Source organism: Engystomops pustulosus, chromosome 4 (assembly GCF_040894005.1).
Source record: "Engystomops pustulosus chromosome 4, aEngPut4.maternal, whole genome shotgun sequence".
Taxonomy (NCBI): Eukaryota; Metazoa; Chordata; class Amphibia; order Anura; family Leptodactylidae; genus Engystomops; species Engystomops pustulosus.
Genome location: NC_092414.1, coordinates 105,595,901 through 106,148,084, shown reverse-complemented (window position 1 = coordinate 106,148,084; position 552,184 = coordinate 105,595,901). Strand labels below are relative to the sequence as shown.

Here is a 552,184-nt window from a genome sequence, read left to right as displayed (position 1 = left end):
ATATTGCCCAATTCTTTATAAGCCTGCCTCTTCCTGTTACCCTTGCCGGATCTTTGTGCCTCATAGCCTTAGAGAAAGCTTACTAGCGATTATTCCTGCGTTCCTGTGTATTCCTGCGTTCCCGTGTATTCCTGTGTGTTCCCGCTCCTGTGTCCTGTGTTACCCGAGTTCCTCCGTGTTGCTGTGTTCCGTGTGCCTGTGTTCCCGTTCCCACCTGCCTGGACCTCCTGTTGCTGACCCCGGACTTGGACCTGACGTTGCATCTCTGCCGCCTGCCCTGACCCTGTGCCTGGACCTGTCTACGAGATTGTCATCCGCTAAGGTACCTCGACCTCGGCTGCCACCGTGGGATAGTCATATCTGGGAACTACCTAGTGGTATCCTGCCGCAGCAAGTCCAACCCGCTTTGCGGCGGGCTCTGGTGAATACCAGGTGCCGCTAGGCTCCGGTTCCGGGTGTTGGTTAGTTACATCTCCCGCGGTGGTCCAGAGAATCCACTGATCCTAACAGTAAGATCCGGCCATGGATCCCGCCGAGGCTTCTTCTCCCAGTCAGCCTGATCTCGCCACCATCGTGATCCACCAGTCCCGGCAGATTGCTGCACAACGGAATCAACTGGAGCAAGTCACCGCCATGCTGCAACAGCTGCTAGCAACCCAGCATCAGCAACAGTCTCCTGAGGTGGCCGCTGCGACTCCTGCTACCCCGGCTTATCTTCCTGCTGCTGAACCCAGGCTACGTCCCTCTTTGCCCGGCAAGTATGACGGGGATCCCAAGATGTGCAGGGGCTTCATCACCCAGTGCTCCCTGCACATAGAACTTATGCCGTCGCAATTTTCCACAGAGCGGTCCAAGGTGGCATTTGTCCTCAGCCTCCTTTCCGGGAAGGCCCTGGCCTGGGCTACTCCTCTTTGGGACAGGGATGACCCGGTTGTCGCTACCCTCTCGGAATTTCTGGCAGAGTTCCGGTCAGTCTTCGAGGAGCCGGCCCGAGCTTCCTCTGCGGAGTCTGCATTATTGAACCTGCGCCAGGGTAACTCATCTGTGGGAGAGTACGCAGTTCAGTTCCGCACCCTGGCTTCTGAACTTGCCTGGAACGATGCGGCCCTCATTGCTACCTTCAAGAAAGGACTTTCTGCGCAGGTCAAGGACGCGCTGGCAGCACGGGACCTGCCGTCAACTCTGAGTGGTCTAATCACCCTGGCCACTCGAATTGATGTGCGGTTTAAGGGGCGTGCTGAGGAACTACGCTCCGAGTACCCCCAAGGCCGTGTTAGACGTCTTCCTCGCCTGGCACCGGTATTCCAAAAGCCGCTTCAGCCCCCGGCTGAATCTTCTGCTGATGAACCTATGCAGGTGGACCGAGTCCGGCTTTCTCTACAAGAGCGTTCCAGGCGACGTCAGGAGAACCTGTGCATGTATTGTGCCAGCCCAGGGCACTTCGTCGGGGCTTGTCCTGTCCACCCCCAACGTCCGGGAAACGCCAGCACCTAGGCTTCTCAGGAGAAGCGTCCCTAGGTGAGAATAAAGCTTCTCCACGCTTGACTCTCCCCGTACTCCTCAGCGTTGGCACTGGCACCCAGATCCAAGTTTCCGCCTTCCTGGATTCGGGCTCTACAGCGAACTTTATGGATGCTGCCCTGGTCTCCCAGCATCACTTCCCGGTGGTTCGTCTCAGGAAGCCATTGTCCATTGCCTCGATCAGTGGCCAAATTCTCTCCGTGCCCATCCGGTTTCGCACAGAACCCCTGCTCCTGCAAGTTGGAGCATTACATAGAGAAAGACTGTCCTTTTTTGTGCTGCCCCAGTGCACTTCCACTCTCCTGCTGGGTCTCCCCTGGTTGCAACATCATGCCCCTGTTCTGGACTGGTCTTCTGGGGAGATTCTCCGCTGGGGTCCGGATTGTTCATCACACTGTATGAAGGTTCTACATCCGCTCCCTGTTGGGATTTCTACCTTGTCTCCTAAGCCTTTGGGGGGGCTTCCCGCTCCATACCAGGACTTTGCGGATGTGTTCTCCAAGAAACAAGCTGAGACCCTTCCTCCACATCATCCCTACGATTGCCCCATCGACCTGCTGCCTGGATCTTCTCCTCCTCGGGGTCGGGTGTACCCGCTCTCGGTACCTGAAACAGCCGCCATGTCCGAGTATGTCCAGGAGAATCTGCAAAGAGGCTTCATTCGCAAATCCACCTCTCGGGCAGGCGCCGGCTTCTTTTTTGTCACCAACGGGGTGCGAGAGTCTTTACCAAGTTGGATCTTCGTGGGGCCTACAATCTTATCCGCATCAGGAGGGGCGACGAGTGGAAGACCGCCTTTAACACCCGTGATGGGCATTTTGAATATTTAGTTATGCCTTTCGGACTCTGTAATGCGCCAGCCGTTTTCCAAGAGTTTGTCAACGATATCTTCAGGGACTTATTATACCGCTGTGTTGTGGTTTACCTGGATGACATCCTTGTGTATTCTGCTGACCTCGAGTCCCACCATTCCCATGTACGGCAAGTGCTCAGCCGCCTCAGGGCCAACCATCTTTACGCCAAACTGGAGAAGTGCCTGTTTCATCAAAGAAGCCTTCCATTCCTCGGCTACATTATTTCCGATAAAGGCTTGCAAATGGATCCTGACAAGTTATCTGCGGTTCTTCAGTGGCCACGCCCAGTGGGACTACAGGCTATTCAAAGATTCCTGGGCTTCGCAAATTATTATAGACAATTCATTCCTCACTTCTCGACTCTGGTAGCTCCTATGGTGGCGCTAACGAAGAAAGGTGTCAATTCTCGTTCCTGGACCCCAGCGGCTGACCAGGCCTTCACGAGATTAAAGTCTGCTTTTTCTTCTGCATCTGTCCTTACCAGACCAGATACCGAGAAGCCATTTTTTGTGGAGGTTGATGCCTCCTCCGTAGGAGCTGGAGCGGTCCTTACTCAGAAGGGGCCTAGGGGCCGTACTCTATCTTGCGGCTTCTTCTCCAAAATTTTCTCCCCTGCAGAGAGGAATTATTCTATTGGAGATCGTGAGCTTCTGGCCATCAAGCTTGCCTTGGAGGAGTGGCGTCATCTGTTGGAGGGAGCCAGATTTCCAGTCAGCATCTACACTGACCACAAGAACCTCCAATACTTACAGTCGGCTCAGCGGTTGAACCCGCGTCAAGCCCGGTGGTCTCTCTTCTTTTCCCGTTTCGACTTCCAAATCCATTTTCGCCCTGCCGAGAAAAACATCAAGGCTGACGCCTTGTCCCGTGCTTCGGATCTTATGGGGGAGGACTGTGCCCCGAGATACATCGTTCCTCCTGAGAGACTTGTGCTGGCAGCGCCGGTGGACCTCCGGCAATTACCTCCCGGCAAGACTTATGTGCGACCTGGACTTCGAAAGAGGATTCTGACCTGGGGACATTCCTCTCGTGTGGCTGGGCACCCTGGGGTGCAGCGCTCTGTGGCCCTAATTTCCCGATTGTATTGGTGGCCTGATTTGGTCAAAGACGTTCGGGATTTTGTGCGGTCCTGTACCTCTTGTGCTCGTAATAAGCCCTCACGACAAAAACCAGCTGGTCTTCTGTTGCCGTTACCCGTGCCTACCTGCCCGTGGTCTCACGTGGCTATGGACTTTATTATAGATCTGCCACCATCATCTGGCAATACCGTTATCTGGGTGGTAACCGACCGCTTTTCCAAAATGTCTCATTTTGTTCCTCTGCCAGGCCTGCCGTCTGCTCCACACCTTGCCAGCCAGTTCTTCACCCACATCTTTCGTCAACATGGACTTCCGTTGCACATCGTCTCGGACCGAGGGGTCCAGTTTGTCTCCCGCTTCTGGCGAGCCCTGTGTAATCAACTGCAGATAAAACTGGACTTCTCTTCTGTGTACCATCCTCAGTCTAATGGACAGGTTGAAAGAGTTAACCAGACTCTGGGCTGTTACCTGCGTCACTTTGTCTCTGCCCGTCAGGATAACTGGTCCACTTTGCTACCTTGGGCAGAGTTCTCATATAACTCCCTGGATTCGGAGTCTGCTGGTGCATCACCCTTCTTTGTTCTATATGGAAGACATCCACGTCCACCCCTACCTCTCTCCGTGTCTGCTGATGTTCCTGCTGTGGAAGAGTTGGTAACAGACCTTAAAGCTATTTGGGAACAGACTCGTCAGTCCCTGCTTCAGGCCTCTGCCCGCACCAAGACTCAGGCCGATAAAAAACGCAGGTCTCCTCCCATCTTCTCTCCAGGGGATAAAGTGTGGCTGTCTTCAAAATATGTCCGGTTGAAGATTCCCAGCTACAAGCTTGGCCCTCGCTATCTGGGTCCATTTGAGGTGCTGAAGCGTATTAACCCTGTGGCCTATAAGCTGCGCCTTCCTCCCACCATGCGCATCCCGAACTCCTTTCATGTCTTCCTGCTGAAGCCGGTCATCTTGAATCGCTTCTCCCAGCAAGATCCTCCTCCTACTCCAGTGGCGGACTCTACCAACACCTATGAGGTAAAAGAGATCTTGGACATGAAGACGGTGAGGGGGAAGCGGTTCTTCTTGGTTGACTGGAGGGGGTTCGGGCCTGAAGAAAGGTCGTGGGAGCCAGAGGACAACATATTGGATCGTAGTCTTCTGCAGAGGTTCCTCCAGCCTAGGAGGAGGGGGAGGCCGAAGGGGGGGGTACTGTCACGGGTGGTCCCGCGACCCACATCGCGGGTCGCAGGCTCACCCGTGCCGCCCTGCCCCCGCCAGCGCCGCCAGCGCATCTTACCCGTCCCGGCTCCTGGCTCGCTCCCCTCCGCTGTGCGCGCGCGTCCCCGACTGCTAGGGCGCGCGCGCGGCACCTTCTCCAAATTTAAAGGGCCAGCGCGCCATTAATTGGCGCTGGCCATATTGCCCAATTCTTTATAAGCCTGCCTCTTCCTGTTACCCTTGCCGGATCTTTGTGCCTCATAGCCTTAGAGAAAGCTTACTAGCGATTATTCCTGCGTTCCTGTGTATTCCTGCTTTCCCGTGTATTCCTGTGTGTTCCCACTCCTGTGTCCTGTGTTACCCGAGTTCCTCCGTGTTGCTGTGTTCCGTGTGCCTGTGTTCCCGTTCCCACCTGCCTGGACCTCTTGTTGCTGACCCCGGACTTGGACCTGACGTTGCATCTCTGCCGCCTGCCCTGACCCTGTGCCTGGACCTGTCTACGAGATTGTCATCCGCTAAGGTACCTCGACCTCGGCTGCCACCGTGGGCTAGTCACACCTGGGAACGACCTAGTGGTATCCTGCCGCAGCAAGTCCAACCCGCTTTGCGGCGGGCTCTGGTGAATACCAGGTGCCGCTAGGCTCCGGTTCCGGGTGTTGGTTAGTTACATCTCCCGCGGTGGTCCAGAGGATCCACTGATCCTAACAGGTATATAGTCACTAGTAGTGATAAAAACCCTTTATCCTCCTGCACCTAAAATTAGAGGCACTACCCTCCTAAATCCCAGAGAGCAGGGGATGCAGGTTACCAATAACCACAGTGTATAGCTGACTCATTCACTCCTAAGAGCAGGGGATGCAGGTTACCAATAACCACAGTGTATAGCTGACTCATTCACTCCTAAGAGCAGGGGATGCAGGTTACTAAACCTACCAATGATTCTATGCAAATTAACCCTTAAGAGCAGAGGGTGTAGATTATCACACTTGCTATTGATTTCATGCCCATCAACCCTTAGTGTGCAGTCCACATGTTCAGATTTTCAGATGCAGTTTTTGAACCCAAAAGCAGGTGTGGATCATAATTGGTGAGGACTTATCTGTCTGCACCCCCCTACTCACACTCTGGAATCTTACACTGACCGTTACTGAGTGATAGTGTCATTGGTGTCTTAGCTCCTGAGTAACAGCCTTCCCAGATACAATTTAGAGAAATTATTGAGAAGTTGGAAAAGGAAGACACCGAGTAACATAAAGTGGTTAAACATTATCTTTATTGTGTAACTTCACGAGGGGATTGAGATTTGAAAATTTTATTTTTTTTTATTAAAAAAAACACATTTTCATAGAAACCAAGACAAAATTACAATTCTTATGCAAAATAAGAACAAGGAAACATGTGTAAGGTAGCAAAATAACAAAAAATACTTTATTAAAGAATTGGACATAAGACTAACATCAGCAAGACAAAAAATAAATAAAACCATTTAAAAAGGAATGCACCCTAGTGCACTCATAGATGCAAAATCAAATGGAGCCCGACACCTGATAATGTCGGGTTTATCCAAACCTGAACCACATAAAACCATCTCACAACATGAATGAGTATGAAAGCAGGGCATGTGTCGGTGGGAAAAATGGAGATGGGGACTCAGGACAAGTTTCCCCACGCGTTCCGCCGTGTATCGCAGCTTCCTCAGGGGTGCCCCACAGATGTAGTACCCAAACATATATACCTATGCCATGTGCAATTAATGGGCGGCCGGTGTGTGAGTGCCGGGATTGCGCCAGGATCGGCCTCTCTGGAAACGGGGAGGAGTCCCCCGCGGTATGACGTCACTTCTGTCACTTCATTCTCAGATTCATGACTTGATCCTATAAAAGTTCTCCCTGATTGCTTCCACCCTGAGTCCCCAGCGGCTCTATTGTTGTTCCTCCCAGAAGTTTGTCAGATTTAACGTCTCTGTCTTGCCTAGATCGACGCTTGCCTTCCCAAATCTCCGGCCCTACTCCCTCGTGTATCCTGACCGCATATTGGTCCTACTATTAAGATCTGCATGGTCATAATGACAAATTTAAATACCCTTTATTTTGTACTTCTCTGTATTTATTGTATTGCTATAAACCTTATGATGCAATTATTATGAAATATTTTTGATCTTATGTTGTGATGTGTGTGTTGGGTGAATGTGCATGGGCCCATGCAGATATATGTGTATGTGTCGGTCTGAGTGTGTCTATAATATTTGATGATAAAGATCTATTTGGGACAAATATGGTTGCTTGTTATTTGATAATGTCCACGTTTGTACTTTGCACGCATTATATATGCACTATGCACTTTATTATATTGCGATTTGTACATCATTCTTATCAATTATTTTTTACTCATGCACTTTTTTTAATTATTTACGTTTATCAATTAGGGTTTACTCTGTGGCACCTTGTCTTGTTCATTTTCATTTAGAAATTACGCTTCACTTAGTTCTACATTGGTTCACACTCACCATTCGGTGAGCGTCTCCGACGTTGCCTGGATACGATTTGGAAGTGCGCATGCGCGGTTGGCGGACCGCTACAGCGGAAGTGACGTCATACCGCGGCGGACTCCTCCCCGTTTCCGGAGACGCCGATCCTGGCGCAATCCCGGCACTCACACACCGGCCGCCCATTAATTGCACATGGCATAGGTATATATGTTTGGGTACTACATCTGTGGGGCACCGCTGAGGAAACTGCGATACGCGGCAGAACGCGTGGGGCGACTTGTCCTGAGTCCCCATCTCCACCTCACATCTCCTGGTAATATTAGCTTGGATCTGTGCCTAGTGGGTCCGCTACAGCATATCAGCTATTCCAGCACAGAGGATCACTATGCATTTCAGTGCATTCATTTCTTATACATTCTCGGGCCGGACTTACTGATAGCGACCTTACCATCATTTTTCCCACAGACACATGCCCTGCTTTCATACTCATTCAAGTTGTGAGATGGTTTTATGTGGCTCAGGTTTGGATAAACCCGACATTATCAGGTGTCGGGCTCCATTTGATTTTGTATGTATGGGTGCACTAGGGTGCATTCCTTTTTAAATGGTTTTATTTATTTTTTGTCTTGCTGATGTTAGTCTTATGTCCAATTCTTTAATAAAGTATTTTGTGTTATTTTGCTACCTTACACATGTTTCCTTGTTCTTATTTCGCATAGCAAATTTTTGCATGTGTGTAGCCCATTATTGGGTGTTACCTAAGAGTACAGATCCCAATTCTGTTCATAAAAATTACAATTCTTAACATTCAGTGATTTAGTATAGGTCAGTCTCCACGGTACACAAAGTCTTCATCAATTAACAAAATTCTTCGGTCATCAAGAATCTGCAATGATAAAACAAGCGATCAGCTGTACGCAAGGGTTAGGGTTACACCTTCTAACGAAGACAATTCTCTCGTTGTGGAACTTAGCTGCCATCCCATCAACACCAAAAAAAAATTAAAAATCATACACGTTACATACAATGAAAATGAAATAGCTGCTTCCAGAATCCGCTTTGTGCTACCACTAGATGCAAGGAGCTAACCCTACCCTACACCCAATAGTAGCCCGCCACAGATTCCCTCCACCGCCGTCCCATCAACACCAAAAGGATAAGTTCCACAACGAGGGAATCATGGACCTTCCGTCTTCCAGTGAAAATGAAATGGCTGCTTCCGGAGTCCACTTTGTGCTACCGTTGGATGCAAGGTTAATGAAACAGAAAGATACACTCAAGTTATTTGAGTGCTGCGACTATATGCCTCTTTCACATGATGCTACACTAATAACCCCTCAATTATCAATGCAACGTATTCATGCTACGGAGGACTTACCGTGTAATTGCAGCTCTTCACAGCTGGGGCAGGCGTCCAAAGACTGTCCTGTCAAAATGAAAAAAAGATAAAGAAGTGTAAGATACAAAACAGCACCACACAGGTACACAGGTTGTGAGGGGTATTGGAACTTGGCTACACAGTAGTGACAGACAGACACCGAGTCCCAAGTGGAGCAGCAGAATGGCCCTATAGGGCAATTAGCTGAGAGATAGATCTGATCATGAGGTTATCCCCTCGCCTGAAAATCATGAGCAAGGGCATCCATTTTAAAAGAAACCGGTCACCAGGTGCATTAAACTATACCACCCCCCCTAAGAAGATACAAGTTTAGAGGCTGGAGGTGGAGGGTCTTCTGGCACCCCTATATCCCCATCTTCTTGTATAACTGCTGCAGCTCTAGTTTTGGAGCTCACAGCACCACAGGCCCGATACAGTTTGTAAGATCAGACGAGGTGTCTATGGATCTCAGCCTGAGCCATGGAGGCCCGGAAGAACTAACCCTGATATAAGACCAGATTTATGCTTCTATCTGCTGAAGCCCCCAAAATATCTGTCCCCCTCCTCCCAGCCTCTATCTCTAGTTCCACAGAACCACAATCCTGATAACATCAGAAGTAGGAATGGAAGATCCAAACATATAATCCAATTTGGCTGCTCTCACCTGTCCTCCTCCTCTTCAGACATGAGACCCCTGAGCTGAGGCAAGCATTTAGCAGCTCTTAATTGGCCTCTCCCAAGTTGTGATCAAAAAACACTTTTTCACTTCTAAACTTCGGTTCCACACCTCTTTGGCCAGTGGTGATACACGTGGCGTTTTTGTCACATCTCTGCTGCGATTTTAAACGCATTGAAAACGCATCATTTTTCAAATGTTTCCTTGCGTTTTTAAAAAGGCGCACGTGTGGCTTTGAAATATATACACAGCAGTATATACCCCCTCAGACATTACATACATGGCACAGGGTGTACACAGCAGTATATACCCCTCAGACATACATGACAGAGGGTGTACACAGCAGTATATACCTCCTCAGACATTACATACACGGCACAGGGTGTACACAGCAGTATATACCTCCTCAGACATTACATACATGGCACAGGATGTACACAGCAGTATATACCCCCTCAGACATTATATACATGGCACAGGTTGTACACAGCAGTATATACCCCCTCAGACATTACATACATGGCACAGGTTGTACACAGCAGTATATACCTCCTCAGACATTACATACACTGCACAGGATGTACACAGCAGTATATACCCCTTCAGACATACATGACACAGGGTGTACACAGCAGTATATACCTCCTCAGACATTACATACATGGCACAGGATGTACACAGCAGTATATACCCCCTCAGACATACATACATGGCACAGGATGTACACAGCAGTATATACCCCCTCAGACATTACATACACGGCACAGGGTGTACACAGCAGTATATACCCCCTCAGACATTACATACACGGCACAGGGTGTACACAGCAGTATATACCTCCTCAGACATTACATACATGGCACAGGATGTACACAGCAGTATATACCTCCTCAGACATTACATACATGGCACAGGTTGTACACAGCAGTATATACCCCCTCAGACATACATGACACAGGGTGTACACAGCAGTATATACCTCCTCAAACATTACATACACGGCACAGGGTGTACACAGCAGCATATACCCCCTCAGACATTACATACATGGCACAGGATGTACACAGCAGTATATACCCCCTCAGACATTACATACATGACACAGAATGTACACAGCAGTATATACCCCCTCAGACATTACATACGCAGCACAGGGTGTACACAGCAGTATATATCCCCTCAGACATTACATACATGGCACAGGGTGTACACAGCAGTATATACCCTCTCAGATATTACATACACTGCACAGGATGTACACAGCAGTATATACCCCCTCGGACATTCCATACATGGCACAGGACGTACACAGCAGTATATACCCCCTCAGACATTACATACACGGCACAGGACGTACACAGCAGTATATACCCTGTGGGGATTTGGCCCAGTAGAGACCGTGGTAGCGGGGTGCTGTGATGCAGTTCAAGACAGTGACACCAAGGTTTAGTCCAAAACAGGTCTCGCCTGCGTTTATTGTAGCAGCAAAATAAAACAGCCTTTACATTCAGGCATTAAACAAACAAAAATCCTACCCGTCAGGGTGCTAACTATACAGGTGTTCACTAACTCACCACTATACAAAATCACTTGGCTGCTCCAGGCACAGAGGTCAGGGCTGTGTGCTCTCCAGCCTCCTTCCAGAGAGAGACAACACTTCCAGCTCTGCTGAGCGGTTTTAAAAAAAACTGATTGGGCTGCTCCCATCACCTGTGTCCAACCTCAGCACTAAGGCCTTGCATAATAGCAAAACCTAGGGGAAACATACTGCCCATCCACAGTTAACCCCTTCAGTGTCTCACATACCCTCCCCCTCTGTTTGACCCTGTGGGGGCGAACACTTTTGGCCATCAGACAGTGGGTACGAGACAGGGCATCGGCATTCCCATGCAGCTTTCCTGCTCGATGTTCTACTGTGAATTTGAAATTCTGCAACATTAGGAACCACCTTGTGACCCTGGCGTTCCTCTCTTTGGCCTGACTCATCCAGGTGAGGGGAGAGTGATCGGTCACTAGTGTAAACTGTCGCCCTATCAAGTAATACCTCAGGGATTCCAGAGCCCATTTTATCGCCAAGCACTCCCTCTCAACTATACTATAGTTCTTCTCAGGGGGTGTGAGCTTGCGGCTCAGGAATGTCACGGGATGTTCCTCACCCTCCACTACTTGGGACAGGACAGCCCCTAAGCCCACGTCAGTCTGCACAATAAAGGTCTTGGTGAAGTCAGGGGTGATCAGTACCGGTCCCTCGCACAAAACCGTCTTAAGTCGCTGAAACGCACCCTCAGCCTCTTCACTCCACTTTACCATCACCGCCCTGCTACCCTTGGTCAGGTCAGTCAGGGGTGCCGCTATGGTAGCAAAATCGGGGATAAATCGGCGATAATAGCCCACTATGCCTAGGAAAGCCCTCACTTGCTTCTTGCTCACAGGTCGTGGCCACTGCTGGATCGCCTCCACTTTATTTACTTGGGGTTTGATGACACCTCGCCCAATACGGTACCCCAGGTAACGGGCCTCTTCCAGACCCAGTGCACATTTTTGGGGGTTCGCTGTAAACCCTGCTGCCCTCAGGGAGTCTACCACTGCTTGCACCTTGGCCAGGTGACTCTCCCAATCGTTACTATAAACTATGATGTCATCCAGGTAGGCCGAGGCATATCTCCGGTGAGGTTTTAGGACGAGATCCATTAACCTCTGGAATGTGGCGGGAGCCCCATGTAGCCCAAAGGGGAGTACCACGTACTGAAAAAGCCCATCAGGAGTAACAAAAGCGGTCTTCTCTTTGGCCCTGTCAGTAAGGGGTACCTGCCAATATCCTTTCGTCAGGTCAAGGGTGGAGAAGAATCTAGCCTGTCCAAGTCGTTCTATCAACTCGTCAACCCTGGGCATGGGATAAGAATCAAATTTGGACACCTCGTTCAACTTCCTAAAGTCATTGCAGAACCGTAGGGAACCATCAGGTTTGGGAATCAACACAATAGGACTCGACCAGTCACTTTTAGACTCCTCGATAACCCCCAGGTCTAACATCTGCCTGACTTCTTCGGATATGGCAAGCCGGCGCGCTTCAGGGACCCGGTAGGGTTTTTGTGTACCCTGATGTGGGGTTCGGTTATGATGTCATGCTTGATGACTGAAGTACGTCCCGGTAACTTAGAGAACACATCCACATTTCGGAGCACAAACTCCTTCGCTTCCTGAATCTGGGCCCTGGAGAGGGACTCCGAGATCCGTACTTCAGGCACCTTGGCATCGGGTACACCTACCTCCGGTGTCCCCTTCTTGGGGACAGACGCTTTTTCTACTCCCACGGCCATCAGGGACTCTCTTTCCCTCCATGGCTTTAGGAGGTTCACGTGGTATATCTGTTCGGGTTTCCTCCTCCCCGGCTGAGATACCTTGTAGGTTACCTCCCCTACTTTCTCCATGACCTCATATGGTCCTTGCCATTTTGCCAAGAACTTGCTCTCAACAGTGGGCACCAGAACTAGCACTCTGTCGCCTGGGTTAAAGGTCCTGAGTCTGGCTGACCTATTGTAGACCCTAGACTGGGCCTCTTGTGCCCTTGTCATGTGCTCCTTTACAAGGGGCATTACCGCCGCTATGCGGTCCTGCATAAGGGAGACGTGTTCTATCACACTACGGTGGGGGGTCCTCTCCTGTTCCCAGGTCTCCTTGGCTATATCCAAAAGCCCACGTGGGGAACGGCCATATAACAGCTCAAAGGGTGAGAAACCCGTGGAGGACTGGGGAACTTCACGTATGGCAAACATCAAATAGGGCAACAAACAATCCCAGTCCTTCCCATCCTTGCTGACCACCCTCTTTAGCATCCCCTTCAAGGTCTTGTTAAACCTCTCGACTAAAAAAAAAAAAAAAAAAAAAAAAAAAAAATGAATGGGATAAATGAAGATATGCTGTTCTCAGGATTCTATAAACAATAAGGTATATCATTTTTTATTACGTTTTGTTTATCTCCCTCATCCACTTATTTAGTCACCTTTTTTCACTTTACACTTCCTACACATGCCTTCACTTTCATCACTATATCACATTCCCTGAGTCACGCTCAGCACGACTGCCCTAATAATTTTTCCGCTTTATGTGTTTTTGCTTTCGTGCTGTGACTCCATACTTCACAGGGTTCATTGTATTCTGGGGTCTCTGTTTGCGTTTTTTGCTCACAATATACATGTCTTGTATTCCCTTCCTTCTTCTCTTCTTCTTTTCTTTCTTTTTTTCTCATTTTCTATGTTTGCACTCTTTTCACTCTTCATTTTCACTCTTTCTCCCCTTTTTTCTTTTTCTTTTTCTCACTTTTATCCCTTTCTGTTTCTTTCCTCATCCCTCAGCACTTACACTTCTTTCAGACTTTTCACATCCCACATTTCTTGCCTTCCCTATTTTCTATCTTTTTAATTATATTCCTAAACTTGCATATTAGATATGATATACTATTACCTACTAATCCTTGTTGCACCTCCATCTCTTACTTGTTATTTAGGTTATTTAGATTGCTTCTGCATCTTACCCCATATATACACATCATCGTCTCCATTCTCCTTCGCTCTGGCTCGTCCGAATTTGGTTGCTTTATCTTCCGGCTTTAAAAAACTACTCAATGATCTGGGTTTCCCCTGTAACAGATTTGGGGTGCACCTGCCATGTTCATCCTTCATCGTCTGCAACATAGTTTCCGTGACTAGTATAGACACCTACAGATATCTGTGTATTATATTGTGGCTTTTTAGGTGTTTGTATTCAATGTGTGTGTGTGCGTGTATACATGGGCCCATGTATGTGTCTGTCATTATATGTCTTGTTGATGTAGTAGCTTTTTATGCTATATTTTACTCTTTATGTATACTTATATATATACTGTTTTTGTCACATTTTTTTGTGTTGGATTGAATTCTGTCATTGTAGAAGGATTTTTATCCAGTTTTTATATATTATGACACATTGATTAATCATTTATTTATTTATTTATTCACCTATTGATTAGTTTATATATATTCATATATTCCCATTTTGCACTTTAGAGGTATTTTTACTGTTATTTGTCATCTTATAAACATACCTATTCTAGGCACTTTACATATAAGAACCATCCCTCCTGGGCCAGATCTGTGCGGCGCTGTACGCCGCGATGGAGGTCACATGACACCTCATCATGTGACTCGCGGGTATAATGCATACTTACCTTAGACACCTTTTACATATAAGAAATATCCCCCCTGTGCTTGAGCTGTGCGGCGCCGCACGCCGCGATGTGGGTCACATGACATCTCATCATGTGACTCGCGGACATAGGCGCATGCGCACTACACTGAGGTGGACGCCGAACGCTCATTTTTTTCATCACAGCGCTCCAACACCTGCTGCCACTGATTACATTCACACAGGTATTTATACTTTGTCATTCATCACACCAGTCACCCCTGAGGAAGCCACTGTGAGTGGCGATACGCGTGGGGCCTCTTCCAGCCCCCCCCTTCCTTTTTGCCTGCCAGCCCAGCGTTATCTTGGTAACTATTTTCACACTTTGGTTTACCATGTTTTGTACACTGGCCTTATTTTTTTGCCATATTATTGTAGTACATTTCTGTTACTTCTGACATCTTTTTGTATTGCTATAGCTGGACAGGTTTAAGGCTTGGGGGCTGTACAGGGAGATGTTGGTTTGATGGGTATTTATCATATGCCCTACCCTCCCTGTGTTTTTGTATAGAGGATTTTGATCCTTTTTAAATGTTTTTTCTTTTTTGGTGTGTTCTGTGTATGTACTAATAAAGATTGCATTTTGGTATAGCACATGTTTCTTTTTGTTTTAAACCTCTCGACTAGACCATCTGTCTGAGGATGATACACAGAGGTGCGGAGCTGTTTAACCTGCAGTAACTTACACATCTCCTTCATTACCCTAGACATGAATGGGGTACCCTGGTCAGTCAAAATTTCCTTGGGGAGGCCGGTACGGGAGAATACCTGGAACAGCTCCCTAGCAATGTTTTTGGAGGAGGTGTTCCTTAATGGAATCGCCTCGGGATACCGCGTAGCGTAGTCCAGGATAACCAGGATGTATTGGTGTCCCCTTGAGGATTTGACTATGGGGCCAACCAGATCCATTGCAATCCGTTCAAATGGCACCTCTATGATTGGTAGCGGGACCAAAGGACTCCTGAAGTGGGACACCGGGGCAGTAAGTTGACACTCAGGGCAGGAGCTACAATACCGGTTTACCTCCTCCCACACCCCGGGCCAGAAAAATCTCTGCAGGATCCTCTCCCGGGTCTTCTCAGCACCTAAGTGCCCTCCCAGCACATGTTTGTGTGCCAACTCTAGCACCAGCCTACGGTGAGATTGGGGTACTACAAGTTGCTCAACCTCCTCACCCCGTATCTGGTCGACCCTGTACAACAGCTCCCCAACAATCACCATTCGGGGGTATATTTTGTCAGCCCCTGGTATTTGGAGTACCCCATTTATCACCTTAACATTCTTCCGTGCTTTAAACAAGGTAGGGTCCTGTAGCTGTGCAGCCCCAAAATTCTCACGGGAAAACTCAAGGTCCGGCATGTCGGCCACCTCCTCGTGGCCCTCGACCTCACCAGCTAGGACCTCTAGGGGAGAGAATTCATCACCTGGGGTCACCCCTACTGCTGGTGTGGGTACATCGGCCTCAAAGGGTTCAGGGGCCAAGGCCGGACATACCTGACGTCCATTATCTGCAACAGCACCTGAGGTGGGTCTTCGTCTCCAGAGGTCCCAAAACACCGGTAAGTCTCTGCCGATAATAGCCTCATGAAACAGGGTCCCCACCACCCCCACTTCATGGGTAACAGTACCACAAGGGGTATGTAGGTTGATGACAGCAGTGGGATATTCGCGAGTGTCCCCATGTATACATAACACTCCCACTTTACGCCCACTGTACAGTCCAGGATCAACCAAAGTTCCCCGCACCAGGGTGACCAGACTCCCTGAGTCTAGCAAGGCTTCCACCGTGTGACCACCGATTGTGACCATACACACTTGGGGTTCTGCATCCGTGACTGACTCGGCAGCCAGAACCGGCCGGGCAAACAGTGACATTCGCCGGGTCTGGTTGCAGACCATTGGCTCCACTGACAGGGGACAGTTGGCAGCAATATGGCCCATTTCATGGCATCGCCAGCACTGGATACGGCTATGACCTCTGTCACGAGCCTCACTGGGTTTCTGTGTATCCAAGCCCCCCAGTGTACCCCCTCCCAACCTGACCTGTTTCCCTTTTTCTGCAGTAGCAGTCTTACCAGATGGTTTAATGGCCTTGTCACTGGCACTGCTTCGTGTGGGAGGGATAAGTAGAAGATCCTCCGTAGCCCGATATCTCTCTACTAGGGACACGAGTTCCTCAGCATTTGTGGGACCGGCCTGTCCAACCCACCGCTGGAGCCGAGAGGGCAGAGAACGGGTGAACTTGTCAAGAACCACTCTCTCGACCATCTGTGCTGGGGTGCAGTCCTCGGGTTGTAGACACTTCCGGACAAGATGGATCAGGTCATGCATTTGGGAGCGCGGGGGTAGTTTTTCAGAGTATGCCCACTGGTGGACCCGGCTGGAACGAACCTGAACGGTGACCCCAAGACGAGCCAGAATCTCCGCCTTTAACTGGGGGTACTCACGGGCCTCCGTTTCACTCAGGTCATAGTAGGCCTTCTGCGATTCGCCTGTCAGGAACGGCGCCAGGACATCTGCCCACTGCTCAGCTGGTAACTCCTCTCGCTCAGCTACTCGCTCGAACACAGTGAGATACGCCTCCACGTCGTCGGTCGCCGTCATCTTTTGTAAAGCCTTTTGTACTGCAGCCCGTGCGGAATGCTGGACAACCGGGTACCCTTGCAAACCAGTATGGGACCCCTCAGTAGTCGTCGCTTGCGGTGCTGCCATAACGCCAGAAAACTTTTCCATCATCAGCTGGAACATGGCTCGGGACTCTTCCTGCTGTTGCTGGAGCATGGCTTGCTGCAGCTGTCGATCAGCCCGGGACTCTTCCTGCTGTTGCTGGAGCATGGCTTGCTGCTGGCGGGACCTCTCCTCCTGCTGCTGGAGCATGGCCTGCTGCTGCTGCCGATTAGCTCTGGCCTCCTCTTGCAGGTATTTAATAAAGTCCTCCATCTTGGCTTTATCCTGCAATTTGCCTGCTGCTTTCACCCAGGCCATGCAATGTTGCAGGATGTAGCAAGCCTTTCAGGTGTGTGTCTTTTGAACTGCCCGCATCCTCCACCATATGTGGGGATTTGGCGCAGTAGAGACCGTGGTAGCGGGGTGCTGTGATGCAGTTCAAGACAGTGACACCAAAGTACAGTCCAAAACAGGTCTCGCCTGCGTTTATTGTAGCAGCAAAATAAAACAGCCTTTACATTCAGGCATTAAACAAACAAAAATCCTACCCGTCAGGGTGCTAACTATACAGGTGTTCACTAACTCACCACTATACAAAATCACTTGGCTGCTCCAGGCACAGAGGTCAGGGCTGTGTGCTCTCCAGCCTCCTTCCAGAGAGAGAGACAACACTTCCAGCTCTGCTGAGCGGTTTTAAAAAAAACTGATTGGGCTGCTCCCATCACCTGTGTCCAAGGTGCTGGACACCCAACCTCAGCACTAAGGCCTTGCATAATAGCAAAACCTAGGGGAAACATACTGCCCATCCACAGTTAACCCCTTCAGTGTCTCACAACCCCCTCAGACATTACATACACGGCACAGGGTGTACACAGCAGTATATACCCCTTCAGACATTACATACATTACACAAAATGTACACAGCAGTATATACCCCCTCAGACATTACATACACGGCACAGGATGTACACAGCAGTATATACCCCCTCAGACATTACATACACGGCACAGGGTGTACACAGCAGTATATACCCCCTCAGACATTACATACAAGGCACAGGGTGTACACAGCAGTATATACCCCCTCATACATACATGACACAGGGTGTACACAGCAGTATATATCCCCTCAGACATTACATGACACAGGGTGCACAGCAGTATATACCCCCTCAGACATTACATACATGACACAGGGTGTACACAGCAGTATATACCCCCTCAGACATTACATACATGGCACAGGATGTACACAGCAGTATATACCCCCTCAGACATTACATACATGACACAGGATGTACACAGCAGTATATACCTCCTCAGACATGACATATATGGCACAGGGTGTACACAGCAGTATATACCCCCTCAGATATTACATACACGGCACAGGGTGTACACAGCAGTATATACATCCTCAGACATTACATATATGGCACAGGGTGTACACAGCAGTATATACCCCCTCAGACATACATGAAACAGGGTGTACACAGCAGTATATACCTCCTCAGACATTACATACATGACACAGGGTGTACACAGCAGTATATACCCCCTCAGACATTACATACATGACACAGGGTGTACACAGCGGTATATACCCCCTCAGACATTACATACATGGCACAGGGTGTACACAGCAGTATATACCCCCTCAGACATTACATACACTGCACAACATGTACACTGCAGTATATACCCCCTCAGACATTACATACACTGCACAGGATGTACACAGCAGTATATACCCCCTCAGACATACATGACACAGGGTGTACACAGCAGTATATACCCCCTCAGACATTCCATACATGGCACAGGATGTACATAGCAGTATATACCCCCTCAGAAATTACATACATGACACAGGGTGTACACAGCAGTATATACTCCCTCAGACATTACATACATGACACAGGGTGTACACAGCGGTATATACCCCCTCAGACATTACATACATGGCACAGGGTGTACACAGCAGTATATACCCCCTCAGACATTACACACACTGCACAACATGTACACAGCAGTATATACCCCCTCAGACATTACATACACTGCACAGGATGTACACAGCAGTATATACCCCCTCAGACATACATGACACAGGGTGTACACAGCAGTATATACCCCCTCAGACATTCCATACATGGCACAGGATGTACATAGCAGTATATACCTCCTCAGACATTACATACACGGCACAGGATGTACACAGCAGTATATACCCCCTCAGACATTACATACACGGCACAGGGTGTACACAGCAGTATATACCCCTTCAGACATTACATACATGACACAGGGTGTACACAGCAGTATATACCCCCTCAGACATTACATACATTACACAGAATGTACACAGCAGTATATACCCCCTCAGACATTACATACACGGCACAGAATGTACACAGCAGTATATACCCCCTCAGACATTACATACACGGCACAGGGTGTACACAGCAGTATATACCCCCTCAGACATTACATACAAGGCACAGGGTGTACACAGCAGTATATACCCCCTCAGACATTACATACAAGGCACAGGGTGTACACAGCAGTATATACCCCCTCAAACATACATGACACAGGGTGTACACAGCAGTATATCCCCTCAGACATTACATGACACAGGGTGTACACAGCAGTATATATCCCCTCAGACATTACATGACACAGGGTGCACAGCAGTATATACCTTCTCAGGCATTACATACATGACACAGGGTGTACACAGCAGTATATACCCCCTCAGACATTACATACATGGCACAGGATGTACACAGCAGTATATACCCCCTCAGACATTACATACATGGCACAGGGTGTACACAGCAGTATATACCCCCTCAGACATTACATGCATGGCACAGGATGTACACAGCAGTATATACCACCTCAGACATTACATACACGGCACAGGGTGTACACAGCAGTATATACCCCCTCAGACATTACATACATGGCACAGGGTATACACAGCAGTATATACCCCTTCAGACATTACATACATGGCACAGGGTGTACACAGCAGTATATACCCCCTCAGACATTACATACATGGCACAGGGTGTACACAGCAGTATATATCCCCTGAGACATTACATACACGGCACAGGCTGTACACAGCAGTATATACCCCCTGAGACATTACATACACGGCACAGGATGTACACAGCAGTATATATCCCCTCAGACATTACATACACGGTACAGGGTGTACACAGCAGTATATACCCCCTCAGACATTACATACACGGTACAGGGTGTACACAGCAGTATATACCCCCTCAGACACACATGACACAGGGTGTACACAGCAGTATATACCCCCTGAGACATACATGACACAGGGTGTACACAGCAGTATATACCCCCCACAGACATTACATACATGGCACAGGGTGTACACAGCAGTATATACCCCCTCAGACATACATGACACAGGGTGTACACAGCAGTATATACCCCCTCAGACATTACATACATGGCACAGGGTGTACACAGCAGTATATACCCCCTCAGACATTACCATACCTCCCAACTTTTGGACAAGAGAAAGAGGGACAAAAGCCCCTCCCCCTTTTTCTAAACCACGCCCATTGTTCCACCCAGAAGCATAGTATAATATCAACCTTGATGGTCCCCACATAGTACAGTGCCCCTTACTTTGGCCACCCCCCCCCCCATGGACCCGTATAATATCCCATAAAGCAAATCTGCAACATATAAAACCCATCTTTAATTTTATCCTGCCTTGACATTTCGTTTTCCACTTTTATTTATCTCCCCAAACTTACAAATAATATTATCTGTACACCAACCCTCCTCACATGGTGTGGTCCCTGTTCTCTATCCTCCTCATAATGTAGCCTCCTGTCCTCCAGCCTCCTCCTGTAGCCCCCTGTCCTCCATCCTCCTCCTGTAGCCCCCTGTCCTCCAGCCTCCTCCTTCAGCATCCTCCACCTGTCCTCCAGTCCCACAGTCCCCTCCAGAATCCTCCTGTCCTCCGACCTCCCCCTCAATCATCCTGTCCTTCAGTCTCCTCCTCCTGTCCCCCAGCCTCCTCCTGTAGCCCCCTGTCCTCCAGCCTCCTCCTGTAGCTCCCTGTCCTCCAGCCTCCTCCTGTAGCCCCCTGTCCTCCAGCCTCCTCCTGTTGCCTCCTGTCCTCCAGCCTCCTCATCCTGTCCCCCATCCTCCTCCTCCTGTCCTCCAGCCTTCATCTGTCCCCCAGCAGTCTCCACCTGTCCTCCAGCCTCCTCAAGCATCCACCTGTCCTCCAGCCTCCACCTGTCCTTCAGCCTCCTCCTCCTGTCATCCAGCCTACTCCTCCTGTCCCCCAGCCTCCTCCTCCTGTCCTCCAGCCTCCTCCTCCTGTACTCCAGCCTCCTCTTCCTGTCCCACAGCAGCCTCCACCTGTCCCCCAGCAGCCTCCTCCTGCAGCCTCATCCTCCTGAAGCCTCCTCCTGTCCCCCAGCCTCCTCCTCCTGTCCCCCAGCCGCCTCCACCTGTCCCCCAGCCTCCTCCTCCTGTGCTCCTGTAGCCTCCTCCTCCTGTAGCCTCCTCCTCCTGTCCTCCTGAAGCCTCCTCCTCCTGTCCTCCTGCAGCCTCCTCCCGCCTCCACCTGTCCCCCAGCAGCCTCCACCTGTCCCCCAGCCTCCTCCTCCTGCCCTCCAGCCTTCTTCTGTCCCCCAGCCTACTCAAGCATCCTCCTGTCCTCAGCCTCCACCTGTCCTCCAGCATCCTCCTCCTGTCCCCAGCCCCCTCCTCCTGTCCTCCAGCATCCTCCTCCTGTCCCCCAGCAGCCTCCTCCTGTCCCGCAGCAGCCTCCTCCTGTCCTCCTGTAGCCTCCAGCCCCCCTCTCCTGCTCCTGTATCCTCCAGCCCCCCTGTCCTCCTGTAGCCTCCAGTCCCCCTGTCCTCCTGTAGCTTCCAGCTCCCCCCTGTCCTCCAGTAGCCTCCAGCCCCCCCCCCCTGTAGCCTCCAGCACCCCCCTGTCCTCTTCCTGTGCCCAAGCCCCCCCTTTCCTCCTCCTGTAGCCTCCAGCCCCCCCTGTAGCCTCCAGCACCCCCCCGTACTCTTCCTGTGCCCCAGCTCCCCCTGTAGCCTCCAGCACCCCCCCCCCCTGTCCTCCTCCTGTGCCCCATCCCCCCCTTTTTTTTATGTAGCCTCCATCCTCCTCCTGGCTCCTCTCCCTGTGGCCCCCCTGCCCCCCTGTCTCTTACCTTCTGTCATTCCATCTTCTCCCCTGGACTCGCGGAGGGGGCAGACATCATGTGAGGATGGAGCAGGGGCTGGTCCCGGCTCCTCCCGGCCCCCATGCCTTGGCTGCTCTGCAGCTCTAAACTACGGGGGCTGGAGGAGGCGGGACAAAGCGGAAAAAGTGGGCGGGGCCCGGGACATTCTCTCCCCCTTCTGTGGCAGCGTGAAAGAGCCCATAAAACCGGACTGTCATGCTGAAAGCGGGACGGTTGGGGGGTATGCATTACATACATGACACAGGGTGTACACAGCAGTATATACCCCCTCAGACATTACATACATGGCACAGGATGTACACAGCAGTATATACCCCCTCAGACATTACATACACTGCACAGGATGTACACAGCAGTATATGCCCCCTCAGACATTACATACACTGCACAGGATGTACACAGCAGTATATACCCCCTCAGACATTACATACATGGCACAGGATGTACATAGCAGTATATACCCCTCAGACATTACATACACGGCACAGGGTGTACACAACAGTATATACCTCCTCAGACATTACATACATGGCACAGGATGTACACAGCAGTATATACCCCCTCAGACATTACATACACTGCACAGGATGTACACAGCAGTATATACCCCCTCAGACATTACATACATGACACAGGGTGTACACAGCAGCATATACCCCCTCAGACATTACATACATGGCACAGGATGTACATAGCAGTATATACCCCTCAGACATTACATACACGGCACAGGGTGTACACAACAGTATATACCTCCTCAGACATTACATACATGGCACAGGATGTACACAGCAGTATATACCCCCTCAGACATTACATACACTGCACAGGATGTACATAGCGGTATATACCCCCTCAGACATTACATACACGGCACAGGATGTATACAGAAGTATATACCCCCTCAGACATTATCATTTAGAAGTGCTGATCCTCCTCTATTTTCACTCCACTCCACTCCTGGTTTGGGCATCAAAAACTGCATCTGAAAAACTGAACGTGTGGCTGCAACCTTAAGAGCAGATAAATATGAGTAGTTTACTGTGATCGGTAGTTTACATGTTCAATGGTGTACATTAATTACACCTACCACAACTTCCGGTATATCTCTTCCACCCTTGTGTAGCATAATCACACACAATCACTTCTGGAGAAATCATGAAGAGATAGGAGCGACCAAACCATCATAGAGGGGGTTAACCACAGTTAACAGGGGGTCAGAACTGGATGCGTTGCCCAAACAAACTGAACTTGTTTCCCCCTTACTTTCGGACATGCCAGAGATCTAGGATGGGGACCTACAGCGGATCTGTCAAACAAGTAAGAGGTGCACATACCTTCCAGGCCACTAGCTCCAAGACTTGAGCGATTATGGGCACATCAAACCTGGTGAGTCCCACCCGGAAAGCCGCAGCTTCGGAACGCCATTCAGCACGGTTGCGTGAGACCATGTCGGCTGAGCCACATGCTTCCCTGGATGGCATTGTGGCTCCAACAGGATGCAAAAACCGCACCCGGGTAACAGAGTTTCTTCCCTTTGAGGGAAAACCAATGTGCCCAACCGTTGCCCAGGAGGGACACCACTACACAGTGTAGGAGCACCCAACATGGCTTGGAAGGGAATGAGCACCATTTTCTTTGTTAAAAAAGCAGATTTGGCCGGATAAGTTTTTGGGAAAATACTGGGAACCTCAAGTCATACTTTGGAAATTTCGGAAACTACATCCCTTAGGAAATTTTTCAAGTGTAAAAGTATGAATCTTGTTTCCACAGTTGTTTCACATGGTTTTTTTTAATTGGGCTGTGGAATTGCAATATATTTTGTTCAGGCTCCCTAGATTAAAGTACCATAGGTGACCTGCAAATAATAGGAAAGAAAATTAAAAAGTTTTTAAAAATTGAAAAAAAAAATTCCATAGAACACATATAAATATGTTAGGCATTACTGCATCCCAAAATGTCCAATCTATCAAAATATAAAAACAATTAATGTCTAAACCCCATTATAGAAAAATGGGCAGAATATGTTCTTGTATTAAAACATAATAAAACCTTTATAAATTTGGTAGCTCTGTGATTGTACTGACCCAATAGTGAGGTGTTATTTGAAGCGCACAGGAAAAGCAAAGCCCAAAGGAAAAAAAAGAGCCTTTAGGAATTTTGGCAATTCCACAACATTTGGATTTTTTTTCCAGCTTCTTTGTATAGAGAACAAAATATAAAATAGTGCCACTACAAAGATAACAAGCCCTCTAATGTCTCTGTAAACAGAAGCACAAAATATAATTATATATAGGGAAATCATAGTGGAGATTATTGTGGGGTTTTTAAAAATTATTTTAAAAAACTTTACTTAACTTTTTTACTGTCCCACTAGGACAGTACTTCGCTCATACAATACATTGCAGTACTGTACTTCTGTACCATTATCTGTTAATCGCTTAAAAAAAAGAGTTCAGTCTTGAAACCCTTTTGAGCACTTTTTTCTGAAGACTGGGGAATTACAGCAACACAAGGAGCGCTCCATGAATCTCCAATTTTGCCTACTGTGCACTGCATTTACCAGACGGACCCTACAAAGAATCCGAGGAGGGGAGTAGTACATACAAAGTAGTTATGCAATTAGCATAAATACATCAGGTGAGCAGTTATTTAACTAGATAACCAAAAAATTTTTATCAACGTTATTACCCTATGAGCACTTTTGTCCTTTCTTTTTAGTTTTATACTTTGTACTTCTGGAGGGACTGTGCAGACCACACTCAAGTTCAGCAGAGAGTTAACTTGCTCGAGGATTGCCTAGATAGAATAAATCGGTGAGGAGAAGAGACAAATTATATAAAGTAACCTTCTCGCATAATAGAAATCATCCACCTGTTCATAGTTATGTTCTTCCACTGGGGGAGAAAATTTTTCAAATCTTACTCTCACTCTGGCGTCATGGCTTTTTCTCTTGTTTGTTTGAGGAGCTGAAGAGAAAGGGCTTGTTTTTTCTACCACTGGAACTGCTCCAGAATCCCTGTTTCCATCATTGATCTGAAATTCTGAAAAAATGGCTTCTTTGGAGGTTGTTTAGGGTCCGGAAATCCTTTAATTCATTAATTCCTTTTTTTATGTAGCGCAAACATTACAGGTGGTCCCCTACTTAAGTACACCCGACTTACAGACGACCCCTAGTTAAAGAGGGACCCCTCTGCCCACTGTGGCCTCTGGTGAAGCTCTCTGGATGCTCTACTATAGTCCCAGACTGAAATAATCAGCTGTAAAATGTCTGTAATGAAGCTTTATTGATAATCCTTGGTCCAATTACAGCAAAAAATGTTGTTGTCACTGGGGTAAAAAATTTTTGTCTGGATCTACAATTATAAAATATACAGTTTCGACTTACATACAAATTCAACTCAAGAACAAACCTATGGAACCTATCTTATATGTAACCCGGGGACTGCCTGTACTTTCTTTTTGTCTGGTGCTTTGTCTAGGATCTCATCTGATTCTGATTCAAAGAGAAATTCACCTGAAAAGGGAAGTGAAGGCTACATAGTTTTGAATTAGAACGTGTGTCCCCTGACCATTGTTTTAACCATAGTACTTGCATTTCATAGGGAAACCTCCCTTGACTCAAAAGGGATAGATTCAGCTGAAGCATCGGTTTAAGTAAGGGAAAGGAATCCAGGATTTCCTCTCTAGCATTTCCTTCTCTGAAATGATCCTCCAGCTCCCCTAACCAGAAAAGAAGAGTGTGGGACACAGAAGTTGCTGCAATGTTTGTTTTCACTGTGGTCATTGAGGACTCCCAGGCTTTTTTAAGCAGGCAATCTGACTTTCTGTCCATTGCGTCTTTCAACTAAAATAGAGAACTAGAATTGTCACGGGTGGTCCCGTATCGCGGGCTCACTTGTGCTTCTCTGCCCCCGCCAGCGCGCCGCCAGCGCTGCTTACCTTCCATGGCTCCCTGCTCGCTTCCTTCCGCCGTGCGCCCACGGCCCCGAATGCTAGGGCGCGCGTGGTCACTTCTCAAAATTTAAAGGGTCAGCTCGCCATTAATTGGCGCTGGCCATTTTGCAGAATCTATTTAAGTTTGCCTCTTCCTGCAAGCCCTTGCCAGATCTTCGTGCCTAGCGCCCTAGAGTAAGCTTTTCTGATGCCTTGTGCTCTTCTTGTGAATTCCCGTTTTGATCCTGGTTCAGTTTCTGACATCGCTCCTTTGCCATCTGCCCTGACCTGTTGCTACGTCTCTGACTCCGATCCTGTGCTGCCTGTCCTGACCTCTTGCCTTGCCTACGAGATTGCCTGCCGTTTCTGTACCTCGACCTTGGCTGCCACTGCGGACAAGTCACGCCTGTGGAACGACCTGGTGGTCCCACGCTGCAGCTTGTCTAACCCGCTTTGCGGCGGGCTCTGGTGAAAACCGGGTACCACTTAGACTCCGGTCCCAGGTAGTGGCTTGTGCCATTGTCAGCAGTGGTTTAGAGTATCCACAACCTCACGTAGCCTGACAGTAAGATCCGGCCATGGATCCCACCGAGGTTCCGCTTCCTACCTGTCCGACTCTGGCTTCCATCGTCGTCCAGCAATCCCGAGAGATTGCCGCTCAACGCGAACAGCTGGTACAGGTGACCACCATGCTGCAGCAGCTGCTAGCCACCCAGCAACAGGTTCCTGAGCCTGTCCCTGTGGCTCCCGCAATCCCGGCTTGTCTTCCTGCCGTTGAACCCAGGCTTCGGCTATCTATGCCCGGCAAGTATGATGGCGATCCCAAGATGCGCAGGGGCTTTATAACCCAATGCTCCCTGCACATAGAATTCATGCCGTCTCAGTTCGTCACGGAGCGATCCAAGGTGGCCTTCATCCTCAACCTCCTATCTGGGAAAGCCCTGGCCTGGGCTACTTCACTTTGGGATAGAGACGACCCAGTCACGGCTAATCTCTCAGCTTTTCTGGCAGAGTTCCGGTCAGTCTTTGAAGAACCTGCAAGGGCCTCTTCTGCTGAGACTGCGCTCTTGAGTCTACGCCAGGGGAATTCATCCGTGGGAGAATACGCTGTCCAGTTCCGTACCCTGCCTTCGGAACTCGCCTGGAACGACGCGGCCCTGACCGCAGCTTTCAAGAAGGGACTTTCTACTCAAGTTAAGGACACCCTGGCCACTCGGGATCTGCCGTCTTCCCTGAGTGGTCTTATCACCTTAGCCACTCGGATTGACGTGCGATTCAGGGAGCGTGCCGAAGAATCACGCCTTGAACAACCCCAAGTCCGCCCATGACGTCTCCCTCGCCTGGCTCCTGCTTTCCAAAGACTGCTCCAGTCTCCTGTTGTACCATGGGCAGAGGAGCCTATGGAGGTGGACAGGGCCAGACTCTCTCCTCAGGAACGTATCAGAAGACGTCAGGGAAACCTTTGTCTCTATTGTGCCAGTCCTGAGCATTTCTTGGGGTCTTGTCCTATCCGTCATCAGCATCCGGGAAATGCCAGCACCTAGGGTTCTCAGGAGAAGAGTCCCTAGGTGTAAGCAAAGCTTCTCCACGCTTGATGATACCGGTGCGTCTCAGTTTTGGCACCTGCACCCAGATCCTGGTCTCTGCTTTCTTGGACTCCGGCTCCGCAGGGAACTTCGTGGATGCCACTCTGGTCTCCCGGCACCACATTCCCGTGGTTCGTCTAGAAAAGCCATTGGTCATTTCTTCGGTTAGTGGCCAAATCCTTTCCGACCCGATCCGGTATTGCACCAAGCCTCTGTCAGTGCAAGTCGGAGTTCTACACAAGGAAAGACTGTCCTTTTATGTACTTCCACGGTCCACATCCTCCGTCCTGCTGGGCCTACCATGGTACAGCTCCACGCCCCCGTCCTTGACTGGAGGATGGGGGAGATCCTCCGGTGGGGACCTGACTGCCAGTCTCGCTGTGTGAAAATGCCTCATCCAGTGCCTGTCCTGGCTTCGTCTGTGGCTTCCAAGGTCCTGGAGGGCCTTCCCGCTTGCTATAAGGACTATTATGACGTCTTCTCGAAGAAGCAAGCCGAGACGCTGCCACCTCACCGTCCTTACGACTGTCCTGTGGTCCTGTTGCCGGGTATGTCCCCTCCACGGGGTCGTGTGTACCCGCTCTCTGTACCAGAAACCGCAGCCATGTTGGACTATATCCAAGAGAATCTGCTGGTGCAGGTTTTTTCTTCGTGACCAAGAAGGACGGGTCACTCCGTCCATGCATAGACTACCGCGGTCTTAACAAGGTCACAGTTAAGAACCGCTACCCGTTGCCGCTGATTACGGAATTGTTTGACCGTCTTCATGGAGCCAAGGTCTTCTCCAAATTAGACCTTCGAGGGGCCTATAATCTTATCCGTATCCGTCAGGGAGACGAGTGGAAGACCGCTTTTAATGTAATGCCGTTTGGACTCTGTAACGCCCCAGCCGTTTTCCAGGAATTTGTAAATGACATTTTTAGAGACTTGCTTTATCTGGACGATATCCTGGTAGCTCTCCGGACCTAGAGACACACCAAGTCCACGTACGGCAGGTTCTCAATCGTCTAAGGGCCAATCGTCTCTATGCCAAACTCGAAAAATGTCAATTTCATCAGCGGAGTATTCCATTTCTCGGCTACATCATCTCCGACAGAGGTCTCCAGATGGATCCTGCAAAGCTGTCTGCGGTTCTTTAGTGGCCGCATCCAGTAGGACTGCGTGCTATACAGCGATTCCTGGGATTTGCAAATTACTACTACACTTCTCCTCGCTGGTGTCTCCTATTGTGGCGCTCACCAAGAAGGGTGCCAACCCCCGTCTCTGGCCTTCGTCTGCTGAAGTGGCCTTTACAAAATAAAAGTCTATGTTTGATTCTGCTCCAGTACTGGTGCGTCCCGACACTGAGAAGCCTTTGCATCTGGAAGTAGATGCCTCCTCAGTAGGGGCCTGTGCAGTGCTGACACAGAAAAGTTCCAAGGGCCGAACCGTCACTTGTGTTTTTTTTTCTAAGACGTTCTCCCCTGCTGAAAGGAACTATTCTATAGGGGACCGAGAACTGTTGGCGATTAAGCTCGCCTTAGAAGAATGATGCTATCTTCTGGAGGGAGCTCGGTTTCCGGTCAGCATCTATATGGACCAAAAATTATAAAAACACAGTGCAGCACACTTCCATACCACAGGAGCTAACACCACAGTCCGAGACCGATCCAACAAGTCCCACTTTAAACAATAAAAAAAGGAGTATTAAAAACCTGACCGGAGCTCCCAATGATTCCAATACGTGACCTACATCTTGTTGCCAAACTTTCCTCATCGGTAGAATATAATTGAAGATCTTTGAAGGAATTTTGAACAACAGCCGTATTGGAATCATTGGGAGCTCCGGTCAGGTTTTTATACTCCTTTTTTTATCTATATGGACCATAAGAACCTTCTCTATCCCCAGACTGCTCAGCGACTCAATCCTCATCAAGCTCGCTGGTCACTCTTCTTTGCCCGGTTTGACTTCCTTATTCATTTCCGCCCGGCCGAGAAGAACATCAAGGCAGACGCCCTCTCTCGTGCCTCGGATGTCATTGGGAAGGAACCGGCTCCTCGGCATGTCATTCCTCCTGATCGACTGGTACTGGCCGCACCTGTGGATCTTCGTCAGCTTCCCCCTGGCAAGACATATGTAAAACCTGCTCTACGGAGGAAGATTCTGTCTTGGGGACATTGCTCCCGTGTGGCCGGGCATCCTGGGGTGCAGCGCTCTCTCTCCCTCATTTCCCGATTCTACTGGTGGCCAGAGCTGGCCAAGGATGTTCGGTACTTTGTGGGTTCCTGTGCCCGGAATAAGCCATCACATTTCAAGCCTGCTGGTCTTCTTCTACCGTCGCCGATACCCAGCTGCCCGTGGACTCACGTGACGATGGACTTTGTCACAGACTTACCGCCTTCATCAGGCAACACCGTCATCTAGGTGGTAACCGACCGTTTTTCTAAAATGTCGCATTTTGTCCCTCTGCCAGGCCTGCCGTCTGCTCCACACCTTGCCAGTCAGTTCTTCACCCATATCTTCCACTTGCATGGACTTCCGTTGCACATTGTCTCGTACCGTGGGGTCCAATTTGTCTCCCGCTTCTGGCGATCCCTATGCAATCAGTTACAAGTGAGACTGGACTTCTCTTCTGCGTACCATCTGCAGTCAAATGGACAAGTGGAGAGAGTTAACCAAACTTTGGGCTGTTACCTGCGTCACTATGTCTCTGCCCGTCAGGACGATTGGTCCGCTCTTCTACCATGGGCAGAGTTCTCATATAACTCCCTGGACTCGGACTCTGCCGGTGCTTCACCTTTCTTTATTGTGTATGGAAGACATTCACGTCCACCTCTACCCCTCTCCATGTCTGCTGATGTTCCTGCTGTGGAGGAGTTGGTAGAAGATCTTAAGACTATTTGGGAACAGACTCATCAGTTCCTGCTTCAGGCATCTGCCCGCACTAAGGCTCAGGCCGATAAGAAACGCAGGCCTCCTCCCATCTTCTCTCCAGGGAATAAAGTGTGGCTTTCTTCAAAATATGTTCGCTTGAAGATTCCCAGCTACAAACTTGGTCCTCGCTATCTGGGTCCATTTGAGGTGCTGAAGCGCATTAACCCCGTGGCCTATAAGCTACGCCTTCCACCCGCCATGCGCATCCCAAACTCCTTCCATGTCTCCCTGCTCAAGCTCGTTGTCCTGAACCGCTTCTCCCGGCAAGTTCCTCCCCCCACTCCAGTGGCGGACTCCACCGACACCTATGAGGTAAAGGAGATCCTGGACATGAAAACGGTCTTCTTGGTTAACTTGAAGGGGTTTGGGCCAGAGGACAATATATTGGATCGTGATCTCCTGCAAGGATTTCTCCAGCCCAGGAGGAGGGGGAGGCCGAAGGGGGGGGTACTGTCACGGGTGGTCCCACTGGTCCCACTGTCGCGGGCTCACCCGTGCTTCTCTGCCCCCGCCAGTGCGCCACCAGCGCTGCTTACATTCCCCGGCTCCTGGCTCGCTCCCTTCCGCCGTGCGCGGATCTTCGACAAGAATCTTCAAATAAAAATGAAAAAATCCCGGCACCTCGAGGTGAAAGCAAAATTCCTCCTTTTATTTTCGGAGCATGTAACAAATCAAGTATACACAAGTCACGCAGTAAAACGCGTTTTTTCGGCTCTCCTGATGAAGGCTCAGGAGAGTCAAAAAAACTCGTTTTACTGCGTGACTTGTGTATACTTGATTTGTTACATGCTCCGAAAATAAAAGGAGGAATTTTGCTTCCACCTCGAGGTGCCGGGATTTTGTCATTTTTATACTGTTAAAGTGTATCCACGTGCACGAGGGAAAGGAGCTGAGTGCCGACCATTTACTGCATGTACATAGAATCTTCAAATAGTCACAATTTTGGTGATTGTCCCACACTTTGATCTCTTCTGGATCAAACAGACAGTTTCTAAAATCTTTAGAAATATTTAGACGTCTCTATGGGTCTTTCCATTAGTCCAAGACAAGGTATTTTAGGCTCTCAATGACAAAAAAAAACCTGATCTTTTTCTGACTTCGTCCTCAAATGAGTTCATCCATTACAGATTTTTTTTCTATTGTATCTTCAATTTTCAGGGTATCACCTAGATCTTTGATTAATCTAGTTCACCTAGATCTTTGTTTGTTCATTATCAGGCTTTATATACACAGGGTTTCCTCTGGGTCTTTTCAAGGGAGGTCCCTTAGATGCTTTAATTTCCTCTCTCATGACTACCTGTAGTTCATCTAAAAGGGTGCGTTACTCTTTTAAAATTCTAAACAGTCTTTACATAAACTTTTTTATAAGAAATATCCATTTTAGTATTGCAGATTTGGCAGCGTTTGGAAAGCGCCTTCTTAGGCTTTTCCTTCTCTTTAGATTTATCCTTCTCTTTAGGGAGATTCTTCTCCTGTTTTAGATAAGAGAAAGAGAAGTAACGCTAATTAGAAGCTGACCCCTTTAAGAAAAATGTTTATATGGTGCTATATCACCATGAAACACTATCACATCCCCATCAGCAGAGTTGTACTTACAGAGCCCAGGGGTAAAGTTCGTATCTCAGCCTCGTCCAACATGATCATTAATTCCATGGAAACCTCAACAGACTTGTGACGACGATGCAGTCTTTTTTAAAATACTCACCTCCCAGCTTCTCATGTTATCATTCGCAGCCCGTCTCCAAGGCTTCCCCACTCCCAGCCGCGGAGGCCTCCATGAGGTAACTTCCAGAAGAACAGGAAGTGGGGCATCACGTGTGGATGAGGATAAAGAGGCCTAAACATGCAAAAGTGTTCCATCGCTTACAAGCAGTCTGAAGCGACGGTCGTCTGATACCCACCAACCCAAGAAACAATCCCTATCAAGGGCGGGGGGGAACTGAGGGTTCCTGAAGAGTGCTGCCCAGTGGTAAGTTTGTAGGTCTGGGAGGCCAGCTCCGCCCATTGCCTTAGAACGCGTAAGTGTTTTCCATCCCACTCTAGGTCTAGACGAGCCCCAGACAAACTTTAGCATTGCTGTGCGTAGTTTCTTGAAAAAGGAAGTGGGGGGGGGGGGAGAATTGGAGCCCCTTGAAATAAATACAGGAATCGGGGAAGTATGTCCATTTTGAGGACGTTGATGCGTCTAAACCACGATAGTCGTTTTTTGTCGTAGGAGGAGAGATCTGTCAAGGTTTTCTCTAATAGTGGGACGTGGTTGAGGGAGTGTGGTTCAGGGGGGATCTTTAGGCCCAGATATTTTAAGGCTCCTGTACGCCATCGAAACGGGAACACCCCTGCACTATGGAGAACATTAGCCTGAAGCAGTGATATGTTAAGGATCTTTGATTTGGAGTAGTTTATTTTAAAATTGTTCAGACGACCATAGCGGTCAAACTCAGAGAGCAAAGAGGGGAATGAAATCCTGGGCTGTGAAACATATACCAGAAGATCATCTGCATACAAAGAGATCTTGCAGTTTGATTCCCCAACCCTCATTCAATGTATATTAGGGTTCTTATGGATCACAACTGCTAAGTGCTCCATCACGATGGCGTACAGGAAAGGGGACAATGGGGAACCCGGCCTAGTTCCGTTTCTGATGGGCAGTGGGTTTGACAAGGCACCGTTAACCCTGACTCAGGCCGTTGGGGAAGAGTAAAGAGCTGCGATTTTATTCCGAAAGGCTCTGCCGATGCCAAGTTGTTTTAGCCCAGCCTGCATGAAAACCCAGTGGACCCGGTTGAAAGCTTTTTCCTCGTCAACGGAGAGCAAACATAGGGGAGTATTAGTGGATTTTGCTTTTGATATTAAGTATGTTGTCTTATTAAGATTGTCTCTCGATTCCCGACCGGGAATAAATCCCACCTGGTCGTCGTGTATGATAGATGGGAGGACGGGGCCTAATCTGTTAGCAAGAAATTTAGAGTAAATTTTGACGTCTACATTTAATATAGATATTGTTATATAACTACTGGGGGCCACCGGGTCCTTCCCCTGTTTTGGGATTACACTTATATTCACCTCAAGGGACTGTGGAGGGAATTGACACTCATCTGAGATGGAATTAAAGACTTTGGTGAGGAATGGAGTCAGGAATTATCTAGCGAATTTATAAAAGGCTGGGGTGAAACCGTCGGGGCCAGGGCTCTTACCAGCTGGGGTGTGACAAATCACGTGGTGGAGTTCCCCTTCATCCAGGGGCGATTCTAGGGCTTCAATTGATTCATCTTATAACGACGGTAGGGCTGTGTCTGACATATAGGAGTCGATGCGGCTCACGAGCTGGGTCTCATCTAAATCCGCAAACTGATGGCGGATGTGACACAGGTCGGCATAATAGGTACAGAAAGTATCCAGGATTTAGAGGGGGTTGTGAGTTGTTGCACTGGCAGGATTTCTAATTTTAGGGATATAGGTCGCCAAGCTGCGAGGGTGGAGATGGCAAGCTAGCGATTTACCGCATTTAACTGAATTCTCATACAGATATCGGGAGAATTGTGACCTATGTTGCAAATGTGTTTGATCAAGCAGTGAGCCGAGCGCCTCTCTTTTTAATGTAAGATCAGTTAGGACCACTGGGTCTCAGAAGTCATGCCTTATGAACAACCCCCGAAATTCTCCCTTAAGGGTTTCCCATATCAGAGGTAGTGGTGTGTTATCGTCGGCGTGTTCCCGAAGGAACTACTCCGCAGAGGTCTTCAATTTGGCTTCAATTGTCATTTAGTCTCCACGCCAAACTACAGCGCAGGGAGGCCGGGGGGGGTAATGGAAAAGTAGATTGGGGCATGATCCGATAGGACAATATTGCCTATCGTTGCCGTAGGGTTGCGTAGTGTGTGTAGGTCCCGCCGCAGGGCATGTGTTTGATGAGCTGGAGTGGAGCGTGTCCCGGAAGAAGTATCGATCATAGGATCTAGTGTGAAAATGAAGTCGCCCCCTACTATCAGTTCCCCTTCTTTAAATTCACATAAGGTTCTTAGTATCAGCCAGCAAAGAGGGACCGGGTTCGAGTTAGGCAGGTACCAGTTGGCAATTGTATTGGTGGTAGCATGCAGCCAGAGTTTTATGAGAGGTATCTTCCCTGGGGATCTATTCTTGTATCGAGAATGGTGTGTGGTAGTGACTTATGTATGCCTAGCGAGGCCCCCTTAGATCTGCCGTCCGGATTAGTGCTGTGAAACCATGAGGTCTAATACCTGTCCCCGAACCAGGGTACACGTCCCGTTTTAAAATGGGTTTCTTGGAGTAGTAAAATCTGTACGCGCTGCTTGTGCATCCCATAGATAATTTGTGCCCTTTTTGTGGAGTGTTAAAGCCCCTGACATTAAGCGAGCCAAACTTTAGGGTGGCCATTAACACTGTTTAGGAATGGTTTGTATAATTCTTACAAGAGGTGGTGTTTGACGGGGATAAGGTAGACAGATGGAAGGTAAGACAGGAGAAGTAGGGGGATGGGGATGATGGCAGGGATAGGTAAGGGAGAAGAGAGGTAAAGAACGTAATTAGAAAACAAGATCTAGGGCGACGATAGACGTGATGCCAAATGGCACTAAATAGTTGGGGTACGGTAACTTAAGTCACAGTCAGACTAGCTGACAGTAACACTCCTAGTGGGACAGGGAGTTTCCACGGAAGGTGCTCCCGGGGCCTGGGAATTACCAATGAGTAAGAATATATAAATGCATGACAGCAAGGGGCTATCTATCTCAGGTCTTGGGAAAGGGCCCCAGAGGTTGTCCATAACTGGAGATGGCCAGTCCGGACCGCCGACTGCTGGGATGGCAAGAGCTGCAGTAAAAGCAGGGATGTCTCCTGGGTGACGAACCACTAGCATTCGGCCGTTGTGCTTTACTTGCAGGCGAAATGGAAATCCCCAAGAATATAAGATGTTCTTCTGGCGGAGTGAGTCCAACGTTTGTGCTATGATTTAAACTTTTTTTGCGTTATATGACTCTATATGTTTATGGGGCTTATGGGCATTTTTATTAATTTATTTTTATTTAAGAACTATTTTTTTTTAAAACTTTTTTTATTAGTTCCACCATGGGACATTATCAATCATCTGATTGCTTGTTCATGATAATACTCTGCAATACTGATGTAATGCAGGTTAGAAGCTGTGTCGGCCAATGCACATGCTCAGCTCAGCTTTCATTTCACCAGTGCTCATGAATATTTTAAAGGGGAGCTGTGATTGGTTGCCATGGGCAATTGGAAATATTCTGACTTTCAGACTGCTTGATAAATCTGCCCCTGTGTCTTTAACCGGTTAAGGACCGGGCCCTTTCCCGTTTTTTCATTTCCATTTTTCACTCCCCACCTTCAAAAATCTATAACTTTTTTATTTTTACACGTAAAAAGCTATGTGACGGCTGGTTTTTTGCGTAACAAATTGCACTTCATAGTGATTGAATATTCCATGCCATGTACTGAGAAGCGGGAAAAAAATTCCAAATGCAGTGAAAATGGTGAAAAAACGCATTTGTGTCGTATTCTTGTGGGCTTGGATATTACGGCTTTCACTTCACGCCACAAATGACGCATCTACTTTATTCTTTGGGTCAGTACGATTATGGGGATACCAAATTTGTATAGTTTTTATAATGTTTTCATACATTTACAAAAATTAAAACCTCATGAACAAAAATGTTTTTTTTATTTTGCCGTCTTCTTGTGCTTATAACTTTTCCATACTTCGTTGTATGGAGTTGAGGGTGGTGTCATCTTTTGCGACTTTTGATGATGTTTTCAATGATATTATTTTTAGGACTGTACGACCTTTTGATCACTTTTTATAGAATTTTTAATCTTTTTTTAAATGGCAAAAAAGTGCCAGTTTTGACATTGGACGCGATGTTCCGTTACGGGGTTAAACGCAGTGAAAAACCATTATTATATTTTGATAGATCAGACATTACCTAATGTGTTTATGATTTTTACTGTATATTTATATCAGTTCTAGGGAAAGGGGGTGATTTGAATTTTTAGGTTTTTTTTTATTATAATTTTTTTTTTTTAAACTTTTTTTTTATTTTTATTTTTACTATTTTTCAGACTCCCTAGGGTACTTTAACCCTAGGTTGTCTTATCGATCCTACCATATACTGCCATACTACAGTATGGCAGTATATGGGGATTTTACTCCTCGTGAGACCCGAAGCTACCATGGCGACGGATCGCCGCTCCCCGATGACGTCACGGGGAGCGGCGATCCTCGGAAAGATCCTGTTTGAAGCTGCCAGCAGCGGTCAGCAAGAAAACAGAAAACACCCGCGATCGGTGCCGGCACCGATCGCGGGTGTTACCGGTAAGCCTTTGCTGCAATATGCAGCAGAGACTTACCGGCTATGGAGAGGGCTCGGCCCGCGAGCCCTCCCCATGCATTGGAACGCGACCGCCGCCGTGAATACACGGCAGGCGGTCGCGAACCGGTTATGATCAAGTCACAGAGTGGATCCAACAGGTACTGCGTGATGACAGCCCAGGGGTCCTTATCGGGCCTCAGGGCTGTCATGACAGCGATTAGTGCCCCTTAAAGACGGCGAGGGTGGGCTAGAGACCCCTGTCAACCAAGTTAGATGCTGCAGTCGCGCTTACGCGGCATTTAACGGGTTCAACACACTGGGATGTCAGTGGTTAGTTACAGCTAACACCCAGTGTATTCTGATGAAGCTCAGCTCCGGTCTCGAGCTAAGCCGCTGCCAGTTCTGTATCTGATATATCGGACGCAGAACATTAAGGGGTTAAAGGATCATTGTGGATCTTACCGGTAATTCCATTTCCTTTAGTCCACCATGACAGCCCCACCTGGAGGACCCCTTAACCTCTGTGGGAACAGGAAGCAGAGAAGTTAAATGCCCTGCATCCATACTCCAGTGTCTACCAAATAACTACACCGGCTTGGATGCAATCAGATTTATTGCCTGTTACTGTTCACAAACAATATAAATCAAAGCTTTCAAGTTATCCATATTAAGCAGAAACAATAGGAGGGGGGTGGAGGAATATATGGGCTGTCATGGTGGACTAAAGGAAATGGAATTACCGGTAAAACTAATCCACTTTTTCCCTTGACGGCCTCTCCTACAGATATGCCAGATTAATCTTTTTTTAGGGAGGGACTACGGCCTGCCATATTTTCCTCCCAGAGGAAAGGTTCATATTATTTGAAATGTCCAATCTATAATGGTAAGCAAAGAAGACTAGGTAGCTGTTTTACATATTTGGTCTATCGAGGCTCCTCTTCTCTCAGCCCATGAGGCTGCCATAGCTCTTGTGGAATGGGCTCTTACAGTTTCCGGATTAGTTTCGTGACTCATAAGCTTCTCTGTTGACAGTCTTAATCCATCTAGAAATGGAGGCTTTTCAAGCTTTTTTGCCTTTCTTCCTCCATTGGAATTGGAGAAGAATATTAGTTTTTTAGCCAGACAATAGAGATATCCATGTACCCGAGTACTGATCTCCTTACGTGTAAAGAATGCCAGGGGATCTTTTTGGACGATCTTTGGTTCTGGCAAAATGAAGGAAGGACCACCTCCTTATTGCAGTGAAAGGATGTGCAGACCATGGGAACAAAGTTTGGGTCAAGCGTTAGTGTGATCCTAATATCAGAAATTGTAGTACTAAGGTACGGGTTTAACTGAGGGTCTAATTCTGCTAGTAGCTTTCACAAACCTTTTGATCCATCTATGCTCAGCCAGGGATAAGTCAAAGAAGACACTCAGAGCTGCAAACTGTACTTTGAGGGTACTTATTTTCAGACCCTTGTCAAACCCGGCTTGTAAGAAATTCAAGATCTGTAAGACATTTGGAGATGACTGGTTGAGAACAACTGAACCACAAAATGAGACAAACCTCTTCCATATCTTCAGGTATATGGCTGAGGTAAACGGTTTTCTACTAGCTTGTAAAGTAGAGATTACCTTATTAGATAGGCCATCATCTTTAAGAGCGGAAACCAGCTCTTTTTTGGACAGAAAGGGACGATTAAGATGATCTTGGATCTGTCTCTTTGGATCTTCTGAATAACCTTTGCTATTATAGGCAGGGGAGGAAACGCAAAAGCTAGAGGAGCATCCCACGTGTGGCTCAATGCATCCATCCTTGACACTGTCTCAATGATTCAGAGAGAAGAAAAGTCCCGCTTATGTGTTTTCCCTGGTGACAAATAGATCCACCGCAGGCATGCCCCAGATCTGGGTTACATGATGAAACACCTCGTAGTTCAGACACATTTCGTTCTGGTCTATTTTTTTCCTGCTCAGAAAGTCCACAATCTTGTTGTCTTTGCCTTTCAGGCTCACCGCAGATAGAGATATAATTTTCATGCCCAAGAGAATATTTCGCTCGAGAGGTCCATAAGGTCTGGAGATCTTGTACCTCCCTGACATTGTAGAACGGTTACCGTTATAGAAGGATTTTTACATGCAGACATTTCAACTTAGATGAATGGCTGTCTTCAGAGCTTCTAGGACAGCTCTCAATTTCCGATAGTTTGATGACATCTTTTGGATAGGAGCCATATTCCCTGAAAGTAGGAACCTGCTACGTTCCCACCCTAGTCCTTCTGGCTTGCATCTATCTGTATTATTGACAGAGGCCAGGGATGCCATGGTACACTATTCTCTAAACGTGTGGGACTGGTCCACCAAATTAGAGATTGCTTGATAGCAGGAGTAATGTTTATGTTCCTGTCTAGGTGTAGAGGATTCTTGTCCCAGGATTAAAGTATACAGCCCTGCAGGACTCCAGTATGGACACACTGGAAACAAGCTGTTAATTGTTCCAAAAGCTTCATAGCCTCTCTTATGGAGCATTTCTGACGCCATAGGAATTCATTGACTTGAGATATGAGAACACTTTTCCTCTGGAAGATAGGATTCTTTGATTCATTGAGCCTAGGACAGTTCCGAGGAAAATAATCTGTGTACTTGGATACAGAGAAGACTTTTCCTAATTTATGATCCAACCTACATTGTGCAAGGTCTAGATTGTAAGATTCCTGTCAAGAAGTTCTTCCCGAGTTCTGGCTATTATGAATAAATCGTCTAGATACGGGATAACTAGTACTTCTTGGGTTCTCAAGAAGGCTACTACTTCTATAATTATTTTTTAAAACACTCTTGGGGCTGATGCAATCCCGAAAGGTAGAGCCTTGTATTGGAAGCATAGGTGTTCTCCTTCCGGTGAGACTATTGCGATTCTCAGGAATTTCTGGGACAGAAGGTAAATTCAAAATGTGGTAATACGGATCCTTTAAATCTATTGTGCCCATGTTTGCTCCTGGGTGGATCAAAGTCACTGCTGATTTTACGGACTCCATCTTGAACTTCCTGTACAAGAGATGATTGTTTAATTCTTTGAAATAGCAAAATCATCCTTTGGGTCCCATTTGGCTTCTGGATAAGGAATAGAGGTGAGAAGTGTCCGCTTTCCCATTTCCCTTTGGGAACAGGTGTAATTACATCCATCTGTAGTAGTTTCCTGGAATATTATGCCAGATGACTTCTGAGATGTTAGCTTGGTGAGGGTGACTTGGCAAGGGGGGGAGAGGGGTTAATTCTAGTGTTTAACCTTGCCCTATTATTATGTCCAGAATCCATGGATTGTATTTAATGTTGTTCCACTGGGCATAGAATCTTAATAACCTTCCTCCCACTCTGGCATCATTGCTTCCTAAAAGGGATGGAGTTGCTGGAACCGAGGAGGAAGCCTCTACCTCCTTTCAGATAGATCCAACTCCCTTGTTTGCCTATACATCACTATGTATTGTTCTTGTCTCTATAATTCTGAAATGGCCACTTCTTGGGCATAGTTTTAACCTCAGGGAACCCCTTTTTTATCTGCTGCCTTTTCTAAAATGGAGTCAAGTTCAGCACCAAAGACAAATTCTCCTTCAAACGGAATGCTGCATAATTTAGACTTTAACCTACAGTCACTGCACCGTTGCCTTAGCCATAAACATCGCCTGGTTGCAATAGATAAGGCACCTCCTTTTGCTGAAAATCTGACAGCTTGATGCATTTTAATGTTGGTAAAATCTTTAGGGGTGTCATTCTTAATATGATTTTCCAGCTCCGATAGCCAGAAGTACACAAGTATGGGCTACTGAGGTAGCGGCTACATTAGCTTTTAAGTTTATCATGGTAGATTCCCAGATTTTTTTTTAGTAAACTGTCTGCTTTTCTATCCATGGGGTCTTTTAACTGGATAGAGCACATTGGTGAGCTTAGTTTTGTGACTTGGACATCTACTTTGGGAGATGAATTCCAGAACTTCCTCCTCTTCGTCAAACAATAAGCGATTCCTCAACTCTTTAGACAATGAAATTCTTTTTTCAGGATCTCTCCCCTCTTCCTGAATAAGCAGTTTTAAAGCATCATTGATAGGGAACACTTTTTCTGGGACCCAAAAATGCTAATTCGTCTTGAATAGATTTGGCTTCCTCCACTTCTTCGATCTTTAAGGTATCAAAAATAATTTTAAGTAACTGATCCAAGTCCTCTTAAGAGAAAGGGTATCTGGATTCCATTTTAGAGGCAGATAGAGAAGTAGGAGGATCCATATCTAAAGAGACTTTAAATGAAGAGTTGCCGTCCGAGTCAGGGTCTGATTCTGAGGTACATATCAGACCTCTCTTTTGCGGGGGGGATCGGGAAGGTTAAGAACGGCCATAGAGGCACTCATGGAGGTCTAGACTTCTCCTTTAACAAAGGAACGCATTTCCTCCATAAACCCTGTTCTTTCTTCCCTCAGTAGGTTATCCAAAAAGTCTTTGCAGTGTTTTTTTAATAGTCAGGGTTAAGCTTTGCATTACACATATTGCATTTGCGAGAAGTAGATCTCTCTCTCCCATTCCTTAGAAGGCCCTTTGCTCTTCAATTTCTCTTTAGGCTTCTACCAAAGGGGGAGAGAGAGAACGAGCGAGCGAGCGTAACTATATAGGGGATATATAATACACATTAGAAATAGAGCCCCTACCCCCTTTAATAGCCATTGGACACTCACAGGAGCCGTGTATAGGGGTTCTGATACAAAAGGCTCCATGGAAAGGATCTTGCTAGGAAAGATAGATAAGTCCATAGGAACCTATAATTTATAGGTAAAAGGGGCTTATTCACATGCATCTGTACACAGTAACTTATCGTCGGAGCGGTGCGAGAATCTTAGACCTCAGCAACAGAGTGGCTACCTGCGACAGAGTTTTGGAATTTGCCGCCGCAGCTTCAGAATAGCAAAACGTCACTTCTGGTGCGGGGTAGAGCCTGCTATACAGTCCCCATCTGAGCCAGGGAGGAGGCACGACACATCGAGCCGAGGTCTGGGACTGGCAGGGTAAGGGTACAACCTGCGCCTGTTTCTTAGTGAAGGAGGAAGTGAGACACTGGAGTATGGATGCCAGGGCGGGGCATTTAACTTCTCTGCTCCCTGTCCCCACAAAGGTCAAGGGGTCATTCTACAGGTGGGGCCGTCGTGGGGGACGTAAGGGAGAGTTGAAATTGAAGAGTTATTTTGCAAACGAACGTAATAAAAATGCATTACTTTATTACCAATGTGTCTACTACGTTACAAATAAAAAAAAAAAAAAAACATCTGATAAAAATGACAACAATGATAACTACAGCATATTTTGTGTAGTAAATTTTGCTAATACTTATTCCTCACATGACAAATTAAATATTTATGTACAGACATAATGGATGCCAGCCCAAAAACAACCATTTTATCAGCCAGCTGAAATTTGTTTCGGTCAGAAACAAAAACATGTAAGTGATTAGAAATTACTGCATACCCCTACTCTGTAGTAGAGTCTTGGACACTTTATACATAACTTGGAATTTCGTGCAAGAGATACCTTTTAATATATAAATGTAAACCAAAGTTGAAAAACTGACATATTGAAATCCTTTAAGGACAGAAATGTGATTCAGTACAAATCATGGAGGTGACTGGTCACTGGTATAGTCTTCTCTTCAACACACCGGTTACCATATCACACACTTGGCAAAGTGGCTGGTAACAACAAACCATTACTGTCAGCTCAATAGAAATCCTAAATATTCATGTTGAAGTCCATGTGATTTTGTTATTTATGTCTGCTTCCTCTTCTCTTCATTGCAGCTGTACACTGTGGGCAATACCATTTGCCTTTAGGAGCCTCTGATAATCCAACACATCCATAATGGAACCATTCAATTGGACACTGAAAAACAATGCAAAATAAATTATACTCTGAGCACAGCAACAACATTATGGGGTTGCATTTTCACGGACAAGAACAAAACAGGTAACTCGGATATTAGAAGATAGCAGTTTATACTAGTTTAGTCTTTACTATAGTTCAGTTTTACACTCCCTTCTATTCTGAAACCAAGCATTTAAAAAATATATCAAAATCAAATGTTATATAATATTTTTCAAAGAATAATGTTTTAGGTAGTATTATGAAATGAACAAGTGAAAAATTGTGAAAGATTTTCGTGCTTCAGGGAATGCAAGTGCACAGCAAATATATATTTAAAGCTCAATGCACTTTTACTTACATCTTGGTTATCACAGCCCACCATTTCACCATAGGAAACCTAGAACAGGAGAATCACAATTGTTTAACAAAAAAACAAAAAAAAAACACAAGAACAAAAATGAAATTGAATACAATACATATGCTTCTACAACAAAACTCAGATTAAAAAGCCCAATGGTGGCCTTTGTAAGGTTCCACTAAACCAGTCATAACACTATTATAGATCCCCAAAAGAAACTTTGGGATGTCCCAACACTGCATTTTGTTGCACCCATCTGCCCCACGCTCTGGGAAATCTCAATTCATATGTATTACAAGCATTGGAGTGACAAGTGGGCTGTCCATCTAGTCTTTGTTAGGTTGGTTTACTTTTTTTTATTTTTTCTTAACTTTCATATTAAACAGAGCACACAATTCCTTCTGGCTCATTAACAATTGTGCTTGAAAAATCTGATGAGACGCTTTTACAGTGGCATATACTGTAGCCAATGGTCAACAGTTTAATATAATACAAAATAATAAAACTGTGCTATATCCAAGTTTCATAGGTATCATGACACGTAATAAGTGAAATGAAAATACACAAAAACACAGAAAACCACTGACCTGATTACAAATGCAGTAACGGGGCTCATTTGGATCATATGTCCAATCAACCTGGCTATTAGAATCCGTTTCTGGGACAGCCGCTGTCTGCTGATGAGACAATTCATGGGCTAAAGCAGATGAAGATGAACACGAAGACAGAGAAGATGAAGACGACGAGGATGACGACTGTTGATTTGAAGATTTATTGTTGCTCCTGAAAAAAAAAAAAAAAAAAAAAAAAAAAAAAAAAAAAAGAGAATTGCCATTACAGCCATTTACAGGAGATTTCTGGTTACAAGTACCAGGGTTCGCAGATTAAAATTTCAGATTACTGGACAGAAGGTGCACGTCACGGTGAATAATTTAAAATAATTTGGAAAACTCACTTATTTTTACGTCCACTTCTTGAATCAGTTGTAGCGGATGATGTCAACGTCTGTGTTAGCGTGGAAGCCAGTGCTGAAGAGGAGTAACTTGTTGAATCTCTAGACAAAAACTCTCTGCCAAGCTGGAAGTCATTATTTTTAAATGCTTCATAGCTAGCTTTCATACTTGACGTTCTCCTACCCTCTTTCATCTGTGTAAAAAAAAACAAAAGGATAAGATTAATAAAAGCTCTGTCCAGGGTAATAAAAATGTAGCAGCAATCAACTAAAGAATAGCAGACTAATTGTCCTCGAGTTATGAATGGTACTATAGTTGGGTCTATAATGCAACACCATGCATATCCAATAGACAGATGAGGCATGGCAAGATCTTTAGGGGAAGGGATTTCCTAATCCTGGACAACCATGAAGAAGGAAAAATATATATATAAGAAACAGTCTGAAAAAGCAATTCTGCTCACCTGTGCAGTGACCTGTACTGCCTGTGCAGCTGCCATTGTTATAGCTCCAGCTCCAGCCCCAGCTGCTGCCCCGGCAGAGAGTGAGCCAAGGTTGTATGATGCAAGTGGCTGAGATGAGTTCACATTGTAAACATTAGTGGCAGCGGGGGCAGTCATGTTATTTCTACAACCTGTAGTAAGGGGAGCAGAAATTGAAAACAAAAATGTTAAAATAAAACTTTCCATTAAAAGAAAATTAAGAAAAAGAGCAATTTAAAAGAGCCAAACTATAGATTTGTGGCAAGCAAATAACATTGGTAACCTGGAGTGTTTTCTTTAGAAGCATCAGAGGTGAGCGTAGATAGCAGCGCCTCAGACTTGAATTTCTTCTCTGGAACATGGTCTGTAGTGGAATGATGGGATGATGGATTGTGCTTTCTTTCTATTGAAACAAGCATTCAATTTAAAGCATAACTAAACTTTTCACTGAATGTTATTAATGAATAGTGCAGATGAGAATTTTAATAACATTTTAATATACTTTATAACTGAATAAAAAGGAGTCTAAAATCTGGGACAAAGTCAAACTTCCAACATACTCAGGTAGAGCACAAAATGTATTTTCAGAAATTACCTTTCCTGAAAAATATTGCCTTTGCCTATATAAAAAAAAAAATAGCTTGCAAAATCACATTAACCCCTTCACGCTCCGTGGCGGATACATCCGCCACGGAGATGTGAAGGTTGTATGAAGAGGGCTCACGGGCTGAGCCTTCTTCATACAGAGATGGGCTTTGCTGCATAACGCAGCAAAGACCCATCGCTATCACCCGCGGTCAGTGCTTTGCAGGCAAAGTGGCCGGCGGCACTTTAAACGGCATGGGCGCCGCCATCTTACCTCCGATCGCCACGCAATAAAACCTATATAAATTTAGTATCACCGCGATCGCACCAAACCAAATAATAAAGCTGAGGTGTTATTTGGAGCACAGAGTGAAAGTCTTAAAAACTGAGCCCATAAGAACGTGACGCGCATGCAGTTTTTAAAAAAATTTTCCACATTTGGAATTTTTTTTTTTACGGCTTCCCACTACATGGCAGGGAAAAATAAATAACAAAAATGAAAAAGTTATGGATTTTTGAAGATGGAGAGCGAGAAATGAGCGAAAATACCCTGCATCCTTAAGGGGTTAAAATGAGAAGAGCGTTATTTTACCAAGAGTTTGGCAAGATAAGAATCCCCATCTCCACTTTTCACCACCAACATCTTACTACAGATTTATTATGCGACTTCAGCTGTGGTAAACAGGCTTATGAAGTGCAGACTTTTCGAAAAGTCACAATTCCACAACAAAAGGTGCAAGAAAAAAAAAAAAGAATTAGTTGAGCCGAACTTGCATCTTTTGTGCTACTTAACTACAAAGTCCACATCCACTGTAGAAACCTCAAGTAACACATTTGCGAAGCCAAGACACTTTAGAAGTCTTTTTGGATATCAGATTTATTAAAGAGCTCCCAAGGTGCTAAAAAACTCCAACAGAGCAATATCTAGCCTAATAATAGATCTACCCCAATAAATCCTCTTTAAATATTATTAGAAAAAAAAACATTTGTGGATAAGCTATAAACTTACTTTCCCCTGTTGAATGTGAATGTGTGTGGTGATTATTTACAGGCTGTGATGGGGTATCCAATTCCAGAGATCCTACAAAAACAAAATAAACCCTCAGGGGTTAAAGGTTTTACTGACCAAAACATTTCTAACTTATTTTCATAATTATTGGTTTAAGAGCCATAACTTTTTTTTTGAGCAATACTGCAAACATTTTTAGCATCAGTTTTTCTGTGACACATAGGGATATATAAGAAAAGAAAAGTTAAGGGATTTTTTTTAGGTTTTCGGGGAGTTAAAAAGCTCTAAGAATTGGAGAAAATACATTTTTTTTGCAATGTATAGTGTATATTTATTCTATTTAAATGAGCATCACAAAGTAATTCCCTAGTGTGTGACAGTCGTTTTGATATGTAATATGCATGTGTCTTGGGAAAACTGGGCAACTATTTATTAATATGTGATGTGTTTGCATGTGTTTAACTTTATATGCTCCCCATGCGGTCATAAAAAACTCTGGGGGAGATTTCCATATTTTACCAAGAGCCCCAGTTGGGGCAGATAGTTGATCACTTCTGGACTAGGTCTAATCAGACCCAGCATCTCTAACGAACACCTAGAGACCCAGCGGTCCTGTAAGTATCAGTCTGTAGAGCCGGCTCTCTGCATTATGCTAATTTAGCGCGGTGCTGTAAAAGCGGGAGCAGGAGAAAACTGCAGCGTAGTCAAAAGACACTGCTGCAGACCTGGTCCAGGAAGAGTATTCCAGGAATAGGCATATTCATATACAAATGGGTCATTAAAATATAAGCTAATATGTAATTGGTTATTTAAAATTTTTCTCCCAATAGCAAAAAAATTCTGTTGACATACAATGTAATGAAGAATTAAAATGCCTTTAATGATTTTCCCAGCTCAAAGCAGACACAGGACAGAAGATGGCCGCTGGTCACATGTCCTGCACCTGCCTGGCCAGGTCATCTGATCATCACTATGTTTGGCTGTAGTGTGTTGGTTGCAGTGCATCCAGTATGGCCAGAGTTGTGTTGAGATGTCATCTCAGTGATGTAACGTGCAGTGATGACAGGTACACATCATTACTATGGTAACAAAGCAGGACATGCTGTTACATCATCACTGGAAGCAGAGCACAAGAGGGAGGAGTTACTGAGAACTATAGGATCATGGGACCTGTAGTTTCCAGTGGCGGCCATCTTGGTGATAACTCCACCTACTTTAGAAAGCCCATAAAATTTTGTGAATCATAAAATCATCCATTTTGTGACTAGTGAAATGAGTTTTGTCAATCATTTATTTATAGCATTATGGGTTTTTGTATCAGACATTCATATTGCCGAATTTATTTAAGGATAAAGAGATAGATAGATAGCACACCTACTGCAGCTGGGCCATCTTTGGCACTCTCAATTATCCTGTATGTAGAAACATGGGGGTTATTAAGATTGGTACATCATGCTGTGTGCCAGTCTTAACATCACACCAGCTGGCACAGCACATGCTGGATTTACAAAGTGTTCTTGCTTGTATATAAGCCATGTACTCACTTCTTTCCAATATTTCTGTTATTCCTGCATTATCAGCTTCCAGCTCCATTTTGAATTTTGCAAGCTCCTGGTCTAGTTTTCGCAGATGTCGATCTACCTGTAATAAGTAAAAGGAAGAGATTTCAACAAAATACAAGTGGGCAGTAAAAGTATGGCCATTAAAAAATTCACTAATAAAATAAGTTTTCCATAATAGGGGAACGCAAAACATAAGAAGTAATCTGATAATCATATATACACATACATTTATACAGCTTTATATCTACTCTTAGGACAATAGGAAACAATATAATTTATTCACAGAGTGGAGAATGGTGCAGTCAAGACCAAATGGTAAAAACATGGTACATTTTAACTAAATACATTTCTCCGGTTATAAAAATACAACTGCATCAAGCAGTTTTAGTCACACACAAGCGTGCAAGTTCTGTGGAAACGGACCCATGTGCCAGACAAATCCCACAGACCGAGCATAGTGCAGTGGACAGGAGACCTGGGATCAAAGTGATATATGCTGCAAAGCTTTCCTGCCTGCCAAACAGCAGTGCCTATGCTGTTACACCTAGCACTGTATGGCTGGCAAGCAGGCGCTCCAGTCTGCGGCACTATGCTCTCTGTGGGAGCTGACCACTGATCCAATTCCAAGGACCAAGCACTGATACCAAATGTATCATTACGTTTAATGTAAATGCCATAGCTGTTGGGGCAAATCACATTGCTGTATATGTACCGTATATACTCGAGTATAAGGCGACCCGAGTAAAAGCTATGACCCCTAATTTTACCACCAAAAACTGGGAAAACCTATTGACTTGAGTATAAGCCGAGGGTGTAGTATACAGCCCGCCCCCTACATATAATTAAAAAAAAAAACCTAATACTCACCCACCCCCGATGCACGGCTCCTCTAGCCGGCAGAGTTGCGTCCATGCTATCTGCCGGCGGGCACACAATATGATGCGGTGGTCGCATCATTGTGTGCGGCGTGGCAGGAGATCGCATGAACGCGACTCTGCCGGCTACAGTGGAAAGAAGACGAGCCGCCGGGAAACGCACTGAGGACCGGGACCTGCGCCAAGGATCCAGGCACCAAGGGTTCGTATTACGTTTATTTTTTTTAATTGACTCGTGTACAAGATGAGGTGGTTTTTCAGCACATTTTTGTGCTGAAAAACTTGGCTTATACATGACTATATACGGTACTTTAACATTTTTTCTTAAAAACAAAACAAAAAAACTGTGCATTTTATTCAGTTTGCACTTACCAAATCATAAATCTGATTTGCCAATTGTACTTTTTCATCAGCATCTTCCAAAGCTTTGAAATAATCCTGATACAAAATTGAGAAATATTACTAAGAGCATCTCCTACATAGATCATATAGAGAAGCCATATTTATCCATGCACAGGATAGGAAATAATCTGTTCTTGTGACATCTCATAGACAGCCCTCGGGCTGTCAAATATATTAACGTGTGCTCAGCTATTTTGGAAGACCCATAGAGATAAATAGGAAGTCTGCACACATGCTCCACCTAATACTCTTCATCTAGCAAAACAGAAGAGATGAATGTTTGATCAGCCGATTTCATGGATCGAACACTGTGCTGAGGAGGGAAAATCGGAGCATCATAGTGATATATGATCAAAGGAATCCCTGCTTCCCCACGGAAAAACCATGCCAACTAAAGCATAATTACAATTTGGTGCTGCTGTTCCATGGAAGAAAGGTCTTTGCTTCATATAGAATTGTAATAAAATTTATTTATTCAGCACCTTCATATTCCACAGCGCTTTACAAATCATGATGCTCTGGGTCCCTTCCTCAGCACAGTGTATGGTCCATGAAATCTGGCCAGCAAATGGTAAGCAATTCAGATTGACCACAATGCATTTTCAGCCTTATTTTGAACCTGATCTTAGGTAAACCCTTTAAGTAAGTCTAGTCCAAAACCTGTAGATGCTACAGCTAGCAATTGACATCAAGGAGATAGCTTTATTTTTGTCTATTAATGACAAAAGGGGTCGGCACAGATTTTCCTTACACTTGAAACTAATGTGAGGCACTTGAAGTAAAAATATAGGGAACGTGGGACACAATTTGTAGAGTTATCAGAGTTTAAAATGATATGGGACACTGCTCATATTATGTTATACTTTTAGTGGCGGCTGCTCTAGATATTGCATTGAGGTTCAATCCTAGTCCATAGGACAGCACTTTCATAATACTTTAAGCCCCAGAGGATAGACCCTCCCATGACCCAAATGTGATGGCATGTACATGGCAATTGTCCTTTAAAAATGAATCAGGACAGAAATGCAAGAACTTTATGCGAGGTACCTACTTTTTTGATAGAACTCATCTGTTCTTCCCTCCATTCTGGTTTATTCTTCTTTGCATTTGAAAAAAAATCTCCAACCCTTTGCTCCAACTGGTCCATTGCATCTGCATTACAAAAACATTTTTTTTTTCTGGCAAAGCATAATAATATAGCATATAAAACTATCCCTATCAAGTTTTAATATCTAGAAGAACATTAAACAAGTACTCTTACATTGTACTTGGGTTTTGTCCAACTAAAATAGATCCACATGTTTTTTTAACAGATGATACAGGTAAACCAACCACATGTTGATTCTTTTAAAAAGTAGAGTAAGTTCTAGCCTGAACTGCCCTCCATGTACAATAGGTCAATGAAAATAATGGACAGCACTTAGATGGCATCTGAATAGTCTATGAAAAACTGTGAATGTTGCTAGGATACAACCTTGAAATTCATCCCTTTAAAACTGAGGACAAATGTACATTAATGTATATTTGCACAGGTTAGAATATACAGGTCATGGGCATTTAGCTCAAGACTCTGACCCCACTAGAATTTGTTTCAATAAAAGGTTAAAATCTTTGGTTACTTCTGCAAAGCTGGATCCTTTACACAATGGACACTAGTGGTGGCAGTTAATAACTAAAATGTGTCTTCCGCCTTAAAGCGGTTGGCCACTTTTCCTCATGTTCTATGTTGTGTGCGCAAGTATGGGGGCAGAATACTAAGCATATTTACCTCTATTAAAAGTTCTGCACGGTTTTCTTGTCTTTTACCTCATCAGCTAGACATAAAATGGCCGCAGATGGAGGGTCATGCGATCTTATTTGTTAATGAGCAATCGGGCAGGGTGATTGCTCATGAACAGATAGAGATGAAGCCATTTTATGGTCAGGAATGTCTAGTTGATGAGGTAAAAAACAAGAAAACCGTGCAGAACTTTTAATAGAGGTAAATTGGTAGGTCTGCCTTTTTTGCCTAGTTGGATGTACGCCAATTTTTAATGATTAAATAAAGTTTTTTTCCAGTGTATTACTAATTTTGGAGTGCTGGTGAGATTTCACTTTCTGTTCCACATTGCTGCGACTACTAGGACTGTTACTGGAGCGGCAATCTCCTGCCCATCAACCCCTTCCTCTGACTACAGTGACACGGAGATACAAGATTATTGAAGTTAAAACGGACCTGCATACCCCTTAGCAAAATCCATGCACCATTATTTACTGCACAGGATAAATATGACCTGACACCATTCCTATGCTTCTATGGACAGACTCTAATAAACACCAGCACAGGGCAGGCGGTGCCACAACCATCACCCCACGTGATGCACACTGCCCCCTGCTGCTAGACCCCGATACTACAGCCCGGTGCTGAGAGCCCGGTGGTCGTCACATGGAGCCCATGGCTGGAGGTGCTCACGTACTCTGCACCTGCAAGTCCATCTCCCGCATTTCCGTAAACCTGTCGCGCAGATCCATGGGAAGCTGCTCGATCACTGCGGAGAGATAGAGAGGGCGGTTATTAGGCGGCGGCGCCGCTTACGGTGCACCGTACACAGGGCGCGCAGGCAGGCACACTCACTCTCCAGGTAGTCCTCCAGGTACAGCATCTTTCCACTCTTTAGCCACCACAGACACAAGAGCTGCCGTTTATTACTTCAGCCAATATGGCGCCTACTCAGAAGCAACAAAACACTGGGAGGGAAGACAAGGCAGCCAGCGGCCGCTCCGATTGGCTCTGTGGGGCGTTGACGTCTGGCGGCAGGAGGCGCAGTGCATTGTGGGAAATGTGTTTCCTGACAAAGGCGGGACGGCTGCGCTATACACTCGGGATATGTGGTGGTGGCGCTGTGTGTATAGTGTTGTATAGTAAAAATGCGCTGTGGTGAGGTGAAAGCACCATGGAAACAAATGCTCAGCCTTTTCTCTAAAGGAGACCAGCCCTCAACAAAATAATCGTCACCCTATGTAGGGGATGATAGCTTTCTTCTTTAACCATTTAAGGACGTAGGGTTTTTTCCGCTCGTTTCTCGCTTGTTTCTCCCTCTCCACGTTCAAAAATCCCTAACTTTTTCATTTTTCCATGTACAGAACTGTGAAGGCTTATTTTATGCGTAACAAATTTTACTTCTCTATCACATTATTTATTATTCCATGTTGTGTACTGAAAATCTGGAAAAGAAAAAATCATGTTTGCGTCGTGTTCTTGTGGGCTAATTTTTTATGACTTTCACTGTGTGCTCCAAATAACACCTCTACTTTCTTCTTTGGTTCGGTATGATCACAGTGATACCAAATTTATACAGGTTTTATTGCATTTTAACACATTTTCAAAAGTTAAACGATTGTGTACAAAAAAAGAAAAAAAATTGCCATCTTCTGACGCTGTTAACTTTTTCACACTTTGGTGTACAGAGCGGTGTTAGGTGTCATTTTTTGTGAAAAGAGACAACATTTTCATTGCTACCATTTTGAAGACTGCGGCAGTGTCTTAACTTTTTATTCCATTTTTTATGTGATGTAAAATGGTGTAAAAGTCGCATTTTGGACATTTGGGTGCTATTTTTCATTATGTGGCTCACCGCCAGCAATAAACGTTTTTATATTTTGATAGATCTGGCATTTTGGGACGTGGAAATGCCTTTGTGTCTGGGATTTTTATTGTTTACTTCTTTTTTTTTTTTTACTATGGTTTAGACCCACCAGGGTACATTAACACTAGAAGGTCTGATCGTTCCTACCATATACTGCAGTACTACTGTATTGCAGTATATGGCATTTCTGCACAGCCACTGGCTCACTGTAACGAAACTGTAGAAACCCGACAGCCTTGAGTCTTACAACCAATCCTCCGGCATCAGAGGAGTTATAACCTTGCACTGATCATGGTTATTAGCGATATGCAACAAACCCCACCTACGTATGAAGAGGGCTCAGCCTGTGAGCCCTCTTCATACCACCCCCCGCAAAGCTGCGGCGCAGAGCGTCAAGGGGTTAAGGATGCAGACAGTTTTTGAAATCTGTCCAGTGTCTCTTCATGTCGTAATAACTTTTTAACTTATCTTACGGACAACCCGACGGATTCAGACAAACCGTGGAATTAAAAAAATTGTGTCGCAAGATCAGCACTTACATGCATCGGGAAGAAGAAGGTGAACTCTGGCGGACCTCGGCGCAGTAGCAACACCTGCTGGATATCAGGCGCACGACCTTAGTGAATCCCGGCAGACCCGGATCCTCGTCGGATAGCGACGGCACCGGGTAAGTAAATGTGCCCCATTGTATTGTATATTAGTAGTATTATTTTGCTGATTGGTTAGGTTTTTGGGGATAAAAATTCTATAATTTTGGAAAAATTTGAAAAATTATAATTTTCTAACTTTCAAAAGTTCTATTTTTCTTGACAAAAAGTCATACCACAATTTTTTTTTTTGTAGAAAACTTTTGCAATTTGTCTTTTTTTCTATTTCAAATTGCGTGCAACAGCACCACCACCACCTTCTACTATCTTCTACTTACAAGTGCGGTTGGGGGGGAAAGGGAAAAATACATTTTTGCGACATAGTATTACCGTATATACTCGTGTATAAGCCGAGTTTTTCAGCACAAAAAATGTGCAGAAAAACGTCCCCTCGGCTTATACACGAGTCTATTACTAAAAAAAATTACCCACTTAAATAAAATAAACTTAAATACTCACCCTCCGATGTCAGCGCGGCTCCCCAATGTCAGCGCGTCCTGTCTTCTTTCTTCTCCGCGGCTCCTCTTCTCTCTTCTTTCTTCAGCAGCGGCCACGTCATAGTATGCGCCTGCTAGAAGAACACATGGCCGTGTCCGTGCAGGAAGAAAGAAGAGAGAAGAGGAGCCGCAGAGAAGAAAGAAGACAGGACGCGCTGACATCGGATGGTGAGTATTTAAGTTTATTTTTTTGAGGGCCGTGGGGGCAGGCTGGCTGTATACTACTAGGGGCTGCTGTATACTACTAGAGGCTTGCTGTATACTACTAGGGGCTTGCTGTATACTACTAGGGGCTTGCTGTATACTACTAGGGGCTGCTGTATACTACTAGGGGCTTGCTGTATACTACTAGGGGCTTGCTGTGTACTGCTAGGGGCTTGCTGTATACTACTAGGGGCTGCTGTATACTTCTAGGGGCTTGCTGTATACTACTAGGGGCTTGCTGTGTACTACTAGGGGCTTGCTGTGTACTACTAGGTGCTTGCTGTGTACTACTAGGGGCTTGCTGTGTACTACTAGGGGCTTGCTGTGTACTACTAGGGGCTGCTGTATACTACTAGGGGCTTGCTGTATACTACTAGGGGCTTGCTGTATACTACTAGGGGCTGCTGTATACTTCTAGGGGCTTGCTGTATACTACTAGGGGCTTGCTGTGTACTACTAGGGGCTTGCTGTGTACTACTAGGTGCTTGCTGTGTACTACTAGGGGCTTGCTGTATACTACTAGGGGCTTGCTGTATACTACTAGGGGCTTGCTGTGTACTGCTAGGGGCTTGCTGTATACTACTAGGGGCTGCTGTATACTACTAGGGGCTTGCTGTATACTACTAGGGGCTTGCTGTGTACTACTAGGGGCTTGCTGTGTACTACTAGGGGCTTGCTGTGTACTACTAGGGGCTTGCTGTGTACTACTAGGGGCTTGCTGTGTACTACTAGGGGCTGCTGTATACTACTAGGGGCTTGCTGTGTACTACTTGGGGGCTTGCTGTTTACTACTTGGGGGCTTGCTGTATACTACTAGGGCAGTGATGGCTAACCTATGGCACTGGTGCCAGAGGTGGCACTCAGAGCCCTTTTTGTGGGCACTCAGGCCATCACCAGAGATGACTCCAGGTATCTTCCTGCAGTCCCAGACAGCCCAGGACTTGCTGTGCACAGAGCTATTTTAAAGAGACAGCTGTACCTGGGACTATTTTCTGCCTTATTGGTGCCCTCAGGGTGTCCTCAATGAAAACTATGACAAAGAAGGGAGTATAAATCACAAATTAAATTTCTGTGTTGGCACTTTGCGATAAATAAGCGGGTCTTCGTTATAGTTTGGGCACTCGGCCTCTAAAAGGTTTGCCATCACTGTACTAGGGGCTGCTAAATACTACATGGGGGCTGGCAGGCTGTATACTACTGGGGGCTGGCAGGCTGTATACTACTGGGGGCTGGCAGGCTGTATACTACTGGGGGCTGGCAGGCTGTATACTACTGGGGGCTGGCAGGCTATACACTACTGGGGGCTGGCAGGCAGTATACTACTGGGGGGATTTGACCAATGCATTTCCCACCCTCGGCTTATACTCGAGTCAGTAGTCTTCCCCAGTTTTTGGTGGTAAATTAGGGGTCTCGGCTTATACTCGAGTATATACGGTAACTAGATGCACAGCACAGCTTCTGACCTTCAAGCTAGTACAACATATAAAATGAAAATGATTCTACAGCCATAATGAATATAATGAGACTCTATAGCAGTGATGGCAAACCTTTTGGAGACAGAGTGCCCAAGCTACAACCAAAACCCACATATATGTTGCAAAGTGCCAACATGACAATTTAAGCAGTAACTTGTTGCTTCTTTCTGTGGCACAGGTTTTAATCATATTGGTCTCCTGAATTCACCAATACAAAAGAAATATGATGGAGAACTTTGGATTGTAACTTCCCTCCAGGGTCCCCTGAAGAGAGAGAATCAGGGGACCCAGAGGAGGAGCTCCAATGACAATCCATCTCTAGCCACACCTTCCCACTCCTCCTGTAGTCCTGGCAGCCAAAGATGTTGCTTTAAAAAAGCACCGAGCATGGCACTTTCTGAGCTGTATTGGATCACAGGAGAAAGCTTTGCTGGCAAACTCTGTGTTTGGGTGAAGGCCTGGGTGCCCACAGAAATTGCTCTGAGTGCCACCTCTGGCACCCGTGCCATAGGTTAGCCACCACTGCTCTATAGTAATAAAAATTATTTATTTTTCTAGCACCTACAGATTACGCAGCGTTGCACAGAGCTTGCCAAATTGGTCCCTGTCCCCATGGGGCTCACAATATAAATAACCTACCAGTATTTTTTTTGGGAGTGTGGGAGAAAACTGGAGGACCCCGAGAAAACCCACGTAAACAACATACAAACTCTTTGCAGATGTTGACCTGGGTGGGACTTGAACCCATGACCACAGTGCTGCATGGCAGAAGTGCTACTCACTTAGCCACCGTGCTGCCAATTGTAAAGGAATATAACACAATTCTAGCAGATATATCCGCCGCAGAGCTATGAAGGGTGTATTAAGAGGGCTCACAGGATACTATCAAAGAAAGGAATTGACAAACCACTATCACAAGTGTTAAATTTTGGTTACTTGTGTAACTCACGGGCTGAGCCCCCTTCATACAGAGATGGGCTTTGCTGCATATTGTAGTGAAAACTTATTGCTAACACCCGTGGTCGGTGCTTGCACCAATCTCAGGTGTTAACCTCTACTTTGCTGCCGATCGTCATCGGGGGGGCGGCGATCGGTTGCCATGACAGCCTCTGGCCTTCGTCAGACCCGAGGCTGAATGGTTTCTGCACAATGACATGCAAAAACTCCATATACTGCGATACAGTTGTATTGCAGTATACAGTAGGAACGGTCTAAGAAATAGTGAAAAAAAAAAGTTAAAAAAAATTAATAAAATATAAAAAATTCAAATCACCCCCCTTTCCCTAGAACTGATATAAAATATAATAAACAGTAAAAATCACAAATACATCAGTTATCGTCGCGTCCCAAAATGCCCGATCTATTAAAATATAAAAACGGTTATAACCGGCGGTGACCTCCGAAACGGAAAATGGCACAATGTTGCACAGTTCTCAAAATGGTATCAATGAAAATGTTGGCTCATTTCGCAAAAAATGACACCTCCTCCAGCTCCGTACCCCAAAGTATGAAAAAGTTATTAGCGTCAGAAAATGGCAAAATGTTTTTTTTCCTTTTTCGTACACATTCGTTTAATTTTTGAAAATATATTAAAACGCAAAAAAACCTATATAAATTTAGAATCACCGCGATCGTACCAAACCAAAGAATAAAATGGAGGTGTCATTTGGAGCGCAGAGTGAAAGTCGTAAAAACTGAGCCCACAAGAACGTGAAGCACATGCCCTTTTTTTCAATTTTTCCACATTTGGAATTTTTTTCCTGCTTCCCAATACACGGCATGGAATAATAAATAATATCACAGGAAAGTAAAATTTGTTACGCACAAAATAAGCCCTCACACAGCTCTGTACACAGAAAAATGAAAAAGTTATGGATTTTTGAAGGTGGAGAGCAAGAAATGAGCGAAAATACCCTGCGTCCTTAAGGGGTTAAAAACCAATGAAAATCGGGTATAAAAAACTGACAAACTAAACCAAGTATGATAGATAATCAGTTTTTCGCTGACCATATATTGATGAAATTCTGTAACACTCGTGTGAAAGCAGCCTCAGACTAATTGTACATGTAGCAGAATTTACATGTTGCAGAATTCAGCAATTATCAGAAACCAGATAAATTTGACTAATGTATTTTGTATTTTATGTCGCAACTTTGCCTGAGGCAGGGGGGAAAGCTCTGCAATGGGATCCACAGCAATTAAATGATATGCAGATCATGGATCCGCATCGGAAAGCCTTTCACTAGAGATGAGCGAGCACTCTAGTGCTGAGACTCCCTATGCTCGAGTGCTGGAGAGCCCCATTGAAGTCAATGAGAGACTTGAGCATTTTTCATTGAAAAAACACTAAAGATGAACACATTGCAGATGTTTGCAGATGTTTTCACTGAAAGAATACATTGACAAACACATTGCAGATTTTCTGCTAACTTATCCGAAGACACGCGTGCAGAACAATGTTCTTCACAATAGTATATGAATAACAGTATGTGTGAAGAACACATTGCAGATGTTTCCATACATCTGCAATGTATTCTTCACACATAATGTTCTTCATATACTATTGTGAAGAACACCGTTCGGCGCACGCGTCTTCCGATAAGTTAGCAGATGTACGGGAACATCTGCAATGTGTTCTTCACTGTGTAATTTCTGTGCTGTTGGTCCTGCTCCAGTCCGCTCTGCTCCAGCCTCCACTTCAGCCCCGCTCCAATCCCCCATGCCCACTCTAGCCCCGCTCTGCTCTTCCATGCCCGCTCCGTGATGCCCACTCCGCTCCGTGATGCCCGCTCCAGCCCCCGCTCCGCTCCTCCATGCCCGCTCTGTGATGCCCGCTCTGATCCTCCATGCCCGCTCCAGCCCACGCCCGCTCCTCCATACCCGCTCCATGATGTCCGCTCTGCTCCTCCATGCCCGCACCGTGATGCCCGCGCAGCACCGCTCCTCCATACCCGCTCCAGCCCCCGCTCCGCTCCACTTCAGCCTTTGCTCCTGCATGCCTGATCCAGCGTCGGCGATCTTGTCTTCGGCTAAGTGAGCAGATGTTCGGAACATATGCAATCTGTTCTTCACTGTGTTCTTCACTTAAATGCTCCTGTGTTCACTGTTTTAATTGTGTTCTTCACTGTCTTTTCTTAATTGAATGCTCAATTCTCGAGCAGGGGAAATACTCGTCCGAGCAACGAGCCATTCCGAGTACTCTAATACTCGAACTAGCATCAAGCTCGGACAGGTATACTTGCTCATCTCTACCTTTCACACTACAGATTCTTTCTGCAATGTGTGTATAGGATTTTTATGAATCCTATACATTACACTGCTACAGCATGTGTGCTGTGAAGCCAGGGTGTACTACCCCAGCTTCACTAGCAGCATCACACAGGCACTGAGGTCTGAGGTCATTTTTATTTTTTAATTCATGAACGGTAATCATCCAGGGCGATTTGGAACACTAAACCACCAGTCCATAAGGACCTGTGGGTAGTTTAATGTCCCAAATCCACCTGCCTGGTTTATTTTAAGTTTACGTCAAGATATATTTGGTGAAAGCCGTCACTTTCTTGTTATGGAGCTGTTCTTTTTTACCAATTATACATGCATTTGCGCCATTTTCTTGTGGGCTTGGTTTTTACGGGTTTTACTGAGCTCCCCAAATGACATTTTTCCTTTATTCTTTGGGTCAGTACCAATCATACAACCTAGGCACTGTAACCCTAGGTTGTATGATTGATCTTACTATATACTGCTATACTACAGTATGGCAGTATATGAGGATTTCACATATAATCTATTACAATTTGCCACTGGCTCATTATAATATATACTTTTAAACTACACAGACAATGACAGCTTTTGACCCCTTGTCTGTGCCGAATGTTTGTGGAGAAAATTGCGCACTTCTGCTGACTTTGTTCACTTCAAATTTATGCTCAAATCCTATAATACTGCTCTTTCCCTTATTAAACAGGTCTATTTTACTAGTCTAATATCCTCTTTCTCTAATAATCCTAAAAGGCTCTTCGATACTCTTCATTCCTTACTAACAGCCACCTGTCACATACCTTGGGGCTGAAAATCTGGCCGCCTACTTTAAAGATAAAATTGACTGTATTCACAAGGAACTAATTTCTCAGTCCACTAACTCCCTTAATCCCCTTCCCTCCTGTACCATACCTTGTTCATTCTCTTCCTTTGAACAAGTCACAGAAGAAGAAGTGTCCAGGCTCCTTTCCTCTGCTCGCCCACCACCTGCATCAGGGAACCCCTTCCCCTCACATCACGTACAGTCCCTCTCCCCACCAGTCACTTCTCACCTCACTAACATCTTCAATGTCTATCTCTCTCTTCAGGTCTTTCCCTCATCTTACAAGCATGCTGTTGTTACCCGATTACTAAAGAAACCTTCTCTTGACCCATCCATTGCTGCTATCTACCGACCAGTTTGAAATCTCCCTTTCATCTCTAAACTCCTTCATCTCGACTTTCCCGTTTTCTCTCAGCTAACTCCTTTTGTTGACCCACAACAATCTGGTTTCCACTCTATGCACTCTACTAAAACTGCTCTTACTAAAGTCTCAGATTTTCTCCTCTTTGCTAAATCCAAAGAAAACTATTCTCTCCTGATTCTTCTGAATCTTTTGGCAGCTTTGATAGTGTGGATCACCAGCTCCTCCTCAGGATGCTTCGCTCCATTGCCCTGAAGGACACTGCACTCTCTTGATTTTCTTCCTATCTCTCTGACCGCACTTTCAGTGTCTCCTTCTCCGGATCTATCTCTTCTTCTGTTCCTCTCACTGTTGGGGTTCCTCAGACCTAGGCCCTCTTCTCTTTTCCCTCTATACTTCCCCCATTGGACAAACCATCAGCACATTTGGTTTCCAGTATCATCTTTATGCTGTTGACACCTAACTAGAGATGAGCGAACATACTCGTCCAAGCTTGATGCTCGTTCGAGCATTAGCGTACTCGAAACTGCTCGTTGCTCGGACGAATACTTTGCCCACTCGAGAACATGGTAGCTCCCGCCGTTTTGCTTTTTGGCGGCCAGAAACAGAGCCAATCACAAGCCAGGAGACTCTGCACTCCACCCAGCATGACGTGGTACCCTTACACGTCGATAGCAGTGGTTGGCTGGCCTGATCAGGTGACCCTGGAATAGACTAGCCCCTGCCCGCGCTGCTCGGATCATTCTGTGTCTGGATGCCGCTAGGGAGAGAGCTGCTGCTGGTCAGGGAAAGCGTTAGGGTGTTCTATTAGAATAGTGTTAGGCAGGAGTGATTCTACAAGAACCCAACAGTCCTTCTTAGGGCTACAATAACGTTTTATTTTCCTTTTTTTTGGTTTGCTTGTGGCTGGGCTTGCTGCTATTAGTAGTCCAGCTAGTACCATATTGTGAGTAATTTGCAGGGAGACTTGTGTTTAGCTCTTAGTGACACACATATCCACCTCAATACAATACAATAGCGTTATATTTTCCTTTTTTTTTGGTTTGCTTGTGGCTGGGCTTGCTGGCATTACTAGTGCAGCAAGTACCATATTGTGAGGAATTTGCAGGGGGACTTCCGACCGTTGTGTTTAGCTCTTAGTGACACACATATCCACCTCAAACACCGAAGTGGGACAATTTATTAGGGGTTTGATTTGAATTACGCCGAGTCTGCTGATTTATTTTTTTTTACGTTTATTTCTTTTTAGAACTCACATTAATCTGCCAAAGCAGTGTGCTTTGAGTGTGGGCTAGAAAATAGCCATAGGAGAACCCCAACGGCTTATTTAGGCCTACAATAGCGTTATATTTTCCTTTTTTTTTTGGTTTGCTTGTGGCTGGGCTTGCTGGCATTAGTAGTGCAGCTAGTACCATATTGTGAGGAATTTGCAGGGGGACTTCCGACCGTTGTGTTTAGCTCTTAGTGACACACATATCCACCTCAAACACCGAAGTGGGACAATTTATTAGGGGTTTGATTTGAATTACGCCGAGTCTGCTGATTTTTTTTTTTTTACGTTTATTTCTTTTTAGAACTTAAAGTTATTTGGCAAAGCAGTGTGCTTTGAGTGTAGGCTAGAAAATAGCCATAGGAGAACCCCAACGGCTTACTTAGGCCTACAATAGCGTTATATTTTCCTTTTTTTTGTTTACTTGTGGCTGGGCTTGCTGGCATTACTAGTGCAGCTAGTACCATATTGTGAGGAATTTGCTGGGAGACTTGCGACCGTTGTGTTTAGCTCTTAGTGACACACATATCCACCTCAAACACCGAAGTGGGACAATTTATTAGGGGTTTGATTTGAATTAGGCACAGTCTGCTGATTTATTTATTTTTTACGTTTATTTATCTTATAACTCAAAGTCATCTGGCACAGCACAAAATCCAGTTGTGTGCTGTCAGTGTAGGTTAGAAACTAGCCATAGCAATAGGATAGCATCGTTTTGTTTAAAAAAAAAACACAAAAAAAAAAAAATTTGAAGTTTACACTTTAATTTTGAAAATGTTTAACCCGAGGGCTAGGGGTAGAGGACGAGGGCGTGGACGTGGGCGTCCAACTACTGCAGGGGTCAGAGGCCGTGGTCCTGGGCGGGGTGAGACACCACCTGCTGATGAGGGAGCAGGGGAACGCCGCAGAGCTACACTCCCTAGGTTCATCATGTCTCAAGTTACTGGGACTCGTGGTAGAGCACTGTTGAGGCCAGAACAGTGCGAAGAGGTGATGTCGGGGATTGCGGACAATGCTTCTAGCCATTTGTCCACCAGTCAGTCTTCCACGCAGTCCACCCATGTCACCGAAATCGGCACTCCTCCAGCTCCTCCACCTCAGCCTCCTTCCCCCCAGTCTGCCCCCTCCCACCAAAATTTGGCATTTGAAGCGGCATACTCTGAGGAACTGTTTTCTGGACCCTTCCCACAGTCACAAACCACTTGTCCGGTTGCTGCTGAGCAATTTTCCGATGCCCAGGTTTTCCATCAGTCGCAGTCTGTGGGTGATGATGACATTATTGATGTAGTGGAAGAAGTGTGTAAAGAGGTGTCGGACGATGAGGAGACACGGTTGTCAGACAGTGGTGAAGTTGTTGTCAGGGCAGGAAGTCAGAGGGGGGAGCAGACTGAGGGATCGGAGGATGATGAGGTGACAGACCCAAGCTGGGTTGATAGGCCAGGTGAACACAGTGCTTCTGAGACGGAGGCGAGTCCTATAGCAGAACAGGTTGGAAGAGGCAGTGGTGGGGCCAGACGGAGAGGAAGGGCCAGAGCTGGTGCATCAGCGCCAAATGTAGTAGTCAAGCTCCCGTGGCGAGGGCTAGATTTTCAGAAGTCTGGAGGTTCTTTAAAGAAATACCGGATGACCGACGGACTGTGGTGTGCAACCTTTGCCAAACCAGGATCAGCAGAGGTTCCACCACTACAACCTTAACTACCACCAGTATGCGCAGGCATATGAATGCTAAACACCCCACTCAATGGCACCAAGCCCGTTCACCTCCGGCCGGGCACACCACTGCTCCTTCCCCTGTGTCATCTGCTAGTCAGCCCCCTGCCCAGGACCACAGCCCAAACCTCCCGTGCGAAAACCCCATCTTCGCCTCCACGATCCTCCACAGCATCCACCAGCGTTCAGCTCTCCATACCCCAGACGCTGGAGCGCAAAGCGATTGTAGACTGCCAGATGTCAACTTCCACCAGAACTGGTAGTCAGGTCAGTCAGCTTCCTCAAGTCTACAATGAGGAGTGGACGTGGATGTCTGATATCTGTCAGGTGCTGAGTAACTTTGAGGAGTCAATACAGATGGTCAGTGGCGATGCCGCCATCATCAGCCTCACCATCTCGCTGCTTGGCCTGTTGAAAAACTCTCTGGTCAGCATGACGTCGGAAGCTTTGCGCTCGTCACAAGAGACGGGGGAAGAAGATTCCCTTGTTGATAGCCAAAGCACCCTTAGGTCTGTTTCTCAGCGCATATCGGAGGAGGTGGAGGAGGATGAGGAGGAAGAGGAGGAGAATGTTGGCGAGACAGAAGAGGGGACCATTGTTCAGTCCTTCATTGTTCAGCATGTATGGGCAGAAGAAGAGGAGTTGGAGGAGGAGGAAATGGGCAGTCAGGCCAGTGAGGGGAGTGAATTCTTGCGCGTTGGGACTCCGGCGCATATGGCAGATTTCATGCTAGGCTGCCTATCCCGTGACCCTAGCGTTCAAAGAATTTATTCCAGCACCGATTACTGGGTATTCACTCTCCTGGACCCACGGTACAAGCAAAATCTTTCCACTCTCATCCCTGGAGAGGAAAGGAGTGTGAGAATGCATGAATACCAGCAGGCCCTGGTAACAGTGCACAAGCTGTAACAGTATTTCCCTTCTGACAGCGCTAGCGGCAGAGGGCGTACTTCTGCGGGACAAGTAGCGAGGGAGAGTAGGCGAGCAGGCAGCTTTTCCAGCACTGGCAGGGGTACGCTTTACAAGGCCTTTGCCAGTTTTATGTCACCCCAGCAAGACACTGTCACCTGTCCCCAGTCTCAGCAGAGTAGGGCTGATCTTTACAGAAAGATGGTGAGGGAGTACGTAGCTGACCATACCATCGTCCTAAATGATCACACAGCTCCCTACAACTACTGGGTTTCAAAGCTGGACATGTGGCACGAACTGGCGCTGTACGCCTTGGAGGTTCTTGCCTGCCCTGCCGCTAGCGTGTTGTCCGAGCGGGTTTTCAGTGCAGCTGGTGGCATCATCACCGATAAGCGTACACGCCTGTCGACTGACAGGCTGACGCTTATCAAGATAAATAAAGCCTGGATTTCTCCGGATTTTCATTCTCTACCAGGTGAAAGAAGCTCAACCTGAATAATGTATGCACTCCTCCTCCTCATTGTCCTCCTTCTCCTCCTCTTTGTACACTAAAGCATGGGAAACTGGCTATTTTTTGCCAGGGCCAACTGGCTCTAGCTATAGTACTCTATGTATTTAATTTTTCTGGAGGGCCACCTACCTGCTCCTCTGGTTTGAAAACTTTTCTGGACTGCCACATACAGGCACTATCCAAATTAAATTGTCTCCATAGCAGCCTCCACATGTCGTCTTTTTAGCTGGCTCCACACGTTGTCTCCATTGCTACCTCCACACGTCATCGCCATAGCTCCCTCCAAAAGTCGTCCATATAGCTGCCTCCATACATGGTCTCCTTATCAAACGAACTGTGTCAGGCAGAATTTTGGGTTTTTTTCATGGATTCCACATCAAACTTGTTAACTTTGTCGCCACCCTGCTGTGTAATCCACAAAATATACTGGCAAACTTTTATCATTTACCGATATTATTTCAGCGCTTCTTGCGCATCTGTTTACATTCCCCTCACCCGCCATATCCCAAACTTATAAGAACGCTACTACACTTGATCTTATACAAAAGGTTCTTAGAAGTGCTGTTTGGGGAGTAGCCTAGAGACAGGGGCTTGGATTGGCGAAAGCTCGCCTGGCAGCGGAGCGCCAGCTCCATCTCAAGATCCAACTAACATAGTTTTAACTGCAGCACCTTTAATCTACTACTAGTTCACTGCCTTCATACATCGTCCCCTTATCAAACGAGCTGTGTCAGGCAGAATTTTCAGGTGTTTCACCAGATACATAGTGGAACTCGGCCCATCTGTCAATATGGCAATATGGCAATATGGATGCCCCATACTGTCGCTCTTAATCATGGAACCATTTCCATAAAAACAATTAAAAATAGAATCACTATGCTATTCCATTATTCCTAGGTGAAATATTCAAACGACCCGGACTGCTTTGAAAATTATAATTTTTTCAAAGTAAACGCTTCTGGCCCCCAGGCCCATTTTGGGTGGGGAGGAGCCGAGACAGGGGCTTTGACAGGCGAAATCTCGCTGGCAGTGGACTGCCAGCTCCATCCCAAGATTAGGCAGCCTCAGAGGCATCCATGCAAGCTGCCCCTGCTGTTTCCTGTCCATTTTGCCTCCACGATCCTCCACAGCGTCCATCAATGTCTCATTTCAACTCTCTATACCCCAGACGCTGGAGCACGAGAGGATATGCAGCACATCATCCCCTTATCAAACGAGCTGTGTCAGGCAGAATTTTCAGGTGTTTCACCAGATACATAGTGGAACTCGGCCCATCTGTTGCCGCCATGCTGGAGACCTGAAGTAGCAATCATAGCAGCGCAATATGAATGCCCCATACTGTCGCTCTTAATCATGGCTGCCTCCACATGTCGTCCCCTTATCAAAAGAGCTGTGTCAGGCTCATTTTTCGGGTGTTTCACCAGATACGTTATGGAACTTGGTCACTATGTCACCACCATGCTGTGTTATCGACTAAATATACCGTCAACCTTTTGTTCACATAGGAAATCATTTCACCTCCTTTGGTGAAACCTGAGTCCATTTAGGGTATGTCGGCATGAGACTCTCTAGCCTGCCACTGCTGCCGCTGCCTCTGCATGCCGTCCCCTAGAGTGTCAGGGTCAATTATTGCATGTTTTAGATGCTATCTAGCCTCATTCGGTCACTCTGTCATGGCCATGCTGTTGCCCATAATTTTTGCATAATGATGCGATTAAGCAGCCTCAGAGGCATCCATGCATGCTGCCCCTGCTGTTTCCTGTCCATTTCCGTGGTGTTTCCATCCTTTTCTGAGGTTCCCAGGTGTTTGGCCAAGCTTCCCTGTGCAGACCCTTGGTCCCCTTGAAAAATGCTCGAGTCTCCCATTGACTTCAATGGGGCTCGTTATTCGAGACGAGCACTCGAGCATCGGGAAAAGTTCGTCTCGAATAACGAGTACCCGAGCATTTTAGTGCTCGCTCATCTCTAAACCTAATAATTTACTTTGAAACATAACATCATCCCTGGCATAATTCAGAACACTATTGATTGTCTCTCTACCATCATGCCCTCTGTGTTCTTCAAACTTCATCCTTCTAAGACTAAACTTCTTGTCTTTCCACCATCCGCTAACATGGTCTATCCCATACCTCCCAACTTTTGGTCAAGAGAAAGAGGGACAAAAGCCCCTCCCCCTTTTTCTAAACCATGCCCATTGTCCCACCCACAAGCATTGTATAATATTGACCTGGATGGTCCCCACATGGTACAATGCCCCTTTCTTTGGCCAACCCCACCCCCTATTAACCTGTATATCTACACCTAATGCAACTCTGCAACATATAAAACTTCTCTTTAATTTTATCCTCCCTTTACTCCGTCGCCTACCCCTCCTCACATGGTGTGGTCCCTGTTCTCTATCCTCCTCATTCTGTGACCCCTGTCCTCCATCCTCCTCCTCTCCTCCATCCTCCTTCTGTGGCCTCAGCCTCCTCCTCCTGTCCCCCAGCCTCCTCCAGCATCCTCCTGTCCTCCAGCCTCCTCCTGTCCTCCAGCCTCCTCTTGTCCCCCAGCAGCCTCCTCCTGTCCCTCAGCAGCCTAGTCCTGTTCCCCAGGAGCCTCCTCCTGTCCTCCAGCAACCTGCTCCTGTGTCCTCCAGCAGCCTCCTCCTGTCCTCCAGCAACCTGCTCCTGTGTCCTCCAGCAGCCTCCTCCTGTCCTCCAGCCTCTATACTCCTCCTGTCCCCCTGCCTGCTTCAGCCTCCTCCTGGCCTGCAGCCTCCTTCTCCTCCTGTCCCCCAGCCCCTCCTCCTGTCTCCCAGCCCCTCCTCCTGTCCCAGAGTCTCCTCCAGTCTCCACCCCCTGTCCTCCCCTCCCCCTTTCCTCTATCCTCCTGTGTCCTCCAGCCTCCTCATCCTGTTCTTCATCCTCCTCCTGTGCCCCCCAGCCTCCTCTTCTTGTCCTCCAACCTCCTCTTCCTTTTCTCCAGCTCCCCCATATCCTCTATCCTCCTTCCGTGTCCTCCAGCGGCCTCCTCCCCTGTCCTCCAGCAGCCTCTTCCTGTACCCCAACAGCCTCCTTCTGTGTCCTCCAGCAGCCTCCTCCTGTCCTCCAGAAGCCTCCTCCTGTCCCCCAGTAGCCTCCTCCTGTCCCCCAGCAACCTGCTCCTGTGTCCTCTAGCAGCCTCCTCCTGTCCACCAGCAGCCTTCTCCTGTCCCCCAGCAGCCTAGTCCTGTCCCCCAGCAGCCTTGTCCTGTCTCCAGCAACCTGCTCCTGTGTCCTCCAGCAGCCTCCTCTTGTCCCTCAGCAGCCTCCTCCTGTCCTCCAGCTCCCACTGTTCTCTATCCTCCCCTGAGCTACAGCTTTCTCTCCCTGTGGTCCCCTTTCTACTGGCATTAAAAAAAACCTTGTTTTTTTTACCTTTCCTCATTCCACCACTGCAGTCATTTCTTCTCCCGGGCTCCGAATGACTTGGAGGCCAGCTCCTCCTGTCCTCCAGCAATCTGCTCCTGTGTCCTCCAGCAGCCTCCTCCTGTCCCCCAGCAGCCTCCTCCTGTCCTACAGCAACCTACTCCTGTGTCCTCCAGCAGCCTCCTCCTGTCCCCCAGCAGCCTCCAACTGTCTTCCAGCAACCTGCTCCTGTGTCCACCAGCAGCCTCCTCGCCGGAGGAGGTGGGGCCAGCTGGGGGCGGAGCTGCCTCCTCACATGAGTCATGCAGCAAACATCATGTGAGCAGGTAGCAGGGGCTGATTCCGCCTATTCCTGGTTCCGATGCATCGGCTGCTTAATACCTTAATTAAAACCTCCCACTCACGTCTCCAAGACTTCTTTAGAGATGTAGTCATTCTATGGAATGCTCTGCCCCGAACTTTCAGACTAATACCAACCTCCAAAGTTTCAAATGTGCTCTTAAAACCCATCTCTATATGCAAGCCTATAACACTTGTTAACTGCATGAAGTTTTAACTCTCCTTTACTAACCCATCCTGTGTCCTCCTCCCGTCTGTTAACCAGCAATTAGACACCAATCTTTGGGCTTCTCTGCAGTCCCATTTACCTTGGACGCAGCAGAATATATACCCCAGCAGCCTTTCAAAGTTAATATCTTCAGTTCCATGGCTCCTAGAGACACAATCCTAGTTTCATGTTAAAAAAAACCCTTTCTTTCAGAAGAAAAGTAGATTCTAAGTGGCGAGTCACTAAAGTTCCCCCATCTCCAGCTTTATAGACAGGTGCATGGAGGAGTGAGCTGAGCTCACAGATAAAGTACATTTTTCCTTCATCTGTAGCTCATGTTATTAAGCCTCTCCTACCCAGAGTGCACACTTGCTCTCTGATTGCCATATAGTGAGTGATTGTTTTTTTACATAATGGAGAGAGGTGTTGAATATTCAGTCCTCTTCTCCTAATGTAGCTACATATTAACACTGCAACCCAGAACCTGTTCAAAAAGCTATATGTAACACGCACACATTCCTGAATAAAGTTTTTATTTCACACCATCCCTCCATTATTTATACATATGTTAAGGCATTCTTACCGTCATTTCAAAAAACATTTGATATGTTGTAGGGCAGGTAATTTTAAGCCCTTTTGCAATTGGATTAGTTGCCCGAATCTTGCTCCTTCCTCTTGTATTCTGCAGCCTTCCCTCTGTTGTTAGTGACTCCTTAGATAGATGTTGCTAGGCTTTTCCTGTCTTCACTGAGGAGCTGACTTTGGAGGGAGATTGTACATGTGACCCCTTTCTCCTGTCCCTGCTCTCAGCTATTTACCTCATAGCTCAGTACATCAGCACTCATGTGCTAACAGAAGCCCTAACTAAAGTAATAACCAAACACCTACACTCTTATCTCTCCCCCAGCTTTCCCTACACTTGTATATAAACAATCCACACAGACACAAAATGGACCACAATCCCCCCTCCCCCATCACCTCACACTCCTCAGCAGGAAATGGCAGGAGAGAGTCTTTAAAGGGAACCTGTCACCAGCAGACCCATTTTTAGCACTCCCCCAGTCCCCACAGAGCATCGTACATACACTGCCAAAGTGTTTTTGTATAAAAAATTGATTTTACAGAAAAAAAGATATGTTATATTGTACCTTTCATTAGCATCTGCTGTGTCACTAGGCAGTTGCCAAAAAGGAGGGTCTGGAAAGGAGCAGTTCCCCCCCACACTTGGGAAACATGTGACCATTTCAAATATATGAATAACTCCCCACACTAGGGATTGGCTGTAGAGGAGCAGGGGGCGTCGCTAAGCCCAGTGATGGGTGTTTTCATATATTTGAAAAGGTCACATGTAGTAGCTGTTCCCCAAGGGTGGGGGAGAACTGCTCCTTTCCAGTCCCTCCTTTTTGGCAACTGCCTAGTCACACAGCAGATGCTAATGAAAGGTACAATATAACATATCTTTTTTTCTGTAAAACCTATTTTTAATACAAAAACACTTTGGCAGCGTATGTACTATGCTCTGTGGGGACTGGGGGAGTGCTAAAAATGGTTCTCCTGGTGACAGGTTCCCTTTAAGCTGTCACCTCATGTGCTGTGCTAAAGTTTCACTTAGATAGGTAGAGGCATAGATAGATAGATAGATAGATGGGAGATACGTAGTGAAGAGGCAGCACTCAATGAATTGTAGAAAAGTGGTGAACTTTTATTCCATCACACAGCGACGTTTCGGTGCTAAAACCGCACCTTTCTCAAGCATAACAACAGTGAAACAGATCCAACTATTTAAGGACCAACAGCCCTGCTGATTGGTCAATCATTATGTGAAACAAAAGTTGATACAAAATACAAAATTGATCCAGTAGTGCAATATCAGAATGCATGTAGCATTATTAAAGTGCAATAGTATTGATACATCATAATAAACAGTGTAAACGATACAAAAGTGACATAGTGCTTTATTAAAACCAGTGATCCCGCCCATCGGTATTCAGACCTGCCCCACGTCTCCTGAGTTTCATTCATAAATAGTTTTTTGTTTTCGGAACCGCCAGCGGCCATACGTCATGGATCCACGTGATACCGGAGGTGGGTGTGTGGAAACGCCGAAAGTGATGACATTGTTGTATACATCACCACTCGTGCAGGCGTGTAATACATGTGCAGGTAGCGGTGGCCATCTTGGAATCTGGCAGCCCATTTCCACCAACAATACTTATGATGAGAGGAGGTAAGTATAAAAATACTGTACTAGTGAGGCGCACGCTAACGAGGTGGACAAATTCTGGGGGTCCTAGACTATATAAGACCCACAGTATGTCTAGTACCACCCATTTGTCACTGGTCCATCAGTCGACAGACCTGTGTGTTTATGGGACAAAGTACTATACACCTACAACGTGTTGTTGCCCCTAGGGATAATAATCCCACCTCCAAGTAACATCTGTGTATATATGGGGACAAAATTACCAAAAAATAAGACTCATATAGGAGACGTGAACAAAGTTGGTCCGTCCGATGGGGGTTATTAATGAACAATTGTCTTGACATCTAAAAAGATAGAAATACACGGATTAGTTGGATAAAGAAAAAGGGGGATTCTCCCCGTACAATATACATCACATGAAGGTACAGAAGAAACATTGGGACGAACAAAGTGACCAGCAGTCCCATGCGCTCCACCATGACATGAAGAACGAAATAATCTAAATAATGCTCGTGAGATTATACTCAATGTTGAGGCCATGTGGTTGTAGCGTATTTAGGCAATGTATCCATTGAAGCTCTCGTTTCCTCAATAGTAGTGTCCTGTCGCCCCCTCGTCTCAAGGGAGGGACATGATCAATGAGGACAAACCTTAATTGAGATTCTGTGTGACCCTTTTCAAAAAAATGTCGACTTACAGGTAAATCCTGTCTTTTCTTCCTGATTGTGTACTTATGATGCGTAATTCTCGTTTTAAAGTCATTCGTTGTTTCGCCAATATATTTAAGTCCACATGGGCATGATAACATGTAGATCACGTAGTCACTATTGCATGTGAGGTAGTGACGTATCCTATATGTAGTGCCATTGTGTGAGAACGTTTCTCCCTTGTGCATTAATGCACAGTTAATACAGGCTCTACATGGAAAGCTCCCCGTACGAGTTATGCCCAATATACCCCTTTGTCGGGACATTTTTAAAGGTCCTACATCAGATTTAACCACTCGGTCCCCAATGTTCTTAGCCCGTCTGTAAGAGAAAAGGGGAGGGTTTTTGAATTCTGGGACTCCCGTGGTTTCTTTACTTAACACTTTCCAATGTTTTTTTATGATGTTAGAGATTAAGTTGCTTTTGTCGGAAAAAGTAGATACAAAGGGGATTCTGTCTGTTTTGCGTACTTTGTTCTTAGGTTGGAGTAAGTCACTTCTGTCATGTGTATCATTCAAACTGATGTTCTTATCAATTATTTTTTTAGGGTAACCTCTGTCCAAGAATTTTTTTGTCATTATTGTTTTGTTAGTCTCGTAGGCCTGTTCATTGCTAGAGATCCTCTTTACTCTGAGGAACTGGCTTAGTGGAAGTGACTCAAGCATATGCCGTGGATGTGCGCTGTCATACCTCAATAAGGTGTTTCTGTCTGTGGGTTTTGTAAATAAATCCGTATGTATTGCGTGGTTTTCATAATACACAGTGACATCGAGAAACTGTAAAGAATAAGAAGAATGCACAACAGTGAACTTTATATCATCATCAATGGTGTTGAGATATGCATGGAACTGCTCAAGTTCCTGAACAGTGCCCGACCATAGAAGGAAGACATCATCTATGTATCGCCACCACTCCCTAGCGTGTTGGAAGTGGTGGGACACATAGATGAAGTCCTCCTCAAGCATTGCCATCATGATATTTGCGTAATTAGGGGCCATGTTCGCCCCCATTGCTACCCCCTTTAATTGAGTGTAGAACTCATTGCCAAACAAAAAATAATTGTTATATAACACCACCTTTAACAGATCTATGATAAGTAGAATAGTTTGTGGAGAATACTCCGTAAGTTGTAAACATTTTTCTACAGCTTTTATACCTCGTAAATGATCTATTGAGGTATACAGAGATACCACGTCAAATGACACCAGTAAAAATTGATCCTCTTTTGTAATATTGATGTTTTGTAGTTTGCTCAAAAAGTCTGATGTGTCACGGACATAAGACTTAATTTTCTGTACTGATTCCCCCAAAATCACATCCAAGAAGATGGCTATGTGTGAAAAAATGGAATTGCGTCCAGAGACTATAGGCCTACCGGGTGGATTTTGTAAACTTTTATGAATTTTTGGGAGGATATATATCACCGGTGTAATGGGGTGTAGTACAGTCAGGTATTTGTGCATATTTTCAGTAATAAGACCTGCAGATAGTGCAGTGTCCAAAATATTTTTGATCTTGCGAGCAATGGTGAATTTTGGATCTCCTGATATGTATCTGTAAACTGAAGTGTCACTGAGTTGTCTGCGGATCTCTGTAATATATGCTGAGGTGTCCATGATGACACCAATGTTTTTAAAGCATCTATTTCAGCGGATGTCATATTGGCATGTTTTAACCTGGTGTCTGTGGTTAATGATTCAACATCATGTTGTACTGCTTCGCAAAAAGTGGTAATGGCAGGTGCATCTATGCTCGGGGTAAACTGGCTTTTATTGTACAACCCAAACTGTTTGGGGTCTAATGCCCTATCGGTGCTGTGTTTTGGTATGGGGTTATTATGGAACCAATACTTAAGTCTGATGTTACGAAAAAATCTGCATAAATCTTGTTCAACCTCGAACCAGTCAGTTTGTGCACATGGTGAAAATGATAGACCTTTTTGCAAAACAGACATTTCATGTACATCAAGGGTACGAGAGGAGATATTTACCACTATTGTCTTTGGCTCTTGTTGACAGTCCTTTGTGGGTGATTCCGACTTCTCATGGTTCTTGCTTTTCCTCCTTCGGTGCCAATGTTGTCCGCCCCGCCGGGATCTTTTGTGTTGCTTTGATCCTGTTCTAAAAAAGAATCACCTGTGTTTGTGTCCAGAATATCTGGATTATTGTCCATGTGAGTGGTATTCCGTGTAGGGGTACTTTTTTTCTTTCTTGCCGTTTCCTTCTTGGAGGCGGTGGTTGTGTTCATTTGCCAGGTGTAGATCTTTCCAGACTTGTAATCCTCCTCGTCTCTTGACCATTTGGATCTCTTGATTAGTTCCTGTTCAGACTTAAGGCGTGTCAGCCTTTCAGAAATAGTATCCATGAAGGTTTTTAAATCCGTAGGATTAAGGGCTTCCCGCAATGATGTTTCCAGGGTGGTTGTTGCGATTTGTAATTTTTTGATTTCTTGTTGTAAAAATTCAATGTTTAATAGCATCAAGTCCATAGAGAACTTATTGGCAATATGCATAAATTTAGTACAAAAGTTAGAATCTTGGGAGAAAAGGTTCGGGCGCACATTTGATCTCATTCCTCTTGGAATCCTTTTGTTTTTAACATACTCGCACAGCGTGATCATGTGAAGTTGTAGGGATATAATTCTTTTAGAAATAAATTCATATTTACGTTTCATTTCTTCTGTGGTGGGAACGCTAAGAAATGCTGCATCGCCCTGAGCGTCCTGCAATATCCGCTCCTGATCTTCATTGGTGTAAGTAAAGGTGTGGAATAAGTCACCTGGTGTAGCTTCCATGTTGAGAAAACAAGATGAATCTGGGAAAAGAAAATGGGAGATGGATAGATAGATAGATAGATAGATAGATAGATAGATAGATATGACTAGATAATAGATTGGAGATAGATAGATAGATAGATAGATATGACTAGATAAAAGATAGATAATAGATAGATAGCTATGGTCCCATTGGTCAGCAGTAGGTGCTTGTAATGAGATCACAGGAGGCAGGACCCGCCCCTCCATCTTCCTGATTGTAGTTTTTTTGAAAACTGGAAACCATGGTTGCTATGGGACAAAAAAAGGTACTAAATGAGGACCGAGATTTCTGCATGGAGCCCCCCTTCCCCTTAAAGGTGTTTTCCTACGAAACAGAGGTTGTGCCCTATTAGCACTGACACCCTCATTGATCAGCAAGTTAGGCCCTATCCCGTCGATAGGGAATAACTTTTGTTCATGGGAAAACCCTTAAACAAAAAAAAAATTATATATTTGTACAGACACATTTATACACTCATATATTCACACATTTATGTACTCACATAAATTTCTATACACATACAAATATGTATACACTTATAAGTACACATTTATGTACTCATATAAATTTAAACACTAATACATACAGTAAATACAAACTCATACAGTATATACTCATACAGAATGTACACATCCATATACACATCAAATTTGCACACAAACTGTATAGTACACTCTATGTACATAAATATAGTATTTATCATATATATTTACAGTATACACTCACCATATATACATATACATTCAGTATAAACACACTATATACACACATATTACATATTACAGTATACATACAGCATATACACACATCTCTCTATATATGTGTGTTTATACAGAAAAATATAAATACATAAAGCTACTTGCTTTTTTGGTGTCCGCCCTGAGTGTTCAGGTGGCAGCACCGGCGGCTCCATGAGCGGGCAGGCGAGAGTTTGGTCAGCTGTGTTAGCGGGCTGGAAGGAGGGCTGCCGACACTTCTGTTGGACTGTGGCGGGCGGTTGTGACACCGGGGGGAGGGATGTGTGGTTGTGCCCTCCAGTGTGCGGCTACACTGTTGCTCGGTGGGAGGAGCAGTGAACCGTGCCGTCAGGAGAAGTTGGAGGAGGGTCGAGGGCGGGTGAATGTTCATTCAAGTGAGGGCAAGCTTTCGATTATATTTAGGAGCGGTGAAGCTAATTATTTTTCGTTTGGGGCACATTTTTTCCATCAAAGTAAATTATTTATTATAAAATTTTACACTTTGAAACAAAATTCCATGACGGTGCCGATGTCTATTAACTCCTTAATGCATTTGGGGCAATCGTCTGCCTTCAGAAAATATATGGTTTGTTGCGGTTTAGTAATACTTTATGCTGTAATTTCTGTTTTATTAGTATATGTCATAACTGTAAAAATAGCTCTGGTCAATAAAGCGACAGCATTTCCAGAATTGTCTGGTAGGAAAAAGGGTTAACAGTTTATTTTCGAAGGAAGGAAGCCATGGATAACAAATATAAGAAGATTATCACAGTCACGGTCTATGAGAAAGTGCCTCTGGTTTATCCATGGTTGATTTTGATGGTAGATTTCCTTTAAGTTATTAAAGGCTCTGTAATATTTTCATATCATTGTTGCTTATTTATATTCCAATAAAACTAATTCTAAAACATGTGAAGTGCACTGTTGATTTTTGTGATGGTGCAGTGGGAACTTTAGAGGGCTTCATATGTAGAGAAAACATAACTCCACTTATTTTTTGTCACAGTATAAACTTCTTTCCCACACTATGTTACACATTATTGGGTTCAGTCCCTGTGATGGAGCAGTTGTATTGTTAGTGTTCTTACTGCTACATAACTTAAAAAGTGAAGGAGATTGAAGTCTTGATGAGGAAGACCAATTGAATACAATACACACATGCAGGGCTGGTTTTAGACAGAGTGGGGCCGTGGGGAAAACTAAAAGTAAGGCCTCGAATTAAAACTATTTTATGATTCATCCAGGTATAAAGTAAAATAAGCTGCAACGTTTCATAAAAAAGGCTGCTCAGCCGACACATTAAAGCTCAGAATAAAGTTCACAGCTTATATCACCTGATGCCTGGACTGGAGTGCTGCTATTTTATATGAGCTAGATAGACAGCACCCCACCCCTTAACAACTGCAATATTTGTTTCACTGAATTCAAAGACAGATCTTTAACCCCTTAATGACCGCCCTATCGGGATTCTACAGCGGTCATTAAGATTTTAGGACATTGGGTTAGGTTGGTGCCGGTGTCGGGCTGTGATATCACAGCCCAGACCCCGCACTTACACCCGTGATCGGAAAAACTCGGGTTGATCCAGTTCTTACCGGAGAATCTGATCCCTCCTGCCGCTGCCCCCGGGTTCCGGCGAGTGACACGAGGCTGCCGGCTTCTCTCCCTGCCGGGTCCTGCCTCCTGGCAGAACTCAGCTGTAAGTAACTGAGCATGCTCAGTTACTTACACTATGCACTGCACAACAAGTGTATTGCAGTGTAAAGGCTTGAACAAGCGATCGGATGAACGCTTGTTCAAGCCAAAAAGGTGGAAAATGTAGAGAAGTAAAAAAAAAAAAAAAGATTAAAGGGAACCTAACACCACGAATCTACTTACTATTGTTTCGCTAACTTTTATTATCTCTATATGTAAATTTTTTTAATGCGGCTACTGGGGCGTGGAGTAGCCGCAGCTGAAGCTACATGGCTTGGCTACTCCACACCCCAGTAGCCTCTTACCCACAATCTTCGGCACGCAGCTCCTCGTTGCTGCGCGCCCTCACCCGGCGAACCCGCCGTCTGCGCATGCGCAGAACAGCAGGCCCACGCCTGTGCAGCTCCGGCTTCGGAGCATTGACCGCACAGGCGTGGGCCTGCTGTTCTGTATTACTCTGTACAATAAATCTAAATCAATATTGAACCCACTCTGTGAACGACGTAAAAAAAAAAAAAAGGGCAAAAGTGGAAAGGTATGACTGGGTCCTATTTCAATCCAAGACAATTATATACAAAAAAGGTCAGAGGGGACCTCACTGAGACCCATTTGTCTAAAATATAACTTTTATTTCTCAGGTTAAAATTTAAATATTGGGAGCTGATTATTAGTTATTTATAGTGATATGCTACAGCACTGACTAAAAATCTACAAAGGAGTGGAGTGGATCAATTCATACAAGTACAGTCACCGGTGTCAGACACTATTGGGTGTGAATGTCCTCCTGATGCTCTAAAGGAGACTAGTCTCCTATAAGTGTGACTGGGAAGGCATCTAATGTGACTCTATTCAACTTGATAGCAATATGTGCTTTGCCAAAGCTACAGATTGCCTGTAGAGGGTAGGTAATGATAACCCACCTCCACAGTGGTGCCTAGCTATTAGTTCGAAGCCAGAAGCACCTAGTTGATAAAGATTCCCTATTTAGGGATATGTGGACTGAAAAGAACAAATCCTTACACAAACAATAAGCCCTCAACCAGATCTGATAACAGATAAAAATACAGAAGTTATAGCCCTGAAAACAATTCGATTTTCTCCAATATTGGTTTTGCTCAGAAAAATTGATGATTTAGTTTGTGTCCCCCTTGAAATAGCTAATAAAATCTCGCCAATAAGCTTTAGACCCTCAAAAATAATTACCTATACATTGTATCTCATCCCGCAAATAAGAAGCCTTCATATGTTCACATTTTATAGCTTGTACAATGTGACAATACAAATCTGCTGTGAATAGCGCTGCTTTCATTCTATGCCCGGCCATGTGCCCATACAGTAGTTTATCACCACATATGGGGTATCGGTACACTCGGGAGAAACTGGGCATTAAAAGTTGCAGAGCATTTCTTTATTTAATTTATTATGAAACTGTCAGTTTTGGCCTAAATGAGTTTATTTTCTGAAAAAATTCAAAAGTTTCTAAATACACTTAAAGAGTTAATAGACTTAATAGAAGTTGCTTTACATACGTTGAGGGGCGAAGTTTCTATAAGGGGGTAATTTATTGGGGTTTAACTATTATTTAGGCCTTTCAAAGTCACTTGGAAGCGGAGTAGTCCCTCAACTGGGGATTTTTATGAAAATGAAAAAAATCGCACCTAAAGTTCTGCGCCGCATAACATCCTAGAAAAATGACAGGACGCATAAAATATCATCTCAACATAAAACAGACATTCCATAAATGTTAATTATCAAGCTTTTTGGGTAGTTTTACTTCCAGTCTGGAAAGCAGAACATTTCAAACTTGGAAAATGAAGAAAATGTCATTAAGCTGAAAACTAGTGTTGGTAATAAAGGGTTAAAGGGGTTTTCCCACAAAAAAAAGTTACGCCCTATCCCGTGGATCAGTTGAGGTCTCAGTCGGGATCAGATCCCCTTGCTGATCATCACTGAGACCCCCAAAGATCACGTAAATCCGTTGGACCCCTCGTCGCTCCGTCAAACTAATGGAGCAGACAGCCGCGCATGACCCTTTTGCTCCATTAATCTCAATAGAGCTGACGGAGATCGCTGAGTGCAGCGCGCGGCAATTTCTGTCGGCTCCAACGGACCCCTCATTTATGTGATCTGTGGGGGCCTTAGCACTGAGATCCCTACTGATCAGCAAGTTAGGCCCTATCCCGCAGATAGGGTCTAACTTTTGTTCGTGGGAAGCAAAAAAAAAGCGCCCACACCCTGGTTAGAAAACAATGACAACATTACTAATGACTGACACTACACAGGCTGTGTCATCAATCAGTGACACAGACATTAGTGGCATCTAGTACCTTAAAGATGATGATCTGCTCCATCAGGAAGAGGACTCTGTCCAGCACATCTCTACCTTGCATCGCTAAAAATCCCAGTCACTTACAGGATAATGTCACCTGGATAATACAGTGCTTACATACAGGAAACCCTAATTATTATTATTATTATTATACATTTGCAATGTGTTTTGAAACCAAGTGCGAACACACAAGGCAAAACACTTGACTAAAGGCATATGTGTAAGTTATTTATACAAGTAACAATGTGTTTTCTGTTTTAACGTTATTAATAAGAATTAACAAAGTAAAACAAACATTCTTAAATAATGTATATGCATTTGATAATACGTTTCTCTCACTGTTTCAAAACACAATAGAAATGCATCATGTGACCACAGCCACAATAGTCTTTATATAGCCCACCTAACAGTCTATATATAGCCCCCCTAGACAAACAGGCCTTAAACAGTCGCCCCAAAGTCAATATACAGCAACCTACCCCCACTGTCACACCCACAGTGAATATACAGCTCCCCTCTACCTCCAAAGTCTACATTGAGCCCTCACCATGCACCCTACAGTCAAAATAAACAATCCCCCATCACGCTCCCCCCACAGTCATTACATAGTCTCCACAGTCAATGTACAGGCCCCCCATTACCCCCCACAATCTATACAGCCCCCACATCAACCATCCACCACAGTCAATATTCAGTCCCCACTCACTCCTACAGTCAATGTACAGCCCCCCCCCCATAACTGCTCCCCACGGTCAATATACAGCCCCGCATATACAGCAACCCCCCCCCCCCCAGTCCAATTGTGTGCAGCACCTGCATAATGAATAAATATACCCAGTCAGACATCATATATTTAGCCCCCCCAGTCAGCCAATGGTAGGGGGCCTGGGCAATGGACACACATAGTTTTATAAAAAGGAAAGATTACAGTTGAAAAGGTGTAATTTTTCTGGTTGTAATAAGTAGTTATACAGACATTTAGGAATCATACTTACTCAGCCAATATTGGCTTTCACCTAGACATTGCATTAGGATTCCATACTGCAGAAGGACTAACAATGTCCTGGAAATGCCCTGTGAGAAGGAAGCCGAACAACATGCCTGTATAAAGCCCCATGACGGAGGGTCATTGATGACTGAATGCACAGGTCAATTTTTGCAATTCAGTAAAACTGAATAAACTTTTACCAAAATATGTTATAAATCTGTAAAGCATCATTCCATCATCTTTTCCAAGGTTCAACAGAAGAATCTCTCAATTAATATAATGGATTATGAAACAGATATCCACTGTTAAAGTTACAATCCCAACTCTCGAAAATGAACACTGTATATAAAAATCCAAAATTTTAAAGAGGACCTGTCACCAGATTTTGACGACCTGACGGACAATGCCTGCTGATACAGGGTTACAAGTCCTCCCTATATCACCTAAAATTAGCTGCCAGTGGGGCCCTATACCTTAATTACAGACATTTTTCTGATATGCAAATGAGCTTTTTGACTCATCTCTGGCAGCCTAAAAGAGGAGAAGAGTCAGAGATACCAGTGAACCAGGCCCCATTATTCTGACTGACAGTTCTGTGTCTCTTCAAATCCCTGCTCTGCCTCCTTGTACTTACGGACCGTCTACTAATATTCAGCTATCGACATATAAAGCTCTATGTACAGATGGGAAATATTGTGTCAATTTTTTTACACGGTGCCCTGTGTTACATTCATGTCTAAGAATAGCAAACTGTACACCATGAAATCACAGCAGCCTCCATGGAGGATGGAGAGGAATAGAAGTCCATGGAGGCTGCTGTGACTTTATGTGGTCAGATACATGCATGGGGTACAGTTTTCTATTATTAAGAATCTAAAGGACCTGAGATGATGTCACTCTGGTCACATGACAGAAACAGTAACCAGTAACGAGGCATAAGACATGGAGAGGATTAGATGGGAGGGGCCTGCTGAGCAGGACACGCCCCCCTCTGATGCCAGTGATATAAGATAAAAGGTGATTTATGTGGATGTAAGTGAAACAATGTTTAGCTAAAAGAAGGGGGTCAGTCAGTTATTAGAGCTCTTGTCAGTACCTGTCCAGCACCGTGCAAGCACAACCAGGCTTGGCGCTAGCTGTCAGACTAGGTAAGTGGTGGTGAACCCTGCGACGTCCCTGCAGGCTTCCTAAAGCAGATAAACCGCCCTGGTAAGGGTGAACCCACTATCAGGATCCTAACTGATGGTCCCTGAGCGACCCTACAAGATGACAGGGAAGACCTACTTTGTCTGGCAGCTGCTGGATGGTGGAGCGGATAGGTAACCGGAATACAGATATAGATCAGTGTTCACACTGGTAACAGAAACCGACACAAGACTGAGACAGGAAGGTGGGGTCACACTAGGAGATAAATGATACTGAGGGACAAACAACAGATACAGACAGACAAACCGGTCAAAACCAAGATGGTGGCAAACAGTGCCGTAACTAGGAGAAGCAGGGCCCCATAGCAGGCTTGTGCATGGGGCCCCCCTTCTCACTTAAGAAATATACATATTTGTATACTCACACATGCAAGTTACAATCACACATTTATACACACATATAGAGCATACAGTATATACATCACATATATGTTATATACATGTTATGCTGTACAATGTGCAGCATAATATGTATATAATGGTGCACATCCTTCACTCTTTAGAATGTCAGGTAGGATGACACTGTTGGCCCCATAGCGGCTGCTATGGCTACTACCACTGTAGTTACGCCACCTGGCGGCAAAGGTACAGAATCGGATAGCAAATAGAATGGTCAGTAGACAAGGCAGAAGTCAATACACAGAATAGCATAAACCGCAATGGCAAGAGCACTAAATACACAGATTAGACTGAATAACCAGCACCCAATGAAGGGCTGGGCAGTGTATAGGGCAGTTATGGACACTACCTTCAGCACTAACTGGCTCAGCCGTCCATCACTCAAACCGCAGCTGCAGTCAAAACGAGTACAAAGGATCAGAAATTGAGCTGTCAATCACAAGCAGCACTGGGTGTGGTTTTCCAGCAAGAAGCCTGAAACCTGATCCCATCAGAACAATTTGCGAGTTCTGACAGCTCTATAGGAACCTGTCACTGGCTGTATATATGCAAATGTGGGGACAGGTTCCCTTTAAGAGTGGATAACATATAAAAGGAGATATTCTCCAGTTTAATATGGCACCAGTATTGTGTTTCTAGGTTCCTAGGGTTCAGGAGATATAGGCGTTTGAAGTTGTAAACATCCTTTCTAAACATTTTATACAGCTGTCTAAAATGTCGTGAAGGGGTTAGATGGACTTTCTTACGAGATTTTACCATATAAAGCTACTAGCATCAGGTAGATTATGCAATATAGTTTTTGGAATTCCTTCTTTCATATAAAATATCACCTGTTTATATGTAAAAAATATCTGACAAAATCATGTAAAATGAGCAGAGAAGAGTCCCATTTTGCCTTAGATGCGTCAAGTTTAAAGTATCTAGGAGGAGTGGCTCATTGTAATCCCGCCGCTCCCTGTGACATCAGGGTGCGGCCATCCGTCTTCCGAAGACTCGTTTTAACCCATTCATTACAATGTGCTATCAGCACATTGAAATGAATGAGGAGGAAAATCCCCATAAACTACCATACTGTAGTATGGCAGTATATGATATGATCGATCAGACAATCTAGGGTTAAAGGGAACCTACCACCCCGATTCTACCAGCCACAGACGACACACAATGGGTAGGACACTTGTCTGCTATCTTTTACTGATGCATTTATTGTAGAATTCAGCAAAACTTGTTGTTATATCATCTTAAATGACAGTACAATTTTGTGTTGTCTTGTGTTGAAGAATAAAGATTTATATGTATTGATTTTAACGAACGTTACAACTCCGTTTCTTTTTTGGCAATAATTTAACTTTGGTGGAGTAGTTCGAGAGTCTGAGGATGACAGGCTATGTGCCAAGCTCATAACCACAGCAATATGAAGATAAGGTATTTACCTATAAAGGTAGAAGGGGTGGTAGGTGGATGAGGGCTAATCCTCACGTCCCGGCTATCTTTTAGAAAACTTTATTGCAGGCATATGTAAATTTTTTTATGCGGCTACTGGGGCGTGGAGTAGCCGACTAGTAGCATCATGTCCGGCTACTCCACGCCCCAGTAGCCACGTTACTCCGCCTACCATTTACTCTTCCTAGCCTTCGGTTCCACGGCCACAGCTCCAGGGCCGGAGTTACTGCGCATGCGCAGAAGGCTGCAGATGCCAGGGGACTCCGACAAGGGCACGCAGCTCCTTGTAGATTAAATGGTAGGCAGCGTAACGTGGCTACTGGGGCGTGGAGTAGCCGCGACTAGTAGCCTCATGTCCGGCTACTCCACGCCCCAGTAGCCGCATAAAAAAATGTACATTTGCCTGCAATAAAGTTTTCTAAAAGATAGCCGGGACGTGAGGATTAGCCCAAAAAAGGGCTATCCTCACGTCTCATTCATCCACCTACCACCCCTTCTACCTTTATAGATAGAATCAGGGCGGTAGGTGCCCTTTAAAGTACCCTAGGGCAGTGGTGGCGAACCTATGGCACGGGTGCCAGAGGTGGCACTCGGAGCCATTTCTGTGGGCACTCAGACCATCACCCCAGGGCAAAGTTCTCCAAACAGGACAAAATCCACTAAATCTTCCTGCAGTCCCAGCCAACTTAAGAGATGCTGCTCTTAGCACTATTTTAAGGCGACACTTCATTGGCTGTTTGAAATTGCGGGTAAAGTGAGGTGTTGACAGAAGTGCAATATCTTTGGAGGTCCTCCTACTTGACCCACCATTCTTACTCTACATAGAGAGACCATAGAGAGAAGTTACAACGAGAGTCTGAATTTGCCCTCCTTCTTTCAACTGTATTGGTGACTGATATGATTGAAAGATGTGGATGAACAGATAACAATAAGTTACTGCCTAAAATGCCACGTTGGCACTTCCCGGTAAATATGTGGATTTTGGCAGTAGTTTGGGCACTCAGTCTCCAATAGGTTCGCCATCACTGCCCTAGGGAGTCTGAAAATTAGTAAAAGTAAAAATAAAAAAAAGTTTAAAAGAAATGATAATAAAAAAAATTAAAATTCAAATCACCCCCTTTCCCTAGAACTGATATAAATATTAATAAACAGTAAAAACCATAAACACATTAGACATCGCCACGTCCAAAATTGTCTGATCAAAATATAAAAATGGAGACCTCCATAATGTAAAATGGTGCCCAAATGTCCAAAACGCTTCTTTTACACCATTTTACATGACATAAAAAATGTAATAAAAGTGATCAAAATGTTGCACAGTCCTTAACCCCTTAAGGACCAGGCCCTTTTTCGTTTTTGCGTTTTTATTTTTCACTCCCCACCTTCAAAAATCTATAACTTTTTTATTTTTCCGTGCACAGAGCTACGTGATGGCTTATTTTCTGCGTAACAAATTGCACTTCGTAGTGATGGTATTAAATATTCCATGCCGTGTACTGGGAAGCGGGAAAAAAATTCTAAATGCAGTGAAAATGATGAAAAAATACATTTGCGCCATTTCTTGTGGGCTTGGTTTTTACAGCTTACACTGTGCGCCCCAAATGACAGGTCTATTTCATTCATTAGGTCAATACGATCACGGGGATACCAAATTTGTATAGGTTTTATAATGTTTTCATACATTTACAAAAATTAAAATCTCCTGTACAGAAAAAAAATTCTTCATTTTGCCGTGTTCTTGCGCTAATAACTTTTTCATACTTCGGTGTATGGAGCTGTGAGTGGTGTCATTTTTTGCGACTTCTGATGACGTTTTCAATGCTTCTATTTTTAGGACTGTGCGACCTTTTGATCACTTTTTATAGAATTTTTTCTATTTTTCAAAATGGCAAAAAAATGCCATTTGCGACTTCGGGCGCTATTTTCCGCTACGGGGTTAAACGCAGTGAAAAACGGTTATTATATTTTGATAGATCGGGCATTTTCGGACGCGGCGATACCTAATGTGTTTATGATTTTTACGGTTTATTTATATTTATATCACTTCTAGGGAAAGGGGGGTGATTTGAATTTTTATGTTTTTTTAATATATTTTTTTTTTTTTTACTTTTTCCTATTTATTTTTTTTACTATTTTTAAGACTCCCTAGGGTACTTTAACCCTAGGTTGTCTGATTGATCCTACCATATACTGCCATACTACAGTATGGCAGTATATGGGGATTTTGCATACCATCTATTACAATGTGCAGATCGCACATTGTAATAGACAGCCTCGATCATGACAGCCTCGGATCTTTGTGTGATCCCAGGCTGTCATGGCAACGGATCGCCGCTCCCCAGTGATGTCACGGGGAGTGACGATCGGAGCCAAGATGGCGGCGCCCACGCGCCGCCGGCTCTTTAATGCAGCCGGCAGCTTTGCCGGCGGCGATCAAAGGGTTAACACCCACGATCGGTGCAAGCACCAATCGCGGGTGTTAGTGACGGGCATTTGCTTCATTATGAAGCAAATGCCAGGTGAGTATGAAGAGGGCTCAGCCCGTGAGCCCTCTTCATACTCCCCCATGCGCAGTAAGACGTAAGGGTACGTCTTATTGCGCTATGGGGTTAAAATGGTAGCAATGAAAACGATGGCTCATTTCACAAAAAATGGCACATCACACAGCTCCATGCACCAAAGTATAAAAAAGTTATTAGCGTCAGAAGACGGCAAAATTAGTTTTTTACTTTTTCGTACACATTCATTTAGTTTTTGAAAATGTATTAAAATGTAAGAAAACCTATAAAAATAAAAATGTGACATATGCGTTTTTCTTTTCAATTTTTCCACGTTTGGATTTTTTTTCCAGCTTCCCATTACAAGGCATGGAATAATAAATAACATCACAGAATTTTTTTTACGCATAAAATAAGCACTCACACAGTTCTGTATAAGGATAAATGTAAAAGTTATGGATTTTTGATGGTGGATAGCTAGAAATGAGCGAAAAAGCCCTGTGTCCTTAAAGAGGACCTGTAACCCTGAAAAAGGGCACTAGGAGCTGCTTACAAAAGTAAGCAGCTCCTAGTGCTACAACAGTCCCAGCAGTGTTTCAATGTTAGCATTATCGGAAACCTAGATAGAAGTTTTTCTATCACTTTTATATGTTATCCACTCTTAAAGGGAACCTGTCGCCACATTTGCACATATACAGCTAGTGACAGGTTCCTATAGAGCCCTATTAACTGACTGACACCCTTCTTTCAACTAAAAATTTATTCGTTTACATCCGTCACCTTTTATCTTATATTAACTGGCGTGTCCCACTGAGCCGGCCCCTTCCTTCTAATCCTCCCCATGCCTTATGTCTCCTTATCGGTCACAGTTCATGTCATGTGAGCGGAGTGACATCATCCCGGGTACATTAGCCTCTTAATAATAGCAAACTGTTCCCCATGCATGGATGTGACCACATGAAGACACAGCAGCCTCCATGGACTTCTACTACTCTCCATCCTTTATGGAGGCTGCTGTGATTTCATGTTATCATACACATGGTGTACAGTTTGCTGTATTCTTAGAAGGCTAAAGGACCTGCAATGATGTCACTGGTCACATGTCATGAATGTAACACAAGACACCAGGTAAAACAATTGACACAATATTTCCCATCTGTATATAAAGCTTTATATGTGTGTAGCTGAATATCAGCAGACGGTCCCTAAGTACAAGGAGGCAGGGCAGTGATGGGAAGAGACACAAAGCTGTCAGTCACAATTATGGGGCATGGTTCACTGCCAGCCCCATATCAGACAAACGTCTGTAATTAAGGTACAGAGCCTCACTGGCAGCTAATTTTAGGTGATATTGGGAGGACTTGTAACGCTTTATCAGCAGGCATTGCTAGTCAGACTGGTCAGAATCTGGTGACACGTCCCCTTTAAGCCCTTGAAACACACTTTTTCTATATCCCAATCTTTACAAACGTATTTGTATATTACTTACCCAGAATCCTCAGCAGAGCACACACAGCATTTGAGACTTTGCTTGTAAATTCCTTGGTGACCCAAGCCTAATGTTGATGCTTTACAAGATGTTCTATGTCGACTGTGTTTGCCCAATCTTATTAAAAAAAAACCTGTAAAATTGCTATCAAATATATAACAAAAACATATTGGATAAATGAGGTGATTTATGATGAATTTTGTCAAAACCTACATGTGCTTTTGGGTATATGACAATTCAAAAGGCAAATTAAAAGGGCAAAGTGCATGTACAAAACACAAGGCTGTCTTTTAAAGCAGAGCTGAAAGGTTGCCCAGGCGGACATAACCTGTATTGTTTTTCTACTACACCCATTATATTTTTAACTAAAGATTTGATGACCCTGTCAGAAAGTGACTTGAACTTCCTAAAGTAATTTTTAATAAGCCTGAAGGAAATGAATTTGACTGTTTCCACAGAGATACTAGAAATGTAAAAGCTGTAACAGGATGAGGATCCACAGAAAACGTTTTACACCCTTCTATCAGAATGTTTTTAAATAGATAACTGCAGGATGAAATTTAGATAAGAAGGACACACCGTAAAAGCAAGGTTATAAAAAATACACACCACTGTATACAAAATATACATTCTGCAGTCGTCTTCTCTGATTTATGTTTCTTTTTTTTTAATAAGATATGCTTTGCCTTATGAATTAATCTGTTGGAAGTGTCAATGCAAGCTTTTTGGACTGTAGATTTTTAGACCTCCTTTCACACCTACATATGAAAGCAACCTTATGCTTCCCACACTATACCGTTTTTATACGTTCCAATGGGAAATACAGCCATCCATTTAAATGGTCATATTGTTCACCGACCGTACCGTGAGCGTAAAAAAATGCAAAAAAAAGTACAGGTATGCCCATTAATACATGGTGATGCAAAAACAAGCAAATTTCTCACAAAATGAGGTCTAAATTCTGCAAAACAAGTTAACCATAAAAAAGCTATTTAATCGTAATGACCCATAGAATAAAGATAACACATTATTTTTATGGTAACGTGAATGTCTGGGAAAAAATGCTAAAAACCATAAACAAGAATTAATGATTTTTTAACCACTACCAAGAAAGAGTTAATACAATCTGATTATTAATGAAAATTTACCCAAAGGTAAATTATGTACCTGAAAAGCAAATCTCATCCACCAAAAAAATAATCCCCAACATGTCCAAATTACAAAAAAATAACACATTTGATAACCTGTGAAATGTGACAATGCAGATCTGTTCTGAATGGCACTCCTTCTGTTCTATGCCCAGCCGTGTGCGCATACAGCAGTTTACCACCACATATGGGGCATCCTCATTTTCAACAGAAATTGGATATCAAACTTTGTGGAGTTTTTCATCATTTAATACTTTGTGAAAGTTTAATTTTTGGCCAAAATTAATGTATTACAGCTTGTAAATTACACCTCCATTTTGTTTTAACCCCTATGAAAGGGTTAACACACTTCTTGAAGTAGATTTTTCACACATTAAACCTGAGCAGGTGCCTCTTAATAAGGCCCGTTCCACACGATGAACTTGCATCACACTCGCAACGCATGCTGCCGGGAACGCATGGCCGTGCGTTCCCAGCAGCATGAGTTGCGAGTGTGATGCGAGTTCATCGCATCGCACTCACAAGTGTGGAACGAGCCTAAGTGTTTTGGCAATTTTAATAAAAATGCAAAAAATTACGCCCAAAATTCTGAACCTCCTAACAACCTAGAAAAGAGAGAGGATGGATAAAAACCCAGGCCAATATAAAGCAGACAACCGGGAAATGTTAGTTATAAAGTTACTTAGGTGCTATGACTATCCGCCTAAAAAGCAGAAAGTTTAGAACTTTGAAAATGAATAATTTTTCGAAATTTTTGCCAAATTTCTGTTTTTATCATAACTAAATACAAAACATATCATCAAAATGTTTCTATTACTTTGAAGTACAATGTGTGACGGTAAAACAATCTCAAAATTCCCTGGATATGTTAAAGCATTACAAAGGTATAACCTCCTATAATGACACAGGGCAAATTTTAAAAATTAGTCTAAAGCCCTAAAATGTATATATATGTATATATACGACTGTTTCATATTATGTTTACTATTTATTTCCTTTTCTTTAACATAAATATTGTCAACCAGTTTGATTCCACTATGCAAGAATAAACTTAACAAGTTCGTTTCCAGTACCAATTTAGAAAGCTATGCCTGGAAGTGTAGTGTTAGTATTGTGGAACATGTGCACGCATGGGAATATAGTACTGCGTCCAGTGCGAGGAATGAATTCTGGGGAGAGTTATTCCTAGCAGTTATCAAATGTCTTACAGGACCCAACAATGATGGTGGGAGGCAGGCTGCGCATGCGCTGTGCACTCTAGTTGGGACTTGGCAGAGCTAAGAGCTGTGCAGAACACAGGAGCTGCTCTGCTACATACAGGAAGAGACCCTGCGCTTCACATGCTAGAGATGTGTCTCTCAGCACATGGGGGAGAAGCTCATTGCTCTTGTGCCAGCGTCCTCAGCTCTCCTTTAAGGTAAAGCAAGTGGAGTTGTCACAGTAGTATGGGACTTGGGAGCAGGTTGGACAGCTGTCACCTAATACAACACAGTGCCAAAGTGCTCTGGCAGCTCCTCCATGTCCATCCATATTACTCTGTGAATGAGTGCTCAGTGCAGACTCTACAAGTGTCTTAGCTTGTATTCTGACACACAGCTGCACAGACACAAATGGCTGCAGGTCACAGCCCCTGGCTGAAGGATCCAGCATTCCTCTACTGTGCACAGCCCATCTATTCTCACATTCCCAACACAGGGCTGGACTGTGACAGCAGCAGTAGCGGCCACTCTGCACAGCACACAGGCTCCTGAGACCTGCTACTACTAGTTCAGGTACAGTATGGTGTATTTACTGCTTCAGAAAAGTGTGACAAACAAGTTGCATATTATGTGATGTGGATGACATATTTAGTTACAGTGCACAGTGCAGGTTTCTTGTAGTTTCATGTAAGTCATATCTGAGATGCTGATACAGCTCAAACATATTCTGCACATCCCATGAAGATGTTACACACATCAGTCCTTTTACTAATAGAAAATAGAAAAAATATTCTTTGACAAACTTAAACACACAGACACAGACCTACTGGTGACCACTGTGATGTACAGTAGCATCAAACTGGAAGACATTTATACAAATTCTATTCCCACCCAGGGACAAAAACTTTTCATGCCACAGCATGTCAGATTATGCTGCAGGTTTTCCCCTTGCGGTGCGATTGTGGAAGGAATGCTGCAGCAAAATTTCCACAAGTGCGCTGCTGATTTTCTGCAGTTAAAAATTGGCCGTAGACCTGACCTGCATATCCTCAACATAAAGGTCCAGAATCCGTTCATGTGTTTCTTGATGTGAAGAAAATTTTGCAGCATTTATTTTAATATATTATTATTTATATTTAACGTTAACTATAACTGGCAACAAAGTGCCGGGCAAAATAGCATAGTTTTGTCCTACTAAATATGTTAGATATTACAAGGGTTACTGACCTCAGCTGACGTGTGTATATATCTATCTATATATATATATATATATATATATATATATATATATATATATATATATATATATATATGCCATAACGTTGTGTTACTAGTTGTTTTTTTCATGGAAAAAAATGATTTCATTTTTATCTGTATAATCTGACATTTGGTCTGTTGTTGGGCTACAAAGAGAAGGTTCTAGGAAGCCCCTTCTAGTAACAGTTGTAGCACAGATGTAGTACTGTATAACAAGCCAGATGTCATGCAGTCAGTATTAGCGATGCATCTATTTATCTGATAACACTCAAATACAGGAATATGAAATATTAGGCTTCTGCTTATACATTACAGGCTGTTTTCTATCATGAGTTGTATCATGAGTAACGTGACATTATGTAGTGTAATGGCTCCTGAAGTTATATAACTGGTTATATCATTTTTTAAATAACTATATATTGAAAAAAGTATCCAGATGTATACTATGCCCTAACCATAGGATTCTGAAGTGTGATGGAATGCCAAAACAGTGTCAAAGGCGTGATGCTTGGCAGGTCTGGATTCCTTTTTCTTTGTACAAAATGCATAAGGTGCTCTGCTTTTTTACTAATGTAAATTGTATACATTGGGGTAAGTCATTAGCATATATTTGCTGCTGTGTAGGCATATATGGTAGTTAGCTCTACAATTTGCATGCCGCTTAGCTGTACATTTTTTGTGTTAAATCTATACATGTACCTCATATTTATGGCCTGAACCTGTAGTCACCTTATTCTTATTCCATTATTATTTACTTTTAGATCTTTATAATTGAATCGATAATATTAGGTTTTCTTAAAAATAAAATTGCAAGACACTTTCTTGAAAATATAATCATCTGAATAGCTCAATCAAATGTTTCATTGCAGTTGTAACTATATCTGGGATTATATTATTCTATATATGAGCTTGTGTAAGTTTGAACAGAGCACAAATGTTTACAATCTTTCCTTTTATCTGAATAAAACTTGAAGAAATTGATGTTCCCAATGCCGTAATAACCCATTGTAGATAAATGGCTTGTTTCCTTTGCAGAAATGATGCTTCTTAATATTGAATGCAATACAGTTTCATGTAGTTTACTAATTTCCCATTGGCACATCTTTAGTCATATATATATATATATACTGTTCAGGTTTGCATTGTGTAAAATGAGACAAGTAATCATGTTAACTTCATAGAGCAGAAAATTTCCCCCAGAATCTAATCCTCCGTGAAGTAAACTTTATCTTACATATACTTCCTGTTATATATAAAGGTCTGCTGCAGTGTTTTTTATTTTATTTCTATTATACTTCTTGCTTACAGAATATCACTAACTGGTAATGCTTTGCTGCATTCTTGCACATTGGGGCACATTTACTAATAAGGTCATTAAAAGCGCATTGTCCGTCTGTAATGCTGCGTGTGGAGATTCACTAAGATCGTGCGCCAGAAATCACGAGTCTGTCGCTTCACCATCTTTTTTGTGGTGCACCTTCAACATAGGGCTTGCGACACAACTTGAAAGTTAAATACGGTGCTCGGTCCAAATCAGACAGAGTGACTGACGGCCACCCCCTAATTAGTGTCGCATGGAGACCAGCGCAGCTGCACCACAAAAGGGCCGTGTGTGATACAATCTCAGCGCAGACACTTCTTAAATACCTGTGCAAGCCGTTTTAGCCATGAAGAACATGCACAGTCCGACTAAATCGCAGTACACGACTCTTAGTAAATGTGCCCCAAGGTCTCAAGCACCCAGCAAAGACCTGTGCATGCGGCCTGTAAATCTGTGTTATTCTACCCCGGAAGCAATGCAGCGCTATGTTTGATGCTTATAAAAATGTGCCGTAATGCAGCTACTCTATGTGAATGCACCTTAGCAGGCTTAAAATATTCACATTTTGAATGAGTATAACATCTAAACTACTGCTATTATGTAATGTTAACATTTGTATGTATTCTTAAAAATTACATTTATAGTAATTTTACATTTATATAACCCAGCAACTATATCTGTCAACAACTTTACACTTGCTGGGTCAATTTCAGCTGAATTGTAGTTCTAGCTCAGTTTTCTATGTCTGTCTTGACTTGTCCACAGGTTTGTCAGTAGTAGTCTATGTGAAGCTGGTTTACGTAATGCTAGTTTCACACAAATGTTTAATGTCCAGTAAACACAGATCTTATACTTAGTGCATATTGTGGACTAAACACTGTCCTGGGGACAGGACTCAAAGTATTATATAGTGCAAGGAGTACCAACAGTGCCCTACTGTAACTGTGTTTTCAGTACAGTGTGGAGACCCACAGGATCTTGCTGCAGAATTAAACCCCGCAGCTTAAAGTTAATCTACCATCGATATGGCAAACCAGGGGCACTTACTCATAGATCCAGGCACCATAACTGTTGTAATCTTCTTACATTTGTTATCCAAGGCCTTCTAAAATCAACTTTTGTAATTATGCTAATGAGCCTAAAGGGCTCTGTGGCATTACCAGAACCCCTCAGTACTGTAGATTCACAGGCTGTTACAATTAGCAGAACATGTCTCACCCAACTCTGCCTGTGTAATTTAGCAGGAGTAGGAACTGCGGGGGGAGGAGAGACGTGCGCTGCTCATTGCAACAGCTTATGAAGCTGTAGCATGGAGGGGCTCTGGAAACGTCCACCAGAGTTGAGAAGGAAGGAAGCCATGGATAACAAATATAAAAGATTACCAAGATTGTCACAGTGCCTGGGTTCATGAGTAAGTGTCTCTGGTTTACCATGCTTGATTTTGATGGCAGTTTTTCTTAAAAATTATTTCTGCTGCAGGTTTACAATCTGCAGCATGTGAATTATCGCTGTGTAGTATTTGCTGAAAATGTTATGAAGGAATTCTGCAGTGTGTGTCCAACACAAGATAGGGTTCACACCAATATAGAATGTCTTATGGATGTTCTGTAAATGGGAATAGTAGCAATACTCCTTTAAATGGACCGTCCCACTGGGGCAAAGCCTTTCTGTTTACCCTATAAGGGAATTGGTCATCATAGAAGCCACATATAAGCAATTGATCTTACCCTGCCAGAGTTAAGTCATGTAATGCATGGGCAGCCACTCAGATGAATGGCTGCCATGTAATACTACATTTCATACATAGCTGGCTGAATCTTCCCCCACCTGTTCGCGGCTTGCAGATTGTTTTTTTGTGTTGAGACCACTACCCCTTTTATGCCATGTTAGGTTAGTTAGTGCTAACTTGTTTACCACTGATAAACATATCTTGTTCTACAAGTACGGATGATACATTTCTATATTTTGCACCAAATAATGGAGGGTTGAAAATCTTGCTATGTTTTTTGCCTATTTATGCTTATTATACGGTTAATCAATACCAATAACATTGCTGAGGAATGGACATATATAACTCACCCTAGTATAAACCCAAGAATTTAAAAACTAAATCATGTACCCAAACAAAAAAATCCAAGAAAGCATACAAATACTTTGGCAGTAAAAGTATATGTTTATTAAATAAAAAATCTAAAACGACATAAAAAACACATAAAAAAGCTTGTGTTTTCTGTGTGTTTTTGTATGTGGTTTTAGATTTGTTATGTTATGGATAGCATCATCATTTTCAATTTCTTTTTTTTTAAACACTGAATACTAGGTACCTAAGTAAACTTAGGGAATCTATCAGCAGTTTTGATAAACACAAAATTGCAGAAAGTGTTAGGCCCAGTTCATACCAGTTACTTTCCTTTACTCTGTTTTCGGAGACCTAAACAGCCGAACATAGGTGTGAACTTACTGCATCAGAAGGCAGTTTAATCTTACTTTCTGTATGTTTTTAGTAGCTGCAGGACTGTGAAAATGAAGTTATATTTTGTAATTGTAACGTGATGTGAGATCCTTGAATTGAACTGCTGATTAGCCTTTAAAACAGTTCACTTAAGAGATATCAGACATTATTGCTTCCCAGTGCAATATGTCCAGCTACAATCTCAGAATATAAACCCATTCTTCAAAGCCATACAAACAGCACTAACAAACTAAACTTCTAAATACCTTTTAAATCTTTTATTTTCTAAAATCTTTTAAATCTATTATGTAATATTTTAAATCTATTATGAATTCGATGGAGATTTAGTATTTGTAAGGCAATACTTCACAAGCATTGGATGCTTTAAATTACAAGCACCATAGGAGTCAAAAAGATCCCATTGAGGTGGGTTTAAGGGGGTCCATTTGACTTCTGTTGGGTTGCACTTAATTTTACAAGGAAAAAAATGTTTTTTGTGACTGACCTATTCATTTAAGTGATACTTGCAGAAAGGCATTTGTACAGTCTTAGAACAACCAATTAGAGAGAAATTGAACTGGTTTTCATTGGTAGAAACAAATCTGCTTTATGTGAATATACTCATAGTATAGTTTTCTGTACAGTATTTTAATTAATATTTGTCAGTTGCGCATTAAAACAGAAGATGTACAAATCTTCTCATGTTTTCCCTATGTTAAACTTTGGCTTTGACATAAAATAAAATACTAATTTAAAACAGTGGGCAGAATATTGTTGCATGAACATACTAGGTTTGCACAATGCATCGAAACCTTGGTACTTGTTCGATACTTTCAAACTCAGAACAGTTAAGTACCATTTTCGGTACTGAATGTCTTATCCTGTTGTACAGGCTCCTAGTAGCTGACTGTAGGGCATTCCTTTGTATAGCTGTGTCGTTTCTAAGGGCAATGTAAATGCCCCATGTGACCGCACCCTAAGCATTGAATTCAGATCATACTTTTTTCTCTTCTTGAAAGTATCATATATATCAACCCTAGTATCAACCCTAGTATCAGTATCAACCCTAGAACATACCATAAAATGTCTGCTTCTCTATTAACATAGATACAGTACCGTAGGTTCTCCATATAATGATAAGATTGATACCATTTGATAAAAGAAAAATGCTTAGGTAATGTAAATTATAGTATTATACTGCTCTGGCCATATCCTGGCTTCTATATGTGGCAAGAATCCCACTACAAGGGATAATGACTGTTTTTGAAAGTATTACCTAAAATCATGCAGATATGGACATAGCAGGTGGGTAGTATGAAAGATTCTATGATTATAACATTATTATCAGTTACATTTCAGGTGAATTTATTTGATTATCTTGTTTGTGTCCTCATCAGATAATCTTATTATTTGTCTTTAACCCTTTAAATATCTAAGAATAATTTGACTTCCCGTTCAATTCCGGTGCCGGCTTTTACAGCTCCCACTAGGTGATGTGCTATTCTGAGAACTAACCATACCAGGCCTCAGAGATCTGCTGGGTCCAGTCAATGCTGTGCTGTGAGCCAGTGATTGGTTTCAGCAGGGACTTACCCCAAACAGTATGTCACCTGTCAGCTGCCGAGCAAGCACCAATTCTTGAACAGAAGGCACAGGTAAACCTTTAGTTATTTTAATATAAACTGCCTTAATGGAAATCTACCATTATGTGGTATTAAAACTAAACTAAACATACTTACCTATCGCCATCTTCTCCAGGATCCCAGCTCTAGTCTTCATTAAGCATCACACGGGATCACCATAAAAAAAAAGAGTTAGAAATAAGCAGCCATGGAGCACGATGTCCGACACTCCAGGCTGTTAATTATTCACGCCTCCTCTGCGATAGATAGAGGTAGATGACGTGACACCAGAGGTGTGATAATTAAGAGAACCTGATAGGTAAGTATGTTTAGTTTAACTTTACTACCACATAGTGGTAGATTTTTTTGAACTCAGTTTAGTGTGCCCTATATAGTATCATTTAGATATTCTGTCTGGAATATGCTATTTGCATTACCCACCTTTAAAGATAAAATGATCTTGTCTTTCACAAGTTACAACTGTGAAAGTTATGGCTGTAGTTGGGTTTACTTTTACTAAAACTATTTGCACGTTGATCTCTTTTCTCCTTTTCTTTTTGAAGTGCTCTGAAGCTGCCGTAGTCCCTGGAGAGGATGAAGTGGTGAAAGGATGGAGCTTTCTCCTGCAAGATTGCACAATGGCCAGAGAGGACTCTGTGAAGTGCCTGCGCTGCCTGCTCTACGCCCTCAATTTGCTTTTCTGGGTGAGTCAAGAGGGCCATACAGTTCCAGTTTGTCAAGCAGGTGGCAATGCCTCGACTCAGGTTACAGCTGGCCAAGAGAGAAAGCACCAAAGGCCACAGCTAAGCATGAATTCATTTAGCAGGATTACTATGTATTTTCCAAAGATCTAAGGGTTGTCTTCTATTAGCTCCTTTGATCAACATACTCTGCTGCCGCATGTGCCACTTCTCGTGCCAGCTTTTTTCTCCTTTATCAAAGGGTGAGGGTGATAAATAACTGCCCTGGAATTAAAGAAGCAGCGTGTTTCTTTCATCATGCTCCTAAATGGTCCCAGTCATATGATGTATAGCCATAGCTAGAATTATTCATTAACTTCTTAAGTGTGAAATGAATATTCAGGCCCTGTCCAAGCCCTAGGCTGCATTCACTTGAAAGTAATAGACTAAGACTTTCCATTGGCATGTAACATAGATGTAACATAGTGCTTGCCTGTTGCTGGCACTGACAATGTGTGCTGGGGTTTGTAGTTCCAAAGCAGCTGAGCCATCTATAGCCTGTTATGTTTCATACTGATACAGTGATTACAGAACAACGGTATATGATAATACATGTTCTCACGATAATTATTTATTGGTAGGGAACACATCAATGCTGTTTTAATGAGAAACTCTGGCTGATGTGTGTACATTTTTCCTTATCTGGATTTTGCTTGTTTAACCCTGAACTTGAGACTTTGTGGCCTACAATAATAATGTTTAGAGTTACTATAATGTTCCATGGAAGATACAGTTATTCCAAGAAAAATGTTTTGAATGCATAGTTCACAGGAGCACAATGCAATTATATGTGCCCAAACATTTTCTGCTCCAGTCATTATCTAGAGTATACAGAAACAATTATTTCATGTCAGTCATTTCGTGAGGTCATAAATATGAAAAGAAAACTATTCTTAGAGATAAAAAACAAAACAAAACAGAAAGCCACATTGTAAATATACAATGGCTGATGCATCATTGGTTGATTGATGGTTCATTGGTTGATGAATCCAGTGCATCTTTACATTGTCTATGCAACATTTATACCACTTTATTTGTCTTGCTCCATATACCAATATTCTGCCACATTAAGCCATGGGCTTTTCTGATTGGCTCCTCCTTTTTGGAGTATCTGAAATACAAAATAAATGTAGTGTGATTCATTTTTTTGTGCAAATTAATCCAGAATTTAGGAGCATTTAGTGTAATAACTTTGCACATGGAGTAGAGGCACTTGAAAAAGAAGCCATCTTACTGACCGTGAATTCTTTTTCCATAGGAATCTTTTCTGATGGGCCAAAATAGATCTAAACAAGACATGGTCTGCACTATTTAGACTTCCATTACATGTGAACAAATATAGTACAATGTTAACAACTATTAACCTACATTTGCTGCAACTGTATGGACTATACATTAACCATAGTCTAACACTATAGCATTGATAAGCTCTCAAAATAACTCATTGGAACCAATTGAAGCCTAAAGGGATTGGAAAAAGAGTGAAGAAATCAGCTGATACCTATTTGAGGCTAACTTAGTATATTTGATAGTGAGCTTTCGAGTATACTAGCTCTCTTTGTCAGATGTAATGTTAAAGGGTGAGCTTTGATGTTTCTTATGACTAGCAGAGGTGATTATTGTTGGACCCTTAGAAATCAAGCTCTGGTAGTATATCATGTTGTTTATATTCACATTGATAAAATAGTGAGGGGAGAAAACTGAATTCAACTAACATTTACAGAAAGGAGTAATCAGGAGAGTATTCCTTCAGCCCCCCTTCCCCTGGCATCTGGTAGTGGATGTGCTTGAAGCACAAATGAATTCCTGCTACCAACACTTTAACATAGTGCGAGTGACAGCAGCAGATATCCACAAGAGCGTGAAGCTCTTGAGTTGTCAAATGAGGGTCATGTTCTCTGGTAGTATGCAGAAGCACAAAAGGGATAATGTGAAGCCTACACAGTAACATTTAATGCTGTTCAGTTGAGCAGATGCTTGGCTACATTTTAAGAAGAGTGATGAAATCGGGGATACCTTTTTGTGGCCTACTGAGTATATTTGATGCTGAGCTTTTGAGAATGTTAAAGGGGTATTCTCATTTGGGCATTCACATTCAGTTTCATTAATCTGCCATATGTAAACATTTCTTCAATTAGATGTTATTAAAAAAAAATGTTCCTGTGTGAAGATAATTTCTCATAAATGTAGTCATGTTGTCCCTTAGAAACGAGATAGCTTCCCTCGGTTACGGCCACCTCTGATGGATTGAGTGCACAAAGAAACAAAAGGTTATTGTATATAAAATGTCCGGGAGTTACTACATGGCGCACAGCCGTCCTGTGGTAATGATTGCTGAATCCTGGTGGTCCGGCAGGACTCTATAGCGCAAGTCTGGCCACCACTGCCAGAGTGTGACGTGGTCGTATCCGAGGAAGCCATCTCGTTTCTAAGGGACAACATGGCTACATTTATGAGAAATTATCTTCACACAGGAACATTTTTTTAATTAACATCCAATTGAAGAAATGTTTGCATAAGGCAAATGAATTTAATTAAAGGTAAATGCCTTTATGGAAATACCCCTTTAACATTATGTCTGAGGAAGATAACTAGTATTCTCAAAAGTTCACCTTAAACTATACTAAAAAGTATTGCCTGATACCTTCACTTTTCTTTTGCTTTTTGCGGCTAGCACAGTACAAGTCTGCACTAATGGCTAGACTTTTAACAAGACTCCATTTGGGCTGTGATCAATAACTATAGGTTAGCTACCGTAGCTAGTCTGAAACACCCCTCCTGTCTCAAAGATTAGTGCAACCTGCTGCTCTGCTCCATTAGATTGGTTACTGTCTAGAAACACAGATCTGGCTCAGCAGGAATTCAGTTCATGTAGATTTTGAAGCGTAACTAATCTTCCGACAAAATGTTCCTTCCTTATTTGAGCAGTTTCTGTAAATAAGCTCTCTGTCCATACTCCTTCGAAATCTCAGAGATAAGGGAACCTGATAATGTTCTATAAGACTTAACTCTTTACTGACCATCCCGGGATAGTCTAATCAAAAATCTGAATAATTAAATTAGTTAAATAGAAAACTTTATTGGGGTAAGAATAAAACCCTCATAGGGTCACCCATATTATGCTTATCCTGCTAAAGTTTTCAGTTCACCGCTGGGATCTGCAGGTCACCATATGGCATGTCCTATCTGGACATTAAAAACTTGGAGTATATATATTAGAGTAAAAAAAAACAGCTCTACCACTTGTCTTCTAAAAGACAAGTGTCTTTTTTCAACCATATAAACTATGATGTACTATGATACTATCATGATTTTTAAATGTACTTTTGAATGAAAAGATGATTTTTGCAAACAACTGACAGACCTAATATTGAGAAAAAAGTAGCTGTGGACAGTGGTGTAACAAGACACCAGTGGACCCCGTTTTGAAATTTGGCACAGGGTCTGAATACTTATGACCTTGTGATATTTTAGTTTTTCTTGTCTAATAAATTAGCAAAAAATCTACCGTATTTTTTGGCCTATAAATCCTTTAATTTTCTCAGAACTCAAAGGTGCGCCTTATAGGCCAGTGCGCCTTATATTTGAACTTATACAGAAATGTACTACAGACAAGATGTACTGTACATTTACCAGTGTTTAATAGCTCCAACCCCAGAAATTTCCTGCACCTTCCCACACAGTATAAAGGGTCCCTGGCTCCTGAAGTGCCCTGGCACCACAAGTATCATTGTGCCCATCCTGCCCTCCCCTAGCACGGAGAGACCAGAGCTGCCATAGTGCCGACCACGAGGCAATCATCATCATCATCAGTAAACAATCCCCCATACCTGACAGCCCTGTAACAGGGGAAAGAGAAGGAGCCACAGGGAGCCCCACAGGAATAACATCCTGCCTGAGGAGGTAAGGAGAAGGGGCAGAGGGAGACCGCTTAACCCGTGCTGCATCACCCTACATTAACCCCCAGCAGCCCATACCTCTGAGATCGGAGCTCTCTGACACGCTGAAGACAAGTTTCCCGGGAAGTGTAGCTGGCTTGAACTGTGCACAGGTCTGCTGGTCATTTTTAGGTACTGCATTTGATCCTGCGCCTTATACTCCAGTGCGCCTTATATATGAACCTAGGTGTCTTAGCAGGCATTTATCAGAGGTGCGCCTTATAGTACGGTGCGCCTTATAGGCCGAAAAATACGGTACATTTCTTTTTTTTCTGCCAAGATGGGGTTCAGAGTTTACATTAATGAGCAAACGAAGGAACTTTTTTGATCTCACCAAATGGCTGCAATGAAACAAAGAGTGAAAAATTTAAAAGTATCTGAATACTTTGCGTACCCACTGTATGTTACACACACATATACAGTATATATACTCTCCACCAGTTTCCCTTAACTCTAAAAATGTCTAACAGCCCGTTTCGCTAATGAAATGTCCGGCAGTCTCCCCTCAGTAATGCAGTGCTCAGTAGCAGCCTCTCCTGAGCAATGTAATATGCCCAGCAGCAGCCACCCCTCAGTAATGCATTGCCCAGCAGAAGCCTCCCCTCAGTAACACATTGCCAGCAGCAGCCTCCCTTCAGTAATGCATTGCCTAACAGCAGCCTCCCCTCAGTAATGCATTGCCAGCAGCAGCCTCCCCTCTGTAATGCATTGCCAGCAGCAGCCTCCCCTCAGTAATGCATTGCCTAGCAGCAGCCTCCCCTCAGTAATGCATTACATAGCAGCAGCCTCCCCTCAGTAATGCATTACATAGCAGCAGCCTCCTCTCAGTAGTGCATTGCCCTGCATCATCCTCCACCCAGTAATGCATTACCCAGCAGCAGCCTACACTCAATAATGCAATACCCAGCAGCACTAATCATATGTTTTCATTAAGGTAATTAAAGGGAACCTGTCACCAAGATACCCATTTTTAGAACTCCCCCAGTCCCCACAGAGCATAGTACATGTACTGCCAAAGTTTTTGTATAAAAAATAGTTTTTACAGAAAAAAGATATATTATATAGTACCCTTCAATGTGCTCTGTGACTAGGCCAATCGTTCCCTGGGAGTGGCTATAGAGGAGCAGTTCCCTTTCAACCTTGGGAAACTGCACCTCCCTCCGTATGTCCTTTTCAAATATATGAAAACACCCATCACCCGTCTTAGCGATGCCCCCTGCTCCTCTATAGCCACTCCCAAAGGCCTAGTCACAGAGCACATGGCACTGAAAGGAACTATATAACATATCTTTTTTTCTGTGAAAACTATTTTTATACAAAAACTCTTTGGCAGTGTATGTACTATGTTCTGTGGGGGCTGGGGGATGTAATAATGTAGTTTACTATATTCACACAGATACTCAGCTTAAATTTTTCTATATATAGTATGTAAAATGGTGTTTAAATGTTTGCCTATTAACCTTATAATGTTTTACCATTACAGGAAATATCTTCTTATTGAGAGATTGTGATTTGTTTTACCATACATCAGTGAAAATAAATGCTTACATTTCCCTTCTGTAGACTGGTCCCTGGTTATAATCTGTTTCCTAGCATCTCCTCGCAAGGTTTTATGCTTGTGATTGTGATACTTTTACTTAAGGTCTGGGTTGGCTTACACCAGAAGGAACATGGCTAGTTTTCAGAGCTTAGTTCAGTCTGTGTAGTGTTTTCTGTAAACTACAGACAATGCACTGAATTATACAGTAATCTGATTTCCTTAAAGACTCTTTATATTATAGTCATTTCAGCAGTAGGAAATCTGTACATTGAGGAGACACTTTTATTTATTTACATTGATTTTACTGAAAGGTACTTGGTTCAGCGGAATCCTGCTTTGTATTCAGACCTACTGGAGCGAGAAGGAAAATACTGTATTGGAGAGAGAAATGTAACGATCATTGTGTAATTTGCAGGAGTGGAGAGTGACTGGAGTCTGTTATTTAATAAAACCTCAGTTTAGAGTTGAATTACTGGTGAGAACATAGTGTGACCCTTTGAGATATAAATCACATAGCTGCTACAATGTGTTACTACTGTTTGCGGAAGCATTTTGCAACTATATAAAATAGCTGTTTTTTTAAAGTTGGAGTATTGTCGATAGGGGCCTGCCAATAACCCTACAGATTGGATTTTTAGTAGCTACAGAGAATTGGCTGTTTATGAGACATCTGATTGTTTTTACAATGAATAGACTGCCTGCCATGGAGAATAGGGGTTCTTTACATGGCATCTACATATTTCAGTAAATATTTAATTAAAAATACATCATAACCAAAGTAAAGCAAACCAAGCAAGCAAACCAAAGCAAAGAAAACAGAGGCCATAAGAGCCTTTACTCGATGTCTAGGGTTTCACATTGAAATTGCTCCATTGAAAAGCAATCACTGCTGTAAGCCTAGGATTATTGATACCTGAATGTCTAGGTCAGTTTTTGCAGTTATGTTCTTCCTTAAATCATATCTTCGGAACAGCTTTACATATCATAATAATTTTACTTTGTTTTTATTTCCTGACATGTTAGGCTTTAAAGGGAATCTGTCACCAAGGACCTCATTTTCACTACAGACAGGTTATAGAAGCCTATTACAGCTGAATTGCAAATATGCCTTTGTGCCTTCTCTTAGCATTTGCATTAAAATATAATTATTGATCTTAACTTTCCTTGCACCATATCAAAAGTTCAGTAAGTCCCAGGGGTTGGGCTTTGGGTTTGATTAATTTCATAAACACAACACGTGGCTTATCTGTGCTGCTCACTCTTCAACTCTCAACCCCCACCTTTGTTCTCCTGTAAAGCTCCTCTCTCCTGCTTCCCCACCCACAGGAACAGAGCTCACAGGAGAGCTGATGCCACATCTCCCACCAGGGCCTAGTTTTTTCTTGGTGGCCTGGAGGCAGCCGGGACCCAGAATACCAAAGTGGGTGACTATTGTGGCCTAGGGCATGCTGTTGTCACGGTGCCTGCTAAGGGGGCTGGAGGGTTGACCTACAGCCTGGCAGGTCTCCAGCAGGTGGAGTGTGCAAGAAATAAGGAGGGAGAGGCTTATGCAGTGGTTTCTCCCTGGGGCAACCCCTGATTGTCTGTAGGATGAGTCCCTGGGTGATGGGTGGGGAAGCCTGTGGTGGAAAGCAGCCATATCTAGGTATCAGACAGAGGCAACGTCGTACAAATTAACTTACAGTTCCTTATTGAACTTCAGACAATGTAGCAAAAATGGTTAAACATTTGGTTAAAGATTTTGGTTACTGGAGGGGTCATGGAGAATGGTACGTAGGAATGCTGCACACAGCCTGATAGTAGTTGCAGGCTGGGATAGTTGAGGTGGAGCTGTGTCCAAGTTGTGGAAGCTGCAGCTCTGGGCTAGAGTCTCCAGACTCGCCTTTTGTGCTAGGCAGTAGGCCTGAAGCACTGGAAGCTTCTGGAATGGATCACTAAAGGTGTGCTCCTCTCTCTCCTTGGGATATGACCACATGCTTCCACCCATCAGAGGTTTTTATACTCCCCCTGGTCAGGTGGTAGCACCTCTCCAATCACACTCCAGCTGACATAGCAGACAAATCAATGCATTCATATTGCAATTACATGTACCAGTTAACTGTTGCCTTATCTGGCAGTATCTACAGCTGCAATTACATCATACTCAGATGCCAGGACCTTCCTAGAGAGGTGATCAATCTACCTAACAGCTCCAGAACTGAGGAAGGTGCAAATCGCAACTACCAGCTTGCCTATGCATTGCAGGGGTGCTGCACTGACATCAGTGGGGAAGGGAGGAGCTATACAGGAGCACAAAGGTGGGGGCTGAGAGCTCAGAGTGCACAGCATTGTTTCTTGAAATGCATCCAAACCAGTGCCACCTGTGGGACTAAGCAGAGGATTTTGTCAGGGTGCAAGGTAATTTAAGACACACAATTATATTGTAATGCAAATGCTTAGAGAAGGCACAATTCAATGCAGCTGTAATAGGCTTTTGCAACCTGTCTTTAGTGAAAATGAGGTGCCTGGTGACAGGTTCCCTTTAAAATGATAGGATAGTTTTATAAATTAAACATTTTTATAGACTCAGCAGACATCTAACAATGTGGAAAAATATTCCTTCTTGTCTTTTGTCTCATTAAAGTTCTTTTTAAGCAGTATAATGAATAAACCTTTACAAGAATATGTTAACAATATGTCATTAAGCTATTACCCATTCCCAGGTTCAGCTGCAGATGCAGAGAGTACATGTACGTTTTAAAATGCTCAGCCTTCCTGCACCTCCTTCCTTCTCCTTCTCCATTCTAGCATAAAGCAGACAGGCTGGAGGGGGGAGCAATTCAAACAGCTTTTGAGACGTGGTATATAAAAACACAGTTGTGATGTCATTTCACAGAGGAAAATCTCCTTTTTAAAATGATATGAGAACTGTTTTTCTAGGTTCCACAGTTAAGAAGGTTTCACCATTTGAAGTGTGTCCCTGCCGTGACATGCTGTACATGTGCTGTCTGCTTAGGACATACACTGGAGATCAAAATTAGAGAACAACAACAACACACAATTTCCTAAAAGTCAAGTCATTGTATAGTCATATGTAAATAATTCCTAATGTGTAAAATAGCAATATTTGACACTTCTTTCATAAATTGTATATATACTCAAGCACAGAATAAAATTGCAAATGAGATAATTATAAAATAACACTCATCAAAATTAGAGAACACTTTCAGATACCTGCAAGTTACCTTATATATATTCGAGTATAACCCGAGTTTTTCAGCACAATTTTTGTTTACTCACCTTTCTGGCGCCCCCGCAGGTCCTCTTCTTGAATCCTGTCGCTGCCCACGCACAAGAATTAGAGAAGAGAACCTGCGGGGGGAGTGGGGCCTTGGAAAGGTGGGTACAGGGAGTCCCCGGGTTACATAGAAGATGGGTTCTGTAGGTTTGTTCTTAAGTTGAGTTTGTATGTAAGTCGGAACCGTATACTTTATTATTGTAACCCCAGTCAAAAATTTTTTGGTCTCTGTGACAATTGGATTTTAAAAATGTTGGATTGTCATAAGAACTGGGATAAACGATAAATCTTAATTACAGACACCTGTGGTAACTGGTACAGCTGTTTATTGTAGCCTAGGACAAAAGTACAGTAAATTACCAAAATTCAGTGGTCCATTTGTAACTAGGGGTCATATGTAAGTTGGCTGTTCTTAAGTAGGGGACCGCCTGTACTAAGTTTACTGTTTTTATGTACTGGGCATACTGGCGCTTGGCTATATACTGGAGCCAGGGGCTGGCAATTTACTAATGGCAGAGGGCTGGCTGGCTATACACTGGGGGTTAGCAGGCTATATACTAGGGGCAGGGCGCTGGAAGGCTATATACTGGAGACAGGTAGCTTTCTGGCTATATACTGGGGAGCAAAAGGCTGGCTATCTAGATATTCAAATGAAAGTCAAAGGGTTAACCCTATCAGCCATAGCAAGAGAAGCTGGTCATTCCAAGTCTGTGATTTCTAGAATATCACATCTTTTCAACATCACAAACTCATTCAAGTCCCCCAAGAAGGCTGGTCTCCTTGAAAGAAATATGCAAGAGAGAACAGGATAATGCAGAGAATCGTCATTGTTAATTGTTTCAACACAACTTCTGGAAATGCTCACCAGTTCAGCACTGAACAGGGTACAAATCTGTCACGTCATGCAGAGCCTTGACGTTAAGAGCATTAGGACTGAAAGCCCACTTTGCAGTGACCAAACCTCTCATTAATAGAAATAATCAAAAAGCTTGACTTACCTGTGCTGAGGAACATGTTGTGTGGACAAAGGAGAAGTGGTCCACAGTTAATTTTAGTGATGAAATCAAGTTTCATGTATTTGGATCTCATTTCTTTTGTTGGCAAACTGGGAAAAGACTGAACCAACATTGTGTAAATAAGTCAGTGAAAGGTGGTCGGAGAAATGTCATGGTTTGGGGAATGCTTTCTGCAGCAGGAGTTGGACCTCTCATACGGCCACATGTTGAGAATGAATGCAAGTGTGTATGGGAACTTTTTTCAACGAGATGCGATTCCATCTTTGTGTTCTTTACTCAATTAGCCAGCAATTTTCATGCAGGACTATTCATCTTGTCACACACTAAAACAGGTAAAGCAGTTCCTTGAAATAATTGAAACAATGATATGGCCAGCCCAGAGTGCTGATCTAAACCCAATATAAAATGGAATGGAAAATCCTTGGTAAAAAAGTTATGGCCAAAAACCCACAACAATCACAGAACTGTGGAAGAGACTGGAAGCAGAGTGGATCAGAATCCCAACAGAGCAGTGTGAAAGACTAGTGATGTCCTGTGGCTGTAGATGTCCTACTGATTGGTGACTGTTGTAACCTTCAGAAAATGTAATTATAATCTTTCTACAGTAATTGCTGTAATTATGATCATCATGATTTTTGCAAAATAAAGATTTTATGTTATAACATGGGGTATGCCTTACAAAAAATCCTTCAAATGTTGGAGATGACATTATTTATGGAAAAATCATGTGATCATACATTTTTCTCTTATTTTGATCTCCAGTGTATATAGCCATAAGGCACCCACGAAAGTGCAGATAACAAAAGAAATGAATGAATATAGTTACATTGGTGTGGCGGTAAACCATTTCTTGTGGAGAATATTAGATTTAAAAGGAAATTTACCAATCCTGAAATGTAAAAAAACCTATACGTACTCACGTGTCCTCCTCTTCATCCCCATCTGGTGCTCGTCTTCTTTAATCTACGGGCTGCTAATTATTCACGCCTCTCACACCTCCTTCTCCCATACTAGGAGAGGAAGGTGATGTCATGCAGGGGGCGTGAATAATAGGTATTTGTTCTTGCACTACAGCCTGGTTTTTCTAAGTCTTTTTTTCAGGTGATCCTGGCATGTGAAGATTAGAGAAGACAAGCACTGGGAGGACAGTTGAGTATGTTTAGGTTTTTTTTTACTTTTCGGGAGTGGTAGATTTTCTTTAACAAAGCAATACATGAATAGTGAAAATATATGTACTGACTGAAGATTAGTGCAAAAAAGTTACTTGGTAAAATGTAACATGTATATTTTTTATGTAAAATAAAACTTTATATTTGTACTTGAAGTTTTCCCTCTTGTCCGAAGAGTCACTTTGCTGTAAAATTAAAAATCTACCATCAAAATCAAGCTTAATAAACCAGGGTTACTAGTTATAGATCCAGGCACTGTGACTATGGTAAAATTCTCATATATTTTCTCTGTGGCTTCCTTCGAAATTTTATTTTTTAAATTATACTAAGGAGCCTGAGGGGTGGGTGTTTCCAGAGGCCTTCAGTGGTGTAGATTTGCAGGCTGTTACAATGAGCAGAACATATCTCACCAAACCCCCTGCTCTCTTTTACCTTCCTCTGCCCCCCTAATCTAACAGCAGCAGGAAGTTCTGGGGGAAGGGAGACCTGCTCTTTGAAGTTACAGTACTGATGGGCTTTGGAAGCATCCACCAGATGCTAATCAGGCTCATTAGAATAATTATAAAAGTTGATTTTAGAAGCAGGGAGAAGGGAGCCCTGCTCTGCTTATTGTAACAATGAGTGAAAGGACATCACTAAGGGGCTCTGAAAAACACCCACCACAGCCCCTCGTGCTCATTAGCATAAAGTAAAAAAAACATTTTAGAAAGAAGGAGGCAATGGATAACAAATATTATAAGATTACCATAGTCAGATTGCCTTGATCTATGAGTAAGAGTCCCTGGTTTATAATGCTTGATTTTGATGGTAGATTAAGTAGGTATGTTGTAAACAGATGATCTAAGTGTATGGTACAAATCATAAATTCAAATCATCTATAGTAATCTGTTTAACCCCTTCCCGACATTTGACGTAATAGTACTGCATGGCGGGAGGTGCGTTCCCGCAAAATGCAGTATTATTACGTCAAGCTTCTGGCGCCGGCTCCTGAGCGGAGCCGGCGCCAGAAGCTGCGGGTGTCGGCTATATATTATAGCCGACACCTGCCTCTAACACCCGCGATCGGAGATTTCTCCGATCGCGGGTGTTAACCCCTAACACGCCGCGGTCGCGCTGACCGCGGCGTGTCAGAGGCATTTAAATGTAATCTGAGGGGAATCGGACCCCCCCGCGGCGCTTACCGGGGGGGTCCGCTGCTCCGATCGCAGCCCCGGGACTGCCGGTGCCCGGGGCTGCGAGATCTTCGTCCGGAAGCCGGGTCCTGCCTTCTGGCAGGACCCGGCTGTAAGACACTGGGCATGCGCAGCATGCTCAGTGTCTTACATTACACAGTGCAATACATCTGTATTGCACTGTGTAACCTGTAAAATAGCTTGAACAAGTGATCAGAAGATCACTTGTTCAAGCTTAGATGTCATTAACTGTAAAAAAAAGTTAAAACAATAAATAAAAGTTTTTTAAAATAAAAATAAATAATAATAGAAAGTGAAAGTCCCCCCAAACACCACATTTCCCTTTACACAAGTAATAAAGTATAAAATACACTAAATCACAAAAAAACCCCACTTATTTGGTATCGCCGCGTCCGTAACAATCTGTACAATAAATCCTAATCATAATTGGACCCGCTCGGTGAACGTGGTAAAAAAAAAACCCCAAAAACTTGCCAAAAATTAAAACTTTTTATCAAATTGCTTTACAAAAAATGTTCTAAAAAGTGATCCGAAAAAGTTACAAGCGCCAAAATGATACCACTGAAAAGAACAACTTGTCACGCAAAATATAAGCTCAAAACCAGCTCCGTCAACCAAAAAATACTATAGTTATGCCGCTATAAAGATGGCAATACTAAAACAAATGCAATTTTTTCTATTCTAGTTTTCCTTCAATAAAATTGGACAAATAAAAATAAAACTATATAAATGAGGTATCACCGTAATCGTAGTGATCCGTAGAATAAAGATAATATATTTATTGTTATGCTACAGTGAACACCCCCCAAAAAAATGCTAAAAATCCAAAACAAGAATTGATGATTTTATTTTCCTCCACACGAAAAAAGTTAATAAAATTGCTTCGATAAGCTAAACACCCTCTAAAATAAAGTTTTTTTTACAGTGCATCGCGTCTCGCAAAAAATAAGCCCTTATTTGTCTAAATTGCTTAAAAAATAAAGATTGTATAGCCTATTCCCAACGCGCGTTGTAATAGAACGGTGCGGCGGGTAGTGACTTGCCAACACCGGTCAGACACAGGGATCGGGGTAAGACGGCGGCTGTTCCTGACAGCCATCCATCCTGCCCCATGGACCAGAAGGGTTACGTCCCCCCCACACACCCCCAGTTTATTATCGCTGCTATTGGCTCATCAATTCAGACGAGCCAATAGCAGCGAATTTACTTATGACGTCAGTAATACCGATCACCATGTCTGTAGACACGGTGATCGGGGCAGGGTGGCGGCTGTTCCTGACAGCCACCAATTTTGCCTTGTGGTTCAGAGGGGTTTTGTTGACCCCTCTGTCCATGTTTGCCGCTATTGGCTGGTCGATTTGGTCCAGCTAAAAGCAGCAATATTCGTCACAATTGGCATCGCTAGGGTGAATAAGAGCAACACTTGGCGATAATTTCCCTACGAAAAACGAAGATATGGTACAAAAGCGCTGGCTGTGTACATTGTACAGATTACGCTGTACAACTCTTACGAGCTGTTCCAATGTGCAGGTCCTGCCGTATCATTTCTCCGTTTTCAAGAGGAAGATATTAGGAAACTAATATTGGGACAAGAAGGACGGGGCCCCTGTACCTCTGGTTTAGATGTTCCTGTATTTTGTCAGGGCAGCATTTTCACGGTAAATTCTGCTGCTTCTAAAGGAAGGACTCAGAAAAGAGTTTGTTCCAAAAGAGGAGTTAGGATGGACACTATATACTAAGGATGGACACTATATACTAAGGATGGACACTACATACTACTAAGAGACCTGCGACAACTCCAAGTGTGACAAAAGTTTAGATGGTCCCCTGGTCTATTCTACCTCCTTATACGCAACACATTCACAATTCACGCCCAACCTGTTGTGAATTCAGTAAAATGAATAATTTAACAACTGGTAGGTCACGTTGCTCCCTATACCCCTCCATTATTTCATAAGGGGCGCCACATAATGGGCACTGAACGTTCCAGAAATAATTGCAATTTCCATCTTGGACTCCATCGCACATCGTATTTGGAAACCACCTGTATGTTCAAATGCTCATTTCACGACGTGTATTACACTACACCACATATTACACCTTGCTATATTCCCCAAGGGGTGTACATTCAACAATTAGGGTCACTTTTCGGGTTTTCCTCCGCTTTGGTACCACTACGGCTCTCCAAATGTATCCTGACACATGTGAAGGATTTCTTGCAAATTTGGCCTCTAAAAGACAAACACCCCTCTTTTCCTCTACTGTGCGCCCATAAAGCATTTTATATGCACATGTGGGGTACTTCTACACTCGGGAGAAATAGTTTTACACCTTTTTCGGGGTTATTTAATATATTATCCCTTGTGGCTTACAAAAATTAGGAGTAAAGTGACATTTATAGGACAATTTTCACCTTTTTAATGTTTAGGGCCTAATTGGATCATTCACCTGTAGGGTCAAATACATATATTACACATTGCAAAATTCTCTAAGGGGTGTGTGTTCAAAAATTAGGGTCACTTTTCGGATTCTTATCTGTTTTATACCACTAGGGTTCTCCAAATGCATGTCAAACATTTCTGTCAAATTTGGCTTCTAAAAGGCAAACATCCCCCTTCCCTTTTACTGTGCGCCCATACAACATTTTATATACACATGTGAGGTACTTCTACACTCGAGAGAAATAGGTTTACACATTTTGGGGGGTTATTACATTTTTTTTATCCCTTGTGGCTATAAAAAATTAGGGGTACAATGACCTTTATAAGGAAAATGTTCACCTTTGTCCTATTTAAGCCCTAATTAAATCAAACACCTATATGGACAAATACTCATATTACACCTTACTAAATTCTCTAAGGGGTGTGCTTTCCAAAATGGTGATACTTGTTGGGGTTCCGCTCTGTTTTGGTACCACTACGGCTCTCTAAATGCATCCTGACACATGTAAAGGATGTTTGTCAAATTTGGCTTCTAAAAGGCCAACGCCCCTCTTTCCCTTCTGAGCTTCACTGCGTACCCATACAACATTTTATTTGCATGTGTGGGGCAATTTTATGCTCGGGAGAAATGCTAGTACACATTTTTTGGGATTGTTTCATCTTTAATGCCTTATGGGATACAAAAATTAGCCGTAAAAGTGACTTTTTTGGGAAAATGTTCATCTTTTTCCTTTTAGGGACCTAATTGAAGCAAACACCTGTAGGGGAAAATACACATATTGCACCTTGCTGAATTCTCCAAAGGGTGCACTTTCCAAAATGGTGACACTTGTTGGGGTTCCCCTCTGTTTTGGTACCACCAGGGCTCTCCAAATGCATCCTGACACATGTAATGGATGATTGTCAAATCAGGCTTCTAAAAGGCCAAAGCCCCTCCTTCCCTTCTGAACCCTACTGTGTACCCATACAACACTTTATATGCAAAAGTGGTGCAGTTCTGTGCTTAGGAGAAATAGTTTTACACATTTATGGGAGTTGTTTCATCTTTTATCCCTTGTGGCTTACAAAAATTTGGGGTAAAAGTGACTTTTTTGAGAACATTTTCACCTTTTTTCCCTTTTGGGGCCTAATTGAATCAAACACCTGTTTGGGCAAATACACAAATTACACGTTGCTAAACTCTCCAAGGGGTGTACTTTCCAGAATGGTGTCTCTTGTTGGGGCTTTCCTCTGTTTTGGTACCATTATGGCTCTCCAAATGCATCCTGACACATGAAAACTTTTTCAGCCATATTTGCCCTGCAAAAACGAAACAGCGCTCTTTCCATTCCAAGTGCCCCCCTGTGCCCGTACAGCAGGGTACAGTGACAAAATGGGCATTGGCATGCTCAGGAGGAATTGCCCTAAACATGGTAAAATGCATTTTCCTTTTTAACCCATTGTGAAGGTGCAAATTTTAGTGTTCAATGAATCTATTGTAAGATAAAATTACATTTCTGTAATTTCACTTTCATTTATCTTTCACCCTCATGAAACGCTCAAAGGGTTAACAAAATTCCCAAAGGTTGTTATGAATATTTTGAGGGGTGTAGTTTCTAAAATGGTGTCATTTGTGGGGGTTTTCTATCATGTAGGCCTTATAAAGTCACTTCTAACTAAATTGACCCTCCAAAAGTAGGTTTTGATGATTTTCGTGAAAATCTGAAAAATTGCACCTAAAGTTATAAGCCTCCTAGCATCCTAAAAAAAGGAAAAGATGTTTGAAAAATATTGCCAAGTTAAAGCAGACATATGGAAAATGTTAGTTATCAAGTTATTTTAGTGATATGACTAACTTTCCAAAAAGTAGAAAATTTTGAATTTTGAAAACATTGTTTTTTTCAAAATTTTTGGCAAATTTCCATTTATTTCATAAATAAATACTAAACATATTGATTAAATTTCTCGACCAACATGAAGTACAATGTGTCACGAAAAAACAATCTCAAAATCAACTGGATATGTTAAAGCGTTCCAAAGTTATAACCACTTAAATAGACACATGTCAGATTTTAAAAAATGGGCCGTGTCAGGAAGGTGAAAAGTGGCTTCAGCGTTAAGGGGTTAATGAAAAGAAGCAGCAGCATTGGATGTAACACACGTTTCTAAAGTATCTGGCCTTATAAGTAAAAAAATCTTTAAAATGATTTGCATTATGACTAAAAATAATTAGATGGTAAGATATTTCAATGGGGATCTTTACACTTGATCCTCCTCCCCTACAGAGCACAGACATTTAATAAAGCACAGCATCACTCTCCCACTGACGACAACTTTCGCACAAAAAATCCTTAGCCAACACTCTGCTCATGCTGAGCACAGCTGATCTCGCTCGTTACAATACATTATTTTTGAGCGTAAACCACTTTAAAATAAAACACAAAGAAATGAACCCGATGCATCTAATTATCGAATTTCCTGCAAAGAAATAGAAAAAATAAAGTCCACCCTGATCATTCATTTTCTAAGTTATACTACTTAGAAAAAGGCTACATGCATACAAACTTGATCTAGACCCATGATGGTCATGTGGCTGATGAAAACCAAACCCATAGTCAACTGACCAGAGCACAACAATGTCCATGCCAGATGAGCTTTGCCCCAAATTTTAACACCAAAAACTGGGAAAACCTATTGACTCGAGTATAAGCCAAGGGTGGGAAATATATAGCCAGCAAGCCCCCAGTAGTATATAAACAGCCAGCTCCCAGTAGTATATAGCCAGCCTGCCCCCTGTAGTACATAGCCAGCCTGCCCCCATGTAGTATACAGCCAGCCCCATGTAGTATACAGCCAGCAAGCCCCATGTAGTATACAGTCAGCCCACTCCCTGTAGTATAAAGCCAGCTCCCTATAGTATACAGCCTGCCAGCCCCCAGTAGTATACAGCCAACCTACCCCCTGTAGTATACAGCCAGCCAGATGTAGTATACAGCCAGCTTGCCCCTTGAAGCACACAGCCTGCCAGCCCCTATACAGCCAGCAAGCTCCCAGTAATATATAGCCAGCCAGCCCCATGTAGTATACAGCCAGCCTTCCCCTGTAGTATAGAGCCAGCCCCATGTAGTAAACAGCCAGCCTGCTCCCTGTAGTATACAGCCAGCCTGACCCTGTAGTATACAGCCAGCTTGCCCACGGTAGTATACAGCCAGCCTGCCCCCTGTAGTATACAGCCAGCCTGCCCCCTGTAGTATACTGCCAGCTCCCTATAGTGTACAGCCAGCCAGCCCCATGTAGTATACTGCCAGCTCCCTATAGTGTGCAGCCAGCCAGCCCCATGTAGTATACAGCCAGCCTGCCCCCTGTAGTGTACAGCAAGCCTGCCCCCTGTAGTATACTTCCTGCCAGCCCCCAATCAGTGTACAACCAGCCCACCCAGCACTTAAAAAACATAAACTTATATACTCACCCTCCTGTGGCCCCGAAGCTCAGCGCGGCTCCCCGATGTCAGTTCAGCTCCTTTTCTGTCTTCCCCACAGCTCCTCTTCTCTCTTCGGTCTTTTGTCACAGCCGGCAGAGACGCGGCCATGTTATCTTCAGGCTGGCACATACTATGATGACGTCATAGTCTGCGCCGGCCATCAGATAACATGGCCGTATTGATTTGTGTATAAGCCGAGTTGAGGTTTTTCAGCACATATACACGAGTATATACGGTAATCAAAGGTGATACTAGATGTAGTAAAGGTATATTACAATTTAAAACCATCAATGTGTACATGACATTATTAAAACAGATATGTTAAATGATCTTAGATACAACATCTCCCAAGCAAACATAAACTTCAGAACTAATGAGGTCGGCATGTTTTGTTTCACCGGAAATCTTGAATCCTTTATTCATTCATGGTGACACAGCAAGTTACAGGTATTAACACATAAGTGCAGGAAAAAGCATCATCTTACACGTTTCTGACCGATAAGGTCCTTAGTCATAGATTGGTCAGAAACGCGTAAGATGATGCTTTTTCCTGCACTTATGTGTTAATACCTGCAACTTGCTGTGTCACCATGAATGAATAAAGGATTCAAGATTTCCGGTGAAACAAAAAGTGCCGACCTCATTTGTTCCACATCAATAAAAATGGACTCTACTCCAAATAAAAATCAAGTTATTTTAATAAGTTAAACCAAAAAGTAGTATAAAATATAATTATAGTTGCCTAAAAATATGTATTGTTCCACCCCAAATGCGTTAACAGATAAATGCGTTAACTGCGACAGATAAATAGCAGATCGTTGATGTATCTGCCATACCACACCACCTCCTCCTGAAACAGGTTCCAAAGCTGTAAATTGCACTCTCTTCCCAGAATGACATGGTGAGGTTAGCAAGGTAATGTGAAAACTTGGCCCCCACACTGACCCCCGTGAGTTGAAGAAAAAAGGCGCTGTTAAATGCCTAAAACTGTCATTAAAAAAAAAACACACCTTATATATGAACCTAGACATTTTAGCAGGCATTTATTGATGATGCACCTTATACTCCGGTGCGCCTTATAGTCCGAAGATTACTGTAGTGATACTACATCGCAGATCAAGCATTTATAACTCCTGAACCATATCATTATTGATATAGCAAGTAATACATCTTTTGTTTCCTTTAAAAACACTGGACCCTTTTAACCTAATGTTTAAGTAGATTATCCAACCACTTACATAGCCTCTCATTGAGAGAACCAATGACAGAGACTATTGGGTGCATTGGAGGGGGGTATATCCCCTTATGGGTCTTAGGTACCGCATGTATAATAGGGGTTATCAGATCTTGCAGATATTCCATCCTGTATTCATTTTGACAGAGATGTTTGAAATGCTTGTGTTGGGTTGGTTTTCAGTTTACAACAACTAGTCACATCAGACAAAAATACTAAAATCTGAGTTTTATATAATTGTTGGCCCATTACCACTACTGATCTTCCATTGTTTTTTAATATAATGTCATCCCACTTTTTGATCTCATAAAGTGCTTGTTTTTGAGAATGAGTTGAACTGTTGTGTACCCTTTCACACTTCAATATTTTATGTAATTCCTTTAAGACTCGTTGGACTGGAACACATTCATATTTACTGTACTTGATTGTATAGGATAGAAGCTTTTGTTTGGTTTTCAATTGTGACAAATTATGAATGATTAATAGGTAGGTCTGGATCTGTATCCGTTGACATTAAATCCATTAAAACTGTTTGATTCCCAAATTGCAAATCTGAGAAAATATTAAGGGCTTGTTGTCTACATTTATTTTGGGTACTTTCATTAGACAAGAAGAAATATTTTTTACAGTCAAATCTCTCACAAATTTTACCTTTACTACATCTAGCATCACCCTTGATTATGTATTGGGATTCTTTCTGCGTATACTTACCTCTGGTCATCTTGCCTGGATATTCTTTTGACAGCTGATTCAAAGCTGATCTGGTGTGGGCATTGCTTTGCTCGGGTCAGCTGACCAGGAGTTTGGTTTTGATTGGCCATATGACCCTGCTGGAGGTTTTGTCGATTAAATCACAATTTTTGGGTGTATGTGACAGTGAATAAATATTCAGAATGCATGGGTTTGGAGCCTCCCAATTCCAAATTCATCAACAAATATCAGAAAAAAATAACCATGCAAACAAAAAGGCTTTATGGTCTTATTCTTTAGTGAAAAATTACGATGAAATACAGAAATCTTTACTTTGTCAATTTTTCATATTCATATTACATATTCAGTAAATGGTATTTCAAATATTCAGGAAAATAGTATAATAGCAGTCCACTATTATTTAAGAGTCATGCCTTCTGGAGGAAAAATGCTTTTCAACTGTGTTTGGATAGGTAAATACCTTCCTTTCTTTCATTTCCAAAATGTATCACAGTCATCCAACGTGTGTGGTATTACGACTCATAGTGGATAGCGGGCGGAGACTCTACAACAGACAAGACCTTGAGTCTAAAGTGCAAGCTGTGTCATATGTGGGAACGCCCCCTTCTTCAAATAGTTTGTGGCAGTGAAAATGCCACCCCATGCCCTATGCTTCTTTCTCACCATTGAGCACCTTATATCATCATTGATTAGGGTAATGTCATCTAAACTCCTTGACGAACTGACATTTGCAAAATCTGCCCCATGTATGTATCTAATCACGTGAAATCACAGTATGCCTCCACGGAGGTATGGGGAGGAGTAGAGTATCCTTGCAGGCATGCTGTGATTTCATGTGATCAGATACATACACAGGGTAGATTTTACGAACTCTATTTTCGTAAAAATGTGGCCTTCATACAGATTAGTTGATTGTGCTGATTTTGCATTTGTATAAGGGAGTCAGCTGAATGACGGTTATATGACTAACCTTCTGTAACTGGTGATTCAGAACTTTGTTAGCAGTCTTTCCTTGTAATAGAAAGAAGGCATAGGGGACATCCATGCCCTTCTGAGACTTTGTTAGACTTGTATTTATAGACATTAACCAATCAATTAAGATAAAACTGTAATGGGAGGGAATGAACTACAGCCAAACCAATATGGAGGAAGGGGGTGTGTCTCAGACCATCCCAGATAGTTATAGCAAATATCTTGTGATCACATCACCAAACCAGCACAAAAAATTGAGCACCAAATATGATACCAAAAAAATAAAAATGAACATCACCTTTATTAATCACTGCTTTAAAAAGCCATAACCACCAATGGAATCTGCAGAAAAAAAAGTATTGTACAAAAAAAAGCAGTGTGGGCTTTGCATACAACATACACAGTGACAATGTTTACAATTTCTCAAGTATGTTGGTATAAAATGGAGCCACAGGGAAGCATAAAAATATATTTTAGTCAAATATATTGCAAAAGTGAAACTATCCATACCGCAAAAAAACATGCAATATGTAAGTCAATGACACAAGCTAACCCTTTAAGTCAATGACACAAGCTAACCCTTTACCCCTGCATATTAAAGCGGTTTTCTCATCTGGGCATTCACATTCAGTTTCATTAATCTGCCATATATATACATTTCTATAATTAGATGTTACTAAAAAAAATGTTCCTGTGTGAAGATAATTTGTCATAAATGTAGTGATATGGTCCCTTAGAAATAAGACTGTGTGCTTGGATACGGCCACCTCAGCTGGAGTGATTGCAAAGAGTGATAACAAACAAAAGGTGTTTGTATATGAAATGTCCGGGAGTTACTGCACGTCGCAAAGCCCTCCTGTGGTAATGATTGCTGAATCCAGTAGGTCAGGCAGTACTGAAGAGCGCATGTCCAGCCACTGCTGTCAAAATGTGAGGTGGTCGTATCTCAGGAAGCCATCTCGTTTCTAAGGGACCATATCACTACATTTATGAGAAATTATCTTCACACAGGAACATTTTTTTTAAATAACATCCAATTGAAGAACTGTTTACATATGGCAAATGAATTTAATTGAATGTAAATGCCAAGATGGGAATACCCCTTTAAGCTCACAGGCTACCACTCCAAAGCACATTTTAAGGGGTTCCCTGCATATGGATTGAACATTTAGTTTATATGACTAAGTCTACATTCACACCACCGTTGCCCGCCGTACGGGGAGAGGAGAAGAGGGTGAGCGCTGCTCACCCCTGCCCCTCTCCATAGGGATATATGGCGCGCGGCGCTGTATGCCGAGAAAAGATAGAGCATGTCCTATCTATTTGAGGGGTACGTGGCGCATGTGTATGGCACAGTACCGTTCCCGTAGGGCGCTGTGCGTCCATTGCCGTCTATGGGGGACGTATATAGGCCGTATATACGTCGGCCGTATATACGTCCTGCATACACCAGTGTGAATGCAGCCTAAAAATGTTTTTTATTGTTACCTGTGACTGCAATATATATGCCTGAGAATTTGTGATCATTGTTACAGTATATGTTGTATTTGTAACCCACATTGCTTTTTGTGCTGAGCACAATTTTTTGTATATCGTGATGGCAAGCGATGGCAAACCTTTTTATATACCGAGTGCCCAAACTACAACCAAAACCCACATTTTTAAGCGAAGTGCCAATGCCGCAATTTAAGCAGTAACTTATGACTCCCTGCTCTGTCACATGTTTAAATTGTAATAGCACCTGAGGACCCCAATATAGTAGAAAGTGCTGTAGCTACAAAGCCTGTTACATTCTGAAGGAGCACTTCCCACTTCACACTGTGTGCTCACTGCTGCCTAGATTACAGGATGTGCAGGCTGAGGGAGAGGCCGAGATGTGAAGCTAAAGTGTAACAGCCTGTGAATCCTGAGCACAAAGGACTTCTTTAACATGCCTGTAGCTTTTCTGTCTCATTAGCGTAATTTTAACCCCTTAAGGACACAGGGTATTTTCGTTCATTTCTCGCTCTCCATCTTCAAAAATCCATAACTTTTTCATTTTTCTGTGTACAGACCTGTGTGAGGGCTTATTTTGTGCGTTTCATATTTTACTTTCCTGTGATGTTATTTATTTTTCCCTGCCATGTAGTGGGAAGCCGGAAAAAAAATTCCAAATGTGGAAAAATTGAAAAAAACTGCATGTGCGTCATGTTCTTGTGGGCTCAGTTTTTACGACTTTTACTCTTCTCTCCAATTAACACCTCTACTTTATTCTTTGGTTTAGTACGATCGTGGTGATACCAAATTTATACAGGTTTTATTGCGTTTTAATACATTTTCAAAAATTAAACGAATGTGTACAAAAAAAGAAAAAAAAATTAGCGATCTTCTGACGCTAATAACATTTTCTTTTTCATACTTTAGTGCACGGAGCTGTGTGTTTTTGCAAAATGAGCCGACGTTTTCATTGCTACCATTTTGAGGTCTGTGCGACATTTTGATAATTTTTTATTACATTTGTCATGTAAAAAGGTGTAAAAGTCGCGTTTCGGACATTTGGGTGCCGTTTCCCGTCTCGGGGGTCACCGCTGGCCGTAACGTTTTTATATTTTGATAGATCGGGCATTTTGGGACGTGTTGATACCTAATGTATTGGGATTTTACTGTTTATTATATTTTATATCAGTTCTAGGGAAAGGGGGGTGATTTGAACTTTTAATACTTTATTAATTTTTTACATTTTTAAACTTTTTTTTTTCTTTTTTTTCACTATTTCTTAGACCCTCTAGGGTACATTAACCCTAGATGGTCTGAATGTATATGGCATTTTTGCACATGATTCATTACAATGAGCCACTGGCTCATTGTAACGAATCTGCAGAAACCAGATAGCCTCGGGTCTCATGAAGACCCGAGGCTACCATGGCAACCGATCGCCGCCCCCTGATGACGTTCAGGGGAGCGATGATCAAGGGTAAGATGGCGGCAATGCGCCACCACGTTTTAAGTGCCGCCGGCGACTTTGCCGGCAGCAAACAACAGGTTAACATCCGCAATCGGTGCAAGCACCGACCGTGGGTGTTAGCGATGGGCCTTTGCTGCGATATGCAGCAAAGACCATCTCTGAATGAGGAGGGCTCAGCCCGTGAGCCCTCTTCATACACCCTTCACAGCTCCGTGGCGAAAGGAGGTAATGGATAACAAATATAAGAAGATTACCACAGTCACAGTATCTGCATCCATGAGTAAGTGTCCCTGGTTTATAATGCTGGATTTTGATGGTAGATTTTCTTTAAAAACATTTCAATATCTTGTGGAGCTGCACTCACAACCATATGGCCGTGTTTTCATGTAGTGCTAAGATCATATTAGTTTAACAACGTGTGTGAAAATTGTCTGCATTTTGAAGGTTTGTAGTATATTAGTATTTTCTCGAAAATCAAGGCAGTGTTGGAATTGAATCTCTGCTAGTATAACACTACATATTTATCCAATATACAATCTAAAAACAGTGGCATAAGGGGAATCTAGAATTCTCTCTTTGAAATTTGCATTAATTTATGCTGAGCATTAGATGTGGAATGTTAAATGGATTTCATTCTAATTTAACAGTTTCACTATGCTTAGTTGTCTGCTCTTTTGTTTATTAGGATAAATGTGTTGTTGTTTTCTCCACTTTATTGATTTAGAAGAATATGAAACACAGAAGCAGTGAACAAAATGACAAGTGTTAGCTTCCACCACAGGGACCTATCTCTCCCTGAGGGCAGAGTATGGCTGCACACAGTAGTGTGCCTTTGTACGGCACTGTACATGCTAATAACATCTTCCCTGTTTGTTTTAGCTGATGTCGATATGTGTTTTGGGAGTTTCTGCTTGGATGAGAGACTACATAAATAATGTACTTACGCTGACTGCTGAAACAAGGTAAGCGCTTAAAATCTTCTTTACAAGACACATCAAAAGAGAAGGGAATGGTTATACTAAGGCAATTCAGATACCCCTGAGGAAGTCTTATGCTTTTTGGCACTTCCGTGTTTCCTTTTAAGCATGGCCAGTGGTATTGTAGAGGCAATTTCTGCATGAAATATTTTCTGCTTAGTATAAACTGACTTTTGTATGGTAGTTAGGAAATACACTCTGATGGTCTGCTTCTTTTGATCGTCTCCATTCATCCGTGCAGTCGAAAATTGTTTTCTGTTTACTTTACTGCCGTAACATGTGGACTAATTGACTGTATCTAATTGTAGTTTCTATCACTTACTTTTAGATTCCTCTTATTTATCGTGCTGCAGTAGAAAAAAATACCATCTGCACATTGCATTACTGGATATTTGTGCGGTTAATAGGTTAATATGGTTAATAGAATACCAGATGCCGAAAAATAAGTTGCTGATACTTATCAAAGTATTTTGCCATTGATATTATGTATTACAGTCTATGTTCTAGGGCAGTGGTGGCGAACCTATGGCACGGGTGCCAGAGGCGGCACTCTGAGCCCTTTCTGTGGGCACCCAGGCCATCACCCCACCATGAAGTTCACCAGACAGAACTCAGAAGCTTCCTACAATGATAGATGAATTTGCCCTCCTCCTTTCAACTGCGTTGGTGTCCTTGGGAGGCTGAACGATTGAAAATTGTCAATGAAAAAGGAGAAATAAATTACTGCTTAAATTGCTGCGCTGGCACTTTGCAATAAATAAGTGGCTTTTGGTTGAAGTTTGGGCACTGAGGCTCTAAAAGGTTCGCCATCACTGTTCTAGGGAATGCTAATAAGAAGTAGTGTAAGGTTACAGCGTTGGTTATTCTTACAAGCAGAAAAATGAAAATAAGCAAAAACTACCAAATCCTGTTATGACGCATTTGTAACGCGTTAGGACGTGTCAAAACAAATAGGCCCCATTGATTGCAATTGGGTTCTTTGTGAGTCTGTGACTGAGCTGGGCCTTTTGCGGAGTTTCAAGGAAATTGCAAGTTATTAGAGCATTCAGGACAGGTGTAAAGAGAGCCTCAGGCCCCTATCATACTTGCTTTGGAGATCACGTCAGATGCGTGAAATACTGACGTGTTACCTTGCGTTTTTGGTCAGTTTTTGCTAGGAGTCATTGGCTTTTTTTGTGTTTTACATGCAAGTATTGTTTGCGTTTTTATTGCATTTTTCATGCGCATGTTTCAAATCACATGATTTTTTAATTGGTACCCACTTGCCACTTGCTGCATTTTTTCCACATCACCTAGCAACCACCCATTTAAAATGCATTGCATTTGCAATGCTTGCAAGTGCAATGCGTTTTTGATGTGTCTCCATAGACTTGAATGGGGCGTGAAAAAGGTGCGTGAAATGCAAAAGTAGAGTATGCTGCGATTTTGACGCATGTGAAAAAAAAACGCATGCAAAAAAATGCAAATAGGAACAAGCCCATTGAAAACATTATGACAGAGTACAATGCAAGTTTGGAACGTCAAAAGCATGTGCAGAACTTGCGTGTGAAACCCCAAGGCGTGAAAGGATATGTTCACACTCGCCTGCTTTTCAATTAATAGTATAGTAATAATAACAATAGCTGAACATGAGGTTCTTTGGGCACTATTCTTTAGACCCTAAAATGCAACACTCCTCTGAATGCAAATCTACTACCTTCCAACTAACAAATAAACTCTTGTAGGAGCTTTTCAGACATACCTCTCCTGTTTCCCAGTGATGTCATTCTATCTTTATGCAAATTACCAATATCAGTTTACCAGATTAGAACCATGTGCCTGCACAAAGGTTTTATTATTACTACACCTTCTTTCTACGAAGGATTGCCAGTCATTGTGCAAAGGAGTGCTGTTGCTTAGTGTTTCCGCAGCATCAAAAAAGGAAGGGGGTGTACCACAAGGTGTGTCCACGGTGCACCAAGAAGGTTTTGCATACATGTTTTGCAACAGAATTAAAACAGATCACTGAGAAACATGACATGAATGTCTAAAAAGCAACTAAAGTGCTATACACAATGCTGATTTTTATTGTGATTGAGTATGAAGGTGTCCAGATTTGTACAGTGCAAATGTATCCATCTTTAAAGGGAACCTGTCCCCAGGGACCTCATTTTCACTAAAAACGGGTTACAGAAGCCCATTGCAGCTGCATTTCCGCTTTCTCTAAGCATTTGCATTGCTCTATAATTGTGTGTTATAACTTACCTTGCACCCTGATGGAATCCAATGTTTGGTTCCAGGGGTTGGGCTTTGGTTTGGATGCATTTCAAAAAACAACATGTGATTTGCCGGTGCTGCAAACTGCTCAGGTCTTGGCCCCCACCTTTGTGCTCCTGATAAGCTCCTCCATCCTGCTCCCTCACAGAGCTCACAGTGTGCTGAGCTGACATCAGTGGGAGAGAGAGGAGATGTACAGGAGCACAAAGGTGGCGTCAAGAGCTGAGCAGTCTGCAGTAAAGACAAGTCACATGTTGTTTTTTGAAATGCATCCAAACCAAAGCCCAAACCTTAAGTCTACACAGAGGATTTTGTCAAGGTGCAAGGTAAGTTACACCACACATTTATACTGTGATGCAAATGCTTAGAGAAAGCATAAAGGGATATTTACAATGCATGTGAGATGAGCTACTGCAACCTATTTTAAGTGAAAATGAGATCCCTGGTGACATGTTTCCTTTAAATTTAATCTCATAACCTATGCATGCTTTTACAGAACAAAATCCATGATAAAAAGTGAGTGGTTGGCCCAGGTTGTATAATTTATTGTATTGATAGAGATAGACAAGTGTTGGTCTTAGCTACCGTATATTCCGGCGTATAAGACGACTTTTGAAGACAGAAAAGTCTTCTCTGGGGTCGTCTTATACGCTGGTAATCCCGCCCGTCCGCCGTGAATTCACGGCGGAGGTCGGGTCGCACTGCAAAGTCGGTAAGTCTTTGCTGCATATTGCAGCAAAGGCTTACCGGTAACACCCGCGATCGGTGCTAGCGTTGGCTGCCGGCAAAACTGCTGGCAGCCTCAAAAAGATAGCGGCGCGATCCGTCTCCATGGTAGCCTCGGGTCTTCCGAAGACCCGAGGCAATTTCGTTTTAACCCCTTCATTACAATGTGCTGATAGCACATTGTAATGAATGAGGCGGAAAATCCCCATATACTGCCATACTGTAGTATGGCAGTATATGATAGGATTGATCAGACAACCTAGGGTTAAAGTACCCTAGGGAGTCTGAAAAATAGTATAAATAAAAATAAAAAAAAATTTAAATCACCCCCCTTTCCCTAGAACTGACATAAATATAAATAAACAGTAAAAATCAGGTATCGACGCGTCCGAAAATGCCCGATCTATCAAAATATGATAACGGTTTTTCAATGCGTTTAACCCCGTAATGGAAAATAGCGCCCAAAGTCGAAAATGCCACTTTTTTGCCATTTTGAAAAATATAAAAAAAATCTATAAAAAGTGATCAAAAGGTCGTATAGTCCTAAAAATGATATCATTGAAAATATTATCAAATTTCGCAAAAAATAACACCACCCGCAGCTCCGTACACCAAAGTATAAAAAAGTTATTAGCGCCAGAATTTGGCAAAATCAAAAAAATAATTTTTGTACAGGAGGTTTTCATTTTTGTAAATGTATGAAAACATTATAAAACCTATACAAATTTGGTATCCCCTTAATCGTACTGACCCAAAGAATAAAGTAGACATGTCATTTGGGGCGCTCAGTGAAAGACGTAATATCCAAGCCCACAAGAAAATGGCGCAAATGCGTTTTTTCACCATTTTCACTGCATTTGGAATTTTTTTCCCGCTTCTGAGTACATGGCATGGAATATTTAATAAAATAAAAATTTAAGGCACAGTATGGTAACATTTACAGTAAAATGGACGATGGTAATGTTGTTGTATGCCTTATGTTTATGAGCGACAGTTTTCCTGCTATATACCTGCATGTCATAAGAATTTAAATTAAAAAAAGGACCATGTTAAATTCAAATCTGTTTTTTTTTAAAAAAATTTTACCGGTGTTTTGTATGCGTTGGAAAAGGGGTAGTCTTATACGGCGAATATATCTTAAATTCTATATTTTAAACAGGAAAGTAGGGGGATCGTCTTATACACCAGGTCGTCTTATACGCCGGAATATACGGTATATCAGAACAGCTCCAGGATCACAATGCATTTTATATATCTCTACAAATGAGCTGTGTGGCCAATGCAGAAATTTGAGATATTTTTTAAGAATTCTATCATTTATCATATCAGTGAATTTGTGTTAATTTTTTTTGTATTTTGGATGTACAACTACATACAAGTAATTTATATGCATATTTTGTCTAACATATTATATTTTAAACTGAAATGGCTAACAAGTGGTATTTTAATTATAATTATAATTCTAGGGTGGAAGAAGCAATTCTTCTCATCTATTTCCCTGTGTTCCACCCTGTGATGGTTGCTGTCTGTTGCTTTCTTATCATTGTGGGCATGCTTGGTTACTGTGGAGCTGTGAAGAGCAATCTTATACTTCTTGTATGGGTAAGTCGAGTTTGCGTTCTGTTATGGTCTTTTGTAGTTCAGAATACCGATAATCAGAATACCTATGTATATCATGTCAGGATAACCCATTGGTGAGATTCACAAATAATGATTTAGTAGCATAGAAATTATCTGAACATGATCTATCAAGTTTGTATTGAGGTATTTTGCACTGGGTAGCTGGTCAGTTTTGCCAGCTTTACAGACCAATGGCAATACATTTTTTAACTTTCAAAAGAGTTGTATTGCAAGTCATAAGACATAGAAATAAAATTAAACAGTGCTATCAAAAAGGGAATGATCATGACAAGAATAGAGACAAATCCAGAGTGATGAATCGGATTTGTAACAAACAACCATCAAAGGATAGCCAATAATTGAAAAAAGAAAGTGTAGAAGAGAAGGAAAAAGGAAACAAAGAGAGGACAGATAAGGATGGATGATCGGCACCTTAGAGGAAGCCACGATCACTTATTGGGTCAAGATCTGTTAGCATGTTAGATCCAAGGATCCCATGTGGCATTAAAAAGGGACATCGTAATGTGCGATTTTCACATTGTAATGAATGGTGAGGAAAATCCCCATAGACTGCCATACAGTAGTAACAACCTAGGGTTAAAGTAACCTAAGGGGAAATCCGTAAAATCCAAGTCCAGAAGAAAACAGTGCAAATGCGTTTTTTCACCATTTTTTTTGCATTCAGATTTTTTTTCCGCTTCCCAGTATACGGCATGGAATATTAAATGCCGTCACTATTAAATGCAATTTGTTACTAAAATAACAAGCCTTCATATAGCTCTTTACATAGAAAAATTAAAAAAAAGGTATGGATTTTTGAAGGTGTGGAGTAGAAAATGCAAACGCAAACAGAAAAGGGCCTCGGAATTAAGGGGTTAACTGTTCCCAACACTGATCGGCTCTAATGGAAAAGAAATAAAAAGCAGTCAACTGACAAAGTGAATTAAACAGCAGGGAAACACTGCATAAAAGTAACATGTCACATCCACTTTAAGATTATCAATAGCATTAGATTGGGATGGAATGGAATATAGGACACAGAAAAACAGTCCAATGCCAATATTACGGTCAAAAGAGATAAAAGAGGTATTTTCATGTCATGTAGCAGTCATGCTGAAAGAGAAAACAACATGTAACAGAGCAGGAGAAGGTTATTTTCTGTGCATTACAGTGAGATTAACTGGAGTTTTAGAGTTGGCAAATGTCATCCTGCAGAACAGAGATTAGGCAGCTGTGTTAAGCTTCCTTCACTGGACTTTTGTGACCTCTGCCCAGACGCATCATTAAATTAGTTTATTGTGAGAAGATAAGAACTCATTTATATTTTCGGTTATCTGGCTTCCTTCTCCTGAAGGAAGGCGCGGGGAGCTTTCCTCTTGTATACATTAGCCTGCATGAAGTGTCACTCATGTTCTATATCACATCATGATCGTACATCATTTATACACATTTTGGTGTAGTAACAGACCGATGAAAAATTTTAGTGTGTTGCAATTACACTTACAGTAAAGTAAGTCTGCTTTTTGTTTTTTTAGTGATGTAGTAATACACATGATATACACAACTGGATACAAATAAAAAATATATTGAACCATTTATTCATTTTATTATTTTGGTTTAGTAAGAAAATATATCTTTTTATTTTGATATTATTTCCATTCTTTTATTGTTAACAAGTTCTTATTTTTTTCCGGCGAGACCACAAGAAACATCTTAAAGGAAATCTACCATCAAAATTAACTATGTTAAATCAGGAACACTTACACATAGATCCAGGCAGCAGGACTTTGTTAATCGTCTTATATTTTTTGTCCATGGTCTCCTTCCTTCCAAAATAAACTTTTACCTTGTGTTTATGAGCCTGAGGGCTTCCGTAGTCTCTTTGTGATCTGACTTCACAGACTGTAACACTGTCTCATCCTTCCCATCCTTCCTCAGCACTTGTGTAGTGGGCAAATGCTGTGCAAGCAGGGGGGACGGTGAGACAGTGTAACAGTGTGTAAAACCAGATCACAGGGGAGCTAGGGTAGCCCTCAGGTTCATTTGAATCATTTAAAAAAGTTGATATTTAACCCCTTAACGCTGAAGCCACTTTTCACCTTCCTGACACGGCCCATTTTTTAAAATCTGACATGTGTCTATTTAAGTGGTTATAACTTTGGAACGCTTTAACATATCCAGTTGATTTTGAGATTGTTTTTTCGTGACACATTGTACTTCATGTTGGTCGAGAAATTTAATCAATATGTTTAGTATTTATTTATGAAATAAATGGAAATTTGCCAAAAATTTTGAAAAAAACAATGTTTTCAAAATTCAAAATTTTCTACTTTTTGGAAAGTTAGTCATATCACTAAAATAACTTGATAACTAACATTTTCCATATGTCTGCTTTAACTTGGCATCATTTTTCAAACATCTTTTCCTTTTTTTAGGATGCTAGGAGGCTTATAACTTTAGGTGCAATTTTTCAGATTTTCACGAAAATCATCAAAACCTACTTTTGGAGGGTCAGTTTAGTTAGAAGTGACTTTATAAGGCCTACATGATAGAAAACCCCCACAAATGACACCATTTTAGAAACTACACCCCTCAAAATATTCATAACAACCTTTGGGAATTTTGTTAACCCTTTGAGCGTTTCATGAGGGTGAAAGATAAATGAAAGTGAAATTACAGAAATGTAATTTTATCTTACAATAGATTCATTCAACACTAAAATTTGCACCTTCACAATGGGTTAAAAAGGAAAATGCATTTTACCATGTTTAGGGCAATTCCTCCTGAGCATGCCAATGCCCATTTTGTCACTGTACCCTGCTGTACGGGCACAGGGGGGCACTTGGAATGGAAAGAGCGTTGTTTCGTTTTTGCAGGGCAAATATGGCTGAAAAAGTTTTCATGTGTCAGGATGAATTTGGAGAGCCCTAATGGTACCAAAACAGAGGAAAGCCCCAACAAGAGACACCATTCTGGAAAGTACACCCCTTGGAGAGTTTAGCAACGTGTAATTTGTGTATTTGCCCAAACAGGTGTTTGATTCAATTAGGCCCCAAAAGGGAAAAAAGGTGAAAATATTCTCAAAAAAGTCACTTTTACCCCAAATTTTTGTAAGCCACAAGGGATAAAAGATGAAACAACTCCCATAAATGTGTAAAACTATTTCTCCTGAGCACAGAACTGCACCACTTTTGCATATAAAGTGTTGTATGGGTACACAGTAGGGCTCAGAAGGGAAGGAGGGGCTTTGGCCTTTTAGAAGCCAGATTTGACAATCATCCATTACATGTGTCAGGATGCATTTGGAGAGCCCTAGTGGTACCAAAAATGAGGGGAACCCCAACAAATGTCACCATTTTGGAAAGTGCACCCTTTGGAGAATTTAGCAAGGTGTAATATGTGTATTTTCCCCCACAGGTGTTTGCTTCAATTAGGTCCCTAAAAGGAAAAAGATGAACATTTTCCCAAAAAAGTCACTTTTACGGCTAATTTTTGTATCCCATAAGGCATTAAAGATAAAATAACCCCAAAAAATGTGTACTAGCATTTCTCCCGAGTATAAAATTGCCCCACACATGCAAATAAAATGTTGTATGGGTACGCAGTGAAGCTCAGAAGGGAAAGAGGGGCGTTGGCCTTTTAGAAGCCAAATTTGACAAACATCCTTTACATGTGTCAGGATGCATTTAGAGAGCCGTAGTGGTACCAAAACAGAGGGGAACCCCAACAAGTGTCACCATTTTGGAAAGCACACCCCTTAGAGAATTTAGTAAGGTGTAATATGAGTATTTGTCCATATAGGTGTTTGATTTAATTAGGGCTTAAATAAGACAAAGGTGAACATTTTCTTATAAAGGTCATTGTACCCCTAATTTTTTATAGCCACAAGGGATAAAAAAAATGTAATAACCCCTTAAAATGTGTAAACCTATTTCTCTCGAGTGTAGAAGTACCTCACAGGTGTATATAAAATGTTGTATGGGCGCACAGTAAAAGGGAAGGGGAATGTTTGCCTTTTAGAAGCCAAATTTGACAGAAATGTTTGACATGCATTTGGAGAACCCTAGTGGTATAAAACAGATAAGAATCCAAAAAGTGACCCTAATTTTTGAACACACACCCCTTAGAGAATTTTGCAATGTGTAATATATGTATTTGACCCTACAGGTGAATGATCCAATTAGGCCCTAAACATTAAAAAGGTGAAAATTTTCCTATAAATGTCACTTTACTCCTAATTTTTGTAAGCCACAAGGGATAATATATTAAATAACCCCGAAAAAGGTGTAAAACTATTTCTCCTGAGTGTAGAAGTACCCCACATGTGCATATAAAATGCTTTATGGGCGCACAGTAGAGGAAAAGAGGGGTGTTTGTCTTTTAGAGGCCAAATTTGCAAGAAATCCTTCACATGTGTCAGGATACATTTGGAGAGCCGTAGTGGTACCAAAACAGAGGAAAACCCGAAAAGTGACCCTAATTGTTGAATGTACACCCCTTGGGGAATTTAGCAAGGTGTAATATGTGGTGTAGTGTAATACACGTCGTGAAATGAGCATTTGAACATACAGGTGGTTTCCAAATACGATGTGCGATGGAGTCCAAGATGGAAATTGCAATTATTTCTGGAACGTTCAGTGCCCGTTATGTGGCGCCCCTTATGAAATAATGGAGGGGTATAGGGAGCAACGTGACCTACCAGTTGTTAAATTATTAATTTTACTGAATTCACAACAGGTTGGGCGTGAATTGTGAATGTGTTGCGTATAAGGAGGTAGAATAGACCAGGGGACCATCTAAACTTTTGTCACACTTGGAGTTGTCGCAGGTCTCTTAGTAGTATGTAGTGTCCATCCTTAGTATATAGTGTCCATCCTTAGTATATAGTGTCCATCCTAACTCCTCTTTTGGAACAAACTCTTTTCTGAGTCCTTCCTTTAGAAGCAGCAGAATTTACCGTGAAAATGCTGCCCTGACAAAATACAGGAACATCTAAACCAGAGGTACTGGGGCCCCGTCCTTCTTGTCCCAATATTAGTTTCCTAATACCTTCCTCTTGAAAACGGAGAAATGATACAGCAGGGCGTGCACATTGGAACAGCACATAAGAGTTGTACATGGTAATCTGTACAATGTGCACGGCCAGCGCTTTTGTACCATATCTTCGTTTTTCGTAGGGAAATTATCGCCAAGTGTTGCTCTTATTCACCCTAGCAATGCCCATTGTGACGAATACTGCTGCTTTTAGCTGGACCAAATCGACCAGCCAATAGCGGCAAACATGGACAGAGGGGGGCAACAAAACCCCTCTGAACCACAAGGTAAAATCGGTGGCTGTCAGGAACAGCCACCACCCTGCCCCGATCACCGTGTCTACAGACATGGTGATCGGTATTACTGACGTCATAAGTAAATTCGCTGCTATTGGCTCGTCTGAATTGATGAGCCAATAGCAGCGATAATAAACTGGGGGTGTGTGGGGGGGACGTAACCCTTCTGGTCCATGGGGCAGGATGGATGGCTGTCAGGAACAGCCGCAGTCTTACCCCGATCACTGTGTCTGACCGGTGTTGGCAAGTCACTACCCGCCGCACCGTTCTATTACAACGTGCGTTGGGAATAGGCTATACAATCTTTATTTTTTAAGCAATTTAGACAAATAAGGGCTTATTTTTTGCGAGACGCGATGCACTGTAAAAAAAACCTTATTTTAGAGGGTGTTTAGCTTATCGAAGCAATTTTATTAACTTTTTTCGTGTGGAGGAAAATAAAATCATCAATTCTTATTTTGGATTTTTAGCATTTTTTGGGGGGGTGTTCGCTGTAGCATAACAATAATATATTATCTTTATTCTACGGATCACTACGATTACGGTGATACCTCATTTATATAGTTTTATTTTTATTTGTCCAATTTTATTGAAGGAAAACTAGAATAGAAAAAATTGCATTTGTTTTAGTATTGCCATCTTTATAGTGGCATAACTATAGTATTTTTTGGTTGACGGAGCTGGTTGTGAGCTTATTTTTTGCGTGACAAGTTGTTCTTTTCAGTGGTATCATTTTGGCGCTTGTAACTTTTTCGGATCACTTTTTAGAACATTTTTTGTAAAGCAATTTGATAAAAAGTTTTAATTTTTGGCAAGTTTTTTTTTTTTTTTTTTACCACGTTCACATAGAGGGTCCAATTATGATTAGGATTTATTGTACAGATTGTTACGGACGCGGCGATACCAAATAAGTGGGGTTTTTTGTGATTTAGTGTATTTTATACTTTATTACTTGTGTAAAGGGAAATGTGGTGTTTGGGGGGACTTTCACTTTCTTTTATTATTTATTTTTATCTTAAAAAACCTTTATTTATTGTTTTAACTTTTTTTTACAGTTAATGACATCTAAGCTTGAACAAGTGATCTTCTGATCACTTGTTTAAGCTATTTTACAGGTTACACAGTGCAATACAGATGTGCATGCCCAGTGTCTTACAGCCGGGTCCTGCCAGAAGGCAGGACCCGGCTTCCGGATGAAGATCTCGCAGCCCCGGGCACCGGCAGTCCCGGGGCTGCGATCGGAGCAGCGGACCCCCCCGGTAAGCGCCGCGGGGGGGTCCGATTCCCCTCAGATTACATTTAAATGCCTCTGACACGCCGCGGTCAGCGCGACCGCGGCGTGTTAGGGGTTAACACCCGCGATCGGAGAAATCTCCGATCGCGGGTGTTAGAGGCAGGTGTCAGCTATAATATATAGCCGACACCCGCAGCTTCTGGCGCCGGCTCCGTTCAGGAGCCGGCGCCAGAAGCTTGACGTAATAATACTGCATTTTGCGGGAACGCACCTCCCGCCATGCAGTACTATTACGTCAAATGTCGGGAAGGGGTTAAAGGAAGGAGATAATAAATATTAGAATATTACCACAGTGACAGTGCATGGAGTAAGTGTCCTTGGTTTATCCTGATTGATTTTGATGGTAGATTTCCTTTAACCCCTTAACGCCGCAGCCCTTTTTAGTTTTGGGTTTTCATTTTTCACTCCCCACCTTCAAAAATCTGTAACTTTTTTATTTTTCCATGTACAGAGCTGTGTGACGGCTTATTTTCTGCATAACAAATTACACTTCAAAATGTTGGTACCGATCGCTGGTTTTACCGGTAAGCTTTTGCTGCAATATGGTTTGTGGTTGGCTGTCATCGGGCAGTTGCATAATGTCACATGGGATCTGGTTGGTTTTCATTTTTCTAGTTAGCGTTAAGTCTTTTAGGAGGAAGATGTTATAATGTTTAATCACCAAATGGGTTAGAAGGTAACATTCACAGACAACACATGTAAAATTGTACATAATTGTTATTTACTACAACATTTCTATGTAAACTAGACTTAAACAACTTGCCGTTGTAAAGGGTGTCCATTCATGCCGTACTGTGCCAGAAAATGAATTGGGAGAATTCGTTTCCATCTACCATATGTTTTGGCTGACGCTGAAACATAACTGGGTTATGAAGAACAGCAGGATACCAACACATAAAGTTTATAGATTATAGAAAATTAAATAACACCACTTTGGAAAACATCCTAAATGTGATATATATTATTACAGTATAATTCATAGCCAGATTTATTTTATTCTCAAAACTGAAATTCGATGCAGGCCTAATTTTCACGCTGAGCCTGCGCTGTACATGTTTTTTTTATAAAACAAGACACTGCATAATAATCAAATACAAAAAGGTATCTGTGTATATATTGTATGTGCTGTAAACTCTACTCGTGATCTCTCTGACAACAATTGTATACACTACAGGCAGTCCCCGGGTTACGTACAAGATAGGGTCTGGAGGTTTGTTCTTAAGTTGAATTTGTATGTAAGTCGAAACTGTATATTTAATAATTGTAGATCCAGACAAAAAATTTTTTGGCCCCAGTGACAATTGGAGTTTAAACAATTTTTGCTGTAATGGGACCAAGGATTATCAATAAAGCTTCATTACAGACACTTTACAGCTGATTATGCAGCCTGGGACTATAGCAAAGCATTCAGAAAGCTTCACCAGAGGTCAGAGGGGTCTGTCTGTAACTATTGGTTGTCTGTAAGTCGGGTGTCCTTAAGTAGGGGACCGCCTGTATTTCTAGTGATGGGATTTTATGCCATCTGTGAAGCTAGGTTTATGCTACACTTTTGCATATTGTTTTTGTTGAACTGATTTTAGATTTACTATTAACCACTTGGCTTCACTGTACTTCCCAGTCACGTCCTAATTTCCGTGCTAAAATTCCAGCAGGACGGGAATAGGTTTCACATCACCTTGGTGGTTGGTGGCACGGCTTTTTTTGTCAAATTTTGTAAAACACTAAAGGGTAACTGTCATGTTTCCAACATGGTACAGAATTGTAGGAAGAGTATTAAAATAAAAAGGGGCTGTTCACACAACACATTTGGCTATCCTTTTGAACAATCCGTAGCCTCCTGTTAAGGCTTCTGCGATAGTGAAAGGTTTTTGTTGTAGTCCGGTAAAAGTGCTCTCTGTTTTCTGCATGTATAATATTTGGCATATTTTACAGTACAATGTGTTGCTGTTACATTTCCTTAGACACATATGTCCACTGTTATTATTTTTGTCTTATATCTCCACTTAGTAAACATAAATCTATGACCATCTTTATTTTCTGCTTATACCGGATTTGTGAAGCTTTGAAACCATATTTTCCAAAGGGCAATGAATCTGCTTTGTTGCATGTAATTCTTAGTGTCCACAAGCACAACCTGCAAACTTGCCTAGAGATAAACCGGCTTTGCAGGCTTTCCAGTACGTCCTAATCAGCGTATTATAATAAGCTTCCGATATAATGAAATGAAACCTGTCTCCCTGGGAAATAGAATCTGTATATTGAAGCAAGGACAACACCTGCCTGCATCAAATGCCATTATCCCTGCCTCCCATTCAAATGAAAGAGAAGTGGAATGGACAAACACAATTGCATTTTGAAATAAAAGAAAAAACAAAAGAAAAACACCCAGTGATCACATAGAGCTGGAATTCTGTTTGTAGAACAGTATTACTTTTCAGCAGACATAATTAACCATTTCTGTAGTGTGCAAACTGTATTTTAATTCTATAATCAACACAATAGTAGTTTCCCACCACATTTAGGTACATAGAACAAGTAGTACTTCAAATTCATTGCTTTTTATATTTTAAAAGATTTAAATTTGTACTTGGAGTTTATATAATATATGTAATTAACTTCCTTATGGTTAGTCATGTGCCGTACTTTAAGTTTTCAAGATGTTTTGTAAAACTGTTCTAAAGAGGCAATGCAATATTCCAGTGAAATCTTAAGCTTTTTTTTAGTTAGCCAGTATTTAAAAGATTGCATATGCAATAGGTTATTAAATAGGTGTTAAATGCTATCCTAACTCCCATTAACCTGCTCCCTATCAGCTATCTCGGCATAACCCCATATAAAGATGCCCACTCAGTGCAGATTATAGAGCAGACAAACAAACAACGTAATTAATGAAAATTCAGTTCACTGTTAAAGGATCTAATACAGATTTGATGGCCAGTCAGTGCCACTGAAATCAATGGCTGACATATGTAATGTATTTGGCCAACTCTGCACAACCCTCTGAGCATGTGTCTAAGCCACTGAATGATCTCATTTCTCCTAGATTGATGGTAGATACAGTTGAAACCAGAAGTTTACATCCACTATATAAAAAGACACCTATTCATGTTTTCCTCACTCACTTTTTTTTTCTACAAAGTCAAAAGTTTAAATACATATCCTTATATGTATCAATTTGGGCCCATTCCCGTTGATAGAGCTAGTTTTAGGCCACCTTCATTGAGGATTGAAATCAGGGCTTTGTGACGGCTACTCCAAAATATTTACTTGGTTATCCTTAAAGAAGATCTGTCACCAGAAATTTACCCCTCACACTATTAATACCTGCTGGTAAATGGTTTAAAAGTCCTCCCCATATCACATATAATTATCTGCTACTGAGGCTCACAACCATTTTTCTGATAAGCAAATGAGTAGACAAAGAGTCAAGCTCTGAATAGAAGAGTCATGTTATCTACAGGCTGCACGTCTCTTCATATCTCTGGAAGTCCTCTCCCTAGCCACTTCCCATCCTTACTAGAATGCTGTTCCTCTCAATGCACAGTGTATTTAGCATTGATCACTATGTGGAAAACTGCAGATCTTTTTATTATTTCACTTCTCACTCTGTGTTGGATGGAGCCAAGTGGCAATGGGTAGAGCTAACATCTCCCCCCATATCTCTATATACTCTATATTTAATGATGAGCTTCAAACTTGCTCTTAAAATCGATCTATTTAGGAAAGGCGATCATATTCATTACCTGCATTAAACCATCCATGCAGATTACCATCCAGACAAGATCTCCAAGACAGTGTAGGAGATGTGTACTACTACTCCTGGCTGGCCCGGCCTCTGTGCGCTCTGCAGCTGAAGTCCCCCTAAAACTGTAAATACTCACATAAAAACCAAGGCTCCTAATTTTACCACAAAAAACAATTGGGAAAGTTATTGACCAGAGTATAACCCCTGGGTTAAGATATGCAACTACTACTTTGAATTCTTTTTTGGGTCAGAAGGGACTTTAACCCTCAATCTCCACTCTCTAGTGCAAGCTTAATGCTCTGGTTTATAGAAATGTATCTTCTCAGAGATCTATATATCAATACTTTATTTTATTTTTATTTTTTTCATTTTTGAAAGTATAAAACTAAAATGAATTAATAAAAATGTTTAAGACTTAAAATAAATTATATATTTTATAAAAATGTTACCTGGACAAACTTTACAATACATATAATAAACTGTGATAAACTAAACTAAAACTCTCCTTGCAAAGCATGCAGAACATGTGGTGTTTGTTACCGCTCACATGCGCTTCAATGTAAATGCCCCATGTGCCCACAAAGTAAACATTTTAAATTTAGATAATGCTTTTTCCTTTTCTTGAAAATATTGTATCGGTATTGATTATCATTATACTGCTCCAGATATTGTATAACAGGGCACACTGTCTGGGAGGCTGCTGCAGAGCAGAGTGGAGGGAGGCTGCTGGGCATTTCATTAGTGGGGAAAGCTGCTAAACATTTTATCAGTGGGTTGAGACTGTGACCAATGCATTTTCCACCCTAGACTTATGCTTTTCCAAGTTTTTTGTGGTAAAATTAGGAGCCACGGCTTCTGTTTGGGTCAGCTTATAATGGAATAAATACGGTAATTGTTTGTACAGATGAATAAGGTTTATGAAAATTGCACCCAAGGATTATTCATATCTTCATGATATCTTGGCTATTTTTAATTTACTGTGCCATGATGTTACAGCAGTGTTTGAGGTGTGTCTTCAAACGCATCCACAGGTATGACTCTAATTAACTCAGATTTTCTAAAAAACTCAGACACGACATCATTATATGGGCTGTCCTTAATTGTTTAAATGCATAGTAAACATAGTGCATGTAAACTTTTGACTTTGTAGAAAGTAATAAAAATGCCTTAAAAATTCTCTCTCTTATTATTTTAGCATTTGACAAATATCAATAATTTTGCTAATCCTAATTCACCTAAAACAGCAATGGCATATTCTGATTTCATGTCAGATAGTGATAAAAACATGCATATGTGTCATCAATCCACTTGATGACTTTTGGTGTTAAAAAAGTAAATGGATTTTTACAAGTTGCTAAAAAAAAATGTCTCAAATAAACAAAGAGTACATAAATATAGATGTGTCCATAAGGATATTTGTGCCTATTCCTTTGAAATGGGTGAGAAAATGTAACATTCATTTCATAGCGTCATCCGCAGTTTAATTTTACAAGAACTTGCTTTTGTATGGTAAATGTAATAGATTGAAATGTAGTTCTTATAAATGTCTGCTTCATATTAAAAGAAGTGAGTAAAATTGGCCCAAATGTAGCTGTACTGTTCTGCCATAAAGTCCCTGAGCTAGTTAATGCATTCCCTGCTGTGTGGTCGAACTTACCATGGGGAGCTTGATAAATTGGTGCCAATGGAAAATCTGTGTCTTGCTCGGAATTATCTATGTCTCTCTAAGATAGCAATTACAGCCCTGCACATCTTTGAATTCTGAAATGTCACATTGAGTGGGAAAGAGGAAAAGAGCAGAGAAGTGAATCACTGAGTATAGCCTAAAGATTATAATCAATATTACCCACTGATAACCTTGTCCTATGGAGTCTATTCATATCCAAGTATTGAGCATAAGAAGTGATCTGCTTCCACTTTGTAAATGGCAATAAAGGGGCATCACTATTGCATGCTGTATATGCTGCACATTAATCATTTACCATGTTAGAATATAGTTCACTTTTTAAATAACACTGACTTATTGGAGGAATATGTTGTACAGGACATTATGAAAAGTCATCCCGTCATGGATGTAAATGAGGGAGATGAGATTTAAAATGTCAAAGGGATACCATGTATTATGTATATCTAGTAACTGCATACAAGTAATTTAACATTGACAAGATACATTAAGGAAATAATCTTCATACTTTTCTGCCATCTGCTCTTAAGTGATGTCAAAGTCTCCTTTTATTCCTCTTCTACATAAATTAGCTCCAAGTGCAAATGTGCATGTTAATTGTCTAACAATGTTGAAATTGTCTGCAGAGCATTTCTTTCCATCTCTGCTGACTTCTTGGATCTCTTATTGAATATATGAAACTGTGCTCTTATGCAACTATATTTTGGCTGTTAGGACAAAGCTTTGAATTGGATATTCATATACCCTTCTGGCCTAGGGTAGTTGTATAGTAGCAAAAAGCCAATCCTAAAAAGTAAATAATCGTGTTTTTATTTTATTACTGTAATCTAAGCCTTAAGTTATCTCTATCCACATCTTAGGTGATATAAAGTTACACATAAAAGAATCTCCCAAACACGTATCTCTATCCCTGTCTTCTCATTCAGTAAACCGGACCGAGAAGTAGGTGAAAAACGCAGGACTCGTCCAAGGGTCTTCAGGGTCGGTATATTTACATCAAGAGCTTCATCAAATTATACAGGTTATACCTTGAGATTCCATAGGTAATTATTTATACCCTCACGGCGGATAATGGGGTCACCTTTACCTTATGCCACTGTGTATTTTAAATGAATGTAAATATTATAAATATCAAATATTTTATATCAAGAAAATATCTGAAATATAAAACATTTGTAAAACCACATAAAAATGCATAATATCTCTGAACTTTTGTGTTCCACCCTGGGGCGCAAGGGTGTGTTTCGGGGACCAGTGTGTTTTATTTCCTGGTTGGATTGTCCTGCTGACCTGAAGGAGGGCATCTCATTGGCGTGGAATGCATATGCACTTTCAAACACCCATCGCTAACACCCGTGATCGTTGTTATTGTACTGTGATTATCTCTAATAAGATTAATAATGTTAATGGGGAAGCTATTTCTCCCAAACCTCTGTGAATTTGGGAAAGTAGATAGAAAAAAGGGACTAAACCTTCTCTGGGCTAGATTTTCTGCTGAATATATATATCCAAAAACATAATGTTTGTTTGATGTTGAAGTTCATTTTTTATCTAGTTTATGGAACAGCTATATCATTTTGGATGTCTGTTGGTCAGTAAACCATTGTTACATAGTTACACAGTTTATACGGTTGAAAAAAGACAAGTGTCCATCAAGTTCAACCAAGGTAGGGAAGGTATTGGATGAGGAAGGGGTTTGGGAAATTTTAACATAAGCGCAATGTTATTTAGCTTTAAAAAGGTATCTAAACCCTTCTTGAAGCTCTCTGCTGTCTCTACTGTAACCAGCGCCTGAGGCAGGCTATTCCACAGATTCACAGTTCTCATAGTGAAAAAGCCCTGTCGCCTCTGATGATTAAACGTTGTTTTCTCCAGACGGAGACAGTGCCTCCTGGACTATTACTTTTTAACGCTAACATTAGATTGTTTGTTCCTTTGTGTAAATTGTTGGATGAGATCTCTCTGTGATTGGCGCTTTCTATTGAAATAATCCATGGTGTTCAGAGCTGCTTGGTGACTGCATACAAATTAACATTATAAGTCTAAGGTTTATAGTGCCAGTTAATGAGGGTAATAAAAGAAGAAGGAAAAGACCAAGTGCTTCCTGGTGTAAAAAAATATCCTTGTATCCTTGGTTAGTAATCTGTATCTACTCAGCTTGCAGTACAACAGAAGTAGCATAGTTGTATTCTAGGAAGCCACTGCCGGTGTCCAACTGTGGAAATCCTTAGTCCCCAGGAATTCGTGCAGTGAATCTTCTTGTTCGGTAAAGGTTCAGGAAGTAGGTGAAAAATGCATGACTTGTCTAAAGGCACTGGCGTCCGGGTTAGTATATTTATTGAAAATCTTTAGAACATAAAAAGTATCTTAAAACAAAAGTGTGCGTATTTATACATTAGTTGAGCACAAGAGTTTAGGAAAGATTAGGGGTTGCCAATTCTTTTATTAGTAGGCATTAAGAGTAGAGTTGGGTTGTTGAATCGCTATTGGATATTGCCCCAATGATTTTAAAATGCTAAGGAATATACTGCTACTATATAAATAAAGATTATTATTATTATTATTATTATTATTATTATTGATGATGATGTTGTATGATTCCATAGCTAGCTTGTGGGGGCATAGAAGAGATTACCCATGTCTGAGATAGACTAATAGACCTACATTATAAAATGTTTCATTTACTTTTAGATATGGAGATCTTCAATCCGGTTGTTTGAGTAGGTCACATTGTTACATTTGTGATGCTATGCTCTAGCTTGATATATTGTTTCCCCCTGTGGCGTTTCCTTTGAAGGGGATGCATACTTTATGCAATGTTGCCTTGAGATGTACATATAAAAACCATTTCATGATGACCTTCCTGACTTTTAGCACAAAGTTCTAATATGTATTGAAAGATCATCCTATTGCTGTAAGACATCTTAATATTTTATGTACAGTACATATAGTATTATTTTCCGTAGAATGATATAGTGCGTGGACCGTAAAGTTTCCATGCCTGAACATATTAAAGTTTATTTTAATTTTTAGAAATAACACACCTAATGTAACAGAGAACTTAGTGCTAGAAGTGCATTGTAGTAATTTCATGTTTATTATTTCCATATTTTGAGAATTTATTTGATCATTTTAAGGTGACAGATCAGAATCACCATGAAAAGTTTGTTTAATACATGAGTAACAGAAGCAATAATATGTGTACTTTCATGAAATCAGGTAGAATATAGGGTCATTGGGCTAGCTGGGTTTTTCAGTCTTTATGTGCCTTTAACTTTACCTTAAATTGAACCACACAGTTTTATCTTAACATTTATGTCATTTTTATGAGACTAAATAAATTGTCTGGACTCTTTGCCCTTCTTTGTACAATGAGCTACCTAGTCCATACCTTGTTATAAATTTTATTTATATGGATTTATTCTAGAACTAAATAATGTTAGCAGTTTATCAGACTTCTAGTACAGCATGCAGTAAATATCCATTATTTATCACCAGGGACCACACAATTGTTATTTAGCTTTATTCAGATTTGTTGAATTTACTTTGTATTTTACGTGTTTTAAATGCTACCTAGTTGGTAAAGCAATAAACAACCATTTAGTGTAAGTATGCTTGGGTTAAAACCACTAAATCCATGTGGTTGATTTCCTTTAAAGCGAACCTGTCATCAAAAATAATAATACACTGCCAGTATGTTGCCAAGCATGTTTCTTTCATGACTCAGTGTGGTGGCATCATCCAGAAAATCAACTATGAAGTGGATGTAAATTGGTTGTATAAAGTCAAGGAGACAGAGCTTTTAACACTGAAGCTCTCCCTGCCCCAGAAAGCCCCTTCACTGTAATTGATGGTCTTGCATCCAGAGACATCACTAACCAGATCTCCTCAAGTCTGATGCACAAGGTCAATCAAGTAGGAGGAGGTGTTCAGTTCTTCCCACCTTGACTTCAATGTTAAACTCCCCCCCTTCTTGACTTTATACAACCAATTTAAATCTCACTTCAAAGTTTTTCTGGATGATGCCACTACACTGAGTCATGAAAGAAACTTGATCTAGAAGGTGTTCAGCTTCATTCCTGTAGTCGATTATTAGGTCAATTTTGATGATATATTCCCTTTAAAGGAAGTAGATATGGCTCCCAGATATTTCTCACAATTCGAACATTGACTTATTAAAAGATAAGAGGTTATAGTATTTGGAATACAAGGGAAAGCTGAAATCCAACAGACCTTGTTTATCATCTATTGACAGGGTAGGTCTGTAGAACTGTAGCAAAGCACATGCTCTATAACCAATAGTTTTTAACTCCTAATATGGCTACATACACACAAACATATTTTTTTGGGCCAGTTAAGCCGACTACCTGAGCTGCACATTTCTGAGCAGTGTTTGCAACTTGGGCATTAATTTTCTAATCTCATTGGCACTCAAGGTTTGTTGAAATTTGTAATAAGAAAGCCTTCCTGTGGTCATCTTGTGAGGAGGAATTAGTCAGCCCCATACCCCAGATGACACCAGTTCAGGCGAAACATGTCGGGTCGGCCTACCTGAATTGTGTCAAATTTTAATGAACAGTAGGCAGTGATCTCTAACTCTAATGATCTAGGGACCATCAGAGTAATAATTCTCTAGAGACTGTTAGCACTAAAGACTCTGCTTATCTACAGGGATTGTCAGGGTTAATTCTATCCACAAGTTCTTTCATAATGCATGTTTGTCAAGTGGGGGGAACTGATCCACCCCCCTAAAAACTATATTATCCTCTTTCCTACAGGATAGTATCCCCCAAATCCTTGAATGTGAATGAATATTTATGAGTTTGGACACTGCCTACTTGTGCTTTTAACATACCAATTGCACTGTTCTTAACGAAAAATCTAATAAAGGTTACATTTTATTACTTGTTCCTGCCTTGGTGGATAAAAAGGCTTTTTGGTCGCTAGCCGGGCAACTATTGGGAAAATAATTGTTGTCTATGTCCTCATCCACCTCGTGCTAATACCTAAAGGGTCAAATTGCTTTATCCCCCTTAGGGGGTTGTTTTTGTGTTGAGGAATTGGTCTCAGCATAGCTTGGGGCCCAGGCTGTAGTGTCCTAACTGATGAGTCTTTTATTTGCTACCTTGGTAAATTAGTAATAAATTTGACTTATTGGAATGTTCCTTTAAGAGTTTGGTTGTGGTAGTAAGAAACACAGAGCATTAACAGTGTCTCACTAAACTGCCTACGTATTTATAAAGTGACTCTTATGTTCATCATTTATAAATGGTATTATATAACATTCATCTTGTTTTGCAGTACTTTGGGAGCTTGTTAGTCATTTTCTGCGTTGAATTGGCATGTGGAGTATGGACATATGAACAGGAAATCACAGTAAGTGAGAAGCTGCTAATTTTTGTTTACTGATTGTGTTGTGCACATTGTTATTGTATATACATAGTTTTAGTAAAGTTATATATTGCAGAAGCACTAAATAAAATGACCAAAATAACAGTAACACTTCAAATGTCAAAGTATTTAACCCCTTAAGGACGGAGGGTTTTCCGGCTCATTTCTCGCTCTCCAACTTCAAAAATCCATAACTTTTTCATTTTTACGTTTACAGACCTGTGTGAGGGCTTATTTTGTGCGTAACAAATTTTACTTTCCCGTAATGTTATTTATTTTAACATGCCGTGTACTGCGAAGCTGAAAAAAAATTCCAAATGTGGAAAAATTGAAAAAAAACCGCACGTGCGTCACGTTCTTGTGGGCTCAGTTTTTACGACTTTCACTCTTCGCTCCAAATAACACGCCTACTTTATTCTTTGGTTCGGTGCGATCGCGGTGATACCAAATTTATATAGGTTTTATTGTGTTTTAATACATTTTCAAAAATTAAACGAATGTGTACAAAAAAGAAAAAAAAATTTTTGCCATCTTCTGACGCTAATAACTTTTTCATACTTTGGCGCATGGAAATGTGTGAGGGGTCATTTTTTGCGAAATGAGGCGACGTTTTCATTGCTACCATTTTGAGGTCTGTGCGACATTTTGATCATTTTTTATTTCATTTTTTATGTTATGTAAAAAGGTGTAAAAGTCGCATTTCGGACATTTGGGCGCCATTTCCCGCCTCGAAGGTCACCGCCGGCCGTAACCGTTTTTATATTTTGATAGATCGGGCATTTTGGGATGCGGCGATACCTAATATGTCTGTGATTTTTACTGTTTGTTATGTTTTATATCCGTTCTAGGGAAAGGGGGGTGATTTGAACTTTTAATATTTTATTAATTTTTTTTATTTTTTAAACTTTTTTTTTTCTTTTTTTTTTCACTATTTTTTAGACCATCTAGGGTACAATAACCCTAGATGATCAGATCGCTCCTACCATATACTGCAATACTACAGTATTGCAATATATGGCGTTTTTGCAGGTCTTACATTACAATGAGCCACTGGCTCATTGTAACGAACCTGCATAAACCATGTAGCCTCGTGTCAAGAGAAGACCCGAGGCTACCATGGTAACCGATCGCCGCCCCCCGCGACTTTGCGGGCGGCGTTTAGAGGGTTAATAGCCGCGATCGGTGCAAGCACCGACCGCGGTTATTAGCGGTGGGGGTTTTGTGCAAAATGCAAAAACCCCCACCTCTGTATGAAGAGGACTCAGCCCGTGAGCCCTCTTCATACATCCCTTATACCTCTGCGCCGTAGAGCTACGGCGCAGAGCGTTAAGGGGTTAACATACAAGGAACAGTTACTTGTTTGTTTGGGGAAATTTAGAAGATAGAAAATCAATTTTCTTTTTGGTAAAGAAAAGTCACATTCTCTAACCTCTCTAGCTTCCCTTTAGGTGTCCCTTTAGGTTGCCATGATTAAGGGTGCGTGTAGCACCTGAAACGCGTAGGCCTTGTCCCGCAATATGTAATAACTGGTGTTGCCATTGGGTTGTCGTGCTCTATGTTTTTATTCTTGGAAGAAAAATAAAGATTGAAAAATATTTTAACCAAGCCACGTCGGTGCCGGAGTGATTCTACTTATACCTTTAGGTGTCATACACTAGCCCTATTTTGGAGACTTTTGAATGAATTTTTAAATAGGACCCTTAACAAGAACTATTATCATTTGACATGGAACAACAATCTTTTATATATATTTTATATATGCATATGTTTTTATCAGTAGGCATCAGTAACACTTGCTTATTTTATATAAAGGAGCCAATGGACAATAGAAAATCTGTCTAAAAAATATGCTGTATATGTGATTTATGTGAGTTGCTTCAGTATGATCAATTTTAATTCTGCCATTTTTTTAAATAAGTGAAGACTGTTTTATTAGAGAAAAAAATTAATGCAAATCTGTGAAAAACAATTTTTTGTTAATATATTTATTTTACTTTTAATTCACAATAACAAACAGAAAAGGTTCTTCTATTAGTGATCAAGAAAGTTGCATCCATTGTTTTGGCCCTTTGTAGGCATGTAACATGAACCCCTATGGGGATTTTTTCCTCTAGTGTTTCCTTGTAGACACAGTGGGAAAATCCCTTAGTGTAACATTGGCAACAGGTACTGGTCCTGTTTAGACCCCCCACTTAAAGGTTACATACAGCTACTTTGCTTGGCATGGCCCCAGCAAGCCCCTGCACCCTACTCACATATCCTCCTTTGTTTTTGCAGTCCACGTTTTTGGTCCCTCTTCCTTTGTATTGTCAATTTCTTACAGGGCCAGCAGCTTCTGGGCACACGCTCACCCCGCCCCTCTCCATAGAATGGCGTATGTCCTATCTTTCTCCTGGCTACGGAATGGTACGCGGCCCCGTACGGTGCCGTGCTCCCATTGCCGGCCTATGGGGGACGTATATATATCCAACGTATATACGTTGGCCATATATATGCCCCCCTACGGCCGTTTTAATGGAGCCTAACCATTAATCATTCTCTTGCCTGCTCCCTCAGTGTGACACACTGGTGTCTCTGTGCACACCAGGACCACAAAAAAGACACAACATTGTGATCTCTTTGCAGCGAAGACCAAACCCAAAGATGAAAGGGTGAAAAACTATTTACCAGCAATGTACATTAAAGTTCATTAGTCTTCCTTTCCATCGGTCACTCTAAAATCAAGGTCATAATAAGTCCAGTTTCCATCAAAGAGAGATAAGTATGGGCAGCCATGATTATACCTTTATAGCATCTGTAGTAGGTGCCTAAAATGGAATTTAATGAGCTATATTGAGTATATGTTTGTCATTTTATTATTTTATCAGCACATGGTGGAAAGTAGGAGATATTAGAGAAATACAGATCACAGTGTCTTTGTAAATAAATTCCCCTAACAATGAGTGTTAGAATAAAACCCTTCATTTTGCTGTATTCTTACTCTTAACTCTTTACTGTACTAATAGCGCTCTTATATTAAACTAATAATGCTGAATCTGAACAGGTAGAGACCAGGCATAGTACATATTAAAATAAAAGAAATCTGATACAGAAGGGTGTTTTATATTTTTAGGCTTTGTACACTCTGCATTTATGATATTGTCATATTTGTGTCAATTCCTCCTGCATTTGTAAATCTTTGCCAAAGTCCTTGTCAAAACACTCCCAAGCTCTCCAATGTAATTCAGACCTATTTGTTTACATTACCACGGTATACCAAACAGTTTGTGTAGGATTTTATCTATATTTCACAGACCATAACAAGTCTTGTGAAACATACGTCTGTTTCCAGTCTTTCATTTCTATAAGCCGCAGTGCCAAGTCAAACAATATTTGCTTACTTTGTTAGTCATACAACGCTGATAGGAAAGTGTCTGGAAACTGCAAAAAAATTGCCCATGCCAAGGACATGACATTGTTTCTCTGACATTCTCAGTATTTCACAATTTTCACACGGACCTGCTACACACAATGAAGGGATATTTTTTATATAGATTATCTTTATATCTTTATATTTGCCTACTCTTTGAAATGGTATAACACACGGAAGTCTTTCCAAAGTTGGCCACATGATATTTGGTCTGATCGATCATTTTTTGGATTTTTTTGTAGATGATTCCGCCTGGATAATTCAGTCATACCATACACATGTAGTTACAGATGACCGCATATGTACATTTTCAATGTGCCCACCCACAAAGGGGGATTCTTATCATAAGATTTAAAACAGCATTGTCTCAAAGGAAAACTGTCATCAGGATTTCACATTTTCACCTAATCACAAGTTCCCATAGCCTTTTTATCTGCTTTTACAATTAAAATTAGTGGTACCACGAAAAGTATACCTGACTCCTTGCCATCAAACTGCATTGAGTCCTCATCATTATCATCACACTGCTCTAACAACTCTACTTCCTCCTCCCCCATTCCTTCTGCAGACATGAGCAGACTCCATGAAGTTTGCTGGAAGGGAGCCAAGTATACTTTTATCAACTTTTAAAAGTTAGTGGAAGCAATATATATATATTTTTTTCATAAAAGTAGATTAGAAATTAGTATTAAAAAGACTATGGGAACCTGTCGTTAGGTTAAAAAGGATTTAGAGCTGACCAAAATTATGAGCTGTTTAAGTCTGTGCTGAGTTGTTAATACGCTCTTCACGTTTCTTCATCAGAAACTTATTTATTCCATAAAGAAATTCCATCTTAACAGTGCTCACTTTCATGCACTTTGTATAACTCCTATCATATTTTACAGCTCATGTATTATATATCTTCCTATGAAAGTGCTGTTTGTAAATAATATCTGCATACAGCGCTGGAGCATTGTATTAGGCAGGTGCGAAGCTTTCCTTTTGTCCTCCTTTCTATTTATGGGGCACAATGAATCCTGAATGAACATATTAAGTTTCATTCCTTTACAGCATAGAGGTACTAGAAGATGTAATGATTTATAGTTTATTTCCTGTACATCCCACACCTTACAGAACAATACTACTATGTATATATACTAGCATTTTGCATTGAAAGGGCATTTATATCAGTTGTGGAGGACTTTTAACCAACTCCCAAAATCCTAAACACGCTTCATACAGTTGATTGTTGCTGGGCTCTGGAACAATTTGGTATTGTTACTGTACTTTAAAATCCTTCCACTGCTTAAAAAAGATATATATATATTCTTGTGTGTATATGTGAATTATACATGTGAATACATGTGTATATGTGAATTATCCTATACTAGCCAACTAAATAATTACTGCATCCTTGGCTTGTATGAGCTAAGTCACAAATAAACCCTCCAGACTATATGTTATGAAGAGATGGCCAGATTACAATAGAACACACACAAAACTCAGGAACTGTGGTACAGTCTATTATTCAGCATTTTCTACTAGGTTTGTAATAGGTCTTTTTCAGAAATGCAATGCTACAAAATATGCACAACTTTTGTAACAATTGTATACAGTACTTTACATAGAAATAGTTTTTTTTCTTGAAGTAAAGCAAGTAGTAAGTGTAATGCACACTCTGGGAAAAGACATAGAAAGGAGACAAAGCCAGTGGTCTCTAACACTAAGCCCCTACCCTCTGGCAGGATCTGCTCTTCTTTAACTTTAAGTGCCCTGCTTTTAGGAACAGATTGGGGCACATTTACTAAGGTCCTTGCGCCAGTTTTTCTTCTGACTTTGCACATTCTTCTAGGTGCAAACTGCTTTCACAGGTATTTAAGAAATGCCTTAATTTTGTCGCATGCAACTTTTTTGTGGCGGGGCTGCACTAGGCATCATGAGACACAAATTAGGGGGCGTTATGCTGCTCAGTCAGACCATGCACCAGATTTAACATGCAAAGTCAGACAGAATTTTGTCGCAAGCCCTATGTTAAAAGTGCACCCAAAAAAGTTGCTGCACTCTTTCGGAGCAGTCCAGAGGGCGCCAGAATCTTGATGAATGTGAGCGTCAGAAATCTTGAATCTGGAGCACCCTGCACACTACACAAGCATATTGCACATAGTAATGTCTGCACTGTTCTTAGTAAATATGCCCCAAAGGCTTTAAAAATTATGCAAATGGGACTGAGGGGCTCAAAGCTCCATTAACACCCCTGAAGCCCCTTGGGCTCATTTGCATATTTTTAAAAGCCTTCTTTAAGTAAAAACCAGGGCATAAGAAGCTGAAAGAAGATTAGATCCTGTACACACCATTATGTCAGTGTTCTTGGTTTGCAATCCTTCATCCTAAGGTAGATGTCTTTTAAAGGAAATCTCCATCAAAATCCATTATATCTGTTATTGACGGTCTCCTTCCTTCTAAACCAACTTTTAAAATTATGCTTATGAACATGAGGGGCGTTTCCAGAGCCCCTCGCTAAGTGTCCCTGGTTTATCATGATTGACTTTGATTGCAGATTTTCTTGAATGGGCCACAATTAAGGTGGGAATGTATTATAGACCATCCAGGCCTGGTACGTATGTACAATAACTATAATGCTAAAAATGATCAATTCTGAAAGTTATCATAGTCATATTCAATTGTCAGCATTTATATTGGGTAACTAATTTTGGATCTTTTGGTATTTTAGGCTGTAATTCAGTGGTCAGATATGATTAGTTTGAAATCAAAAATGCCAAACTATGGTTTACCAAGATATCAGTGGTTGACTAATGCTTGGAATTTCTTTCAACGAGAGGTAAGAATTGATTTTTTAAAACTTGTTTTCTCATAGTAAAGACGCACTTTTCTGAAGTTACAGGATACGCAGTATGCTAAAATGTGAGTGAAAGCATCAAGTGGTTATGAAATTCATATTGAGAAAGGTGGAATATAATTTTTTCTAATATGTATTTTACCCCATATCCTTTCTAGATGATTTAAATGTTAATATTTTCAATTCCTGCTATAACGTTAGAGGAATTTCTTAATAGTAGTACAGTAAACCAATACTGCTCATTGCTGTCAACAGGCTACATGTAAACTTCCCATAATGACTGCACACTGCTGACAGGAGGCTACATATAAACCTCCCATAATGTCTGTCTGTGGCAATAACCACCTCCACAACTACATAACTTAAAACGGTCATCTTTTAAGAATCCTTAATATCCCAGGTTTAAGTTAAAACAGTAGATAATCTTATTATGTAAATATATCAGAAATTAATACTACATTGTGCTGAAGCAAAGATCAAAGTCATGCACTAACCATTCAGACCTAAACTGTATGATAGTCATTCTTGGGGGATACCTTCTTATCTTCTTTGTCAGCTGTTGGACAATATCATTTCTCATCTGTATAGATAGATAAAAGTCCTCAGTTGATATATTTCACCTATGTAGAAGAACTATCCCTAATCCAAAACATTCAGTATTACATCACAAAATTAAAAGATTTAAAGCAATTATCTATCAATTGTACTCCAATGATTATACCAAAAATACTGCTAGAAGATGTATGAAGAAAATAACACAAATAAGTCATGCTATTTCCCCTATTAAAATGAAGGACATATTAACTTATACGTGGCGGCTGTTGATTATATTTCCAAGGACAGCTCATATTTGTTATATGCATCTCAACAATTGAGGAAGTGCACAAAGGAAAGATGTCAGGGCTCAAATAAATGTCAGAGCACCGGAAACAAAGAACTTTGCTGTGTCTATCACTCTGCTGGCCTTATCATGGTGTTAAAGAAATCCATTGTTTTACAAATTTCCTGTTAATTTAAGCATTTCCTGCTTCTTCATTGATTTGTCTGGTTTTGGCCAACATCAGCTGAAGTTGATGTCAATTTGCCTAATTTGTAGCCTCATTTTTAAATTACTTTTAACATATAATTTTTGTGTGAGATTTAATAAATTCTGGTGTTATAACTTGGCCATAACTGTATGTGAAAAGCCTATGAATAGAGATGTATCTACATGTTATCTTTGATCTACATGTTATCTTAGAGATAAGATCACTATCAGACTAGACTAGATAGACAATTCTATCATGATATTTTAAGTATGATAAAACACCTTTGAGACCAGGTCAAATTAGGAGGGGTGTTTTATACAATAGAATTTGACATGGGTGGGGTGATCTTCTCAAATATGTGGTGTTTTGGAGACATTTCTTTCTGTATTAATTCCTAAATGTTTGCATATACTAAACTGGATATTATAACATGTAACACATTAAATATGTGTGCCTGCTAAGATTTGGTAAGAATACGTATAGATTTTAAAAAGCAGTCTTACAAAAACTGGTATTAGATACTACCTCTGGTGAAGGTTATTCATAACCTGGAGAGCAGGCAGATCTTATGTTAGTCTTATGGTGTCCATACAGATGTATTATTCATTACTGTTGCACATTACTGGTCTAGATGTATTTGTATTATGATAACTTTTCGAAATAAATAGATTCATGATATTTTGTCATAAGATACGCATTCGCATATGTACTTAGTGCAGACTCCTGATCGACATAACGAAAAAGTAGACCATAATTCCTGGACTGAAGTGATCCGACAGCCTCAGACTCCTAAATAGCTGGGATTATAGGCGCATGACACCGCGCTTAAATTTTATTGTGGGAAAGTGTTATTCCTGCATTAATAAACAGCTTTTACTATTAGTAACTTAAAGGGAACCCGTCACCACTATTTTCACAAATACAGGTAGTGGCAGGTTCCCATAGAGCTCTAATAACTATCTGACACCCTGCTTTTAGCTAAAAATTGTTCCCCTCAGATCCCCATAAAATCAGAGTTATAATCTTGCCTGGTATCTATGCAGCTTTGGAGCTAGTCCACGGGAGCGTGGCCTAATGTCATGTGACCAGGGTGACATCATCAAAGGTCCTTGAGCTACTTAATATGAAAACTATACCCCATGTACATATCTGACCACATAAAACCATCACAGCAGCCTCCATGGACTTCTACTCCTCTCCATGCAGGCTGCTGTGATTTCATGTGATAAAATATGCTGTGATTTCATGACATATATGCTTAGTGTACAGCTCCTAATGCTACAAAAGCTATAGGACCTGCGATGATGTCACCCTGGTCACATGACATTATAGCAGCATACAGAGATAGGGATGGGGAGGAGCTGCTGGATTCAGCCCGAGGAGGCCACGCCTCCATATATTCAACTATAAAGTTGAATATATGGGAATCTCAGGGGCATAATTTTTAGCTACAAGCAGGGTGTCAAATAGTTATTAGAGCTCTATAGGAACCTGTCACTAGCTGTATTTGTGAAAATAGTGGTGACGGGTTCCCTTTAAAATGTTATTGGATACTTTTGCCTTCACCTTCAGGCTTAAAATATATTTAGAAATTTGATGTAGGTCATAAATACCCTGAAACTGCAATAATTTACAGTGAATACCAGTGCAGTTAAAGACTGTGGGCATACAAATAAAGTTAATGTTGGACAACAGAGGCAGGATCTTTTGTATTAATTGAAATGCTGTTTAAATCAAATTCACTATGATACAACTGTAAATCACCACTGTCACACACACATATGTGGCTACTGTATGTTAGCTTTAGGAACAGCAAACAGCATATGGATTGTCATAGATGTCAATTGTGCACGGCACAGTGACTGCATGCTGTATCTTTTGCCATACATACAGCCCCACTACACGACTTTCAGTGGGGAGGGGAGGGCCATGAAGTGCTCACCCCACTCCAGCCAAGCATATGCTATGCCCAGGTCCCAGTGTGGGCGTAGATTATGTGTGAAAGCAGCCTATGGCTACATTCACATGATACGGCAGGCAAACATCAGCGGTGTGGAGGGGATCTCACCCCCACCCCTCTCCGTAGACTAACATAGGGCCCGGCAATGTATTCCATCGAAAAATTGGACATGTTCTATCTTTCTATGGGATACGGACCAGTACGGTGCCACATGTGTGCGGCACTGTACTGCTCCTGTACAGCGCTGTGAAGCCATTGCGGTGTAAGGGGGACGTATATATGCCATATATACGTCCCCCATACGTTCGTGTGAATGTAGCCTGAGGCAAACTACCACTGGAAATATTCTACTTTCATGCTGTCACCAGTTTTTACCCATGTAAAGTACATGGCATACATATCCTTTCCAGCATTCCTTAATTTAGGTTAAATCATACCCCTTTGCCTATAAAAAATTCACCTCCAAAGTCACATAAAAATGAGCGGAGAAGAGTCACTTTTTATCAAGCTTAGTTACTTTCACAGGCTGGTGAGAGGAACATCACTTCAGCCACCCCTATCTTTATTACCTAGAATCAGAATTGTGGTGCCATATTAAAGAAAAGAATCACACCTTTTAGATTCAGACAATTTAAGGCATAGTTCCTGTAACTGCCTGTATCTCCAGTTCTGTAGCTGACAGATCCACAGAACTTATGGGATCTGAATGAATAGAGTCTTATCTTTAATTGGCACCAATAGACTATAGAATCTAACAAGTAGGCATCTAATGTGACTCTTCCTCTTCAGCCTTTAATAATTATCATTGCTTTTTTTCCGCAATTCGCAAAATGAAACCTGCAAGATGCCATCCCCGTCATTTAGCAGGGGACTCTGATCACATCATGGGTGGTGCGCCACTGAAAGTATGGCAGGAATAATGACTTCAATACTAGAAAACTGGCTTGATAAATACTCCTAAATCAATCTTCTCACCTCATTTTCATGTCTTTGGAGGAGATTTTTTTGGTCAATGGATGACATTTTTCATAAAAAGACAATACCCTACTTAAGATTGCTAGTAGTTTAAAATGGTAAAAATGTGGTGGTCTCTTTAAGGACTTCCTTGATATTGTCTTGCATGTTTAATCATTCTGTGTTAAGGATCTCTTAGTATTAGTATATATAGCCTTAGGATCTCAGGAGATAATACCCAACTGTGTAATTCTATCATTTTAGGTGATCTATAGAACACTCGCCAGCCATGATAAAAAAAACAGACTTTCTATGAATTTGGCAAAACGTGGCAGTTCAGACATTAGGACATTTTTGGCTGTTACTATGTTCACTCATTTACCTCTCCCCCCCATGTTTTCCTCACTCACTTACCCCCCCCCCCCATGTTGTCCTCTTCTCATTCAAGTACACCCTCATGTTCTCCCCATTCTCACACAGTTACCCACCATGTGCTTCTATGTTCTTACCCCTTGCCCCATGTTCTTACCCCTCCTCATTCAAATACCCTTCCCCCCTCATGTTTCATGCTATCCCGCCCAACTCAGTTAAGCCCCTCAGTGATCACATCGTCGTTGCAGGTCTTGTAGCCTCCAAGTAGTAATATTGTCCTTTGGGCGGCAGGACCTGAATGACATTTCATGCTCTGCAGGGAGAAGCAGTGTGCTTAATGCACACTTTACATTGCTTTTTTTCCGCAATTCACAAAATGAAACCTGCAAGATGCCATCCCCGTCATTTAGCAGGGGACTCTGATCACATCATGGGTGGTGCGCCACTGACTGTATTGCAGGAATAATGACTTTATTACTAGAAAACTGGCTTGATAAATACTCCTAAATGTCTAGAAAATAATGCCATCTCTGGGCTGACTGTCCTTGTATAAATACAGACTTTATTTTTCAAGCTTAGGAAGTCCTTCAACAGAATGGCATCCTGTTTTTATTAACTGTGAACCTCTGACAGTGAAGGTGAAATGTTCAGAGTTCAGATGAACTCTTAAGACTTCCATGTTCATGAGCACCCATGTTCTTACATGTGAGAAATCATATCATACTGTACCTGACCATGAACAATAATGTTAGGATTAATGAATCAATGTCTACAAACATCTTCTCTATGGTTGGCTAGTATGCTGAGAGTCCGACCCCTGTCATCTGATGACCCTCTATAGCCAGAGAATACACCATCAATTTCTTGTCTTTAATAACGTGACAACAGCAAAGATATTTACTTGAGAGAGAGAAAAATGCAGGGTCAACACCACATTGCATCACATTGAAGAATTGCCAATTTAGTTTATGACAAGCATTTTTTTAGTGTGTTGTGGCCTTTTGTATCGCTAAAATACAAAATGTGAAGACCAAAACCTCCACTAAACTTAAATAAGAAATAAAACTCCTGTAGGATGATCCTAGTGGAGCAGAAAATGGGATTTTTACTTTCTGGACCATTTCTGCTAACACATTGTAAGTAGGCAGGTGCACCTACAGGATTTGGAAAGGCTTCTTTCCTTCTCCGCCAGTTATTACATAGAAGAACTAAAAAAAATTAATGCAAATGCTGAAGAGCATATAACTCTCACTCTGACCATTTGTTAAGTTCTCCTGGCAATCATGGATTGGGTAAAAGACTGGCTGACGGATCAGTAACTCTGTTTGGAAAGTTCTTGTGCCTGTAGTATGTTAAGTCATCATTTTACTGGCTGATTGAGTTTTTATGTATGTTGCATGTTTATGTATCCATCCAGTAACACTTTTCAATTGCAATGCAGCATAAAAAACATTTTTTTTTGCTTTCATATGGTTAAATGAAAGGAAGTTTAAAGCAGTAATCTATTTATATTTGTTATCTATGGCCTCTTTCCTTCTAAAAACAAGTCTTAAAATTATGCTACTGAGCCTGAAGTGCTATGATGGCATTACCAGAGCTCTTCCATTCTGTGGCTTCACAGGCTGTTACACTGTGCAGGATGATGTCCCTGGCTCTCCCCTGCTCCTTCAGCACTTCCCTCTGCCTGATGTAATCTCACTGCAGTAGAGGAAGTTTCAGCACACAGTAGGAGGGGTAAGTAGTAGGCAGAGGTGTCTGGATCTATGAGTAAGTGCCCCTGGTTTATCATGCTTGATTTTGTTCTCAGATTTCCTTAAAGATACAAGCAACAAGCCAGTTCTATGATATTTGAAAGATATAATAGCCAAAATTGATTGAAACTGTATAAACAACCATCAAAGCGAAAGAAGGAATTTACTATACAAAATACTGTAAAACAAAAATATTGTAAACTGAGAGTGTGACAGGAAAATTAGTTAACATAGCAATTCTAAAAGTGATAAAATACTATGTTTTATATACACTCACCGGCCACTTTATTAGGTACACCTGTCCAACTGCTCCTTAACACTTAATTTCTAATCAGCCAATCACATGGCGGCAACTCAGTGCATTTAGGCATGTAGACATGGTCAAGGTGATTTGAGTGCCTTTGAACATGGCATGGTTGTTGGTGCCAGAAGGGCTGGTCTGAGTATTTCAGAAACTGCTGATCTACTGGGATTTTCACGCACAACCATCTCTAGGGTTTACAGAGAATGGTCCGAAAAAGAAAAAACATCCAGTGAGCGGCAGTTCTGTGGGCGGAAATGCCTTGTTGATGCCAGAGGTCAGAGGAGAATGGGCAGACTGGTTCGAGTTGATAGAAAGGCAACAGTGACTCAAATCGCCACCCGTTACAACCAAGGTAGGCAGAAGAGCATCTCTGAACGCACAGTGCGTCGAACTTTGAGGCAGATGGGTTACAGCAGCAGAAGACCACACCGGGTGCCACTCCTTTCAGCTAAGAACGGGAAACTGAGGCTACAATTTGCACAAGCTCATCAAAATTGGACAGTAGAAGATTGGAAAAACGTTGCCTGGTCATGAGTCTCGATTTCTGCTGCGACATTCGGATGATAGGTTCAGAATTTGGCGTCAACAACATGAAAGCATGGATCCATCCTGCCTTGTATCAACGGTTCAGGCTGGTGGTGGTGGTGTCATGGTGTGGGGAATATTTTCTTGGCACTCTTTGGGCCCCTTGGTACCAATTGAGCATCGTTGCAACGCCACAGCCACAGCCCACCTGAGTATTGTTGCTGACCATGTCCATCCCTTTATGACCACAATGTACCCAACATCTGATGGCTACTTTCAGCAGGATAATGTGCCATGTCATAAAGCTAGAATCATCTCAGACTGGTTTCTTGAACATGACAATGAGTCCACTGTACTCAAATGGCCTCCACAATCACCAGATCTCAATCCAATAGAGCATCTTTGGGATGTGGTGGAACGGGAGATTCGCATCATGGATGTGCAGCCAACAAATCTGCGGCAACTGTGTGATGCCATCATGTCAATATGGACCAAAAATCTCAGAGGAATGCTTCCAGCACCTTGTTGAATCTATGCCACGAAGAATTGAGGCAGTTCTGAAGGCAAAAGGGGGTCCAACCCGTTACTAGGATGGTGTACCTAATAAAGTGGCCGGTGAGTGTAGAATCACAGTATTTTGTGTAAATTCAGTTGAGTTAATATTATTGCTAATTATTGTTGAAATTGTTATAGATCTGTGATAGCAACCAATCAGAGTTCTTGCATCGTAGTTTATAAAAGGATTAAGGTCTTAAACCCATGAGTGAGTCTTATCCATCAAATTTGCATCATGTGCTTATTGGAATGTCCAGCCCGAATGCTCAGAGATTCATACTGAGATATTCATACTGGACATTCCGGCAAGCACACAATGCGAGTATGATGCGAGTTAGTTGTATCAGACTTGCTTGTGGGTTTTAGAACTAAGATGCATCATCATGCACCAAAGACTACAAGATTTAGAGGACATTTTTTGTGTGTTGATGTTTTATTTTTTTGTGCCCAAAGAGAAGCCAGATTTATCATACACCGCCACTCGTGCGCCATGCCTGATGAAGAAATAAATGCAGCCGGCGACTCAACACATGTGAAAAGACGCCGGCTGACGTGACACAGAGGCCCTGATAAATATGCCCCCATAAATCTATCACAGTTTAAGACTAACTATTACATATTATTAATAAATCCGCCATAGTGTCTTAGAATTTTTCCAGCAACAACGCCATTGCAGTGGAGCACTGGGCTAATATAGTGCATACTGGCCTACCTATGTTTTTTTACTTTAGTGAATGGATTGTTGCTACAGAATCCTTTGAAACCTGTATTATTGCAACTGATAATAATAACATTCTTTATATAGCGCCAACAAATACTGCAGCGCTTTTCCGTATCACTTTACAGTATATAAGGATGTCACTTTTTATAAGGGGTCAAGATAGAAAAATAAATATACTGATTTGGCAAACACTGTGTAGAGCTTTGTAATCTCTGAGCGCTATATGAATCATTATTATTATTTGTATTTGTGATCATTTGCTTTTTGCCAACCAGTTAGCAGTACATGTATCCACCTGCAGGTGGCACTGTTGCATATACAATATATAACATTCTTTCATGAACTTGGCAACCTCAACATGCTGTCTTTTTTGGTAGATTCATCCAGAATCTACAGTTTCACTCTATCTACAGTATATGATAAGTAGGTGCATAAGATCAATGTAAAGCTACCAGTCAGTACAGCTATGGAAATATAGACATGCGATAACATGAGGTTTATGATACTGGTTATCAATCCACAGAATCAACACTATAAGATCAGTTGGAGTGTGACATACAAATAAATAGGAGCTCAGCAGCTGTTCCCAGGCCCATACGATGCATACGATGGAGCTGGAATTTCCGGCTCCCTTTAGTGTGCTGATTATAGTGCTGGGGGCTGCTATAAGGAACTCACCAGTGACCAACCTGATAAACAGGTCCTCAATATTACAAACCTACAATATGTTTTAAAAAATAGAATAAAAGCATCTGGTCTTAAGAAGGTTTTAAAATGTGGTAAATTCAATCTCAACAACACATAGCATAAAAACAACAACACATAACAGATATGTTATTTTTTCTTAAAAAACGTAATTCAAATGCAAAAAAATATACCACATGAATGAAGAGCTTGTAAAACCACCTTTAACCAACAATAATTAGTTTTTATGTGACTCTAACAGTTATTTTTTTTGAGGAATAGTATAGGGAATAACTTGCTGTTAAGGGGACGCCCAGGTGGTGGGAACCCCTGTGTATCACAAGAACTTGGGTCCTTTGCACCCCCAAATAAACTTAGCAGCTGGTCACACATTCATCTCTTTGCCGCTGACTACTGGCTACTCATTTTAATGTCATAGATGGCAAGGTGCATGTCTGACCTTTTGCTCTATTCACTTTTGGGTACATCAGACCCTTTATTGCAGGTTCCCTGGGGGTCTCACCACTGGGGCCCTTTAATGATCATGTGGATAGGTAATAACTTGTGACTGGTCAACTCCTTTGAGAAGTGTTGCATTTTTTGTGTTCAAATATAAAGATTTCTCCAGAAATTACCAAAAGAGCTGCTTTTATAGAGGTGGTCTCACTTGCAGGCAATCAATTAATGGAGGACATTCGATAAAGGGTATACGTCTACAACTCATCCAATAAATTCAATTATAAAAAGTAAAAGTAGTTTATTTTCACACACTTATTCTGAATTTTGCCTAGTTTTTATCAAATAAGTTATGACACTGAATAATGTGTTGCTTTTTATGATGTATTTTTGATACATTCTAAGGACAAGAGTTTTTTAAAGAATAGCCTGATTTTTTTAAACCACAAGACTTTCTTTTTTGACTGTTGACTGTTTATAGTTACATTCTTCTGTCTGTAATTCCTGGTGACAGGTTCCCTTTAAAAGATAATATTAAATCATAGGAGAAAAATGTAAGGAGTTCCGTCACTGGACTAAACAAATCTTCAATATTTTATTAGGTTACATTAAAAGAGTGACTACATACATGCGTCTATATTCCATTCTCACATGGCTTACTACAAGACCAGCCCTCTCTGATGACAGATAATTGTTGTGTTGTCTAAATGTCACAAAGCTTCAATGATGCAGCATTCCATCATTACTTTCTTTATATCCAGTGGTTCTATTTTTATTTTGTCCAATGATTTATAGTTTAAATATTATACATACAATATCCAAAATATGTGTTGCACTTGACAAAACTCCAGAAGAACACAAATTCTGATAGAAAATCTCTAATATTCCCATTTAGTGTATTTGATTCATCAGTGTATTCCTCAGGATTTTTTATGTTGAGAAGTGGATGGAGAGATGCACCTTAACATCATTTAGACTTCCAAGTCTTGTTCTTCATCAATAGCAGAATGGATGTTCAGTTCTTCAAAAATGTTCTCATGATTTTTATACCCCAGAACAATAGATCATGAATGGATTTATCAGACAGAATGTAATCTGTGGCATTGATCTTTTTTTGCTTTTTCTGGGTCTTAAACTTGTGTCTGTTGTTTTTTTTTTTTGTCCTTTTTAAAAACATGTGCTCAAGACTGGAGTTTATTTGTGCCATTTTACAGCAAATTGCACCAAAATTGCTACTTTTTTTATACGTCCATAACTGGATTTTAAAGATATATAAGGCACAACACTGAAAAATCCTTGGACATCTAACTTGTCAAGGAAAGACGCACATGGAAAGACGGACATGTGCTTAAAAGTTGCAAATATAAGAGGCCTAAGGTAAATTACCCCCATAGAGAATATACATATGTTAGAATGTGAGTTCATTAGTGGATCAGATAATGGGGCCCATTTACTAAGGATCCGCGGACCGCATTTTCCACGGGTCTCCTGACGACTTCCGTGTTGCGCCGCATTTAACTGGGGTTTTGGTGCACGCGAACAGATTTTGGCTCATCGGCGCCGGCTTTCACGCAACACAAATCGGGGGGCGGGCCGTCGGAAGCGCTGACAGATTCGGGCAACGCATGGGATTTAACATTGCAAATTGTGTCGCAAGACATGCAGTCACATACACCAGGAAGAAGAAGGTGAACTCCGGCGGCTCTCAGTGGGGAAGCGACACATGCAGGATCTTGGGCGCACAATGTTGGTGAAGCGTGCCGGACTTCATCTTCATCAGGCCGTCCGGATTGGGGATCGCGACAGGACCGGGTAAGTAAATGTTCTCCAATATCGACAATTGTAAAACAAAAAGGACCAGGAAAAAACTTTTCTCTGGACTTTAAACCCCCTGATTGTTTCAGCATCTAAGATACTTGATCGAGGCAGTAAAATTGAGATTATTTCAATGGCATGTAACTGCTAAGCCCCTCGGTAGCTTCAGCAGTCTTTTACAATTTGCATGAAGGTGATGTCAACAGTTCCTTCAGACTTCTTCTTACATTGGTGCCAATAAAAACATTTTGATAGATGTAAGACAAATATGAAGAAAAAATATCTTCTTTCTTCCCAAAACTCTTTTCTATTAGGTTTTATGTGTTATTGCAGCTCAGTCCTAAGAACCGGGCTTGGCTACAGGTCCACACACTATCCACTAACAAGTCTGTTGCTGTTTTGTGAAGAAAGTGTCTTTGTTTTATTAATCTTATAAGGAGCACTTTAGTTTTGCAGCCATGCAAAGGACTGAGATGCCACATGTGCCCCCTAACTACACTTAACCTAAATGAGCAATTTATGTATGATACTGGAAATAGCAGCATCCTGTTATATATTACATCTGGCCAGAAGGTGTTCCCTGGACATCCAAACCATCAAGCTGCAGGGTCTTACAAGATATTGCTCAGCTCTATGTGATGGAAATTTCCAGACTGGCTGCTATGACAACTACAGAGAGGATAGTTATATCATAAAAGATATAAAATCAAAAAGATTTGAAATCTGATAATCTATGTAGAATAGAACCAAAACCCCCCTTTTCTACTCTGTGGACACCTATGGAGGTACATGATACAAATAAGTTATTACTACTGCATTGTAACCATTGTATACATCCATACACTACAATATGCACGTTATATCACATATCATTAAATAGCTGACGCTTCATCTTTTCTCTCACTAAATTCATCTTAATGTTTTGATATTGCGCTTTTATGTTAATGTAATTTCACTTTGCATTATCAGAATACAAGAAAGAGAAATAATCTTTTGTTTTATGGGAAGCATAATTAAAGAAATGAATATAAATGGTTTGTTTTTTTTATACATAATAGGATTTGCATTTTTCTTAGCTACACATAGCTGGGTAAATGACTGCCTTGTAAATCATAGCTTGGTGCCCATATACAAGTCACCAGGCTGGAGTGAGTGCTTTATATACAAGGCATGCTTAATAAATGCTATGCAGAGATCCAATTGTTCCCCCAGTCTAATGTATATTGGGAGATGAATTTGAGTCATAAAACAATGAGATACAGATTTTCAATTATAGCATGAGCTGAGTGCGAGCAGCAGATTAATCGACTTACTTTCAAAGGTTTTAAAGTTTGGAGGCATTTCCTGTAATTATAGTAAATTAAACATCAGATTCGGGACATTGACAAATGAAGACGTGCTCTATAACTGTGACTTTGAAGAAGATTTATCAGGATTAAATGCAAATAAATAGCAGCTCCACATAGTGATTAAATGTGCCACATTGACACTCGGGCACCATTCATCTGTTGCCCATGGAATCACTTAAAGTTTTTATTTTAGATTTTTTTTATTAAAAAAAAAGCATGAATACTATTTACAGTGATGCTGCCGTCACTGAATGATTTATGTTTTATAAGTCAAGTATTAGGTCAGATTTCCAGTGGGGATAGCTTCTCTGGGATTAATCTATATTCATCACTATATAAAACCATTTCATTCAGATTTATGCACAACCCGCTGTAAATTGTAGGAATCATACCATTAATCTTCCATTAATCTTCATACTTGTACTCACGGGTTCTTATATAATAGATCTTACATATATTATATTATATTATATTGTAATATTCAATAGTAAAATAAGAGGCCAATGATTTTCATCTGGTAACAAGCTCAGGAGGATAATAGGGAGCAAAGCAATAACCAGATGGTATTGATGGACATATTTATATTGTTTTACAGGGTTGATACAAAGAACAAGAGACTGGCTCTTAAACATTGACAGATGACCTCAGTGCTGTGCACTGTATACTGTTAAATATTAGAATGGATAGCTTTACTAGTTTATGATTTTCTATTTTAAATAGGCCATTTTTATTTATTGAATATATTGTCCCCATATGTTGGCCCCAGAATGTTTAAAACTAATACACAGTGCAAAACACAGTGAGATGGGGTGCAGAGATGGAAATATTCACTTCTTTAATGTTCTAAACTGTTTGATTTCTATTTAATGTTGTATTCATTTTATAAATGTAGTTATATAATATTTAGATATCAATACTAATTCAAATATATTGGAAACTGATATGGTTTACATTTTATTGACACTATAATAAGACACACAGAACAAAATATTTTTACAGTTATTTTTAAATTCCATGTGGAGATCTCCATCTAATTTTAATATTTAGAAATCCAGAATAATACAAAAATAAGTGAAAATAAGATGGTTGCTTGGTGTTTCAAACAAGTTAGATAGTAAATCAGATATTTTGAAGTAGCAGCTTATGTGCCTATTTCCTGCACTCTAGACCAGTGTACATTGATGTTTCTAAGTCAGGTATCTCTTTATGGCAGGATTACACACTTTTGCAAACACTATATACAGAGGATAACTGAATTATAGTGCATAATGAGGAGGTGATCAAAGTTATTAAGAGGTGTTATTAACCTTAAGGAGAGTTTAGAGTGGCGTAAAGTAGCAGCATGTAATGGTTGTACATGTGACTGGGCCCATAAATGAGTAGGACCCCAATCCACAGTGCAACCATTTATCTCATGTAATGTAGCAATTTAAGCATTGTAAAGCCTTCAAACTTGCTCTATGCACTGAAATTAATGAAGCAAGCCAACAGAGGTGCCCCTCTTGGGCAGTGGCCTAACAAGGCTCCAGTGGGCCCAGATGCAAACTTTGGAATCAGGTCCTTTAAACTTAAACCCTTACTGCAGCCACCATCCTGCACTTTACACTGGGGAATAAACATATTTGCTACACGCAAATATATCTACACAGCAACTTACTCATATACCATCATACATGTATATATACATCAGCACCATACCTATATATAGGGGCACATAAATACAAATAGACCTTTGCCCAATGATACCAAGAAACCTGTAAAATACTGCAAATTTCCCAGTAATACCAAACACATAACTGTATACCAGTGGATAATATACTGCACATTATATAGTACTGTATACTATACTATATACTATAGCAGTGATGGCGAACCTTTAAGAGACCGAGTGCTCAAACTATAACCAAAATCCACTTAATTACCGCAAAGTGCCAACATTGAATTTTAAGCAGTAACTTATTGCTACCTGTTCTTCAACATCGGCCCCTTGAGGCCACTAATACAGTTGAAAGAAGAAGGGCACATTCAGACTATCATTGTAGCTTCTCACCAGAGTCTCTCTGTACAGTAAGAATGACGTCAGAAAAAACCAAAACCAATTTTAAAATACAATAACAATCATCACCAGAGACCAGAAATAAAAATACCGGAATCAAGAAACCAGAAAATAAAAAACTGAAAAAAATCAAAAAACGACGAAGGAGTGGACGCAAGCACAACACCAAATCATTATCCATTGAGACATGAACATGTCTCCAGTAATAAATCTTTCAAGCTATATCGTTACACCAGAACAGGAAAAAGTACTAAGTCTAAGGGACTCAACTTTTCTCCCAACACGAATTTTGACATTTTTAATACCCTTCTTGACATTAACAAGTTTGCCAGAAACATAACAATAAAAAACATGTCCATGATATTAACACAAACATAGAGAACATACCTGAATTATCCGAGACAACCAACAATGTATCTATGTTATCATTGAATAAAGATATGAATTCGTTTATGGATTAATACCACCTGTTAACTCTTCGTCAACTTAACAGTGAAACCACACAAAGGTTAGAACCTGATCCTAACCGAACATTCATTACTCGCAATTCCTCTTTCTATCCTGTACAATCACGACCTGCGGCACTAGATGTGTTCCAGGACAAAGTGGAAAAAGATTTAATAAAATTACACAATTCATGCAAGTCAAATGAAATGCTTGACAATCTAAGCCGGAAACACAGAAAAGCCATACGTGAAATAAAGGAGAACAAGGACTTGCTAGTCCGACAGGTGGACAAGGGTGGAGTGATCATCCTCATGAATGCGGGACTCTACAAAATATTAAACGAAGAAATTTTGTCAGATACGACAGTCTACAAAAAGTTAACGCTTGATCCTACTGCAAATATCCAATGTTGCTTAAAGAAGTTGTTGGTGTCAAAATGGGGGCTATAACACAAAAAATTGCTGAATATCTATATGTAGAATATCCCATCACAGCAATATTCCATTCTTTTCATAAGATACATAAACAGGTGTTCCCCCCACCCCTCGGACCGATCGTAGCCGGAATTGGCTCGCTCGGGGAGAAACTTGGGGAATGGGTGGACTACCTCCTTCAGCCACTGGTTGTATCCCTGCCGGGTTACATCAGGGATACTAAACATGTAGTTGGTTTGTTTGATGGCTTCAAATGGGAGCCACATTATTTTTGGCTTACTTGTGATGTCGTTGGGTTATACCCATCACTAAATCATGCGATTGCTACAAGTCTCCATTCTTTTTTGAACAGGTTCAGCAACTATTCTGATGTCACAAAGGAATTCATTGTTTTGGCAGTACAATTTTTGTTAGACAACTACTTCTTTTCCTTTAATAGGGTGTTTTATGTACAGAGGTGCGGAACAGTGATGGGGGGCAAATGCTCCCCATCGCTGGCCAATATCTACATGGCCATATGGGAGGAACAGTTCCTCTTTCCCTTGGACAATCACTTCCTCTCCCGCATCAGGTGGTACGGTCGTTATATTGACGATCTCCTCCTGGTGTGGGAGGGGACGGAATCTGAGGTCACTGAATTTACCCAGTATATAAACTCAAACAACATGCATCTCCGGTTTACTCATGAGTTGTCCAAACACAAAGTACACTATCTTGACATCACACTCATAGGTACCACACATGTCATCATTGAACCCTACTCTAAACCAACAGCTCTCAATTCAACAGTTAATGCTCGTTCATGTCTTTCAAAACAGGCTATTAAAAATATCCCGTGGGGGAAATAATACGTATAAAACGCAATTGTACAGACACTACGACTTTAACTCATATTATTCACCAGAAAAAGAAAGATCTGTCACATAGAGTATATCCGAAATGGATGCTGAATAGAGCACAAACTATAGTGGAAAAAATCCCTAGAGATAAATTACTGACAGAAAAAGAAAACACTAAACACAAACAACACAATCGACCAGTTACATTTTCCACCACGTTCAGCCTACAATACCAACAAATCACACAAATTGTCAATAGACATTTTCCCATACTATACACATATAACGATCTGGCCTCCATACTTCCCGAAAAAATTAATTGTGTGGCCAAAAGAGCGCCTACATTAGGCATGCAACTATCACCCAGTTTATATCTATCTAAAAATCATTTGCCCGGCACTTGGATTGACGTACAAGGATTCTATAAATGTGGCCACAAGAGGTGTATCTGTTGCAATTTTGCCACACCAAGTTAACACTTTATCTCTGCTCGCACTCAACAGTCAAACAAAATATGCAATTTCATCAATTGCAATACAACATATGTCATATATTTGATCACATGCACCAGGTGCAATATACAATATGTGGGTTGCACCACTTGCTCTTTGAAGACTAGAATCCGTCGTCACATATCAGATGCAAGCAAACCTGAAATGATAAATGCATCCATGGTTTCGCGACATTTCCAAAGTGTTCATCACGGAGACTGACAGGACTTTCAGTCATAGCTATAGAGAAGGTGAAACACCCCACTAGAGGGGGGGGGGGATTACAGAAGGAAACTTCTCAATAGAGAAACCTTCTGGGTTTTTACGTTACAAACAGGGTCTGAACAAAAGACAGGATGTAATCTATCAATACTAAGATCGTTCTACTTTCCTCTGCTATCCTTTTTGCTACTATGTACCTCCCATTCCTACTTGCTTTCCCATTTTTTATCAATTGATATGTTTTAATGTGTTTAAATACATTTGTGTTAAAAAATAACCTGTCAATCTAATCTGGGTTTCTCATGTGACCTATGACATCACCTATTGATGTATCATGTGATCACAGGTTACACGTATATTAGCTTCCGGTTAGTATTGACGTGTTAGCCATGACTAAGGAGATGTTTTTCTGAAACGCGTAGAATGTGGGTATCCAAAGGAGAGGTCACAGGCAATGCACCGGTGCTTTAGGTGAAAAAAAACCTAACTAGGAACCAGGCTGATTAAGTTCCAAAAATTGTTAGGTTTTATTAAATACATTGATGAGAGTAAAAAACATGTAGAGTTAAAAAAATATATATACAACGCGTTTCGGCTTAGTACTTAAGCCTTCATCAGGTATAAAGAAGTAAAAGTCCACAAGTGTTTATATACATGCATACCAAGTGTTTGATAGGCGCCCCGGGATTAGCCCGGGAAAACCTGACACCTGGTTACATCAGGGAGAGTTCAAGATCTTAAGAATAATAGTAAAATATCATAATAAATATATATAAAAAAAGGTCATTTCATATACAGTGTCAATTATCAATTAAAATAAAAAGAAACAAACAGTCATAAGATATAGTAAACATTTACTTATTTCCGGGTGACCGGAAGGACCGGGCACCTGATGTAAACAATGAGGTGAGATCGCGACTAGATGAAGGGAGTGGGGATCGCGTCTATTGTCATGGCAACGGGAAGCCTACGGAAGCCTGGCTGGGTCAAAACTTGACAGGACCATGGACCGCAAAGACAGGAGATGGACGGGCTGCCGCACGATGCACCGAGGACAAGATTCATGTGAGTGATAGATGTAAAATAATAGCTGATATGAGTAGAGGGTATTTATTTTGTATGTCTATACGCCCGGGGAACGGTTAGATGGATTCCAGTACCGTATTTATTCGAATATTCAACACCATCTGGGGCTAAAGGCTACTAACTGGTAGTGCTAAATCTTACCACACTCCCAAACCAACAGATATGTTTCTTGATTAATAGTTTAAAATTCATACTGGAACACAATTTGTTTACCTTCGAAGATGCCTTCTATATCCAGAAAAAAGGAACAGCAATGGGGACTCGAGCCACCCCCAGTTACGCAAACCTGTTCATGGGGAGGTTCGAGTCCCAGTTCATCTACTCTAAACATGAATGGTCATCCAATATCAAATATTATAAAAGATATATCGATGATCTATTCCTTATATGGGATGGAGATGAGAAAGAAGCCCACGAGTTTGTTAAATACCTTAATGATAATGATTGGGGAATCAAGTTCACAATGAATCTTGATAGAAAAGAAATAGTGTTCCTGGATCTTATACTTTCCCTTGATACAAAAAATCGTGTGAAGACAAAAACGCATTTTAAACAAGTAGATAGTAACAGTTTTTTGAGTTACGATAGTGCACACTACCCAAAGTGGCTCAAAAACATCCCGTTTAGCCAGTTCTATCGGATTAGAAAAAATTGCACCAGAACAGAAGACTACGAGGAACAATCCACTATCCTAAAGAATCGTTTTCGGGATAAAAAATACCCTAAAACTCTTATAGAGGAAGCCTTCAAGAAAAATCAAACTCGACAACAGATTGATTGTCTTCAAAGAAAATTGGGGATAGACAAGGAATTGACATCCAGGAAAACCTTTGCCTCAAATTTTATCACCACTTTTGATAAAGGGAATAAGGAAATAAGGAGAATTCTCAATAACCATTGGGGAATCCTGCTCAATGACCCACATCTGGAAGGAATTATCCCAAAAAAACCTAAAATTACTTTTCGTAAAGCTACAACACTAAAAAATATGTTAGCACCCAGTAAACTAAAAAAAGCTAACCCAGGATTGAAACGGACAACAATAAACAGAGGCATAAGAAAATGTGGCCATAAACAATGCCTCTGTTGCACGATGATATCCCATGGGATATCATCTTTTAAGTCTCTCAACACGGGAGAAACTTTCCAACTAAAACAAGAGCTCTCCTGTGCATCGAATTTTGTTATCTATGTTATAAACTGCGCACGTGGCCTACAATACGTTGGGCGCACTGTGCAGACCTTAAGAGTGAGAATGAATGGCCACAGACATAAGGCAAAAATAGGCTTTCTGAATCAGAGCCTATCTAAACATCTTACGCTGGAAAGTAATTGTACCTTTGATAAACTCTCCCTGACCCCGATCGAACAGATACCTGAGGACTGTAAAAATAGGATAAAAACACTGAATAGAAGAGAATCCTACTGGATTTTTAAATTAAGAACACTACACCCCGATGGGCTAAATGCGGTACTGGAATCCATCTAACCGTTCCCCGGGCGTATAGACATACAAAATAAATACCCTCTACTCATATCAGCTTTTATTTTACATCTATCACTCACATGAATCTTGTCCTCGGTGCATCGCGCGGCAGCCCGTCCATCTCCTGTCTTCGCGGTCCATGGTCCTGTCAAGTTTTGACCCAGCCAGGCTTCCGTAGTTCATTGACGTCACTATATGGCAATCCCCGTTGCCATGACAATAGACGCGATCCCCACTCCCTGCATCTAGTCGCTATCTCACCTCATTGTTTACATCAGGTGCCCGGTCCTTCCGGTCACCCGGAAATAAGTAAATGTTTACTATATCTTATGACTGTTTGTTTCTTTTTATTTTAATTGATAATTGACACTGTATATGAAATGACCTTTTTTTATATATATTTATTATGATATTTTACTATTATTCTTAAGATCTTGAACTCTCCCTGATGTAACCAGGTGTCAGGTTTTCCCGGGCTAATCCCGGGGCGCCTATCAAACACTTGGTATGCATGTATATAAACACTTGTGGACTTTTACTTCTTTATACCTGATGAAGGCTTAAGTACTAAGCCGAAACGTGTTGTATATATATTTTTTTTAACTCTACATTTTTTTTATACTCACATCCATGTATTTAATAAAACCTGACAATTTTTGGAACTTAATCAGCCTGGTTCCTAGTTATGTTTTTTTTTAACCTAAAGCGCCGGTGCATTGCCTGTGACCTCTCCTTTGGATACCCACATTCTTTCACCGCTACCCCGCCGTCTGGATCGGGCAAAACGGACAACAGGAATCGACTGGCAGCTATACGCTTTATCACTCCCTGGACAAGGTGAGCGGCTACACAGCCACACTTTCTCACTTCTATACGCTAATTAGATATACTTCACGAGGTTAGCGCCTCTTGTCTCTCTCCTTACCCTCCTTATATCCTACCGGACCCACCTCCTCCGGAGTGCATGAGGGGGTAATCCTACACCGGACTCCTTTAATCTGAAACGCGTAGGCAATTATATGTCTCCTCACTACCCTTAAGTGTACTGCCGTGTTTACAGGCTGCTTGCCTCTACCATGTTCCTGTTTTAACACTTTCGTAATAAAGGTAACAGTTTTTACATTCACGTGGATGTCGTTTGAAGCTGGATTTTGTTTGCCATTTGGACATTCCTCGTACAGTAAGAATGAAGGGTCCAGTAGGATGACCTCCAAATATCAACACTTTCTCACTTTTACAGTAGTTCCCAACATCCAATGAAGTGTCGTTTTAAAATAGCGCTGATTGTAGCATTTCTTAAATTGCCTGGGTCTGCAGGAAGATTCGGTGGATTTGGTCTTGTTTGGTGAGCTTTGTCTTGGGATCAATGGCCTGAGTGCCCACAGAAAGGGCTCTGAGTGCCACCTCTGGCACCCGTGCCATAGGTTCGCCACCACTGTACTATAGTATACTATATACTCTGTGCTTGTTCTGGTTCTGGAGTCCTCACAGGTGACAATTTTCCTTCATCTGGTACAGAACTTCATGATAACTTCTCCCATAAAGGACTTATCATTGCAGAATTTAACATCGGATATGTTCCGATGCACCCTTAAAAATACCACAGTTACGTACATTATAGTTCACCTGGTTATAAACAATGTCTTTATATACAGAACAAATAGCAACAACATTCCCTAATTAATTTATGTGCAGCACTGTCACCACCTTATTTATTTAAAGCAGCACCAGCACCCCCTTATTAATATTTAGTACAGAATTCCCCCCATTAATTACTATGTAGCACAGAAACCCCCATTTATTAATGTAACAGAGCACCATACCCCCTCATTAATTAATATGTAGGCAGCAGTGCCCCTATTAATAAATAATATATAGCTTAGCAGCCCCTACTCAATTGATGTATGTTACAGTAGCCCCCCTTATTTATTAAAATAAAGTTTGGCTTTAGGAAGGGGGGGATGTTGAACTCTTTATTAATAAGTAGGACTGCTGGAATCAATATTAATTAATATGGGGGCCACTGAGCTCTGTCTAAATTAAAGTTCAGCAGCCCCCTATATTGATTAATATCCTGTGCAGCAGCCCCTATATTAAGATACTGTCTAGCAGCGAGACCTCAGTATTAAATAACTGTCTAGCAGAAGTCCCCCATATTTTGGTACTGTCCATCAGCCAGACCCTTATATTAAGGTACTGTCCAGCAGCAGCACCCTTATTAAATACTACCCCCTTATGAAATTAATATTCAGCAGCAGCCCCTCTTATTAAATTTATGTTAAGCATCAGTCCCTTATCAAATCAAATTCATGTCCAGTACCAGCCATTTCTTATTAATTTAAATATAGCACACGGTCTCTCATAATTAGAAAAAAAGAAAGAAACTCAGGACTCACATCCTGCGCTCTTTGCGATCTCCACCTGAGCTTCCTTCACACTGATGACCAGGTCGTAGAGTGTGCATAGGTAGACCACGCAGATGCACCTCCACCTGTGCAGTTTTCAGAATTAATTGGAGGTGCGTCTCATAAAAGCACATGCAATTGATTCTATTCCCTTCTGAAGTAGCGATCTGCCAATTGGCAGGTGCAGGCCCCCTTTATCTCCAGGCTATTAGACCCTGCTCTTAGGGAATCATTAAGTGATGAGTTCTACCACAAATTCCACAAATTGTTTTGAGAACTTTCTTATGAAATGTGCACACCAACAACATAATGCTGCTATTGTAAATGTTGTGCAGTAGTCACGTATCTTTTGTGGAATTGTTTTATGAATTGCTGCAATTTTTGTGCAGTAGTCTCTTGTGAAATAGTTTCATGAATTGTTTTTACAGCTACTCCATTTCCTTTATTTTTTCCCTTTGCATTAACTTTATAAACTGCCTAAGGGTGAATTTATCAATTGCATCTTTTTATCGTGAAATCTGCGCATCAGATGGTAACACTAACACAGAGATGCTGATCAGAGGGGGACAGACTGATGCAGCGAAAATATGTGCTACTGGAAAATATATGTTAAGGTTGTAATAACAGCTAGACTTTACTTTTTATATCTATACATATCCATCTGTATATTTCTATGTAAACTCCATTGTACGTACAAGCCTGATCTAAAGATCTTTAATTGTATCATGAATCACAGTATAATTCATTACTCTTCCAGCACCGGGGTATAATGCTTCACTTTTCACACTTGGTCAACAATAACTTCAATAGCGATCAGTCCTGTGTAAAGGATGATGTGCTATGTGTCATTAATCATGCCTCCACTTTTATTTAAATAATAAAGCAAATAAGGTGTGTGAAGGCACTGGCAGGAGTTAGAGGGAAGATGTGTCTAATTTATGACCGTATATGTGTTTGGATTACTTAAGAATAAAATGCTACTATTATGCATAATGCGTTTGTCAATACATGGCAAGCTTGTGCCTTCCTGAGGTTCTTGATTACTTGCAGTTCATCTGTTATGGTCCGTGGAAGAATTATGTGAGAGATTAATGATGGCTTCCTTTTGTTTTTAAAAAGTTCAGGTGCTGTGGAGTGGTATATCTAACAGACTGGCTGGAGATGACAGAGATGGATTGGCCTCCTGATTCCTGCTGTGCACGAGAATACCCAGGTTGCTCCAAGCAAGCACATCATGGAGATCTCAGTGACTTGTATCAAGAGGTACAGATTCATTCTATGTTTTTTTATGTTTTTGACATTTTATTTTTTATTGATCATACTATTGTATAGCAGATATACTTGACCACACGCAATGGGACACATGTAGGTACCCGTCCGGAGGAGTTCACAGAAAGTGCATTGTCCAGCGATAATGCACTGTGCGGCGATTCTCTGAGATCGTGCACCCGATATCCTGCATGTGTCGCTTCCCCGTTCAGGTCCGACAGAGTTCACCTTCTTCTTCCTGGTGCATGTAAGTGCTTGATCTTGCGACACAATTAGAAAGTTAAATCCTGCGCTCAGTCCGAATCAGTCAGATTGACCGACGGCCTGTCCCCCGATTTCTGTTGCATGAAAGCAGCGTAGCTGCGTCACAATCTGATTGCGTGTAACACAATCCCCTGTTAAATAGCTGTCACAGCCGCGCAAAACCCGAAAACGTCGGAAAGTCTGACTGAAGTGCGTCCGCGGACTCTTAGTAAATGAGCCCCAATATTCTGGAGTCAAGAGGTCATAGAAAATGTATATTCTAAAAAGTGGCCCTTTAGTTGTGTTACATTCATTCATGTTTTTGTGACCTTTTCAAATGCATTAACTGTATCTAAATAGCAATGAAGCAGCACATAAAAAGTTGGTGAACTCTGTCGGGTCAGTGCAGGAAAGCGCCAGATTCATGATTTTTAAGTCACGTGCGTAATAAATCTGGGGACCCCTGCAAAAGTGGGAACCCACTTTTAGTAAAGTTTGCACTAATATTGGTAAATGTGCCCCATTGTGTGTATAACTGTCTCTTTCCAGGTCCAACCTTAGCGTATCCGTTGATCTGCGGAGATGCCAGGTATCGCCACCCCCACTGATCATCTATTAATGACTTATTCTACAGATATTGTAGCAGTGATACTTTTGTATGATAATATTAGTGGACATGTAGATAAACTACTTAAATGTATCTAGAATGTTGTGCTGCTCCAGTCCATATACTTTGAATTAGTATGTACAGTGTATGGTATCCCCTTACGTGTCTATTATACATTTCATGACAGTATTTTATAATGGGGTTTGTTGGTATTCTTTCTTACTTGAGCTAGAGAATTAAGGGCATAGTGTAATACAGGCAGTCCCCGGGTTACGTACAAGATAGGGTCCATAGGTTTGTTCTAATTTGTATGTAAGTCGAAACTGTATATTTTATAATTGTAGTTCTAGACAAATTTTTTTTTTTTGTTGCCCAGTGACAATTGGAGTTTCAACATTTTTTGCTGTAATGGGACTAAGGATTATCAATAAAACATTATTACAGACACCTTACAGCTGATTATTGCAATCTGGGAATATAGTAAAGCATCCAGAAAGCTTCACCAGAGGTCACAGTGGGCAGAGGGGTCTGTCTTTAACTATGGGTCGTCTGTAAGTCAGGGTGTGCTTAAGTAGGGGACTGCCTGTAATCAGAATTATAACGTCATGTTTATATCAGCGCTGTAGGTCTGCTGCTGCAGCCATAGCAAAATGTTAGTCTTCATTACAACTAGATTTCTAGCTTCCTATTCCAATGCTTTTACTGTCTGTCATTTTTTAAAATGTTGATTTATTGTGTATGTATATTATTACAGATTTACACATCACAATGTTTGCTTACAGCATCTAGTGGTAGATGAGAGATTTTACTTACAAGTTGAGTAAAGTATAATCAGGTTTCCAGAGCCGGGTATTGGGAAGCAGTATAAAAATAGCAATATTCTCCAGAGGCACACGACTACAAGGCAAATAATGGACACCAATACTAAGCAGCCTCATGATAACTCCCTTGGGATTAGTGTTCAATTCCACAACAATTCATCAAATTCCCACTATGTTCCAGAGGTTGAACATGTAGACCAGAAAGAGATTGTATTACTGTGGAGAATACTGTACCATAGAAACTAGTTGGAGGTGAAAATCACCAATGACTAAGCTTCACAGCCAATTGAAGATTTTTGATGTAGTCATCAAAATTTTAATTGTAAAAATTAACAAAAATATTGAATGTTGTTATGTCATTAAATGCTGAGTAATATCTAATTATTGAAAACCTTCACTATCTACTGTGTATACATTTTTTATAGACCATTATACTGTCATTTATCCCCTGCACCCTCAATAAATCCTCCAGTAATGTTATTAATAATTATTTATTTCATATTAGAATTTCTGAATTTTTTATAGGAAATAATTGCCGCAATATATAAGAATGAACCCTGCAACTTTTACTGACACTGGCTTCTTTTACATATATTTTTTAGGTGTTACAGTGGGTGCTGTTATTTACTACTCATCATCTTGATGAATCTTGGGCAGATCTGCCATTGTTCAGTAGTAGAACGATATTCAGTTTACCCTTACTCGCAAAAAAGAATGAAAAAAAAAAAACCGGCGCAAGGAGGATACAGGTTAAAAAGATCCAAAAAAATAACCAGTAAATGTTAGTACAAAATTGATTAATCCTCCGCCTGTTCAGAAGTGATGATTAGATTTGTCCATACAGAGTACATTCTGGTCTTGTGTAGTGCTGGCAGTCCAGTTTTACAGTGATAAAATAAGAGAATTCAGATTTATAAAAAATAAGTGTTCCATTTTAATTCAAGAGGTTCCACAGTATTTAATTGGACGTTTTGAATTAATAAGGCAGAGAAGACAAACGTGTTCTAATAATATTTATATGCTTCATCATCATCTTCCTTGGGGTGCTTGAGTGATATATAGTGGATGGATGCATCAATGTTACAATGTATTATGCATTTCTTCCAAAAACAGCTCCTCTAGTCACGTGTTGCAGTTTTTGGAAGTGGGCAGACATGTTTTTCAACCTTCAGACAACCCATTTAGTCATTGATAGGTTAACACACACACATATACATTTTATAGTCTCAACACAACAAATTGGGTATACATAAGTACCAGCATGACCCAATTGGTAGAAAAAATAGACATTGGCAATTTCCAAAAATCCAGTTTATTAAAAAAACGATTTAAAAAAAATCCAGCTTTTTGTAATACACTGGATTTTTGGTGATACCTAGCTCCCAGTTATGTATACCTAATTTGTTGATTTGTTGTACAACACAGGGTTTTCACTGGAGAAGACATGGCTGCAATACCACATTAGACTGATAAGCGATTAACAGAGTTATACTTAGTTGTGCAAATAAACAAGGTGAGAAATATCCTTACTTGTGTATATAGCCCCCTTTTAACCCCTAAACCCTTTAAGGACCTGGACCTTTTTTTGTCTTTTCATTTCTATTTTTCACTCTCTTCAATCAAAAATCTATAACTTTTTTAAAATTTTTGCACGGAAAGAGCTGTGTGATGGCTTGTTTTCTGCGTAACAAATTGGACTTCATAGTGACAGTATTTATTCTTCCATGCTGTGTACTGGTAAGCGGGGAAAAAAATCAATATGCAGTGAAAATGGTGAAAAACCGCATTTGCGCTGTTTTCTTGTGGGCTTGGACTTTACTTCTTTCACTGAGCGCCCCCAAATGACATGTCTACTTTATTCTTTGGGTCGGTATAATCACGGGGATAACACATTTGTATAGGTTTTATAATGTTTTCATACATTTACAAAAATTAAAACCTCCTGTACAAACTTTATTTTTTAGATTTTGCCATCTTCTGGCGTTAATAACTTTTTCATACTTTAGTGTAGGAGCTGTGGGTGGTGTCATTTTTTGCAAATTTTGATGAAGTTTTCAATGCTACCATTTTTAGGGCTCTATGACCTTCTGATCACTTTTTATTGAATTTTTTATATTTTTCAAAATTGTAAAAAAGTACCATTTTCAAATTCGACGTTATTTTCTGTTACAGGGCTAAACACGGTGAAAAAACGTTATTAAATTTTGATAAATCGGGCATTTTCGGACATGGCGATACCTAATGTGTTTATGATTTTTACTGTTTATTTATATTTATATTAGTTCTAGGGAAAGGGGGGTAATTAGAATTTTTAGGGTTTTTTTTCTATAATTTTTTTGTTAACTTTTTTTTTATTTTAACTTTTACTATTTTTCAGACACCCTGGGGTACTTTAACACTTGGTTGTCTACTGTATTTTAGTGCCATATACATTGTGCCCAACTCATGCCACTTTAGACAAACACCCCAAATATCATTCTGCGGGTTGTCCTGGGTACGGCAATACCACATATGTGGCAATTATCTACAGGCTGGGCACAGAAGGGAAGGCTGAGAAGGGAAGGAGCAAAAGTTTGCTTTTGCAGCTTTCACTAGTGTTGGGGTACCTCTGTGGTACAAGTACAATAAAAAAAACCCTGAGAAGTGACCCCAATTTGGAAAAGGCACCCCTCAAAGACTGTATCTAGGGTTTTATGAGCATTTTAACCCCTGAGATAATGGCCCAAATGTAATACAAAGTGAATGGGCAGCATAAAAATTGCATTGTTTTCTGTAGTGACAAATATATTCAACCCAACTCCCTGGGGACAAACAAAATTTTTCTGTGGGTTTATCCTGAGTACTGCAATAGCCTATATGTGGCAAAAATCTACAGGTTGGGCACATGGCAGGGCTCAAAAGGGAATAACTGGCATTTGGAGTACAAACATTTAATTTTTATTTTTCTTTTTGGCATCATGAAGCATATGTAAATGCCCTTATGGTCCTTATAATGGATAGTGCATAGTAAAATAATATCAATTGGGGCTCATTTACTAAGGGTTGCGGATCCCACTTTCTTCGGACTGTTCACCATATGGACGGCTGGACAGGTATTCAACAAGTGTCTGCGCTGGGTTTGTGTCGAACTCGATCGTTTTTTGGTGCGGCTGCGCTGGCTTCCCTGGGACACAAATTGGGGGGCGTGCCATGATCCGCCTGGTTCTGACTGAGCGCGGGATTTAACTTTCAAATTGTGTTACAAGCTAATGCACTTACATGCACCACTTAACAGATAGTGAACTCTGTCGGACCTGAGTGGGGAAGCGTCACATGCACGATATCGGGCGCACGATCTTAGTGAATCGTGGCACAGTGCATTATCATCGGACAATCCACTTTCGGTGAACTCCAGCATACAGGTTAGTAAATGAGCCTCATTATGTCATCTTGTGCCCAGCTCATGTCACTGGAGACAAACACCCTAAAAATCATGATGCGTTGCGATGCGCTGTTCTTTCAAGTACGGAAATATGTGGCATAATCTACAGGCTGGGCACACGGCAAGGTTTAGAAGCGAAGGTGTGGCATGATGTATAAGCTTTTCATAGTACATCAAGTTAAAATCTAAATGTCCATGTCCAATGTGTATGTATGATAAATACGGAAGCACTCTTTCATACATAGGGCCACATTTATCACTTTTGTGCACCTAAGTGAAGTAGTTGCGCCTAAATACTGGCACACTGTTTTGCCAGAATTATCACCAACTATGATAAGGTAATTTTCTGCCTCTTATTAATCACTTTACTTTAACACAGTTCAGGCGCAATTTTGGCACAGTTTAGGCGCAATGTTAGATTCAGGCACTTACATGTGATCCTGCTACAAGCTCCTCTCTGCTTCTCCCACATCCCAGAATGAAGATAACACTCACAGCAGCACCCAGGTGTGTGACACCCTGCACCCAGTGACCTCCTCAGCAGTGACTTCTCCTGGAGGGGATCCCCCAGTGCTGGTCTCCTGCTGCACCCCTGTAATTCTGCACAGTATCCCCCTCAGACACACTGGTGATGCTATACAGAATTACATGGGGGGCACTTGTCTGTAGTATCTGCAACATTCTGCAAAGTTCTCAGCTCTTGCTTTGAGCTCAGGGTTTTGCAGAATGTTTTGTAAATAGAAGGTGATGAACTATAAATAGAGTCTGCAGCTCCTGTCTGTAGTGTATGTAGTGTGTCTATTATCTGTTCTAGTGTCTGGCTGAGCTCTGCTGCTAGAAATGAGCTGTTCTGCAAAGGGGCTCAGTGCTTTCTTCTCAGTTAACGCCACCTTCGGGCTGGAGTGTTTTTGCGTCCTTTTTTGCGCCTAAATGAAAAAATTGCAAGTGATGAATATCATTAGGCGCAGCAAAACATCTTGATTGGTAAGATTGATGAGGGAAAGCTGGTTATTTTTGCTGCGTGGCTAGTTTGGTTAGTTTGGCTAGTTTCACCTGAATGAAAAGGCGCAAAAACAACAGAAAAAACGAGTGATAAATGTGGCCCATAGTCCTGGATTTTCTGGGCATGTTTCACATTGGTAAATGGTGTCCCACCGAATGCCTTTTTTGTAGCACACCCTGCATCTTTTTTGTGTGTCCTTCCTTCTTTCCTTCCTTTTTTGTAGCACACCCTGCATCTTTTTTGTGTGTCCTTCCTTCCTTCCTTCCTTTTTGTGTCCTTCCCTTTTTGGCAGTTTAGGGAACTTCTCCTGGAAAGTGCTGCGCTGGTACAATACATATTGTGGCCTTGCTTCCAGAAGTACTAGCACTCCCCCCTTCCTGGTCTCCAAAAAGCAAATGCTTAATGACCACCTCTTGAAACTCCAGGAAAGTTCCCCACTGGCCTGCACATTGATCTAACACATATGCATCATACAATGCCATCCACATGATGTGTACGGCCAGCTTCTTGTACCACACACTCCAATTCCGCATGGCGTTATATGGCTGAAGCACCTGGTCCGACAAGTCAACCCCTCCCATGTACTTATTATAGTCAAGTATACAGTCAGGTTTGGGGGGTTTCTGTACTGGTACATTGTACTGGGACAGGGGTGCTGGTGTGCCCATATATTGTTGTTAATTCAGGGACCTCTCTCTTGTCCTTGTATTGAAAACACACAATACAGAGTCGCTGCATAGTGCCCTGCTCTTGTGCATTCTAGGTTTTTGCCCTAGCAGCGACTTAGTGAGACCTCTCTGATTCCTTCTAACAGTGCCACATCCCGCAGTATTTCTGGACGCGAGGCATTTGAAAAGTGTAGTGCTGGTGCAAAAATTGTCCAGGTAGATGTGGTAAGCCTGGCCCAGTAGAGGGTGCACCAAATCCCACACTATCTTCACAGTAATACCCGGGAAGGGGGGGGGGAGCATTCTGGGGGCACTATTGTGGAGTCCTTCCTTTTATATACACTGAACATGTAGGTATACCCTAATGTACTTTCATCTTATACATCTTCACACCATACCTTGACCACTTATTTGGCAGGTACTGACAGAATTGAAGTCTCTCTCTAAATTGTACCAGGTTCTCCTGCCTCCGTCACACAAGTGCCATCGCGGTATCACAATGTCATGTAACATGCGATGTACACATTGGGCTCGCGTCATGCTAGTATGTCGCTGAGCGCCTACTGCGGGGGCGAGGAGCATGAGGCATGAGCCTCTCTTTGTTTTGCTAGGTACAAGTCTATCACATTTTATTGTATGGTTGACATATTTTATCCAAAATTTTACAAGAAATGTATCATTCCAGATTTGTGCATTGGGGCAGTGTCAAATTGAAACAGGAAAGGGCTTTCTTTAAATTTTGGTTGCAAAGGAGAATTTTATGCACCTTGATATTGGAAAGCAGTGTAGTGTGGAAATAGTCCTTTAGCTAATTATCTTCTCAGTTGTAGAAACAATCCTGTACATTTTTGCAGTTTGTAACTTCGGCTTTATTAGCAATTCCAGATTCACTTGAGGATAGAAGAAATGATGCTACATATAGTACACTCTTCTGAGAATTTTAAGATCTAATTATAGATAGGACAACAAAAGTCCTGCAACATATTATGATAGAAGAAACGTGATACTACAAGACAATGCAGATTAAGCGCACTAACGTGTTTATATACTACAAACAAATAGTTGACACGCTTGAATTTATAATACAATAAGGTATCTAGATTCCTTGCAGCACTGACTTTATAGGATAATAGAATAATGGAAGTAATATAGAAAATCCATTCCTGGCAGAAGTCTGGGAGCCGAGGTCTTACTGCTTGTTCAGAAACAAGATTTTGCAGGCTCGGATTTAATATTCGAATTGTTGCGGTGATATCCCTTATGGCTTTTTACGGCTCAGTATTCATAAATGGGGATAATTCAGTGTTTATTGTTTTTCTCCAAATATTGAAATAAAATTGCCCTGTAGTTTCTGTGATGTATGGAGTTATGTGCTTAATCTGTACTTATTACTCTATTTAATTATTGTATTTCATGTATTTTTTCTAATGTGAGAAACCAATATGTGACCTATCTTGTAACCATTTCTACGGATTGTTTATACTTTTATACTGCTGGAAGGTTAGGTCATAGCATCCATTAGAAGCATGCTTATAAACAGTTTTTACTACCGGCCATATAAATGATAGTCGGGGAAATAGTTTACCATATATAACAGGTCTTGGCGAATTTTGCCCGTAGGTTACTTCTAGAATACATGGAATTTTATACCTTACAATCAGAAATTTAGTAATCATAACACCAAATGAATCCACTGGCTGTGTTTGTAATGCATCAATCCAGAGATAGCACTATTAGAGCATTTCTACAAATTCAGTGTGTGTCCAATGTAAAGATCTCTGTTCTTTAGGTGTTTATAATGTGTACCACACACATGGTATAGCGTAATCTGGAGCTACAATTATAAAATATACCAGTTCTGACTTAAATACAAATTCAACTTAAGAACAGACATACAGAAACTATCTTGTTCGTAACCCGGGGACTGCCTGCATATTTGGTGCACTGTGTGCCAGTGGGACTGGAGCACGATGCCCCAGATCTTGATATATTTCCCCCAAAGAATTTAGAATTCACTGCCACCTCACCTGCAGGCAAACCAGAAAGTTCAGTTCTTTCATCCAACCCCAAATATCACTTATGATAGATTCTGTGCAAAAAAGCATTCTTCTTTGCAATATGCAACAGAGATTCTGATAATTCCTTTAAAGATCTTCATTTATATAGCATCATCATATATCATAACATTAGACATTACAGAGTAGATAAATGCTATTCAGACAATAGGAGTGAGGGTCAAGGTCGCAAGAGGTTAAAATCTATTTGCCAAGTTCCGATTTCCTTCTGTATTAATAACTGGTTGTGTTCATTTTATTGCAGGGCTGTAGTAGGAAAATGTACAGCTTCCTGAGAGGAACCAAACAACTTCAAGTGTTGAGATTCCTTGGAATTGCCATTGGGGTTACACAGATTTTAGCTATGATTCTTACCATTACCTTGCTGTGGGCTTTGTACTATGATAAGAAGGATCCCCGATCTGAACCAATTCTACCTCTCAGCCATGAAAGTGCCCAGCAAAACTGCCATCCAGCTGAGATATTGCCTCCAAATCACACAAGGATTACTGATCAAAGAACTACTGCTAATGGATTTAACACGTACCTTGAAATGGATGAATTGTGATTGGCTGCCTTAAAGTGTCTTTTATGTAGCACTACTCTACATAGTAGATGGATGAACTGTGGAAGAATCAGTGTCATGTTATTAATGATCAGAATCGCCATCATGGAATGTCATATTTATATACTTTCACTTATTTAATGAGTTTAGATAAAAATTAATGACAGGAATAAAAAAACAACCCACATCTACCTTGTTCAGGTATTAGTCTTAGTGATAAAAGTTGTAGTTTCCTGACAATTCGGCAGTAAATGATTCCTTCTTACATTGATAGATGGATGAGGATCCATGTCTGATACCATGTGCTAATTGTCTATATAAACTAGTTATGTGACCTACTGAATTAAAAGGCAGAAAAGGGATTTTTAGAAATAATATAATAGACACAAGGTCAGTTTTACAGGGTAAAATAAATCCTAGGCAATGTCAAATTCAGACAGATTTGAAATGAGCTACATAAATCTAGTTTGAAATAAGACCTGATTTCTAGCTGATCTCTAAACTACTGATTCATGGTTAAAAATAGAAATCAAGCTATGGCCTCATACAGTAAGCTAAATGTATCTGTTTTCTGTTGGTATAGGTTTGTGTATAAAGAAATTACCCTGTAATAAATATGATATGGGGTCCATAGTCATGAAAGTTATTTTAGGTGATCCTACAGCTGAGAACCCTACAGAAAAAGAGTGTCATCAAGTGTTACGATCCCCTGCAGTGCCTCTAGAGGGGAAATGAAGCATTACACATTTCACATTAATGGATTGTGGCTGGAGGTTAAGATCAAGAGATTCTCTTCAATATAATTCTCTAATAGTGTATTTAAAGACTGTTTTTCTAAACCACTAAACCCCCTTTGATGTAAAAAGGATGAATGCTGTAAAATAATTGCATTGTATGCTTACCCACCCTCAAGCACAATGACTGGAAGAACTCACACATTATATTTGTTTATATATCAAATTTAATAGAGCATGGATCCTACGCTTTCAGGCCTCAGAATGTCATAGCTATTACATTTTAAGGTCAGGAAATGGGAAATAAAGATAGAATAATACATTTGAGTAGGGAGCCGGTATAATGTATGATGTAATGTGCTGTACCTCATAGCCACTCTTTCTACCTCGGAGTTAATCTCACAATGGTCTCCCATATACCTTTCAACACTAGCAATAGTAAAAATATATCATATTCTGCAGAAAGTATATGAAATCACATAAGATGCTTGAACCTCTCAATTATGTATGACAGGTTGTAGGAAAGTGTGTATAGATAAAGAGAGCTGGTACTGAGACTTAGCAACACAATCTACTCTCAGAAATACAGAAATCTTTAAGGCTTTGTCGCATAGTGCAGATTTTATATGTGAAATACATCTGCAGAGTCTGAAAAGATCTTTCCAACACAAATGTGTCTGTCTTCCAGCCATATATTATGATCTTAAAAACTATTTTATCAGTGCTAGAGGACACATATTCTAATTTCAAAAACGAGATATTTATATCATATCATTTAATGTGACATGGTAAAACTAATGTTACCTACTGTTTATTATAGGTGAAATACTATGGGGCAGGAAGCTACTTAATAAGTAATTATTAATTTAATTTTGTAATTTATTGATATAAAAAGTAGTTAAATATAAGTATGAAACCCATATAGACATGAATGCATTTCAACAACCATGTTGAAATGCATGAAAGTCTAACCCAGCCAAACCAGATTAGTCCTAATTACTATTTTTTGTATCACACACATATTACAACTTGTATATAAACAAGATACAATGGCTGTAGTAGAAAAAGAAAACATTTCTAAGGTTCTGTTTAATATTTGCTACCTAACAGATGACAAATAAGGAGCTTATTTGTCAAACTGAATTTTTTTTTGAGTAGGGAATGATTTTCTGGTCAGTGGGGGCCCTAGGGGTAAGACTCTGAGAGATCACAAGAATGGGGGTCTGTTGAACCCCAAACGAACAGAGCAGGGCCTTTAAAAGGTAAATGGGCAAGTTTTTACAAAATAATGAATACTAGAAAGGGTATTTTACCCTAACTGCAGGTTCTGGTGACAGGTTTCCTGTAAATGTTACATGTGCAACAGTAATGCATTGAATGTAAACCTGCCTTTAGAACTCTAGTTCACTCTGTTGTCTTGCAAGTGTTTTTACCATCCCTGTTTTCTTTAGTAATTTTAACTTGTCAGGGTTTATACAAACAGCATTTGAAGTGTTCATTAAATATCCTCAGCCAAATGTATCCATAGAACCATCTTCACCCAATGAAGGGCAAAAGAGTGACCATTGACTTCCAGAACTATGGTATACATTTCTATTTTAAGTTTTTTCATGGTGGCCTTATGCTAGAAAGCAGCATCCACCAGAAACATCAATCATAGATATGTGATATTTCAAATATCTTCAACAGGGTATGTTTCTTTCTTTATATACAAGATGTGTATTTATGTTTTTTCTTTTTCATTTACATTTAGATAACATTGTCCTTGCTGTAGAAATCTATGATTTTGAATTGCTGGATGGGGAAAGGCTCACTTCTTTTAAGTTTTACTTTGTTTTACACAATGTATCAACCAGATGGTTTGAAAATACATAGTGAAACATTATACACTTACTAGTGTAAAAAAATAATCATATTTACAGGCAGGGATAGACTGTCATGTTATCACTGGACTTTGCAGCCTGATAATAAAAGCTTATGCACTCAAAAATCTTCTATTTATTTAAAAAATATCTATGTATACCACCTCATGCCGTTGTTCTCTACTATATTCATCCTTTTTAGGAGAAAATAACATACAGGACTGTGCTGATACTCCACTGCGCATGGCCACATTGAAGGGGCCTTACTATGTGTGTGTATAGCTATTTGGAGAGAGAGAAAAATAAATATTTTGGGGATGTATAAATTCATTAAGGCACATCAAATGGTTAAGTATTAGTGAAATAAAGTGTGTCAAAACACATTAAATGGGGCATCTGTAAGATAAAGGGGTTGAATATACTTTATCACAGAAATGTACATATAGCTGATTTGCATATGTTTTGGACAGAAGTTCTTCTAGGTATATCTTAGTTCTGCTGGACTACAATAGTTTTATGCTATGAATATTTTGTTGTATACAAGAAAACTGTTTAATCCATAGAATCATTGGAGGAGATTTATCCTAAAGTATGCCCCGCCCTCCGCCGATCGCCTTTGCTACAAGCCATGCCCCCATCACACTCCCTGCACATCCACTTGGCATGGAGATAGGGAAAAGGGAAAATAATCGCAATTACTGGTTGCCCCGCAAGTAATTAATATAATTTCAGGGCTATTACACCAGATATCTGGCATAGAAGCCATGATAAATGTACCCCATTGGATGTATGTGTATATTGAGGGTAGCACAAATATTTTGTTTTAAATGTTTAACACAAATTGTGATATTTTATAATAAAAGATGTTATTTTTTTATTGTGTCAAAAAGCATAAATGCCACTGATGTATGCAGGATGTGTTTGTGGAAGTCCAGTTGCATTTTTAAAAGGCACAAAACAGTATTTCATGAATGAAATAGTGTAAAAATATAATAAACTGGAATTTTGCACAATTTTTTTATTGGTTGATATAGCAAGAAGCATTAAATTGTATTTTCAATAAAGTGGTTTTATTAAGATTCTAATCAGTGTATTTTATTTTGTATCTCTACTTTATTGGTTTTAGACCTGGAACCATAATTGTACCTCAAATAGAATACAGTGGAGAACAGGATTACCTGTAAAAAGCCTGTTGTAGACTCCCAGGCCTGTCATGCAGCATTTCCTAACTCAGCTTGCATGTAATGCAGGGAATAGCTTGGATGGACTAATAGATAACAGTGAAGGGCAGTGAGCCCAAAGGCTGAAACCCCTTCCGAACTGTCCTACTTAATTGGCCAGTCGACCCTAAACATTAGGTGATAACTGGTTGACATTCCCCTCCTGAGCCAAAGATCAAACACGGAGACATAGGCTGGACAATACAAAAATAGAAGAGTAGTCGACAAATTGAGGTCAAAACCAAGAAGACAATGCAGAAAAAATTGATAAGCAAAAAGGATTCAGAAACCAGACGAAGAGTCAAGGATTACAGAAGTCGAGATAAACACCAGTGATCCAAAAATGGAAAATAGCAGACAAATTTTATGAGATATCAGAATTCCAGTGCAGAAGGAGATTATTATTATTATTTATTTATAGAGCTCCATTAATTCCATGGTGCTTCACAATTACAATCAGTAAGGGGTTCACATACATTACATTAAGAAAAGACCAAATGCAAGAGCAAAAACTACATTCATCAGGAAACAGGTGGAAGGAGGACCTTACCATGAGGGCTCACTATCAATGTATGTGATTGGACCAGTTCCCTGACATCCAGGCAAGGCAGAGTATGAGCTGAGAAAGAATCTTTACGGCTCAGCTAACATAACTGTGTGCAACCCAAAGTAATAAAATGAATAAACCTGAACGCAAGAATACAGTCATAAACTATTTCAATAAAGTAACATAAGAATGAGGTTCATCCTACTATTTAAGATACAAAATCCTACAATTAGAACACAATTCCCCCCCCCCCCCCCGTGTAGGGAAGAGCAGTGTGCTTCACTGGCTTCAGAACTCCGTTCCCGTTAGATCAATGTTGTCACCTCAGGATCTACGTAGCTCTAGAGGGAGGGGTTATTGCAGTGCATTAGTATGAACTAGTGATCACATGATCACTAGTTCATATGATAGTATTGTAAAAAAAAAAAATCATAAAAAATAAAATTCATTAAAATGTCCCAAAAGCCCCTTACACATATAAAACAATAATAACAATAAAAAAGTTTTAAAAAACACAACATATTAGATATCACTGCATCCAAAAATTCTCAATCTCAATAAAAATGTAAAAACGGTTATTCCGGGCGGTGAACCCCATAACTGAAAAATGCGCTCAAATGTCCGAATTGCCACTTTTTTGCCCTTTCACAACAAATAAAAAAATGTAATGAAAACTAATCTAAAGGTCGCACAGTCCCGACAATGGTAGCAACGTCAATGTAAAACCATCAGCTCATCCATGAAAAAATGACACCTTAGTCAACTCCATGCGCCTAAGTATGAAAAAGTTATTGAAATCAGAATATGGTAAAAGTAATAATTTTTTGGGGGAACAAGTTTTAATTTTTGGTAAAATCTATTAACACCTAATAAAACTTATATAAATTTGGTATCCCTTTGATCGTACCAAATCAAAGAATATATATATAAGAGATGCCATTTGGAGTGTACAGTTAAAGACCTAAAAACAAAGCCCACAAGAATATGGCGCAAATGCGGATTCATGTCAATTTTACCGCATTTTGAATTATATTTACACTTCCGAGTACATGGCACGGAATATAAAATGATGTCAATAGGAAGTACAATTTGTTACTCAGAAAACAAGATCTCACACAGCTATGTATGCTGAAAAATAAAAAAGTTATTGATTTTCGAAAGTCTGGAGCGATAAGCAGAAAATAAAATAGATAAAGCCCATCGGTGGCAAGAGGTTAAAATTCCTCATATACCACATGATAAAAAGTTTACAAATTCTCTAGGGTAAGGGTTTGTGGTACCTGATTTGGAAACCCAATCCAAAAGCTCCACTCATGATCACATATTTTGGTGACTTTGTGTTTCCAACACGTTTACTGAACGTGAAGGAAAAGCAATCTTATCTCAACATGCGATCGCAGGTAGAGCCTTTGGAAACGCAACCTAAATGCCACATGTGAACGCAGACCCAGGGGCTCTACAAACACGTCATGGCACCAAAAAACTATTCTGTCCTACCAAAGCTCAATGGTGCTCCTCCCCTTCTGTGCTTTGCTGTGTCCTGACAGTGGGTTACATCCACATATGGGGTGTCTTCTTACTCGCAAAAAACTGCCCAATGTATTCCTAGAAATTTTCATCCCACGCTTTCCAAAATACACTTATTAACTACCATATACAGGAGCCATTGTCTGCTGTCTGCTGTGACAGTTATAAGCTGAGCCGTAATTGATTGCTATTTTGCCACAGGTCATTAATATGAGCTCTGAGCTTAGATTGATTACTATACACAATGAGTATAAGACAACAATGTGGATAAGGATACAGAAATTTCTGAGGTAAAACTGTTCCAGTTGCCCATGGAATCCAACCAGAGATCAGCTGTAATTTTATAAATAGCTGTGAGAAAATGGAGCTTGAGCTCTAATTGGTTGCCATGGGCAACTAGAACAGTTCTGTTCTCAGATACTTCTGATAAATCTTCACATAGATAAAGTGACAGTCAGAGACAAAGACTCTCAGAGACAGCCAAAGGCAAATATAGAGCCAGTTACATTCAAAGACAGAGAAAACCGGAGACAGAGACAGTCAGAGACAGATGTTGACAGTTGGAGACAGATGAAGACAGTTGAAGATGGAGACAGAGACAGATGGAAGCAGAGATAGAAAGAGACAGTAAAAGAGCGATAGATACATATATAACAAATTTTGTTAACTCATTCTATTTTGTTATAGCTAAGAGCAGTTATTTACTATCTTGGGCAATGCCAGGATAGCTACAGCTAGTTATTTGTATATTTTTATAACTTTTTTGTTTAATCACTTTGGTTATGTGTTTGATGTCTGCCTTGTTTCTTGTGTAGCTGTCCTTATACTAAATTTTTCAAAGAACCATAGGGGTATTTAATAGTCATCACCATCATCTTTTTGCATGAAATAAAAAAAATACTCAGCCGAGCAAATTATTCAGAAAACAACAAACAAAAAGTGGAAGCATTCCTATAAATGGTAACAGAGGAAAAAGCCACACAATAAAAACTGTTATTCTTCCCTTACTAGCGTTCTTCCTTACAATCTTAATTTTACATAAACTGTACATGACATATACACTCACCGGCCACTTTATTAGGTAACGGGTTGGACCCCCTTTTGCCTTCAGAACTGCCTCAATTCTTCGTGGCATAGATTCAACAAGGTGCTGGAAGCATTCCTCAGAGATTTTGGTCCATATTGACATGATTGCATCACACAGTTGCCGCAGATTTGTCGGCTGCACATCCATGATGCGAATCTCCCGTTCCACCACATCCCAAAGATGCTCTATTGCTTTGAGATCTGGTGACTGTGGAGGCCATTTGAGTACAGTGAACTCATTGTCATGTTCAAGTCTGAGATTGTCAAACCAGTCTGAGATGATTCCAGCTTTATGACATGGCCCACTATCCTGCTGAAAGTAGCCATCAGATGTTGGGTACATTGTGGTCATAAAGGGATGGACATGGTCAGCAACAATACTCAGGTAGGCTGTGGCGTTGCAACGATGCTCAATTGGTCCCAAGGGGCCCAAAGAGTGCCAAGAAAATATTCCCCACACCATGACACCACCACCAGCCTAAACCGTTGATACAAGGCAGGATGGATCCATGCTTTCATGTTGTTGACGCTAAATTCTAACCCTACCATTCAAACGTCGCAGCAGAAATTGAGACTCATCAGACCAGGCAACATTTTTTCCAATCTTCTACTGTCCAATTTCGATGAGCTTGTGCAAATTGTAGCCTCAGTTTCCTGTTCTTAGTAGAGATGAGCGAACATACTCGTCCGAGCTTGATGCTCGTTCGAGCATTAGCGTACTCGAAACTGCTCGTTGCTCGGATGAAAATGGCATCTCCCGCCGTTTTGCTTTTTGGTGGCCAGAAACAGAGCCAATCACAAGCCAAGAGACTCTGCACTCCACCCAGCATGACGTGGTACCCTTACACGTCGATAGCAGTGGTTGGCTGGCCAGATCAGGTGACCCTGGAATAGACTAGCCCCTGCCTGCGCTGCTCGGATCATTCTGTGTCTGGATGCCGCTAGGGAGAGAGCTGCTGCTGGTCTGGGAAAGCGTTAGGGTGTTCTATTAGAATAGTGTTAGGCAGGAGTGATTCTACAAGAACCCAACAGCCCTTCTTAGGGCTACAATAACGTTATACTTTTTTTTTTTTAATTTGCTTGTGGCTGGGCTTGCTGGCACTAGTAGTGCAGCTAGTACCATATTGTGAGGAATTTGCAGGGGGACTTGCTACCGTTGTGTTTAGCTCTTAGTGACACACATATCCACCTCAAACACCAAAGTGGGACAATTTATTAGGGGTTTGAGTAGAATTAGGCAGTCTGCTGATTTTTTTTTTAGCTGTATTTCATTTTATAGCTCAAACTCATCTTGCAAAGCAGTGTGCTTTCAGTGTAGGCTAGAAAATAGCCATAGGAGAACCCCAACGGCTTACTTAGGCCTACAATAGCGTTATATTTTCCTTTTTTTGGTTTTCTTGTGGCTGGGCTTGCTGGCACTAGTAGTGCAGCTAGTACCATACTGTGAGGAATTTGCTGGGAGACCTGCGACCGTTGTGTTTAGCTCTTAGTGACACGCATATCCACCTCAAACACCGAAGTGGGACAATTTATTAGGGGTTTGAGTAGAATTAGGCAGAGTCTGCTGATTTTTTTTAATTTTTTTACCTTTATTTCATTTTATAGCTCAAACTCATCTTGCAAAGCACAAAATCCAGTTGTGTGCTGTCAGTGTAGGTTAGAAACTAGCCATAGCAATAGGATAGCATCGTTTTGTTAAAAAAAATAAAAAAATTTAAAAAAATAAACACAAATTTTTTTTTTTTTTGAAGTTTACACTTTAATTTGGAAAATGTTTAACCCGAGGGCTAGGGGTAGAGGACGAGGGCGTGGACGTGGGCATCCAACTACTGCAGGGGTCAGAGGCCGTGGTCCTGGGCGGGGTGAGACACCACCTGCTGATGGGGGAGCAGGGGAACACCGCAGAGGTACACTCCCTAGGTTCATCATGTCTCAAGTTACTGGGACTCGTGGTAGAGCACTGTTGAGGCCAGAACAGTGCGAAGAGGTGATGTCGTGGATTGCGGACAATGCTTCTAGCCATTTGTCCACCAGTCAGTCTTCCACGCAGTCCACCCATGTCACCGAAATCGGCACTCCTTCAGCTCCTCCACCTCAGCCTCCTTCCCCCCAGTCTGCCCCCTCCCACCAAAATTTGGCATTTGAACCGGCATACTCTGAAGAACTGTTTTCTGGACCCTTCCCACAGTCACAAACCACTTGTCCTGCTGCTGCTGAGCTATTTTCCGATGCCCAGGTTTTCCACCAGTCGCAGTCTGTGGGTGATGATGACATTATTCACGTAGTGGAAGAAGTGTGTAAAGAGGTGTCGGACGATGAGGAGACACGGTTGTCAGACAGTGGTGAAGTTGTTGTCAGGGCAGGAAGTCCGAGGGGGAAGCAGACTGAGGGATCGGAGGATGATGAGGTGACAGACCCAAGCTGGGTTGATAGGCCGGGTGAACACAGTGCTTCTGAGACGGAGGCGAGTCCTATAGCAGAACAGGTTGGAAGAGGCAGTGGTGGGGCCAGACGGAGAGGCAGGGCCAGAGCTGGTGCATCAGCGCCAAATGTTGCCTGTAGTCAAGCTCCCATGGCGAGGGCTAGATTTTCAGGGCTAGATTTTCAGAAGTCTGGAGGTTCTTTAAAGAAACACCGGATGACCGACGGACTGTAGTGTGCAACCTTTGCCAAACCAGGATCAGCAGGGGTTCCACCACTACTAGCTTAACTACCACCAGTATGCGCAGGCATCTGAATGCTAAACACCCCACTCAATGGCACCAAGCCCGTTCACCTCCGGCCGGGCACACCACTGCTTCTTCCCCTGTGTCATCTGCTAGTCAGCCCCCTGCCCAGGACCCCGGCCCAAACACCTCCCGTGCGAAAACCCCATCTTCGCCTCCACGATCCTCCACAGCATCCACCAGCGTTCAGCTCTCCATACCCCAGACGCTGGAGCGCAAAAGGAGGTATAGCGCAACCCACCCACACACTCAAGCCCTCAACGTCCACATCTCCAAGTTGCTTAGCCTGGAGATGCTGCCCTATAGGCTGGTAGAGGCCTTTCGAAACCTCATGGCGGCAGCTGCCCCTCGGTATTCGGTCCCCAGCCGCCACTACTTTTCCCGATGTGCCGTCCCAGCCCTGCACAAGCACGTGTCACAGAACATCCTCCGTGCCCTGACCAACGACGTTTCTGACAAGGTCCACCTGACCACAGACACGTGGACGAGTGCTGCCGGGCAGGGCCACTATATATCGCTGACGGCACATTGGGTTAACTTGGTGGAGGCTGGGACCGAGTCTGACCCTGGGGCTGGTCATATTCTGCCGACGCCGAGGATTGCGGGGCCTACCTCGGTCCAGGTCTCAAAGGCCTACTATGCCTCCTCCTCCTCCCACCCCTCCTCCACCTCCTCCTCTGAATTACCATCCGTGGGCATGGCGCCGTGGATGTCTGATATCTGTCAGGTGCTGAGTAACTTTGAGGAGTCAACACAGATGGTCAGTGGTGATGCCGCCATCATCAGCCTCACCATCCCGCTGCTTGGCCTGTTGAAAAACTCTCTGGTCAGCATGAAGTCGGAAGCTTTGCGCTCGTCACAAGAGACGGGGGAAGAAGATTCCCTTGTTGATAGCCAAAGCACCCTTATGTCTGTTTCTCAGCGCATATCGGAGGAGGTGGAGGTGGAGGAGGATGAGGAGGAAGAGGAGGAGAATGTTGGCGAGACAGAAGGGGGGACCATTGTTCAGTCCTTCACTGTTCAGCGTGAATGGGCAGAAGAAGAGGAGTTGGAGGAGTTGGAGGAGGAGGAAATGGACAGTCAGGTCAGTGAGGGGAATTCTTGCGCGTTGGGACTCTGGCGCATATGGCAGATTTCATGCTAAGCTGCCTATCCCGTGACCCTCGCGTTCAAAGAATTTATTCCAGCACCGATTACCGGGTATTCACTCTCCTGGACCCACGGTACAAGCAAAATCTTTCCACTCTCATCCCTGGAGAGGAAAGGAGTGTGAGAATGCATGAATACCAGCAGGCCCTGGTGCACAAGCTGAAACAGTATTTCCCTTCTGACAGCGCTAGCGGCAGAGGGCGTACTTCTGCGGGACAAGTAGCGAGGGAGAGTAGGCGACCAGGCAGCTTGTCCAGCACTGGCAGGGGTACGCTTTACAAGGCCTTTGCCAGTTTTATGTCACCCCAGCAAGACACTGTCACCTGTCCCCAGTCTCGGCAGAGTAGGGCTGATCTTTACAGAAAGATGGTGAGGGAGTACGTAGCTGACCATACCATCGCCCTAAATGATCACACAGCTCCCTACAACTACTGGGTTTCAAAGCTGGACATGTGGCACGAACTGGCACTGTACGCCTTGGAGGTTCTTGCCTGCCCTGCCGCTAGCGTGTTGTCCGAGCGGGTTTTCAGTGCAGCTGGTGGCATCATCACCGATAAGCGTACGCGCCTGTCGACTGACAGCGCTGACAGGCTGACGCTTATCAAGATGAATAAAGCCTGGATTTCTCCGCATTTCCATTCTCCACCAGGTGAAAGAAGCTGAACCTGAATAATGTATGCACTCCTCCTCCTCATTGTCCTCCTTCTCCTCCTCTTTGTACACTAAAGCAGAGGAAACTGGCTATTTTTTTGCCAGGGCCAACTGGCTCTGGCTATAGTACTCTATGTATTTACTTTTTCTGGAGGGCCAACTACCCTGTCCTCTGTTTTAAACAATTTTTGGGAGTGCCACATACAGGCACTCAATCTATGTAATTTTTCTGGAGGACCAGCTACCTGCTCCTCTGGTTTGAAAACTTTTTTGGACTGCCACATACAGGCACTCAATTTATTTAATCTTTTTGGAGGACCAACTACCTGCTCTTCTGGTTTGAAAACTTTTTTGGACTGCCACATACAGGCACTCAATCTATGTAATTTTTCTGGAGGACCAGCTACCTGCTCCTCTGGTTTGAAAACTTTTTTGGACTGCCACATGCAGGCACTCAATCTATGTAATTTTTCTGGAGGACCAGCTACCTGCTCCTCTGGTTTGAAAACTTTTTTGGACTGCCACATACAGGCACTATCCAAATTAAATTGTCTCCATAGCAGCCTCCACACGTCGTCTTTTTAGCTGCCTTCACACGTTGTCTCCATTGCTACCTCCACACGTCATCGCCATAGCTGCCTCCAAAAGTAGTCCATATAGCTGCCTCCATACATGGTCCCCTTATCAAACGAGCTGTGTCAGGCAGAATTTTGGATTGTTTTCATGGCTTCCATGTTAACTTTGTCGCCACCCTGCTGTGTAATCCACAAAATATACTGGCAAACTTTTATCATTTACCAATATTATTTCAGCGCTTCTTGCGCATCTGTTTACATTCCCCTCACCCGCCAGAACCCAAACTTATAAGAACGCTACTACACTTGATCTTATACATAAGGTTCTTAGAAGTGCTGTTTGGGGAGTAGCCTAGAGACAGGGGCTTGGATTGGCGAAAGCTCGCCTGGCAGCGGAGCGCCAGCTCCATCCCAAGATCCAACTAACATAGTTTTAACTGCAGCACCTTTAATCTACTACTAGTTCACTGCCTCCATACATGGTCCCCTTATCAAACGAGCTGTGTCAGGCAGAATTTTGGGTTGTTTTCATGGCTTCCACATCAAACTTGTTAACTTTGTCGCCACCCTGCTGTGTAATCCACAAAATATACTGGCAAACTTTTATCATTTACCAATATTATTTCAGCGCTTCTTGCGCATCTGTTTACATTCCCCTCACCCGCCATATCCTAAACTTATAAGAACGCTACTACACTTGATCTTATACAAAAGGTTCTTAAAAGTGCTGTTTGGGGAGTAGCCTAGAGACAGGGGCTTGGATTGGCGAAAGCTCGCCTGGCAGCAGAGCGCCAGCTCCATCCCAAGATCCAACTAACATAGTTTTAACTGCAGCACCTTTAATCTACTACTAGTTCACTGCCTCCATACATGGTCCCCTTATCAAACGAGCTGTGTCAGGCAGAATTTTGGGTTGTTTTCATGGCTTCCTCATCAAACTTGTTAACTTTGTCGCCACCCTGCTGTGTAATCCACAAAATATACTGGCAAACTTTTATCATTTACTCAACTTTTATTTGAGTGCTTCTTGCTCACCTCCTTTGGTTCCTCTCTGCCACCCATTGGTTTGAGTCCATTTGGGGTATGTTGCCAAGACACTCTCTAGCCTGCCGCTGCTGCCGCTGCCTCTGCATAGTCCCCTATAGTGTCAGGGTCAATTATTGGATGTTTTAGATGCTATCTAGCCTCATTCGGTCACTCTGTCATTGCCATGCTGTTGCCCATACTTTTGGCATAATGGTGCGATTAAGCAGCCTCAGAGGCATCCATGCATGCTGCCCCTGCTGTTTCCTGTCCATTTCCGTGGTGTTTCCATCCTTTTCTGAGGTTCCCAGGTGCTTGGCCTAGCTTCCCTGTGCAGATCCTTGGTCCCCTTGAAAAATGCTCGAGCCTCCCATTGACTTCAATGGGGCTCGTTATTCGAGACGAGCACTCGAGCATCGGGAAAAGTTCGTCTCGAATAACGAGTACCCGAGCATTTTAGTGCTCGCTCATCTCTAGTTCTTAGTTGAAAGGAGTGCCACCCGGTGTGGTCTTCTGCTGCTGTAGCCCATCTGCCTTAATGTTCGACGTACTGTGCGTTCAGAGATGCTCTTCTGCCTACCTTGGTTGTAACGGGTGGCGATTTGAGTCACTGTTGCCTTTCTATCAGCTTGAACTAGTCTGCCCATTCTCCTCTGACCTCTGGCATCAACAAGGCATTTCCGCCCACAGAACTGCCGCTCACTGGATGTTTTTTCTTTTTCGGACCATTCTCTGTAAACCCTAGAGATGGTTGTGCGTGAAAATCCCAGTAGATCAGCAGTTTCTGAAATACGCAGACCAGCCCTTCTGGCACCAACAACCATGCCACGTTCAAAGGCACTCAAATCACCTTTCTTCCCCATACTGATGTTCGGTTTGAACTGCAGGAGATTGTCTTGACCATGTCTACATGCCTAAATGCACTGAGGTGCCGCCATGTGATTGGCAGATTAGAAATTAAGTGTTAACGAGCAGTTGGACAGGTGTACCTAATAAAGTGGCCGGTGAGTGTATATGACATGAATTAGACAAATAGAATAGAAATGTCACTAGGAAATAGTTCTTCATGTGCCAGTTTTTCATGAAGTCATATCTTTTTTTATATCTGTCTCATTATGCTATATATGTAGTCATGGCAAGCGCCATCATTATATTCGCCCATTGCCTGTTTACACTAAAACCAGAACTCAGTATGAGGAGAATGACTGTGAGATTGTTCTGTTTAAAGCTGAATTCAGAATTGTGATAAGAGATTCCATGTTGTTTAAATCCTTCGTCTAAGGATTTTTTTACAACTCAGTAGAAAGTCTTTCTAGCTGAAACAATTGGTAGTGTTTTTATCGAGACTGAAGAAAAAAATAACAAAAAAGAAAATATATAAGTATTTTTGACAACTCTAGTGATGGAAAGGAAGATTCCTGATGTTACAAGAAGAAAGATATCTTGAAAGTAGCAAGACTTTTGCTAGATCTCCTATAATTGTAAACCCTTCATTTGGGAACAAAATCAACCTATATGTTAGCTTTCCGTGACCTAAATAAAAAAATAATTTGTACTTACCTGTATGTGAGTCCAAAGAGGCTTCATCGAGCATGTGCCATACCTACGTCGCACAGGCACTGGAAACTGTTGACAAAACTAAGTATGAATATTATTTTATATGACTACGTAAAAAATTCATACAGAACCGTTTGCAATACTAAAACACTTTTCCTGCTTATTGCGTGAAAGGGCCAGAAAGTCTCAAATTCCATGGGGTTCACCATCAATTACGCATTGTTTTAAAAAACTGGAGCACAAGGCATGATAGGTTGGCCCCAACAATAATAAATGCAGGTCAGTATCTTTTGCATTGAATTTAGAATTTAGACTGCACAGAACTTATTCCTAAGCTAGGTAGTCATAACAAATATATCTGCATGTGAGGGAACAAAAGAGGTAACATAAGATCAGACTAAAAGGGGTTTGCCCATGAAAGAAAATTCTCAAATTTCAATCCCCTAGTTATGTTTACACAATAAAAATCATTTTGAACCCCTTACTTTACAATTTTACTCAGTTTTATTGCTGTCTTAGCTCCTATCACTCCCTAGGCTGGTCAGTGTAAAATTCCAGAGCGTGGGCGGTGACTCTTTGAGCAGACACTTCATGATCCCTCTAGTGCTGTGAGATGCTGTTTGCTGACAACATGGTTAGACCACATCATCCATTTGACAATTTAAAAATACATATATTGGTAGTTTTCATATACAGATTGTGTTGTGACTGCTCAGGATTTCAAGTGTTCAGGTCTTGAAGAAATATTGAAATAACATTACATTTAGGGAAAAGGGAGGCACAATATGCAAGATATAAAAATAGAATACAGAGAGTAAAGCCATTTACAGAAAGTCACTTCTTTAATGTATATTTTAAGCTTCAAGAAGAGTGAAAAAAAAATCAGAATTTTTTAGTCAAAATGAGTATATATGATGGTGAGCTGTTCAGAATACTAGTTCTCTGTTAGTGGCTTCTAGTTCAAAGGTAGTGTAGTGCCCTAGAGGAGCATTGAACTTAGGACATTTGAATACTTCCCCTATGTGAACTCAAAACTTCTTTCTTTATTTTACATCAAGGATTAACTTGCATAATTCTATAGTGTTCTGTTATATAAATTTTGTTTATTATTACTGTATCTGTATAGACTAGTAGAAAAGGTTAATGAACATTGAGAGACATTTCTGACATCTGATTTCTGTATCTCTATCTGTCAGAGAAGTTGGTAATTTTCCAGCTATAGCAGACGTTGGCTTAAAGAAGAAAAACAGACAACAGACAGCTTGACCTTTAGAATGACAGGTGTTGTCTGGAAACTTGTTTACTGTTTTCATGCCAAAAACATAGATGTATAGAATATTATGGGAACTCAATGTAAGTCTATGAGAAAATGCTTTGTCATTGGGGCAGATTTATCAAGCTGTCTGAAAGTCAGAATATTTCTAGTTGCCCATGGCAACCAATCACAGCTCAGCTTTCATTTTACCAATGCTCATGAATATTTTAAAGGGGAGCTGTGATTGGTTGCCATGTGCAACTAGAAATATTCTGACTTTCAGACAGCTTGATAAATCTGCCCCATTATGTTTGTGCAAAATGTAACCACTTCTCCCCTGGTAGAAAGTATATAAAGAGAATAGTCCCAGCCCTTAGTGTCTGCAGTGAGGAAACAGGTCTGCAGATAGGGAACAGAGCTTGAAGAAGAAGATTTCCAGTCTACCTGAGGAACCAGCAGCAGAAGCTGAGATGGGGAAACTCTGCCATAGACCTTGGGCTCCTAGCCTATGACCAGGGTACCATACCAGCCTTCTGAGAAAGAGAGGGACAGATAGCACAGGCCTTTCCTCAGCATTAAAGGATACCTTTCACCAGGGACCTCATTTTCACTAAAGGCAGGTTGCAGAAGCCCTTCACACCAGCAGTGCAAATATGCCTCTCTGCCTTTTCTAAGCATTTGCATTACAATATAATTGTGTGTTATAACTTACCTTGCACCCTGACAAAATTCTGGGGTAGTCACAGGGGCTGCACTTTGGTTTGGATGCATTTAAAAAAACAACATGTGGCTTGTCTGTGTTACCCACTCCTCAGAGCTTGGCCCCCACCTTTGTGCTCCTGTCTAGCTCCACCTCCTGCTCCTTCTCAGAGGTTACAGCCTGGTCAACCTGAAATCAGTGGGGGAGGGACAAGCTGTACAGGAGCACAAACATGGAGACAGCCTGCAGCTCAAACAGGTTACGTGTTGTTTTTTGAAATGCATGCAAACCAAAGTCCAGCCCCTGTGACTACCCCAGGATTTTGTCAGGATGCAAGAGTAAGTTATAACACACAATTATTTTGTAATGTAAATGCTTAGAAAAGGCAGAAAGGCACGTTTGCACTGAAGGTGTCATGGGCTTTTACAATCTGTCTTTAGTGAAAAATGAGGTCCCTGGTGACAGGATCCCTTTAAACCTTATCCTGCCAGGGAGAAAATTGGAGAATTCAGCCCTTTGATTTGCTTGTATTGCTTTGCACCTGCATTTCTACAGTAAAGAAGGAAAGTGCAGACTCTTTGGACTTATTTCCCATTGGGTCGCACCACGCCTTACCATTCCTTCGGGAGACCAGCAACATGTGGTGAAACTTCAACAATGCCTGCATAGCATTGGGGCCACCTCTAACCCGACACTGCAGTAGGAGGACAGAAAGCTGCCATGTTTATAAAGACCACATTGTAAGGTATGAAATCTCTGCTGCATTATCTCACAATTGTTTTAGACAATGTACTTAATGGTCAAATATTAGAGCATTGAATTACTTTCTGTAAAGTCAAAAGTTTACATACATTCTTATTAGTATTTGATACCATGACAGTATGACTTGGGTCATACCAAGAGTCTTACAATAGTTGGTTAGAATTTGGGCCCATTCTTCCTAACAGAACTGTTGTAACTGAGCCATGTTTGTAGGCTACCTTGCTTGCGCCTGTCTTTTCAGCTTTGCCCATAAGATTGAGTTCAGGGCTTTGTGATGGCCTTTCCGAAACTTTGACCATGTTATTTTAAAGCCAATTTGGCAATATACTTTGGCTCATTGACCCATTGATGTCTTCAAATGTTGCTTTAATATCAACATATAATGTTCTTTGTTCATGATGCCATCTATTTTGTGAAGTGCTCCAATCCCTCCTGTAGAAAAACAACCCCATGATGCTGGCGCCCCAGTTTTCACAGTTGTCATGGTGTTCCCAGGCTTGAAAGCTTCTACCTTTTTCCTCCAAATTTAACTATGGTGATTATGGTAAAACAATTACATTTTAGTTTTGTCAGACCAAGGGACATGTCTCCAAAAATTAAGGTTTTTGGGGCTCATTTACTAAGGGTCCACGGACCGCATTTTTGTCGGGTTTCCCGACAATTTCCGTGTTGCGCGTGTATTTAACAGGGGTTTTTGGCGCACGCAATCAGATTTTGGCGAAACACAAATGGGGGGGCAGGCTGTCAAACGATCCATCGGATTCGGACAACGCGTGGGATTTAACATCGCAAATTGTGATGTTGGTGAATCGGGCCGGAACGTCCGGATCATGGATCGCGTCAGGACCGGGTAAGTAAATACGCCTCAATGATCCTGTTTGCATTTGCAAACAATAATTCGACTTTTTTATGCTTCCTTTTGAGTAATGGCTTCTTTCTTGCAGAGTGGCCATTCAGCCCATGTCGATACAGTACTTGTTTTTCTATGGATAATGACATAAAGTCTTTAGTTTTTGTTCCTGAGTTGATATGCACATTTTGCTCCAAAGCATGTTCATCTTTGTGGCACAGATCCTGACTCCTTCCTGAGTGGCATGATGGCTAGACATTCCCGTCTTGTTTGTACTTGCGTAAAATCGTTTGAACAGATGAACAAGGCACCTTCAGGTATCTGAAAATTGCACACAAGGATGAACCATGTCTTGACTTATTTCTTTAGACTTTATCATGATGCAACACAAAGAAGCAGTGTGTTTCAGGTGTACCTTAAAACACATCCACAGGTGTGTCTCTAATTAACTGGGCTGTCCCAAATTGTTAAACGGAATAGTAAATTAAAGTGTATGGTGCACTTTTCAAAATAGATGGTATCACGAAGAAAGAACATTATGTGGTGATATTAAAGCAACATTTAAAGACATCAGCCAGGAAGCTAAAGCTTGGGTGAAAATTGGTCTTTCAGATGGACAATAACCCAAAGTATATTGCCAAATTGGCTTAAAGATAACATGGTCAACGTTTTGGAGTGGCCATCACAAAGCCCTGAACTCAATTCTATCAAAACTTTATGGGCAAAGATGAGAAGGCAGGTGCAAGCAAGGCCGCCTACAAACATGGCTCAGTTACACCAGTTCTGTCAGGAGGAATGGGCCTAACTATTCTAACCAACTATTGTGAGATACATGTGTATGACACACATCATACATTTTAAGGGCAATGGTAACAAATACTAATGAAATGTATGTAAACTTTTGACTTTTCAGAAAGTAATTCAAATGCCTTAAAAATCTGTCTCAGTATTCTGGCATTTGACATAAAAATAATTTTGGTAATCCTAATTGACCTAAAATGGGAAATGTTCATTCTGTTATCATGTCAGATAGAAAGAAAAACATGTACATGTGTATTTTTATATAGTCTGTGTAAACTTTTGGTTTCAACTGTATATGACAGACCCCCCACCTCGACACATGAATCTCTGCTTTGCTTTGACCACTATGTATTACCATTAGATTATTGACAACTTATCTTTAACTAGAAAATGCCGCATTTTACTTGTCATGTAAAAAAGAATGTTTCTACTTCACAAATAGAAAACAATATTGAGGCTGGTTCTATGTATTAATACTTTACTCTTCTTTCCATTGGATTTCTTCACTGTTCCTTTGCTGTTACAATGTTTTTACACTTAGGACTCTCATTTTGTGCCCTTAGTTCTGCAAAGTGACAATCATGTGCTCATATTTTATTAAAACGAATCTTAACAATGAGTAGCCAGCAGATACAATATATTTCTATTACAGTGTGATGTTGGAGATAAATGGCTTTCAAATTTTTCATTTAATTTCTCCTATGATCATTACTACACATTCTTTTCATTGCTGAGTGTGTAATAACAGGTAGCATTATAATACAAACAAGAAATGTGTTCATAACTTTTTTTATTGCAAAATTATTCTCAGGGTAAAACTTTAATCATAAATTTCTCTTTGACAATTGAAACATTCATTTTCTTTAAAATGATACAAATGTTAAGCAATGAATGTACATTATTCAGCGGCAGAAGCTTTTTATCCCTTTTGTACATGCATGTTCTATTTAAATGTTCTTCAATATCTATTCAGTCAGCATAATGCTTACTCTCCACATTTGGGTATCAAAGGAAAAAGTCACAAAACAATAAGCTTTGTTGCTGCAGATGAAACACGTAAGAAAATACACAGAATTTACATTTTACTAAATGTACAGTCGTCATCTGTCATTCACTACTAAAACATTGAAAGCTGAAACACCCCAAAAATGAGACAACCCCACACAAAGTTTAGTCAAATGTGTTTATGAGGTACTGATCCGTTGTATTGAAACATACATATGATTTAGAGACATCCTCTGCAATTGGATGTAATTATGGCTAATATACAGATTTCTAATCTTCACTTATTTGCTTTCGATATGACGCAATTTGACCTCTGATGAGGTGCTAAAGAAAATAAAACAATGAAAAATGCTAGGAAGATAAGACACATTTATATTATGGTACATGCTGTACATCACAATTATCATATAATTGGTCAAATTAGGAATTATGCAGCCCTTATTTTCTTTTGTTGGGTGGAGGCAAACAAATAAAGTGCTATATCAGTTTTATGTCAGATCTAGTAAAGAAATATCCCTGTACTATAACCAGGTGGACATGGTATACTTGGCTAAAAAACATAAGTAAGCTGGTTAAAGAGACTGTTAATAAAATTATTTTTGTTACAGTTTGAAAGGATTTCTCCTTAGTTGTTAGAAAAACTCTATAATTAATATTGGTCCCCAATCCCACATCCAGCAGCTTGTATCACAGAGTCTTAGGGTACATTCAAAACAAACATGTGCACACCAGGCCTACGGCCCAGCGAGCACTTGTCAGAGCGCTAGAGTGGAGGAGGGAGGAGCGCTGCTCACCCCTCCCCTCTCCACAGAGGAGCATAGAGTGAGTGGCGTAACATGTCACGGTGTGGTGAGACGTGTGCTCATCGCACTGTGATTGGGTGCTAAAGGTGTCAATGGGGACCGATATCTGGCCGCAAATGTTGCTCATGGGAATGAGCGCTTAGGCTACATCCACACTGCCGCATGTGGGACGTATATAAGGCTGATATACGCCCCCCATAGCCAGCAATGGGCGCATGGCGCCCTACGGGTGTGACTCCGTACCCGTGAAAAAATAGGACATGTCCTATCTTTTCATGGCATATGGCGCCGTGTGCCATACATCCCTAAGGAGAGGGGCGGGGGTAAGCAGCGCTCACCTCCTCCTCCTTTCCCCACGCGCTGCCGTGTGCCCGCTGTGCTACGGTACGGCGAACAATGGCAGTGTGCATGTAGCCTTACACTGTATGCTCATTAGCTGCTTACAGTGAGTGGCATAACATTGCACAGTGACATGCTGTTTCATTATCGCTAAAGAATGGAGGGGTACAGCTCTGTTTTAGAAAACCAACTAAAGAGGACAAATTATAACAATTTGATCATCACTAGTCAGGCTGGTAATATATATAAAATATTCAAAAATATTAATTCATGTGATGTCACACAGGTGCGCAGCTCCTTATATCACAGAGGACAATCAGAGCTAAGTGTTATAACGAGCGGTGCACCTGGATGATATCACATGACCATGGACAGATTGATATCTACATGATTTTAATAGTGAAGCTTATAGAATGTCAGCAAGCAGAGATCTAGAAAACAGTGAGGAATTTATAGAGAAAGTATATTAGAAAATTATATAACTTTTGATGATATTAACAATAAAATTTAAACTCAGAAATTGGGCAAATGTTTACTTTACTGAATTGGTTCCTGTCCAATTTAGATTTTTACCTTCCTTTGGATCAATACTGTGGTATCAATGGTTAGGCTTGATGGACCTTTATTTCTTTTTCATGGCTATATAGTTGAAGGTTGAAAAGCATAGTATAATGAAAATATTTAATAGTTTACATGCAATAATCTATTAACAAGGGTATTGGTATGTTTAGATTCATCATTTTTATTACATTTTTTCACATAAGGGATAGACCTATCAAAAACATTTTTATTATGGATAGTAAAATAGTTTATTTCAGAGGTTGGCTTTTCAAAATGATTCTGTTTTGTGGGCACTGAAACAGAATGTATGTAGATTACTTATGTGCAGTGCATGTGGAATTTATTAATGCAGAAACAGATATAAAACATGTAAAATGATTAAAAGGATAACAAAAGTGCATCATGTGATTGTAAATGACATTTTCTTATGCTAAAGGAACCCATTCAAGTACTTTATGGAAATAATGGTGATGCAAAAACACAAGGAAAATAAATAAAAAAAAAAAAACAGTTTTCTGGCTGTAGACGTAAATCGTCTAAGAAAAAACAATTAAAATTCTGAAAAGACTTCTTTTACAATTTGCTATTCTTAGAGACAAGGTTAGGATTCTCAAACAAATGCTGGCAAGTCTACAGTATGTAGGCACATATCCTTAGTGCTACAAACACAATGGGGCACATTTACTTAAATGGTCCACAGAGTTCCCCGACGACAATGCACTCTGCCGCGATTTGCTAAAATCGTGGGCCCGATATCCTGCATGTGTCTCTTCCCCGCTCAGGTGCAATGGAGCTCACCTTCTTTTTCCTGGTGCATTTAAGTGCATTGTTTTGCAGCACAATTTGAAAGTTAAATCCTGCGCTCAGTCCGAATCAGTTGGATTGTCTGATGGCACCCCCCCAATTTGTGTTGCATGAAAGCCGGCACAGCTGCGCCAGAAAAAGATTGTGTGCACCACATTCCCAGCGCAGACACCAAATACCTGTCAAAGCTGCACAAATCCCGAAGCACATACACATCACATACATACACACAGCACATACACACAACACATACACACACACGTCATACACTCACCATATGCGCACGTATACACACCATATACATACACACACAGTGCACGCACACTCACAGTGCACGCACACCAACATATACACTCACAGCGCACACACACCATACACAGCTGACGGAGGGGAGCAACGTGTGTGCGGAGCGGATGGAGGGGACGGGTGGGTGGACGGACGGTGCATGGGCCGGCCGGGTGCAGCGGATGGCGCATCGGGCAGGTGGGTGCAGTGGACGAAGCATCAGGTGGGCGGGTGCTGCAGATGGAGAATCGGGCGGGCGAGCGGACGGAGCATTGGGAGGGCAGGCGTAGTGGAGCGTGGCATCGGGTGGGCGGGTGGATGGAGCACGGGCGGGTGTATGTCAGTTTGCACTGAAATTTAAAGGTTTTCATTTGAGATGACTTTTAATATTTTGTAAACATTTTCATATATACTTTGCTAAGAAATTCTGCTTAGTTTGTAAAAAGTCAGTCTGCAGAGCTCCTTCCTTGGGTATAGCTTTATCTTTCTCTGAGTTCTATTTTCTAACAAAAAACCTTATCAATTCTGTTACATAATACTTCTCATAAAATACTATAGCCAAGCAGAGAGCATAAAGAGTTAAAACTCACTGTTCAGGTGTGCAAATACAGGAATGGGAGAGAGAAGTCCTAAGTCTGCTTGGAATAGTACCTGCCCCATCAACAGAGAAATATAACAGTTATTAAGGGCGACTTTACTGCTACAAACAAAGTAAAATTTCTTAATAAAGTATATTAGAAAAATGGTCACAACACCCCCTCCCCCAAATGCACAAAATATTAAAAATAATCTCAAGTGAAAGTTACTCTTTCACTATCTTAATCTACAGTCCACAGCTTGTTGTATGTTTTGGATGTTGCTCAATTGCTCCCTTTGGTAATTAGCACTATTGTGATACAGTATATCTATCCTATTTCCCCTTTATTGTTTTGTGAAATCCTAAGCTGTTTGTTTAGTTAGCACAGGTGTTATCTTGTTGTATGTCACTTGTATTAAAGATTCCCTGTATTTGGGTGCAGGTCACCAAATCACACCAGCAATAACTTTTGTTTTATCACTCTGTATCTCCTAATTGTGCTAGTGTTCATCTTGTTCTTGAAAGTTATGCTTTAGGGACATCAGGAAAGGGTAGAAATACGGGAGAGGAGTTCAGATAATAGTGTTCAAGGCCCTTCATAGAAAATCATTTGGACCACGTTTATCAATTCTCACCCTCCTCCCCAAAAAATAGAAATAATAAAAAAAAATATTGTTTCCCATTCAACCAAACAGGTCAACTGATCAAAAGACAGGCTGGAAATAGAAGCCACTGGCTGAAAGTAACACAGTTCTTCTGTAAGATAGTTTGCACAAACAAGGCCAAATTTGCACCTATCAAAGAGGACTTAAAGGGCACCTACCACCACGAATCTACCTATAAAGGTAGATCGGGTGGTAGGTGGATGTATGGGACGTGAGGATAGCCCTTTTTAGAGCTAATCCTCACGTCCCCGCTAGCCTAGCATAAACTTTATTGACCGAATATGTTAATTTAATTAAGCGGCTACCGGGGCGTGGAGTAGCCGGACACGAGGCTACACGGCGCGGCTACTCCACGCCCCAGTAGCTGCTTTCCCCCGCCTACCCTGCGATCTTCGGCGCGCAGCTCCTGGCAGCTGCGCGCCCTCGTCCGAGAAGCCGGAGTTCTGCGCATGCGCAGTAACTCCGGCCAAGATGCGCGATCTCGGGAACGAGGCCGGAGTTACTGCGCATGCGCAGAACTCCAGCTTCTCGGACGAGGGCGCGCAGCTGCCAGGAGCTGCGCGCCGAAGATCGCAGGGTAGGCGGGGGAAAGCAGCTACTGGGGCGTGGAGTAGCCGCGCCGTGTAGCCTCGTGTCCGGCTACTCCACGCCCCGGTAGCCGCTTAATTAAATTAACATATTCGGTCAATAAAGTTTATGCTAGGCTAGCGGGGACGTGAGGATTAGCTCTAAAAAGGGCTATCCTCACGTCCCATACATCCACCTACCACCCGATCTACCTTTATAGGTAGATTCGTGGTGGTAGGTTCCCTTTAAGAGACTTGTCAGTTCTAAGTTAAAAACAAGTCACGATTTCAATTTATTATCAATGAGGAAAAAGGTAAAAAGCTCAGAAAACTTCAAAAAGCTCAATTGCAGAGCTTTACCCTAATGCAATATCCATGAAGCCTGTCTAGAAGTGACAATTTTCTTTTTCTACCTAGCGAACTACAAATTAAAGGCAATTTTCGGATTTTAGTATTGAAGTTCTAATAAGAAAAAATAACATGACAATATAAAACAAAAAAGTGACAGATATATGGAAGTGGGTGTCAGTTGGTGATATTCTTATTTTGCACAAAGGAAATCTACCATTTGTTTTTTATGCATTGTGAACCAAACATACCTTGAGAATGCTGTAGCCACACTGATGGAGAAACATATCTTGTTTAATCCCTGATCCGAGTGGTTTTGCTCATAAAACAATTATAAAATTCAGGACCTTGGGGAAGCTGGGTGCAGACTGCTTGCCATACATAAATACATTACACAGAGCATCCTGAACTGTCCAGACAGGACTAATCAACCTGAGCTGGATGACTCATACACACCAGATGGTGGATGGTGTCGTGATTGATTACTTCTGCCTCTCAGGGACAACACAGTGAATACAGCGCTCTCTGAAGCAGTGCATAATTAGGGTCATTAGAGAAGCGCCAGAGCATACACAGGAGCGCCAGAGCCTCATTATCATAATTTTATAATTGTTTTTTAGCAAAACCACTCAGCTCAGGGATTAAACAAGATAGGTTTATGCATTAGTGTAGCTACAGCATTCTCAAGGTATGTTTGCTTCATCATGCATAAAAGTAAATACAGGCGGTCCCCTACTTAATAACGCTCGACTTACATACGACCCCTAGTTACAAACGGACCTCTGGATATTGGTAATTTATTGTACTTTAGTCCTAGGCTACAATGATCAGCTGTAACAGTTATCAAAGGTGCCTGTAATGAAGCTATAGTGTTAATATTGATTCTTATGACAACCCAACATTTTTAAAATCCAATTGTCACAGAGACCAAAAAAGTTCTGGCTGGGATTACAATGATAAAATATACAGTTCCGACTTACATACAAATTCAACTTAAGAACAAACCTACAGTCCCTATCTTGTATGTAACCCGGGGACTGCCTCTAGTAGATTTCCCTTTACTACATAAAGTGAATTTGTTATTACCAGAAATAAAAAAAACAATTTTGCAACAGATCTATGACTTTTTTTTAATATCCTGGGCTTTGCATTAATAGGTCCATGGAATTAGGATATTTCTACGCACAATACTTAAACTTAATGTTGGAATGCAGGAGAACACAACCACCTGAGATCTTTTGGTCTTAGGAGTTTTATACCCCAGACTAGGAATTGTGCAGCAGTAAGTCAACCAAGCCTTAAAACATTTAATTAATTCTTGAAGGTTGGACTTGATGGACTTGCGTCTCCTTCCAGCCTTATATACTATGATACTATATACTATGATACTAAGCCTCTTATACTCATGGGGTACTGTAGGTAGGTATGCTTAATACCTGTCGCAGGTTTTAGTATGACTTCTCTTCATAGGGGCTAATGAATGACTTTGTCCAGCATGTACAATATGAATTACAAGATATTAATGTTAAACATCAAACCCGACACCACCAGCACTACAAAATAATAAGCATAACGTCACAGGCATTCCATACCAATAACAATCAATTTACATGCATGTTCCAAAATTAGAGAGTTCTTTAAAAATCCTTCCTGCCAAATCGCCACTGAGCTAATATAGCTATCATCTGCTCATATTCAGATTTTCTTTTCAACCAGCACAAAGTAACAGAAGTAGAATAATCAACCTGTATGCACGGATATCTATTTTGAGTGTCAAAACAGACATTTCATTGAACAAAGCTGAGAATTAGAAAATCGAGACTTGTGATGTCGCAAACACACAATTATTGCGCTTGTGGCCAAACAAGATAACCCAACAAGAAAACGACAGGGGAAACGCGGTTTATGTACAAGACATCATGTGATATCATAAATACTGCTCTGTTCCCAAAATGCTTTTGTTTGTCTTTGTTTTGATACTGTAAACATTATTCCTTCAGTTGTGAGCGCACTGAAAGGCCTCTTTCTACAATAATGTTTGGTGGAAACAGCTTCAATTATCTGCAATCCCTGCTCTGAAGAATAGCCTCATGCATTACTGATGTCACTTCAATAAGTACAAATATACTTGCTATGCATGTTCTTTCATACTCATTATGCTGTGGGACATTCAATGTTCCCTCCAGGGAAAACACAATCACAAATGTTTTCATTGCTGTAATGGTAAGTTTATTACTCCAAAGGCTTCCTTCCCAGGGGGTTTTCTTTTTTTCTCCCATATAAAAATGTTGCATTAGTGAAGGAAAAAGGAAACAAAAAATATCAGTACAATCAATGGGCGATCTTTCATTGTGCTCATGAATGTAGTCACACTTGTACTGGATTGGAAGATCTGCTGTAAGCTCCCATTGCATTATTCAAATCTGGTTCCTTGTCTATTATTATTAATAATATGCAAATAATCCACTGCTTGAAAATCTCAGAGAGACTGAAGTGTTTTCATGTTCCTGTTCAAGCTGATTGCAGCTTTGTAGTTATTTCTTTAAAAAAAATCTCCTCTCTGAGCAGGATTTATAGTGCTGACACCCTCACAATGTTCCTCTGTGCATAGTCAGGAGAGGCTGATCTACCGTCCTCCTCAGGCGTAGTCACTGGTGGTGTTGGGATACTTATTACAGCTGTTGTCACATATGAAGGTTCACAGTTTAGTTTGATGGTTTCCTCCACTTTGGCATTAAGACTGGACCTGCTGTAGAAGAGAAACAGAAGTTTGTGTATAATGCACTGGCACAGATAACAGACGCTGAAGCTCTATGTGTCTCCTTGATTCTTTGTATTGCAATGCGAATATTGGATGATAAAGGTTGCTTAATTTAAAGGGAATCTCTCAGTAGTTTTGACCAGACAAAGACATTTCAGATATTGTTGCGTAGTAGTCCTGGAGGTCTGTTAACCTTACCTTTATGTTGTCCAGAATTGTATCTGGATTTGGAACACTCAAACAGAGGGTTGCTACAGCAGGACCTCCTAGCAGAGTAGGGGCTGTGTTCACTAAAGAGATCTCACACCCCATTGCACCAGATTGCTGTATGTCCATCTGGAATATATTTATATTCGAGAATTGCAGCAATTGGCAGCAATCAGGCCTGGCACCAGCACCCGGCTTCCCTGGGAAAGTGCCGGGTCCCTGGGGTGCTGAAGGGGCCCACTTGGGTGGCAAAAAAAAAAAATTTCGGCTCCCCAGATCAATTGTACCAGTGTCGCTTTAAGACACTGCCAGCAATGGTATGGTTACACAGCTCTCCAGGGTTTCTACCTAACACTTTCTGCATCTTTGTATCGTCACAGTGCTGGTAGATTACTTTGCTTAGTCAGCCCAGATTTATACATGAAAATTGAGTTGCATTTTTGGCACAAAGCATTACAACTCAGGTCGATGCATATAACGACAAAGTCAAGCCATTTCTTGTGTTCCGACATGTCGCAAAAATATCTAATACTGTTTGAAACACTTGATATATGAAAAGTAAATCATATTCGACATAGACTGTTATTACTGTAAAACTTACCATGTGACACCTGCCATAGTTTCAGATGATTAAAGGCTTGATGGCTTATTACCCTGTTGCCCCCAATAATAAGACAGTACCTTATATTAATTTTTGCTCCTAAAGAAGCGTTAGTTCTTATTTTTAGTGGGGTCTTATTTTGCAATGTACAAGAATTTATTGTTGAGCACGAAATCAACTTTTATTAATATACTGTAGTCATTGCATCACAAACCTCAGCATAACCAAACTCTGAATTCCATTAAGAATTTCCTGTGACTCTACTTCCATGTACTGTGACTCTACTTCCATGTACAACAGTCTATGGTACATTTGAAGATCCCAGTATTTTAAGAATCATTTTCGGGAACCCAACATTTTTAAAATCCAATTGTCACAGAGACAAAAAAGAAATTTGAATGAGGTTACAATTATGAAGTATACAGTTCCGACTTACATACAAACTCAACTTAAGAACAAACCTACAGAGCCTATCCTGTATGTAACCCGGGGACTGCCTGTTCTCCTACATGTTAAACAGGTTTATTTTGCGGATTCCCAATTGTGCTGTGAGATGTCACTCACTGTATATAAGAGGCTATGTTTATGTCAATTCCTCATAGCAATTTATGACACAATAGCAATGACACTTATGTCTGCTAAAATGAATTTTTTTTCTCATAACCTTTATTTGCTTTTGAAAAAAAGAGTTGAGCTATCTTAAAAGAAGGCAAATATTTATACCTGTTTCGCTCCATACACTGGATCTGAATAGCACTAAGCTCCTGAAGACTCCCATGATGACTACATGTTGTAGCGTTGGGAATTCGCAAATTTTTTTTATTACGCCTTGAGCAGCAAAAACTACTGCCTTCATGATGAGATGACAAAGAGGGACTGTGGTTCCTTGGTTTATTTATGGTTGATACTTCCATAAAGCTGTCTTCGTAGGTCTGCTCATCCACAAACTCATGATTCTGTGACATAAAACAAACAGTCAAATATAAAAGGTTAGTACATGTTAAACTAAATATATAAAAACATAACACCATCTATAAAAACTGCCATATTAATAATACCATATTAACGTATGCAAAGGAACAAAAAAAATAAGACATACATATTGATCATGAAATCTAGATCAACCTAACATATATTATTGCAGGATAATATAAAAAATGTAATAAGAAGAAATTAAGATTAAAACGGTCATTGGCAGATACAAAAAAAAAACAAGGCTACAACTATTGTATAGGAAGCATTTAACATAATTATCCACCACTTATAATAGATCAAGATACCTCTACCTGCAAAGATATTTGGAGCTAAAATGTGAGAAAGTTTGAGATTGCATTGTTCAGAAAACTTTTCCTAACAGTACTCTATTAGGGAATCCTTAAATGACCGATGATCTAGTGACAGCTCTGTCCTTTCTGGTCACAAATTTTGGAGATGTTGTTATGTTTATGTGACTTGCTTCTGCCAATGGTTTACTGTATAGTATGCTGTGGTCATTTAACAAAAAAGTATTGTCCAAAAGCTAGACCCACCCAGCTGTCCCTATCTACTTGCCTATCCTACCCTCCACAGTAGGAAACAACTGGTCTACATTCCCTTTCTGTGCAAAAGTGAAAACACAGAGACAAAAACAGGACAAACAAACACAGGAGATTGGTCATAGAAATACTGGTCAAAACTAAGAGGACAGTAGAGGACAGAAGAAAAGCAAAGGGCAGAATTTCAAAGATAGCCCAGAAAATGCTAGCAAGTTCCAAAGATGACTAATAGCAACCAGTGGGAAGTGGGCAGACAATCCTCTTAGGAGATATCAGAGTCCCAATCCAAAAAGTGATTGGGTCGGCTGGAGACAGACGGGTATAGTAAAAATATATTAAGACAGCCAGGAATGAATAAGGCAGTGTTCAGTTTAGTGCATGACAGAATATAAGTACAAAATAACACTCAGCAGTGTATATTTTGCCATACTTACAGAAGTAGAGATGAGGGACGCATTAGGGATTGCTCACCCCAACTTGTAACACCCGGGATTGGTATGCGTACCACCAATTTTCAGGGGATCATCACTCTTGGCGACAATTACAAAGTTAACACCGGTCATCAGTGACAGTACCATCGCAGGTGTTAACAATCGGGGTGAGCCTGAACACTAAAGCTGAAGTTCATCCTGAAGTTTGGGTTTAGGGACCAAAATTTGCAAAGATGTATCTTAATTGGTGGTTAATGGATTAAGAACATAAATTCTTGGATGCATCTTAAAATGATCCTTTAGACTTGCCTTACTCCAAACACACAATGTATATAACATGTGGGCTGATGGCTAGTTGAAGCAGCAGAAGTTTTATTAAATTAAATGATTTTATACTGTTCCCTTATAAAGAATGTCAGGACCATTATATAAGCTCTTATATCTCACCCCCTCATCCTTTATCATAGACTGTAAGCTCTTGCGAGCAGGGCCCTCACTCCTATTGTTGTTTGTACTCTGTAATGTAATATTAAATGTGTACATGTCCCCTATAATTTATAAAGCGCTGCACAATTTGTTGGCGCTATATAAATAAATATTATTATTATTATGTTACCGTATTTTCCGGGCCATTAGGCGCACCGGAATATAAGGCGCATTAGTCCGATGCGCCTTATATATGTAATAATTCCATATATAAGGCGCATCGGACTATAAGGCGCGGGGTCCGGTGGCGTGTCGGAGGTCCGGGGGCGGAGCGGAGACGCGACGGGACGCGGAGAAGAGACGCGACGCGACCCGAAGACGAGACGCGGCGACGCGGGGAAGGTTAGTGGGGAAGGTGAGGGGGAGGTGGAGGAGGGCAGCGGACCATACTTACATAGGTCCCCGCTACCGGAGACAGCAGATCTCCAGCGGGAACTGCAGACCACGCGGCAGAAGTTGTTTGTGCCGCGTGGTCTGCAGTTCCCGCTGGAGATCTGCTGTCTCCGGTCTCCGGTAGCGGGGACCTATGTAAGTATGGTCCGCTGCCCAGCGCCATACATAGGGCGCACCGGACTATAAGGCGCACTTTGGATTTCCAAGGAAATCCAAGGCTTTTAAGTGCGCCTTATAGTCCGGAAAATACGGTAATATTACTATGAAAACTACCAATACCAGCTTTCTCATTCACAGACAGATGTAAACTGATGACAGATTGTGGGAATAAAAAATCTGGCATGTTTAAACCTGACACATAATGAAACTGTACAACACAGTGCTGTTAAGGATGTATGAAGGGGGCATTGTAGTGATACAAATAATTTTGTTTTATTTTACAAAAGTCCTACAGTTTTAAAACATAATAAAATCTAAAAAAAATTGTTATGTCCATGATCATGCAAACCCAAAGAATAAAGGGGAAGCATGCTGTCATTTGGAGCACACAGCGAGGACTGCTAAATTCTGTTTTGATTAATAAAGGGTGGGCTGCTGAAATCACTTTTGACTAAAATACTGGATCATAATGGCTTCCTTGAAAACATGTATCTGAAGGGGAAAAGCTACATGGAGAGGAACTAAGCAACAGCCAGAACCAATAATCAGACTGGTTGTGTTTTAGATTACCTTAGGCTCCCTGTTACTAAGCTGTAGTCTAAAGGTCTTTTTGAAAGAGTTACCTGTGCAAAACATTTTCTTTCTGAAAGTAATTTATATGTTACTGTGCATGCGCAGCTCGGATATACTTCCTGTCATGCGCATTAGACACATGACGACGCGACTAGGCACTTTATCGCCATTACATGTGCACAGAGAAGCCGGATACTGGTAATCAGTCTGCTTTCACATTACAGTTTTTTACACAGTTCAATCATGTGATCAGATTTATACCATCCATGGGCAACTAGAAATATACTGACTTTCAGACAGCTTAATAAATCTGCCCCATAATCTTTTTGATCTCATTTATGATCAAAGACAGGAAAGAAAGACCATATGGCCAAGGCATATTCTTACTGTCAATATTTGACGTGCAGATGATTTCTTACGACAAATTAGAGTTTTATTTAAATAAAGTAAGTAATTTTCAAAAATGAGTTAGATTTACTTCAAAACCATAGTATTATAATAAATAATCCTAACATCAGTTGTGATCTAATAACAACTGCTCGCAAGCAAGAAATTAAACTATTTAGCTTGTTTTTGTGACAATAGCTATTGAGATGATTTACAAGAATTATTTTAGGGAACAAATAAATGGAAACATGTGCCAGTATTGCATGGAGTGACGGTGGATGCATAAGACATGGTACCTGGAGAAAATTACAAACTCTTGCTTTGATATTTAACTTGATATTAGATGTCCTATCTCCCATTTTTAGTCTAGTTAACTTAAGACTACATTCACATGATGCATGCCCGTGCTACCGTAGGACAGTGGGCATACATCGGAGCCGGGAAGACGAGGTGGGGGAGAGCGCCGCTCACCCCCGCCCCTCTCCATAGAGTAACATTCGTGGTATTCCGTGGAAGGATAGGACATGTTCTATCTTTCTACAGTCTACGGAAAACACATGCGGAACCGTTCCGCTCCCATACGGGGCCGTGAGGCCTTTGTGGTGTATGGGGGGTGTATGTACATGCAAAAACAGAAGTGTGAAAAAGCCCACTGAAAAGAATAGTTCAGTGAGGCATCAGAGAAAAATCACCGATGCCAGAAAGAGAAAACCAATCTGTATGTGCCCATAAGTCAAAATGGGATCAGGGAAAAATCACTGATGTGAAAAAACACCTTTAGTTGTAGTGGAATACCTGGAATGCAATTGCTTGGGACCCCAGAGATCAAGGTGTTTCCTCACAAAGGTAGGATGTAGCCAATGCACTCTGACTAACTGTTAAAAGGTAAACTTCCAGTTGGGAAGACTATGGAGGAGTGGAATGCTTAAGACACCCCAATCATGAGCCTAATAAAATTATGAGGTTTCATCATAGCTGCTGGTGAAGATTACAAACTCTGGTTTTAACTTAACATGATATCAGATGTCCTATCTGCCATTGTTAGTCTAGTTAACTTAAGGGTATTTTAGCGTCAAGTCCCCTAGTTGTAGTGGAATAACTGGATTGTATTCACTTGGGACCCCAGAGATCAACAGGTTTCCACACGATTCTAGTATGTACCGTTTGGGGAGACTATGGAGGAGTGGAATGCTGACTCGAATCCTTCCTGTGTGCTGTAATTTGTATCAACATCCCAAGGATGCCAGTACAGTTTAATACTTTAGCAGAGTTTGAAACAATAGGTTCCTTGCTAGTTTGGAGCAGAGCTATACAGTACAGAGACCCATAGACATAACTTTGCCAAAGTACCAACTCTGCTCCTGTTTCTGACATGGGGGGCATCCCTGTTATCAAAAATGTAGTCCTGCAGTAATAATACAATTCTATTGCTTAACACAGTTTATAAAATCAACTGAAAATAGATTGTCTGAAAAAACACTTTTTCTTAATTCTATAATCAGTGCATATCTTCAACATAATCTTGATTTATACTTATCCTTTCTATACTTTTATGGTGTCAATGACAGCCTTTAAAATTTACAATGGTAATAGAATTTACATTCAGGGACAATTACATAAGTTGTCTTCACATTGCTTCATGTTTTTATGATCTGAACATTTATTCATGAGATTGAAAATGTAAGGCCATAAAAGGTGCCCTCTCCACTTCCATAAAACCTTAAAAAACTCAACATTTTAACGCACGTGTTTATTTATACAGCCCCCATCCTGCAAATTTTATTTGACTCATAATTATAAAGATAAATCATTTGAGAACTGCGTAACAAGTAAATATTGCAGAATGCTACAGGATAGTCATACATCCTTCTTGCAGTTAACAGCATTAACTTGCATTAACTATTCTTGGCTTGGTGTCGAATAAACTGATCCACATGAGAAATGTAACTTCTAATTCACAACTGATTTAGAAAAAATGGAAATGTTTTGCATCTATGCCTCAGTTAAATCTACTTAATGTATGAGCACACAGGACTCAGTGATGCTTAAGAAGGATACCTCTGCTCTTCATTAGACTTCAGTGCACTCTTGTCCTGGACCCGCTCGTCTCAGATTTATTGCATTTGTGTACCAAAAAATACCTAACAGCTTTGAGCAGATTCCCATTAACACTTGCAAACACCATTAGGTGTAATTACATAGGAATGGCTAGTAAAGAAGGCAACCTTAGTAGGGAATGGTAAATGGGTTAAAAACATAGAGGTATTGCACAGACATTTTAAGGTTGCTTAAAAAATAACAGAACACTAAGCATTATAAAATATCTAACTATAATTCATATGTTAGGAAAGGTTGTGTACAAGTGTTATATAGTGGAAAAAAGCTTATGCAAAATCAGCCCCCCTTATACAGGACAATCTAAAGTTATAAGTGTGCTCACCCTGTTCTCTGTAATCCTATTGATACTATGAGAAAGCATTTTGTTTATAATCCCTATACTTTGTATGTTGTATCTGGAAAAAACATGGACACGATCTGTTATTGTGATAGCCTTCAGTCTTTGTAAGACCCAAGGCTGTATAGCATCTGATCATTTGTTACAATGTGCCAATGTGTTACAATTAGAGATGAGTGAGCACTAAAATGCTCAGGTGCTCGTCTCGAACATTTCCCGATGTTCGATTGCTCATCTCGAATAACAAACCCCATTGAAGTCAATGGGAGACTCGAACATTTTTCAAGGGGACCAAGGGTCTGCACAGGGAAGCTTGGCCAAACACCTGGAAACCTCAGAAAATGATGTAAACACCACGGAAATGGACAGGAAACAGCAGAGGCAGCATGCATGGATGCCTCTCAGGCTGCTTAATCGCACCATTATGCCAAAATTATGGGCAACAGCATGGAGATGACAGAGTGACCGAATGAGGCTAGATAGCATCTAAAACATCCAATAATTGACCCTGACACTATAGGGGACGGCATGCAGAGGCAGCGGCAGCAGCGGCAGGCTAGAGAGTGTCATGGCGACATACCCTAAATGAACTCAGGCTTCAAACCAATGGGTGGCAGAGAGGAACCAAAGGAGGTGAGCAAGAAAAGCTGAAAGGATTTCCTATGTCAACAAAAGGTTGACGGTATATTTAGTCGATAACACAGCATGGTGGCGACATAGTGACCAAGTTCCATAACGTATCTGGTGAAACACCCGAAAAATGAGCCTGACACAGCTCGTTTGATAAGGGGACGACATGTGGAGGCAGCCGTGGAGACGACTTCCATGATTAAGAGTGACAGTATGGGGCATCCATATTGCTGCTATGATTGCAACTTCAGTTCTCCAGCATGGCGGCGACAGTTGGACCGAGTTCCATTATGTATCTGGTGAAACACCTGAAAATTCTGCCTGACACAGCTCGTTTGATAAGGGGATGATGTGCTCGTGCTCCAGCGTCTGGGGTATAGAGAGTTGAAAGTTGCACATGTAGACATTGGTGGACGCTGTGGAGGATCGTGGAGGCAAAATGGACAGGAAACAGCAGGGGCAGTATGCATGGATGCCTCTGAGGCTGCCTAATATTGGAATGGAGCTGGCGGTCCGCTGCAAGGCGAGCTTTCGCCTGTCCAAGCCCCTGTCTCTCGGCTCCTCCCCACCCAAAATGGGCCTGGGGGCCAGAAGCGTTTACTTTGAAAAAATAATAATTTTCAAAGCAGGCGGGGTCATTTGAATATTTCACCTAGGAATAATGGAATAGCATAGCGGTTCTATTTTTAATTGTTTTTTCGTAAATGGTTCCATGATTAAGAGCAACAGTATGGGGCATCAATATTGCGCTGCTATGATTGCAACTTCAGGTCTCCAGCATGGGGACAGATGGGCCGAGTTCCATTATGTATCTGGTGAAACACCCGAAAATTCTGCCTGACACAGCTCGTTTGATAAGGGGATAATGTATGGAGGCAGTAAGGTAGTAGTAGTAGATTAAAGGTGCTGCAGTTAAAACTATGTTAGTTGGATCTTGGGATGGAGCTGGCGGTCCGCTGCCAGGCGAGCTTTCGCCTGTCCAAGCCCCTGTCTCTCGGCTCCTCCCCAAACAGCACTTCTAAGAACCTTTTGTATAAGATCAAGTGTAGTAGTGTTCTTATAAGTTTGGGTTATGGCGGGTGAGGGGAATGTAAACAGATGCGCAAGTAGCACTGAAATAATATCGGTAAATGATAAAAGTTTGCCAGTATATTTTGTTGATAACACAGCAGGGTGGCGACAAAGTTAACAAGTTTGATGTGGAAGCCATGAAAACCACCCAAAATTCTGCCTGACACAGCTCGTTTGCTAAGGGGACGATGTATGGAGGCAGCTATATGGACGACTTTGGGAGGCAGCTATGGAGATGATGTGTGGGGGTAGAAATGGAGACAACGTGTGGAGGTAGCAATAAAGACGATGTGTGGAGGCTGCTATGGAGACAATTAAATTTGGATAGTGCCTGTATGTGGCAGTCCAAAAAAGTTTTCAAACCAGAGGTGCAGCTAGGTGGTCCTCCAGAAAAATTAAATAGATTGATTGCCTGTATGTGGCACTCTCAAAAATTGTTTAAAACAGAGGACCGGGTAGGTGGCCTCTTCTTCTGCCCATACATCGCTGAACAGTGATGGTCTGAGCAATGCTCCCCTCTTCTGTCTCGCCAACATTCTCCTCCTTTTCCTCCACATCCTCCTCCACCGCCTCCGATATGCGCTGAGAAACAGACCTGAGGGGGCTTTGGCTATCAACATGCTGGCCAGAGAGTTTTTCAACAGGCCAAGCAGCGGGATGGTGAAGCTGATGATGGCGGCATCGCCACTGACCATCTGTGTTGACTCCTCAAAGTTACTCAGCACCTGACAGATATCAGACATCCACGTCCACTCCTCATTGTAGACTTGAGGAAGCTGCCTGACCTGACTACCAGTTCTGGTAAAAGTTGACATCTGGCAGTCTACAATCACTCTGCGCTGCTGGTAAACTCTGGATAACATGGTTAATGTTGAATTCCACCTCGTGGGCACGTCGCACAACAGTCGGTGAGCGGGCAGTTGGAGGTGGCGCTGCGCTGCCCTGAGAGTGGCAGCATCTGTGCTGGACTTCCTGAAATGCGCACAGATGCGGCGCACCTTCGTGAGCAAATCAGACAGATTGGGGTATGTCTTGAGGAACCGCTGAACTATGAGATTTAACACATGGGCCAGGCATGGCACATGTGTCAGTCTGCCGAGTTGCAGAGCCGCCACCAAGTTACCGTGGTCAGGTGGACCTTGTCAGAGACGGCGTTGGTCAGGGCACGGATGATGTTGTCTGACACGTGCTGGTGCAGGGCTGCACATCGGGAAAAGTAGTGGCGGCTGGGGACCGAATACCGAGGGGCGGTGTTTTATTTGTGTTTTTTTGTGTTTTTTTTTTTTTTACAAAACAATGCTATCCTATTGCTATGGCTAGTTTCTAACCTACACTGACAGCACACAACTGGATTTTGTGCTGTGCCTGATGACTTTGAGTTATTAAACAAAATAAAAGTAAAAAAATAATCAGCAGACTGTGCCTAATTTAATCAAACCCCTAATAAATTGTCCCACTTAGGTGTTTGAGATGTGTGTGTCACTAAGAGCTAAATAGAACGTTCCCAAGTCTCTCTGCAAATTCCTCACAATATGGTACTAGCTGCACTAATAGTGCCAGCAAGCCCAGCCACAAGCAAATCAACAAAAAAAAAAAAATAATAATAAAAAATTATATATATATATATATATATATATATATATATATATATATATATAACGCTATTGTAGGCCTAAGAAAGTCGGTTGGGTTCTTGTATGCCTAGTTTCTAACAGCACACAACAACTGGATTTTAAGTCACTTTAAGTTTTGAAAAAAAAAAATCGGCAGACTGTGCCTAATTCAATCAAACCCCTAATAAATTGTCCCACTTAGGTGTTTGAGATATGTGTGTCACTAAGAGCTAAATAGAACGTTACCAAGTCTCTCTGCAAATTCCTCAGAATATGGTACTAGCTGCACTACTAGTGCCAGCAAGGCCAGCCACAAGCAAATCAACAAAAAACAAAAAACAAAACAAAAATAAAAAAAAATATACATATATATATATATATATATATATATATATATATATATATATATATAACGCTATTGTAGGCCTAAGAAAGTCAGTTGGCTTCTTGTATGCCTAGTTTCTAACCTACACTGACAGCACACAACTGGATTTTAAATCACTTTAAGTTTAAAAAAAAAAAAAAATCGTCAGACTGTGCCTAATTCAATCAAACCCCTAATAAATTGTCCCACTTAGGTGTTTGAGATGGATATGTGTGTCACTAAGAGCTAAATAGAACGTTCCCAAGTCTCCCTGCAAATTCCTCACAATATGGTACTAGCTGCACTACTAGTGCCAGCAAGCCCAGCCACAAGCAAACCAAAAAAAAAAAATATATAACGCTATTCTAGCCCTAACAAGGGCTGTTGGGTTCTTGTAGACTCACTCCTGCCTACAGTAAGCTAATATAACAGCCTAACGCTATCCCTGCAGCAGCAGCAGCATCTCTCTCCCTAACGGCATCCAGACAGAGAATGATGCGAGCAGCGCGGGCAGGGGCTAGTCTATTCCAGGGTCACCTGATCAGGCCAGCCAACCACTGCTATCGACGTGTAAGGGTACCACGTCATGCTAGGTGGAGTGCAGAGTCTCCTGTCTTGTGATTAGCTCTTTTTCTGGCCGCCAAAAATCAAAACAGCAGGAGATGCCATTTTCTCGAGCTGGCGAAGCATTCGTCTGAGCAACGAGCAGTTACGAGTACGCTAATGCTCGAACGAGCATCAAGCTCGGACTAGTGTGTTCGCTCATCTCTAGTTACAATGTTACAATGTGTCAGGAAAATAAATCACTGTATACTACATACTATAGTATGATCAATCAGACAACCTTCCTTTTTCTATATTTCTATATTTCCTATATTTATTTATAAATATAAATAAACAGTAAAAATTATAAACCAATATATAATAATGGTTATTCCGTTAATAATCCCATAACGGAAAATAGAGTTGAAAATGCCACTTTTTTGCCATTTTGAAAGACATTAAAATTTTTATAAAAAAATGATCAAAAGGTGGTACAGAAGATGGCAACAGGAAGAATTTTTTGTTGTTGTGAAGGAGGTTTAAATTTTTGTAAATGTTTAAAAAAAATTATAGGGGGAAAGAGATAAACTAAGATACATGAAAAAATGGGAGCTGGACTTGAATGAGGAATGGGATGGTGAGCAGTGGGTAAAAACTTTTAGGTGGACTGCTCAGTGTTCCCCTTGCATAAATCACTTAGAACAAATAAAAAAAATGCATTTGAGATGGTATCTTACACCGGACAGACTTTCCAAAGGAGGAACGGCTTCTCCTTGGTGTTGGCGAGGATGCCGAACTAAAGGAGGTCAAGTTCATATGTGGTGGTCTTGCCCTAAATTAATTCCATTTTGGTCACAGGTTAGGGACTTGATAAACATAGTCACACAAGCACATAACGTCATCCCCCCACAGTTAGCTCTTTTACATATAGGGACTGAAAAATTCCCAATAGAACAGAGATGGATTATTACGTACATCCTGATCGCAGCAAGGCAATGTATAGCAGCAGATTGGAAGACGGCACAAAAATTAAAGTTAACAGAAGTCTACAATAGAATAAATATGTACAGGCACTATGAGATCATGTTGGCGACAAATTACACGCACCTTCGTAGAATTAAAGATAAATGGGTCTTATGGGAGAAGTCCCCCTTCTTTTTGGACTGACTCTGGGCCCTGAAAGATCCCATAAAGTGTCAACCCATTTTGTAAGATTCCCTAAAGTACTCAGCCCATCCTGTAAGGCCCTTTAAAGAGGTCAGCCCATCTGATGCAATAGAAGGGTCATATCTAGCCCGACTTGAAAATAGTTATTTAAAATACGTGATTAAAAAGATTGCCCCTCCCAGACTGCAACCGCAGAAAGTTTTTTAATGGTGAATTGTTATATGTTTGTCTATGTGGTTTATATTTGTAAATGTATTTGTAATTTTGGTATAATAATAAAAAAAAAAAAAAAAAGAAAGTGTTAAACCAAACATGAGGGGAGGTAATCTAAAAAGGAAGCTGCTCAACCCAGAAGGTTTTTGGATTCTCATTAAAGAATCTATTTCTCCTAAAGGCCTGAATGTTAGAAATGACTTGATGTGTCGGATGTGTAAATTGTCCCACTTAGGTGTTTGAGATGGATATGTGTGTCACTAAGAGCTAAATAGAACGTTCCCAAGTCTCCCTGCAAATTCCTCACAATATGGTACTAGCTGCACTGCTAGTGCCAGCAAGCCCAGCCACAAGCAAACAAAAAAAATATATATATAAAACGCTATTCTAGCCCTAACAAGGGCTGTTGGGTTCTTGTAGACTCACTCCTGCCTAACAGTAAGCTAATATAATAGCCTAACGCTTTCCCTGACCAGCAGCAGCTCTCTCCCTAACGGCATCCAGACAGAGAATGATCCGAGCAGCGCAGGCAGGGGCTAGTCTATTCCAGGGTCACCTGATCTGGCCAGCCAACCACTGCTATTGACGTGTAAGGGTACCACGTCATGCTGGGTGGAGTGCAGAGTCTCCTGGCTTGTGATTGGCTCTGTTTCTGGCCGCCAAAAATCAAAACGGCAGGAGATGCCATTTTCTCGAGCTGGCGAAGCATTCGTCCGAGCAACGAGCAGTTACGAGTACGCTAATGCTCGAACATGAGGGGAGGTAATCTAAGAAGGAAGCTGCTCAACCCAGAAGGTTTTTGGATTCTCATTAAAGAATCTATTTCTCCTAAAGGCCTGAATGTTAGAAATGACTTGATGTGTCGGATGTGTATGGCATTCTTATCTTTGTCTCTGCCATTTGCCTGTATTGTACCTACTTTCGGATGAATAAAGCTGCACAATGATTTTAACTGATTTTGTTAGTGTCAATCAACTTCTTTTATCCTTTCCTTTACAGTAACAAGGGCTTTTCTTTGGTGCATTATAGTGCATTATGAAACGCAATACAGAAACAGTTTTTGTGCTGGTCCTGCTTTGACCAAGAATGGTCTAGCTCAGTGATGGGCAACCTTTTGAGCTTGGTGTGTCAAAATTCGCCAAAAAACGAGCATATCTTGGGTGGTGTGTCACCTTGACAAAAAAAAACATAATTTTGTGATATTTATAGTTTAAATAACAAATATGTATAATTATTTAACTTCTAGGGTACTTTAATCCTAGATTGTCTGATTGATCCTACATGTACTATGGGGATTTTCCACATCATCTATTTATTACAATGTGCTGGACAATCTCTCAGCCTCCCGGCTACTGCACCTGGCCATGTAGGAGCCTAGGATGAAACTTAACTCTCTGGCGGCCGCGTGTCACTGAAAATGGCTATGCGTGTCAGCACTGACACGCGTGTCATAGGTTGGCCATCACTGGTCTAGCTACAGTGTTTTTTTTATTTTACAGATAGATGGACAGCACATAAGACACAGAAAAAAAGGGAATTCAAGAGGGTAACAAAAGCTGCAGTTCAATATTAAATACCAAGCTGTTCCGGGATTTTCTGCAGGTACATTGCCTTTAGACTTTGTATATAAGATGGCGGCTGATGGCTGGTTCAATAATTTATTAAATAATTTTATACTGTTCCCTTATAAAGAATGTCTGGACCATTATATGAGCTCTTATACCTCTTGTGTCACCCCCTTTATTCTCATAGACTGTAAGCTCTTGTGTCACCCCTCATCCTCATAGACTGTAAGCTGTTACGAGCAGGGCCCTCACTTCTATTGTTCCATATGACTGTACTCTGTAATGTAGTATTTTATTTTGTATAGGTCTCTTATGATTTGTGAAACACTGCAGAATTTGATGGCGCTATGTAAAGAAAGATTATTATTAGCTTAATTTTAATTGTCATTCGGATTTTATTCGGTTAAAGCTTGATATTAACAGGCACCGATATCAAGTGATCTAAAACATGGGCATGTTACTTTAAAGGACATTTACCATCAAATTCAAACATGATAAAGCAGGAACACTTAGGGTGGATTCACATTGCCATTTTTCACTGAAGCCATTTTGGTTTATGAACACATACAGATTACCGTATATACTCGTGTATAAGCCGAGTTTTTCAGCACAAAAAATGTGCTGAAAAACGTCCCATCGGCTTATACACGATTCACAACGAGTTAAAAAATACTTAAAAAATAATAAACTTATATACTCATCCTCCGGTGGCCCCGATCTGCAGCGCTGCTCCCCCGATGTCCTCTTCTGGCTCCCCCGATGTCCTCTTCTGCAGCGCTGCTCCCCCGATGTCCTCTACTGCAGCGCTGCTCCCCCAATGTCCTCTTCTGGCTTCCCGGCGCCTCTTCTGCCCCCTGTACATTGCGCTGGGCGCCGCTGATGACGTCATACTAGGCGCCGCCCGCGAGACAGCAATGGCGGCGCCCAGCCGATGTACAGAAGACGGGCGCGGAAGCCAGAAGAAGACCCGCGCGGACATCGGGGGAGCAGCGCTGCAGATCGGGGCCACCGGAGGGTGAGTATATAAGTTTTTTTTTTTTTAATGCTGGGCTGGGCTGTATACTACTAGGGGCAGGCTGGGCTGTGCTGTATACTACTGGGGGCAAACTGGGCTGTGCTGTATACAACTGGGGGCAAGCTGGGCAGTGCTGTATACTACTGGGGGCAAGCTGGGCAGTGCTGTATACTACTGGGGGCAAGCTGGGCAGTGCTGTATACTACTGGGGGCAAGCTGGGCAGTGCTGTATACTACTGGGGGCAAGCTGGGCAGTGCTGTATACTACTGGGGGCAAGCTGGGCAGTGCTGTATACTACTGGGGACAGGCTGGGATGGCTGTATACTACTGGGGGCAGGCTGTATACTATAGGGGGCTGGCTGGCTATATACTGGGGGGGGGTCTGTGACCAATCCATTTCCCACCCTCGGCTTATACTCGAGTCAATAGGTTTTCCCAGTTTTTGGTGGTAAAATTGGGGATCTCGGCTTATACTCGGGTCGGCTTATACTCGAGTATATACGATAGTTCTGTAAGGCATCAGTGAAAAATCACTGAAGCCAGGAAGAGAAAACTATTCTTTTTAATTGGCTTTTTAATACTTCAGTTTTTTTCACTGATCTATTGTTGTCGGTGAACACAAAAAGGACACGTTCTAAATTTTTTGTTCACTGATCAGTAGGAAAAAAATGGTGTGAAAAGGCCCATTGAAAAGAATGGGTCAGTACGGCACCAGGGACAAATCACTGAACCAGGAAGAGAAAACCTATCTGTGTCCATAAGCAAAAATATGAGAAATCGTTCATGAAAAAACACTGATATGAATCCTCACTTAGGGCTCTTTCACATTGGTGTTGGTGCTCAGCTTCAGTTGCACATCTGTTGCATTTTATCTCTATTGTGTCTCCATTTCTCTCAAGTTTTTGCCCGTCATGCATCTGTTTTGTTTCCATGTCCGCAAAATAAAACTGAAGGTTTAAAATTGCTTTGAAAACAATACACCTGGCTTTTCAGCCTCATCAATGAAAAAAACAGATTAGTGAAAATACAAGCCAATGTGAAAGAGCCCTTAGTCATAGATCCACACACTGTGACTGTGGTAATCTACCTATATGTGTTATCTATAGCCTCCTTCCTTCCAAAATCAACTTGTAACTTTCTCTCCCCATTGCTTCCCTAGCACTGAAACTACAGCAGGAAGGGCTCAATGCACTAGCACTGTGGAAGCAGGGGGAGGGTGAGACAGTTTAACAGTCTGAAAAGTCAGATCATTAGCATAATTGTAAAAGTTGATTTTAGAAGGAAGGATGCCATGGATATCAATTATATGAAGATTACCACAATCATGGTGCCTGAATATATGAGTAAGTATCATTGGTCCCTTATAATGCTTGAATTTCATGGTAGATTTCTTGAAAGGTAAAAACATCCTTATTAACATTAAGCAAAGTCCCATCAGTAATACAATATTATACTGTGCATAGTGTCTCTATTTATTCATACATTTTGATGTATCACTGCCAATTAGAGATCGAGAAATACTAGTTTACTTTTATTCTCTGCGCTGTGAAGTGACAAGTGATCAATAAAAAAAGCAATATCTGCCATTTTAATGCCTAGATTAGGTATAATTTACAAATATACCTGACTTTGACGAATGATGGATATCAATATACGTCTCAATGGGAGGGAATAATGAGTAAGTGTGAAGAATTGGTTCATGTGTAAGGCATTTTCTTTTGTTTGCTTTTTCTATAGATTATGGCTGGTTGTTGCGGTATCCTTGAAGAAAATCAGCCAGTAGTCAAGGACCGTAAGAGCAGAAGGGGCAAGAAATGTAGAAACTGTGGAGCTTTGTCTATTTACAGTAGGAAATCTTGACCTTGTCCTATGTAATGTATTCCTATTGAGGATGTAAATGTAAGGAAGCTATTGACCTGTTCAGTCTTAACATTAGCTTTTTAAATATTGTACAAATCTGAATAACGATATTCTGTTTGCCTTATTGTTTTCCACATTGTATTTGTAAAGTTGTGTTCCTGGAATTGTTTTGTTTCTTATCCCTTTCCTTATTGGCCGGTACCAAGCTTTATTACAAGGTGGGTGTGCAGTGGCCATCAGAAGCGGTCAGCCTTACTGATTGTAGTGTGTGAAGAATCGGAGAAGAGTAATTCAGTTGTGAACTGGAATAAATAGGAACACATATTATTTTACAATGAATACTGTTCTTAGATTGTTTATTTACTGTCCATTCACAGTAAAATGGTAGTCATTCTGTCACATATAATGAGGGGCTTTATGTTTTCGAATGACTTTTTGATTATTTTTTTTTTAATGGTTGTAATTGCATGTAATCCATTTTTCATTCTCATTGGTAAATGAATACCCTTTGTTCCAGGCAACCTTGCTTGCCCAAGGACAAGTAAAGAGTGAAGGGCAACACATGCTAGATAATAAAGAGAAGTTTATATTCTACTGACTGCTGATTTAGTAGGCATTCAGATATAAAGCACTGTTCCTGACAGCTGTGTAAGTCCATGAAAGACTAAAGTGTTTCACTAGGTTTTTGATAACCTAGAATGCAAAGTCTTAGGAAGCATACCACTAGCATATAGATCAGCACCCGCTTATAATTGTCATTTATCTCATTGATACACTTTACTATTAACAGGAAGTGATATAAAGCCTTCTAAAACATAATGGTATTTATACAGTTATCTCTGCACTAACCTTGCCCCGCAGACTCTACGTAATAGTGGGACAGTGGAGGTGCTAACAGGTAATATACAGGTGCCTAACCTGTACCAATATACAAAAAGGGATGAAATGAAAAAAACCTAGCACCAACTCACACTGTAAACCAGATATACAGTAAAAATGTTTATTGGATCTAAGACTGGAACATATGAGTAGCATACAATTCTATGTTCAAAATGGGAGAATGTATTCGGCAACCTCAAATAATGTGCATAGAGCTCATGTGAGGCCCAGATACATGGATGGTAAGCAGTCATATAGGAGAAATAGTGGCTGTGGTGGAAATGTCACTTCTATGTGGTGATAATAAACAACAAATATATTAAATAAGCTGTTTTCTCCTACTAAAACAAAATGTGGGGACTCACGTTTTGTTGACCACTTTCATGTGCTTTCTTCTTGTAATAGAGTACCGCGATTTTGTGGTATGGAGCCACAGGTTCTTACCTCAGCATTTTACCTTTTCACATGCGCATGTGAGAATCTTCCTAGTCTAATCAGCTGGGTTGTAATTTCCATGCTGTTGCTTCAATCAACTAAGCTGGGTTATGGTCTCCACAGTAGAGGCTCCTCTACTGGGTTTATCCAACAATCTCTCCACTGACAACACTTGCAATTAAAAAGCAGTATGCTGTGTTGGTGTATGGCTTTCTCCACGGAAAAGATTTCTATCTAGACGCGTTTCCGAGCCTCTTCTCGGCTCCCTCTTCAGTAGTAACTGCTTATTCCCTCTAATATAATTCTAAATAATGATCTGTATGAATTATAACTCTATAGTCATTGTGGCACTTGTATAATGTTTTTTGCAACTCACTTTTTTGTGACTTTTATAGGCACAAGGATGCCTATATGGATGAATACACACAAGGATGAATATGTACATTATTTTGCAACTTAGCCACCTCTTCAAATTCGGTCCGTGGTCGAGTTTCCTGCAGTTTTGCCAGAGTTATCACCTGATTCCAGATGTTGTCCACTTTAAGAGACTATCTGACATTAACAGCAATTTTGACAGATTTTTGTTAACAAATGACAGTCTTTTCTTTTGCAAACAACTAATAATTTTGTTGGTATATTTTATATGGCTTGCTAATTATGAATGGCCACGTACAGAACTCAACAGTAACTTGGTCTTACTTTTGCTAACCAACGTCATTATAATTTTCAGTACTCAAAGAAAAACGCTGTGAGAATGTTGCTATTTTTTCTGTTAAAACGAACAGCTGTACTGCCTGGACAAACAAGTATTGTGAGGCAGCATTTTCTTTTTTTTGGAGCAGCTTCTTTATAACAGAACTTCCTTATCATGTTTCTACCCTGTAGACCTTAGAGTCATGACCTCAAAGGTGGATGAAGTTGATCGTTCAGCTGGTGTTGGGAGAGTAGTGATCTTCTGAAAGAGATCTTAAAAGCGGTAAAAAATTGCAATGTCGCCATTTCCAAGGTTACCATGAAATTAGATGTGGCCTGCTCAGACATTTTACTGATTCATGATGGACTAAACAAGATTAGGGAGAAACTAAAAGAGAATGAATCAAAGGTCCGGATGTTGGAAGCGGAATTAGTGCCCATTATGTGTTTATGTGTAACATTGATGAAATTAAAGATAAAATTACAGACTTAGAGGCCAGATCCAGGAGCAGTATTGGCCGGATCTTGGGTCTGATGGATAGTGTGGAAGGTGATGATCCCGTATCTTTTTTGCAGAATTGGTTAAAAGATTTGGTGGGTTTGGAAAATTTGTCTTTGCAATTTGGTATTGAAAGGGCTCATTGAGTCCCGGCATGTAAAGCACCACCAGGCAATTCCCCTAGGCTGTTAATTTTTAAAACTATCAGCTCAACAGATAGGATCATCATGCTTCAGAAAGTGAGGACAAGAAATACTGTGCTTTATAATAATAATAATAATAATAATATTTCCTGACTTTTCAATGGTTTTTCCAGTTAGGTTTAGAATTGTTTTTCAAGATTAGGTCTTTCTTTTTACAACAACAGACTCTGCTTTAAAATGGTTTGATGAAAAAGGATTAGACTAAAGTAATACGGATGTGTGGGAGATGAATAAGAGATAATAGGAGATAAGATATATGTTACATCCAAGGTACTGGTTTTCTTTTCCTTGGTGGGTTTATTTTTTTGCATCTTTCTCTTTGAAGGTCTTTTGTTTATTTTTGCACCAGTTTATATTCCTCCTCCCTTTTCCTCCTTTATTTTAAATTGATTATTAGAATTCACTGCTAAGCGAAATAAGTGCCCTATTCTTATTACTGGAGACTTTAATTATAAATCAATGTCAATAATAGATTTGGCTTTGGGAAATGAATTCATACTTCTTAGAATTATGAAAGTGGAGTATTGAACCCTTTTGGTATCTGATTACGTGCCTTTGGTGGTTTGTTGATTTCTAATTTACCCTTTCATCTTGATCCCCATTGGCTCTGTATTTTAAATTATATTGACTTATTGATTGTAGAATTTGAAGGTTTCTGGTCTAAGAATAATCACTTGGCTGATATTGGAGTAGTATGGAATGCATTCAAATAATTAGTTTTGTTTCTTTAACCCCTTAAGGACGGAGGGTTTTCCGGCTCTTTTCTCGCTCTCCAACTTCAAAAATCCATAACTTTTTCATTTTTCCGTGTACAGACCTGTGTGAGGGCTTATTTTGTGCGTAACAAATTTTACTTTCCCGTAATGTTATTTATTTTAACATGCCGTGTACTGCGAAGCTGAAAAAAAATTCCAAATGTGAAAAAATTGAAAAAAAACCGCACGTGCGTCACGTTCTTGTGGGCTCAGTTTTTACGACTTTCACTCTTCGCTCCAAATAACACGCCTACTTTATTCTTTGGTTCGGTGCGATCGCGGTGATACCAAATTTATATAGGTTTTATTGTGTTTTAATACATTTTCAAAAATTAAACGAATGTGTACAAAAAAGAAAAAAAATTTTTTGCCATCTTCTGACGCTAATAACTTTTTCATACTTTGGCGCACAGAGATGTGTGAGGGGTCATTTTTTGCGAAATGAGGCGACGTTTTCATTGCTACCATTTTGAGGTCTGTGCGACATTTTGATCATTTTTTATTTCATTTTTTATGTTATGTAAAAAGGTGTAAAAGTCGCATTTCGGACATTTGGGCGCCATTTCCCGCCTCGGAGGTCACCGCCGCCTGTAACCGTTTTAATATTTTGATAGATCGGGCATTTTGGGACGCGGCGATACCTAATATGTTTGTGATTTTTACTGTTTATTATGTTTTATATCAGTTCTAGGGAAAGGGGGGTGATTTGAACTTTTAATATTTTATTAATTTTTTTTATTTTTTAAACTTTTTTTTTTATTTTTTTTTTCACTATCTTTTAGACCATCTAGGGTACATTAACCCTAGATGGTCAGATCGCTCCTACCATATACTGCAATACTTCTGTATTGCAATATATGGCATTTTTGCAGCACATTCATTACAATGAGCCACTGGCTCATTGTAACGAATCTGCAGCTGCCAGATAGCCTCGTGTCAAAAGAAGACACGAGGCTACCATGGCAACCGATCGCCGCCCCCCGATGACGTTCGGGGGCGTGGCGATCGGAAAAAAGATGGCGGCGCCCGCGCGCCGCCGTCTTTTAAACGCCGCCGGCGACTTTGCCGGCGGCGTTGAAGGGGTTAATAGCCGCGATCGGTGCAAGCACCGACCGCGGTTATTAGCGGTGGGGGTTTTGTGCAATATGCAAAAACCCCCACCTTTGTATGAAGAGGACTCAGCCCGTGAGCCCTCTTCATACACTCCTTACACCTCTGCGCCGTAGAGCTACGGCGCAGAGCGTTAAGGGGTTAAAAAAAAAATTTAGAGGAAAAAGACTGAAAAATAATGTTCCCATTTCAGGTAAAGGATAAATGTGAAAACAGAGGTCTCTAAAAAATTATTCTCTGATGCCTAAGCAGAATTTAATCTTATTTGATGAAAAAAGCTCAAAATTAAAAAAAAAATTCTGGTAAAAATATTATTTGAAGAAGAGTAAACTGCTGCTAAAAATGAAATAGAAACAACAAGGACCCCAATGTATTGCAGGTGTAAGAGATAAAGTAAAGATTGTACGATAATGTTCAAATTCAAAAACAATTTATGGATTATTATAAAGAAATATATAGCTATTAGGGTTACTGAGTGGTGTTGTGACAATCAAATACCTCTAAACTTTAACCCCTTAGCGCTCTGCGCCATAGCTGTACTGCGCTAAGTCCCGCAAATAGCGCTCAGCGCAATACAGCTACTGCGCAGAGACTATGCCGATTCAGCGCTGCATAGCAGCCGAACCGGCATTGTTAGCCGCGGGATTTCAACGGTAATCTACCGTTGACATCCCTGGCTAACACCCGCAACCGCGGCATTTAACATGCCTTCCAGGGGTCTTTACCCCACGATCGGCCCCCACGCGCCGTTTTCGGGGGGGCTGATTGCTGCTATGGCACCTCTGGGGTCAGATCGGGACCCCAGGGAAGCCTGAAGGCAGTGCCTTTAAGATGGCGTCTGTGACGTCATCTTAAAGGCAAAGTGTCAGCCTATGCATCTGCATAGGCTGACACTGCTAATACCCTGCAATACATGAGTATTGCAGAGTATTATCATGAACATTATGAACATTATCATGAACATAGTTTGAGCAATCAAACTATGATTTTTACCTATTATATCCCACTTAAAATGCAATAAAAAGTGATCAACAAAACATATGTACTCCAGAATGATACTGTTGCAAAGAACAACATGTCCTGCAAAAAACAAGCCATCAACCAGCTCTGTAGCCAAAAAGTAACAATGTTATGCCACTTGGAAGACGGCGATGCAAAAATGATAGATTTTTCCCCACATTAGGGTTTTATTTGGCAAATTTAGTAAAACATAAGAAAAAATATTCATGTCTGGTATCCCCATAATCGTATCGACCCATAGAATAAAGATAACAGGATTATTAGGATATACGGTGAACACGAAAAAAAAAAAGTAAAAAATCCAGTACAGAATTGATGCTTTTCTACTCATGACCTCAAAAAAAGTTCCTAAATTTTCAACAATAGGTGATACCAACCCCAAAATGGTAACACTGAAAAAAACATCTCATCGCGCAAAACAAAATGCCGTCACATGACCCAAATAACGAAAAAGCGAAAATTTTATAGCCTTCAAAAGGGGGCAACTAGAAAACTAAAATCCTGGCAGCTTCAGGTCTCTCCTTCCCTTCTGCGCCTCGCTGTGCCCCCATAACACAAGTAATGTCCACATGTGGGGGGTCGCTGCACTCAGGAGAAATTGTAGAACAAATTTTATGGTGGGTTTTCTCTTTTTATCTTTTGGAAATGTGTAAATTTTAGGGCTAAATGAATGTATAACCGACAAAATTTGACCATTCTAAATTTCACCGCTATTTTGATTCAATTACTATGAAGATCTCAAGGGGTTAACAATCTTTGTAAATGCTGTGTTTCTGATAGTTTGTGGGGTGCAGATTTGAAAATGGGTTGGTTATATAGGGGGTTTTTGATGCTAAATATGTAAAATTTAATTTCAAACAGTATTTATCCCCAAAATAGTCAATTCTGAAAATACGGAAAATCGCTATGCGATTTGTAGGCCGCGTGACGTCAAAATAAATTATCCAAACATTTCAAAAATTATGAAAATGTAAAGTAGACAAATGGGAAATGTTATTCGGCAAGTTATTTAGGTGGTAAATCGATCTGCCTGAAAACGCGGTGATTTTGAATTTCGAAAATGGCAAATTTTTCTAAAAATTCATCATTTTTTTCCTTTTTTTGTAAATAAACGCAAAACTTATCAGCCAAAGTTTACCACTAAAATAAAGTACAACATGTGGGGAAAAAACAATCTCAGAATCGCTTTGATAAGTAAAAGTGTTCAAAAGTTATAACCATATAAAGAGACGCAGGTCAGAATCCAAAAGATGGGACTGAGCCTTAAGCTGTAAAATGGCTGCGTCCTTAAGGGGTTAAAGTTTGTGTGTTGGGTATCTGGCAAGGAGTTGAAGGTCCGAGGCACCACTTTCACATAGACAGAATAATTTATTTATAAATTTGAGTATGACGCGTTTCGAGGGAGGACATCCCTCTTCATCAGATCCTCCCTCGAAACGCGTCATCCTCATATTTATAAATAAATTATTCTGTCTCTGTGGAAGTGGTGCCTCGGAGTCTGATTTTTGTTTTCTGAATCTCATGAAGCCCTACTGGACAGTACTATCCAGGTTACAGGACATTGTGCGGCCATCACTACTATAGGCGTACCTTCTAGCCTATCTCAGGTAATTCCCCACCTATTGTTACCCGGGACACCTGTGGGCTAGTCGACCTGATTTGACTCCACTTACTACTCTCTTTTTTTGTATTTTTTCCTGATAGGGGGAAGTCCGTAGAAAAGAAGTGGCTGTTTCTCGCTAGATTTTGTATCATAAAAAAATGGTCCTCAGCAGACCCGCCCTCAACCGCCCTTTGGAAGCGCATAACCAATAAGACAATTTTGGCTGAGGGTTATGGAAGGGGTTTAAAATCTAAAGTAACAATCTTCAAGTTATGGTCTAAATGGCTAGACTCTTTTCGTTCAACAGAGGAGAAGAGGGTGTTGGGGTACCCAGTTGAATTAGTGTAGGCGAGACATTGGTATGGGGAGAGAGCCCCCCTCCTCCTTTTTTTTTTCTTTTGTTGTTTGGGAAGGGTTTTTGATTAATTAAAAAGTATTAACTGGAACTATGTGTTGATTTGATGGGGGTGAAGAAAAAAAAAAAGAAATATATAGCACAGGACCAATTGGAAATTGGTGCTTTTTTAATTATTTGCATATCCCAAAGGTTAATGGATTACAAAGAGAGGGAGTTTAGATTTGCCAATAACTTTGGAGGACATTCAGAATGCTATGTCCTGCAGGTAACTTAGCTCCTGGATTAGATGGTCTTCCCTTTGAATTGTATATAAAATTGGCTGAGGTTTTCTTACTAAAACTATTGGAGGTTATGAATCTTGCCTTTCAAGTTGTGGAGCTCCCTAGCTCTATGATAGAGGCTATGATCACATTAATTCCAAAGAAAAATAAAGATCTATTGGCAGTAGAGTCATTGGCAGCCTGATTTCATTATTGAATATGGACGTGAACATTTTGGCAAAGGTATTAGCCACAATACTTGCTAAAATTGGAAAATATTGTAGGATTGGACCAGTCAGGGTTTATCCCCATTTGTAATATACGGTACATACAGATGGATGAGGATTATTTTCTAGCATTCAGTTGGGAAGCGGTGGGGTGCTCTCCATCCTGTCATTGGAAGCCACTAAGGCTTTTGACAGTGTGGAATGGGTATTTTCTATGGAAAGTATTGGAGTCATTTGGGTTTGGTAAGAATTTTCTGAAATGGGTGCATATTTTATATGGTTTATCATCTGCAAGACACATTATTAATCTAGAGATTTCTGAGCCGCTCTTACTCAGCAGGGCTGTCCCCTCTCCCCCTCCTTTATGCCCTTTTTATTGAGCCATTGGTGATAGCATTTAGGTGGGATACCAATATTACCCCTTTAAGGACCTCAACCTTTTTGTTTTTTTTAATTTAAATTTTTCACTCCCCACAATCAAAAATCTGTAACTTTTTTTTACACATAAAGAGCTCTGTGATGGCTTGCTTTCTGCATAACAAATTGCACTTCATAGTGATGGTATTGAATATTCCATGCCATCTCCTGGGAGACGGGGAAAAAATTCCAAACAGTGAAATTGGTGAAAAAACGTATTTACGACATTTTCTTGTGAGCTTGGAATTTACAGCTTTCACTGTGTGCCCCGAATGACATGTCTAATTTATTCTTTGAGTCAGTTCGATTACAGGGATACCAAATTTGTGTAGGCTTTATAATGTTTTCATACATTTACAATAATTAAAACCTTGTGCAGGATTTTTTTTTTAAATTTTGCCATCTTCTGGTGCTTATAACTTTGTTTTATACTTCAGTGTATGGAGTTGTGGGTGGTATCTTTTTTTGTGACTTTTGATGAATTTTTAAATTTTCCATTTACGACTTTGGCGCTATTTTCCGTTTCGGGACTAAACACAGTGAAAAAACGTTATTATATTTTGATAGATCGGGCATTTTTGGATGCGCCGATACCTAATGTGTTTGTGATTTTTACTATTAGGAAAAGGGGGTGATTTGAATTTTTAGGTTTTTTCTAATTATAATTTTTTTTTAACTTTTTTAATTTTTACTTTTACTATTTTTCATACTAGAGTATGGCAGTATATGGGGATTTTCATCCTCATACACTACAATGTGCAATTAGCACATAGTAATGAATGGGTTAAATCTTCGGAAGACCTAAGGCTGTCATGGCAACCGATCGCCGCTCCCCAATGACATCACGGGGAGCAACAATCTCCAACAAGATGGTGGGGCCCACGTGCCCCCATATTTTTGAAGTAACCGGCAGCTTTGTTGATGGCGATGTGTGGGTTAACACGGGTCATGAAAGGTTTAAGGGATTTGGGGTATTGGGACAATGTATTATTATATTAGGCTTTATACTTTTGCTTGTCTTACTCAAATTAATCTATCCCTGTGGTTGAGATAATTGAGAAATTTTGTAAAATTTATGGCTTGGATATTAATTGGTCCACACTGCTCCTGCTCGAGGATCTTGATGTGGGGTTTAGAATTTTGGAACCCCATCAGTCTTTTGAATATTTGGGTGTTTTGCTCAGCAATTGTCACTAAATTTGAACCTGGTATTAAGGAAAGTAAGGGAAAAAATAAATACATGGGCCAAAATTCTTCTCTCCACTTCTAAAAAAATAGCTCTCACAAAGATGAATTTACTTTCGCAGATACTTTACATTTTAAGTGCTTGCTCACGATGGATTGCTAAAATTTTTTTCAAAGCTCTCAATGCCTTGATTAATCGGTTAATATTGGGCAGAAATTGTGTATCAGTAAAATTGATACGTCTGTGTAGACCGCGGCTATGGTGGGTGGAATTTCTCTTCCAAATTTTTTTTTGTATTTTTTGGCTTAGCAGCACATGGCAATTTCAATTCCTGTTGACTTTCAGGGAGTCAGGTCAGCTGGGTACTGCACCTAAGAATTGGAAGATTGGTCGATTGTTTAATAATAGTTGGAGACACTTAAAAAATGTTATGGGATTAAAGGATTCACACTTTGGGATAATTATAATTTGAAAGAACTTTATTTCTCTGAAGAAAGGAATATTACAGTCAAATGTTACATGCATTTAATTGCACTAAAAAGAAAGAACTATTGGTGGTAGAATCAAATTAATCAAATAAAATGAAAATTAAAAGTAATAATTTGTAATAGGGTTGAGGGTTTAACAGACACTGGTAAAGAAAATGGGAAACTGAAATTGGAGGAGCGAATCTGATCTGCTGGGAAAATATATTGAAACATATTGTGTAACTATCCCTCTTTGCTAAATAAGTTCAAAAGTGATGTCAAATGTAAGCAGTGTGAGGATAAGGAAGCAGGAATTCTTTGGATTTTATGGAACTGTTCAAAATTAGTTTTTGGAAGCAGGTATTCAGAAAATTAGAAATAAAAGTAGAACAGAATTCTTATTGATGCCATTCTGGTGGGATGTTGGACATTTCTGGTTCTAGATTTCAGTTAAATTATATAAAGAAAGTTTTAATCTTGGACAGATTGCTTATTACTAGGAGTTGTAAGGCTCCTAAAGCACCCTCTTTAGCTGAATGGCGTTTTTTAAATTAAGAGAGTTATATCTTTTGAAAGGATGTGTTTTTTTCATAATAATTCATTAAATAATGGAAAGAGTCATACGGTATGTATTAGATGTTTTTTTCCCCTTGGCCTGGGTTGTGGGTGGAGGAGGTAACCGAGAAAGGAAAAAAGAGGTCAAAATTAATGAATTTATTTAATCATAAGACATGAGTGTTGTATTTCAACTGCTATATTTTGTACTGAAATTTTTCAGATATATTGTATTTGCAATGTGGTCTGATTGGTATGTATTTGTATGTCTTTGTATGTCTATTGATATTTAATAAAGAGTAACATTATTTTAAGAATTTTGCACAGAAACACACCCAGTTCCAACCAGTTGTAGGAAAAAAATTGAGTTGATTCAACTTTTCACTTGCATTCTTGCAGCTGTTTCAAACACTAAGATACATTTGACCAGCAGAAAAGTAGGGATAAAAGGGCAGAGACTCCAATGGAAGCGCCTGTTAGATTTTTATTTTCTAACAGTTCCTTAAAGGAAACCTACCACTTGTAGTGGCAGGTTTCCGATGGCAATACCGGGCACCAGCTCAGGGTGAGCTGGTGCCGGAGCTTATTTTAGTTAGTGTTTTAAACCACGGTATCGCGGTTTAAAACACTTTTTAAACGTTGTAGCCGGCGCAGGCAGGTACGCGCTCGGCGCTTACCGTGCACGCGGCTACATAGGAAGTGAATGAGAGCCGCGTGCACGGTAAGCGCCGAGCGCGTACCTGCCTGCGCCGGCTACAACGTTTAAAAAGTGTTTTAAACCGCGATGTCGCGGTTTAAAACACTAACTAAAATAAGCTCCGGCACCAGCTCACCCTGAGCTGGTGCCCGGTATTGCCATCGGAAACCTGCCACTACAAGTGGTAGGTTTCCTTTAAAAAGAACTACTGAAAAACATATGATTACAATCTAGGAGATTTTACACTTAAAGAGAAACTGTCAGACAAATTTGGGATGCTAAACCACCAGCATATACTTATAGACTGGCAGTTCATCATCTCATCTATGCCTACATTAAGACTGTCAGCTCTGGGGTAGTTAAATAGAACACCTTAATACTTCTGGTCAGACTTAGTTCTGGAACTTGTAGTTCATGCACATCTGATTAAAAGGTTTGTGCAAATCTCCTCAAGAACTGAGGAGTGCACCAGTTAGTCTAGAACAGACAATCATGCTATAGTTATATTTGGTTTGATTAGTCATCTATTATTCCAAGTTCAAGATCTTTTGCTGGTCTGTGGATGAATGCTGGTGTGTAGCTGAAACACATGAGTAAGCAACATTATTATTTATGTTAATCTTTATTCTGCCCACTTGTTGTATAAAACATGAGGAACATTACAATAACTACATTTGTAGCACTTTTTAGTGGCTGTTGTTAGGTTATGCCTCTACGCTATTATGATGATTATCCTCGCCAAACAGCTGTTGGGTTGGAATCTTTTATGTACTCAATCCCTCTAGATCTGCAACATATAATATGTGATATATGTATATGTTGTGTTATAGTACAATGAATAAAGTAATGTTTGTATTAAAGTTTTATAATACTATAGTGTAATACTATATTTTTTAAATAGATTGGCATATTCACTACCCCTTCCGTTTGGGTTGGGATAGGTATTAGATTATATGACCTTTGATATTGTAGCCTAGCTTTAGGATGCAAAGAGATGTGACTCCAATTCAGTGTTCTGCATTTATTTACCTAATGCTATACTTGGAACTTGGTTGTGTGGGACCAGCTCCTTGCACCCAACAAGCTGAGTAAAAACTAAGTAATACTCAAGATCAGTCTTCTAGATTACATATAGTAAAATGTACCTGACACCACAAAAATGCAGTGTTATATATGGGCAGCTAATAATAATTATCTAGAAGCTGTTAAGCTGCTTGACAACACATTGGTAATGGTTTATTAGACCAATTTCTGATGAGAGGTTCTCTCTAAAGGTGTTTTCCAGGAATCTGGTAAACTCCAAAGAGGCCAGGGAAGAGATGGGGAAAAAAGAAACCACACCTTCCCTGCTCCACTATTCCCTGCGTCACTCCAGTATTTAGGGATTTCTGTTAGGGACAAATGACTACATGTAGTCCACAGTCATGTAATGTGTTCTGTCATACAAAGGATCTAAAACAGCAGATGTCTAGAATGAAGTAAGGTAGCTTGATGGCATAAACATTGTCCATGTATTGTTTTAAATTATTTACCACGATGCCATATACCATGAATCCATGTGTGTGAGTTTTGAGCAGAAACTGAAAACCAAGTCAAGGAATCATTAGGTATACAGTATGAGAAACACTTTTTGAATTAAAATACCTCTGTGGCTGCAATATCTTCTTATAGTCTGACATTATGATGTCTTCCCAGCAGATCTTAATTAGTTCTTGAGATAAACTGCTCATCACATTTGCATTTGTAGTGAATGTGACCAGCAACATTAAATGCTTTTACTCTGTTGTCAGATCAAATCCACTGAAGACTCGCAGGGATGGTTCACATCTATAAATGATCCATATATTCATGTGCTTCACTGAACTTCTCAGTGGTTCCGAACCACTTTGATATTACTCGGAAGTAATACAACAAGGGTATAAAAACCGAGCTTTAACAGAAACAGGACAACCACATTGGATATTGTTGTTACATTGTTTTAAAAGTGGCTTTTAGAAGCCAGAAGAATAGATTAAAGCAATATTTTATTCAGAAGAAATATCAAGATTAAGAAGAATACCAATCCATGAACGTACACAAAGAACTGTAATGAATAGCTGGGTCGTAAGGATAATAATTCCGGTGAATTATGATGATGGCAAGTATTTCCAAACTAATTTCCTCAATTATCAAGTAGATCTGGAAACTGTAGCTAAACGAGTTTCAAATTAGTTTAGAAACCCATTTCCAGCTAATGCCAGGGAACGCAGAGAGGGAGCTAAAAAAAGACTGTCCATTGAAAAAGGTTAGTGTTAAAATGTACATCCATTATGGAATGCATTTTCATAATGGACGTAATAATCCAGGGGATGCTCCTCATGCCAGTAACCAGTATACTGTTACCAAAGCAGTAAAACAGAATTATTACAGATATCTACATTGCTGCTTGAATCCAGCAACTCATATAGGCAAGGAAATAGGCCACGAAGACTAAAGGAACTCAGAAGGTTTGGCATGCCTTCACTTTGTAGAGTAACACATATAAAATAAATGCTTTGTTGAGTGTTAGTATGGCACTGGACGACTTGATATAAAATCCAATTTATTTAGTGTATAAAACACTTAAAATTGATAAAACAAGAAAGATGTTATAAAATCTTATAAGTATTAGAACAACGCATTTCGCGCTCGAACCGACAGTTTCCGAGCTTTATGATCGTTTCTGGTCTCCGGTATAGACTCAATGGATAATATATTAACTGGTAATAACAGGTTAACAGAGAGACAACATTAATACATATAGATTACCTGCATGGACCATACATAAATAACGAAAAAAACATTATTAAAACACTGATATAAAATGACAAGTATCATCCGGTCACCGGAGTGACAGGCTCAGGGGGCGGAGTATGAGATGAGGAGGCATACAGGGTACAAAGCTCTTTTCTCGAAAGCTAATGATGGCAGCTGGTATAACCAAAAACGCATGGTAGGCAGATATGGAGAACTGCAAACATAGTGTAGACTACAATTACGGGATCTGATATGGATCAAACCCTTGTTACAAACTAAAACTACGGAAGCCGATGTGGGTCAAGGTGGAAGAAGTGCGTGCAAGGCCTTGTAACTTATGGAGGATACTGCACTATAGGAGCGCCACTTCTTTTTCCACTCTATTTCAGATTTCTACTTATGGCATGCCTTCAAGTCTGTTGTGTGATGTGGCACACACTTTCTAATCCATCCTCTTACTGTATTTAGCCTGCAACAAATTTTGTGACTTTTAAAAAGTCCCATTGGAAAATCTGGTTTATTTATGCTGCTTTCCCACCAACTTTTTATAGGGGAACTGTGTGGTGTAAAACTTCAAAAAGTTGCAATGTCTGTGCACAAATTTTATGACTTTTTGAAAAGTTGTGTATTTATGCTGGTTTCCTACAAACTTTTTATAGGGGGAGCCTGTGGTGTAAAGCTCCCAAAAGTTGAGAAGTGTGCACAATGGGGGTCATTTACAAAGGGCCCGATTCGCGTTTTCCCGACGTGTTACCCGAATATTTCTGATTTGCGCAGATTTCCCCTGAATTGCCCCGGGATTTTGGCGCACGCGATCGGATTGTGGCGCATTGGCGCTGGCATGCACACGACGGAAATCGGGGGGCATGGCCGAACGAAAACCCGACGTATTCGGAAAAACCGCCGCATTTAAAAAAAAAAAATCTGTTGCGGAGCTTGCACTTACCTTTACTCAGCCCGGCTCGGTGAACTCCAGTGTGTTCCGATGCTTTTCAGCGCAACAGCGCCACCTGGTGGACGGCGGAGGAACTACCTTAATAAATCCCGGCCGGACCCGAATCCAGCACAGAGAACACGCCGCTGGATCGCAACTGGACCGGGTAAGTAAATCTGCCCCAATGTGTTGCAATGTGTGCACAATTAAAGGAAACCTACCACTTGTAGTGGCAGGTTTCCGATGGAAATACCGGGCACCAGCTCAGGGTGAGCTGGTGCCGGAGCTTATTTTAGTTAGTGTTTTAAACCGCGGTATCGCGGTTTAAAACACTTTTTAAACGTTATAGCCGGCGCAGGCAGGTACGCGCTCGGCGCTTACCGTGCACGCGGCTCTCATTCACTTCCTATGTAGCCGCGCGCACGGTAAGCGCCGAGCGCGTACCTGCCTGCGCCGGCTATAAAGTTTAAAAAGTGTTTTAAACCGCGATACCGCGGTTTAAAACACTAACTAAAATAAGCTCCGGCACCAGCTCACCCTGAGCTGGTGCCCGGTATTTCCATCGGAAACCTGCCACTACAAGTGGTAGGTTTCCTTTAAGCCCAAACAGACATAACTGGCATACAGTTTCCCCCAATTTACTGATGTTATGAGGCTTTTGAACCACTAAGTGGCTAAGCTAAAAAGCTAACCTAAACAGTATAGTATGCTACACCCAGAACCTTGAGAAGGTGGAATATCAAAGTGATATAAGTACTTAATAGCAGCACTAGGGATAGAGGCAGCTATATGAAAGGAGGGAGGACGTATGCTTACACTTAAAAGCCAGTACCTGCACAATGGCTTCAGGACACAGGCTATCTGTATGTTTTAGTTTGACAGCACACTTACACCTTGCCAGCAATGTTACATTTATTTATGGATAACTGCATTGTGTTGCTCTGAACCACAGCACTGCTATTACAGACACAAAGGTGGGGAAGATATAACTTCTTAATGCATGGTAATGTTTACAATATAATGATGTAAAAGTATGTTTACCCACATAGCCCCAGCTGCCATGCACTCCAGGGCAGACTTCTGTTGTAATGGTTATGGCTGCTGCTTTAAGATTTGTAAATGGCACGCAGTCTATTTTATAAGGCTAATATCTTACACATAAGTACTGCACGCATTACTTTGATGTCAGCTATGTGAGCAACATAATGGAATCTACAAACTCAAAGACTAATGCATGGGCAAGTTCACAAATATAGGTAGTATGTTGTTTGTTTCTAATAGCAGAGAAATAATAGACATTAGGGATAACAATTAGGGTGCTCCTACATGCTGTGGTTACTGCACAGGGCATAACATTACTGGTCATGCTGCTCCTGTACTTGAAGTCAATATATATTTAAATCTTTATTCTACAAATAACATTAAAGGGGTGTTCCATATAAGCTAATATGCTAATATAAGCTAATATGTAATTAGTTGTTATTTAAAATTTTGCTCCCCTTAGCACGAAAATGGTGCTGACATGTAGTGAAGAATTAAAATGCTACTGGCCCTTTAATCAGTTTCCTCCGCGCAGAGAAGACACAGGACAGAAGCTAGTCATATGTCCACATCAATTGGCCTGCACCTGCCTGGTCAGGTCATGTGATCTTCACTATGTTTGGCTGTAGTCGGTTGGTTGCAGTGCATGCAGTATGGCCAGTGTTGTGGTGATGTGTGGTGATGGCAGTTACACATCATTACTATGGTAACAGAGCAGGACAGTCTGTTTCATCATCATTGGGAGCAGAGCATAAGTGGGAGGAGGAGTTACTGAGAATTAAAGGATCAAGGGACTTGTAGTTTCCAGTGGCGGCCATCTTGGTTATAACTTCACCTACTTTAGAGAGGCCATAAAATTTGGTGAATCATAAAATCTAACTATTTAAGCTCCATTTTGTAACTAATGACATTGAGCTTTGTTATATTTATTTATTTATAACATCATGGGTTTTTATATCAAACGTTCATATTCCCGCAATACCCCTTTAAGCTTTTGACTTGTGTCACCAAAGGGGAACTTTACACACCAACTAACCCCTTTCTAGTAGCTAATGTGCCATTGTCAACCTTCTCAAAGATACAACACTAAATAGGTACTTAAATTATCACATCACACTTGATTTCTTTGCTAGTGGGGATTTGGTGGGTTGTTATTGACATCTGGTGAGAATTTATTTTTTCCTATTAAAATTAAAAAAGGGTGAAGTGCCTATAAGATCTTATTGACTAAAATTGGCTCTGTTGGTTTCCATTGGCAAAATTCCATTATGGTATTTTACAGAACTGATAGTCCTGCTTGGGTGAGCTCATAACAGAGCAAAGTGCAAGACATATATGTAGAACAGAAGATTATGTGTCAAAATAAATTAACACAGCTTACAATTACAATGCATAAAACACTTAAAATATACACAATATAATAATAGATTGTAAATAAGACTAAAATAGCGTTTTGGTGTCAGAATGTTCCATCTAATGCTTGCTGCAAGTTTATAGGTAATAGTTGGTGATTAGGGTCACTTAATGTTTTAACAATTTACAGATATTAAGCCAGAAAGGTAACATTGTCCAGAAAATAGTTTTGACCAAGTGTTTTGGTAGTACGCCAAACCTTCCAAATAACTTAGAGCGGTGATTTTTAAAAGTAGAGCTGAAAATAAGACCTGCACCATGTGGGTACTTTAAACTGTATATATCAAATGATGTAAGGATTTGTTAGATTTGATTTGTTGGAGATGCTGTGTTCCATATATAGGGAATGAAAATAACAGAGATGTAGATACCTAGATAGTGCTCTGCAGAGAGAGCAACCCAAAGCGACTTAGCAAGGAGTCAAAGGTGGACATGCCATTCAGGAAGAGGAGATGATACAGCTTCTTTAACCCAATCTCTATCGAGGCCCGGAACACCCTGGAGAGTCCACGCTTGGGGAGAACAGGTGAGTATGCAAAAAGGTAAGTAGGGGTAGGTTTGGCAAGATGAGGTCTGATGAATACTTGAGTGAATCTCACATCCTGCAGAAATGTTTAATATTTGGATTAGTGATAAGAAGGCAGGAAAAAGATGAGGTCTACAAGATGGAATCCAGCCTGGCTGGGCCTAATCTGATAGACTCATTGGGGGGATTTATCATTGTTCCTGGAACAGGTTATAGATGCAGGGTAGGAATGCCCTGTGCTAGCCCACTTTGATGGTAGGCACCCCCCTTTTAGTTCCTCTATTGGCCACTTGACACACAGGTGTAATGGGGTTAAATAATCACAATTCCTGGAAGTGCAATAGCAACTGTAACCATTACAGGGTTTGTACAAGTGTATAAGCTTAATTGATTATAAGACCAAAGACCAGAACCTCAACAGCTATGGGAGAAATTTAAGAAAGACACAAGTAATAACAGGTCCAATATAAAAAAGGGAGAATATGGGATGCTACTGTTGCATCCCACATTGTATCTGGGTGAAGCAAAAGCCTTTGTTGGGGAAAACTCACTTGGGTCAAATAAAGTACCATAAGACAAGTGAGGAATGGGGCTGGGATTGCAAATAGGCAAGACCAAGAGAGGTAGTTGAATATTTATCGACATTCAACAATAGCAGCATGAGAGGTAGCCGTCTATGGTGACACAGGTAAAACAGGTGCACTATCTAGTATTGTCAGGAGATTGTGGACCAGGAACACACCTAGCAGGGACAGTGCCAGTCAACAGAAATTGACATAATAATCCACTTCCAATATGTTGTCATGCAGCTGAACACCTTCTAATTCATGGTCCAGCATGGTTGCATCTTCTAGAAAATCAATTTTGAAGCAAGATGTACATTGTTTGTAATAAATAAGGCAGGGAGTTCAGCAATTAAGTTTTTTTCCCCCTCAGAATGCTTCCTTCGCTGTAATGTGTTCAGAGACATTATTACTAGGACTCACTGGTAAGTGATGTCATCACAGCAGTTGGGTCATTGTGAAGGAAGGAGAGCTTTCCTTTAGCTCTGAACTCTTCGCCTCTGTGACTTTGTACTAATTTAAACCTAACTTCAAAATGTACTTTCTGGATGATGCCAGGATGGCCTATGAAAGAAACATAATCTCTAGAAAGTGTAAATCTGCTTGACAAAATACTGGTAGTGGTTTATTAGGTCAATTTCTGCTGACAGGTTCCCTTTAATCTAAAAACTGATATTTTGGTAAGAAGCTTAAGGTCCACGTTAATAAGCAATATTGAACAAAGGTTGTCCTTGTTGAGTTTGGGGAATCATTGAGAAAAAACGTCACCCCATTGAACTACTCTCCTGCATTCTGTTAAAGTATTTTACCAAAAGAAGACTTAACACTGCAAATCAGTAATACTTGTCTGCGGTGGCAGCCAAAGTCGAGGTACAGAATCAACAGGTAATGTAGTAGTCCGGGATAGGCAGATGGTCAAGGAAGGCAATGGATCGAAGTCAGGGATGAAGCAGAAGGTCAGGTATGGCAGCGGAGGAGCGAAGTCAAGAACAGGTACGGGGTCACAACAGGAAATCAAAACACAAGCATGCTGCACAGGGAGCAGCTTTCTCATTGGCAATAGCACGAAGATCCGGCAGGGAATCCTGGAAGACGCCGGGTTGACCAGCTGGGACGGGAACAGGAACGCAGAGAGGTAAGTGAGGAGTGGGAAGGGCCGGTGCCACAGAGAGGGGCACGGGTGCGTCTCCTATCCGAGATGGGGATCGCAGGGGCGCCCGTGACACACCAAAGAATAGTCAGAGAAACAAGTCATGAATTGAATAACAAGGAATAAAGTAATAGAGAACAAAAGCAGACTTGATAATAGAGCTAGCAATGACTTTAAGTATGGTTAATTCAATTCACAGTAAACCACTAGAGCATAATTCACACTGCCGTCTCCTCAGCTTATTAGCACAAAACAGAGGAAGATGCAGACACGTGACACTCACTAAAACTGCTTGACTTTATGCTTTCCCCTTTTCCCCAGTCTGATTAGATGTTATAGCTATGGGAAACTTGCACACAAGATAATGCCACCTGTTGTTTTTTTAGGGCATATTTCACAGATTTCAAAAATGAAAGTGAGATAAACTGCAGTAACCCAACCGTGGACGTGGATGCGTAGTTATTGCTGTAAGCACTATGGTGCTTTTGTATGCCGCATTGAGGAAGTACCATGTGTTTAATAAAAGGATAGGTCATCAACATCTGAACCTGGGAATACCTTTACATACTGTTATTGTACAGATTGTTTACAAGTCATTAAGATTCTATGCTAACTATAACAATGCTTGCATTATAGTTTGTAGCAATCTCATGTATTTTGTTTACCTTTCAGTTTTAATTAACTGTGCAGTTCAGTTAACCCCTCCTGTTCAGTTTTGGTTGATTCCTCCTACTCTGGATCTAAATACATACAAGTGGTTTATTGGTATCCTTACCTCACAACACATGCTTTATCTGCCCCTCCATCTCTATAAACCTTAGTTACGATTTCTTATTTATAATATTTGCAGTAATATTGAACAGAAGTCAAATTCAATGAAATAACTGTGTGTAACATGTCAGTTAGTAAAGAGTTGCAATAAAAAGCTAAAAAGTATAAATACTTGACAACACAGTATAAAGTTCTGCACAAAACAAATGAAACTTAATAAAATTAAATATTAGTACAAGTAGTAAACCATTGTCTCAAATTCATGTTTGTGTAGCCCGGTGGTATCAGGCATTTTCATTGGTTTTACTGTTGAAGGACTGCTAAAAAAGGAGGGACACAAATGACAGATCTTAATTTCAAGTGCCATAATCATAGCAGTCATTTATTAGATGTCTATAACCAGTCATGACAGCAGAGTGCAAGTTGTACCTTCATGTGTTGTTTCCTGCTTCGGATGGAACCTAGGTAAATGGTAATTCTGGAGAAAAGGCCTGTTGGCCAATGGTTTTCCTCCAATCTGTAGTGCCACCCATGATTGTGGATGCCACACATGGATTATTTCTTGTTCATGCCTAAAATCAGGTTCAATTAACTCTGCAATTACTGTCAAAATATGGTTATAGTCATCTTACAGATGCCTGCTTTTAAAGTGGCTACCTGCAGATGAAGGTGGCACTTTAAAAAGCACACTCTTTCATAATAGCAATATCATATTTAAAGGGAGTGTCCACTTTCAGCAATTAATTGATATGGTTTGTGTAATGAAAAGTTATACATTTTTCCAATATGCCTTCTGTATCAATTCATCACATTTTATCAATCTCTGCTTGCTGTTGTGCTATAGAAAATTTATTTTATTACTTCCAGTGGATAAACATTTGTCCATGGTCATGTGATGGACATGCAGGAGCATAAACGATTATTATCAAATACTGTAGCTCCTATTTCTCTCTCTGATAATAACAGCTGTGCAACTGCCTGTCCATCACATGACCATGGACAGATTTCTATCCACTGGAAGTAAACATTGAAGCTTTCTATAGCAGGACAGCAAGTAGAGATCTAGAAAACTGAGAAGAATTGATACAGAAAGTATATTGGAAAATTGTATGACTTTTCCTTACACAAACCATATCAATTATTTGCTAAATGTGGGCAACCCCTTCAAGTGTTTCCTAAGTTCCTACGGTTTACTTTCCTTATTTGTGCATATATTTGGCAAGTTCTGTGTAGCACTGCATAATCTGTGTGCGCTATATAAATAAAGGAATTATTAATACTATTATTGTATTTGTTGAAGACCAGGGTGGCTTGTAGGTACTGTACTTTCCACTATGAATTTATTGAACAGTCAGTGGACAGTAATTTGCTGCATGAACCATCTTTCCATGTTTAGAAAGCAGAATTAGGGCAATAACCTTTAATGGTCAGCTGAGGACACACGTGTAAGGAACTGGCATATGAATGTACAGCTGTGCAGAATTTCATAATGTAAGTTTTTATAGATTTGTAATTTCATGACATGCATAATTCAGAATACAGCTTGTGCTAACAATATTTAGCGACTGGCACAAAACAAGGAAAGTAAACTAGCAAGTCACACAGGAAACAAAATGAGGACTTGGGAAACACTGAAACAACATTCTTATTACACAAACCTGCTTTTTAGTTTCTTCCCAACCAGTTTTGTTGCTTTTGTCTAGACAATATTACATTATTGGTAGAATATACAGAGCTTTATTTATGAAAGCTAGGGAGATAAAACGTGGTTCACAACTCTTTGTGCACTAAAATAGTACAGACATTTCCATAATTAAAAATCCCTCTTTTATTAATTTAGGGCCACTTTGGGGCACATTTACTAAAGCCTGGCACAAGTTTTCTGTCTGACTTTTCATGTTCTTTTATGAGCAAACTGCTTGCACATGTATTTAAACGAAACCTACCATCTCAGACCTACCTATTAAGGTGGATCAGGTGGTAGGTTCAAATAATGAATGACATGGGATCCCTTTTTAGGGCTAATCCTTCAGTGGCCTGAAGATCTCGTAGTAGGAGGATCCAAAGAGGCTACTAGGGCGTGGAGTAGCTGCGCCATGTAGCTTCAGCTCTGGCCACTCCACGCCCCAGTAGCCTCTTTCAGATATTTGCATATTAGATGATAAAAGATTTATAAAGTTACAGGCCACTCAAGGATTAGCTCTAAAAAGGGCTCCCATGTCATTCATTAGATGAACCTGCCACCGGATCTACCTTAATAGGTAGATCCGAGATGGTAGGTTTCCTTTAACTAGTGTCCACACCACATAGTGTCGCACATGACTCATTTGTGTTGCGGCTGCACTATACCTGAAGGGGCAAATTTCTGCACATAAAACACATTTAATATGCAGAATCCGACAGAAGTGTGTCACACGCCAAAAAAAAGTTGGTACACTTTCAAGGGAAAGTTATTTCAAGGGAATACAAGCACATGGCAGGAAAGGGGATAAGACCCTTTTAACATTCAAGAGGATATACATGAAAATGTCTCCAAGCTGTCTTATGAGATATCTGTAATGATAAGGTCTGCTGTTTCTGTAGTTATCTTGATAGATTAGATTGTATCTGGTTATACACATGAGATAACTGTTTATAAAACTCTCATCCAGCCAACAGCAGTTTGTCAGACTCAAACAAAAGGATAAAAAATTAGCATTATAAAATGCATAATTCTTTATCCCCCTTTATAATCTTTCTTTGGTCAAAGTCAAGTGGATCCCATACACTCTGAATACAATGCACATGGCCAACTTAGAATGTCCCACACAAATGTTGGTTGAAGGTTCACAATAACAAAGAATTTTATACACACGAGGTTATATGCTTTTGAATATGTATTTTATAATATGATGATAACAGTTTTCAGTGTTTTCACACAATGTGACAATATTCACAAACAGACAAATCTGATTTTTTCAGATATAGGGCACCTTCAGATACATTTGGATATAAACTACACCACTCACTTGTAAAACAGAATGTTGCGTTAACACTATAGATGCATTACATATGAAGGTGGTTCCTAATCTTCCACAATCAGAAGAAACATTGAAATGGTACCTGGATTTTGGATGAAGAACTTAGTGGTAAGATGGACTCATCCACAATATGAGATAACCCCTACATGCAATGTGATAACAGAAAATAAGGAAAATGGAGATTATTTGGATGACAGAGACAGGTTTGAATGAGACAGAAACCATATAGTATCATTTTATTAACCTGAAGGAAAAGTATTGGAAAAGAAATAAAATGAGCCATAAATCACAGACTGCAACATATCTAAATGAAAGAGTAACACAGGAACAACAAACACATAGATACATAGTACAGTATATGCTCAAAGTAATATTCTCAGGTCATGTGTGCTTGTATACAGTGTATAAACTACTCTCTTTATTACACAGAGGTGGTTATTCTGCTTTTACAAGGAGTCACTATCTGAAAAAAGGAGCAAGGCGCACAATTGCCTTTGTTTTGTATATGACCTGTTTCAACATGTTAAGAGAGGACATATTTTATTCAAGTGCATTGTATAACCGGTGGTATAATCCTATTATTAAACATACAACTACATCAATTCTATAAATGAACATGACTTGTTACTAATGTTTAGTTTACTTGTCATGTCCAATTTCAGTAAATGGTTGCATTGCTCTAACTATAAACTAAGACTTCTGAAGCATATAGAAAACTACATTGCATCAATTTCCAGTATTTTCCTCTTGGAAAAGTCTAAATAAATTGATAACTAAGTTTGATATTCTCTTAGTCAATAGGCTACACCCTTATAGAATCCCATACTGTCCTTATTGATTGAACAGTATTATAGTATTGTAGTATGTACACAGCCTGCAGAAATAATTAATTCTTTTTATGTTGGAATGATATAATGCAACTAGTTCACAAGTAGACTCCTGCCGCAAAAACTTTAATATTTCAACCTATTTTTGTGATATTTCTCTTGAAGAATGTCTGCACCCATTCGGCAGTAGACATTCAGCCCAGAAATGACCCATTGTACCCAGCCTTAAAGGATTGTCTCTACATAGAAATGGACCCAAGCTACTTAGAAAATACATGTGCTACATCCATCTATGCATTTCTGTAACAGCGTTGCAGTATTAGTCTGGGTTCACACCTAATTTTTGTGCATGAATTGTATGGATATGCTAGGAGTATTCCGATGTATCCTTACAAGATATGGCACAGACGTATACAGACGAAGACATAGATGTAGACATATCCCCTGGGGATGTATCCCGCTGTATAGGCTCTGAATGCAGGGGGAGGAGTATACAGCCACAGCTGTACCTGTCGTAATATGGACACTGTCTCCTCCCTCCTGCCACCGGCTCCTTCCTCCGGCCAAGTGACATATGTGCTCGGTGGGGCTGTGGGGAGAGATGCAATATGCTGCATCCTATACTATGGTACAATGAAGGTTTTCATATCTCATAACTATAATGACTTTTTATACAGGGCTCCCTGGAGATCATTCAGCTACATAAATTCATTCAAAATGAATACTCCATTCAATTGCTATTGCCATAAACTCACCAAATAAGTTGCAATAAAACAAAATCCACTAAAATGAACTAACAACACTGAAAATGAAATGTTTGGGAAATGAAAAGATTTTTTGGGTTTACGTAAGAGAAAACTTTTTAACTGGAAATTATACTGTAGAAGTCTGCTTCTACAGATATGAATTGGAGTTTCACAATACATGGCGAATCACAAGTTGTAGACTATTGGTGTAAAGCATGTGTTCAATTTGTTTATGTGCCATTTAAAATGAGTTGAATCTTAAAAGACTTGGATCTTATGATATCAATTTATTTTGATTTTGGTGATATCATTTTGATATGTGATAAGTAATGTTACAACTTTAACTCCTCCATTACCATATAAAAACTCATGTCATTTGTTGAGAAATCCACTGAACAAGCATTTGACTTCTTCTGAATGATTTGTACTGTAAGTAATTGAGAATGCTATATTCAGGGATCTCCCCTCCACAGTGTCCATTATCTGGCATCACTGACAATGTATTATATAGTAGTTTGGTGTAAAGGTCCACCCCATCTATATTGGGCCTGAGATGACCAACAGTCATCAACAATGAATCTAGCTTATATTTAGCTATAACCTTGTATGTAAAGTGTATCCCCTCATAGACATACATTGGTATTAAAGTGGTCAGATTAATTTTGTGTACAAAATAATACATTTTTTACTTGATGAATGCCTTATAGGTTATATCTGCACACATTAACTTTTAAAGGGTAGCAAATAAATAACAAAAACTGAATTGTCAAAATGCATATATATAAATAATAAAGTACACAGTAAGGACAACTATGATTTCTTCTTTAGGGGAAAAGGTTATGTATATTAAGAGAAGTGACTCAGTAATCATCTGGACAAAGCAGAACTGTTAGGATTTTCCAATGATTGTCATGCTCATCAGCTTTGAAGCTACTACAGTTTTAGCTACTGTTATTTTAAGAAATTGTTCCATTTTTCCTACCGTGGTCTTTTCCAGACAGTGAAGTAAGTGGTGATGCTGTGTTGCGAATGTAGATCCAGTTTTGTTAACAAGAGCTTGTTCCTCTTCACTGGAGCCCTGCAAATCAAGAAAATACATTATTTGACTTACTGCTTCTTTTTCAACTATAAATGTGAATGAAATATTAATGTTTATACTTGCTTTTGACATTTTTCAAATAAAGAAAAATCATTATCATTAAATTTTACAATTACAAAAACTCTTTTAATTTCCCGTTTCTTCATCTTGAGTTATATTAAACAATTCTTTTATTTCTATGGAGCATCAGTAGGCACAGAACCAGACTATACATCCATGAACAATTCTCATTTGGTGAACAGATCCATAAAGCAGAAGAGCATGAAACAAATCTTTCTTTGTCTTGGCTTCTTTTACATTTAGTTTCCATAAATATTACAAAAACAATGTTATTGAATAAGATTTCCCATTGAGATCATTTTTATGATTAATTTTTTCATTTAACAAAAGGCCAGTGTTATTATGGAAAATATGGGCCACCAATTACACTTCAACTTTCATCAATTCTAAATGATATTATATTAGAATAGATTTTATGCATTTTTACACGTTTTAAAGGTCTATAAAACACTTTTCCATACCTATGGATCTTTATCAGACTTTATCTTCCTTTTTTCTGTCTTTTTTGCAACGTTTTAAGGGACTTTTTGAAATGTGTGCTGAAGTCTGCCGGACATTAGTTTATCGTCAGTAGGACACATTTATCTTCTATTCGAGGCAAATGACATTTATCTTTTCAAATTGTCTAAAATGTGCAACATTTTGGGCAAAAAACACCAGACGATACCATACTTAATGACAACTTGGAAAATGGAAAGAAGTGACTTGAGACATTTGTACAACATTTTTGAAACATTTGTAACAAATGTCACAAAAAAAGATCTGAAAAAATTTAACACAAGGAAAAAGTGAGATTGATAATTACCAAAGTAGCAGACAGAAAGAAGAAGGTCAAAAACAAGCCTTTCCCCCTTCTTGTGCCAAAGTGAAAAGTAAGCTCTCAAGGAATTTCTGTTACAATACAGCATTTTAGTACCCAATGGGGGTAATTTACTAGGGGCCCGAATCGCGTTTTTCCGAATGGGTTACCCAAATTTTTCTGTTTTGCGCCAATTTTCCCTGAATTGCCCTGGGATTTTGGCGCACGCGTTCGGATTGTGGCACATCAGCGCCAGCGTGCACACGACGGAAATCGGGGGCGTGGCCGTACGAATACCCGATGGATTCGGAAAAACCGCTGCATTTTAAAAAAAAAGTATCGCTTGACACGCACTTACCTGCACCCAAGAAAGGATGGTGAACTTCAGTGCACTATGACGAACTTCAGCGCAGCAGCGACACCTAGTGGACAATAGGGGAACTATCTTAATAAATCGCAGGAAGACCCGAATCCTTCACACAGAACGCGCCGCTGGATTGCGAATGGACCGGGTAAGTAAATCTGCCCCAATGTGTTGTGCACAGGCTTGTGTCACGTCAGACAAACTCCAAATGCTGTAAGGCTGTCACCAGTAGGTCATTTTCTGAATTCTACATCTTCCCACATACACAGTAATGTATATGGGAAAAAAGTTTTTCAATTAACCCTTTAACAACATGTGCCGTACTATTATGGATCGGGTGAATGGAGAGGGCTCACGGCCGGCACATTGCAGCAAAGACTTACTGATATAACACCCGCTATCGGCGTGAGCACCAATCGCAGGTGTTATCCCATCGATCGCCACCAGCATCGCAGGAGCGCCGCTATCTTGGTGACAATCGTCGCTCTCCGTGATGCCTTCAGGGAGCGGCGATTGGGGGCCATAACATCCTCGGCTCTTCCGAAGACCCGAGGCTGTCTCGTTTTAACCATTTCATTAAAATGTGTGATTTGCACATTGTAATGAATGAGGAGGAAAGTCCCCATATACTGCTATACTGTAGTATGACAGTATATGGTAGGATCGATCAGACAACCTAGGGTTAAAGTAATTGTAAAAATAAAAAAAGTAAAAAAATAAATAAATGAAAAAAAAAATTAAAATCACCCCCTTTCCCAAGAACTGATATAAATATACAGTAAAAATCATAAACACACTAAGTATCGCCGTGTCCGAAAATGCCAGATCTATACAGATATAATACTGTATTTTTCAGACTATAAGGCGAACAAAAAAATCCTTTGATTTTCTCAGAAATCAGAGGTGCATCTTATAGTCCAGTGTGCTTTATATATGAACCGTACTGACAGACAACAGCTGCCTTGGAACTGTGCACAGGTCTGCCACCTGCTGGTCATTCTTCCTTATAATCAGGTGCGCCTCATAATCCGGTGCGCCTTATATATGAACCTAGACGTTTTAGCAGGCATTTATTGATGGTGCGCCTTATAATCCGGTTCTACTTATAGTCTGAAAAATACAGTAACTTTTTTTTTACTACGTTTAACCTGTAGCAGAAAATAACATCTGAAGTTGAAAATGGTACATTTTTTTCAAATTTTAGAAAATATAAAAAAATAAATAAAAAGTTATAAAAAGTTTCAAAAAAATGCACCACCCACAGCTCTGTACACCAAAGTATAAAAAAGTTATTTGCACCAGATGATGGCAAAATCCCCCACCCCCCCTCCACAATTTTTTTTTACAGGAGGTTTTAATTTTTTTTAAATGTATGAAAACATTATAAAACCTATACAAATTTTGTATCCCCATGATCGCACCAACCCAAAGAATAAAGTAGACATGTCATTTGGGGCGTACAGTGAAAACCATAAAATCTAAGCCCACAAGAAAACGGTGCAAATGTTTTTTTTCACCATTTTCACTGCATTTGGAATTTCTTTCCCGCTTCCCAATGCAAGGCATGGAATATGATATACTGTCACTATGAAGTGCAATTTTTCTTGCAGAAAACAAGCCCTCACAGAGATCTTTATGTGTAAAAGTTAAAAATCTTAGATTTTTGAAGGTGGGGAGTGATAAATGGTAATGAAAAAACAAAAAAGGACCACGTCGTTAAACTTTACCTGGCTCCATGGCAGCTCTCATGAGCGAATCCCTGGGGCACGTGGGCAAATGGGTCCCTACTCTCCTGCTGTAACACTCAACCTTATTATTCAAACATAGCAAACTTTACCTATGCCTCCGTTAATCGGGCTGACTGCAGCAAGCAGTTGACTGAACAACTGCAAGATTAGCTGGCTGTGATCAGTAAGATTAGCATGAGGGGTAGTGAGGGAATGGGACGCGAAGGGAGGAGTTAACCAGATTTGAATAATGAGGACAAAAGATTTACAGCAAGAGACTGGAGATTGATTTGCACAAATGCCCCGGGGACTAGCATGTCAGAGCTAGCAGGGAGTCAGTATTATACAGTTTATTTTAACAGCTATTGTACACAAATTTAATTAAAAAATGTTGAAAAATGTTTCCCCTATACATTACTGTATCTGTAATTGCCTTCTGGTAACAGTTTCCTTTTAAAGGTTTTATTCTGGATGAACACTTTAGAGTATCTGTCCTTATTCACACTGCTGAAAAAATCTTATTGCACACTGAAATAGCATATATTATGTAAAATTGTACCTTCAGCTACCCATTTATTTGTGGAAAATAGGTGCAACACTGCAAAACTTCAATACCCTTTACATGCCATTCAAAAAACAGTCCAAGACTGAATTCACACGACCGTTGGGGCACATATATATGGCCGCCATATATATGTCCCCCGTAGGTTGACAAAGGGTGCATAATGCGGTACGTGCAGCACCATACCATTCAGTCCCCATGTCCATCTTTTCCCGTATTACGGCGACATGCGCCATGTATCTCATGCTCACCCCCTCCTCCTCTCCCGTGTGCCCGCTGTGCTACGGCACGGCAGACACATGTGTATGTGAATGTAGCCTAAGGCTTCATGCACATTACCAGGAGTACAGTACGGGCCACAGACAGGGGAAAGTGATCCCCTCTTTGCAGATGGTTTTAGCCTGGTGGACATTGGTGGCTGAGCAGAGCTCGCCATGCACATCTCCATAGGAAATTTGCTTCTGTTTTTGGGTCTAGCTCAGAGCCCCAAAACATATTTATGTTCACGAGGGCTACATCTGGTATCCAGCTATCTTTCCCTTCTATGTCCTGCAGTTTATGATGTAGGAACCCCAGAAATTGATCTATACTCCTCAATGATTTTATAAAGTGCTCTAAGGAGTATTTTGATAGGTAGTGCATGAAATATTTTTCTATATTTAAGCTGGTGATATCTAAGCAGTATATACGTTTTATATATAAACTGTGCAGAGCACCTTGTGTAAAACAAATTTCATATGAGGGCTTGTTTTTTAAACTCTTCCTAGGGAAGGAGGAGAATCCAAAAACAATATCCATTCTGTAATTTTTAACATTTACTTTTTTGCCATGCACTTTACAGCATTTACAAATATGTTACTCTAATTTTACAGTTGACAATTATAAAATCTAAATGATTTTGTTGTGTAATGGTTTACCAATTTTTTAGATTTCATCTGCGGGATGAACTGTACTTGACCATTTTTGATTACATTAAACTTTTTATATTTTTATTTGTGAGTCGCGGAGATCAAAAAGCATTTCCTATTGATTTTTTTTCAATATATTGGTTCAGCGATCATTTGGCAATGCTGTATAAGTTGCTACAAATAATTATGATAATACAAAATTTAGTATTTTGACAGTTTCTAATTTTTTTACATTACAATAAAATAATATTTGAGCATCATTATGGGACTTGAACAAAAAATCATCTAATTGTTTATTTACTATAATACACTGCAATACTCATATCAGCCTATACATCAGCAGGATCTAACAGGCAGATATCAATGACAGCCTTGGGGTCTTTTATCAGATCAGCATATTAGTAGTTAATACCTGCATTTGCAGTTCTCTGCACAATATCAACCTATACATTCAAGGAAGCATGCCCTTTCCATTTTTGTGTTCCATTTTTTTGCTCCCCATGTTCCAAAAGCCATTTCCATTTTTTCTATTTACAGCGACCAGAGAACAAATTGTACACATTTTTTACATTTTCCATGCAAAGTTTGGCAATCCAACTGTGGTACAATTGCTGAAAAATTGCAGTTGCACCATTTACCATTGCTTTGTTTTTAATGCTCTCACTGTGAAGTCGAATTGACACATCCTCATCGTTCTTTGGGTCAGTACAATAACGGAGATACCAAATTTAAATTGGTTTCTTATGTCTAACAAAATATGAAATAATTTTTTTCTATGTTTTCTATTTCTGGCATTCTTAGTTTTTCCATACTTTGGTGTACAGAGCTTTTCATGGTGTAATTTTTGCAAGACCAGTTGACATTTTCATTGATATCTTTATAGGAACTACAGCATATGACCTTTTCTCACTTCTTTTAATAGATGTCAAAACTGAGAAAAAGCATTGATTTAGACCAGTGATGGCGAACCTTTTTGAGCCTCAGTGCCCAAACTTCAACCAAAAGCCACTTATTTATTGTAAAGTGCCAGCGCAGCAATTTAAGCAGTAATGTATTTCTCCTTGTTCATTGACAACTTTCAATCCTTCAGCCTCCCAAGGACACCAACGCAGTTGAAAGGAGGAGGGCAAATTCATCTATCATTGTAGGAAAGTTCTGCAGGAAGATTCTTTGAGTTCTGTCTGGTGAACTTTTTTCTGGGGTGATGGCCCGGGTGCCCAAAGAGAGGGCTCCGAGTGCCGCCTCTGGCACCAGTGCCATAGGTTCGCCACCACTGATTTAGACTATTTTTCTGTTACGATGATCATTTTATATTTTGATATATTAGACATTCTGAGATGCAGGGATACCTAACATGTTTATGTTTTTATTGATATATGTGTTTTATAGAAAGGTGGCAATTTAACCCCTTAAGGACGCAGCCATTTTACAGCTTAAGGCTCAGCCCGATTTTTTGGATTCTGACTTGCTTCGCTTTATATGGTTATAACTTTTGAACACTGTTACTTATCAAAACGATTCTGAGATTGTTTTTTCCCCACATGTTGTACTTCATTTTAGTGGTAAATTTTGGCAGATAAGTTTTGCGTTTATTTACAAAAAAAAGAAAATATGATAAATTTTTAGAAAAATTTGCCATTTTCGAAATTCTAAATCATTGCGTTTTCAGGCAGATAGATTTACCAGCTAAATAACTTGCAGAATAACATTTCCCATTTGTCTACTTTACATTTTCATAATTTCTGAAATATCTGGATAATTTATTTTGACGTCACGCGGCTTACAAATAGAATAGCGATTTTCCGGATTTTCAGAATTGACTATTTTGGGGATAAATACAGTTTTGAATGAAATTTTACATATTTAGCATCAAAACCCCCTATATAATCTACCCATTTTCAAATCTGCACCCCTCAAGCTATCAGAAACAGCTTTTACGAAGATTGTTAACCCCTTGAGATCTTCATAGTAATTGAATCAAAATGGAGGTGAAATTTAGAATGGTCATATTGTTCCCTTATACGTTCATTTAGCACCAAAATTTACACATTTCCAAAATATAAAAAGAGAAAACCCACCATACAATTTGTTCTGCAATTTCTCCTGAGTACAAAGACCCCCCACATGTGGCCGTTACTTGTTTTATGGGGGCACAGCGAGGCGCAGAAGGGAAGGAGGGCGCTGCAGCTGCCAGGATTTTAGTTTCCTCATTGGCCCCTTTTGAAGGCTATAAAATGTTCGCTTTTTCGTTATTTGGGCCATGTGACGGCATTTTTTTTGCGGGATGAGATGCTTTTTCCATTGTTACCATTTTGGGGTTGGTATCACCTATTGTTGAAAATTTAGGAACTTTTTCTGAGGGCAGGAGTAGAAAAGCATCAATTCTGTACTGGATTTTTTACTTTTTATTTTTTGGTGTTCACCGTATAGCCTAATAATCATGTTATCTTTATTCTATGGGTTGATACGATTACGGGGATACCAGACATGAATATATTTTCTTACGTTTTACTAAATTTGTCAAACAAAACCCTAATGTGGGGAAAAATCTATAATTTTTGTATTGCCATCTTCCAAGTGGCATAACTTTGTTACGTTTTTGGCTACGGAGCTGGTTGATGGCTTGTTTTTTGCGGGACATGTTGTACTTTGCACCAGTATCATGTCTGAGTACATATGGTTTTTTGGTCGCATTTTATATCATTTTTTGTGGGATTGAAAAGGTAAAAATCATAATTTTTGGAGGGTTTATAACAGTTTTTTTTTACGGCGTTTATCGTGGGGGTTCAATAATGATTTACTTTTATTCTACGGGTTGTTACGGACGCGGTGATACTATATATGTGGGGATTGTGTTATGATTTAGACTTTTTTTTGAGTTATATGTCTCTTTATATGTTTTGGGGGTTTGGGGCATTTTTAGTGATTTATGACTTTATTTTTTTATTGAATAACTTTTTTTTTTTTACTTTTTCACTTTTCCACCATGGGATATGAACAAGCAATCTTCTGATTGCTTCTTCATGATAATATTCTGCAATACTCATGTATTGCAGAGTATTATCAGTGTCAGCCTATGCACTTGCATAGGCTGGCACTTTGCCAGTAAGATGACGTCACAGACGCCATCTTACTGGCAATTCTTGCTAGTAACTCTGGGGTCCAGATCGGACCCCAGAGTTACTATAGCAACGATCGGCGCCCCCCGAAAACGGTTCGGGGGGGCCGATCGTGGGGGAAAGACCCCCCAGATACTTGTTAGATGCCGCGGTCGCGCTGACCGCGGCATCTAACGGGTTAAGCACCCGCGATCGGAGACAACTCCGATCGCGGGTGTTACACTGGGGTGCCGGCTATTAGTTACAGCCGGCACCCCGTGTTTCCCGATGCCGGTTCGGCTCTGATCCAGAGCCGAGCCGGCATAGGAGCCGTGGCGGATATATCCGCCACTGAGCGCTAAGTCACTGCGCTCCGTGGCGGATATATCCGCCGCGGAGCGTGAAGGGGTTAAATACAAAGCATGGAGCTGGAAGCAGTTGGCTTTATGTCTCAGTAGTGGCTGGAAGAAATACCTATTGCCATGGTCCCCATTAACATTCAATGGGAACTTCAACCATAGAGACAATACCAGGTTTTCTGTTTGCAAATCCCCACTTATTATCTATATAATGTGATTAGGTCATTGATAGTAATATTTTTTAACCTACAAAAATGGCTGGTGTTTTCTTGCTGTTATAGCTACTGCATGGCTCAATTTTATGATACTGCCATGCTACCTGCTGCGCTGTGTTACTCAATTTTAACCTACTAGGATTAGAAAATTCAGCAACCTGATGTTTTATGCTGAAGCGCATGATGAGGCTTTAGGTAAAATTAGCTGCTATTATTTCCATCCTGGTGTATTGGACTCCATCCACATATGCTTAATTGTTTGGGCAGCATACAGTATGTTAATGTGATGGAGGTTTAGAGGAATACAAACTAGTGCTTATGCATTCATCGTACATGCCAGGTTGCCCATTTACTTAATCTACCTGTAGACATAATCAGACATGAATATGTAACAGTAACATGAAGGATTGAATTGTGACAGAAAATCAACACTAGCCAATGTTCTTCTCTAGAAAGGCGGCATGAAACATCTGTTTATTGTCTGAACTTTACATCCACTGACGCCTGGAAACAGCAGTTCAGTCACAAGTGAAATACATGACATGGCTTCCTCAATTCTTACTTGGAAAGATCTTAATGTGATGAAATATATTTCATCCCAGCACAACATAAAACAAGATGCATATTCCTTACATGTTTACATGCCCCATCAGTTTATATCATTGTCGTTTTTACTACAATATTCTATGATTGTCTTATCTTGTTTTAGTTTTAGGCTATGTTCACCTACTGGGAAAATTAGCGCTGATTCTGTAGTAATTATTCTGCTATAAATAACATAAGTTACTTTTCTCTATATAGAAGGTGAATAAAAGACCCTCTCTGCATCTTCAGTATTTAGATAATAATAATAATATTTATTTATATAGCACCAACATATTCCATAGAGCTTTACAATTTAAGTGCACCCAATATGATTGAGGGTACATAATACCCTTTTTAGCCAGAATGCATCTTGGGGTGGCGGTTCCCTTTGTTAGTCATTTTAAGATGTAACCAATAAAGGAAGTCATTGTTTTTAGATTTTGGTTCTGGAGCTGTTTATACCTTTCCTCATCCAAGATTTCATGGCTGTCTTCCAGGCAGCATTGGTACCGAGCATTGAAAGTCCTTTACTGGTCAATGAGCTGTGGGAGTTTTTACCTTTGGAAGTTTTTTTTTAGCGCTTTACAAATTTGTTGCTCTTTTATAATGCTGGCATTATAATTGCCCTTTTTTTCTTCACCATGATGATAACTTTAATACTCATAAAGTTACATTTTACATGTCTCCAATGCTAGGAATCCACGGGAAGATGATCTTGTATAGGTTGGCGCTGTGTCGCTCAATGAAGCAGTTGTTATCATATAAAAGTTGATCTTTTATTAGTAGAAACACAATGCATTTCAGCTCTGGACAGGAGCTTCATCAGGTGTAGTAACTATGTTAAAGATGATACTACACCTGACGAAGGCTCCTGTCCAGAGCTGAAACGCGTTGTGTCTAGTAATAAAAGATCAACTTTTATACAATAACAACTGCTTCATTGAGCGTCACAGCGCCAACCTATACTAGACCATCTTCCCGTGGATTCCTATCACTTGAAAGTCCGCCATTCTGGGTGAACAGACTCGTGTCTCGTGGCTAGCAGCGACTCCATCCACCACTATGTAAGGACCCTCCAAAAGGATTCCTTCATGATTTGATATGTTATCAATTCCAACACACAAGGTGAGAGTTATTCTTTAATATCAACCCCACTTGAGTCCCTTGCACTTTTTTTCTTCTCTTCCTCTGGACTGCCCTGCCACATACGATTGAGGAGTCATCCCCAACAATCATACTCAACCTTCTACATGTCTCCAATGCTGACAAACCATATATGAGACAGCTGCCACCAGTCAATAGCTGCAGTGGTTTTTGTGATAAGTGTGGTAACTAAGTAAAGACTACGGCAAGAGAGAAATGGAGCATCTGTGCTAGAACAGCTTTGCTTAAAACTATTAAATAAATATTATTTTACTATAGCTTTTGCTGGTGTTTAATTTGTTTTAAATATTTAAAATAACAAAATGTATCTACATGTATCAGTCAGAAAGCAGCAATTACCTGACTGATCCAGTATGAATACCACTTTGTGTGATTATAGATTAGCATATTTTAATCATGATTTGTAATGAGGGTCTCACTAACCATCACTAATCAATTGCCAATTGAGTAAAGACTGGCAATATAACTAAATAACGTAACAGTATATCAGAAAGCAGACACCAGGTATATATTACACTTTGGCTGTATGGTCGAGGTATACTTTTAATTTATGGCATACAGCAAAAATACCACACACTGCTAGAAAGAGATGCAACATGATGCTTATATGTAGTGATCTTATTACCATTGACAAAAATTGTATATATTGGCAATTTCTATTTATTTATTTATATTGATTTTTTAATGGATTTTAGTGGAATATGGTGGAGGTATTCATTAATGTCATTAAGCATGTTGTGAATGCTCCTCATGAACACCTTCAACATATAAACACAGCCCCCTATATCTGATTTGGAGGTCACAAACAGAGCCAGAGCTAATGTCTTGTTACACCTCAAAAGTTTTTACTTGACCTGTTGTAAATAACCAGTCTGTATATGTTATTTTAATGCATTTTTAAGATCTTTTTGACAGCAGACAAATAGTGGGAACCCCCAGAGCAGACAAAAACTGCAGAGCCCAAAATGCAGACAAAATTCTATATACACCATCACATACAAGCAGTGTCAGGAGTCAAGAGACAGAGCAGAGGAGCAGGAGAGGACCTTAGAGTAGCAGAGACTTCTCATCTGTACTCATTTGACGGTGACTTTCAGCAGGGTGTGCGCTGCAATGGGGCCTGACTGGCAGCTTGTGGCCTGTCATTGCCGATTTTGCATCCTCTTCTAGGCTTTTACTTGAGATCAATGTACACTGAACATTATATACATGCACCGTATTGAAGCTTCTCTGCTACAGATCAGAGGAATAAGATACTGGGAAAAAATGCCTGCACTCATCTTAGAACTGCTATATTTACCAGGAAACAGGGCTGTAGAGTCAGCAACCACTTTGGAGTTTCGGAAATTGAGGAGTTAAAGTCGGAAGTTTGGCTTACCAACTCCATAGCCCTGTTGTATATCTTAGCACTCAAAGCCTAATAATGAATCTTTTATTTTTTTTCCTTCTGTACTGTAATGACTGCAGACATGAGCCTAACTATTTTTCTTACTCTACTGTATATGGAGATGTTGATTTATGTTGCCATCATGTTCAACTAGCATAAGTTACTGTTTTTTTTAGCATATAATGTATACCTCAACTGTATGGCAAAAAGTGGAGTACACCTGGCTTAAAGGGGTATTCCCATCTGGGCATTTAAATTTAATTTAATTCATGTGCCACATGTAAACATTTCTTCAATTGGATGTTATTAAAAAAATGTTCCTGTTTGAAGATAATTTCTCATAAATGTAGTCATTCTGTCCCTTAGAAATGAGATGGCTTCCTCGGATACGACCACCTCACATTTTGGCAGCAATGGCCAGACATGTGCTATTGAGTCCTGTCTGACCTCCTGGATTCTGCAATCATTACAACAGGACGGCTGTGGGACCTGCAGTAACTCCTGGACATTTTTTTAATACTAGAAACCTTTTGTTTCTTTGTGCAATCCCTCCAGCAGAGGTGGTCATATCAAAGCACACAGTCTTGTTTCTAAGGGACCATATTACTACATTTATGAGAAATTATCTTCTTAAAACTGGATGTGAATGCACAGTTAAGAATACCCCTTTAAGGGTGGAGGTTATTCACAAATGAATCATCTAATTTAAGTCATTTTTAACATACTGTATAAATCCTCAAAAAGCAATACTTTACATAAAACACACAGTAAATCATGGAGCATGACTAAGAGATTAGGCTATAAAAGAAGGAGTATACAAACAATATAAGGCCTGACACAGACAACAGTTTTTGCCCCCAAAACGGCAGGTAACTCATGGCCCCCATTGACTTTTGCTGTACATGGTCAAAGTGCAGTGCACTGTGATCAAGCTGTGACGCAAATTTTAGAGCTGGTCCTATTTCTGTTTGGTTGCTCATTTTCTATGGACATGGGTGAGCGCTGTTCACCCACTGAAGTCCGTCTGTCCCAAATGGGCCCCTGTTTGCAACCCGTAATGCACACACAGTGGCTTAAAATGTAGCCTTAAAATCTACGGAATAGGGCCTAACTTGCTGATCAGTTGGAGTCCCTTGTCGCTACTCAGACTAATGGAGCAGACGGCCGCGCATGACCGTTCTGCTCCATTAATCTCTATGGAGCTGACAGAGATCGCCGAGTGCCACGCTTGCCAATTTCCGTCAGCTGCATAGATAAATGGATAGGAAAGTCCGTCTGCTCCATTAATCTGACGGAGCGACGACCGATGAACCCCTCGTTTTTGCGATCTGTGGGGGTCTCAGCACTGAGACTACCACTGCTCAGCAAGTTAGGCCCTATTCTGTGGATAGGGCCTAACTTTCCTTTGTGGGAAAACCCCATTAATTATCATGCCAATATTTTTTCTGTAATTGCCAATTGCTCTAGACGACTTTGTAGCAGATCCTTGGAGTTGGTGGAAATGTTACTGATGTGGCCAATTTTGTTAAAACATTTTAATAAAATGACTATACTCTTCGCATTCAATGCTTTTTACTATTCGCTAGATATGCTGGAGGGTTAAAAAACCCACAAATCTTATTTAGCATATAGTTATAGAAACATGCCTACATGATTTCCTTTTTTTGTAGTTTAATTGCTAAATAGTCATTTTGATATCATTAAACTAGTGAGTTTTATGTAATAACTTACATATACAAAAATCAATAGAAACATATGAAAGAAATGATCCAATTTTCTGCATGATAGCATTAAATAATAATCACATTTTCACAACATAAAAAAGGTATTGAACAATTTTGCCTAGTGATGAAAACAGCCAATTAAAACCAGTAATTACATGTCTAGAAAGATGTTTTTAGAAGATTAGGGTGATTATTATACACTGATTAGAGTAGAGTATACTGCATGTTTGTCTATATGCAGATTAAGAAGATTTTGATATTACATGTCTTTAGGAGTTACATTAAAAGTGTGTTTATACATCTAAAAAAACATTAACTGGGCATTAATTCATTAAATCTTGTTCGGGGCTCTGATTTTATGATCCAATCCTACCACATAGACCTTATTTAAAGGGGTATTTTAACATTTTTGTTGCAGAACAATGTTGGGCATATCCTAAAGAGAGAAGCTGTTCAATTGTTGACTGTTTTTTTCTCAATACAGACAATGCTTTCTTTTTTTGTCAAAATATTATTAGTCCGACTCGCTGATTCATACATGCCCTTTGTGTAGACTCGTAGTCAGTTCCTCTATGCAAGTTTATGAAACTCAAACACCTACATAAATAAATAATTTATGACCCTCATAGGAGATGGTGAGGGAGTCTGCCAATCATAGTACAAGAAATGTGGAGTGGGGTGCACGTTAAAAGACGCCAATTGCTAATGTGTAAGACAATACCAAAAAAATTATTTTCAAGGAAAACATAGTCAAATAAATCTCTCTGTAAATTTAGAGAAATAAATCTAAGCAATACATATTTGAGATTTTGGTCCATATTGACATGATGGCATCACACAGTTGCCGCAGATTTGTCGGCTGCACATCCATGATGCGAATCTCCTGTTCCACCACATCCCAAAGATGCTCTATTGGATTGAGATCTGGTGACTGTGGAGGCCATTTGAGTACAGTGAACTCATTGTCATGTTCAAGAAACCAGTCTGAGATGATTCCAGCTTTATGACATGGCGCATTATCCTGCTGAAAGTAGCCATCAGATGTTGGGTACATTGTGGTCATAAAGGGATGGACATGGTCAGCAACAACAGTCAGGTAGGCTGTGGCATTGCAACAATGCTCAATTGGTACCAAGGGGCCCAAAGAATGGCAAGAAAATATTCCCCACACCATGACACCACCACCACCAGCCTGAACCGTTGATACAAGGCAGGATGGATCCATGCTTTCATGTTGTTGACGCCAAATTCTGACCCTACCATCCAAATGTCGCAGCAGAAATCGAGACTCATCAGACCAGGCAACGTTTTTCCAATCTTCTACCCCTAGAGATGGTTGTGCGTTAAAATCCCAGTAGATCAGCAGTTTCTGAAATACTCAGACCAGCCCTTCTGGCACCAACAACCATGCCACGTTCAAAGGCACTCAAATCACGTTTCTTCCCCATACTGATGCTCGGTTTGAACTGCAGGAGATTGTCTTGACCATGTCTACATGCCTAAATGCACTGAGTTGACGCTATGTGATTGGCTGATTAGAAATTAAGTGTTAACGAGCAGTTGGACAGGTGTACCTAATAAAGTGACCGGTGAGTGTAGAGACTGCTATACTGCACTATTTTATTCTGATATACTCTATGGCAGTGATGGCAAACCTTTAAGAGACCGAGTGCCCAAACTACAACGAAGACCCGCTTATTTATCGCAAAGTGCCATCACAGAAATTTAATTTGTGATTTATACTCCCTTATCTGTCACAGTTTTCATTGATACCAGCACCCTGAGGACACCAATAAAGCAGAAAATAGTCCCAGGTAGAGCTGTCACTTTAAAATAGCTCTGTGCACAGCAAGTCCTGGGCTGTCTGGGACTGCAGGAAGATACCTGGAGTCCTCTCTGGTGATGGCCTGAGTGCCCACAGAAAGGGCTCCGAGTGCCACCTCTGGCACCAGTGCCATAGGTTAGCCATCACTGCTCTATGGTGATAAAATGATTAAAGGGGTTTTTACACAAACACAAGTTATGCCCTAACTTGCTGAACAGTTACGGACCCCCACAGATCAAAAAAATGAGAAGTCTGATGGGGTCCCACGTACCTCAGTCGATGACCGTTCTGCTCCATAAATCTCTATGGAGCCGATGGAAATTGCCGACCGACGCTGCACCTGAGGATAGGGCCTTATGTTCATGGGAAAACCCCTTTAACTACATGTACTGCTGCTCAATGTGTGCTAATTCTTGAAGGTGACATTGCCACATGGATCTTGGTCAATGTCTTTTCAGTTGACCGTAGGACCAAGGCAGCACTGATGGTGTTTGATGTAATATGTGTGCTGCAAGAGATATCTTGAAGTGACAGTGGTGTAACAGATTGTCAGGATGGTCAGCTCATACTGTTTTTAGTAATAGGACACCAACTGTTTAATAGTAAGAGCTTACTACATAGTGTTATACTATATATTAACTCCATTATTTTAATCTGAATTAGCGGGCTGATTAGGTTCTATTAATGACTATATTTATATTTCTTTATATCTTATAACTGCCAGCTATTATGATGCATATAAGAAACACAGGTTATTGTTTACATCATATCTGTATAGAACACCTTCCTTTTAATGTATAGATGTTTTGTGTAGTTTCCTCTGCATTCACTTTCTCTATTGTGCTCAGTATATAAATATTGCTGCGTGCCAGACAGGAAAATGATGATCATTTGTATGCAGCAATATACATATAAGTCTATCTATCAATCTCTATGTCTTTTATATTTATATCCAAAAATATAAAAAATACTTTACCTGCAGCTTCTCAATTACTAAACCGTTTCGCTTGCTTTGTAAGTATGCATTAGCACTTCCACTTTTTGCAGCCCTAATTCTGGCCAATCTTGTTTTCTGCAAAATAAAAGCATATCATTTAAGTACTTGTAACACTTATATAGCCATTACTATTTTACCATGTTTCTGAAATAATGCTGCACCCTTGAATGGTTCTACAGTATTTTACCAGTGTTTACTGTAGTCATCTGCATTCCTTATTGAACATTTAGACACCCCTTTGAACTAATTTTGCAGGACCTTAAAGGGTAACTAAAAGTGTAACTCTTAAACTTTTTTACGTCATTAAGGAAAAAACTCTGTTCTATTTATTCTGCTCCTTTCTTTTCCTTTAGCGAGCAGTGTTTCTGAAAGACTTTTCTGAGCTGTATACAACAAATAGAGAAGGAGGCTAAAAATTAACTCTTTCAATATTTAGTAATTTAAATTAATGATTCTGGGATATAAGTAGATATGCCTATGTGACTGTCTGCAAACAATTAAGTTATTATACACTTTATTAATGTTCCTTATCTATCAACTGTCAATTGCAAGTGAAATGTGGTTAAAAGTTTTGTTATACTTTAAGGGGAGGATGAAGTCCCTGCCCCTTCAGCACCTCTGCATATGTCAGGGCACTCTGGCCTCCTGATGAATATGGTGGCCAGGCTGCACAGTGTACAGTTCTGTGCCAGGCCCATAACCAGTTATGAAAGTTCACAGTTCACGCCCCCTTTACACTCCTCTGTGCCCACTTGGTTTGCAGGTCGAGTAAAAGGGAAAATAATTACAGTGAGTGGTGGTTTGCAAGCAATTGTGATTATTTTAGACAGAAATCTAACCCTAAGTATCCATGTTGTTGTAAGCACTGATCAATAATAAAAAAGTTCAATAATGTGGCTTTCATTGTGCTGCAATTTCACAATAATGAGTATTATATAACAATTGTAACATTGAACATGAAAATTACTTTTGATATTATTCAAGGTATTGTTGTGAACTATAACACTAACTACTACTACTACTAGTCTTTTGAAATAACTTCTGGGCACTGTTTACATTATGTAGCTATTAAGATTGCTTTATCCACTGATAAATGTTTCTTTTCGATCGCTAAAACTTAAAGGACGTATGCCTTTTTATCAGTTCTGCTGAACACCTGCTGTGAGACTGAACTGGTGAACATCTCTGTGGGTCCCCATAACTGGGACCCCTTCTTGTCACAAGTCCCTCTATTTGCACACTGCCACTTTATGCACCTCTATATGACTGCAGAAGATAGCTGAGTGTTATGTTTATCAGTGCTATACAATTGAATGCAGCTATAGTGTACTTACATGAAAAAGAGAGCTGCCCAAGACCCCAGCCTCCCAATAGGGTCCAAGCTGGAACCCTGTTATCAGGCTCTTATTCCCTTCCCTGGCACTTCATTGACTACAGCAGGATTGGGATAACCCTGGTCTCAGCCATTCCAGGGCCCGTTTTTTTACATGTATTGTCATCTGGATATACTATTTTTTCATGGATAGAACAAAACTGTATTTCAAAATATCTACATAAACTTATGTTATTTGTAAAAGCATTTTTTTCATTTTCCTACTCTACCTGCTACTATACAAATTATAACTTTTAAAATAAAATAAAGGAATATATGCAAATCCTTGACGGAAATATATTTTGTGGAGCTTATTAGATTTTATTGTAATCAGTTCCCTGTACCTTTTATCCTTTAACCTTTCCACTTGGGGCTCATCACTCATGGAACAAGTAGACATTCTGCCCGCTTTAATTAAAATAAATATATTTCATGTGTCACGGCGAGCCAATGCTCACCAATAATTATACATTACAGGTAATGCAGAAATCTACATTAATTAAAGAGTACAATTGAAGATATGTGATTTTTCATTTCTCAGGCCTCATACCAAAAGAGAAATAGATTGATATAGCAAAATTAATTAGAAGTGTATTCTTTGGAAATGCCAGGTGACTCTTTTTTCTGTAGAGTTCAATTTCTTTCCATTTTCTTGTAAGGCGTTGAGTTAAAACTGAAAATGAACTGCTAGCACTTTGACATCTGGTTTTTCAGAAAGGCAAATTGATCTGTTCATAAATTACTCCCCAGTTGCTCATATGGCTGATGTATTAGCTCAGCAGTGGAGTTCCTAGTTAAAAGTGAGAAAGTAATTGTTCAATTTATTCCTGTAATACACTGTGTCTCTAGCTTAGCATTGTGCTGAAATGTTCATTGACAAAACCTAAAATCAGATATCAACATAGACCTACAGTCAATAGCGGTGCGGCCTGTCTGTTTAACTGATGGATTTACTTTTAATGGATCTGTATGATGGTGGCTAAGAACTTTGTAAAAGTAATTTAATAGGAACTATTGATTGTTCTGTGTCTGATGCTTTCAACTTGCATACTGTAAGAGGTAAAGCATTGAATATGAATACTAAATAAAGGATGGTTTCTAAAATGAGTATTAGGAGTGTGTTCTATATAAACTAGTCAATGCCGAAGTAGTTCAAGACTGATGTCTTGAGTACAAAATATGCACTAATGATGTGCTATTTTGAGATCAATGAGATTTATTTGATAAAGACAGATGATGAACCCAGTACATGTTTCAAATGTGCATCTATTTACTAAAATCTATCCTATATATTATGTTAGGCCTGTCTGCTCATAGGTAGTTATATGTTTTTATAAAATTAACCTTACTTAACAAGAATAGTGACTCATAAGTGGATGTTGTACTCAAGACATGAGTCTGACACTGACACTAACAGGACTAAGCCTTCAGCTGGGGGAACCCACTGAGGACCAATTATTTACAAGCCTTTTATGTGGTTGTGGCATGTAACTACTTCACCTTATCCTTATTGGTGTGCTATCCTTATAACTGCTCTATCGGTGCCTGTCTGTCTTTCTGTTTCGTTTCCCGGCCTACAATTGTTATATAATTAAATGAGGATTTTTAGTGCTTTCTCTGTCTTATTACAGGTCAACCATGTTCAGAAGGAAGCAGTGTTAAAGGATGTCATGAGTTGTAATAAGTTGTACAAAATGTAAATGTGTACTAGGTTTTTAATGTAGTATTCACATTTTTATTGCAAACTCTACATGAAGGACAAGCTGCCAATGCAATCTTCAAATCGGAAATGGTTGTTTCAATTAATCCAACAAAGCAAGGGTTAGTCTATTGTTGGAACCCTCCCAGGGCGGCTTTTGATTAACAGCTGCCTTTGAAGATCTTTTTCCTGGGAAATCTGGGAGTATCATTTTGAGTTCATTTTTTGTTCAGATGGATTGAGTGATGGGTGGCTGGGTCAGTCAGTGGCTGGGGGTAGCATCCAGGAACTACTATATATCTGATTACCAGTTCTGATTACTATTTTTAGTCTTATGAGACTTGTTGACTGTTATCTTTTCTATTGCTTTGCTATACCGGGTAATCTGACCCCTGCTATGTTTATGTGACATAGTGACAAAAACACTGAGGGACATAACAGAAACAGAAAACTGAAAAAGATAGACAAACTCAGGCAAAAGCGGGTCAAACCCAAATGGTGGTGAGGCATGAAATCAAGAAGTAAGAGATAAGTCAAGTAAACATAGCAAGGGTCAGATACACAGTATAGCAAAGCAATAGCAAAGGAAATTGACAACAGGTGTCCCTGTAATCAGATGTGGGCAGATATTTAAAGGAATTCCTGGAAATCCAGCAGCTGACTGGTCAGACCACCCAGCACTCAATCCATAGCTGTACACAAACTGAACTCAAAATGGCACTCTCAGCTTTTGCCAAGGAAAAGATCCTGACTTTTTTCAAAGATATGATTTTATTTCTCAACAATTGAAATGATAAAGTATAAAAACAATCCAGATCTTATTGGTTGGAGCCAACTAGTTTAGCTTATTGAGATACAATGTAGAAGATCTGAAGCCTTCATAGATCCTCTCGTACAGAATTTTTGTTTCTATCTGAGGTCATTTATAATTTGATTCAGTCACAACCCTCTGTAATGAATTTGGACCACTTAAACATAATTATTTTGACTAGCTGGTACTGGAGACACTTTATACTATTCTAAGTTCAGTTGTCCATATTGCTTTCCATATCTGTTAGCTGACAGCTATTTCTCCCGACTCCCCTATACACAGTTGTTTCTATTTAGCCACGCATGTATTGGTTTTCAGTGGGTGGAGAGTAGAAAACTGCTGCCACACTACGATGACAGTAGGTTTCTAAATACCAGGAAAATCAACATGCCAGGGCCTTCATACTTCTCACATAGTCTGTATGGCATTGGTCAAGAGACTGCCTTACACTATATATGTGTAAAGGGTACCTTTTTAAGTTTAGTTGCTAAAGCTAGAATTGTATGCACTGCTACAGTATTTACATATGTAGATGTCCTGAATGTCACATTTTAAAGTTTTGTTATTTTTCGGGTTATTTGAATCTGGTACACTACCCAACCATCTACTTAAACAGCAATTGAGTAAATTTACCAGTAAAAAACACATTTAGAAATGAAAGCATTTAATAAATGACAAACTCTAATCATCTTTGAAGATAACCTCAGATGGGCTTATTGCATAAAAAATATTGCAGACATATTCACAAGAAATACATTTCAATCCATTTTAACATAGTTATTGTGGTTGCTTTTTACCTTTTGTGCTCTCCTTTTATCCGCTCTTTGATTTTGGTGGTAGATCCTGCTGAAGTTGGAGACTATTACAGGAACGGGTAATGCAATGACCAACACACCACTCAGCGAACATATGGAACCGAATATCTTCCCAGCAATAGTCTTTGGAACCATATCACCATACCTGAAGAAAACAAGCCAACATATGTAGCTCATTCAGAAATCTGATCAAAGTGCAATTTAAATGCATTGAGCTTCTGAACCAAATAGAATCACATTTATCAATTCCTTCCTCATTCTGTGCTGTTGTGATGTGAAATGCAGCACAAATACCAACATGTGCCAAATGGTATAAACAGGACCTGGCTTATCACAAAATTACATAACTTCTGTAAAACTGTGCGTGGTCTACGTTACAGTTGTGCTATAGAAACTGCCCCCACATTTAAACACACATTACAAAAACATGAAGAGAAGTGGTCAACCCCTATAAGCTAACAGATTTCCATTTGAAAATCCGGCACAGTCTGTCCAGTCTAACAATCCAGTCAAAATTTGGAAGATATTGATAGATTTGTTCAGTAGTAACATTAATATACACTGGGGCAGATTTACAAACAGCATCTAAAGATAGACAATATAAAGTCACAAAGGCAGTCTTATACTACATTAAATGTATCACAGTATCCGATGCTGTAGTACAAGATGTAGTTGGCTTCGTTTTTCACTTTTTGCTATAAAATTATTGATAGACAAACCCCAATGTGTGTATTTTGGAAGCCAAAAGATATTTTATAAACATGTCTAGTAATAGACCTGTATACCTTGACTTTTGGTGTACAAAAGGCACCTTTACTGCCTCATAGGAATTAAGAGGTTAAGTAGTATTCATGTGCTGCCCATCAAATGACCTTGATTTTTTCATGACATGTGAGCCATTAACTTGATAGGATAGTGTTATTAATTTCATATTTTCTTTTTATAAAATGTGCAAATAATTGCCTACAAATGTGAAAAAATAAATAATAACTTTTACCAAAATGTTATAAATATGTTCAGCATTATTCCATCACCATTCCCAGGTTCAGCTACAGATGCAGAGGGTGCATGTACTTCTGCAAAGTGAAAGTCTTTCCTGCAGCTGCTTCTACATTCTTCCTTCGCCTGACAGGCTAGAGGGGGCACACTTCAAACACTTTTATCTTCGGAACCCTTGCACCTAGAAATATTTTCTTGCATAGAAGCATTGAATTAATAGCCAATTCTTGAGTGCAAGAATTTGCAATTACAATTGTGATTTTCACGCAAAACTGTGGCAGGTCAGACCTGGCCTAGTCTTGCTCACCGGCCCCACAGTGTCTCCCCTTAAATATGATATCAGGGGATATATTGTGCATGGATGCTTAAAAGAAGCAGATATACCTACTTTTAAATTTACAATCTGAAAAAGAAAGGTGTAAATAAAAATTTTAATTTTTTTGGTACAAATTTAAGGTTGAATAGCTCTGGTTCTGTGAATCACCCATACACAATCCATATATAATATCAAAGGGTATTCTCCTGTTTAATATAACACTAGAATGTGTGTCTACGTGCCAGGGTTCAAGAGAAGTTGGCCACTGTCATGACATTTACAAATGTCCTTTCTGCACGGGGCATGTGCAAATAGGACATATATAGCCCTATGGTAGTCATGAAGAGGTTAAGGGCTCATCAGCAAATGTGACCAGAAGCTATTATTGCTGCCCATGAATCATTATACAATGAGAAAGATAATCTATAAACAGGATTGACAATCCTAGTGAATTCACATGAACATCAGACTGAGCAATTCTCTAAGAGATTGCAAAACACCCAAGGGCTTCATCTCAGACGCTACATGCCTCAGTATGTTAACTGTTAACTGAAGCTATTACAATTAGAAAAAGACTCAACCAGTATGTTTTGTCTAGGAAAAACTGCCAGGAGTAAAACTCTTCTTTCGAAAAGGAACTTGGCAGTGAGCCTTAAGTTTGCCAACTCACATCCGATCATATGACTTTTGGAACAATGTCTTTAGGGCAGACAAGCCAAAAATGAAGCCATTTCATGAAAATTAAACACAGCCTAACAGCAGAACACCTCATTATGACGGTCATACGGGTGGTGGAGTGGTGATGATTTGGGTTTGTTTTTGGGCACCTTCCAGTCAATAAGAGGATAAACTGAGTTTATTGATTTATGCTTGATGACCCTTTTAAAGGGGTTGTCCACTTTCATCAAATAACTGATATTGTTTGTACAATGAAAAATTCTTCAATTTTCCAATATAATTTCTGCATCAATTCCTCAATGTTTTTAACATCTATTCTTGCGGTCCTTATATAGAAAGCTTCTGTTCATGGTCATGTGATGTCACACAGGTGCAGGGTTCGTTATATCACATGGCTCATACACCCGTGTGTCCATCACAAGACCATGGACAGAATTCTATGCACTGGAAGTAACCATAGAAACTTTCTATTGCAGGATAGCAAGCAGAGATCTAGAAAATGACAAGGTATTGATATAGAATGTGTATTGGAAAATTGTATACCTTTTCCTTACACAAACCATATCAATTATTTGCTGAAAGTGAACAACTCCTTTAAGTGACAAGGGTTTCAATAGCTATTCTTATAATTTCCGCAAATATTCTGAATTACCCTTTTATTTCAATTCAGTGATTTTCCTAAAACATAACTATCATTCAATAGCGAAAAAGAAGCAAAGATCAAAACCTTGTATGTAGCTTCCAGGTGTAGATTCACTGTATTGAAGTATCTTTATACTACTTAAAGCAAATGGTGGGGATGGTGATTTGTATTTTATATTTTGCATTAATGTTCATAGCTAATATCTGTATGTACATTAATGTCCATAGCTAGTATTTGTATGTACATTAATGTATTTACACTTACCTACACTAAAGCCAAACCATGCACTTGGAGCTAACACCTAAGATAGAGGTATTAGAACCCATACAAGGAGCCCCTCCAACACATTTTACAGGTACTTGCTGCCTCCTCAGGAGTGTGGGGCTATTGGGATGAAATGGCCAACCATATATGGCCAACTAAATCAGTTAATATGGTGTTATCTTCCTTCAGCTCAAGATAGTTACTGAGCTAAATGATAATGGCCATGATGGGGCCACCATGGTCCTTGGAGTGCAACTGTAAACTGTATAGCCATCCATTCTAATGTTAAAAAAAAACACACAAATACTATGTTTTTTCATGTTCTTCATTAACAGCAGTCATGGTTTACCTATAAAATCTAGCACCTGATAACAATTAAAATCTAGTAACCAATATATTTTTCAAAAGTGATCATACCCTAAGAAAACTTGTGAGTTGAAAACATTTTGGACATTTTGAATACTGCTCTGTACAACTCAAACTACACTGGTATTAAATGTGCATCTCACTCTCATTTATGGCTTAACCTATATTTCATATTCTGTAAATAACCACAATGATCAACTCTGGACTGCAACATCTGCTGTGCATAAGAACCATAACAATAGAAGAAAAACAGCAGACATAGTTATCCTATGATGACAGCTTGCCTGAGCATCTTATTATTCCCGTATTATACTTTCAATAGTTTGAAATTATTTTACCAGGAAATTTCCAGTAATCAAATATTTAACTGGAAATTAATAAGAGATGGTAAAAAAAACTATTTTGTGAACATTTATGACCAGGGACCTTTGCTACAGTAAAATATTTGATGATGGTAATTTTCATGCACTGTGCATACAAATTATATTTTAGAAGCAAAATGCCCAGCAGATGGCATAATGAACCATTACAAGCAAGTTCTTATCCCTTACCTCCGGAATACACCCAGACTGCCAATTACAACCACAATATAGCTGAGACTTTGCTTACGGCATTGCATCTTTATGTGGACGTATAATGGAAGACTTTTAGTACTGTGACTGTAGGTTGCACTAGCAGGATATTTACATCCATTGCAGAAGACAGTAAACTTTCAACTAAAAGACTTCCTAAATCACAGTAAATCAATTTAAGATTAAAATGATTTTTTCATATATGGCCCAGTGAAGAGGGTGTTATAACAATGAAGAGCTGATGCTCACCTCCCTCCAAGCTCCCGTTTAGCTGCTGTGCAGTCTGTCAATGCCAAGTCTCTCTCTGTATGTAGAGACCAGCAGTGCCATCTCAACCACAGCCGCAAACCTGCTACAGCATACATTCCAGACAACCCCTTTAAGAGGCTGTATATAATGATCACAAGATACTACGGAAATAAGCAATATTGTAAAGGAGAGTGGAAAAGATTTTCTCTAGAAAAATATGAGACATTGATACAAGTCATACAGAAAGATGATTTCATGTTATTGCTGCAAAAGCTGTTTCTATATATACTGAATGGTTGTATCCAAAACAGGGAAGCAGCACTCTGTATCATTCAATTCTTTATTCACATGCGGATAAGTGAATCTGCATGTGAATAAAGAATTTGATGATACAGAGTGCTGCTTCTCTGTTTTGGATACTTTGGTAACCTTGAGGTCTTGAGCTGGACCTTACAAGCCTGCACCCACCATTGGATTATAATCCTACTTTATACACTGTGCCGCCCTTCACCTTCTACTTTTGACTACTGTATGGCTATATATATATATATATATATATATATATATATATACAGTACAGAGTATGGGTTTTTACAAGATTCTTATTCTACGAGATAACTACTATATGTATACACACATTTTAATTTGTTTTCTAAAAATTTCTCACATTATTTCACAACTGCTTGGAAATGATAGGAAATAAGGGACTGGAGCAATAATGAGATGACATAGCTGGTACTATGGTAACACGAGACAGACTACTTCTGCTGAACTTCCACTATGCCAACAGCTGCTGCCCCTTTCCTTTATTGTTTTACAGAGAGTGGGATGAATTTATTCCCAAATTAAACATCCAGTATCTATAGACATGTTGCTGAATTGATGGATAATATCTCATTCAGTGTAATGGAAGTGTTAACAATTCTAATATCAATTTAAAACATTTAAATTTCAGGGACATGTGGAGGAAACAATATCATTGCGAATGTTTGTTAAAGAAAATTAGAATATGCTAAAAAAAAGTTTACAAACTGATACCATGTACCCCTTGACCATGTGATATCAATGTATGTGCTTTGCAACTAATATACTGCAATCACAAAGAGTGATTTAACTGTTTAGCTACTTGTAATCTCATCCCTCCATCTCAGAGTGGCACTTACCTACAGCATAGCTCTGTTTGTGAAAAAGCCAGAGAAGTCTAACTGCGCCAATTACTGTCCTTTACCTCCTCATGCCTCCTCTGCACCCTTCCCACTCACCCTCACTACTAGTAGTTGACAGCTGTAAGGAAACCACAGAAGCAATATATTTCTGATGAATGGACCAACATTGTACAGCGTTCCTTTGCAGACAGGATAGCTCAGATGGTTCAAATAGCAGGTATACCAGGCAGTCCCAGGGTTACGTACAAGATAGGGTCCGGAGGTTTGTTCTTAAGTTGAATTTGTATGTAAGTCGAAACTGTATATTTTATAATTGTAGATCCAGACAAAAAAAATTTGTGGCCATAGTGAGCATTTGAGTTTAAACATTTTTTGCTGTAATGGGACCAAGGATTATCAATAAAGCTTCATTACAGACACCTGTATAACCACCTGTATAACCATAAATTAATAAATTGAAGCTTAACTGTCATTTCAGATGATTTTTGGTATTAATGTGGAGGATTGTATTGTGAAAATTATTCTAATATACTTCATTAAGAAATTCTGCTCAGTTTGTAAAGAAACCAGATGCAAAGTGCCCCGTAGTTACAATGTAACTTCTATGTTGCTATGGAAAATCTGTCTACGGGATTGAAGAGAGGTCTCGCTCTCCTTTCCTGTTTATAAGAATGGTATTAAGGGGGCTGTCTTTCAAGGTAGCAAAACGAGCCATTGTTTTCCATTTAACACCTTGGAAAACATATTTCCATGCTTTCCAGAATTCCCTAGTGGAGCATCTATGGCTCTAAGTCTCCACATGCCTACATGGTGGCCTTAATTGACACCTGACTTACAGATGACCCCTAGTTAAAGATGGACCCCTCTGCCCACTGTGGTGAAGCTCTCTGAATGCTTTACTATAGTCCCAGATTGCAATAATCAGCTGTAAGGTGTCTGTAATGAAGATTTATAGATAATCCTTTGTCCCATTACAACAAATAACTACAATTGTCACTGGGGCAAACAATTTTTTGTCTGGATATACAATGATAAAATATACAGTTTTGACTCACATACAAATTCAAATTAAGAACAAACCTATGGAACCTATCTTGTACGTAACCTGGTGACTGCCTGTACTGGTTTGGCTTAATCCCACATGATGTTTTTAGACTTGTTGTAGGTCATAAGGCGGCCTTAATGGGCAAAATCTCCATAAGGAGAACATTTACCTTCTGATTCTTGTTTGTAAGACAGCTATGAGTGTTAACCCTTTCTACTCTCTTTCTGGCTCTCGTGTTTAAAAACCCGACTGAAAGTGAAGTGCTGTTTGAACAAACACAGGGAAATTTGATGTGAGCTGAAGCAGCTTCTATAGACACACACTATATAGGCTGGCATATGCATCTCTATGTAAGGGATTAGCTTGATTTTCTTTACTAACTTAGCAGAATTTGTTAACAAGTATATTAGAAAAATGTTCACCACATCCCCCCACACATAATGTTAAAAATTATTTCAAATGACAGCAAACAATAAGTTTAAAGCATGGTGGACAAGCAGAAGTATGAAGAATAAAGCTATGCATATATTCTAATACAGAGACCTGAAATCCATCTTAATTAGAGATGAGCGAACATACTCGTCCGAGCTTGATGCTCGTTCGAGCATTAGCGTACTCGAAACTGCTCGTTGCTCGGACGAATACTTCGCCCGCTCGAGAAAATGGCAGCTCCCGCCGTTTTGCTTTTTGGCGGCCAGAAACAGAGCCAATCACAAGCCAGGAGACTTTGCACTCCACTCAGCATGACGTGGTACCCTTACACGTCGATAGCAGTGGTTGGCTGGCCAGATCAGGTGACCCTGGGATAGACTAGCCGCTGCCCACGCTGCTCGGATCATTCTGTGTCTGGATGCCGCTAGGGAGAGAGCTGCTGCTGGTCAGGGAAAGCGTTAGGGTGTTCTATTAGAATAGTGTTAGGCAGGAGTGATTCTACAAGAACCCAACAGCCCTTCTTAGGGCTACAATAACGTTATACTTTTTTTTTTTTTGTTTGCTTGTGGCTGGGCTTGCTGGCACTAGTAGTGCAGCTAGTACCATATTGTGAGGAATTTGCAGGGGGACTTGCTACCGTTGTGTTTAGCTCTTAGTGACACACATATCCACCTCAAACACCAAAGTGGGAAAATTTATTAGGGCTTGATTTCAATTAGGCACAGTCTGCCATTTCCTTTTTATTTTACGTTTATTTTTTCATAACTCAGCGTCATCTCATCAGTGTGCTTTCATACTTGGCTAGAAAATAGCCAAAGGAGAATCCAAACGGCTTACTTACGCCTACAATAGCGTTATATATATTTTATTTCTGGTTGATCTGCTGGTGGCTGTCCTTGCTGCAGTGCATATACTAGCCAATTGTCAGGAATTTGGAGTGAGACTTGCGACCGCTGTGTTTAGCGCTTAGTGACGCACATATCCATCGCAAAGACCGAAGTGGGAAAATTTATTAGGGGTTGGATTTCAATTAGGCACAGTCTGCCATTTCCTTTTTATTTTATGTTTACTTTTTCATAACTCAGCGTCATCTCATCAGTGTGCTTTCATACTTGGCTAGAAAATAGCCATAGCAATAGGATAGCATTGTTTGGTTTTAAAAACTAAAAAACACAAAAAAAACCTAAAAAACACAAAAAAACACAAAAAAAAGTAAAAAAAAAATTAAAGTTATAACTTTCATTTTCAAAATGTTTAACCCGAGGGCTAGGGGTAGAGGACGAGGGCGGGGACGTGGGCGTCCAACTACTGCAGGGGTCAGAGGCCGTGGTCCTGGGCGGGGTGAGACACCACCTGCTGATGAGGGAGCAGGGGAACGCCGCAGAGCTACACTCCCTAGGTTCATGTCTGAAGTTACTGGGACTCGTGGTAGAGCACTGTTGAGGCCAGAACAGTGCGAACAGGTGATGTCGTGGATTGCCGACAATGCTTCGAGCAATTTGTCCACCAGTCAGTCTTCCACGCAGTCCACCCATGTCACCGAAATCGGCACTCCTCCAGCTCCTGCACCTCAGCCTCCCCCCCCCCCCCCAGTCTGCCCCCTCCCAGGAAAATTTGGCATTTGAACTGGCATACTCTGAGGAACTGTTTTCTGGACCCTTCCCACAGTCACAAACCACTTGTCCGGTTGCTGCTGAGCAATTTTCCGTTGCCCAGGTTTTCCACCAGTCGCAGTCTGTGGGTGATGATGACCTTCTTGACGTAGTGGAAGAAGTGTGTAAAGAGGTGTCCGACGATGAGGAGACACGGTTGTCAGACAGTGGTGAAGTTGTTGTCAGGGCAGGAAGTCCGAGGGGGGAGCAGACTGAGGGATCGGAGGATGATGAGGTGACAGACCCAAGCTGGGTTGATAGGCCGGGTGAACACAGTGCTTCTGAGACGGAGGCGAGTCCTCGACCAGAACAGGTTGGAAGAGGCAGTGGTGGGGCCAGACGGAGAGGCAGGGCCAGAGCTGGTGCATCAGCGCCAAATGTGTCACGTAGTGAAGCTCCCGTGGCGAGGGCTCCCGCGGCGAGGGCTAGATTTTCAGAAGTCTGGAGGTTCTTTAAGGAAACACCGGATGACCGACGGACTGTGGTGTGCAACCTTTGCCAAACCAGGATCAGCAGGGGTTCCACCACTACTAGCTTAACTACCACCAGTATGCGCAGGCATATGAATGCTAAACACCCCACTCAGTGGCACCAAGCCCGTTCACCTCCGGCCGTGCACACCACTGCTCCTTCCCCTGTTTCAGCTGATAGTCAGCCCCCTGCCCAGGACCCTGGCACAAAAACCCCATCGTCGCCTCCACGATCCTCCACAGCATCCACCAGCGTTCAGCTCTCCATACCCCAGACGCTGGAGCGGAAACGGAAATATAGTGCAACCCACCCGCACGCCCAAGCCCTTAATGTCCACATCTCCAGATTGCTTAGCCTGGAGATGCTGCCCTATAGGCTAGTAGAGACCGAGGCCTTTCGCAACCTCATGGCGGCGGCCGCCCCTCAGTATTCGGTCCCCAGCCGCCACTACTTTTCCCGATGTGCCGTCCCAGCCCTGCACCAGCACGTGTCAGACAACATAATCCGTGCCCTGACCAACGCCGTTTCTGACAAGGTACATTGGGTTAACTTGGTGGAGGCTGGAACCGAGTCTGACCCTGCGGCTGGTCATATACTGCCGACGCCGAGGATTGCGGGCCTACCTCGGTCCAGGTCTTTCAGGCCTACTATGCCTCCTCCTCCCACCCCTCCTCCACCTTCTCCTCCGAACTACCATCCGTGGGCATGGCGCCATCAGTCGCTAGCTCTAGGCACAGCAGCAGTGCCATCGCTAAGCGACAGCAGGCGGTGCTCAAACTGCTGAGCCTAGGCGATAAAAGGCACACCGCCCAAGAGCTATTACAGGGCATCACGGCGCAGACTGATCTGTGGCTGGCACCGCTGAACCTGAAGCCAGGCATGGTTGTGTGTGACAACGGCCGTAACCTGGTGGCGGCTCTGCAACTCGGCAGACTGACACATGTGCCATGCCTGGCCCATGTGTTAAATCTGATAGTTCAGCGTTTCCTCAAGACATACCCCAATCTGTCTGATTTGCTCACGAAGGTGCGCCGCATCTGTGCACATTTCAGGAAGTCCAGCACAGATGCTGCCACTCTCAGGGCAGCGCAGCACCGCCTCCAACTGCCCGCTCACCGACTGTTGTGCGACGTGCCCACGAGGTGGAATTCAACATTAACCATGTTATCCAGAGTTTACCAGCAGCGCAGAGCGATTGTAGACTGCCAGATGTCAACTTCCACCAGAACTGGTAGTCAGGTCAGTCAGCTTCCTCAAGTCTACAATGAGGAGTGGACGTGGATGTCTGATATCTGTCAGGTGCTGAGTAACTTTGAGGAGTCAACACAGATGGTCAGTGGCGATGCCGCCATCATCAGCCTCACCATCCCGCTGCTTGGCCTGTTGAAAAACTCTCTGATCAGCATGAAGTCGGAAGCTTTGCGCTCGTCACAAGAGACGGGGGAAGAAGATTCCCTTGTTGATAGCCAAAGCACCCTTAGGTCTGTTTCTCAGCACATATCGGAGGAGGTGGAGGTGGAGGAGGATGAGGAGGAAGAGGAGGAGAATGTAGGACACAAGAGGGGACCATTGTTGAGTCCTTCACTGTTCAGCGTGTATGGGCAGAAGAAGAGGAGTTGGAGGAGTTGGAGGAGGAGGAAATGGACAGTCAGGCCAGTGAGGGGAGTGAATTCTTACGCGTTGGTACTCTGGCGCATATGGCAGATTTCATGCTAGGCTGCCTATCCCGTGACCCTCGCGTTCAAAGAATTTATTCCAGCACCGATTACTGGGTATTCACTCTCCTGGACCCACGGTACAAGCAAAATCTTTCCACTCTCATCCCTGGAGAGGAAAGGAGTGTGAGAATGCATGAATACCAGCAGGCCCTGGTGCACAAGCTGAAACACTATTTCCCTTCTGACAGCGCTAGCGGCAGAGGGCGTACTTCTTGACAAGTAGCGAGGGAGAGTAGGCGAGCAGGCAGCTTGTCCAGCACTGGCAAGGGTACGCTTTACAAGGCTTTTGCCAGCTTTATGTCACCCCAGCAAGACACTGTCACCTGTCCCCAGTCTCGGCAGAGTAGGGCTTATCTTTACAGAAAGATGGTGAGGGAGTACGTAGCTGACCATACCATCGTCCTAAATGATCACACAGCTCCCTACAACTACTGGGTTTCAAAGCTGGACATGTGGCACGAACTGGCGCTGTACGCCTTGGAGGTTCTTGCCTGCCCTGTCGCTAGCGTGTTGTCCGAGCGGGTTTTCAGTGCAGCTGGTGGCATCCTCACCGATAAGCGTACACGCCTGTCGACTGACAGCGCTGACAGGCTGACGCTTATTAAGATGAATAAAGCCTGGATTTCTCATAATTTCCAATCTCCACCAGGTGAAGGAAGCTCAAACTGAATAATTTATCCACTCCTCCTCCTCCTCATTTTCCTCCTTCTCCTCCTCTTTGTACACTAAAGCAGAGGAAACTGGCTATTTTTTGACAGGGCCCACTGGCTCTAGCTATAGTACTTTATGCATTTAATTTTTCTGGAGGGCCACCTACCCGGTCCTCTGTTTTAAACAATTTTTGGGAGTGCCACATACAGGCACTCAATCTATTTCATTTTTCTGGAGGGCCACCTACCTGCTCCTCTGGTTTGAAAACTTTTTTGGACTGCCACATACAGGCACTCAATCTATTTCATTTTTCTGGAGGGCCACCTACCTGCTCCTCTGGTTTGAAAACTTTTTTGGACTGCCACATACAGGCACTCAATCTATTTCATTTTTATGGAGGGCCACCTACCTGCTCCTCTGGTTTGAAAACTTTTTTGGACTGCCACATACAGGCACTATCCAAATTAAATTGTCTCCATAGCAGCCTCCACACGTTGTCTCCATTGCTACCTCCAAAGGTCGTCCATATAGCTGCCTCCATACATCGTCCCCTTATCAAACGAGGTGTGTCAGGCAGAAATTTGGGTTCTTTTCATGGATTCCACATCAAAGTTGTTAACTTTGTCGCCACCCTGCTGTGTTATCCACAAAATATACTGGCAAACTTTTATCATTTACCAATATTATTTCAGCGCTTCTTGCGCATCTGTTTACATTCCCCTCACCCGCCATATCCTAAACTTATAAGAACGCTACTACACTTGATCTTATACAAAAGGTTCTTAGAAGTGCTGTTTGGGGAGTAGCCTAGAGACAGGGGCTTGGATCGGCGAAAGCTCGCCTGGCAGCGGAGCGCCAGCTCCATGCGCATCATGCGCTTCTTGCGCATCTGTTTACATTCCCCTCACCCGCCATATCCCAAACTTATAAGAACGCTACTACACTTAACTTAACTTGGGACCGAGTCTGACCCTGGGGCTGGTCATATACTGCCGACGCAGAGAATTGCGGGGCCTACCTCGGTCCAGGTCTCAAAGGCCTAGTATACCTCCTCCTCCTCCCACCCCTCCTCCACCTCCTCCTCCTCCGAATTACCATCCGTGGCCATGTCGCCATCAGTCGGTAGCTCTAGGCACAGCAGCAGTGCCGTCGCTAAGCGACAGCAGGCGGTGCTTAAACTGCTGAGCCTAGGCGATAAAAGGCACACCGCCCAAGAGCTATTACAGGGCATTCCACATCAAACTTGTTAACTTTGTCGCCACCCTGCTGTGTAATCCACAAAATATACTGGCAAACTTTTATCATTTACCGATATTATTTCAGCGCTTCTTGCGCATCTGTTTACATTCCCCTCACCCGCAATATCCCAAACTTATAAGAACGCTACTACACTTGATCTTATACAAAAGGTTCTTAGAAGTGCTGTTTGGGGAGTAGCCTAGAGACAGGGGCTTGGATTGGCGAAAGCTCACCTGGCAGCGGAGCGCCAGCTCCATGCGCATCATGCGCTTCTTGCGCATCTGTTTACATTCCCCTCACCCGCCATATCCCAAACTTATAAGAACGCTACTACACTTGATCTTATACAAAAGGTTCTTAGAAGTGCTGTTTGGGGAGTAGCCTAGAGACAGGGGCTTGGATTGGCGAAAGCTCGCCTGGCAGCGGAGCGCCAGCTCCATGCCAAGATCCAACTAACATAGTTTGAACTGCAGCACCTTTAATCTACTACTAGTTCACTGCCTCCATACATGGTCCCCTTTTATAACGAGCTGTGTCAGGCAGAATTTTGGGTTGTTTTCATGGCTTCCATGTTAACTTTGTCGCCACACTGCTGTGTAATCCACAAAATATACTGGCAAACTTTTATCATGTACCGATATTATTTGAGCGCTTCTTGCTCACCTCCTTTGGTTCCTCTCTGCCACCCATTGGTTTGAAGCCTGAGTCCATTTATGGTATGTCGCCATGCCACTCTCTAGCCTGCCGCTGCTGCCGCTGCCTCTGCATGCCGTCCCCTATAGTGTCAGGGTCAATTATTGGATGTTATAGATGCTATCTAGCTTCATTCTGTCCCTCTGTCACGGCCATGCTGTTGCCCATAATTTTGGCATAATGGTGCGATTAAGCAGCCTCAGAGGCATCCATGCATGCTGCCCCTGCTGTTTCCTGTCCATTTCCGTGGTGTTTCCATCCTTTTCTGAGGTTCCCAGGTGTTTGGCCAAGCTTCCCTGTGCAGAGCCTTGGTCCCCTTGAAAAATGCTCGAGTCTCCCATTGACTTCAATGGGGCTCGTTATTCGAGACGAGCACTCGAGCATTGGGAAAAGTTCGTCTTGAATAACGAGTACCCGAGCATTTTAGTGCTCGCTCATCTCTAATCTTAATGTATTTTGGTATAAACCCTGCTGACAGTAGATAGTGGTTAAGTTGAAAAGACACATGTAGCAGTCAGAATTTGAGAGTAATTTTTCGGGCTGGAGCAGGCCGAGATATGTGCAGTACATTAGTAGTTAATTAAATACTTTAAAGGTTAAGACAAATCTAGAGGACAAGGCAAATAGCACATGTTCATAGTTAAAAGCAGTTGGGATACCCACACAACACAAGGGGACAAGCAAGCTGTGGTCACTAGCACAAAAGTAAACCTTCTGCTAAGGCACCTATATAGGGATAGGTGTGTTTTATTACCAGTAGTCTGCCAGGGGATGGCCTGGGAAGATTACTAGGAATACCTGCTGAAAGAATAGGAGAATGTGTGCCCTACAGCCATGCTGCCATGGGAGAGGGAGAAGCATCTGCCCCTGAAGAGTGATAGCACATTGAAGAAGGAGAAGAAGAATGTGTGTTACACATTTTCTGTAATTACCTACAAATTTTGCATTACTTGGGAAAACCCCTTTTAAATGGTCAATGTCATTGATTTCCAATCTAGGCTATTTATGACACATTCACCGATACGTCATAAATAGATGATAGATGTCCTACCTATGGGACACGGACCTATCTAAGTAACAGGGGTCCTCTTCCTGCAGCTGGGATAGAGGTAGAGTCTGCAGTGCATACACAGCCACTCTGCATTTATCTCTATGGAAGCACCATACTTATAGGATTAGCAGTTCTCATTGCTCCCATAGAGTTGACTGGAGAGTGGCTGCACATGTGAAATTATCTATACTTTGTTGTCAATTATAGACAATGGGAGCAGTGGGAAGGATTTTTCCTTTAGGAGTTACAGCTCCATTGATTTTGATAGGTCCTAGACCCTAAAGAGCTATTCCTTACACCAGAAAGGTATGCACCCTATTGGTTTCAGACAAGGATTGACAAAGTTTTCAGCCTGTGTCTCTAAGTACCCAATGTACTAAATATCTGTGTACCATGGTCACTATTAGACACAGACTCTGGATGAGTCATAAATCTGCTGCTGCAGCTCTTTCTATTCAAAAGTCCTCACACATATAAATAAAGAATCATGGAGAGTTTGCACACATCATAAAGTGAATGAATTCAGTGATTATTATTAAGCAGTTAAGGTGCATAGACAATTTATGTAAAAGAGGGGTCAACCCTTCACAAGCAACCATATACCCCCGGCAGTGGGATCAAGTAGTATACTAACCAGGAATATCCTAGCAGCAAATCAGACCAGACCACAACATCCCCAACTTTGCAGTAATTTTCCTGAAGGGGTGTGCTGGGGTCAGAGGTGTATTTATACCATAGCTCCAGGTACACAAAACGGGAAAGCAATAGTCTGCTCACCTCTCTTGACGGAATACACAGGTGAAGACTTGGTCCGTGCGTGGATCACCTGGGCTTCTCAGGCTGGAATACTTCCACAAAAATGAACAAAACAGATCCCGCTGTGGACACGCTCCATAAAAATTCAATCCATATTTTATTAATAGTTACAGGATTACAGGCAAAAGGATAACTTTGGAAGCGTGCCCACAGCGGGATCTGTTTTGTTCGTTTTTGTGATAGCTCCAGATAGAGCAGTAACATAATGCATGTAATTAGCAAATACCTACCAAGAATAAGGAGGGTAATGGCAATTAAAACATTCCTACCATATAAGGCTATATTCACACTGCCGTACCGTACCGTACCGTAGCGGGCAACGGCAGTGTACGGGGAGAGGAGGAGGAGGTGAGCGCAGCTCACCCCCGCCCCTCTCCATAGCAACCTATGGCGCACGGCCCCGTATTACGGGAAAAGATAGGACAGGTCCTATCTTTTTCCCGGGTACGGAACGGTACGGTGCCGCACGTGTGCTGCACCGTACCGCTCCCGTAGGGTGCCGTGCGCCCATAGGAGTGTATGGGGGACGTATATCGGCCGTATATACGTCGGCCGTATATAAGTCCCCCATACGTTCGTGTGAATGTAGCCTAACACTGTACCTTGTAACACCCCCTAACACTATGTGTTCCAATTAGGCTTATCAGCTATGTTGATAGAGGTGCATGGCATGTTACACATTTCCACTAGCCATGTGAGACCCCAGTGTGTGGAAGACGCAATCAGCGCATTTCCATAAACCTGCACATTATCCGGGAGGCCAGCTCCTGATACAGGCCGGCGGCACAATAGTAACCTACAATTATTCTCAGAGGTGAACCTCAAGCAGCTACCAAATGTAATTTTAACTTCACAGGTACTGTCGCAATGGCCCTAGTTTTATTTATGAAGATTATTAATAATCAGCCAAGTGGAATATTTAAACATTCAATAATACCACAATGACACCAGTACCTGCAACTTATTCTAGTAATAACAATGCCAAAATGAGAGAGCATATATATATATCATTAATATGTTAAATAAATTCCAAAATAATTGAATAATTGTTTAGTCAAACCTGAAATAAAATAAATTAATAAAAAGGAGGGAGGAAAATAGGAACATGTGTATATATAACATTGGAAGTACTATTGAATTATATGCATTATATCCATTACAGTATACTGATGAATAAAACAAGTGTATATGCAAGTGATATGTGTTTCAGTGAATACATGACTAATAATTGTGAAAAATACCACCTAAAGTGAAAATGCTAAGTTGATACTGAAGTAAAAGGGGAAATCCTATAACATAAATGCCTACCTTTCATTGTTTGCAATAATGACTATTCTATATTGTTTAATTCTGTCTGTATATTCATTGGTAAAGCACTACAGAATATAATGGCCCTATATAAATAAAGACGTATTTCTATATAGAACAAGACAATATGTTTCTTCATCTAAATCAGGTCATTTGCAGGTCAATAGGAGCAGATAACCTTCACTTTATTAGATTTTTATTTCGAACCGATAACCTTGAGTTGATAAACCAGCACAATTGTTGTTCCTTATCAGTAAGACAATGAAATATTCTTCTCCTTACTGATGATAATTATGTATAGTCTTTATGATCAACTGGGGATTATCTTTTCTTATTAACCCGAAGAAGAGATTCTTATGTAGAAAAGCATTGTTTGTTTCAATAAAACCACTTAGACACATAATCACATGGTAGCATCAGTGGAGAACCTGGGAGCAGAGTGGATGATGCACACAATGCGATCTCCCTCCGAGAGGACAGGAGAGAGATAGAACAGGGAGGAAAAGACAGGAGCGCTCTCCAAGTGTATTACCAAAGGCAATCAGATAAAAACAGAATGTTTGTCCACATGGACTCTCACCTATTCGGTGATCAATGACAGCATGTAATCCTTATGGTCCTGTGTGTCCTGGTGGCTCGATTTTTGGATTGAAGCCCATCCTCCGTGTTTCAGGGTCACCGGGGATGGTATTTCAAATGTAGATAGCAACCTGATGTTTCCACAATCACGTGGATTCGAGCGCTCAAGGATGATCCGGACTCCCGATATTTTACTATCAGCGGATATTTATTGTTAAAAAATAAAAAACATAAAATGCTCTGTTGCGACGCGTTTCGGTCCGGTACCCGGACCTTCTTCAGGCAATATATATGAATTAGCATGATCTTCTGTTACATATATAGCAAGATACCGGAACTAGGGACTGTTGGTATCTGTGTATGCTTCCGGTTCAAAGTTTAACCGGGACCGGTAAAAGACATAAATACTTTACAATAAAAACTCATAATATCTTATATATATATAAACATTATGAACATTAAATCTCCATGTATTAATAGAATAAATTAATTAAGATAAAAATTTTTGTTCAATGTGTGACGGGTAGAATCCTATATAGCGCCCTACTTTTACTTAATGATGGGCTGATTGTTCGAAATAGGTATTACGGAATGATCTGATTTTACCTTAAAAGCCTGGTATTGGTAAAGAGGTGACCTCAAAGAAAGATTTTAATTTGAGTTGGTTCTGATTTTGGGAGTCTGGGCTATGCCTTAGCCTGTCGTCATGGTGATAGACAACGCTCTATTTCAATAAAAATATAGCAATTTTTCTGGATCTTGAAATTACTCATAACAGGGAAAATATCATAACCAGAACCCACTTTAAGAAAGTTGATAGCAACGGTTTTTTAGATTATAAAAGCAGCCACAACCAAAAATGGCTAAAAAATATTCCATTCAGCCAGTTTCACCGTATAAGGAAAAATTGTACACACACTGCAGACTACACAAAACAAGCAGAAAATTTAAAAGAAAAATTCAAGGAAAAAAATTATCCGACACCTATAATAAACGCAGCCTATGCCAGGAACAGAGCATTTTATGTTTTTTATTTTTTAACAATAAATATCCGCTGAAAGTAAAATATCGGGAGTCCGGATCATCCTCGAATCCACGTGATTGTGGAAACATCAAGTTGCTATCTACATGGTAGCATCAGTGGGAACACCCAGCTTTCCTGGTATTTAAAAAAAAAATAGCTTAAGATCTGCTTTTACCAATTAAAGGACATCTACCATCAGTTTACTGATTAAAATACAAGGCTCACTGAGTTGCTTGGGTGACGTAGATGTGTCTTGATAAGAAGTTTCTCAGGGTTAGGGTTTATGAGGGTTGATAAAAAGTGTCTTGATAAGAAGTTTCTCAGGGTTACGGTTTATGAGGGTTTCTCAGGGTTTTTTATGACTCTATATTATGCAATCACAGAAATGTACATCGGGGAGCTCAGACTACGTCACCCAAGCAACTCAGTGAGCCTTGTATTTTAATTTATGCACTCCCCCGTAGCACTAGCGGTCCTGCCCTGACCCGCCAGGTGACAGACTACTAGCACTACAGGGGGAGTGCACAAATAAAAATAGAAGGCTCCCTGAAGTGCTTGGTGACTTCTGAGCACCCCAGGGTAATTAGCATTACTGAGGGAGGCTGCTTGGCATTTCATTACTGAGGGAAGCTGCTGGGCATTTCATTACTGGGCATAGACTGCTGGGCATTTCCTAACTGGGGGAGGCTGCTGGGCATTTCATTACTGAGGGAGGCCGCTGAGCATTTCATTACTGGGCATAGACTTATGGGCATTTCCTAACTGGGGGAGGCTGCTGGGCATTTCATTAATGAGGGAGGCTGCTGGGCATTTCATTACCAACAGAGGTTGCTGGGCATTTCATTACTCAGGGAGGCTGCTAGGCATTTCATTACTCGGGAAGGCTGCGACCAATGCATTTCCCAACATAGGCTTATATTGAGTCAATACGTTTTTCAAGTATTTTGTGATTCATTTAGGTGCCTTGGCTTATACTAGAGTATATACTGCAACTCTCTTTCAAATGAACATATTTGGTTAACAGTCCCTCAAACTAATATATTCTCACAGCATTTCCCCCTCCTTCTGCCTCATGTAATTTCACAGCAGCAAAGGAAGTTTTATCAAACAGTGGGAGAAGGAAGTGTTCCTGTAAAGTGTAATAGCCTGTGAATCAGCAGCACTGAAGGTTTCAGGGCCTTTTGGCTCATTAGCATAAATTGAAAAGTTGATAACATGGATAACAAAGATGAGAATATTGACACAGTCACAAAGCCTGCATCTATGCCCCTGGTTTATTTTGCCTGATTTTGATGGTAGATTTGCTTTAGGGTAACTAGACTGCACTACTTCATCTGTTTCATTAGCATTACAATTATTATTGTTATTGTTTAAGCACAATGCATCCTAAATTACAGAGCCTCAGTTTAACAATGATCGCTTTCAACATTCAGAAATGAGTGCACATACATAACCTTGCCTTACTGTATGATATCTCATTGAGATGTGCTCTTTGATAATTGCTTATAATGATTTTGCATTGTTGCATAGAATTCATCTTATTTTTTTAAAACCTCTACAGTAAAAGTTTTGTGAGCTTTAAAAATAGTTTAGAAAATATGAGTTTTCAGTTCAGCCCATATTTACAAATAAATGCATGGCTTTTTATGTTTGAAATTATACATGGCTTTAATTGAAGGAATCTATTTTCAGTTACTTTTCACACTTTATTAAAAAAGTAATCTCATTAACTGCTTCTGTACATTTATTGATGTAAACAAGTTTTTCCAGTTTTTGACTCTAGAAATAGGTGTTCATCTAAAAACTATGGTCCTTCATAAACTTCTTTTGTGGATGCCTTTGCATGATAGAACACTTCCTTTCTTTTTCATACAGTAAAGTGTAACTCAGATATTATTACAGTTTTTACCAAATTGTCATTTGTGTTTCCCCCGTTCAAAACAAACAGAATTATGCCTATATTGTGTTTCTCATATTTTTCTTTACAGAGTTACAGAATTTGTCTGTTGCAATTTATTTCTCAAAAATCTTCCTCAGCAGCAGTGAAGTGGGCAGGCTCTAACGTCCTCCTGTATTTGCCTTAATGGTGATTCTATTATAAGCTACTTTCACTTCCCATGATGTTATATGGTCTCTAATGAAATAACTGATCAACAAATCCAGTGAGATGCCAACAAGTTAATTCACATAGTGAATTCTGAGTTCTGCATAGTGGACATAAAGTACTATATAGTCACTGGCCTGACAGCTTTAATCACATGGAGGAGTATGGAACAAGGAATAAGTAGTAGAAGACAGCAGTGAAACAGTTACATGAAGTGTACAGTCTGTACTGTGTGAGCACTAAGGGTTTACATCTATCCTGTTGTGAAGATATTGTCCAGGGAGAGAAAGATGGGTGGAGCTGCAGAGGCGTCTATGAAAGTTCCAAACAATCACATGCTGGGATGGACTAAGGGATTATTTACTGTCGGACACTCATGCATCCACGGAGCTGCAGACAAAAGACTCTTTTGCTATCTCCATACAGGCATCACATAACACCCCTCCCTCCAGAGTGAGCTGGGAGCAGTAGCCCCTTCCTTCCAGCAATTAAAGTCCATAGAAGTTCTTGTCAAAACAAAGGAGGTTTGTTAATAAGCAGCACAACCAAAGGAAACAGCAGCTACAGGGGCAGGCTTAACTGAGGATGGAAAAGAAATTGCTGGGCATAATAAAAGTAATAGGCAAAGTCACTAATTTGTGAAAGAAAGAAAATTATCAGAGCTGCACTTTACGAAACACTTGACAGATACTGCCAAACAGAAATATATATATGGAACTATTGCTCTGCCTAACTTACTGTATAGGTAACATGCAGTAAAAATATGCAGCAGTGTGAAAAGATTCTAAAAATGAGGGCACCAAAAATTTTCTGTACAGTAATCAAAGCACATCAGTGTAGAACCAGCAATTATGAACACTTTATGGTAGCAAAATTGATATTGGAGCTGAAGCAAAATTGATATCGGATCTGGGGCTCACTTGCATGTGTCTTGACATTTTCCATATGGATTTTGACAAACTATTGAAACTTTTGCTCCAAAATCCATAAAAAATGTATCTGTATGCAGATACATGCTCCAACAAACATTCTGATATCCTGAGATAAATAAACGCTCAAGGAAAACAATTCAGGTATAAAGTGAATTTACATAAAGCAGTGTTAGATTTATTCAACATAGAAATAGATCACAATGGCGAATTATCCCCCAGAAGAATGTTTTACTGCCACTCTGTGCAGCGCCAGGTTCCTGTAACACAGAGTAACTTGCATCTCCAAAGGCCTAAGGCATCAATAACAGAGAAAACATTATTTTTATTGCTAAATATTGTGTAGTGAGGACAGTGTGCTATGGAAATATTATATTTAATATGCTATGACTATTCTAATATCCCACTGTCATAAACTACTGCTGTACTGGGAACTGTAATATACTGTAAGTATACTGAAGATAAAGAAGGGAGGGACAAAGCGCTTAATAGTGCAAGGTTATCCTGTGGCACATTGTTGAAAATATTCAAGTGAAATGATCCCTGACCTCGAGTGACATGATCCCTTCCCAGTGTCTGTGAAGGGGGAAGATCAGCTGTGACATATAGATACACTCCCAACTCACCAGCAATGGACCAATAGCAGTTATTGGTCCATTGGTCCATTGTTGGCAATCACTGTGATAGCCAGTTCTATACAGCATGGAATGCAGGCTCCCGGTCTCACTGTCTGTACACGGACAGCCAACACTCCCCACTCACCAGCAATGAACAAATAGCACAGGTCCATTGCCGACGTTCGCTTTGACAGACAGGTATAAACAGACTGTCACAGCAATATAAAAGGCAATATACCAGAGCCTAGGAGCGCTGTCTGAAAAGAGAGTGACCCGGCACCGGCGATCAGACAGCCCAAACCCCATGTGACCAGCGATGGAGCAATACATGTGATCTATCGCTGGCTATCACTGTGATATCATAGTGACAAGCATCTGTGTTGACAGGCTCAGTCTGTTGGGTAAGAGAAATACCCTAATCTGATCATGCCCTTTGTATCCTCAACACCTGACCCCTTCTCCTCCCATTTTGTAAGGGAGAGTTTTCTTCTTTTTTCAAAATCTAAAAAAAAAAAGGTTTGTTGTTTTAGTTATTTAGTTTCATTATTTAGTGCGTTGTCAATTTGTCGCGTTAGTTATTTAGTGTCAATGCGTTGTCAATTTGTCACATAAGTCAGTTCCTTAGTGTCAGCCAGTGTCAGTATATCAAGGTCCGGACGTACTCCTGAGCATGGACACGGATGCAGGTGAGCGGCTAACTTTTTTCACTATTTGCCTGTCTTGAGTGTCAGTATATCCTTGCGTAGTTCAGGGTCTTCAGCCGTTAGTTGATCAGCTTTAGCAAGTCATCACTTTGTCACTTTAGGAAGATTATCTGTGTCAGTGTCACAGCTGTACCATTTGTTAGTTTGTTACCATCAGTTTTAGTTAGTCAGTGTTAGGCTACATTCACACTGCTGTTGCCTGCCTGCCGCTCACCCCCGTCTCTCCACAGGAATATATGGCGCGCTGCGCCGTATTCCAGAGAAGGATAGGACATGAATACTATGAACCTTGACATGCAGGGTCAAAATGACTGCTTGAGGGGTGTAGTTTCTAAAATGTTGTCACATTCAGGGGTTACAGTACTCAAGCAGCTATTCAAATTTGATATGGCGCATGAAAATTATTTAATCAAAATTTACTCTCCAAAAGCATTGGAAGTTCTCTTTCCAATTCCTGCCTACACAGCTATTTACAACCATGTATGGGGTGTTGCCATATTCAGAAGAAATTGCATAACAGAACTTGGGATCCTTTTCTACCTTTAATCCCATTTAAAAATCAAATTTTGAAGGCTAAAATGAAAATTTCTTGAAAAATGTTATTTTAATTAAATACAACCGTAGGGTCAAAATGTTGACGATACCTCTAAAATGGGTCATTTGTCAGGGATTTCTTCTGTTTTGATACTTTAGGAGCTCCTCAAAAGTAACATGGCACATGAATGCTTTTTCAGCAAATGCTGCCCCTAAACCAGTTAACACCTACATGTGGGATATTTTCTTAGACATATAGCAAAATTTAGGGTTCATTTACTCTTTTTGAACTAAATGAACTTGTAATAGAAAAAAAAATGTCAAACTTTACTTCTATTTTATTTGAATTCCTGTGAGATGCTTAAAGGAAATCTACCATGGGGAATATGCCTTCTGAGTGATTCCCTGTCCGGACAGCATCTGCATCCAGTTTTTGACTAATCCAGGGATTCAGCTGCTGCTGAAATAAATTTTAATTTGTCAATGTACAAATTAATCTCTAAGGCTACTTGGGGGCATCGAGACAGCCTGACACACCTTCGGGGCCGAAGGTTACTCCACTCCCCCAGTAGCCGCATCACACCTGCCTCCCCTCGCCTCCCCATCTCTTCGCTCTTTATTTCACACTATCTGCATCTCTGACACTAACAGATCTATGCACTTGCACAGTAGTTCAGGGTCTTCAGCCGGTGGTGCACCGGAATCAGAGGAAGCTATGCACATGCGCATTATGCGCATTTGAAAAATGGGTCTGTCTCTTTGAGGCCAAAATATGCTGAGGCTTGAAGGGGTTAATAAACCACAATTGATCTCTTTCTGGAATACTAGTCAGCATCAATAAACATCCTGATTTTGTACTTCTCCTCCCTGTGGTAGTGCTGCAAAAAGAAGCGAAGGTTTTGGTAACACATGGTGAGCATGTGTAAAATGACAAGAGTAGTGCAGTGCAATCTGCAGGTAGCGTGTTAAAAAAAGCAGAAGAAGCTAAGCAGATTGACATACAGTTTTGTGGGAAACTATTCAGTAACCTGAATTTTATTAATATACATCCCTGTTGTTTCTATGCTGAGAAGTTACGGGTTTCGCTTCTGGTTACATACAGAGATATCTGTCACTCACTAACAGGACCCCCCCTTGTTCTCTACAATGAATATGCATTATACTGAATCTGTTCAGCGCTTCTTGCCCTGTAACATGATGCTGTTTACCCTGCATTTTCACGCTGAAAGGTTTTCTTTTAAGATAGAATACATTTGATTTATACTCATTATATTTTTTATATATATTACGGTATATTAATATTGTTGTTTGTTTTCTTTTCGCTTCAAAAAACCGGTGCAATTTTTCCACTGCATATAGTTTTCACTGCTGCATAAAAGGTCATTAAAATGTGAAATTAATGTTGAAATGCTGAGCTATTTTATTGCTAAGCAATACAATTAGAGTGAAAGTGTTATTGTGGCAACAATTTTCATAAATTAGATATGATTTGGATTTACATTGCTTTCAATTAGCACTTAAGAATTGTAATTTATGTTCCAAATCCTTGTTGATTATTTCTCTTTCACTAGGCATGAGTATATTCTAATCACATAGATGGAAATGATAAAAATACAAATAATAATTGCATTTTCCATTCTTCATACAAAAATATCACCATTTCAAATGAAAGATTTATAGTCTCAAAAATCACCATTATTTTCATCACATTATATTTACTAAGTACAAACAAAAGCTAAGTTTCACCTATTCAGTGACTGTATGAGAACAGACCTACCTTCAAAAAGGAAATAGAATGCATACCCAACATTATTTTCGAGAATTTTCTTTTACTTTTCTTACAATCTCATTAAGTGCTGACACATTTACAATACTCTTGCTGAGGGCAGAATATTCTACATTATATATCAGATTCTTAGTATACAGGAAGTCCCCAGGTTAGATACCCGTTATCCATATGGCATTAATAATAGATCTGATACATAAAATTTTTATTAACATTTCAGGTATTGTCCAACCTCTTCCAGGTGATTCATAAAAATGCTTTTCTATCGCTTTTGTGCATGGCTTCCTTTCTGCAATACAACCACATCTTCTTCTGTTTTAGTATAAAGCTTTGGGTTTCACATCTAGGCAGATAGACAATGATTAAGGACAACATGCCAAGTTATGTCCTAAACGCGTAGGTCTGCCGCGTTAACTTTTTAACAGTAAGCATTTCAGCTTAATTTATTTGTTGTTCTAGTTTTTTTCTTTTTTGTTTTGTATTACTACAGACTAAAATAAAGACTTACAGACGACCCCTAGTTACAAATCGGCCTCTGGATGTTGGTAATTTACTGTACTTTAGCCCTAGGCTACAGTAAATAGTTATAACAGTTATTAAAGGTGTAATTACACCTGGAGCAGCACAGGATTTTCTCCACTAAAATTCGGGTACTGTCCACGCCAGCTCTGGATGTTGGATACCAGAATACGGACACTTTGCCAGATAGGTGAGCTGAAGATGTGTTTTATACATCTGTTCTTTATCCTGTTCTTAAGTGTGTACAGGCAGTCCCCGGGTTACATACAAGATAGGGTCTGTAGGTTTGTTCTTAAGTTGAATTTGTATGTAAGTCGGAACTGTATATTTTATCATTGTAATCCCAGCCAGAACTTTTTTCGTCCCTGTGACAATTGCATTTTAAAAATGTTGGATTGTCATAAGAATCAATATTAACAATAAAGCTTCATTACAGACACATTTGATAACTGTTACAGCTGATCATGGTAGCCTAGGACTAAAGTACAATAAATTACCAATATCCAGAGGTCCGTTTGTAACTAGGGGTCGTATGTAAGTCGAGTGTTCTTAAGTAGGGGACCGCCTGTATTTAGATATTGATGACACCGACAAACTTATGATAGATAAGTAGGGTATTACAGTTAGAGGCTATCTTTTCTTGAAATTGCAAACTAAGGTGCAGGTACTGTCCAGAAGACTTGCTATGCAAGGAAGAAATGATCTGTCTTTTCCTTACATTCCATGTATAATGTTACACATGCCTCTATACTGCTGTCAGTGTATGGTAACGCAAATAAAGATATGTCTCGAAATATAAATTACTTAAAATATGGCTGGTGGGCTTTTAAAATAAAAAAGAACGTATATTTACCCCTCTCCAAAATCTTGTTTCCCATGGTACCGCCTGTCACTACCAGCTTTTTTTTTGTATAAAGAAGGTGGTGGTGATGCATGAGTTTCAGTGCAGAAGCAAGAGCGCAGTTTTTGACTACAAACACAAGCTTCAGACGCGGGGTATCACCAGCCTCTACATACAAACAAAAGCAGGCAGCGATGAGCAGCACCGCAGAGGAATGGGAGCTCAGAGAGAGGTAACTGTCAATTTTTTTTTTTTTTTTAAAGACCCCATATATAGAATAATTACTTTTATTGGACAATGCCTTTAAGGCCATGTACACACATAAAGTCATATTCAGTTAGCTTTTTATTATTTACATTTTTTTTTTTGGTTTTGCTACAAGGTCTAATTAAAAAAGTTCAGCCTCTGTAGTTGCTCTTTTACACTACACATCGAGCAGCTGAATGGACTGTTTGACAGCGTGTTCTCCAGCCCCCCTGACGTCTTCTGTATGTTCATATAATCTGAATTGTGACCAGATCAAATTTTATATTAGATCTCATCATAAATTGGTTTTATTTGCTTGTAAGAGATATTGAATGTTTTGTAAGACTTGTACAGAAGGAAACAACAATGCATGCTGTGTTTTGAAAAATGGTTCATTGAACCCATAAAGCACACCAAAAATACATCCACACAAATTCAATAAATCACTATCTGTTTCCCTTATATAAAATATATTATATATCATATCAACAAAAAAAATATTTACTCATATAGAACTAGAAATAGAAATGCCTTCTTTTGTTTATTGAAACGTCCTAATTTAAGGTAACCATAGAAACCATATTAGTCTCTTTTTAAAAGAAAGCAAATTAAATTTATTGTAATGCATTCGAGTGGAGAGGATTCTGTGTTTGACTGCCACATATTTCTTCATTATAGTATAATACAAGGTTTATTGTATAAATGTCAAAAGTTCAGTATGTTTCACAGAACACTTATCATTTTCAAGGACTGTATTATCTTGCAAAAAAAACTAGAACTGTATTCATTATCCTTGTCTGGACTTCTTATAATGTTAGTGAAACAAAATCTCAATAGTAGGATGAAAAAGCTAAAAAGATAAGCTCATGGCCTGAATGCTCTGTGCTGTTTAATTTCATCAAAAGTGACTAATATTTTCAATTAGTATTTTCATTATGTTGTTGGTCTGCTTAGGCCGAGTTTCCATTTTCAGGTGTCTGCATGCAATTTTTGATCCCAAAACCAGGGGTAAATTGATTCACTTCAGGGTTTGGCATGTAAACAGCTGAACATGGAAACCAGCCTTCCTGGTCTTCTAATCTCTTTATTTGGCCAAAAGATTTTGACAGACCTTAGTGTTGTGACCAGACCTCTAATATGAAGTGACATTATTGTATTGACAGATTTATATGTTAGTTTAAATAATTTGTATACCAATATATTTGATATATATTGGTATACAAATTATTTAAATTAACATATAAATCTGTCAATGCAATAATGTCTCTTCTCATTAGAGGTCTGGTCACAACACTAAGGTCTGTTAAAATCTTTTGGCCAAATAAAGAAATAAATAATAAATAAAATATTGTACGTGCCTCTGCCATTTAATTGACTCACATGCAGTGGTCACTAGGAGTCAAGTTAGCCACAGACACAATAATAGGTGGACTTAGGGTACGAGGGAGGAGAGGATTCACCACAAATCACAACCCTGCGGTACATCCTACACTGCCTTTTCATGTCTTACTAGACTGTTGGCTCACATAAGAAGGAAAAAATGTGGGGTTATGGGTTAAATATCATAAAATTTGCCAAAGATATATATACTGTATGGTATTCCTCAGCATAGAGGAAGCCTTTTTTGAACTGTACCAAGAAAAAATATTAATAATAAAAAAATTCATATGTAAAACAATTCAAAATTATTCACGGCCATGAAAGAGGTTTAGAAAAAGCTTTTCATTATCACCTATAAAATCTATAAAATATGAAATATTGCTACAATGTAGTTGGTAGATAAAGACAAGAATATTAGAACTATTATTCTTATTCTTTGCCGCTTGGTACAAGTGTAGGAATAACTAATTCAATGGGTACATAGAAACAGGATGGCAGTCATTTATATGGGCAGAATAGCTTGTCTTGTCAACAAGTATTACCATGACTGGAGCAAAGCACAAATAAACTTGACTAGAAATTCAATGCATTACATGAATGTTACGGTAGATTTAATGTTGTGTCAGTTTTGATTCTCTAACCACTATTTTTTCTGTTATTCTCAATAAAAATATAGTGCTATGCTTTAATCTACACGTGCTGACATAGGTACAGTATCACTTCCAATTCTATCTACTGCTGAATTAGAACTTAAGCCTTATGAATAAGTAATAGTTCTGGAATGTACTGTACTCTCTTCTGAAACTGCTGTGTGAGAAACTTACACATTGTTGCATATTTATAAAAAGTATCTTAAAATGAAAGTTTACAGGGGTCATTAGCCTTAGTCTTTTTTTTCTTCTTTATCTTTGCAACTTTTTTTGGCACATTTGCATATTTGTGTCAAAATGTATGACTTTTCCACTCGCCTAGCAAAGTTTGCTGTAGAAGAGATTTTCAGTGATGTGTTTGACATAGCTTTAGAATCCAAATGTGGATGTATGGAAAAGTTTGACACAAATCATGGTTTAAAAGGCACAATTTGTATGATATTTAAGGACACGGTCTAAAATAGCCTTTAGGACATAGCCCTTTTCCAATTTTCCCTGACACAGGCATATGATGATTTGTTTTTTGCTGTAATATTTGTATTTTCCTATGGGATAGTTATGGTAAAAATAGAATAATGATTCAAATTTATTAACTATTAACCTGCAGTGGAACGGAAAAAACAGCTATGTTGCCACTTGCTTTTTAATTAAAACGCAACAATACCATTTTTGTGGGTTTTTATTTATTTATTTATTTTTTTAACCCAAAATATAATTATATATAGAGAATGGGTGATTTTTGTGGTTTTTAATTTTTTTATTTATTTCTAAATTGTATTTATATTTTTTTACTCTCATACTAGGGGACTTACACTGGGAATACCTTGATCCCTTGTACAATACATTGCAGTTCTTTTATACTCCAATGTATTATGTATTTCAGTGTTTTAATGACAGTTTTCCTATTAGCCCCAGTCCTGGACTGGGCCTCATAGGCCACCGTACATGCCACAATCGTACTTGATCGCAGTAGTTAAGGGGTTAGACTGCCCAGCAAGGAGACATGGATAAAGAAGCAGCAGGGGCTAGGCTGTATGTAAAAGCTGGTTTCCTGCTGTGGATCATGCTGGCATACTGGCAAACTAGATAAGGTAGATTGTCCTAATGCGGGAAGTACCCACTAATTAGAAAATTCTATCTTGTCCTCTGTCAGGAATTGGTTCTCCAAACAGCAACCAACATATCCCATTTTAATCTATCCAAAAGAAGTACCATAAATGTGTTAAATGATGCATTTATTACCACCTTGTACCCACCCTTCCACGGGCAGCAGAAACACTTAGCAAAAACTCAAACAGCTGGCACTAGTCGCTAATGGCACCCAGACACAGCTGCTTTCAAGCGCCAGCACCATAAATAACCGCTGGAGCGCCTGGTCTGGCATGTTGTAGTCCTCATTTGCAGCTCTGACTCCAATTTCCATTCCACCGGTATCTCCATCATCCAAGCAGGAAGTCCCAAAGAATCCACAAACTCCAGCAGAACTTGTCTCTTGGTACTCCCTGATTGCAGACAGGCACCCTCACCAGCGCTAAGCACCCACTGCTCTCCGGATGAAAACTAAGGTCCAGCGCTCTGGAACTGCACTCCAACACATCCACCTCCTCCACTTAGGTCCCGGCAATACCACTCAGACACAGCATCCAGCCACCACAAATCCAAGCACCATTCAAGCACCAGCACCACTAGTCACAACTAGTATCTCTCCTCCAATCACAGTTCAGACACTAAACAGACAAGTGTGCAGACAAACAGGGTAGACGACATGTAGTTGAGTAACATGCAGCCGCTATACTCAGTGCATACTCAACAATATAGCGCTACTAAGTAGCTGGGCTTATCCAAAATCCAGCTATTACTTCTAGTATTACATTTACAAGTATAGTACATTAGAGTCAGATGCTAAGGAGTCTGTTGGTCAGAAAATAAGTGTGTGGAAGTATAGATGATGACTAAATGAAATAATAGCTGGTAGCTGATGAAGAACTGTAACTGTAGCTATCAATAAGTGTCATATGACCTATTCCCAATCAGATATATTGCATTTTTAAAGGGAACTTGTCACCAGAGGGCTATTTTTTATCAGGGGACAGGTTCCCAAAGAAAAAATACTGTATATGCCAAACAATTTTTTTAAATAAATGTCTGTGTTAGGCTATATTCACACGTCCGTATGGGGGACATATATATGGTTGATGTATATTAGCCGTATATATGTCCCCCATAGATGGCAATGGCACAGCGTCGTATGGGAGCAGTACGGTTCCGGTAGACATGTCCTATCTTTATCACTATGGAGAGGAGCAGGGGTGAGCAGCGCTACAGTACGGCAGGCACACTTTGTGTGAATGTATTTTTATATGGTGTTTCAAATAAAGTATGCAGAACTTTACCTGGCTTGACCTGCACTTCCTTTCATCTTCCTAACTCGTCCCTTCTCACTTCTTGCCCTTCCCACTCCCTCCCAAATCTCATCCTCTCCTTGCGCACTGAGATGTCAGAGGGAGAGTGTTGACTGTGGTGACCTGATGCGTCATCAGGGGAAGGAGGATGAGAAAGAGGATGTGGGACAGAAAGGGAAGGGCAAGAAGCGAAGAGGGAGGAGAATGGGAGGAAATATGCCACAGAAAAGATGCCCGTGACTTAGCTGAAGCATTTTGCAGGGAGCCAGGTATTTTCACGTACTTTATTTCAAATACAATATAACGCAGACATTTTTTAAAAAGTCCCGCCTAAAAATAGCCCTCTAGTGACAGGTTCCCTTTAACATGCTTCTGACATCTCCAACCAGAATTTGTCTTAATGTATGAGAATTGAAAAGTAATGACATAAATGATTTGTGGGGGTCACGGTACTAAAGAAGCTCTAGTCCCTAACTGTTTTAGAGTAGTTGTACTCTATTCATTGCCCATTTGCCAGGCATATATGTAATTCTGAATAAACCAGTCACTGCCATGTTTGGTCCTATACAGAGAAGAGTAATGTGTCTTGCCCTACAAAACTGTAGGTTTGCCAATGAGAAAGAATTAGAAAACACCTTCTGTGCCTCAAATCAAATATGTTCTGAATTTGAATTTTTTTAAAAAGAATTTCTTAAAAAAATACTCTGCATGTTATTGTGAGACCGTAACAAAGGTACTGCCGCTTTACAATGACATGTTGCCCATGCATAACTTAAAGAGTTATTCCAGGAATCAGCATAATTCATATGCAAGTGGGTATATAATATGTATAATATAAGCTAATGTGTAATTGAAGAATTAAAACGCTACTGGCCCTTTACGCTACTGGCACAGAAGATGGCTGCTGGTCACATATCCACATGTTCTGCACCTGCCTAGGCAGGTGGGTGGCTGTAGTGGGTTGGTTGCAATGTACCCAGTGCTGTGGTAATGTGCAGGGATGGCAGTAACACATCATTACTATGGTAACTGAGCAAGAAAGTCTGTTACACCATCACTGGGCACAGAGCATAAGAGGGAGGAGGAGTTACTGAGAACTAAAGGATCTTGGGACTTGTAATTTACAGTTGTGGCCATCTTGGTGATAACTCCACCTAACTTAGACAGGCCATAAAATGTTGTGAATCATAAAACTATCATAAAAAGCATACTTGATACGTATGCTAGATAATGGCTCTATGGATGAGCTGAAACGTTGCACCTTATTTTGCCATGGGTGAATGAAGATCACCTTTATACTTACTGGAGTTCTGCCTCATTGCATTTTTTTGGATATCTGACCTTACAAACCTGTGGATCAGGTTTGTTGGAGGCGTGCACCCACCATTGGACTTAATCCATTACACTTGCTGTGCTGCTCCACAATCGGACTGTTTACTATTATGGGTTTTCATATCAGATATTCATATTCCCGGAATACAGCTTTAATTAAACTAATGTTATTTGCTTCCTTGCTGTCGGAATATTATGTCACATGTTTGGTATGTATTTTATCTCTGCCTAATTTCCTTGGTAAACACAAACATTAATTGTAGATTTGTCATAAGTGAAACAAGGAATAGTGGAGGAGTTGTATTTTTAGCTTTTAAGTATTACAATAAGACAAATTTAACGTGTTTTTATAATATTTTACACTCATGTACACACTGGAAGTACAATTGCAGGGACCTTTCTTAGAATTATGGACCACAATAAGTTTCAGGTGCATTAAGTGATTATATAACCCCTTTGTCTTCATATAGTATGATGTACATATATCTTACCAGGCAGATCCTGGAGCTTCTTGTGAAAATACAAATATTATATTGTGAAGTGTGTCTACTGTAGAGTATTTTTAGTTTTATTGATCCTTCACAAAAAACTGTGTCATAATATATAAATTCTGTAAAGAGACATCAAAACCAACACATCTCTTTTGAACTTGAAATGAAATTGAATACATTTGTATGTGATCATACTCCCAAATGTTGCCCAATCCACCCACTCTGTTCTGGGAATGCATTTGAATTTCAAAAAGACACAAGGAAAATAGAACATCCAGCTGAAGAATTTTCCTAAAAGTTAGATTTTTGCTGAATAAACACATGTATGCCCAATATTATGCCAGGAGCTACATGTTCCCATGAGACAACAAAAGTAGCAGTTTTTCTTTTTCATATTCCTATATCCATAAAATGCTCATCCCTTTTATCACTAAGTTGTCGCTTAGGAAAGAGACAACAAAGAATAATCTTCACATTTGCTGTCCTGGGGTGGCCCATTAAAACTGTGTGTGTATGCCATGCATAATCGCCCACACCTAAAGCTCCACAGTATAGTATGAAAAATAAAATCAGCCTACCTGAAATACATTGCAAAACATTATTAAAACCATATTCTAAATTTAGAAACCTGAAAGCTAGTTCATGTTCCTTTTTAAAATAAATCTTCCAATATAGCAGTAGAAGGGTAAATTACTATCATTATTAGGGAAAATAGAAGTCATACAAGATTGCTTTGCTCAGGCCCTCATCTATAAGTGTAAGGAGAAGGATGCCAACAAATAGCACTTACTCTGTTGCACTTCTGTGCATGAATGACAATTTATCTGAAAGGCTGGCTTCATTTTGCAATACAATATACTTCCCCTTCTGCTAAATGAAACAGTGCAGTTTGTACTATGTGCAGTTTGCCTGTGTAATGTGCACCAGATTCATGAAATGTTTTGCACGGTCTTCACGAATCTGCTGCACCGTGCACTGCTCCGACAGAGTGCACCAACTTTTTTTTTGGTGCACGTTTAACACAGGGTGTGCAATACAATTCTGTTAGTACAAAAGAAACTTATTCAATCAATCCAGCTCACCTGGCCACGGTTCCAAAAGGCTGAAGTGCTGGCAGAAAACAAACAATAGGAGAAGCATGTTGAAATGAACCAGCAAGTACACAGGGATGAATTCTCAATAAAACTTTTTCTTTATTTCTTCCTCTCCCCCCATATTGCTTACACACCACGTGCTAGAGACCTGCCAGGCTGTAGGAAAGCCCTCCAGTCCCCATACCAAGCTCTGTGACACTAGCGTCCCCAGACTTCAACCACCAGCCACTCCAGTATTCTGGGCCCCGGCTGCCACCAGGCCCCAAGAAAAGGCTGAGCCCCGGTGGGGGATGTTGCACTTGTTATGTATTTAATCATTGTCCAATGTCCCTAGAGCAGTGGTGGCGAACCTATGACATGGGTGCCAAAGGTGCCAGAGGTTTTTGTCTCACATGCTTGCGCATGTGAGACAAAAAGTGCGAGGCTGAAAAATCCCATTGAATACAACAGGACGGAGTAGAATGAGTTCTACTCGTCAAATACACATGCAAGGAAAACGCTATTGTGAAAGGGGCCTTAGATTTTCATTTTTTTGCAACTTATATATAGATTTCCATAGACCATGTATAATTTCACATATCTAACATATATGTAATAGAGTCCCTAATGGGGTTTTTTTTGCATCTCCAACAACTATTAGAATTTTGGGGCAAGTTTTTGCAAACCAGTATGGTTGAAAATATCATATGTATTATAGTTTTTGTCCATCCTCCTACAGAAAGGGCTAATATATGTTAATCAATAAGCTTTATGTAACACAAATATGGCCCAATTTAAAAACGCAACTAGTCATGGAAGAAATGGAAGTGACAGCAACAGAAAATTCTAAAAGTTAAGGGCTTAGGATGACAACAATAAAAGACAAAGAAGGCTTGGTCATGAAGGTGAAAAATAGGCTTAGTGTATATTATTAATGAACTGTATCTTTGTATGAACTGTATCTGTATCTGTGGGGGATACATAGTGATGGATTACTTGTACATGCTTACTGACGCACAATAAATAATTAAAAAAAAATAATAATAAATGTGTGAACAGACTGTAACATATGTGGGGCTTCCTTCCCATTGCTCACCAGCAATGTTCTTTCCATCAGAAATGAGACAGCACTGAAAAAAAGAAGAATGCTGAGTGTGCATGTAACAGGCTGGAAAGAATCATTGTCGGTCAGACAATTAGCAACAATTACTGGAAGGAATATAAGATCCATTACCCATTAGGGGATATCAGAAGTTCAGTACATAATAATTGTGTCAATTTTAGTACAAAAAAGGCCTAAATCAATTTATGTACAAATAAAAGGATGATAGCAGCAGTGACATAGCAGCAGGCTACCTGGTAACATTACTCACATCTATATTTAAGATGTAAAAGAGTGGCTCAAAACTGCAAGTAAAAGAAAACAGGTGATACATGGCCACTCCATGAAATGTGCTGGGTATTGACGGCTTACAATAGATTTCTCTATTAATGCTTTGGTGTCAGTTCTCCAGGGTAAAAAACAGAATGAAAGCCTCAGGCATTGTAAAGAAAAATGCGCTCCCATGCCCCAAAGTCTCCAACCTCCAAAGCAGAGCGGCTTTTCATTCCGATAGATGTATGTGTTTGTAATTAATAATGCAATCAAGATACATCTCAGCCTCCCATTGGACTTCACTAACCAAATTACTGATCTGCTATAAGCAAAGAACATACTACCAAAAATGAATATTTATTAGATAACAGTAAATACTGATTAAATTTTCCTCATGCAGAGGTAAATGATAGTTAGTGGAAAATAATCAAAAAGTGAATTATTTTTTAAATGAGAGAATCTCTCAGAAACTAGTATATTAAATAGTCTAATAAAGTTTACCTAAGCTTGTAAATTTTTCTGTAGATACTATTACATGAAATACGCTGGTGCTAACTGTAAAATAGATTCAAATTGTCTGGAAAGCTTCCAATAGTCATCAACCTTTTTAGTTAACCAATAAAGGTAACATTTGAAAAGCAACAACTGAATATTCTCAACTTTTATCTAGGTTTGGGAAATAATTTTTTTTTATCCTAGCCAAAGTCTTCTCACAGTTCCCTACACTGTACTGAAGAGATGTGACTGCATGGAAACAGTGCTATTTACAGTTGGAAAGCTGTTCCTTCTGGAAAAGATATGCTGGTTGGCTTTACACCTGCATGTCATTAGGTCTACTGAAAGTCTTGCAGGGTTGTTACAAGTGGAGCGGTTTTCCTTATCCCAAACTTATTTGGATATCTCAACTTTTATCTATTGACTTACTGAAAAGTCTGACAAAGAAGGTTAATGATCTTCCAAGGGACAGTTTGGGGTGGTCTTGACAGGCAGAGTGCATCACATAAATCCTAGTTTGCAGAGTGAGATTGAAGGATTTTTGATGCTTAAATTGCTATAATTCAAAGGAGGTCAAAGTTTCATACAGCGGGTTTTGGGCCCCCTGGCTTATGGGTCCAGTCAAAATCTGAACACAGCATCTGATAGAGTCCATTCAAAAATCAAATCTCTGATGTTCGAAGTTCAGGCTGCTCTGAAATACAAAGTACAAAGTATACTTCATAAACTAACACATATGAGTAGTATAATAGCATACATAATATGTACAACAAAACGTTTTTTGAGATGTCGACTCAAAGTAGCTCTGAAAATGTAGGTATAATTAATACATAGTGGAATCTAAAATCTGCAACAAGAAATTTAGTATGGGTAAGGGTTTTCAAGCTTTTTGATAAAGTTTCTCTGAAAATAAATAATAGTAAAAAACAAAAGTGTTGTTTAGATTTTGGAAAGTACACCCTTTGGAGAATTTTGCAAGGTGCTATATGTGTATTTGCCCCAACAGGAGTTTGATTCAATTAGGCCACAAAAAGAAAAAAGGTGAAAATTTTCCACAAATAGTCAATTTTACCCATAATTTGTTAAAGCCACCAAATTGTGTAAAACTATTTCTCCTAAGTGTAGAATTGCCTCACATGTGCATATAAAATGTTGTAGTAGGGCTCAGAAGGGAAAGAGGAATGTTGGCCTTTAAGAGGCCAAATTTGACATACCTCCTTTACACATGCATTTGGAGAGCCCTAGTGTTACCAAAACAGAGAAGAACCCCTACAAGTGACACCATTTGCCCTGTGGAGAATTTATCAAGGTGTAATATGTGTAGTTACCCCTACAGGTGTATTATCGAATTAGGCCCCAAAAAGGAAAAGGGTGCACATTTTCCCAAACAAGTCACTTTTACCCCTAATATTTGTAAGCTGCAAGGGATAAAAAAGGGGAAAAAAACAATAATGTGCAAAATAATAATGTTTCTCCCGAGTATAGCAGTACCCCACATGTGCATATAAAATGTTGTATGAGAACGCATTACAGGGAAAGAGGGATGTTGGCCTTTCAGAGGCCAAATTGGACAGAAATCCTACACATATGTTGCAATGCATTTGGAAAGACCGAGTAGTACAAAGGTGAACCCCGCAAGGTGTAATCTGTCTATTATCAACTGGTGTAGTGAGCATTTTGTACACACAGGTGTTTTTCAAATATGATGTGCAATGGAAGCCCAAGATGAAAATTGCAATTATTTCTGGAAAGTTTGGTGCCTGTTATGTGATGCCCAGATTGTGCCACTGTGAAATGTCAGCTCTCTGATTAGGAAGCCAAGTTTCCTGATAGGAGAAAACCCAACATGTGATCCTAAAGTCTAGCCAGAAAATGCAGCAGGGCTCCAGAATGATAAAGCACTAAGTGTATTGGAGGTAGAACTTGGAGTATTAAAAAGGATGTGATAACTCCAGAGACTTGGAGGGGAAATAGCTGGCTCTCACAGTAGATTGTGCTGCCTTGGAGCACTTGCTGAACTCCGGGGCTGCCATCAGAGGATCAGATCCCCATCGAAAAATCGGTTTGATCCCTTTCAGAAGTCCCTTTCATGCTGCGGTCATGCTTGACTGTGGTGGGTAAAGAGTTAACACCTGTAACCTCTGGTCACAGGTGTTACAGAAGGTGTCAGCAGCAATATGCACTTTGCTTAAAATGTAGTTACCACATCAAAAAAGGAAAGTCCATGGAGCATAAGGGCTAAATGGATATGAAGCAATGTGCTCTACTCATTAGCTGGCACCATAATGCAAGCTGTTAAAATACCTTCCCGCCACGCCGTACTATTATGTCGCTCGTAATTTATTAAATTATTCTATCAATTTAAAAGGGTAAAATTGGTTGCCTCTGTATCTGACCCTACATCTTCTTACTATGGTCAGAATAGCTCTTTTTGTCTGCATGGCTGAAGTGCTCTTGCCTTGTAAGTGGTAGGGGCAGGAGGCAGATCCTCCCCCCTGCATTAAAAGACCAGCTCAGACACAGGTGCTTCCTGCCAGCAAGCAGCATGCAGAGACTTACTCTACAAACTGCAAGTAGATAAGGTCTTTATCCGGGGAAGGGGAAGGGAGTAGAGATGAGCGAACATACTCGTCCGAGCTTGATGCTCGATCGAGCATTAGTGTACTCGTAACTGCTCGTTGCTCGGACGAGTATTTCGCCCGCTCGAGAAAATGGCAGCTCCCGCCGTTTTGCTTTTTGGCGGCCAGAAACAGAGCCAATCACAAGCCAGGAGACTCTGCACTCCACCCAGCATGACGTGGTACCCTTACACGTAGATAGCAGTGGTTGGCTGGCCAGATCAGGTGACCCTGGGATAGACTAGCCGCTGCCCGCGCTGCTCGGATCATTCTCTGTCTGGATGCCGCTAGGGAGAGAGCTGCTGCTGGTCAGGGAAAGCGTTAGGGTGTTCTATTAGCTTACTGTTAGGCAGGAGTGATTCTAAAAGAACCCAACAGCCCTTCTTAGGGCTACAATAACGTTATAATTTTTTTTTTTTTTTATTTGCAGCTAGTACCATATTGTGAGGAATTAGCAGGGGGACTTGCTACCGTTGTGTTTAGCTCTTAGTGACACACATATCCACCTCAAACACTAAAGTGGGAAAATTTATTAGGGGTTTGAGTAGAATTAGGCACAGTCTGCCATTTCCTTTTTTATTTTACGTTTATTGTTTTAATAACTCAGTGTCATCTCATCTGGCATAGTAGTGTGCTGTAATACTTGGCTAGAAAATAGCCATAGGAGAATACAAACGGCTTAATTACGCCTACAGTAGCGTTATATATATTTGATTTCTGGTTGATCTGCTGGTGGCTGTAGTTGTTGCAGTGCATCTACTAGTAAATTGTGAGCAATTTGGAGTCAGACTTGCGACCACTGTGTTTTAGTGACGCACATATCCATCGCAAAGACCGAAGTGGGAAAATTTATTAGGGCCCGGGGTTGTATTTCAATTAGGCACAGTCTGCCATTTCCTTTTTTATTTTACGTTTATTTTTTTCATAACTCAGCGTCATCTCATCTGGCATAGTAGTGTGCTGTAATACTTGGCTAGAAAATAGCCATAGGAGAATACAAACGGCTTAATTACGCCTACAGTAGCGTTATATATATTTGATTTCTGGTTGATCTGCTGGTGGCTGTAGTTGTTGCAGTGCATCTACTAGTAAATTGTGAGCAATTTGGAGTCAGACTTGCGACCACTGTGTTTTAGTGACGCACATATCCATCGCAAAGACCGAAGTGGGAAAATTTATTAGGGCCCGGGGTTGTATTTCAATTAGGCACAGTCTGCCATTTCCTTTTTTATTTTACGTTTATTTTTTTCATAACTCAGCGTCATATCATCTGGCATAGTAGTGTGCTGTAATACTTGGCTAGAAAATAGCCATAGGAGAATACAAACGGCTTAATTACGCCTACAGTAGCGTTATATATATTTGATTTCTGGTTGATCTGCTGGTGGCTGTAGTTGTTGCAGTGCATCTACTAGTAAATTGTGAGCAATTTGGAGTCAGACTTGCGACCACTGTGTTTTAGTGACGCACATATCCATCGCAAAGACCGAAGTGGGAAAATTTATTAGGGCCCGGGGTTGTATTTCAATTAGGCACAGTCTGCCATTTCCTTTTTTATTTTACGTTTATTTTTTTCATAACTCAGCGTCATCTCATCTGGCATAGTAGTGTGCTGTAATACTTGGCTAGAAAATAGCCATAGGAGAATACAAACGGCTTAATTACGCCTACAGTAGCGTTATATATATTTGATTTCTGGTTGATCTGCTGGTGGCTGTAGTTGTTGCAGTGCATCTACTAGTAAATTGTGAGCAATTTGGAGTCAGACTTGCGACCACTGTGTTTTAGTGACGCACATATCCATCGCAAAGACCGAAGTGGGAAAATTTATTAGGGCCCGGGGTTGTATTTCAATTAGGCACAGTCTGCCATTTCCTTTTTTATTTTACGTTTATTTTTTTCATAACTCAGCGTCATCTCATCTGGCATAGTAGTGTGCTGTAATACTTGGCTAGAAAATAGCCATAGGAGAATACAAACGGCTTAATTACGCCTACAGTAGCGTTATATATATTTGATTTCTGGTTGATCTGCTGGTGGCTGTAGTTGTTGCAGTGCATCTACTAGTAAATTGTGAGCAATTTGGAGTCAGACTTGCGACCACTGTGTTTTAGTGACGCACATATCCATCGCAAAGACCGAAGTGGGAAAATTTATTAGGGCCCGGGGTTGTATTTCAATTAGGCACAGTCTGCCATTTCCTTTTTTATTTTACGTTTATTTTTTTCATAACTCAGCGTCATCTCATCTGGCATAGCAGTGTGCTTTCATACTTGGCTATAAAATAGCCATAGCAATAGGATAGCATCGTTTGGTTTTAAAAACTAAAAAACACAAAAAAAAACAACAAAAAAAAAAGTTAAAAAAAAAATTCAAGTTATAACTCTCATTTTCAAAATGTTTAACCCGAGGACTAGGGGTAGAGGACGAGGGCGGGGACGTGGGCGTCCAACTACTGCAGGGGTCAGAGGCCGTGGTCCTGGGCGGGGTGAGACACCACCTGCTTATGAGGGAGCAGGGGAACGCCGCAGAGCTACACTCCCTAGGTTCATGTCTGAAGTTACTGGGAATCGTGGTAGAGCACTGTTGAGGCCAGAACAGTGCGAACAGGTGATGTCGTGGATTGCCGACAATGCTTCGAGCAATTTGTCCACCAGTCAGTCTTCCACGCAGTCCACCCATGTCACCGAAATCGGCACTCCTCCAGCTCCTGCACCTCAGCCTCCTCCCCCCCAGTCTGCCCCCTCCCAGCAAAATTTGGCATTTGAACCGGCATACTCTGAGGAACTGTTTTCTGGACCATTCCCACAGTCACAAACCACTTGTCCGGTTGCTGATGAGCAATTTTCCGATGCCCAGGTTTTCCACCAGTCGCAGTCTGTGGGTGATGATGACCTTGTTGACGTACTGGAAGAAGTGTGTAAAGAGGTGTCCGACGATGAGGAGACACGGTTGTCAGACAGTGGGGAAGTTGTTGTCAGGGCAGGAAGTCCGAGGGGGGAGCAGACTGAGGGATCGGAGGATGATGAGGTGACAGACCCATGCTGGGTTGAGAGGCCGGGTGAACACAGTGCTTCTGAGACGGAGGAGAGTCCTCGACCAGAACAGGTTGGAAGAGGCAGTGGTGGGGCCAGACGGAGAGGCAGGGCCAGAGCTGGTGCATCAGCGCCAAATGTGTCAACTAGTGAAGCTCCCGTGGCAAGGGCTCCTGCGGCGAGGGCTAGATTTTCAGAAGTCTGGAGGTTCTTTAAGGAAACACCGGATGACCGACGGACTGTGGTGTGCCACATTTGCCAAACCAGGATCAGCAGGGGTTCCACCACTACTAGCTTAACTACCACCAGTATGCGCAGGCATATGAATGCTAAACACCCCACTCAGTGGCCCCAAGCCCTTAATGTGCACATCTCCAGATTGCTAAGCCTGGAGATGCTGCCCTATAGGCTAGTAGAGACCGAGGCCTTTCGCAGCCTCATGGCGGCGGCCGCCCCTCGGTATTCGGTCCCCAGCCGCCACTACTTTTCCCGATGTGCCGTCCCAGCCCTGCACCAGCACGTGTCAGACAACATAATCCGTGCCCTGACCAACGCCGTTTCTGACAAGGTCCACCTGACCACGGACACGTGGACGAGTGCTGCCGGGCAGGGCCACTATATATCTCTGACGGCACATTGGGTTAACTTGGTGGAGGCTGGGACCGAGTGTGACCCTGCGGCTGGTCATATACTGCCGACGCCGAGGATTGCGGGGCCTACCTCGGTCCAGGTGTTTGAGGCCTACTATGCCTCCTCCTCCTCCCACCCCTCCTCCACCTCCTCCTCCGAACGACCATCCGTGGGCATGGCGCCATCAGTCGGTAGCTCTAGGCACAGCAGCAGTGCCGTCGCTAAGCGACAGCAGGCGGTGCTCAAACTGCTGAGCCTAGGCGATAAAAGGCACACCGCCCAAGAACTATTACAGGGCATCACGGCGCAGACTGATCTGTGGCTGGCACCGCTGAACCTGAAGCCAGGCATGGTTGTGTGTGACAACGGCCGTAACCTGGTGGCGGCTCTGCAACTCGGCAGACTGACACATGTGCCATGCCTGGCCCATGTGTTAAATCTGATAGTTCAGCGTTTCCTCAAGACATACCCCAATCTGTCTGATTTGCTCACGAAGGTGCGCCGCATCTGTGCGCATTTCAGGAAGTCCAGCACAGATGCTGCCACTCTCAGGGCAGCGCAGCGCCGCCTCCAACTGCCCGCTCACCGACTGTTGTGCGACGTGCCCACGAGGTGGAATTCAACACTGACCATGTTATCCAGAGTTTACCAGCAGCGCCGAGCGATTGTAGACTGCCAGATGTCAACTTCCACCAGAACTGGTAGTCAGGTCAGTCAGCTTCCTCAAGTCTACAATGAGGAGTGGACGTGGATGTCTGATATCTGTCAGGTGCTGAGTAACTTTGAGGAGTCAACACAGATGGTCAGTGGCGATGCCGCCATCATCAGCCTCACCATCCCGCTGCTTGGCCTGTTGAAAAACTCTCTGGTCAGCATGAAGTCGGAAGCTTTGCGCTCCTCACAAGAGACGGGGGAAGAATATTCCCTTGTTGATAGCCAAAGCACCCTTAGGTCTGTTTCTCAGCGCATATCGGAGGAGGTGGAGGAGGAAGAGGAGGAGAATGTTGGCGAGACACAAGAGGGGACCATTGTTGAGTCCTTCACTGTTGAGCGTGTATGGGCAGAAGAAGAGGAATTGGAGGAGTTGGAGGAGGAGGAAATGGACAGTCAGGCCAGTGAGGGGAGCGAATTCTTACGCGTTGGTACTCTGGCGCATATGGCAGATTTCATGCTAGGCTGCCTATCCCGTGACCCTCGCGTTCAAAGAATTTATTCCAGCACTGATTACTGGGTGTTCACTCTCCTGGACCCACGGTACAAGCAAAATCTTTCCACTCTCATCCCTGGAGAGGAAAGGAGTGTGAGAATGCATGAATACCAGCAGGCCCTGGTGCACAAGCTGAAACAGTATTTCCCTTCTGACAGCGCTAGCGGCAGAGTGCGTAGTGCTGCGGGTCAAGTAGCGAGGGAGAGTAGGCGAGCAGGCAGCTTGTCCAGCACTGGCAAGGGTACGCTTTACAAGGCTTTTGCCAGCTTTATGTCACCCCAGCAAGACACTGTCACCTGTCCCCAGTCTCGGCAGAGTAGGGCTGATCTTTACAGAAAGATGGTGAGGGAGTACGTAGCTGACCATACCATCGTCCTAAATGATCACACAGCTCCCTACAACTACTGGGTTTCAAAGCTGGACATGTGGCACGAACTGGCGCTGTACGCCTTGGAGGTTCTTGCCTGCCCTGCCGCTAGCGTCTTGTCCGAGCGGGTTTTCAGTGCAGCTGGTGGCATCATCACCGATAAGCGTACACGCCTGTCGACTGACAGCGCTGACAGGCTGACGCTTATCAAGATGAATAAAGCATGGATTTCTCCTAATTTCCAATCTCCAGCAGGTGAAGGAAGCTCAACCTGAATAATTTATCCACTCCTCCTCCTCCTCCTCATTTTCCTCCTTCTCCTGCTCTTTGTACAGTAAAGCAGAGGAAACTGGCTATTTTTTGACAGGGCCCACTGGCTCTACCTATAGTACTTTATGCATTTAATTTTTCTGGAGGGCCACCGACCCGGTCCTCTGTTTTAAACAATTTTTGGGAGTGCCACATACAGGCACTCAATCTATTCCATTTTTCTGGAGGGCCACCTACCTGCTCCTCTGGTTTGAAAACTTTTTTGGACTGCCACATACAGGCACTCAATCTATTCCATTTTTCTGGAGGGCCACCTACCTGCTCCTCTGGTTTGAAAACTTTTTTGGACTGCCACATACAGGCACTCAATCTATTCCATTTTTCTGGAGGGCCACCTACCTGCTCCTCTGGTTTGAAAACTTTTTTGGACTGCCACATACAGGCACTATCCAAATTGAATTGTCTCCATAGCAGCCTCCACACGTTGTCTCCATTGCTACCTCCAAAAGTCGTTTATATAGCTGCCTCCATACATCGTCCCTTTATCAAACGAGGTGTGTCAGGCCGAAATTTGGGTTGTTTTCATGGATTCCACATCAAAGTTGTTAACCTTGTCGCCACCCTGCTGTGTTATCCACAAAATACACTGGCAAACTTTTACCATTTACGGATATTATTTCAGCGCTTCTTGCGCATCTGTTTACATTCCCCTCACCCGCCATATCCTAAACTTATAAGAACGCTACTACACTTGATCTTATACAAAAGGTTCTTAGAAGTGCTGTTTGGGGAGTAGCCTAGAGACAGGGGCTTGGATTGGCGAAAGCTCGCCTGGCAGCGGAGCGCCAGCTCCATGCGAATCATGCGCTTGTTGCGCATCTGTTTACATTCCCCTCACCCGCCATATCCTAAACTTATAAGAACGCTACTACACTTGATCTTATACAAAAGGTTCTTAGAAGTGCTGTTTGGGGAGTAGCCTAGAGACAGGGGCTTGGATTGGCGAAAGCTCGCCTGGCAGCGGAGCGCCAGCTCCATGCGCATCATGCGCTTCTTGCGCATCTGTTTACATTCCCCTCACCGCCATATCCCAAACTTATAAGAACGCTACTACACTTGATCTTATACAAAAGGTTCTTAGAAGTGCTGTTTGGGGAGTAGCCTAGAGACAGGGGCTTGGATTGGCGAAAGCTCGCCTGGCAGCGGAGCGCCAGCTCCATGCGCATCATGCGCTTCTTGCGCATCTGTTTACATTCCCTTCACCCGCCATATCCCAAACTTATAAGAACGCTACTACACTTAACTTGGTGCAGGCTGGGACCGAGTCTGACCCTGGGGCTGGTCATATACTGCCGACGCAGAGGATTGCGGGGCCTACCTCGGTCCAGGTCTAAAAAAGGCCTACTATACCTCTTCCTCCTCCCACCCCTCCTCCACCTCCTCCTCCTCCTCCGAATTACCATCCGTGGGCATGGCGCCATCAGTCGGTAGCTCTAGGCACAGCAGCAGTGCCGTCGCTAAGCGACAGCAGGCGGTGCTCAAACTGCTGAGCCTAGGCGATAAAAGGCACACCGCCCAAGAGCTATTACAGGGCATTCCACATCAAACTTGTTAACTTTGTCGCCACCCTGCTGTGTAATCCACAAAATATACTGGCAAACTTTTATCATTTACCGATATTATTTCAGCGCTTCTTGCGCATCTGTTTACATTCCCCTCACCCGCCATATCCCAAACTTATAAGAACGCTACTACACTTGATCTTATACAAAAGGTTCTTAGAAGTGCTGTTTGGGGAGTAGCCTAGAGACAGGGGCTTGGATTGGCGAAAGCTTGCCTGGCAGCGGAGCGCCAGCTCCATGCCAAGGTCCAACTAACATAGTTTTAACTGCAGCACCTTTAATCTACTACTAGTTCACTGCCTCCATACATGGTCCCCTTATCAAACGAGCTGTGTCAGGCAGAATTTTGGATTGTTTTCATGGCTTCCATGTTAACTTTGTCGCCACCCTGCTGTGTAATCCACAAAATATACTGGCAAACTTTTATCATGTACCGATATTATTTGAGCGCTTCTTGCTCACCTCCTTTGGTTCCTCTCTGCCACCCATTGGTTTGAAGCCTGAGTCCATTTAGGGTATGTTGCCATGACACTCTCTAGCCTGCCGCTGCTGCCGCTGCCGCTGCCTCTGCATGCCATCCCCTATAGTGTCAGGGTCAATTATTGGATGTTTTAGATGCTATCTAGCCTCATTCGGTCACTCTGTCATGGCCATGCTGTTGCCCATAATTTTGGCATAATGGTGCGATTAAGCAGCCTCAGAGGCATCCATGCATGCTGCCCCTGCTGTTTCCTGTCCATTTCCGTGGTGTTTCCATCCTTTTCTGAGGTTCCCAGGTGTTTGGCCAAGCTTCCCTGTGCAGAGCCTTGGTCCCCTTGAAAAATGCTCGAGTCTCCCATTGACTTCAATGGGGCTCGTTACTCGAAACGAGCACTCGAGCAACGGGAAAAGTTCGTCTCGAATAACGAGTACCCGAGCATTTTAGTGCTCGCTCATCTCTAGTAGGGAGGCATATAACAGAGCTGACCCTGTGTGTGTGTGTGTGTGTGTGTTATAAGTCAGTTATTAGTGCTGAAAGTTTTATTTTGTTTTATATCCATCACATGGTTCTCATCATCTCTTACATCTGATCTGTCTCATCTCTCTTTTTCTGTGTCAGATATTACTAGAAAGTTCAGAAGCTAAATAAAAGTGTATCTAAACCCTGTGCCGTGATAATCTAAGCACTTTGTCACCACACAGCATCTCATAGTACAGAGGAATCATGAGTCCTCGTCCACACTCTGGGATTTTCACACTGACCATCACTGAGTTATTGCTAGAACATTGGTTAAGTAAAATTGTAAAATAAGGGTGGTTAAAAATTATCTTTATTCTGTAAACATCACTTAAAATTTAGATTTAAATTTGAGAACTTTCTTTCATGGGCAAACCCCTTTTATGTCTCACATGTCATGAAAAAAACTAAAAATTGTTATGATATGATATTAAGTGTAACAGAAAAAATTGACCTGGACATTCAGGCACCAATGACCGTTATTCACAAAAGGATTAAAGAAAGCAATGTTAATAGGATGTTTTATACCTTACCCAAGAGTGCAGTTTACTGGTAAAACTGCTCCCAATTTTATGGGAGCATATGCAGATGAATCATCTAATTTATGTTTCTTCCATATAAAATGTATTATATGGAAAAACTGGTCGATGTATCCCATTGTATAGGAAAAGTGTTCATGACTACTTCACAAAGAACAGCACTTTTTCTCTTCCTGTTGTAAATGTAAAACTCTCCATAATTGCAAGGGAGGAGGAATGATAAAATGCATTCTCGCTATGAGCTACAGACAAGATATCATTGCAAAGGCTATATTTAATCTGTTACATCCTATTATTACATTTCTTAAATGAACTAAAAAGTGCTAAGAAAATGTAAGCATTACAATTCGAGATAATAAACTTTATGTTATGTTTTATATCTAACTTTTATGGGGGTGATGTGTGAATTTTTTATAAGCTATATAAGCTATGTGAACCCACTGTTCCACTTAACCATTTTATCTAAGGGCTTCTTCTAAAGATGTAATTCAAGTGACTCAATCAGTACTCACTCTTTAACCTCTTTGTGTGTATCTTGACTTCAGTGACAAAATCAGCTGGCTAATGTCTCCCGTTGAAGTCTATGTATAGGACCTGAGCAGGTCAAGAGATGCCTATGTGAACCACAACATCCTTAACTTTCTGTAGCATTTCATTATTTGCATTAAAGACTTTTCTAAGCCTCTCTGATAATCATTAAATTCATATATTCCAACATATTTATTGTAATCATAAAAAAGTGAAACCTAGGGCATGTTAACCAGCTGTTGTTCTTATACTATATACTTGCATTCATTAATTGTTTGCATTGCACATTCCGAAGAAGTATGGATTTCAGAAAAAGTATCATGCAGTTACACATCACATGGATATGACTTCACCACCCTGCCATTTATGTCACTCATAGCCTTATTAATGTTATATATTATATATCTATGTGTATATATCTCTGTGTGCAACAAACTAGAATCTATGCAAGCCCTTTGACCTGCTTGCCATTACTGAAACATTGGTTCTTTTGCTTGGATGTTGATTCCAAGTAGGTGCTGTGCGCGCTGCCTAAGGATCCTCTAAGGACAATTGGTGGTATGTATTTACACCACTAAGAATAAAAAATAAAAAAGAGTACATAAAACAAAGCTATAAAAACATGTTTCAGGCCCATGCAGGGCTTTTCCTCAATGACTTAGCTAAGCTAAGCCCTGCACGGGCTGGAAACACGGTTTTATAGCTTTGTTTTATGTACTCTTTTTTTATTCTTTATTCTTAATGGTGTAAATAAAAAGACCAAAATCTTTTAAATACCACCAATTGTCCATTGAGGATCCTTATGCAGCGCACACAGCAGCTACTTGAAACCAACATCCAAGCAACAGAACCAATTTCCCGACGTTCTTGAGGATATCCTTGAAATCGATTTTGCAGAGGCACAGCAGCAAAGGGGACCATATTAAGCAAAAAAACAAGTTGTGCCTATCTGCACAGCTCACCAAGGTGAGCAGCGCATACACACCACCTATATATGCATTTTTAATTGTGTTACACTATTGGCGCCAACTTTATAGCCATAAACTGGGACAAAATTCTCAAAGACAAAAGCACCCCAAAAAAACACTGATGGGAAAAAGCATGAGAGAAACAAGAAAACACCAATGTGGTTAACTAGTACTGTAAGGAAAGCAATAAGTGAAAAGATAAGGCGTTTAAGGAGCTAAAACACAAAAGTAGCAATAAGGCATTACAGGATTATAGAGAGATAAATAAATTCTGTAAAAACAGATAAAAGATGCAAAAATAGAGACTGAGAGAAACATTACCAAGAAGAGCAAAAATAATTCCAAATTATTTTTTAAGTATATAAATGATAAGAAACTAAAAAATGTAGAGTGTGGACCCTCTGAGGAATAACATGGGGATCATGGTGGAAGGACATGAATGAATAAAGGACCAATCTACTGAATGTTGCCTTCTCGACTGTCTTTACCCAGGTGGAAGACATGATGAGGAATGATGTAAATTCTCTTTGGAATGTCAACAGTATAACCCAGGAAGAGGTACGGCGCCAGCTCACAACCTCTAAGATAGACAAATCACTGGGACCAAATGGGTTCTGCATGAACTATGTACTGGTTGTGTTACACAGGACTGACGCAAAGCAAATGTGGTACCAATAAACAAAAAAGGATCTTAAAGCGATCCTGGAAATTACAGACCTGTGAGTCTAACTTCTGTTGTAGGAAAAATAATTGAGGGGTCTGTTAGAGATGCTATCCTGGAGTATCGCACTATACATGACCTTATAACCCAGCATCAGCTTGGGTTTATGAGGCATTGGTCCTGTCAGACGAATCTTATTGGCTTCTATGAGGAGGTAAGTTCCAGACTGGAACTGGGAGAGGCTGTGGATGTTATATATCTGGACATTTCCAAGGCATTTGACACAGTGCCGCATAAAAGGTTGTTACATAAAATGAGACTGCTAGGAATAGGGGAAAATCTGTGTATTTGGGTAAGTCATTGGCTTAGTGATAGAAAACAAAGGGTCGTCATTAATGGCACATTCTCAGAATGGGTTGACGTTACCAGTGGAGTGCCACAGGGGTCAGTATTGGGGCCACTTCTTTTTAAGATTTTTATAAATGACCTTGTAATGGGTTTACACAGTCAAGTTTTGATATTTGCAGATGATACTAAGCTGTCTAAAGTAATTAATACTGAGGGCGTTAATATAGCTTTACAGAGGGAGTTGTGGACGCTTGAGATGTAATGTGAATAAATGTACAATTATGCATTTGTGCCATGTACAATTATGTTCTAAACAGTAATTTTTTTGGTAAAACTGAAGCTGAAAAAGACTTGGGGGAATTGGTGGAGGGTAAATTTAATTTTAGTGACCAGAGCCATGTAGCTGCTGCTAAAGCAAATAAAATGATTGGATATATCAAGAGAGTAATAGATTCTTATGATAAAGACATAGTTTTGACCTTATAAAAATCACGGGTCAGACCACACATGGAATATTGTGTACAGTTTTGGGCACCAGTGTATAAAAAGGAAATAGTAGAACTGGAACGGGTGCAGAGGAGAGCAACCAAGATTATTAGGGGAATGGGGGAACTAGAATACAATGACAGATTACAAAATTTGTGATTATTCAGTTTAGAAAAAAGGCGGCTGAGGGGAGACTTCATTACAATGTACAAATACCTGAAGGGACAGTACAAGGATCTCTCCAAAGATCTTTTTATGCCTAGGCCTGTGACTAGGACAAGGGGCATCCTCTAGGCCTAGAAGAAAGGCGCTTCTACCATCGCCATATACAAGGGTTCTTTACTATTGTGAGACTATGGAACTCTCTGCCACAGGAGGTTCTTATGGCAGATACTTTAAACATGTTTAAGAGAGGCCTGGATGCCTTTCTGGAGAGCAAAAGTATCACGGGTTATGGGGAAAAAACATTTGTTTAATTCTTAAAGGTTGGACTTGATGGGCTTGCGTCTTTTTTCAGCCTTATATACTTTGATGCTATGATATTCCAAAACTTATCATAGGAAAATTAAGCATTACTATTTATACCCCTTTCGGCCTCTAAACTCTTATCACTAACTACCTCTCTAGGTCTTTCACGACTCTCTGCTTCTCCGACTCATATAGAGGGAAACATTCTTGACTTGGTCTTCTCCCGTTTTTCCTCAATATTTCATTTTTACTTCCCACTTTTGGACCATAACCTTCTTTATTTTACTGTCAATAATTCTTCACCTTATCAAAATCCATCAACCCATCGAATATACCATAACCCATGTCACCAACTCACACAAAATCTGCACTGTCCCCTCCTGACTACTAACCATTATAAGAATATTGTTAAAAGTGCCCTGGATAAGACGGTACCACTGTCTAACCGAAAGTTTCAACACAGATACAGGAAACTGTCACACATGGACCAGACCTGTTTCCTTCTGCAGTTTCCCAAACGTCTGTGTAGAAAATCAGGTACATCTGCAGCCTTTCTTCACTTTACATTTATGCTCAGAACCTATAACTCTGCTAAACATGTCTATTTCTTTAGTCTACTCTCTCTCTAACAATACTCTTTGATAATCTTCACATAATCTAAAAACAAACCTTATCCTGCAGGTAGAAGCTTCATGGATCCCATACCTTCCTGTGCTTCACCATGTTTGCTCTCTTCCTTTGAGCCCGTTATGGTGGAGGAAGTGTTCAGGCTCCTTTCCTCTGCTCACCCCACTACATGGATCAGTGATCCAACCCTCATCTTGTACAGTTCCTCTCCCCATCAGTCACTTCTCACCTCACTAAAATTTTTTAATCTTTCTCTTTCTTCTGGTTTCTTTCTCTCCTCCTTCAAACATGCTATTGTTGCCCCATTATTATAAAAAACCCTCCATGGACTCATCTAGTGCTGTTAACTATTGACCAGTCTCTAATCTCCTCTTCATCTCAAAACTAACTAACCCATTATCTCTCTTCTAATTCCCTCCTTGACTACCTGCAATTTGTTTTCCGCACATTGTACTTTACAGAAACAGCTTTTTCTAAAGTCAGGTTTTCCGACGATTTCCGTTTTGCAACAAATTGCCCCGGGATTTTGGCGCACAGGATCGGATTGTGGCGTATCAGTGCCGGCTTGCACATGACAGAAATCGGGAGGGGGGGGGGGGCATCAGACAACCCGACGGATTCGGAAAAACCTCCGAATTTTAAAACGCGATGGGTCGCTCATGGTGGCTTGCATATATATATATCATTGCATGTATATATATATATATATATATATATATACACTCACCAGCCACTTTATTACTTTATTAGGTACACCATGCTAGTAACGGGTTGGACCACCTTTTGCCTTCAGAACTGCCTCAATTCTTCGTGGCATAGATTCAACAAGGTGCTGGAAGCATTCCTCAGAGATTTTGGTCCATATTGACATGATGGCATCACAAAGTTGCCACAGATTTGTCGTCTGCACATCCATGATGCGAATCTCCCGTTCCACCACATCCCAAAGATGCTCTATTGGATTGAGATCTGGTGACTGTGGAGGCCATTTGAGTTCAGTGAACTCATTGTCATGTTCAAGAAACCAGTCTGAGATGATTCCCGCTTTATGACATGGCGCATTATCCTGCTGAAAGTAGCCATCAGATGTTGGGTACATTGTGGTCATAAAGGGATGGACATGGTCAGCAACAATACTCAGGTAGGCTGTGGCGTTGCAACGTTGCTCAATTGGTACCAAGGGGCCCAAAGAGTGGCAAGAAAATATTCCCCACACCATGACACCACCACCACCAGCCTGAACCGATGATACAAGGCAGGATGGATCCATGCTTTCATGTTGTTGACGCCAAATTCTGACCCTACCATCCGAATGTCGCAGCAGAAATCGAGACTCATCAGACCAGGCAACGTTTTTCCAATCTTCTACTGTCCAATTTCGATGAGCTTGTGCAAATTGTAGCCTCAGTTTCCTGTTCTTAGCTGAAAGGAGTGGCACTCGGTGTGGTCTTCTGCTGCTGTAGCCCATCTGCCTCAAAGTTTGACGTACTGTGCGTTCACAGATGCTCTTCTGCCTACCTTGGTTGTAACGGGTGGTGATTTGAGTCACTGTTGCCTTTCTATCAGCTCAAACCAGTCTGCCCATTCTCCCCTGAACTCTGGCATCAACAAGGCATTTCCGCCCACAGAACTGCCGCTCACTGGATGTTTTTTCTTTTTCGGACCATTCTCTGTAAACCCTAGAAATGGTTGAAATCCCAGTAGATCAGCAGTTTCTGAAATACTCAGACCAGCCCTTCTGGCACGAACAACCATGCCACGTTCAAAGGCACTCAAATCACCTTTCTTCCCCATACTGATGCTTGGTTTGAAATGCAGGAGATTGTCTTGACCATGTCTAAATGCCTAAATGCACTGAGTTGCCGCCATGTGATTGGCTGATTAGAAATTAAGTGTTAACGAGCAGTTGGACAGGTGTACCTAATAAAGTGGCTGGTGAGTATATATATATATATATACAGGTGGTCCCCTACTTAAGGATACTCGACTTACAGATGACCCCTAGTTACAGACAGACCCCTCTGCCCACTGTGACCTCTAATGAAACTCTCTGGATTCTTTTCCTTATTTCCAGGCTGCAATGATCAGCTGTAAGGTGTCTTTAATGAAGCTTTATTGATAATCCTTGGTCCCATTACAGAAAAAATTTTGAAAATCCAATTGTCATTGGGGCAAAAAATTTTTTTGTCTGGAGCTACAATTATAAAATATATAGTTCCGACTTACATACAAATTCAACTTAAGTACAAATTCTATATATGATTTTTTTTTAATGCCGTTTCCTTTAAAGGAAACCTACCACTTGTAGTGGCAGGTTTCTGATGGAAATACCGGGCACCAGCTCAGGGTGAGCTGGTGCCGGAGCTTATTTTAGTTAGTGTTTTAAACCGCGGTATCGCGGTCTAAAACACTTTTTAAACTTTATAGCCGGCGCAGGCAGGTACGCGCTCGGCGCTTACCATGCGCGCGGCTCTCATTCACTTCCTATGTAGCCGCGTGCACGGTAAGCGCCGAGCGCGTACCTGCCTGCGCCGGCTATAAAATTTAAAAAGTGTTTTAAACCGCGATACCGCGGTTTAAAACACTAACTAAAATAAGCTCCGGCACCAGCTCACCCTGAGCTGGTGCCCGGTATTGCCATCGGAAACCTGCCACTTCAAGTGGTAGGTTTCCTTTAAGATATTTTGTAACTTTAGGTAAATGCATGTACTATGCTTTTCCAATTTCGGTTGTTTAGTTCTTAACTCAGTGACGAACAGTAAATCCTCAGAGACTCCATTCACACAGCAAGAAGGGACTCATTAGTCCTCCAGAGACTGTTTTCAAGGGTAATCAGCCAAATAAATAAGAAAGGCTAGACACAGATCTGGGGACAGACGTTTTGCTCTGCTACCCTTACCTGTAATGTCTGACCTATTTAAATAAAACCCATTGGGAAAACTATCTACTTAGTGTGTTTGTTCATGCTTTGGTTTTAACACAATGCTTCATCTTTCTAGTCTTTTAATGGTTTAAGGATGTGTTTCTTACTATAACAATGTAACACACTTACCTTCCAATTCTTTACTATATTTAAACTATTACCTACAGTATTCCTCCACATGCTAATTCCTCTGGAGGAAAGGTCAGGATGTGCTCACTTCTATACAGATATTATGAGGTTTGTGGAAATATGCTTGAAAACATGCAGTTAAAGAGATCTAACACCAGGATCAAGAATTGTAAACCAAGCCACTGACATACTGGTGTATGCCCCTTCTTGCAGGATCTGCTCTTCTTTTAGTGTTTTCTGCCCTTAGTTTTACAATAAATATAAATATGCAAATGAGCCTGAGGGCCTCCAGACTTAATAGGTGTTCATGGAGTCCAGAGCCCATCAGGATTATTTACATTATTTTTAAAGCCTTTTATCCTTAAAAAATAGGGCTTAGGAAGCTTAAAGAAGAGCAGATCTTGCCAGAGGTGGTCCACCCCAGGATGTCTGTGTGCTTGGTTTACAATCCTACATCCTGGTGGTAGATTTCTTTTAATATCTTGTAGGCTTTGATGCCATTTAAGCATCTACCTTAGGGTGTACTCTAATGCATGCATTTGCCTAAGTGCTTTTAAGAAATCTGGGAAGTGGAATATTGAAAAATCACTTAATGGTATTTGTTTACATGGACATGAACAAATGCTACAAAACAATGTGATGAAATATCAGGATTAATTCATTAGCTATTCCACTCAGGTACATTGTCAGGCGGCTAGGAAGCAATTGATTGAATGTGCATACTGATGTCAACAAAGCAAGCACTTAAAATGAAATACAGGTTTTTACATGAATAAAAATGATATGAAGACACATGGACTATTGTAAGCAGTTCTATATATGGTGCATTTGAGTCTTTTTGTTTATTCACAAGGGTGTATTGTGCTTTTGTTTTTAAAACTTTGAATGTTCCTACTTTTCCATATGAGAAAACAAACCCACATGGTTTTCCAGATAACAAAGCTGTTTGATGTGAACATTATTTTTGTTTAACATTATTATAAAGGCATTTTTATGTAAATTATAGAGCAAAACATAGTAAATGCCAAGCTGGCCAAAACAACTGAGTACAAAGTCACTTCTAAGTTGGAAGTCTTATCTACACTTCACCAACCCTGGCATGGAGAATGTGTATTATTTATCATTTTCTATGATTTCAGAATAGCTATTAATGAGGGAAACACAGAGCTTATGTGAAAAATTACAATTACAAAAATGGAAATCAGCGTCTTTTTAACAAATAGCACATCCACACTGCTAAATGTTGTACAATTTGCCAATTTAATGCCCAAGGGTTTCAAGGGAGGCCAGGTCTTAAGTGCATCTCTGTAAGACTCCAATTTACATACACTCAAATCTAATTATGTTTAGAGTGAAGTAATTTGATTTGGTTTGTCCTAAAAATCTGGCCTGTAGGGAGGTCTTGAGGACAAGAGTTTAAAGATGCTGTTCGGAATAAAATGAGAAGCTAACGATTACAGTATCTTGATTTAAAGGATCATTAGAAAAGTTCAAAGAAGCGTTGACATCCCTGTGCAGCATTAAAGGATTAGTGTATCTCAGGTTAATACCAAAGTTTGAGAAATTCTGCTGATAAAACAAGATAACTGCGAGCAAAGTACCTTTAAACGGCAATCTCGTCAGAACATTAGATAAATATTCCACAATGTATTATTGATCTAAATGAGATTTAAAATAAAAAATCTAAATCTAAATAAAAGCCTTTTTTTGAAACACTATTGCTTATAAAAAGAACTCCAAAGTTTAACATTTTTGAAGGTATGAAAACATAATAAAAGCTATACACATTTGTTACCTCTGTGATCGTACCAAAGAATATAGTAGTGTGTAATTTGGATAAATTAAAGCTGCAAGAACAGCATGTTAAACAAATGCCAAAATAACATTTTTTGTCAATTCCACCATATTTGGATTTTTTCCCCCATCCAAGGACATTGCATGGAATATTAAATAGTGCCACTACGAAGCACAATTTTTACAGCAGATAAAAAGCCATAGTCATGTCTGCTACAGGATAAACAAAAATGTTATGTCTTATGGGAGGTAGGTAGTTAAATAAAATGCTAAATATTCATTGGACTTTCCCCCTAAATTCTAAAAAGAATTATGTTACAGAAAGGTCCATAAAAATTTGGACGGAGAACAAAACAATTCAGAAGCAGTTAAAGTTCATACTTTCAGCTTTAATTTAGCGGGTTAACAAAATTATTACAAAAAATGGGAGGAAGTAAAGCATTTTTTATTAAAATTCCTTCATGACAGGGGCTCAAAGGAATTGGGCAAATGATTTTATTAATTTCTAATACTTGGTTTAAATCTCTTGGTTAGCAATGACTGCCTGTAGTCTTGAACTCTTGGACATCACCAGATTCCTGATTTTTAATGTTCCCTCACACCTTTCCTGCAGTGGTTTTCAGTTGACCATTGACTTCCACTTTTTACTTTATTAAATCCATAGGTTGCTTTATATTTGGGTCCATATCTATAATGTCCATCTGTATAATGAAACACTGATCAATCAGCCTAGCTACATTTGGCTGTATTTAAGTGCACAGTATGTATCTGAATACCTCAGTATTGATCTAGCTGCATCTGTCCTGTGTCACATCATCAATAAACACTTGTGACCCAAGGCACAGACAGCCATGCATGCCCAAGCCAATACATTGCCTCCGCCATGTTTTCCCATGGTGGTATGCTTTGGATGCTGAGCTGTACCATCTGCCTTTGCCATACCTTTGCAGAAACTTTTTTATTGTTGCTATGAATAAAGCAGCAATTTACCATTAAATATTGATGATCGTCTACAATTCAGCTGGACAAGCGAAAGATTTTTTTCAAGTTTTCCACCCTGGCAGAAGGGAGATCAGTGCTTCTGTGGACTTTACATCTGGTGTATGGTTAGCTGGATAAAAAACATTTAAATGTAAGAACTCGGTCTTAGATTTATCTGTCCAAAGAATGTTCTCCCAGAACTCTGCTGGCTTTTAAAAACATCTTTTGGCAAAGTACAATCTATCCTTTTTATTCGTGGGGCTTATGAGTGGCTTGTATATATACTGAGCCATTACTAGCAGAAAACATCTGTGTCTGATACTGTTTAGTCTGTATTCAATACTATTTAATATATTTAATAGCAATATCATTAAAAATGCCAAATTCAAAATAAAAATAGAACAATAGAAAAATAGTATGTACAATAGATATTATATCTATATTTCAGACACCTCAGACATGAATGTTAGGCTACGTTGTTTGAAAATATGCACACTATAGTGTTTTCAAAGGTAAACTCAAATACTGAAAATCGTCAGTGCGTTCAGAGTTTTATACAAAATAACATAAAGCTATAACAAATAACAAAAGCTCTGTGCAATCTACACAGAGGCTTGGGATTTGGATAGCTTATAAGTTTGTACACTTATACTTATAGATAGTAGTGTTAGCTTTCTTTTATGTCCGTAGTCCCTGACACTTGTTGCTCCTGCGTCCCAGAGATTTCCACGAGGTCAGTATAGTATAGAATCCTTGCGCCTGCATTGTACTATTATTTTGCGCACGTGTGGTAGAGGTGTTTGGCATAAGTGCTAGAAAGACCTATTTTCTGCTGAGCGGCTGGTAATTGTATGTACTCCTCCTAACAGGTTCTAAGGTAATTTTCGGTCTTCAATGCTGGACTGGCCGATCCATATTATATCAAAATTATTATAGATTATATTCCAGACGCATTTCGAAGTAACCTAGCAAACTGCAATTGACTACCACCTTTCTTAGATCTGTGGGTTATATAGAACCAGCCCCACGTCTTTAGGAAACATAGAAAATCTGTGATGGACTGATAAAGAAAGGAAAATATGTAATGGACTACACATGAGTCTCTCTTATTAGTCTAATGTAGAGTTCTCATAGCTTTTCTCAGATATATCTTGGCCATATAATATATTGGTTGTTATCCTTAAATATACAATACATATAAAAAACATCAATTAATGAGATAAAAGTAATTCTCTTAAAATGTTCAGTGTACATAATGACATGTGGACACTATAAAATATTGTATAGATATATATCTCTAATACATTGGTAGACAGAATTAAAAATATAAAAAATATATATATTGAATCAAGAGCAGCTTTTGTTAAATTCTTGATATAGAGTTATATGTTCATTACAGATAACCTCACATGGACAATACATAATATTGCATAAGTGTAGATCTAATACATTAGTGGATACCACATTAATGTATATATAGAAGAATTATTATTACATTATTGCTTTATTATATCCCTTGAAATCATGAAAATGAAGAGAAGCCCCATATGTGCTGGTTAACAGCTTGACTAAATGGTGAATTCGCTTCAGCCGAGTCATGGTTACACATTGAGAATTTTATCATATGTACAACTTTAACCTATACACAACATTTTTTACAAAAAACTAAACACCTCTATTTCTGCATTTAAGACCTTTGGGTGTTAGTTTCGTATTCGTAAATGAATCTTGATTCTATACAGGACATATTGGATATTTAGTTCCCCCTCTTCAATCTTTTATTACTGTTTTTAGTGTATAGAAATGTACACATGACTGATCTTTATAATGAAATTGAAGAAAGTGATGTGATAAAGAATGATTCTTTGGGAGAAGACTTCACTTTTTCAGTTTTCCAAAAAAAAAAAAAAAAACGCAGCCTTACAACACATACATTTTCCACAAAAAAAGAAACCATTTATATTTAACCATGTTTTTTGAGATCAGTTTTTCTTTATCTGTACTGTGGGTGCTTTTGCAAGGCATAAATTGGGGGCTTTCCTATATATGATCGATTGTTTGGTTAGTAAAAAAGTATGTTGATATTTATCATCCAATAGTAAGTGCCAATTTTTAGATACAACTTGTTTGTATTGGGCATTGAATGGAAGTATCATTTTCATATAATTTACAGTGTCTTTGACAGTAACAGATGTATTATTATTTTCTGATGAAGGTTATAAAATTGCTTTTCTGTCCAAATGTCTTGCTTTATTATAAGAATTATCTAAAATTGACCTGGGATATTGTTTCTCTAGAAACTGTTGTGTAAAGCTTTGAGCTTCTTCATCAAATGACTTTAAATGTGTACAGTTTACCCTAAGTCTTCTAAATTGTCTGTAGGGAATATTCACTAACCCAAGGTAAAAGATCTACATACAAATTTATTCTCTATTATTTCTATTGACAAGTCTAGAAATTGTATTTTCTTGATACTAATGTTAAATGACAAGAGTTGTTATTTTAGAGATGCAATAAACTCTTCATTGCAATAAAATAGAAAAGATGTCATCTATGTACCACCTCCAGAGCATTAGGTCTGCTCCAAGTTTGGGAAAAATGGCGTTTAATTCCCAGTATGCCATAATTAAATTAGCATAACTTGGAACAAACCTGGTGCCCATGGGGGTACCTGATTTCTGTAAATAAAACTGACTCTGAAATATAAAATAATTGTTCGTTAAAATGTACTTTCCAAAATGAATATTATTTTCTGAGGATTACCTTGGTCTGGTGTAAAAGATATTTAACAGCCTCTATACCTTGTTCATGTTAGATACATGTATAGATAGAACTGACATCTAAGGACACGACAATCCAATGTGGTTGCCATTGGATGTCCTCCAAAACTTGCTGCATTTGAATTGCATCTTTCAAATAACTTGGTGTAAGTTAAACTGATCGGCACCTTATGATGATGATGGGTATATTTGCCATCCAAGATGGTGGCACCTATTGGCAGCGCTGTTAGGTGCTGCAATCGGGTTCCATTGCTGCACTTAACAAGTTAACTGTTACACAGCTGACAGCCGCCATGTATGTAGAGAGCTCAGTCTGTGAGTTCTCTGAATGCACCCCCACAGTACCATGAAGTGATAGTACGTCATAGTTTGTGAAATTGTTATAAACAGGGTGGCACATGTTAATGAGCTGAAATTACATTACATTTTACATTCCTCTTACTTCAAGGGTTGGTTTATATGGGAGAAGAGGTTATTTCGTAGTTGGATTTTTCTGCAATTCCTGTCATAGTGAATGTGGCTGTGTTCTATTAAACTTGTCATGCTTTGTGCAGCGTTGCTTAATCTGTAGGCACTATATAAATAAAGAATTATTATAATTATTATTAAACTACTGTTTTTGAATGACCTTTACAACCCACAATCACAGGATTTTATAGGTCAAAATGTGGTGAAAATGAAAATAAAAAGCACTATCACAAGAGGTAAAGACTCGAGTACTGTAAAATGTATGAAAAACACAACATGCCTTTTATATAAAAAGTAAATTTACAACACTGAGGTCAGATTTATGGCCATCAACAATGAAGATATTGCACAAGCAGGTAGTTAGACTACATACTAAATGATCCACTAACTTACAAAGGAGAATGAAGTAGTGAAATTTCATGTGAACAAAATCTGTATTAAAATAGAACCACTAGCATGTAGACCTACATTTTACTGGTTGGTTTTACTATTTCATACCGTTACAGTGATTTGCTGTTTTGGAGAGATCTCTGTTCAATATCATAAAATGAAATGATGTGCTGTAAGGACACAAATGTGCAAGTAATGATGCATTCCCTGTTTCTTAACATAGAATAATGTTGAGCAAGCACCATGCTCCATTTTTCTACAACACAACATTTCTGCTTATGATGACAGATTTTTACTGGTTCTGTCTCAAATTTCTTTATATTTCACCAATTTTTACATATCTGATTACAAATCCATATTGAAAGTTAGTATAGTAAAAAAGTACTTATGTTGTATTGCAACATTGTATCAACCTTACAATGTAGAAAATTTTCTTCACGTTAAGTTGCTGTTAAATTTCCAGATCTTGACATGAAAAAACAATACAAAAGTCACCACATTTTAGTCCTCCCAGGGCCTATATCTAGTGTACTTTAAGTACTGATATTTGATGTATAGATTCAGTCATAATGATACATTTTGTGGGGGAAGGATTTCTGTTTATTGGGTCTTGATTACATAAACTACAGTGCAATTTAGGAAAGATCTCTTTGTCTAATAATAATAATATGTATCTTTATAGCACCATCATATTCCAAAGTGCTTTACAAATCAATCAGTTTGTCTACCTACCTATCTACCTGTGTAACTATATATTTTCTTAAAATCTGCATTACAGTTCAAGCTATAAGCTCATGTCTTAGGTTGTCCCCTAGTAGATGTTTTCATCAATTATAAGTCATATAAATGAATAAATAAATTGCCTAAATTATAAATACGAAACAAATACTGCAGAAATTTGGGCAACCAGTTTGATGAAAAGTTTCCTATAACAAATTCACAGGCTTATGCTTAAAATAATAAAAATAACAGTAACTGTAAAGGTTTTTTTCACAAATCAATAGCTCTTGGAATGTAAAACAATGTTGCCTGTTATCTCTGATACCTATATGCAGCAGTTTCCTTGCTATACCTCTCAAGTTACCTCAGAGCTGCAATATCTGCTTCCTCTTCCTGTGCTGATAAGCCCTGGAGTCCGTAGATTTCTTTATCTCATGTTTATATGATGGTTTCATGGGAGGGGTTGAGCTTCTGCTCACAGGGAGGGAGGTCATGTGACTGTGTTTGTAGCAGAGCTGGATGTGTCCAAGTAAATACAGATGTCACCTGCACAGAATAGTGAGGTACAAGATCTCCCCTGTTTTCAGTCTCTCCATCCCAGTCAGTCTCTTCACCTCTTGCTGCTCCATTCATTGACACTATTACCTCTGTGCAGATAAGCTATTAACCCTTAATACTGACACAGCACAGGCTATAGACTTCATGTAACTGGTGTACACGGATTTCTTCTACTTATTACATGTTCCTAGCTCCTATATGTGATGGAAGCTGCCAGGCTGGTCACCATATACATCCTGTATGTGCAGTGTTCGGTGGTTTTACTTGTGGGAAAGTAAATGGATTTAATGCTAAATTACTTTGAGAGAGAACACAAGGCATCATGGGATCTGTGGGCAAGCTAGCTGGCCTCACCCTGAGAGCATAGAATTACAGACATTAGTCTCCGCCTACTTCAGAGAAGTAGAGGAATCTTGAGAAAGATTTTTGTATAACATTTTCAGAACAGAAAATGCCAGAACCTTGGAAAGCAAAGGATGAGCAGCACAAAGTAGCCATCATTCTGTTTATTTTTCAAAGGAGGAATCAGATATAATAATTTGGTAAAATTACTATAACTTCACAGTTATGCTGGGAAATGCAGTTAAGAGAACCTTATGAGAACCTCCCTTATTATTGTGTCTGATTATTATGCACAAAAACAATTCAAAGATAAGATGCACCTATCAATGCACACGAATGTGCCCAGACCATCTATTTAAAGGGAACCTGTCAGCAGAAATTGCTGTAATAAAACACTAACAGTGCTTGTTGTAAAGCAGCTAAACACCTTCCAGATGTTCCTTTTAGAGATATGTGTTATGGCATTTTCCATACAATTTACTTTGAAGTGAGATATAACATGCTTGCATAAAGTCAAGGAGGCAAAGAATTTAGCACTGAAGTCAAGCCCTCCCTTCTCCAGAATGCCCACTTCTATGTAATTGATGAATTGGCATTCATGAACTTCAGTGAGCAGCCCTTGTGAAATCTGGTTTATTATGTCAATCACAGCAGAGAAGTTGTTCTGAGGTAAGGAGAGCTTGATTTCAGTGTTAAATTACCCACCTCCCTAACTTTATACAAACAGTTCATTGAGTTCAAACATCTCTTTTCAATGTTGATTTTTGGATCATGCCATACCCTGGACCATAAAAGAAACATGATGTGGAAGACAGTTATCTGCTTTACACCATACAGGTAGAGGTCAATTTCTTCTGACATGTTCCCTTTAAAACATATATGCTGACATGGGTTTCTTTACTTATTAGTTTAGTGGAATCTACTAGTAAAATATTTACTTCTACCCTAAAGGAATTTCTAGCTATTCACCAGAATGTTGAATTTTAAAGGTTCAGAAACCTGAAATGTTGTCAGAACTTTCAATTGTGTATCATAATTGTGGACACATAACCTTTTTAGCTGTATAATGTAATGAAATGCTAATTCTATGGAAATCAATAAAGATGCATTTTAGTAAAGTGTTCCTTGTATTGTTCTATTATGGCACCTCTATGGCCCATTGCTCTCTTTTCTTTTATTCATGCATTTTTCATACTAGCAGTACCTTAAGTTTTCCTAAAACTATCTGATCTTCATTGGAAAAGGATAACATTGTTGAAAGACTCTGGGGATCACTTATATGCCTGGATATATGTGCAAGTCTTTTTTTCTCAAGTTTTGTACTTGTTTAATTTATTTTTGAGGGTGATGTATCAGGTATGTGTGTCTGTTTTTTTTTTCTTTTAAAGTTATACAAAAGTCACAAAGTCTTCTGCAACCTCCTTTTAAACTTTTTCCTGCTCGGGAGTGGAGTTTATTTGCACCAAACATGTGACTTGTGACTTTTAATACCTCCATATCTGGATTTAAAAGATATATCACGTGTAACACTAAAAAAAAATAGTTTTCCTTGAACTTTGTTAGGAAAGTAAATATAGGAAAGAGTAAAGACTAAGATAAATGGTAAATTTTTTATGAACACGTAATCTTTAGTCACTTGGTAAATACCCCCAGACGACGGCTCAGTGCGAGCCGAAACGTGCGTCGGGGCAGCAGTCATTCCGGACATTGGAGCCCAATACCCTGTTATCTTGGTAAGGAGTCTTCCTTCATGTTTGGTTGCCTCACTACAGGCAGTCCCCGGGTTACATACAAGATAGGGTCTGGAGGTTTGTTCTTAAGTTGAATTTGTATGTAAGTCGAAACTGTATATTTTATAATGGAAGTTCTAGACAATTTTTTTTCTTTTGCCCCAGTGACAATTGGAGTTTCAAAATTTTTGGTGTAATTGAACCAACAATTATCAATAAAGCTTCATTACAGACATCTTACAGCTGATCATTGCAGTCTGGGACTATAGTAAAGCATCCAGAGAGCTTCACCAGAGGTCACAGTGGGCAGAGGGGTCCGTCTGTAACTATGGGTTGTCTGTAAGTCGGGTGTCCTTAAGTAGGGGACCGCCTGTATTTATTCACTGCATTACCTTTTTGCTGTACTTACTACAAATACCTAGCCATCTCTGTGGAGGCTTCCTCTTTAACCATTTTTTTGTTATCAGTCTCCTATACATCTCTCTTTTTATGTGACTTTTTATGTCTGTGGATCACTACCTTTGTACTGCATTTTCTGCTACCATACAGTATTCCATATTGAAAAAATCTTTTAATAATTGTTAGCTATAATAAAGTTTATTGTTTCTAATTTCACATAATCTTAGTCCGTCCTTCTTTCCACTTTGTGAGGTACAATTGGGTATAGCACTTGGTTAATACAGTAAACGGAAAAATAAATAAATTATTAGTCCTCAAATAATAAACAAGATGGGGCATGTGCAAATGTTCACACAATGGGGGGAATTCATCATTGCGAAATTCATTATTTGCATAGACTGGTTTTCACAAAGCTGAGCTCAATTGATGATTTGCGATTTGGCACAAAATTCTGTTTAGGCGCAAGTTTTGGCGCAAAATGACTTCAGTCAACCCCTGGAGTAGAAATAGGAGAAAAAACACTACCAAATTTGTCAAAAAATCAAGTACCATGTGCGTCAAAAAAGAACATTTTGCGACAAATGCAAAATAAAAACAATGGGGGTCATTTACTAACGGCCCGATTCGCGTTTTCCCGACGTGTTACCCGAATATTTCCGATTTGCGCCGCTTGTACATGAATTGCCCCGGGTTTTTGGCACGCGATCGGATTGTGGCGCATCGGGGCCGGCATGCGCGCGACAGAAATCGGGGGGGCGTGGCCGAATGAAAACCCGACGTATTCGGAAAAACCGCCGCATTTAAAAACCGAAATGTGTCGCTTGGGAAGCGCTCACCTTCACCTGCTATGGGATGGTGCATTCCGGGGCGTTAAGAATATTTTCGGCGCAGCAGCGCCACCTGGTGGACGGCGGAGGAACTACCTTCTTAAATCCCAGCCGGACCCGAATCCTGTGCAGAGAACGCGCCGCTGGATCGTGAATGGGCCGGGTAAGTAAATCTGCCCCAATATTATGAGACCAACCAAAATAAAAAAACAAATAAACATAGACTCACTTGATGAATTTAAATAAAATAAAAATGGAATTGAACATAGACAACCAAGTCAAAGGCAAATTGTAATGGTGAATTCCCCCCAATGTTTTTCAGCACCACAAAACTTTTTAGATGTTCCTCAGGTTGCATGTGACTTTTGCTGTGGAAAAGATGGCGCTCTATTTCCACTTTGTTTTCATGAAGTACACATAATAAAACAGACATTTAACACGTTTGACAATCCAGGAGTGAACACAACTACACTTAGAAAAGATCTAAGCATTTTCTCCAGGTTGAAAACGATGTTGACCTCTTCCCTTTTTTCATTTAACCATAAAGGATCAATCTGCACTGTCAGCTGTGATATAGTATAAAAGTGCTCATTGAAGAGAAAAACATTCTACCAGATTGCATGACACCACTGCACCTGACATAAATAAACTGGAAAGGATTTGTACACATTGAATTGGAAAGGATATGTGCTCCAGTTTCTAAAAAGTACTAGGGAAGTGTGGTTGAAAAGCAGGCTCTATATCTTGCTTTCAATAAAAGATAAAAATGGCCCTTGCAATAAAACATGGATGCTGTATAGGTTTTAAATCACAATGAACGAAGCAATAAAGGTGATTGAAGTCTACACACCAAATGTTATACACAAAACCAACCAAATGCATCAATAATGTAGAAAGCCTAACAGCACCTACAACACAGATGAAATGGAAATTAAAGGATATGTCACACAATTTCTTTGTTCTTCTGCTGTTTTGTTTTTTTAACACTATGAATACAATTTACTTTCTTTTTGGCCTTACAAAATTTTCTACTAAATAATCTATTATTTTTTATATTTTTTAAAACAATTGTTTCCACCATATTTTAAAGACATAACAAACATTGAAGGGTATGCAGATATTCAAACTCCCATACCCCCTTCTCCCCCAAACGTCTGGAACAGTTCACCTGGAAGTGATACTGCACACAACATCTCAGACAATAAATTCTTTTAACATATTCGTTTCTGCGCTTACCAAAGAGAGAGAATATCACATAGACCCAGCTATGAAATATGATGGCGCTATATAAATAAAGATTATCATTAGAAGAACCAAGACGACCATAGGAGAAACCAGAAACCCACATTATACAATTCCCATGATACATAGTCTTTTCTTAATGCAGCCGTCAGACTCATCTTTCAATCCAGATGCTACAAGGATGCCTCCACTCTGTGCCAGTCACTGCACTTGTTGCTGTCACCTACCAAATTCAATTAAAACTAATCCCACTTATCCACAAAGCTCTGCAGAGTGCTGAACTTCCCTACCTCACCGACCTCATCTCTGTAACCCAACCAATTCTCTTCGATCTGCCAGTGATCTAAGATTTATATTTGGAACCTTTGATTCATGTCTCCAGGACTTCTTCTGAGCTGCAACATTACTCTGTAATCTCATGAGACTAATATCTAACTATCAAAGCTTCAAATGCGCTCTTAAAGTGTCAGCAGAAAAGCCATTTTTACCTGGTGAATCTATACTATGCTGATTTTAAACATGCCTTTTTCAGCATTATGCATCATCTCAGCACTCTCTGTCAACGTATAGTGAGTCCCGGGTTGGGCATCTGCAGCATCCTGTGTGCTTTTGTCTAAGTCTCCTCTCCTCCACACATAACCAGCTCCATCCCCACTTCCTGTCATGTGCACTTGGCAGGCATGGGAGGGAGGGGGTGGTGTAGAGGAGAGGAAGAATGCATAAGGAGACTGAGACAAGGGCCCACAGACTGTTGCAGTTGCCTCAGCACCCTACACCCAAGGCTCACCACAAAATACTGGCAGGGTGCCAGGTAATGTGAAATAAAATTTTATAAATGATTCTAAATGCAAAAAAGGTTTTTTAAAATCAGAATAACAAAGGCTAATAGAACCTGTCACCAGCTAAAAATTACATTCCTGTTGACAAGTTCACTTTAAAACCCATCTGTATAGGCAGGCTTATTACATTCCCTAACATGCATATAACTTTGAGTCTCTCCTCCCAATCCTGTGTACTCCACTCAATCCTGCAAGCACTTGATACCAATTTGCAGGATACTCTGAGTCACCTGGTGCCATAGTGACTGGTTCATGCAGTAACACTATTTATTCAGTGACAATATTTTTTTCACTTATTTATATATTTTATTTATTATAATCTAATATATAAATCTGAGCCGCTCTCTGTGACTCAGGGAACGTCATAGACCAGGGTTTGAGCCGAAATTTTCAACCTGCTCTTTCCAAAATCCACTTATTAACCACCATATACAGGAGCCATTGTCTGCTGCTGCTGTGGCAGTAAGAAACTGAGCCATGATTGGTTGCTATTCTGCCACAGTTCATTAATATGAGCCCTGAGCTACTATAAGCAATAAGCATAAGACAGCTTAAGTGTGTGGTAAGATGGATAGGGACACAGAGATATGGGAATTCTATCAGAAATGTCTGAGGTAAAACTGTTTCAGTTGCCCATGAAAACCAGTTGCCCTATTGTTTTTTTTATTAATCTGTATTATCTTATTTTGTTTGTATACGTCCCCGATGATTCGCACCGCACTACAGAATACTACACTCACCGGCCACTTTATTAGGTACACCATGCTAGTAACGGGTTGGACCCCCTTTTGCCTTCAGAACTGCCTCAATTCTTCGTGGCATAGATTCAACAAGGTGCTGGAAGCATTCCTCAGAGATTTTGGTCCATATTGACATGATGGCATCACACAGTTGCCGCAGATTTGTCGGCTGCACATCCATGATGCGAATCTCCCGTTCCACCCTATCCCAAAGATGCTCTATTGGATTGAGATCTGGTGACTATGGAGGCCATTTGGGTACAGTGAACTCATTGTCATGTTCAAGAAACCAGTCTGAGATGATTCCCGCTTTATGACATGGCGCATTATCCTGCTGAAAGTAGCCATCAGATGTTGGGTACATTGTGGTCATAAAGGGATGGACATGGTCAGCAACAATACTCAGGTAGGCTGTGGCATTGCAACGATGCTCAATTGGTACCAAGGGGCCCAAAGAGTGCCAAGAAAATATTCCCCATGCCATGACACCACCACCACCAGCCTGAACCGTTGATACAAGGCAGGATGGATCCATGCTTTCATGTTGTTGACGCCAAATTCTGATCCTACCATCCAAATGTTGCAGCAGAAATCGAGACTCATCAGACCAGGCAACGTTTTTCCAATCTTCTACTGTCCAATTTCGATGAGCTTGTGCAAATTGTAGCCTCAGTTTCCTGTTCTTAGCTGAAAGGAGTGGCACCCGGTGTGGTCTGCACTACTGTGCATTCAGAGATGCTCTTCTGCCTACCTTGGTTGTAACGGGTGGCGTTTTGAGTCACTGTTGCCTTTCTATCAGCTCGAACCAGTCTGCCCATTCTCCTCTGACCTCTGGCATCAACAAGGCATTTCCGCCCACAGAACTGCCGCTCACTGGATGTTTTTTTTTTTTCGGACCATTCTCTGCAAACCCTAGAGATGGTTGTGTGTGAAAATCCCAGTAGATCAGCAGTTTCTGAAATACTCAGACCAGCCCTTCTATCAACAACCATGCCACGTTCAAAGGCACTCAAATCACCTTTCTTCCCCATACTGATGCTCGGTTTGAACTGCAGGAGATTGTCTTGACCATGTCTACATGCCTAAATGCACTGTGTTGCCGTCATGTGATTGGCTGATTAGAAATTAAGTTAACGAGCAGTTGGACAGGTGTACCTAATATAGTGGCCAGTGAGTGTAGAGTACTATTGTCTGATATCCTCTGTGCTGCCAGAACCATTATGACAAGTGACAAGGCGTACATCGCTGGATCATACTTTTAGAAATCTACTAAAACTTGTCATTGGTGTAGATTTTACCCCGCAAGTTTACTAGTTGTGCAATAAAGTGTGTGTAACGAAAGGTTGTAAATGGGCAAACTACTGTAAGTTTAGGCAAAAAACTCAAAAACAAGAATTGAAGATAGTCAGCTCGCCTCCCAGGTGCACAACTTAACCCCTTAAGGACGCAGCCATTTTACAGCTTAAGGCTCAGTCCCATTTTTTGGATTCTGACCTGCGTCTCTTTATATGGTTATAACTTTTGAACACTTTTACTTATCAAAGCGATTCTGAGATTGTTTTTTCCCCACATGTTGTACTTCATTTTAGTAGTAAATTTTGGCTGATAAGTTTTGCGTTTATTTACAAAAAAAGGAAAAAATTATGAATTTTTAGAAAAATTTGCCATTTTCGAAATTCAAAATCACCGCGTTTTCAGGCAGATCGATTTACAACCTAAATAACTTGCCGAATAACATTTCCCATTTGTCTACTTTACATTTTCATAATTTTTTAAATTTTTGGATAATTTATTTTGACGTCACGCGGCCTACAAATCGAATAGCGATTTTACATATTTTCAGAATTGACTATTTTGGGGATAAATACTGTTTGAAATTAAATTTTACATATTTAGCATCAAAAACCCCCTATATAACCAACCCATTTTCAAATCTGCACCCCACAGACTATCAGAAACAGCATTTATAAAGATTGTTAACCCCTTGAGATCTTCATAGTAATTGAATCAAAATGGCAGTGAAATTTAGAATGGTCAAATTTTGTCGGTTTACGTTCATTTAGCCCTAAAATTTACACATTTCCAAAGAATAAAAAGAGAAAACCCACCATAAAATTTGTTCTACAGCGACCCCCCACATGTGGACATTACTTGTGTTATGGGGGCACAGCGAGGCGCAGAAGGGAAGGAGCACCCTGCAGCTGCCAGGATTTTAGTTTTCTCGTTGCCCCCTTTTGAAGGCTATAAGATTTTCGCTTTTCCATTATTTGGGTCATGGAATGGCATTTTTTTTGCGCAATGAGATGCTTTTTCCAGTGTTACCATTTTGGGGTTGGTATCACCTATTGTTGAAAATTTAGGAACTTTTGTTGAGGTCATGAGTAGAAAAGAATCAATTCTGTACTGGATTTTTAACTTTTTTTTTTTTAGTGTTCACCGTATATCCTAATAATCCTGTTATCTTTATTCTATGGGTCGATACGATTACGGGGATACCAGACATGAATTTTTTTTCTTATGTTTTACTAAATTTGCCAAATAAAACCCTAATGTGGGGAAAAATCTATCATTTTTGCATCGCCGTCTTCCAAGTGGCATAACATTGTTACGTTTTTGGCTTCAGAGCTGGTTGATGGCTTATTTTTTGCGGGACATGTTGTTCTTTGCAAAGGTATCATTCTGGAGTACATAGGTTTTGTTGATCACTTTTTATTGCATTTTTAGTGGGATATAATAGGTAAAAATCATAATTTTGGGCGGGTTTTTAAGGTTTTTTTTTTTACGGCGTTTATCATATGGGTTCAATAGTTATGTACTTTTATTCTATGGATTGTTACGGACATGGTGATACTATATATGTGGGGTTTGTGTTATGATTTAGACTTTTTTGAGCGTTATATGTCTCTTTATATGTTTTGGGGCTTATGGGCATTTTTAGTGATTTATAAAGTTATTTTTTATTGAAAAACATTTTTTTTTACATTTTTTACTTGATCCACCATGGAATATGAACAAGCAATCATTTGATTGCTTGTTCATGATAATACTCTGCAATGCTGATGTATTGCAGGGTATTAGCTGTGCCAGCCTATGCAGATGTATAGGCTGACACTTTGCCTTTAAGATGACGTCACAGACGCCATCTTAAAGGCACTGCCTTCAGGCTTCTCTGGGGTCCCGATCGTACCCCAGAGGTGCCATAGCAGCGATCAGCCCCCCGAAAACGGCGCGCGCGGGGGGGTGTTCGTTGGGTAAAGACCCCCGGAAGGCATGTTAAATGCCGCGGTCGTGTTGACTGCGGCATTTAACGGGTTAAACGCCCGCGATCGGAGCCCACTCTTACCGCGGGTGTTAGCCGGGGATGTCAACGGTAGATTACCATTGAAACCCGCGGCTAACGATGCCGGTTCGGCTGCTATGCAGCGCTGAACCGGCATCGTCTCTGCACAGTAGCTGTACTGCGCTGAGCGCTATTCGCAGGACTCAGCGCAGTACAGCTATGGCGCAGAGCGCTAAGGGGTTAGTAATGAAATTCTAAATAGGTAAAAGTAGAAAATGTGCTGATAAAAGTCATGTTTATTCTTGTAATCATAACATACACAATAAATGCAGAAAAGCTTTGCATAATATGTCCGTCTGACTCATTTCTGACCTATCTTGAGTCATAGCCTGGATCCCTACTCGCCTCTAGGTTGTGTGCAGACTGAGTATGCAGCTAAAGCTTCCTCTGGTGGCCAATCATAAGAAAATATTAAATATTAGGAGTTTCTAAGGTTCCATACTGGGGAGCTTCAAGAACCTTGTGTGTCTCCTTATAGCCCATACAGCCATTTTAACATTGATATATTGTAATCATTATTATATGTGAGGAATGGACAGGTTTATACTGTGAAAATCAGACCTTTCGTCCACATAATTATATAATAATATATTGATGCTTTAGTTGCAGCAAATAAAAGTTCACCGCATGTTTCATTTCTTTGTAAATTGCTTTTCGTTCTGACTTATGTGAATGAAATGTCACTTCTAAGTAGTAGACTGAAAGTTATAATTTTCTAAACCATTAATGTGGTCATAAAAACTAACTTGCTATTTCATCATATATTATAAGGAATATGTTGATAGCAAGAATATTCTATATGTTAACATACCACAAGATGAAAAATATCATTTAAAAAAAAAATGTTGCTTTTCATTTCAAGTTGTTTTGAAGTCATGATAACTCCTGCTGGATGGTTTTCAACTTTAATGAAACAATTTTCATCCAGACTGGGATTCAGATTAAAAACGTTATTGTACCGACATACAGAATAGTCCCTGCATGACTCATAAAAATGAAATCAGTAACAATTTTAATGCTTCAACTCTTGTTCTGTACAAATCAATATATCAATCAAATGCCAAGTCAACATTTAAAGGAGCTGTTTATTTTAACCTTCATTACCTCAGTTAATGTGGATTTTATTTTTGTAGCTTAATAAGATGGATGTAAAATGGATGAAGCAAACAAAAATAAGCAATGAAATGGATTTCATCATATCCCATTGCATGCTTTTTTCTGTACCAGTAGTTTTTCTGTACATAGTAGTCACTTTAAGATTAGTTAGCTAACATGGGCGAGAGAAAAAAAGAACTGGACCGCACATTCACACATTATACACTGATCTATTGCCGCTTCGCTTTTGTGTGCAACATCACATGGCATCCACTGCCGCTACAGTACCAGCAGAGGCCAAGACCCAGTTACCCTCCCAGCATTCATACTGGTAGGCATACAAGCCCTGGGTCACCACCAGCACCACACCACGGAAGCAGCAGAGGCCATACAATAACGCACCTTGTGAACAGTACTTAAATGCTCACCATGTGTAAACAGGTGTTTAATACTCACTGTTCCATGTGGTCTCGTACATTAACTGAGAGGAACTCGGCGGCCCCTATATGCAGTCTCCTGCCAATTTAAAAAAACCTGGGTAAAATTGGGCACAGTGCTTGTACCAGGCAAAAAGCAAAATAAATGAAGGGATAGAAGAGACTAAACCAACAAGGTTATGGTGGTTAAGAATAGTTGGCGTTGCTCATTATGTGTAGGTCATTGATACACATATCTGTACGACCAGGCTTTTTTTTTTTTACAGTAATTTCTTGTTTACATGTAAAACATGGTAATTCTTCTCCTGAGGCTCAATCAATTAGTGAGAATGGGATCCCTGTTCTCCAGATCTTGGGGGTCACCGATCAGCTAGTTATCACCGATCCACAGGACAAGGGAAAACTTATAAACTTAGGAAAATCACTGTAAGGAAAAATGTGTCTCGCCTATCTTATGTGTATGGAGGGTCAGCTAAAGTTTGAGGGAAGAAGAATCAGAATCTTCATATGTTATCCTTATTTTGTTCATCTCCACGTGGACTGCATATACACAAAATAAGGTAGGTATCAGTAAGAAAGACCTTGGAGCTTCATTTATATGTCCGATTCTAGCTGTGATATAACCATACACAATATTATGTACAGTAATGGGTAATGCAAAATCTTAAAGAAGCATAAATGTCCTTGGACCATCCTGGATGTACACGGTAGCAGAAACACATTTTACATATAGTGATTTTGTAAGGAAAATTACTTGTAAAGTAATTTAAAGAATTCACCAAGGATGTTAATATATGTAGAAACTGAAAAAACTACTTTTTAACATGACTCAAAGAAAGGAGGAAACAACAAATAAAATATATTAATCCCAGTGCAATGTTTAGGTTTTATCTTTTTGATTCTGTTATACTTGCATGAATGTACATCCTGAGATAAAATAGATATATTTAACAACCCATCATAGATTCTAGGCTGTGAAATTACAGTTTTGGGGGGAAGGAGCTACAATTTCCTTTTAAGATTATAAGGAGAACCCATCATGTTGCAAAAAATCATGTTCCTTTAGATTTAACTAACTGTAATTGAATTTAATTAGGTTCAAGGTGCTATATAAAACGCTTTTACGGCTAACTCTCCTCAATGGTGACTGTAGGCCACCAGAATGTATTCAAGTGACTCCATTTAAGAAGAGTCACTGGTGTTCACTACAATTTTAATGTGTTTTTAAAAGGTTTCTTTTTTAAAACTATAGTAAAAACTATGCATATTTGTTTTTTCCATAATCAAATAAAGCGGTTGATTTCAGCTCCTTTCTTTTTCCTAGTCCTGCTGAACGATGTAATTCATTATGTGAGCAGGCACATGGCAGAGCTAACATGTCTCTAGCTCCCCAAGGCCTTAATTTTTTTCTTTTGCCATAAACTACAGACCCCTTGTCCATTTTTGAGGGCTGTTTGTTAACAGTATTTTCTTTTGAGTCATATGTCCACAGAAACATGTCATATGTCACCCATATTTATTTTGTTTTTGCGGACACACATTTTTTTGTTGCGGTTCATGGCGCACAAGTGATTATTACTGTCTACCCATTATTTACTTACAGCCATGCGCCACTTTAAAACATTGGGCTGTGCTTTCCAGAGACTGATCTCCAATTCCGACAGTCATGCTTGCACTGGAATTAGTAATCCCCCCCCACTGTTTTAGATGACACACTGGCCCAGATATATTAATGTGCTTGCGCCAGTTTCCTGTCTTATTGGAGCTTGCACACTTTTTTATGAAATGTTTGCACCACTTTTGCGTTGTGTCTGCACTTTTATTACTGCACCTGGACACAATTGTGTTGCATGTTGTATAATGAAGGTGCACCAAAAAGAAAAAGTTATTACTGTGTCCACATTTTCCATAACACTTCCAATTGTGCCAGATAATTGAACAATGTGCATTACTATTGAATTATCAGGCACAACCTTCACATGACATGAAAAAAGGCAGTTTGCACCACTTTTGATATACAGGCGGTCCCCTACTTAAGGACACCCGACTTACAGACAACCCATAGTTACAGACAGACCCCTCTGCCCACTGTGACCTCTGGTGAAGCTTTCTGGATGATTTACTATAGCCCCAGACTGCAATGATCAGCTGTAAGGTGTCTGTAATGAAGCTTTATTGATAATCCTTGGTCCAATTACAGCAAAAATTTTGAAACTCCAATTGTCACTGGGACAAAAGAAAAAAAATTGTCCAGAACTTCATTTATAAAATATACAGTTTCGACTTACATACAAATTCAACTTAAGAACAAACCTCCAGACCCTATCTTGTATGTAACCCGGGGACTGCCTGTATCTGGGCCACTGTGTGTCGTTCACATTTTGTACAGCCCCATAGACTTCTATGGGAGGGCAGAGCTACAAACACGGCCAAGAATAGTATCTTCTCTGAGTTTATAAGTGGAACTAAGTTCAGACACAGGGTTGTGGAGCAGCGCGAAAATGAGTCTCAATGTGTTGTATTTGTGGTTTATACTTCACTTCAAATACTCCGGTATGTTAACTAATTATGGTGGACTAAAACTTGTGAATGAGTCCCTTTGTAAGTTCCATTATGTAAACTATGTAAACTAATCTATCTAGGCTTTATTCAGTATTCTTCACCTACTGTACATTACACATACTTTTCTCATCTAGGAATATCTTGAAATTGGACCTTGTAATAGTTGTGCTGAAAGGGAAAGATAAAAGTATGTGACACATTTATAAAAAAGGTTTTACTGTTGTAATCTTAGTATGATAAAGTATCGTTGTGGCTTGTACGCTAGCTGCGTTTTTTTCTAAATGTAATTTCTCTGATGGTAAATAAAGCACCTATGAAACGGTCCATTTACAATGTTCCATACTGTGACAGTGCGCCAGGCACTACGATGTGCTGTATTAGAAGAAATAGGCATTCCTTACATGTGACTTCCTCTCCAGAGTGCACACAGTGCATGTGAACCGAACAAAGGAAAATTACCTCCTTGAAAGTTCAATATTTCTTTACACAGCTGACAGATTTTTAGGACACTGATCCATAGAGGAGATTACGGACTGAAAAGATTTTCTTAGTGGAAAGCTTTCCTACTGTGTGTACTGTAAATACTACTTAGTTTTTCTTAAACAGCTTGATATGAAGCACACTGTTTAATGGATAAAATATTCAGATCTAGGAGGCTTTATTATGCGCTAAGGCAGGTGGTGCTGCGATTCCAATCAGTCAAAGAATAAGGCATGGAAGGAGTGAGAATAAGAAAACTGTAATCACTTTTGTTGAAGGATTTTGCATTAGTTCTAAAGAAAGTTCATAGCTCATAACTTTCCATTATAGCTTTTGTGGCTATTTCCGAGAGAAAGGCGAGGTGAATAGCGGTCCAGCAGTGTTTCGTGAGATTCCTAATATTAGAGTTATAATAGCTCCTTTTTCCTCCTTAAATGAAATTCAGTACAAATGTAGCATGTTTTCCTGCCCTTCTTGCTATCCATGGCATCACAATATGTAGTAGCCAGGGTTGGCACCCTGGCACCCCTATCACTAGGTTTTCTCCAGACCTGTTATTTTTTAGTATATTGCTTATCATGCTTAATTTACTTTAACAAAACTATATATGAATTGGCTGATGGCCTCCTGCCCTATAATATGTTTCCTGTTTATTTTCCTGCATATTTATGATGACAGATTTCCCCTTAAGAACTGAGATCTCCATCTAATACATATGGGCCTCTAGCATCCATAATAACAGATAATAATAATATTAATAGAGAAATGAAGTACAGAACAGTACAGAATTCTGGACCTCTGAATAAAAAGGTGATGTAGGTTGTAGGTGTACATAAGGCTTAAAGAAAGATGATTTCAGTTGCCATAACAATTGTTTTTCAATTAGGTTCCATCTTTACACAGTTTAATCTTCCTTGTAAAGGTATTTAGGTCACCCTCATCTTCTGATACTGTATGAATATGGTGCCATCAGCATATTGAAGTTACTCATCTGTAAAATCATAGTATTCAACTCACCAACTCAAATAATGGGCTCCGCTGATAATGCATTTACCAAACATTATTAATATTAAATGTGTGCACAAGTTCTTCCCTTTATTTCCATCTCACTAAACTATGGATTAATCACTCGTGAGGGTTTCAATTATTATAACCAGGCTCATGTCTCTGTTTAACGTGTGTTAATTGGGGGTTTCGTTTTAATGGTATTAGTTAATGGCTTGCACAACATTATAGCAGCAGCTGATCCATAGTATTAATTTGAGCCCAGAACTAATTACTTTTAATTCATTTTAGACAATGATATGCTGGGGTCACATGCACATAGATTAATATTTACTGTAACAATGGACAATTAGGCAGATTAGGACTATGGTAACAGATAGTGGGAGAAGGTTAAGCAACAAAGGAAGTAAAATATTATTATAAATTTTATAACTATAGCGAGAAAAGTAAATAAGAAAACATGTAATGTTACAAAGATAGGGACGTAATAAAATCTTTGATCAGTATATTGTAGTTGTATAATGCATATGATAAAGCCGATGATTAGGGAAACTTGGTGTTCAACATTAATTCCTTGGAGAAAGCATAAAAATACAGTTTTATTTGTTTAGCAGGTAAACAATGTAACAAACCTTGCCTGTTTTTATGCTGCAATAAAATGGCAAGCTGAGGCACTCATGATTACACCAGGCTATGTATAAATGCAATCATTAAGAAAAGACATAATGAGCCATGATAATAAACCCTGCCAGCAGGATTTTCTATATTGTGGCCTCTTTTCCCTGCTTCTCCAACCAACACATTTCCTCATATTGCGCATATTTGTCTATCCACAATAGGTTTTCTCTACTGCTGTCTACTTTTTTTTTTTTTCTTGTTGGTTACATTTCATCTAAGTTTAATTCATTCAGTTATAATAGCATGGAATAAGGTAATATCCTGCTCAATTTCAACCTCTGAAAGAAAAACGAATTGAATACATCATTCTGAAACCCATTTGTTTTATTGTTTTAGGTACATTTTTACGAAGTACATATGTCAAATGGAAATATGTAATATAAAGCAAGGAGTTGTGGAAGATGGCTTGCCAAAAAAATAGTGCCTTAGCAGTAAGTAAAAGTGAGGAGAAAAGGGATAGACTTACATAAAGAATGACAAATTAGTAAATAGGTAAATGGATAAATGAATCAAGGTGCCTCTTTTTTACTCCTATCATCTCCACAATTGACTCTAGTTTTATCCTCTGCCAGACCTGCCACTTTGCAATGCTTTACTGGTATAGAAAGATTGATCAACAGAAAAGTACATGACCAGGTTTTCATGTACAATTTTACATAATATAAATATTTGGTTACAAATTGAAAGATTGAACAATAAATAATTGCTGTGTTTATACCTGTGTCTGTCAGATACATGTCCAAAACAACCACAACCAGACTTGGTCTTACAAGATAAACTTGTCAGATAACTGTCCAGCCAACAGCACAGCGATAAACAGGCTTGGGACAAGCTGTCAGACTGCTTAAGCATTGGTAAACTTACCATCTGATGTCCCTGGAGGCGAACCTGCTATCAAGAACCTAACCAACAGACCCTAAGAGAGCCTCCAAGTACTTTGTTTGGCAGCTGCTGACTGGTGGAGTGGACAGTAAGGATGATGCAAGAGACAGAACAGTAATCATACAAGGATCCAGAGGGAAATAGAAGAGGTAAAAACAAGCACAGAACTGGGTTAAACCAAGATGGCATTGAAGGCACACAATTAAATTACTAGAGAGAGATCGAGTAAACATAGCAGAGGTTGGATATACAGAATGGCAAAGCAATAACTGTTGGAAATAGAGAAAGGTATAAGGAGATTAGTAGACCTAGCAAGGTGTAATGTGACTTGTAGGTATATAAAGGAGTTCCTTGATGCCACCACCAACAGCTGACTCAATCAGCTATCCATGAGTCCCTAACATGAGATCACTTAACTTACGGATGCCATAGTGCCCTACTACTTGTATGGCGCTGGTAAAGTTCTCTGGATTCTGGTAATTTAACTTAAATTTAGCCCCAGTCTGCAGTGAGCAACTGTAAGAGTTATCAAGATAATACATGTTTTTATGACAGAGGCCAGCGATGACATCCCACCCACTGCAATATGAAGTAGTTTTAACCTATAACAGGCCAGCAGCAATGCCCAGACGGCGCCACAAACCTCTGTGAACAAACAGTCCAACAGCAATTGGTGTTGCCATTTCATAATGGGAGTATGGGAGGAGGTGGTATAATTTATTTATTATTTTTATAGCCCCCAGACTTATCAACATTTTTGAACATTTTTATCCTGTATTTAACCATGTGAGTGCCTGTAATCTTATATAAAGTTATCAAGTCTGTAACTTGAATGTCTATTATGCAGTTAACTACAATACTTCCAATTAGACTAATATGGTGTTTGTAACAAATATCAAATGAAAAGGAAATACAAAATAAAACAGAACATGAAATGAAGTAAATATACTGTATAATAACTATTATAATGTAGGTAATCTACCATCAAAATCCATCATGATAAACCAGGGACTGTAACTGTGGCAATCTGCTTATATTTGTTATCCATGGTCTCCTTTACAGGCTAAGCTGTGGTGTCAGTTGTATACTACAGATCTCACCTGTCTGTAACTGCCACAGTCGGTGCTGGCACCAATCGTGGCAGTTAACATGTTAAGTGCTGTGGTTGAACCCAATGTAGCACCTAACTTACCTTCCAAAAGGAACTACCATCTCCTATTGTCACTTCCCCATGATGTCATCAGAGGATGAGAATCGGTTGCAATGGCAGCCTACAGTCTCATATAGACTCAAAGGCTTGGCTTGTGTAACAATATCCAATTAGATATCATAATAATAGTTGCAGTTACAGTAGTATTGCAGTATATAGTATGAGAAATCAGACTGTGTAGAGTTAAACTACCTTGGAGGGTCTAAAATAATAGTAAAAAAAAAATATTGAAAAAATTTGAAAAAATACTGAAAAAAGACCCCCTTTCCCTAAAAAAATAGTAAAAATCATAAAAATGTTAGGTTTCGTCACCTCTCAAAATTTCTGTTCTATCAAAATATAAAAAAGATTATTCCTGGCTGAAAACACTGTAACAGAAAATAGCTTGTAAATGTCCAAATCGCCACTTTTTTGGCATTTTTGCATTCATGAATATTTGACTAAAAATGTCGTATAGGTCATATAGGTCCAAAATTGATATAAATTAAAACACCAGTATTTACCACTAAAAAATATGTCATACATAGGTCCATACACCAAAGTGTGAAAAAGTTATTTGGCAAAATGGAAAATATTTTATTGTACAAAAGATTCACCTTTTTTAAAATCTTCTAAAACCTAATAAAACCTATATAAATTTGGAATCCCTGTGATTGTACTGACCCAAAGAATACAGAGGTAATGCCATTTGGAGCACAGAATGAAACCGTAAAAACAGAGCCCACAAGACAATGCAGCAAAGATGTTTTTTTGTCAATTGTACCATGCTTGGAGTTTTTTTCACAGCTTTCCAGTACATTGCATGGAATATTAAATGGTGCCACTAAAGGGTACAATTTGTCCTGTAGATAACAAGCCCTCACAAATCTCTGTAAATGTAAAAATAAAAAAGTTATCACTTCTGGAATGTGGGGAGTAAAAAATTCTACTACCTCATTTCTAAAAAGTACAAATTCACATATGTTGTTAGCATTATAAATAAAAATTATAACTACATCCTACTTGTTTCATTTAAGACACATATGACTAATAAGGCTGTATTTTTTGTATTTTTCTTGCCCCCAGTGCCAGTGTCAACGGCCTAGTCATGGCCGCATCGATGCTCTCTACAATATCAAAACTATAGCATGGATGACAATATGGATCAGTTGGATCAGTAAGAACTTCAGGCCTACTGATAAACAGAATGTTTTTTGAGAGTTCATGACACATTAGGCATCCATTGGTACTTATGCAATGTAGTGAGTAGTGATCCAGGAGACTTTACAGTAAATAAAACCGTGGCAAAGACAATAGTTTAGTTGTTTCTAAGCACATCTGAATGAGTTCTTCACAGTACATTACAGAGGTAGATTGAATTGTTTTCTATTTGTATTTGTAATTGTTTGTTATAGTCGCATAGACTATTATTCCTCTTGGTTGAGTGTCTCTGTGATCCACTTTTCCAATTGCTAATAACTAACTCTACATCAAACACATCAAGCTCTTATGCCAAATTCCTGTAAAAGTGTTACATGAGAAACACCGAAATCAAAGTCTTTCTATCAACAAAAAGCTTTATATTTTGCTACCTCTTATTAGAGCTCGTAAAATAAAATGATGAGATGTATTCCTGTTGCGAGCAAAAGATGAAATGACAGTCATTTTGAAAGTGGTAAAAGCCTTCCAATTTATAGCCCTATATTCCTGAGCTGAAAATGAAAGGTAACGAATCATATTGAGTGTTATAGTCTTCCAATAAGACTTCAAACCCAAACTAAAGATGCAATTTGAAATCTTAGAATATTTCCTTACATGTATAGTATTAAATAACTATAATTACAGAAATGGAGTCATGCAAACTTCAGTGAGAACGATGAAACCAAACCTGTCATTAGCACTCCAAAGACAACGTAAGCTCTGTATAAAATATGCTACCAATGTTATAAAAAGGTAAGATATATACAAGGTCAGCAGACAGAGTTGTTAAGGTTCCACTATCTTGTTGAATCTATAATTGAGGCTATCTGTTGTAAGCAACATTGATCAATGGCTTTACCTTGCAGTGCTTCGAGATAGGAGCTCAACGTTAACCATCACAGTGCAATACACTGTAAAGAGAATTCAGAATGCAACATCATAACAATTAATACGTTAAAACTGTAGTTACATTTAGTGGTATATAATAAATAGTTACCTTCCATTGCAATAATTCATGCCTGGTATTTTACATTATTGAGGTCTCATGAAAACCTACTGACCTAACAATGAGGATTGGTCCTGACCACATTATGATATCATGATCAAACAAGTTCTGTGATGCCCACAGAGAAAAAGTGTCGATTGTCATTTATCAAGGGGTTTCAAACTTGAAGTTCTATTTTATGATGTATTTTGTGTTACTTCTTGCAAGAAAAAGTGACCTGCCATGAAGGACCAACAGATATATCACCAAATGGTACAAAGCAAAACATATACTATATACAAATACAGGCAATACCCAGGTTACGTACAAGAAAGGGTCCATCGGTTTATTCTTACGTTGAATTTGTATGTAAGTCTGTATATTTTATCAATTTTTTTTTTGCCCCAGTGACAATCGGAGTTTCACATTTTTTTGCTGTAATGGGACCAAGGATGATCAATAAACATTACAGACACATTACAGTTCATTATTGCAGGACTATAGTAAAGCATCCACATAGAGAACATGGCACACACCAAACTGAATTTCTTTGACTTTTTAGTAGGTAGGAGAGAGGCCTCACCTCTCTCCTACCTACTACTACAGACATTGCCAGATCATGGTTGACAAAGGTCGTGATGACCGAAACGTCGTAAATAGAGATGAGCGAACACTAAAATGCTCGGGTACTCGTTATTCGAGACGAACTTTTCCCGATGCTCGAGTGCTCGTCTCGAATAACGAACCCCATTGAAGTCAATGGGAGACTCGAGCATTTTTCAAGGGGACCAAGGCTCTGCACAGGGAAGCTTGGCCAAACACCTGGGAACCTCAGAAAAGGATGGAAACACCACGGAAATGGACAGGAAACAGCAGGGGCAGCATGCATGGATGCCTCTGAGGCTGCTTAAACGCACCATTATGCCAAAATTATGGGCAACAGCATGGCCATGACAGAGTGACAGAATGAAGCTAGATAGCATCTAAAACATGCAATAATTGACCCTGACACTATAGGGGACGGCATGCAGAGGCAGCGGCAGCAGGCTAGAGAGTGTCATGGCGACATACCCTAAATGGACTCAGGCTTCAAACCAATGGGTGGCAGAGAGGAACCAAAGGAGGTGAGCAAGAAGTGCTCAAATAATATCGGTACATGATAAAAGTTTGCCAGTATATTTTGTGGATTACACAGCAGGGTGGCGACAAAGTTAACATGGAAGCCATGAAAACAACCCAAAATTCTGCCTGACACAGCTCGTTTGATAAGGGGACCATGTATGGAGGCAGTGAACTAGTAGTAGATTAAAGGTGCTGCAGTTAAAACTATGTTAGTTGGATCTTGGCATGGAGCTGGCGCTCCGCTGCCAGGCGAGCTTTCGCCAATCCAAGCCCCTGTCTCTAGGCTACTCCCCAAACAGCACTTCTAAGAACCTTTTGTATAAGATCAAGTGTAGTAGCGTTCTTATAAGTTTAGGATATGCCGGGTGAGGGGAATGTAAACAGATGCGCAAGAAGCGCATGATGCGCATGGAGCTGGCGCTCCGCTGCCAGGCGAGCTTTCGCAAATCCAAGCCCCTGTCTCTAGGCTACTCCCCAAACAGCACTTTTGTATAAGATCAAGTGTAGTAGCGTTCTTATAAGTTTAGGATATGGCGGGTGAGGGGAATGTAAACAGATGCGCAAGAAGCGCTGAAATAATATCCCTAAATGGTAAAAGTTTGCAAGTATATTTTGTGGATTACACAGCAGGGTGGCGACAAAGTTAACAACTTTGATGTGGAATCCATGAAAACAACCCAAATTTCTGCCTGACACACCTCGTTTGATAAAGGGACGATGTATGGAGGCAGCTATATGGACGACTTTTGGAGGTAGGAATGGAGACAACGTGTGGAGGCTGCTATGGAGACAATTTAATTTGGATAGTGCCTGTATGTGGCAGTCCCAAACATTTTTCAAACCAGAGGAGCAGGTAGGTGGCCCTCCAGTAAAATGGGATAGATTGAGTGCCTGTATGTGGCAGTCCCAAAAATTGTTCAAACCAGAGGAGCAGGTAGGTGGCCCTCCAGTAAAATGGAATAGATTGAGTGCCTGTATGTGGCAGTCCCAAAAATTGTTCAAACCAGAGGAGCAGGTAGGTGGCCCTGCAGTAAAATGGAATAGATTGAGTGCCTGTATGTGGCAGTCCCAAAAATGTTTCAAACCAGAGGAGCAGGTAGGTGGCCCTCCAGTAAAATGGGATAGATTGAGTGCCTGTATGTGGCAGTCCCAAAAATGTTTCAAACCAGAGGAGCAGGTAGGTGGCCCTCCAGTAAAATGGGATAGATTGAGTGCCTGTATGTGGCAGTCCCAAAAATGTTTCAAACCAGAGGAGCAGGTAGGTGGCCCTCCAGTAAAATGGAATAGATTGAGTGCCTGTATGTGGCAGTCCCAAAAATTCTTCAAACCAGAGGAGCAGGTAGGTGGCCCTCCAGTAAAATGGGATAGATTGAGTGCCTGTATGTGGCAGTCCCAAAAATGTTTCAAACCAGAGGAGCAGGTAGGTGGCCCTCCAGTAAAATGGAATAGATTGAGTGCCTGTATGTGGCAGTCCCAAAAATTGTTCAAACCAGAGGACCGGGTAGGTGGCCCTCCAGAAAAATGGAATAGATTGAGTGCCTGTATGTGGCACTCACAAAAATTGTTTCAAACAGAGGACCGGGTAGGTGGCCCTCCAGAAAAATTAAATGCATGAAGTATAGCAAGAGCCAGTGGGCCCTGTCAAAAAATAGCCATTTTCCTCTGCTTTACTGTACAAAGAGGAGGAGAAGGAGGAAAATGAGGAGGAGGAGGAGGAGTGGATCAATTATTCAGGTTGAGCTTCCTTCACCTGGTGGAGATTGGAAATTCTGAGAAATCCAGCCTTTATTCATTTTAATAAGCGTCAGCCTGTCAGCGCTGTCAGTCGACAGGCGTGTACGCTTATCGGTGATGATGCCACCAGCTGCACTGAAAACCCGCTCGGACAAGACGCTAGCGGCAGGGCAGGCAAGAACCTCCAAGGCGTACAGCGCCAGTTCGTGCCACATGTCCAGCTTTGAAACCCAGTAGTTGTAGGGAGCTGTGTGATCATTTAGGACGATGGTATGGTCAGCTACGTACTCCCTCACCATCTTTCTGTAAAGATCAGCCCTACTCTGCCGAGACTGGGGACAGGTGACAGTGTCTTGCTGGGGTGACATAAAGCTGGCAAAAGCCTTGTAAAGCGTACCCTTGCCAGTGCTGGACAAGCTGCCTGCTCGCCTACTCTCCCTCGCTACTTGTCCCGCAGAACTACGCACTCTGCCGCTAGCGCTGTCAGAAGGGAAATACTGTTTCAGCTTGTGCACCAGGGCCTGCTGGTATTCATGCATTCTCACACTCCTTTCCTCTGCAGGGATGAGAGTGGCAAGATTTTGCTTGTACCGTGGGTCCAGGAGAGTGAACACCCAGTAATCGGTGCTGGAATAAATTCTTTGAACGCGAGGGTCACGGGATAGGCAGCCTAGCATGAAATCTGCCATATGCGCCAGAGTACCAACGCGTAAGAATTCACTCCCCTCACTGGCCTGACTGTCCATTTCCTCCTCCTCCAACTCCTCCAACTCCTCTTCTTCTGCCCATACACGCTGAACAGTGAAGGACTCAACAATGGTCCCCTCTTGTGTCTCGCCAACATTCTCCTCCTCTTCCTCCTCATCCTCCTCCACCTCCACCTCCTCCGATATGCGCTGAGAAACAGACCTCAGGGTGCTTTGGCTATCAACAAGGGAATATTCTTCCCCCGTCTCTTGTGACGAGCGCAAAGCTTCCGACTTCATGCTGACCAGAGAGTTTTTCAACAGGCCAAGCAGCGGGATGGTGAGGCTGATGATGGCGGCATCGCCACTGACCATCTGTGTTGACTCCTCAAAGTTACTCAGCACCTGACAGATATCAGACATCCACGTCCACTCCTCATTGTAGACTTGAGGAAGCTGACTGACCTGACTACCAGTTCTGGTGGAAGTTGACATCTGGCAGTCTACAATCGCTCTGCGCTGCTGGTAAACTCTGGATAACATGGTCAGTGTTGAATTCCACCTCGTGGGCACGTCGCACAACAGTCGGTGAGCGGGCAGTTGGAGGCGGCGCTGCGCTGCCCTGAGAGTGGCAGCATCTGGGCTGGACTTCCTGAAATGCGCACAGATGCGGCGCACCTTCGTGAGCAAATCAGACAGATTGGGGTATGTCTTGAGGAAACGCTGCACTATCAGATTTAACACATGGGCCAGGCATGGCACATGTGTCAGTCTGCCGAGTTGCAGAGCCGCCACCAGGTTACGGCCGTTGTCACACACAACCATTCCCGGCTTGAGGTTCAGCGGTGCCAGCCACAGATCAGTCTGCGCCGTGATGCCCTGTAATAGCTCTTGGGCGGTGTGCCTTTTGTCGCCTAGGCTCAGCAGTTTGAGCACCGCCTGCTGTCGCTTAGCGACGGCACTGCTGCTGTGCCTAGAGCTACCGACTGATGGCGCCGTGCCCACGGATGGTAGTTCGGAGGAGGAGGTGGAGGAGGGGTGGGAGGAGGAGGAGGCATAGTAGGCCTGAAACACCTGGACCGAGGTAGGCCCCGCAATCCTCGGCGTCGGCAGTATATGAGCAGCCCCAGGGTCAGTCTCGGTCCCAGCCTCCACCAAGTTAACCCAATGTGCCGTCAGCGATATATAGTGGCCCTGCCCGGCAGCACTCGTCCACGTGTCCGTGGTCAGGTGGACCTTGTCAGAAACGGCGTTGGTCAGGGCACGGATGATGTTGTCTGACACGTGCTGGTGCAGGGCTGGGACGGCACATCGGGAAAAGTAGTGGCGGCTGGGGACCGAATACCGAGGGGCGGCCGCCGCCATGAGGTTGCGAAAGGCCTCGGTCTCTACTAGCCTATAGGGCAGCATCTCCAGGCTAAGCAATCTGGAGATGTGCACATTAAGGGCTTGGGCGTGCGGGTGGGTTGCACTATATTTGCGTTTCCGCTCCAGCGTCTGGGGTATGGAGAGCTGAACGCTGGTGGATGCTGTGGAGGATCGTGGAGGCGACGATGGGGTTTTTGGGCCAGGGTCCTGGGCAGGGGGCTGACTAGCAGCTGACACAGGGGAAGGAGCAGTGGTGTGCACGGCCGGAGGTGAACGGGCTTGTTGCCACTGAGTGGGGTGCTTAGCATTCATATGCCTGCGCATACTGGTGGTAGTTAAGCTAGTAGTGGTGGAACCCCTGCTGAGCCTGGTTTGGCAAATGTTGCACACCACAGTCCGTCGGTCATCCGGTGTTTCCTTAAAGAACCTCCACACTTCTGAAGATCTAGCCCTCGCCGCAAGAGCCCTCACCACGGGAGCTTCACTAGTTGACAGTGGCGCTGATGCACCAGCTCTGGCCCTGCCTCTCCGTCTGGCCCCACCACTGCCTCTTCCAACCTGTTCAGGTCGAGGACTCTCCTCCGTCTCAGAAGCACTGTGTTCACCCGGCCTCTCAACCCAGCTTGGGTCTGTCACCTCATCATCCTCCGATCCCTCAGTCTGCTCCCCCCTCGGACTTCCTGCCCTGACAACAACTTCCCCACTGTCTGACAACCGTGTCTCCTCATCGTCGGACACCTCTTTACACACTTCCACTACGTCAAGAAGGTCATCATCACCCACAGACTGTGACTGGTGGAAAACCTGGGCATCGGAAAATTGCTCAGCAGCAACCGGACAAGTGGTTTGTGACTGTGGGAAGGGTCCAGAAAACAGTTCCTCAGAGTATGCCGGTTCAAATGGCAAATTTTCCTGGGAGGGGGCAGACTGGGGGGGAGGAGGCTGAGGTGCAGGAGCTGGAGGAGTGGGGATTTCGGTGACATGGGTGGACTGCGTGGAAGACTGACTGGTGGTGGACAAATTGCTCGAAGCATTGTCAGCAATCCACGACATCACCTGTTCGCACTGTTCTGGCCTCAACAGTGCTCTACCACGAGTCCCAGTAACTTCAGACATGAACCTAGGGAGTGTAGCTCTGCGGCGTTCCCCTGCTCCCTCATCAGCAGGTGGTGTCTCACCCCGCCCAGGACCACGGCCTCTGACCCCTGCAGTAGTTGGACGCCCACGTCCCCGCCCTCGTCCTCTACCCCTAGCCCTGGGGTTAAACATTTTTAAAATGAGAGTTATAACTTTTTTTTTTTTTTTACTTTTTTTTTTTTTTTTGTGTGTTTTTTTTGTGTTTTTTGTTTTTTTTTGTGTTTTTTGTTTTTTTTTGAGTTTTTAGAACCAAACAATCCTATCCTATTGCTATGGCTATTTTCTAGCCAAGTATCAAAGGAAGCACACTACTATGCCAGATGAGATGACACTGAGTTATTGCCTAATAGAAATCCAACCCCTACTGAATTTTGCCACTTCAGCCTTTGCTATGGATATGTGCGCCACTAAGCGCAGAACACAGCGGTCGCAAGTCTCACTACAAATTGCTCAGAATTGGCAAGTACATGCACTGCAGAAACTACAGCCACCAGCAGATCAACCAGAAATCAAATATATAGAACGCTACTGTAGGCTTCAAGAAGCTATTTGTATTCTCCTATGGCTATTTTCTAGCCAAGTATCAAAGGAAGCACACTACTATGCCAGATGAGATGACACTGAGTTATTGCCTAATAGAAATCCAACCCCTACTGAATTTTCCCACTTCAGCCTTTGCTATGGATATGTGCGCCACTAAGCGCAGAACACAGCGGTCGCAAGTCTCACTACAAATTGCTCAGAATTGGCAAGTACATGCACTGCAGAAACTACAGCCACCAGCAGATCAACCAGAAATCAAATATATAGAACGCTACTGTAGGCTTCAAGAAGCTATTTGTATTCTCCTATGGCTATTTTCTAGCCAAGTATCAAAGGAAGCACACTACTATGCCAGATGAGATGACACTGAGTTATTGCCTAATAGAAATCCAACCCCTACTGAATTTTCCCACTTCAGCCTTTGCTATGGATATGTGCGCCACTAAGCGCAGAACACAGCGGTCGCAAGTCTCACTACAAATTGCTCAGAATTGGCAAGTACATGCACTGCAGAAACTACAGCCACCAGCAGATCAACCAGAAATCAAATATATAGAACGCTACTGTAGGCTTCAAGAAGCTATTTGTATTCTCCTATGGCTATTTTCTAGCCAAGTATCAAAGGAAGCACACTACTATGCCAGATGAGATGACACTGAGTTATTGCCTAATAGAAATCCAACCCCTACTGAATTTTCCCACTTCGGTCTTTGCTATGGATATGTGTGCCACTAAGAGCTAAACACAACGGTAGCAAGTCCCCCTGCTAATTCCTCACAAAATGGTAAAAGATGCAAATTAAAATAAAAAAAGTAGAACGTTATTGTAGCCCTAAGAAGGGCTGTTGGGTTCTTTGAGAATCACTCCTGCCTAACAGTAAGCTAATAGAACACCCTAACGCTTTCCCTGACCAGCAGCAGCTCTCTCCCTAGCGGCATCCAGAGACAGAATGATCCGAGCAGCGCGGCCAGCGGCTAGTCTATCCCAGGGTCACCTGATCTGGCCAGCCAACCACTGCTATCGACGTGTAAGGGTACCACGTCATGCTGGGTGGAGTGCAGAGTCTCCTGGCTTGTGATTGGCTCTGTTTCTGGCCGCCAAAAAGCAAAACGGCGGGAGCTGCCATTTTCTCGAGCGGGCAAAGTATTCGTCCGAGCAACGAGCAGTTTCGAGTACCCTAATGCTCGACCGAGCATCAAGCTCGGACGAGCATGTTCGCTCATCTCTAGTCGTAAACTATTTCTGATCTGTATAAAAATATATAATTTATGTTCATTTATTACGGTGAAGGCTCAACTGTGTGAAATATTCAAAAAAATTCAGTTTGGTGTGTGCCATGTTCTCTATGTGGATTATGGACGGATTGAGAATCCTACATTGAGCACCACCCACATATGGTGTGCGGTTACTATTGTTTCTACGTGTATAGTAAAGCATCCAGAGAGCAATACTAGAGGTCATAGGGGGCAGAGGGGTCAGTCTGTAACTAGGGGTCATCTGAAGTCGGGTGTCCTTAAGTAGGGGACCGCCAAAGAGAGAGAGCAGTGTGTATCTGGATACCCTCATATCAAACACACTTTTGCAACCATAAACATATATTCCACATTAAATAATATGGTAGATTTTTTTTGCATTTGTGCATTTTTTTGGCGAACTGGTTTTCATGATTTGTGCAACATTCATCTTTGAACTGCGGCTGCTGGCAGATGCTGGAGCATCATTTATCACTGATTTGCAAAAAATGCAGAAATACATTCCAGGCATAGGAAACTGTTTGGTATAGGTTGTGGCAAAAGTTGCGCAAAATTTCAAGACCACGCAGGCACAAAATGCAAGACTGAGATACATCTGCCCCAATGTATGTATTTATATTCATATATTTGTATGAAAATATAGAGGGACAGAGCAAAATTATTGTAGTTGCTCATAGCAATAGCCAATCAGAGCTCAGCTTCAGCTTCCCACAGCAGTTTATGAGATGAAAGGTGAGCTCTGATTGCTTGTCAGAACAGTTTCTCTCTCAGAAACTTTTGATAAATCTCCCCTATTGTCTGACAATGAATCCAAAACTATATTTGCATTCAGTCAATATAGTATTTATTATGGCATATAAATGTATCATTGGGACATGGTGTTGGATGCTTGGGGCTACAATCCGAATACAGACTTTTTGGATGTACATTGTGCACAATTTAAAGGAAACCTGTCAGAGCGATTTGGGACACTGTGGTGGTTTAGTGTTCCAAATCGCCTTGTTTCATTTTTTAGAATTCAGAACAATAAAAATAAAATTTATACTCATCTCATTTACTCTTTCCTTCTGTGCCTGTGTGTTCTGAAGAGTAAAGCAAGCATATTACACCCTGGCATTGGGTGAGGAGGGTCCAGCACGGGAACTAAAATTGTGAGTCTGCTGAGGTATGTAGGTAAGTATAAATGTTTATTTTTATAAATATATATTTAGATTTTTTCATTTTTCTAAACCTAAATCCATCAAAAGGTTGATTTGGGGCCCTAAACAACAGGATTTGTGATCTTTGATATTTGACCATATTTTAGCACTTTTAAGATATTAATTCCTTATTTGTGTATCTAATTGCTTTGCTCATTTCATAATGGTAATGTGCACTCAGCAAACAGCTTACATCAGTGGTACTTTTACTATATATTAACATGGTCATTAATTATCACTCATCAATCTTCAATCAATCTTCATATGTGCATAACAAGAGAGTTCAGTGGCATACATTTTTCCAGTTTACATTAGAGTACACATATAGGAAAGGATGTCAATCACTACAAAAACCTCCCATTGGGTAAAACTTTAAATGCATAATAATAGAGAAAAACTGTGAAAGGTTCCCTTTAATGCTCTTCACGTCTTCAGTATGGGATAAAAAAAAGCACAAAATAGATTACTGGTAATTTATTTTTATTGTACTTTAATTGGTATTCAATGCAAATGGCTACCTTAAGGTGTCTGTCTGGAGGAACCCTTAGAGAGAATAAGAACATGCTCATTTGGAAAATAATTATTTTCACTATTTGTTCTTGCTGAGCAGTAAAAAGTACCCCAGCTCAGAGAATTGATTCTTTCAAGGTTCATATCCAGGCAGAAACAGGCAAACACATTCCAGTTTTCACCCAAAATAACATCTGTAAACATTTCTCTCCACATTAGCTGAATGCCCTGCCTTCCTAACTATAGAGTTTAAAATCCAATATACAGAAATGTTGAATTTCTAAAATTGAAATAAGCTATGTGTATAGTATTGTATTCCACCCACACAGCCAAAACAAGAATGGCCTTGATTTTCTATGGAATGAAAGATGAATACCATTCTATGCACAGAGTATAGTATGGTCCAAAGCTCTCTGATTATATGTTGGTAATTGGTTATATTCCCTAAAATAAGGTGTATAATATATCCTTACATGTAAAAGGTATTTTGCCACAACAAAAGTAAGCATCACACGTAGTACAATTTTAATTTATCTTTCACTTAAAGCCCATTTATAGCCTTTTCCTTCCTGTCACAGGTACTTGCCAGATATGGCACTCTCTTATCTGTGTAAACAGCAAACATTTAGAAGAGGTAGATTTTGTCTGACAGAATGATCAAGCAGTTCACAGGAACTGATAATCATAGTATCATAACTCAATCAGATTATGTCAGCATCAGTAAATATCTCCTGCACAGCAGTCTCTACATCATTGATGTAATCTATCCCTATAACAGATCCTTAAGAAAACAGATAACTACTTCTGTTACATGATGCTGCATTAATCCTTGCAAAAATTGGTAGGAGATGTTACTGGCTCAAAAAGTTTAAGTTTATTATGTGAATTGAGCCAAGTTATATGAAGGACATAATCCATAATGCCGTAATCCTCAGCAGCTAGTCAGAAGGAAGAGAGCATATTTTGCTACATGATCAGGCACAAAGAAATGAAACCACATAAAAAATATTCTGGAGATTAATGCATAATGAGCTAACCTGTAAAGAAAAATAGGTCTAAAGGGAAACTGCCATCAGGATTTCAAATTTTCAACTATTGACAGGCTCACATATTCTTTTTAATACTAATTCGCATTCTGGTTTAATAATTAACATTATTGTTTCTGTACAGTTTTCAAACAGATGAAAGTATAACTGGCTCCAAGCCAGCAAACTGCATCCAGTCATGTGTCATCATCCTTATCTGCACACTGCTCTTACAATATATATAGTTTTATAGTACTACTATCAGTTCCAATTTTAAATCTGTTCCAATTTTAACAGGGGTGACATCACTGCCTCTGACCATGTGACCTGCCTCATTTACATGATAAAGAATAGATGATTTTACAATGATTAATGTATGAAATAACTAGATAAAGGCTGGGATGGGATCCTTGTGAGCTGCTCCAACAGGTAGTGGTGACTGGACTAGTGACACAGACCTGGTGACAGGTGTCCTTTAACATATTTATTCACACTAAGGCATATGTTATAGACCCCTAGCATATTCTCCATATACAGCAATACAGTAGTATTGCGGTTAATGGAAGGAGCATTCATACCCCTTAGGGTTTAAGCACCCCAGTTTTTGAGGAATTTTTTGAGACAGGGAGGGAAAAATGGAAATGCAAAATCAAGGGTTAAAGATGTTTTGATTCAGGCATTTTGGGAGGCAATTCAGGCAAAACATGTAAACACTTTCAGTAAGTGGGAAAAAAACTGTTTTTAACGGAATCATACGGAATAACATATGTTGAGTAAATCCTGCTTCATAGATGATACCTGAAATCTGATCTAATTATTTTAAGACAAGAGAATAGTGTATCTACACTAACTTAGGTTGGTGGTAAAACATTAACCACACAGGCAACATCTTTAACAATTTCATGGTGTGAAGGAAATGCCTTAGTTTTGATGAATGGTAGAGGAAAAATTTTACTGAAATATGGTCAATCTGACAAAAATTTTATATTCTAACAACATTGTCTCTCTGTTTCATTTATTCCCCCTTTTCCTCTGAGCTATAGAGGAGGGGCTTCATTGCCCAGCATATACATAAAGTGCAGCACACATTCATCTTAACTAAACCCTTGGATACTTTAATCAGGAATGGAACAGATATTTAGAGGACAATTCATATTTTCCCAATTTCTTATGGAAATATATTCAGCACCTACTGCATTGAACTAACTTTACCCATTTATATCACTTATACATTTTCAGTTAAAGGGGGTTTTCCCATGAAAGAAAATTCTCAAATCTCAATCCCCTAGTGATGTTTACACAATAAAGATAATTTTAACCCCTTAAATTACAATTTTACTCTGTTATATTGATGTTTTAGCTCCTATCACTCAGTGATGGTCAATGTAAAATCCCAGAGTGTGGGCAGGGACTCTATGCAGACACATTTTGAACTTAGTGCTGTGACAAACAGTGTGCTGACAATGTGGTTAGATTATCAGGGTACAACACTGTAATGTGTTGTTCGCCAGAAGTAAGTCAGTGTCTGTGAGCTTGTCTTGGAATGCAAGGGTGGGGGTCACAGCAGGGAGCAGCCCATCTCATGCAGCGTCAGACAGGAGAGCAATATGGCTGCCAACCCTAAGTTAGAAGATCCAGGGTCGGAAACCAGTGGCAACTGAAATTGTGTACACCAGGACTGATAGAGACAGGTTGGAATTATATATGTGAAATGATGGATTTTTGTTAAAAACAGTGAATTAAAGAATGCTTTATTTATTATCCTGAGTAAGAAACTTGTCTTCATGGGAATACCCCTTTAAGGGGTCAACAGCTACTAGGTTCTTTATCATTTATCAAATTACACTGTTATTTAGCTTGAACTGTTTGTGTCAGCTATTAACAATTTAACAATTACCCCCAATTAAAACAATTACAACAATTATCACATGACAAGGGAGAAGTGAATGACTGAAAGGGTTTGAGAGCTGAGACCCCTGTAATTTGCAGACACAAATTACACTGACCAGCTTCATAACAGTAGATTCTTAAAGGACATCTACCATCAGCTTATCTGATGATAAATGCTTACTACTCACCTACCCATCACATACCAATGGGCAGTAAACGTCTTTTAATATGTTTCAGAACCATTGCATTGAGTAGAGAAAAAAAACCTTTTTAAAACATGTAAACCTGAGGCGCTCCACTCAGTGCCTCCTGTCTCTACCACTAAGTAATTTATTCATGCCACTCGGCCCGACTGGCAGCCTACACAGTGTTCCAGGAGCCATTGACGTCACCAGTTCTCCCTTTGCAATTCTCGTGCTATGCGTGATCATAGCAGAATGTAGAGAGGGAATGCTATACAATGTTTAGGTAGATCCAGTCAGGCTGGGGGGCATAAACATACATTTATCTCTTATACTGGGGACAGAGGATAAATATTTAATTTGATATAACCCCTTTAAGACTTGATTGTTATGCCTGATGAGAGAAAGGAGTGTTCAGCAATAACAAGGCTTCCAATTTGTTGCTGTGGGATTAAGATTAAGTACTGATTGTCATATGGTATTACAGTCATAATAATATTATCAATAAAAACAAATATAATTCATTGGATGAGATGCAATGCATGTGGACTGATAACATGCACATTTCCTTAATATTGGACGCTGACCTTACAATGACCCTTAATAAATGAGCCCATCTGTTAATCATCTTTGAACAGATACAGTAAAGGAAAGAAATCCTAGTGAAAGTGCTTACATCCACAACCAATCGAAGTAGTCATTAGTAATAAAGAGGACAGATTCAACAGTATCATTCACAACAGAATGCATAAAGGCATCCCAAAGCACAGTTTTCTGGAATTGCTCTGAAGCCATGGATAAAGCATAACCACTATTGTGCAATCTTACGAAAGTCCATGTACATTATGGGTTCTCTTACAAATTGTGTCATTTATGTTAGTGCCGACTATCTATGGTAAGTAATCTACCATACTTACTTTGACTATTACTGTGGTGTATCCTCTTATATTTGTTTTCCATGGATGCCTCTCTTCTAAAAGCAATGATAAACTCTCCTGCTGAGCTCTTCTGACTCATTAGCAAAATTTAAAAGTTATTTTAGAAGGAAGGAGGCCATGGATGTTAAATATAAAAAAACACAGTCAGATTGCCTGGATCCATGAGTAAGTACCCCCTGGTTTACTGTTCTGGATTTTGATGGTTGATTTCTTTTAAATAGTAATAATAATAATAAAAAAAAAACATTGGGGCACATTTACTAAGAATGTAGGAAACTGCACTAAAAGTGCTCTTTATGTGTATAATGATGGGTGCACCAGATAGATTAAGAATGTGCGCCAGAAATCATGACTCTGTTGCTTCCCTGCACTGGCCCAACACCTTTCACATAGGGAGTGCAACAGACTTTCCATGTTAAATTTGGTATGCAATGCGACTGAGCACCGGAACGCCCCCTAATTTGTGTTGCATGGTGTCGAGTGCAGCTGCACCACAAAACGTGCAACACATTTGTGGCGCAGATATTCCTTAAATACATGTGCAAGTAGTTTCCATTAGAAAAAATGTGCAAAGTCCAACAGAAAACTGGCACAAATCCCTTAGTAAATGTGCCCCATTATGTATCAAAAGGACCACCACACAATAGGTAATAAAATAATGGTCCTTTAATTTGAGAATTTAAAAAGAAATTATGCCATACCATTTGTTAATTTTAAGTAGTCCTTTGTGTCAAAAAAAAGCTGCAGCAATGTTTAACACATACATAAATTTGCTAAATATTCCACGGTTATTAAAACATTTTCAGGCCTGGTCATTAAGGGGTAAAGAGCGCACTTCACTGGCTACTGTTTATATTAGGTAGAAAATGGGAACGCTTCTCTTTATGTAAGAAGTTTATAATGAGAAGCCATGTTCCCCTTACACAAATCCTACACGTTTTTATAGTATTATCCAAACTTCCTGCCTTGAGTCTAAAATATGGATTCCCTCTTCCATGGTTGAGACTCACATACATAAATACCATATATACCCAGGCATCATATACACAGACTTACAGCATAAACATCACATATGCACACACATATATAACCACACACACACAAACAAACCGTATAGACACATCACACACAAATACAGCATATACACACTCAGTACACCAGATGCTGGGGCCACTTGACACTGTGGGCCCCATAGCAGCTGCAATGGCTGCTACCCCTGTAGTTATGCCCTCGAAACTATATTTGATTACTGTAATCCATGTCCTAATAACTTGTGCAGAACAATAATAACACTGTGCAGAACACATTGAAAGAACACTATTCTTCACATTCCAGATGTTCTGAACATCTCCTAACTTAGCGGGAGACACGCGCAAACACCTGCAAAGTGAAGAATAGTGTTATTTCAATGTGTTCTTACAAGTAAAACATCTGCAAACATCTGGAATATTTTTTTGCACTGTTCTTTTAATGTTCTGTGTTATTAAAAAAAATGCTTGGGTCTCCCATTGACTTCAATGGGGCTCGTTATTGGAGACGAGCACTCGGGCATCTGGAAAAGTTTGTCTTGAAGAACGAGCACCCAAGCATTTTAGTGCTCGCTCATCTCTAATTAACAATTAAATTTGTCCAATTTCAGCAAAGACAAATTATTGTTTTTATAATGAAAAATAGTACAGTTTTCCAAAATACTTTCTGTACCAATTACTGACGGTTTTCTAGATTTATGCTTGCTGTCATTCTATAGGAAGCTTCATTGTTTACATTCAGTAGAAAGAAATCTGCCTATGGTCATGTGATGTCACACATATGTGCAGCTCGTTATTATACACAGCTCTGATTACTCTCTGTGATACAATGAGCAGTGCACCTGTGTGACATCACATGACTATGGACAGATTTCTATTCACTGGAAGTAAACATAGAAGCTTTTTTATAGAATGACAGAAAGCAGAGATCTAGAAAACTGTTATTGAGGCAGAAAGTATATTGGAAAATTCTTTACATTTTTCACCATTCAAACAATAACATTTTTGGTGCACCTTTAACATAGGGCTTGCAACACATTTCTGTCAAACTCTGCATGATAAATCTGGCGCGTGGTCCAACTGAGTACTGGAACGCCCCTAAATTGTGTCTAATGATGCCTAGTGCAGCTGTGCCACAAAATGGTCACGTGCTACACATTTGCGGCACAGGCACATCTTAAATACCTGGGCAAGCAGTTTGCACCTAAAAGAGCGTGCAAACTCAGACAGAAAACGGGCGCACAGCCCTTAGTAAATGTGCCCCGATATGTGTGTAGTCTCAGGCCAAAGGGTTGACTATGGCGATGGTTTTTATAGTGTAGTGGTGGATGTACTTCTATTTTATTGGGTAATATTCATGTATATTTCTATATTTTTATTAATATTGTATGTGTCTGTTTGTACTTTATATGTCCCCGGTGATGTCATAAAAATTGTCATCACGGATGTCATAAAAATTTTTATGAGAGCCAAAGTTGCATGGGAAAATGCCCCTGACAAATGTCAGAGGCAGAGCTGTAGAGGGTTTGATTAGACACAGCAGCTCAGCTTTACTCTTTCAGAGCCAGAACTCACGTGACCACCGTGTCTATAGATCTGGTAGTACTGCCGACTTCTGCATTCGCTTTATAGCGCTACTATTCAATGAAGAAAGTAGAAGGCAGAAGGGGTAATAAACTCCTTCTGCCTTCTACCTAGGGTAGAAAGCGAGTTAACCTCAAAATCAAAGACCTCAAAATCGAGTTAACCCCCAAGGAAGGATAATAAATATTCTGCCTAATCCATCTGGCTAGTGCCTTGCCTTACTACCTTCTAAAGTAGGGTTGTTACTTTCTTTCCAGTTTTGGTATTCTGGATTGCCATAGAGAGACGGTGGGGTAATTTTCATAAACAATTAAACTGGGTTTCCAATTTGAGCAAGTTTAAAAATCCAATTAAAGTAAGATTCTTTCATTTACAACCGAGAAAGAACGAACTTAGACTTCGATTATCCTTCTTGAAGAAGTTAAGGTTACAAAAATGCTCAGTGGATATGTGAGATCTTTAGTAAAATTCTTTAGGGGGGTATTCAGGGGATTTTGAGTGGGGAGACTGGAGGCTATTCTGAGGATTTTAGTAAGCCATGTGCTATAAAATGTTTTCTGATAAAGCACTAAAGGTACAGACTTAATGCCCATTTCTAATTCTGGTAAAAGAAAGTCCAAGATCTAGAACACATAAAATTTCATTGCTAAAAATTTATTTTAGATTTCAAAATCTCAAAAATTTATTCCTCATATTAATTTTAAAAGTTTTAGACATACAATATATTAAAAGTATAGAAAAATATGATCCTACACTTACACACTTTTTACACATACTGTGAATATTGTACCCAAAATTAGAGGTATTAGTTTGTGCACTCTGGGAAAAAAGCAGGTCCCTGAAAAAACTACTTCCTAGAAGAAGACAGAGATCTATTTTGGTCAGATTCTTTATCCAGGAGAGACAAGGCCTACCACAAGAATCACCCATAGTGTCCTCTGTGGTGCCAAATTCTTTTAAGCATAGGTAAAAGTCGGATAGTCCTGTGAGTTCAATGTTCAATATGCTTCCCCATATTATCACCTCATCCCCAGGAGATATCAATTGGCAAAACAATCTGAGGTAGTAAATCTCCTTGTGATTTTCTATGTCTTTATGTCATTAGAGAGAAGTGATAGTAATTCAATAGCAACAATTTTTGATCCAAAAATCCAAAATCCAAAAAAATCCCATAAATAATTTTAATTAAAAGGGAGTCTGCTGAACCTCTACTTCAATTTCTTTTTAATGGAAAGAACTATGTCCAACCGGACAGAAAAGAATTTTGGGGGTTCCCCAAATAAAAACATTGGGGCATAGAATGATGTTGACTTCCTTTACATAGGCAAGCACCTCTGCAACCATGGCAGAAATTATCATGGCTTGTACGCCAGTTTTCTGGCATGCAAACCATGAAAGAGTCGCAATTACCTCTGAGGGCCAGTGATCGTGCAGGTGTGCGGAGAGGGACAGGTTGTTGGCTAAAGTTATAGAACATTTCTACACCAGGCCACACTTGGCCAGTCCTAAATATGTCAGTGAGTTTTGTTCCAAGGAATAGGCTTTAAATACATCGTTCTTTTCTCCAATAGAAAAAAAAACAGAACAGATCTAAAATTATTAGAGATATTTCCCATTATAGTAATTTGAAGGCATTTATGCTTGTGAAATTTTCATTAAAGACCAAAACTCTTGTGGAAAGAAATGACAAGAACTAGTTTTAATTCTTTTGTTATTATATGTTCATCTGTTCTCTGGCATTATAGAGATTTCAACATTTTATTGCTGAAACAGGCAATTAGCCTTATTTTGAGAGAACTTCAATATTCCATATTTGTCAAAATGTTGCGTTCCTGGCTCTTGTTCTGACAGCAAACCCCCTATGAAGTTTGCTATCATGCTTAGGCTTGAACTATTCTATGGCTGCTTCTGGTTTTTTTTTAATAGGAAATCATATACCATACAATTTATTTAACCATTTAGGTATCCCATATAAGCAAAAGATAAATAATACTTTTGGGGTACTCTAAAAAGGGGAAAGTCTACCCATGATGGGGGAAGTTGGACAATAACCTGTGTATGGAAAAAAAAATCGAATACTCAATATGTAAAATAGTTTTACAAAAGTATCTATATCCAAGGCCACTTTTCAGTGACTTCAAAGTGGCAGGAAAAACAGTCAGGTAATTGAAAAAATCTTTCATAAAAACACATTTGAAAAAACTTAAAGGGGCATTCCAGGAATCAGCATAATTTATATACAAATGGGTCCTTAAAATATAAGCTAATATGTAATTAGTTGTTATTTAAAATTTTGCTCCCCTTAGCAGAAAATGCTGGTGACATAGACTGTAATGAAGAATTAAAATGCTACCGGCCCTTTAATCAGTCCGTTAATTTCCTCCGCGCGGTCCGTTGCAGAGCATACACAGGACATAAGATGGCCGCTGGTCACATGTCCAGATCACATATCCTGCACCTGCCTGGGCAGGTCATGTGATCACCACTACGTTTGGCTGTAGTCGGTTGGTTGCAATGCAGTCAGTATGGCCAGTGTTGTGGTGATGGAAGTTACACATCATTACTATGGTAACAGCGCAAGAAAACCTGTTACATCATCACTGTGAGCAGAGCATAAGAGGTAGGAGGAGTTACTGAGAACTAAAGGATCTTGGGACATGTAGTTTCCAGTGGCGGCCATCTTGGTGATAACTTTAGAGAGGCCATACAATTTTGTGAATCATAAAATCAAACTATTTAAGCTCCATTTTGTGACTAATGACATGGAGTTTTGTTACATTCATTTATTTATCGCATCATGGGTTTTTGTATCAGACGTTCATATTCCCGGAATACCCCTTTAAACTTAAAAATTTATAATAAATCCATTTTAGCTTTTCTGTTCGGAACGGTTTGTAGATAAGGGCAATGATACATTGATAATATCACTATTTAGGACAAAATGAAGTAGTGAGCTCTTACGAGTAGTGTCCTCCTTCCGCTTGATTCCTGATTACTTTAGTTTTGTCTTTGTACTTGCATTTGTTCATGTCTTAATGTAATTTATGTGAATGATGCTCTATAAATAATTATAATGATAATAATAATAAAAACAACATTTCTTCACTGGTTAAGAATAGTTTTAGTAGATCACTCACTAATTATCTACTTAGAACAATGTCTCATTGGCTGAAAAAAAGAACATACAATTTGCAAATTACAAGCAAAACTTGGTTCAGTTTTCTTTTCAAATACATTTACGGGATTAAAATAAAAAATAGCACTAGATGTTTACAGGCTTTAAGTAAATTGCTAACCATTTAACAGATGATGCTGTGAGATTAGTGAGGTGAAAGGTTCTGTGGAAATGAAACCTATAATTAGGAAACCCCATTTAAAAACTGCATATAGCACAAATAAAGCAGAAATCTATCATTGCTTAAACTGTTAAACTTCAATTTAAGGAAAATGTATGCTAGTTTCTGAGCAACTATATCCACGATGTTAGGGTGAGGACACGTGTAGGAGCCATGATCCAATGGCTTTTGGTAAATATGAAAAATTATGTGGAAATTAACATGTAACCAACAGAATGAATAGAAAACAAGAATCTATGTATCTCCTAACCCTGACACCTAGATATATCAGCAAAACATCAATAACTCAATGGGGGGATTTATCATGCCTTGAATGCCAGGTTTCTGGCATTAAAGACATGAAAAAGGCTAAATATCACCATTTTCATCCATGTCACACTCAACAGCAATGGAAATGTACAAAGTGGGCAGTATCCCCCAATGTCTACCAAGGCATACACCATAAAAAATCATATGGAAGAAATTAGACAAGGCTGGCTGGTGTATATAAAACACCCAAACAATATAAAGGAGAAATTACAACAACTTTAAAAAGACATAAATAAAATGTCAATATAAGACATATAGAACCGGCGTAGTGACAAAGATGAATAACACAAATATCATACTATATATATATATATAAAGAATATATATATATATATATATATATATATATATATATATGCATAAAGCCAAGGTCCAGTGAACCATGACACATGTAATATAAATGCCACAAGTAAATGTCCAGAAATGTGAGCGTATGAATGCCTACAGTGCACAAAATGAAGATGGACACAAGAACACAGGGCAAAAAAGTTCTAACATGTGAAGTTCCCAACTATACAGATAAATACGTCACTAACACTCAAATGGGGGTGGGAGAAAGGCCACACATGTATCACAACAATATATATTTATATATACATATTTATATATATACAGAAATCCATAAGAAGTGGGTGGTGACAGAAAGTAATCAGTAAAATACCTATTCATTTATAGAGGAAGATGGCCGCTGCAGCGTTCCCCTTGACCGACCGTGCAGGCACACACACACGGCTCCCCCAAACCTCCTCAAAATCAGAGGAGCCGCACATGCGCACACCAAGACACGCCATTCAGCCATCTAAAGAGGAAGATGGCCACTGCAGTGTCCCTCTTGGATGGCTTCGCAGGCGTTTTTGGCGTTTTTATATATATCAGACTTTCTACTTTCTATCACACTCACAACAATGCACTGCACTACTTATGTAGTAAACTACTGACAGGAATCTATTAGGTCTCCAGCACGGCCTTATAGAATTTAATATAGCTAACCTAATGCCAAACTATAAGTCCAGACATTGTACTGAAATCTATTGGAGAGCTTAGATACATATGTCTATAGTTTTGGGTCAGTGTAGTCTACAAGCTGACTTTCCACTCAAAACGCAAAAATATCTATACAGTAGTATAGAGGTAGGTGCACTGAAATGAGATATATAATGCACTACTTTTGTAGTAAACTACTGACAGGAATCTATTAGGCCTCCGGCAAGGCCTTATGGAATTTAATGCATGCAACACAATACCAAACTATAGGAGCAGTTGTCTGTTGGCTATTGTGGTAGGTGGGTATCCATCCTATTTCAAGTAAATTCTAGTTATTATTGGACTTGACTATGTGTTATTTGTAAAGGATTTACTTTTTATAGTAATCAAATTGAGAACTCCTAGATATTGTGGTAGTTACTTGTGCAGTGTTCAAATGGAACAGTAATACGTAGGAATGCCCTGATTCTGTTGCTGACTGCCATGAATATGATATTGGTATGTATATTATTTTACTGCTAATATGAATTTTGCGAGCCCAGTCCCCTCCCCATTAGAGATTTTTAACCCCTTAAGGACCCAGCTCATTTTCAGCCTGATTTTCAATCTACGATTAAGATTATAACCTTAGAACGCTTTAACTTACTAAGGCGATTTTCAGATTGTATGTTTGAATACTTTTGCTGAATAAAAATCCATTTGGACAGAAAAATCACTTGTTTTTCGCATTACTGTCTTCTAAGAGGTGTAGCCTTTAGATTTTTTTGGGTGAGCTTATTTTTTGTGTGATGAGTTGTACTTTTTATGGGAATCATTGTGGTAGTACAGTTTGCCTCACTGCTGTGCTTGGTGCACCAGATTATTGAATATGGGCACATGGTCTTCAAGTATCTTGCACACCCTGCAGTGCTCTGGAAGTATGCACCATCTTTATTTACGTGCACCTTTAACATACAGCGTGCAGTACATTTCTGTCAAGTTGCTGTATTAAATGTGTCCAAAAAACAGATTAAGCACCCCAGCACAGTGCAGCCGTGACAAAAAACTGGCATAGACACTGCTTAAATACATGTAAAAGTTCCAAAGATGTTCCTTCTAGTGCAAAGTCAGACAGAAATCTGGCGCCACTAGTTTAATAGATCTGGGCCAATATGTTTTTTGATGCATAGGAATCTTAGGTTGTAGTTTTCATAGAGTACTAGCATCCTATTTTGATAGGTGTAAAATATCATATATACTGGAGTATAAATGGAGTTTTTCAGCACAAAAAATGTGCTGAAAAACCCTAACTCGGCTTATACTCGAGTCAAGGAAAAAACTAAAAGTGAACTCACCTTCTGGCGTTCCCAGGCATCCATTGTGGCTCCGACATCAGGTCGCGGTCCTTTGCAGTCTTCATGACGTCAGCTGCATGCTGGCGCTCTAATGTGTGTGCCGGCATTGGCACACACTATGATGTCAGCTTGTGGCTGACGTCATGGTGCCTGCGACGGACCGGGAGCCAATGTCGGAGCCGCGATGGATGCCAGGGAGCGTTGGAAGGTAAGTTCACATTTCTCTTTTTTCCTACAGACAGGGGCTGGTAGGCTATAAACTCAAGGGTGCAGACAGGCCCCCAGAATTACAGTAAGGACTGACAAAGGGGCAGAGAATACAGAGGGTGGAAGCTTTTAGCACCTATTGGATTCTGATACAGAGATGGCACCCATCTAAAAGGAGATATGTATGGTAAAGCCCCACTCCCCTCGGGGCAGGGGACACATTCCTGGAATAACTAAGTGTTACGCCCCTCCTGAGTCCAAGACGCTGTGATGCCTAGCTCCATTGCCGGAGCAATGGGTCACATGATTTGGAATGGGAGGGGGTGAGACCCGGTCACGTGACACACCCCACGTGGCAGACGTCCCGGAGGAGGAGCAACGGTCCGGTTCCCGGAAGTTGCAACTCCGTATAGGGATACTCCCGCTGACGCGGTTGGTGTGTTACTTGCTGGCGATCAAGCGCCAGAGATGAGTGTTTCTAGCCTATTAAGTAGGTTTCATATACAAAAGCTACGTCCTCTTTTCAGGTGTGAACACGGGATTGGTGCTTGTTCACCACCCACGCCATGTTATTGGATGCAAGTATGATGTGTGCACCCCCCCACACACAGGTATTTAACTCCCCACTGTTTGTAGTCACTTGAAACAGAGGCTGGAAGAAGCGCATTGTTGCGCGAAGCGGCCGTTGCCTCCTGTTGGGCATCCAGCCTTCACCCCCTCCCCTGTTCACCACTTCTGTAAGTAAAGGCATATGCCACAATAAAGGAAGAAGAGAACTTTATTGAAGACCGGTGAGTGCCGTCCATTTTCTTGTTTGTGGTGGATTGTGAATGAACTATGTATTCCTAGGACTGAGCACCACCCGAAAAACATGCTTACTTACTAAAAAAACATGTGGATCTCAAGGACCATATAGTTGGACTGACTGCAGGTGATTAACAGATACAGCCTTCGTTTTGAGGTGTATTATATTTGTAAAGTTCTATGAGAAATGACCATTAAAAGAAGATCTATTGGAAATTAGTTAATTATGCTATCCATTTCAGACTTTTGTTCCTCCATAAAGGGGTTAGACAGTGTGATTTGTAAATCCAGAACATTTCTTTCTGTTTTAAGTGCTGGAATCTATGGCTTTTTGTAATAGAAATTAATTCAATAGGGATGATAGTGAAAGAAAATTGAAGGCATTAAAGGATTTGTACATTTATAATGTGTGTTTGTATCAAGTCAGATGGACAATATAAGAAAGCCTTTAAGAACCATTTTCAGTTTCCTGGTAGCCACATAATAACAACTTCCAACATACATTAATAGAAAACAACTGGCTGGCTCCAAATGTTATGATGTACAATCAGTGTTTTCTCCTAAGATAAACTCTACCGTGGGTCTTTATCATCTTGAGGACACAGCCTGTTTGGGCTTCAAGGACAGAGAATGTTTTGTGCTTTTCCATGCTTTTACTTTTTTTTAGTGTTTTTTTTTCTGGTAAGAGTTGAATTTTCTGATGACTTAACCTTTAGGTCTAATTTACTTAATTATAAAAAAGCAATAACTCTCTCCTGCAGCCAAAAATGAATAGAATGGCTTATCTATCACTTGATTTTTAATTATAACAAATATGCTGTACACCCTAAAGAGTCAAAACATGCTATAATTTTCTGGTATGTTAGTGTGATTGAGAAGACACCAAACACACACAGGTTTTCTTACATTTTTTATACAGCGAAAAGAAAACACTTTCATGATGAATTAATTTGTTAATGGGTCCTGATATTCTAAGACTTATTACTTTTTTATTTCTTAATTAAAAATCATTAGAGCTTGTTTTACTCAGTTTAACATAATTGTTGCAGTTCCAGCGGCGCGTTCTCCGACGAGGATTCGGATCTTCCGGCGATTCACTAAGGTTGTGCGCCCGATGTCCACTAGGTGTTGCTGCTGCGCCGAGTTCCGCCGGAGTTCACCAACCTATTCCTGGTGCATGTGAGTGATTGATTTTGCGACACAATTTGTTTTTTAAATTCCGCGGTTTTTCCGAATCCGTCGGGTTTTCTGACACCTAAGCCCCCCAATTTCTGTCATGTGAAAGCCGGCGCCGAAATCCAATTGCTTGCACCAAAATCCTGTGCACCAAAATTCGGTGCAAAACGGAAAAAGTCGGGAAACCCGACGAAAGTGCAGCTGCAAAGCCCTTAGTAAATGAGCCCCAACTTATAGATCTTTTTAGTTTCATTTTTAATTCATTAATTAATCTTGTATTAATACACAAATACAGTGGAAATTACAATCTAAACAACAGAAGAACAGAAAAACATAATTAATTTGACATAAACATTTCACTAACCATGAACTCTTTAAGCAGAAAGCAAAGGAAAAAATTTAGACATAATGGCTTGACAAGCTTCTCATATATTAGTTTAGTATGTATCATAATCATTATCATTTTCATTATCTTCTGTGTTACTAACATTGTTAACTCACTTAAATATTGTAAGCTGTCAGGGTATATAGTTCTATTCGATAACTCTCTCTTACTTACTATTTTATCACAACATATGAACATCACACGTTAATAAAATTCGGTTGTGTTAATCAAACCTCAAAAAGCACAGAGAAACTCTCTTAAAAAAAACTAAAATTTTTTAAAATGGAATGTTAGATTTAGCAATGATCAAAACATGCAAACACATCTCTAGTGGCAAAGAAATAAATTATAATTAAATATTTTAAAAGATGCCATGGGAAAATCTGCAAGGCTTCCTAAATTGATATAAATCGTGTTTCATCATAAATAAATGGGAAAATGTCTATTACAATTAAAGGTGAATACTATAGAGTCCCAACTGGAAAAGAAACAATATCCTTACATACACACCAGTTAATTAGTAATGGGATACTTTCTACAGTCTTTGTGGAGGTAGAACTGGCACTCAGTGTTCTTCTAAATTTGCAGGGCAATTTGTAATGTGTTATAGAAAGCAGAAAAAGAAACGATAAATATATAAGATTCATTGTGCACATGAGTATACATGACCCTCTGTATGATAAAGGTGCCCTAAATCTACAGACAGCTAAGAAAACTGATTAAATCCTTCACCAGGTTTAGCACTGCATATAATACAAGTCAGAGACAATTTTGATAGAACAAATTATTTTAGACAAGGTTTTTCCCTTTTTCTCCCAAAGGACCTTAAGCTCAGTAACTTTTTGCTTGTTATTTCTTCACTGACTGTTTACTCTAAATGAGAGAAGAAAATGCTATTGATTGAAGAACACAGGAGTCATTGCAAATACTTCACATTACTAGTCCAGTCCGATAGCCCCAAGAATAATATGAGACCTGGAGACTATATTCTACATTTTTAGCACTTCTGCTACTAAAACATACATCAACATTAAATCAATGTATTCAAGTACAATCGACAGAGCTTCAAGTCCTCACAATAACAGACTTAGTCTTTTAGAGAAGTGACTAATTTATGACCATGTTTATGCAGTAAACTCCATCTTTCTATGGGCTGTTTAAAATTCAGTTTGTAAGGTTTTGTAAGGAAGCCTGATATCCAATTTTGAATTATTTATTAACTTGCTTCTAGGCCGGAGATAAATCCAAATGTCTACCTCAGCATAACCAATAAAATGTATTTCTTTAAGTTTGACGAATACAAAAAAAAATACTGTCAAACTATTTTGACAAAAATAATAATCTTTAGAAGAGTGTTCCATCAACCAAGATGCTTACATGTTGCTTTAGTAGATATTGGCAAGATGAATATAATAAGCCCTTTTGATTTACATGGTTGGAGTCCCTTCCATCATCATCATCCCCACAAGTACTTCTCAACAAATTAGAATATCAGCAAAAAGTTATTTTTTCAGTAATTCAATTCAAACTGTGAAACTCATATATTATAGAGAGTCATTACAGAGTGAACTTTTTCAAGTGTTTATTTATTTTAATGTCGATGATTATGACTTACAACCAAGGAAAATTCAATATTTCCAGATAACACGAACTGAATAAAATTTTGAACATAGAAATGTCGACCAAATGAAGAGCATGTACAGTAAATGCACTGAATAGTTGGTCAGGGCTCCTTCTGCATGAATGACTACATCAATGCAGCATGGCATGGAGGGCATCAGATGATGGCACTGCAGAGGTTCTATGGAAGGCTAGTTTGGTTTGATAGCAGCTTTCAGCTCCTCTACATTGTTGAGTCTAGTGTCTCTCCTTACTCTTAACAATACCCCATAGATTATCTACGGTGTTAAGTTTAGGCAAGTTTGCTGGCCATTCAAGCACAGTCATACTGTGGTTAATTGATCAGGTATTGGTAAATTTGACAGTGTGGACAGATACCTAGTCCTAAGCCTTTAAAATTTCAGGTTGCTCCTGTTCTCCTTATTGCTAAGGCAAGAAGAAAAAAAGTATGAAAATAGAAACTGTGTTCAGAGAACTCCACTCAAACATTCATATTGGCAAACTAGAATGACCAGGATAAATGCCAAGTCCTGCTAGAAAATTAAAATTCAATTTAAAAACAGCTTGTCGGCAGAGAGAACTATGAAGTGCTCAAAAATTTTTTGGTAGAAGGCTATGCTGATATCGGTCTTGATAAAACACAATAGACCTACACCAGAAGATGATATGGTTTCCCAAAACATCACTGATTGTGGAAACTACACTAGACCTCAAGCAGCTTGGATTGTGCCTCTCCACTGTTCCTTTAGACTCAGGGACCTTGATTTAGAAATAAAATGCAAGATTTATTTAATCTGTAAACAACACCTAGGAACTTTTTTCCCATTGGCCCAGTTAAGATGCGTCTGGCATTGTCTACCGGTCAGGATTTTGCTTGACCATGTCCTGGATACATCTTTGTGTGACAGCTCCAGCAGCAATCTCCCTCAAATTTGTAAATGACCTTTTCTGAAGAAACATATCAAGGTTATCCCTGTTGCTTGTACACCTTTTTCTGACACACTTTTTTCTTTTACTCAACTTTCCATTAAAGGAAACCTACCATTTAGAATGGTAGGGGTAAGCAGTAAGTACCAAGCACCAGCTCAGGGTGAGCTGGTGCTGTTGCTTACTTTCGTTAGTGTTATTAACCACTGTATCACAGTTTTAACACTTTTTAAACATTAGAGCAGAAGAGGCTTCGGCGCTGCGTGCACACGTTCGTGCGCGCGCCTACATAGGAAATGCCAGAGACGTTGCTCGCGCACGGCCGCGCGCAGCGCCGAAGCCTCTTCTGCTCTAAAGTTTAAAAAGTGTTAAAACCGCGCTACAGCGGTTAATAACACTAACGAAAGTAAGTACCACCACCAGCTCACCCTGTGCTGGTGCTCGGTACTTACTGCTTACCCCTGCCATTCTAACTGGTAGGTTTCCTTTAATACTACATTTTTCTGATTTTCTAATTTATTTAGAAGCACTTTTACATGTCAGATAAAACACTGTTTTAGCCAACACCTGCCATGTAAGCAAAAATATACTCAAACAGCCTGAACATTAACACAATAATAAAATAAAGACACAATCAGAGATAACAGTAATTTTTTCCTTTTAACATTTCTGACAAGTATTTTGTAGTACACAATTTGCAGAAATAGTATTTTAAAAGTATTTTGTTAACTGGACTCTAAACCTGCTGGTGCTTTGCTGCTTTGGCTTTGGTCCCCCATCCAGTGACCCCAATTCTGTCTGAGTATTCCTCATATCTTTGTGCATGTGTAGGAAAGCAAGTTGCCCTCTTCTTATTTCAATTTCTGAAGAATGCCACGTCTAGTGGACTGAGGTCATCATATTTCAGTTGTAGACCGCAGCAGCAAAGGACATGCTACTAATTTATGGACCCCAAATATGTTGACATGTTCATTGTAGAGCGACTGTTGACTATAAATCTCTACTAGTAATATGGGACATGGTACTACATCTTTCAGAATTATTTTTCTTCACATGCTATAAATTAACAGATAGTAGCAGGAATAGCTAGGTTCAGAAACGTGTCAAATTCTGTTAGTTTTGCTTAATAAAAGCGAAAAAAGTACAGCCTGTGACCCAATTGTTATTAAAAAAGCATAAACAAAATGGTGTTCCCCTGTTGTGATAGACCCCACACAACTTAGGATTCAGATATGATATATGATGTCAATCAGTTTCACAATTTGATCACAGTGTCTAGGACAAGACTCCGAGCATCATAGTTATGTATTATACAAGAAAAAAAAGGAAACCAATATTGACAGTAAAATTGATTTATCACTTTATTGATTCTTGTATATTTTAGACTTAACTTAATATAGGACTATGTGTTAGATGTGGAATAAATTTGTAGACATTTGCATTGTCCATATCATTGGCATATTTTCAGACTCATCATTTCACGTACTCTCTTGAGATGGAATACAGGTGGTCCCTGACTTAAGGATAACTGATTTGCAGACTACCCCTATTTACAGACGCACCTCTCTGACCACTGTGACCTCTGGTGAAGCTCTCTGGATGCTTTACTTTAGTCCCAGGTTGCAATGATCAGCTGTAAGGTGTCTGTAATGAAGCTTTGTTTATCATTCTTGTTCCCATGAAAGCACAAAATTTTCAAAATGTAATTGTCACTGGGACAAAAAAATATTGTCTTGATCTACAATTATAAAATATACAAGATCTGACTTAAATACAAATTCAACTTAAGTACAAAACAATAGAACCTATCTAGTATATTGTACCTAATTGCCTATACATTTATTGCCATACATTTGTTAAAAATGTCTGCTGTAGGTATAAGACTGTAATTTGCATCTCACAAAACTAACATTACTTGCTGGTATAAAATGAAAACTAAATTACATATAACCCACACTCTATTCCTATTGTAACAATGTACCACAAGATTTTGAAGAGAAGAGTATTTTTTTCTGAATAAGAATAGCATGAACAAAGCCGAACAGTTTATGAAAAGATAAAGACCATGTGACCTAAATATAAAAGTAAGCTACTGTATGCTTCAGCTCACAAACTTTAACCTATGAAGCATTAAGAGAGTGGAAAAACTTCAGAAATATTATGTCTGGCAACACAATCTTTAAAGAAAATCTACCATTTGCTAAACTAACTAACTAACTCAAATGGTAACTAAATGGTAACTAAACTAAACATATCTTAAGAATGCTGTAGCTACACTTATGCAGAAACATATCTTGTTTAATCCCTGAACCGGGTGGTTTTGCTGAAAAAAACAATTATAAAATTCTGATAATTAGACTCTGTTGCTCCTTACCCTAATTATGCACTGCTTCAGAAAACACTGTATTCACTGTGTGGTCCCTGACAGGCAGTAGAAATCAATCACTGCACCATCGCCCAGCTGCTGTGTATGAGTCATCCAGCTCAGGTTGAACTACCTTTACAGTTCAGGAAGCACCGTGTAATGGGTTTAAGTAGGGTACCCAGCTTTCCCAAGGTCCTGAATTTTATAATTGTTTTTTGAGCAAAACCACTTGGTTCAGGGATGAAACAAGACACGTTTCTGTATCAGTGTAGCTACAGCATTCTCAAGGTATGTTTGATTCACAATGCATAAAAACAAATGGTATATTTTCTTTAAAGGTTTCCAGGCATGAAATAAATATCAATTTCAGCAGAGACTGGCAAGGAGGATTGTAACAGAGGAGAATAAATCAGTAAATAATCATAATATATTAATGCATATTAAATCCTTGGGAATTTGTGGAAAACCTTACTCCTTTAAGTTGCTTTAAAAAAGGCATGTAATTCATGGATTCCAGCAATGTTTGCCAAAATATACCCCAATATCATACCTTAAATCATCTCCCAGAAGATTATTGGTTCTCCTTTCCACAACTGTTTAATAAATTCAGTTTCTCCAAGGCAAAGACACATATGAAAATAAGAAGCAGAATAGCTTTGGCCATTCAAGATAAATGATGCAAACTTCTCAAAAGTGAAAAAGCTCCACCTGTGTAATGGTGCTCCAAGGGATCAATTCTGATGATTTATAGTTGACAAAACAATACATGAGCAAGTATCACATTCTCTACCATAAATTTACAACATATCTAATTGCTCTGTTTACTTCAAGGCAAATGTTCATAATATGGATTCTGCACACACACTCTTATAAGAAAAGTTAAGATTCAAGTAAAACGCCGTTGTTGTCAGTTGTATAAGACATGTGGCACATGTAATATAAACATACCATATAAACTCCAGTATAAGCCAAGTTTTTCTGCTTATACTCGAGTCCATTAAAAAAACAAAGTCAATACACACTTTTACGACACCCCCGCAAGTCTTCTTTCAGCGTCAGGTCCATGTGCGCTGGTGGTGCATAGGCTATGACATCAACAGGCAGCCACACACGGACCTTCTGCTAGAAGAAAGAAGAGGACCTGTGGTAGGCATTGGAAAAGTGAATAGTGAGTTTATTTTTTTTTATGTGCTGGGGGGGGGGCAAGCGTGCCTGCTGGCTATATACTGGGGCCTGGCTGTCTATATGCTATGGGTGGGCTGGCTACATGCTATGGGCTTTCCAGCTATATACTATGGTCAGGCTGGCTATATACTACAAAAATGTTTTGCTTGGAAGCAAGAAAGCTAAAGTAAGGAATCTAATATAGTACAGTTGACGCTATTGGGGAACTGTTTGATGCTGTTGAAAAAAAAAAACATGACCAGAATATGTTAACCTATTGTGCCATTCATTATGGTACAAAAGGTCTAAAACTAGCTGCTCACCAAGGGGTTAAAATAATACATACTCCCAGCATGCTTTTCTATGCTATCAACATGCATGATTACTGCAGAAGATAAATTGAACACAATTCTGTGTGAGCTGAACTAGAAGATAGTTTGCAAAATTGGCAGACTTTCATAAGAAACTCATTTCTGATGTTTTCTCTGCTGTGGAAGAGGAAATAAAGATGAGCTACATGAACAGTCTTGGGTAAATTGAACTTTTCCAGTGTCATATTGAAAATAATTTATGCAGATGAACCAATTAAAAAAACAGAGCTATGATTGTATTAATCTGAGTAATTTAGCTTGAAAGGGTGTTTACACACAATAAAATGCTGACTTTTGATAAAATACAACTCACACAAAAGACTTTCACAAAATCTCAAATGCATAATGTAATATTTGTGGAGGACAGCCAAATGTTGTCTCCTGTGGAGAATTTTAAACATAACTCCTTAATATCAGGGGGAAATCTCAGAGAGTAAAAGTGGAGGCAAAAGGCCAGTCTCTGAGATAATCCATAACAATGTGTTACCATGGAGCATTAGGTGCAGGCAAAGGAAAAACAAAACCTTGCCAGCCCACCTTTTTCTTGTAAGATTTGTGCAGAAGTGGTAGATAAGTCAACATATCTACACAGGGGAAAATGTAGGCCACCAAAAGACACTGGGATGGCTGAAAACTTTATTGTCAGGTCTCTAAGCATCCTCCCTTTTAGCAGCTGAAACTAAAGTTTTTCCCAATGGACTTAAATACCTGTTGTAATATGCATCAATAATGTGCTAAGTTTCAGAAGCTTCAGTCTGCAGGGTCAAAGGAACATTGATGAAAATAGAAAATGATGTTGAAGTTTCCAAATAAGAAAGACGAGACGACTTGGTTGGGATAAAATTATTAAGCAGTTTGCAGGTAGCTTAAGTGTTAAGACTAAGTGTTTGACGAGCTCCCTAATGCTCGTGTCTTCCTTCCTTTAGTCTCATTTTGACTACAACTTCATTATAGTTGAGACCTGATTTGTCAGGAGCTGCCTTCTTTAAGACGGCATAATTTTTCTTTTTTCCATTCTGGAAATCTTATTTGCATATTCATTTCTCATCTAGGGAACCACTTTTGTTTGAAACAGCTCCAACCCTAAAAAATAGATACCGTATATACTCGAGTATAAGCCGACCCAAGTATAAGCCGAGGCCTCTAATTTTACCACAAAAACCTGGGAAAACCTATTGACTCGAGTATAAGCTGAGGGTGGGAAATACATTGGTCACAGCCTCCCTAGTATATAGCCTGCCGAACCCTGCCCCATAATATATAGCCAGCACCTGCCCCCCAGTATATAGCCTGCCAGCCCCCTGCCCCAATTTATAGCCAGCAGCGGGGGAAGCCAGAAAGGTGAGTTTTGATATATATTTTTTTACTCAAGTATAAGCCGAGTTTGGGTTTTCAGCACATTTTTTTGTGCTGAAAAACTAGGCTTTCACTCGAGTGTATATGGTATCCCCCTTTATAGAGGAATAACCGTCTTGTGACATCAGGGTGATACATTACTGAGGCAGAAGAGAGTTAGGGCTTGGAAAGCATTTTGGCCCTTGGTGGCCATTGTTTGGCATTCACTCCCTTTATAATGAGACCTGGCATAAGAACCATGAGTATTGTAAAAGGAAGTATAAATTAATAATAGGAAAAAAATCTATGAGATGCTGAATTGCTTCAAAGCCTGCAGTCTAGACCAATCCAGATATTCCAGGAAGGCGATGGTTGACTTCTCAAAGTTGGACTTCTCAGGTTTGCCATTAAACCTATGGTGTACTGTAGTAGCTGTTACCACGAGGACAGTAGTGACATACTTTTGGATGATGTCTTTCATTTGTCGTCCTCTTGGTTATGGTTCAGGCTGTGTAAGCACCTCTGAAATCTAGTTTGCTCTATGGATACGGTTAAAAAGTTCAGATATCAATGATTTCAATTCTATGTTTCAGAGCTCACTGTAAGACAACAACAATTTCTAAATGTAAATAGATTAAGACATTTTAGATACAGGGAAACCTAATATGTTAATGATTTTCTTTCTTATTTGTATATGTGTTCTAGGGAAAAGAAGTAAGTGATTGTATTTTGAAGATTTTTTTTCCCTAATAGGAGGAGTAAGTTGGACTAAGCAGTCTACAACTGGCCAGCATTGGACATCATGAATTAGGCCACTTTCACATAAACAAATTAAAACAGCTGTATGCTACCTGTACCCTACCATTTTTTATATGGGTGATATAGAGCCACATTCATTTCAATGGGTAAAACCGCCATCCATTTAACGTACCTTACTGTGAGTGAGCCGTAAAAATAATATAGAGCATGTCCTATTTTTTCAGTATTTCTATTATATAACCTCATAGAAGTCTATGGGAATGGTTAACATATGTGTTGCATACAATTATGCACCATATGCTGCTGTATATACATGTAGCATCCAGGGAGACCAGAACCAGAGGGAGGTGCCTTCTGTCAGTCAGCCAATAGCTAACTATCAGCCAGCCATCACTTGCCAGCCCACCTTATGGATGCAGTACAGATACAGTGACATACGTGCACATACGGCTGAAAAATGTCACATATACACAGATTCGTAGGGCACATAATTAAATAATTAGCTGATAGATGAACATGGACATGGACATGTTATGAGGATGTCATCTACAGTTACTGTTCTCTGCAGTGATATTCACTCTCTTAGAAATGTAATCATCTACATGTGTCAGTAATCTACTCTTAAAATATTGCTGTAAATTTGGCAGTTCATCCAGGGCTATTTGGGCTCTCTGTGCGTGTTCTATTTTACTCTAACAAATCAAATCCTTTGAAGATATTTAAATAATGTTGGCACAGTTCATGCAGCAGAAAAGCTTTTTGTGTGACCTTTAAAAATTAATGTAAGGTGAAATTTAATTTTCATTTTGTGTTCGTCTGAACTTACACTGAATCCCAAATCATTCAGTTGCATTCAGCATATAGAGTCATTTTCGGGCATGTATATGAATAGAGCACAGCTGCAACATTACACTTTCTAATAAAGTACACACCAGTTGGTCCAAGGGAACAGGAACACCCTTCTGTCCATAATGGTAACATTGGCACACTGCGAGAAAATGTCACCAATTTCCTTTTGTCTATAACATTTTCCTCACAGAACAGATTGTATTTAAATGAGCAGACATTGGGTCAGGCAGAAAAGGTTACTTGCATATCCTCGGCCGCAAACGATATATATATAGATAAAAGATAACAAATTGAATTTAACCTGAGCTAACTGGTGACTCATAATATCTAATGATTGCAATTGTTACCCATGCCTGAATTCATCCTGAGATATGATGTACAGGAGAGAAATGGAAAATAGAAGAAGCTACTTGAAGAACTGTACATGACTGATAACATTCAGATAATGATGGGTATATGTATAGTAATACTATGCATGTATATGTGTAGATCATCAATGACATGTTTTATAATATAACTACTTCAATTTAAACGGAATCCGTTATCATAATAATAGGGTGGAGGCTTCCTATCAGTAGGAGACAGTCAACTATCTAGAGGTACATTCACACAGCCGTATGCGGCGGGAATACCGCTGTGCACTGGAGAGGAGATGACCCCTCCATAGAGAAAAGCGCGGACACATGGCTACACATGGGGAAAGATAGAGCATGCTCTATGCTTTCCCTGTGTGCAGTGCGGAACGTTGCCACACATCTGTGGCACCGTATCGCCGCCAGGCCGCCATTGGCGTCTATAGGGATGTATATGCCGCGCAAATTTGCTGCCGCATATACATAACCCCCAGATGGATATCTGAATGCACCCTTACACTGTGGATACAGATATATCTGTTATTCACAGGTAATGAGAGTGTTTCCAAATCATAAGTTATCAAGGACATGAACTGAGACAAGTTGACTAGATAATACAATAAACTCTTTAAAACAAAAGGTGAATATCAATGCCCTGTCTAGAGGGCAGGTAAGGCCCAAAGCCTTTCAGCTTTGCAAAGATCAGAAGATTTGTTCACTATTATGTTGTGTACAAGCAAAAGTGTATTCATTTTGTAGTTTATGTTACGTTTAGTTATAATTTTCTCTAATGTAGGGATTTTGGCAGAGCCCCCAAGTAGTTGTAGTTAATAGTGATTAAACTTGTGAGCAGAATAAGGCACAACATTGTTCTAGATTCTCTCTAGTCAATGCCTACGTCTTTGGATAATATGGAAACCCATTAGATAGGACATTGTAATCTTTGCATCATTTCTCCAGCTACACTGATTTTCATGGATACTCGGAAAGAAGTTACTGCTCCACAGTTATATTGGGAAACTATCCTATGTTTTTTTCATATATGCCTCTGTGCATTTATTATACATTTTACAGTCTGAAAGAAGAGGCATGATACTCTATTTTGTACATATATTTGTGGCTATGACTGGAACTTTAAAGGAAACCTACCATCTCAGATCTACCTATTAAGGTAGATCCGGTGGCAGATTCCTCTAATAAATGCCATCTGGGCCTTTTTTAGGGCTTATCTTTCAGTGCCCAATAAGTTTGCAAATATACATCCTAATATGCAAATTTGTGAAAGAGGCTACTGGGGCGTGGAGTAGCCGGAGCTAAAGCTACGGTACACAGCGTAGTTACTCCACGCCCCAGTAGCCTCTTTCGATCATGCCACTAAATCTTTTGTGTGCAGCTCCTGGTAGCTGCACGCACTTGTCTCCACTTGAGCTGGTGGCTGCTCGTGCTGGGTTCTGAAGCACAGTAGCTCTGACTTTGTAGCCGAGTACAGGCAGCTGCCGGCTCTGCATACTCTATGCAGGTCGTGGACGAGTGCGCACAGCTACCAGGAGCTGAACATCTCTAGGTAGAAGGATTGAAAGAGGCTACAGGATCGTGGAGTAGCCACTCTGTTTAGCTTTAGCTCTTGCTTCTCCGCATCCCAGTAGCCTCTTTCACTAATTTGCATATTAGGGCAATAAAAGATTTACAAACTTATCGGCCAGTGAAAGATTAGCCCTAAAAATGATTCCAATGGCATTTATTAGAGGAACCTGCCACTGGATCTACCTTAATAGATAGATCTGAGATGATAGGTTTCCTTTAAAGTTCCAGTCATAGCCACAAATATATGTACAAAATAGAGTATCATGCCTCGTCAGTCTTTGTCATTACCAGCCATTTCAAAACCAAATTTTGCAGTCAAACCTCAAAGTGACATCATAATAGCACTGTTTAGTCAGTATTCTTACTGTATGTATAGAGTTTATTATTGTGGCTTGGCGCCATTTAACTCTGTGGACTTGACTTTATTGCCAGTAACTGTGTATTTAATAATTGCTAAACGTACATATGGAAACTGGGATCCTATAAGACTATGAAGAACATTCATCTGTTAGACAGTAACAATGAACGTGTAAAAGCATAAGGTTACTTTAGTAAATCTGAGCATTCAACTCCTACGCATGAGCTATGTAAAAGGAATATAACAAAGTCTTAGGCACTCTTAGCACAAGAAATAAAGCCTACAATAGTGTGTTCACTTCTTTCAGCGCTGCATTATTTCAAGGTAATAAAGAAGTGTGCAGCGCAGTCAATGTTCTTCTAAACCCATATTATTTTCATTCTCTCTACAGTCACAACATACATGCTACATACTACAAACTGAGAGTGAAACATAGAGACTAGAAATTTATATGATATTCATTGGTATTCAACTACTGTCTTCGAGTAAAGAAGGAGAACAAAAAGAGAAGAAGAAAGTTTTGATGGCCTACTTGAAGCACCTCCACAAAACTAGGATCTGGAATTCCTTTATAATTGATGGGGGTCTGACACTGCAGTGGTGTGGCACTATGGACCGTTTACTGGTTTTCCCTGTACATTGACAGTTTGGCCATCTAGAGTCATTCCCATGCACATGAATTTGTCCGTTTTTCAGATCTCCGTTCAACAGATGACAGGGAAGCTCCTGTGTACATGTAACAGCTCAAAAGAACAGGTTGTGCCATTATTGACTACAGAAATAATTTTATTGAAAAATGAAATACTAAAAATGTTTAAAAGCACACATAAAAGTGAACCATTCGCACATTCAGGGTGCAATCCCTGCGCCCAGGACTGCAATACCGAACCCTCTGAACCCTAGTCCCACGCAGAGGCGTACATGAATTGGTAAATAAAGCATTTCCTCTATCTGGAAAAATGCAGCAAACCTGCAAATAAGATGTATGGATGGAAAAAACAAAATGAAACAACAACATAGCACTACACTCTCCTATTAAATACTCAAACATTTGCTGTTGAGTACTATGTAAAAAATCACCCATCGGTATACAAAGTAGCCTCTAACAACTCTGTAACTGATCATGTAAAAAGTCAATAAATTGCTTTCCATGCAGCCATCAAAATGAGTGATGAAATTGTTAATAAGGGCTAACCAGTCACATACATTGTCGACAAACAACTAATGGACAAAGGTGTGCAATGAAACCAGACTTCATGGTGGCTCAGTGAATCTATCAGCAGTTATATGCCCATTTTACTACTGTATCACAGTGCAGAATTCAGAAATATGATGCAGCAATGCTACATCCATATATATTTCATGCAACATTTTATAATTCAATAGCATATTCTAAGAAACTACTTTTCTAATAAATCAGTCGAAAACATCACGTAGTGAAATAAACACATATTTCTTGGTCCGAGTGATACTTTCATATGCGCAGTGATTGTTTCTTATAATAAGAAAGCTCACAGGACAGGCTTACATCAAGTAGGAAACATCAACTTCCCAGTGTTACATTCACACTTATTAACAGAACAATTTATTTGTGGCAGAAACTCTGACCAGCAGAGTGATACTCAGCATACATGTCAATGTGAAACTGTGTTATTGAGTGACAGTAAAATCAAGATTTACAGATGAAGTCCTCATAATTTGGCAAGGACATACTAATGCCATAGATAAATTCTGTGATTATATTAATGACAATCAGCGTAACCTTAAAAAGTGTAGAAGAACTTTGCATTTTACTTTTGTTACCTATATTCAGTAGTTTCTTTGCTATAAACCTCAGATTATATCAGAGCTGCAATAACTGCTTCCTCTCCATGTGCTGAAAAGCCCTGTGAATCCATATATTGTTTATAGTTTGTTTCTTAGTCGGTTTCATGGGAGTGGAGTAGCTGCTTCTCCCTGGTAACAGAGGAGGAGGTCATGTGACAGAGTTCTCTCTGTATATATAGCAGAGCTGGATGTGTTCAGAACATTGGATAAAGATGTCTCCTGCACAGAATTGTGAGGTTCAAGGTCTCCCCTGTTCCCAATCAGTCCCTCCATCCCAGTCTGTGATTTTGCAGAACTTTTTCTTTTTCTCTCCTCACGCTGCTCTCTTCCCCCACCTTGTCATCGGCAGTATCAGTTCTGTGCAGATAAGCTATTAACTCTTAGTGCTCACACAGCACAGGCTATAGATTTTATGTAACTGGTGTATTTGGATTTATACCACTTATTACATGTCCCCTGCTCCTACATATGATGGAAGCTGCCAGGCTAGTCACCATATACATCCTGTATGTGCACGGTGCAGTGTTCACTTCTTTTGCTTGTGGAAAACTAAATGGATTTAATACTTAATTACTTTGGGAGAGAACACAAGGCATACATTTGTGGACAAGCTAACTGGCCTCAGCTTGAGGGCATAGACTGACAGACATTATTATCTTATTCACCTCTGGTGAGAAAGATTTTTGTCAAACACTTTCAGAACAGAAAATGCCATCACTTTGGAAAGATAAGGGTGAGCAGCACAAAGTAGGCATCGTTCTGTTTGTTTTAAAGGGGAATCACATATAATAGTTTGGTAAAATCATTATAACTTTACAGTTACGCTTTAAATTTACAGGAGATATTTTAACTAAATCTATCTTCTTATTAGATCTTACTCTGGAAGGAGCTTGTAACTTTAATGTTGTTCACACTGCTTCTTACAAGAAGCCCCAATTTGTGACAACATTAGAAGCTACTAGCTCTCATGCACTTCATACCGCTAAATGCATTCTTGTGGGCGAAATGCACAGATTGAGATGCAATGAAAAAGGCGTGGCTATCGCAGAAAGGCTTTTTTCCTTATGCAGGTAGCAGGTGCAACATGTGCATGTATACTAAGAAATGTACAGAGATCAGAACAGAGAAAAATAATTATTATAAAATCAATAATTGTGAAACTGCACATGCTATCTATCTCGTGGCATGTGTTGAATGTCCCATCCGTTATGTTGGTAGCACTAAACGCAACATAAAAGATTGTGTTAGTGAATATTTGTCTCATGCGGCCAAGTGGGGTATCTGGTGCCATGAAACTTTTATAGATACACACAAAAGACTGACACACACTTTATCTTTTTGTGGAATAGAAGGGGTTAAGTAACCTAGCAGGGGAGGTGACCGGATTGAGAGACTAAGAAAACGTGAAACATTCTGGATTTTGACTTTGAGTATGAGAACCTCAAATGAATTATAGGGATGCTCTTATCACTATATATTAATTTATTAAATATTTATGCGATTATGTGTTTTTTCTCATTTTCTTGTATTATTGTTTCAAATTGTTAAAGGATATGATGTTATGTTAAAACTTGTATTGTGATTGGCTACAGTGTCTTTTAAATGTAAGTCTATGAGTTTAACCATGACTAAGATGGGTGTTCCTCAAAATGCGTCGGCTGTTATCATAACCTTGATCTTTTTAATGCCTAAGGAGTAAAGATGAGATTTTATACAAAGAAGTCGGTGCTGGATACTTCCTATGTGAACATCCATTCATGGACCTACAGGCAGCTGGGTTAATCTTGTGCCTGTAGCTTATCTCAGTGCCTGGCGTCACGTAATCAGAGGTATACGAGGGTTGGTGTTTTTCTGACCTTTTCCTTGAAAATCAACTTTATACTTCTGCTCATGCAGCTTAAAAAGATTTGGTGCAGCAAAGTAGGATGTAAGATGGGCAGGAGGGGGCAGTGTAGCTGCCCTATAAGAGTCTTCATGGGATATTCTGGGTATTCATCACCTATTCATAGCATATGTCATTAATAGGTGATCCATTGCTGAACCTTGCTGAACAGTATACAGTACACAGAAGCAGACAGCCCTGTTAGCAGTGTAGCAGCTGTCCATGCTCAATACAAGCTCAATGCTCATAGTGGTGAGTGAGAGCTTTCTGCTTCCGAGCCTTTCCTCAGTTGCACTGGCAGTATCAATGGGCATGCTGACTGTCGCATATACACCAATTACCTAATAATAATCAAACCTATGGACTGGTATTTAACCCTTTAAGGACCTTGCCCTTTTTTGTTTTATCATTTCCATTTTTAACTCCCCACAATCAAAAATCTATAATTTTTAAAATTTTTAAACGTACAGAGCTATTTGACAGCTTGTTTTCTGCGTAACAAATTGCACTTCATAGTGACGGTATTTAATATTCCATGCCATATACTGGTAAGCGGTAAATAAATTCAAAATGCAGTGAAAATGGTGAAAAAACTCATTTGCAACGTTTTCTTGTGGGCTTGGATTTTACAGCCTTCACTGTGCACTCCAAATGACATGTCTACTTTATTGTTTACATTTACAAAAATTAAAAACTTGTGTAGAAATTTTTTTTGGCGTCTTCTGACGCTAATAACTTTTTTATACTTCAGTGTACAGAGCTGTGTGTGGTGTCATTTTTTGTGACTTCTGATGAAGTTTTTAATGCTACCATTTTTAGGACTGTACATTAGAGATGAGCGAACATACTCGTCCGAGCTTGATGCTCGTTCGAGCATTAGCGTACTCGAAACTGCTCGTTGCTCGGACTAATACTTCGCCCGCTCGAGAAAATGGCATCTCCCGCCGTTTTGCTTTTTGGCGGCCAGAAACAGAGCCAATCACAAGCCAAGAGACTCTGCACTCCACCCAGCATGACGTGGTACCCTTACACGTCGATAGCAGTGGTTGGCTGGCCAGATCAGGTGACCCTGGAATAGATTAGCCCCTGCCTGCGCTGCTCGGATCATTCTGTGTCTGGATGCCGCTAGGGAGAGAGCTGCTGCTGGTCAGGGAAAGCATTAGGGTGTTCTATTAGAATAGTGTTAGGCAGGAGTGATTCTACAAGAACCCAACAGCCCTTCTTAGGGCTACAATAACGTTATACTTTTTTTTTTTTAATTTGCTTGTGGCTGGGCTTGCTGGCACTAGTAGTGCAGCTAGTACCATATTGTGAGGAATTTGCAGGGGGACTTGCTACCGTTGTGTTTAGCTCTTAGTGACACACATATCCACCTCAAACACCAAAGTGGGACAATTTATTAGGGGTTTGAGTAGAATTAGGCAGAGTCTGCTGATTTTTTTTTTTTTTTTAGCTGTATTTCATTTTATAGCTCAAACTCCTCTTGCAAAGCAGTGTGCTCTCATTGTAGGCTACAAAATAGCCATAGGAGAACCCCAACGGCTTACTTAGGCCTACAATAGCGTTATATTTTCCTTTTTTTTGTTTGCTTGTGGCTGGGCTTGCTGGCACTAGTAGTGCAGCTAGTACCATACTGTGAGGAATTTGCTGGGAGACCTGCGACCGTTGTGCTTAGCTCTTAGTGACACGCATATCCACCTCCAACACCGAAGTGGGACAATTTATTAGGGGTTTGAGTAGAATTAGGCAGAGTCTGCTGATTTTTTTTTTTTTTTAGCTGTATTTCATTTTATAGCTCAAACTCCTCTTGCAAAGCAGTGTGCTCTCATTGTAGGCTACAAAATAGCCATAGGAGAACCCCAACGGCTTACTTAGGCCTACAATAGCGTTATATTTCCCTTTTTTTGTTTGCTTGTGGCTGTGGCCGTGGTCCTGGGCGGGGTGAGACACCACCTGCTGATGGGGGAGCAGGGGAACGCCGCAGAGGTACACTCCCTAGGTTCATCATGTCTCAAGTTACTGGGACTCGTGGTAGAGCACTGTTGAGGCCAGAACAGTGCAAAGAGGTGATGTCGTGGATTGCGGACAATGCTTCTAGCCATTTGTCCACCAGTCAGTCTTCCACGCAGTCCACCCATATCACCGAAATCGGCACTCCTCCGGCTCCTCCACCTCAGCCTCCTTCCCCCCAGTCTGCCCCCTCCCACCAAAATTTGGCATTTGAACCGGCATACTCTGAGGAACTGTTTTCTGGACCCTTCCCACAGTCACAAACCACTTGTCCTGCTGCTGCTGAGCTATTTTTCGATGCCCAGGTTTTCCACCAGTCGCAGTCTGTGGGTCATGATGACATTATTCACGTAGTGGAAGAAGTGTGTAAAGAGGTGTCGGACGATGAGGAGACACGGTTGTCAGACAGTGGTGAAGTTGTTGTCAGGGCAGGAAGTCCGAGGGGGGAGCAGACTGAGGGATCAGAGGATGATGAGGTGACAGACCCAAGCTGGGTTGATAGAGGTCGGGTGAACACAGTGCTTCTGAGACGGAGGCGAGTCCTATAACAGAACAGGTTGGAAGAGGCAGTGGTGGGGCCAGACGGAGAGGCAGGGCCAGAGCTGGTGCATCAGCGCCAAATGTTGCCCGTAGTCAAGCTCCCGTGGCGAGGGCTAGATTTTCAGAAGTCTGGAGGTTCTTTAAAGAAACACCGGATGACCGACGGACTGTGGTGTGCAACCTTTGCCAAACCAGGATCAGCAGGGGTTCCACCACTACTAGCTTAACTACCACCAGTATGCGCAGGCATCTGAATGCTAAACACCCCACTCAATGGCACCAAGCCCGTTCACCTCCGGCCGGGCACACCACTGCTCCTTCCCCTGTGTCATCTGCTAGTCAGCCCCCTGCCCAGGACCCCGGCCCAAACACCTCCCGTGCGAAAACCCCATCTTCGCCTCCACGATCCTCCACAGCATCCACCAGCGTTCAGCTCTCCATACCCCAGACGCTGGAGCGCAAAAGGAGGTATAGCGCAACCCACCCACACGCCCAAGCCCTCAACGTCCACATCTCCAAGTTGCTTAGCCTGGAGATGCTGCCCTATAGGCTGGTAGAGACCGAGGCCTTTCGAAACCTCATGGCGGTGGCCGCCCCTCGGTATTCGGTCCCCAGCCACCACTACTTTTCCCGATGTGCCGTCTCAGCCCTGCACAAGCACATGTCAGAGAACATCCTCCGTGCCCTGACCAACGCCGTTTCTGACAAGGTCCACCTGACCACGGACACGTGGACGAGTGCTGCCGGGCAGGGCCACTATATATCGCTGACGGCACATTGGGTTAACTTGGTGGAGGCTGGGACCGAGTCTGACCCTGGGGCTGCTCATATACTGCCGACGCCGAGGATTGCGGGGCCTACCTCGGTCCAGGTCTCAAAGGCCTACTATGCCTCCTCCTCCTCCCACCCCCTCCTCCACCTCCTCCTCTGAATTACCATCCGTGGGCATGGCGCCATCAGTCGGTAGCTCTAGGCACAGCAGCAGTGCCATCGCTAAGCGACAGCAGGCGGTGCTCAAACTGCTGAGCCTAGGCGATAAAAGGCACACCGCCCAAGAGTTATTACAGGGCATCACGGCTCAGACTGATCTGTGGCTGGCACCGCTGAACCTGAAGCCAGGCATGGTTGTGTGTGACAACGGCCGTAACTTGGTGTCAGCTCTGCAACTCGGCAGACTGACACATGTGCCATGCCTGGCCCATGTGTTAAATCTCATAGTTCAGCGTTTCCTCAAGACATACCCCAATCTGTCTGATTTGCTCACGAAGGTGCGCCGCATCTGTGCGCATTTCAGGAAGTCCAGCACAGATGCTGCCACTCTCAGGGCAGCGCAGCGCCTCCTCCAACTGCCCGCTCACTGTTGTGCGACGTGCCCACGAGGTGGAATTCAACACTGACCATGTTATCCAGAGTTTACCAGCAGCGCAGAGCGATTGTAGACTGCCAGATGTCAACTTCCACCAGAACTGGTAGTCAGGTCAGTCAGCTTCCTCAAGTCTACAATGAGGAGTGGACGTGGATGTCTGATATCTGTCAGGTGCTGAGTAACTTTGAGGAGTCAACACAGATGGTCAGTGGTGATGCCGCCATCATCAGCCTAACCATCCCGCTGCTTGGCCTGTTGAAAAACTCTCTGGTCAGCATGAAGTCGGAAGCTTTGCGCTCGTCACAAGAGACGGGGGAAGAAGATTCCCTTGTTGATAGCCAAAGCACCCTTAGGTCTGTTTCTCAGCGCATATCGGAGGAGGTGGAGGTGGAGGAGGATGAGGAGGAAGAGGAGGAGAATGTTGGCGAGACAGAAGAGGGGACCATTGTTCAGTCCTTCACTGTTCAGCGTGTATGGGCAGAAGAAGAGGAGTTGGAGGAGGAGGAAATGGACAGTCAGGCCAGTGAGGGGAGTGAATTCTTGCGCGTTGGGACTCTGGCGCATATGGCAGATTTCATGCTAAGCTGCCTATCCCGTGACCCTCGCGTTCAAAGAATTTATTCCAGCACCGATTACTGGGTATTCACTCTCCTGGACCCACGGTACAAGCAAAATCTTTCCACTCTCATCCCTGGAGAGGAAAGGAGTGTGAGAATGCATGAATACCAGCAGGCCCTGGTGCACAAGTTGAAACAGTATTTCCCTTCTGACAGCGCTAGCGGCAGAGGGCGTACTTCTGCGGGACAAGTAGCGAGGGAGAGTAGGCGAGCAGGCAGCTTGTCCAGCACTGGCAGGGGTACGCTTTACTACGCCTTTGCCAGTTTTATGTCACCCCAGCAAGACACTGTCACCTGTCCCCAGTCTCGGCAGAGTAGGGCTGATCTTTACAGAAAGATGGTGAGGGAGTACGTAGCTGACCATACCATCGTCCTAAATGATCACACAGCTCCCTACAACTACTGGGTTTCAAAGCTGGACATGTGGCACGAACTGGCGCTATACGCCTTGGAGGTTCTTGCCTGCCCTGCCGCTAGCGTGTTGTCCGAGCGGGTTTTCAGTGCAGCTGGTGGCATCATCACCGATAAGCGTACACGCCTGTCGACTGACAGCGCTGACAGGCTGACGCTTATCAAGATGAATAAAGCCTGGATTTCTCCGCATTTCCATTCTCCACCAGGTGAAAGAAGCTGAACCTGAATAATGTATGCACTCCTCCTCCTCATTGTCCTCCTTCTCCTCCTCTTTGTACACTAAAGCAGAGGAAACTGGCTATTTTTTTGCCAGGACCAACTGGCTCTGGCTATAGTACTCTATGTATTTAATTTTTCTGGAGGGCCAACTACCCTGTCCTCTGTTTTAAACAATTTTTGGGAGTGCCACATACAGGCACTCAATCTATGTAATTTTTCTGGAGGACCAGCTACCTGCTCCTCTGGTTTGAAAACTTTTTTGGACTGCCACATACAGGCACTCAATCTATGTAATTTTTCTGGAGGACCAGCTACCTGCTCCTCTGGTTTGAAAACTTTTTTGGACTGCCACATACAGGCACTCAATCTATGTAATTTTTCTGGAGGACCAGCTACCTGCTCCTCTGGTTTGAAAACTTTTTTGGACTGCCACATACAGGCACTATCCAAATTACATTGTCTCCATAGCAGCCTCCACACGTCGTCTTTTTAGCTGCCTTCACACATTGTCTCCATTGCTACCTCCACACGTCATCGCCATAGCTGCCTCCAAAAGTAGTCCATATAGCTGCCACCATACATGGTCCCCTTATCAAACGAGCTGTGTCAGGCAGAATTTTGGGTTGTTTTCATGGCTTCCACATCAAACTTGTTAACTTTGTCGCCACCCTGCTGTGTAATCCACAAAATATACTGGCAAACTTTTATCATTTACCAATATTATTTCAGCGCTTCTTGCGCATCTGTTTACATTCCCCTCACCCGCCATATCCTAAACTTATAAGAACGCTACTACACTTGATCTTATACAAAAGGTTCTTAAAAGTGCTGTTTGGGGAGTAGCCTAGAGACAGGGGCTTGGATTGGCGAAAGCTCGCCTGGCAGCGGAGCGCCAGCTCCATCCCAAGATCCAACTAACATAGTTTTAACTGCAGCACCTTTAATCTACTACTAGTTCACTGCCTCCATACATGGTCCCCTTATCAAACGAGCTGTGTCAGGCAGAATTTTGGGTTGTTTTCATGGCTTCCTCATCAAACTTGTTAACTTTGTCGCCACCCTGCTGTGTAATCCACAAAATATACTGGCAAACTTTTATCATTTACCGATATTATTTGAGCGCTTCTTGCTCACCTCCTTTGGTTCCTCTCTGCCACCCATTGGTTTTAAGCCTGAGTCCATTTGGGGTATGTTGCCAAGACACTCTCTAGCCTGCCGCTGCTGCCGCTGCCTCTGCATGCCGTCCCCTATAGTGTCAGGGTCAATTATTGGATGTTTTAGATGTTATCTAGCCTCATTCGGTCACTCTGTCATTGCCATGCTGTTGCCCATAGTTTTGGCATAATGGTGCGATTAAGCAGCCTCAGAGGCATCCATGCATGCTGCCCCTGCTGTTTCCTGTCCATTTCCGTGGTGTTTCCATCCTTTTCTGAGGTTCCCAGGTGCTTGGCCAAGCTTCCCTGTGCAGATCCTTGGTCCCCTTGAAAAATGCTCGAGTCTCCCATTGACTTCAATGGGGCTCGTTATTCGAGACGAGCACTCGAGCATCGGGAAAAGTTTGTCTCGAATAACGAGTACCCGAGCATTTTAGTGCTCGCTGATCTCTACTGTACATCCTTTTGATCACTTTTAATTGATTTTTTATATTTTTCAAAATGGTAAAAAAAAGTGCCATTTTTGACTTTGGGCACTATTTTCTATTACAGGGTTAAAAGCAGTGAAAAACCGTTATGATATTTTGATTGGGCATTTCCGGATCCGGTGACGCCCAATGTGTTTGTGATTTTCACTGTTTAGTTATATTTATATCAGTTCTGGGGAAAGGGGGGTGATTTGAAATGTTAGGTATTTTTATTATAATTTTTTTTTACTTTTTTAAATTGTTACTTTTACTATTTTTCAGACTCCAAAGGGTACTTTAACCCTAGGTTGTCCGATTGATCCTCCCATATACTGCTATACTACTGTATGGCACTATATGGGGATTAGCAGTTTTTTGGACAGACTTATGAATGAATTCATTGTCATAGCAGAGGTGTTGGCAGGTGTTGCAGTACATACAAAAAGTTTTTTTCTTGGTAGCTCTTTCCCTGACCCCTCCATGAACATACAAGGTCAGTTCTGTAGAGCCTAGTGCAATGTGAGCTTATGATGATGTGAACCTCCAATGAGATGTGAGTATGTATCATTAGAAGTTTAAAGGTTAAAGGGGTATTCCCATCTGGGCATTTACATTTAATTAAATTAATTTGCCTTATGTAAACATTTCTTCAATTGGATGTTAATTAAAAAAAATGTTCCTGTGTGAAGATAATTACTCATAAATGTAGTCAAGTTGTCCCTTAGAAACCAGATAGCTTCCTCGGATATGACCACCTCACATTATGCCAGCGATGGCCGGACCAACAGGATTCAGCAATCATTACCACAGGACACCTGTGGGACATGCAGTAACTCCCGGACATTGCATATACAAAAACAATTTGTTTCTTTGTGCAATCTCTCCAGGAGAGGTGGCTGTATCCGAGGAAGCCATCTTGTTTCTCATAAATGTCTACATTTATGAGAAATTATCTTCACACAGGAACATTAATTAACATTAACAGATTAATGAAACTGAATGTAAGTGCCCAGATGAGAATACCCATTTAAGGCAGAAAAACCCTGTGTGTTTACTGGATTCCTTTACATAATATAATGAACTATCATGATCATAAAATAGCAAAATAATCTAGACAGAAAAAATAAGTATAAAAAAACTTAAAGTGAATCTCACAATGACAGGGACAGCTTGTTACAGAGCAGAGTTAATGGATATGTAATTTTGTGGGATAACATTTATTATAGTTGTATTTTTCTATTTATATCTGCTCATTTTGGGTTTAGCAGTAAAAGTGAGTGTCGGATTTCTGTTGACAGCCTTTCTGTATGACAACAATTGCTGTCATTAAGTAGCATCACCCTCATCGCCTAGAACCCAGAATGAGAAAAAACTCCTTAAACCAGAATTTTCTTTTTCCTATACAATCCGGTAGATCTCTTCTGCTATGGTAGGGGCTTTCATGGACTTCAGCCAAACTACAATGACTTCCAGTAGTTTAAAACTAAAACTAGTTCAAATATACTTCATTCTCCTAAAATGATGTAACTATGATGACATGTAAATGTGTCCCTTTATGTGTCACCATTATCTCGATGAGAAGGTGGCCATGTTACTATGAAACATTGCCATGGTGTGAAACCACTAAATACATTGAAAAGATCAACATGCTGCTAAGTTCTTCACTAAGTGAATCTAAGAGATCTTGTCGTCCATGCCATGTACAAAATCTCTTGGTAACTGTGAAAATGTTGGCAGCACTCCCTTTTTTCCTCTGTAGGAGTCTTTATTTGTATCCTAATAAAATATATACACATATTCCACATTCTATGTGTTAGTAGAGTAATACGCACTTGGGGAGATTTACCACTCACTTTCTTCTAAATGTTAGAACAAAAAAGTCTCAGATTTTTGCGCAGAGAGTTGCACACTATTTTTTCGACTTTTCCCCATTTGTACCACAACTCTTGGTGCACTGTTTTTCAATGGATTTGTTGTATTTATCTAACTTTTTATCATTTTTTTTTAAAGTCACAAATGCTAGATAGCACTGACCTGTCACCTTGAATAAAATCTCAGGTTAAAAAAAAAGAATCTAAAATGCTTTATTCAGACACATCAAACATTGTGCAAATTTTGACAAATGGACAATTGAAATTCCTATTTTTTTTAGAAATACATTTTTATTTTTAAACAAAAAAAACTGCCAGTGATCTGCCTTTTGGCTGGAATATCCTGACAATATAACCGAAAGCATTACATAAAGACAGCTCACTGAGACTTTATTGCGCAGGGAGCAATGTTAGACTGAAGGGAGCAATGTTAGACTAAAAGGCAAAAAAGAAGACAAAATAGACAAAGAAACTAGACAAAAAAGGAACTAGACAACTAGAAAACTAAAAGAGAAAAGTTAAATCCCCCTCCCCCTTTATTTATAGGTTAAAGGAAATCTACCAGTTGGTTAGATTTTGCTCATGGCATTATAATTAATAACTTTTATATTTCTGATCTGAATAGGAAAACGAATGGAAAAGGAAATCATTAGTTTTGGCTTTTTATTTTAAAAAGGACGAATCCAATATTTGACCAAATACACTTAAGAGAAAATGGAAAATATCTGTCAGGCAATGGCTGATGAACTCAGTATATTGCTTTTGTTTCAAAGTGTTTGTGTCAGGTTCGCTAGGGAGATTGCTGGGACTTCTGGTTCTTCTGGTGGTACCAGCAGCGTTCTCCGAACCCCGGCGCGTATCCGCGCAAACTCCACCTCTCGTCCTGGGCAGCGGCTGCTAAGATCTCGCGCTGTCTAGGAGTGGCTGGGACTTTGAACCTCTGCTTGGTGCTTGGTTGTTTCTGCACCATGAGGGGTTAATTCCCAGATGCTGTCCAGCACCTATCAGGTTCTGGAGGTGGAGTTCTGGCTGCATAAATTGCAGCTTCACTAGTCACCAGTGCCAGTGTTTGAAAATCCCTTTCTCCACCTGGTTGCTGCTAGTTTGTATTGCTCTGTATCTGTATCTATATTGTTGCTAACTCGGCTAGTTTTGGACTTTGACTCTTGCTTACTGATTCTGCTTTTGTCGTACCCTCTAGTTGTGACTCCGGCTTGTTTACGATTCTTTTATGTTTTATGTTTGTCAGTCTGTTTGTGTTCCCCTTCCCACACTTACCCAGAATATTTCGAGTCTTCAAGTAGTCGCCCCACGGTTTAGCGTGGGGGGGCTATAGGAAGGGACAGAGGTTGGGGCAAGCTCAGGGCACACTTTCCCCTGTCGTTTGTGTAACCAACCCTAACAGAAACACTGGCCACACATAGGTCTGCATCCTGTATCCGACCTGCTACATTCTCTCCTTCCATGGAGCCTTTGTCAGCTGTGGTCGCTCAGGTCCAGACCCTAACTCAGCTTGTTCAGGATCTAGCTTCCCGTCTCCAAATTCAGGAATCTATGCAGGTTCCACGGCAGACATCACCGCAGGATCCACTGCCACCCACGCCTGAACCTAAGGTTCCTCTCCCTGACGTGTTTTTTGGTGACCGTAAGAAATTTTTTTCATTTCGGGAGGGCTGTAAACTTTACTTTTCTTTACGCCCTCGTTCATCGGGCACAGAGTTTCAAAGGGTGGGCGTGGTAATTTCCCTGTTGCGTGGGGATCCGCAAAATTGGGCTTTTTCTCTCCCACCTGACTCTCCATCCCGTTCTTCTCTTGACGCTTTTTTTTCTGCTTTAGGCCAGATTTATGACGAACCTGACCGCCGAGCACTTGCAGTTTCCCACCTTAGATCTCTGTGTCAGGGAAAACGGACAGCAGAAGATTATTGTGCCCAGTTCAGACAGTATGTGACTGACTCTCAATGGAATGACTGCGCCCTAAAAGACCAATTTATGTCCGGACTGTCAGACCGAGTACAGGACTTAGTCTTAGCTTATGCCGAGCCTCAGACATTAGATGATGCTATGACTCTGGTCATCCGAGTTGATCGTCGCCTAAGATCCAGGCGATCACCTCGGGTGTCCTCGGACTGTCAGCCAGCGGCCAGTCCGTCTCCAGGTAGTCCAGAATTGGAATCCATGGAGCTGGATAGCATCTCTCCTGCACAGCGGAAGCAACATCGAATAAGACGCCATCTTTGTTTCTACTGTGGAAGTCCTGATCATCAGGTCAACACCTGTTCCAAGAGGCAGCAGCAGGAAAACTTCCGCTCCTAAGCAGTAGTCGGGGGGACTGCTTAGGAGCTCAGGTACTCCCTATTGTGTCTAGAATGTATTTACCTTGTACGGTTAAGTTTCAGTCTGTTTCCTGCACTGGTCGCGCCTTTTTGGATTCAGGTGCTGCGACTAATTTAATCGATTATAATTTTGTCTCTCAGTTTTGCATGTCATTGATTCCATTGTCCACTCCTATCCAGATGTCGGGTGCGGATTTGACCCCTCTACAGGCAGGGTTGATCAAATTCCGAACCCCGCAGATAAAGCTTATGGTAGGAGCTATGCATGAAGAATGGTGTTCTTTTCTAGTTATGGAAAACCTGTCTGAAAATGTCATTCTTGGTCTACCCTGGCTCCGGATCCATAATCCGGTAATTAATTGGGAAACTCTGGAGCTGGTTCATTGGGGTCCTCTCTGTAAGGAGCACCTGACCAGAGTTTCACTATGTACAGTAGTGACGGAAGATCAGGGTCTTCCAGGTTTTCTCTCGGACTACTCAGATGTGTTTTCAAAACCCTTGTCCCAAGTCCTTCCTCCTCACAGGGAGTTTGATTGTAAAATTGACCTTCTTCCTGATGCTAGATTGCCAAAGGGTCGTATATATAACTTGTCGGTACCAGAACGGGAGGCACTGAAGAGTTATATTGATGAGAGTTTGGCAATCGGACATATTCGTCCCTCTGAGTCGCCCACTGGGGCCGGGTTCTTTTTTGTTGAGAAAAAAGATGGTGGTTTACGGCCGTGTATTGACTATCGAGAATTAAATAAGATAACGGTAAAAAACTCAGGTCCCCTCCCCTTGATCCCGGATCTCTTAAATCAGGTTTCTGGGGCCCAAGTTTTCTCTAAATTAGATCTTAGAGGGGCTTATAACCTGATTCGGGTCCGAGAAGGGGATGAGTGGAAAACCGCATTTAATACACCTTTGGGGCACTTTGAATACCTGGTTATGCCCTTTGGTTTGAGTAATGCCCCAGCGGTTTTTCAAGGCTTTATGAACTCCATTTTTCATGATTACATCGGTGTGTTTATGGTGGTGTATCTAGACGATATTTTGATTTTTTCTCCTGATATGGTTTCTCACCAGCAACATCTCCGCCAAGTACTTACCAGGTTGCGCAAAAACCACCTCTTCGCTAAGCTGGAAAAGTGTGTTTTTTGCGTCCAGAAGGTTTCCTTCTTAGGTTATGTTGTGACTCCCTCTGATGTACAGATGGATCCGAGTAAGGTTCAGGCGCTCACGGACTGGGTTCGGCCTACCAATCTTAAGGCCCTACAACGATTTTTAGGTTTCGCTAACTATTATCGGAACTTTATAAAGAACTTTTCTGTGATCGCCAAACCCCTCACGGATCTAACCCGTAAGGGTGCTGATCCAAACAACTGGTCCCCTGCCGCTTGCTCAGCGTTTGAAACCTTAAAAGCGGCATTCTCGTCAGCCCCAGTTTTGGTTCAACCTGACCTCTCTCTACCGTTTGTTGTGGAGGTTGATGCCTCCGAGGTAGGAGTAGGTGCAGTGTTGTCTCAGGGGTCCTCCACTCTCACCAGACTTAGGCCCTGTGCATATTTCTCTAGAAAGTTTTCCTCTTGTGAGAGGAATTATGATATTGGTAATCGAGAGCTCCTTGCCATTAAGTGGGCATTTGAAGTCTGGCGACACTTTTTGGAAGGAGCTCTTCATCCGATAACTGTGCTCACAGATCATAAGAACTTAGTATATTTGGATACTGCTAAGCGTTTGAACTCACGTCAGGCTAGGTGGGCCTTGTTTTTCTCTCGCTTTAATTTTGTGGTCACCTACCTACCTGGGTCAAAAAATGTGAAGGCTGATGCCTTGTCCCGTAGCTTCGGGACTCCTGAGCTTCCAGCGACTACGGACAGTAATATTTTGTCTCCAGGTGTTGTGTTGGCAGCTGTCTCCTCCCACCTCTCCTCTCAAATTTTAGCAGGACAAAAATCTGCACCCAAAGACCTTCCGGAAGGCAAATTATTTGTTCCTCTTTCTTGTCGTTTGAGAGTGTTGGAGGAGACGCATTGCTCAGTATTGGCAGGTCATCCGGGAATGCGGAGTACCTTGGATCTCTTAAAGAGAAGTTACTGGTGGCCTCACATGACTAATGATGTGCACGCATTTGTCCAAGCCTGTCAGGTCTGTGCGCGAGGAAAGACTCCCAGGAGACGTCCTGAGGGGCCTCTTCTTCCGCTTCCAGTTCCCACCAGGCCATGGTCTAAAGTGTCAATGGATTTTGTCACTGATCTGCCAGCATCTCAAGGCTATACAGTGATTTGGGTGGTAGTGGACCGTTTCTCCAAGATGGGACACTTTGTTCCATTAAAAAAGTTACCTTCAGCTGAAGAATTGGCTGATTTGTTTATACAGAACATTGTACGCCTCCATGGTATACCAGATGATATTGTGTCTGATAGGGGCGTACAATTTGTTTCCAAATTTTGGCGAGCATTATGTTCTAGACTGGAAGTTAATCTGTCGTTCTCCTCAGCGTTTCATCCTGAGTCTAATGGTCAGTCCGAGAGAATGAATCAGGAGATGATTCAATATCTGCGACTCTTTGTCTCGGACAGTCAGGACCAGTGGGTGAAATTCCTTCCGTTGGCAGAATTTGCTATTAATAACCACTGTAGTTCGTCCACACAGGTATCTCCGTTTTTCTGCAATTATGGTTTTCATCCACGTTTCTCTTTTTCATCTGTGCCTGTCTCTAATATTCCTCGAGCGGAAGCCATTACATCCAAGTTGCGCTCGCTCTGGTCACAAGTTCGGGAGAATATTCAGAGGGCACAAAATTCTATGGTCCAACAAACTGAAAGAAGGCGCACTAAATCTGATACGTTTGTGGTGGGGGATAAAGTGTGGTTATCAACAAAAAACCTTAAATTGAAGGTCCCCTCTTTGAAGTTTGCGCCCAGGTTTGTGGGTCCGTTTGTTGTTACTCATATTGTTAACCCGGTTTCCTTCAAGATTACACTTCCAGCAGGGTGGCGGGTCCATAACACCTTCCATAAGAGTCTTCTGAAGCGCTATGTTGAGCCTGTTTTGCCTCTTTCTGACCCTCCTTCTCCATCTATTGTGGAGGGGAATCTGGAATTTGAGGTGGAAAAGGTGGTGAATTCCAGATGGGTAGGTAACTCCCTGCAGTACCTGGTCCATTGGAAAGGTTTTGGTCCTGAGGATAGGTCTTGGGTTCCGGCTAGAGATGTTCATGCTCCACGGTTACTCAGGTTATTTCATCAGACCTACCCTCAGAAGCCATCTTTAAGATCTAGGGGTCCGAAGGCCCCCCGTCAGGGGGGGGGTACTGTCAGGTTCGCTAGGGAGATTGCTGGGACTTCTGGTTCTTCTGGTGGTACCAGCAGCGTTCTCCGAACCCCGGCGCGTATCCGCGCAAACTCCACCTCTCGTCCTGGGCAGCGGCTGCTAAGATCTCGCGCTGTCTAGGAGTGGCTGGGACTTTGAACCTCTGCTTGGTGCTTGGTTGTTTCTGCACCATGAGGGGTTAATTCCCAGATGCTGTCCAGCACCTATCAGGTTCTGGAGGTGGAGTTCTGGCTGCATAAATTGCAGCTTCACTAGTCACCAGTGCCAGTGTTTGAAAATCCCTTTCTCCACCTGGTTGCTGCTAGTTTGTATTGCTCTGTATCTGTATCTATATTGTTGCTAACTCGGCTAGTTTTGGACTTTGACTCTTGCTTACTGATTCTGCTTTTGTCGTACCCTCTAGTTGTGACTCCGGCTTGTTTACGATTCTTTTATGTTTTATGTTTGTCAGTCTGTTTGTGTTCCCCTTCCCACACTTACCCAGAATATTTCGAGTCTTCAAGTAGTCGCCCCACGGTTTAGCGTGGGGGGGCTATAGGAAGGGACAGAGGTTGGGGCAAGCTCAGGGCACACTTTCCCCTGTCGTTTGTGTAACCAACCCTAACAGTTTGCACCTATATGTTTTTTATTTATGCCTTGATCTGCTGGGAAAAGTTGCTAAAAAAGTCATGAAAGGACAGTCTACCACAAGAGAGCTTCCTAAATGAAAAACACCTGGAAACTAGCCTAAGGATAAAGCTAACAATCAAAACGCAGAGATCTTACTGCACCTGAAACCCATCAAAGGCAAAATGTCTCTAAAAGGTTGATCAGAATATTGTCCTTTGAAATTTTATTATGTTCTGAACTACAACTGCAGAATTGAGGAGGATGTGAAGTCTTATGGCTTTTTAGACAAATGAAGCGACTGACCAACAATAAAAGGAATGCTCAGGGCACCCTAGGATCCTTGTTACCCATGGGGAAGATGGCTTAAATAATCAAGGCTGTGTTTATGGACTCAACCAAAGTTACATGAGTGCCCTGGGAATGTTACAGAAGCTACTACCCTGCAGCTACTGGTTCTGATAAGATGAGGAAGTAGCCACAAACAAGGAGGGTGAGTACCTCAATGGCCATAAGCAGGGATGCTGGCAGCCTCCCTTTACCAAGTTTTCCCTTTTCCAATTCAAAGTGTTTGTACTTATATTGTCTCTTTTCCATATGCAATTTTGGAAAAGCCTTTGGAGCCGCCACGCTCCTTGAGACTCCTGATAACTATATTTCTGGCCTTGAAGAAGACTTTTAAATATGTCTGAAAGATGGCTTCTGTTAACCATTTTTAATAAATTAATTACAGTGGCTTTTGCCCATGATAAATCTGTTTACAGTGTTCTTCTGCTATGGGGGTTGTTTGAGGAGGTCATGTAAAAAGTTGCCAAAAACATTAACCCCTTAACGACCTGACACTTTTTTGTTTTTTCATTTCCATTTTTCACTCCCAACCTTCAAAAATCTATAACTTTTTTATTTTTACACTTAAAGAACTCTGTGGTGGCTTGTTTTTTGCGTAAGAAATTGGACTTTATGGTGATGGTATTTAATATCCCATGTCGTCTACTGGGAAGCGGGAAAATCACTGAAGTTCACCAAGCCAGGCCGAGTGCAGGTAAGCGCGTGTCAAGCGACACATTTTTTTTAAAAATACGTCGGTTCTCCGAATCCGATGGGTTTTCCGACGGCCATGCCCCCCGATTTCCGTCACGTGCATGCCAGTGCCGATCGCGTGCACCAAAATCCAGGGGCAATTCATGGAAAATCGTCGCAAATCAGTAATATTCCAGTAACCCGTCGGAAAAACGTGATTCGGGCCCTTAGTAAATGACCCCCTATGTATCCAAAATATAAGGGGAGATTTATCTTTTCTCCTTCTAATATTTCTAGCTGTCTAGTTCCTTTTTTGTCTAGTTTCTTAGTCTTATTTGTCTTCTTGTGATGAATTGTACTTGTGCCTGATAGCCTAACATTACTCCCTGGTGTGGTGAATGCGACTTTTTTAAGTCGCAAATTTTTGCACAAAAAAGTCTCACAGACAGCTGTCCAATAAACATTTCCTTATGCAATGCTTTTGGTTATATTGCCTGCATATTGCAGCCAAAAGAGAGTTCACCGTCTTTCTTAATAAAAGTGTCTTTCCAAAAACAAAGCAGTTTTGTTTGTCCAAATTTGCACAACTTTTGATGTTTCTAAATAAATTATTTTAGATCCAAAATGTTTTTTTTTATAATGCATTTTTACATTGCTGTCTAAAATGAACTTTAAAAAATGTTTTAATCTTAAATTTTTTCAAGGTGGTGAAGTTAGACAGGTCGGTACTGTCTAGCATTTGCAACTTTTTTGCGACTTTTTAAAAGTCCCAGTTGGTGAATATATCTAACTGCAGTCTAAACAGCTGGATTTGTTAGATAAATACATCAAATCCACAACCACGAGTTGTGGTGCAAATGTGAAAAAGTCACAAAAAGGGTGCAAATATGTCTCTGTGCAAAAATCTGCAACTTTTTTGCTCTAACAGTTAGAAGAAAGGTAGTGATTAATCTCCCTAATAGTGTTTTATTGGAAAAAAACACAACAGGTCCTATAAAGAAAATTGGCATTAAAAAGGTATAAGCTTAGAATGGTGATGGTTATAAAATAAATACAGAAATGCTTGGTCCTAAATGTCAAAAATAGGTCATAAATAGATTATTGCACGAATCTCCTTTTATTAGAATTTTTTGTTATATTGTTTTTACACAAACTCTTATAAAAAAAACTTCCAGACTATCATAGATTTGTACCTCATTAATTCTTTTTGTAATCTATGCCCTCTGTGTGTCCTACAATTACCAATTTCCACCCCTGTGAAAATTAGGGACAGCACATAAGTGACATTTGGGTGCAGTGTAAAATTTTTGACCCATGGGTCATTAGTCAGTGAAAGGAACAAATTTGTGAATGGCTTAATTTACCTAATTGGGTCCTTGTGCTAGCCTACTAGTTGCCTACTGGATGAGGGGGCTTTCTATAATTACCTTATAAGCTGTGCCTGACGCAGTTTAGGTTCATCCTTGATCATTCTGTAGTCTGGTATCAAGTTTAAATGTTATTGTGAAGAATTTCCTTCAGGTAAAATATAAACTCTCTCTGAGTGAAGAATTAGTAATCAGTATAAGTCACATAAAATAAAGAAAACCAATACAAAATAAACAGTATACATTCATATAAAGAATACCCGCAGAAGAAAGCTAATACACACCTTCACCACATGCACATGAAATTTCCTGAGGCGGTCTGCATAATTTCCATGTACCAGTGTCTGGTTTCACAATACACTCAGCAGTAATGTATCATACGAGAATATAAATCACCGGTGTTCTGGGAGAGTGGCACCATGACAGGTTAATGGAAATGGGTGTAAAGCAGAATGACATACATGCATTACCTATATCCACAAGACGCTCTGTTTGTTTTTCCTATTTTCATATATATGACAACATGGTGACAGAAACATAATGGTAATATAGCATTCATATTATAATGTTTGGATTCTAAAGATTGCAATGCCATAGACTGGATTCGATGGATCTGTATCTTTTATTATCTTTATTATCTTTTTTTTTTATTTTGAGTGTGTAGTTTCTTTTGATATAACTATAAAGCAATATAGTGGCATGCTCATTCACGACAATCGGTACCCCCAGTACTAATCCTTGAACTGTTATGTGACCCATGTTCTCAAGGCATACGTTTCCTAAGTAACGTATATCAGTTGTTTATTACATTTCCTTTACAAGTACCATAAATGTAAGAAATGAAATGTTTTTTTTTTAATTATAATATATTGTAATATCATATTCTACCAGCCATGTTTCCAGAAAAAGGATTATCCCCAATTCTGAGCCAATTTCTGCTGTACAATGAACTCTGCTCCCTCATCTTGCAGAAAGGTCTAGATGGACACTATAAGGATGATACAGTATAAGAAGCTAGACTTATAACTCTTCTGTTACACAGTGGACAGTCATCATCAGGCATCATACACTTTTTTTACTTGGGCCGTATATGGTACAATACACCATAAGAAATAAGATGCCAAAAGATGCCCTGCTAAGAAATGCTAGCTGTGGAAGATACATTTCTGATAACATATACCTGTTACTTCAGTCAAACTTCTATAAATTAATAAACTAGTTAAACAAGATATAATGTAGCAACAGGGTCTAAAATGTCATGCAACATTCCTTTCTACCCGCAGTTTGAAATGATTGTTAGAATCCTCCTGTTTTTTAATTGCGGTTATATCAAATGTACTTTAGTGTGGCACAATGCCCGGAAACTGTTTCAGTAAATTACACACCAAGATGATCCAATCTTTGGATTTTCTCCAGTACAAAGGATGTGATGTATAATTAAAACCAACCAACAATTAACTCCAATCAAAGTGTAACATGATAAACAAGCACCTAAATTCAGTAAATCTACAATGACCTCTATATTAGGATCCAGATTATGATACACATGAAAAATATATCATGTCATAATTAAGATTTACTACATACAATATTAATATACAATTGTAAATATAACTACTGTGCATTTGTACAATATATACAACAGCCAACAAACAACCAATGCCATTAACCCTTAGATAGTTTTGCATTTTCATTGTGACAGGTTCCCTTTAAATCTAAATGTTGAAAATGCCATTGTCTAAGTTTGGGCCGTCATGACATAGCTACTTTTTCCTTATTTTCCTGTTGAATTCTAAAAGCGTGTTTATTTGGGGTGCCTATAATTTATATATTGAATTTCATTAACACTTTCTGGTGCGGGTAAAAAAAACCCTACTAAGTTTGCCAGTTTATTTTTAATTTAAGATTTGGTGCTAAATTAATGCTACATTTACCCTGCTCGATTCCAATGATAACTAATTTATATACAGTGAGCAAACCATATAAACATGAGATGTGTGGCACATGGATTGACAATCAACATTTAAGGAATTTACCTCTACTCTCCAAATTTCTGTATCACAATAATGGCCAATAGATGCTGTATAAATACAATATAACTTATTTTTACTTTAAATCGTAATAAATGAGTTTATTCATCAGTCGGTTGGGGCAGGTGTGCATGCTGTGGAGCAGAACTATCTCCTGGCGTGGAGACAGAGGGAAATATACAATGCCAGATCCCCCCCCCACCGGCAACCGGTGGCCATATCCACTAAGAGTTTCTGGCCACTTAGTGAATATGGGCACAAACTATGCCAGTTCTGATTTGGTCTACAGAGTTTTTTGCTATTGTCTCCAACAGTCTATAGTAAATTTGGCGGGCAGGGCATTCACACCCCTGCTCTCCCTGCTCCTTCAAACCAAAGAAAAATTCCACCACAATAGGGTCACTTAAAGTAGACAAAAAACAATTTTTATTTTCAATGTATCTAAAAATCATTAATACAATTAGACAGATGCTCATGGGACAATATCCCTGGCCGGAAACGGCGTGGGTACAGGTCAAGCATCAATTGCTGTATAATTTACAAATGAAACAAAGTACTTGGTTGCTATGTACATATGGGAGAGGAGGAGGAAGTGATGCAGTGGTCAATTCATACATATGGACAAATAGCAATGCAGTACTATTTAATTAGCACAAAAATCCTTACCCATGAGTAAAAACCACACGCCGACCCCGACGTACGTTTCAGCCGTCAAGCCTTCATCTGGGGGTGATGTAAGGCTGACCCGGTAGCAGTATATAAAGTCTATTCAAACTAATGAAAACAGATGCCTACCATATGTCGCTCCTTAAAGGGGTATTCTCGTCTGGGCATTCACATTCAGTTTGATAAATCTGCCATATATAAACATTTCTTCAATTAGATGTTATTAAAAAAAATGTTCCTGTGTGAAGATAATTTCTCATAAATGTAGTCATTTTGTCCCTTAGAAACGAGATGGCTTCCTCGGTTACGGCCACCTCTGCCGAAGTGATTTCACAAAGAAACAAAAAGGTTTTGTATATGAAATGTCCGGGAGTTACTGCATGTCTCACAGCCGTCCTGTGGTAATGATCGCTGAATCCTGGTGGCCCGGCAGGACTCTATAGCCCAAGTCTGGCCCCCGCTGCCAGAGTATGACGTGGTCGTAACCGAGGAAGCCATCTCGTTTCTAAGGGACAGAATGACTACATTTATGAGAAGTTATCTCCACACAGAAACATTTTTTTTTAATAACATCCAATTGAAGAAATGTTTATATATGGCAGATTAGTGAAACTGAATGTAAGTGCCCAGACGAGAATACCCCTTTAAGTCTTCCTGGAATAAACTGTGTCGCTGTTTGGTGGCGCATGAGCAAGGTTGAGATCCGGCTGGCGAGAACCGGAAGTGCCGCATGGGTCCGAGATCTCGCGAGCACAGACCGTCTCCATGGTCACAAGATGCCGACCCGAGAGCGGCCGCCCCGGTCTCATCCGCCATTCCGCCTGTGCATGCGCACTCAGTGCGAGTGATCAATTGAGCATGACAATGGTAGGATTGGTATTAAAAGCAGAGAAAAGTGACCTCCATGGTGAATACTGACACAGATATTTATAAAACCCTCCATACATGGATTGTCATTGTATATAATGCATGAATCTTATTAGTAGTATTGATAACCAATACAGTGGGTCTGACAGTATAATGTGCATTGTATATCCCAAATGCCAGTCAACACTCCAAAATTGGAACAATAGGAAAGTGACTGTGCATAAAAGTGACCAGTGCTTACATATTAATGTAAATTACATCAAGGAATGTATGTAAATGAAAAAACGTGAAAATCTCATAAAAGACTCTTAAAAAACTCATAAAAAACACATCAAATAGTGTAATGACCACACATATCTAAAATCTGTCACTGTATTAGTGTCAGAACTGATAACAGTTATATATAGGTGTATAGTGAAAAAGTGGGAGAAGAAAGATTGTAAAGTAATGTAATGAAAAAATGCTCAATATTAAAAAAATGTGTAAAGTGCGTAGGCATATATTTTGCAGCTGATGATATGTCCTATATCTATGAAGTGAGGTGTGTTGATCAAATGACCTGTATCATGCACAGGTCACTTTACTATCGTGTGTTCACACATTTTTTCACAACACCCCTGATAATACAGGTTCTTTGATCAACACACCTCACTTCATAGATATAGGACATATCATCAGCTGCAAAATATATGCCTACGCACTTTACACATTTTTTTAACATTGAACATTTTTTCATTACATTACTTTACAATCTTTCTTCTCCCACTTTTTCACTATACACCTATATATAACTGTTATCAGTTCTGACACTAATACAGTGACAGATTTTAGATATGTGGGGTCATTACACTATTTGATGTGTTTTTTATGAGTTTTTTATGAGTCTTTTATGAGATTTTCACGTTTTTTCATTTACATACATTCCTTGATGTAATTTACATTAATATCTAAGCACTGGTCACTTTTATACACGGTCACTTTCCTATTGTCCCAATTTTGGAGTGTTGACTGGCATTTGGGATATACAATGCACATTATACTGTCAGACCCACTGTATTGGTTATCAATACTACTAATAAGATTCATGCATTATATACAATGACAATCCATGTATGGAGGGTTTTATAAATATCTGTGTCAGTATTCACCATGGAGGTCACTTTTCTCTGCTTTTAATACCAATCCTACCATTGTCATGCTCAATTGATCACTCGCGCTGAGTGCGCATGCACAGGCGGAATGGCGGATGAGACCGGGGCGGCCGCTCTCGGGTTGGCATCTCGTGACCATGGAGACGGTCCGTGCTCGCGAGATCTCGGACCCATGCAGCACTTCCGGTTCTCGCCAGCCAGATCTCAACCTTGCTCATGCGCCACGAAACAGCGACGCAGTTTATTCCAGGAAGACTTAATGAGCGACATATGGTAGGCATCTGTTTTCATTGGTTTGAATAGACTTTATATACTGCTACCGGGTCAGCCTTACATCACCCCCAGATGAAGGCTTGACGGCTGAAACGTACGTCGGGGTCGGCGTGTGGTTTTTACTCATGGGTAAGGATTTTTGTGCTAATTAAATAGTACTGCATTGCTATTTGTCCATACGTATGGATTGACCACTGCATCACTTCCTCCTCCTCTCCCATATGTACATTGCAACCAAGTACTTTGTTTCATTTGTAAATTATACAGCAATTGATGTTTGACCTGTACCCACGCCGTTTCCAGCCAGGGATATTGTCCCCTGAGCATCTGTCTAATTGTATTAATGATTTTTAGATACATTGAAAATAAAAATTGTTTTTTTGTCTACTTTAAGTGACCCTATTGTGGTGGAATTTTTGTTTCTTTGGTTTGATCGTTGTTCTATATTCCACATCTCTGATATGTTCAGTACATCACTGGCAACTTTTGGCAAAGAATGCAATTGTTGGTTTTCTCCCTGCTCATTGTCTGCTTTCCGCCACAACAAGTCCGTAGTGGTGTGTGCAGGTCGGAGAATGCCAGAAAATTTGGTTCCACTCAACAGGAGGAACTATAAAATGCTTCCCTGTCACAAAGCGCCCTGAGATAAATTGTTTCTCATACAGGGCTTTGTTAGTGGCTTGAAAGTGCTAAGAATGAAATTTTTGTAAACTTTTCATTTTAAGATTTGAAGTTAACAGAAGTTTTATTGCATCTGTAAAGCATCTACTGGGCATTATTGTGATACAGTGAGCAGACACCCCAATTGTGCACAGAAAATTGGTCTTTTAAAAGATGTGTTCTGCTCATAGGGTGTCAGCTTTCATAGCTTCCATTTTAGGGAGGAAGTCTTCTCAAAGTGGTGGTCTTTTATAGAGGTTTCACTGTATATTTTGTATTTTGCTAGTGTTATACAATTAAAAATGCTGATTTAAAAAAAATCTTCCTTACCATCTTCTTTAAGTCATAACATTTTTTTTCACAGATGAAGAACTGTACAGGCAGTCCCCTACTTAAGGACACCCGACTTACAGACGACTCATAGTTACAGACAGACCCCTCTGCCCACTGTGACCTCTGGTGAAGCTCTCTGGATGCTTTACTATACTCCCAGACTGCAATGATCAGCTGTAAAGTGTCTGTAATGAAGCTTTATTAATAATCCTTGGTCCAATTGCAGCAAAAACATTTTGAAACTTCAATTGTCACTGGGGCAAAAAAATTTTTTTGTCAGGATCTACCATTATAAAATATACAGTTTTGACATGCATACAAATTCAACTTAAGAACAAACCTACAGACCCTATCTTGCATGTAACCCGGGGACTGCCTGTACTGTGATACTGTGATAACCTGTAACCTGCAACTACTCCAACCCTGTGCTAGCTACTGATTCCATGCACAAGCACTGCAACTGAACATTGGGGTGCACAAAATTATCTCTCTCCAAGACGCACATTCCCATTGTGGTCCTTCTTAAGACTAAAAACCATCTAGAGCATAAAAAAGTAAAGGGGGAATTTTTTGTCTCCGCTGCGACAAAAGAAGTCTCAACTGAGACAAATAAGTCTCAAAATGTAGTAGAAGAAACCAAAGTCCTGAAAGTGATGATTTGGACACGGAGTCCTAAAAGTGATGGTTGGGCCCTGTAGAGCCCTTATTTAAGAATAATTAAGTCTGTCTGGGATGACATTAAGAGACAGAAGGATTAGAATCTGTGGTCCATTCTCTGAGATGTTTGAAACAATTTCCTGGTAATCTCCTTCTAAAACTGAGTGTAAGTGTCCATAGAAGAATGTATGCTATTTTAAAGATAAAAGGGAGGTCACATCACATATTGATTTGGTTTAGATTTCTCTTTTGTTCATTTACTTTTCAGCAAAAATAGGTTTCCTAAGCATAAGGAAATTAGGATATATACCATTTTACAAGGTCCCATATCCCTGTTTCAACAATGAGTTTATAATATAGCTCCCCAAAGACAAGACTGCAGTAGGATGCCGCATTACAACAAATTAAACACCACTGTGGTGGTACAACATTGCAGTTTTACATATTCTGACTATGATTGTACCGTAGTTTAACAACTGGACTGGTCTACAATTCTGATATTTTCTAAACTTTGAAGCATGTTAGAGATTTCATAGACAAATCTCCATTAAAGGAAACCTACAATTTCAAATGGTCGGTGTAAGCTGTAAGTACCGAGCACCAGCTCAGGGTGAGCTGGTGCCGGTGCTTAGTTTCGTTAGTGTTATTAACCACTGTATCGCGATTTTAACACTTTTTAAAGTTTAAAGCAGAAGCTGCTTCGGCGCTGCGTGCGGCCGTGCATGCGCAACGTCTCCGGCATTTCCTATGTAGGCGCGCGCACGATCGTGCGCACGCAACGTCAAAGCAGCTTCTGCTATAAACTTTAAAAAGTGTTAAAACCGCAACACAGCGGTTAATAACACGAACGAAAGTAAGCACCGGCACCAGCTCACCCTGAGCTGGTGCTCTGTACTTACAGCTTACACCTACCATTTGAAATGGTAGGTTTCCTTTAATTTCTGATACTGGACTCCAAGTTCACTGCAATCAATATAGGCCTTATCATAAATCAGTGTACAGTGTGTATTCCTTACCAGCTGGAGGATTGTATATTTCACTTTTCTGACTATGTGCTGGGAAGCAGTAGATTTGGAGCTCTGTGTCAAATAACAATAAGTAATAAAATGCCAATACTGGATGGCAATGCTATTCACCCCCCAACCATGTCCAGTTCCCAGGATAAATAGTACTAAATGCTAAAGGCTGTGACTATATCAACAAAATGTATAACACTGCCATAATGGGGCAGCTGTCATCCTTCTCCTCTTTGTCTTGTAAATCCACACTGTAGAAAGCTAGGATCAACTTCATAGACTTGTGGATTTCTTGTACTTTATAAAATTATATTTAGTTTCTTTAAAATAATGTTTACAAAGTCACCTGTTTAATGTTTAGCAATAGCTAAAACTGTTGCACAAAAAGAGGCAATTTAAAATTAGTAAGATATATCATAGATAGATTTGTAGACCATGTTGGTTTATTATCAGCAAACAACAAAGGAAAGAGAAATATCCAATTACATGTGATCACTGACTGCTCTCAGTTTGGTTATCAAATCACTTGTACAAAGCTGAAAAGTCAATTCTTTTCATGAGCTTGTAGCAAAATTTAAAACATCACTCATGGAAATCTTCATTGCAATGACAAACATAGCTGAAAATACAGAATGACTCAGTGTGGTTTGGTTTTTACGATCAAAACAAATTAGACTTCCTGCGCAGAGACACATATATGTTATAATAACAGTGACATTTTAATCAGTTCTACATGAAATTGTTTACTTCTACATAAGTTTGGTGGAGTTCAATTTGTATATTTTATTTTTCACATAATTTTTGAAGAGAAAACTGTCTCTATATTTTGTTTTCATGTGTAGTCTCACAAGCAATTTACATATTCACACTGTTAAGGAAAGCTGTGTCAAGGAGTTCAAACATGTAAATGTAACCTCTTTATTTTATGGGTGCATGTCCATTAGTTGTTTTTCTAGTTTCCTTTAAGCAAAATAGGAGGTCATTTTTAACGCTCTACTTCTCAGCTTGTTGGTTTTAGCCAACAGAGAATCTGAACTTCAAGTTTGGGTCGAGGGTTTGGGTGTGTCCTGCGTGACCTGGACATATTGTTTGATTGGTGGCTGTGCAGCCAATCAGGCAAATTAATCACAGTCATGGCTAGAAGCGAGGGGCATAAATTTGCCAGATTGGCTGCACGGCCACAAATCTGGCAATATGTCCAGGACAAACAGGACGCAAGGTCGGGAAGTTCAGATCCACTCATCTCTACTTGTGATGTATGGCGCAAGGCAGATAGGGGCATGTATAGTGGTGTTATTTCTTTAAGTATTAAACACTCCTGAAAGATATTTTAGCATAGTTAATAATCTCTAGTAAGAAATACTGTATAGTCAAATAAACCCATTTGACAGGACCGGACCCCCTCTGTGGAGACCAAATCTAGAATGAGCTACGGTGCTCTATGGACATTACCATACTTGGGACAATTATTTGGTCAACTAAGTTTGTACTGCTGAAGGCATGGTACAATTATATCTAAGACTTGTTTGGGAAAACTTGACAGTTATCATTATAGAGAATGAATGGTATAGACAGTAAAATGTCTTATCGTAATTGTGCCATTGCCTTAAATATTGACCACCTTTTATTTGTAAAATCCCAAATTCTAATGCGTGTACTATATGTCTTCAAGCTATTTTACTATGATGACTCTTTTATATAGAAATGTGTCAAAGCCCAAGCTAGTATACATTTTCATTCTTAGGGTTCCATGTGAAAATCTGCAGGAGCAGATGCCCACAAACAGCTTTATGAATAGTGTGCTAAATAACTCACATTTATCTGTGTATAGAATTCATACTGTGTACAGTATATAAAAATATATGCTCACACCTCGTTCTTTCGACACATTGAAGCACATTTATTTATGTCTGAGTCACAATCCCCGAGGTGCATTCCCCAACGTTGATGCACTGTGCCGTGATCCACGTAGATCCTGCGCCCGATATCCAGCATGTGTCCCTGACCCACTCAGGTCTGCCAGAGTTCACCATCTTCTTCCCGATGCATGTAGTGCTTGGCTTGCAACACAAATTTGAATGTTAAATCCCGCGCTTAGTCCGAATCTGTCGGATCGTCCGACGCCCGCCCCGATTTGTGACACATGAAAGCCAGAGCGATTGCGACACAATCCAATCGCGTGCGACACAATCCCCGGCGCGTTCCCCGAAAAGTCAGGAAAGCCGACGGAAATACGGCTGCGGGACCTTTAGTAAATAAGCCCTATTTTGTGTGCCAGGAAAACTACCAATGCACACATCCTTTAGGCCACAATCTGGCCAGTATGTATCGTATACATCAGGCTCACAGGATGTAATAGCAGAGTAGACTACATTATTCATCCGGCTGCCTGCTGTAAGATTATGTAAACATTTAATGTAAGTCTTAATAACCTATGGGATACAGATACCACTTTATAGCATCTATCCCTGTGTTGACCTTTATGTAGTCTTGCATTTGCCCATTTAAGGACAGTTACATCACAAAGGAGACACCCTGAACATTAACAGCAGCAAATCACTGCCTTCTGCTGATGTTGGATCCTCCTTGTGCTTTTTTTATATTTGAGGAGAGGCTTTATAAGAAATATCCCACTGTACAGTATATGCACATAATGGTCAGCTCTCTGAATCCTCTTGATGTATACTAACAACTAAGTAAAAAATCAAAATGTGATTGTTAGCATTCAGTGTAAGGTCCTTTTGCATTCTTTGTGGTAGTTTGTTTCAGCCACTTGAAGGTTTTAATGTACTACAGTGATACTACCTCAAATTGCATTTTTGATTATGCATTTTTGCAGAACTCTCCTGTAGATCCTTATTGGTGGTTAAGGTAGGCTGGTTAAAAACTGACACATGTAACCCTTAGCACATTTCTTCTTATGTTTTTCAGGAAGCAAATGATAATCACCAATCAGTTACATGGTGATAAAGAAGAATTTCCCCTAATATTTATTTTATTTTATTTATTAGCAAAGCAAAGGAGTATTGGATACAATTGTATCAAATCTCTGCAATCAGACTCCAGTCTGATTTATTGTAGCAAACTAGCAGATCAGCCACTGATGATGCATTTGTCTGGCAGAGGATTTTCTAGAGTTGATACAATTCTATCTACTTCTGAGTACAGGAATAGTGATGTACAGCTTTCTAGCCTCTCCACGTAAGCTGCAGCATCATTTATTCACAGAGAGCTAATACTAGGCTGAAGTATAGAGTACATTAGAAAGTTTTATAACTTTTTACTTTTACATTGATTTTGTATTACCATATTAATTTAAAATGGGAAAGAAATAGATGAGAAAGTTTTGACAAAAAAACTACAATGGATTTTCTTCATTTCATTGCATGGTATGTGAAATATAAACATCCCCTGTGATGGCCCTTTATTTTTGTCTACTATGCAATGCTTTCCATTCACACAAAAAGGTATAGGTATTCTCTTTATATTTTACTATGCACAATGTTTAGTATTTATTGAAAGTTATTTTCATCCTTATCCAGAATGCACTAAAATGAAAAAGTAGAAATCAATGTAGCAATATTTCAGGCAAAGGCTTCTATCTTTTCTAAATGTGTAGGTGCTGTTCCGTTGCTGTTTTTAGTACCTATATCAGCTACCTGCTGAGCTAAGGCCAGCAGCGTTGGCCTGCTGTGAGAGCCAAGGCCATTACTTTAAACACATTTATTTTAAAATAGTTCTACAGCACATTAACCGCTTGTAAAAAGGGACCCCAAAGCAATTTTCAATTTCTTTTCTTCGATCACCTACGATAGGTAATTAAAGTGGTATTCCCAAGTCAGGTATTTACAAAAAATCCACGGAATAGGTCGTATATACATGAAAGGTGCAGGGGCCACCTTGGTTAAGTTTGGGAACGAGGTTCTGCTCGTTCAAACTAGGCAAACTAGCCAAATGGACAATTTACTGGTTATCATGCTTAACCACTCTTGATTTATGTCAATGGGAGAAAAACATTTATACAGCAATGAACCTTTTCTTGATTGGGTCAGTTTATCAAAGAAAACCTGTCAGCAGAAATTGACCTAATAAACCGCTAACAATATTTTGAACACCTTCCATAGGTCTCTTTCACTCATGTGTCATGATCTGGAAAATCAACTTTGTAAATGAGATGTAAAATTGTTGCATAAAGTGAAGGTTAAGCACTGAAGTCAGGCTCTCCCAACCTTAGAATGCTTGCTATGCTGTATTTGATGGCCCTGCATCCAGGAACATCATTAGCAAGCTCTCCTGAAGTCTAGAGAATGATGTTAATCCCAGGGGGAGTACTGAGGCAGGAAGAGTTTGACTCCAGTGCTGAACTCTGTAACTCCATAACTTTATACAACAAATTTACAGCACACTTGGGCCATTATGTTGGACATAATCTGGAAGTTGTTAATCTGCTTCGCAACATACTGGTGGATGTTTACTGGGTCAATTTCTGCTGACTGGTTCCCTTTAAGACATTATAGACAAAAAAGGTCTTTTATAGCCACTCTGACCTATTTACCTCTGTCACACTTTTGATACTCTTCATACTTTTGTTCAACAACGCTTTAAAAAGTAATTAATTAATTAAGTAATTATCACTACCTAATATATTTCATACAACACCAGTAGCTGAAAATATACAGATTGGTTATTTCTAGTGGTCTGATAGACCCAAACTCTCCATTTGGCCAAACTGTGAAAAAGGGATCAGCAGAGCCCTTTCCCAAAATAGGTGTGAATCCATCTCTGTGTATGTGTCATAAATATCTAATAAATCGGTGTCTCACCAATGACACAGTGTACTACAGTTGTAATATTTCTCTTTTGTTCTTACCATTGTCATAGGAAGTTGTATAACCCTTTAGGGAAACAAGATAGACTGTTATTTTGTCATCACCAAATTCCACTCAATCTGATACTGTAGCACCACAGATCCCTAGATGATATTGTCAAGGAAACTTGCCATTGTCTGCTACAAGGTAAATTTAGTGTTCCATGTAACATACGAATGGACCAGGTCTGCAGCAGCGAAAGCCTTTTTTCCACTGAACTCTATATTTATATAAGCACTGTATGTACAATAACAACAATAACCTTACATGAACAGTTTTAGTGACTGTATTTTCCATACTTTTAAGAGATTTTTTTTGTTGTAGGTGTACAGAAAATATTAATAGTATTGCATGAAGCATCCAGGATTCAGAAAATAGCTGGAAGGAAAAATTCATGAACAGGTGTTTGAAGTCTGTTAAATTAATACCACATATGTGTCTGGTTGCCAATAGAAATATATAATTGGAAATTCTGTTCTATTTCCATAATCCTATTTTCTCACCTTCTTTTATGGCTCAGTTTCTGCAGAAATGCCAGAAGTAAAACAGAAAGAAATGCTAATAACGCACTTTTAGCAACTCTGAACGGAAGAGGCTGATAATATAAGGAAGACAGAACTTTCTTGTGAAATGGTACTATATTTTATGATTGTTGTTGCTGACTAGCAGCAATTTACACTTTAGTGTGTAGAGCAATTACTGTTCAGTGACAGCACCACATATGTCCCACCTGAAGGTAAAACTAAAAGGCACTGTGGTCATTTATTAGAGATCATGTACACTGGCACAGCGCCTCTATGGCTCTCCTGGTAAGCAGCCACAGGCTATCCTGCACTGGCAAACATGGTTTGTTGGACATTGAATGGAGATATTCTCCCCAGCAGCAATCCGTTGGGAAGTGCAAAAATCTTTTTACATATTGGGGGTCATTTACTAAGGGCCCGATTCGCCCTTTTTTCCCGATGTGTTAACCGAATATTTCCGATTTGCGCTGATTTTCCCTGTATTACCCCGGGTTTTTGGGGCACACGATCGGATTGTGGTGCATCGGCGCCGGCATGCACGCAACGGAAATCGGGTGGCCGAATGAAAACCCAACGGATTCGGAGAAACCGCCGCATTTTATAAAAAAAAATGTCGCTGGACACGCGCTTACCTTCACCAGGAATAGGATTGTGAACTCCGGCAGACCTCGGAGGACTTCAGCGCAGCAGCGACACCTGGCAGACGTCGGAGGAACTGCCTTAGTGAATCGCCGGAAGACCCGAATCCACCACAGAGAACGCGCCGCTGGATCGCGAATGGACCGGGTAAGTAAATCTGCCCCATTGAGTCTGTTTGGAATTTGTTAGAGTGAAATCTGCATAAAAAAGAGGCATAAGAAGGCACAATGGAGACCTCTTACACCTCAATGTCAGGCATTGTGAATAGAAAATGGAGTGGCAAGACATCTATGCGCATGATTGCTTTGAGGGAAAGACCTGAATAAAAAAAAGTTAGGTCCTTATCATATCATACAATATGTAGGGGTTACATCCAAACATCAACAATAAATATCCAATACAAAGTTATTTTAGGATACACATCTGCTAAAAAGATACCTTTCTTATGTTGTATAAAATAACTTATGCCGCTATTTGATTCATAAAAGCAAAAGTGAGAATATTATTTTATGATTTTGTGCAGACATACCTAATAGCAGTCGCCAGATAAAGGGTCATAGATCATAAGCTCTTAAGAGCAGGGTCCTCATCTGATCACATTATTGTTCTGCAATGTCTTATATTGTTTGTACATGTATCCCATGATCTGTTTAGTGCTGCAGAATATGATAGTGCTATATAAATAAAGATTTATTATTATCCATTTACCTCCTTCAGATCACTATTATTATTTATGTTACTTGTATTGCTACTTCTTTACTGTTTCAGCATGTCTAAGCTATTACATGTTTCCATAACAACTGCCCATTTCTCACCTTCTCATTGATAATTTGTCTAACATGCTCCTAGTTGCTCCTTGTGACAGGGCCGCTAATTGTCTAGTAAAGCCGCCCTGTGATAAGCAGCAAAGAGCAGCAATTAGCAGTAAGATGTGATAACAAGCTACAGCCCCATCAGTAAGAGGACACCAGAATACATTAATATTCATTACCTACTCATACAATATTCAACAAATAAGTTACATAAATGTTAAAGAATTTAATGAATTAAAATCTATGTGTAAAGGAATCACTGTATGTAACTGTAAGTGTAGGTTATTGGCATATTATAAGCATCAAAGTTGTAGCATACTGTACGTGATGCTCCTATACTTTAATGAGAAAAGCAGGAACATTTTTTAGGTTATACTGAGGGCCATTCATCTATTATTGCAGCTTCATAGAATTAATTCTTACGAACACCAAAAAATGAAAATGAAATATAGAGTACTCATTACAAATTTCATTTTTAAAGTGCAACTCTAAAGTTACCTGGCCAAAAATAGTTTTAGCACAGCTGGAGAGAGTATTTGCCAACAGTTCCAACTATACCTATATCATGCTTCTGGCTTCTTCCTATCCTGAGATCAAAGCTAATATATTTATCAGTCTTATTTGTAATATTATCTCTAGTGTCTCCTGAAGTGGGCAGCCACGTCCATCTAAGGTCATTGAGGCCAGAGCAGCTTCCCTCACTTTCCATAATGCTGTGCTCTCCTCATATGCACGGTTACTAGAAGCCCAGCCAAACTGGACACAGACTCTCAGGCTGAAGCCTCACATAAGTTACTACTTTAAAACACAGATGTGATATTTACCTGAACATGGAGTCAGTTTTACATCCTCACATCCAAACTAACATGCATTACAGTTACAGTGACCTATACACTCAAATTATTATACACACACACAAATCTAATAAAGCCTTATGAACACTACACTCCCTACCTGCTAAAATTGATGTGTCAGACAGGTTTTTAAGCATTTGCCATCACTCTCTCCTCTACCTAGGACTGTGGGGGTAGGAAGTATAAAGAATGATAAGAAAGCAACTGGTAACATGCAGGAGGACAGAGCACACACAGAAGTAAATACAGGCGGTCCCCTACTTAAGAACACTCGACTTACATACGACCCATAGTTACAAACGGACCTCTGGATATCGGTAATTTATTGTACTTTAGTCCTAGGCTATAATGATCAGCTGAAACAGTTATCACAGGTGTCTGTAATGAAGCTTTAGTGTTAATATTGATGACAACCCAACATTTTTAACATCCAATTGTCACAGAGACCAAAAAAGTTCTGGCTGGGATTACAATGATAAAATATACAGTTCCGACTTACATACAAACTCAACTTAAGAACAAACCTACAGACCCTACCCGGGGACTGCCTGTAGTCTTCATCTTGTGTATCAGACTGCTGTGCTGAACACCTTCTCCTTACTGACCTGACTTTAGCTTTGTCAAAGTCTAGAGAGACTGGGGTGGTGTGCAGAGCATGCTTATGGATGATACTTTGTGTATACTTGATTCTTCTTTATTAAATAGAGAAGCTGCAGAGGGAGAAAGAGGAATGTGTGTGGGAACATGAGAGCGGACTGTAGACAGGACAGAGCTGACATGAACTACAGCTGTTGGCTTTGTGGAATTAATGAGCAGAGGCTCGGGAGCAAGCACGTTACATAACCCCGCCCTTCACTTCCTACACACCCTGGAGACCGCCCTGTTATATCCTGGTGCATCCTGTTTCACTCTACAGATTCTTTATAGCAATCAGAAGGGAGGGCTGAAAGAACAGGGGCTGAGGCAAGCAGAAAGCAGAGCATCAGCTGCAATGGCTGCAACAAGAAAATGAATACTTAGTTATTCAGCTATTGCAGCTATCGAAATTACTTAATTAACTTTGCAGTTATGCTTAAAAGCTACATATTGTTCTACCTTACTGGGAAAGTTACTTGCTATGCAGCTATAGTTTATAAGAACAGATGAGACTCTGTAAAGAAACCCATCACAATGCAACTTCAATCATTCTGATCTACTAACATCACATTATAGTGGAAGGAGCAGCCCAACCTTTAACCCCTTCCCGACGCGCGCCGTCCTAGTACGGCGCACGCCGGGTCCCGGTGCATGGGGAGGGCTCGCGGGCCGAGCCCTCTCCATAGCCGGTAAGTCTTTGCTGCATATTGCAGCAAAGGCTTACCGGTAACACCCGCGATCGGTGCTAGCACCGATCGCGGGTGTTTTCTCCGTGATCGCCGCCGGCAATGCTGCCGGCGGCTTCAAAGAGATGGCGCCGCATGGGCGCCGCCATCTTGTTGTGGATCGCTGCTCCCCGATGACGTCACGGGGAGCGGCGATCCGTCGCCATGGTAACCTCGGGTGTTCCGAACACCCGAGGCTACTTCCTTTTAACCCATGCATTACAATGTGCTAATTGCACATTGTAATGCATGGGGAGTAAAATCCACATATACTGCCATACTGTAGTATGGCAGTATATGATAGTTTCGATCAGACTACCTAGGGTTAGAGTACCCTAGGGAGTCTGAAAAATAGTAAAAGTAAAAATAAAAAAAAGTTTAAAAAAAAAAAATTATAATAAAAAAACCTAAAAATTCAAATCACCCCCCTTTCCCTAGAACTGATATAAAAATAAATAAACAGTAAAAATCATAAACACATTAGGTATCGCCGCGTCCGAAAATGCCCGATCTATCAAAATATGATAATGTTTTTTCACTATGTTTAACCCCGTAACGGAAAATAGCGTCCAAAGTCGAAAATGGCATTTTTTTGCCATTTTGAAAAATATAAAAAAATTAATAAAAAGTGATCAAAAGGTCGCACAATCCCAAAAATTATAGTAATGAAAACGGCATCAAAATTCGCAAAAAATGACACTATCCACAGCTCCGTACACCAAAGTATGAAAAAGTTATTGGCCCCAGAAGATGGCAAAATAAAAAAAAATATTTTGTACAGGAGGTTTTAATTTTTTTAAATGTATGAAAACATTATAAAACCTATACAAATTTGGTATCCACGTGATCGTACCGACCCAAAGAATAAAGTAGACATGTCATTTGGGATGCAGAGTGAAAGCTGTAAAATCCAAGCCCACAAGAAAACGTCACAAATGTGGTTTTTCACCATTTTCACTGCATTTGGAATTTTTTTCCCGCTTCCCAGTACACGCCATAGAATATTAAATACCGTCGTCACTACGAAGTGCAATTTGTTACGCAGAAAATAAGCCATAACACAGCTCTTTATGTGGAAAAATAAAAAAGTTATAGATTTTTGAAGTTGGTGAGTGAAAAATGGAAGTGAAAAAACTAAAAAAGGCCAAGTCGTTAAGGGGTTAACATACTTAAAGTGTAACCGTCATTTCAAAAAACTTTTGATATGTTGTAGGGCAGGTAATTTTGAGCCCTTTTGCAATTGGATTAGTTACCCGAATCTTGCTCCTTCCTCCTGTATTCTGCAAACTTCCCCTAGATGGCAGTGATCTCTCATATGTCTGTTACTATGGACATTCCATCTTCATAAAGAAGACTATGGACATAGAGACACGCCCCCAACCCCCACTCTGCACACAGCTGATTACCTCATGGCTCAGTGCTGCAGCTGTCATGTGCAGGGAGAAGCTCTCACTTTCCCTACACTTGTGTATAAACACATAATCCACACCTCATGTGCTGTGCCTTCATGTGCTTTGCCCTCATGTGCTGTGCTGGAGTGTTACATAGATAGATAGATAGATAGATAGATAGATAGATAGATAGATAGATAGCTTGGTCAGCAGCAGGAGCTTGCGATGAGTTGACAGGAGGAAGTCCCACCCTCTATCTTGCTGATTGTAGATTTTTGAGAGCTGGAAACCCTGGTTGCTATGCGCCAAAAAAGGTACTAAATAAGGTCCGAGAGGCAAAATATTTTGAGGAATGATTCCCATGGACACCTGGAGCAGAATTATGTATTTTAGGTTTTTTTTTGTTCAGAATGACGGCTACACTTTAAGTGAAAAAAACGTGCATCTAAAGCTGTGTTCACGTCAGTGGGCAGTCCTCATTATTTCAGTTATTTCTGTATGAGCACTCCTTGAGAAATGGCTTTCAAGCATAATCTAGGAGCATCCACTAGTTTCCTAAACCTATAACAGGAATTCTGCACAGATTGTTCTCTTCTTATTATGTTTCCACATAAAAATAACACAAATAACTTCATTTCAAAAATATATGTTTTATTACCCCTCCTTGTACACCATAGCATACAAGAAACCCTCCCCCACAAAGGGAACATTGAAGTTGCTGAGATCTAGGCATTTGCAGATCTCTACTAGCCCCCTAAACCAATTTAAAGAAACAAAATTATACATCCAGACTTCCTTAACCATTGGAGTTTTACATCCCTCCTGTATTGTGGGAGCTTACTCCCTAGGGGGGGGGGGCAAAGCTTTTGCTGTAGTCATGAAACATGAGCCAGGGGCCATCTCCGTCATAGTGAGATCTAATTCACCATAAGCAAATATCACTTTCTATTCCAATCTAAAAATGTCCAGTTGCTTGAGGGGGCGGTATGTTATTTTTCTTCTCTCTATTATAACAATAAACTTTCACGCTAAGAGCTTAATTCTATTAGCAGCTTGTAAAGTAAAAAGGAAAGAAAAACACGATTATTCCTTGATCATTTTGCATATTCTTAGTAGTGTACATACAGGCTCAATTCTATCACAAAGACCAAAAGTGCATGTTAGTATAATAAAAGAAGAACGGTAAGAAATTACACATTGTATTAAGATCTTTTCTGTCAAAAGGAAGTTTAAAGTATAAATCTTTATCTCTTTTTCTATGACCAGATACTCCTTTAAAAAGACATATACGAAAATGAATTCCCTGAAAAGGGCCTTGGCTGGTTATGGGCCACCTCTGTATGTATGTAATGCTCTGAAATCCACATAGTCACTTGAATTGCAGGGGAAATCTATACTTCTACACTGGAGCTATCAACAATTAAGGGCAGAGCCATCATCAAGGAGCAGAGAAGCCTCAGATATCTGTGCAGACAGGTCATTTTGTGGAGGAGAAAAATAAACGTGTGAGGCAGGTGAATCAATGTGTGCATGAGTCAGAAGTAAAGGTGTATGAGGTAGAACAGGACAACAGGACTGGATATGGAGGGGGAATTGACAATAGTGATACTATTTATTGAGACGGGGGGGGGGGGGCAAGAGGGGTTTATTTACAAGGCAACAGTATATATCTCACCCGCTGCTGGGCCATAACAATCCTCCTTCACAATAGATATATTGAATGTTATTAAAAAGTGTTTATTGGTAACATTGTCAAATTAACAGCTTCAAAATCATGGACGTTGTTGCATTTAGGCATGGTGCCCTTAATCATGGTTAATACTACTGTAGACGTGTGATCGATATATTCAAGGTCCTCCTTAACACCCCCCATAGGTATAATCCCCATTAATTATATTCTATTAAAATTGAAAAACAGCACAAATCATGTTATAAATTCATACATCTTATTTGAGATTCTCCAACAGTACTTCAAAGCTCCAACAGTATTTAAAACTCAAGCCTATGTACAATCCGATACTATAATAATGGAGTGATGTTAAACACAGGGAATCGTAAACATCACAGGGAATCTCCACCCCTAGGTGTCTCCAATACATGTGATCCACCAATGTCCATAGTCTTTTCACAATTCACTGTATTACCATGTTAAAATATATATGTTAAGTAATGCATCAAATTGATTTTAATTGCAATACAAAAGTCTATTACCAAAATATTTCCTCTCCTTGATACTATTCTGCACCCTTGGGCCAAAATTCTTTCGAAACAACTTTTTTGATGTAATTTAAATTAGGACTATATTCAGTAACTAATGTTGGGATTCCTCATTTTTCTTAAATGCCCCATATTGTTGCTTGCTTATTTTTAAGGATCCCCTTTGTGAGACCAACTATTTCCTCTTTTTAGCATGCACAATTTTCTGTTCCCTGGTTAGCATCCATGTTGGACATCCCCTCAATGACAGCCTTTCAGTGTTTCCCCTTCTTTTGCTTTGGAGGGCCATGTCATTTGGATAGGTATAGTACCTTTGGAGAGAATCTTAAGGAAATTCTGTTGGAGGTCAGCCGAAATCTTCTCAGGCATAATTATTTAGTTTGACAAACATTTTTTTCTGAAAATCCAAGGAGTTAGCATGGGTGCCAAGTTTTTTTCATCCTCAGCAAATTTGGCCATGTCGTGAATCTTTCCATGTGGCAGATATATAAATGGTATTTTGATTGTCTGGAAGGATGATGTATCTGCCATAACACTTTTCACTGCATATCTCAATGATAATGTATGCAATCTGAAATTTAAGTTTGACATACAGGAATGCAAATTAATATGTTTTACTTGGTTTTAAGGGGTACACTTGGCTGTAATGTAACATCAAGTACTCAATGAAAGCTAACAGCAGGTAATACAATATTAGGGGACGCAGCCACTCTGGACTCCTGGAGGTCATTACTTTCACCATTTTGGATAAGAACTGTCATACCTTACTTGATCTGTCTGACTAATGTTATTTTGATATGGGCAATGCTTTGGCATAAACATTCAACACTGTGTGACCAACAGGCAGACAATACATTTGGAGATATATCATCTAGTTCTTATTATATTTAAAAGACACATTAACCCTTCACCTCCAGGTCCAGATTGACCTTTTTTCCTCTGTGTACCACCAATACTTGCACTATCAACATTATTGCTGTCATTTTTTGTATTTTAATGTTGTTACTAATAAAAATTAGACTTTTTATTCCATTTAGTGGTCGTCCTCCTTTCCTCTCCCTTGAACGGGTAAAATTGGTTTCACAAATACAAAATTAGGGTACATTCATATGGCCAGGTGCTTGTCTGGAACTGGTCCAGGTGAGCATAGGGTCACAAGTAGTAGGGGGGATGAGCAGCCATGTGACTTCACACAGTACTCATCACACTTTCACCGGATACCATAGAAGTCAATAGGGGCCGTGATCTGGTCGCAAATCATGCAACCAGATCACGGCCCCCATAATGGCAGTCTAAATCAACCCTTACAAGCATTAAGCCACCATCCCAACCACACACTAAGGGAAATACTGGTGGGAGAGCTCATAATATCCATGCAAAACTGTAGCAAAGTTTAGGACTATATTAAGAACATCTGTTGTTTCCCAGTTTGGAGATTCTTAGGGGTGGAGACTCCCTCTGATCTTTATGGTTCCTAGTGTTTAACATTGGAACACCATTTTTATAGCATTCGGTTATATGAAGGTTTGAGTTAGAATACTGTGTAAGTACTAAGTACTGTGTAGTAAGTGTATAAGCATGTTGGAAAATCCCAAATATCGCTGTATGAATTTATAACATAATTTGTGCTGTTTAAAATTGTTAATAGCATGTAATTAATGGCCATTATTCCTGTGGGGGTGTCAGGGAGGAGGCACCTTGAAAATACAGATCACACCCAGAATATTAGTTTTGGTTAAGGGCACGCACCGTGCTCATTTCCATCATTGACTTACATAAAACTGATGATGTGACTTTGGACCATAGGGATTTTGACAATAAATGTTTTGAATAGCAATCAATGGAGCTGGACCGACTTTTGTGAAGGTGTACTTACATGGGGCTGCACGTGAGGAGACTGGAGAGATGCATTTAATAATAATCCTAAAATAATAATCTTTATTTATATAGCACCATCAAATTCTGTTGCATGGGACCGCAAGTTATGAGGTTCGGGTGAGACGAGGAATGTATTCACATAGGACTATATTGGATGGATTCCAGAAGCACATTAATTGCAGCACTGTATGTTGGGCAGGTGAATTTTGTTCAACATTGCTTTTGGTCGACTCAAAGAGGTTGTCTCTGATTTAAAAAACCTGCCTGCTTATGTCAATAAACAGGTGATGTATGGTATTACAGTTCAACGACATCAATTTTACTAGCTGAAATACCAGCACAAACTGTAGTCAAGTGTGGTGCTGATTGTGATAAAAGCTCCTAATCTTAATGCCAGGAAGACCCTGTTAAGGGAGGAGGATGCATTTTTACATGGGTCTGTATGTTGAATGGGAGAGATGTTTTTAACATGGAGGAGACTTGATTAAGATATTATCGAAGGCAATCAACAGAAGGCAGGTTATGTTGATATAGAAGATTTATCATGGTGATGGTGCATGGTACTCCAGTAAAGTATCTGATACATTAGTATGGCAAGATGTCATCTCATTGGGGCAGAGATAATGCGCAGTGATGGCAGTTACACACAGATATAGGAGGTGAGAGAAACATGTTGTTTATTAGTTGCAATTACTATGGAAATAAAGAAGGATAGTCTGTTAGATCATCATCATAGAAATCACTGGAAGCAGAGCATGAGAGGGAGGAGTTATGAAAACTAAGGGCCCACGGGAGTTGTAGTATCCAGTGGAGGCCATATTGGAGATAATTCTACCAACTTTAGAAAGCCCACTTTTGGGAATCCTAAAAACAAACTATTTTTCCATTTTGTGATGAATGACATTGAGTTTGGTTGTATTCATTTATTTGAAACATTATGAGTTTTAGTATCAGATGTTCATATTCTTGAAAAAAAAACAGTTTTAGAGGACTAGAGGGATTATATAACAATTTCAGGACACTTCAATTTCAATGAATAGATTCGTACATCTCTAGTGTGTGATCACTTCTGTACAAGTAGTGCCACTTGCATAAACCTTACGTCTACCCAAAGCAGAAAATAGCTGTTTTTTTGTAATCTGAAAATCCCAGTGAATATATAATAGCCACAACCTGTATAACTCTATTAACAACCCCATGAACAATTCTGTAATTATATTGTCAGTCACCATTTAGCACCATGCATACCAGCTTTGGGCTAAATTGAAATATTTTCTCTAACCCCCACCATGCAAGCTTTGCCATTTGTTTATGCAAGCTTTGCCATTAGTTTTGCCACCCAAAATGCTAATTAGTCTCAATACTCTAAGAGGAAGTTCTTGAGATACAGCATACAGTCTGGCACTGCCCATTGACTATAGGGAGCTTAATTAGCATATTGAGTGCTGATCCTGGCAAAAATGATTAGTTGGGAATGATGAGGGCCTAAAAAGCATAGTGACTGTGCAGGAGTCAATGGAACAACACATCTTGAGTGATGAATTGATGAAGTTGGTGAAAGGCCCCTTTATTTAGAGTTATAGTTTAGTTGTCATCTTTTTTGTGGAATCAAACTTTATGATATGTCCCTTCTGCTCCTGGGTAACATATAATTCTCAGTGCATAAAGAAGTATATGGTTTTGCAGCCCAAGGCAAAGTGTGAAATAAAATGTAGTGTTCTTTTAATATAACATGTGCAAAGGTTTAGCAATAAATAAAATGAATCAAAGTCAAGAACAGCAAAAACCATCAGGATGAAGGCGAGAGGGTCTCATCACACTTGCTTCTTCAAGCTTGATGTACACCCTAGACATCTGATCTATGACTGAAGCACCAATTTCAAAGACAGATAAGTACACTACTAACATATATTTGATGAATTGTGACAACAAAATGAACCTGGCATGAAGTGTGTGTTGTGTTCCCTGCTGTGGCTCTCTTTTAATCATTCAGAACATTGGGGAAATAGGGCTTTAAGGTCAGATCTTGACTATAGTCTTTGATGTATTATTCTGATTGTATGGAGTTTTAACATAAGCCAGCCATTCATTAATTTCCCTTGTGTTAGATGATTTTTCTATTGTATTGGCAACTTGTGTACAAGCATCCAAGAGTCGTAAGGGAAAAGAATGTGAGGTTTTCCGGTATCCAAGCTGAAGCTGGTTTTCTAAGAAGAAACTGAAAATGTGTAACTGATCTTTTATATAGTTTTTACAAAGAGTAAACCGTCATCAGCCAGTGGTCAGGAATGGTTCCATGGAATGTCCTTGGAATGTGCCATGAATGCGATCAAGAGGTTTTCCCATGAAGTATATTGCTTTTAGTGAAATCCAGCCCATAATACAGCTTATATCTCACATATTTATGAGTAGCATTAATTTAGCGCTACCTGGTGGCCACAAGTGCTTAGGTTAGCAGGTTGCCTCTGCTTGTCACAGAAAGTGTGGAGAAAGGGCAATTGCAGTAAAAATGTCCTACTCTCTTACTACTTTCTCAACACCTCAGAAAATCAAAGATAATATTACCACATCAGGAATCCTTCAGTAGACAGATGCAGGACAGAGCAACACAAACTCCATACAGAAAACAACCTAATTTACACAACAAAAACTTAAGCAACCAAATCTACTGGAACAAAGTTCAATAGTTAGTGAACATCTACTTACAGGCAGGTCATAACACATTGTACTGCTTTACTATGTTGATTTTAAATAACGCATGCTCCATGGGGGAGATTTATCATATGCCTGTGTATGATAGAAGCCCCACCACTCCTGATACATCACAAGGCTAAGTCCTCCTGATGCATCTGATGGGTGGCTGCACGTATAGCCAAAACGATGCCATCTTTTAGGTGGCTTAGTTATGCGTGGAGATGACGTGAAGGGTAAAATAATCACACTTACCCGAATTTAACTTGCATTCAATCCCTGATAATTGGGAATTATAGCCCAAATAAGATTAATTGTATACATGTAGCAGGTTATTAGATGGAATTTTACAGCTAAGATGACTTTATTTGACTAGAAAACAGCAAGACATTTCTAACGGTCCAATCTTTTAGTCGGGTACATATATTATTCATAATACCCCAAAATCTAAAATGCCTTACACCATGTTTCTGAAGGGTTTTAGACAGTTTTTTTTTATGGGATGTGGCCTCACAGACAAATTTATTAAAATCAATATTTCACAAATTGCTTTAATGGCTTAATTATGCTTTAAAGTTAGAATATGAAGTCTAAAAGTACAGTGGCTTCGATAAATCCAATGTAGTTTAAGACTAACTTTGTGCTGTCTAACCTTAACCCATTAATGACAAGGCCCTTTTTTTTATGTATTTCCATTTTTCACTCCCCAACTTCAAAAATCTATATCTATTTTATTTTTCCTTGTAAAGAGCTTGTTTTCTGTTTAACAAATTGCACTTCATAGTTACACATCGTAAGTCACACTAATAAGTCACACGTCGTTAAGGGTTTAAATACATTTTCATGGTTCATATGACAATGATAATAGTCTATGACTATTGCATACTTGTACTATGACTTAAAAAAAATCAAATTTATCTAACTCCAAATATATAGGTTATCTTAAAGGGGTATTCCCACCTAACCTACTACTGGTAATTTAATCCCTAACCCCCCAAAAAACATTTCTTCAATGCATTGTTATTTTAAAAAAAAATTACCTTTATTGCCATTACATATACTGCAAATGGGGCTTACCTGCCCCCTAGTAACGGCCCTCTGTTGACACTAGATACGGCCACTGGTGCTCGTCGGCAGCGGTGACCACACAGGTGCTTAGGATGAGGCTGCTCTGAATGTGCAGAGAATATGTGAACGTGAATAGCTAGCGTATGTGCATTTCAGGTATTCTTTGCCTCATCGTTTGCTACATCAGGACGGCAGCTTTACAGCTGTCTTGATCATTTTAGCCTTATCGCGGGACAGCTGTGTACAGCAGCAAGCCAGCACTAGTAAGTTCTCTTCATCTAGTAGTGCCGGTTTGCTGCAGTACACAGCAGTCCCGCGGTAAGGATTGAACAATCAGGGCAGCTGTCAAGCTGTTGCGCATGCAAGGCAGCCGTCCTGATCTAGTGAGCGAGGTATATGTGAACTGTGCTTGCGCTACGGCGGTGGCCGTATCCATTGTCGACAGTTGACTGTTATTAGGGGGAGGTAGGTCCCATTTACAGTATGTTATGTGAATATAGATCATTTAAAAAAAACAAAAAAAAACAATGCATTGAAGAAATGTTTTTTGGGAGGTTAGGGATTGAATTACCTGTAGTAGGTGGGAATACCTCTTTAAGCTGGTATGAAAACTTTTAGTTTGATTTAGCGTGCAGCTTTATAGACATTAGAGAAATTGCCAGATAAATACGTACTGAGCCTCATTTGCAAGGTGCAGTGAATGTCTATATGTAAAAATGTCAATTTTGTTTCATGAAGCAACCCATCAACTCTAAGGTTAGAGAATCTCTCTAGGCTTATAAGTATCCTACCTGCTGAAAATACAAGCTTGCTATAATATCTGGATACTCAAAGTATATTCAGAAATTGCTCTTTATTCTCATATGTCCAGGGTCTCAGACTGTACCTGCTGGTTAATTCAAAATTATAACCTATACAAGGTAAAATGTATGCGTAATAATAGATTCTGCATCTCACACCACAGATAATCTTTATTATAGCCCTTTAGTTGTGGTTAACTTAGATGTAACATATTTATGAGAACAAATGGGATCAGTAAAAATCAGTAAGCATTATAGCTTGGCAAAAGGTTGTTAAACAGTATACTATTAGTCACAAGTGGAGAACATGACCTGCAGTAACTCCTACATATTGAAAGATATTAACAAAATCTAATACATATTTGTACACACATCCAGACAAACATACATACATTTATATAAATATGTATATGTATGTAGAAAGACTCCAAAACTCAAATGTTGCCTTCGTCACTTGTGAGTAAAAGTACTTGAGATTTTTATTGAACTTTGGAGTGCTGCCATTTTTATATATGGATGAGCTTGGTCCAAGTTCTGGGCTCTGTCCCAAGTATTTCTTTCTCTTTCTCTATACATATGCATATACAGGCAGTCCCCATGTTGCATACAAGATAGGTTCTATAAGTTTCTTCTTAAGTTTTCTTCTTAAGAATTTTTATGCAAGTCGGAACTGTATATTTTATAATTGTAACCCCAGCCAAATTTTTTTGGGTCTTTGTGACAATTGGATTTTAAAAATGTTGGATTGTCACAACCAGGATTAACAATAAAGCTTAATTACAGACACCTGTGATAACTGTTACAGCTGTTTATTGTAGCCTAGGGCTAAAGTACAGTAAATTACCAACATCTAGAGGTCCGTTTGTAACTAGGGGTCGTCTGTAAGTCAGGGGACCGTCTGTTCTGTATGTTTTTGGTTGGTGCCTGGGTTATCTTACAGTACTGATTTAAAGTAGGTCTTTTCGCCTATTTGTCACTAAAATAGAAAATATATTTCAATATTTTATTTACCTGGGCCAAAAAGTATTGAAGGGTATCAAATGTAGAAATAGTAGACATAGTGCTTTCCAAAACAGCGAATAAAGTACTAGAATACTTCAAGGTGATTTTCCCTGGGCCATTGTGAATTTGTGGTATAGCCATGATGTTAGGATACAATCTATAACTGATAGGAAACAGTAAATTCTATCTTGATCTTTCATTCTGGAATGCTGAGAGTTATGTGCTCCTTCCTGCTTTGAATGTGATCCACATGGAATGCAAATAAATACATATAAATGAATTATAAGTGAAAAATCTGTGTGGGCACATGGCAGGTTGGAAATATTGCTTGCGACACGTAACTCCTGCTACTGTTTTAAAGGACGCATAATACATAAAATAAATATTTCACATATGTGAAGATGTCAAGAAACTTCGAAAAGGCCTAAATAATTCATTGAGAAGCTCGCCATGTACGCATTGTTAAAATATTATATTACCGGAATAAAAGAATGCCTGATAAGAGAAAAGGATGTTTCCTGATTAACATAACTGCACTCATCATCAAATCCATGAAGGATTTCCACATTTATCATCAAAGTTTCTGCTGAGAGTCTCAAAATAACGAGAATTGAAAAATGCTAATTTCTGAAACTTAGCTTTTCTGTGTAATATTTGCAAATGAATTGAACAAGATGTCGATTTGTATTTAAATGCGTGTGCCCATCTTTACAAGTCCTTCTCTAAATTCCGGTGACCTATTAAAATATGATTCACAGTTAAATTGATACATTTCTTTCTGTGGAGTGATGAAGACAGTCTTCATTGTTGAAAAATATCACACTGGCCCATTGAGATGTCATTTGATTGTAGCTGATAGGAGAAGCCAATATGTATGGAACATGTGTGTGTCACCCTCTGAAGTGTCACCCTCTGAAGTCTTCCTAAAGGTAGGACAGGAGTCCTAATATACACTATATATTGCTGCCACTAAAGCAGGTTTTGGGCATGAAATGTATATTTTGCCCAATGAAAAACTGAGTAGAAGGCAGATCTGGAAAAGTTGGGTCCGTCTGATAAGTTTAATTAGCATCCAGCTGGAAGTCCTGCACAAGTACCTGGTGCAGACTTCCCACCACAGCTCCATCCTGGGGAAGAGACAGGCTATGCCAAAGGCCTGTGCAGCTGTGGCAGGGAACTGATACTGTAAGTTTTTGTGGTGCCAGACAGTAGGCCAGCACCTGGGAGGTAGGGAACCTCAATGTATAGTTAGTGTCGGAGAGGTATAGGCTTTATTTTGATGTTTTCTTTGTTTTGTATTACTGCCAAATAAAACTGGCTGAGGTCAGTTGTATCCAAATCACACAGCAATGCATTTGAACATTCAAGCTTTAAAAGGAACCTGTCATCAGAATTTCACATTTTCACCAGGCTCCCAAAGACTGGTTTCACTCACTTTTAAAAGTATATAAAAGTATACTGGATCCCCACCCATCCAGTAGGATAAAGTCCGGAGGCATCTTCCTCTCTCTCTCCCTCCTTTCTCCTTTGTTTGGAGCATGGAGTCAGCTAAGGGCTGTATGAGGTAGTGGGGAGTGTGAGAGCTAACAGAGCAGAGAGGAGATAATGATAATGACACAGAAACTGCAGCTTTGTAACAGCCGCTGTGACTTGATGCAGTTAGCTACCTTATATGCTTAAAAGTGAATGTAAGCAGTAATATTAATAATAAAAGCAGATTGTGAATAAGTATTAAAATGGCTATTGTAACCTGTCAGTAGGTGAAAATGGGTGATTCTGATGATAGATTCCCTTTAAATATAGCCAAAATGTGTATGGAAAAGAAAAAGTAAAAAGATTATTTGGTATCTTCATCATGAGAAAAAATAAATTACTGGATTTTTTTCCACAACACGCATTATTGGGCAAAGGCAGTTCTTTATGGCATATGAGGTCCCTCACTATTCTGCCCAGTAATTTACAGATCAAATGAATAGATGTAGTAACATATGAAAGATCTGTTTTAGTTTTCTTCTATAAAAAACACATTAACATATAGCAAAAGAAAGCACAGTGTTTCAAGATAAAACCACAAAAAATAAGGAAAATTGTAGAAACAAAAAGGTCATGGGGGTTCTGCCATACATTCTTGGAGTAACATGTATTGTTAAAGTGTAACCGTCATTCTGAGCAAAAAAAAATAAAATACATAATTCTGCTCCAGGTGTCCCTGGGAATCATTCCTCAAAATATTTTGCCTCTCGGTCCTCATTTAGTACCTTTTTTGGCCCATAGCAACCAGGGTTTCCAGCTCTCAAAAAATTACAATCAGCAAGATGGAGGCGGGACTTTGTCCTGTCACCTCATCACAAGCACCTGCTGCTGACCAATGACACCAGAGCTAGCTATCTATATCCTATCTATCTATCTATCTATCTATCTGATATCTATCTAAGTAACACTCCAGCACAGCACATGAGGACAGAGCACATGAGGGCAGAGCTTGCAGACTTGTGGAGTGTCTCCTGTGTGAGGTGATGGGGGAAAGGGGGGCTGCAGTTTTTGTCTGTGTGGATTATTTGTATACAAGTGAAGGAAAAGCTGAGGAGAGATAAGTGAAGGTGTTTTGTCACTGCATTAGTTAAGGCTTCTCCATGCACATGAGTGCTGCAGACATGAGGTGATCAGCTGATTGCAGGGAGGGGGGGCGTGTCTCCTGTCCGTAGTCTTCTTTATGAAGACGGAATGTCCATAGTAACAGCTATCTGAGCAGTCACTGCCATCTAGGGGAAGTCTGCAGAATACAAGAGGAAGGAGCAAGATTCGGGTAACTAATCCAATGGCAAAAGTGCTTAAAATTACCTACAACATATCAAAAGTTTTTTGAAATGACGGCTACACTTTAAAGTCACAAATTTTGAAACATATGTAGATTTTCCCAAAAGCGTGTGTGTCAGTGAGGGTTTTGTATAGGGGCAGACCTCCCATAACCCGGTACATTTATTTTAATTTACATTAGAAATAACTATAAATAATATTTCCAGCCTCTTCTTATGGAAACATGAAACCTTATGAGTTTCCAAAGGCTCTTGTGACCCTAGTTTGATTGCCACCTCTGCACACCCTCAAGTTTGCCCCTGAATGTGACTGTAATCATCTTATTTCTTGGGCACATCTTAAAAAGATTTGTTTGACAAAAAAAATATAATTTACGTTGGAATAAAATTAATATTATGTAGTAGGGGGAGGTAGAAAACAATCACACAAGTCACTGAAAAACAAATGTAAATGTTACTATTGTGTCATGTACACGGTACATGAAGTGGATTTCCCAAGGAAAAAGACTTGAAATTGTTCTTTGTTACACTCATCTGATATGAAAAAAAAATGCTGAAATGAGCTATGTGCAGGAAAAATGCAATTTTCACCGGGCGGAAAGAGCATTTTTATTCCACCTATCTTTATTGACCATTTGTGGTATATACCTATGAGCTTTACATTCTGAGGTTGGATATTGATTTTTTTTTTTGTTTGCTCCAACACTTTTATTCTTTTAGAAACATGACATATGCTGTGGGGTATTCAATTTGAAATGTTGTAAAGAAGATTAAACTGTTCTCTGCTAATAACATTTTCTGGTATATTACCTAAATGACCGGCCTGGGAGCAATGAAAATGACATGCTAATCTCATACTATAACTACGCAGCACGCGGTGAGATTCCCACTCTTTGACACATGAGTTTACATACAAGTTTGCGTATTTTATTGAAATAATGACAGATGTCCCAATTATTTGGAATTAAAGTTTTAACCTGTTAATGTAGAACACCTGTCATATACCCTTTATAATAATACATTTCAATATTTATGCTTAATTTAGGTTTGGCACATTGTTGGGTGTAAAATGGAGGGGTGGCATCTTGGTTTATATGACTATGCAAGGCAGAGATTATGCCAACAAGCTGGTTGCATAAAGGTGGTGGCTCATGGATTGCAAGTATTTATGTAAAGCACTATAGTATCAATCGGGGATATACAAGGCCTTATTGGTGATACAAATAAACAAATATCATCCTTTTTTTGCACCTCTTGAAATAGTAACAAACCTAACAGCAGTGTACCTTCAATGACACAGTCAGGGAGGATACTGTGTGATAAGTGTGCTCCATTGCAATATATATATATATATATATATATATATATATATATATATATATATGAAGGGGAGATTTATCAGAAGTAAAACTGTTCTAGTTGCTCATGGAAACCAACCAGAGCTCAGCTTTAATTTTTTAAACAGCTGTGTGAAGATAAAAGCTGAGATCTGATTGGTTGCCATGGGCAACTAGAAAGCACTGCTCTCAGACTCTTTTGATAAATCTCCTCGAGTGTATGTGTGTGTATGTATGTACGCTAAAGGAATCTGCACTGTTGCACTTTCACCCGCACTTTCCAAAATACAGTTATTAGCCACCATAATTAGGAGCCAATGTACTGCTACTGTGGCAGTTAGCAAACAGCTCAGCTTCTATTCTGCCACAGATCATTAATATTAGCTCTGAGCATTGATATAGATAATGCATTGTCGGAAAATTATCAGAAGTGCCTGAGAGCAAAACTGTTTTAGTTGACCAATCAGAGCTCAGCTTTAATTTTCCTTCAGCGAGTGAGATAAATCTCTCCAATTGAGTTAGCTTAAGTGTGAGATAATATGGATAAAGATAGAAAAAGAGATTTAGAGAGAGATAGATAGATAAGTGGAGAGAGATAGGTAGGTAGAGAGATAGATGTAGATAGAGAAATAGAGAGAGATATATATGGGGAATTTATCACAGCTTTTATGCCGGTTTTCTGTCGTAGAAGCAGTTGAATAATCGCAAATTCTTGTGCAGTGCCATATGGGTGTGGAGGGGGCTTAGAGTGGAGCAGCACCCCTGGAAGGGACGAGCATGGGGTGTTTATGCAAAACTACGCCATGTCTGTCAAGGGGGAGAATGGCTGCCATCATATGCCAGCACAGGGGTGCTGGCATATGATAAATCTCCCCCAAAGGGAAATATATAGATACCGTATATACTCGAGTATAAGCCGACCCAAGTATAAGCAGATACCCGTAATTTTATCACCAAAAACTGGGTAACATATTGACTTGAGTATAAGCCAAGAGTGGGAAATGCATTGGTCACAGCCTCACAGTATCTAGCCAGCAAGCCCCCAGTAGTATATAGCCAGCCTGCCTCTTGTAGTATACAGCAAGCCTGCCCCATGTAGTATACAACCAGCCAGCCCCATGTAGTATACAGCCTGCCTGCCCTCTGTAGTATACAGCCAGCCCCCGGTAGTGTACAGCCAGCCCACCCAGCCCCCTGTAGTATACAGTCAGCCAGCACTTAAAAAATGAAACTTATATACTCACCCACCGGCGCCCCCGATGCTCAGCATGGCTCCCCGATGTCTGCATGGCTCCTCTTCTGTCTTCCCCGCGGCTCCTCTTTGGTCGTCTGTAACAGCTAGCAGAGACGCGGCCATGCGCTCTGCCGGCAGGTGCATACTATGACGCGGCCGCTGCTGACGTCATAGTATGCACCTGCAGGCAGATAACATGGCCACGTCTATGCCGGCTGTTAGAGAAGACCGAAGACAGAAGAGGAGCCGCGCCGTAATCGGGGAGCCACGCTGAGCATAGGGTGAGTATATAAGTTTATTTTTTAAATTGACTCGTGTATAAGCTGAGGTGAGGTTTTTCAGCACATTTTTTGTGCTGAAAAACTCGGCTTATACACAAGTGTATCTATGGTACATAGATAAATAGATAGATAGATAGACAAATCTTTCTTGCTGATTTCTTTACACTTTTCCTTAATATGTTTCTTCCAGGTGTGCCTAAAAATACATCCACTGGTGTGTCTCTCTAATTAACTCAGATGTTGCCAATAAAAATATCAAAAGCTGTTTAAGATTCAAAAAAATTTGAATATTGTGTATGTAATCTTCTAGTTTCAACTGTATCTATATATATTGTACATACATAAATATTATAGTTTCTAACTTGTCCCTCAAAATCATATACCTTGAGCAAGTGAGAAATGTCATCAGTTTATTGTTTCTATCTGATTATGGAGGTCATTAATTCCAACCTACAAAACCTTTAAAGATTGCTGGAATCCAGCAGAGACTAAATCTATGAGCGTCAAATAATTAGAATGGCGAAATGCAACAAGGTGACCTCATTACATGTCTGCTATCCATCCATCTTTGACGCTTTTTATCTATATTTTGGTTGTGTACCTAGGATCGTGCTATTTATCTTTCGTCTTTTAAATTCTATTGAACAGTCACCTTTATCCACAGACACCAATTTTTTGTGAAGGTATGAAGTGGTGCAATGGGCCAACCAATCTTTTGGATGTCTATAATGACAAAAAGAACAGCACATTAATGTACACAATACTAGCGTGCTCCACTTCATACTTCTGAATATTAATTTGGATGATCTTCCGTTGCATCTAGTTTTCAGTATTGTTTTGATACCTATACATATACATGCATTGTACTTGAAGGGGTCAGCTTCTATAAAAATCTACTTTGTTTTCTTTAATTGCAAAGCAATAGAAATTAAACTAGCAGACTCTTGGAAACTGGACATACATAGATTCAGGCACTATGACTGTGGAAATCTTCTTATATTTGTTATCCATATCCTCCTTCCATCTAAAAATAACTTAGAAAATTATGCTAATTAGACAGCAGAGCAACGGGTGTCGTTACCAGTGGCCCTCCATGCCGCTTATTCACAAACTGTTGCACTGTGCAAGAACATTTTCCCCTCCCACTGTGTGCTGAAACTGCCTCTGCTGCAGTGAGATTACATCAGGCAGAGGGAGGGGCATGTTAGGGAGAGGGACAGTGTGAAACAGTGTAATGGTCTGTGAAGCTGCAGTATTGGTTCTGGTAACACCCCTAGGAGCTGCCATGGAGAGCAAATATAGTAAGATCCCCAGAGTCACAGTGCCTGAATCTATGAGTGTCCCTGCTTGGTTTTGATGGTAGATTTCCTTCAATGTACTAGGTGCACTAATGGAAACATACATGTTCAGTAGCATATTACAGGAGGTTATAAAGCTATGAGTTTCACCCAGGATACAACCATGGACACATCTGTGTATTAATGCTATTTATACTTTCTTTTACTAATGGAGCAGAGGATGACAGCAGAGTAGAAGATGACTTCAGCTGAAGGGAGGAATGAATGATGGAGACTAGAGATGAGCGAACACTAAAATGCTCGGGTACTCGTTATTCGAGACAAACTTTTCCCGATGCTCGAGTGCTCGTCTCGAATAACGAACCCCATTGAAGTCAATGGGAGACTCGAGCATTTTTCAAGGGGACCAAGGCTCTGCACAGGGAAGCTTGGCCAAACACCTGGGAACCTCAGAAAAGGATGGAAACACCACGGAAATGGACAGGAAACAGCAGGGGCAGCATGCATGGATGCCTCTGAGGCTGCATAATCGCACCATTATGCCAAAATTATGGGCAACAGCATGGCCATGACAGAGTGACAGAATGAAGCTAGATAGCATCTAAAACATCCAATAATTGACCCTGACACTATAGGGGACGGCATGCAGAGGCAGCGGCAGCAGGCTAGAGAGTGTCATGGCGACATACCCTAAATGGACTCAGGCTTCAAACCAATGGGTGGCAGAGAGGAACCAAAGGAGGTGAGCAAGAAGCGCTCAAATAATATCGGTACATGATAAAAGTTTGCCAGTATATTTTGTGGATTACACAGCAGGGTGGCGACAAAGTTAACATGGAAGCCATGAAAACAACCCAAAATTCTGCCTGACACAGCTCGTTTGATAAGGGGACCATGTATGGAGGCAGTGAACTAGTAGTAGATTAAAGGTGCTGCAGTTAAAACTATGTTAGTTGGATCTTGGCATGGAGCTGGCGCTCCGCTGCCAGGCGAGCTTTCGCCAATCCAAGCCCCTGTCTATAGGCTACTCCCCAAACAGCACTTCTAAGAACCTTTTGTATAAGATCAAGTGTAGTAGCGTTCTTATAAGTTTAGGATATGGCGGGTGAGGGGAATGTAAACAGATGCGCAAGAAGCGCTGAAATAATATCCCTAAATGGTAAAAGTTTGCAAGTATATTTTGGGGATTACACAGCAGGGTGGCGACAAAGTTAACAACTTTGATGTGGAATGCCCTGTAATAGCTCTTGGGCGGTGTGCCTTTTATCGCCTAGGCTCAGCAGTTTCAGCACCGCCTGCTGTCGCTTAGCGACGGCACTGCTGCTGTGCCTAGAGCTACCGACTGATGGCGCCATGCCCACGGATGGTAATTCGGAGGAGGAGGAGGTGGAGGAGGGGTGGGAGGAGGTATAGTAGGCCTTTGAGACCTGGACCGAGGTAGGCCCCGCAATTCTCTGCGTCGGCAGTATATGACCAGCCCCAGGGTCAGACTCGGTCCCAGCCTGCACCAAGTTAAGTGTAGTAGCGTTCTTATAAGTTTGGGATATGGCGGGTGAGGGGAATGTAAACAGATGCGCAAGAAGCGCATGATGCGCATGGAGCTGGCGTTCCGCTGCCAGGCGAGCTTTCGCCAATCCAAGCCCCTGTCTCTAGGCTACTCCCCAAACAGCACTTCTAAGAACCTTTTGTATAAGATCAAGTGTAGTAGCGTTCTTATAAGTTTAGGATATGCCGGGTGAGGGGAATGTAAACAGATGCGCAAGAAGCGCTGAAATAATATCCCTAAATGGTAAAAGTTTGCCAGTATATTTTGTGGATAACACAGCAGGGTGGCGACAAAGTTAACAACTTTGATGTGGAATCCATGAAAACAACCCAAATTTCTGCCTGACACACCTCGTTTGATAAAGGGACGATGTATGGAGGCAGCTATATGGACGACTTTTGGAGGTAGCAATGGAGACAACGTGTGGAGGCTGCTATGGAGACAATTTAATTTGGATAGTGCCTGTATGTGGCAGTCCCAAACATTTTTCAAACCAGAGGAGCAGGTAGGTGGCCCTCCAGTAAAATGGGATAGATTGAGTGCCTGTATGTGGCAGTCCCAAAAATGTTTCAAACCAGAGGAGCAGGTAGGTGGCCCTCCAGTAAAATGGAATAGATTGAGTGCCTGTATGTGGCAGTCCCAAAAATTGTTCAAACCAGAGGAGCAGGTAGGTGGCCCTGCAGTAAAATGGAATAGATTGAGTGCCTGTATGTGGCAGTCCCAAAAATTGTTCAAACCAGAGGAGCAGGTAGGTGGCCCTGCAGTAAAATGGAATAGATTGAGTGCCTGTATGTGGCAGTCCCAAAAATGTTTCAAACCAGAGGAGCAGGTAGGTGGCCCTCCAGTAAAATGGAATAGATTGAGTGCCTGTATGTGGCAGTCCCAAAAATTGTTCAAACCAGAGGAGCAGGTAGGTGGCCCTGCAGTAAAATGGAATAGATTGAGTGCCTGTATGTGGCAGTCCCAAAAATTTTTTAAAACAGAGGACCGGGTAGGTGGCCCTCCAGAAAAATGGAATAGATTGAGTGCCTGTATGTGGCACTCACAAAAATTGTTTCAAACAGAGGACCGGGTAGGTGGCCCTCCAGAAAAATTAAATGCATGAAGTACTATAGCAAGAGCCAGTGGGCCCTGTCAAAAAATAGCCATTTTCCTCTGCTTTACTGTACAAAGAGGAGGAGAAGGAGGAAAATGAGGAGGAGGAGGAGGAGTGGATCAATTATTCAGGTTGAGCTTCCTTCACCTGGTGGAGATTGGAAATTCTGAGAAATCCAGCCTTTATTCATTTTAATAAGCGTCAGCCTGTCAGCGCTGTCAGTCGACAGGCGTGTACGCTTATCGGTGATGATGCCACCAGCTGCACTGAAAACCCGCTCGGACAAGACGCTAGCGGCAGGGCAGGCAAGAACCTCCAAGGCGTACAGCGCCAGTTCGTGCCACATGTCCAGCTTTGAAACCCAGTAGTTGTAGGGAGCTGTGTGATCATTTAGGACGATGGTATGGTCAGCTACGTACTCCCTCACCATCTTTCTGTAAAGATCAGCCCTACTCTGCCGAGACTGGGGACAGGTGACAGTGTCTTGCTGGGGTGACATAAAGCTGGCAAAAGCCTTGTAAAGCGTACCCTTGCCAGTGCTGGACAAGCTGCCTGCTCGCCTACTCTCCCTCGCTACTTGTCCCGCAGAACTACGCACTCTGCCGCTAGCGCTGTCAGAAGGGAAATACTGTTTCAGCTTGTGCACCAGGGCCTGCTGGTATTCATGCATTCTCACACTCCTTTCCTCTCCAGGGATGAGAGTGGGAAGATTTTGCTTGTACCGTGGGTCCAGGAGAGTGAACACCCAGTAATCGGTGCTGGAATAAATTCTTTGAACGCGAGGGTCACGGCATAGGCAGCCTAGCATGAAATCTGCCATATGCGCCAGAGTACCAACGCGTAAGAATTCACTCCCCTCACTGGCCTGACTGTCCATTTCCTCCTCCTCCAACTCCTCCAACTCCTCTTCTTCTGCCCATACACGCTGAACAGTGAAGGACTCAACAATGGTCCCCTCTTGTGTCTCGCCAACATTCTCCTCCTCTTCCTCCTCATCCTCCTCCACCTCCACCTCCTCCGATATGCGCTGAGAAACAGACCTCAGGGTGCTTTGGCTATCAACAAGGGAATATTCTTCCCCCGTCTCTTGTGACGAGCGCAAAGCTTCCGACTTCATGCTGACCAGAGAGTTTTTCAACAGGCCAAGCAGCGGGATGGTGAGGCTGATGATGGCGGCATCGCCACTGACCATCTGTGTTGACTCCTCAAAGTTACTCAGCACCTGACAGATATCAGACATCCACGTCCACTCCTCATTGTAGACTTGAGGAAGCTGACTGACCTGACTACCAGTTCTGGTGGAAGTTGACATCTGGCAGTCTACAATCGCTCTGCGCTGCTGGTAAACTCTGGATAACATGGTCAGTGTTGAATTCCACCTCGTGGGCACGTCGCACAACAGTCGGTGAGCGGGCAGTTGGAGGCGGCGCTGCGCTGCCCTGAGAGTGGCAGCATCTGGGCTGGACTTCCTGAAATGCGCACAGATGCGGCGCACCTTCGTGAGCAAATCAGACAGATTGGGGTATGTCTTGAGGAAACGCTGCACTATCAGATTTAACACATGGGCCAGGCATGGCACATGTGTCAGTCTGCCGAGTTGCAGAGCCGCCACCAGGTTACGGCCGTTGTCACACACAACCATTCCCGGCTTGAGGTTCAGCGGTGCCAGCCACAGATCAGTCTGCGCCGTGATGCCCTGTAATAGCTCTTGGGCGGTGTGCCTTTTGTCGCCTAGGCTCAGCAGTTTGAGCACCGCCTGCTGTCGCTTAGCGACGGCACTGCTGCTGTGCCTAGAGCTACCGACTGATGGCGCCGTGCCCACGGATGGTAGTTCGGAGGAGGAGGTGGAGGAGGGGTGGGAGGAGGAGGAGGCATAGTAGGCCTGAAACACCTGGACCGAGGTAGGCCCCGCAATCCTCGGCGTCGGCAGTATATGAGCAGCCCCAGGGTCAGACTCGGTCCCAGCCTCCACCAAGTTAACCCAATGTGCCGTCAGCGATATATAGTGGCCCTGCCCGGCAGCACTCGTCCACGTGTCCGTGGTCAGGTGGACCTTGTCAGAAACGGCGTTGGTCAGGGCACGGATGATGTTGTCTGACACGTGCTGGTGCAGGGCTGGGACGGCACATCGGGAAAAGTAGTGGCGGCTGGGGACCGAATACCGAGGGGCGGCCGCCGCCATGAGGTTGCGAAAGGCCTCGGTCTCTACTAGCCTATAGGGCAGCATCTCCAGGCTAAGCAATCTGGAGATGTGCACATTAAGGGCTTGGGCGTGCGGGTGGGTTGCACTATATTTGCGTTTCCGCTCCAGCGTCTGGGGTATGGAGAGCTGAACGCTGGTGGATGCTGTGGAGGATCGTGGAGGCGACGATGGGGTTTTTGTGCCAGGGTCCTGGGCAGGGGGCTGACTAGCAGCTGACACAGGGGAAGGAGCAGTGGTGTGCACGGCCGGAGGTGAACGGGCTTGTTGCCACTGAGTGGGGTGCTTAGCATTCATATGCCTGCGCATACTGGTGGTAGTTAAGCTAGTAGTGGTGGAACCCCTGCTGAGCCTGGTTTGGCAAATGTTGCACACCACAGTCCGTCGGTCATCCGGTGTTTCCTTAAAGAACCTCCACACTTCTGAAGATCTAGCCCTCGCCGCAAGAGCCCTCACCACGGGAGCTTCACTAGTTGACAGTGGCGCTGATGCACCAGCTCTGGCCCTGCCTCTCCGTCTGGCCCCACCACTGCCTCTTCCAACCTGTTCAGGTCGAGGACTCTCCTCCGTCTCAGAAGCACTGTGTTCACCCGGCTTCTCAACCCAGCTTGGGTCTGTCACCTCATCATCCTCCGATCCTTCAGTCTGCTCCCCCCTCGGACTTCCTGCCCTGACAACAACTTCCCCACTGTCTGACAACCGTGTCTCCTCATCGTCGGACACCTCTTTACACACTTCCACTACGTCAAGAAGGTCATCATCACCCACAGACTGTGACTGGTGGAAAACCTGGGCATCGGAAAATTGCTCAGCAGCAACCGGACAAGTGGTTTGTGACTGTGGGAAGGGTCCAGAAAACAGTTCCTCAGAGTATGCCGGTTCAAATGCCAAATTTTCCTGGGAGGGGGCAGACTGGGGGGGAGGAGGCTGAGGTGCAGGAGCTGGAGGAGTGGGGATTTCGGTGACATGGGTGGACTGCGTGGAAGACTGACTGGTGGTGGACAAATTGCTCGAAGCATTGTCAGCAATCCACGACATCACCTGTTCGCACTGTTCTGGCCTCAACAGTGCTCTACCACGAGTCCCAGTAACTTCAGACATGAACCTAGGGAGTGTAGCTCTGCGGCGTTCCCCTGCTCCCTCATCAGCAGGTGGTGTCTCACCCCGCCCAGGACCACGGCCTCTGACCCCTGCAGTAGTTGGACGCCCACGTCCCCGCCCTCGTCCTCTACCCCTAGCCCTCGGGTTAAACATTTTTAAAATGAGAGTTATAACTTTTTTTTTTTTTTTACTTCTTTTTGTTTTTTTTTGGTGTTTTTTTGTGTTTTTTTTTTTTTTTTGTGTTTTTTGTTTTTTTTTGAGTTTTTAAAACCAAACAATCCTATCCTATTGCTATGGCTATTTTCTAGCCAAGTATCAAAGGAAGCACACTACTATGCCAGATGAGATGACACTGAGTTATTGCCTAATAGAAATCCAACCCCTACTGAATTTTGCCACTTCGGCCTTTGCTATGGATATGTGCGCCACTAAGCGCAGAACACAGCGGTCGCAAGTCTCACTACAAATTGCTCAGAATTGGCAAGTACATGCACTGCAGAAACTACAGCCACCAGCAGATCAACCAGAAATCAAATATATAGAACGCTACTGTAGGCTTCAAGAAGCTGTTTGTATTCTCCTATGGCTATTTTCTAGCCAAGTATCAAAGGAAGCACACTACTATGCCAGATGAGATGACACTGAGTTATTGCCTAATAGAAATCCAACCCCTACTGAATTTTGCCACTTCGGCCTTTGCTATGGATATGTGCGCCACTAAGCGCAGAACACAGCGGTCGCAAGTCTCACTACAAATTGCTCAGAATTGGCAAGTACATGCACTGCAGAAACTACAGCCACCAGCAGATCAACCAGAAATCAAATATATAGAACGCTACTGTAGGCTTCAAGAAGCTGTTTGTATTCTCCTCTGGCTATTTTCTAGCCAAGTATCAAAGGAAGCACACTACTATGCCAGATGAGATGACACTGAGTTATTGCCTAATAGAAATCCAACCCCTACTGAATTTTGCCACTTCGGCCTTTGCTATGGATATGTGCGCCACTAAGCGCAGAACACAGCGGTCGCAAGTCTCACTACAAATTGCTCAGAATTGGCAAGTACATGCACTGCAGAAACTACAGCCACCAGCAGATCAACCAGAAATCAAATATATAGAACGCTACTGTAGGCTTCAAGAAGCTGTTTGTATTCTCCTCTGGCTATTTTCTAGCCAAGTATCAAAGGAAGCACACTACTATGCCAGATGAGATGACACTGAGTTATTGCCTAATAGAAATCCAACCCCTACTGAATTTTGCCACTTCGGCCTTTGCTATGGATATGTGCGCCACTAAGCGCAGAACACAGCGGTCGCAAGTCTCACTACAAATTGCTCAGAATTGGCAAGTACATGCACTGCAGAAACTACAGCCACCAGCAGATCAACCAGAAATCAAATATATAGAACGCTACTGTAGGCTTCAAGAAGCTGTTTGTATTCTCCTCTGGCTATTTTCTAGCCAAGTATCAAAGGAAGCACACTACTATGCCAGATGAGATGACACTGAGTTATTGCCTAATAGAAATCCAACCCCTACTGAATTTTGCCACTTCGGCCTTTGCTATGGATATGTGCGCCACTAAGCGCAGAACACAGCGGTCGCAAGTCTCACTACAAATTGCTCAGAATTGGCAAGTACATGCACTGCAGAAACTACAGCCACCAGCAGATCAACCAGAAATCAAATATATAGAACGCTACTGTAGGCTTCAAGAAGCTGTTTGTATTCTCCTCTGGCTATTTTCTAGCCAAGTATCAAAGGAAGCACACTACTATGCCAGATGAGATGACACTGAGTTATTGCCTAATAGAAATCCAACCCCTACTGAATTTTGCCACTTCGGCCTTTGCTATGGATATGTGCGCCACTAAGCGCAGAACACAGCGGTCGCAAGTCTCACTACAAATTGCTCAGAATTGGCAAGTACATGCACTGCAGAAACTACAGCCACCAGCAGATCAACCAGAAATCAAATATATAGAACGCTACTGTAGGCTTCAAGAAGCTGTTTGTATTCTCCTATGGCTATTTTCTAGCCAAGTATCAAAGGAAGCACACTACTATGCCAGATGAGATGACACTGAGTTATTGCCTAATAGAAATCCAACCCCTACTGAATTTTGCCACTTCGGCCTTTGCTATGGATATGTGCGCCACTAAGCGCAGAACACAGCGGTCGCAAGTCTCACTACAAATTGCTCAGAATTGGCAAGTACATGCACTGCAGAAACTACAGCCACCAGCAGATCAACCAGAAATCAAATATATAGAACGCTACTGTAGGCTTCAAGAAGCTGTTTGTATTCTCCTCTGGCTATTTTCTAGCCAAGTATCAAAGGAAGCACACTACTATGCCAGATGAGATGACACTGAGTTATTGCCTAATAGAAATCCAACCCCTACTGAATTTTGCCACTTCGGCCTTTGCTATGGATATGTGCGCCACTAAGCGCAGAACACAGCGGTCGCAAGTCTCACTACAAATTGCTCAGAATTGGCAAGTACATGCACTGCAGAAACTACAGCCACCAGCAGATCAACCAGAAATCAAATATATAGAACGCTACTGTAGGCTTCAAGAAGCTGTTTGTATTCTCCTATGGCTATTTTCTAGCCAAGTATCAAAGGAAGCACACTACTATGCCAGATGAGATGACACTGAGTTATTGCCTAATAGAAATCCAACCCCTACTGAATTTTCCCACTTCGGTCTTTGCTATGGATATGTGTGCCACTAAGAGCTAAACACAACGGTAGCAAGTCCCCCTGCTAATTCCTCACAAAATGGTAAAAGATGCAAATTAAAATAAAAAAAGTAGAACGTTATTGTAGCCCTAAGAAGGGCTGTTGGGTTCTTTGAGAATCACTCCTGCCTAACAGTAAGCTAATAGAACACCCTAACGCTTTCCCTGACCAGCAGCAGCTCTCTCCCTAGCGGCATCCAGAGACAGAATGATCCGAGCAGCGCGGCCAGCGGCTAGTCTATCCCAGGGTCACCTGATCTGGCCAGCCAACCACTGCTATCGACGTGTAAGGGTACCACGTCATGCTGGGTGGAGTGCAGAGTCTCCTGGCTTGTGATTGGCTCTGTTTCTGGCCGCCAAAAAGCAAAACGGCGGGAGCTGCCATTTTCTCGAGCGGGCGAAGTATTCGTCCGAGTAACGAGCAGTTTCGAGTACCCTAATGCTCGACCGAGCATCAAGCTCGGACGAGCATGTTCGCTCATCTCTAATGGAGACGGAGGAGACTAGCATGAATAACACACACCCTCCTGACTTGGTGCTCCTTTGGCGGGGTGCCAGGTAGGCTTACAAAGTTCCTTTTCTGGGGATAGAAACTTTGCATTTGTCTAGCAAAAACAGTATGGGCAATAGTTAGTATCGTGTTATGGGAACCTGTCATTAGGGTTTATTAAAGACAATTTGGTAACACGTTCCCTTTAAATAGCATTCCAGGGCTATAAATGTATTTTAGCTAACATTGAATTTACAATACGGAAAGACAAGGCAGCGCCATATACTATATTTGAGTGACAAGCGCCAGCCAGCTATGCTATAGTCAATAGCTGAAAAGGAAGATTCTTGTAATCATAGGGATTTATCAAAGATCTTAAAAGAACTGTCAAAATAATTAATAGTTTAGTGTGTAAGTGCTTTAATACCAATGGGCTGGAACTAAGCCAGTTCCCCACTTATATGAACCTAGGAGAATCCTAGCAAATTATAGACTTGTAACTCTAAGCTATTCTACTGTAGTTAACAATCTCTTACATACAGAAGAAACCTGAAAAAAATGTCTACAGTACCTGCAAATAAAATGTACCCTACACGCATAAAATAAAACAGGCAATGATAAAACCTAGTAAATGTAAGATACTTTTGGAACATTCAATGTTAGCTCGTGTTTTGGGGTTGTAAATAGTTCTCATTCTCATGGATTTAGGCACAATGTGGTTTTCATCTAAAGTATATACTAATGTTTCCATTTTAACAAAAATAATTGTTTTCCCAAAAATTTTAGATCACATTTTGTGTATCAATTTATATATCAATTAGATGTCATAACAGTCTGGTTGGAGAATGGAGATGAATGTAGGATTCCAGGCATCCAGAATTTTCACTACATCTGAAATTGAGCCCCTTATGTGGCAGTACTCACTGTAATAATGCATCTATAGTATTCCTTAGTTTCCTCACTCAGATTTATGTAAATTTAGTCTATTTCAATCAAAGTGTCTTCACATTTAAAAAAAAAAACAACAAAACAAAACAATTATCCATTAGCCATAGGAAATTGAGTTTGTGGAGTTCTTATAAGAAGAGCTAAGGGGGTGAGCTAAAGAATAAACTATGAACAGAGATTCAGTAGGAATTGAATCCTACTCCTTCTTATCTATATGGCAAATAGATAAGGCATTTCAATTACCAGTTGTAAACTGGGAGGCAGAAACCTCCTGATCCAACAAAATAGGATTTTGTCAATAATAATAGAAATTTACCTGTGACTAATGGGCACTTCCAGACTTAATCTTAACCAGATATGAAAAATAGAAGTTGGGAGTCACCTGGGTAATAAACTTTCATTTACAATTCAATAAGATTTTCAGTAGAGGCATTACAAAACTATAGAGGGAAAATAAATCTGATATAATTAACAGTTAACAGTGAATGAGTAAGTGAGTGTAATATTACCAAGAGATTTTTGAGAGCTGGAGGCTTGGGCAGAGAAATGGCTAAAGTTAACTACTTCCCCTAAACAAACCTAATAGCACTGAGCTGTGAATGGCACCAGTTCACAAGCTGTATGTTACAGGTGACACCCTCCTATTAACACCCACATTCGTAAATAACTCAGATCACGGGTGTTAAACCCTTACACGCTCTAGTCAAGCATAATCTCAGCATGTAAGAGGCTTCTTGCATGTTCAAGTCCAAGTGTGAAAAAAATTAAAGTAAGAAAGAAGCACAACCCCCCTCCCCCCATAGACATATTTGGTATTGTCGCATCCATAACAATCCATATATGAATTCTGAAGCATCATTGGACCCACGTGGTGAACGCTGTTAAAAAAAAATAGAACTAAAATATTGCTGTAAAACATCAAATTTCTTCACAAAAAATGTTTTAAAAAAGTGATAATAAAAGTACATTTCACAAAATACCAGATACAATTGAAAAGAAGAGCTCTTCTTGCAAAAATAAGCCTTCAACAATCTCTGTCAACAGAAAAATAAAAAAATTATGCCTATGAAAAAATTGTGATGCTTAGACAAATGAGATTTACTCCAATTTTATTTTTATTTAGTAAAGCATAAAAAATATATAAATTAGGTATTATTAGTTATATAGTAAGAACGAAAACACATTATTTTTATGTTACAGCCCAAAAAAATGCTAAAAATCCAGAACAATAATTGATTATTTTCTTTTCCTCCACTAAGAAAGAAATAAGGTATATATATCCCAAAATGAAATATCTAAAAAGTGCACCTCATCCTGCAATAAATTAGCCTTCATATGTCCTTGTATATCCTGTACAATGTGACAATAGAAATTTGCTCTAAATGGCGCTCCTCCCTGTCAATATTCTGTTATCTGCCCATACAGCAGTTTAGCACCACATATGGTGTATTGGCATGCACAGGAAAAAGGTATCAGACTTCCTTTTTGTCATTTAATCCACTGTGAATGTGTAATTTTTGACTTAAACTGTATTTTCCAAAAAAGTTAAAGCTTTTTATTGTAACTCAATTTTGTTTTAGCCGCAGTAAATCACAGTTAACAACCTTCCATAAAATTGTTTTAGACATAATGGGGGATATTTATCACTGGCGTAGCGCAGAGGCCCTGAAATAATCGCAAATGCTAGCTTATTGCTAGCTTTTGCGATTATTTGCCCCGATCCGCCACCTTCACGCCAGTGGGGCGTGAAGGGGGGGCGCGGCCAGATGGGAGTGGGCCGGCGTGGGTTGTTACTGTCCCCGCGCCTGCGCACTTGCTGCTGCCAGTGACTTTTCATACTTGGCAGGGCCTGGCGTAGGATAAACGCTGCGCTGCAATCAGCCCCAATACATCAAGAGGCAGAAGCGCCAGCGTATAATAAATATCCCCTATTGAGTGGTAAAGTTTCTATAAAGGGGTAATTTATGGGGTTTTACTATTATTTCAGCCTCTCAAAGATATTTGATGCTGAGTTGTCCCTGAAAACTTGAGTCCTAGCGATTTTTTTATGAAAACGTGAAAAATCACACCTTAAGTTCTAAGCCTCAAAACATCCCACAAAAATGAGATGATGCTTACAAAACCATACCAACATAAAGCAGACGGTCACTTAATGTTAGTACTAAGTTATTTGGGTATTAGGACTATATGCATGGAAAGCAGAACATTTCAAATTTTTCAAAATTTTTATGCCAAATTTATATTTTTTCATAACTAAAATGCTAAACATATCATTCACATTTTTCGACTCACTTAAAGTACAATGTTTCACAAGAAAACATTCCCAAAATCACCTTGATGTGTTCGAAATGTATAACCAATTATACTGACACAAGTCAGAGTGACCTGGTCATAAAGGTGAAACTTTTCCATTAAAGCTCAGATTAGGGTAGCTTAACTCCTTAATTGCTGCGATCAAAGGTGAATGATACCTATGGAAAGGGGCTTTCTATCCCTCCCAGCCATCAGGTTGCCATGGCAGCTGGAAGCCAAATCTTGACTTGAAGGTCTGCCAGTTACATAAGTCTATTGGACCTGACAAAGTGTCTAATAGGCTGGCTATCCGAGTAAAACTGAAAGTTATTATACACTGTAGTACGGAAGTATTGCGGTATACTATAAAAGTGATCATGTAATTGCACATGTAAGTGAATAAAGCATTTTACAGTAATAGAAAAAATAATAAATAAAAAAACACCCAAGTCCCTCTTTTCTCCAATATAAATAAAGTAAAAAAAATATTGTATAAAAAAAAGCAACACAAAATGAGTATTGCTTTGTCAATAATTATTTTGATGAAGGGGATATTATAATATTATACCTGTACTGTGAAGGACTTAAAGAAAATCTAACATCAAAATCATTATCAGAGCGCCACCTTCAGTGCTACCCTCAGTGCTACTTCAGGCTGTTACATTTAGCAGAACATGGATTACCCTCCTCCCTGCTCTCTCCCTCCTCCTTCTGCCTGTTTTAGCAGAACATGGATTAGCCTTCCCCCTGCTCTCTCCCTCTGCCTGTTTTATCTAGCAACAGAAGCAATTGCAGGGGGAGGGGAGGCCAAAATTGCTATTTTAGTATCTATTAAAATGTTTCCTTATCCCACAAAAACATACCTAATAGTTTTCATTTGTTTGAGAAATAAAAAGTTATAGCTCACAACATATAGGCCCACATGGATCAAAAACTGTGAAAAGTGCCAGATTCATGAATTGTGTCGAACGTTCTTCATGAATCTGGCGCCCCCTGCACTGCATTGTTTTGGTGCGCCTTTAAGATAGAGCATATGACACAATTTTGTTGAGTCACGGTAATAAATATTGGGCACAGACAGTTCGTTTTACAACTTCATTTTACAACATTTTTTGCAAAAAAACCCTGATCCGCAGCTAATGTATCAAAAAGATTAGAATGGGTTGCTTACAAACTTGCAACTTTTGTTACAATTAACCTAACAGAACAGAATTAGCATCCTCTGAGCTAAACAGGAATAGGCAAACATTTCCAGAGTAAAGATAAATGACCCCCGATATTTCTCCAGTACATGTAGGTGGCCCCTACAGTTCCTCTTCTCTCTATAAATGATGTTAAAGTACACTTTCATCTCCTGATCCTGTAACAAACTGGATGAGAGGCTCTTATGAACCAGACACTCCATGACAACATGCTTCTTTCCTGAAACATCGATGAAAGAATTACTTAGGAATAACAGAACATCATTAAAACGAACTGGCAGAGGAAGTCTTGTAACGGAACATAATTATTTGTGTATTTCTGGAAACAAGGTCTTATTAAATATAGGATGGGTCATCTTTCTTTAGTTTGGGTAACATTAACTAGATACTGAAGAATTCATCACTGTCGGCAGTTTCTTCTTTACTCTGGAACATTTTCTTAATTGTGGCATGAGGGAAGAATAAGCAAAATGTAAAAGTCAGTTTTATGTAAACTTGTCAAAACACATTAGATGTTTTATGTTAGGAAAACAATGAATATCTGCATACAATTATTGGTACGTGATGGCCAAGTTTACCTGAGAAAGCTTTTACAGCTCCAGGATCCCCTATGCTGTAATGACAGCTTGTGTACATATTTATAACACAGACATCCTGATAGTTCTGATGTCTGACAGCTTGTCTTATCCCACGACAGCACCACTTTTATTGAATAGTTTTTTAATCCTTTTCACCGTAAACTTGCACACTCATGAGACATTAGTTAGGGGATAATAGTGAGCAATGCGTCAGTACTGTGGCATCATTTGTTTCCAAATGTAATCTGTGCCAACAACATTATAGTCATTTTTACAGTTTTTTAACTAGTACAAAAAAGGATATGGTTTCACAGGAAATGGGCCAAAAGAGTTTTGTTCACCAGAATCGGCGACAGAAGAGGTGAGTACACGTTTATTTTTTTAAAAAGCCAGCCCGGCATTAATTTATTGCTAATCTCGGATAACCACTTTAAAGAAAGATCAAATAATTTGAGTATATGCTGACAACATAATTAATAGTTGACTAAACCCAGTTGTGTCTCCTGAGTGGTTAAAACAAACTATCAAAGTTTAGTCTTAACAATCATTTATAAAATAACTTGTTTTATGCTGGAGAGGGTACAATCATACTGCAATACTACATATTGTGGATATGTCCCAAACTAAAGAATTACTGAGAGGGACAAAAGCTTGTAGCAAAACACCCATGTCTACCTTCACCTGAACATATGGGCAAATTTACTAAGGCCCTTGACTTTTGGACTTTGCACATTCTTTTAGGTGCAAACTGCTTGCACAGGTATTTAAGAAGAGCCTGCACTCAGCTGCTTCATGTGGGAGTTTCAGTGCTCAGTCGGACCGTGCGCCACATTTATCATGCAAAGTCCAACAGAAATATGTTGCTAGCCCTATGTCAAAGGTGTGCCAAAAAAGTGGTGAACTCTGTTGGGGCAGTTCAGAGGGCGCCATATACATGAAGAACAAGTGCCAGAAATCCTGAATCTGGTGCACCCTGCACTTTTTTTCACAGGCAAACAGCACATTTTGCACTGTTCTTGGTAAATGTGCCCCATTGTCTATTGATTTTTATGTCAATAAAATTTCTATAACAAACAATATATTTGGGTCATCACAGTAGCCAGACAAGTCATCATTAAAAATGGGAAAAATCACTGGGAGGGGCAGCAGGCAGTGATTTGCTGCTGTCAATATTGAGGGTGTCTTCCTAATGACATAACTGTCCATCTATGGATATATTTTTTTTCTTTTTAAGTTTCAGCAAAAATTGCTGTGAAAACTCAGCTTTCTCTCTCTTCATGATAAGCTTTTGCAAAAGGTGAAATATTTTTTTTAAAAGAAACTGAAGTGTACATATAAGGATGGTCACATCACTGAGGTACATTCACAGTGTACATTCAGTGGAGGCCGGGGATTGGATGCTTTACACAAGTATCCACTCCTTATTGCCTCTGATGGCCTCTGCTGAACGTATACTCTTTTTTTAAAGCAGACTATAGGATGAAAAAACAACTACACTTTTTTATCCAATGTTTGCTGCTGTTTAATTTGTATACTGAACAGATGTAAAAAGGTCAAATGGAGCACACTGCCTGCCAGTATTTCTTTATGGGCATGTTCAGAATATATGTTGGTCAGGAGCTTTCTGATGAGGTGAATATTTCTATACAGAACCCAAAGGAGTGTCATTGCAGGGAGCTAAAAGCCTATTTTAAATGTAAGAAAATGTGACTATCTTTAAAATGTTAGGCAATCCTGCTTCTTGGTCACTGTTTCCTCTGCCCACTCCACCTCCTGCCTGCATCTGGCACTTCCCACCCATGCCACCTCTCGCTATTGTCACTCTCCTGCTGTGGCGAGAGGAGGTAGGGGTGGGAAGCACAAGATGCAGGCAGGAAGTGGAGTGGGCAGAGCAAACAGTAGTCAGGAGGCGGGGTTGCATGACAACTTAGTTGAGCTGCCCCACCTCCTTGGCTGCATCTTAGCTAGGAATAAAATTACTTTTTTAAAGCATGAAGTGCCTGTGAAAGGTAATAAAAACATGTTGCGAAAACATACAAATACAAGGACAAGGTGCTGTAGATGTTTTATGGGGGTTAATGAAGTTTAATAAAACTTAGCATAACAGTTTCCATTCTAGGTATTCCCAGGTCCCATATGTACAAAAAAAGAAAATCTCATTGCTTGGTTTTCCCACATGAACCACATCCCAGACGTTTATGAAACCTACACAGAGAGAAAATCATAACACAAGCAATCATGGTAATTCACATCCTAAATAGATTTTAGTGCAGATTTGCAAGACGCTACAGTAGAAATTTCCATCACTTTGTCTCAAGCTGGCAAACCATCAACCCAAATATCAAATAATACAAAAGATTTCAAAGTGCGTTAACTTTTATATATTCTGCAAATAGGGTTTCAAAGTTTTTTATTTGACGTGACAAGTTTTAATAGATGAACATATTGCAGCTTATTCAGAGACTGAAATGGTTTAGGAAGTTATGACTAAACTCAATATGAAGTTTCTGAGCACATTTCACAGTTTATTCATTTCCCACAATGTATCTTATAAATGAAACTATGTGTCAGTGAAATCAGTTTTCTTTTAGTTCTAATATTTAAAAAAAACATCAGTTACTAGTGTGCACAATATTTTGGCTGGGAGAGCAGAAATGGTGATGTACACAAGTGTTCACTGTAGATCAAAATTTAAGAACACTATATGATCACTTGATTTTTCAGAAATCATGTGATCTTTATTAATCAATATTTGATGGATTTTTTGTAAGGGGCACACCATGCCCCTAGAACAGTGTTTTACAAAATAACCAAAGTATCAACATGATACCTTTATTTTGCAAAAAACGTGATGATCATATTTAGAGAACAGCAATGACTGTAGCACAGAGAAAGATTTTTCTGAAAGTTACAGCAGTCACTGATCAGTAAGAAGTGTACAGCCTTTGCTTTGAATGACTGTAACACAATTGAAGCCACAGGACATCACTAGTGTCTCACACTGCTCTGGTTAGATTTTGGTCCACTCTTCTTCCAGTTCCATAGACTACTAATATAAGTCTATTGTAATGTCATTTCTCTTCTGGATAAAGGATAAATCTCTTTTATGGGAAAATAATCACAATTCAGTAAATGTCAAGGTGTAGATAGATCCCAAAGCTAACTTTAATACAGGAGACCCCTTAACACAATTAAGCAGCCAGAGACACATGAAGGAGACATACTTTGGTGAACGGAGGCCTCTTTAGCACTTCAACAACAACAACTCTGGGATCTGCCAGCTGCAGGGTGCAAGCCATAACCCGAGGTTCTGGGGGCCACACATACCTGCCTTAGTCCAAAGCACTTGAGAAATGTGGAGAGAAAATTTGGAACAAAGCACACCTATTGGGGGTCATTTACTAAGGGCCCGATTCGCGGTTTCCAGACGTGTTACCCGAATATTTCCGATTTGCGGCGATTTTCCCTGAATTGCCCCGGGATTTTGGCGCACGCGATCAGATTGTGGCGCATCGGCACTGGCATCGGCGCTGGCATGCGCGTGACGGAAATCGGGGGGCATGGCCGAACAAAAACCAGACGGATTCGGAAAAACCACCACATTTTAAAAAAAAAATGTGTTGCGAAAATTGCACTTACCTTCACTCTGCCCGGCTCGGTGTATTCCAGTGCGTTCCGATGCTCTTCAGCGCAGCAGCGCCACCTGGTGGATGTCGGAGGAACTGCCTTAATAAATCCCAGCCGGACCCAAATCCACCGCAGAAAACGCGCCGCTGGATCGCGAAGGGGCCGGGTGTGTAAATCTGCCCCATTGTGTTTAGTGTTGGTGACAAGCTGTTACTTCTAAGAGTGTGCTAGTTTTTGTTGCCTGACCTGCACAATAGAAGCCCAACACCTGTGTCTAAGGATTCGTAGTATGAAAAAGATATTGGCTTCAGAACATGGCGAAATGGCAAAAACAAGAAATTATATTTTGTACAAAAGGTTTTAATTTTTAAAAATCTATTAAAACATATTAATGCCTATATAAATTTGGTATCCCCTTGATCATATCAACTGAAGGAATAAAGGGGATGTGTCGTTTGAAACAAAAAGTGAAGGAGTAAATGCAGAGCCCACAAGAAAATTGGCACAATTTTTGCCAATTTCACCACATTTGAATTTTTTTTCCGAGTACATGGCATGGAATATTAAATACTGGCATTGGGAAGTACAATTTGTTTTACAGAAAATAAGCGCTCACTCAGCTGCGTACATGGAGAAATACCAAATTATGGATTTTTAAAGGTGGGGAGCAAAAATGTAAACACAAAAATGAAAAAGACCCATGGCATTAAGGGGTTAATTTCAATATCATATATTACTTTGTCATCCATTCTTGTACCCTATGATAGACCATTTTCCGCTGGAAAACTCTTTTTATAGCATTTTTTACACATAGATTACCAACGTGAACAGAACCTTACACACTGTTACAGTCACAGATGCTGTGAGGTCAGATGGAGACAGTAATATTTTAAGTACAGATCTGTGGACAATTTCTTTCCCAGATCACATCTTTACATTGAATATTACTGCTATTGTTCTCTCAGCCTCCCTGCCTTCAATCTCTGCTCTATAACACAGCTTGCAGTGACTATCCATCTGTAGAGCAATTCTCATTTGTTACAGTGTGTATACTGACTCTCACCATTCCTTAGTTTTCCAGTCTTTCTAAAGCTTCAGCCTCCAGACACATTTCATCACCATTCTGTCTGGTACCTTGTTACTTGTCTCACACATGAAGCAGATTTAGCTGAATTTAGTTCATGAGAGGGAATGTATTTCCAATTATTGTTTTTACTCATTAAAACCAGAAAAAATTAACTTTTTTCTCATTTGTTTTCATTTTCTGGTTCCAAAATGTTCAGGTCTGGTAACACTATTTATTGATTTACTTCACAGGATATAGGCAGCAATGGTCTTGGGTAGACGCAGAGAAGTCTTTGGAGTGATTTGTAGATAAGTGAAGAGTAAAGAGGTGACATCATCTATTGTCATTAGTGGAGACAGCAATGGCATTGTCTTCTATAATAAACCTCTCTGTCTTGTTTGTAATTAATATAGAAAACTCTATACACAATTAGCAAGTGTTAGGCTTCTTGCACACAATTGTTGTTTTCCAACGTCAGCAATTTATGTCTGCAATGGCCAGCCCATTAGGTCATGCAATTGTTGCCCAGCAACCAACCACAAGATTGGCCAGAAAACCTAGTACAGCCGCGTGAAATCCGTTTTTTACAGTCCCATTGACTTCTACATGTTTGAGAGACAAACATGGATAAGAATAGGACATGGTCTGAAACAATAGGACTGTGGGCCCTGCTCGTAAGAGCTTACAGTCTATGAGAACATTTATTAAATATTGATAGTGACATGGGAATATTTTACCTTGAAAATGTTTAAAAAAGTTTTTTTTTCCCCCTAGTTATACCTTCCCTCTAATATTTAAAATGCTGGTAAAGGAATTCTGTAATACAGTGATGTAAGGGATATACAATGCTATGACTTCTTTAGACCTAGTATATTTTACTGTGCATTATTATATGTTACATAATTAATCTGTCATCTTTAGTAAGTGGTCTCGGAATCAGTACAATGGGTTTGTCACTATTTTACACGTGATATGTGGGCTGGATGAGATTTCTTTAAAATTCACACTCAAACAAGAGAAGAAGAGCAATATATCATTCAGCTATGCATCAATGATGAATTCCATTGCTGGCAAGGCTTGCCCATCCCCTCCAATTGACCTGGGACTGAGAAAGGGATTATTATTCATGTGGATAGCAGCTGCTATTAGGTAGAGTTTGTCTGGGGTCGCATGAGTGTGCAACCATGTTTATTACATTACATCCTAGCTTAATCCCTATTGACAATGCATTAGTCTCCCAAGTGGTGCATGTACTCAGCCTTTCCAAGACAAATTTATTATGCAGGTAGTGTATCTGCATATATTGAATTGCATGCAGGTCCAGTCCTTGGATATGGGTTTTCCATGTGACCAACAGAAATTATATTGATGTAGATGGATCAAATATATTTACATCAATAAAAAAAAAAACAATAAAAAAAAAATTAACAGAAAAAAACACAGGGTTAACTGGTCACAATATATTCAGTCGTATTGTTAGGGGTATACATGATATTTGCTGGAGGCAGAGAGTGGCAAGTTGTGGTGTGATAAGTTAACATAACTTAGCAGCATAGTGTGAGATATAAGGGCACATTTACTTACAAGCTCACAGGAGTTCACTGAAAGTGCAATGTCTGTCTGTAATGCATCGTGCAGCGATTCACTAAGATCATGCACTAGAAATCATGAATCTGTCGGTTCCCCTCACAGGTCCGACAGAGTTCATCATCTTTTTTGTGGTGCACCTTTAACATACGGGGTGCGACACAATTTGTGCTTGGCCCTAATTTGTGCCGCATGAAAGCCATCGGAGCTGTGCTACAAAAGGGTTGCATGCCTCACAATCTCACCGCACACACTTCTTAAATACCTGTGCAAGCCCTTAGTAAATGTGCTACATAGTGTTATCTGGAAACTTTATATTGTAAGTAACTGTAGAATTTTTACACCAAGGAAGAATTATCATAAACTGGTATTAGGTGCACCAGCATGTGGTGTTATCCCTGCCCCCCTTGCTACACCACATTTATCTGGTAGGCTTCTGGGTCCACTGGGCAGTTCTACACATGTCCTGCCTGGCAGTTACTTGTGCTTTAGCCTGCGTCTGAAGCCAAGCAGGCTACATGTACTGCTCAGGTTCGGGGCTTGAATGCCCCATGCCAGCCCAATTCAAATCCAGGAACCCCCCCCCCCCCCCGCCCATCATGCCCCTCCATGCCCCCTTGGCGTGAAAGTAGCGTAATTATGTGGGATGCGCCTGGAGTTGTAGGCTGTGCAGGAGGAATTGAGCCTATTTCAGTGCTTGTATGCCAGACAACTTATGTACAAGCACTAATGCCCATAGTGTCATATAGCAAACAAAACTGGAAGCTTGCAGCACTCCAATTTAATGGATTTGGAATTAAGCAATTTTCTATTAGTTTGTTTATATAACCTTTTAAACATTCTATACATTTTTAATTATAATTAACTTTTACTGTCTCTAAATAATAGAAACTATACAAAATAGGGTACATTAAAAACTATCCTTATACAAAATAAACATTTAACAGAAAATCCCCACTGTCAGAAAACTTAAAACTTGCATTAAGTATGGTACTTTCCTACCATAACAATTTTCTACTGCGCCATTTTATATACAGTGGTGACTATGAAATGTTTATTGTATTGCCATGCAGAAGCCATCATAGTCTACATAACAATGCATGGAAAAAAGGGCCAGCAAGTGAAGGTGATTAAATGACAAAAAAAGAAAAACTGAAAAAAATAAACATAGATTAGTGGAAGTTAGAAAAGAAATTTGGTGGGTTAAATATGTAAATACATTAAAGTATATTAAAACAGCACCAACAGTTGTGTGCAAATTTCTCTCCCCAAAAAAAGATTAAAAAACAAGAAATCTTAAAGGTGTTTTCCCATGATTCAAAGTTAGGCCCTATCCACAGGATAGTGCCTAACTTGTTGATTGGTGGGACCACAGATCACAAAAACAGGGTCCGATGGGGTCCCTGTTACCTCATTCGGACCCCTCGTTGCTCCCGGAGAGTAATGGAGCAGACGGTCATGCATGACTGTTCTGCTCCATTCATAACTATGGAGCTGAGGAAGATGGCCGAACACAGCGCTTTGCAATTTCTGTCGGCTCCATTGAGCAGAACGGTCATGTACAACCAGGGGTCCAACTAAGGTTACTGGGAGCCCATCGGACCCCTCTTTTTTGTGAGAAAACCCTTTTAAGGATATTTAAAAAGTTAATTAAAATACATTTATTAAGACATTGTGCACTGTGCACTACAGTGGCTTATGGATTTGAGTGCTGGAATGAAATCTAATAGGCATAGATTTCAGCTATAGCTTGCACCATTATTTTGGCGCAGGTTGTAATGAATTTGGCTGGCCAGGACATCCCTGCCTGACAAACCTTGTGCCCTACGCACATTTTTTAAAAGTGAAACGGCTGGTGTGCAGGCCTCAAAAAGTCACAAAATCCATAGCAGGTGGCTAGATATGCAATTTTTTGGGGGTAATTTTTATTATTTTTGTTCCTGTTTTTTCTCTCTTTTGTGAGACATTTTTTGGTGTATCGCAATTTTTGCACCTTTTTGGGGACATTTTGAAAAGTCCGCCGAGACATTTATCTTCTATTCCAGATGTGCTAAATATCGCAAATGACATTTATCATCTCAAATTGTCTAATATTTGCTAAATTTTTTGGCGCAAAAAACTCCAGATGAAACCATACGTAAGGAAACCTCAGAAAATGGAAAGAAATTTTTTGCAACTTTTTCTATCCGGAGGTAGCTTTCTGCACACTTCCAATCCCCTATCCTCTGAGTTTTGGTGATATCTTTGGGGAATGGCTGGGGAGTATGCAGCGCAGAGAGTTTGAGAAATTGCACATACAGATTACACTGCTATGCAATTGCAGCTCCATGTAGATAAAAACTGAGAGGAGAAAACTGCTGACGGGCTCCCTTTAATACAATGAAAGCACTGTAGTAAAAGCTGTGGTCATTACCACAGCTACTGCATTAGTATTTTCACTTAGTACTAACCAATAACTCAGCACGGGTGACGCCGATAGGGTCTTTATAATACCTATTAAGAAAAGGTGAGCCTTTTATTGGCTAATTGAAGAAAGCCATTACACAAATGCCTTGAATATCACTTGTACCTCTCCTTAAGTTAGAGGAGACTAGAAATGAATAAATCTAAATTGGAAGTAAATTCTCTTCTTTAGACCTTCAACACGTTTAATCTGTGTTCTTGATTTGATGCTGAAGTAACCATTGGGGAATAACTAACAGAGCAGCTTGAAAGATAAATAAATCTAATAATGTGAAAAAAATGCTCCTAGAATCAACTCTGATGTTTAAAATGTAAAACAGAATCAGTCTCCATGGGGTTTTATGCTGCTATTTTACCACTGGGAAGATCTATTGATTTTCTAATCATTCCTCTTTTGGATCATTTTTTTTTTCATGAGTTTGCTATTTGGATATGCTTTTAAGAGCTAGTCAATGCCAATGCCCTAGTTTTATACCAAAGAGACATTGTGAGGACACATCTGTGTGCTTTTCAAATGCAAATGAAGACTGAATTAATATGGTATAGATGGCATTGCAAAGGGAAGACTGAACCTCATGAAAAAATACATGCATTCAAGGTACAATATAGCAATTACTGTACAATAGTGGGCAATACTATACGAGAAAATTAAGTTAAAGTCAATGAGTATCAAAATAAAGATTTATGTCTTGATGGTAACATAGAAAGACACTCAATCATTATTGCCAGCGTTTTCAATATGACACTAGGGTTAATAGTAATGAGTTAATTGTTAGCTTCCTGGAAAGGAGGTAGAATTTATTGCAGTTGCAGATTATTACACATAATATTTAAGCTATAGTAGGAAAGGAAGGATAGGTGCACTCAACGTCTTAGCGCAGTCTTCTTTATTAGTAATCAGTACACACAGGGAGATGCAACATCAAGGTGACAGACCGTTTTACGCCAAGTGGCGCTATCTCAGGACAATGGCGACACATGCCTGCAGCTCCTCAATTATATGTGTAGTCGCAGGCACACATCACCAAGGTAACAATACGCAATACTATCAATGATATAACGGGGCTGATATACACACGTAAAAGTAAGCACATGTGAAATGGACCACAATAGATTAAAAATGACCTTGTAGTGACCGAACACATACATCCTATTTGCCAAAATAATATCACACAAACTGGGTTGCATTAAAATCAACAGAAGGGAAAACACATTATATATATGATGTTGAAAATAGCTCTATATATGGGCACTGCATTTATCATCAAGTATCGACATCAAAGGAAGACATTTAGATTGTTACAATCATTCAGACACAAAATGCCCATTGCCAGAAATTTAATTTCAACTATAAGCGGACCCAAATATAAGCAGAGGTACCTAATTTTAACAAACACATGGGAGAGCCGATTGACTCAAGTATAAGCCTATAGTGGGAAATGCATTTGTCACAGCCTTCGCCCAGTACATAGCCAGCCAGTCCCCTGCCCTTCCCCAGTACATAGCCTGCCCACCCATGCCCCAGTATATAGCCAGCCCAAGCCCCCAGTATATAGCCTGTCAGCCATGTCGCCCAATATATATATAGAAGTGAGTGTTTCTTGCAGAAGTATTCGGATGACACTGCGATAATAGGGTGCATAAAAAGGGGGAGATCTGTCTGAATACTGGTCGACCATTGACGTGTTCTCGGAGTGGTGCGACACAAATGGTTTGGAATTGAATCTATCTAAGACCAAGGAAATGGTAATCAGTTTCTGAAAAGAATGTGATACTGATGGTGAGCCTACAAAGATTAGGGGTGTCGCAGTGGAACGCGTCACCAACTATAAGTATCTGGGCGTCTATCTGGATGATAAGTTATTGTGGCATATAAATTCAGAGAAATTGTACAAAAAGGCGACCGGGAGACTGTACTTTTTAAGATCTCTTAGGTCTTTTGATGTGGACCGTAGGATGTTGTTGTCCTTTTACCAGTCTGTAATTGGAAGTGTTTTATTCTATGCGGTGGTATGTTGGGGAAATAATGCTCGCACAACTGACTTAAACAAATTTAAGAAATTGGTTAGGAAGGTGAACTCAATTGTTGGCACTAAGACGGAGGACTGGGAGTCAGTCTTGTGTGCACGTATGCTCTCCAAAGTTAAGTCCATTGTATGTAATGAGAAAAACCCATTACATAACACACTGATGTGTCAACGTAGTACATTTAGTGATCGGTTTCTGCATATGAAATGTAGAACGAATCGTTTTAAAAATTCTTTTATACCGAGGGCAATTGCATTAGTTAACATGGGCAAGTAATTAATATCTGTAACCATGGTGTTTTTCTTCTTTTATACTTTTTACTGACTCTTTTAAAATAACTGTTATTATCTATATGTATATGTATGTTGTATCTTACTTGGTTGTATATGTATAATTGTGATCATGAATGGAGGTGTTGCTGTTGTCGTTGTGACAAAGTCAATTTCCCCTATGGGGACAATAAAGCATTCTATTCTATTCTATATCTAGGCTGCCCCCTGCCCCCAGTATATAACCAGCTAGCTCCCTTCCCCAGTACATAGCTAGCCAGCCCCCTGCTCCCATTATGTAGCCAGCCAGCCCCCTTCCCCCCAGTATATAGTTAGCCAGCCCATGCATCAGTATATAGCCTGCCAGCCCATTCCTCAGTATATAGCCTGCCAGCCCCCAGTATATAGCCAGTCCCTGCCCTCAGTATACAGCTTGCCAGCCCCCAGTATATAGCCAAGTATAGCCTCAAGTATAATCCGAGTTTGGTTTTTTCAACACATTGTGCTGAAAAATTCGGCTTATACTCAAATATATTTGGTATGCATCTATTCTTGTAGTGTAATAAGGTGAAGAAAAAAACTTTTACCCCTCAAAAGGAGGGGAGAAAAAGGACCAACTAAGAGAATGCATATAAAACACGAAATCTTTATTTCTAATATTTTACATAAAAGTTACAATAAAAAACATAAAGTGGTGGTATACAGAAAAATGCGGAGCGATCCAATCTGGACAGGATGGAGTGATATGAGTTAGGATGAGGAACAGCCTGGGTATGAAATAAGCCCAATAGATATGGGATGACTATTGGTCAATAATATTTGTAGAAAAAACCAAGTGGTAATTAGCATAAAAGTAGTGTTTCATCTTACCAGGCGATGTGGGTGTTTGAAGTTCCCCTGTCCAGAGAGGGTCGCGTCCCCGACGTACGTTTCGGCTCACGCCTTCGTCTTCGGCTCACGACGAAGGCGTGAGCCGAAACGTACGTCGGGGACGCGACCCTCTCTGGACAGGGGAACTTCAAACACCCACATCGCCTGGTAAGATGAAACACTACTTTTATGCTAATTACCACTTGGTTTTTTCTACAAATATTATTGACCAATAGTCATCCCATATCTATTGGGCTTATTTCATACCCAGGCTGTTCCTCATCCTAACTCATATCACTCCATCCTGTCCAGATTGGATCGCTCCGCATTTTTCTGTATACCACCACTTAATGTTTTTTATTGTAACTTTTATGTAAAATATTAGAAATAAAGATTTCGTGTTTTATATGCATTCTCTTAGTTGGTCCTTTTTCTCCCCTCCTTTTGAGGGGTAAAAGTTTTTTTCGATATTGTTCATTTAGGACCACTGTGTTATTAGTGAGGGGTGACCGTACAGAGTGCCTTACAATTGGCCCCGGTATATACATTTTGGGGACTATTTCCCCAGAACCCCACTACCTGTATCCAACTCCCTATCATTAATAAGGTGAAGGAATAGTCACCCCCTGCTCAGCTGTGATCAATTTTTTCAATACCCGCAAATCTTGTGACACTGTCTCACATGCTCAATTAACTGGTGACAGCCATTATCTGTTACAATAGATCTTTTGTTTTCTAAATTGGATGAGCACACTGTTACATGGGCAGAATACCACATACACTACAAAGGTAGATCTACATGTGAAAAAAGCATTGACTGCCTGCACAACTCCACAAAAATTAATGCATTTTGCCTAACTATTAAATATATAAAAGTTACATTGTTGGAGATCCCCTTTTGGAGCCAAGTACCCTTTGGAGAAGAATATCTACTCTGGACCAGCTGGTCTCTTAAAGTGGTGCATCTTCTAAATGACAAAATGGGTCTAGATACAGTTAATTCCTGTTTGAGGATATGCCAGTTTTTCTGTATTGCTTCACAAGGGGCATAATCAAAAGAAAAGGCAAAATGTTTGTGCAAAGTGTTGTTGGTCCTTCTCTTCTCAAGACAACTTGTGGCCTTGAGCAAGTCTTCCCTGGGTATCATTAGATTAAACCTTGTGAAAAAAATACATACATCCGAGATATCAATGACTGTATTGATACAATACATCACTGGAAAACATTATATGAAAAAATTAAGTCAATGACTTTCAAAATATAGATTTATGTCTCAGCAGTAACATAGACAGACACTCAATCATTAATGCTTGTGTTTTCAGTATGACACTAGGGTTAATAGTAATGAGTTAAAGGGGTATTCCAGGAATCAGCATATTTCATATACAAATGGGCACTCAAAATATAAGCTAATGTGTAATTAGTTGTTATTTAAAATTTTGCTTCCGTTAGCAGAAAAATACTGATGACATACACTGTAATGAAGAATTAAAATGCTACTGGCCCTTTAGTCCATTAATTTCCTCCACGCCGTCCATTGCAGGACAGAAGATGGCCGCTGGTCACATGTCCACATCACATGTCCTGCACCTGCCTGCCGGCAGGTCATGTGCCCACCACTATGTTTGGCTGGAGTCTGTTGGTTGCAGTGCATCCAGTATGGCCGGTCTTGTGGTGATGGCAGTTACACATCATTACTATGGTAACAGAGCAAGAAAGTCTGTTATATCATCACTGTTAGCAGAGTATAAGTGGTAGGAGGAGTTATTGAGAACTAAAGGATCATGGAACTTGTAGTTTCCAGTGGCGACCATCTTAGTGATAACTTCACCTACTTTAGAGAGGCCATAAATTTTGTAAATCATAAAATCAAATTATTTAAGCTCCAATTTGTGACTAATGACATTGAGTATTGTTTTATTCATTTATTTATATCATCATGGGTTTTTATGTCAGACGTTCATATTCCCGGAATACCCCTTTAATTGTTAGCTTTCTGGAAAGGAGGTACATTTTTGTATTACTTATTGCAGTTGCATATTATTAGCGCTATGCTCAATTTCCTGCCAGGCTTTAGGGTTTTTCGAAGGATCGTTTTTTGTTTTTTAAAGGTCCGATTTTGCTAACTGCGGTAAACTGAAGCCTTCTATTTGCATCCTTCATACCGTTAAAGTCGAAAGCGAGTTATGACATGTGTCAGTTTTTTGCCTGAAAGAAAACTGACAAGATACAAATGGAAGGCTTCATTTTGTAGCAGTTTGCAATGACGGATCCATTAAAAACAACAAAAAAAGTCAAACAGTGCATTGGAAAAAATATTTTAGTTTGTAACTTGCTAACAGCTAAAAGAGCATTTTCTCTAAAAAAAAACCTATAAATTACACACTATTTATAGTAATCCCTTAAAGGGGTTGTAGTAAATGTTAATGGTTGTAGTGAATGAAAACATATATAGTTCTCCAATATACATTCTGTATAAATTTCTTATTGTTTTCTAGATGCTTGCTGTCATTCTATAGAAAACTTCTATGTTTACTTCCTATATAGAGAGAGTAACCAGAACCATGTGTTATAATGAGCTGTGCACCTAGGTTTCATCACATGACTATGGACAGATTTCTATATAGCAAGTAATAATAATTACTTTATGTATATAGCACACACAGAGTTTGCCAAATTGGTTCCTGTCCCCAATGGGGCTCACAATGTAATCAACCTGCCAGTATGTTTTGTAGTGTGGAAGGAAACTAGAGTACACCCACACAAATACGGAGAGAATATACAAACTCGTTGCAAACATTGACTCTGGGACTTGAACCTAGGTTCCCAGCACTGAAAGGTTCTAATGCTAACCACTAAGCCACCGTGCTGCCCTTAAACATAGAAGCTTTCTATAGAATGACAGCAAACAACTATAAGAGTACTCTATAGTTGATAATTGTGTAACTTTTCATTCTACAAACATTAACATTTACTTGCAAAAACTGGACAACCCCTTTAAGATTAACTATCCATTAACCATGCATTGAGATCAACAATATCAGATTACATTCTAAGATGCCACAGTCAATGGTGACCATGGCATCTTAGATATTAGAGGGATTGGTGTTAAAAAAGTGACACGTATAGTGTAGGAGTATTGAAGTGTTATAAAAGTGTTCAAGACATTAAATGTCAAAGTACCCTAGCTGGGAGGTAGAAAAAGTAAAAATGTCATTGCTTTCATTATTACCTACAGCAAAAGTAAATTACTCAGCAGTTTGAATGGCATAAAAGAATACAAATGACAAAAGTTTTATTTTTGTTTAGCCTTCCTTCACCTTGTATGCATTTGGTAATGTTTCGACTCACAGAATAGAGAAAAAACATTTACTACAAAAATAAATTATAACATTTTTAGTTAAAAAAGAGCTTGCAAATGTTTTCAGTTAAATATAAAAAGTAAAACTTATTCCACAAAAAGTTTTGAAAACAAGATTGAAAAAAAATGTATGTATTCTCAGATGTACAGCGTAATTAAGAGATAGTTTACAAAAAAGGTAAAAACTCTGAAAAGAGATCACACAGGAACACATTTAAGGGCTCTGCGCCAGTTTTCTGACGGACTTTGCACGTTCTTTGATGTGTAAGCTGCTTGCACATGTATTTAGGAAGATTCTGAACCACAAATGTGTCTCACACGAGACACGACCCTTTTGTGGTGCAGCTGTGCTCGGCACCATGCGACACAAATAAGGGGGCGTTCTTGTGCTCAGTCGGACCATGCGCCAGATTTAACATGCAAAGTCTGTCGCAAGTCCTATGTTAAAGGTGCACCACAAAAAAGTTGGTGAACTCTGTCGGGCCAGTGCAGGGAAGCTCCAGATTCATGATTTCTGGCGCACGTTCTTAATGAATCTGTCGCACCCAGCATTATACACGGGCAGAGCACTTTTAGTGCAGTTTCCCACATTCTTAGTAAATGTGCCCCACAGTATATTTATTATTGTCAATCTTCTGTAATTGTCTTACATTATGAGAACAGAAGATGAAGTACATTGGTGACATGGCTTCACCAAGGATATACCGAGGTACAACTTTCTAAGCTTTGTACATTACATATAAGATTTATTTGAGCATATATATTAAATTTAGTATTTTCTCTATTCCAAAAAAAAGAATTCTCTCAGCCAGTCATGGGGGCAGGATTTTTAGCCCAACTGTATAGCATTATTGGAGTCTGCAGAGTCATACAGATTTGTTAACCTTACCACAGCTTGAGTTTGGTGTGTGACTCAAAATGCAGACTTAATAAAACAACCACTAAGCAGATAACATCTTGTGACATGGTATACAGTATCATGTTGATGTGAAAATCTAGTCATTCCTTAAATTATCTAAGACAAAACTGCAGGCAGCATTTAAGGATGAAAAATAAGGATGGATTAAATTCACAGGATAGCACCCACCGTCTTCAATTCAGGTCTGTGCTGCTACTTTTCATATCATTCCATGAATTACATATCTGGGCATGTCTAGCAAGTGGAAAGGTAGAAAAAGGCACATATGTGCGTCATGTTTTTATATAACTTTATTTCAGGGAAAAAAAAACCCTACAACCTGATGTTCATTTGTATTGAAAAACATTTTTATTATTCTTCCCCAGAAACAGCAGAGAATCTGTACATGGGTTATGCCTGGTAATGCTGGGATCAGAGCAGCCAGATCTGTGTCAGCTGACCAAAGCAACACTTTGATTATAAAAATACAGCCCCTTTGTCAGACAACCCCTTTAATTTTATAAAAAAGAACAAGGGAAATAAAGGGTATAAGCCATCAATAGTGATTCCAGGTCTCCATGGTACACTATCACATCTGCCTATTCTTTCCTATAAGTATAAGTGCAGCATTTAGTGAAACCATTTGAAAAGCAATTTGAACAAATTGATTTCTAAGTTTATTATATGATGTCTAATTACTTTAATGAAATAAGATTAGAAACAGCAAAGTTAAACTGTGAGAGTTAAGATTTTACATAACGTTTAGGAAATCATTTAGTACTTACAGATAATAGTATTATTTGGTATGTTAAGAGGGTTAGTAATATTTTCTGATAAATTATTATTGCAGGAATTGTTTATAATGAAGAAAATTACAAGTGGTGTGAATTTATCTATATCTTCTAATGAGGTCACTTAGGAATAGCAATTTAACTGGGAACAATTAGAATGCAAAAGAACGATTCAATGAGTATTGATTAATATAAAATATTCAGTAAATCTCAACAGAAAGACTAAACTGATGCCTGACACTTCCTCTACATCAAACATCTTCCTCACAAAATGCTGCCATTGCACTTAAACTAATCCACCCTAAAATCTCCCAAAATACTTCATGTTCATAAATAAGGAAAAGGTTTCTAAATTCAGTGTATTTATCACTAGTTTATGCTAGTAAATGGAAGCATAAAGAAGGCTGACTAGTCCCATTGTTAATTCTTTAGAATTCCAGACTTGTAGTGTGTGAACATTGACTATTAACTGAATGTTTGTAGGTTGCTTCTTTTTATATGTATTTGTAGCAGACACAAAGGGGGGGCTTTATTAATTCTGTCGCAACCTCGACAGTCGGCATCTGAAATCAGACTACGGAAAGCATAGCCTGATATATTGAAGTATGCACAGACGGAACTACCGTATTTTCTGGACTATAAGACACACTTTTTTTCCCCAGAAAATGGGGAAAAAACAGTAGTGCATTTTATAGTCCGGATGTAGCCTGCAGGAGGGAATGGAGGGCACGGCTCTGCCAGCTGATACTGGTCGTAATCGCAGCCCTTCACAGTCGCTCCTCTCCTCCTCTCAGCCCTCCACTGCTGGAGGGAATGGAGGGAAGCTAAAGCTGGCAGAGCAGCAGCAGTGGAGAGAGAGGGGGAGGAGAAAGGCACTGACTCTGTAAGAAGCCCTGGAGGTTAAGAGTGTAGACAGAAGATGAAGGCTGCTGCACTGTGTGAAGAGGAGCCTGTACATTTCTGCAATGTCTGACCTGTAACTTCTCTCCAGACAGGATCAGATAAGTGATAAGTGCTCCCTACCCCCAGGTCTCTGCTCTCACACTCTTAACCCCTTGTTGCCTGGTATGTAGAGGCTGCTGTCTTGTGAAGGTACCTTACCCCACAGACCAAGCTCTTGTGATCATTGTACAAGGACTGTCACCTCCTGTGTCCCCTCCTCATAGATTGTAAGCTCTTGTGGCCAGTGTACAAGGACTATCACCTCCTTTGTCCTCCTCCTCCCCATAGATTGTAAGCCATCGTGGCCATTGTACAAGGATTGTCACCTCCTGTGTCCCCTCCCCATAGATTGTAAGCTCTTGTGACCATTGTACAAGGACTGTCACCTCCTGTGTCCCCTCATCCTCCTCATAGATTGTAAGCTCTTGTGACCATTGTACAAGCATTGTCACCCTGTGTCCTCCTCCTCATAGATTGTAAGCTCTTGTGGCCATTGTACAAGGATTGTCACCTCCTGTGTCCCCTCCCCATAAATTGTAAGCTCTTATGACCATTGTACAAGGACTGTCACCTCCTGTGTCCCCTCATCCTCCTCATAGATTGTAAGCTCTTGTGACCATTGTACAAGCACTGTCATCTCCTGTGTCCCCCTCCTCATAGATTGTAAGCTCTTGTGGCCATTGTACAAGCACTGTCACCTCCTCTGTCCCCCTTCTCATAGATTGTAAGCTCTTGTGGCTCTCTTATACTCATACCTATACAGCCCTGGTAACTCTTGTGACCATTGTACAAGGACTGTCACCTCCTGTGTCCCCTCCTCATAGATTGTAAGCTCTTGTGGCCAGTTTACAAGGACTATCACCTCCTTTGTCCTCCTCCTCCCCATAGATTGTAAGCTCTTGTGGCCATTGTACAAGGATTGTCACCTCCTGTTTCCCTTCCCCATAGATTGTAAGCTCCTGTGACCATTGTACAAGGACTGTCACCTCCTGTGTCCCCTCATCCTCCTCATAGATTGTAAGCTCTTGTGACCATTGTACAAGCATTGTCACCCTGTGTCCTCCTCCTCATAGATTGTAAGCTCTTGTGGCCATTGTACAAGGATTGTCACCTCCTGTGTCCCCTCCCCATAAATTGTAAGCTCTTGTGACCATTGTACAAGGACTGTCACCTCCTGTGTCCCCTCATCCTCCTCATAGATTGTAAGCTCTTGTGACCATTGTACAAGCACTGTCATCTCCTGTGTCCCCCTCCTCATAGATTGTAAGCCCTTGTGACCATTGTACAAGCACTGTCACCTCCTCTGTCCCCCTCCTCATAGATTGTAAGCTCTTGTGGCTCTCTTATACTCATACCTATACAGCCCTGGTAACTCTTGAGACCCCCCGAGTACATGCCAGCATAATTCTATTTAAGATAGACTGCGGTGTCCAGGAGAGGAGGAGGGGGTGACCGCTGCTCGCCCCTGCCCCTCTCCAAAGAGGAACATGGCTGCACTGCACCTCCCAGTTACTTTATTAAATATTTTAGCATACTATTTGGGGAAAAAAAAATTTTTTCTTATTTTTCCTCCTCTAAAACCTAGGTGCGTCTTATGGTCTACTGCGTCTTATAGTCAGAAAAATATGGTAATCAGTCGGGCGCCATAAAAATGCCGACACAAATGAGATGTGCATAAAAATCTTACATGGTCTGTGCCTTTTTTTAACACTTTGATTTCAGAGCATTTTTTTCCTTGGCTGTTTTGCGCCAAAATTTGCGCCTAAAAATGCCAAAAAAAAACGGACGAGACAGGATAGTCAGAAACAACTATTCTTTCTGGCGCCAACTCATTATAAATGATCTGCAACAATTATGCTCCAAAAAGAAAGTTTCCCGACACTTTTATGGCGCAGATACGTTAAAACATCTGCCCCAAAGTCCCACATTTATTAAAGACACTTCACCAGTTTTTTTTTAATTTACACGTCATTTTCAATGCTAACTGCCTGCACAAGTATTTATAAAGCTTCTGCGCCATGTGTGAGTGGCGGCTGCACTATGCCGGACACATAATTCTGCATTGAAAGGGGCATTCCAGTGCACAATCGGACCGTGCAACACATTTATCATACAGTGTCCGACAGAAGTGTGTTTCACGTCCCATGTTAAATGTGCACCCAAAAAATGTTGGTGAATTCTGTCGGAGCAGTGCAGGGAGCGCCAGATTCATGAAGAAATGGCACCACAATCTAGTGAATCTGGTGCACCCTGCACACTTCACAGGAAAACTGAAGCTTCTGCAGTCCAATGACTTATTCAATAAAAAGTTGTCCACTTTAAGCACATTACAGTGAATTAATATTGTTTGTGTAAAGTTATTACATTTTCTCATATACTTTCTCTATCAATTCTGTATCAATTTTCTAAATCTCTACTTGCTGTCTTTCTATAGGAAGCTTCTATGTTTATTTCCTGTTGACAAATACCAGTCCGTAGTCATGTGATCTCACACAGGTGCACAGCTTGTTAGAATCACACAGCATTGATTAGACTGTAATGAGCCATACACCTGTGTGAGATCACATGGCATGAGCCGGTGTTAATTTACAGGAAGTAAACAATGAGGCTTCCTGTTTCATGACAGCAGGCAGACAATAAGCAGAGATCTTAGAAACTGTGAAGAAGTGATAGAGAAAGTGTGTGAAAAAAGATTTTTAACTTTTAATTACACAAACAATATCAATCATTTGCTGGAATGTGCTTAAAGGGACAACCCCTTTAAGTACAATACAGCAGCTATTTCTGTATTAAACCTACCATCAGGACCTGTGTTGCTGGAGTGGGTAGAGAAGGATTGGTTTAAACCATCCAAAAATCCAGGTTTTAGGCTGTTCCTATTCATTTATCCAAAGCTGTGCTGGTCTTATTTAGGGCCAGGAGTACAGACACGGTAGGCTTTGAACCTGGTGGCTTTGTAGTAGGCACAGCCTCTGCGCAGTGAAGAAAACCTATTGTTTAGTTAGTGGTCAGGTGACCTAGGACTTTATTTTACTTTGTTTATTATCTGTAAATCAAATTAAACTACCGTAGTTGCAGAAAATTTTACTAAACCTGACTGAAACAGAATAGTACACCTTTACCTCAGCAGATGACTTCCCCTCTGCTTATCCTTTGAAACATATGAATGGGCTTTAAACATCAATAGCACTAAGCTATTTAAGTAATAAGGACATTAAGCAAGTCCCCAAATCATTGGCTGATTTATGAAATTTCAATATTAAGTCACATAAACAAACTATACAATCACACATTTGTCACAGCTATTTTTAGTTTGTCAAATCTTAGTGGTGGATTTAGAAAACAAAATCATGCAAATTAGATTAACACCCAAAATTCTTTATCAATTAAAAGAAGAAAAAAAATTAACAATAGTGAAAAATTAAAAACATTATTTGAAGGTTAATTGGAGGTGAATGATGTAGCTGAATGCATTCATACCTGCAAATTATCTCTTATATGGCTCCTACAACAACAGCAGAAGAAATAAACAACATTCAATTGTTTTCTAACATGTTGTGACTTTATCTCAAAACATCCACATCAATGACAAAGACATCAGCATCAATAAAGGCAAAACAAATAAATCCATGAAACTGCTTGGGAGTAGGGACTCTGTAAATCATATAATGCTGTGGGGCAAGGAGTCCCTTCCCTAGCACTGTGGTAGGTCCATGACATCTGGCCAGGGTAGAGACCGTAATTCATTGACTGACCATGGTCGTCTGTCTCTAGTCTTACTGTTTTTGAGTTCCTATCATGTTTTGAGTATAATAAATTTTAAGCTTATTTTTCAGAGGAGACAAGTCAATTTTATCACTTTTAACAGCCTTTATATTAATGTGTGTATAGCATCTAATCCAATATTCATTGAAAGGGAAAATTAACTAAACAACACCACCAAATTTAACACAAGCGGGAATAAAATAAACCTAAATTATAATGAAATTCAATGTTCTAGTCATAGTTGAGTGATCTCTACAGGCATTGCTATTATACTATATCCAGAGGCTCTTCCACTACAATCCACCACGTAACAATGCATTTTACAGTCCAACCTAACATTCGTGGCAGGACTTGGTCTACAATCTTGCTTCTATGTCACTTTTACTTGAGAATATATTGGGTATTTTGAATTCCGCAGTAGTTCTGCACAGTCTGTGTTTAGTAGGGTCTATATAAAATGTAGCGTCTGCTTATTACTTAATGACATGGAGTGCGGCAGATTTACAGTAAGAGAAGGAATATACAACTCAATAAACTGCATGGGGTATGCAAGATTTCCTCCATGATATATTTCTGTTCCCTCTATCTGCTAATTCAATGGACAGTCCAATTGATTTCACCACTTATGTTATATGTCAGCCTTGCTGGGAAATATCTAAGCAGAATCTTTTATGACCATGACTATAAAGCCAATCTAGTCTTAACACGCATCAGCTTTTTCGTAAATGTGATCACATTTTTTATTTGACCTTCACTAAAAGCAAGTACACGTTTTATCACATCTGATGACCATCAATTTCCTCATTTATGATTACTTGGCACATTCTTTTGTCCTCTCCTAAACAGTTATCTAAGGGACATTGTCTCTTTTTTGTATTATCTACACATACAATCATGCATAATTTATGTCTATGCATTGGCTTTCTATCTCTAATGTAATATGTCTCCAGATTTCTGGGGATGAAATCAGATACGTGCTGTAAATATGTATCTGATCACACAAATTAAACAATTTCTAGTTTATAAGTAAATGAACTCTTAACTTTAGTTAACACAAAAACCATCCTTTTCCCCCCTAATTTCAGACAAATTGGCTTGCATTGAAAAAAACTGCAAATTCACTGAATTGTAAATCGTAGGCTGGACAACACTTATTTTTAGCTTAGCACAAGAATCAGAACTACAGTTTCTGCAAACCTTTATCTTATCTGCAAACCTTATCCTTCACAAGTACCCTGCTTGAAGGAATAAAGTCACTTCCTCTATATAGTCCGCCCAATTCTTATTTGTCCACTTTTTTATGCATGACATCATGGTAGAGAAACTTAGGCCACAGACTTCATGATGAGTTATCAAAGGTGTCTACCACCAATAATCACCCAACTGCTCTAGATGATGTAGCTTTGAAGGCATAGATATGCACATCTGGAGGGTGAGGAGATTCCGGATTGATTTCTGTAAATCCATTTATTCTTTCACAGATGTAAGCAGGGCTGAATTATAGGAAGGTCTTCAACAGTGTTTGCCCTGGTACCCCCACTATTTTACTCGTAAGGGGGCCCTCACCAGCAATATTCGACAGTCATCACACAGCTGTTAGGTGACTGTATCTGGGAGCTATGCACAATGGTGGAGCACCACTCTGCATGGGTGCCCAACCTGCCTGTACTCAATCATATTCTGCATGCAGATTTTCAGGAGCGGTACTGCATACATAGTGACACCTGATCCCCCTTCTTAGTACCAAACACTGGTTGGCCGAACTGGTTCCCAGCAAAGTTCTAGCCATTGTTAGGTTTACTTCATCACAGATCACTGGGCCCAATCTGTGAGAGGAGTAGAGATAACTCTTAGGGAAACAGTGGTACCTGAGACTGGTGTGACTAGGACTATTAAGCAATACTACTGCCATTGTGCCAGCCACTTTCATCTTGTGCTTTTCCTTGTTTTCTTTCTCTTTCTCATTTTTCCTTATTGATGTACTATGGTAAGTCTGCACTTTTAGCAATTGAGGAGATTTTACAGCAAATGATGAGATGTCTGATCTAATAATCATTTACTATAGTTCAGCGCTTCCCCCTTCCATCATGTAAAAGTAAAGTAATTTTGCAAAGTTTATATATTGTTTTCGCTTGGTTGAGCATTCACATGTATGTTGTGTTACATATTGTACAATATTCAATAAAAAATTTGAACAAAAAAATAGAAATAGAATTCTCATTATTATAAATTAGTTGTTTACATTGAACAATATGCTAAGCCTGACTGATACATAAAATAGTATAAAGGATTACCTTATGTTAAGAAGAAAGGGCCAAAAACTAAGGTAAGATTGTTTGATAAGATTACATTAGAAATCTAAATATCGTATCATTTCAGACTTTCCCTGCAGCTAGCTTGAGCTTAGTTGGTTTAAGGCAGCCACTTATTCCTGAATATCATTGCACGGTTACTGGATTTCTTCTAGTTCGGAGAGCAGATGATGCAGCATCAGAGCCACAAACATAGCGAAAATGGTTCTGAGATTCCTAATCATCTCTGCTGCCACATATTAATATTCATTTAGTTTGAGACTCAAACTCCTATGTATTTTTGCTTGAAGCGTCAAAGAAGTTTTTGAGGGAACTGAGAGCTGGATGCCAGAATAATTGCCCCCTTTGTCCACACTAAATGTGAAAGTAGGTTACTATAAATTATGTGTAGCCTGAAGAAAAAGAAAAGTATAATGGGATGGCAGGATAAAATATAATATATAAAATGCAGTCTTCACAATAAGCTTGTGTGATGACTTGTCTAATGGGTCCTAGTTTGATTGCTTCAAAAACAGGTATTAAGATGATCCTATTTCTATAATTAAGGTGATGAAACAAAGTATTGGGACATTTGGGATTGAACCTTACAGACTTTAAATTCTTGTGAGCATCGTAATATTATATTTGTATATGTCCTCCTATGATTTGTAAAGTGCTACAGAATATGACGGCGCTATAAAAATAAAGATTATTATTATTAACCTACATGTTAAGTTAATAAAAGGAATCTTTGAAAGAGGTCTAGCATTTTCACATTTACTTTGAAATGCATATTATCACACAAAATGTGCTGTATTTACTTCTAATCCCTGCCTTTCGTGACATCCTATTAGAATAGGTCCAGGTATGAATGTATAAAGATAAAAATGTCTATTTTGAGTAACACAGAAACTATTTATGTAAAACTACACCCATTATCTTGTATGCAAGCGTTTTTCCTCCTGTTCTGATCACTCGCACTAATCCAACAAGCTAATGCATATTAAAAGGAACCAATTTCCATTCATATATTTTAATCTCAGTAAAGGAAAGCTGATACAGCACAATAACCTGGCAGTTATATTAAAATTCATAGCATGATTCCCTTTGAACAGACATAGTTTCAACAGCTGAATGCATATGTTAAACTGCATTTGACCTCATACAACTCCTTTTCATTACAAGAAATATTATGTCTTGCATTATTTATGGGCCAAGTTATATACAGTATGACACCTAGGGCAGTATCCTCCATGTAGGCTCATATGTAGGACACCTCTGTAAAGACAATGGCAGCAAAATCATTCTTTTTTTATCATGATTATGCTGAGAGAGCCGCACATCCACTGCTGTATTCAGGGTAATATTAGAAGGCAATGAATAGTACAGTATCATTTGGTAGACAGAATGTGACTTGCTTTACTAGTAACTTCGCAAAAAGTACCCTTACCCAAAATAAAAATAGAATTTATGTGTATGAACCAGAAAATTGATAGAATAGATTGATTGATTATAGATTGTCGATGGATTAGCTTTGGGGCAGGTAAATGGGATTTAACAGATTGAGACAGGAACAAAGACTTAAAAAGGTGCAGGACTTCATTGTGCTTTATTCACAAAAAAATACAAACAAAAATACAACCTTGTTTTGGAAAAACTAAAAACAAAACCTGCTAGTCCAAGCTCTAACTAAACACCAGGTACTTTACTATAAGGTCCTGGGTAGGCAAAGCTCACATCTATGTTTGCATAGATAGTCTTATACTTCACATGGAACACTTTTTGGACAAGTCCAGGAAACAGAGAGAGACCCACAGTCTGCCCCTTTTCATGCATCTGCTGCATTTGCAGCTCATTGCATAGACATATGGTCCAAGACCTGAGATGAACCAGGGATTGGGAAACCAATCCTCACTCTTCCGAATCCAGCTCCATGGACCCTTTTTTGGAATTTTCAGGAATTCAGCCTAGGAAAGCCTCTGCTTTCCACTACACATAATCATTTCCTTGGAGCCTAAGGCACATAGTATACAAATCTAGGGAAACATATCGGCCTTCAACAACCATCCCCATCTCACAACCTACATAACCACACATATATTTATATATACTGTATATATAGTACAGTACAGACCAGAAGTTTAGACACACCTTCTCATTCAAAGAGTTTTCTGTATTTTCATCACTATAAATTTGTTCATTCACACTGAAGGCATCAAAACTATGAATTAACACATGTGGAGTTATATACTTAACAAAATAGCGTGAAAAACCTGAAAATATGTCTTATATTTTAGGTTCTTCAGAGTAGCCACCTTTTGCTTTGATTACTGCTTTGCACACCTCTAGGCATTCTCTTTATGAGCTTCAAGAGTTAGGCCCCTTCTCCACTGGCGTTTTTCACGCGCAAGTTCTGCGCGTGCATTTGACGCTCAGAACTCGCATTGCACTCTGTCCCATTGTATTCAATGGGTCTTTCTCCATTAGCGTGGTTTTGAACGCGCGTGCTTGCGTTCGTTTGCACGCGCGTCAAAATCGCAGCATGCTCTATTTTTGCGAGTCACGCGCAATTTTCACGCCCCATTCAAGTCTATGGAGATGCATCAAGAACGCATTGCACTCGCAATCATTGCAAGTGCAATGCGAGTGCAATGCGTTTTAAACGTAAGGGTTGCTAGGTGACCAGAATAACATTATTTCCCCTGCTCGCGAACGATCATTTAATTAATAAAACACAGTGAAGAACAGTGAAGAATAGAATAAAAACAGTGAACACAGTGAACACAGTGACCACAGGATCATTTAAGATAAAAACACAGTGCAGAACACAGTGCAGAATAGATTACAGATGTTCGGCACATCTGCTTACTTGTCGGGAGATACGCGCGGAACGGCGCGAACAAAATAGCATGTGAAGAACAATATATATGTGTGAAGAACACATTGCAGATGTATTTAAACATCTGCAATGTGTTCTTCACACACATATATATTGTTCTTCACATGCTATTTTTTGAAACTTTTCTGCGGCATTTCATTCCAAGTGAAATGAAGAAATGAAGCAGAGCTGAGTCTGTTATACGGCACACGCGCAATAGATTTGTAATCTTGGAATTACGGCGCCGCTTTATCGGATTCCACAATCTGTTTATTATTTTTCTATAAAAAAAAAGACATTTATTTTTACAATTTCTCTGATATTTCGATGTGCAGCCATGTAGCAGTGTTGGGTTTGTTGCGTGGCACAATTATGACATCACAGTAGGTCTGACATCGGGCGCCGCTCAGGAAGGTCAATCCGAATTGACTATTCCATTATTTATTATTAGAGAATAAGGGATTTTTTTTTTATTTGCTGAACTCTATGAACCGTGGTGCGTGGCTGAGAGTATTGGGGTGTCGGGTACCACATCGCACCCCCTGAGTATACGCCGTGTCATACAACCATCAAGTTTGTTCGCAGACACTTCCCATGAGTGACAGTAAAACTACGACATAGAAGAAGCAGATACAAGATGCAATAGATATAAAGATGATGTAGGATTGATGAGTTTGTCGTCGGATACAATGTATCAAAATATTATATTGTATCAAAGACAAATTTAACACTGCTACATCTGTATTTGACTCTTTCAGCTCTGCTACATATTTTTTTGCAATGAGTAAACCCTGTTCCTTTAGTTTTTTCTGCATTTAATTTTTCGGATAGTCGCAGTCGCGTCTCCGGTCGCTTGTTGATGCGCTTAAAAAGTCATCGACTTATTCCCATAAAATGAAAGTTCTGCAAACTTTACAGAGAATAAATAAACCGAGGCGGCCACTGATTTATGGCCCCGGGTACAGGGGGGGCTGTGGACCCGTGTAGCAGAGCTGAATGTGTCATTACACGGCAGATGTGGGTTTGTCAGATGTACAAAAGTTAAATATATCTGATGCAGCAGAGAGGCGTTAGTAAGAATGTTGATGTTTGTAGTTGTATTTAAACATCTGCAATGTGTTCTTCACACACATATATATTGTTCTTCACATGCTATTTTGTTTGCGGCGTTCCGCGCGTATCTCCCGACAAGTAAGCAGATGTGCCGAACATCTGTAATCTATTCTGCACTGTGTTTTGCACTGTGTTTTTATCTTAAATGATCCTGTGTTCACTGTGTTCACTGTGTACAATGATTTTATTCTATTCTTCACTGTTCTTCACATCTGCTAAATTGTCGGGAGATAATATACGCGCGGAACAGTGAAGAATAGATCGCAGATGTTTGCAAATTATCAGAAGACATTATTTTTCAATTAAATAACACATTTTAATCCCAAACCATGGTCCCTTTGAAAACTGCTCGAGTCTCCCATTGAAACGCGCGTCAAAAATGCGCCGAAAACGCAAAAACAACGCTAACAACACGCGCGTGAAAAACGCAAAAACGCAAATTACTCCAAGGAAAAATGGAACAAAAACGCAGCCAAAACGTCAGTTTTTCACGCATTGCACCCTGACGTGAAACGCAACGCTAGTGTGCAAGAGGCCTTAGTCACCAGAAAAGGTTTTCACATCACAGGTGCCCTGTCAGGTTCAATAAGTGGGACTTCTTGCCTTATAAATGGGTTGGAGACCATCAGTTGTATTGTCCAGAAGTCAAGTGGATACACAGCTGAGAGTCCTACTGAATAGACTGTTAGAATTTGTATTGTGGCTATGGTGTGGGGACACTGTTGGGGATTTATTCAAAATTGAAGGTATACTGAACCAGCATGGTTACCACAGCGTAACACACATATATACAATAGGTGTACACTAGCTATACATTTTAGATAGTTGATACGTGGATACATTATGGTCTCATGACTGTTTTATTTCTCAATTCATTAACATCACAGACCAACCGTGTATTCAATTCCATTTTATTTATAATTTCATTCCAAGACATAAAAGGCATAGGTACATCACCAATCTATGGCTGAGTATGCCATAGTCCAAATGTAAGTCCACGCTAACCTCCCATGGCTTCCACTGAGACCCTGAACGCTCCATGTGTCCTGACGGGATCTCAGTGTAAGCCATGGGAGTTTAGCGTGCACTTACATTTGGGCTATGGCATAATCAGCTGAAGATTGGTGATGTACCTATGCCTTTTATGTCTTTGATTGAAATTATATATAAAATGAAATTGAATACATAGTTGGTCTGTGATGTTGATGAATTATAATGCAATAGTGGGGATTGAGAGACTTGCAAGATAGACGAGTGTCCACACTAAGCAAGAAACCGGAGCGATATCATTGTATGGTTGGACTGTTTTATTTCTCAATACATATGCTTGGCTCATTACATATATACAGAAATTAGTTCCTGAAAAACAAAAGGATCAAAGAGTTGAAAGAATTGGAACATGTTTTATGGACATCTGATGGTCACCCGGCCCCATTGACATCAGTAGGTTTGGTGGACATGTGTATGATCAGTCTGCAATGAATGACCAAGGTGGACTTTATAAACTACTACAGTGATATCTAAATATGGTAAAGTGATTTTCTTGATAGCTGATTCTCTGGATTAAAACAAAATAAAACAAAATAACATACATTAGACCCACATATTTTAAAGTTGGTAGGTGGGAACGGATCTCCATATCCTTGTAAAAGTCAGCACATGGTTCAGTGTAGAGCATAATTAACTCTGATAAGCAGAGGCGTAACTAGGAAAGGCAGGGCACCATAGTAAACTTCTGAGCCCCCTTCCCCTTAAACATGATACAAGCCATGGTACCTAAATTTATTAAAAGGATATAAATTGAGCTGCTAGTCTTCTAAATCCCTATACGTAATATGATGCTGCATAACCTTAAAGGGAACCTGCCAGCAGGATTTCCGTTATAAGGATAATGGCAGCTGCTGCGGGTGCCATTATACACAGCACAAACATGTATTTCTCTAAGATTATTTTTGAGAAATCACTTTTAGAAAAGGTACTTATCTCTATTCAGCTTCTGGGACCCAAGTCATGTAATGTATTCATACACTCACATATGTATGCACTTTTATACATACTCTTATTTATATACACATATAAACAATCATACACACATGTACACACTTCTATACAGTATACACACGCACACACATACTGCTATATACACGCACACACACACTGCTATATACACACAAACGCATGCACATACACACTGCTATGTACGCACGCACACACACACTGCTATATACACACACACTGCTATATACACACACATTGCTATATACACACACACGCACACACTGCTATATACACACACACATGCACACACTGCTATATATATATATACACACACACACACACATGCACACACTGCTATATATACACACATGCACACACTGCTCTATAGACACACACGCACACACTGCTATATACACACATTCACACACTGCTATATACACACACATGCACACACTGCTATATACACACACTGCTATATATACACACATGCACACACTGCTATATACACACACATGCACACACTGCTATATGCACACACATGCACACACAGACACATTTCTACACCCTGCATATTTGCATACACTGACTTTCCTTGTAAGCTCTGTCCAGCATTCTTCTTATTGCAGCTCTTCTTAATTGTGCATCTTCTCTCCCATGAGGAAAAATGCCACATAAATAAGAATACAGCAGACTAGCAGCTAGGCTCTCCCATGAGGCAGGCAGAGAAAGCTTTCTGGTCCTGCTGAGCTGCCGTCCTCTGCCCCGCCCCCTCCCTCGCATCCCTGCACTCAGCGGAGCTCAGTCCCACTGCTCAGAAAGTTTTTAAGGGACCCGGGCAGGCTCTGACTTCTGAAATAATACTAAAAGAATGGAGGTTGTGCTGTGCTGTATCACATACTATGCAGCACAGCACATCTTTCACTCTTTTGATTTGTGTGGAACCTTGGGTGCCTCAGCCTGATTGGGCCCATGGAGCCACCGGGCCCTGGAGCAGCTGCTATGGCTGCTACGGTGGTAGTTACGCCACTGACACTCATATATACTCATGTATAACGTCATATACAATCATAGGCTCATATATAAACATCTATAAAACATATATACATTATATATACAGTATACACACATATTTACATTATATATACATATATATTATATACACAGTATGCACTCATATATCCATTATACACACAGTATGCACACATATATACATTACAAACAGTATACACATATATATACAATATATATACATTATACACAGTATACACTCATATATACATTATACACTCTTATATATACATTACATACTCATATATACATTAAAAAACTCATTACATGCACATTATACCCTTATTACACACTCATATACATTATGCACTCATACACATTATACACTCATTAGAGACACATACACTCCTATATACACAACCTATACTGATTTATATACATCATACACACATTTATATACCCTTCACATTTACACTACTATTGCTTGGAAGCAGCGTCCAGCGATCTCCTCACAGGCACTGGAGCTGTTTACTTCCCAGGAGACCTGCTCCCAGGACGGGGGTCAGAAGGCCACATGGATATAAATGCAGCCGGGTGACAGGACAGGATGTTATCTGAAGTGTCTCCCGACGCTGCTCTCCTCTGCACCTCCCCCCTCCCGGCATTTCTCCTCAGAGCAGCAGCTTACATTATACAGTTCCATACTATGAAAGATGTGCTGTGCAAGCCGGTGTTACTGCACAGCACTTTCTCCATTATATATAGTTTGTGTGGCAGGTCGGATCCGGGCCCCCTGAGAGGCGGGGCCCTGTAGCAGCTGCTATGTCTACTACCACAGTAGTTACGCCACTGCTGATAAGTGTTATCAGTTTGGTTACCTTGTTTCATCTAATACTATGGTTTTCTTTTATGATGTACTTTGCTATTGCTTTTACCATTTTTACTATTTTTCTCTTAGCATCTTATAGAAGCAATAAGAGTGCTGCTTAATAGGAATCTGTCATAAGGAATTAGGCCCACAAACAGCCACCAACATATTATTTAGGACAGTGACAGGATCACAATGATGTCCTTTTATATTATGTGAAATTCAGTGTTACAGAAAAAAGAACTTTGAACTCTTTAGACAATTGATCTGTAATAAAAAAGAGCCATAGTTAGATGTTACCAGGCTTCACCTATCATTTAAAGGTCAGTTACATCACCCCAAGTCGAAAATTATTGGCTGATAATGTATTATCCTATGGGACATTGTTCAAGCCAGGATGGAGGGGACAGCCCATTGTGACTAATCTCTGAGCTTCCAAGTCCACACATGTCATGTGTAAAAATATAGAAGGCCATCATTGTGATCCCATTGTTTTCCACGATTACAGGTTTGTTGCAATTTGTGGGCTAATTGGTTTCCATATGCAATAAGGCCAAATTGGATAAATGAGGCCCCTACAATGCTATAAATGCTATATCATAAGAAAATAATAGTATAGAAAATTATATGACATTAAGAAACATTAATAAGACATTAATAACATTAACAAGAAGACAAAATATGGATGACATTTTTGTTGAAGTTACTACTGCTATAAATAGTAGCTATATAAAGCGAGATGACTGTGTTAAATTAACATCACACTTTTAGAAACTGTCTTCAATAAAAAGCATATGGTTTGGTGAAAGCTTTTTGTTAATATCCATCATGTATTGCATATTTAAAGGCGGATTTACTCAACTTCACGGTTTCATGTGCTACTTCACTAAAAGCGGGAGAGAGAACTTCACGCAAAAAAATGATCAGTGCATAGACAGGAGTGGAATCTATTCTGAATAGGTCATTAGAGTGACAGCACAGGACAGCAATGATTGATAAGTCTGCAGCTGATTAGGGGATGGGGAAGACTAAATACATCCATAGGCAGAAATAAAGGAAATGAAAGGTAGCGATTGCTATGTACTATGTGATCTGTGTGATTCAAACATGTAATGTGGAGTACTCCTTTAAGTCCATGTAGGTGTATCAGAAGCAACCTGACTTGAATATGTATTTGGGAATATTGATCTGCAGAGCAACACATGAACAATGTCAAAATGTTAATGAGGTCTCTTAGGGGATATTACTCACTAAGACCTCAATGGCAGCCAGTCAATATGTTGGAGTACAAAAGCATCAAGAAGACAAATCATCATCTTTGTTTCTCGAGTGTAAATAGCTTTTAGTTTTACAGGAATATGGGATACAGCATTATATCATAGGATTTCCATTAGCACTATGAAGAATTATTGATAGACATAAATTTTCCAATTTACATTTTGTATAGTCTCAGAACTGAATAAGATCAATCTCGCTGATATTAAACAGATTATGTTAAACTACTATTGAGAGACATTCTGTAAATCTCAGCACAAGAGTAAAGGTTACAATGCAGAAGATATATGCAGTAGCCCATGACAATAATGATACAAGTCAACTTGAATTTAAGTCAATGTGTAATAAATCTGGAATAGTTTATAAAATCTTTAAAAATTACAAAGATATTTTTTTTTACCTTCGAGGGACCAACTATATTAAAAAATAGAAGAAAAAACATTTATATAATATTATAATATTAACATTATTATATAATCTACCAATATGATATAAATATAGAAAATAACACACTACAAAATGGCTGGTTGAGAACATCATTATATTATAACTAGATTACAAAATGACTAATATTTAAAGAACAGATACATATACTATCTTGTAAGGTTATAATCTATAAGCCTCAAAAAATGTTAAAAACTTAAAAATATGTGTAGAAAATGTTTATTTTTTAAAAAAAAAAGAATCCTGCCATTCCTTTTGCCCTAAAAATGGACTTATTGGGGCTCATTTACTAAGGGTCTGAATCGCTTTTTTCCGCCGGGTTTCCAGAATATTTCCATTTTGCGACGAATTGCTCCGGAAGTTTGGCGCACGTGATCGGATTGTTGCGCATCAGCGCCGGCTTTCAGGCAACAGAAATCGGTGGATGTGGCCATCGGAAAACCCGACGGATTCGGAAAAACCGCAGAATTTAAAAACCGAAATGTGTCGCAAAATCTATCACTCACATGCACTGCGGACCTTGGCAGACTTCAGCGCAGCAGCGACACCTGGTGGACATCGGGTGCACTACCTTAGTGGATCGCCGGAAGACCAGAATCCTCGTCGGAGAACGCGCTGCTGGATCGCGACAGGACCGGGTAAGTAAATGACCCCCAGGGTGTGGTAATAAAGACCAATAAATTACCACAAGCCTAATTCAGTTACAACGAAAAAGGTTTGAAGGCCATCAATAAAACCCTGGAAATAAAATAGTGTTTGTTAATATATATGTTGTGAAAGCAGTTTTTTGTTCACTTTGTAGAAAAATATTGAGTACCTGGCAAACAAGCTTTATTTTGAGCTCTGGATCTCAAGTTTTTCTAAAATCAAGCGATTTTTGCCTTTTCTACAGTTGCTGTACACTTGAACACTTAGCAATGCATAAAGCTAAGTCATTCTTTTTCTGTTTCCATTTTCCACTTCTGATATCACATAATGATCTCAATAAACATGCTTGAGATTTTGTGAAGCATTTTCATGCAAATGTTAAACCATAGAAACTATCAGTCTTCCTGTAGAGAACATCACAATACAATGTATGACTGTTCAGCAAGCAAAACTCTTACATTTCCTAAACACCTACTCAGCCAAAACATTTCTGGCAGAAAAGGTTTACAATAAAGGATTAGCAAGTGGATGGGATAAAAATGACTCGAATTATGTGACTAGTAAGAGTCAATATAAAGGTAAAAGCTACTGTGGCCCACAGAGCATAACAATGCTTTTCTTCCAATATGCTCAGATATATCTCATATATCTGCCATTTTAAAACATTGGCAGAGGGGTTTATGTTAGTTTTTGGTTTTGTGTCTTTTAAGGCACATTGGTTTTTTTGTGAAATGTTTTGCAATTGTTCTGATTACCTGTAAACGTGATTTGTGCCTTATTTGACTTTGCATTTTGTCTGCTTAGAGATGTTGCTGCTTAATTTACTATTGGTTTGCGCCTAAAAAGGAAAAAAAATATTCACAAAAATGTAAATTCTCTCCAGGCTGGGAAATACATCAGAATGGGTTGCACGTTCCAATAGTGTATAAATGCACATAAACAAAAGCTGAAAACACACCAAACACCCCAAGTTCGGCTCCAAATGGGAACTCAATCATAAAGCAATGGGAGAAGAGAGTATCAAACTGTATGACTCATGTCATATAGATGAAAGAATGTAGTTTTCCTACATGTGGTTTTCTCTTCCTGAAGAGAGAGGGGAAAAACAACATCTAGACCAGAGCCAGGTGGACTGAGAAGAAAGGAAAGCACTTGAACTGTACAGATACTGTAAGTACTTCATTAATAAAGTCCACTGTATATAAGCAGATGTGTCCAGTACTACTCTTAGATAGCATTACTATAAGGAAACTTTATATGTTTGGCTTATTGAAGATAAATGTTTACTAATATTGATTAGATTAAGATGTAACCACCATATCTCCTTCATATATTTATGAGGAATTTGTTAGAATTGAAGAAGGTGGGGTGGTGGGGGGGTCAAACTTCACTCAGGTATCGGCAAGGCATAGGACAAGTGCCATATCTTACGGGGCAGCCCTTTGGCGAGATAACATGTGTTCACTGCACTGGGGCATAGATGTCTAAGAGGTCCATGAAGTGGCTGCAAAATTGTGTGGTGTAGCCAATATCAAAAACTATCTGAAATGACGGTTGAGCTTTAAAGTAGACCTTTATTTTTGTTGTGTTTATAACTCAATTGCTAAGCCAATTAGAGGGGATTTCAACAGCGTCATAGACAAGCGCTATGATAAGTGAAGAGAGTTTCCAAAATGAATAATATTACAAAAGTCTTATACATACTGAATTACATTGGCCCAGATTTATTAAAGGCTTTGAGCCAGTTTTCAGTCTGACTTTCTGTTTTTTTCCAGTGCAAATTGCATTCACATGTATTTAAGAATTGTGTTGATGCAAAAAGTTTCTTGAATCTGCACACTTCACGGGCAAACTGTACCTAGTACAGTTTTTATTGTTTTTGATAAATGTGGGCCGTTATGTCAAGACTTGCATTTAAGAGATATTTAAGGGGAGATGGACTAGGGAAAATGAATGTTTTTTCAGCCTCTTGGAAATGAGCTAATACACTTTTCAGGACTGGCTTGGGTAATAAACTGTGTATTTCTCACATCACTGAAATCTGCTAAGACTTGAGAGAGGTCTCTGCCCTATTGTGATTTACTTTACCATTGCAGATAAGCCTTTAAAGACCTGAAATGAAATAAATACACACTGGTTTTCTCCTCTCCAATAACACTGAAGAAGTGAATTAATATTTTCACATTTATATGTATTCAGCTTCCCTGCTAATAGTGTGGAAAATCCCTTAGGCTGTTCTGCATGGTATTCTGTTCAAAGAGATTACTATATATAAATTTGAGTGAAGTGGAGAGAGAAGTACTTAGAAAGACTGAAACTGCATGTTTTTCATGTCACCCATTACAAAGTAAACCATAGAATATGGCTTCTTTTCTGATAAAAAAAAAGATGTTTGTTCCCTAATATATCCCTAGTATCTTGACCCCAAGTAATTTGTATGGATCTGTTTGCTGCACTTAAAGTGGTTGTTCCAAATTTCCCCGATCACAAGAATAGGGCCCCCATGATCCTGAGTACCCGTTATCGTAAAATGATGGAGCATGCACAAGCATGTGCCTTGTCACTCTGGTCTATACTATGGGAGAGCAGGAGATAGCTGATCACTCTGTCGCTCCATTCATTAGTAAGAACAGGATTCCTGTTCCCTGGATTGTGGGGGCCCACCAGTTGGACCAATCACCTTGTTATACCCCCTCTTACGTATGGGGGATAATTTCAAAACTTGGGACAATCCCTTTTAAAAATGGCCCACATTTTATCACTAGCTTAGGGTTATTCAGTTTTTTAAAAAGAAGGCTACAATGTACAAATATCTGAATGGGGTGTACACGGATCTTTTTTTTTCTTCAGCTGGAGAGAGGGGTACCGGATTAAATAACTGCATGCAATATCAATATATGATGTACTAACAGGTCCCTTTCAACTGAGGACTCTGCTAGATTTACACCCTCAAGGACATATGTTGCATGTGGATTATTAACCCCCATGTGCATAACCTTACATTTATCCACATGCAATCTTGTTTGCCAAGTGGATGCCCAAAGACTCGTTTGGGGAGATTTATAAGGGACTTGTGTTTTCTGAAATAAATACAATTACTAAAATAATCCCTGAAATAATTACAATTACTATTGATCCACTGATATTTGAGATTATATCCCCATTTACGCCACTTCTACACCAAGTGGGCTTAGAAGGGTGTGGAGCAGGGATGGCTGGCATGGCTGGAAATATCAGAGAAAAATGACAGGCTGCAGTAGAATCCTTGGATCCTAGGATTGTATGCCGGTGCTGCGGCCTGCTGAATACATCAGTGGTGATGTAGTGGCAGGGACTTTGTCATACATCATACACGAGCCCCCAGTATGTCCAATTCAGCAAGCGGCCTATGACAAATATTGTCATCTTGAAAAAAAACACTGTGCCAATAATCCAGTCTTCTATGTAATCAAAAACAAGTTAAAAATAAGTTAAATTACTGATAAAAAGTTTGATATGTATCAAAGTAAGAAATGTAGAGAAGGAGATGTTTCTGGATCGGATATGCAGACATTTGCCATTACTGTGCCCTCTGAGCCAGAGAAAGAATACTATCAGACGCTAGATTAATCTTCGTAAAAGTGATTTATTATATACTATTCCAGCTGCCTTATATTTTGAGCATCAATGCACATCTCTTTTACTGTTGACAATTTATTGATGGTTAGAAAACATGAAGATGAACACTATAAACCTTTCCCTAATAGAGAGATGCAGATTTTTGGTTTTAAGAATCCAAATGCCCCTCATTCTCTGAACTGTTCATATTAGAAAATATAAATGACTACTACTCCTACTCTGTTCCTGGGCACATGTGCTCTGCTCTCAAATACCAGTGCTCGTCTCTTGCAGGTCTTCTACCCCTCTTCATGCTGCTGATAGACAAGCACATGCTTGAGAAAGGAGGCGGATCCCCGAAATGTAGCGGGTGTGAGCACACCGATCTTATCCATGTGGCTATATCTCTGCTAAATGTTTGGAGTGGATTGCTGTACAATCTTATGCAGTTTTGAAAGACTACTAATGGACTTTGCATTCATTCAAAGTATCACTTTGAGGAGGGCAATATTTATATTAACCTCCACAGGGGACACACATTGGGGCAAAGATGTGTCAATACCCCATTTTAAAGGTATTTTGTGTTGTTTTAGGCACTGGTATCATGGAAACTGATATTGTTTCAGGAGGGCAATAAAACCTAGGTGGCATGGCCCTTTTCCCAGGGAAATTGGTGTTGTTTTAGGTGGATAATACCCGGTAGATCAACAAAACAAACAAATATGTGAGCACTATTCTACGGAAGAAGTAGACTACTGCATCAAAGATGCCTATATCCTATTACTGCAAGCTGATTGGAGACAAGTAATCAAGAGGAACGGAAGATACCTGTGTAGGGGTGGAGTCATGGGCATTTGTGGGAGTGACTGTGATAGCGATTTGAGATATATAGTTATATTTTGTTGTTATGTATTATCATGTTAGGTATGTGAGATTGTTAGGATGTGTAAGGTCTAATGCTCATGAATGTACAGCCTGGGTGAGCATACAGCCATGGGCAAGAGAGAGACGGGGTGAGCACTTCTCACCCCTCCCTATTGAAATGCAAGTGTTCAGCACCACAATATGGCAAAATATAGGACACTTCCCATGCAGCAGTCTGGCTTGGTCATGTTTTGGTGAGACAGCATATGCTTACCGTACCTTCACTTTATGCCATAGATCTTTATGGGGTCCATGATGATCCGGCCACAAATTGTTATATATATATATATATGTGTGTATTTATTGCAAGGCATACATAACACACACACCTTGTGACTTTATTATTTTTAACTATTGTAAACTCTTGTAATTTTTGGGATATATTACTTAGTGGGGTGCTGTGACTACAACATTCAGAAATAGCAAAACTATGCTGAAGTTGTAATATTTTTCTAGATTTAAAAGGAAGCAAAAAATGAAAAAAGATTTCCGTTGCGACTTTATTCACAATTACATGGCCTTTGTTTAGTAATGTAATAACACAATGAATAAGTGAGGAAAGACAGGGCTCTGCAGCTGTTTTCATTCATTAATCTTATCATTGCTAGAGGCTGATTATTCTGTGAGGTGAAGGGGTGAATCAGACCAGTAATTTGCTGTTTTTCAGAAAATATGTTTTATTTTACCTGGTAACTGAAAAGGAAGGGAAGTTTAAGAATGACTAATAAGGTATGAAATAATGAAAGGAACACTCCCCTTTTCCACTGTATTTCACAGGAGCTGTTTTACTTTGGTACTCCTATTTGCCTGATGGCAGGGGTATGCAAAGTGGGCAAATCAGGTTATTTGTCTCAAAAGGGAATTTACTATTGTCATATATAATTCATACATGAATACAATACACAGCAAAAAATAATATTCTTTTGCAATAGTTTGAATGCATGTAAATCAGAGGACATAAGAGGGAGAGCCTGAAAGGCTACCTAAAGCCACCACCACGTGAAAGACCTAAGGGCATGTAAAACATAAGGCTAACAGGGGTCCTCTAATATAGGAAAGTAATAAATCAGGAGTTGCATGGTGAACTTAGTGGGGGGGGGGATGTTACACTTAATACTCTGTGCTGGCACACAAAACACCAGAATTACTAGAAGAGGTTCCTGTCTGGCATAGATTTCTTCTATAACCAGAACCAGTATCCTGGCACAGGCAATAGTAAATTTTGCAGGCCGGGGTATGGATCTCTGCCCCATCACTTTTCACAAAAAGAGGGGGCGAGAGGGTGGAAAAGATACCTTGACCACAAGAACACATGTATAAGGAATGATACATGACCCCAGTGTATGTCTTTTATGTTTTGGATAAATGTTATCAATCCATTAAGCCATAACATTTTTTTTTTACTTTAACATTCTGTAACTAATACAGAAATAAACATTTGAAACAATTTATTTTATTTCAGAAAGAAATAGTGCAGATGATTATAGAAAACTTTAAAATATCCTTTATTAAAGGAAACTTCTTAGGTGTCCTTTTTTTCCCCTTCCCGTCTTCCGTGCTGTCAGTACTTAAAGTTGTTCTAAAGCCCGCAGCAGACTGATAGTAGAGGCAGCTAAAGTCTTTCCTTTAAGACCTGGATAATATTTCATGTAAGAATTCAGTCTTAAAGTTTAGGCAGAGACTCTCTTTAAGGAGTTAAGTTATACAATCCCCCCCCTCTTCTTCTCTAGGCTCCTGCACAGGAAATGGCTGATAATTGGGATGAAGGGTGGTGGAGGGAGATGTGCCTGTTTGTACCTGAGTACATGCATTGCCAATGTTTACTGTGATGCAATGGGATGTGCTTCTAAGTGTACTGCATGTACATATGTATGTTTTGTGAACTGCATGTGTACTGTACATTGCATGATGCACATATGTATGTTATGTGGATTGTGGAGCAAGCATTGGCAGCAGAAAGTCACTTGGGCATACTGTCCTCTCCAGCAGGAAGCAGCATGTTATAATGCAAAAAGAATGCCTCCATCTGGCACATTTAGGGTATATGCCAGAAGCCAAACTCCTGTGTGCAAAAACTTGATGTGAATATGGCCTAAAAGTGTAGTGTGAAGATCTATTCATCCACAGCATAGGACAGTGATGGCAAACTTTTTAGAGTGCCCAAACTACAACCAAGACCCACTTATTTAATGCAAAGTGCCAACACAGAAGTTTAATTAGTGATTTATACTCCTTGCTCACAACTGTTAAAATATTAGCTACTGTGGGAGCACTGTAAATATACTGGCTACTGTGGGACACTGTTACTATACTGGCTATTGGCAGGTATCCTTGTGCTAAGAATGCTAAAATGTTTGTGTTGCTAGATCTGCAAAGAATAATGGTAGCTAGAAGAAACTGACATTGCTGCTGGTAGAAGAAAGAGAAAAGAAAGAGAAATACTCCCATCACCAAATTTACAGCAAATGCTGGTATTACCAATATGCTCACAACTCTGCAGCATCTCCCCTGTGCTGTCACTCTTATCTTATATCTAATATTGTCTCCTAATATCTAATGTTGTCTCCTACTCGTAGTAGGGTTATTGTGTGTTCTAGGTGATGCTAAATAGATGGGTCATCATCCTACATTTGAAGGTTTGGAAGGTGGGGGACAGTCCATCACATTTTGGTTGTGTGTACCAGAGAATGGTGATGCACAACGAAGTCCTGGGGACATTTGTGAGAAGAACATATAATTGGATAGTGAAGCAGAAGATCTTGTAAAGATTGAAGATTACATGTTGGATGGAGCTGGCAAGGTTGTATAAAGGTTACAGATGGCTTTGTAAGTCATAGTTAATATTTCAATCAAAATTTGTTGTGCAACAGGTAACAAATGGAGAGACTAGTTATGATCTTAAAGAGAACCCGTCATGCAAAATAACCCCCCTAAACTAAATATATTTTCATAAACTGCCATTAGAGAGCATTGCCTCTATCCCTTCATTGTCCCTCTACATGCCTGTAAACCTAAGCAATGAGGTCCTAAAGCTGTATGCAAATGACCTGTGAAATGTCCAATGAAGCATTAGCATATTCAAGCTGTCCACTCTATTCATGAGTGGGAGGCACAGCCACACCCCCAGTGCATGACTGACAGCCTGTATAATTATGTGAGGCTGTATAATGATGTGCTTCCTGGTGCTGGTGGCCACGCCCCCTGCAGCCTGTGTGTGCATGTGTGTGTGTTTAGGAGAGATACAGCAGCTCCAGGGAGCCATGTCACAGCAGAACATGTCAGATTCATGTGTAGCTGATGTCTGTGTCTCTCACCTGTATATTAGGAGGATGCAGCATGTCAGCAGATGCAACGCACACACACTAGCCATGCTTTACTATACATTACACACAGACATGAGCAGGGGGAGGAGAGGGGAGGGGGAACAGGGGTGACATCACTGCCTCTGACATGTGACCAGCCTCATTTACATGATAAAAATAGATGATTTTACAATGAATAATGTATGAAATAACTAGATAAAGGCTGGGATGGGATCCTTGTGAGCTGCTCCAACAGGTAGAGGTGACAGGTCAAGTGACACAGACCTGATGACAGGTGTCCTTTAAGCATTTGAGAAAAGGTTGAGACAGGAAAATGTAGACAAAAAAATTGCACACTGTACATAAATAAGATTAAAATATCAAGCCAATGGGGGGAATCTTATAAATGGCCATTTGTCAGTTTTCTGTCATTAAAAAGTAGCAAATTTTGGTGCAAGAAGTTTTTGTGCAAACATGTGTGACTACAGTATATTGTTCTTTAGCTTTTCTTTTGACACTAGAGATGGGAAAGATATGGGGAGTTGAATTGGAGGGGCAGCTCCCCTGTAGTCTGAAAGATTTAATTTACTATTTACTTATTGTTTTATCTGGAAACTGTTGTAATAAAAAGCAAATATACAGTACAGACCAAAAGTTTGGACACACCTTCTCATTCAAAGAATTTTCGGTATTTTCATGGTGTGGGGGTGCTTTGCTGTTTTGGGATTTATTCAAAATTGAAGATATACTGAACCAGCATGGTTACCACAGAATCTTGAAGCGGCATCATTTATTTGTCAACAGGACAATGACCTCAAACCCACCTCCAGGCTGTGTAAGGGCTATTTGACCAAGAAGGAGAGTGATGTGGTGCTACGCCAGATGACTTGGAGTTAATTGAGATGGTTTGGGGTGAGATGGAACACAGAGAGAAGGTAAAAGGGACAACAAGTGCTAAGCATCTGTGGCAACTCCTTCAAGACTGTTTAAAGACCATTTCAGGTAGCTACCTCTTGAAGTTCATCAACAGAATGCCAAGGGTGTGCAAAGCAATAATCAAAGCAAAAGTAGCAAAGGTGGCTACTTTGAAGAACCTAGAAGACATATTTTCAGTTGTTTCACACTTTTTTGTTAAGTATATAATTCCACATGTATTAACTCATAGTTTTGATGCCTTCAGTGTGAATCTTCAATTTTTATAGTGATGAAAATACAGAAAACTCTTTGAATGAGAAGGTGTGTCCAAACTTTTGGTCTGTCCTGTATGTGCTTTATATACCATAGCAAGTATACATTTCATTGTAAAGACAGTGACACAGGCTAATGTATTAAAAAGTGTGTGCCTCTAATATAAATTGGTTGCAGCTTGCTCAACAAAATTTTAAACTGAGATTGAAATTTTAATATCTTTCCCCCAATGTCTTTTGTACAGTGTTATCATACCCGGTATACATTATAGAATATTCAGTAGGAAACAAAATAATATGACTTACAACCAGCAATTATAAAAATGATAAAAACTACTCCTTGACCTAAGTTAATTGTTCCCTCTAATTTTCATTTAGAGGAATAAATATATGCACTTTTGTGCCAAATACAAATTAGCATATTACTAAATATCTTAAAAAATGTAGCCAGAGAGTTCTTTCCAACTGGTTGATTTCTTGTGTAGGTTGTGAAATTATCCTACTGGGAGAAACCAAGCAGAATTTCTTTTGGGCACTTGTAATGTGTATAGGCACTTATGCTGCAGAACTAATTCCATTAATGTGTCATTTGAAAGGCTTTCTAATTTACTAGAACGTTTAGAGTAAAATTCTAATTCTTAAGGTTAATCATGAGAAAAAAAAAACGTTCAGCAGAAACGATCGGCAATTAGAGTGCACACACGGGAACTATAAAAAATACGTTTGTTTAGGTGATAAGATACATTGTGTGAACCATATCTTCAATTCAAGGCATAACACTCTTTCCATGGCTTTTGCAAACTAGAAAGATATTCAGTAAAGTTTAAGCGTTAAAGTATGAAATTGCTGTCAAATTCAGAAATGATACACATGCATGTGTGTATATTATGGGAGGCTATGAACTTGGAGGGTGATGGAGAGTGTCTCAAAACAGGGTTAAAGGGACATTGACTACAACTATGCCTGGCCATCTCCAGAGGGAAAGTTCAGAGCTAGGGAATTATATATGCATCCTGCAGTAAGCAGATGGAGTACAGACCAGTTGGAGACAGTACTACCTACTATACAAGACAGACATACATTTCACTCTGGAATACTTTGGTCAAGAGAGGAGTTTATTATCAACCAAGTGACTAAAAATTGCCTAAATCATCGTGCTTCCGCAATCACACATGACAGCTAAATTTGAAATGGAGAATTCAGGCCAAACATCTCCACGGTAATCTTGTCTATCCATACAATATTATTAAAGAGTAACTGTAAAGTTTTTTTTATTTTTCACACATCAATAGCTCTTGGGATGTAAAACGACTTTGCTTATTATCTTTATTACCTATATGCAGTAGTTTACTTGCTATCCCTCTCACGTTACCTCAATGCAGTAATGGCTGCCTCCTCTCCATGTGCTGATAAGGCTTATGAATCCGTAGTTTGTTTACACTTTTTTTCTGTCGGTTTCCTGGGCAGAGGGGAGGAGCTGCTGCCTCCTGTTCACAGGGAAAGAGGTCATGTTTCAGTGAATGTAGCAGAGCTGGAAGCCTACAGAACAGTGAATGCAAAAGTCTCCTGCACAGAATAGTGAGGTACAAGTCTCCCCTGTTCCCTATCAATTCCTCCATCCCAGTCTGTGATTCTACAGAAGATTCTCTGTCTGTCTCTGTTCTTCTCTCTGCTCACTTCCCCCACCTTGTCATTGGCAGTATCAGCTTTTTCCAGATAAGCTATTAACCCTTAGTGCTCTTAGTACCCTTAGAATCTGCTAGGGTAGTCACCATATACATCCTGTATGTTCACTGTACATGTCTCCTGCTCCTCCATGTTATGGAAGCTGCCAGGCCAGTCACCATATACATCCTATATGTGCAATGTGCAGTCTTCAGTGGATTTACTTGTGGGAAACTAAATGTATTTTGAAGCTACATTACTTTGAGAGAACACAAAGCACCATGGGATCTGTGGGCAGGCTTATTGGCCTCAGCTTGAGGGCATAGTTAGACAGACATTAGTCTCCGACCCCTTTAACTCTAGTGAGAAAGATTTTTGTATAACACTTTCAGAACAGAAAATGCCATAACTTTGGAAAGAAAGGATGAGCAGTACAAAGTAGGCATCATTCTGTTTGTTTTCAAAGGGGGAATCACATATAATAATTTGGTAAAATCACTATAGCTTTACAGTTACGCATTAAAGAAGCCTTGAGGTTAGTTAAACTGCACTTTAATTTACTTCATGTTTTTGTAGTGTAGTGGGGGCAGGAAATTAGGCAAATTAACAATATACATCTACTGCTTTATTGGAATGTAAAGTTCCTGGTTTAGAAATGTCATCAGCCTTTCCTGTCCATAAAATGGCTGGAGATGGCCATGTGATCATCCCTATATTGGTCATGCGGTTCATACTATGATTTGGTAATCCTTCTATGATTTGGACATAGTGAGCCTTCCTGACAACTTAGTTTTTAATTGTATATCTGAATATATATATATATATATATATATATATATATATATATATATATATATATATATGTATATATATATATATATATATATAATAAATAAATATATATATATATATATATATATATATAATTAATGATCGGATGTAATTAAATTTACATTTAAATTAATGGGATATTGCTTTGCTAAATATCAAAGGGGTATTCCAGGAATCAGCATAATTCATATACAAATGGGTCCTTAAAATATAAGCTAATATGTAATTAGTTGTTATTTAAAATGTTGCCTCCATTAGCAGAAAAATGCTGGTGACATAGACTGTAATGAAGAATTAAAATGCTACTGGACCTTTAATCAGTCCGTTTATTTCTTCTGCGCGGTCCATTGCAGAGCATACACAGGACAGAAGATGGCCGCTGGTCACATGTCCACATCACATGTCCTGCACCTGCCAGGTCATGTGATCACCACCAAGTTTGGTTGTAGTCGGTTGGCTGCAGTGCATCCAGTATGGACAGTGTTTTGGTGATTGCAGTTACACATCATTACTATGGTAACAGAGCAAGAAAACCTGTTAGATCATCACTGGGAGCAGAGCATAAGAGGTAGGAGGAGCTACTGAGAACTAGAGGATCTTGGTACTTGTAGTTTCCAGTGGCAGCCATCTTGGTGATAACTTTAGAGAGGCCATAAAATTTTGTGAATCATAAAATCAAGCTATTTTAGCTCCATTTTGTGACTAATGACATTAAGTTTTGTTACATTCATTTATTTATAGCATTATGGCTTTTTCTATTAGATGTTCATATTCCCGGAATCAGGGCCGCATCTGCCATGAGGCGGGATGAAAACTTTGCCTCAGGCGGCAGATGCGGAGTCCTGAGACAGGCGGCAAAATAGCTGTGGGTGATTTGGGCACTCGCCCGAATCACCCACTAGCACTACGGACCTGCCAACTGTAGCGCTGCTCTATGTCTCTGGAGGACGCAGGCAGTGTGACATCATCAAACGCTGCCTGCTTCCTCCAGAGCCATAGAGCAGCGCTGCCCGGCAGGAGGATGGAGGGGCAGACTGGCCCGATGTGCTGTTTGGGGAAGGCTGGATCCCAGTGTGCTGCTCCTTGTTGGCTGAAGGGTCCAGCGGGATGGCTGTGCTGAGGCTTCTCTGACCACAGCCTCGGACAGCCAATAACGATCCTCCGGTGAGTTGAGCTCTGCTCCTGCTGCAGAAGCTCAGATAAGCAAGCCCCGCCCACCAGCTCGGAGCTTCTGAAGATCAGCAGCATCTGTATGTTTGCTGCTGTCTGCTGTGAATGTTGCTGTGGTAATCTACAGGTATGCTACATGTATATGCTGTATGTATGCTGCAGCCTGCTGTGTATGTTTTGTGTGTATACTGTGTATGTATGCTGCTGCCTTCTGTGTGTATGGTGCATGTAGATGCTGTGTGAATGCTGCATGTCTGTGCTGTGTATGATGCTGTGTGATGCTGCATGTCTGTGCTGTGTATGATGCTGTATGATGCTGAATGTCTGTGCTGTGTATGATGCTGTGTGAATGCTGCTGCCTGCTGTGTATGATGCTGCATGTATATGCTGTGTGAATGCTGCTGCCTGCTGTGTATGATGCTGTGTGATGCTGCATGTCTGTGCTGTGTATGATGCTGTGTAATGCTGCAGGTATATGCTGTGTATGATGCTGTATGATGCTGCATGTCTGTGCTGTGTATGATGCTGTGTGAATGCTGCTGTGTATGATGCTGCATGTATATGCTGTGGATGATGCTGTGTGAATGCTGCTGCCTGCTGTGTATGATGCTGTGTGATGCTGCATGTATATGCTGTGTATGATGCTGTGTGATGCTGCATGTATATGCTGTGTATGATGCTGTGTGATGCTGCATGTATATGCTGTGTATGATGCTGTGTGATGCTGCATGTATATGCTGTGTATGATGCTGTTTGATGCTGCATGTCTGTGCTGTGTATGATGCTGTTTGATGCTGCATGTATATGCTGTTTATGATGCTGTGTGATGCTGCATGTATGTGCTGTGTATGATGCTGTGTGATGCTGCATGTCTGTGCTGTGTATGATGCTGTTTGATGCTGCATGTCTGTGCTGTGTATGATGCTGTGTGAATGCTCCCTCTTGTTGTGGATGATACTGTGTGTGATGCTGTGTATGATGCTGGATGTGTGTATGTATGCTGTGTATGTATAATTATGTGTGTATGATGCTGTGTATGCTGCTGCCTGCTGTGTGTAATGCTGTGTATGCTGCATGTATATCCAGTGTGTGTGCGATGCTGTATATGTATGGTGCTGCTCTGCCAGTGCTAGTTGCTTCTCTTCCAGAGCTACAGGCTCCCCTCCGTGCTGATCTGCGACGGTTGCTGTGTTGTCGGCAGTGACAGAAGGGGATGTGAGAGAAGCAGAGATGGCGCAGGAAGAAGAACATGGCTGTCCGGCCCCACTAATGGCTCTAATGACCCCTTCTCCACACTCCAGGTGCTCAGCTCTGAGGTTTTCACTCTCCCACAAACTGCTGACACATGGGCTTTCCTTCAGCCTCTCTCACCTCACACCTCCATAGCTGCTATTTTCCCTCCTCCTCCTGCTTACTTATTTTGGTCCTTATTTGACCCCTTCAGTTACTCTTTTGCCCCCTCCATCTACCACCTGCTGATGTACCACAACTTTTGCAGCGGTAAGCAATCAGAACCCGGTGTCTTGTATTGTTTTATTGCAAGACACCGGGTTCTGGTTACCGATCACATGCGTTATGTATACACAATCTGGTCAAGGCCCGCCCCTGTACACTAGCGCTGCGTTTGTAAATACAGTGGGCTAAATATAGAAGGAGATCAGGGCTAGGATTTTTTTTGGGGGGGAGGGGGGCAGCATTTCAGTTTTCGCCTCAGGCAGCAAAAAAGCTAGAATCGGCCCTGCCCGGAATACCCCTTTAAAGTAGCAGAGCAGCCTTCCACCAATCTATATGTAGTCAGCAATGCCCCTGTAATTAATATAGCACAGTAACTACTCTTACTCTTTAATTTTGTTAATTCACTGTTCATCAGCTCTCTCCCTTATATACAAGAGCTATTATTCCGCCAACCCCCATTATTATATACAAGTTCCATTATTGCCTCCCCATGTCCCATTTTTATATACAGGAGCCATTATTTCCCTTCCACCCCTTATTATATACAGGAGACATTATCCCCCCAACACCCCCTTATTATATAAAGGAGCCATTATTACTCCGTACAAGCCGTTATATACAGGAGCCATTATCCCCCCACACACCCTTATTATATACAGGAGCCATTCCCCTCCCCCTTATCATATACAGGAGACATTACTCCCCCCTCAATATCCTTATTTTATAAAGGAGCCATTATTATCCCCAACAACCCGTTATTTACAGGATCCATTATCCCCCCCCCCACACCCTTATTATATACAAGAGACATTACCTCCCCATCCCCCTATTATATACAGGAGCCATTATCCCCCCCCCCCCCATTCCCTTATTATATATAGATGCTATTATTCCCCCCCCCCATCCCCTTATTATGTAAAGGAGACATTATTTCCCCACCCCCTTATATATAGGAGCCATTATCCCCCCATCTACTTATTATATATAGGAGCTATTATTCTCCCCCCATCCCCTTATTATATTCAGGATACATTATTCCCCCATCCCCTTATATATAGGAGCCATTATCCCCCCATCTACTTATTATATATAGGAGCTATTATTCTCCCCCCATCCCCTTATTATATTCAGGATACATTATTCCCCCATCCCCTTATATATAGGAGCCATTATCCCCCCATCTACTTATTATATATAGGAGCTATTATTCTCCCCCATCCCCTTATTATATATAGGAGCCATTATCCCCCCCATTCCCTTATTATATACAGGAGCCATTAACCCCCCCCCCCACCATTATTATATATAGGAGCCATTATTCCCCCCACCCCTTATTATAAATAGAAGCCATTATACCCCAATCCCCTATTATATATAGGGCCCTTATTATTTCCCCCCATTCGCTTATTATATATAGGAGCCATTAACCCCCCCCCCCCATTCCCTTATTATATATAGAGTACATTGCCCCCCCATCCCTTTATTAAATATAGGGCACATTGTCCCTCCTCAGCTCGGATTTTAATCTGTGACAGCCGCGGGTATCGCAGGGCTCCCCCACCCCCTGCGATTGCGATTGGTACGCCCCTGTCTAAAAGGTAAACCTGCTGCTATTTATAGAGGTGGTCACACTTGCTAATGATAAGGCATTTGTTTTGCAGTACCTGGCTTCTACTTTCCCTATTAATCTTAAAGAAGTAGTAAGGTTGTGCTTGCATGGTATAATAAATCTTGTACTTCCACACTTTTCCCCACATACTGGGGGGAATTTATCATTCACCACTCTTGACATTCCCCCTTCCATACCATATATACAAAGAGTCCTGTTCAATTACAGACACTTGGAGTGAAGGTGGTGTGGGGGGAAAAAAACAACAGCAATTTCTGTTGTACAAGGCAAGATAAATGCCCCCATGATGCAGTGAAGAGACCAAAAAAAACAGAATGCTCTTCTTACAATGTAGTTCTCTGACTTAGTTCAAGATTTTTCACACTATTTTTCATACTATTTCTGTGTTTTGTCCTAGCTTTTGTTAACAAAACAATGACACAGTGGGATCTGTTGTGAATTGTTGTTCATCTGAGGTTGTATTAACCATAAAACCTTTCGTCTTATATTGGAAAGACAGTGAGATTTCTGCTTTCCCTGCTGTGCCTACACAAGATTATTGGATTATTGACAGCTTTCCCTGTATCAGTGTGTATAGACATAAGGCTGCCAATCAATGCGTCTGTCCTTGGCTTTCCTGGGAGTCCCATCAGGGTTAACATAGAAATTGTGATTTCAATCATGTTTTCAGGCATTGCTCACATACAGGTGATACAGAAAGATAAGCAAAATGCTCTGCTCTCATTACTGTATCCTCCAGTCACATATATACCAGCAAGAGAAACCTTGAGGGTAGAGTGAACACAACCTAAGTGGTTGGCAGTTTTTTCCTTGGTGGCAGAAATATGTGTATTTCATTAAACCTAAAAAACATTGTAAAAGTCTATCTCACTATAGCTGTATTGTTTTTTTGTAGCCTGGTACATTATAATTTATTATAAAAATGAAATGATGCTCACACTTCCCTTTTTAATTTCTTGCCATTTTGAAGATTACAAAGTCTAGAGATGCCTACAGAAATAAACTTTAAAGGGATTTTTACAGTTATGTTGTAAAGTTATCCTGTTTAACTTGAATTTGGAAGTTTCTCATCAAACCAATCGAACATAATATTAATAAATACTGTTCGGCACTCAACAGTATAGGTGTGAAAGCCAAAGATGGAAAAAATGCATAATGGAAAATATGTAGTGTATACTTCCCATGTCAGAATACCAATGGACTATAATAACTTTTTCAGGTCTTACATGTCAGCGTACAAGACATGCACACTCGCTATAGCCTGTGAACATTCACCGGCGAATGTTTGCAGGACTTTGCTGTAATATACATAAGGCAGTGCCTGGCATACAAGAGCCTGGCGGCGCTGCTGTCCGCAGTATAAATCAGGAAGCCTAAACCTCATTCAAAATGCAGTAAAATTGACAAGAAACTGCATTTGTGCCATTTTCTTGTAGGCTCTGCTTTTACGTCTTTTACTGGGCGCTCCAAATGACATCTCTATATATATTATTTGGTTTGGTACCAAATTAATGTATGTTTTATTAGGTTTTAATAGATTAAAAAACAATTAAAACCTTTTTACCAAAAAAAAATCATTTTACCATTTTCTGACTCCAATAATTTTTTCTTAGGAGATGACTAAGGCTTAATTTTTCCAGGACAAGCTGACATTTTCATTGCTACCATTTTGGGGACAGTGCGACCCTATATCACTTTTCATTAATTTTTTATGTGTTGCAAAACAGCAAAAAAGTGGGGATTTGGAGATTTTAGCTCATGTTTTTTGTTACGGGTTTCATTGTCGGGCATATCCATTTTTACAATATTATTGATTGGGAAAATTGGGATGCAGTGATACCTAATATGTTGAGTTTTTTAACTTTTTTATTTTTGTTTTTGTGTTTTTTTTTTTAACTTTTTTTATTTTTACAATACTATCATATGAACTAGTGATCATGTGATGACTAGTTCATACTAATGCATTGCAATAACCATGAATTGCAGTGCATTAGGAATGCATCAGGAATGTACTTGCATAGACTGACAGGCATCTACTGGGTCCAGCCACTGGAGCGAGCAGACTCTGCCTCAGACAGACCTGGGGACCTTCATTAGGCCCTCGGCTGCCCGCATGTAAAGACGGCACCCCATGATGGCATTGCGGAGTTCAAGGGGGAGAGGGAGGGAGTCCCCTCCCTCTGAAGGTGCATAGATCCTGCAGTCACAGCATTGACCTACACAGGGGGCCCTAGCAGACCTTAGGTTAGGCCAACTGAGAAACCCATCTGCCTAACCTAAGGCCCCTTAGTGACTGATGATGAAATCTGTATCGGCGGTCAATAAGGGGTTAAAAGAATACCACTGTCACGCTGCTAGGATCTATGAGCAGGTATCCTTGGTTGATCATGGTGGATTTTGATGGTAAATTTTCTTGCAACCAAAGCAAAAAACAACATTGTTCCTTATTATTTTCCTAAAATTATGAACATGGGACGAGGGACTTGCTTTGGTAAAATGTAAAATAACAAATGAAACCACATTACAGCAATGGAGAGAGGTTTTCATTCCCTACTCAGTTGTTACTAGCACCAACATAGCAGAAGCACACTGTGTAATTGCATCTAAAGTGAGAAGAAGTGCAATTGTCCTTAAGAGTTTCATATGATGACTTCAAGCATGCTGTATGATAAAGGCATTTTATTTGATCTATTCTTTGCGATATGAGTGAATTTACAAACCTGCTGTACTGTATCATCCCCACATTTGATGTTTCTGTACTATTCAACCTCAGTTTGGGGAATTGTCTTATAAATCTCATTATGTATAATACATTTGCGTAATGATTTCATTACAAGAACTGGATTTTAGGCTATGGAAGAACTGTCATCAATAAAAGTTTAAAAATATTTTATATTGCAGACTTATATCATGACAAACTGACTACTGTACACATGACTATGACAAGCAAGGTAGTCAACACTCTTATTTTCTTACACATTTTTCTATTCTTTACACAAGCCTTTTCAAGTACAAGGGCGGTTCAATAAGTACCAGTGTTAGAAATGAAGACACCATTTTTTTCAAAAAATGTTTTTATTATTTTTCAACATAGTCCCCTTTTAGAAAGATACACTTCTCCCATTTTTTTAACCCCTCCAAAAAATAGGATTTGTTGAACTCTCCAAAATACGCCTCTGTCTCAGCGATTTTTTTCCTGCAAGCCATTTCTTCATGTTAGGGAACAAGAAAAAGTCACAGGGAGCCAGATTGGGTGAATACAGGGGATGCAGCAGCAATTCATGCAGTTTGGCGACAACTCCGGATGAATGTGCTGGTGCGTATTGTCCAGTGATCGTTCTTCCTTTTTCTAAAAAATCCATGAGGATGACACTGTTCACATCCCAAAAAATGACCTTTCCGGCCGATGGGACCCTCTTCGCTTTCTTTGGAGCAGATTCACCTGGAGAAATCCATTGTTTTGATTGTTCCGTAATGTCTAGTGTGTAATGATGAATCCAGGTTTCATGAAAGTTGACAATTCGATGCAAAAACTGCTTCAGATCTCGCTTAAATTGCTCCAAACACTGCTTCGAAGTTAACAGCCGCATCCGAGCAATCACAGCACTCATCGGGCCGACAATTTTTTCATCACCAACTTATCATGTAAAATATTAATTTCCGTTCCGGTCAACACACCTATGGCCTCTGCTACTTCGCGCACTTTCGTTCGTCGATCAGCGAGTATCATGTCATAGACTTTTTGAATGATTTCCTCAGTAACCATGTCTGCCGGGTGTCCTGGTCGCTCCTCATCAAAAACGGATGTTTGCCCATGTTTAAATTTGGTGAACCAATATCTAACTGTGGTCATAGATGGGGAAGCGTCCCCACAAACAGCATCCAACAAAAAGCGAATTACCGAACGATACTGCTCTTTTTCCATCTTAGCAAAAATTACGAAACACGTCTTACTCATATGGCTGCCAAATCCAAGCTAACCTATCAATCAGTCTGCAATTTGTTTTGCTGTCATTTGATAGATGGCAGCACATGATGATAACACCAACTTCCCTTTAGGAACACTCTCTGTCGTCAAACATGGGTACTTATTGAACCGCCCTCGTATACTACAATGTTAATGGCTTTTTGTGGAGATGTGGAAGAAATGCCATTGATCACTCAGCTTTATCTTCATGTTCTATATGTCGCATTTCTGTAGGCTTAATGGGGCACATTTACTTAGAAAGTCAGACTTCTAAGTCTGTCACTTCAGTAAAAGTGCTCTACTCGTGAATAATGCCGGGTGTGACCGGTTCATTAAGAACTTTCATTAACATGCGCCAGAAATCATGAATCTGTCGCATTCTCGCACTGGCCAACAGAGTTTACCAACTTTTTCGTGGTGCACCTTTAACATGTTAGATACGGCTCACTCGATGCAACTGTGCCACAAAAGGGTTGCATGCTAAACAATAGCGGTGCAGACACTTCTTGAATATCGTTTAAGCCTACAAGAACATGCACATCCAACAAAAGTGTGCCGCAAAGTTCTTAGTAAATGTGCCCCAATATTTCAGAATCCCATTTCCTGCACTATAAGGCCTCATGCACACCAGCAGATTTGGGACTGGACTGGATTTTTGCTAAAAAATTTTTTGCCAAAGTTTAAAAAATATTGGCCCACAGTTATCAAAAACAATGCAGTTTGCCTCCAGATTCAAAAATTGTGGGACTACTGATATTCATCAACTCCTGTGAACAGTAAGGACAAGCACTTTTTCCGCTATTGGGATCACCACGTGGGATGTGGTTTCTACTTCAGATGAAAGAGTTCAGAGGTACTGTACTAATTGGACGCCATTCAGACAGAATGTAGAAGCATAGAAATATATAAACTGTTGAGTCCCCATCAATAGTTGATTGCCCTCCTTATATCCCAACCACTTTTTTCTAATTTATAATGTCCATCAAAAAATTTGATTAAATGTTAAATTTAAGTGCAAGAAATTGTGCCAGTAAATCGCAAAAAATATAATAACAACCTAAAAGTGTATTTATTTAGCACAGAATAAAAGATCCCACTGCTGTAGGAATATATGAAATTACTAAAGTCAGATGCTCTCCCACACTGTTTTAATTCCGGAAAATGTAGAAGATGACAACATATGAAGGAAAAGTCATATACAATATGTTTGTAAAGCTTTGTAGCAGACAGTAAATGCTCCCTCTGTTCCCCTTATTATATATTCCACATTGATTTGTAAATGTCTTTATGTTTGTGTGTTTGGTGTGCTGTCTTGTCTCTACTCTTTGATAGCATTAAAAAAGACAGCTGTGTCATGTGCAAGAGGTCTACTGCCTGGAGATATTATGAGAATTCTCTTTAACCCTCTGCCTTCTTTGTCTGCAGGTCACTGAACATGATCCTCACTGACTAGTAATACACCAATAAACCCCCAGTAATTGATATTAGATGCTTTCATCATGCAATTGATACACTGTCCTGCACTGAAGCTTTTGTAACAATAAATACAATTTAATAACCTTAGGCCAGGGCCACTTCTAAATCTAAAACAAAAGAAATCTAGTAAATGTAATTTACACTCATAAAAAAAGGTTGTCCTGTGAGAGCTATACTAAGAAGGCTCCCACACTGTACAGTGACAGAACCAGCAATGCTAATCTGTATTTTATCTTGGAAAACAGATTTTCTTTACTTTATGATTTCAACTCAAGTATTTTTCAGTCCTCACATAATTTCCATTTACAACACTATGAAAGAACTAAGGTCTCATTCTGACCGCCATAATGCCTCCCCATTTTAGGCTCCACTCTGTAGCTGCAAATGATGGTGTCAGGATTCGGGATCAGTGGATCCTCTGGACCACTGCGTGGGGTGGTACTAGCCGACACCTGGGACCGGAATCTAAGTGGCACCTGGTCTTCACCAGAGCCCACCGCAAAGTGGGATGGTCTTGCTGTGGCGGGGTATTACCTGGTCGTTCTACAGGTGCGACTAGCATGCGGTGGCAGCCGAGGTCGAGGTACCTTAGCAGGAGACAGTCTCGTGATCAGGTTCAGGCACAGGGTCAGGGTAGGTGGCAGAGATGCAAGGTAAAATCCAATCCAGGGTCAGCAACGGGAGGTCCAGGCATATGGGAACGGTAACACAGGAATGGACTGTAACACACAGGAACGCAGGAACATAGGAGCACATGAGCACAGGAACACCCAGGAGCATGGGAACAGGAATGCAGGAACACAGGAATATTTCATGTGCGCGCCGTGCTGCCGCAGTCAGCGCTGGATCGCGGTGAGGTGAGTGGATCGCTGGGGGACTGGAGCAGCTGAGAGGGGCATTGGTGCACCGTGACAGATGGCTTGAACTTGTTTCTAATGATCTAAACAAGCAGCATCATATAGATATGCACTGGAGATCAAAATTGCAGAACAACACACTATTTCCTAAATGTGAAGGTAATTGTGTAGTACTATGTGACTATAACCTAACATGAGTAAAATACAGTATTTTAAGCTTATTTCATAATTGTATATATTCTAAAAAAATGGTGTGCTGTTCCTGAAACTCTTTGTCGAGTGTTTGTCCGGATGAAGGCCAAAAGGGGGACGCTATTAGCCATAGCAAGAGAAGTTGGTAATTCCAAGTCTGTGATTTTTAGAATATTGCAACAACACAAATGAATTCAACATCAAGTTTCCCGAGAAGGCTGGTGACCCTCAAAAGACAAATCCAAAAGAGGACAGGATAACACGTAGAATCTCCATAGGTAATCATTTCAACATTGCAGCTGAAATTACTCGCCAGTTCAGCACTGAACGGGGTAAGGATCTTTTTCATCATATAGTGGGGCTCATTTACTAAGGGTCGGAACACCGCACTTTCGTCAGGTTTCCCGAATATTTCCGAATATGCCCTGAATTGCCCCTGGATTTTTGCACACGCGATCGGATTTTGGTGCATCGGCGTCGGCATTCACGCGACAGAAATTGGGGGGGCGTGGCCGTCGGACAACTAGACGGAGAAAAAGGTGAACTCCGGCGGACCTCAGCGCAGCAGTGACACCTGGTGGACATCGGGCGCACGGACCTTAGTGAATCCCGGCAGAATCCGAATCCTTGTCGGAGGATCGCGACTGGACCAGGTAAGTAAATGAGCCCGAGTGTGTCAATGTATGCTTGGATAAAGAAGATGTGGTCCACAATTCATTTTAGTGATGAAAGCAAGTTTAATTTATTTGGATTTGATGGGAAATATTATGTTCATTGATAAACTGGGGATAGACTCAACCCGCAGAGGTCAGTGAAAGATGGTGGAGAGAGTGTCATGGTTTGAGGAATGTTTTCTGCAGCAGGAGCAGGACCTCATACAGCTACATGGCAGATTGAATGCAAGAGCGTACAAAATGTGGCTCCTTTCTTGCATTCATCACTCAGCCGCAATTTTCATGCAGAGTAATTCCCCCCATCGCACAGCAAAATGGGTAAAGCAGTTCCTTGAAATAGAAAACATTGGAACAATTAAGTGGTCAGCCCAGAGTCCTAATTTAAACTATGGGAAAATCCTTACTGACAAATTTATGGTTAAGAAACCCACAACAGTAACAATACTGTGGAAGCGAAGAGTGGACCAAAATCACACCAGAGCAGTGTAATCAAAAAAGCCAACATAAAGTTTAACTAACCTTGTGAAGCTAATTTTAGGATAGAAATAGAGAAGATGATAATATTAAAAGTTAGATACTTCCAACCGTGTCTCTGTCAGTCTATACAATTTTGGTTGCCCTGTTTTCCAATTGTAAACTTTCTTATGATGAATTGCTTCCTCTGTCTGCACAATGCAGTGCTATCTGCATCTTGCACCTCCCACTGCATTACAAGACAAGCTCAGACATAGACACTTTCTGCCAGCAAGCAGCAATGTGCAGAGACCTACTCTACAAGCTACAGATAAGATCTTTATAGCAGGAGAAGTTGGTATAGCTGACTGTGTGTGTTATAACTGATATATAGTAGAGCTGACTCTGTGTTATAACTGAGATATAGCAGAGCTGGAGACTGTCATTGTGTTTTCTATCCATCTCATAAATCTCATCATCTCTCATCTCTAATCTGTCTCATTCCTCTTTTTCCATATGTCAGATACTAGTACAATATTCAGAAGCTAAATGAAAGTTTCAATAAACCTGGACCCAGATGATCTAAGCACATTGTTATCACACAGAATTTCACAGCGCAGAGGGATCATAAAGTGTCTACTTAGAGATCCCCCACCCACACTCTGGAATCTTACACTGACCATCACTGAGTTATAGGAGCTAAAACTGCACTAAAAGTAAAATTGAGTAAAATTGTAAAGTGATGGGGATAAAAATGATCCTTATCATGTAAACATCACTAGGGGATTAAAATTTTGGAACTTGGGTTAAGATGCACAATCTCAGTGCTCCGCTCAATAACCCAGATATACCGAGGCAGCAGGCATTCAGCTCTACTCACCCCAGCTCTGATGGTGGGCAAGGGCAGCAGGAGTAGCGGGAGGTCCCGTCCAAGGAAGAAAAACGGGAGTCTGGCTAGTTTCTTTGAGCCATCTGGCTCTGCCAGCAAGAGGCCCGTGTATTCCAAGATGGCAGCTGACACTGCAAGCTCCAGCACTTCCCCTCGCAAGACAACGGGAAGCACATGAATTTTCAAGCCTGCACCTGTTCCTGTTGCAGTGGCGCTCGAAGGCAGTGGCGAGACAGCGGCTGGATCTGGCCCACAGTGGGAGCCATCCCACTTTGTTCCGGCCCAGGTAGGCCCAGAGAAGCAAGCTGCAGTGACAGAGGCCTCAGCAGACCGCACACGTGCCACATGGGTGGACATGGCGGTCCCGCCAGAAATGAAAAGGCCTCCTAGCACACCAGAGGGACTCAATATGGCTTGTAGTCCCCGGCCCATATGGGATATCCCCTCCTCTTTAGGCTCACCAGCCATGATAGGGGGCATCCATGCTGACCCCCCTTTGGAAATCCAACCTGGGCTCTCCCCACCAAACCCTGGGGCCCACTCTGCCTCATTGGGGAATGGCCTAGTGCCTCCTCACCTACTTCATCCACACATGATGAGTGGGACTCGAAGGTCCATATAATGGCACTGCCTACAAGAGAAGATCTTCAGATCCTTATTGGGAAGATGGAGGCCTTGCACAAGAAAGATATGTAGGACATTTAGTCAGAGATTAAGCATATTGGTCACAGGGTCTTAGAGCTGGTGGAGTAACAGGAAGGATTGCATGATATTATTCATTCTCATAAAGAGGTCTTTGTGCAACACACATTTTAAATAGCTGATATTATGGATCATATCGACGATATAAAATTCAAGAACTTTCTTTCGTGTGCAAACCCCTTTAAGAAAAGAAGTTCTGTGTTGTTATCAGCATATGTAAGGTCTCATCAACAGCATATACAGACACAGAGGTCACATTAACACCTGTACGCGTCTCACAGACAAATGGAATTGGCAATTTTACTCCTTGAAATAAATTTCATGCATATAAATACATATCATATTATCTCTCTCCTTCAGCCAGAGCCACTAGCTGCAGCCAATTCAAGTTCTTTTACTGCTGCAGCTCACGGCCCTTATACAATGTCAAGTATTGGCCGCTGATACTGTGAGCTTCAGCAGTAAAGAGCCCTGCCTGTCCATATGACAGTGTGTGAAGGAGTTTTATTAGAATTCTGACATAATCTAATCATAAAAAAACTGTCTGGATTGCAAAGGTTTAATTCCTTCCATAGAATCTGCTATATAATCTGTTATAGTTAACATACAGAAATTCCTTATGGCTTGGCCCACCTACCCCAAATAAACTGCCAATATACGGCTTAAATCTATGGCAGAAATCAAACTACCGTATATACTCGAGTATAAGCCGACCCGAGTATAAGCCGAGACCCCTAATTTTACCACCAAAAACTGGGAAAACCTATTGACTCGAGTATAAGCCAAGGGTGGGAAATGCATTGGTCACAGACCCAGCCAAGTATATAGCCAGCCAGCCCCTTATAATATACAGCTTGCCCCCAGTAGTATACAGCCTGCCCCCATTAGTATACAGCCTGCCCCATCCTGCCCCCAGTAGTATACAGCCTTCCCCAGTAGTATACAGCCTGCCCCAGTAGTATACAGCCTGCCCCCAGTAGTATACAGCCACCCCAGCCTGCCCCCAGTAGTATACAGCCACCCCAGCCTGCCCCCAGTTGTATACAGCCACCCCAGCCTGCCCCCAGTAGTATACAGCCACCCCAGCCTGCCCCCAGTAGAATACAGCCACCCCAGCCTGCCCCCAGTAGTATACAGCCACCCCAGCCTGCCCCCCAGTAGTATACAGCATGCCCCCAGTAGTATACAGCCACCCCAGCCTGCCCCAGTAATATACAGCATGCCCCCAGTAGTATACAGTCAGCCCAGAATTAAAAAAAAAAAAAACTATTTACTCACCCTCCGGTGGTCCCGATGCGCAGCGCTGCTCCCTGATGTCATCGCGGCTCCTCTTCTGGCTTCCCGGCTCCTCTTCTTGCTTCTTTAACATCGAGTTGGGCGCCGCAACTGTTCTCTCCCGTGAGGCGCATAGTATGACGCGCCGCTGCTGACCTCATACTAGGCGCCGCGCGGGAAAAGAACAACGGCGGCGCCCAACGCAATGTTAAAGAAGACAGAAGACGGCGCGGAAGCAAGAAGAGGAGCCGGGAAGCCAGAAGAGGAGCCGCGATGACATCGGGGCTTATACACGAGTGTATACGGTATTTTCCTTGAAAACATATTCATTGATCTTGATTAAAGTGTCTCAAATGAAAACAGCACAATAAGCGCACATAAATGCAGCATCAATGCATCAGTACATCAGTGGCTGCAAATGCTTTAACAGTGGTGGTCCCGGGAATGTACAATCAAAAGTGCCCGCTATAAATGAATAATTATCTAAAATATACAGTTTCTTAAAGTAGTAGTTATAAAAAGGGATAAAAACATTCTATGTATAAAAGTAAAAGGCAGTGCCAGGGGCTGGTTCTCTCAGTAACACAACAAATCAAACAGAAAGCCTTTTTCCTATCATATAGGAAACATAGGCGATATGTGGCACATTACATTACCTTTCTATAGGGACTTAGAACCAGAATAAAAAAGAAGACAATACATTTTGCAAATGGGGCATGGAAGCAGTTTAGTCTTTTACAGTGATGTATCTGCTCATAACGCTCTGGAAGGAGAATAGGCTTAGGTGACAGAGGCAGTATTTATGAAATTATTACTTTTATAAAAATTGCAGCTTTCAACCCATGTAATCTAAAAGTAGCAAAAATCTAACTCTGGCTGTCTCCATGACTTAACCCTCTGCATTAAAATTCTAGAGATGTATTATTAAAACCTCCTGCCCTATGACAGCTGACTAACCACAACTCTACAAATAAATCTTTAGAAAATAGAAGGGCAAACTGGCCAAGACTTTATCTAGACTATATGTTTCTGACCCACAACCAGGGCCAGTTTTAGATAAAGTGGGGCCCCAAAATAAAACTATTTTATGAACAGTCATAGCCAGTAAGAGGATCTTTTAGCCCTGTACAAAAATAACAATTTGTAGTTTACAAGCAGTAGCATGGTAAGTATCTGTAATATGGGACTGTGGGAGAAATTTATAGCTAGACAGATGATCGGAAGATTTATGATAGAAGATAAATATGAAAGAGGAAATAGATTTATAGATAGATGATATAGATTTATAGATGCATAAATATAAAGTAGATTATATATAGATAGGTAGATAGATACAGAAGAAGAGAGATAGAAGATTGATTGATTGATTGATTGATTGATTGATTGATATATAATAGAAAGGAGATAGGTAGATATATAGATGGACAACAATCTAGATAGATAAATGGACAGATAGACAGATATATAGATAGGAAATAGACAAATTATAGGACATAGATAACTAGATAACTTGTAGATGATAGACAGAAGATAGATGATAAGCATCTTCAACCGGGCATTCAACCAAGGGTTATTAAAGGAGCAATACATCCTTTGCCCACAAATGGGTCCTTTAGGATAGAGGTAGCCGCCCTCTAATGCCAGCCCTGTCCACAACATGTGTAATTTAGCAAATGATCAATGAATCTGACTTAGGCTGTCATACAGTAAACATGTCTTCTACAGTTAGCAGAATGGTTATTTTACATTTTTTATACATTCCTTTTCCTTTCAAATGATATATTCACCCCTGATCCTAAGCTTTGTGCCCCTCTATTCATGAGATATACACCTCTGCACAATGCAAAGAATGTAAACAATATATATTATAAAACATTATACAGTAGACAAGAAATTCCAGATGTTGAATGATTCAATTACATTTTGCACCAGCTGCAAAAGAAGAATTCATAAAAATTTTCTGTGTATGAATGAGACATCTAAATGAATTACTGCAGAAGCAGAGGTGAAATATTTGGAATTTAGAATGTGTTGCATCCAAATTGCATTACAGTCTACAAATGTCACAAAATAAATGCTAAGACCCCTTCATTTATGTTAGGTGCTTTCATAAGCAACAATGCCAAGTTCTTGCATCCTTTAAATATTGCTTATCCTTCATGTACACAAACACACATTTTTCCACTAAATGTGTATGAAGGCTTTCTGTCCATACCCCAAGGGCAGAGGTGGAGAAAAAAAGTAGATAGGGTAGATGGATTTTATCATCCCTTAATCTTCTGAGATATGTCAGGACTGGAGGTATCGGGAAGCACCACACTTTTACAAGTGAGGAGAGAAAGCAAGTAGGTCTAGGTAGTAAGGAGAGAAAGCATTTGTAGGGCTAGGTAATAATATATATATTTTCATACACATTGAAAAACGTAATGTATTGCCAGAAACCAAGATTCTGACTCTATTAAAATATAAAGCTGATACTTATCTGCAGTGAGCAACAAACGTAAAGAAGAAAAGAATATCCGAATGGTCACTTTTTTGCCATTTCATAACAACAGAGTAAACAGTCCATTGCATGGTAGTGCTATTCGGAAGTATGAATTGTTACACAGAAAGCAAGCCCTCATACATTACTGTAAACTGAAAAATAAAAAAAGTTCTGGCTTTTGGGTGAGGGAAGTAAAAAATGGAAAGACAAAAGTGCATCTGCAGGAATAGGCTATGCTATGGGGCTATGTTACAATACATCTTGTATAAAAAGAACAAACTATTACAGTGTAGTAAATAGTTGTAGTAGATATATTTATGTAAATATATAGCAATATAATGCTGTCATATGCCATTCATAGAGTCTCTTTCATGTCCCAAGCAAAGGTGGTGGACCTCTCAGATTGGTAGCTCAAGCTTTTAAGGAAAATGCTCTCTCTGAAGCTTAAACATCTTCTGCAGAATCAATATGGTAAATAAATCTCACGTGCATCATGAATGTTTGATACATTCTTTCCTCTGGATTTTTTTCCCCTTTTTTTCTTATTTTATTGCACCAATAAATATTGCATAGATAATGCTGTTTTTTAGGCGCTAACTATCAGATGGAAAGTGATAATAGATTTTACACTACCCACAACTGTGCAGCTACCTCACCCATTAAAGTGCACATATTTATCTCCAATCCAAAAAGGGAATCAGTCATAAAGCGGTATAATATTCTCATAGCAACAAGAGTGAAAAGTAATAATTTCTGAAAGGGAACAATTTACCATCTATAAATTCAATGAATATTGCTGGTCTGAGTCAATGTTTACAGGTACAGACCAAAGAAATTATAGGATTCTAAGTGGTAACTATTGGTGGAAAGTCCTTACAGCTCAATAAGCTTGGAGGTTTTCAAGAAAGCAAATGTTTATGCTATAACATATGTCCTTATATTTTATTTGAATTTATTGTATGTAACAAAAACAATGACATAAAGATTATTTAGATGTAGATTTCATGTTGCCAGATACATTGTCATTGTGATCTCAGTCCCCCTCCATTCCCACCAATTATTTTTTTTCCATTGAATGCAATGGATAAATTTGAAGCTTCAACATATCTACATGTGTCAATTTAGATTTCTTGCACATTAGATGTGTACCATGTGCACTACTAAAATGATTAAAGATGTATGTATGAAAAAATTATTAAAAAAACAGCCTAAGAAATATACACATTCCCTGCCACAAATGGTGACACAAATAGGTGACACAAACCTGTCACATATTACCTATGCCTGTTCCCACACTCATTCAGCTCCTTCACGCCTCCTTAGTTCTTGTCATGTGCATTGAGCAGAAATGGGATGGTATGGAGGAAGAATGCATGAGAAGAGTGAGACACAGACTGCAGCTGCCCCTCCCCATGAACTCACTATATGCTGCTGGCAGGGAGCCAGCTAATTAAACTTATATAAATTACTGGAATAATTCAGAATGCTGAAAAAATGCATTTTTAAAAGCAGCATAGCATAGCCTATTGAAACCTGTCATCAGCTAAAAATTACATTCCTGGTGACAGGTTTGCTTTAGGCTCTGTCAGCTTAGCTACACAGAAAGAAGCACCTATAATATACAGCAACAAAATATGTTTAATCAGCAATTTTTAGTGTTCATGGCCACATATTTCATATTTTGGTACATGCATTTTTTAAGTGAATTTTATATGTAGAGTAGAATACAGTTTTCTTATTTGTACTAGGTGCGGGGGGGGGGGCTCTAAATCTGTGGGATGGGTTGTTTGTGGCACACTTATATTTTATTTTTTCCTAATAATAGGACCCTTTGGGAAATTTTAACAATGCATTTTTTTCCAGGGAACCCTCAGTTTAAGGCCTCATGATTTGAGACCAGATCATCACCTTTGTGGCTCCTGTCATGGCATAGTAAGCACCCAGTGCATAAGCTCACTGTGACATAGTCGGGCGGCCGTGCAGCAAATTTAAGGACTTGTCCTATACTTTGGAAGATTGTCAGTCTTAAGCCTCTCATCTGACTATGAAAGGAGAAGGGGTAAAGAGCACAGACGAGCCAGCACAGTGCCATGGAAATGAGGCCTAAGGTCTTATGTACACAACCTTATTTTTAAAGGCAAAAACAGCCACACAAGCTTTTTTTGCACCAAAAAACGGGACATTGACTTAAATGGGAAATACAGCTAAGTATCTGATGCAAAAAATAGAACATGTCCTTTTTGACATGTTTGCGGTACGTTCTCCAAAAAATTACCTACATATGGTGTTGGCCATCACATATCACCAATTTTTGTGTTGGGTTGTCCAGGATTTCAGGTCATTAGATGCCAGCCTGGCTTGTTTATGGTGACATATGGGTTACATGCAGGTGACACACAACCAATTTTTGTGATTGAAAACTCACTGAAATGCTGATCTCAGTGTTAATAGCTGCAGTTACTTGGTGATCACCTGATGTGCTGGGATGGGATGATGAATCATCATGGTCACTTTCTTAATTTTTTAATTTTTGTTTGATTTGCCCCTGTTATAAACACTTCTAAGAATACAAGTGTGCATTATCATTTTTCTTGACAATGGATTATACTTTCCTGTCAGCGCTTATTTCATAGTAATAGACAATGTGGAAACACACCTCAATTGCATTCATAAATTATTACTAGAAATACTAGAGGGACAGCAAAATGTAGAGATACTCCGGTATTGTTATTATTAGAATGTATTTGAAAGTATTTAGTAAACCAGACACATGAGAAGAAGTGGCATGTCCTCTTTAAGGAAGAGTAATGTGTAGTATTTTATCTTTTGCCTTAATCACCTTGTGCCTGTACCAGTTGAATAACATAGAAAACGGTGAAATATCATCTGCCATCTAAAGCGTACTGTGTAAAAGCCTTGGCAAGACATACAGTACACAGTGTAGGGATAGAATGGACAGCTATCAAATTGCAGTTTCAATCACATCTGGTAACAGATAAGTATACATTACAATGTGGACGCTTGTCACTGCATGTATACGTTAGTATTATATGTGTGCAAGTTCAGGATGAATGCCAGCTCAAGGCATTGTAAGGACACTGTGTGCTACATGCAGACTTAAATTCATCTTATTGTCTTATGTGAATGCTTGGAAGAAACACAAATATGTGAAAAAAAATCATCATTAATAATATAGAATATGCTAGTAGAGAATAATCAATCAATCAATTGATCACTAGTATAATAAACTTTTTAATGTCAGATGGGTGGAGCCAGGCTATCTGCACCAGCACAGGACCACCAATCTGACAATAGTCAGTTGAATTAGCATATTTAGTAATCATATGCTAATAAGGCTCCTTAGCTAGAGCAGTCAGTATGGCTCCACCCATATGACATTAGTGATTTGAAAATAATGATATTGACTATGGTATAAACTTAATCTTTACCAGAATCATTGGAACAATGGCTGAAGGTGGTAAAAGAGCATTTATAAAATGTATCTAACCTTTCAACAAACTGTGCAGAAATCAATTGTATGGTATATGTACACAAGTGATACTTATTTACTTTTAGAGTATCTGTCTATAAAGTTGCTGCTGTTTCAAAGTATCTGAAGAAAACTTAGCTGGTATGAGTCCCTAAACCATCTATTCTCTGCATAGATCCTTTTTGTAATCTGACATTTCATTAAACATGACGTCTATCAAGACGTATTTCAGTCTAGCTTTGAGAATGAAAAGTAGATTAGGAGGAAAGGAGGGAGGAAGACAAGAGTCAAAGTAAGTAGAGAAGGAAGAAATTTTGTCTGATAAGATTTATTACAAAGTTTATCATTACTTGTAATGACCATTGTGAGGTTTGGGGGTAACTTAGCACCAAAGGTAGAGGCTTCTGGGCCTTACAGAGGTATTTTGTGGTACAGAGCAATAACGTAGCTTGAAGCAATCCAAAAGAAATAGCTTTATTCAGCTTTAAAACTATTACAGGAACAAAATTAACAAACAGCTCAGCCCATACATAAGGCACTACCACTCTTCTTGAGCCCTAGCTACCTTCTAGGCTCAACGAATACTGCAGAGATCCCTCATCAGCACTCTGTCTTTTAGTGAGCTCAAACAAACAATGTCCTTTTCGGATTCCAGTCCAACTGTTTGTCTCTAACTGGTCCCTAGTCCTCCTGCTGACTGCAGGACACACAGGACTGGCTTTCTGTGAGCTGTCCCTCTGGAGTTGGCCAGGGATGGAAGTGGTAAAGGTCCTTTTCAACCCCAGTTGTGAGTTAAATCGCTTTTTTTGTCATTTTGTAGCATTCAAAAAATAATAAATAATTACTGTGTAATCACCATTCCCAGAAATGGTAGCATTAAAAATGTCACCAAGTCTGGAAAAATTTACACCTCAAATAGCTATATATGACAAAGTATGAAAAAGTTAGTGTTAAAATATGGCAAAATGAAACAATTTTTTTTTGTACAAAAAGTTTTAATTTTTAAAAAGCTATTACAACCAAATAAATTTGGTATTCCCATAACTGCACTTAACTAAAAGGAAGGGGTCATTTGGAACTCTCAGTGAAAACTGTAAAATCAATTCCACAAGAAAATGTTCACTGCAATTGTAATTTTTTCCTACTTCCCAGTACATGGCATGGAAATTCAATACTACGAAGTACAATTAGTTACACAGAAAAAAAGCCCTTTTATATGGAAAAATAAAAAAGTTATGGAGCAAAAGAGGGCATTGGCGGAAAGGTTAAATGTGGTCTTGTTTTGTAATGTAACTGGCTACAATTGTCACATGTTGCTGTCAAACATTTGGTATGAATAGAAACGTTCTTTTGCCTTTTTCTAAGGGCAATGTCTTGTAAAGAGATTTTCAAGTTAAAAAAGAGCCCAAGTCCATAGAAAAGGTCTTTAAAAGGTGATCAGTGGGGGTACGACACCTGGCATCCATGCTGGTCAAGGATACATGGAAACATTGATATTGACCCCTCAATATTCTATGGGATAATTGTTAAAAGTGATAAAACATTTCAGGAAAAACAGTACTGTGGAAATGTACCTGCCACGTTAATTGTACACCCGTTCTGACAGTTCACCAATAAAAACTGTTTCTTGAAAGGTTATGGCAAAGCTCATAAAACTGCAATTTAATTAAGGTTCCCATTAAGGAGCTCCAGCTACTAAGCAAAAAGTCCTCTTTTTTAATATGAACTTTAAATTATGTCCAAAAGCATCAATGTGTTGATGTAGCAGATGTCTGTGAACACTAGTCTTTTACTGTTACAAAAACCAATGAAACATTAATTAATGATACTGCATTTCAAAGGCCATATTCAATTTAGATGAGTGCTCTTTTCAGGTATCAGGTGAGGAATACTAGGTGACACCTGGGAGCAGGTGCTGCCGTGCAAACTCAAACAAAACACACTTTTAAAGCAAGCTTTGTGGAATTTAACAGACACCTGAAATTGTTCCAGCAGATGGAGGACTGCGTTTTCTATTGTTGCGCGATAAATCTTGGATACACTTATAGAAACATTAAATACATCAATGCTCACCACCATTACAAAGCATGACAGATGAATTCACCTTACTGCATCTTTTATTTATTTAGAGGATATTCTTTGTAAGCCTAGAACCAAATACAGCTAGGTTTTTTTGTGGTTACAGTGGTTTTCCAGGGAATTAAACATTCCATTTTTTAAACCTGCTCAGATCGGAGTTCATAATAAAAAAAAGTTGCCACCCTTACCAATCCTTGTGGCTTCCAGTTATGATCCAGTTTGAGTCCCTGGTGATCTATACTTCCTGGTGTCTCTGGATACACTGGAAATGCTTGCTCAGGCGCTCACTGACCACACCGGTGACCTGCCTCCACCAATAATTGGTCTGAACAAACCTGGGAGTAGACATTAGCAGGGACCTGGGAACAATGGGAACCAGATCCGCTCAGGATCATTGAGTATGAGGACTAATTTAAACATCCATTCTGGGCAGGTTCAAACTCATTTGAGCTTCTTTTAAAATTTTCCCTGTACTGCATGCACAATGGGAGATATTCAAATAACATATTTCAGATTGTGTGGTTGCTATTAACAGGAAATAGGGCATTGAAGGCAAATATCTGTCAAATAGTAAAGAGCTAACTCAATTTGAAGAATTTTCTGTGATTTAAAACAATCTACATAATATAACCTCCTACAAAGAATGGGGAGCTTTGTAGTTGCTATAGTAGGTATAATTCAACTGAGAGAGACAATTCCCCCCTATGCCACCCTCATGCCGAAGACAGGATGTAAGCCTGCACCACAATTCTAGCTCAGGTTATAACTGAATTCTAAGCCAAACTGGTGTAGAGTTAGTTTGGGTGCACACAGGAGACTCTTTGTATACGTGGTGTATTGTGTGCTGGTGGGGGCTGTATCAAGAATGCCAGGTTAATACATGTTAACATGTTGTGTTTATGTGTTAACAAATAGATAGATATATGGATATAAAATTTTAATATTGTTGAGGTGGAGTGTGGTGGTAAGATAAAATCCAAGGAATGAAGAGGACAAGCAGCTACTATATGAGCGAGGTGAAGGTCATGTCATGACAGGTGTCATGTTAGTGTCATATAGTGGTCACAGAGGTTCAGTTTAAAAGGCCGACCTCTCTAGTCTCTACTTATCCTTAAAGGCAGTTTGATTAATATTTTTCTGGGGACTTAAGCATGCCTTTTATAAAACAATTGATATTGATGATGTCCTTTATATAACAACTTATTTATGAATGGGGCTTTATATAAAAAAAATTCTATAGGCTTTCACGATATAGAAAATAATCAGGAGGGTCTATATAAAACATATTTTAACAGGGGGAGACTATTTAGACATTTATTGGTTGGTCAACCATAATAATTACCGTATATACTCGAGTATAAGCCGACACCAAGTATAAGCCGAGCCCCCTAATTTTACCACAAAAACATGGGAAAACCTATTGACTCGAGTATAAGCTGAAGGTGGCAAATGCATTGGTCACAGCCTCCCCATTATATAGCCTGCCGGACCCTGCCCCATAGTATATATCCAGCACCTGCCCCCCAGTATATAGCCTGCCAGCCCATATCCCCAAGTATATAGCCAGCCCCCTGCCCCAGTATATAGCCAGCAGTGGGGGAAGCTAGAAAGGTGAGTTTTTTCACACTTTTTTGTTTAGTATATAATTCCACATATATCCTGTATCCTACATGTATCCTGTATATATGCACATTTTCAGGAGTTCTAGTGTATCTTTTATTATATTATTATATTCTTCATATATAGTTCATAGAAGTACACACATTTCCACCAGGAAAGTCAATCTTCCAATTTTTCTGTTATCTGTCCTCTTTATTGAATAGGCAGTTTCCATAGAACAGCTACTGCTTCTTATATGAGCCAGGCTAGTGACCCACCAGAGCTTATCATCATAATCCTAGAAAGTCCACTTGATCACGCCTAAGAGTATAATTGTGGCACTTAAAACCTCTCACATGGAGTTCTTCACCCCTACACGCAAGCCACTAGGGCAACTGCTATGGCCGCAGTCGCCAATAGACAGATAACTGATTTTTGTTTACTCCACTCACTTCCGCTTTGTCCTCCGGCTGCATGCTGATCAGTTTCCAAACATCTTGCTGCTTCACTGGTGCCTACAATCACAACACTGAGGCTTTTATTACTCTATGCTAGACAGCAGCAAAGCTGCTACAGCATGATTCATTGTAATCTGATATCAAACACAATGATTACACATAGCACTCCAAGCCACTGCCGTCATTTCACAAATAACCTGTGTAATAAAATGGTCCACTGATATGTTAGACAGTTGCACACAAGTTGCATACAAGTTACAATTCATTCCGTTTAGCTTGGTGTACTCTCTCCATGTTTCTCTACTTTTACAGTATGCTCTCGCTTTTTCTTTTGTGTATACATCTTATAACATTGGCACCCTTCCTAAGCCATTCTTAGTCAGCAAATGAAGATGAAGCTAGGTAAAGGAATTGGCTTTAGCTTCTTGGAGTGCATTTTACCGTTCAAGACATTCATAACACTTACTTATTCTTTTAATACGTTAATGGGCACAAAGTCACTTTACATAAGTCCCTTTACTATTGTACCTACAGCCAATGCTGAGGAGGGAGTTATCAAGCCCTGGACAGATTTCTGATCTATAAAGTGATGACTTTTTAAGCTCATTTACTCCAGAATTACTTATCATTCATTGTCACAAACAGTACTCTGGTAGGGGCAGCGAATAACGTGGAGTATCATCTCAGGAAAAAGGTATTAGAGGCACAGATGCAGCAATTGTATTCATCATTCTTTGTCATTTGGTAAATTTTACACAAATTAAGGCAATGCAGATTCGGGCAAAACTGATACTTAAAATAATAATATGGGGGAGACTTATTAACGTACTTATGCCACAATTCTGGTGGTTTTGCACCAAAAACAGTCTAAAATGCCTAGCCCCACAGTTATCAAGGCTTTTAGACCATTTTTTGGCAGTTTTCCGAATAAGGGGCGTGGCCTTTGGGGAATTGTCCATGTGCCCAAAATTCTGGCGCACAGTTTAGGCCTAATGTAGGAACTGACAGTCTTATCCTGCAGCAGGATTCAACATCACAGTGATAAATCTGGCGCAGCAAAAGACTAATGTTTTCCAGCTAGAGAATTGCGGAACCTGAGACACATTGTTAAATCCCCCCCACTGAGAAAGTTCAAAAAAGAAAAATTAAGGAACATTAAAAATGGTAATATCACCATAATTACTTTGCTTTTATGCTTAGAATATACTGCTCCTTCCAGCATGAGGCAGGATGAAAAAGCTTTTTCATCCAGTGAAAAGATGTATAAAAAGTGTTGATGATAGACCATTGCAGAGTCAGTCTCTACTGTCTTAGGGTTCATTCACACAAACAGAATGGGGACCAATATCCTGCCATACCATTTGCGGACAGATATCAGTTTCCATTGACCCCTATAGCGCCTGGTCACTGTCCTATATTTTGCCTATATACTGCGGTGCTCTATGGAGAGGAGAGGGTGAGAAGCGCTCATCCCTCCTCTCCTGCACGCTGACGTACCCTTTTCAGCATCAGATAAATCATGCTGGTGATGTATCTGGAGTGGTTTAGAACTGTGGAGTTGTACTTGAGACCAGCTATTATTTGGTCTAGCTTTCTTCAGAATATTCTGACACTCAGACTGAATTTTCTGGAGCACAGACTGAATTTTCTGATGCTCAGGTTAGACAACACCCTCTTTCCCCAATGTCACATCCTTTTTCGGACAGTCTATTGGTTAGGTTAGGTCTATTGGTTTAGGTGCAGTTTCTTAATTTAATAGGCGAAAGACATGAACTGAACAGGTGAATTTGGTATTGAAGTGGAAGCCTGTTCAATAATTGAATTTACTATTTCAGTTCATGTCTTTCACATCTTACATTAAGACTCTCCTAAAACCATATCAAAGCTAATTTAGTATACTAAGCAGACAGAGGCAAAAAGGATGCCTTCACCTGCTGGTATGTGCATGTAACTACCCTCTATGCTCTCCATAAGCCTTATCAGGAGACATGCACATTGGTTTCCTTAAAAAGACTATCCCTTTAATACATGCATTCATTTTGTAATGGTTTGTGCCCTGTGTTTACACTCCCTAGTATTTATGTTATTCAGATTTAATCAGCAGTAGGTTTTTAGAACATTGATTTAGTCACCTTAATCATACATTACACAAATTATGCTCGCAGTAAATGATCATTACAAGGACTGTAAGTTACACAACACTGGTGAGATTCAGCACCACGGACAGCAACAGAAATGACTTCACTGGAGTCAGAGATACTCTCACACAACATGCATATATGCATTACCTTATTACCTCTGTAGCTACCGGTAATTACAAGTCAAGTGATAGATTTAGTGTGAAGTTTAATAAACCCTGTTTAAACCATAAATGGTGGAAGCAAAGTCATACCATCACATCTGCCTCCCAATCATATTAAACTTGCTTTCTATGGGTGACTTCACAAGTTAGAAGTGCATCTTAATCCGTTTTAATGTGGTTTTCAGAGTTCAATGTAACAGTCAAAAACATGAACTGAACAGGTAAATCCAATTATTGAACAGGTTTTCCCTTCAATACCAAATTCACCTATTCAGTACATGTCCTTCACCTTTTAAATTAAGAAACTCCTAAAACCACATCTAAACTGATTTCAATGCAGTATTAACTGCAACGTGTGAACAAACCTGTAGGCATATACTTTATATTATTTTAACATGTCTAAAAGATAAAAGAAGGACACAGGAGCATTTTTCTTTTAAAAAATGTTACAAAGTTTACTATTATTATTTGCACAACTGATTTATGTAATCTTTTAAAAGTTTTGTTACAATTTCAGCTGTACGAAATTCATCAAAGATTCAGATGTTGAATGATAAATCGGGCATAGTAAGACTTTATCCTATCCTATCTTTATCCTATTTTATCCTATACCATCCTATTAGATGGTTTAGTTTACATCACAAAAATGTGTGACTTGTGCTTCATTTTTGGTCATACTAGTCCTAAAAGTGTCTAAAAACTGTCTAAACCCTGTGATAAATGTGGCACAATCTAAGACAGAATTATGTTGTAAACAGATAAATCCGACCCTTCTCTTTTTTTTGCTGTATATTTAAATAATAAATATTAGTGTAGATAAATTACAGTAAACCATTCACTGTTATGTTCATTTACTTGGTTTCTTAAGGCCCTGTGCACATAATTAAAGCCACAGCGGCCTCATCATGTGATGACACCAGCCATCGGCTCACAGACCACCTCAGGCTGAAAGTGTTGAGCTCTGCAAAAGTCCTGGGGGTCCCTGGTATTCCAGAAGAAGTGCACAAATAATACCATTACCAGTTGTAGTCGCCTGAGAATATTACATTTCATTTGCTAAAGTAAAAAAACAGGCCCTCCATTGAAAGAGGACCGGGTACACGGTAAAAACAGGAAAATATAGGAAATGTCCCATATTTTGAGACACAGACACGGTGTGTTGAGACAGTGGGGCAGATTTATCAAGCTGTCTGAAAGTCCGAATATTCTCGATTGCCCATGGCAACCAATTACAGCTCACCTTTAAAATATTCATGAGTACAAGTAAAATGAAAGCTGAGCCTTAATTGGTTGCCATGGGCAACTAAGAATATTCTGACTTTCAGACAGCTTGATAAATCTGCCCCACTGTGTGCTCCCTGCATTGTGACTGGGTGCCACAGACATCTATGGGGACTGTGTGCAGCCATAGCAACAGCCCCCATAAGTTAGTCTGAAAGGGGTCTTGGTCAAATTCCAATCTGTGATCTAATAATAAAATATATTGTAACAAGCTTGTGTGTATTTATTTGTTAAAATAAACAAAAAGTGAGCTAAAATGATCATTGAAGCCGGGGATTAGCATGAGGAAAGGGACTCACAAGGGAAGTTGTTTCTTATTACTGTACAATGAAACAAGAAATTGAATGAATTGATTTGAGAGTTGTGAAATATTTCTAGTATAATATTTCTTACTGTTGGTAGCTATAGTAAGTAATATGCTAAAGAGATAGAAAATGGGGGGGGGGGGGGTCACTATTATAACAAGAGGAATCACCATTCTCTTCCCATGCTTTCAGGTCTCTGTTGCGCTTCAATGTCTGGTGTCTCATGACACACACAATAAATGCTAGTAGATGCCAAAGTGGATTAAAGGACGTCTTAAAGGGAACCTGTCAGCAAAATGTTATCTTTACAAACCTAAAAAAATCCTAAAAACACCTTTAAAAACCTAATAAAGCAAATAAGCACTGTCCAGATCATGTTACTTTCATGGCCCAGTATGTGGCAGCATCCAGTAAATCAAATTTGAAGTGATATGTAAGTGATTTGTATAATGTCACAGAGGCGGAGACACATTTTTTGAGGATACTTTGATATATGTAAAATATTGCCCACATTTTTTCTCTACTATGGGTGTGAAATGCTGGAGAGAAACCAATACCTGGAAAAATTCCATGGCTATACATGGGCTCAGTCCTATCCAAAACAGCAGTTGCTACACTGTATGAATCTGGACCAGAAAACAAGGTACATATAGCAGACTTCTTAGGCTTAACTCTACTTATGGGTGGGTTGTGTCTGGTTCTGACATGACTGCAGGTCAGAAACAGTTGATATACACTCACCGGCCACTTTATTAGGTACACCTGTCCAACTGCTCGTTAACACTTTATTTCTAATCAGCCAATCACATGGCGGCAACTCAGTGCATTTAGGCATGTAGACATGGTCAAGACAATCTCCTGCAGTTCAAACCGAGCATCAGTATGGGAAAGAAAGTTGATTTGAGTGCCTTTGAACGTGGCATGGTTGTTGTCTGAGTATTTCAGAAACTGCTGATCTACTGGGATTTTCACGCACAACCATCTCTAAGGTTTACAGAGAATGGTCCAAAAAAGAAAAAACATCCAGTGAGCGGCAGTTCTGTGGGTGGAAATGCCTTGTTGATGCCAGAGGTCAGAGGAGAATGGGCAGACTGGTATCGAGCTGATAGAGAGGCAAAAGTGACTCAAATCGCCACCCGTTACAACCAAGGTAGGCAGAAGAGCATCTCTGAACACACAGTACGTCGAACTTTGAGGCAGATGGGCTACAGCAGCAGAAGACCACACCGGGTGCCACTCCTTTCAGCTAAGAACAGGAAACTGAGGCTACAATTTGCACAAGCTCATCAAAATTGGACAGTAGAAGATTGGAAAAACGTTGCCTGGTCTGATGAGTCTCAATTTCTGCTGCGACATTCGGATGGTAGGGTCAGAATTTGGCGTCAACAACATGAAAGCATGGATCCATCCTGCCTTGTATCAACGGTTCAGGCTGGTGGTGGTGGTGTCATGGTGTGGGGAATATTTTCTTGGCACTCTTTGGGCCCCTTGGTACCAATTGAGCATCGTTGCAACGCCACAGCCTACCTGAGTATTGTTGCTGACCATGTCCATCCCTTTATGACCACAATGTACCCAACATCTGATGGCTACTTTCAGCAGGATAATGCACCATGTCATAAAGCTGGAATCATCTCAGACTGGTTTCTTGAACTTGACAATGAGTTCACTGTACTCAAATGACCTCCACAATCACCAGATCTCAATCCAATAGAGCATCTTTGGGATGTGGTGGAACGGGAGATTCGCATCATGGATGTGCAGCCGACAAATCTGCGGCAACTGTGTGATGCCATCATGTCAATATGGACCAAAATCTCTGAAGAATACTTCCAGCACCTTGTTGAATCTATGCCACGAAGAATTGAGGCAGTTCTGAAGGCAAAAGGGGGTCCAACCCGTTACTAGCATGGTGTACCTAATAAAGTGGCCGGTGAGTGTATGTGAATGCACTGTTTGCTTGTTTTATCTAATAAAATAAAAATCAAACACTGCAATAAAAGACAACAGGGCGCAAACACAACTAACTGCCCTTTTGATAACAATGTTTCTCTGCAGTGTCATATACCAGTACACAATTGAATGCACACTAAAAATGTTTCATTTATCTGCAACTTTATAAATGATCAGGATACTAAGAAAATTGGTATCTTATTGTTTGTGTAAATGGTCGCTACTAAGTGCCTGTGTGCTGGCTGATTCTGATTCACGTTCTTGGTAAACCATTGATAGCAGGAGAGGGTGTACAAGAAAGTGGAGCAACACATAACCACTGCAACAGACTTCACATATCTTGTTTGTGGTCTGTAACAATGGAGATTATATGTCTTTTACAGTTAAATAAATCTGAAACATACTGGAAAATGGAGGAGTACAAAATATCTTCTGCAATATTAGTCAAATATTGTCTACTATTAGTTAATAGTACAAGGTTATTACAAGAACCTTAGATAACAAAGATCAACAGCACCTACTATTGGATGCATGTCCCAATGAAAGGACCTGACCAGAAACCTAAATACATATTCAAAAGAACCCAATACCTGCTGCTTCATAAGCTGAGGAGAAACCATCTCTCTTCCAAGCTAAATTAAACATCCAGCAGATTGTCTTCAGACTGCAGCTTTATGACATTTATAAATATTATAAGCTCTTAGCAGATGGCTGGTCACACATACAATATCTATATGTTGAGGTAAATGCAAAGCAAGAAAACAGTCAACATATAATGCAATATATACAGCAGCCATAAACCCTCTAATGTATATACATTATAGACAGAATATGTAAGAAGCTGTCTGGTCAACAAGTGAAACCTCACATGGTCAATGTTTAGGTTCCATGTAAAGAGCTCTGGTCTGTGCAACCATGACATGGTTAATCTTGACCTACTTGAGGCGTCACCACATGATGAATGGGTAAGCCATGCCACTAGACTTTATCATCCTCTTAGACATAAACAGCCCCAGAGGGGCTCAGATACATGTGCATAGCTTTTGTTCTACTTTACTTCCTCTATATATGAGAATACTTCATTACCAATGACACCTCTGCACACATAGAAGGTAGAGATCGTACTACCATGAGCATGATCAACAACACAACACAGCATGTACCATAAGAAGCAACATGGAGTGCAAATGACACAGTTACAATCCATATGAAATAGAAAGTTGTAAAGTAGTTAGTACACATATGGCAGTGTGAGACTTACCCCAGTGTTGTCATGGTCACAATGGTGTACCAAAACGCAGCAGGTATACTAGTGAATTTGCTGTTTAGGGAGCCTTTCTCTGCATAAAACATTACGGTGGCAAAGATGATGATGGCCATAGTAAGGGAGAATAGCAGAAAGCCCAATTCTGAGGCACAGCTCTTAAGGGTATAGCCCAAGATCCGCAGGCCCTGTGAGTGGCGGGAAAACTTAAAGATCCGAAAAACCCGGAACACCCTCAGTGTAACAAAAGCACCACTTACGTCCTCATTGTTTGTCATGACAAGACCTATGTAATAGGGCATGATTGCCACCACGTCAATGATACTCATTACACTTCGTACAAAGCGATATCGACTGGGCGCAGCCACCAACCGCAGCAAGTATTCCACAGTGAAGATCATGACACATGCGGTATCCAGACAGAAGAAGGCCACAGCATAACGCTCACCACATGGCAACTCCCGCATGGTTCCTGGAATCGTACCACATGGTACAGTCTCCACCACATTGGCAATGACAGAAACCGCAATGAAGAAACCAGTTACATAGTAGAACACTAGAGCCAGTGTACTGGTGTGGGGGTTCTCAAATGCTCGCCACATTTTCTGCCTTGCCGACATAGGGGCTAGTGGTCCTTCGGTGTTGCTCTCGGAGTCAGCATCATCCAATAACCTCTCCATGTTTTCCCTTCTTCGGTCTTTGTATTCCTCATAACAGCAGTCCCCAACAATCTCAGGGATAATACCAAAAAATGCCAGTTCTTCATCATATGCCGCAATACATTCATGGCGTGGATAGTGAAGTCGACCTGTTCGGTAAAAGTTGAGAATGTGGCGGAATATGTCTGGATCCCTATCAAAGAAATATTCTCCTGTATCCTGATTAAAGAAGAAGTCTCTTTCCGTGCTGCCAAGGAGAGTATCCGGGTAACGCTCTAGAGTGTTCCTCCACGTCTGGAAGCGAGTACCGCTGACATTTAATACAATTAAGGAGTCCTGGGACCTTCTCTTCTCACCTCTGGGCGGAGGTGGCATAGGGCCTGAAGCCACCGGCATCCAACCAACAGCAGCTGCTCGTGCAAAAGGCAGCCATGCTGCCACCCCAGCTGCCATTTTCCTGTCGTTGGCTTATATTTAGGATGATACAATATGGGTTTAATAATCTGAGAGAAGTTCAATGATGTGCTCTGCTATAACCCCATCCACATGTGACAGAGCAGCCGTGTCTATCTTCAGTCTATATAGAAAGGGTTAGGGGTATGGGAGGATACAGCCTAGTCACTTACACATGCCTAGGACAACTCCATTATACATCCAGTGCACTCGCTGTGAGTCTTGAAGAGCACATCCTGGGTCCCATCCCTTGACTGTAAGGTTGTGAGCAAGCTTCTACCATGTCTAGTCCAGGTGCAACAAGGCGCGGACTGCACCAGTCTGCTAAAATGGATCAGCTCCAGGATGGACTGGGACGGGACTGCACAGAGTAGTCACGTGGCGCTACCTGTAAGCTCCGCAGAGTGTCAGACAAGCTGGACACAGACAGCAACAAGTCCACGCAATTCCTTGTAGTTTTTTCCAGAAGAGTGCAGGCTCCGTCACCTCCTCAGCTCCCGGACCCATGCACTAAGCAAGTGCTCTCTTCCCAGTTACCAGGGGACAACACATCTCTCCTCACACAGGCTTTGAATCCATTTCTTAGCAGCATGTAACATTTTGTCCGTATCCCAGTTTTAACCAAACACTGCATGTAAGCGACAACAAGAAATAGTGAATATACATACAAGAATATACATGAAAAGTCAATCAGTATGACAGAATTATACATTGTAAGACGTATGACAGTAATAAACCATATGAGGTTAGAAGAATCCCAATAAAATAGTCAGAAGTCAGAAGATCACATGGGACAACAGCTACCAATAGTTATCATGGGACTACAGATCCCAGGTAAAGCATGTACAGATCAGCAGGCACAAATGCTAGTGTGAACAGGTGTTAAGGAAGAACAAAGGTACATTGGAGGACTGCTTGATACAACATACAATCATAGTTGAAATGACGTCTTCCTGAGAGAATAATCCACAGTGAAAATGCAGTGTTAACATCTTAGTTGAGCTACTTTATTGATATGTGTGACTGACCAGATAAAATCCCTAAGCTGGAGCAATAAAAGCAGAGAAGGGAAACACATGATGATATGTAAAAGAATAAGCATCCATATGTACTCTGTGGATGGGAGTCCTAATAAGAGCGGGGCTTACCTGAATGCTGGATGAGAGAAGACAGCAGAAAGTAAGAGAGTATGGGAGCTGGCACGTCCGTGCCTATGGAAAACGCCGAGAGAATGAGAGCAGAGTGAGTGCATAAAGGGGAAGTCTCTCTCTGATGGGAGGAGGTGAGAGCAGAAGCTGCCGCTAGTGTCTCAGAGAGACTGGGAGCACTGTCAGTGTGCAATACACAAGTCCTGTGTGCTCCAGATAGTACTGTCTATAGGCGATTGCTAGAGGGTGTAAATCTAACATGAATAAAGGTATTATATGTCAAGGGAATGTATAGGGAGACATGAAAGAGGAGGTTGTGGTAAATGCTGCTCCAGTATATATAAGTGATAGCAATACAGTATAACCAGAGTCAAGTTTAATCCTTGTGAGTACGGGGAAGCAGATAATGAATGAGATACATTAGCAAACAGGTGAGTAAAGTGTTAAAGTTGAATATATCACAGGTACAAGAAACCCACGGTGCTTATAAAGATGATGATACAATAAAGGATATCCCGACCCTCGCCATGGCGGATACATTGAGAGGCTTAGTTCTCCTGAAGTATCTATCGGGTGGATGCACCACTGGTCAAAACTACGGCAGGCCAGATTGGGCACAGTTTTGTGTAAAAACATTCAGCAGTGTGCAGGATGTTTGCAGGTATTTTGGTACATAAATGCCCCATGCTGGCCCAGCACAGCACCCACATGCCCTTCATGTTCACATGGCATGGAGGTGGCGTAGTCACTAGAATAATCACAATTTCTTGCAGAGCACAAGAAATTATGATTATTTCCGTGCTGTTGTAGAACCACTGATAAATTAGCTGAATAGTCTATTGAGACCAGGTGGTTCCAGAGTTTACAGTAGGCCTCTCCATTTTTAAGTAGTCCAATCACGTACTTAATATTTAAACTGTGAAATGTCATGGCAGGAAGTGTGGAAATTATTTGGAACTGGTAGCAACAGATCTTTTTGTTCAAATTGAGGACTTGTGTTGTTCTATGCGGTCACCAACAGATTGTTTGGTTTCTCTGATATACATCAGACTACAGTGGCATTTGATATATTAAGTATTATTAAGTTAAATATATTGTGAAAAATTTCAGGAACATAAATCAAAAGGTTGTTGCCACAGATTCAGCCAAATTTTACCTATAATTCCTACAGCTAGCACATATCATCACTCATTTCTATGGGCTCATGCTCATCATTTTATGGACTACTGAATGAGACAGATACTTTAGGGAATCCTATTCATTTATGCATCGTGGCCCAGACAGTCATTTATTACAATCATTTGGCGTAACTGAATGTGGCCAGTGGAAACATTATAGGTTCATATGCGTGTCAGAAGCATTATAAGCAATTTTATTACACTTCTGCATATGTAAGCTATACGTGGAGTGTATAATATTTTAACTTCCTAATCAAAATTGTATTAAAATTACAAAATTTACCTCAAGCACCAATATTACTTTTACTCTATAAGGGAAATTTCTTTTCATCATTTTCATTTTTCTGTCATCCATATCTGATTTGTCCGATTCATTATCATCCTCAGAATGTATTTGTGGGCTGACACCATTGTTTTCCAAATTATTTGAGGCACCTGTTTGAGGAGCTGCGCTTGTACTCATTGCAGGGTTACCTTTATTTTGATCTAGAAATCCTTGCTGCATGTCTGACTAGTGGTGCAAGGACTTTTTCTAGATGGATAGAAAGAGGAGAGAGAATGGAATATATAGATTCTACTAGTGGTCTCCCTGGTGGATTGTTAAGTGTTTTGTGTACCTTGGGTAATATGAGCACTGGGGTTAGCAGAAAGGGATTAGTCAGAAAGGTAAAAGTCTGTGGGGGTTATTTATCAAGCGTCAGCATCTGAAAGCCCCGTCACTGCTGCAGCACCCTGGCCACTTGATGTATCTGGGCCAGAAATAAACGCGCCTTACAAATTTTCACGTATGAAAATTCTCCAGCTGCAGCGAGTGAGCAGGTGGGGGAGGGGGGCAATGATTGCCCACTCTCCGGCCGGCCACGTCCCCATTAACATATCCCTCCATGCCCCCTAGAGTGAAGGTAGCGGAAAGGGGAGACTTATTGCAAGTGACAGTACCTGTGTATAATAGGAGGTGCTCCTTTGATGAGGATCTGCTTCAAGAATAGTAGCTGGGGGCAGCAAGGATTTTTGCCATCTATAAATGTAATCGTCAATTTTGTCCTTAAAAATCTTTTTTGTTAGAAAGTAAGAAATGGTTGGTGTAAGGAGATCAAATGAGCATTTATTTGGTATTTGCTCATATTGGAGGCAATAATCTGTATTAGTTTTAAAAATTGTCAGTCTCCAAGGGACACAAAGTTCCCAAGGGATGTGTTACACCCTGAGTGACTTCCCCATGCCCTTTCCCTGAGGGACTTTCCTATGCACTTTGCCCAGTGTTCCAATGTCTGTAAAGGCAACAAGTTGTTTTACCCCAAGACAGGACATAAATATCCCATTAGAGGCTACTTCACCTGCTGTACAAACTACTCTATGAATTGCCGCAATGGTCTGATGTGCAGTGTATTGGTGAAACCACACAATCTGTTGGCGACCATATAAGACAACACAAATTCCTAAAGTCACACAAAAAAATCTTGTGCTAACCTTTCTGAATCATTTCCACACTGCCTGCCACAGCATAGCCCAACTAAAATATCAGGGCAGATTTACTTAACCGGCCCATTCGCGATCCAGCGGCGCGTTCTCTGCAATGGATTCAGTTCCGGCTGGGATTTATTAAGGTAGTTCCTCTGCCGTCCACCAGGTGGTGCTGCTGCGCTGAAGAGCATCGGAACACACTGGAATACACCGAGCCGGGCTGAGTGAAGGTAAGTGCAATTTTCGCGACACATTTTTTTAAAAAAAATGTGGCGGTTTTTCCGAATCCGTCGGGTTTTCTTTTGGCCACGCCCCCCGATTTCCGTCGCGTGCATGCCAAAATCCCGGGCCAATTCAGGGAAAATCGGCAATATTCGGGTAACACATCGGGAAACCGCGAATCGGGCCCTTAGTAAATGACCCCCATCAAGTTCTGGAACAAGTTCCCTGCCCGAGCAGGACTACTTTAAAAAAGATAGGCCTGCTGGTTCCACACCCTGCAAACTCTGGAACCACATGGTCTCAATAGAGACTATGGGGGACATGTATCTTTATTCTGACTTTGACTATTTTTTTTCTATTCTGTTTGTGCATTTTATTTCACTTTTTTGTGCCTTTTGGGGAGTATTTGCAATTTTTTTGAGTTCAAAGTTCAGAAGTTGCAGTATGTTGCAGTGTTACTAAAGTATCTTTGCAGAACAGACGTTTAATGTATCTCAGGCTGAGGTACATAAGAACATACAAGGGTAAATGAGATAATGATAAATGTGCCCCTATGACAAGAACAGTTTCCTGTAATTTTTATCTTCTCACATAATCTGGATTCTGGTTACTAACATTTCTCTTTTATTCCGCGTAGAACCGATGAGGCCCACTTCCAGCCCACCCACTGGCTGCCTTCTTACTTAATATCCTATCCTCATATCATCATCCCTATGAGCACTGTGGGATCCTTCTACCAGGGGCGTAACTAGGAGAGACTGGGTCCCATAGCAGATTTATGCATGGGTCCCTCCTACCCCTTAAAAAATAGATCCATTTTTTTAAAATCACACACATTTTTTACACTTAAATATACACACATTTACAGTATTTACTCACACTTTGGGGCCATGCACCAGTTTTCTGACTTTTAACGTTCTTTTCAGTGCACATTTCAGGTGCACGCAACACAATTGTGGCACATTGGGGGAGATTTATAAACGCACTTACTGCTTATAAACGCAAATTCTGCTGGTTTTGCGCCAAAAACACTAAAATGCCTTGGATCACAGTTATCAAGGCTTGTAGACCTTTTTTTGACACTTATTTTGGCCTTCAGGGGAAGCGTGTCTTCTGGCATCTGGCACAGCAAAAGACAAGGGTTTTATAGCTAGAAACTGCCCGAACCTGAGACACATTGTTAAATCCCCCACACTGTTCTTCGCACAACACAAATTTCTGCACTGAAGGGGGTGTTGCAGTGCTCAGTCCAACCGCGTGCCATATTTATTATGCAAAGTCTGACAGAAAAATGGTGCAATCTGTTGGAGCAGTGCAAAGGGCAACAGGTTCATGAAGAATGGGCTCCACAAAACATAAATCTGGCGCACCCTGCACACTACACAGGCAGACTGCACATAGGGCTATTTGCACTGATCTCAGTAAATGTGCCCTATAAAGTTCTACATTCTTACACATTCACATACTCATATGTATTTATACATTCATACATACATTATATACAAACTCAAAGTATATACACGCACAGTATTGAAGACATACATTTATACACACATTGGGGTAGATTTATCAATCTGTCTGAAAGTCAGAATATTTGTAGTTTCCCATGGCAACCAATAACAGATCCCCTTTATAATATTCATGAGCACTGGTAAAATGAAAGCTGAGCTGTGATTGGTTGCCATGGGCAACTAGAAATATTGTGACTGTCAGACAGCTTGATAAATCTGCCCCAATGCATATATCACTTCCCCGTACTCTCAAGAATTAAGCTTGACTCTGGTTATACTGTACCACTATCACTTATATGTACAGGGGCAGCATTTACCACAGCCTCCTCTTTCATGTCTCCCTATACATTCCCTTGGCATACAATACCTTTATTCATGTTAGATTTACACCCTCTAGCAATCGCCTATAGACAGTACTATCTGGAGCACACAGGACTTGTGTATTGCACACTGACACTGAGACACTAGCGGCAGCTTCTGCTCTCACCTCCTCCCATTCTGAGGGAGGACCTGAGTCCCGGTAAGCGTCTCCAACTCCATAGCAACCATCTCCCTGCCTGACATCTCCGTCCATCACATGTTACACAGCAGCCAGTTACTGCTCTCATCTCCTCCCATCTGCTCTCATTATCTCAGCGTTTTCTATAAGCACAAACGTGCCAGCTCCCATACTCTCTTCTCCTCCCTACTATTAGGACTCCCATCCACAGAGTACATATGGATGCTTATTCTTTTACATATCATCATGTGTTTCCCTTATCTGCATTTATTGCTCCAGCTTAGAAATTTATCTGGGGAATCACATGTAACAATAAAGTATCTCAGTCCCATGATAATTATAGGTAGCTGTTTTTTCACATGATTTTCTGACTTCCAACCATTTCATAGGAATGCTTCTAATGGTTTATTACTGTCATACGTCTTACAATGTATAATTCGGTTATACTGGTTGACTTTTCATGTATAGCCACTATTTATTGTTGTCACTTACTTGCAGGGATTAACAGACCGGGATACGGTTGATATGTAAGATGCTAATAAATCACTTTGTGAGCATTATTCTGTGGTGTGCCTGGCTTCCTACTACATGTACTTGCAGAGGATGTTCCCATTACAAAGCACCCAACTCTCCACAAGAAGTGCTACCAGAATATTAATTACCGTCGCATTAAAAAAAAAAAAGTGTCGCTTGCAGCGCACTTATCTGCACACGGCCTGGCTTGGTGAAGTTCCGTGCATTCCGATGTAATTCAGCGCAGCAGCGACACCTAAAGGACATCGGAGGAACTACCTTAGTGAATCACCGGAAGACCCGAATCCTCCACACAGAACGCGCTGCTGGATCGCGAATGGACCGGGTAAGTAAATCTGCCCCTATGTGTAGTGTCTAAGAAGAGGGGGCATGTGTACATTATGTGTAGCATCTAACAAGAGGGGGCGTGTGTACATTATGTGTAGTGTCTAACAGGAGGGGGCATGTGTACATTATGTGTAGTGTCTAACTAGAGGTGGCGTGTGCACATTATGTGTAGTGTCTAACTAAAGGTGGCATGTGTACATTATCGGGCTCATTTCAAGTATAGTGACTATATAGATATACCTCTATATGTATGAGAGTATATATATTCTCTCTATAGAGCTGGTGTATACTATATAGCCCACAGACTCTGTATGATAATAGTCACAGAGTTTGAAGTGGTCAGTAATACAGGAAGCAGGGGAAGTGAAGATTCAGCGTCCCTCCACATGTGGTGAGAGATATGTATCATCTATCTGTGATTCAAGGTTACAGTAGAAGACAGGAAAATCCTAGGGAAATCAGAAGACTTTCAGGAGAACCATCATATGAAGCCCCAGCGAGGAGCAGCATTAATTCTCTGCCTCATGTGCTGAATGCCACAGGATGTCGTCTTCTGACTGATCGCTGGAGACAGGGTGAAATCTTGCACTCTGACCACTTGATAGCGCAGGACGGTAAATGACAATACAACACTAGACAGGCTGGCAGTAAGGAGGCCACACACATCAGGTAGAATTTTTGTTTTACTTGTAATAGATATTTTCCTTGCAATGCATTTTTTAATTTATATGATGCTCAAATAAACATGAAAAGCCATGTAGTCATGTATATATATATATATATATATATATATATATGCATTACTTACATTTTTATTAACTGTAACCGGTATTAGTCTATTCACTATCTCTTCTCCACTCCATTTCTGTATGCAGGATCAGGCTATTGCCAATACAGAGGCTACAGTACAATTCTCACCTTTATAGAGTAATTGTCATTTCAAATGATTTTTGACATTGTGTTTCTGATATACTTCCTTAAGAAATTCTTAGTTTGTAAACATGCACATATGTTTTACAGGATGGGATAAGGAAAACCACGCCTCTTTTAGCTACCTTGTAAGACAGCTCCCTTAGAACTCTTACTTCCCAACCCTAGTCAAAAGCCTCTTACTCAGCCAAACCAATTCCATACACTGTACTGAAGAGACCCAATTAGGTCAAAACAATGCTGTCTACAGTTGAGAATCTGTTCCTTCTGGAATAGAGATACTGGTTTGGTTTTAATCTTGAATCATGTGATAAGCTTCCCGAAGGTCATGCTTGATGTTCAGGGAGTTGCCTTACAAGGTAGCTAAAAGAGTCGTGGTTTCCTTATCCCATCCTGGAAAACTTATTTGCATGTTTCCCAGAATCTCCTAGTGGAGTGTCAATGGCTATAAGTCTCCAGGTGGCTACGGGGCGCCCTTAAAGGGGTTGTCCGAGTTTTAAAAAAAAAACTATATGTGGCCGGGAGCGGGCTGCTTAAAACAATAAATGTACTTACCTTTCGGTGCCCTCCGGTATCCAGCGTTGCTGTCGCTCCGGGCGCCATGTAAACAAACATGGCTGCCGGAGCAGCGCTGAATTCAGCTTCCGGCCGGCCGTGGCTGGGTACGTCCCTATACACAGCATTGTGAATGGGGGCCGGGAGGTTGTAGGGTCCGGCCAGAAGCTGAATCCACCGCTGCTCCGGCGGCCATGTTTGTTTACATGGCGCCCGGACCGGAGCGACAGCAGCGGTGGATACTGGAGGGCACCGGAAGGTAAGTACATCTTTATTGTTTTGGCAGCCCGCTCCCGGCCACTCGGACAACCCCTTTAATTGGCAGTCTCGGTAAGGAGAACCATATTGATGAAATCTCTCACTCCACTTCTGTTTTTTTTCAACAGACGATGAGCAGTACAGTTTTAACCATTTCTGCTCCCTCCCTGGCTGCAGTATGCTATGAGCATTATTTTAAAAAATCAAACTGAAGTGAAGGGGTTAATCCTCTCATAGCTCATCATCATGTACACACATTATACAGGCTGGAATACAAATCTCTATGGTAGGGAGCTCTGGAGCCTGATATTTTACAAACTAAGTAGTATTTCTTAATGTACTTCACAACACTTCCCACACACAATATTAAAAATCATCTCAGTGCTTTTAGCCACAACCTAATGATGAGCCATAATATAATGATCCCTTTGGAACCCCATTATTGTATGATGTCCTCTTTGTGTCCCCAGCACTGTATAATAACCCATCTTAGTGGCTTCCACACTGTATAATGTCCCTTATTTAGATGCCCCCCATGTAATACCACCCATGCCCTGACGTCTCCCCACACTCTATAATTCATTGACCACAATATCTTTATTTAACTTCCACTCATATTTCCCCATTCCTGCAATTCGCGGCAAAAATATAATAAAAGATGTGTGCAGTAAGCACCCAGCACTACAGGAGCTGTCCAGCTGTATAGAGGAGAAGCTGAAGGACCTGTGATGTCATCATCACATGACCCTCTGGCTTCTCCTCTATACACTCTCCTGCATCACAGTGCTAATCACAGGGCTAATCACAGTGAGGGAAACTAGAACTAGGGGGGCAGCATGTGGGGGAGGCTAAAACTGGGGGGCAGCAGCAGAGGGACTAGAACTGGGGGTAGTAGGGGAAAGGGGAACTAGAACTGGGGGCAGGAGGGGAGGAATAGAACTGGGGTAAGGGGAGAGGGAAAATAAAACTGGGGGTAGGGGGGGACTTGAATGGGTTCATATACACACAGGGCAGTATTATAGTAGTTATATTCTTGTACATAGGTGGCAGTATTCTAGTAAATGGAGAAATCAGGCTCGCTCACCACCAGTTGCACATATCCAGGAAGAAGGGCTTTGTCTTCTTAGTGCACAAACAATAGAAAAAACAGGTAAGAAGGCACTCAATTGGTTCCAGTAAAAATAGTAGAAAAGCTATATTCATCCAAAATGGAAACACTACAGGCAGTAACAGTAGCAAGAAATCTTAGATGTGTATGGCATCCTATTCCTTGTTACTGTTACCTGCCTGTAGTGTTTCCATTTTGGATGAATAAAGCTTTTCTGCTATTTTAGTGTCGTCCTACCTGTCCTACCTACAGTATTATATTCTTGTACATAGGGGGCAGTATTATAGTAGTTATATTCTTGTACATAGAAGCAGTACTATAGTAGGTATACTCTTGTACATAGGGGACAGTAATATAGTAGTTATATTCTTGTACATAGAAGTAGTATTATAGTAGCTATACTCTTGTACATAGGGGGCAGTATCATAACATAACATAATCCTTTATTAGTCCCACAGTGGGGAAATTCACAGCATTACAGCAGCAGAGAGAATACAGAGAGTACAGCACAAACAATGACAGAACTCTAATATAAGGGATAAATCAGCAAAAAGAAAAAAAGGGATAAAAAGACAAGAAAAATAGAGAAGCAGTGATCGGTAGTCTGATATTCAGTCTTTGGATGGGACCTGTAGGGACTGGTTAGGGTGGAGGCACCTGTTTGGGCCTTGTTGGTTAAACAATCTAGTCGCAGCAGGGAGGAATGCCTTACGATAACACACCCTCTCACACTCGGGGTGAAGCAGTCAGTCACTGAAGGTGCTCCCCACTGCCGCCGCAGTCTCATGCATGGGATGGGAGCTATTATCCAGAATCGATAACAACTTACACAGATTGTCCTCTTCTCATCTACCACCTGCATTGTGCCAAGAGGACCCCCCTGAACAGAGCTGGCTTTCCTAATCAGTTTGTCCTGTCTGCTCCTCTCCCTAGCTGAGGTGCTGCTTCCCCAACAGACTACACCAAAGAAGATGGCTGAGCCACTACAGAGTTGAAGGAGGTCTTAAGAAGTGACCCCTGCACTCCAAATGCCCTCAGCCGTCCTCAGCAGGCATAGCTTGCTCTGACCCTTCCTGTGAAGTTCTTATATGTTCTTATGTTCTCTGCCCAATCCAGTTTATTGTTGAGGAGGACACCCAAGTACTTATTGGACATCACTGCCTCAAAGTCCATCCCCTGGATAACCACTGTTTGAGAAGAAGGACTGTGCTTATGGAAGTCCACCACCATTTCCTTGGTCTTCCCAGCATTAAACCTAAGGTGGTTTTGCCTGCACTAGTCCACAAATTTCTGGATCAGTTATTTGTACTCCCTGTCGTGAGGCCTATTATTGCCGAGTCATCAGAGAACTTCTGGAGGTAGCAGCTACATGAATTGAACCTGAAGTCTGCTGTGTACAATGGGAAGAGGAGGGGAGCCAGAACTGTACCTTGAGGTGAACCGGTACTACTAATCACAGTGTCCGACACACAGTCCCAGGCTCTCACATACTGAGGTTGGTTTGTGAGGTTGTCGAGGATCCAATTAGAGAGATGGTGGTCCACTCCAGCCAGATCCAGTTTGTCTCTTAGTACCCTTGTGTCAGGGTCGCTAGGGAGAATGCTGGGACTTCTGGTTCTTCTGCTGGTG

At 40.6% G+C, this 552,184-nt stretch overlaps 3 protein-coding genes across 7 annotated transcripts; 1 reads left to right on the top strand and 2 right to left on the bottom strand.

Moving 5' to 3' along the window:
- Positions 1-42,354: 42,354 nt before the first annotated feature.
- Positions 42,355-52,041, bottom strand: ING3 (inhibitor of growth family member 3). Of its 2 annotated transcripts, none has more exons than XM_072146982.1 (12): positions 51,854-52,041; positions 51,696-51,767; positions 50,291-50,391; positions 49,210-49,275; positions 47,945-48,041; positions 46,401-46,472; positions 45,090-45,209; positions 44,789-44,958; positions 44,328-44,518; positions 43,960-44,155; positions 43,373-43,411; positions 42,355-43,032 (listed from the first exon to the last, which is right to left on the bottom strand). In XM_072146982.1, the coding sequence occupies exons 1-12, from the start codon at positions 51,879-51,881 to the stop codon at positions 42,916-42,918; spliced, it is 1,269 nt and encodes a 422-aa protein (XP_072003083.1). In that variant the 5' UTR covers positions 51,882-52,041; the 3' UTR covers positions 42,355-42,915. The 2 variants fall into 2 exon arrangements, with proteins under 2 accessions (XP_072003083.1, XP_072003084.1); XM_072146983.1 differs by having other exon boundaries at positions 51,703-51,767.
- Positions 52,042-89,397: 37,356 nt separating this feature from the next.
- Positions 89,398-186,154, top strand: TSPAN12 (tetraspanin 12). 2 transcript variants are annotated; one of them, XM_072146980.1, is made up of 8 exons: positions 89,398-89,542; positions 96,540-96,680; positions 121,491-121,573; positions 126,037-126,172; positions 143,545-143,619; positions 149,757-149,864; positions 172,942-173,085; positions 182,174-186,154. In XM_072146980.1, exons 2-8 carry the CDS (start codon positions 96,615-96,617, stop codon positions 182,474-182,476), a joined length of 915 nt encoding a protein of 304 aa, XP_072003081.1. In that variant the 5' UTR covers positions 89,398-89,542; positions 96,540-96,614; the 3' UTR covers positions 182,477-186,154. The 2 variants fall into 2 exon arrangements, with proteins under 2 accessions (XP_072003081.1, XP_072003082.1); XM_072146981.1 differs by lacking the exon at positions 89,398-89,542 and adding an exon at positions 89,564-89,897.
- A 21,187-nt stretch (positions 186,155-207,341) lies between these two features.
- On the bottom strand, positions 207,342-542,087 carry KCND2 (potassium voltage-gated channel subfamily D member 2). 3 transcript variants are annotated; one of them, XM_072146977.1, is made up of 9 exons: positions 541,970-542,087; positions 539,707-541,449; positions 274,164-274,326; positions 269,464-269,559; positions 253,594-253,689; positions 251,121-251,180; positions 211,744-211,976; positions 208,846-210,200; positions 207,342-208,748 (listed from the first exon to the last, which is right to left on the bottom strand). In XM_072146977.1, exons 2-8 carry the CDS (start codon positions 540,819-540,821, stop codon positions 210,023-210,025), a joined length of 1,941 nt encoding a protein of 646 aa, XP_072003078.1. In that variant the 5' UTR covers positions 540,822-541,449; positions 541,970-542,087; the 3' UTR covers positions 207,342-208,748; positions 208,846-210,022. The 3 variants fall into 3 exon arrangements, with proteins under 3 accessions (XP_072003078.1, XP_072003079.1, XP_072003080.1); XM_072146978.1 differs by having other exon boundaries at positions 207,342-210,200; XM_072146979.1 differs by lacking the exon at positions 251,121-251,180.
- Positions 542,088-552,184: the final 10,097 nt, after the last annotated feature.

Bases quoted from the DNA above. Each gene is read 5' to 3' on its own strand.
- ING3 (XM_072146982.1), bottom strand. From the start codon at position 51,881: ATGCTGTACCTGGAGGACTACCTGGAGA. The intron at 49,276-50,290 runs GTAGGTACCTCG...ATTTTGTATCAG, and splicing joins AGATGAGTTCTATCAAAAAA to GATTATTTCAAAGCTTTGGA. The intron at 44,156-44,327 runs GTGAGTTTTCCA...TTTTTTTTTCAG, and splicing joins AGAAGTGGACGTAAAAATAA to GAGCAACAATAAATCTTCAA.
- KCND2 (XM_072146978.1), bottom strand. From the start codon at position 540,821: ATGGCAGCTGGGGTGGCAGCATGGCTGCCTTTTGCACGAGCAGCTGCT. The intron at 274,327-539,706 runs GTAAGTCTCACA...TGTTTTCTTCAG, and splicing joins GTGACCATGACAACACTGGG to GTATGGTGATATGGTTCCAA. The intron at 269,560-274,163 runs GTAAAAAGCAAC...TTTATTTTGCAG, and splicing joins ATAAAAGGAGAGCACAAAAG to AAAACAAGATTGGCCAGAAT.
- TSPAN12 (XM_072146980.1), top strand. From the start codon at position 96,615: ATGGCCAGAGAGGACTCTGTGAAGTGCCTGCGCTGCCTGCTCTACGCC. The intron at 143,620-149,756 runs GTAAGTGAGAAG...TTGGTATTTTAG, and splicing joins CATATGAACAGGAAATCACA to GCTGTAATTCAGTGGTCAGA. The intron at 149,865-172,941 runs GTAAGAATTGAT...GTTTTTAAAAAG, and splicing joins GGAATTTCTTTCAACGAGAG to TTCAGGTGCTGTGGAGTGGT.